Here is a 436,696-nt window from a genome sequence, read left to right as displayed (position 1 = left end):
AGAAAATTCTGGAAAGCTACACAAGAAACTATTAATAGTAGTTAACTCTGATAAATATTATTGGGGGTTAGGAATAAAGAGAAGATTTTTACTTTTTCATTTTATATTCTTTTGCACTTTTTAGAAAAACCCAGGGCAGGCACTAACCTTGTTCTTATATCTGCTTTAGGAGAAAAGAAACAAGAGGAGGCTTTGAAGATCTAAGAAAATCAGTATTTGTAGTGTAACTTATTGTATTGTTTTCTTCATCTGTGATGAGAATGATATTAAAGTATAAGAAAAGACATTTGCCTAACTATAGATAAACTCATAACGTTTTCTTTTACAGGAATAAGTGGGGAGATACTAAGTTGTCTTTGCTCTGCCTTTGGAATGTAACTTTCAATTTTTTGGTTAATGTAGCTCAGACATAAATGAAAGTGGGTGAAATAAAGACTTGTGTGTGCAATGTGATGCAATTACAATCATACTTCACTTAATGACAGGGTTATGTTCTGAGAAATGCATTATTAGACAACTTTGTCATGAAGTATCCTAGAGTGTGTTTACACAAACCTAGATGGTATAGCTTACTACACACCTAGGCTATGTGGTATAGCTTATTGCTTCTAGTCTACAAACCTGCATGGCATGTTACTGTATTTCTTCTGAAAAGGAGTTTAGATAACCTCTAAACAAGGTATCTGATTCAGATATAATCACAATTGTGAGGTGACATTATTACAGAATTTTACCGTTCTCTGGAAAATAGCTGATATGCACGTATACAGGGAACTTGGAAGTATTAGTTGCCAAGATCTAACTAGGGCAAGGCTGGAGTTACTGATGGTCTTCCTCACCACAGATAACTTTCTTTTAGTAATGAGATTTTCCAAGTTTTTACAAGAAAGAGGGAAAATGTGTTTACACTGAGAACTATAATGTATGAAAAGTTTAGCAGTAGGTTATCTAATCCTTTCCACTCATTATACTAGTAAGAAAACAGACTCAGAGAAGACAGATAACTTGCTAGAGATCACACAGCTAGTTACTAGGAAAACCAGGACTTGGTCTAGGTCTCTGGCCCTGAATCCAGTATTTGTTTCCATGTGCTCTGCTGCCATGGCCACTTTATTGAACCATTTAGAACCTGAATTCCTGATCAGGACCAAAACCACACTGGGTAGAGGAACATCCTTACTTCCAAACAAAACAAAACCTAACAAAATATCCAATGTTGTGATGATGATAATTTCTGTTTATGAGTTCTATTATTCTATGTACTGAAATAGTACAAATAGTCCAGAATTTAACTAGAACGCCATCAGTGGAAGCCACCAATTTTTCTCTCTCTCCCTTCCTCTGCATCTCAGCAAGATAATATTCTAACCCCTCCATCCCTCTTCCTTCTATCATCTTTTGTTCTTTCTTTATAAAAACAAAAAACCTGTAAGCACTTTATAATCCTTCTCAGTAAAATATTCTAATGCACTACAGCACTTAAATCAGAAAATTCTTTGTGAAGTCTAACCTAGAGGACTCCAACGGAAACCCCTTTCAGATAAGTATATATGTATCAAAAGAACACAGGAAAACTAGAAAACTTCCAGTGAACAAAAAAGGGATGTCAACCATAGAAGGTAACTTCACTTGGCTTCGTGCAGACTATATAAGGAACCGAAACACAAAGGAAAAGGCACAAAAACTGGAACTTAGGTCAAATCCACCAAGAAGAGAAATGAAGCAGGGCAGAACAGAAGGCTCCGTGTCAGAGAAGCAGAAAACCCAAAATGGGAAATGAAAGTCAAATGACAAAAGACAAAGGGAAATTAAACATTTTTTACATAAGGAACTAGAGGAAGAAAAAGGAAAATATTGCCTTATTAGGTGTTGGAGGAGGACGTACATACTCACCAGCCTGGTCAACACAGATTCAGAGGCAGTCACACTGCTCTACGGGAACAGGTGGGCTGCCTGTCTCCCAAGAGGGCTTCCAGCCTGCCATTTGTTACTCTTGGGGAATTATTTCAAAAAGCCCCAGTTTCCTGAACTTTAAGTTGAAGGTAGTAATGGTGCCTTCCTGCAAGGTTACTCTAAAGGGCCAATCATACGTTGTTTATAAAGCACTTAGCGCGATGCCTGGCACATAATAAATGCAGGGTAAATAAAAACTGTTATTAATAGCATTATAAACTTGTTAATCCACATTTTTAGTTTTCCTTTATGTTATTATTTATTTATTTTTATTTTTACTTTTCTTTTTTTTTTTTTTTTTTGAGACAGGGCCTCTCTGTGTCGAACAGGCTGGAGTGCAGTAGCACGATCATGGCTCGCTGCAACCTCCAATTCCCCAGCTCAAGTGATCCAGCCTTCCAGGTAGCTGGGACTACAGATGCGTGCCACCATACCAGGGTAATTTTTATATTTTTTGTAGAGACAGGGTTTCACTATGTTGCTTATGCTGGTCTCGAACTTATGAGCTCAAGCAGTCCTCCCGCCTCAGCCTCACAGGTGTAAGCCACTGGGCCCAGCCTTCCTTATGTTATTATTTATTATAGACATGATATGGTATAAAGACACAGGTAACTGCCTTCCCAGTATATAAGGCCATCGTTTCTAATAATCTGTTTTAATCAACACCCTGATGATGGACCATTAGTGACAAATTTTACTATCTCAAATTCATAAACAGGGAACAGAGGTGGCTTAAGCCATTTCTCAATGAGATACAGCAAAGCAGTGGCTTAGCTGAATACAAGACCTGCATCTCAGAGTCCTGTACTGTGGCCAGGAAGTCCTGCTAAGACAAAAATAGCCATTTTGTTATTTTACATTCTTATTTACCATCTCTACCATGTAAGCAGTAATTTAGACTGATTTAATTATAGAAAATCTACATTTGCCCTATGGCATTAAATATTTTTTAAAAGGAATGTCTAAAGCACCACTTATGTTTGCAAACTAAGGGCAGCGAAAGTTGAAGGGACAGAAGCATGCAATTTTAAAAATGTTTTCGTATTATCACAAAACAAATCACTCACAAGTGATATACTCATTAGAAAAACTTCCTTTTATATTTATCATTCTAAAAAACTGTATATTTTATTTGGCCTTATTTTCTGCCCCTCTGCAATACCAATATAAATACCACTGATATTAATATAAATAGCCGGCAGGGCGCAGGTGGCTCACACCTGTAATCCCAGCATTTTGGGAGGCCGAGGTGGGCAGATCATCTGAGGTCAGGAGTTTGAGACCAGCCTGGCCAACATGGCGAAACCCCGTTTCTACTAAAAATACAAAAATTAGCCAGGCATGGTAGCACATGCCTGTAATCCCAGCTACTTGGGAGGCTTAGGCAGGAGAATCTCTTGAACCCAGGAAGGGGAGGTTGCAGTGAGCAGAGCTTGCACCACTGCACTCCAGCCTGGCGACAAAGCGAGACTCCATCTCAAAAAAAAAAAAATTAATAAAATAAAATAAATAATAGCCATTATTTATTCCTGCTTCCTTATCATGCCCCTTCTCTCTCTTTCAGGTCTCCAGCTTTCAGTTGTAAGATACTACATCGAAAAAGGGTGTAAATTGGTAAAGAGAGTACAGAGTAAGCATTTAACCATCCCATATACTTCAGTAGGGACCAGAAAGGCCAGAAAACTAGAGACTGAAACCATCCAGATTAGGGGTTTCCAGATTCAGAGTGCTGGGCTCAGTAAAATTTCAAAAAATTGGCTGGGGTGGGATTGGCATAGAGATAATTAGAAAAACTTCCTTCCATGTTTTACTCTTACTTTTGCCACGTAAGGATATTTAAACCAACAATTGCTGCCATATACTGACAACATTCTTTATTAAAAGACAGAGTGTGTCAACTTTAAGAAAAACCTGGTAGGCGAGACAAAAATATCAGAGTCAAGGCAGTTCACAAGAAGTGGCCAGTGATCACTTTAAACCATCTCACATGTATGCATGAGTATTTACTCATTATTTCAAAAAATAGTTTCTTCTCATTTTGCTGGAGACCACTAAAAATGGACTGGCCTAGTTCTGTGGACTGCTGTTTGGGAGCTGCTCTACAGACTGCTAACTAATCCATCTGGGGGCTAGGTAAATGTGAAATCCAAAATCAAGCAGATGACCTTCATTGAGGGGTGACTCTAATTCCAGGCCCTGTGCCCAGTGCTTTGCTTGCCTGAGGAGGGATGAGCTCCCCGTCGTGTGCAAGTAGAGGAGCCTACTCCTGCCTTTGTCTGATGCTGATCACCACGACAACCACCACGACCCAGGAAAGCTCACTGGTGAGTTGCTCTTTTCAAAAACATGACCACTATGTGAAATTTTAAAACTCCAATATAACAAAGCCATAAGCAGCCTTTTGGAGGCTGCCGCAGCAGAATCTAACCACACTGGGATTTGATGTTCTTCTTTCACAAAGGGACAGAAAGTTACCAGGTTTTTGGGCACAAGCTTCTGTGCCGTGTGACAAAGCACTCCTTTGACCATTGTGCTGGGCCTGGTCTGAGACCGCAACAACCAACCAGTTAGGACAAACCAAAAATAGCCCCATCTTCTAAATCAAGACAGGCGGAGAATGACCACCCTGAGTCACCCAAGTTCAATTGTTACACATTTTATTTTTGGATAGCTTTAGTGGGCACCAAAAGTGTTTCATTTGCTGGTTCTCTCCAATAAAAGTACAAAGAAAGGAACTAAGTCATGTGGTTCTGTTTGACTTACCATGAAGGCTGCAACTAATATGGATGATGTGATTCCTCAGCTTTGGAAAGCCCACGCTAATTGCCTGGGATGGTATGTCTCTCTAACATACTAAACTGCCAAAAAGATCTTGGCTCACAATCTGTTGCATAAGCAATTTTGCCCCCAGGAACGCATGCATGTTATCATTTCAAGGTCTTTGTTGCCATTCAAAGTGACAAAACACAAGTATATGAGAGGTGGGTCTGGAATAGAATGGAATAAAGAGCTTATTTGCCTTATTTGGGCACTTTTCCTTTCTATTTAAGATATTCAGTTAATTTTATGTGTTTATAATTTGCACTGCAAATCTTCTAAATGTATTTCATCTTATCAAATGTATTACTATCATCCTTAAAAATGATTTTCATGCATACATGTAATCCAAATTATTCACCATCATCTGGTCTTCCTACCACTCCAACCTTATATTTTATTGTTCTCCTTCCATTCACTGCTCCTCATCATTCTCTTTGCTCTTGTAAAATGCCAAGATCATTTTCACCTTAGTGTCTTTGCATTTGCTATTTCCTCTGCCTGCAATGCCTCTGTGATCTTTACATAGCTGGTTTCTTCTTGTCACTTAGGTCTCTGTTCAAATATCATTCCTTGGAGAAGCCTTCTCTGACCACTTTCACTGAAATATCCCATCTCCATAAGTCACTCTCTAACATATCATTTCATTTTGTTATCTTTATAGCATTTATGAATATCTTTTTTCTTTTTTTTGAGATGGAATTGCGTTCTTGTTGCCCAGGCTGGAGTGCAGTGGCACAATCTTGGCTCCCTGCAACCTCCGCCTCCTGGGTTCAAGCCATTCTCCTGCCTCAGCCTCCCGAGTAGCTGGGATTACAGGGGCCTGCCACCACACCAGACTAATTTTTGAGATGGGGTTTCACCATGTTGGCCAGTCTGGTCTCGAACTCCTGACCTCAGGTGATCCTCCTGCCTTGGCTTCCCAAAGTGCTAGGATTACAGGTGTGAGCCACCACGCCCGGTCGTGAATATCTATTTTTAAAAATCTTGTTCACTTATTTGTCAGCTTGTTATTTGTTTGCCCTCTCTAGACAGAAAGCTCCACAAGAATAGGGACTTTGTCTTGTGTATTCTCTTTTTTTTTTTTTTTTTTTTTTTTTTTGAGATGAAGTCTTGCTCTGTAGCCCAGGCTGGAGTGCAGTGGCACAATCTCGGCTCACTGTAACCTCCGCCTCCCAGGTCACAGTTCAAGTAAGTTTCCTGCCTCAGCCTCCAGAGTAGCTGGGATTACAGGCACATGCCACCATCCCCAGCTAATTTTTGTATTTTTAGTAGAGACGGGGTTTCATCATGTTGGCCAGGCTGGTCCTGAACTCCTGACCTCATGATCCACTCACCTCAGCCTCCCAAAGTGCTGGGATTACAGGCATGAGCCACCATGGCTGGCATCTTATTCTTTTTTTTTTTTTTTTTTTTTTTGAGACAGAGTCTCTGCAACCTCCACCTCCCGAGTTCAAGCGATTCTCCTACCTCAGCTTCCCGAGTAGCTGGGACTACAGGTGCCTGCCACCACACCTGGCTAATTTTTTGTATTTTTAGTAGAGATGGGGTTTCACTGTGTTAGCCAGGGTGGTCTCAATCTCCTGACCTCGTGATCTGCCCACCTCCGCCTCCCAAAGTGCTGGGATTACAGGTGTGAGCCACTGCACCCGGCCGTCTTGTTTATTCTTATAGCTCAATGCTGGAATAGTGTTTGGCACATAGCAATACTAAATAAATATTTGTCAAATGAATGAATAGATGATGAATGAAAGGATAGACGAATTCATGAGCATTTTCATATTTTGTCACCTTTTCCCAGAGATTTTGTGTCTAAATGGCACAAAGACTAATGTAGGTTCACCAATTCTCTTGATAATTTTATCAGTAAAGATAGGCCAAATGACTCATGATTTATGTTATCTGGCTTGGCACTCTATAACTGATCCTATCACCAAATAGTAGCCAAATCTCCCCTTCACTTAAGTTATGTAGCTCAGTTTGACAGAGCAATCTAATAAGTGTACAAACAATGTTTATTATAAAAAGAAATGATTAGATGCAATTTCATGATTTAGAATAGACAAATGTTTTTCAAAAGTATTTATTTCAAACCAACAGCTAACATAATAACTGCTAGTAGGAAAATTAAAAAAAAAAAAACCACTAAGGCAAAAGGCTTATTCTTCCCATTTTTAAAATATTGATCTGGAAGTTCTAACCAATGCAATAAGATAAGAAAAAGAAAGAAATGATATAACTATTTTAAAGTACAGACAAAATTATCTTTATAGATAATGATAATCTATCAGGAAAACTCAAGATAACTTTTTTAATGGACCGAGAATGGAATTTAACAAGGTAGAGTTAAAAAGTGATAGCTTGTAGAACAGCAATGGTTGCTTAGGAAACTACAAAGGCCAAAACACAGCTAAAGAATTTTATGGATCCTGGGCACAGTGGCTCATGCCTGTAATCCCAACACTTTGGGAGGCCGAGGCAGGTGGATCACTTGAGGTCAGGAGTTCGAGACCAGTCTGGTCAATATGGTGAAACCCTGTCTCTACTAAAAATACAAAAATTAGCCGAGTGTGGTGGCATGTGCCTGTAATCCCAGCTACTCGGGAGGCTGAGGCAGGAGAACCTCCTGAACCTGGGAGGCAGAGATTACAGTGAGCCGAGATTGTACCACTGCACTCCAGCCTGGGCAGCACAGCAAGACTCCATTTCAAAAAAAAAAAAAAAGAAATGTATGGATGTTAATATACCAGCTATATACCAGCTATAGGTTTTTCTTTTCCTAAGATCCAAACATGGCAATATCTTAAACTGAGGAATATAGCCATGGATTTTGATTTAATATATATTTTCCTGTGAAAAAGCATATCTTATCACTTGTTCATTTGGCTAATATTTATATTCCTCCTCTATTTACAGTTCTATGCTAAGAACTATGGAGAAAACAAAGTGAAAAGAAGAAAACATTTCCTCTGCTTTTAAAGATTTTATAATCCAGTCCAGGCATGGTGGCTCATGCCTGTAAACCCAACACTCTGGGAGGCCGAGGCGGGCAGCAGATCGCTTGAGCTCATGAGTTTGAGACCAGCTTGGGCAACATGGCTAAATCCCATCTCTACTAAAAATACAAAAATTAGCCTGGCCTGGGGGCAGACACCTGTAATCCCAGTTACTTGCCAGGCTGAGGCAGGAGAATTGCTTAAGCCCAGGAAGTGGAGGTTGCAGTCAGCCAAGATCGCACCACTGCATTCCATCCTGGTGAACAGAGCGAGACTCAACCTCAAAAAAAAAAAAAATTTATAATCGTGTTGGAAAGAGATATTGTAATGTATACATGCAAATGACTAGAAAAACATTTCTGACAACAATTATTTGTCAGCAATAAGCATTTACTTATTACTGACAAAAATAAGAAAATACCTATTAAGCATCTGTAATGAGAAGGTTCCTTTGCAAGTTGTAAGCAGATTGGTGAGTGGACTTACTATAAATATAAATAGAACCCAGTCCTTGCCATTGGTGCAAGATATTAGGGGAAATAAGGCACAAATCTTTAAGTTATAAAGCCATTAAGCTGAACTTTGAAAGAGGAAAGAAGGCTTTCAATGAACAGACCACATGGGATTCCAAGTGGAAAGCATAACTTTGGGTAAAAAAGCATGGGACGTGTTTGTGAACACAGAGTAATTCTGTTTGGCTGGAAGGCAGGTAAACATGAAAGGGGATTAGGAGGTAAGACCAGAAAGAAAGATGGGAGGTCAGGCCTCAGATGGGGTCTTGAATTTTTTTTTTTTTTTTTGAGACGGAGTCTCCCTCTGTTGCCACTTGCCAGGCTAGAATGCAGTGGCGTGATCTTGACTTACTGCAACCACCTCCTGGATTCAAGCAATTCTCCTGCCTCAGCCTCCCGAGTAGCTGGGACTATAGCTGGGACTACAGGTGCAACACCATGCCCAGCTAATTTTTGTATTTTTAGTAGAGACGGGGTTTCACCATGTTGGCCAGGATGGTCTCAATCTCTTGACCTCGTGATCCGCCCATCCCGGCCTCCCAAAGTGCTGGGATTACAGGCATGAGCCACTGAGCCTGGCCTTGAATTCTTTACTGCAACTAATATAAGAAAGCAGCCTTACAGGAATATTCGTCTGATAGCAGCATTTGGGCTGAGTTGAAACGTGGAGAGACCGTTAGGAGGGGCTGTTAGGAAGCTTGAAGAACAGGGAATAGGGACCTGCCCTGTGCTGGAGAAGCCTTGAGAGGCACTGCAGAGGTGGGCTTGACACTTTGGCACCCAGACAGTGCTTGGCCTTTAGTAGATGGTCAATAAATATTCATCAAGTGAATGAATAATTTTCCTGTCGTCCCTTTAAAATAAGTTCTCAGAGCAGCATCTAGCTTTCTTTCAAGCACTATTTACATGTGATCATCAACTTTTTTGTGAGATTGTTTGCTGAATGTCTTTTTCTCCCGTTAGACCATAAGCTCACCAGGGGAAAGACCTTATCTCTCTCTCTCTCTCTCTCTCTCTCTCTCTCTCTCTCTCCTCTCTTTCTCTCACTCTCACTCTTGCTCTTTTTCTCTCTCTGCTTTAATTTTTCCACACTACATCCCCTGAGTCAGGCATATAGTAGGCAATCAGTGAATGCATGTTGACTCTGTAATTAGTCAACTCATTAGATATGGGCTTAAGAGAGATGGAGGAGTGAAAGATGGTTCCGTTTTAAATCTTATTTCAATGTTAGTGGCTTATGTTCTTTTACAAATATTAATAGGGAAGTTAGGAGGAGGAGGTGGTTGGAGGGACAAGATTATTTGTTCTCATTTTAACCCCTGCATTTGAAAGACTAGGAGAATCATCTAGATGAAGCCATCCAGTAGACAATTGAAAATATGAGCCTCAGCAACATGGTAGAACTCCATGTCTACAAAAAACAAAACACAAAACAAAAATTAGCTTGGCATGGTTGTATATACCTATAGTCCCAGATACTTGGGAGGTGAGGTAGGAGGGTCACTTTAGCCTGGGAAGTCGAGCTGCAATGAGCCATATTGTGCCACTGCACTCCAGCCTGGGCAATAGAGCAAGACCCTGTCTCTAAAAGAAAAGAAAATATGGGCTGGGCATGGTGGCTTACGCCTGTAATCCTAGCACTTTGGGAGGCAGAAATGGGTGGATCATCTGAGGTCAGGAGTTCGAGACCAGACTGGCCAACATGGTAAAACCCTGTCTCTACTAAAAATACAAAAATTAGCTGGGTATGGTGGTGCATGCCTATAACCCCAGCTACTCGGGAGGCTGAGGCAGGAGAATGGCTTGAACCCAGGAGGTGGAGGTTGTGGTAAGCTGAGATCATGCCATTGCACTCCAACCTGAGTGACAAGAGTGAGACCCTGTCTCAAAAAAAGAAAAGAAAATATGAAACTAGAACTCTGTAGATAATTTAGTCTAGGGATAAAGATCTGGACTAGGATAACATCTGCATGGAGGTGTTAATTGAAATAGTAGGGGTACTTGAGATCATCAGAAAGGAAATACAGAAAATGAAGAAAAACAGAATTGAGGAGAAATCTTGGGACACACCTGTGTTTTAAGTAAGGCACAGATGAGCCAACAAGGAGAGAGAAGTAAGTTAGTGAGAGGTGAGAGGCAAACTGTTTTCCAGTCACTCCAAAGGTAAGGGAAGAAAATTTTCAAGGCAGTCGTGAACAGAACAGCTGCATCAAACTCATTAGGAAGATTAGCAAGGATAAAATTCAGGAAAAGCTATTACATAGCAGTGAGCAATTTCAGAGTTTGCATAAGTGTGCAGGGAGCATGGGAAGTGAAATCAGATTTAAATGGACAAGGTATGAGATAAAGGCAGTAGATACAGATTACTCTCTCATGAAATTTGGTGGGAAGGGGTGGGAGGAGAGAGAAAAGAGTTGTCTGACTTGTTGTTTTTGTAGACACCCATTATTAGGTAAATAGTTTGCCCAAAGTATTGAAACTACACACCAGTCCAGGTTAGGATCTGTCTGTCACATAACTTCCTATGACATGTTCTGTTCTTGAGGGCCAGTCAACAAACAGTTGCTAATGACCTCCCAAAGCAGCAGCGGAAACTGGGAGCTGTGGAAGGAGATGCAGAGGTGCAGACATAAAAGGTGACGAGACAGTAGGTGGGAAAAGACCACATATGTAACACTCACCTTTCTAGAACAGGAGGAAGGAAAAGAACTGTGCCAAGAGTGGAGCCAGAATTAATCAACTGGGTTCACCAACATCATTGACCATTGTTCTGTGCCAGGTTTGGTATCTGGGTAAAGGAAGAATTGGGGGAGGGATGAATCAGGTCTCTGCCTAAAGGTGGGATCAGTCTACTTGTTACAGGTGGAGGGTGTCCAAGTTCTTGGCATTTTGAACAAAGAATTGGACAAAACACACAAAGCAAGGAAAGAATGAAGCAACAAAAGCAGAGATGTATTGAAAATGAAAGTATCCTCTACTGGCTGGGAATGGGCCCAAGCATAGGGGCTCAGGAGTCCCCTTAGAGAATTTTGGGGGGTTTAAATACCCTCTAGAGGTTTCTATTGGTTACTTGGTGTACACCCTATGTAAATGAAGAGGATGAAGTAAAGTTACAAAGTTACTTACTCCGCCTGCGCCCTATGTAAATGGAGAGGATATTTCCTGGCATAGCTGAAGTGTTTCCATTTGATTTAGTTCTAGGAAGTCCTTATGTTCTCTGTCTCCAAACCCTATTCTCCTGCCTCATACTGACAGGTTCTTAACTGGAATAATGAGGGGCTGGAATAAAAGGCGAGGTATCCATCCCTAAGCTGAATTTGAAGGTTGGCTTGAAGGAGTCAGAATGAGTAAGAGAAGGCAACCTTCAGCCTGGGGACAGACTTGAAGACAGCGCAAGCATGAGGACTGCCTTCTGTGGGCAGTGAAATTGCCTGGCTGTAGGGGCCTAAGGGCAAAGGAGGTTACAAAAGTGATCTTGAAAGGCATTCGCTGACCTGTGGAGGGAGCTACCCCTCCTTAAAGCCTGAAGAAAAAGTTTATTTTCTGCTCCTTCTCTGTTGCTCCCACACTATTTCTCTGAGCTGGAGGTGGAAATAGACTTCTGTGTCATGATCACACTACTAGTTAAGAAAACATTTTCCACCAAAATAAAAAAATAAATACAATCTCATAAGATCCAATCTTCACAGATCTTCACAATGTATGATATTCATTTGAAGGACACTTTCCAGACCATGCAACATCCGGCCACTCACCTTTTTAGAATAGGAGGAAGGAAAAGCTCACCATAGTCATCAGAATCAACCCACTCTCTCACCCACTGATTGCAAGGCAGATGCAAACAGCCTTCCCAGATGCCCTGTCATCTTGTGTCATCTTTGTCATGAGATCTGGGACGGCGTCCCTCAAAGACACATGTGACTTCAGACCTTCTCCTGCCACGTAGCCCTCATCATCACAGTTGTAGTTTTAAAGAAACTGGTTGAACTTTGTCCTTCTTAATACCACTCTACATCAGACCCTTTTCTTAAGAGCCACTTAATTTCTAATACTCAGCTTGTTTACTACATGATGAAAAGCCTAAAGATACAAGGAAAATAGGCCTTCCAAAACTTAATGAGAGCATAGTTATAAAGGGTGACTTTATAATTCTACAAAGGGCTGTTACTTCCTGAGGGCAAAACAAAGGGAAGCAGAAAAAGGAGATCCACTGAGGCTGAGGACTGTAGGTGCACATGGCAATTTAGAGGACCAATGGGAATTCCTTCCCACTATGATATTCCAGAATGATTATCCTTGAGTTTAATGCAGTATTTTGCACATCTTCCCTGATTAAAAATTTACTAATAAGTGCAAATTTGCAGAAAAGTCCTGAGGGCTCAGAAACTGTGTAATCAGTATGAGATATTCACAGAGGAATGGCAAAGGATCCTGTCATCCAAGGAGTCTGTAATAACCATGAAATGGATGGGCTAACAGCTGCTCTCTGGAAAATCATGACCACTCCAACAGAGGGGTCAGTCAGGCTCATGAGTTTTGAAACATCCACAACGTGACATTTCCATCCACTCTGGCTTGGAAACTAGCTTCTGGAAGCTCTCTGTCTAGAAATAGACAAGTTCATGTTCACTTGGGAGTTTTAGTCTATAAAATCAGGGAGCAGATATAGGAAAATGCCTAATATCTAGGAGCAGAAACAATATAGTCTTCTTAGGCATCTCAGTGTATTTATCTCAACTGGCCTCTGTAGAAGGGACTAGGTGGGTGTGTATTTGTTTTTATTCTTCAAACTTACCAAACAATTTATATCAATGGCTCAAGAACAAATGGTGTAGTTGTGCTACAGTGATAAGCACTCTGGAGATAGATGCAAAGAACAGTTTCTTTTGGCATAGTTGTTTTTGGGAACTGTAGCCTCGTGGCTCAGGTATGCAGGTTGCTGTGAATGAGACGAGTGATACACTTTGTTAAAACTAGCCACTGTTCCCAGGTAGAGTTTGGATTTGGATTTCCTTAACAGAGACTGAAACCAGGAAGAATTCTCACTTTCATTTACAACATGGCATTTCCTGATTCCTTTACTTTATTTTTTTCTCCTTTGATTGTACAACAAAATGCAGTCATGTTTTGGTATCTGTGGGGGATTGGTTCCAGGACCTCTGCAGATACCAGAATCCTCAGATATAAAGTCCCTGATATAAAACGCACATCCTTCTGTACACTTTAAGTCATGTCTGGATTATTTGTAATACCTAATACAATGTAAGTTCTAAGTAAATAGTTTTTATACTGTATTGTTTAGGAAATAATGGCAAGAAGAAGGTCTGTACATATTCAGGACAGGCATGCTCTTTTTTCTGAATATTTTTTATCTGCGGTTGCTTGAATCCACTGATGTGGAACCCATGGGTAAGGAGGGCAGACTTATTTGGGATAGTCAACCATAGAGACTCAAGGTTCTTCCTCGCTTTGTGTTATGAGTTTTTCACAGGCGCTTCATGTTTTACAGAGGAAGCAGAACCAGAGAGAAGACCACACATGCGAGAGGAGGTCATATACACATGTTAATCCCTCAGTCATTCAACCTGCCCAATCACCACTAACCTCTCCATTCCACAGACTACCCAGTGACCTTGTGCTATGTATTTTCTCCCCAAAATTGGTGCTTGAAGTTTATTTTAACCCAATTTCACCTAGATACAAAAGTGTAATTGAGAAGAAAGCCCATTTCTAAACATGAGAACTTGAATTTTCTTTAATGACTCAAAATTTTTCATTTATTTGATACACTTGCTTTTTCTATATATGCTTATTCTATATATGTTAAAGCAATGATTAAAGTAAAACATGAACACATTCCCCTTTTTAAAAAGTATTAGAACATCACAGATAAAGCTAAGTGCTCTTTTCCTATAATAACATAATCACTCCTTATCTCCACCTACCTCCTTTCCATTTCTTTCTCTCCCTCTCTCCAAAACTGCCACATATAATCAACTTTGTATGTAGTCTCACAGTCCTTTAAAAAAATGCTTTTACATCTGTGTATGTCCAAAGGAGATATGCATTACTGATTTTTATTTTTCAAGAACTTGAATTTTTCATACTGTCCAAATCTAGAATTTAGGGACCAATGGAGATGTAGAAGGGGAGAGGTTTGCTCTGAGTGAAGCTTTCCCCATTCTCAAAAAAATAAAAAGGGGGGCAACTCTTGGGTTTGCTTCAACCACTGGGTCAAGTCTGGGGTCCTAGGGCTTTACCTTACCACCCACTTCAGTGTAAGCTTGATAAATCCACAATGGGAGTTTCTGAGTGATTACCAAGGTTCTCAGCTACTCAGTTTCCACCAGTGTGAAAGTGGGAGCAATGTTCCTCCTCTCTTGTGGTTATGATGAGAATCATGAGTGAAGGTGTTTGGCAGTGCCTGCCACGGTGCTTCTCGAGAGTCTGCTTTGTCTGAGAGCCTCGGTAATCTCTCAGAGACTCCTATTGAGGATTTATCAAGCTCACACTGAAGCGGGTGGTAAGGTAAAGCCCCAGGACTCCAGACTTGACCCAGTGGCTGAAGCAAACCCAAGAGTTGCCCCCTTTTTCTTTATTTATTTTTATTTTTTATTTTTGAGAATGGGGAAAGCTTCACTCAGAGCAAACTTGTCCTCTTCTACATCTCCATTGGATCTGGACAGTACGAGAAATTCAGCTCTTTGTCAGCTTCTCCTTGAGCTGCCGAAGGCACTCTTTCTCCTGAAAAGTGCTTGTGATGCTGCAAGTGCAGAGTGACACATTGTCTTAGTATCCCGAGAAGTACAGCTAATGGGAAATGACTTCAGTTTACTGCATCTTCTAGTAATCCTGTGATGCCATCGCAAAACAAAAAGCACATGACTACTCGTAAGCCCACTGCACCTGAAAAAGAAATTGGATTCTACTCGGAAAAACAGGCTGTAAAGCTAATCGCTCTGATCCAATAATGTGGCCCTGCAGAGTGGCATCATCTGCCCAGAGACACAGAGAGGAGGAGGGAGAGCAAGGAGGGAGGGAGAGCACTTGGGGAGGCAGCTGCCCAGCTCTTCAGACACTCAAGCCAATAAAAAATTCATAACGAGATGTTTTATAGCCAATGTCTAATACCCCTGCTGGGTCACAAGCATATCTGAGCCAATCAATAGTATTCATCATGCTGAAAGGAGCTAGTGATTGCATGTTGATGAGAACTGGGAGGTTTTCCAAGCCAAGGCCAGTTTCTGGTTACTTGGTATGTGTCACCCTTAAAAATATAGAACTTATTTTGAAAATGGAACCCAAGACCTTTTAAAAAATACAAAGTGGGGAGAAGGAGAGATACTTTTTAAATCTAGGGGGAGGGGATGTTTGAATTCTTTTTAAGTCAACCCAAGGACTACTTTTAAACTGGAACAACTTTTTTGTTTCAATCCAGGTGGCCATTCCTTGTATATGATTTCTTTTTCTTTAGCTTCAGAATTTTTTTAATAACACTTAAATAACAGCATCTGTGATAAACTCCTTCAAATACAAACGGGAATATATGACAATGAAGTCATAAGAACGAAAGTAAATGGAGTCAACTTTGTCATTACATACCACTACATTCCAGGTTGATTTTGTCTCTAAAAGCTTTTAAAATCATAGCAACTTCAACTTCAGTTGCTTGCTTAAGGGTTTGCTTTCTACACAGGCAGTGATGGAAGGGCAGAGTGAGGTAGAGAGACAGCAAGATGAGACTTACAGGCTGTGTGCTCACCATCTGCTGAGGATTTCAGGGGAAACCACACTTTGCCATGGTCAGATGGGAACAGCTGAGGGAAACCTAAAGCTTTCACATGGGTATTCCAGGCATGGGTAAATTATAGGCCTCCCTGAGGTCTTCAAAGCAGATCACATTGGACATCATCTCTTCCACTCCCACCAAAATTGTTTTAACAAATTTGAATGTTGAATCCTCGATGTTGAATTAAACATCAAGAGCTCACAAATGGAAAGTCTTGGAAAATCAACTCATGAGCTGGCAAGACAGGAGAGGAGGAGGGTCCATGGGATGAGGAGAGGTTCATCCTTTCCCTGGCAATGGTATCAGGAAAAAGCTGTGCCTTGCAACTTTGTAAGCAAATAAGATCTCTTTTCATAGCTGTAAAGGTACCGTTCAATGTGTTTGAAATACAGAAAAGTAAAATCAGAAAACTAAAATTATTCATGAGCCTCACATCCTGAACAATCCACTGAACAAGATGGTAGATTTTCTTGTAGACACACACACACACACACACACACACACACACACACACCTCTACCAAATTGGCATCTTGGTATATACAGTTTTATATTCTGAGTTCAATGTATATTTATTTTGTAATCATTTTCACATCTCAAAATAGTCAGATGTGGCATCTTATTGTCCAGTTAGAACCGTACTAAAGGAATGTGTCGTTAGGCGCCATTCCTCTATTGACAGACAGACCATGCATTTTCAAGCCTGGGACTTTGTTGATGCAGGCCTATGGCATGGCCTGCCTGCCCTCCCACCTGTGTCCAGTGAACCCTGCATTTCGTTCCAATGCCAACTATGCTGAAGCCTGCTCCATTTCCCTGGTTGGAAATCGTCATTGAGGAATCGGGTTTTGGGCCTTAGAGGCTGACAGTCTTGGGCTCCATACCTGGAGCAATGCTTACCAGCTGTGTGACCTTGGGACACCTGTTAACTAAGTTTCAGTTTCCTCACCTATACAGTGGGGATAATACTCCCTACCTTCAAGTGTTAATATAATGATTGAGAGGAATGTATGTGTTCGTTTTCTCCCCTCCACCCTTTTTTGGTTTTCTGGTTTGTCTCCAGAGCAGCTATAGAGTAGTGGTTAAGAGCTTAAGTGAGCTTGAGCAAATAACCTAGTCTCTCTGTGTCTCAGTTTCTTCATCTGTATTATGGGGATAATAGTACCCATCTCTGCAGGTTTTTAGAGAAGATTAAATCAGATGCTCAATGTAAGACCTCTTTTTTTTTCTATGAAAATGCTTTAATAGAGGTGTCTTCACGGCATGCAATGTGAAGACACGAAGACCAGCAAGTGCACACACAATGACAGGTGGCTACCAGAGAAGAGTTTGTGGGTGAATAAAGAGTTCTCACCGCTTCCACCCTTTGCTCAGTAACAGAAGGTTGTTCCTCCTCAAACTATCTCTCCTCAGCCAAGGTATCCTGGTACTGTTGGTGCCTGGCACAAGTAGGAGCACAATCCATGTTGGTTCTTCTTCTCTTACAGGCCCTTGCATGGGTGTCCTTTTATTGTCATCAGAATGTGGCTTTGCAGTGGACAGTAAGGTCTTCCCTGTTGGCTGCCTCTTGGGGTCTCTGTCTGGTGAGCTTCTGAGTAACCCAATGCCTGGGACTGGGCCCTTTTTCCCTGCTAGCCATACCCTACAGAAGACTCTGGTCACTCAGACATCCTTGCAATCCCTGCTTGATGGATACCCTGGAATGGAGGAGCCCTTCTGAACTAGTAGCCTGAAATGGGAAGAACCTCCTTAACCACTGCTCAGTAACTAGGTATCAAACCAAAGAGGAAAGTTTGGCTGTGAGAGAACTGCCAGAGAATGGATTCTTTTCCCGGAAGATGGCCCTGAGAAGAAGGCTCTCTCCAAAAGTGCCATGTACAATCAGCTTTGTACATAGTCTCACAGTCCTTTAAAAAAATGCTTTTACATCTGTGTATGTCCAAAAGAAAAATGCATTATTGATTTTTATTTTTCAAGAACTTGAATTTTTCATACTGTCCAGATCTAGAATTTAGGAACCAATGGAGTTGTAGAAGGGGACAGGTTTGCTCTGTGAAGCTTTCCTCATTCTCAAAAAAATAAAAAGGGGGCAACTCTTGGATTTGTTTCAACCACTGGGTCAAGTCTGGAGTCCTAGGGCTTTACCTTACCACCCACCTTGACCCCTGAGTGTCCAGATAAACTCCAGCTGCTCACCTGGACTCCCTGGGCCTCATTTCCTCATGGGCAACATGACAGTAACTCTCCTACCTTGTGTGATTTTTTTTTTTCTGTTTCCGTGAGTTCACGTGAAGCACCTGCAGGATAATTCCAGGTCTGCTCCCATGGCTCTGAGGCTGCTGGGAGGGGGTTAGAGCCACAGCTGTGCTGTGACCTGGCCAGTACCAGTGCAGGGGAGGCAGAGCATGCTGCCGCTCACTTAGGAACCCAAGCAGGTCGCTGGCATCAGGCACCAACCCTGGCTGGCAACTGAGGCTGCTGCCTCTGGCCTGCCTGGCTCAGAGGCTGGCCAGACCTGGGCCTAGCGGTGGATTTAGCAACTGAGCTGGGGAAGTAGAGAGAGATTGAAAAGTGAGGAGGGGGCTAGCATCAGAGGCCAAAAGGATAGGAAACCAGGCCAAGTGAGGCTTGAGCACCCAGCAGGATCCTCAGGCAGGAGACAAAGGTTTGGTCTTCTTTTTCTCAAGGGCAGGTTTGGACTCTTCATTTGTGGGTGGTGACTCATCTCCACAAGGAGTTCTTGCGGCTCTATGCTGGTGTGCCCCACGGTCACTCAGATCTCCATTCTCACACTGTTGTATTCACAATGGCTCCCTAATGCCATGGCAGGCCCCCAGCCTGGTCATTTTCAGGGGCTAGAGGTGCTTACCCCTACACACACATTCCTTCTTTTCACACCCAGCTGGCTGTTCTCTCCGGAGCTTTCTCGTTGCCAAGTCCTGTCCTCATATCTTGGTATTCACCTTTATTGGAAAGTACATCATGTTCAATATTATCCTGTCATTCACACTTGCAGCTCAGGGAGATTTGGCAGCACAGCACCTCCTACCCTCTCACAGCTGCCCTCTGACATAGTCACCTCTGCAGCAGGCTGTGTGCTTAATCAGGCTGGGGGTTGCGTTTATTCGTCTTTCTGTCCATCGCAGATTCTAGCTTAGTGCCTGTCCCATAGCAGGTGCTCAGTACACCATGGCTGGGTGTAAGAAAGAGGAGAAGCTGGGCCAGGCACTGCGGAGGGGCCACCCAAAAGCATCTCCCAGCCTTCTTCCCTAGCCTTCTTCTACTAGCATGGAAACAAAGCCTTAATTTCCCAACTACTCTTGCAGCTAGTGAGACAGCTCTGGCCAATAAGCTGTAAGTGGAAGTCTTTGAGGAACACTTTCTTTCCAGAATAAGAGGTAAACTTCTCTAAGAGAATGCCTTGGATCCTTTTGCCATCCCCCTTCCTCCCACCTGGAATGCAGATGTAATACCCGAAGGTGCAACAGTCACCTTGCAACCATGAGGGAGCAAGCCACAGTCAGACTGGCCAAGGGAAAAAGAAGAAAGCACCTTGGTGAACTGATGACCATTACTCCCAGGCTGACCAATTATGTGGAGGTTTCCCAAGATGCTAAAACAGGAATGATCCTGGGCAAATCTGGACATTGGTCACCCTACCCCAGCCCTGGACTTACTGACTCCAGAAACATGTTATACAGTGAGGAAAATAAGCCCCTATTTATCCCAGCCATCCAGTCAGGTTTCTCCATCATTTGTAGTCAAAAGCATTCCTGCACATGAAAAGTTATTATTTCTAAGATTCAACAAACTGGCACATAGAGAGTTGTAGGTCACAGGTGCTAGCTGGCTTCCCAGAGGTTATCCTGGTTGAGTCCAATAATGTTTCTTTATAAAAGTTTAATTATACTCATTTTACAGATGAAAATAACTGAGGCACCAAGAAGTTTAGCCCAACTGGAATCTAAATCCTGTACATTTCATGCCATGCCCTTTCCCTCTGTAAGCCACTGTGACTCATTTACTTTTAGTTCAATATGTGATCATCTAATGTTATCCTAGGCATGGGCCTCATGCTTTTCTGTTGAATAAAATTACTGTGAGACACAATCGCTGCCTTCCTTTTTAGGATTTCTTGATACCAAAAAATCCTAGTGATCTGACTTGTCTTTATATGGTTGAATAATAATGAATAAGTGCATGTGAGAATGATTTACATAAATTTAGAGAATTTTTTAAAAAATTATTGTTGTGGCCAGGAGCAGTGGCTCACACCTATAATCCCAGCACTTTGGGAGGCGGAAGTGGGCAGATCACCACCTAGCCAACATGGTGAAACCCCAACTCTACTAAAAACACAAAAATTACTAAAAACACGCCTGTAGTCCCAGCTACTCCAGAGGCTGAGGTGGGAGGATGGCTTGAACCCAGGAGGTGGAGATAGATATATATATATATATATATATATATATATATATATATATATAAATATATATATATACACACACACCCACATATATATAGTTGAATGGTTCAAAATGTACAAAGGAGAAGGTGGTAAAAAAAAGTCTCCTTCACGATGCCTGTTGTTTTACAGCTGAATACTAGGAAAACTTCCATCAGTTTTAAATGGATAGTTTTGATTGTGGATAACACTGATAGTTCCGTAAATTTGTATTCCGTTTTTGATATTACAGAATACATTCAAAGACACTGTCATTTTCTCTTGCCAGTCGGTTGGGAAAGTTTTCTTCAGATCCCTTTCATAGTCACAGATCTTCCCCTGAGCCCCTTCTGCCCTTGCTCCTGAGGTTGACTTCCCACTGGGTCCCCTGCCCCTTTTGTAGTGATGCTCCTGGGGCCTCCTGGGTACAGCTGTAGGCTCTTCTCACTCTCTGCCCTAAGAACAGGCCTCTCCCAGAAGATGCTGGGGGTGGGCCGCTGAGGCTGTCCTGCTCCTGTAGGAGTGCAGCAGGGGAACCCCTTCAACTAGTATACCTGACCCTCATTTTCTCTTACAGCGTACATATTTATTTACATTTTGCCCTTTAATGTTCATGAAGATTCTATAATAGCACATAGTTTATAATAGCGTGGAAAGATAGTTATTACATTAATTGAAAAAGCATACTATTTCAACTTCATTAAGTAACCAAATCAATTAATTGAATTATTGCAATTACACTAATTGGAAAACATCTAGGTGTATGTATATCTATATCTATATATCATATAATTAAGACCTTCAACAAAACCTATGTTTAGAAAAATTCCTGGAAATAACTTATTCTTTCCTCCCTCTCATCCCAACTGTACCTCTTCCCACAGATTCTCTCGTCTTAGTTGAAATCCACCCAGCTTCCCAATCCAGACCCCTTAGCATTATCACCCTCGACTCCTTTGCTTAGATTCCCACCACCAGCACCCTCACCACCCGCCAATCCTACTGTCACTAAGGTGTGTCCATTCTACCTCCTTAACCCTTCTCCAACCCCACAGCTGCCACCTTAGTCCAGCCCCCACCATCCCATACCCAAGTTTCTGCAACAGCCTTAAATCCAGCCTCCCAGCAGCCTCCAGTCTTATTCTGCTCCAACCATTCTTTACATTTCAGTCAAGTTTCTCTTTCTTTTTTTAAAAAAAGTCTTGCAACACACCTTGCTTAAATTAAAGGTTCTAATTATATCCTACTGTCCTCAGGAAGCAGTTGAATTCGTCTGGAGTTCTGGCCCCTGCTCGCTTCTCTGGCCTCCTCTCTTGCCTTTCCAGATTCTGCTCATGGCCTTTGAGCTGCTGCTGAACCACTTGCATTGAGCCCATGCTGTCTCTCCTCCAGCCCCTGCACAGGCCATTCAGCATGCTCTGCACCCTACCCTCGATGAACTCCTCCTGATCCTCCAGGTCTCAGCCTCACAGACTTCAAGGAAAAAGGTTAAAACAAAAATGTCAACCAAGTCAGCTGAATAGCGATGATGTGTTTTCACTCTCATCTATATATAGCTCAGTCAATTCATCGATCATTCATTGCAGAATCATTAATTCTGTACAATTTATTAGGCATATTTCATCTAGTGGCCCAGGGCACCACTGGTTCTAGGTGAACCTATAGCGAGAGTATCTTTTTGCAGACTTATTCATTCATTCATTCATTCATTCAATATTTCCTTCTTTTGTTTATATTTATTCAACAAATACCATACAAAAATTAACAGAAAGGAGTCCCTGTTCTCAAGGGGCATGATCTGGTGGAGGACACAGGCTCACTAACAAAACATTCCTCCACGTGGTTAGTGCCACAAAGAGGAAGACAAAGCACCACAGTGGGTCAGAGACAGTCTCATGGTAGAATCGAAGTTGAAGTGGCAGGAGAGAAGAGTTTAACAGGTAAATAAGGCATGAGAGATGTGGGACAAAAACTCAAGGGAGGGAAGCTCTTTCCAAAAGAGGAAATAGCAGGTACAAAGGCTGAGAGTTAAAACCTAGCTTGTACAAGGACCCAGGTAATGTATGCAGAATGACCAGAGTGCCAGGAGTGTGGGCAGGGTGGCCCTGGGAGCCACGCACCCCCAATACCCTTCTGCTGCTTGGTAACTCCTCCACCAGACTGGAAACCCTTTCTCCTTCCTCTCCCTCTAAGTCCTACCCATTGTCAAGACCTACTTCCTTCATGAAGCCTTCTCAGACTAGGTACCAAGCAGATGAGCATTCAATTCCATTCTGTTTTGTACACGACAATTCAAAGATTTCATAATAAACCTTACCTTCCTGACAAATTGTAAACTCCTTGAAGGTGAAGACTGTGATTTACACTTTTTTTTTTTGAGACAGAATCTTGCTCTGTCACCAGGCTGGAGTACAGTGGAGCAATCTTCGGCTCACTGAAACCTCTGACTCCCAGGTTCAAGCAATTCTCCTGCCTCAGCCTCCCGAGTAGCTGGGATTACAGGCGCACCACCACGCCCAGCTAATTTTTGTATTTTTAGTAGAGATGGGGTTTCACCATGTTGGCCAGGATGGTCTCGATCTCTTGACCTCGTGATCCACCTGCCTTGGCTTCCCAAAGTGCTGGGATTACAGGCATGAACCACCGTGCCCGGCTGATTTACACTTATTCTTACATTCCTCTGGGCATCTGGGTAAGAAACCGAGTATTGCTCTGTAACTACTCATAGAGACAACACCAGCCTGGACGCTCTTAAAGTCAAAGTCCTGGACAATGCCCATGGACCCAACATCAAGCAATGACTGGTGAGTCTCTTAATATATACCTCTCATCCGTCTTCATGTACCTGCTATAATATTGGATCATAGGTTTGTGGTGAGCATCAATTAGATGCCTTAGCCTAATTTTCTCATTCTTGGAGAAAAGATAAGTAATAATGTTATGGAATTTAAAGGGATTCTCATTAGAAGTCCCTACGTTTAATCAACCTTTGAATTTTGTCTTTTGTTTTCTCGAGACAGGGTCTCACTCTGTTGCCCAGGCTGGAGTGCAGTGGTGTGAACATGGCTTATTGCAGCCTCGACCTCCTGGGTTCAAGTGATCCTCCCGCCTCAGCCTCCTGAGTAGCTGGGACCACAGGTATGCATCACTACACCCAGCCAATTTTTTAATTTTTTGTAGGGATGGAGTCCCACTATGTTGCTGGTCTTGAACTCCTGGGCTCCAGTGTTCCACCCTCCTCAGCCTTGCAAAGTGCTGGGATTACAGGCTTGAGCCACCACGCCCAGCCTGAATTTATTGTTGATTAACTTTTCACCTACGGAAAGTAACAGCTGTTGCCATCTGTGAAAGCCCTGGACTCCTAGAAGAGCCACGTCTTTGTTCCATCTTTATTGCGTGTCAGCCTTGTGACCTTGGGCAAGTCATCTATGCACTTTTAAACCAAAGTTTCCCCAATTTTTCAAATTGGGCTGATAATACCTCACAGGGCTATTGTAAGGAATAAATGTAGTAATGGATGTGAAATGAATTGGTAGCATATGAAGTGTTATTTTAAACATCAGAGAGTATTTTAATCTTTATTGTAAACTAACCCTCTCTTTCCTTCATTTTATTCCTAGCATTCAGAATCCCAGTGCAAAATTCCCTTTCCACAGGGAAGTGAGTGAACTGTACTTATTTTAAGGAGAGAGAGTGTTCATCATCTCATATCTGGGAGATCTAGGAAATCATCTTCTCAGGCAATCTATACATGTTGGAATAATTATGTCTTCCTGAGGATGGCAGATTCTCTTGGCAGATGGAGCACAGACTAGGTAAGGAGCCCTTCCAGGTGCACCACCCCAAGGGCATGGCACCAGCTGAGGAAGCTGCCCAGGCTAAGCTCTTAGAACAGTAGCCTGTCCCAGAGAGAATTCTGTGTTCCAGGGTGTCCTCATCAGAAAGAGGGTTCTGCTTAGATTTTTCAGGGGAGGGTGGTTAAACAACACAAACAAAAAAAGTGGGCCCCAAACCAAAGACCCTAAAAAAAGGAGGCGAGGACAGAACTATGGAAGGAGAGAACAGTCTTTTTTTTTTTTTTTTTTTTTTTTGAGACGGAGTCTCGCTCTGTCGCCCGTCTTATGTACACAGCAAACACCAAACTAACCTGCAGTCAGAGACCTGAACTCAAAGCCTGTCTCTGATACTAACTGGCTGTGTGACTTTGGGAAATTCACCCATCCTTTCTGAGCTTCTGTAAAACTGTGTGTAACATGAGCATAAAAATTCCTAGCTTTTGGTGCTATTTAAGGATTACATTTGTGGGAAAGAGTTTGACAAATTGAAAATGCTACATGACTGTAAGCTGACTATAAATTATATACTATATAATAAATTACTTTACTATAATAAAGTAATCATTCAGACAGCCCATATGATCTGTGTGTCTCTGGGCCTCCAGGGAGTTGTCCGTTAAGAGGCCTTAAGTAGAATTCCAACAACCCCAGGGACTAAGAAGGCATCTCCTGCAGGTGAGGAGTGTGCATGGAAGCCAATTGGTTTCCACTGGTAACTCAAAGGCCACCCCTCCCGGGAGAGCTTGCCATTGTTTCCGATGCACATCCCCATCCTGGGGGGCACTGCTGCATCCCCCTCATTCCTACCTACACCTCACACTTTAGGGTTCAAGGCCCTTCCTCTTGCTCTACCTTTTTTTCAGCTTATTTTTATTTATGTTTTATTATTTTTTTTTAATTCTGGGGACAAGGTCTCACTCTTCCCAGGCTGGAGTGCAGTGGCATGATCATGGCTCACTATAACCTCGAACTCCTAGGCTCCAGTGATCTTCCCACCTCAATCTCCCATGTAGCTGGGACCACAGGGATATACCACCATGCCTGGTTAATATTTTTATTTATTGTACAGATGGGGTCTTGCTATGTTGCCCAGGCTAGTCTTGAACTCCTGGCCTCAAGCGATCTTCCCACCTTGGCCTTCCAAAGTGCTGGAATTATAGGTGTGAGCCATCACACCCACCCTTCCTTATCTTTTTGATCCTCCCAATAAATCTGTAGTTTAGCAGAGCAGATAACAAGCCCTGCCTTCACCTACACATACTTTTTATAAATGACTTTCCTGGGGCCACAAAGCTCAAAAGGACAGCTGGAGATCTTTAGCCTCTGCAGCCCGGAACTCACAGCTTGGAGGGTCAGCTGAGATTTGAACCCAGATTCCTAACAGCCTTGCTCTGCTCACAGCCCAAGCTGCTGCCTTAGGGGTAAACAGAACCCCCATTAGCACAAAATTCCCTGGCAACCTTGACTAGGCCTGGACACCTACTTCTACCCACAAGTGTTTATTTTCTTGTGTTGTTTCCAAGGGGACCAGCAGGCACTTGCTCTCCCGCTTTGGTCCTCACTCCCCGTGTGTAACTGGGGAGCCCTGTTGGCCCCCATCGTGATGCATGGGCTTCCTCAGGCAAGCAGGCAGTGACTGAAGCCCTGCCAGCCGCGTGGGCCGCTCCTCTGCAGCACCGCACTCAGATGCGATTAGGCCCGTGTGTCACAATGCTTGGCAACAGTTCTGGGAGACAGGAGACCTTTGCTCATGCCATTGCCCTGTCAAGTGACTACAATTTCATTTGGCAGTCGGCTAGCTTGGCCTTTTGCATCATCCTGTCCTGCCCCCTCCTCCCTCAGCTAATGGTTAGTCCATCATTCCAGATTGCTGAGGGGGCACCCTGGGTGGAAGTGTGAAGTTCCCACGTCTTTCCCCCTAAAGCAATTTCAGAATGATCACTCTGGATAATGAAAAACTGCTACATGTTTTAGGAGGGAGACTTCCTGGGAATTTCTTGTTCCTGCCGTGGTAGACTTTAACCCCAGCACCAGGCACTCTGAGCTAGCTGTAGAGCAGGATAGGGATTCAGATGTTCATTCATTCAACAATTTTTATTTTTATTTTTATTTTTATTTTTTGAGACAGAATCTTGCTCTGTCACCCAGGCTGGAGTGCAGTGGTACAATCATAGCTCACTCTAACCTGCCTCCTGGGCTCAAGCGCTCGTCCCACCTTAGCCTCCCAAGTAGCTAGGACCACCGGCATGCACCACCATGCCCAACTAATTTTTAAATTTTTCATAGAGACAGAGTCTCACTATGTTGCCCAGGCTGTCTCAAACTCCTAGCCTCAAGAGATTCTCCCCCCTTGGCCCCCCAAAGCGCTGAGATTACAGGTATGAGACACTGTGCTTGGCCCATTCAACAAATTTTAGTTGAGCACAATCTACATGCCAGTCACTGCTCTAGACACTGGGAATACTGCCATGAACAAAACAGATTAAAAGCCTTGCCCTCATGGGGCTGACATTCGGGGGTGGGGAGTGGAGTGAAGAGAAGAGACAGGTGGCCAGACGCAGTGGCTCACGCCTGTAATTCCAGCACTTTGGGAGGCCAAGGAGGGCAGATCACCTGAGGTCAGGAGTTTGAGACCAGCCTGGCTAACATGGTGAAACCCCATTTCTACTAAAGGTACAAAAAATTAGCCGAGTGTGGTGGCACATGCCTATAATCCCAGCTACTCAGGAGGCTGAGGCAGAAGAATTGCTTGAACCCAGGAGGCGGAGGTTGCAGTGAGCCGAGATTGTGCATTATTGCACTCCAGCTTGGGTAACAAGAGCGAAACTCCGTCTCAAAAAAAAAAAAGAGAGAGAGAAGAGACAGGCAAACCAACTAAAAAACAGATATGTTACAAGATTCTGGGAAGAAAAATTAAACAGGGGAGAACCTGGCCATAGAGGATGGTCTTCCCAGCACCCTCACAGTGCCCAGCAGAGAGCAGGTCCCTGACTCTAACTGACCTGGCCAGCTCCTCAGGGTCAGGTCTAATTTCCCCACGCCCCAGGCACCGCTGGTGAGGGGCTGCTAGAATGGAAACAGCCTCTAGAATCAACCACCAACACTGATGGCAGAAGTATCCCCAAAGAGCCAGATTCCACCCAGTGTAGCCGCCTCCATCCAACCCTGCCAGGATGTCCTCTATTCCACATCTTCCTCTGTCCTCCTCCAAATCCTGGCTACCTGAACCCAGCCATTAGGACCTGCACAGTCCAGCAGGGAGACCAACCAGTGAAAAGACCATGACAGTACAGAGACGAACAATCTGCAGGGCCTGTGCAGGGGCTGTGGGAGTCTGAGGAGGGGGAAGCAGTTTTTGTAGGGTTCTGCCCCGTGCATTGTAGGATGATAAGCAGCATCCCTGGTCTCTTCCCACTGGATGCCAATAGCACCCTACCCCCAAATTGGGACAACCAAAAATATCTCCAGACATTGCCAAATGTCCCCTGGGTGGGTTGGGGGCGGGGGGCAAAATCAGCCCTTAGTGGAGAATCACTGGTTTAACTCAAGGTCAATTCAACTTATTTTACCAAGAAGCACCTTTTATTTATTTTGGAACTTTTATTAACGCTGCATGTAACCTATATTATTCTCAACACTCTGGGAAGTGCTGGTTTCCAGATAAAGCTCATGTTCCCTATCCCAGGGTGCAGGACCTTAGGATCTGGGCCCTGCCTGGCCCTCTGGCCACACCCTGAACCACCCTTTTTGCTTCTCTACTTTTGGCTTCAGTAAAGGCCAGCCGTAGTTGCCTTCAAACACTGCATTTGGCATTCTGGGCTCAGGCTGCTTCTGCTGTCTGGAATGCTCTCCCCACCCGTCCTCACCTGGCTCACTGATTCATTCTTCAAGTCTCCACTTGGGCATCACCTCATCAAACTACCCTGAAGCCCAGACAGGGCTGAGCAGCCCACAGTGCTCCTGAGCTCCCGTAGCACCTGAAGCACTACAGTCCTACAGTATGCATAGTTTGAGGTTATGGACTCATTTCTCTACTTGACCTGCAAGGCAGAAACCCTGTCTTTTCATCATTGGTAGATCCAGAATCTGGTAAAGTGTCTGGCACAGAGTAGATGCTCCATAAAGGTCAAAATGAATTGAAAAGTAAATAGAGCTTTGGAAGGCCAAGGCAGGAGGATCACTTGAGGCCAGGAGTTCAAGACCAGCCTGGGCAACACAGCAAGACCCCATCTCCACAAAAAAATTAAAAATTAGCCAGGTGTGGTGGCGCATGCCTGTGGTCCTAGCTACTCGGGAGGCTAAGGTGGGAGGATCACTTGAGCCCAGGAGTTGGAGGCTGCAGTGATGGTCGTGCCACAGCACTCTAGCCTGGAAGAGTGATATCTGGTTTCGAAAAAGAAAAAAACAAAACAAAACAAACAAAAAGCAGAAAAAGAAAAGAAGGAAAAAAACAAAAGAGAGAAAAGTAAATAGAACACAAATATGCGTGAGATAAAGATACAGGGAGTGAGGGCGGGAGAGCGCAGTCTCGGGGAGGGAAGGAGCCGAGGGGTATCTTCTTCACGCAACATGGGAAAAGATGATTAAGTTGCCTGCTCCTGCTCCTCATTCTTTCCTCCTTCCGGCTAAACACTCCTAGTTGCCTTAACCTTTAATCTGACATCCATCTCATTTTCCAACCCTCTAATCATCTTCGTCATTGGCATCACTCCGTGCCTTCTCCACATTTTCTAGAGCTGCTTTTGTGTGTAAGACGATGCGTTCAGAGCCGCAGGAACACACAGCCCCAGGAGGACGGCTTCCACTTAATTAGCTTAATTCCACAATTCCCTGAGCCTCACGTCGCCCGACCTGGTGGCTGTTTAGAGGAGCCCTGCCTCTGGGCACCGGCAAATTATTTTCACAGGGAAGCTAGTGGAGAGAGTGTAATTGGTGATTATGCTAATTCCTTCCTTTTCTGTGTCAGAGACTGCTCTGCAGGGAGGCCAGGCTCCCGGGAAGGTGTGTATGAAGGTCTAGCAAGTTCTAGGCTCCTTCCTCCACAGCAGCCCTCCATGTCACAGGCCCTGAAGCAGTGCGGAGACAGCCCACAGGTGAAAGGACCTCCCCAGGGTCACCCTCGGAGGAAAGACACGTCCCGTGTGCGGGGCGGGGCGGGGCGGGGCGGGGCGGGGGGGGGTTGTCATTCCACCCTAAGCTTCTGGAACCCCAAACTTAAACCATTACCCCACCCCGCAGCTCCCTCTCGGGTGTCGGTGACGGCAGAGGAGGCCAGTCCCTTAGCAGCTGTGAAATCCTGTGACATAGGCCGGGTCGCCGCAGGGCAGCCTTGGACTGCCCGACTGTGGCCCCCTAGGCGGTCTGTAGGATCTAGGGCCCGCCGCCTCTGGAGCAGGCGCTCTCCTGAGCCCCTCACAGGAGGCCGCCTGGGGAGCCACTGGGTCCCTCAGCTTCCTCAGCCCGAGCCCAGCACAGTCCGGCGGCGCTGGCTCCGGCTGTTTCTGGCTGGGGCCGGCGCCTCCAGTCCGCGAGGACCTGGCGGGGGCGCGCGGCTCAGAGCGTAGAGATGGAGGGGCGCGGGGCACGGCGGCGCGCTCGGGGCCCACGTGGCGGGGGCTGGGAGGCTGCGGGGGGCGGGCAGAGCACTGCGAAGTCCTTGCCGGCTCCAGGACCCGCCGGGTCCTCTAACGAAGTCCCGGCTTCATGGCCGGCACAGAGAGGTAGCGTTGAGGTGTGGAGTCTTGAAGACGCTGCCCAGACTGATGCCACCTCTGTGTCCCCAGGATGCGTGGCGACAGCAGGAGAGGCCCCTCCCTGACCCCCAACCGCCCCCAACGCAGAAGCTCAAGGAGGCTGCGGCCTACTTGGTGAGAGGCCCAGAGGCTGCTGCAGGTAGAGAGGGCTGCGGCGCCCGCGGTGGTGGGGAAGGGTCATTTGGTCTGAATGTGGTTTCCAAACTGCCCCGGTCGGCTTTATCCTCCCTGATGGAAGGCAGTAGGGCAGCAGCACAGGTGGGCGCCAGGGCAGGCGGGGCAAGGGACGGGAGCTCTCTGTGACTCCTTTGCCTCTGGAAAACGGGGACGGCACTGAGCCTCGTCTGCAGCAGTGTCGCATGCATGAGCGAGATGTGCAATGTCAGCTCCGGAAGCGACAGCTCGGCTGCCTCACTGCCTGGCCTGCGCCCTCCACAGGAAGTCCTCCTCCTGCCTTCCCTTCACACCTCCTTGGCAACTGTCCAGAGTCCAGGGAGTGAGCTGCCTGGGAAGAATGCAGCGACAAAAATACTTAGCCGCATCCGGAACTTCCCTGGTGGCAGCTGGTCACCGACCATGGGCTTCCCCTGGCAACTGTTGTGTTGGTGAATGAATTCCGAGTCTGACCCTGGCTCTGGCACGCCCCTGGGGGGTCTTGGAGAAGTCACCCAAACTCTCAGCCTCAGTTCCCACCCCTGTCAACTAGGGCTAATAATACCTCCCCAAATGCCCCCTGGGAGTATTAAATAATATAATGTCGATGGCCACCTTTCTTTACTCAGAAGAACAATGAGAGGATAGAGTGCCACAGGAAGGACACAGGGCGCCCAGTAGCGATGCTGAGGGAACTACCCGGAGGCACGTGGCGGTTACCTGGAGACTGTACACCAGCAAACAGCCACTCAGGGGCGCTTGCTGGGCGCCGGCACTGTGCTGAATCTCTACGCAAGCCCCTTGAGTTAAGCATTATCCTCCTTGTGCACATGAGGGAAGGAGACCCTAGAGAGACTAAGGAACCTGTCTGAGGTCACCCAGCACCAGGATTCAAACCCTAGCTGTCTTCTGCCAAGGCCCCCGCTGCCAGCCACTTCACGGTGCTGCCCGCTGGGGGTGAGGTGCCAGGGTCTGTCCCAGCTGGGCTTGAGGGGCTGAGTCACTAATTCTTCCCATGTGATCTCCCTGGGACTCCACTCCCTCATCTGTAAAGTGGGCATGATCATGCCAGCTCAAAATGGATGTTGTGACATCGACTACCAAGGGGTCCTCACCCCTCTGCATTGCTCAGCAGGAGACACTTTATAAACAGAGGATTACCTCTGCTGCCTTGAGCCAAATGGCTTGCCCTGCCAAATTGTTGGAATGGTTCAGTGACAAGTGTGCTATTAGGAAGAAATTTATGATGCTTCATTCAGAGTGAGTCACTGAATCCCTGTGGTGAGGGGCATCAGCTAACTGGGGAACCCTGGCCCCAGCTGCCTTGGGTCTGGCTACCTCCCCACCAGAGGGTCAGTGGTGGCCAGTGACGCAGGTAGGTGAGGACAGTTGGGGAGGGCAGGCAGCCTCCAGTAGGGGAGGAGGTGGTGCCTGCAGTGGATCTGCTTAGACCTCACACTACGCGCCACGGGCTCCAGAATTCCCTTTCTGCTTGCCACTGAGTGTCCCAGGATGCCCAAGTGAGGCTCCAGGCCACTCTTCTGCTCCTCTTCACCACATTTGCTCAGCCCTCCCCAGCTGGGTCAGCCAACAGATATTTCAAAGTGTTTTGGTGAACCCTCTTCTCTCTGCCTTTGAGTCACAAATGAGGACAATGACAAATAACTAAACTTCAGGGGCAAGAAGATTTAGCTTAGATGTTGCAGTTCTGCTGGGATTTTTTTTTTTCCTTAAAAACTACAAAACACTATGTTTATGAGAAAAATCTCCAGCCTTAGAAGTTAGTCATAAATGTGACTGTATGAGAAGAACCAGCATAAGAAAACACCTTCCAGAATTGCGGGTGATCTCCTTAGACAGATGTCACTGTAACTCGCCAAACAAATCTGATCCTTCCCCATCTGCTCCCAGGGGCAGTATGAGGGTTTTCTTTGATATAACCAAACCCAGAGGTTAGGATGGAGTATTCACACAGGGCTCAGGACACACAGACTGCCTGACACTTAACTATCTGTAGCATGGACAAGGTGAGAACCAGCTCCCTTCACTGGTGGTTGCCTTTCTAGTTATCCACATTTTCCAAATGGCTGATGGCCAGGCAGGTTGCAAAAGCAGGTGGCTAGGCAGTGAAATGGGGTCTGTAATGTCACTCACTGTGAAGCACACTCCCCTCCCTGACGGTATGAGAAGAACCAGTGTAAGAAAACACCTTCCGGAATTGCGGGTGACCAGAAAAAAACAAAAAACAAAACAAACAAACAAACAAAAAACCAGAAAGAGCCAGGAGAGCCCCTCTGGCTCTTTCTCAGATCCTGTTGACTCCTTCTTTAATCTTAGCCCCATGAGGCTCACCAACGGGACACAGGTTAATAACCAGAGCTGTAGATGTAGAGACAGGCACGCCTGGGAGCTGATCACCTGAGAGTGTGAGAAAGAGTAAAAGAACCCCAAAGAAGAGACAAAATGGCTTTTCACACTGCGGCTGGTCCCTGTGGGAGAAAACGCACCCCACACCTGACAGGTGCTATTCATCACAATGGCCCTGTTGGAGCCGAGCTCATGCTTGGTGCCGTGACCTAAGAAATCAGGGATGCACACAAAGCATGTCCTGAGCATTTGTGATGTGCCAGGCATGCTTCTAGGTGCATTTTCTGCTTGAATTCCTTTGATCCTCACAGCAGTCCTGTAAGGTATTATGTGGCGGAGCCTGGATTTAAATTAGACTCTTTCTCAAATTCCATCTCCAGTGGTTATATTATTAGAGATGTGAATTTGTTCCCCAAAAAACACTTAATGATGCTACTGTTATTTGATCCCTTTGCCAGTGCCAGACAGTGTGCTAAGTATGCGTTTTACGTATGTTAATTCATTTATTATATGCAAAACCACTTTTTTTTTTTGAGACGGGGCTTCCGTCTGTCACCCAGGCTAGAGATAGTGGCTTGATGGCAGCTCACTGCAGCCTCAACCTCCTAGGCTCAATAGATCCTCCCATCTGAGCCTCCTGAGTAGCTGGGACTACAGGGGCACACCACCATGCCCAGCTAAATTTTTGTATTTTTAGTAGAGATGGGGTTTTGCCATGTTTCCCAGGCTGGTCTCAAACTCCTGGGCTCAAGTGATCCACCTACCTCAGCCTCCCAAAATGCTGGGATTACAGGTGTGAGCCATTGTGCCCAGCTGCAAAACCACATTTTATAGCTAAAGAAGTTGAGGCTCAGAGAGATTACTTACCCAGGGTAATAGGGCTAATAAGTAGTGACACTGGGACTTGAACCCAAGTTTCTCCAATTCCAAATCCTTTAGTGATAATTAGTGTGTTCTGCTTCTTTCCCCAGCATGAGGATATGGTATATGTATTTGTAACTACCTAAAGCCATGAGGGTTTGGTTAACAAAATTCTATAAAAGGTCTTATATGAGCCTACAGGACAGAGACCATGGTGGTGTGGGGCAATACAAACAGCATGGGAAGACCTCCTGCTAAACGTGGTGGATTAGCATTCTGCATGTATTTTTTCTCACTTTCTTATAGATTTTTCATAAAGATAGCTGCAATAATTTCTCCCATTCCTGAAACAAGCCTCTTTACAGTGTGATTTTGTCAGTCCTCCCATCAAGATAAAAAGTCTTAAATCTGATCTGACTTGCTTTGACAAACAGAATTCAGTGGAAGTGATGTTGCCTTTAACTTTTTGGAACATTGCCCTGAGACCACCCTTTAAATAAGCTAGTCTAGCATATTAGAAGATGAGGGACCAAGCGGGGAGAACTGAGGAACCCCAACCAACAGCTAGCACCAACTTGTATTTTCCAGGCCAGCCAATGATAACTGAATGCAGCAGTATGAGTGAACTCAGGTGAAACCAGCAAAGGGGTCACCCAGTCAGTTCCTAGAATCATGAGAAATCATAAATTATTGTTGCTTTAAGCTATGAAGTTTGGCGTGATATATTATGTAACAGTGGATAACATCCTTCCAAATCCCACCTCATTCACCCCCCTGCAAAAAAAAAAAAAAAAAAAAAAAACCACTAATAATGGAATTACAAAGCCATTGGGTCAAAAGGATGAAGAGATAAGAAGATAACCACTGGGGAGGAAAGACTTCCAAACATTTTTATAGATGGGCAGGTAGGTAGAGGAGCAGTCTCCACACAGAGCTAAGTCACACCCCACATGCATACAAGAGAAGTGTGTGATGAGAAGTGAACCAAGGTGCTCCACAGAATCTCCAAAAAGTTGATGCTTAAAGGCACCAGGTACCACAGAAAGCAGGGGTGAGACTCAGGGCTAAGCAATAGGAGGCCACCCCCTCCTCTCTTTTTGCATGGAAGAGGCCAGAAATGTATTATCTGGAGAAGTTGACCTGGAGATGCTCTGAGTCAGGTCTGGAACTCAAGACACTAGTCACAGCACAGCATGACAGTGAGGCAGGAGTTTGAAAAATGGGAGAGTAATTTTAAAATATATATAAACTATGGACTCTCAGATTCTTTGGCTGTTCCCAGAACACTAGCAGCTGGGTGTCACTGCCTTTCCAGGCAGGTAATTGGAAGATTCTCCTCTAGATAGATTGAGCTTCTTCACCCACATCCTCCACTCTTAGAAAAGATCTCCACAAAACTTTACTTGAAGATTCTCAGTAAAACAGCCTTCTAACCATCTGGTCACCCTACTATGATGCTCACTAACTTACAAGACTTCCTCACTCTTAAATATGAAGGATCACCGGATATTTGAAATGAAAGAGACAGGTCAAAAGAAACAGAAAGGCCGAGCGCGGTGGCTCACACCTGTAATCCTAGCACTTTGGGAGGCCGAGGCAGGCAGATCACCTGAGGTCAGGAGTTCGAGACCAGCCTGGCCAACATGGTGAAACCCCATCTCTACTTAAAATACAAAAATTAGCCAGCCGTGGTGGCAGGCGCCTGTAATCCCAGCTACTCGGGAGGCTGAGGCAGGAGAATCGCTTGAACCCGGGAGGCGGAGGTTGCAGTGAGCCGAGATTGCGCCATTGCACTCCAGCCTGGGGAGCAAGAGTGAGCCTTCGTCTCAAAAAAAAAAAAAAAAACCAGAAAAAAAAAAGGCTCAGAAGAATCAGACACCAAGAATATACAGTAAGTAGAAAAACCTTTAAAAAACAAAAAGGAAGCTATAAATTAGTAATCTTGGAAAAATACAACATAAAAGGAACAGTCAGAGAAGAAAGCTCTTTGAAGCTTAAAATATAACTAAAGCAAAAAAATTTAATAGAAGCTGCCCAGTACAGGGAGTTTAAAAAAAAAAAAGGTTCACACCAGAGCACATCAGTATCAAATTTTAGAACCAAATGATCAAGAGAACATCCAGAAAGTCCTAGAAAGAGAAACACACCTAATAGACAAAGGAATGAAAGCAGGAAGGGATCTAACTTCTCATCAGAAGCACTAAACAGAACACAGTGGAGAAATGCCTTCAAAATTCTGAAGGAAAACGATTTTCAACTCAGATTAAACCCAGATAATAAAATTCAACCCAGAATTTTATATCCAGCCAAATGATCAATCAAATGTGAAGGGAAAATAAAACCATTTCTGGAATCCAGGACTCAAAAACTCAAAATCATGAAAGAGGAAGGCAAGGCATCCAGGAACATGGGTGGCAAAAGATAAGTAAAATCTCAGGGCAAGGAGAGAGTAGCCAGCTCAGCCTGAAACAGTAGGACAGAGAACTGGGGAGGGAAGTCTCGCCAAGTGACGATGGGAAGAACTGGTAAATTATATGGCATGTATAAGTAGTGGGACATTTTATTGCATACCTTTGATAGACCCAATAAAGGAATTGGGGGAAATTGCAATCCTTTATAAAGGGGAATCCTTTCCCCTTTATTAAGAAATGGGAAAGGGAGTGATGGTGTCTTACTTATTCCAGAAAAAAAATTGAGAAATGGCACTTAGCTGAACATTTTGAAATCTAAAGTAGGGCCAGGCACGGTGGCCCACACCTGTAATCCCAGCATTTTGGGAGGCCGAGGCAGATGGATCACCAGAGGTCAGGAGTTCAAGACCAGCCTGGCCAACATGGTGAAACCCCATCTCTACTAAAAATACGAAAATTAGCTGGGCATGGTGGCAGGTGCCTGTAATCCCAGGTACTCGGGAGGCTGAGGCAGGAGAATCGCTTGAACCTGGGAGGCAGAGGTTGCAGCGAGCCAAGATCATGCCACTGCACTCCAATTTGGGCGACAGAGCGAGACTCCATCAAAAAAAAAAAAAAAAAAAAGAAAAGAAAGAAATCTAAAGTAAAGACAGAAAAAGACATCTGCCTAGTGGAAAGTGGCTGCTTCAGAGTAGCAGGGCAGAGGAGGGAAAGAGTCAAGGCTGTCAGCTGCTGTTTTTTTTTCCCTCTGCCTTTTAGCCCTATTTGATTTTTAACTATGGGTATGGGTCACCTTAATAAAATATAACATTAATTTTTATGCAAAAATAAAGGGCATGGGCCTGAGAGTCATTGCCTGGATTCAAGTCCCACTCTGCAACCCTTATTGGTGGCAGAGCCTGGGTCAAGCCACTGGTCTTGCTGAGCCTCAGTTTCCTTATCTGCCTTGTAAAATGGAGGTGAAGATGAAATATAAGTGAAATATAAGGTGTAGATGAAATATAATGAACACGATGACTGTTAAGGGCCTGGCACAGGATATGTGTTTAGTAAATTATAGTCATTGTGATTTTTAACATTTTTGAGAAATTCCAGGGTATAAAATGAAAGCAAAATTTCACTGTCCAGCATTTGGGAGGAGCCGAGAAAGGCTGGTTGAATGTCGCCCTTGCATTTGTCAGTAGGTTCTCTGGCTGTTAAGCAGCACATGTTCTGCAGGCTCCCACCCAGACCCTCCATACCAGTCAACGGTGATGTCATAGTCAGCTTTCAGAGTGGATTATGAGGAGCTGGGATTCGGCAGAGAGTGGCTTTTCACATAAAGGCCCAATTCATGCCCAGGGACATGCTGGAGGGTTTTCCTTCTGACACAATCATCCCATACAATAAGCCACCTCCAGGGGATGGATCAAAAGCAGCTCCAAGATGGGCATTTCGTGCAAAGCTGGAGGAAGGCAGCCCCGGGCTCAGCTGGGGGCTGGGGAGCACAGTGGAGTCAGGCGGAAAGGTCCTGCCCTTGACCTTCCAAGGTCCTGGGCTCAGAGAAGCCAACAGTGGTCTTATGCCCCACCCAAGGGACAGGCCTCTATGGAAGGCCTAAGGCTGAGAGTGCTGACCCCTTGACCTTAATATATGTACATGTATATTTAAACAAATGTATTGAATGGGGAAATGTCTAGAAAGAGATATACTTTAAAATGTTACCCATAGTTCTTTCTGGATGGTGGTATTGGGGCTGATTTTAATTTCTTTTTATTTATCTGTATGTTTCAATTTTTGTACCAGGATTATACATTCCGTTTGAAGTTTTGATTAATAATAGCAATAATAAAGTAGGAGGTGCTGAATCCTGAGAGTGGGGAAGGTAGGAGGGAAAGTTCCAGGGCCCCTAAAAGGAACAAATGACAGTCAGCCTGAGAGATTCCTTAACAGCAGGGAACATGTCACTCCTCTTCCAGACAGAATTCTTAGAATTCAGAGAGGCTGAGGGTTGGGGTGTGCAGCAAGGCAGAATAATAGAAAACAGCTAATGCTTCAATAACAATGCATGCAATGTGCTGTTCTATTCTTTAACTCCTTTAATCCTCCCAATGACCTCATGAGATAGGGTCAATTATTCTCCCTACTTGACAGATGAGAAACTGGGGTCCAGAGAAGATAAGCACTTGACCAAGGTCCCTGCTGGAACTAGAACCCAAGCATCCCACTGTAGGCTCTGGGCTGGTAACTGCTACGCTTTAATGGCAGCAGCACGATTATAATCAGAGAGAGTGAGAGAAATGCTTAAATCACAGGGGTTATCACTCTTTTCTGAAAGAAAAGCTACTTTTTATTTTCTGGAGGTCTTTACTAGTACCCCTCTTTCTGTTTTACTGCCTAGGCCCCCAGAGAGGAGAGCAAGGTCGCAGCCATGGACTTAGAAATCAACCACTGCAATATAAAGGAATGAATTAATGGTATTTGCAGCAACCTAGATGAGATTGCAGACTATTATTCTCAGGGAAGTAACTCAGAAATGGAAAAACCAAACATCTTATGTTCTTAATCTAAGTGGGAGTTAAGCTATGAGGATGCAAAGGTATAAGAATGACACAATGGATTTTGGGGACTCAGGGGAAAGGTTGGGAAGGGGATGAGGGATAAAAGAATACAAACTGGGGGCTGGCCATGGTGGCTCACACCTATAATCCCAGCACTTTGGGAGGCTGAGGCAGGCGGATGACCTGAGGAGTTCAAGACAGCCTGGCCAACATGGTGAATCCCCGTCTCTACTAAAAATACAAAAAATAGCTGGGCATGGTGGCGCGTGCCTGTAATCTCAGATACTTGGGAAGCTGAGGCAGGAGAATCACTTGAACTTGAGAAGTGGAGGTTGCAGTGAGCTGAGATCGTGCCACTGCACTCCAGCCTGGGAGACAGAGTGGGACTCCATCTAAAAAAAAAAAACAAAAAAAACCTACAAAACTGGGTGCGTGTATACTGCTCGGGTGATGGGTGCACCAAAATCTCACAAATCACCACCAAAGAACTGATTCATGTAACCGAACACCACCTGTTGCCCAGTAACCTATGGAAATAATTTTTTTTTAATTTTACATATGAACACTTGAAAAAAAAAGAGAGAGAGAGAGAGATCAATCACTGCAACCTGGAATTTACGTTCCACTGATACCTTCCAAGCACACCCCACTGGACAATTTTTAAATGCATTCACAATCACTGTCTATTTAATCCTTACACATACCCTGTCGGGTCGACCTTGACACTTGGTTGGCCCCTTATCACCCTTCTTGTGCTTGTTTCATGTTTCTCTTCCACATCAGACTGTAAGTTCCCTGAGGGCAGGGACCCGGTGCCCTTTGTTTGCCTTGTATCACAGGTGTCTGGGACTTTGTCCTGTGCTACCCTGATTGTAACACTGGCCCCATTTTGCCAGCAAGGAAACTCAGGCTCAGAGACATTAAGGATCTTGCTCAAGATCCCACCGTGAATAGCAATGGAGCTGGGCTTCCAGGCTGGAGTCTGACCCTATGAACCATGGCTCACACACCCTTCTAGATAGTGCTGTTTCAAAGCACATGTATCACAAGAGAGATACACCTGTGGCCACCTGGGAGCTGCAGTAATGGCCAAACCTTCCCAGTGGGCAGCAACTGGGGTAGGGAAGGGGCAGCCAGTCCATGAAAGGGCTGAGCACAAAGTGAGGCCAAGAAGCATCACTGACAGGAGGTAGCATGGACTCTGGGCTAGACGTCCAAATTCTGGCCCTATTTAGGAAACATGTGACCCTGAGCATCTGCCTCTTCACGGATAGGTCAACTTCACTGATTAAAAGTAAGAGACAGCTAAACCCTCATGTGGCCATTCATACAAGTGAGTTATTCTGAGCTTCAGTTTCTCATTTGTAAAATGGGAAAAATCCCTCTTGGGGTTGTCATGAGGATTAAATGAATTAATACTTACAGAGTACTTGGTACAGTAACTGGCCCACAATAGTAGGAGGTTGGGAGGAGTAACAAACACCACCAAACAGGTAAATATCCACAGGATGGAGTGTGCATGCACACAGACCAGCCACCTCAACATTCCCAGTTATGAAGAGTGAGAACATGTATGGAAATTCCCAGTGATGGACCCATTAGCCAAATGTTCTGTATCAGCCTTTACTGCATAAAAATCCACCCCAAAATTTAACGGCTTAGAACACTCATTCTTTTATTACTCATAATTCTTAGGGTGGCATCAGCTGGGCAGTTTCTGTTTGTCTCACCTGGGTTCACTCACAGGGCTGCAGTCAGCTGGGAGGTCAGCTGTGGGTTGGTTGCTCATGGGCAGGTTTTTCAACCTCAGCACTGCTGACATTTGGGACCGGGTAACTCTTTGTTATGGGGGGACTGTCCCGCACATTATAAGATGTGTAGCAGCATCTCTGACCTCTGCCCACTAGATGCCAGTAGGACAGCCAAAAATATCTCCAGTCATTACCAGATCTTCCCTGGAGGACCAAGTTGTCCTTTGGTTGAGAATAACTGGGAACTAGTGGAACTCAGCAGGCCTGACTTGTCTTTGCTCCCCCTGGTCTCACCTTCCAGTAGACTAGCCCAGACTTCTTCCTGTGATAGCAGAAGGGGTCCCAGCAGCAAGAGGGAGCAAGCCCCGATGCACCAGTGCCTGTCAAACCTCTGCTTGTATCACATGTGCTGATGTTCCATTGGCCAAAACAAATCTCATGGTCAAGCCCAGAGCCAGTGTGGGCAGGGACTACACAATGATGTGGAAACAAGGAGGCGTCTTGATTGGGAGCCATTGCTATAACCGTCTTCCACAGTCATTTTTTCACCATGACAAGGATCCGTGTTGCCAGTCCTCACATGGTACCAGGGAAGGCACCACATAACCTCAGGCTCCCTATCTCTCTGTGAGCTCATCTGCATAATAAAGGAGGGGCTTATTCTGAGTGGTCCCTGGGCTCTGAGACATAGCTGATCTCACACAGCCAGTGGGTGTCACCCCAGGGGAGTGCTGGTCCTAGCACAACCCAAGCTGGTGTCACCTGCCCCACTGCCCCTTCCAAACAGCCTTCCCAGACTGCAAAACCTGGGATTTAAACATGGGAGCAGTCTAAAATACCTTATAGTCCTATACTGTCTTGTAGTTCTCAAAAAGCTTCCCCATACTCTCTGAGGTAACATCCATATTCTCTGAGGTGACACAATGCTTAAACCCCCAAACTACAGTGGCTTACTACAATTAAAAAAAAATTTTTTTTTGATACGGAGTCTTGCTCTGTTGCTCAGTTTGGAGTGCAGTGGCACAGTCTCAGCTCACTGCAACCTCCACCTCCTGGGTTCAAACAATTGTCCTGCCTCAGCCTCCCAAGTCACTGGGACTACAGGCTCCTGCCACCATGCCCAGCTAATTTTTGTATTTTTAGTAGAGGCAGGGTTTCACCATGTTGGCCAGGCTGGTCTTGAACTCCTGACCTCAAATGATCCACCCACTTTGGCCTCCCAAAGTGCTGGGATTACAGGCGTGAGCCACCGCGCCTGGCCCACAGTAAAATCTGATGTAGTTCACTGCATGGCGTAGCTGACCCTGGTTATGGGGAGAAAACACTGTCATTCAGGAGCCCAGCCTGAGAAGACACTCCCCTTTTCCATACTCTGAGCAATGACATCCTATGGCCAGACAGGAGGAAAAGGCCGAGAACCACACGGGAAGCTACTGTGAGTGGGACAGGCCCGGGAGTGGCCACCTCCCTCTCCCCACATTCCATAGGCCAGACCTCAGTGGACATGGGGCAGGAGGCTGGAAGTAAGAAAAAGAAACTCAGGGTTCCTCAGAGAAGTTTCTGCCATGAATACACATTTCCTCAGTGTGTCCCCACAAGATCTCTAGAAGGAGGGCATGTTCCTACATGTGCCCGGCTGTGGTCTCAGTGTGTGAAGAGAGTAGAGACTGAATCTAAAAGCCAAGATAGAGCTTCTTTATGTGTCATTCTACCTGATTAACACACACACACACACACACACACACACACACACACACACACACACAGATGCATATGTATGTATGTATGTATCTAGACCCTGTAGGATTTCTTTAATTTCTGTGACCTGGTTTCTGGCATGCTCACCTCATCAGTTTCTTCTGTGCTCTGGGCTGAGGCCTGGGCTGACTCCATGGAGTGTGGTATGGCTGGGAAAGGGGGCTGGGAGGAGCCATTTCTCTTGGTAGCACTCCTGCTGTCCCCTGCTCAGGCTTAGGATACCAGCGCTATCATTGCCCCTCCTTCTTCTCCTCACCCTTGAAATCTGGGTGATTTCATCTCCTCAATACTCCTGCCTCAGCCATCTCCTCCATTTCCACTGCCACTATTCCAGACCACACCACCATTACCAACTCCAATCCACCTTCCTCCCAGGCTTTGGAGTTAAGTCTCAGCCCTGCTGCTTGTTATTTTCATTGTGAGCCTAGCAATAGAGAAAGGCCTTTAGAATGTCCTAACAAGGAGAGGAAGCAAGTCTGAGTGCTGCAGGGAGGTGGGTTGGGGCAGGCGTGGAGGAGACACTTCCCAGAGGAGGTCAAGGGAGCCAGGCCTTGAAAAGTGCTTGGAATCTCAGCAGGTGTGGTGGTGGGGAGGCAGTTGGGGAAGGCAGGAGATGTGATGCCACATTGTGGTTCGGGGGGGTCAACTGGTATATTGCTGAAGGGCAGGATTTCCACTGGCCCATCTCTGCCTTCCCAGATGAGTTCCTGTCTGTCCTGCACCATGCTGAGTGTCACAGGGCCACCGAGCATCAGGGGCACCATGCCAGTGCTCTGCCCTGTGGTATCCCCACCTCCCCACCATCTCCCTGGGTCATGCCCATGGTGTATACTTCAAGAGTTTCTACTAAATAGCTGCAGGCAGCCCACAAAAGGACTCCTGGGCCTGGTTCAACTCTGTCAGAGGCCTTCTCCTCTCTGGGCCTTGGTTTTCCCAACTGTCAAGTGAGTTGACTTCTAAGGCATAAGGGAGCCCTATGCCAGGAGGGTGAAGCCCACACTACAGAATCAAGATATCTGGGTACAAATCTCCAGCTTTCTGAGTGACTTTGGGCAAGTAAAGTAATATCTCTAAGCCTCAATTTTCTTGTTTGCAAAAGACACTAATACTCTAAAACCCAATCAGAACACCTTAAGTAGGAGCCAAAGAATTCAATTGCACCAAACTTGGAGTCTCCTTATGGTGAAGATAAAGAAGAGATGCAGAGCATGGAGCCAGTTCTGTTGTATCTGAATTCAATCATTATGAGTTTTTTAGTTGGATTCTTGTGGATAAAATGTGTTATATGTCAAATCCTTGACACAGTGTCTTAGTCTGTTTTCTGCTGCTATAACAAAATACCACAGACTAGGTATTTTGTAAAGAAAAGAAATTTATGACTTTTGGTTCTGGAGACTGGGAAGTCCAAGAGAATGGCACTGCCATCTGGCAAGGGTCTTCCTCTTGTGTCATCCCATGGCAAATAGACAGAAGAGCAAGAGAACACGTGTGTAGAAGAGAGAGAAAGAGAGAGAGAAAGGGAGAGAGAGCATGCTTTTATAACAAAGCCACTCCTGAGATAACTAAATCATTCCCATAATAAGGGCATTAACTCATGTATGATGATGGAGCCCCCATGACCTAATCAGTTCTTAAAGGCCCCACCTCTAAATACTATTGCAATGGTAATTAAGTTTCAACATGAGTTTTGGCAGGGACATTCAAACCATAGCATGCAGTAAGTATGCAATGAAAGTGACTAATTAGTGGTAGTAAGACAAGCTGGGAAGCCCTAGCTGAGCTGAAGTGTGGGCACACTGAGAAACAATTCAAGGTTCCATTTGGAATCAGGTCAGGCTCAGACCCTGGCAGGGCCAAGCTGGCACTCTCAGTCCCAGAAGCCTGCAGGCCTGACACTCCAGCTGTTTCCAGTTGCTCTGTCCATTATTAGATCCTAGAGGTCCTAAGGAAAACCCTGACTTGGGCATTATCTCTGGGCAGGCAAAGAAGAAAGGTTTTTCAAATTCTCAAGGTGCTAGGGAGAAGTGAATAGAGATATCAGTTAGAGACCACTCTGCTCCTTTTTGTTAAAAACGCTCAGAACTATATTCATGGTTAATAACCCAAGCAGTTATTCCTCTTTTGGTTTCTGTCACAAGAGAAAACCTAAGCTTCTCTTTGTCCAGGGGGAAAGCAGTGTCAGGACGAAGCCGGCTCCTGCCTCTCCAGGCCTAGTGAAGCACATCCCTCGTCCTGCCAGCCTGGGGCCCTCTCCCCTCCACAGGAGGAGCAGGGCTGCCAGCCTCCTACTCCCCGCACTTCTCATTGTGACCAGCTGTGGATGCCAGCATACCAAGGGACACCTTAAGTTAGGAGCCTGCGTCCCAGGAGCATCCCAGAGAAAAACTAGGAGGGGACCCTAAAGGCCCCCTTTGTTATAGACAAACTGAAGCCCATGCTTCCCTGGCTGATTCTTCTCTCCCTCTTTGCTGGTTTCTTCTCACCTCCTCACCTCCTCTCTGAATGTGGATGTGCCCCAGAGTTAGTGCTTGGACACACCCACACGGCCCATCTCAGCGATCTCACCCAGGACTGTGGCTTTATGTAACATGTATAGGTACATGCAGATGACTTTCAAATGTGTATGTCCAGCACAGACCCTCTCCAGAACTCCAGACTCATTCATCCAACTGCCCACTCATGGCCTCCACGGGGAGGTCTAAGAGGTATCTCCCACCTCACAGGTCCAAAACAGAGTTCCTGGTCTTTCCTCCTCCCACAATCTTCTCTACTTGAATTCATGGCATTTCCATCATTGCTCAGGCCAAAAGCCTTAGAGTGACACCTGGCCTCTGTTACTCTCATCCCCACACCCAATCTATCAGCAAAACCTTCAGGCTGCATACAGATTCTGACCACTTCTCCCCATCTCCCCCACCACCCCTGCCTAGTCTGCAATACTCTCCTTACAGGTCTCTCGGCCTCCACATTTGTGCTTCTGCAGTCGGCTGTGAACTAACTCAGCAGCCAGACCACCCTGGGAAGGCAAAAGTCAGCAGAGGTCCCTCCTTAGCTCAAAGCCCTCCAATGGTGTCCCCTTCCATTTGGAGTAAGAGCCAATGTCATCACAACAGCCCATGTTCCCTCTCGCTTTCAGCATCTAGCACTGTCTCCCTGCTCACTCTGCTCCAGCCACAGTGGCCTCAAATTCACTAGGCAACGCTCCTCCCTTGGGGCCCTTGGCATTGGTGTCTTCTCTGTTTGGGACCCTTCCTCCCGGTGTCTGTGTGGTTATCTCCCTGCACTACTGGGCATTTCACGTCTTTAGTCAAATACCACGTTTTGGCCAGGTGCAGTGGCTCACACCTGTAATCCCAGCACTTTGGGAGGCTAAGGTGGACAAATCACTTGAGATCAGAAGTTCGAGACCAACCTGGCCAACACAGCAAAAACCCCGTCTCTACTAAAAATACAAAATTTAGCCAGGTGTGATGGCGTGTGCCTGTAGTCCCAGCTACTTGGGAGGCTGAGGCAGGGAAATCACTCGGACCCGGGAGGCACAGGTTTCAGTGAGCTGAGATCACACCACTGCACTCCAGCCTGGGAGACAGAGCAACACTCCGTCTCAAAAAAAAAAAAAAAAAAAAAAAAAAAAAAAAAACCACACCTTTTGGTGGGGTCTTCTCTAACCTCCTTAATTAAAACTACACCCTTCTTCTATACCCTCCTTTTGATTTTTCTCCATGACATTTATCACAATCAAACATACTAAATGCTTACTATATTTTGTTTATTATTTGTCTCTTCTGACTTGAATGTAAGTTATAAGTTATCTGAGAGTAGAGATTATTGTCTCACACATAGCAAGTGCTCAGTAAATATTTGTCAAGTGAATGAATGAACAGAAATCAATGGCTCTGGTGTATCTGTATTGACTTTTCCCGTGAGTACAATTGCACTTAGCACATCAAGCTGGGTGCCAATGAATAGAAGGACAAAAGAAACACCTTACACCATCATGTTCAGTTGTTCCTTCGGTTGAGGGATGCTGAGGCCCAGCAAGAGGGAGGATATCCCAAAGCATCACAGCACGTTGCCTTTAGAGCTGGGACTGAGACCTAATCCCCAAGTTTCCCAGACAGGGCCTGTCCTCTGGTCCCCCTCCCGCCCACGACCACAGAAAGGTCACTGCTTTCTGGCAACAATTTTCAGTCTCCTGAGCTATAAATTTAGAATAAGGAACCTACAGAAAATAAGTAAATTAGGTATGAGGAGGCGGTATTTTTAGCTTTGCTGGTTTCCAAGTGCATGCATCTATACAAAGCTCGGTAAGTATGGCTATATATAGGCATACTTATCAGAAAGCCAGTTGAGTGAGTGGTGGGTCAGCTTTTCTGGGGGTGGCTGAGTGAGCCTGTTGCAACACAGATGGTTTTGAGCCAGAGTGGCTAATTCCAAGGAACTGGCGCTGCTTGAGTCATCTGGAAGCTCCACACCTCGCTTCAGGAGTTCAGAAAGAGTGGGAGGAGTTAGATCCTCTTTTTCCTTCTCAATCAGCCAGAAGCACCAATGAAACCCCAAGGTCCACCCAGCTAGTAACTGAAAAAAGCTTTTATGGTCAAAATCTCCCTAGTGCTCAATTGTTCTCTCCTTGGGGGCAGATGGGGATTCTGAAGCGGGGGCCTGAGCAGAAACCTGGAGCTTCTGCATCCCTGATGGACCCGACAAGCCTCTCTGGGCTTTGGTTCTTTTGGCTACCAGGACATTTCTCAGATTTCAGACCAAGCCTGGGTGAGCATGGAGCACTACCTTCAGCCAGGCACTCTGTCCGCATATGTAAACTCGTTTTGTACAACTCGACTACGGAGATACTTTTATTACTTTTATTATTGTCCCCATTTTACAGTTGGAGAAAGCAAAGCAAGGAGTAGATAAGTAACATGCCCACATCTCACAGCACAAGCGCAGACCCAAGCAGTCTAGCTCCACAGCGGCTGCCTGGAACTATCAGCTTATGCTAATAGTTCCCCCTGACTGCAGGGCACGCAACCTGAGTCAAAGTCCAAACTATATGCAGCCTTCATTCCTTCAGCAAGTATTTACTGAGCATTTACTATATGTAGGGCATTTCTGAAGCTCTGAAGTTCATGGCTGGATCCAGGGTTGGATGCTGCAAACCTTTGGCTGGACACTGAGCTAAGTAATGCATGTGGAACAATCCCATTGGCTGCTTGTGGAAACTGAGTGAGGGCAGGGCTAGTTCCTCTCATTTGGGGCAGCCTGAGAGAGGTATCCTGACCCATGCAGTAGAAATAGAGGCTAGATCCCCCTGTGCAGAGCAAAAGCACCAAGCACTGAGGTTGGAGGAGACTTCTGTCCTCATGTAGCTTATGTTGGATATAGTGTGGGGACACAGGAAATGAACACAAACAAGTAAACAATATACTTCAAAATGGTTATAAAGGCTGTAAATTAAATGTAACATGGAAATGAGACTGTTATGGGTTGAACTATGTTTCCACAAAAAAACTAGGGGTTCTGCATGAATCCCTAGTACACTTATTTGGAGATAGGTTTTGTTGTTGTTGTTGTTGTTGTTGTTGTTGTTGAGACAAAGTCTCGCTCTGTCGCCCAGGCTGGAGTGCAGTGGCATGAAAAGATAGGGTTTTTACAGAGGTAATCTAATTAAAATGAAGTCAGTAGGGTGGGCCCTAATCCAATATGACTGGTGTCCTTATAAAACAGAAATTTGGAGACAGACATGTACACAAGAAGAATGCATGTGAAGATAAAGGTGGAGACTGAAGCGATGTTTCTACAAGCCAAGGAACACCAGAGATCGCCAGCAAACCATCAGGAGCCAGGAGAGAGGGCTGGGGCAGATTCTCCCCCACAGCTCCCAGAGGGAACCAACCCTGACCTTGGACTTGTAGTCTCCAGAATTGTGACACAGTTCAGTTCTGTTGCTTTTAAGTAACTCAGTTAGTGGCACTTTGTTACAGCAGCCACTGCAAACTAATATAGGGACAAAGAGTGTTAGGGGAAGAGCAGGATTTTGGCTACCAGATCGGGTAAGGTCTATCTGAGGAGGTGACACTGGGGCTGAGACCTGAATATTGGGAAGGAGATGGTTGTGGGAAAAGCCGGGGAAAATCCACATCCTAGAGATGGAAACAAACCTGCCATATCTGCAGCAAAGCTGAAAGGTGTGTGTCTGGAGCCAGGTGAGGGAGGGTGGACAGGTTCAAGCTGAGGGCAGAAGGAAGGCAGGGCCCCAGAGCAGGTAGGGACTTTCATAGTACATGCTGGGAAACCAATGCGGGGAATGGTTTTAGGCAAAGAGTGATGTGAGACCCTACTTTCCCCTTGAAAAGATCCCTCTGGCTGCCCCAAGTGGACTTGAAGGTGAGGCAGGGGAAAGTCGGCTAGGAAGGTGAGGCTCAGGTTCAGCTGCAAAGTGATGGAGGCTCAGATGAGGGGTCTGGCGGAGGAGCAGGGAAGTGATCTGGTTGGTGATAAACTCTGGAGGCAGAACTCCAACAGGACTTGCTGGTGGACCCACCGTGGGATGAGACAAAAAGAGAGTCAACTGTGACCCTTACGATTTTGTCTGAGCAACAGAGTGGACAGCGCTGCTTTTTACTGTGGGATAATGAAGGGGTAGAGTGGAGAGTTGTTCTGAAGAGGGACAGCCAGCCTCCATCCAAACGTGACTTCTAAAATGAGGCCAAACTGAAGATTGAAGAAACAGAGTCCCTGTCCTGGAACTCAAAGCCTGAGGGACACAGATGTGTAAACAATAGCAATGCAACGTGTGAAGTAGCTGGTGACACAGCTGTGGGAGTGATTCTGGGGAAGTTGGACAGAAGAGGTTTTTGTTTTGTTTTGTCAAAAACCATTTCTAAGTTACATAAGTGCTGCAAAAATAGTACAAAAAATTCCCGATACCCTTCACCCACTTTCCCCAAATGTTAACATCTTACATGTTTACAGTGCATCATCAAAACCAGGAAATTGACATAACTACAAACCTGATTCAAATTTTGTCAATTGCCCCACAAATGTCCTTATCTGACCAGGAGCCGATCCAGGATCACATAGAGCATTTGTTGCCAAGCTTCCTTGTTTCCTCTAGTCTGGGATAGTTCCTCAGCTTACACTTACACTTTCATGACCTTCAAACATTTGAAGAATACTAGACACTTATTTTGTAGGATGTCCTTCAATTTGGGTTTAGCTGGTATTTCCTCAGGTTGTGAATTATTTATTTATTATTTATGTTTTTCTTTACTTATTTATTTACTTATTTATTTTGAGACAGGGTCTCACTCTGTCACCCCGGCTGCAGTGCAGTGGCACGATCTTGGCTCACTGCAACGTCCGCCTCCCAGGTTCAGGTGATCCTCCCACTTCAGCCTCCTGAGCAGCTGGGACTACAGGCACACTCCACAGCACGCTACGGCTAATTTTTAAATTATTTATAGAGACAAGGTCTCCCTATGTTGCCCAGGCTGATCTCAAACTTCTGGACTCAAACGATCCTCCTGCCTCAGCCTCCCAAAGTGCTGATATTACAGGCATGAGCCACCACGCTCAGCCAAATTTTTTAAGAGCACCACATAAGTTTATGTTGTGCCTTTCTTGGTACATTATATCAGATGGTACATGAGGTTGATATGTTCTATTATTTATTATGTTAACTCTGATCACCTGGTTAAGGTGGAGTCTGCCACATTTTTCCTACTATAAAGTGACTACTTTTCTCTTTGCAATTACTAACCATCTTATGGGAAGGCGCTTTGAGATAATGTAAGCATCTTGTTTCTCTACATTTTCGCTCATGAGTGTTTGTTTCCATTGATGATTCTTGCTTAACACAACTATAATGGTAAGTGTTTGCCAAGTGTTTTCTATTTCCATCATGCCTTCTAATTCCTACTAATTATAATGCTGCTTTAAGGAAGAACTCTCCCTTCTTGCCTGTTTATTTGCTTATTCGAATATTTACCTCTATTGGTATAGACTCATTACTTCTTGTTTTATCCTTAAATGCTGTAAGTTATAATCTATTGTGATCATTATTTATTTTGTGGCTCCAACTATCTCATTTTCGGCCATCAGCAGCCCCTTCAAGTTAGCTCGTGGGTTCAAGAGGAAAGTTTTGAGCAGGGTCATGAACAAGGCATGGGGGCTTGATAGAGAAGAGGGAGAGGAAAGGCTTCCAGGCCTGAGGGAGCCTTGAGGACATAGCTAGCACCCTCTGAGGATGTTGGCTGTCCTCTGAGCTGGCTGGTCCTCACTATGAGGGCCAGGAGGATGCAGCCACACACCTTGCTCAGATGGACAGACCTCCACAGAACGCCATGTCCGTGTGGGCTTCGCCGCCAGCAGGACTTCCTCAAGGATCTTCTGGAGCTGCAGCCATGAATTCCCAGCACTCAGGGTGTTAGTGCATCCACCTGGGTTTGCTCATGAGAAGCCCTCCACCATGTCCATGAACCCCTCCCGCCACCTCCTGCCTGCCATTGCTTTGCCAGACTGGATATCATCCAGGGCTGTGGTGTCCCCACTGCTCTGCCTGTGTCTGAAGGGTGTTTCCTGGACTTCTCTGCCTGAAGAACTTGTACCAGGGGAGGCTCTCAGAGCTATGGAGTGGCAGAACCATGTGTCCTACAGATTATTTAGCACACCGGCTATTGTTTTGACTTGTATGTTGTCATTTTCTCAATCCAGGGCCTCTGTGAAGTCTTGAGTGGATGCCCAATAGGCTAAACAGAAGGGAGTGGGTGGAAGGGGTAGAGGAATGGCAGTTGCAGGACCATCATTCTGGTCAAGGCCCCAGTTGGCAGGGATAGAGCTGGGCCCTGAAGGGAAAATGGCCAATCTAAGGTCACAGGGACAGTTGGTGGCTAAGCAGAACTAAAATCCAGTGTCCATGTCCTTCTCACCATTCCACATTCCCAATCCACTCTGCTTCTTGTTTATCAGCTACTGATGAGGCCACAGTCCGGGTGTACGTGTCCATTTCTCTTGTTTCCCCTGCAGGCAGAGAGATGGAGGCCAATCTTCTGGCCCCTTTCTGGGCCAGGGCCTCTAGGCACATGGGCAGCACTGACCACTTGCCCACAGGGAAGGGGAATGTCCTGGGTCACGTAGCAAGCACAAGGCTGAGGGCAAGTCTGGGATCACCTTGCAGCCTCTCCACTGTAGGCCCATGACCTCACCCAGACCAGCACTAAGTTAGCCACCCCTTCTTCCATCTCTTCTTCCTCTTCCTTCAGTCCCAGAGGGGAAATGGGGCCCTTTTTCTTTTTTTCTTTTTAAATTTCAAATTAAGGGCTGGATGCTGTGGCTCACAGCTATAATCCCAGGAATTTGGGAGACTGAGGCAGAAGGATCGCTTGAGGCCAGGAGTTTGAGAGCAGCCTGGGCAACATAGCAAGAACCCATCTCTATTTTTTTAATTAAAAAAATTAAAAATAAATAAATAGATTTCAAAGTAAGCTTACAGTAGGTTAAACATTCACGATTCAAAATTCAAAACATACAAAAGTTATGCTGTAAGAAGTCTCCTTTTTGACCCTATCCTGTGGACACTCACTTTCCAGCTGTGGTTAGTTTCTCCTGCAGCTTTCCAGAGATGTCTGCATAAGGCCTTACAAATGGTTTCTGTAAAGAGCCAGGTAGAAAATACGTTCAGCTTTGAGAGCCATAGGCCTCCTCTCACAACTTTTCAATACTGCATGGTAGTACAAAAGCAGCCACAGATGATACCTAAACTAATGAATGTGGCTGTGTTCCTGTGAAATTTTTTTATGGACACTGAAATTTGAATTTCATGTAATTTTCATATATCACAAAATATTATTCTTGGCCAGGTGCAGTGGCTCACGCCTGTAATGCTAGCACTTTGGGAGGCCAAGGCAGGTGGATCACCTGAGGTCAGGAATTCCAGACCAGCCTGGCCAACATGGTGAAACCCCATCTGTACTAAAAATACAAAAATTAGCTGGGTGTGGTGGCACACACCTGTATTCGCAGCTACTTGGGGAGACTGAGACATGAGAATCCCTTGAACCCGGGAGGCAGAGGTTGCAGGGAGCCGATAGCCACTGCAATGTCCAGTCTGGGTGACAGAGTGACACTCCGTCTCAAAAATATATGTATAAATAAATAAATATTATTCTTAATTTTCCCTTAAACATTTAAAAATGTAAAAACCATGCTTAGCTCAAGAACTGTACAAAAATATAATATTTCAATGTATGGATGAACCATAATGTATTTAAACAATGTCCCATTGATGGACATTTAGGCTGGTTCTAGTTTTTTGCTATTGCATCTAATACTGCAGTGAATAAACTCACCCACACATAATGTTATGTGCAGGTAATGTATCTATAGGATAAACTGTGGGACATTTGATCAAATCTGAACAGCCTTCCAGCCTCCTCCATCTCCTTTCTCATCTTGCTCCCTTGGTACCTGCCAGTTAACATCAAATGTACTGAGAGCCTCACAAGTTCTAGCCACCTTGCCAGGTGCTGAACACCAGCCAATAGCCCAGCAGGACTGGTTTCTTCTTTCCTCATGTCACATAATCCCTGGAGTCTGGTGGACCAGAGCTTGCGTTGCAGCTCCTCGCCACACCTCAGTTTCCCAGGCTCCTTCTACCCTTTTGCTCTGCCATACTTAGGATGTGATGTGACTTCCATCTTCAAGGTTGCCATATGGTCGTGACATGGCCACTGTGGCTCCAGACATCATATTCTCATCCCATAGAATAAAAGAGAAAAGAGGGTAAGAGGCAGCAGAGCACACATCCGTGGAGTCAGCCTCCTTTAAAGGGCTTTCTCGGAAGTCATCCCCAGATGCTTCCATTTTCATCTCATTGGCCTTACCTGTGACCCATGAGCCCCTGAATGCCAGGAAGCCTGGGAAGTTTGTTAGCTGGACACATTGCTCCCCAAAGCAACATTGGGATTCTGTTAGTGAAGAAGTGGAGGAAGTAGATACAGGGTAGTTAGTTAGCTGTCTACCACAGTTGGGATAATCTGGAAGACTTCGTGGAAGACATGGGCATCAGTAGAATTCAGACAAGAATTTAGCGCATACCAAGAACTTTATTGCATGCTGGATAGGTGGGGGAGGGGAGGCTCCTTCTGTTAAACTCACATGTGAGGGAACAGTTTCAGTTCCCATTTCGGATATAAGGAAAACAAAACCTAGAGCTCTCCACTCACTCAGGGTCACACGGCAAGTAAATGGCAGAGTCCAGCTTCCAATTCCAAAACCCAGCAGACTTCCTTTTCTCTGCTGGGCTCACCTCCCCATTCCAATCTGTGTATGTAGAGGGGAAGGATAAGGATTCCAAGACAGGGAAGCTCACCTTGTATTTCCAGGACCACTGATGGGCTTTAGGCCTCAGAAGGGAAAGGAAGAGCAGTCTCCAATTGCTCAAAGCAGGAATTTGTGAACACAGAGAGATCTTATTTACTCATGGGATAATTCCCAAAAGGATTTAGTCTTTTTTACGTTTAAAAAATGAAAGTCAAAAATGAAGTGGAAAATGGAAGGAGACATTTTGGTCGTGGGGCGGGGGGAGTTGAGAGCCTTCTGTTGGAGACCCCGGAAGCAGGGCAAGGCAGGGGGTGGGAGGCATACCCCAGGCTGGGAGGCCAGGACTGGTGAACAGGGGGCATCTCTGCTCAGGACCAGCACCCTCTGCCCTCGGGCAGCAGCCAGCAGTGGCTGACACCAGCCAGGAGCCGGGCAGAGGCCAGACAGGTAAGGAGTGTGGCCAGGCTCTTCTGAATCCTGGGGACATCCTCACCTTGGGTGAGGTGCCACACTCCTGCTCTCGGGGTCATCTTCAGCCTCAGCAAGTGGAAAATCGCCTAACCCCACAGGCATGTCACAAAGCCTAGGGCCTTGAGTTTCACCCCAGACTTGGCAGCTCAGGGGGTTAGAGAATGTAAGGGGGACAGCGGGAGGGGTGGGGATCCCTGGGCAGTAGCTGTGGCCAAGCACTCCCCACCACCACCCCCATGAACAACAGGACCCTGGGACTGCAAGCAGAGCGAGTTGGGGTCAGATGCGAACAGATGGGTGATGTACAAAGTAAGTTAACCTCTCTGACTGTCACCTTCTGAATCTAAAAACCTAAATAACTAATCCTACCCTGTGAGGTGACATACACAGACAGCCAGAATCCTAGCAAGTGCTTAGAACAGGTGACACACTAATTTGACTAATGTAGCTATTATCTTTGTTGTTAACATTTTGCTCTCTGGTAGATGATGCCCCATTAACTAAAATCCGGAATATGGAAAGAGGAACAGGTCAGTGGGGGTGCCAGGGGAGCCTGGAGATATCAGCTATTTCAAAGAGAAGCTGGAGCCCATCCTTGACCTCAATCAGTTAATGCATACAATGGTTGAAAATGGAAAACAGAACAAACCATATTCCAGTGCTGTACGGATTCATTAGTAAACAGGGATTTGTTAAGCCCTCCTGATGTGCTCAGCATGACTCTAAGCTCTCTGTCAAATACAAGAGAAGTAGAGAAGTAGAAAAAAAAACCCAGCTAATGCATCCACTTGGAAATTGTGGCAGAGGAATTTTCTGGACAGTATCCACACACACTTTTAAGAGAATTTTGTACATGTTACATATTTTGGATGAAAATACTTTTAAAATATGCTACACGCATCCCTGGCATCTTAGAGGTTATTGAACATATTTGTTACAAACATCATCTATTCTGCTGTCTTGTAATGTGATGATGGCCTTGGAGGTTGTGGCTGTTTGCTGCCCAACTAGGTAGTCCCCAGGTGTTACTTTGTCTTTGCATCTACTTTTATACTTGTTTCCAGGCATTCCCTCACCACTAGGCTTTCATGTGTGAGTTTTCCTTGCTGCTTTTGAGCTGCCCTTCTAGTACTTTCACTTTATTGCTTCTAATTTGCTCCGAGGTTAGAGATCAGATATAAATGATTCATCTATTGATAGCACATCTTGGCCCTAAAAGGAATTAAGGGGACTATAATGATTTCCTAAGTACTTGCTATGTGCCAGGCATTTGACCAGCTGTTTTGCAGCCATTATTTCATTTTTCACAACAGCCCTGTGAGGTAGGCATTTTTATCTCCATTTCAGAGATGTGTAGACTGAGGCTCAGAGAGTTTGAGCAACTTGCCCAAAGTCGCACAGCTGCTAGTGAGTGGCTGGGCTAGAATTCAGTTGCATTGGGAACATCTGTGCTTTTCCCCCTGTGTGGCATTTCTGCTCCGGTGTTATGGTAGATTGCATGCTGTTCTCTATTGCTTGTTATTGCATTGGGCTGTGGCAGTTTTATTTTCCTGAGTAGAACAAAAGCCCCTTGAGGACAGTGACCTGGTTGTCCACTTATGAACTGCCCACATCATTGGGCCCAGTGCCAGGATTCCAGGTGGTCAACAGCTATTTTGCAAAGAGTGGGAGTCTGGAAGAATGAGGGCAAGAGAATGGTGTAGGCTACAGCCTGCTCCCATCGCGATGCCTCTTTACCTTTCTGCTTCCTAAAATTCTCAACTTGCTACCAGGCATTTTCTGAGCAGAATGCTTTGTCTGCAAAAATCCATACCCTTCCCTTGGCTTAAACCAGTAATCATTAAAGCCTCCATGTGGGCCACTCTGGTCTGGGATGAAGGAGTGGCTGGCTCAGGCTGCCTGCCTCTCCCTGGGGGCAGACGTGGAGGCCAAGCCCACACAAGGAGACAGCAGCTCAGTAGGGAAGACTGGTGTTGAGTTCAGGATTTTTGCTAAAGAAATTCTAGAGCTGGTGCCTCTGATAAAACCCTTTCATAGAGAGCTTCTTTCCTGGAAGGAGAGTGGCTGAAATTGCAGTGGAGCTGACTTTCCAGCCAAAGCAAAAAGCAGGCCAGCATCCCAGCAGAGCCAGATTCTGCTAAGTAATGCTTGCTCTCAATCTTTGCTCTGTGGCTACAGCTTTGTGTTCCATCACATGACTTACAGAGTTTATTGTGACATAGTTTCTGTTGTGTCTTGGTTGTCCATCAGAAACACTGAGCTCAGTGGGGAAAGCCCCCATGTGACCAGAGATGTCTGTGAGCCAAGCATTTCTCCGGATGACATCACACCCTTGCTGATTGCCCAGGTGTTTCACGGCCTCTGAGAGCTGACACGGAACTTGCATCATTTCTGATGCTTGGCTCTTTAATTTGTTTGTTTTTGGTAAATAGTAAACCTGGACTAGGGTGGGGAAGTTTCCAAGATAACCAGATTGTAAACATATTCTACAGAGAATTTGGCAGGACTTGGACCTGGAGCCATCTCATTTCTTGTGGGCTGACACCCTGAGGCAGAGGAAATGATGGTGTCCAGCCCCTCTTGTGTCAGTCCTAGAACATACTTAAGATTCTGAACCTCTTTGGATCAGCCACAAAGGCCCACGGCCAGGTCCTGCTACCTCATATGCTTTTGTGTATCTCTTTTCCCCTTTCCTCTCTTCAGGCTGGCTGGTATCGGAAAACCCTGGATTCCCCTCCTTCCCTCTGCTTCTGTCCATTTATTTTCCTGGAATCAAAGCACAGCCTTGCACCCACATACTCACTTTGGGTCCATGAGCAAATCATTTCACAGGCCTGTGGAGGGCCAGGACGGGGGTGCTCTGCAGAGCTCCCACCTCCTCCATGACCTTACAGGAGAGGAGACAAAGGCTGGCAGGGCAACTTCCCCAAGTACCCAGAATGAACTACTTAACCCTGGGCAGGGCTCTGGAATGCTATGCTTCAGCCTACACATTGAACATGAACTTGGGATGGACCATTGATGGTTTCTGAGCAGGAGTGCTGGGACCAGAGCTGTGTGTTAGAAAGTGGATTCTGCCTGGGCACGGTGGCTCACATCTGTAATCCCAGCACTCTGGGAGGCCGAGGTGGGCAGATCACCTGAGGTTGGGAGTTTGAGACCAGCCAGACCAACATAGAGAAACCCCATCTCTACTAAAAATACAAAATTAGCCGGGTGTGGTGGCACATGCCTGTAATCCCAGCTAGTCGGGAGGCTGAGGCAGGAGAATCGCTTGAACCCAGGAGGTGGAGGTTGCAGTGAGCCAAGATTGCGCCACTGCACTCCAGCCTGGGCAAAAAGAGCGAAACTCCATCTCAAAAAAAAAAAAATAGTGGATTCTGACTCTGCAGGGAGGAGGACGTGAGGGGACAGAGCCAGGAGACAGAGACTAATTAGAGGCTGCCTATGGAAAACATTACTAGGCCACAGTTGACAGGCCTTTGTCGCCCATGGGCTGGGAGCAAGGAGGAGGAGAGAGGCAACACAGTTTCCCCAGGGCATGACCCCAGGGGGTCCTGTGCAAGATGTGACCTCAGCCAAGGGCACTGGCTGTGGGGAAAGGAAGGGAGGCCCCTGTGAGAGGTTTGCTGTCTGAGACTCCTTAGACATTGGCAACAGGCTGGATATAGAGAATGCTTAACCCTGGAATGTTGTCAGTGCTTTAGGGAAGAAGAGACATTTGGTGTAGGGGGTGAGTGTGCATAATCTTAGGGGCGGGTGGGGCATATTGACATCTAGATGATCAGTTGGTCATTCCACAATGTATCGTGTATCAAAACATCACACTGGCCAGCACAGTGGTGTGCACCTGGCGTCCTAGCTACTCGGGAGCCTGAGGCAGGAGGATCACTTGAGCCCAGGAGTTTCAGGCTGTAGTGGGCCACAAAGGTACCACTGCGCTCCAGCCTGGGTGACAGAGCAAGACCCCAACTCAAAAAAAAAAAAAACCACATTGTACTCCATAAATAGATGCAATTATTATTTGTCAATTAAAAATTAAATTAAAATTTAAAAAAAAGATGTCCAAGTCAAGTGCCCTACATAGAAAGTGCCCAACAGCACTGGAAGAGTAAAAGCAAGGACCGTAGAACCAAAAAGCATCAGGCAGAGAAGGCTGAGACGGCCAAGCCAGTAAGAGAATGCAGTGCCCTGGCCCCCAGCAGTCACCCCAGGACCCAGATTGTGCATGTGAGCACGGTGCCACACTTGGTTAGGGCTTGCTGGGGAATGGAGAATTCTGGTCCATTCCACCAAACCCCATCCCCTCCCAGAACCTACCTCCCAACTCCTTCCCTACTGATCCGTGTAATTCCCCATCTGTGCTAGGACTGGGACCTAATAGGACTGTTTCTATATGTGCCCTGCCCCCTAGCAGACCACGTGCTTTCTGAGCCTGGAGCCCTGTCCCCCTTCTTTCCTTCTTCTAATTCCCCACAGTGTCCAGGACAGAGCCCACATGTGCTGGGGACAGGCACACCATAGGATACTCAGAATGTCCAGACAGGGTGCCTGAGGCCCCATTTCCTCCTACCAGGAATTTGTGCCAGGTCCTGCCAGCATAGACAGTGACTTCCCTGACTTCCTAGTTTGGACAAGGTCGGTCAGTTCAGGTGGCTGCATGGTTCCCCCCAGGCTATTTACCTAACCTGCTGCAAATAGACCAGATGCCTGGATTCTGGGTGAAGGGGCAGGAAAGGGTTGTTTTTATTCAGACCTGCTCAGCCCACCTGTCCCAGAGGCTCCATGTTATCAAATGTTTTCCAGTTCCTATGGCGACGAAATCACGGAGCCAGGATGTGTTATTGTTCCGGGGAGAAAAGGGAAGGGCCACACCATAGGACTGACGTCCATTCATCCATCTGTCAGCCAGCCGCTGAGTCACCCAGCCATGGTCTGGTGCATCCACGCAGTCACTCCTCTGTGGTCTGAGGCTCCCACAGGCCTTCTCTCTTTGGCAAGAGGCTGGTCCCCTGTCCGTGACTGTCAGCAAGCATGCAACAGAGCACCCCTGCTGTGCCACATGTTGCCCTGGGCACTTCAGGGAGGCTAGCAAGGTGGGGAGGGAAGCTACTGAGGGGGGAACAGTCCTACCCTTAGGGAGTCAGAGCTTATGGGGAGGCATGGTCCCTGTCCTTTCAGAGCACACATATATATTCACAGACAGTTTCTAGGGCCACCTGTCGACTGGCTTACTCAGTGACCTCGGCCAAGCCACTTGACCTCTCTAAGCCTTTATCTCTTTATGCACAAAACAGGGAAAGTAGTACTATTTCATCAGATGGTTATGGGAAAGAAATGAGAGTGCCAGTGAAGTGCTTAGCACTGTACCCAGCATTCTACAAAGCACTCAATAAAGAGCCGCGTATGGTTATTGCTGATGAGTAGACCCTGGCCACACATCTCTGGACTACCTGAAGGTAAATCAGAGGGAGCTCCTGCTACTCCCCCAACACATGTGCCACCCACCTCACCTGCAGGGCAGCCATGGGAGGCCACCATGCACACAACCAGCCCCATCGCCCACCACCAGAACTTGAAATAGAAAGCTTCAACTGTGCAGACATAGATGAGGACAGAACAAGAGATTTGACAGGTCAGCCAAAGAGGTGGGTCAGCACAGGTGGTGAGGACCAAGGAGGCCGGGAGGCAGGCATTTCGAGAGTATCCCGGAGAGATGCTCAGGCCTCCCAGGTGCGCAGCAGGTATCTCCGGGCTTCTCCTAACTCCCTTGCTCCAGGACTGTGCTGGCCAAGCACCTTCTGATGACAGTTTGGACTTCTGGGTAGAATTCCCTACTGGAGAACAGGTGCTGATGGGTGAACACAGCCCACTGGGTAGCTGGATCCTCACCGTGAGCGACTGAATCAGCACTCTGATATTTACACTTGGGCTGCAGTGTGAGTCACCCCTCAACTCAGCCACCTCCAAGGCTCCTAACCAACTTGGATTTCTAGGCCTACAAAGTGGAAAACTGGCCCCTGGAATGTGATGACTACAGGGAGGAAATACCCTCTAGGGAACCCCCCACAAGAGGAACCTTCCCCAAGGGGAGCCCCAGAATGCACCTAGGGCCATTTTCCATACTGACCTCTGCTACACGCTATAGCCAGCCCAGCTAAGGCCACTCGCCCTGGGCTGGCCCTAATGCAATGCCCTTCAGACTGTGGATCAAGACCCATAAGTGGGTCATGGAGTCACTTTAGTAGGTGGGGTGAGCATTCTTTAAAAAGTCCACAGAATACAATAACAGAGGGCAAGGCATGGTGACTCACGCCTATAATCCCAGAACTTCGGGAAGTTGAGGTGAGTGGATCTCCTTAGGTCAAGAGTTCAAGACCAGCCTGGCCAACATGGTGAAACCCCGTCTCTACTAAAAATACAAAAATTAGCTGGGCATGGTAACGGGCGCCTGTAATCCCAGCTACTCAGGAGGCTGAGGCAGGAGAATCACTTGAACCCTGGGAGGCAGAGGTTGCAGTGACCTGAGATCACGCCATTGCACTCAAACCTGGGCAACAAAAATGAAACTGTCTCAAAAAAGAAAAAAGAATAACATATTAGAGTGTCTCACAGACGAGTAAGGGTGAGTATTACTTCATGAATCATTGGTGTGTATATATATACATATATGTGTATATGTATGTGTGTTGTATGGGTGTATGTACACACACATAATACATGGATAAACTTGAGCCAATGCCCCTGAAATAGAAAAACAGCACATTCTAATTGAATAATTTCTCGGAGCATTTGATAGAGGCTGTTTACAAAGATGGGACAGGGTGTGGGTAAATCATAAGGGACAGTGGGGCTCACTTATCACCTTTAGGCTTGAAGGCTTGAAGGAGGAAAGTGTTTTCAGAACTTGGAGACAGAGAATGATGTGGAAAGAGCGGGGATCATCAGGTGAGGGACCAGCTAGCCTGTGGCAACCCCACTGGGGAGTAAGTACTTCCCCCTTCTCCCTGTCTCTGCAGTCCTGCCAGGCCTGCCCTGCCGCTGAACCCAAGGGAAACTGAGAGCAGGGGAGCCAGGGAGGAGGCCGTTCAGTGGAAACATCCAGTATATAATGTGTGCACGGGATGCAAAGTAAAGTACAAGTGTTTTTCACTATGGGTTTCAGTTAATGACTTTTTTTGTTGTTGTTGTTGAGATGAAGTTTCGCTCTCGTTGCGCAGGCTGGCATGCAGTGGCGCAATCTTGGTGCACTGCTACCTCCACCGCCCAGGTTCAAGCGATTCTCCTGCTTCAGCCTCCCAAGTAGCTGGGATCACAGGCACGTGCCACCACCCCCGGCTAATTTTTGTATTTTTAGTAGAGATGGGGTTTCACCATGTTGGTCAGGCTGGTCTCGAACTCCTGACCTCAATTGATCCATTTGCCTCAGTCTCCCAAAGTGCTGGGATTACAGACATGAGCCACTGTGCCCGGCCAGTTAATGACATTTGAAAAACAATACCCTAGAGGCCCGTGTCTGACACCGAAGTTACTGCCAGGAAGAAGCCAGACACTTCTGAATGCCCCAGGTCAGGGTCAGCCACGCTTGGGAAGGCTTTGGGTGGCAACGCTAATGCCGGCCAGGAAACGGCAGCTGAGAGGGAGCTCACCACCACATTCTCCACATGTGCCAGTGCTAAGCAGCCACCTTCACCCAGACACCACCCAGTGGCCCTGAGCCCTGCCCACAGTCTCCACGGGCCAGGGACCGAGGGTCACAGGAGCGAGGAAGGAGCGGGAGGGTGAGTGGGAGAGAGGAACAAAGGGGCCTGTGGTCACCAACACCCACGCCATGCCAGGCAGTTGCCTCAGCTCCTCAAGGACAAAGGGCAGAGTTCTATTTCTAGCTCCCTGGAGGAGCAGGAGAAAATGATGCTCTTGTGTTCCGCACACTTGCAGTTGGCTCACTAATCCTTGGGCTACTGGTTGTGGTTCTGGGCTCCCACTATGCTGTCTCTAAGCCTCCGTGTCCACAGCCCACATGAATGCTTGAGGCTTGGTCACATGCTGGGGATCTCACGTGTTCCTGACCAAGCGTGGCCAGGCTCAAAGGCTGAGTCACCTGGTGCCAATGGCTGGACCCAAACATGTGTATGGCTGGAGAACCTTAGATCATCAACCACAAGTCCACTTCACACCCTTGCCAGGTGGCCCAGTCCAAAGCTGGGTGTGGAAGGACCGCAGAAGAGTGACTCTTCCGGAAAGGAAATAAATCCCTCTAATGATTTAAAAAAAGGGAGGGGGGACAAGAATAATCCATGTTCAGGATAACAGAGGAATCTCATTTTCCCTTGTTGTTTCCTAGGGCAATAGAATGCAACTCTGCCCTTCATAGAGTTGGGTTCCTCCTGGGTTACTCATCTGTCCCTAAGGACGAGTTGTTTATTCAAGAGTTAATAAAATTGAGAGCTTTTTGCCCTTTGAACATTCCTCCTCCTTCAGAATCTCTTGGTTTCCCTCTGCCATGCTCCTGTCATTGGTCAGGGCTGGAAGGAGCCTCAAGTCCACAGGTAAAGGTGGCTCCTGGACTGTGTCCTCTCCTCCCCTCAAACCCACAGGGCCTTGGGCTGGATCCTTCAGTCAGATCCTGAAGATGCCCTGAGGAAATGGCTCACCCATGCCACATATTTGAAGTCAACCAAACAGAAAATAGTTGCTTTACTATTTAATCAATCTTAACCAAGACAGGATTAAACAATATAGTAAGGGAAGAAGTCCAAGAGGACCAGTCTCTTCCGGTTGCCTGTACATCAGCTTTGACCAATGACCCACTGAAACCAGAGTGTCCGTGTCAACATCTGGCTCCCATCACTTACAGCCTCACTTCATTCTTCCCTGCTCTGCCAAGATCCAAGTGGTGCCAACTTCCTCTCTGCACCTTGCACCTCCAACCACACATGATCTCTTCTCTCCATGTGGTCTGTCTGCCCCAATAAATTGGAGAGACCTGTCAGACAGCAACAGCTTTGCCTTCTTCACTTCATTTTGTCCCCATCATCTGCAACAGTGCCTGGGCTGTGATAGAGGCACTGTAAAATATGTAAAGGGTGGGCCGGGTGAGGTGGCTCATGCCTACAATCCCAGCATTTTGGGAGGCCGAGGAGGGTGGATCACTTAGGTCAGGGGTTCAAGACCACCTGACCAACATGGTCTCTATAAAATACAAAGATACAAAAATTAGCTGGGTGTGATGGCATGTGCCTGTAATCCCAGCTACTCAGGAGGTTGAGGCAGGAGAATTGCTTGAACCCAGGAGGCAGAGGTTGCAGTGAGCTGAGATCTCACCACTGCACTCCAGCCGGTGCAACAGAGCAAGACTCCATCTCAAAAAAAAAAAAAAATGTACAGGGTGAAAGAATTAATTAAATATTCATTACAGCTAAGTTTTTCCATGTAAAGAGGAAAAAAATGAAAAGTCAGCATGACTTTCAAAACTTTTATTTTTTTTGGCAGTACAAACCTTTCCTTCCATGCATAGCTGCATTTTTATAAAACAAACAAAGCAAAACAAAACACCTTTCTTATTCCAAGAAAATCTAACCTAGGACCCGAAAGAAATTTTTTTCTTCTCTTTTTTTTTTTTTTTTTTTAGACAGAGTCTCACTCTGTTGCCCAGGCTGGAGTGTGGTGGTGCAATCTAGCCTCACTGCAACCTCCACCTCCCGGGTTCAAGCAATTCTCACACCTCCGCCTCACAAGTAGCTGGGATTACAGGCGTCCACCACCACGCCCGGCTAATTTTTTTTGTATTTTTAGTAGAAATGGGGTTTTGCCATGTTGGTCAGGCTGGTTTCAAACTCCTGACCTCAAATGATCCACCCACCTTAGCTTCCCAGAGTGCTGGGATTACAGGCATGAGCCACCACACCCAGCCTAAGCCCCAAAATAAATTTTTAAAAAGCAGCATACTCAAGTAAGGTTGCCATGTTTAGCAAATAAAAATACAGGAACAAAGGAAAAATAGAACAGTTTCTCTACTCACATAACACTTCTGACATCAAACGTGTGAGGTTTTCACACCAAGCAATTCTCTAAGTCTCTGAGGACACCGAGTGTCCTACAATTTAATTCAATTCTGACACTACGCAGTCAACACAGACCCCACAGGCTAAGCACTCAGTCCCACAAGACTGCGCCCACTTCCGACACCAATCGCAAGTACTGGGTCCCTAGGTTATCCACACTTGGCTGCAAATCAGGAGTTCCCATGACCCCTTCCTCAGGTTCAATAATTTGCTATCATGGCCCACAGAACTCAGGGAAACACTTTACTTACTATAATGGATTTATTATAAAGGATATTATAAAGGATACAAATGAACAGCCAGATGAAGAGGTACTGTATATATCATCTCAGCTACTCAGGAGGCTGAGGCAGAAGCATACCTGAGGCCAGGAGTTCAAAACCAGCCTGGGAAACATAGCAAGACCCCATCTCAAAAAAAGGAGGGAAGGTACTGTACATACAGGGAGGTCCAGGGTCCCAAGCACAGGAGCTTCTATTCCATGGAATTGGGGTGCACCACCCTCCCAGCGTGCTGATGCATTTGCCAACCGGAAGTTCTCTGAGCTGTGTTCTCTAGGGTTTTTATGGGAGATCCACTATGCAGGCATGATTGGTAAAAATTATTGACCATTGTTAACTAACTCAATCTCCAGCCCCTAACCCCTTCCCAGATTTGGGAGAGAACTGAAAACTCTAGTCATTCTCTGGTCTTTCTGGTGACTGTCTCCCAACCTGAAGCTATCTAGAGGCCCCCAGCCACCAGTTATCTCATTAACATATAAAAAGACACTCATCACTCTGGAGATTTCAAGGGTCTTAGAAGCTTTGTTTTAGGAACTGGAGACTGAGACCAAATAGTACAAGAGATGCTCCTATCTCCCCAGTCACTCAGGAAATTACAAGTGCTTAGGAGCTCTGTCCAGGAACTGGGGATGAAGACCAAATATCTATTTCTTATTATATCACAATGTCACACAGGACATCCAGTTAAGTTTCAATTTTTAAAAAAATAAAAAATGTGTAAAGATCCCAAATATTACATGGGACCTATTTATACTAAAATTTTATCTGATTTTCAAATGTAACTGAGTGTCCTCTGTTTTATCTGACAGACCTCTACCTAGGGCTATGCATGCCTGGGGTCCCAGAGGTGACTGGGGTCTGTGCAGTCCAGTTTCTAAACCACAGTTTTAGGGAAAAGTGTGGCTCTCTCGTTCTGCTTCCCTCTCCTGTCCCTGGAGCCATTCTGCTCTTGAGCAGAGCTAAGGCTCCCTTCCCCAGCAGCAGTGCCTGAGACCCCAGCATCTGTGTGCTTCCAGTGGAGGAAAGTCTATGAAACAATGGACTTAGTTTCCTGAAGCGTTGGAGTGTTTCCTTTTTTCTTTCTTTTTTTTCCTGAGACAGGGGTTCACTCTGTCACCCAGGCTAGAGCTCAGTGATGCGATCTCAGCTCACTGCAGCCTCGACCTCCTGGGCTCAAGCGATCCTCCCACCTCAGCTTCCGGAGTAGCTGGGATTACAGGCGTGAGCCACTACGCCTGGATGGAGTGTTTTCTAAGGGTCAGAATAACTCCATACATAGCCAACATTTATGACAAACAACTATATCAGTTCACACAATCACTTCAAGTGAAACAGATTGCTTCATACTCTGTTTCCACAGAGGTCCTCCTTCTCCCTGATGGATGGCCGCCTGTCCTGGGCAGGCACATTATAAAACTGCAGCTGCCTTGCTTTCCCCTTCCTGCTCCCCAGCCCATTCCTTCTGTGAGGAATGACCACACTCAAACCATTCATCCTGGTTCTGTTGGGTGGATACTGGTGACTTCTGCGGGAACCAGTGCTGGAGATGACGGGGCAACTGACACACCTCTCTGTCTTCACTCCCCTCACCCCAACAAAGCAGCAAAAGGACTTCTTGGATACTCAGATGAACTCCTGAGTGCCTTCCAGAATGAGCTCATTCTAGAGAGGAAACCGGTGAATCCCGCAGAGGACATCTGTTGATTTTTGTCTGCTTACATTTGAGTCCTTCCTATGTGGAGGAGTCCTCCAGGGGGTGGTCTCGACAGGAAGCAGACAGTCTTCTAGGGCCCATGTTTGACCCAGGCTCAGCCCGTGGGATGCTCAGGCTGGGGGCTTTGACTCTTGAGGGAGAGACAGGTAATTAGAGACGGTGCACACCTGTAGTCCCAGCTACTCAGAACACTAAGGTGGAAGGATTGCTTGAGTCTGGGAGGTCAAGCCATGGCAGTGGGGTCGAGAGTCCAGCAGTCCATGGTAACTGGTAGCAGAATTCACACAGGCATCCTGACCCCGAGGCTGAGCGGCTGTGACTAGGTTCTTAGCTACCTGGCCTTCAGGGTGTTCCCTGCCCATTTTCCCGAACCTGGTTTGCCAGACACGAATCAATCCTGTAAACCATCCAATATTCTTTCTCATAAGCTCGTTCTTAGCTTGAGTTAGCCAGAGTGAGTTCCTGCCGTTTGCAGCAAGAGCACTCACAGATACAATCTATAGGTTGTCACACTTCACCCCTCTCACTCACTGCCCCACTCCGTGGTGATGTTAAATAAAATTTATAGGAGCCCATTGTTTTGGACTGAGGTCCTACACTAGGCCCCAACAGACCAAGCCAAAATGGAGTCACTCGTGCTAAGTGCTGCATAATCAAACTGAAACTTTATGAAGCAGGAAAATCCCCTAACAGATCATGTTTTCCTAAAAATAGGAGATTTATGGCAACCAATTGGAAAGGGCCCAGTAAACCTGAGCTGGCACGATAAGATAGTCCTCTTTCCTTTAACCCTTATAAGGAAAGCAACCTGACGTTAACTCATCTGCTTTTTTGTGGTATTCTGTTTCCTTGTTCCTGCTCAAGCTACCTTACAATGGATCTGTCGTGCCGAGTGGAACTCCCTCTATTTTGGAAGATATGCTGTCTGATTCCTGGATCACTAATAAAAGCCAAGTAGGGCTAGGCACAGTGGTGCATGCCCGCAGTCCCAGCTACTCAGGAGGCTGAGGCAAGAGGATCACTTAAGCCCAGGAGTTCAAGACTGTAGTGAGCTATGATTGCCCCATTGCACTGCAGCCTGGACAACAGAGTGAGACTTTGTCTCAATTAAAAAAAAAAAAAAGGTTGGGTGTGGTGGCTCATGCCTGTAATTCCAGCACTTTGAGAAGCCAAGGCTGGCAGATCACTTGAGCACAAGACCAGCCTGGGCAACATGGTGTAACCCCTTCTTTTACAAAAGAAATAGCTCAGCTTTATGGTGCGCATCTGTAGTCCCAGCTACTCTGGAGGCTAAGGTGGGAGGATCGCTTGAGCCTGGGAGGTCAAGGCTGCGGTGAGCCGAGATCGCACCACTGCAACTCCAGCCTGGATGACAGGGCAAGACCCTGTCTCAAAAAAAAAAAAAAAAAAAAGGAAAGCCAATTACTTGTTTCACTATGTTGAAATTTTATTTTTTAACAGTGCCCTTGGTTGGCCAGCTCTGCGCATAAAAGTGAAGATGGCGTGGCAGATGCCAAGAGACCCACAAAGGGGCTGTGCAGATTCCGGGAGTGAGATGTGGCGGTGTCTGGAAGGACAGAGCAAGAAGAGCAGGTCTGGGGTTTCCCAGGCCAGATGCTTGTCTACCCTCTACTGCTCTCTAGTGGCCAGAGTCCAGAAGCCGGGCAAGCCTTTCAGCTTTCCTCCTCAGAATAATGTCAGAGCAAGTGGGAGCACAGAGGAGAAGCTCCCGGCTCTACAGGTCAGAGGACACAGTGCTTCCACTGAGCGTCATAAGTCTTTATAATGGGGCCAGACCAGCTGGCAGGGCTGTGACAGGCAAGGTGCAGGGAATGACATGGGCAAAACCATGGAGACTTGAGATTATATTGCACCGTCAGAGAATGCAAATTATTTGGTAGGACCAGAAGCTAGGGTGTGAAGAGGGTGGTGAAGAATGGGCCTGAGACCAGTGGAACAGAACAGAAGCCTCAGAAATAACACCACACATCTACAACCGTCTGATCTTTAACAAACCTGAAAAATAAAAAAGAAATGGGGAAAGGATTCCCTATTTAATAAATGGTGCTGGGAAAACTGGCTAATCATATGTACAAAGCTGAAACTGGATCCTTTCCTTACACCTTACACAAAAATTAATTCAAGATGGATTAAAGACTTAAATGTAAGGCCTAAAACCATAAAAACCCTAGAAGAAAACCTAGGCAATACCATTCAGGATATAGGCATGGGCAAGGATTTCATGACTAAAACACCAAAAGCAATGGCAACAAAAGCCAAAATAGACAAATGGGATCTAATTAAACTAAAGAGCTTCTGCACAGCAAAAGAAACTACCATCTGAGTGAACAGGCAACCTACAGAATGGGAGAAAATTTTTGCAATCTACCCATCTGACAATGGGCTAATATCCAGAATCTACAAAGAACTTAAACAAATTTATGAGAAAAAAAAAACCCCATCAAAAAGTGGGCAAAGGATATGGAACAGATACGTCTCAAAAGAAGACATTTATGTGGCCAACACGCAGGAAAAAATGCTCATCATCACTGGTCATTAGAGAAATGCAAATCAAAACCACAATGAGATACCATCTCACGCCAGTTAGTATGGCGATCATTAAAAAGTCAGGAAACAACAGATGAGATGCTGGAGAGGATGTGGAGAAATAGGAATGCTTTTACACTGTTGGTGTAAATCAGTTCAACCATTGTGGAAGACAGTGTGGCAATTCCTCAAGGATCTAGAACTTGAAAGACCATTTGACCCAGCAATCTCATTACTGGGTATATACCCAAAGGATTATAAATCATGCTACTATAAAGACACATGCACACGTATGTTTATTGTGGCACTATTCACAATAGCAAAGACTTGGAGCCAACCCAAATGTCCATCAATGATAGACTGGTTAAAGAAAATGTGGCACATATACACCATGGAATACTATGCAGCCATGAAAAAGAATGAGTTCATGTCCTTTGCAGGGACATGGATGAAGCTGGAAACCATCATTCTCAGCAAACTATCACAAGGACAGAAAACCAAACACCGCATGTTCTCACTCATAGGTGGGAACTCAACAATGAGAACACTTGGACACAGGGCGGGGGAACATCACACACCAGGGCCTGTCAGGGGGTTGGGGGCTGGGGGAGGGATAGCATTAGGAGATATACCGAATGTAAATGACAAGTTGATGGGTGCAGCAAACCAATATGGTACATGTATACCTATGTAGCAAACCTGCACGTTGTGCACATGTACCTTAGAACTTAAAGTATAATAAAAAATAAATAAATAAAAAAGAAGAAGAGTGGGTTTGAGAGATGGCCTGAGGCTTTGCCTAGAAGGGAGTTTGGAATGCATCATAGACCATTGAAAGCCTTCCAAGGGTTTAAGCAGGGGCATAATATAGGGATTCCTCCTAGAAAGAAACATTCTCAAATTTGCACTTTAGAAAGATCATTTTAGCAAGAGTGTGGAGTATGGAATAGAGAGTCTAGTAGCTGAGGCCCTGCCCTCAGCTAAGCAATGTCAGTGGGGACAGAGAAAAGAGAACCCATTCATCCTTTATTCATTCATCTAAGACATATGCCAGGCTTGCTGGAATTGCAAAGCTGCGCCCAGAAACCCACATTCTCCCCTTTCTGCACAATGTGGAAGAAAGCCACGGACCTGCCCACATACTTGGAGCCCCAAAATCTTGACCGTCGCTGGCAAGAGTTGGAGCCTGATTTGTGTGGGCAGTTCAGCTGCTTTATTTTTTTAGCATTGATAACTGGCATACTGATTAGGTAACAACTCTTAAGAATTGAATAGTACTACATCGCCATTTTATAGGAATAAGGAAATTGAGGCATAGCAAGGCAGGTTCCACCCAAGGCCAGCTGGCTCCTGAGTCTATCCTCTTAACCATTCGCTATTCCTTCCTCTTTGTGCTGATCACACAGCAATGCTCAGGATGCTCAGAACAGCTTTGGGGAGTGTTTTGCCTCTAATGTCCTCATCTTGTTCTCTAGCCTCATTCAACCTGTTTCCTGTTCCCTGGAAGTCATTTTATGGCTAAATAAATCCCAACGAAATGTTAACTCTGAAGACAGGCACCTCCTGCCTTCTCCCCTGGACCCCCTTTCTGCTTGGAGTCCTGGTGTTTGCCATAGTGTCTGTATTTTCAGAAGGTTAATGGGTGCAGGATCCCACATTAGGACTTACAGGGAGGGCTCAGCCTCTGACCTCAGAAAATTCAGGTCCCAGGGGGAGTCAAGACAGATGAACTATTCAGTCTGTTCGTTATTCTAGCTATCAGCATCTTCAGCTAACCTGGTGTTTTTTAATGTAGTTTGAGAGTCTCTAAATTGATTTCATGACCCACTAACTAGCATCTCAAATCACATTTTATTTAAATGAAATTGAATGAAATACAAAACATGAAGTGTATTGCATATAGTACAATTAATAATTGTTTCAAGAAAATTTCTGTTTTAGTTGTGTGTATCTGAGTGTATATGTGTGTGTGTGTGTGTGTACACACTTGATTACAATATAAAATACATTTCTTACTGTGAGTCCAGTCAAAAAGTTAAAGCACCACATATCTTAATATTTTCTCCCTCTGGCTTCACAATAATTGTTTGCAGCAGTTTTACAACCTATGGTTTGTTCAAGGAAATACGAAAAAAGAGTTTTGATCCGCGGACCTGTGAAGGAGCAGAGGAGCCAGGCTGAGCCAGCACATGAGGGAAGCCCTTGGATCCAGACACTGCAGCAGAGCTAGGGCTGGCCAAAGGGCTGCATGGACAATAACTGGCTCACACTGAGGGCCCCGCTCCTCACCTGCCTATCTTAAGCCACCTGTTCTCTCTCTCTCTCTCTCTCTCTCTCTTTTTCTTTAAATACAGATGGCGTCTCGCTATGTTGCCCAGGTTGGTCTCAAAACTCCTGACCTCAAGCGATCCTCTCACCTCAGCCAACCAAAGTGCTGGGATTACAGGCATGAGTCACTGCACCTGGCCCAGTCACCTGTTCATGAAAACCCCAAGGCTCGCTGCTACCCAACCCGAGGTCAAGACTGGCCAGAAGGTGTGCAGATACCCTCTCGCCTATTCAGCTGTTGCCTACTGAAGCCTGATCTGCAGCTCCCACTGCACCGCTCAGGCAGCCAAATGGGGAGGAAAAACCACAGAGTGGTCGTAAGCTGTTCTTCCGCAGGCTCTTAAGCATTGGTCTCTAACCAACAAGGCCTGGCATATGTATTGAATTTATTTATTTATCATTATTATTGTTATTTTAGAGCTGGAGGTCTTGCTTTGTTGCCTAGGCTGGTCTTGAACCTTCTCACCCATTGCTTGGACCAGCTGGCAGCCCACGGGTATACCCCAAGCAATCCTCCTGCCTCGGCCTGCCAAAGTGCTGGGATTACAAGCATGAGCCACCATGCCTGGCCTTGAATGTACTGAACTTATTCTTCCGTGTATCCCAGGCACAGACCCACTTTCTGTGAATGGGAGAGTGGTCTGGCCATGGCTCACTGGCCTGTGGGTTAGCAGGACTGATTTGGCTGCTTCTCAGAGGCCCCTCCAACCAGAGCTGCGTCTTCATTCAGGGAAGATGACCTTCTCCAAAAGGGCCCCTCTCCAGACCCTACAATCAAAGGTATGCCTCTGTGTGGAAACCACATAAATGCACTTATCTTTCCTCTACAAAACTGAAACTCCTGACACCCCCAACTCCCCACCATCTGGGCAGGGTGGTTTTGTTTTTTTCCAAGAAGCAAATAATTCTAGAAGTCAGAGAGAGTGGGGCCCGGAATCAGGCAGCCTGGACTTTCATCTCAGATCTGCTTATGAGAGAATGCCTGTGGGCAGGTTGTTTAGCCTCCCCAAGGGTCAGCGGCCTCCCCTGTAAAGCAGAAGATAATAATAGCTCCTATTTCAGCAGGTTACCATGAGAATAAAATAAGGTAATACAGGAAGGCAGGTAATCCAATACTCAGCATATAGTAAATGCTCACTAAATACTACCTACCATCATCATAATGACTGTGGTTATTATGACAGTCTCTAGGCAGCCCCAGAGTGGCCATAGGTCTGAGAGCCCCACAGGGCCCCTCCTGGTTGATTCCCCAAATCCACTTCTCCATCACCCTCACTGACCTTCTCCCACTGTGAGGCCTCCTGCCTTCCACAGGACCTGCCTGCTGTCTCACCTCTTCATAGCTCACCTCTCTTCTCTACCCCAAGGCTGGCTTTGAGGGACCCTGGCTCCACAGTCCTTGCCACAGTATGAACAAGGTAATGTGGGGTCTGGCACGAAAGGACCTGGGTTAGAGTCCTTGCTCGGCTGCTGCCTGTAGGGAGGCATGGCTGTGTCCTTCAAGTAAATCAGGATGGACCAGAGACGGGTACCAAGTCTGAGACCCCACCAACAAGGATGGTCTCACCCATCAGGCAGGGCCCAGGGCCTAAGGTTTGTGACCGTGGCTCCTTGCTGCAGGTGGAAGTGGCAGCTAATGTCCAGTAGGCAGAAGGATGCATCCTGGGGCCAGGGTGTGGAAACGGGAGCAGGCAGGCAGCCTCTGTCCATCTCCTGGACAGGGTTCAAGGGACACACAATGGGAGCAGGACCTCAGATTGAGGGAACTGAGGCTGGAGCCCAGACACACAACCTGGGCGGGGAGAGTTTCTGCGATGTCTTGTTTTTGTGGAAAAGTCTTGGACGCACACACTGGTAGCTGAAGGTTCACCATCTGCGGAATCTACATGGGGACAGTCTATGAGCACGGGTGATGATGAGCCCAATGAGGGGATTCGCTGCAGCGACCCACCTGGGCCCTGAGCCCTGGATCAGCCTGGAGGGGCTGAACCCCTCCCTGCTAAGGCCGCTGTGTGGGGAGGGGCTGTGCTGGTCCTGGGGACTTCCTGCCTGAAGACGGGTGTGGGCCAGTGGGAACAGAGCCTGCAGCTGGCTCCGCACTCCCAGAGCCAGGAGGCAGGCATGGGAAATAGGCTCACAGAATACTCATTGTATACTAAGAGACGTTTGTCCCCTGAGCCCCCTTTTACTCTTCTAGAAGGCGGGAATGGCGATGATTTCCAATATATAAATTCATAGGTGTGTTACTGAAATGAATACAAGGAGTGGTTTGCAAACAGCTGAACTAACGTTCTTATAGTGTCATTAATTATCCTTGGGGTAAGTACGCAAACCCTTTGTTTTACAAGAATCACTACAATCTAAAGATAACACAACAAGTTGGGAAAGTTACAAAGGTTTCTGAAATCAGAAAAGGCTTCTGAGCAAGAACGGCTTTGGTTATTACTCCAGCCATGGTGGGGATGAGTGCCTGCATGGGGGAGGAGGGGGCACAGTTATTTTGGCTCCAAACTGGCAACAAAACAGGGTTTTGAGTTCTTCTGAACCAGGTGAGTGCCGGCCCCAGGGCTTGGCCAGTGTTCAGGGATGGGGTCTCAGTGGTCAGTCAGAACCACAGCCTGAGACCTCCCTGCCCTAAGCCAATCCTAGGGTGTCTGGGGAAGGCCTTCGGCCAACATGGACAAGTCAATGGTGGAGCAGAGGAGCTGGGCTCAACACCACCCTTGGGGTTAAATGAGCTGAGGCAGGGAAAAGGGCATCAAGCCAGCACTTCTCATACATTGAAGAGATTTTTGTGATGTTGCAGTTATTTTCATATCTCCCCATGCCTTCCACCTTCTCAACAAGTCTGCCCAATTATTATCTCATTTTTTTATTATTTTATTTTATTTTATTTGCAACAGTTTCACTCTGTCGCCCAGGCTGGAATGCAGTGGCACCATCTTGGCTCACTGCAACCTCCACCTCCCGGGTTCAAGCAATTCTCACACCTCCGCCTCCCAAGTAGCTGGGATTACAGGCGTCCACCACCATGGCTGGCTAATTTTTGTATTTTTAGTAGAGACGGGGTTTTGCCATGTTGGCCAGGCTGGTCTCAAACTCCTGACCTCAGGTGATTCGCCCGCCTTGGCCTCCCAAAGTGCTGGGATTACAGGTGTGAGCCACCGTGCCCAGCCCTATTATCTCATTTTTAACTGAAGAGACAAATAAGACTCAGACAGAGTGATTTGTCTAAGGGCACACAGCAAGCTAATGGCCAAGTTGGGATGAGAACCTCTCCCTGTGGTGTTTGGAAGGACAGAGTCCCAGGACCGGGGCAGGAACAGACCTGGGCTGCAGCTAGGAGCTCAATGGAGTTCAATGGACCGGAGCCTGGCAGGTCCACGCCCAAAGGCAAATGGAAAATGTCTCACTGGATTAATACAGCATCTGGTGGTGGCAGGTGGGAGATATGTCCTTTCTTTTTTATAGTTTTCTGTATCGATCTGGAATTTTGTATAAGCAAGCTTTCCATTTACAATTAGACAAAATAATCAGATTATACTCCAGGGGTCAAGGGGGTAGAGATCCCACCCACACGTGGCCAAGGTAGGGCCCTTCACCCACCAGCAGCTGCCTTTGTGGGCGGGTCTCTGGTCTCACCACACCAGAGCCCCTCGGAACGCTCTTTTCCTGAGATGACTTCCATTCTCCAGTTCTCTCAGCTCAGCCTCCCTCTTGGCAGTCACGGCTGCCCTCCCTCATCCCTCGAGGGTTTTCCAGCAATCCTTTGCACATAGCTCCTTGGCAGAAGATAGGGAGATCACATGGCTGCGTGACGGTGTTTTCTGACTCACGGAATGGAAAGAAACACTACACACAAAAGCAGCACACAGGGCCTCTGTTGCGAGTTGGGCTAACTACTCGGTGTGGGGCGTGATTCATCCGGGACTGCCTGGCGAGTGTACATGCTCGCAGGGCAAGGGCAGCGCAGCACTGAGCTACTCAGGCCCAGGCCCCTCCCAGGCAGAGCAATGAGTCCAGCAGCTCTGCCCGCAAGGGTCTGGGGCTGCCATGGGCTAACCAAGAGGTGTCTGAGGAGATTGCAGACAGTGGCTGGAGACGGAAGGTGAAAAAGTTAGAAGATCCAGGTTGGAAAAATTTGAGGAAGAAAGTAGTCAGACAGGTGTGGGCAGAATAGGGTCAAACTCTCCTGCAGACCAGGACACAGGCTCTGACTTCTCCACACCACACCCCAGGCCCTCCAGGTACAGCAGACACATGCTCACCATCATCAGAAAGGTTCTAATAAAATATTGATGTATTTATTATTATTTTGTTTATTTATTTATTGAGATGGAGTCTCACTCTGTCACCAGGCTGGAATGCAGTGGCGTGATTTTGGCTCACTGCAACCTCTGCCTCCCTGGTTCAAGCGATTCCCCTGCCTCAGCCTCCTGAGTAGCTGGGACTACAGGCGTGCGCCATCACGCCCAGCTAATTTTTTTGTGTGTTTTAGTAGAGACGGGGTTTCATCGTGTTGGCCAGGATGGTCTCGATCTCCTGACCTCATGATCTGCCCGCCTTGGGCTCCCAAAGTGCTGGGATTACAGGCATGAGCCACCACACCAGTCCAGTTGATTTATTTTTAATACAAAGGCCAGTCACTATCTAAGTCCTTGACCTGTGCTATCCCACTTGATCATCCTAACAGCCCTGTGGAAACATCAGTGAACCCATTTTGCAGATAAGAAAATTCTATCCAGAAACACAAAATAACTTGCCCAAGGTCAGACAGCTACTAAAGAAAATTCTAACCCAAATCATCTGGCTCCAGAGTCTGTGCTTTAAACACACTGCCTCTCCACAATGCCACCTAGAGAGCTCCTACTGTGGGCCAGACACTGTCCTTCACATACATTACTGATTTAATCCTCACAGCAACAATGCAATCAAAGTATTATTGCCCCATTTTATTTTTCATTTATTTATTTTATTTTAATTTTTGTTTGTTTATTTGTTTTTGAGATGGAGTCTCACTCTGTCACCCAGGCTAGAGTGCAATGGTGCCATCTCAGTTCACTGCAACTTCTACCTCCCGGGTTCAAGAGATTCTCCTGCCTCAGCCTCCTGAGTAGCTGGGACTACAGGTGCCTGCCACCATGCCCAACTAATTTTTTTGCATTTTTTAGAAGAGACGGGGTTTCACCATGTTGGCCAGGCTGGTCTCAAACTCCTGACCTCAGGTGATCCACCTGTCTCAGCCTCCCAAAGTGTTGGGATTACAGGTGTGAGCCATCATGCCCGGCCATCCCATTTTAAAGATAAGAACACTGAAATCCAGGCCAGGTGCAGTGGCTCACACCTGTAATCCCAGCACTTTGGGAGGCTAAGGCGGTGGGGGTGGGGGGGGGTCACCTGAGGTTAGGAGTTCAAGACCAGCCTGACTAACATGGTGAAACCCCATCTCTACTAAAAATATAAAAATTATCTGGGCCTGGAGGTGCATGCCTCCAGTAATCCTAGCTACTTGGGAGGCTGAGGCAGGAGAATCACCTCCTGCAGTGAGCCGAGATCGTGGCACTGCACTCCAGCCTGGGCAACAGAGTGAGACTCAAGAAAGGGAAGACAAGAGGAGGGGAGGGGAAGGGAAGGGAAAAACTGTAGTTTCAAGGGGTTAAGTATGTTGCCCAAAGCCAAAGCCACTTTGGGCTCACTAGCTACCAGCTAGTAAGTGGTGATGTGGAGACTCACCCAACTCAGGTAAAGTCCATGATCTTCACCACAGCATCTGTGTTCTTGTCACTTTCTGGGACGGTGTTTCTCTCTTCTGAGTCCTCCACCCCCTCACCTGTGGTTTGGATTGGTTGGAGTTTGACTGAGTAGTAATGGCCACTTGGTTGGTTTCCATGGCCTGGCGTGTGCTGTAGCTGTAGGAGAGGGCTGCCTGTGTCCATGAGAACAAGGAAGCCTTCAGGAGAGAAATCAGCCACTGCCACCCCCCAGTCCTTTAGGAGGCAGTCAGGCTGCTGACAAAGGGACCTCACGCTCCTCCCACGCATTGCCTGGACCAGCTGGCAGCCCACAGGGGTGGCTTCAGGTAGCCTCCCCAGCAAGGAGGAGAGGGATGGAGGGCTGGCTGGAGGAGCACATGGGGAGCACTCCTCAAATGCTTCCTAGAGGTCATGGAGTCAGTGCCACAACCAGTTCTTATTAACCCAGAGGAAGAGACTTCCGGCAGGGGAGAGATGCCTCGGGACAGCATGGTCTTTTGTCTTTCAGGTCACTTCCTGCTGCAGAGTCCTCACTCCAGCTTTCTCACCAATCCTCCCCCTACACAAGAAGATCATCTCTGGGTTCAGGTCACCCATCCAACTCCACTGATGGATTTAGGCTCATTTAATCCAAACTCGACTCCATTTCAGCCAGAACCAGGCACCTCTAGAAAGGTAATTTTGCAGCATACAAAAATGTAAGCAACCAAATAATGCAACCCACTTGAAGAGAGCTGGCTTGAGATTACCTGCTGCTCAGGTTATCTCTGTCATTGATGCCCACATTCGTGGAAAATTAAACCCTGGGTGTGTGATTTGGACTGTCACCTGGCAATGCACGTTAACAGGCATGCCTGCAGGTAGAATGACACTTCAACACCAGTCGTTGGCTTTCCCAAGTTAGGAATTCTTTTACTGGGCTTGGTTTCAGAAGGGGCCAGAGGCTGTTGGTGAGCAGGGAAGAGAACTTTCATTTTCTTCGTACATTTGTTGTTTGCATTTTTTTCCCCTGCAAGCACCTATGACTTGTATAATGCAAAGATATTTCAAAGACGCCTGACAGAGACAGCAGTCCTGGGTGCATGTGCGGCTTGCGGCTCACTGATCTCCAGACCCCTGGATCTTGGCAAAGCTGACAGGCCTTCTGTAGGGAGGATGGGAGAAAAAACAGCCTAAGAAGGAAGCTGCACGTCCGCAACTCCCTCCTGGGACCTGCAAACCCGTTCTTTTGCATTCCTTTGCAGGTCACCCTAACTGCCACATCCAGTTCCTGATCTGCCATCTGCTTCTTTTCCATCACTTGTGGGGTATTTCCCAGCCTACCACTAATGTGAGCCCTCCTGAGTCAAAAGTTCCCCTCTTCCAGGCCTCCTGCTCAGCTGACGTCCTGGACCAGGCAGGCCACCCTTGTTCCACTTCCCCTGGGAAGACACCTGGGTCTTGTGCCTGCCCTGGATTAGGGTGGGCAAATTAGTTCATCCAGGACTAGAAGAATGGAAATAAACAGACTTGTGTCTTGGGGCTGACTCTGAAAGGTCCAATGTTATGCCTAACAGAAAAGCTCACCTTCCTCCAAACCCCTGGAGCCATCTCAGGAGGCCCAGGGCCACCTATTCCATTCCTGACAAAACCCTAGATGCCCACATACTGCCCAGGTTGGTGGGTCTGGCCATGCTACCATTTGGATGTGGGTTGTCCCCGCCAAAACCCATGTTGAAATTTGATCCCCAGTGTGGTGGTGTAGTGGGAGGTGTTTGGGTCATGGGGCAGATCCTTCGTGAATAGATTCATTGGTGCATTCTGGCTCTCAAGAGAATAGATTAGTCCCCAAAAGCAGGGTTGCTAAGAAGAGTCTTGCTTCCTCAGTTTCTCTCTCTTGCTTCCTGTCTCTCCATGTGATCTCCATGCACACACTCATTCCCCTTTCTTTTCTCCATGAGTTGAAGCAGCCTGAGTCTTTCACCAGTACAGCTGCCCAATCTGAAGCCTTCCAGCCACCAGAATTCTGAGCCAAATAAGCCTCTTCCAAATAAGCCTCTTTTTTTTTTGAGATAGAGTCTCACTCTGTTGCCCAGGCTGGAATGCAATGGTGCAATCTCGGTTCACTGCAACCTCTGCTTCCCGGGTTCAAGGGATTCTCCTGCCTCAGCCTCCCAAGTAGCTGGGACTACAGGTACGTGCCACCATGCCCAGCTAATTTTTTTGTATTTTAGTAGAGACGGGGTTTCACCGTGTTGCCCAGGCTGGTCGCAAACTCCTGAGCTCAGGCAATCTGCCCATCTTCGCCTCCCAAGGTGCTGGAATTACAGGCATGAGCCACCACACCCGGCCTCTTTTTTTTTTTTTTTTTTTTAATAAATTGCCCAGCCTCAGGAGCTCTGTTATAGCAACACAAAATGGACCAAGACAGGCCAGGACCTCCCAAGCGAACCCTGCCCACGACTAAGTTGGTGACTCTCCCATTCTTCTCAAGCTCAGCCCAGAAGCACCAGGCCAAGGGCTGCCCCAAATGCCCCAGGAGAGCCCTGGCCCTCCTCCTCACCTGGGGACTGTGACCAGAGCCACAGCAGCACCTTGCGTGTCAACAGCACTCAACAGTTTTCAGAGCATACTGGCAGCTTCACAGTATGACCCAGTGAGGAAGGAGGAGTGGGGTGTCACCTCCATCTACACAGTGAGTAAGTAAACTGGGTCCCTTGGCTGGTGAGTGGGAGCCGGACTCGAGCCCGTGCCTTTGGACTCCTAGGTAAATGCTCTTTCCTTCAGAAAGTGGCACTTCCTGGTGTATGTCATGCATCTGGGATCCCTAGCCCCCTGGGTCTGAGGCCAGGGAAGCGCCAGGGTCCCATCTCTCCACACCCTTCCAGTGTGGCCCCCCGTGAGCGCTTGCAGCCTTGAGCTAGCCCTGGGCACTGCCTTCTCCAACTAGCAGCAAGCAGAGGCTCAAGGCTGGATTCCTGCAGAGACATGGCCACTGGGGTCCCAGCTTCTAGAAGGCGAGCATGGGCTCCTCCCTCCAACCCTCCAGCCCCTGGTTGACAGCTGTGAGTATGGCAGGAATAGAAGGCTGTAGGTTTAGAATAGGGTGAAGGTTTTCTAAGCTTTGAGGCCACAGAAGCACATTTTTCAAGTTCAACTAAGCACAATAGCCTAATAAAATTGGAGGAGCTGCTTGACTGATGTAGGTTTGGGGCTGGGCCCTGCCTCCCCCACCCCAACAAGGCAAACCCTCACTCCCCAGGCCCTGCAGTCACCTGCAAGGAATCCCTAGGCCACGTCATTGCATAGTTTGAAAACCATCCCAGAGTCCTCCTGGCTGAGATCTCCCTGTCTTGGGGGAGCTGTGTTTTGTTTAGGTTCAGCAGCTCCTCTCTGCCAATCAGAGTCCTTGAAACCCCATTTGGGGTGGCCTCCTTGGGCAAGCCAGGTAGCAGTGGGAGAATGATAGAAAGTCAGGGAGTGCGGAAAGGGGCAGCTATCTAATTCTTCTCCCCCAGAAATCCTGCCTGGGGCCCAAGGTGTCCCTTCACCCATGAGTTCAGGACAGTCAGTCAGGACGATAGATCAAAGGTCCAGAGGGAGGAAAAGAAATGATCCTTGCTCCTAGGAAGCTCCAATGAGGACTGATGGAAAGTATGCACACGCACAGGCACACGCGCGCGCGCGCGCGCGCACACACACACACACACACACACACACACACACGCCAGTTCAAACAAGAAATCCCACAGAAGCAAGCCCAGACCCCAGAGCCTGCAGGGCAACAGGCCTCCGAGTGGGCTGCTGACGCAAAGGCAGGGGCTGAGCCTGGTGAGGCAATGGGAGAAAAGTCTTCAAGGAAGTGGCATGCAGTGAGAAAAAAAAAAATGCCTGAAGCCGCCCCGGCTACCAGGAAGGCAGGTGCTACACATGGCCAGGGCCAGAGCATGCCAGACAGAGCGTGCCCTATGCCGGAAGTGGGGTGGAGCACTTTCCGGGAGGTGTCCAAGATGATCCCAGTTGGGATGTGTGAGGGGCAGCAGTGGGAGACAGGGCAGCTAGGCAGAAGGGATCCATAAGTCAAGGCATTTATCTGGGGGAGAAACCCACTTGCACCCAGCCCCTGCCATGTAGCAAATGTAAATTAAATGATGTTTGAATGCGGGAAAACAGAGAGGGAGGGAGGGAATGGATCCCTTAGCCGGATAATCCTTGTCCTTGAGGGAGGGAAGGAGGAAATTAAACCATTATCAATGAGGATTTATTTTTTGCTGAATGACTTTACTGGATAAGCTGTTTGGAGCTTGTAAAGATTAAACCCTTTAAAAGAGACAGAAGGGAGAATTCTGGAGAGATGAGTTCAGGGAGCTTCTGTTTTGGTGTCAGTTCCCTGCAGCTTCTGAATAAACACCTCACCCTCCCCAGAGGATAACCATAACCCAGTGACAAGGGCTTCCCAGATGAGCCACCCCTTTCCTCCCACACAGGTAGCTGGGGGCCCAGGAAACTGCAAAGGTAGACAGGAATCCGAGCTTCCTAGGAGGACAGGCCGCAGATGTCCCCGGAGGCACCAGCTGTCAGAGCTGGTATGCATAGAGCGGCTCAGAATCCCCCTTCCCCAGCTCAGCTCTGGGGCCTTTTTACCCTCACACCTCCTTCCTCCCCAGTGCAGGGAAGGCCCTAGTCCTCCTGGGAGCCAGTCCTCAGCACTGCCTGGCCAGGACCCTCGTCCTCCTTTGATCTTCCTGGAGAAAGAATGTTCCCCATGAGCTCTGTTTATCTACTTTCAGAACAGGCTGGGTCAGGTAGAGGATGAGGGGTCAAGTCAAACTTGGGGTGTTCCTAAGGGCAAGAAGGCTGCACTGTGCCTTACAGAGAGCGTCCGTGGGTTAGGTAAGCTTCAATCAGGCATGAATTATAGTCCAACGCTCATGAGCCAACAATAGAGAGTAAACGAGGTGTCTTTACGTGGATACAGACAAAGCAAGGTTAGGTATTAATGAGTAGTCAGTATCTTCTGGGCCCCACCTCACAGGCTGTGCCTCATGCTCCTTCTGAACCACTCCTCATCCTCACTGCAGCTAGACCTGTGGGGACAGGGCAAACAAGAGTGTCTGAGGCAGGGGCAGGGTGTTCAGCCACCTGTCAGCTCCGGCTGGGAGAGGGCATCCCAACGATATAGTGTCCAGCTCCAGTGGCAAGAGCTAGTGAGGCCGTGCAGAGTTTGGCCTCAGCTTCAGGTCTCGCATGGATCCAGCTTTGCAACCTGGGAAACTCCTACGGAGCTGCCCTGAGGCTGGGGCTCCTCTGCCCGTGCCGTGACTTTAGACAATGTGCATGGCCAAGCAGGGCAGCAGGCGGAGAGAAGCTTGTGGCTGCAGAAACCTTCCTTTCTTTGGCCCCTCCTCACGTATTCCTATCCACTCCACACCGCCCTGCCCTAGATGCCTGTAACCCATCCCCACTGAAACCCTGACTTTGGCTGCCACCTCATCTTCCACTGCCTGTCTGGTACTCCTGCCTTCACCTTTCCCTAGAGATTCCTGGAGGAACCCCTCAGTCTCAGGACCCCAGGAGGAGCAGAGGGAGCCCCTCCTTCTCACAGCCTGAGCCCTGAGCCCTGGGGGAGGCTTGCTGGGGTGGCTTCAGGTGTGGTGGGTCCCCCAATGCCTCACTGACCCCTTTTGTCTAACCAGGTGTGACATGGGCCTCTGTGACCCAAGCTGAGGACTAACCCACCGCTCATAACACGGTTTCTACGGGAAAACCAAGTTGTGAATTTTGAATTATCAGCCCACTGAGGGTGGAAGTCCAAGATCTGTGGTGATTTGGGTGCTGATGCAAGCCAGAAGTCACAGCCCAGAGCCTGCAGCGGCTGCACTGCTGGGTCCCCAGTCCTCGATGGGCACCAGCCAACCTGCCCTCTCGACCCTCCACAGCAACTCAGGCCCCCACTCCATGGCTCCCCTGCACCATCCTCATGCCTGGTCAACTCTTGCTGCCAGTTGCTGTGAGACCCAGCTCACCACTGGGCAAACAGAGCTTGCAAAATGCAGCCCATGCTCACCATTCATGGATTCCATATGTACAAATTCACCTACCTGCGAAATTGTATCTGTAACCCCAAAATCAATACTGGCTGCACTTTTGGGGTCATTCTCGGACACACACAGAGTGGGGAAGAATGAGGGCTGCTCAACACGCACATTCCCAGCGGGGGTGGAACAAGGCCCGCTCAGCCTGCTGGCTTCAGCTCCCACAATGCAAACAAGTGTCCTTTTCGCAGGCTATTTGGTGCCACATTTTTCATGCTTTTGTGCTTTGTGTTGGTGATTTCACTGTTTAAAATGTCCCCTAAGCATATTCGAAGCAACCTGGATGAGACTGGAGACTATTATTCTAAGTGAAGTAACTCAGGAATGGAAAACCAAACATTGTCTGTTCTCACTCATAAGTGAGAGCTAAGCTATGAGGATGCAAAGGCATAAGAATGACACAATGGACTTTGGGGACTCAGGGAGAAAGAGTGGGAAGGGGGTGAGGGATAAAAGACTACAAACTGGGTTCAGTGTATGCTTCCCAGGTGATGAGTGCACCAAAATCTCACAAATCACCACTAAAGAACTGACTCATGTAACCAAATGCCACCTGTTCCCCAATAACCTATGAAAATAAAAAAAAAAATTAATGTCCCCCAAGCAGAGTGTTGGTGTTTGTTCCTAAGCACAAGAAGGCCGTGATGTCCCATACAGAGAAAACACGTGTATCAGACAAGCTTCTTTCAGACACAAGTTATGGTGCTGTTGACCATGAGTTCAGTGTCAATGAGTCAACCGTAGAGAGTAAAGAAGGTGTCTTTAATAGAAATACACATAAAACAAGGCTATGTACTGGTTGTAACCAGAGGCAGGCAGAAATCTAACCCTGTGTTTCCCCTAGGCGCAAAGGTTCAGTATCTGCTCATTCAGTGTTCACAGAGACTTTATAAAACATAACTACCATGAAGAATGAGAATTGACTCTACAGACACCTGTGCACCTGAGCCCACCTGGATTAGTGAGTCAGAATTCCCTGGGCTTAGGCCCTGGCACCTGAGTTTTTCAAAGTTTCACAGGCAATTCTGATGCTGGGCCTACATGGGAACCACCAAAGTCCAACCTCAGAACAGCCTGCGGGTCCCTGGACAGAGCCAGGTGACAACCTCAAAGCATAACTTTTAGCCACAACCGTGAGGTGGTGTGTAACACAGCGTTGTGTGGTGAGCATAGGGCTGACTCAGTGTTAGGGATCTGGAGACTCTGAGTGACCTCAGGCAAGTCATCTGACATTCAGAGCCTCAGTTTCCCCACCCACAACATGAGGATAACAACACCTGTGCACAGTGGGGTGTTTGCATAGGGGAGACTCAGACATGTCTTATGGGCTGGGACCCCAGGAGTACACTGGTGTGAGAGACTAAGGATGAGAAATAACTCATCCCAAGAGAAAGACTAGAGGTCTTGGTCTGAGAGTGATGAGCACCCCGCTGGGGAGGTCCAGGAGGAGGGACAGCTTGGAGGACCGCTTGGTGCTGGTCACTCAGGTCAGCCTCTAGCCTAGTCCTTGAAGGCTTGAGCCTAAGGAGACTACAGGGAAGGCTGCTCGCCCAAGAATCTTGGTGAGACCCAGGGAGCACACGGCCATGCAGCGTCAGAACTGACATGTGGCCCAGGGCAGATGCACGTGTCTCCCCTCCAAGGAGGGCGCCATGCACCACGGCAGTCCGGGACACTCTGTGGGGGAGGAAATCTTCACAGGCAGCATCCCTCCCTCTACCTGTGATGTAGCACCTTCTCGAGCTTTGGAGGCACTGAGGGCAGCTCCTGCAGATATCACCCCAGATCGCTGGAGTTGGGCAGGTGAGGAGTGAGCTCAGGTAGGATGCTTGCTGGGTCAAGCCCAAAAGGGAGGCCCAGAGGCCCTGCTCAGAGGCTGGGACAAGTGCAAAGCCTGAGAAAGACTGTAGTTCCTGTTTATGTGACCGGTTTCTACCCTAGACATGTATGGCTGGGGAGTGGGGGTCAGAATCAGCCACCTGTCAGCCCTGAGTGGCTGATTTCCACCTGATACTTTTAATAGCTGTGCTGATCACTATCGAAGAGTTTTAAAATGGTGCAGAGAGAGCCAAACACAGGAGCATTTTTTATCAGTCCTTTCAGACACAGCCCTGGCAGAAAAGGCAGAATTGACAGCAGGCTCTGAACTCCCACTGGTGGGCCTGGGTCCCACTGCCTCCCTCTACAAACCAGAACCAGGTGAGACCTATGGGTCTGCACAGCACTGACAAATTCCCCCAGTGAGCTAGTCCTGGCAGAAGAGGTGTGCCCGGGGCATCACGGTTCTCTCAGAAGCCTGATCTGTGCTGTATGCCAGCCATTGTTTACCCTCCCGGCCTGCCTTTCTGTCAACACTTATATTTTGCACAATGTTTCTTTGTTTGCTTTGGGTTGAGAAACTGTATTTTTTTCTTATTCACAATAGCCAAGATAGGGAAACAACCCAAATGTCCATCAACAGATGAATAGATAAAGAAAATGTGACAAATACATACAATGGAATATTATTCAGCCTTAAAAAAGAAGGAAATCCTGCCAATTGCAACAGCATGAGGAACCAAGAGGGTTTTATACTAAGTGAAAAAAGCCAGACACGGAACGACAAATACTGCATGATTCCACTTAAATGGGTATCTAAAATAGTCAGACTCATAGAAGCAGAGAATAGAAGGGCAGTTTCCAGGGGCTGGGGGAAGGGGAAATGGAGAAATGTTGCTCAATGGGTATAAAGTTTAGTTATGCGAGATGAGTAAGTTCTGGAGATGTGCTGTACAACATGGTGCCTGTAGATAACGATACAGAATTGCACCCTTTAAAATATGTTGAGAGGATAGATCTCATGTTTAGTGTTCCTACTACCAAAAAAACAAACCAAAACACAAAAGAACACAAGGAAATTTTTGGAGGCGATAGAGATGTTTAGTACCTAAATTTTGGTGATGGTATCACAGGTGTATGCATATGTCCAAACTCATCAAGATGTACTCTTTATATGTATGTGATTTTTTTGTGTATCTATTATACCTCAGTAAAGCTTTATAAATGATCAAAACAAAACTGTGTTCCCCCCACACACACCACCCCAATACAAACACAGAAGAGCTAGGCAAAAGGAAACTCTATAATGGCAGGGAACTGCTCTGATCCTGCCTGGTGGGCCACCTGCTTTGTGGAAGTTTTCACATCTAGTGTTCATTATTCTTTCTTCTGAGACTGTCTTCCTAGCCCCTCCCCTCCTCCCCCTCAGCCACACCCCCATCAGCCAGAGCTGCTCAGTCAGTCCTCGAGGAGGGCCATACATGTGTTCAGGGCTCCCAGCACTTCCTGCCACATAGCAGGTCCTCTGTGGATGTTGGGTTCCTTGTCTTTTCTTTTCTTTCTTGGGTTCACCTTGCAAAGGAGAACCAGTCAAAGACTCAGTCAAGTTACTTCAAGGAAAACAGATTTTCTCCATGAGAAAGACACTAATGGGGAAGGAAACAGAAACCCACGGCATCTGAGGCAGCAACCTTCTCTGTACCCTCTCCCAACGGCCCCAAGGTCTCCCACTCGAGTTTCTCTCCTCCCTCGGCCCAGCTTCTCCATCAGTTCTGCTCACACTTGGTGAGGGAGGGTGGGCATGGAGAAGGCCATGGCCTCTCCTCCTGGGAGCATTTTGAGACCAGGCCAGGCCACAGCTAAGGTGCAGATCAGCAGGGAGGCAGAGAGGGAGGCGTGTGCTAAGATGACTGGAACTGAGATGGCACCTGTCCTTTCTTCCTGAGATGTGGAGGCCCGCAGAGAGAAGAGCTGAGAACAGAATTACTGGCCTCTCCAAGGATAAGCCAGCCCTTCTTTCTCAGAGTAGAGCAGTTACTAACCACCGAGGGGTTAGACAACTGCTTTTGATCTCCCCAGGGCTCAGAAGGGCACAAAAGGCCCCCCACAGTCCAGGAAACTCATGTTAGGGGTTGGGACCCCTTAACACTAATGTCAGAGATGCTAAGAAGGTATCATGGAGGAAGCACTACCACCCCAAGGACGAGGCAGCAAAGGGGTGCATTTGGAATGATTAAAACTTAGAGACAGGAGCACCTTGTGGGGCTGGAACCAGACATCTGGTGAGGTGGGGGGTGCCTGCCGGCTGGTGTTGGCCTCTGAATTAGGGGTGAAGTTAGTTCTACAAGTGTTAGAAAGATTGTAAACTGAATTTAGCTGCTGCTATGGTAAGGAACTGCTGCTGCCGGGGTGAAGAAGTACTACCGGAGCCGCTTACAAGAACAGAAGTAAACAAGAAAAAGAGGGCTTCCCTCCAGCTTTCCAGTGTCCTTCTAGCACCCCCTACTGGCTGAATCCGATAGGAAGCAGCTGCCAAAGCCAAAAGTGGTTTGCCAAGTCCCAGCCCTACCATCAAAGAAGAGAGAATAGAAGAAGGACTAGAGTGACCAGGAGCTGAAGCCTGAGCCTGCTCTCATGCACACATGTGTGCACGCACACTTGCCTATGCTCACAGGTATACACCTACACATGGACCACAAGCGCCCTCTCCACAGATTTGATTGTGGGTCCTACGCTTTGGGTGTCACGCAAAGTCAGCAAACCTCAAGGCCTTGACTACAGAGACTTTTCTGATTCTGAAACTCCGGCCTCAAACATCACCCATCATCGTCCCATCCCCAAACAGCCACCAGTTTGAGTCCTTTCTGTAAAAAGGAAGCTCAGAGTTCTCCATCTCTGGAGAGATACCTGGGCTTTCAGGGAGAAAATGTCAACAGCAGCCACCCCATGTCTCCTGGAGGGGACTCCAGTAGAGGCCCAGGGAAAAGCAAGCTCTGCACCAAACTGCCCAGTGTGTAGTGAACACAACAGAGCTCATTTACCAACAGGAGGCACACACTAAACACATTCTTCTGGTCTCTGCTTAATCCCAGCTCATTCTGTCTTATTAGGTCCCTCTGCTCTCCTATTGTTTTCCACCACTGTGCATTGCTGTGTCGTTCAGAGCATGTGTCACAGTGTGCTTTTTTTTTTTCCAAAATGTGCTGTCTGTCTATCTCCTCCTCTAGATTGCCAACTCACAAGAGTGGGGCCATGCCAGCTTCTTCCACCCCTGCAGACTCAGGGCCTGGCACATCATAAGTCTCAAGTGTTTGTCAAATGAATCTATTAAAAAATAGAAAATGGCTCTAGAGGCATTGAGATAAATGGACAGGTGATGGATCTGTAGATTGGGGTGTATGCGACATAACGAACTCTGAGGAATGTTGTGGAAGGCAATTGCTCTCCTGTCCTACAAACCATCTCCAGATAAAGAGGACAGCAGGCAGGATGACTGCTCTGCCATCATGGTGTTTCTGCTGTGCTTGTGACTCTGTTCAGCCCTGTACATCCATGGAGATTAGGGCCTGAACCCAGGCTTCTCCCCTCATCCCAACTTCACCTCTGCTTCTTGGAAGGCATGGGGCTCATTGAGTGTTATAGCTGGTGGGACCCTATAGATTACAAAGGTGGCTCCACATCACCATCACCTGGGGAACATTTAAAAACATCAGTGTCTGGACACTACCACTAGTTTCCGATTCTTTGAGTTCCACAGTTCAGTGTAGCATAGTGGATGCCCAGAAACATGAACTCAAGTCCTAACTCTGCCACATACTGTATGATCTTGGCCAAGTTACTTGACTTCTCTCTGCCTCGATTTCTGGAGATGACAGCAGTATCAATCTCACAGGCTTGTTGTGAGGATCAAAGTCAACAATGTATGTGAAGCTCTTGGTGCAATGTCTGGCTCAGAGTAAATACTGAATAAAATGTAGCTATTATTGAAATTATTATCTCACAGCTACTTAGCGGCTGGCGTGGGATGAGCCTCCTGATCCTGGATCCAGTGTTCTTTCCAACACGTCACTCTGAATGTGCACACAGCCTGAGGTCAGACTCGGCAAGGCAAACATATAGTTGCTCTCCCTGGGACCCTTTAATTAAACCGTATGGAACAGAGAACTGCCCCTGAGAACCAACAGCAGATCTGACCCCTGGGAAGCAGAGAGCTGGAGAACACAGGAGTTCGGCAGTGCAGCTTTCAGGTCCTTTGGGAAGCCATTTGGCTGCTTCTGTTAGCATTTCATTATGGAAATACTGGGAACCAAAAATAGAAGTTCTTGAGGGAGCTTAATCCTCTGGGCTTTACAAAACAGCTGCTGGAGAGTTCCCGGAATTGACCACCAGGGGGCACTGTCGTCCCATGCAGGCAGCTGCTGGTGGGTCGGACCAGGACAGAAGTGTCCAAGAAAAAACCAACACCCTTCAGCAAGCTCCTACCCCAAGCCTGCCTTGCTGGGGACTCTGTGGCTGGGATCCCTGTGGATCTCCACAGCTCCTGGTCCTAGAGAAACCACTTTGCAACTCAGCCCACTGCTCTCCTCTTTGGGGACCCTTAAGAGCAGAGCAGGTTCCTGCATTTATTTTAATCGATCCTTCCTCCCACCTCACCCCAAAACCAGGACCTAGGGCAGTGCTGGACATATAATAAGCAAGAAATATGCATCTCCTTTGTTGATTAATGGATATGTGAAATCAGGTGCAATTGTTAAATTGTGGGACGTATCAAATAACAAAATTTCAATAAATTGAGCTGTAAAGGTCTAGTTTGCCTTTATTAGCAATTCATGAACTGGGCAGTATCCAGTCTACAAAATAAAAAGGAACTCCCATGAGCTGAGCTAAGGGCTGAGCTTATAGGCAGAAAAGGCTGAAGAAAGCCAAAACAAGAAATAAGATGCAGATTGGCCGTTTCAAAGTTACTTTCCTTATTGAGGATCTTGTTAGCCTAATGGGATATGACTATCAACTCTCTCCTGATTTCTCAGAAGCTCAGATCCAAGTAAACAGCTTCGTTTTTGGTTTCGTGGTGCGGAACCTTAGTGTGAGTGACTCCATTTTGGATGGGTCTGTTGGACCCTAATGCAGGAGGTCAGTCCAAATAATGGCCTCCCATACATTTTGTTTAACAGAAGGAAACTGCTTGATCTTTGAAGGAATGGCAGAGAGAGTGCAGTGGTGTGAATCAGACAGAGGTTATGAGTGACAGTTAAGGGGAGGGTCATGGATAAACGGGAAAGGGGAAGAAGTGAGAGGGCTCAGGCAGGAAGGCAACAGATGTATTTCAGGGATCCTGAGTAGTAAGAGATTCCTCAATGTGGAGGCCAAATCCAGAAATATGGGGGAGATTAGACAAGGGAGTCCCAGCCACAGCTCACATGGCCTCCAGGTGGGCATCACCGGCCACCACAGCCACTATGACCTCTCCTATCTTTGGGGTGGCTTGCAGCTGCCACCAGCAGGCTCTGAGCTCCCACAGGTGGGCCTGGGTCCCACGACCTCCCTCTGGGTGATGCCATGGGGCTTAGTACCCTGAGCCTGTATCACACATCCTTAGTCCGAGAGAGCCTCTCTCAAATGACAGCAGGTCTTGTTCACCACAGAATTCTGTGAAGACTAGAGCACAAGAAATACTTGTTAACTAAAGGATTAAACTATGTGTTAAAAAAAAAAAAAAAAAAAAAAAGCAAAACAAGGCCAGGTGTAGTGGCACATGCCTACAATCCCAGCACTTTGGCAGGCCGAGGCAGGAGGATTACTTGAGATCAGGAGTTCAAGACCACCCTGGCCAACATAGTGAAACTCTGTCTTTACTAAAAGTAAAAAAATTAGCCGGGTGTGGTGGCAGGTGCCTGTAATCCCAGCTACTTGGGAGGCTGAGGCAGGAGAATCACTTGAACCCAGGAGGCAGAGGTTGCAGTTTGCACCATTGCACTCCAGCCTGGGAGACAGAGAGACAGACAGACACACACATACACACACACACACACACAGAAGTAGAGTCTCTCTCCACAGGACCTCCAGGTACCTTCCCTGGCTATGATTTTAGAGTCTCTGCCACCAGCTCGGCATGCCACATCCTAATTCCAATGGCCCTGGGGTGGAGCTCCCTGGAAGGCTCGATCTTGAAGCACAACAGGGCAGAATGGAAAGTGGCCAGGCTGGAAGGAAGACTTGCCTTGGAATCTCAGCTCCAGCACCTCTCAGTTGTCAGAGGTGTAGTTTCCCTTGCAAGTTACTTATGCTTCCTAAGACCCAACCAAATGTTAGTACCACCTTGAAGAGAATAAATTAAGCCGCAAACATGGCATGCCAGCACCTGGCTCATGCTAGCCCAGTGCCGCTATTGCAATGACCATCAGCACCGACTTGGACAAGAGGCAGGGGCAGGGGCAGTGAGGCAGGAAGTAGGCTTCAGCTGGGAGAGGCAAGGACAGGGTAGAGGTAACTGCAGCCAAGGGGGCGGGGGGACAGCAGGGGAGCAAAAGCCTGGCTCACACACAGGGAAAAGACAGCAGCAGCCTGGCTGATCAGGCTACTCTGAAATAGCTGCACCCACCAGCCACCCACTGGAGACCTTAGGCTTCCGCTCCCTGACACCTCAGGGTCACACTCGCTCCAGGTTCTGCCTCCAGCCCCGCTTAGTGTCTCAGCTGCTGGATTTTCCCTCTCTCAGGATCTCCTAGAGCCTGGCTTCCTGTGGACGGTTTGCAGCCAGCTTGGCAATGCCTTCCCAGCACCCTCCCAGCCCGTGCTCCCAACTGTCACCCCAAGGGTTTAGCATGCAGAAGCCCCATGCCCTCTAATCATCCCAGAGAGGAGGTAGTGGTGACAAGATCTGAGCCTTGGGCAGCACCTACACTAAACTTTGGTGGAGGGGTAAACTTGCAAGAGCTAGGCCATGAGCCCGGCTGGAGGGCAGGGAAGCTGAAGACCTGGGCAGAGACCAAACTGTCGTGAAGGGGCTTGGTCAGCCCAGCACAAGGGGTCCACACATGCACACACGATATTAGACCCTGGCAGCAAGGCTGAGTCTCCCGCTGGCAGCTTCTGAAGTCCTCTGACTACCCAGATAAGGCACTGGACAGGGCAGGGCAGCCAGAAGAGGCCCTTGGTGACCCTACAGAGAGGGCGCAGGGGCAGCAGCCCAGGGACTGACGGGGCGGATGGTCTGGGCTGATGGGGCAGCTCCTCCAGCCCATTATTTTCCTTTGGGCTTCAGAGCAGGTGGTCTCCAGGAAGCCATGAGACTAGGAGAGGCAGCTCAGAGGGCACGCTGGCCAGCCAAGATTTGGAGAGTGAGCAGTGAGGGCGGCGTTTGTTTTCCTCCCAGCCTCGAGGCTTTCCTGGACCGCCCACCCTAGTTACCATTTGCTGTGGTGGTTGCCAGGGGAACCACTTACTATTTTTATACATTCCCCAGATGATGAAGCTGCAGAAATGCTCAGGCGAAGTTGGTCCAGGAGTAATCCTGGAAGCGATGCCCAGGCAGGCTCTGCTGGAAACTTGGCTGGAGGGTGGGGAGCCGCTCTGATGCTTCAGGAATCAGATGCACACCCCTGAGTAAGGGGTGAAAGAGGGCTGCAAGGAAGGCATGTGCCCTGGGTGAGGGAGCACCAATCCATCGCCTCATTCATTCATTCACCACGTGTCCATTTGCCAATGCATTCATTTTTATCTCACATCAAAGGTGCTGGGCTTGTGCTACGTGATACAGTTGTGAATGGGGCAAGTGCGTCCCCGCCTGGTGGGGAGGAAAACACAAAGTAAATACAATTACAGTTCAGTGAGATCTGATACCGCAGGGGCAAGTCAGGTACTGTGTGCCCACCTTGGCAGGGAGAGGTCTGAGAAAGCTTCCTTGAGGAAGTAATATCTAAGCCAAGATAGGGTTTTACATGCAATGTGGGCAAGTAGGAAGAACATTCCAGGCAGAAGAACAACAGCATGTGCAAAGGCCCAGGGGAGACTGTGAATACCGCACCTTCTGGAACAAAAGTCACTTCACTTCTGGAGTCAGGACTAGGGCCCAACCCAGTGGGAAGTGGAAAGCTGTAGAGACCCAAACCATCAGGGGGTTGGGGGTGAGACAAACTGCACCACAGTGGTACACCCAGAACACCAGCTATTAGGCCTCTGGCAGCAAGACTGCAGTCTGGGCAAGGCCCCTGGGAGAGAGGAGCAGGCTTTCCCACTGCCCTTGGGACTCTGGGAGAATCTATAGGGCACCTGGGAAACCTGAGACTCTGAGGCTGTACGAGGGAGTCTTCCATCGGAGGAGCTGAGTTAATGCTCTCAGTTCTGGGCTGGGCGGGATGTGTCCAGGGATGAGGAAGACAGAGGGCACTGTAGCTGCTTATCCGGACTTCTTCCAAACTCCAGCCTGTTGTCAAGACCCTGGACACGTGTCTAAATGCTTTCTGCTCACCTATGTCCCTGCACCTGCTGGGAAGTCCAAGATGCTCATCAGTGCAAGAGGTGGGAGGTGGGAGGTAGGATGGAGTAGAAGAGGAAGAAAGAGAGAGAAGCCGAACATCCCACAGGTGTCAGGAGCCTGCTGGGCATGTTACACACACAACTGCATCAAATTCTAGCATCAGCAAGGGAAATGAGTATTTTGGCCCTCATTGTAAAGATTGGGAAACTGAGGCTCAGAGAAGCTAAATTACTTCTCCATGATCATACAGGTGCTAAGTGATGAAACCAGGATTCAAAGGCAGATCAGTCTGACTCTAAAACCTGTCTCTGTCCACAAGGCAAATGTGATTTACTGCATGCACACCTGCTATTTGACCTCAGCACTGCAGATTCAAAGATTAGATACAGTCTCTTTTGTGAGAATCAAAGGAGATAATGTGGGAAGTAACCATGGGGGATTGTATTTTCCCAAAATGGCCCCATGCTCCCTGACCTTAGGTGAGACTTTGTGCTTGCCTGCCTTGGTGAACAGAAATGATGCTGCCTGACTTCAGAGGCTGAGGAGGGACAGTCCTGCCACCATGCTGTGAGAAGTTACCCATGGAGAGGAGTAGAGCTTCTGGCAGCCAGCACCACTCGCCAGAAATGTGAGTGAGCCCTCATCATTCCATGTGACACCCGCCACAGACATCAGGGGCAGAAAGGCAATGCCCACTGCACCCTCTCAGTCCCCGGCACACAAAATCTCTGAGCATCATGAGCGGCTCCATCCTGAGTGATGTCGTCATAGTGATGCCACTAAGTTCTAGGGCAACTGGTTACACAGCTGTCGTAGCTAGAATGAGAACTTTGTAAGCTGTAAAGTACTATGCATGTGTAAAATGTTATTAGTAAATCTGAGTTTGGCACAACAGGATGTGTCGGTATCTGAGGAAGTAAACTTGTGTTTCAGGCTGAGTTCTTCCCAAAAGCAGAAACTGCAACAAAGGTTTGCATGCAGGAACACACATCTAGAAAGTGATCCATGGGCTCAGGCATCAGGGACTGGGAAGAATGAAACTGGGAAGGAGGCTTGGCCAGTCTATGGCTGTGTTGTTAAGCTGACACCACTGTGGGCAGCTGAGGCTCAATATCACTGGGGGCCTTCTGAAGAAGCTGTAGAGTGAGCCTCAGGGCTGTGGGGAGAATGTGTCTACTCATCCCCTATCAGCTGCAGGTTGCCCCGAGAGGATGTTAATTCCTTGCACCTGCCGGTTTGCAGCTGTCCCAGAACAGCTTAAGCAGCTCTGCCTGGCAGAGAAGCCCAGGCAAGAAAGCTAAATCAGGCACTGAGAGATTACAGCTGGGCTGACAGGCTGTGAAATGGAGCATAAAAGATGACCGATACAACATGGCATTAAATAATCCTCCAGGCAATGATTGCATTTGATGTCCTGGACAGAGGCCCACAGGGCTAACTTCTGCCTGGTCGGTCACTTTGCCCACTGGCTTGCTCAGGCCTCTCCAGTCAAGCCTGTGGAGTTCCAGGCCTGCTTGAGCAAGGCCCTAGTGTGGCCCTAGTGTGCTGGAAGCCACCATCCATCAGAAGGCCAGCTGCATTCTCTGGGCCCTGCAGGTGATCTCTGGTCATCACAGTGATCCAGGGGAGGGCCTGGAACCAGGGCACTCATTGCCTCTCAGGGGCCAGGTTCCAGCCATGGATTTCCAGCTTCAGCCCCTCACAGCAGCATCTCAGGAGGCTGGCGGTGCCCAGTGGACCATGCTTTTTGGAGATTGGGGCATGAAAAGCAGGCTTCTGAAGGAAGCCAATGTAGAGGATGAGTTTGCTTTGTTCAGGCCCTTGGGTAGTGGTGGTGAGGAAACCCCCTGGAGCAGATGCCTAAGGTATGGGGTGAGCATCTTGGGTCCAGGATAGGGCTGGGGCCTGGGCCAGACTTTAGGCCAGGCGACCTCTGCACAGCCTCCACCTCTAGGGACCTGGTCTGCTGGTCAGACCCCTCTGCCCTGCTCTTCTTTGGGACAATCAACTCCATCACTTACCCTCTGGGGCATTTAATTCTTAGCCGTCTTTTTTGTTTGTTTGTTTGTTTGTTTGTTTGTTTGAGAGAATCTCGTCTGTCACCCAGGCTGGAGTGCAGTGGTACGATCTCAGCTCACTGCAACCTCCGGCTCCCAGGTTCAAGTGATTCTCATGCCTCAGCCTCCCGAGTAGCTAGGATTACAGGCACCTGCCACCATGCCCAGCTAATTTTTCTATTTTTTAGTAGAGACGGGGTTTTGTCATGTTGGCCAGGCTGGTCTCGAACTCCTGACCTCAGGTGATCCGCCTGCCTCAGCCTCCCAAAGTGCTGGGATTACAGGCGTGAGCCACTGTGCCTGGCCCTTAGCAGTCTTATTTCAATAGTTTGAAATACAGAAGCAGGCTCCACACAGCAAAACCTTGTTTCCTTTTCTCCCATTACATGGCATGGGGGCTGACCCCCAGCCATCTGCAAGGGGGGAAGGCTCTGTGCCCCAGGCCCCAGGAGCTCAGAGAGGGAAGTGTACTGATCAGCATTCTGGGGTGCAAGGAAACACGTTTCCTCTGAGAGGGCAGGGAGGGGCTATACCTCAGCAGAAGGAATTTAAATGTGGAGAACTTCACAAATTACACCAATATCAACAACACTCCATGCACTGAGCACCTTCTGCAGACCAGGCATTGAGCTTCCTGTTGGAGATGTTGAATTGGAACTTGTAGGGACTGGCAAAAACCCAGCCCCCTGCGCTCTCCCAACGTCCTCCCTCCTTCTTCATCCCAGGGTGGCATGAAGCCCTAGAGCCCCACAGCTGGGAGGAGGCCTTGACTCCGCTGCTGGTGCCGGTCAGTCCTCAGGTTTGCCCAGGACAGAGGGGTTTTGTTTTCCGGGATGCAGGACTTTCAGTGCTAAAACCGGGAAAGTCCCAGGCAAATCAAAGTTTGGTCACTGTATGTTGGCCAGGCTGGTCTCAAACTCCTGACCTCAGCTGATCCGTCCACCTCAGCCTCCCAAAGTGCTGGGATTACAGGCGTGAGCCACCACACCTGGCCAATTTTTTGTACAGACAGGGTCTCCCTCTGTTGCCCAGACTGGCCTCAAACACCTGGGCCCAAGTGATCCTCCCACCTCGGCCTCCCAAAGTGCTGAGATTACAGGCATGAGCCACGGTGCCCAGCACTTTTTTCTTTTGAACTATGACTCTCACATGATTTTCACTTCCACAGGTGGGGGTCCTCTGAGATAGTTTGTGTGTTATCTCCACAGGGTGATAGGCTGTGTTCTGGAAGGATGTTCAGGACTTGAATTTCAGTTTTCAGTCACTCTCACTGGATTCCCAAACTAGCCTAGTTTGGGACAAGAGATTACGAAACACTCCTTAGAAACACTAACTCATCTCAACTAAAATAGAGAGTGAATGAACCTGGTATGCTAAAGTGTTAATAATGACAAAATGAAAAATATAAAATAACACAAAATAATGAGGCAATCTCGATGGAATGGGCACATGTATCTGTGTGCCTCATTTTATGCAATGTAGGTATTTCAAAGAAGTTGTGTGTGAAATCAATTTCTGTGATCTGAATACTCTAAACCGGCCAAAGAAGCCTTGTTATTTAAAGAAATTCTGTAAGCAAATCTTTTTAACTGAAAAAGTAAGGAAACTCCTGTCTCAGAAATCATTTAGTATATTTTGCTTAAAGTGAAGCACACTTGTATTAAACTAAGGAAAAAAAAAATCAGTGAATCACGTTCTACCGTTTACATTATGTATAATTTCCAATGAGATAAGATAATGAAAAGTGAAAAAAAAAAAAAAAGAAAGAAAGTTTGGTCACTGTAGGAGAGTGTGCTGGGCCCATAAGATGCCCCTGTTTGAAGGAGACAGGCTCACAAACAGGCAATCACAGCAAAGCAGGTGAGTCTAGGCTAAGGGGATCACACAGGAGGGGGAAGGCTTCCTGGTACAGGTGCACCTAGGCTGAGTCTTAAAAGGAGGATATGAGCCTTCAGAGAAAAAGAAAAACATTATAAATAGACATAGGAGCAGGGGGCACATGACGCAGGGACTTCAGGCCTCCCAGGGTCTGTGCGAGACTTTTAGGCCCTGCAGACCTCAATGATGCAGAATCCTCAGGCCGGCCTGTGCCTCCTCCCCTGGGGTTGCACCCACCCTTTCTAGAGCCCACACAGGCTGCCGATTTCTTGCACACTGTCCTGGCTGGCTGGCAGCTTTTGATGTGCACTCAGGGAACTGGGCAGGGTAATCCTGGGAGGGGTGGTGAGCCTGAGACCATGAGGGAAAACTGCCTTCATGGGGGCAAAGGTGAGGAGTGGGGCAAACAGTGGTGTTGGGAAGTTCCCAGAGCCTGAATTTGGAGACCTTGATTCACTGCAGAAATCTGTGTCTAAGGAGTGGAATTCTACCCACCCTCCCACCCCACATTACATAGTGATGTAGGGAGTGGTGGGCACATAAGTAAAAGAAGTCATCTCTCGACTATTCCCAAGGACTTGGACACCATTTGTATTTATTTGTACATCCTGTTTTGGGGCAAAATGTCCGCTACAGACAACCTTGGCTGCATAAGCAACTTCTAGAATTCTAGGCCAAAAAGTCCTATCTGATAAGATCCAAGCGCGTTACTCTTGGATGGCCATCAAGCTCCCATCTTCTTCAGTGCAACCCAGAGGTTTACCATTAGACTCCCCAGCCCTGGAACACATTAAAGGTCAAACCTTGCCCTCAAAAAGGATCTGAGTTGTCCTTGCGATGACTGATAAGGCAATAAGGTGGTGTCTCAAAGTGTGTTTGGGCCTGTTTGTATCACAACTTCCTGAGCAGCTCACTACAAGCACTGTTCCAGGCCATGTTCTAGAAATACTGAATCCTAAGCGCTAGGAGGTGGGGCCCAGGAGTCAACATTTTGAACAATCACCTTAACAGATTATTCTGCTTAATGTGAAAATTCTCTCTTGGGGGCAGTTGCTATTTATTTTAATAAAATACAAGTTTTATGTCAAGGAAATTCATCTCCACTGTAAAATGTCCAGGATCCATCTAACACAGTATTTATCAGCCTCAGTATGGGTGAAATTTCGGACCGGATGATGCTTTGTCAGGTGCATTACAGAATGTTGACCAGCATCCCTGGCCTCGAGATGCCAGTAGCATCCTGCAGTCATGACAGACAAAAATTAAAAAAAAAAAAATGTTGCCAGACATCACCCAATGTCCCCAGAGGGAAAAATCTGCCCACTCTAACAAAAGGGGCTTCCTCTTAAAATCTGACCTCAGTCCAGCATAAGGAATATGCCTCCCGTTCTTGGAATGACCTCCACCAGGCTCTGCCCACACTGACCCCGGCCCTCCTCACCAATCTCCAGCTGCACGTGCACTGAAGCCAGTTCCCACCCTCACTCCAGCCGGGTTTCCTGGCTCCCTTCCCATCGCCCACCCTCCCACCTCACCACTCTCTTTTCCTGCCCATTGCCTAAATGCCCCACCATCCGGCCCCGCAGGACTATGGAAGAACAACACAGCCCACCCGCTTATGTGGGCTCCAAGGAAATGGCCTCTGGGGAAGAATTCTCCTTTTGTAAAAATGGGACCTTTATTTTTGTTTTGATTATAAAGTGAACATGGTCATGGCTGAAAATCTGTCAAGCACAGAAAAGTATAAAGTAAAGGTCGCTCAAAATTCCACTGCCCAGCCAGCTGATACTGACATCTAGGAGGTGTCCCACTTTGGCTCTTATTGATCCCTGGTGTGCAGACAGGGGTCCCCAGGTAGACAGAACCCCTGACCAAGGACAACAGGAGGCATTTGCTCTTCCAGGGTAAGCATCTGTTTTATTCAGATCTGGGTGGCTCAGGGCCTCCAGGCAGCCAGTTTTGCAGGAGATTCAGCACCTAGTGTCTTCCTGCCTCACGCTCCCAAGAACCTGCTCCTGCAGGGGGAACATCAGAACTCATCCTTGATGTCAAAATGGGGCTGGTCTTCAGGCTTGAAGTCCAGGTTAGGGCTGCCATCCTCATTGAGAATTCTCCGGGCAGTGTAGCCGACGATGGGGTATTTGGCTTTGTACACTTTGGTGAAGACCTCATCCAGGGCCTCCAGTTCCTTGGCCGTGAGACCCGTCTTGGGGAGAAAAGCCCAAGAAAGACAGGAGATGGGGTTAAGTGGATAGTGTTTGGCACTGGCCTTTCTCCATCCCTGCCTTGCCTCCCACATCCCTAATGCAAGAGAAAAGATATCTCAACAAACCAAATAATGGACAAATGGCTTAAGAGACACTGCTGTGGGGGGGGCGTGGGGGTGGGAGGGTATAACATACGGGGAGCAATGCTTCATCACACTTTGTGGTTTGACTGATGGAAGGGATGAAAGACTCCAGAGAGCATGCTGGGGTGGGGCAGGGCATGCCCTATTGCATCTGCATCCCCTTCCTCCCCCCGATTAATCCTCCCTCTCTCTACACTGCTCCCATTATCCCTCTCTCTACACTCCTCCCATTATACATTTGGCACCTTCCCCTTTCTTAAGTTCTTCATTCATTTTTGTAATATTGTTACATTCATTTTGTTATGAGTTTGGCTCATCTCAATTTATCTCAATGTCAGTTTGATGTTGAGCACAGTTAGAGGAAATTCCAGCCTTACTGTTGGAATTATTTAGACCTTGAATAGGTTTAAAAAACAAATTTTTTTTTTTTTGAGATGGAGTCTCACTCTGTTGCCCAGGCTGGAGCACAGTGGCATGATCTCAACTCACTGTAACCTCCGCCCCCTGGATTCGAGCGATTCTCCTGCCTCAACCTCCCAAGTAGCTGGGATTACAGGTGTGCACCACCACACTCAGCTAATTTTTGTATTTTTAGTAGAGACGGGGTTTCTCCATGCTGGCCTGGCTAGTCTCAAACTCCTGACCTCAGGTGATCCACCTGCCTTTGCCTTCCAAAGTGCTGGGATTACAGGCATGATCCACCACTCCTGGCCTAAAAAATGTTTTAATGCTATCTTCTCCTTCACAGAAATATAAGCATAGAGGGAGACCTTTCTTCCCAACCCAGTTCATCCACAAAGCTACCAAGCATGGCCTGGGGAATGGGTCTCAGAGACTAATAGCAAGGCTGTAAGGGGCTGAGGGGATGGGGTGGCAGGTACAGACCATAAGGAGCATTAGGTTGCCAAAGCAGGTTGGGGCCAAATTGTGATGATCACTGAGTTGGATCACAAGTTCATAAGAGTTTGGACTTGACTCTAGGCAACAGACAGCCATGGAAGGTTTCTGAGTCGAGATGACATGGTAGGATAATCTATTTCAAGAAAATGCCTGGCCACCATACCAAGTGGACCGAAGGGTAAATAAGCTAATTAGGAAGGCTTGCTCTTGCCCAGATACACACACACACACACACACACACACACACACACACACACACACACACACGAAAAGAAAAAGAAAAAGAGAAAAAGGCATGGACAAGGAGGTAGAGGATTTTACAAAGGCTTATAATCTGGCTCACAGTGTCATGGGTGAGGTCTGCAGGATCCAAGGACATCTTGGCTACCCCTCTAGTGGAGTCCTTCCCCGTCAAGGCATTGTAGGGGGCTCCTCGTCCATAAAACTCTGTAGTGGGAAGGAAGGAAGAGACGTAAGCGTGGGTTTACATGCAGAGTAACCAGGAGCTTGCACGTGGGGGCGCTCCCAAGGCCCGCACCCAATCCTAAAAAAGACTCCACGCTCACGGAGAGGCCAAACAATGGCGATACAAAGTCCAGTAAGCCACCCCAGCCATCAGGTTGGATTCCACTTACTCTAAATGTGAAGTAAGTCACACATGCAGGCTGAGCAGGGATTTTCAGAAAATATAAAATGAGAATAGTACCCCTACAACCTCTTTTGTTGTTGTTTTTTTTTGACAGGGTCTCACTCTTGCCCAGGCTGGAGTGCAGTGGCACAATCTTGGCTCACTGCAATCTCCACCTCCCGGGTTCAAGCAATTCTCCCACCTCAGCCTCCAGAGTAGCTGGGACTACAGGCATGTGCCACCACCATGCCCAGCTAATTTTTGTATTTTTTTTTTTGAAGAGATGGGGTTTCACCATGTTGCCCAGGCTAGTCTTGAACTCCTGAGCTCACATGATCTGCCCACCTTGGCCTCCTAAAGCGCTGGGATTACAAGCATAAGCCACTGTGCCTAGCCCCCTTCTCGTTCTGTTTTTTCACCTAAGTGTTAATACTGAGAAAATAGTCTCTTAAAAATATTAGAGATGCAGGCTGGGTGCGGTGACTCACGCCTGTAATCCCAGCACTCTGAGAAGCCAAGATGGGCAGATCATTTGAGGTCAGGAGTTCAAGATCAGCCTGGTTAACATGGTGAAACCCCATCTCTACTAAAAATACAAAAATCTGGGCATGGTGGCGTGCACCTGTAATTCCAGTTACTCAGGAGGCTGAGGCAGGAGAATCGTTTGAACCTGGCAGCTGGAGAAGGTCGCATCACTGCACTCTAACCTGGGCGACAGAGCGAGACTGTCTCCAAAAAAAAAATTAAAGATGCAAACAAGAAAAATGTTCCCTCTTCTTAAATGTTGGTGGAAGCCAAATCTATTCCCATTCAGCAGTGTTTGTTATCAAATAATAGATAAACCAATACAAAACTATCTCCAAGATATCATTAGTAGTTACATTAAATGGCACTAAAATGTTCTGTAATGTTCTATAATGCCAACTCTTTACTAAAGAACACTTCTCTCATTGCTTCAACTAGGGTAAATCATTAAGTTTGAATTTAATTCTACAGGCAATGGAAAGTCATGAAAGGCTTTTGAGTAGAAGCATGTCATTATCAGGGGAAAAAAGCCCCTGCTGAAGTAAAACACTGACAAAGATTAACTCAATCTGCTCATTTAAAATGGAAGGAAGGCCAGGTGTGGTGGCTCACACCTGTAATACTAGCACTTTGGGAGGCCGAAGCGGGTGGATCACAAGGTCAGAAGTTCAAGACCAGCCTTGCCAAGATGGTGAAACCCCGTCTCTACTAAAAATACAAAAAAATTAGCCAGCGGTGGTGGTGGTGCCTGTAATCCCAGCTACTCGGGAGGCTGAGGCAGAGAATTGCTTGAACCCAGAAGGCAGAGGTTGCAGTGAGCCAAGATCGTGCCACCGCACTCCAGCCTGGGTGACAGAGTGAAACTCCGTCTCAAAAAATAAAATAAAATAAAATGGAATGAAAAGGACTTGCCTAATGTTCCCTCCCTTTCCTCACACCTCCAAGTGCTGCTCACTCTGGCTTCTGTGCTCCCTGGAAATGAAGATTCAAAATGCCACACCACTTACCCTTTCCGGAGGTGACATCAAACACCACTCCCTTCACTGCCAAGTAGATGGGCTGATCTTCCTAGAAAGCAGGGGAGAAGCTGTGAAGAGGAAGGGAAGAGCCAGCTCTTCCAGTGCAACTTAGTAAAATCTTCTCCCATCACAAGCTGAGCAAAGAGCAGTGGGTCAAGTCCCAAAGGCTTTCTGTTAAGCCTGGTCCTTGGCGAGCTTGCCACCTGCCTGGGCAGCGTCATGCCCGCACACAGAAATTTGGAAAAGTCATAAAGTCTCATGACAAGAATGTGGCAATTCTCTCCTTTATAGAGAAAATCAGGGGCCAGGCACAGTGACTCACGCCTGTAATCCCAGCACTGTGGGAGGCCAAGGCGGGCGGATCACCTGAGGTCAGGGGTTCAAGACCAGCCTGGCCAATATGGTGAAACCCTATCTCTACTAAAAATACAAAAATTAGCCGGGCATGGTGGCACATGCCTGTAATCCCAGCTGCTCGCGAGTCTGAGGCTGGAGAATTGCTTGAACCCTGGAGGCAGAGGTCGTAGTGAACCAAGATCATGCCACTGCACCCCAGCCTGGGTGACACAGTGAGACTCCGTCTCAAAAAAAAGAAAATCAGGAACAGAAGCAACTTCATGGAGATGAAAATTCAAAAGAATAGTAAATGATGAATTACTTATCAGTCCAAATTTCCTTTCCTCTTCATCAATAGACATACACGGATGTGACTGATATGAGCAATCTATTTTATATTTTGCTTCTTACAGGTAACATTCCCTCATATAAACATTTCCACCAAAATGACTGTCATTTAAACAGCTCCATGGGGCCCCATCTTTTTTTTTGAGACAGAGTTTCACTCATGCTGCCCAGGCTGGAGTGCAATGGCGCAATGTCAGCTCACTGCAACCTCCACCTTCCGGGTTCATGTGATTCTCCTGACTCAGCCTCCTGAGTAGCTGGGATTACAGGCACCCGCCACCACGCCCCGCTAATTTTTTGTCTTTTTAGTAGAGATGGGGTTTCATCATGTTGGCCAGGCTGGTCTCGAACTCCTGACCTCAGGTGATCCACCCACCTAGGCCTCCCAAAGTGCTGGGATTACCGACGTGAGCCACCATGCCCGGCGTAGGGCCCCATCTTATATTAGTGATATTGTCTACCTATTTGTTTAGCTAGCTTTCTATTTTGGGTATTTGGGTGGTTTCCAATCCTTAGAACTATAAATGGCAGCATTATGAATACATGTTTCTATCAATTACTTTCTAATTTGGTGACTTATTTCATTGAGGCCTTTATTTAAAAATTTCTCTCCACCCAGTGAATGCATAGGAAAGTGCCCTATTTCAATATATGGAATTCCTGGGCCTAAGTATATGAAAACTTAATCACTGTTTATATTTTATTAGTTTGTCCTGTAACAACATTTATAGTGCTAGAGATATGTAAGCAATGCTGTTTCCCCACCGTTCTACTAACAATGGGCTTTACACTTTTTTTTGGCTCTATTAGCAGGCATAAAATGTTACCTCAGAATTTCCCCACCAAGAAAGAATTACACAAAAAAGGATGGCATGACTTTTCTAGCTTCCATCAAGTTGGGCTCAGGCTGGGACGATGGGTACAGTCCCAAGACACCCAAGACAAGATCTCTCCTTTGTCTCAGTGCCATCAGAGGTGCAGGGGCATCAGCCAGGTGGCTCACAGCCCAGGCGAGGGTGGGAGTCGCTGCTGGGTCCATAGGAATCTCAGGCTCTGCAAGCACCTGCTGCTTGGCCTTCTCTTTGGGGTGGGCCTTAGTGTTCTTGCGCTTGTGCAGCTTATGGTGAAGGGTTTTCATGATCCCATTTAACAGACAGAGGAGCTACTGAGGCTCAGAGAAGCTAAGCAACTTGCCCAAGGAAACACACCTCACTGCCTCATAACCACTCAGGCCTGCTTCTCTGCCTGTCATATGAGGGTAACGCCCACTTGCCTCGGGAATGCTGAGGAAAAGAGTGTACGTAATACCTAGCAGGCACGACACAGGAGCTCAGCAGAGGGCTGCCTTTTATTACTCCAAACCGGCTCCTAAAGACAGGCCCTAGAGGACTGCCATTGACTCTGTGGACACTTGCTCCACCTCATCTAACACGGGTCATTTGAAACGGCCTGGATTTCCAAGCCAGCAGACGGCATTTTTCTTTGTGATGATTTACCGCCTTTCCTTTACCAGGTTTCCTTATTCCTCAGCTTTGATTATTTATCAAGTGGGATTATGTATTTATATCAATTTTAAAAATATATTACAGCTATCATTTAACCCCAGTATTTTGTCATATCTTCCATTCTGTGGCTTTCTCCTTGATACTTCTTTTCTTTTTCCTTTTTTTTTTTTTTTGAGACAGAGTCTTACTCTGTCACCCAGACTGGAGTGCAGTGGTACAATATCGGCTCACTGCAACCTCCACCTCCCCAGTTCAAGCGATTCTCCTGCCTCAGTCTCCTGAGTAGCTGGGATTACAGGCACACGCCACCATACCCAGATAATTTTTGTATTTTTAGCAGAGACAGGGTTTCACCATGTTGGCCAGGCTGGTCTCAAACTCCTAACCTCAAGTGATCTGCCCGCCTCGGCCTCCCAAAGGGCTGGGATTACAGGCATAAGCCACCATGCCCAGCCGACACTTATTTTCTATGGGCAAACAGCCATATAAATATAACATTCACATACATAAGATAAACAAAAACATGCATCTTATCACTAACACTCTTTTCTTTTTTTGTGGGGGGGGGACGGAGTCTAGCTCGGTTGCCCAGGCTGGAGTGCAGTGGCACAATCTCGGCTCACTGCAACCTCTGCCTCCCAGGTTCAAGCTATTCTCCTGCCTCAGCCTCCAGGGTAGCTGGGATTACAGACGTGTGTCACCACGCCTGGCCAATTTTTTTTTTTTTTTTTTTTTTGTATATTTAGTAGAGACAGGTTTCACCATGTTGGCCAGGCTGGTCTAGAACTCCTGACCTCAGGTAATCTGCCTGCCTTGACCTCTCAATGTGTTGGGATTATAGGCATGAGGCAACACGCCCGGCAAACAATCTTTTTTTTTTATGAGAAGGAGTTTCACTCTTGTTGCCCAGGCTGGAGTGCAATGTCATGATCTTGGCTCATCGCAACCTCCGCCTCCCGGGTTCAAGCATTTCTCCTGCCTCAGTGTCCCGAGTAGCTGGGATTACAGACGTGTGCCACCATGCTTGGCTAATTTTTTTTTTTTTTGTATTTTTAGTAGAGATGGGGTTTCTCCATGTTGGTCAGGCTGGTCTTGAACTCCCAACGTGAGGTGATCTACCCGCCTCGGCCTCCCAAAGTGCTGGGATTACAGGCGTGAGCCACTGCACCCAGCAATCTCCTTTTTTTAACAGTAAAATTTTTATCTCCTCCTTAAACTACTTACTTGAAGGTGTAAGTGCGAAGAGGAAGTCATATTATAGGGGAAGAAAAGAATGTTTAGCATTTTTGAGGCCTCAGAGTGACATAGATACCTCATATGCCATGCAGAGGAATGGTCTTATCAGTAAACAGAGCGTGCTGTGGTGGTGAGTTCTGACCCAGTGTAGATGAACATCCATGGATAGCACAACCCCCAGGCACAGACTCTCAGGCCTGGGAAATGACAACTGAGAAGGTGGAGGGTGGGTGGAAGGCTTGGGAGTATAAATGCAGACACAGGAATAGAAGTGACACAGAAACAGCCAGGCATGGTGGCTCCCAGCACTTTGGGAGGCTGAGGTGGGCAGATGACTTGAGGTCAGGAGTTTGAGACCAGCCTGGCCAACATGGTGAAAACCTGTCTCTACTAAAAATACAAAAATTAGCCGGGTGTGGTGGCAGGTGCCTGTAATCCCAGCTACTGGGGAGGCTGAGGCAGAATTGCTTGAACCCGGGAGGCGGAGGTTGCAGTGAGCCAAGATCACACTACTGCACTCCAGCTTTGATGACAGAGCAAGACTCTGTCTCCAAAAAAAAAAAAAAAAAAATACAGACACACACACGCAAAACAAAACAAAATCAGCCACTGCACTCCAGCCTGGGTGACAGAGTGAGACTTTGTCTCAAAAACTAAACTAAAATAAAATAATCTTGTAAGGCAGTTATTACTATACCCATTTTGTAGGTGAAGAAACTGAGGCTTAGAGTTTACATAACCTGTCAATGGTTTCTCTGCTGGTAAATAAAAAGTCAGGATTCAGACTCATACCTGTCTGATTCTAAGCCTTTGCCCTTCCTAGGGCAATTCTTCCTTATTGAAAACTTGAATACCAATCTCTGGCCTGCAATCTGTAGACAGTGAAACCCTGCTATCATAACAGGTGTGTGACAAGGCAAAAGCTACCGGTGAACATGTGCAAGCAATATCTCTACCTATCAGGGCAATTTTGACAGGAGTTGAAGAAAACAAGCGCCAAAGAAAGGCACTCTGGAACACACTACCTTTTTTTCCTCTATTTTCAATTTTGTTCAACACACTCACTTTATAACCTGTTATCTACATAAGAGGTCCTCAAAATCACCTCTTCTGTACAACCCTTACTAGAATTACTGGGAGAATGGAGTTCTAAAGAAGCACCAAGGAGATGCTGTCCAGATTTTTTTTCTTTTTTAAAATAGAGACAAGGTCTCACTACGTTGCCCAGGCTGGTCTCAAACTCCTGGGCTTAAGCGATCTTTCCAGCTCGGCCTCCCAAACTGCTGGGACTACAGGTGTGAGCCACCACACCCCGCCCAGATTTTCAGCAAGCATTCGAAGAGGACTAATGTATACCAAAGATTTTTCTATTCCCATATGTGAATGATTTAGGGAGCCTTGGATCACTCTGAGGCCCTACAATGCCTAAAAGGAAAGAACTGGCTCTTGGTGCAGTAGATCCAGAACACAGTGTGGCTCTGTGAAAGACACTGACAGCCAGGACACCCATGCTTCACGGATTTCCCATCTGAAGCTGCCACTGGAGAAACTACGCAAATCCCTGTGTGGGTGTCTGAGCTCTCTCACCTTGAACCACACAGTGGGATGTGTGACTGATAGAGGCGGGTCTGCCTTGGCTCTCATCCAAGAAAGAAGGTTTTTTTATATCTAGTAGAAGCAAGTCACTCATTGCTAGATGTTTCAGAAAGCCTTGTTACACAGGTCCACAATCCCACAGCAGAAACTCTTGGGGGTCAGACATGTTTTCAATATGAAAATATGTCAGATTTTAGAAAGGTGTTATGGGGAACATACCATATATTATGCAATACCTCTAGGGAGGTCCAAGGCAACACCCATAATCAAGTATGTTAGTATTTCTCCAGTGAAACATGAACATTCACAGTAAATGGGATAAAGACTAACGTAGACTCATAGCAGCTCCAACAAGGTTCTGTCATCAAGTGATTTCAGATCAAGCTGGGTTTTTCTGTCAAATGACTTGTGAAAAACAAAAATGTCTAGGTTTCAGAGTTTATTAGATTTCTGTAGTGCATGAAAGGACCGTGGACCTGTTATAATGCCTCTTGCTTGTATCTTTAATAAGGTAATAAAAAATAATAGTAGCTAACATTTATTAAGACTTACGGTGCTAAGCCCTATTCCAGGCCTACGCTAAGCCTGTGCACACCACCATCTCATTTAATGCAGGCATTCACAAAACACCTGCTTAGAGTAGGAACTCTTTTTTTTTTTTTTTTTTTGGTAGAGGTGAGGTCTTGTTATGTTGCCTAGGCTGGTCTCAAACTCCTGGCTTCAAGCAATCCTCCTGCCTCGACCTCCCAAAGTGAGTGCTGGGATTACAGGTGTGAGCCACCACACTCAGCCAAGTAGGAACTCTTATTATAACCATTGTGATGATTTATTTTATGTGTCAATTTGCACAGGTTACTGTACCCAGTTATTCAATCAAATACTCACCTAGATATTGCTGTGCATCTACAATCAATTGGCTTTATATAAGGAAATAATCCCAGATAATCTGGGTGGGCCTAATCTCATAATCGAAAGACCTTAACAAGGCTGGGTACAGTGGCTTACGCCTGTAATCCCAGTACTTTGGAAGGCTGAGACGGGTGGATCACGAGGTCAGGAGTCCAAGACTAGCCTGGCCAAGATGGTGAAACCCTGTCTCTACTAAAAATACCAAAAGTAGCTGGGCATGGTGGTGGGCGCCTGTAATCCCAGCTACTCGGGAGGCTGAGGTAGAGAACTGCTTGAACATGGGAGGCGGAGGTTGCAGTGAGCTGAGATCACACCACTGCACTCCAGCCTGGGAAACAGAGCAAGACTCCGTCTCAAAAAAAAAAAAAAAAAAAAAGACCCATGGGCTACAGCATCTGCTCCTGCCTGAGGGCTTCCAGCCTGCCCCTTCTGATAGCCTGCTCTATGTATTTCCAATTTGCCCAGCCAGCCCCCGCTATCGTGTAAACCAATCCTTATGATAAACCATTTATCTATCTATATATAGTTGACCCTTGAACAACACAGGTTTGAACTGCATGGGTCCACTTATATGTGGGTTTTCTTCCACCTCTGCCACCCCTGAGATAGCAACACCAACCACTCCTCTTCCTTCTCAGGATGCAGACCTTTATAATGATCCACTTTCACTTAATAGTAAATATATTTTCTCTTCTTTATGATTTTCTTAGTAACACTTTCTTTTGTCTAGCTTACATTACTGTAAGAATTCAGTATATAATACATTTACAAAATACGTGGTAATCGACTATGTTCTTGGGTCTTGTGGTCAACAGTAGGCTATTAGTAATTAAGTTTTGAGCCAGGCATGGAGGCTCACACGTGTATTCCCAGCACTTTGGGAAACTGAGGTGGAAGAGTTGCTTGAGCCCAGGAGTTTGACACCAGCCTGGGCAACACAGGAAGACCCCATCTCTACAGAAAATTTAAAAAATAGCCAGGTGTGGTGGTGCACACCTGTAATGCCAGTAACTGGGAAGGCTGAGGTAGGAGGACTGCTTGAGCCCAGGAGGAGGCTGTAGTGAGCTGTGTTCCTGCCACTGCACTCCAGGCTTAGCAATAGAGTGAGACCCTGTCTCAAAAAAAAAAAAAAAAAAGGAAAAAAACTGTAGTTTTGGGGGTAGTCAAAAGTTATACATGGCTGGGTGCACACCTGTAATACTAGCGGCTTGGGAGGCTGCGGCAGGAGGATCGCTTGGGCCCAGGATTGCCAGGCTCTAGTGCACCATGACTGCCTGTGAAAAGCCACTCACTCCATTCTGGGCGACACAGCAAGACCCTGCCTCTAAAAGAAAAAAAAGTTATATGCAGACTTTTGACTGCATGGGGGTCAGTACCCCGAACTCCTGTGTTGCTCAAGGATCAACTGTATAGATATAGATATCCAAATGGTTCTGTTCCCTGGTGAAACCTGGACTAATCCAAGTATCTTACGAACAAAGTGGAGACTCAGAGAGGTTTAGTAATTTGCCCCAAATCACACAGCAGAACAGGGACTCAAAACCAGGTATGATCCAATGTATTATACAAATTGTCACACTTCTGAGTGAAAGGGTGTTATTAATAATTATCCCTGGATAACAGGCATAGACCAGAACAATCTAGGTCAAACAACAGCGCAGCACAGCTTGAACCCACTGCACTCAACTGCCTCTCTCGTCCCTCGCTCCCCTCCTCTCTCTGGCTCCTTCCTTCCACCTACAGAGATCCTCAGGCTCCACTCCCAAAACAATTGTTTCCTACCCCTGTTTCCATCTCAAGGTCCTCTCTCTCTCAGTTAAATTTCAATCTATAACATCAACATCAAAAAACCAAGGGTCTTTTCTCAGTCCTCATCTTGCAGTTCTGGCACTCTTGCTGTAACCTCAGTGGTGAACTCTCTCTTTCCTTAGATTCTTGTGCCAGTGGTCCCAAAGATCATCGGGTCAGTTGGAGAGTCCCTAGAAGGAAGATTCCAAGAACCCAGCATATAGTTCTACTCACAGCTGGGAAGGAAAAACACAGAGGGAGAATCTAGGGGAATCTATGTGCAGGTTTCCTATGCTCTCTCCCTCCCATGAGGAAGAGCACACTCTTCCCCCAGCAACAAAACTTGACAGTATGTGCCATTCTTCTGGCAGAACATTCCTCTGCTAGAGATGCCCATTAGACTCAGCACCCAAGGTTTTCACTGGGGGCTGGTCACATGGGGCACCCTCTGCCTAGCATATACAGTGTTCAATACTAACCACACCATCTGTATATACGGCCTAGGCAAGTGAGTCCACCGTTATTGGGTAGGGAAGGGTGAGAAATCCAGACACTAGACAAGTCCCACCCTTGCAAGTAGGCTTTTCTAAGGAGAGCAGGCCTGCCATGTTAATTCTTTTCTGCACGGATGCCTGGACTCTGAACCATCTGGTTCCCTCTGCTACCGGCAAAAAGGCATCCCTTAACATCCTCACATCCCAGCCATGTCTCCCTCCCTCGGTGTCCTCACTGACTCATGGTTCTAAATGGCCCCTTCACAAATGATGCCCAAACTGGCATCACTGACTAAGGGCCAGGTTTCTGATACCCCCATGCAATCCTAGTCCATATAAGGCCAATTAACTCAGGAATTAGCGAGACCAGGCCAGAGGGTTTTGAAAAACATCAGGCCTCTTCCTGCTCTACCACTAACAGGTGGCAGGCCTCAGTTTCCTTATGTGTAAAAGCAGGAGATGGGTTCCTGCCAGCTCTGAAATACTATGGTACTATGACCTCCCCCCAATGCCGTTCCCCCGCTCCACATCTAATATCAGCCCCCTGTTGGTCCTTGTCGTGCGGCTCCAGTCCCAACCAACCCAGGTGGGCAGGTGGTTGTGAGTTTTCTGGACGCCTCTAGACTATTGACGTGTGTGGGTGTGTGTGGGCGGGGGGGTCTCTATTGACGTGTGGCGGGGGGGTTGTGGGGGTCTCTAACCTCCAGTCCACCCTCTGCGCTCACTTCCAGCTTTGGCTGAGCCCCAGGGGTACATGACCTAAAAGTGGGTTTGAGGAGTCCGATGCAGAGGCCTGGGATACAGGGGCAGGAAAAGGAAGTGCAGGCAAAGACTGGCTTATCCCAGGACCTGTCTCAATTCCCACCTAACCCAGGGAGCAGGCTCTGCTTCCCTCCCTCCGTCCCCCGCCACTCCCCACTATGCGTGGGCACAGTAAACGCCTCGGCTGATGCTAACATGAAAACCAAAAAGTTCTGAGGTCTGTACGCAGATCATCAACGAAAAGGCGGCTAGAGGGGAAATCTCCCGGGGACCGAGGGAGAAGTTCAGGGTGGGGTGTGCGGGCAAAGCGGAGCGCTCCGACTGTTGAGGACTCGTCCTCACCCCTCGGCCATCCTTCGGGGCCTAGAGAGAGGAGGCCCCCCGCCGGCCCAGGGCGCCCGCCGCGGGCCGCGCGTCCCCCAGAGCTTCCTGGGCCGCCGGCGCCTCCTGGGTCCCCGCTCGGCTCGCCGCAGATCGGACGCCACCCCGGGTCCCTCGGCCCGCGACACCCCCGCCTACCTCCTCCCCGCCATAGCGGGCCAGCTCCTCCTCGGTGAAAAGCCGCACTGGGGGCCCCCGCTCGGCAGGGCGCGGTGTCTGCCCGGCCCGGGCTGTGGGCAGCCCCGGGGCCAGCGCCAGGACCAGGGCCAGCGCTGCCAGCGGCCGCAGCCGCCGCCGCGGCGCGGGGCCCACCATGGTGAGCGCGCAGCGCAAGGCAAGGCCGGGCCAGGGCGGCGGGGCCCTAGCACGCCCGCCCAGCGTCCCGGAGTCCCGCCCCGCGCCCAGAGCCTCCCCGAGGGCGGGGACCCGAGAACTCCCGCCCTTCGCGCGCCTCCTGCGCCCCGGGGTGGGGCTGGCCGGGCTACTCGGGCCACGCAGCTGGAACCTGGAAATTAGGATTGGAATCCTGAACTCCTAAATCCAAACTACAGACTGGAAGTTACCAAAAAATGTCACAGTGGTTCCTTGATCAGGTAGAAAGATGACAGAGCCCAACATACCAGAACCTAGAAAGGTATATTTCTAAAATAAGACCCCAACTGTCTTAATTCGCTTTTATTTTTGGCTGATTTTTTTTCTTCCTGGTTGTGTTTAAGTTTCTGGTTCCCAAGGAGATTTTTGCAAAGGGTAGGGTGCTGTTACCGATACGCCCTGAAATAATAATAGCTAACATTTGTGCCAAACTTTGCTCATTACTTTATGCAACAAATATTTTTGAGTACCTCCATGTACCAGGTCACTGGGGACTCACCACTGAACAAGACAGATCCACGCCCACGTGAAGCTTACATTGTGTGGGCAGATAGACAATAAGATGCTAAGTAGTATGTTAGATGGTGGTAAATACTAGGGAGAAAAAGTAGGGCAAAGAGATAGGGAGCACTGGGATGGACATTTTATTTTATTTTATTGTTATGTATTTATTTATTTTTGAGACGGAGTCTGTCGCCTACGCTGGAGTGCAGTGGCGCCATCTCGGCCCACTGCAACCTCCACCTTCCGGGTTCAAGTGATTCTCCTGCCTCAGCCACCAGAGTAGTTGGGATTACAGGCACCCACCACCACGCCTGGCTAATTTTTTTTTTTTTTAATTTTTAGTCGAGATGAGGTTTCACTATATGCTGGCCAGGCTGGTCTCGAACTCCTGGCCTCAAGTGAACCATCCACCTCATCCACCCAAAGTGCTGGGATTACAGGTGTGAGGAACGGTGCCCGGTTATGGGGATGGTCATTTTAAATAGGCAGGTTAGGGAAGGCCTCACTGAGAACAGGGTATTTGCATAAAAATCTACAGGAGGCGAAGGAGGCGGTCTAGAGGGAAGAGCACTTTGGTCAAAGGATCAGGTGCATAAATGCGGAGGAATGAGGATGCCCGGCTTGCTGGAGGATCAAGGGAAGGTAAGAGGGGTAGGTGAAGTCAGGAAGGAAGCGGGTAAGGGAGTGGGGGTGGATCTTGGGGGCTTCACAGGTTATTTTCAAGACTGGCTTTTACTTTCAAGACTGGAATAGAGGAATTAACAGAAAAAGGGTCTCATTCCAGACCCAAGAGCAGGTTCTTAGACGTCCACGGCAAAGAATCAGGGCAAGTCGCAGAGCATAGTAGTTAAAATAGTTCATTAGAAACTACTCCATTTCTAATAATAGTACTACTGTGTTTCTGAGTAGTATCCTTGCTTTGAAGTAGTACTAAGCAAGTATTGTTTATATAGGAGCACCTCTGCCTTCAATGTAATGCTTGCTTTTATAGGGCTAAAACTAGCGTACTTCATTACAAAAGCCTATGATCAGCTTGTTACAGACTATTAGTATTGTTATTCTCTTGTGTAACTATTGACTTCAGGGAGAATTTATGGGTGTACTGTTATCTTTAAAGTGAAACTCATTTTTAAACTAAGAATGCCTTTTTCCATTATCTCATTTCCTCAACCATAAACATCTTGTGAAGAGTGCCTATCTTCCTGGGAAAGTCGCCCAGCAGGTTTGGCTTTATCTGACCTTTATTCAAGATGGAATCACTCTGGTTAGGACACTTCTGACATAATTCCCTCCTCCTTTTTACAAGGAGACCTTTAATCCTAAGGGGTGCAGGGGGACAGAGATCCATCTTCAGTAACTTCAAGCTGAACAGAAGCGATGATATTCCTGCCTAACCATTAGGATCCCTTTGCCCAAAGTAGAGAGCTAGCCAGTCAGAAAGCATCTGTATAGTGAGGACCAATCATACATAATTCTAAGTCCCAGAAAAAGGTGAAATCTAGAAAATTAACGTGTTAAATTTAAAGAAGCATTGAATAAGCTTAACTCTTATTCCTACATAAAAAGTACAATGCAGTATATTCCACAGCACAAAACAGAATGAATAGAATTATCCCAAGCATGCTAAACAAAAAAAGTTTCCCAAGGACTAGGCAGTTGTTAGAACCAAGCTGATATGGGGTCAACTGACAGCGTGTCAATGGCAGAGATGTGGGTGTCTAAGTCTTTTGTGGCCTGAGTAACATTATGTGAATAGTCTGGAATGTATGCATAACATTCTGTTTTGATTATAGCATAAGTTCCCCCTTTGAGCTGCTGTTAACATGTCCAGAGCCATAGTTTCATAAGGCTATCTGTCTAATTTGAGATGTTTCTTCAGTCAAGAGGGTAAGGGCATGGCGTGTATTATTGAAAACTGCAGCTGTGTTTAGCTATGGCTTTGGCTTGAAGCTCAATGTCAATTGTGGCTGCCTGTGGGGAGAAGACAGTGTCAGGCCTCTGAGCTGAAGCTCAGCCATTGTAACCCTTGTGACCTGCACCTATAAGTCCAGATGGCCTGCAGGAGCCAAGAAGTCTGGAGCAGCCAAAAAAACACAAAAGAAGTGCAACAAAAGAAGCTCCTGCCTTGACTGATTGACCAGCCTTACGACGTTCCACCATTATGAATTGTTCCTGTCCTGCCCCAACTGATCAATCGACCTTGTGACATTCTTCTTCTGGACAATGAATCTTATGATCTCCCCACCATGGACCCTGTGACCCCCTCCTCTGCTGACAATAGATAACCACCTCTAACTGTAACATTCCACTGCCTACCTCAGTCCTATAAAGCTGCCCCTCTCCTATCTACCTTCGCTGACTCTCTTTTCGTACTCAGCCCACTTGCACCCAAGTGAATAAACAGCCCTGTTGCTCACACAAAGCCTGTTTAGGTGGTCTTCTATACGGACACATGTGACAGATAGCCAATGGGTAAAACAACCAAGAAGACTGCTTTTGTCACTTATGACGAGCTTTTACAGTTTCCCAGTTAGATGGGAGAGATTATAATTTAGTGAGGATACATCCTGGGAGATGAAGATGACCCTATGTACATCTTCCAGTCCAATTATAAGGCACATATGGCCAGCCATGTGACCCACATGCCCATAATCAACCCCAAGGAGAAGTACAAGCACCTAGCCATAAAGACTCATTTTGCCATCCCATCCACGTTTGGCTAGTTACAAGAAGGGTGCAATTATAGTGTTGGGGTAGTAACCATTCCATGTTACAGGTTTCAGTGTAGTAATCACTGCTATTGTCTTTCAAAGCATAGGGGCACTCTGCCTAATACCTGAACTTAGACAGCTGTCATCCATTCATCGTGTACAGTATAACCTTACGTCAGAGTGGAGTTTAATTTTCTGATCAAACAAAAAAGAGGCTTCTTTGTTTCACGGTGGGAAGGGAAAGGGCTGGGCCCTGTGTTTCTGTAGTAGAAGGGAAAAAGGGTGGTCCATTTACCCCAATCATAATAATTTCCCCATATGCTCATAGTGGCTGGCAGGATGTGCCAGGGCAGCCTGAGGTGGAGGAGGCATTAGTTCCGTGCATACTCAGCAATTAGTGTTGTTGTGTAGGGAGGCTAAAGTCTGTGCCCATTTGGCAAAGAGATTGCTTCTTAGCTGGTTCCAATACATGCGCAGAATTAAGATGTTAATCCAAATCTTTAAGTTATTCATCCTTCTTGTTTCTTCTGAGCAGGCGCCAGAGATCAGTGGTTGGTACACAGGGATAAGTGAGATCAGTCTCAGCCTGTGGGACTTCATAAGAAATGGGTTTAATTCGAGATAAATGAACCCAGCTGCTTATTCCTTGAAGTTTAATTGCAGTTTGGGTACTAAGGAGTACTTGGTAGAGTACTTTGTACAAGTACTTTGGGGAAGGTTGATCTAACGGAGACCCTTCCTTCCAAGTTTTTAATAGAACCCAGTTTCCTGGCTGGATTGTAGCATTTTCTTCCTTAGTGGAGGGAGGAAGTCTCTGATTTCCATATTCAAGAAGAGCTTTTTGCACCCGACCTAAGTTAATAACGTAGTTCTGTAATTTGAAAGTATCTATATCTACTAGGAAATCTGCAGTTAAGAAAGGACTTCCATACATTATTTCGAAAGAGCTGAGCTGCAAGTTTCCCTTAGGGGCAGCCAAAACTAGCAACAAGGCCACAGGCAATAGAGACGAATAGGTTTCTGATGTTTCCTGGCATAACTTGGCAAGAGTCCTCTTTGAAGTTTGGCCCTTTCTACTTTTCCTGCAAACTGTGGCCTCCATGCTGAATAAAGATGATACTGAATTCCTAGAGCCGGTGATATATTTTGGGTTCTTGTTGCTGTGAAAAATGAGCCATTCTGTAAGCTTTTAGGCAGCCCAAACTTAGGGATTATTTCCTTTAATAAAAATTTAGAAATGTCAGTTGCCTTTTCAGACCAGGTAGGAAAAGCTTCAATCCAACAAGTAAAGGTATCGATGAATACTAATAAATATTTGAATCCTTCCCATGGGGGTATTTGAGTGTAGTCTATTTGCCAATCTTCACCTGGGTGTGTTCCCCTGTGCTGAACAGGCTTTACTAAAGGAGGAGGTAAAGGTACTTAGGGATTATTTCCTTTCATAAAAATTTAGAAATGTCAGTTGCCTTTTCAGACCAGGTAGGAAAAGCTTCAATCCAACAAGTAAAGGTATCAATGAATACTAATAAATATTTGAATCCTTTCCATGGGGGTATTTGAGTGTAGTCTATTTGCCAGTCTTCACCTGGGTATGTTCCCCTGTGCTGAACAGGATTTACTAAAGGAGGAGGTAAAGTTTGATTATTTGGGTTATTTTGGACACATAGTTCACAGGCCCAAGTCCCTTGTTTTGCTGTTTTAAGAAGGTTTTTTCCTATAAAAAGACAAGTCATCAGTTGAAATAGGGAATCTCTTCTCAAATGAGTGGAATCATGCACATGTTTAACTACTTTGCATTGATCAGCCTTTGGTACATATAGCTTGCCATTTTCATCAATTAGCCATCTGGAAGGGTTTAAAGTTAATCCATGGGTTTTAGCTCATTCCTGTTCTCCTTTAGTATACTCTGGCTTTGTCATCACCAGGGCAGTGGGTACCAACATGCCCACAAAGTTGACTGGCTCCCTTAATGCAGCTGCCTTAGGTATAGCACCTGCAAAAGAATTTCCTTTTATTATAGTGGAGTCTCCTTTCTGATGCCCCCTGCAGTGACTCACAGCAACTTCCTTTGATAGCAGGACAGCATCTAGTAGATTTAAAATTTCTGAGTGGTATTTTATACAGGAACCCTTAGCAGCAGTTAGGAATCTCTGTTCCTTCCAAATGATAACATGAGCATGAAGACCAGAAAGGCATACTTGGAGTCAGTGTAAATATTCATTCTTAAATCATTTCCCAATTGAAGGGCTATGGTAGGAGCCATTAACTGCTTTTTTTTTTTTTTTTTTTTTTTTTTTTTTTTAGAGAGAGCGAGATGGGGTCTTGCTCTGTCACCCAGGCTGGAGTACAATGGTGCAATCTTGGCTCACTGCAACCTCCGTCTCCTGGGTTCAAGTGATTCCTCAGCCTCCCGAATAGCTGAGATTACAGGTGCCCACCACCATGCCCAGCTAATTTTTGTATTTTTAGTAGAGACGGGGTTTCGTCCTATTGGTCGGGCTGGTCTCAAACTCCTGACCTCAGGTGATTCACTCGCCTCGGCCTCCCAAAGTGCTGGGATTACAGGTGTGAGCCACCACACCCAGCCCATTAACTCCTTTTTGAGCTGAGCTAGAAGCTGTTAGAGCCAGAGCCTGGGCTTCGATTACCTCATGCTGACTGGCAACAGCCTACCTGGCTCTCCAGTTTCCCTGATACATAAAACTGCCCCCATTTGTAAACCATTCTGTTTCAGGATTATCTAGTGGCTCATCTTTTAAGTCTGCCCAGCTGGAATAAATTTGCTCCATAACTTGCATGCAAGAATGATCTAGAGGGTCCATAGCCTCAGGCAGATAAGTAGCCAGGCTTAAGGTTTGGCATCCTTTAAGAGTAATATCAGGAGTGTCTAAACAATAAAGCCTGCTACTTTAATAAGCATATCTTGGTTATCTATAGGTGTCCTTTAGCTTCTAGAACCTCTTGTACTTGGTGTGGGGTCAAAAACTCCAGATGTTGCCACAAAGTTAATTTGTTAGCTTCATCTACCAGAATAGCAGTTGCTGCAACTGCTCTGAGACATCTGGGCCATCCTGAAGCTACATGGTATAATTGCTTAGAAAAGTATGCCACCAGTTAAAGGATATCTCCTAGTTTCTGGACAAGAATGCACAGGGCTGTTTGTTGTTTTTCAGCCACGTAAACGAAGACTGGTTTGTCAAGACTGAGGATTCCTAAGGCTGGAGATGTACTCTTAGAGAGTATTAAAAGCGTGTTTATAATTGTTATCCCATTCAGAAGGATCTGAGTCTGCTCCTCATAGAGCCTCATCTAAAGGCTTGGCCATATCCCAAATCTGGGTACCCATAAATGGCAGAATCCTGCCATCCCTAGGAAAGCCCGCAATTGTTTTCTAGTTTGGTGTTCTGGAACACCCAAAATAGCTTCTTTTTGTACCAGGGCTATTGCCCGGGTGCCAGGAGTTAAGATGTATCCCAAATACTTAACTTTTTGAGTTGAAATCTGGGCCTTGGCTTGGCGTAGGGGCTCACACCTGTAATCTCAACACTCTGGGAGGCCGAGGTGGGAGGATCACTTGATTGAGCTCAGGAGTTCAAGACCAGTCTGGGCAACACAGCAAAACCGTCTCTAAAAAAATTTTTTCTTTTTAATTAGCTGGGTGTAGTGGTGTGCACCTGTGGTCCCAGCTACTTGGGAGGCTGAGGTGGGAGGACTGTTTGACCCCAGGAGATGGAGGTTGCATTGAGCTGAGGTCACACCACTGCACTCTAGCCTGGGCGACAGAGCCAAACCCTGTCTCAAAAAAATAAAAAGAAAAGAAATCTAGGCCTTGTACAGCAAGACTCTATATACCCATTAGTTCTCAGAAAATTTAACAGTGAAATGGTGTTATTGTCTGAGTCCCTTTTGGTTGGCTAGCAATAAGCAGATCATTAAGTACTGAATAATGGTGCCCTTATCCAATCATAACATTTTAAATTCTTTAGCCAACGCATTTCCAAATAAATGAGGGGTATCTCCAAACCCCTAGGGAAGAACTGTCCAAGTTAATTGAGAAACTAAATGACTATGTGGGTCAGTCCATTCAAAAGCAAAGATGGATTGTGAATCAGGGTGCACCAAAATACAGAAAAAGGCTTCCTTAAGATCTAAGATTGTAAGCCAATTAGCACCCCCAGGGACCTGGGCTAACAGCCTGTAAGGATTGCATACTATAGGATGTATGAGAACAACAGCCTCATTGACAACCAGGAGGTCTTGAACAAATCTATAGTCTCCACTTGTCTTTTTAACTGACAAGATTGGAGTATTACAGGGAGACTCAGAGTCTCAGCAAACCAAACTGCAGAAACTTATTTATTAATGGCTGGATTCCTCTTTGTGCCTCTGGTCTCAGAGGGTATTGTCTTTTCCAGGGAATATGAGACACCAGGTTTGGTTTAAGTTAAATACAAACTGGAGGGGTATGTAATGCCCTCCCCAGAACTTAAATGTTCCAAACCATAGGATCTATTTGGGAGGTTACTACAACATGCAAGCTAGCTGAATCTCTATTAATTTTTCTCCATTGTCTTGGAGAGAAGTAAAAGCAATTCCTCATCCACCTTGTAATCTCTGAAAGAGTCTACAGTTTGAAGCTGAATTAATACATTTCTTCCCAAAAGAGAGGCAGGGCATTCAGGCATTAAAAGAAAAACATACAAAGCCATGAGACGAGATCGTGCCACTGCACTTCAGCCTGGTGACAGAATGAGACTCTGTCTCAAAAAAAGAAAAAAAAAAAAAAGAAGAGCAGCTTATAGGATGCTAAAACAGCACCTATGAGCTTGTCCATTTATCCCTGTGATCATACAGTCTCGGGATGATAAAGCCTCTTCATAATGTGCCAAAACAGAGCAAGCAGCCCCTGTATAGAGAAGGAAATTAATATTCTTACCTGCCACTTCAAGGGTTACCCCAGGATCCTCCAGATACATGGTTTTGTTGCCCAATGAGAGCTGTGGCAGAAGGTCTTGAGCCCCATCACTCTTGGCCTTCAGCACCTAAACTAAGGATGTCTGAGCAAACCCGAGAGTGAGTGGTGCGCCTCTTCCTAATGGCCAGTTGTCTTACAGCAAGCACATTAATTTATATTCAAGTTGCGGTGATCTGGAAGCCCAGATTGGGGCTTTCTGCCTTCTAGCTTCCCTTGCCAAGGCTGAGAAGTGTAAGGGCAACCCCCATATGTGTGGCAAGCTTAAGGCCACAGCTAAGAGCTGTTCCTTTTGAGAAGCTGTCTTAAGTTTTTCTGCTTTCTCTGTCTTGTCCTTGTTATTAAAAACCATAAATGCCGTGTCCCAAAACTGGTTCATAGTAGTCTGGGGAACCAAGGCTGCTTTTTTTGCAGTTTCCAATGGATATCAAGGGCAGACTGGATTATACAATGTACCCCTAATCAGGTTTGTCCTTTTGAAGTGGGATCAGTGTATTTCCTAATTGCCTCAATTGTCCCTGAAACAAAGCCAGATTCTCATCTTTACCTTGGGTAACTTCCTTCACGTTATCATAATTAACATGTTTTTTCGTACATGTGTTTATCCCTTCTAATAAACAAGTGATCATGTGATCTCTCTTCTCAGTCTTCACTATTCCTTTGATCATTCCATCCTCGATTTTGATCAGGAACTGCAATACCCCCAACCCTGTAGATAGTATGATTAGAATTGTGGGATAGCATTTCATCTGCATGTGTCCTAGCTATTTCCAAAATCCACTGTTTTTCTTCCACTGTACAGCAGGTGGATAACAAAATATGCAAATCCTGCCAGGTTAAATTATGTCAGAGTTAGTTTCTCAAACTCATCTATAAATTTTCCTAGGTCTTCAGAGAAACAACCAAATTTTTCTTTGCATAATGCCAAATCAGACATAGAAAAAGGGACACATACCCTTATAGTGCCCTGTTCCCCATTTACCACTTCTCTAAGCAAAGATTTTCCTTTGAAAGTTGCTAAGAGGCTCCACTATGGGTAATACAGGTGGGGCTGGGTTCCTCAGGGAGTAACGGGTACAGAATAGGACTAAGCATCTCAGAAGGAGGTAGATGTAAAATAGGGCTAGACGGGTAAGGAGGATGAGATGAAGAGGTCTCAACAGAACTACTAGAAGGGCTAGAAGGGACAGGGGCAGATGCACCTGAAGCATTGGAACTGACCAAGGCTTGCATTGAAAGATCATCTAGAATATCTAATTAGTTTTCCTCTTTTATTTTCATTAAATATGCACATGCTTGTTTTAAAGTTTTATCCTGACTAAGCAATAGAAATGTTTGAACATATGGTATTTCACCCCATTTTCCCTCCTGCTTGCAAAACAAATCAAGTTGAAGTATAACTATTAAAGGCTGTAGTTCCATTAGGTGGCCATTTTTCTTGACTTTCCAAATAACATTATTATTATTTGGAATAATAACATTATTATTTGGCCCTATTAGGGCCAAACAATATTACATAAAAATAAACATTTCTTTTTCTTAAGCCCACCTAATTTAAATTGGTCCCAATGCTCTAATATGTACCCTAGTGGTGAGCTTTTTAGGATTAAGGCTGTGTTACCCATGAAGGGAGCAGGTAAAGGTGAAAATAGAGATCATTGTGAATAAGGTTGTACTGCCACTGGCCAAGCTCCACTAAAAAGGATGAAAGAGCTTTCAGAGCCAAATGAGCAAGGGAAAATGATCCTGTGATCACTTTTTTTTTTTTTAATAAAAATAGAGGCGGGGTCTTGCTATGTTGCCCAGGCTGCTCTTGAACTCCTCAGCTCAAATGATCCTCCTGCTTTGGGCTCCCAAAGTGCTAGGATTACAGGTGTGAGCCACTATACCCAGCCCCCATGGTCACTTTAATTCAGCTATTCATATTACCCAAATAATGAGTTGGGCCATTTGCACTAGAGAGACCACAATAGGGGACTTGACAAAGAAATGTCTCATTAAGCAAGGGAAATGACACAGACCCGGGAAGGAATGTCCAGGCTCAGGACAGTGATGGCAAGCAGGGTGAAACTTACATGGTCTTGCTGTCCGTAACCAAGAAGTAAAAGTCATTTGATTAGTGAGCAGATGAAAAGGAACTGCTAAAAACAAATCTCCAATTCCCTATTCTATAGCTGTTTGTCTACATGGGACTGGCATAATTGCTGCCTGGCTCAATCATACACCCTGGAATTTTTCATTTAAAATTTGTAAGTACTGGCTGGGCGCGGTGGCTCACGCCTGTATCCCAGCACTTTGGGAGGCCGAGGTGGGTGGATCACTTGAGGTCAGGAGTTCAAGACCGGCCTGACCAACATGCTGAAACCCCGTCTCTACTAAAAATACAAAAATTAGCCAGGCATGGTGGCACACACCCGTAGTCCCAGCTACTCGGGAGGCTGAGGCATAAGAATCACTCGAACCTGGGGAACGGAGGTTGCAGAGAGCTGAGATCACGCCACTGCACTCCAGCCTGGGCGACAGAGCAAAACTTCATCTCCAAATAAATAAATAAATAAATAAATAAAAATTGGAAGTACCAAGTTTCAATTTTGAGAGAAGGGGAGGCAATAAATAATTCATGTAAATGGGCTACATATAGGGAAAGTAAATCTTGCAGAACCATTCATCCCCAATGTACCTTAACAGGATGCCGGAGCAGACAGGCGAAGAGCCGATAATCTGAAGGCAAATGAGGAAAGTGAAAAGTTAAAAATATCAGGACTGGTCAAGTGAGGCCTGTGAAAAACAGCAGGAAAACACAGCAGTAAAACATAGACAGCAATCAGGAAACTGGCAAGTAGCAGCCTTTAACGAGCAGCCAAGAGTGCAAGGAGGGCTAATCCAAAGGGAGTAATGGTTAATATCTCGTCACACTGAATCCATATCCAGCTATGAGGATGTGGAGGGCCTCCAACCCTTCCTAGTTGGACCTCTAACCAGTTTTAGACAAGTACCCCGTCCTTTACCACTATAAAAATATATTCCACTACTTACCCAAAGTTGGCCAATTGGTGCTGCACAGTGTATTTCCTCTGGGTTGGAGGGTCTCACCTCATTAAGGTTCCAGTGGAGATGCAATGGGAAAATGTTACCAGAAAAGGGGTCTCATCCAAGAACCCAAGAGCAGGTTCTTGGCTCTTGCAGGGAGATAATTCAGGGCAAGTCACAGAGTATAGTAAAGTTTAAATAGTTTATTAGAAACCACTCTATTACAGAGTAGGGCATGCTCAGAAAGCAAGAGGAGGAATGCCTCTACCTTAATGTAACGCTTGCTTACATAGGATATTAGGGCTAAGAATAGTGTACTTTATTATAAAGTCCTGTGATCAGCTTGTGACAGGATATTAGTATTCATGTTCTCTTGTGTAACTATTGATTTCAGCGAGAATTTATGGGTGTACTATTAATAGCATCATTAGAGTAAAACCCATTTTTAAACTAAGAATGCCTTTTTCCATTAACTTGTTTCCTCAGCCCTAGACATCTTGTGATAAAGAGTGCCTAACTTCCTGAGAAAGTCACCCAGCAGTTTTTTTTTTTTTTTTTGGCTTTATATGGCCTTTATTCAAGATGGAGTCATTCTGGTTAGGACACCTGTGACAGAATAAGTTTAAATGTTAATGGAATAACTCTGGCTGAAGCCGGGAGGCTACTGCAATAATCCAGGTGGGAGATGATGGCTGCTTGGACCAGGGTGGTGCCTGGGGATGTGGTGAGAAGTGGTTGACTATGGATATGTTTTGAAGATGTGGTTGATAGAATTTGCTGACAGATGAGACTTGGGATGTAAGAAACAGAGAGGAGTCAGAGGTGAGTTGGAGGTTGTTGCCCTGAGTAACTAGAAAGATGGAATTGCCATTTATTGATATAGGAGTAGGTTTTGGAGGAGAAGATCAAGATCAATTTGGGGCTTGTTCAGTTTGTGATGTGTGTTAGACATCTAACTGAAGGTATCAAATTGGCAATTAAATATACAAGTCTAGAATGAGGGGAGAGTTCTGGGCTGGAGATAGAAATTTTGGAATTCACTGGCATAGGTGTTGTATGTAAAGCCACAGGAATGGCTGAGATCGCCAAGGGAAGTGCATGTGGACAGAGGGGACTGAGCTCCTAACATTTGGTGGTTGGTAGAACTGGCAAAGGAGACCAGAAAAGGGCTCACTGTATGCCAGGTACTGGTTTCAGCACTTTGATGTTTATAAGCTCTTTTAATCCTCACTTTAACTCTGGGACATAACTATTACTATGTCAGGGGACCTTAAGTACCTCACGTAGCTCTCACAGTAGGTGACAGAGCCAAGTCAAGCACAGGCCATGTGTCCTACAGCCTGCCATAACCACCAGGCTATCCTTCCCCCCAGCGACTATACCAAATGTTTATACTTTTACTTATTTAACAGGATGGGTTTCTAGTGCAGAGTGACTTAAACAGGATCTGTGTGCATTAACTTTACTCTGAATCTCAATTTCCACATTAGTAACATGCCAGCCTGCCTCTTTCATAGGACTGTGTTAAAACTAACAATGGTAGTGGAATTGTAAACCTCGAAGTGCAGTATCTACATTACACTGTGTCACAAGATCTCTGGGGATGGAGGAGGCCCTTGAAAACCCCCGAATTGAATATCATCCCCTTCCTGATGCATGTCACGATAACATCCCTATCATACCTTGTACTGCCTCTCTGCTTGGGCCCTTTCTCTTTCTACAGTTCTGTTTGTAAGGAACATCTTTAAGCCAAAAGACCCTTCTAATTTCTACTGATCCCATATAACTCCCCCCTCCCTGAGATGCTGAGGATAAGTCTATACATGAATAACATGCTTATAGGCCCTTGGATTTCTCCAGGCACCCCTCTGATTGTCATTTTCTACTTGAACCCAGACATATTTTTCCAAAGCACTTGGAATCCGTTAGTCACCGGCAAGAAAAATGGAAAGTATTCTTTTTCTTTAAAATTTTATTTTATTTTAAGTTCTGGGATACATGTACAGAATGTTCAGGTTTGTTACATAGGTAAACGTGTGCCATGGTGGTTTGCTGCATCTATCAACCCATCACCTAGGTATTAAGCCCCACATGCATTAGCTATTTATCCTGATGCTCTCTCTCCCAAAATAGAAACCATTCTGGATAGAACAGAATGGCTGAATACAGGGAGCCAGTTACACAGGTGATGAAAGAAGCTGAGACAATAACCCTGAGGCAACCAAGAGTATCAACAGCAGGAAGTCACCATTCCAGCCAATGGAAGGGTAACAGGGGTGTTTATTTATTTTTATGTATCTTTTCTGAGATGAAGTTTTGCTCTTGTTGCCCAGGCTGGGGTGCAGTGGCACAATCTCAGCTCACTGCAACCTCCACCTCCCAGGTTCAAGTGATTCTCCTGCCTCAGCCTCCCGAGTAGCTGGGATTACAGGTGTGCGCCACCACGCCCGGCTAATTCTTTGTATTTTTAGTAGAGACAGGGTTTCTCCATGTTGGTCAGGCTGGCTTCAAACTCCCGACCTCAGGTGATCCACCCGCTTCAGCCTCCCAAAGTGCTGGGATTACAGGCGTGAGCCACCACGCCAGGCAACAGTGGTGTTTATTAGAGTCTAAGGGCCTGAGTCACCTGGCTGAAGCTAGGACCACAAAAAGCCTTTGTATCAGGGGCTGGAGCCATGGAAGGGAAACTGTGAGAGGCAGAGAACAGGGAAAAAAAAGCCCTGGCTTCTCCCTTGCCCTGACTCCTGAAAATGCCTCCTGCTAAGGTATACATGTAAATGATTGCCAGCCATTATTCTAGAGGTCACAAGACATTGCAACTTCCCCAATTACTCCTGCAGATAACGTCACTATCGTAGAACCTCAGCTTGGCTTTTTGAAATGTCTTTTCGGGTTTTTTGCATGTCCGACACTGATGGCTCCACCTGGACCCACCAATCACTCCTGTGGCCCCCACCCAGCAGTGACTAAGTGCACTGGAGGACCATTTCCCACACCCCTGTGATTGCAACCCCAACCAATCAATAGCAAGCACCCACCCCTATCCTATCCCACAAACTACCTTTGAAAACCCCTGGCCCCCAAATGCTTGGGGAGATTGATTTGTGTAATAACTCTGTCTCCCTGTGGCCTCAGTCAGTTAAACTCTTTCTTTACTGCAATGCCATGGTCTCAGTGAATTGATATTGTCTATACAGCAGGCAGGAAGAACCCATCAGGTGGTTACACTACATGCCCCTAGTGGTCCTCTCCACTGACACTGCCTTCTGCTTGGCTTCAGCCTAGGGCCTGTGTACTGTACCTGTGCCTTCTGCCTGTACCCGCACAGACCATCATGTGCTAGTCCCTTCTTGTCATTTAGGTCTCAACTCAAAAGTAACTGCCATCAGGAGGCCTCTCTTGACATCCCCCAGATATATTAGCATCCTACCACCCTGGCCCATGTCTTCCACCTTTTTATAAGGACGAGTCATATTGGACTGAGAGATCACCTTACTCCAATATGACCTCATCCTAGTTACATCTGCAATGACCCTATTTCCATCTAAGGTCACATTCTGAGGTACTGAGGTCTAGGTCCTCAACATATTTTGGGGGAACACAAGTCAATTATAGCAGGAATCTTTAGGGTATAGATGATAATTCAAGCCATGAGGCTAGAGGTGACCACTTCACTAGCCCCTACGGAGTGAATAGAAAGGAGGTGGAAAATCTAGCTTTGGGGCTGGGCGTGGTGGTTCTCGCCTATAATTCCCCCAGCACTTTGGGAGGCTGAGGTAGACAGATCACTTGAGGTCAGGAGATTGAGACCAGCCTGGCCAACATGACGAAACCCCGTCTCTACTAAAAATATGAAAATTTTAGCCAGGCATGGTGGCAGGCACCTGTAATCCCAGCTATTTGGAAGGCTGAGGCAGGAGAATCACTTGAGCCCGGGAGGCAGAGGTTACAGTGAACCAAGATTGCCGCACTGCACTCCACCCTGGGTGACAGAGCGAGACTCCATCTAAAAAAAACCAAAACAACAACAACAAACCTAGCTTTGGGAAAGTCCGCCCTGTAGAGCTGAGATGAGGAGAAGTCAGCAGAGAGGCTGAGAAAGAGCAGTAACTGTAACTGTAATAGGCCTGTTGCCTGATGTGTGCAGCAAGTCAATATGCCAAGACGGAGTTGCAGTAGAAAAAGAGGCTTACCAATAGGGCCTCCAATCGAGGAGATGGAGGGGAACCTCAAACCCTCTCTCAAGGAGTTTGCGGCTTTTCTAAGGGTTTTTAAGGAGTAGGCTGAAGTGTGGAGACTGCTGATTGGCCAAAGGGAACAGGGTGAAATCATTGGACAGAGAGAGAAGCAGCTGTATTCTCATGCTGATTCCATTCCTCTGTTGGTGTCTTCAAACTTGTTGGTGTCAGCTGTTTCACTGGAATTTGTGATCTGAAAAACATTTTAAGCAATTTTTTTTTTTGAGACAGAATTTTGCTATTGTCGCCCAGGCTGGAGTGCAATGGTGTGATCTTGGCTCACTGCAACCTCTGCCTCCCGGGTTCAAGCGATTCTCCTGCCTCAGCCTCCTGAGTAGGGAGGCTAGGGAGGCTGGGATTATAGGTGCCCGCCACCATGCCTGGTTAATTTTTGTATTTTTAGTAAAGATGAAGTTTTACCATGTTGGCCAGGCTGGTCTCGAACTCCTGACCTCAGGCAATCCGCCCGCCTCGGCCTCCTAAAGAGTTGGGATTACAGGCGTGAGCCACTGGGCCTGGCCTTAAACAATTCTTAAGCAAAAGCCTTATGATTCCAATGTCAGAAATCCTACCTGTAGGAGCAGTGGAGATGCAAATGGTCAGTATCTAGTGCTACATGACTTTTGGCTACAAGGAAGTGGGTCAAATTACAGCCTGATTAATGCTTAATTATAACTCTATTTCTGTGCAGAATTCGTGTTAACCCTGTGAGGATGGCTTCAAAGTGAGGTAGGAGCAAGCCGGGAGTGTGTGGTGTCCTGGAAGCCAGGGAGGAACGCGTATCAAGGAGGAGGGAGGATCAGCCAAGTCCACTGTGGCTGATAAATCAAGAAAGAGGAGGATGGGAAAATGGCCATCTGATGTGACAACACTGAGGTCACTTGTGACCTTGACAAGCACTGTTCCAGTGGAGTGGAGGGGAGTAAAGCCTGACTGGTGTGTGCTCATGAAGGAATGGGAGAGAGGACTTGGGGGCTGCAAGGACAGAACATTATTTACATGTTTATGATCTGTCTCTCCACAGTTGCATGAAAGAGCCACGAAAGCCAGGACCCAAGGGTATCTTATCCATTTCTGTATCCCAGTGCCCAGCACATTGTATTTGTTAAGCCATATTTTATATTTTATTAGCCAGTATCTCCTTCAAATGTGGGAGCCCATAATTTTCCAGTTTGGTCACACCAACAAAGACTAGAGAGGAATGACAGGGTTGGAATAGAATTCTCTGGTTCCTTCCAGCTCTAATATTCTATGATGGTGTGAACTTGTTCTATCAAGTACCATTGTATTAACACAGTAAGGAATTTAATTAGTGGTCTGCTATTGTTAATTTGTTTTGGTAAGCAACTGTTAAATGAAATGGCTGGAATCAGTGTTCCATTCATAAATTTAACAAACATTTGTCGAGTGCCTACAATGTGTTAGGCACTATATATATTGTCCCATATAACAGATTTAAGAGCAGAGGGCCTAGGATAGGGGTGAGTGGTCAGGAGAGGTGATGGGGACCTCCCATTGCTAATGCTCCAGGAGGTCCAGGGTTCTTTGATGTGGCTGGCACTATTCTGCTTATCACTGAGGAGAGAAGAGGCTCCCAGTGGCCTGAGTGGAGGGGTTACCAAGCTGCAGCTGCAAGGGACACAGAGCAGCATTCACCAAGGCACAACAAGCAGCCTCTATCTGCTTCACCACTGAGGAGCCGAGGGCCCTCACACAACAGCTGTTTCAGGCAGTGGGAGGAGAGGAAGATGTGGTCTTCAGGTCCACCCTGCCACAGGGCCAACACCAGATTTGACGCCACATCTAGCGCTTGAGGCTTCTTCTGTGGCTGAACAGCGGCTTTAGGCTTTCTCTGCACGATCCTTCCTTTCTGCTTTCATAGGCCTTGTCAGGCAGGGCAGGGTTTAGCAGTTGCATTCTAAGGCGAGGAGAGGAGGGCTCAGAGCATTGCAAGACCTAAAGGGGAGGGTCAGAGCCAGGACAAGAACCTAGGGGTACTCCTGCCCCTGGAATAATGGAGAGAACATGGGCTCCGCAGTCTACCCCTGGATGAAATAATCTTCATTTGATTACCGCTCCACCCGCATCCTTTCTGAAACAAAGTACCTCAGTTTCCTCATTTGTAAATTAGGGAGAAAAATGTCCTTCTTACAGGGTTCCTTGCAGAATCAACGGCATAATGTGAGTGAGAGCGCTTTGTAACTAACATACAAAGTGCTCTCCAGACATTTATTACCGTTTTAAACCGCCAGGCCAAGCTTCCTCTTGCAATTATAGATTAGGGGCTCCTACTCATCTGACTTTGTTCCACTTTCCACTCCTCTTCTCCGTCCCTCCCCCTCCAACAAAGAGAGGAAGTGAGAGACGCAGAGGCACGCGTCTAAGGACCAGCTTAGCTGGCCCAGGGTCACATGCAGGCCTCCGCCACAGGGGTGAGAGCTGGTGTGAGGGGCGCCCCCGCCCAGAACTACATTTCCCATCAACACTTTCGCGACTCCTGGGCGGCAGCGGCCAGGCGCATGCGCCGAGTATCGCCACGCCTGGTCTCTGGGACGCCCCTCCGGACCGGTTTCGCCTCGCGGAGCCGGTAGGTCCAGGTGCAGCGGCCGCAGTGCTGCGTCCGTGCGCCGCGGGCTGGGGCGGTCTCAGGTGTGCCGAAGCTCTGGTCAGTGCCATGATCCGGCAGGAGCGCTCCACATCCTACCAGGAGGTACGAGGTTGTGAGAGACGGAAGGGAAGTTTGAGGCGGAGGAGCAGGGTCCCGGGGGCCTGGGCGGATGCGGGGCGGGGGGTGTCGGGGCTGCGCGGCAGAGGGCTCTTCCGAGGGACCGACGGGTGCGTCAGGGGAGGGCTCCCGGGGTGCAGAGGAGCGGCCCAGGGGCAGGAAGGAAGCGGGGCAGCGGAGCGGGCGCCCAGCGTTCTCCGTATGCTGCGGGTTGCATGGCCGAGGTCCGGAGTAGGGTCCCCGGCGCCGCGACCCGTAACCAGCAGGTGAATGATTGAAGCTACCTGAGGCCCAGCCTTCCGCGCTCCCCGCCGGAGCGGCAGCCCAATGGCCCAGAGGAACCCGGCGTTCTTTGCAACAAGTGGAGCGCCCGCGCCCTCCTCCCGGCGAGATCTGATGCGCGGTCGGCATCGTCGGCATCCTCCCCCTCCAAGCCCAAGGCCTCGCTGTCCCCGCGGCTGGTGACAGGATTGATTACCTGTTTTTTGGTGACCACCTAACTTTGAAAAAGTGCCTTCATGGACTCTGCTAGTTCTCGCTCCTCTTCGTCTCTCCCTCCAGTCTCACCTCCTCCCACGACTTTATCACTTTCCAGTTCTTTGTCTCTTCTCTGTCCTGCGCTGCAGGCTGTGCGTCCAGCGCTTCCTTCAAGCAAGCCCTGCCTCCTCACTTCTCCAGCTGTATTAGTGAAACTGCTCTCCTCCTCCGCCTCCACTTCTCGGCCCCCAAACCTTGGTCATCTTTGGCAACCGTCCTCTTCTGTGCCCCTCCATCGTGCCGCCTCATTGGCCAAAGTCAGGCAGTTCCAGGTCGGTCCTCCTCCAGTTTGTGTCCCTGTGTTTGCTGTAACCTCTGAGTGCGATACTGTGTTACCATCGCTCCCTTTAGTCTCTTATACTCTCCAGATTTGCCTTGAGGCCCTGCCTTCACCTCGGAGCATTCCTTTTTTCTCAGACCTGACGCTGCCCTTCGTCTGCCCAGAACAGTCCAGACTTCTCAGCAGGCTCCCAAAGCTCTGAACAGCACAGCAGCCATGTCTCCCATTACCTTTGCCACCTCCTAACCCACCTAGGGTCTGGCACAGTGGAAACTCAGTTTTAAAATGTGCTCCTGCCTCTGTGCGTGTGCTCACTCCATTCCTTCATCAACGCTCCGCCAAGCTCCATTGGGTAAAATGCCCCCAGAAGTCAAGGGCTACCTCAAGTTCCATGTGTTCCATAGGGGTCCGCTTTCCAGACCCGTCTGCATTTCTGTCTGTCCTTCTCATAATGAACTTGCTGCCTTCTGTCTTAGTCAATAGTTACTGCTGTACATATCTCCCTTTGTAAAAGACTGATTCACAGAAGGGCTTTGTGGACTATATAAAGCAGGTGGCTTAGCCCTACAGTGGAGGGAGAAGCCAACTTGAAGGCAGATGAGATTTGCCTAAGGCTTGCCATTTTTTAGTGTAGGATCTTGGCTGGAATCTGGCCTTGGACAGATTTCTATATTTCTCCTCCCATCCCCTTTATTCCATCTGTTTCCTTTGTCTGAAAGGAGTCTGAGGGATTTTAACCAGTGCTGTGGATTCCATGACCCCTAGATTCTGTACCCTAAACAGTGGGGGAATCCTGGGGAATGAGATGTGTCTGAAAGTTTTTAGGTTTATAGGGTGTGGAGCACAGTGGATAAAAGTCAGAAAGCCCACGTTCGTGCCTGGCTGTGCCTCTTGCTGTTTGTGTGACTTTTATTGAGTCACATAACTTTCTGAGCCTCAGTTTCTTTGTCTGAAAGATGAAGATAATAAAAGTCCCTACCTCCCAGGGTTGTTTGGGGATTAGATAAGTTGGTGTGGAAAGCGCTTGGCTCAGTGTCTGGCAAATGGTGACCCCACAGTGAATGATAGCTCTTGTTAACGGTGTGGGCAGCTCCTGCGTCCAGGATGCTTTGGGGTCCTGGCTTAGCAGGAACATGTGCCTCACCATCCACACATAGCCAGCCTAGCAGGGCTTATAAAATGTTTATTAAAATATAGGCACTTACCCCGCTTGGAGGGCCAAGGCCCAGGGTAGACTCAGTTTCTCTTTGGAGGCATCTCCAAAGTGGGAGGCACTGGAAGGGTGCCCTCCCCTTGCCTTCTTCAGAGGCCTGTTCTGGAGTCCCTGTCTCTCACTTCCTCAGAGAATGGGGCCACCCAGAAAATGGCCGGCGTCTTTCTTCCTGAACCATTCTGTGAGTGTACCTAGCTCTGAGTAGGTTTATTTGCTGAGGGGGGATTTTTCCTTGGGGAGGGTGGGATATACTGAGAATTTGGCCAGGGGCAGGCAAGGAGGCAGGCTCATTATGGCTGTGGGTAGTCAGGAAGGGAACCTGGTGGGAGGGTGTTAGCACCTGGGTCAGGGTGAACCTGAGTGAGGCTTGAATCAGGGAACTTTGAGATTTCCCAGGACTAACATCCTCCTCTCCCTTTGGCCAGTGAGACCTCTTTATCTGTGCTCCTGCTAGTGGCTTATATCTCTTGGTGCCTTCACCAGCCTCCCTGCCCTTTCCCACTGGTTGCTTTTCTTTTCTTTCTTTTTTTTTTTTGAGACTGAGTTTCACTCTTGTCACTCAGACTGGAGTGCAATGGTGCGATCTCGGCTCACTACAACCTCCGCCTCCCGGGTTCAAGAGATTCTCCTGCTTCAACCTCCCAAGTAGCTGGGACTACAGGTGTGCGCTATTATGCCCGGCTAATTTTTGTATTTTTAGTAGAGATGGGGTTTCACCATGTTGACCAGGCAGGTCTCGAACTCCTGACCTCAGGCGATCCGCCCACCTCGGCCTCCCAAAGTGCTGGAATTACAGGCATGAGCCACCGTGTCAGGCCCCGCACCTGGCCTTTTCTTTTGTGCTTCGAGGGCTTTAAACTGGAGATTTTGCCTGATTCTAAGGGGCAGGAGTGGAGTCGTGGAGAGGGAGATAGAAGAATAGATTCGTAAGAGATGTTTTTCACTTGTCTCTTGGAGGTGAGTTTTTAATGAAAATGTCTAGAAACCTTAAAACCTTAAACACTGATGCTGTGAACCTGACAAAGTGCTTGGGAAAGCTGTCCCCTCTCCCTCCCAATTCAGGGATGGCTTCTCTTCTAAGCTCTGGTCTTGAGCTCTCTTGCCCTCCTCCTTAATCCTACAGAGACTTGTTGATTATCATGGTATCCTTTCCGTCCTTCTTCCCTTCTCAGTGGTATAATTTTCCCCATTTGACAGGTGAGACCACTGGTGAAGTGAGGTTGAGGTTGCTGGCTACCAGGCTGCTGATTATAATCAGCACCTATCCCTGTGGTGGACTGCCTGCCCTTCCTGCTGTGTTCTGCCATTTGCAGCCCAAGTCAGTGGACTTCAGCCAGAGTGCCAGAGAGAGCTCTGACACCACCTTCACTGTTCCCTCTTTTCTCTCAGCAGACTCTAAGCCGTATTTCCTCTTCCTTTGGGAAGTGGTTAAGACTATGGGCTTTGGAACTAGACCAACTTGGATTTTACTCCTGCCATATCTTTCCCTGGCTTTATGGCCATGGAAAATATTGTGGGTTGAATTGTGTTTCCTTAAAAAAGATATGTTGAAGTCCTAACCCCAGGTACCTCAGATTGTGACCTTGTTTGGAAATGGGGTCATTGCAGGTGTAATTAGTGAAGATGAGGTCATACAGGAGTAGGGTGGGCCCCTAATCCAACATGGCTGGTGTCCTTCAAGACGATGACCATGTGAAGACACAGAGAGAGCACACCTTGTAAAGATGGCAGCGGAGAGTGGAGATTGGATGCCTCTACGAGCCAACGAACTCCAAGGATTGCTGGCTGTCACCAGAAGCCAGGAGAGAGGCATGGAACAGATTTCCTCACCACTCGTAGAAGAAGGAGCCAACCCTGCCAACACCTCAATTTCAGACTTCTAGCCTCCAGAACTGTGAGAGAAGACATTTCCGTTGTTTTAAGCTGTTCGGTTTGTGGTACTTGCTACAGTAGTCCTAGGAACACAGAGAGCAGAAAGTTTATTGAGCTTTCTGAGCTTCGGTGTCCTCATCTGTAAAATTGCTGTAACACACTCTATGTCATGTGGTTTTTGGTGACAATTAAGTGACAAGCAGCTTCTGCTTTCTTATTCTAGTGTAGAAAAGCAAGGCTGACATAGCTGACTTGTCTTTGCTCTCTTTGCTTCTCCCTTTAGCTGAGTGAGGAGTTGGTCCAGGTGGTTGAGAACTCAGAGCTGGCAGACGAGCAGGACAAGGAGACGGTCAGAGTCCAAGGTCCGGGTATCTTACCAGGTGAGTGCGTTTGGTGCTTTGCTGTGCTGTTGCTGCAGCTGGACACCCCAGTCTAGGCGCCTTGCCAACTGTGGGAGAGGAGGAGCCCCCTTCCCTGCACCCTGGTGTCAGGTCTCAAGTATTGCCCTAGTTTTAAAGCCATACATATTTAACCAGCCTTGGAACAGAGGATATGTCTAGGCTGGTATCTGCTCTTAACTCCAATTTGAGCCACTTCCTGAGGTCAGGTCATTGCATACAATGGCAAATGCTTTGGATCTCTGCTCTTCTGTTCCTCTTTCCCTGGAAACTGCTAGCAGGTGAGCCTCTAATATCCGGGTCAAAGAAGATCTAATAGGCCCCCTCTTTCAGATACTAGGCCTGTCCAGTAATGCTGCTCAGTTGGGTAAGCAGGGTCCCATCAGTCAGTTGGCATCTTATGGAGCCCTACGGCAATGTTTGACACTGCTGACTACTTCTTCCGCCCGGATACACGCTGCTCCCTTAGCTTCTGTGATGCAGCATTTCTCAGGCCACTCCTTCCAGGCTCCATTGCGGTCACTCTCCAGCTCTTGGGCATGAAATGTTGGTTGCAGGCCCCTTTCTCTCACTCTCATAGACAGTTCTACCCAGGCCTGCTCCCTTGCTTCAGCCACTGCTTGCTCACACGTGACTCCCATGTTTACATCTCTAGCCCAGAGGTTACCTACAAACCGCAAATTTATATATCCTGTATTTCCAACTGCCCATGTCATAGTTCTGCTTGGATCTCCCAAAGCTTCCCTCAACTCCACATGTCCAAAATTGACCTCATGATCATCTCAGTCCCAGCTTGGTCCTCTCCCAGTATTTCCTGTTTGCAGGAATGGTACTACCACTTAACGCAGTTGAACTTCAGAGTAGTTCTCCATTCCTTCCTTCCTCTCATCCCCTTTTTCTCTGGCCCTCAGCCATGCTGATCTTTTTTTATTTTAGGCCTCATTCCCTCTCACCACAGGGCCTTTTTGTTGTTTTATTTCTCTGCCTGGAATTCACTTTCCTTCTTCACATAGTTAATGCCTAATCATTCTTCAGCTTTCAGCTCACTCATTTTTTTCCACAGAGCCTTCTCTAACCTTCTGGCCAGATTACCTCCCACCCTCCAGCACCGTCTCATAGTCCACGCGCCTCTCCTTTCCGGCTATTGCTGTTGGAATGGTGCGTTTGTTTGTCTGACTAATGTCTGTCTGTTCTACTACAGCAGTCCCCAACTTTTTGGCACCAGGGACCGGTTTGTGGAAGACAATTTTTCCACAGATGGAGGTTGGGGGATGGTTTCAAGATGAAACTGTTCCACCTCAGATTATCAGACATAGTTAGATTTTCATAAGGAGCACACAACCTAGATCCCTTGTATGTGCAGCTTACAATAGGATTTGCACTCCTATGAGAATCTAATGCTGCAGCTGATCTGACAGGAGGTGGAGCTCAGGTGGTAATGCTCACTCACTGCTCACCTCCTACTGTATTGGCCCAGTTCCTAACAGGCCATGGACCCGTATTGGTCTGTGGCCTGGGGGTTGGGGACCCCTGTTCTACTAGAATGAAACTCCCTGAGGGCAGAGACCAGTCTGTTTTGCTCACCAGCCTAGCCTTGACCACGCCATAAAGATTTGTTGAGTGAATGAATGAAGCCCCAGCCTGACTTCAACTTCTTGGATGGATCCCATCTGTTTGTGGGAGAGGGGAACAAGACAGGAACTAATGTGGTTCTGCCTGCTCCTTACAGAAGACTGCATGGAAGGGACCGGGCACGGTGGCTCATGCCTGTAATGCCAGCACTTTGGGAGGCTGAGGCAGGTGGATCACCTGAGGTCAGGAGTTCAAGACCAGCCTGGCCAACATGGTGAAACCCTGTCTCTACTAAAAAATACAAAAATTAGCCAGGTGTGGTGGCACATGCCTGTAATCTCAGCTACTTGGGAGGCTGAGGCAGGAGAATCGCTTGAACCCAGGAGGCGGAGGTTACAGTGAGACGAGATCATGCCACTGCACTCTAGCCTGGGTGACAAGAGTGAGACTCTGCCTCAAAAAAAAAAATAAAATAAAGTAAAAAAAGACTGCCTGGAAGGAAGGAGGCTGGAAGGGCAGCTAACATTTCCTGACTGCTTCTCCTGTGCCAGGATCTGTCGTACCCCATTTGCCCCATTTAATTCTCACATCAACCCTGTGAAGTGGTTATCCCCCTTTTACAGATGAGGCCCCCAACCTCAGGGAGGTTGAGTAAAGCATGGGGAGGTCATATAGCTGGTAAACACAGACTGAGTCAAACTCTGCCCAACCCTAAACTCTCTCTACTACACCAGTGGTGTTTTCTTTTTTTTTTTTTTTTTGAGATGGAGTCTCACTCTGTCACCCAGGCTGGAGTGCAGTGGCACAGTCTCGGCTCATTGCAACCTCTGCCTCCCAGGTTCAAGTGATTCTCCTGCCTCAGCCTCCCAAGTAGCTGGGACTATAGGCGTGTGCCACCACACCCAGCTACTTTTTTATTTTTAGTAGAGATGGGGTTTCACCATGTTGGCCAGGCTGGTCTCAAACCCATGACCTCAGGTGATCCGCCCACTTCAGCCTCCCAAAGTGCTGGGATTACAGGCGTGGGCCACCGCACCTGGCCTACATCAGTGGTTTATAAAAACTATTTTAAGTGGTGGTAATCCCAACACTTTGGGAGGCCAAGATGGGAGGATCTCTTGAGGCCAGGAGTTTGAGACCAGCCTTAGCAATAAAATGAGATCCTGCCTCTACCAAACAGACAAAAACCAAAAACACTCACACAAAACAATAAGCATTCTTTTATTAAAGCCCAATATGTAAAAGATAGTAGCACGGCTAATCCTCCCTCTGACATGAGGCATTGCCTCTAAAGCCCTAAGGCTCCCGGGAGAACAACTTGAAAGACCTGTATATTAGTTTTCTATTGTTTCTATAACAAATTACCAAAAACTTAGTGGCCTAAAAAAACACAAATTTATTATCTTATAGTTCTGGAGGTCAGGAGTCCAAAATGGATCTCACTGGGCTAAAATTAAGCTGTCAGCAGGCCTGAATTCCTTTCTAGGGGCTTGAGGAGAGAACTTGGTCTTTGCCTTTTCTAGCTTCTGGAGGCCTCCTGCATTCCTTGGCTTGTGGCCCCTTCCTGCAGCTTCAAAACCAGCAGTGGCTCGTCGAGTCTTTCTCACATGACATCACTCTGATGCTGACTCTCCTGCCTCCCTTTTCTGTGTTTAAAGGGCCTTTGTGATCACATCGGGCCCACCCAGGTAACCCAGGATAATCTCCCTGCTTTAAAGTCAGCTGATTAGCAACCTTAGTCCCATTTGCTGCCCTAATTCCCCTTTTCCATGCAACTTGACATATTCACAGGTTCTAAGGATTAACACTTGGACATCTTTGGGAGCCTTTATTCTGCCTACCACACCTTGCACTACCCTCTTGCCCCCAACCAGAAGTGCATAGATGGAGGCAGGAGAAAGAAGAGGAGGGAGGCCAGACTTGGAAAGATGAGGCTTGTCTTTGTGTTTCCTTTCATAGAGAAGTGCCCAGGTAAATCAGGAGGTGGCCCTAATGTCCTTGGACCTTAGCAGCCTCTCTTTTGCCTCAGATTCCTGGGGCTGCAAAGCCTGGGGTCAATCAGAATAGGAAGCCAGGCCTCAGGCAGAGCAAATTTTGGGTAGTTCCATCAACTGGCAAGAGCATTCCCACTTGCTTTGGGGTAGCCTTCCCAGTTGCTTTGGGGGAACCAGATGAGCTGGGCTCATCTCCTTTCTAAATCACAGAAGATTCAGATCTCAGGAGTCCATTTGGCTGGGTCAGTAGTGAGTTGGCTCAAATTTGATGGACTGATACACAACTCTCAGAGCTCATTTCTTGCCTCTGACTCTTCTTTTTTTTTTGAGACAGTCTCCCTGTGTCAACTAGGCTGCAGTGCAGTGGCACGATCTTGGCTCACTGCAACCACCACCTCCTGAGTTCAAGCAGTCCTCATGCCTCAGCCTCTTGAGTAGCTGGATTATAGGCACTTGCAATCATTCCTGGCTAATTTTTGTATTTTTAGTAGAGACGAGGTTTTGCCATGTTGGCCAGGCTGGTCTTGAACTCCTAACCTCAAGTGATCCACCTGCCTCAGCTTCCCAAAGTGCTGGGATTACAGGCGTGAGCCACCATGCTTGGCCCCTTTGAGTCTTCTAATAATAATAATAAAAATAATGGTAATGGTGATAGTGGTTGCCATTTTGGGGGTGCTTTCATGTACTAGGCCTGTGTAGGGCTTTAGGGCTTTTTTTTTTTTTTTTTTTTTTTTTGTGGGGTGGGACCTTGCTTTGTGGACTGGGCTACAGTACAGTGGTGTGATCATGGCTCATTTCAGCCTCCCGAGTAGTTGAGACTACAGACATGCGCCACCATACCTGGCTAATTTTTAAATTATTTTTAGAGACAAGGTCATGCAGTGTTGCCCAGGCTGGTCTCAAACTCCTGGGCTCCAGTGATCCTCCTGCCTTGACCTCCCAAAGTGCTGGAATCACAGGTGCAAGCCATTGCTCTGAGCCTATAGGGCTTTTTATATACACTTTATCCTGTAATCTTCACAGCCACTCTGTGAGGTGAACGGTTAGTCCTAGTTTATAGATGAGGAACCCAAGGCACAGACGTTAAGGAATATGCTCAGAGCTCATGAGTGGCAGGGCTCAAATCCATACCCAGAGCTGTCTCGCAAGGTGTTCTGACTCTGGCTCAGTTGTTCCTAGATGAGAGCTTTCCTGCTCCAAATTCTCCCCTCCCTGTAGCAGATCAATTAAGGACTGCTTCACTTGTTATGCCAAGTGCTGACACCACAAAGAGGGTGAGTAAGTTCCTCCAGGAACTCAGGCATATAGAGACAGAAGGCCGGTTACCCAAGGAAGAACTTGTCCCTCCTTCTGAGCCTTCCTTGACTTCCCTGATGAGGTCCCTTTCTCCCTGTGATATGCTTTCCTTTGTAACAGTTAACACAGTTGATAGGTCACATTTATTGAGTTTAATTATTCAGTTAATTGTTATCCATCCCTTGGCACTGCCCTACAAGTTCTGTGAGGCACACAGATTTTGTCTTCTCCTCCTTTACTGTAACTCCAGTGCCTAGTGTGGAGTGTAGTATGGAAGTATGACTCCATAGAAGTATGAGTACTGTAGGTACTCAGTACCTATTTGTCCTCTGGGGGAGAGCAGTGGAGATTTAGAGCAAGAGAGCCTCTCATCTAGGAGCAACTGAGCTAACTGGAATGAATGAATGAGGGCCAAAGAAATGGTAGAGTCAGGTGCTTCAAAATTAATGAAGGGGCCTGGCGTGGTGGCTCACACCTGAAGGGGCTCACACTGTGGCTCATCCCAGCACTTTGGGAGGCCAAAGCGAGCAGATCATCTGAGGTCAGGAGTTCGAGACCAGCCTGGCCAGCGTGGTGAAACCCCATCTCTACTAAAAATACCAAAAAAACTAGCCGGGGCATGGTGGCAGATGCCTGTAATCCCAGCTACTCAGGAGGCTGAAGCAGGAGAATCACTTGAAGCCGGGAGGCGGAGGTTGCAATGAGCCGAGATTGTGCCACTGCACTCCAGACTGGGTGATAGAGCAAGATTCCATCTCAAAAAATAAAAATACAAATACAAAAATTAGCCAGGAATGATGCACGCCTGTAATCCCAGCTACTTGGAAAAAAAAAAAAAAAAGGAAGGAAGGCTGGCTGGTTTGAGAAAGTGGGACTACTCTGAAGGAAAGGTAACATGTAGGTGAAAAAGAAGGGGCTGGCTAGGGAAGGGAGATGACATGAGCAACTGTATAGAGATGGGAATAAAATAGGACATGTCAGAGATCATGAATAGCATGGTATGGTTGGGGCAGAGGGCTGGTGAGCAAAGTAGAGGGAGATGAGGTAGGAAAGATAGACTTGGTCAGATTATGGAGGGGTCTGAGTGTCAGGGTCTGTACATTATCTAGTAGGGAGCAGGGAGTATTTAAAAGGATTGGGGCTGGGTGCGGTGGCTCATGCCTGTGATCCCAGCACTTTGGGAGGCTGAGGTGGGTGGATCACGAGGTCAGGAGATCGACACCATCCTGGCTAACACGATGAAACCCCGTCTCTACTAAAAATACAAAAAATTAGCCAGGAGTGGTGGTGGGTACCTGTAGTCCCAGCTACTCGGGAGGCTGAGGCAGGAGAATGGCGTGAACCTGGGAGGCAGAGCTTGCAGTGAGCTGAGATCGCGCCACTGTACTCCAGCCTGGGCGACAGAGCGAGACTCTGTCTCAAAAAAATAAATAAATAAAAAATAAAAGGATTGGAACAGGACAGTAAGAGGAGTAAAGTGAGGATTCAGATGAATGTGGCTGGATTAAGGCAAAGGGAGACAACCATGCTGCGGCAAAGGCTGATGTGAGAGGGTGCTTTGCTGTAGCAGAGGGGGAGAAGGAAGAATCAAAGAGGATTCTTAATTTTGAAGCCAGGCAAACGGGAGAATGATACTACATAGAGATGGAGCCTAGAGAGGCAAATGGCTTAGAAAAGAAGATGGCCAGGTGTGGTGGCACGCCTGTAATCCCAGCACTTTGGGAGGCTGAGGCGGGTGAGTCACTTGAGGCCAGGAGTTCAAGACCAGCCTGGGCAATATGGCAAAACTCTGTCTCTACAAAAAACACAAAAATTAGTTGGGCATGATGGCATGCATCTGTAATCCCAGCTACTTGGGAGGCTGAGGTGGAAGAATCGCTTGAGCCCAGGAGGCGGAGGTTGCAGTGAGCTGAGATTGCACTGCTGCACACCAGCCTGGGCGACAGAGTGAGAGACCCTGTCTCAAAAAAGAAAAAAAACCTATTTGTTGTTGGCATACGGTCAGTTGAAGTCGAGATGGCCCAGAGGCAGTGACAGTTACAGGATGGACAGGAGAGAAGGGAGGGCTGGAGTTGTGCAACCTGGAGAAATCCCATGGGGGCAAGGTCACAGGGACAGATGGAAAATGAGCAGGGGGGCCATGAAGACTGAACCTCACAAACATCCCTGTTTGGGGGCCAAAAGAGGAGCTGGGGCTGGAAAAGGAGTTGAATGGAGGGCCTGGAGGTAGGAGCTGCAAGAAAGGAGGACAGTGTAGCAGAGATTCAAGTTAAGCACCCAAACGTGCAGGGTTGTAAATCAGTTTTATTCTCTGGAATACATAATTCCATACCATAATGCACTAAAAGCTTTAGTCTATTCATTTCCTGTCTATCAAGTGAATCAGAACCAATTAGTATTCTGTTCAAAGGGAGAAATGACATCAGACATGCTAATAGAATAAGCACTTTCTTACATCAGAGATGTAATCAAACTGAGGAAAACCCTTGGTTAATTAGTCATTACAATCAGTTCTCCATAGAAACAACTGTATATAATGGGATAGACAAAGAAAAAATTCATAGATTAGACCTTATCAAGATGAAAACCTTGGCTGGGCACGGTTGATCACGCCTGTAATTCCAGCACTTTGGGAGGTCGAGGTGGGTGGATCACCTAAGGTCAGGATTTTGAGACCAGCCTGACCAACATAGTGAAACTCCACCTCTACTAAAAATGCAAAGTTAGCCAGGCATGGTGGCTCATGCCTGTAATTCCAGCTACTCAGAAGGCTGAGGCAGGAGAATTGCTTGAACCTAGGAGGCGGAGGTTGTAGTGAGCCAAGATCGTGCTGTTGCACTCCAGCCTGGGTGACAGAGTGAGACTCCATTCCCGTCCCCCTCAAAAGAAGACCTTTTGTGTATCAAAGGACACTATCAAGAAAGTGAAAAGACAGCCCACAGAATGGGAAAAAGTATTTGCAAATCATACACCTGATAAGGGACTGGTATTTAGAATATATAAAGAACACCTACAATTCAACAATAAAGACAAATAACTCAGTTTAAAAATGGGCAAAGAATCTGAATAGACATTTTTCCAAAGAAGATATACAAATGACTAGTAAGCACATGAAATAATGCCAACATCATTAGTCATCAAGGAAATGCAACTCTAAATCACGATGAGATAGCACTTCACACCCACTAGGATGGTTATAATTTTTAAAAAGTGGATAATAAGTTTTGGCAAGGATGTAGAGAGATTGGAACCCCCATACGTTGCTGATAGGAATGTAAAATGGTGCAGCTGCTGTGGAAAATAGTCTGACAGTTCCTCAAAAGGTTAACTACAGAGTTACCATATGGGCCAGCAATTCCATTCCTAGGTGTATATTCGTGAGAAATGAAAACTTACGTCCACATGAAAACTTACATCTCCAAAAAATGTGTACATGAATATTCATAGCAGCTTTATTTGTAATAGTCAAAAAGTGGAAATAAGCCAAATGACTATCAACTGATGAATGGATAAGTAAAATGGTACATTCACACAATAGAATATTATTTGACAATAAAAGAATGAGGAACTGGCTGGGTGCGGTGGCTCATGCCTGTAGTCCCAGCACTTTGGGAGGCCAAGGCGGGTGGATCACTTGAGGTCAGGAGTTCAAGACCAGTCTGACCAACATGGTGCAACCCCGTCTCTAACAAAAATATGAAAAATTAGCCAGGTATGGTGGTGCACACCTGTAATCCCAGTTACTTGGGAGGCTGAGGCAGGAGAATCACTTGAACCCGGGAGGTGGAGGTTGCAGTGAGCCAAGATGGTGCCACTGCACTCCAGCCTGGGTGACAGAGGGAGACTCTGTCTCAAAAAAAAAAAAAAAAGGAACTGATGCATGCTGTAACTTGGATAAATTTTTTTTTTTTTTTTTTTTTTTGAGACAAGAGTCTCTGTTGCCCAGGCTGGAGTGCAGTGGCGCCGTCTCGGCTCATTGCAACCTCTGCCTCCTGGGTTCAAGTGATTCTCCTGCCTCAGCCTCTCGAGTGGCTGGGATTACAAGCATGTGCCACCACAACCAGCTACTTTTTGTATTTTTAGTAGAGACGAGGTTTTGCCATGTTGGCCAGGCTGTTCTCGAACTCCTGACCTCAGGTGATCCTCCCACCTCAGAGTCCCAAAGTGTTGGGATTACAGGTGTGAGCCACCGCGCCTAGCTGTATCTCGAAAACATAGTGAGAGAAGTCAGACACAGCCACATATATGATGCCCTTTATGTGAAATGTTCAGAACAGGCAAATCCATAGGGACAGAAATTAGATTAGTGGTTGCCAGGAAAGGGGAAGTAACCACTCTTGGGTATGGAGTTTCTTTTTGGGTAATGAAAATTTTCTGTAGATAGTGGTGGTGGTTATACATCTTGTGAATATACAAAAAACTGCTGAATATATTTACTTTAAAAGGGTAAATTGTATGGTATGTAAATTATATCTAAAAAAGAGAAACAAAATTGACCACACTAAACAGAAAAAAAAGGTAGGCAAAAAATTCAGAATGCCTCTTAGCCTAGTGCTCCCTGCAAGGTGGAGTTTCACAGGATTATGGCAGACAACCAAGCCCCCTTCCTCTAAATAGAGGTTCCATGATATTTTCAGTAACTGAATTGCCCATCACAGATCCCCTTAGTGGATGAACTTGCATTCTGGGGCAAGTTTGGGGTTTTGAAGGAATTCTGTCTTGAATTTTACAAAGCATATAAACTACCTTTCCCAGGAACATCTTGTGCATTATTTTTGTCTTCCTACTACCCTGAGTTTGCATTCATTTAAAGGATGATACTTTTAAAGCACATTCATCCAGTTTGCCACAAAAAGCCAGTGTTAGTTTTCTCACTACATAGTGCGTGGGACATTTTATCAAATAACCAGCACTGTTTTTTTTTTATGATAAAGTATAATGGTGTCTAGTTTTGGAATTGGAGTGTTACTTATAGCAAGTGTGGAGGATAAGTAAATAGTTTTACAGTTTTTATTTAGATCACACTCCTATTTGTGGATCAAGAAGAGGCCTGTAAAGAAGCTAAACTTGGCTTCTGTGAGTAAAACAGAAGAGAAGGCTTTTGGTCAATGTTCCCATGCAAGTAATTTGTTCCAAGTACCTCTCCCAGATGAATTGCAGTGATAGAATTGGCATGTGATCTTCTTGTTTTATGCCTATTTTTAGAATTTTCAGGAACATGTAGGGAGAACTTCATCTCTTTCCTTAACCAAGGCCATCATGAAGGCAAAACATTTCAAATCATGTTTATCTGGCTTAATGCAGAGTGGACACACCTGTCCACAGATGCCAGTCATCGTTCGTCTTTATTATATTGTTCAGCCTGGATGTAGTATAGAGTTTGTCTTAGAAGTTTTCTGGGCCAGGTGCAGTGGCTCATCCCTGTAATCCCAGCACTTTGGGAGGCTGAGGTGGGCAGATCACCTGAGGTCAGGAGTTTGAGACCAGCCTGGCTAACATGGTGAAAGCCCGTTTCTACTAAATATATAAAAAATTAGCCAGGTGTGGTGGCGCACACCTGTAATTCCAGCTACTTGGGAGGCTGAGGCAGGAGAATCACTGGACCCCAGGAGGCGGAGGTTGCGGTGAACCAAGATTGCACCATTGCACTCTAGCTTGGGCAACAAGAGTGAAACTCCGTCTCAAAAAAAAAAGTTTTCCAGGTCAGGTACAGTGGCTCACGCCTGTAATCCCAGCATTTTAGGAGGCCGAGGCGGGTGGATTGCTTGAGTACAGGAGTTCTAGACCAGCCTAGGTGACATGGTGAAACCCCATCTCTACAATAAATAACAAAAATTAGCTGGGCATGGTGGCATGTGCCTGTAGTCCCAGCTACTCAGGAGGCTGAGATGGGAGGATTGATTGAGCCTGGGAGGTGGAGGTTGCAGTGAGCCAAAAATCATGCCACTGCGCTCCAGCCTGAGTGACAGAGTGAGACCCCACTTGAGTCCAGGAGTTCAAGGCTGCAGTGAGCTATGATCACACCAGCGCACTCCAGCCTGAGTGACAGAGTGAGACCGTGTCTCTTAAAAAAAAAAAAAGTGTTTCAGACTTCTCTACTTGTTACGAAGTTATATTCTTTCAATTACATCTTTTATTATTAATGACTGTAATTGTAAAAATGCTCACAGTTGTGTAGGGAAAGAGCATTGGGCTAGGAGTCAGGACTCTTAAGACTCTCTCATTCTGATTGTGCCAGTTACTGGCTGTGGGATCTGGATTGTTGTACAAAGAGTAGAGTTAGGCCAGATGGCCTTTTAGGTCCCTGTCAACTCTTAAAAATTAGATTCAGATGTTATGCAACAAATCAGTCACTTCAGAGTTCCTTCAGTTTTATCTTGTGATCTTTTCAAACCCCGTTAGAATGTAGTAAGCTGGTACTCATTGCCACTGCAGTTATGAGCAGCTCATGACAGTGAATGTATTTTCACCCATCAGGTTTTGAAGGATACCCATGGTCCCATTTGGACCATGGGAGTTGGTTGTACCTTCCAAGCTAAATAGCTGTGGGTAGGTTCCTGTGCATAGATCCTGTGGCCCTGCAGCCCAGCTACAGCTGACTGCTCAGGGGTCAGCACCCAAGAAAGGGAAGCCATCTATAGGCTGGGCTTGAAGGAGGTCAGTGTCTTGTGAGGTATCTGGTGGAACACCCTATACAGGATACTTTCTCGGGGAGAATTTGAGTGCAAGACTCACGGAGAAGGACTTAGTAAAGTGGAGCAGGGTCAAGAGAGAAACATGGAGAGAAGGCAGATAGCAAAGCCATGAAGGAGCAGAAATTGACACAGTGTCTATTAGCAATAGGTAGAGGCAAAAGTGAAATCAAACACAAAAGAGGCTGAGATGAGAAAGAATTGCCTTAATTCCTTTTGGACAACTAGAGCTGCTGTGGACCTTGGTGGCTTAGCTCTCAGCTACCCATTGGGTTTCCCCAGTTCTCACTTATCCTCGTACCTGTAGAGTAAACCTCCACTGCCCACAGTAACCTGTTCCTTAAAACCTAAAGGGGCCTCACTGACAGTTCTGGAAATTTGCATTTCTGTGTAAAGTGAAAACCTTCTAAAGTATTTTGCCAAAAAACAGCAAGGAACATTCACTGGTTTATAGTTTTACATGCTTGATTGCACTAATATTCTCTGATGGATTGAGTTAGCATGGCAAGACTTAGTTCATCTATTATTTAGGTTATTTATTCATTCGACAAACATGGAAACATTACATTCCTACTATGTGAAAGATACTATATTCTGCCCTGCCTCCATTTTATTTTCAATGTATATCTTTTCAGATTTATTTTTCAAAAGAGATTATAGTTCTATGATCTTTATTTTTGCTATTTTCATAAATGAGCACTTCATTTTTTGAAGGGTAGAGGGTACATTCTGTTTCTTTGGTACCAGTAATTGTTACCATTGAGCAGGCACTGTGTAATGCATTTTGCAGCGTTCTGTCATCTGCTTCTCTCAAAAATCCTGTAAAATGGAAATGATTATTTTCTTTTTACATGAAAAATGTAAGGCTTTAGGAGCACTGAGTAACTTGTCTAGGATCATGGAGTAGTTAGTAGCAAAGCTGCAGCTGGAGCTCAAAACTCTGACTCTAAAGCTCATGCTCGTAACCACTGCACAGTATATCTGCTCTTTCAGTCAGAAAATAAATGAATAATGGAAACCAAATTATTTCTTCCTTAAAATTCTCCTTGTGGTTTAGGTGCAGAACTAACATGACCCCCTCCACAGAGTCTTTGCTGATAACTGCCCTTCTCCCTGTGCTTCCCATTCTTCCTGCAGTTGAAGGAAACCTCATGTTTTATATCCTTATATGTTTCTGAATTCTGTAGCACTTTGGATTAGAGACCATCAGTCCTCCATTTGATATCTCCCTGAAGCACCTAGTACAAAATCATGCATGTAGAGTTGGTGCTTGATCTTGTAGAAGTAAAGAATGAATTATTTCCTTGTCTTTACCAACCCAGGAGACTTTGATAGTTCTGTGCTGAGCCTGCTTTTGTGCTTTAAATAAAGTAAAATTAAATAATTATGAGCAGATATTCTTTTGTGTCTTTGTATTTGAAATCTGCTATCAAAGCATATGGTTGGGTTTTATTCTTAATCCAGACTGACAGTCTCTGCTTTTTAATTGGACGGTTTAGTCCATTTACATTTGATGTGATTATTGATATGGCTGGATTTGGCTCTACCATTTTGCTGTTTTCTACTTGTCTTGCTGGGTTTTTTTGTTTGTTTCTCTGTTTTTTCTTTCTTGCAAGTTATAAACCTTACCATATTGTTGAGTAATTTCTGCTGTAGGCAGTCTTAATTTTTTTTAAGTAGCTTTTTGTTTTACTCACTTATTTAACATTTTCAGTGCTCTTTACATCTGAGAGTTACCATCTAGTGTCAATTCCTTTTAGCTTTCAGAATTTTTCTTAGCATGCAGTTTAGTGCAGGTCTGCTAGTGATGAATTCTCTCAGCCATTGTGTTTCAAAATATCTTTATTTCATCTTCATTTTTGAAGTTTTGCTGGATAGAGAATTATACTGGTAGACAAAAAATTTTTTTTCTTTCAGCATTTGAAGATGTTCCATTGTCTTCTGGCCTCCATTGTTTCTGTTCAGAAATTAGTTGTCGTTAATATCAGTGCTCTATATGTAATAGATAGATAGATAGATAGATAGATAGATAGATAGATAGATAGATAGATAGATATTTTTTTCCCTCACTGCCTTCAAGATTTTTCTCTTTTCTTTACATTAGCACTTTGATTATTATTTGCCTCGGGATGGTTTTTTTTTTTTTTTTTTAAGTTATCCTGGTTGGCGTTTATTGAGCTTCTTGGATCTGTAAGTTGTTGTCTTTCTCCAGTTTTGGGCCATTTTTTTTTCAGATTTCTTTTTTTTCAATATGTATATGTATATTTTTATTATACTTTAAGTTCTAGGGTACATGTGCGCAATGCAGGTTTGTTACATATGTATACATGTGCCATGTTGGTGTGCTGCACCAATTAACTCGTCATTTACATTAGGTATATCTCCTAATGCTATCCCTACCCCTTCCCCCACCCCACAACAGGCCCCGGTGTGTGATGTTCCCCTTCCTGTGTCCGAGTGTTCTCATTGTTCAGTTCCCACCTATGAGTGAGAACATGCAGTGTTTGGTTTTTTGTCCTTGTGATAGTTTGCTGAGAATGATGGTTTCCAGCTTCAGCCGTGTCCCTACAAAGGACATGAACTCATCCTTTTTTATGGCTGCATAGTATGCCATGGTGTATATGTGCCACATTTTCTTAATCCAGTCTATCATTGTTGGACATTTGGCTTGGTTCCAAGTCTTTGCTATAGTGAGTAGTGCTGCAATAAACATATGTTTGCGTGTGTCTTTATAGCAGCATGATTTACATTCCTTTGGGTATATACCCAGTAATGGGATGGCTGGGTCAAATGGTATTTCTAGTTCTAGATCCCTCAGGAATTGCCACACTGTCTTCCACAACGGTTGAACTAGTTTACAGTCCCACCAACAGTGTAAAAGTGTTCCTATTTCTCCACATCCTCTCCAGCACCTGTTGTTTCCTGAATTTTTAATGATCGCCATTCTAACTGGTGTGAGATGGTATCTCATTGTGGTTTTGATTTGCATTTCTCTGATGGCCAGTGATGATGAGCATTTTTTCATGTGTCTGTTGGCTGCATAAATGTCTTCTTTTGAGAAGTATCCATTCATATCCTTCACTCACTTGTTGATGGGGTTGTTTTTTTTTTCTTGTAAATGTGTTGGAGTTCTTTGTAGATTCTGGATATTAGCCCTTTGTCAGATGAGTAGATTGCAAAAATTTTCTCCCATTCTGTAGGTTGCCTGTTAACTCTGATGGTAGTTTCTTTTGCTGTGCAGAAGCTCTTTAGTTTAATTAGGCCCCATTTGTCAATTTTGGCTTTTGTTGCTATTGCTTTTGGTGTTTTAGACATGAAGTCCTTGCCCATGCCTATGTCCTGAATGGTATTGCCTAGGTTTTCTTCTAGGGTTTTTATGGTTTTAGGTCTGACATTTAAGTCTTTAATCCATCTTGAATTAATTTTTGTATACAGTGTAAGGAAGGGATCCAGTTTCAGCTTTCTACATATGGCTAGCCAGTTTTCCCAGCATCGTTTGTTAAATAGGGAATCCTTTCCCCATTGCTTGTTTTTGTCAGGTTTGTCAAAGATCAGATAGTTGTAGATGTGCGGTATTATTTCTGAGGGCTCTGTTCTGTTCCATTGGTCTATATCTCTGTTTTGGTACCAGTACCATGCTGTTTTGGTTACTGTTGCTTTGTAGTATAGTTTGAAGTCAGGTAGCGTGATGCCTCCAGCTTTGTTCTTTTGGCTTAGGATTGACTTGGCAATGCGGGCTCTTTTTTGGTTCCATATGAACTTTAAAGTAGTTTTTTCCAATTCTGTGAAGAAAGTCATTGGTAGCTTGATGGGGATGGCATTGAATCTATAAATTACCTTGGGCAGTATGGCCATGTTCATGATATTGATTCTTCCTATCCATGAGCATGGAATGTTCTTCCATTTGTTTGTGTCCTCTTTTATTTCATTGAGCAGTGGTTTGTAGTTCTCCTTGAAGAGGTCCTTCACATCCCTTGTAAGTTGGATTCCTAGGTATTTTATTCTCTTTAAAGCTATTGTGAATGGGAGTTCACTCATGATTTGGCTCTCTGTTTGTCTGTTGTTGGTGTATAAGAATGCTTGTGATTTTTGCACACTGATTTTGTATCCTGAGACTTTGCTGAAGTTGCTTATCAGCTTAAGGAGATTTTGGGCTGAGACGATGGGGTTTTCTAGATATACAGTCATGTCATCTGCAAACAGGGACAATTTGACTTCCTCTTTTCCTCATTGAATACCCTTTATTTCCTTCTCCTGCCTGATTGCCCTGGCCAGAACTTCCAACACTATGTTGAATAGGAGTGGTGAGAGAGGGCATCCCTGTCTTGTGCCAGTTTTCAAAGGGAATGCTTCCAGTTTTTGCCCATTCAGTATGATATTGGCTGTAGGTTTGTCATAAATAGCTCTTGTTATTTTTAGATACGTCCCATCAATACCTAATTTATTGGTGTTTTTAGCATGAAGGGCTGTTGAATTTTGTCAAAGGCCTTTTCTGCATCTATTGAGATAATCATGTGGTTTTTGTCTTTGGTTTTGTTTATATGCAGATTATGTTTATTGATTTGCATATGTTGAACCAGCCTTGCATCCCAGGGATGAAGCCCACTTGATCATGGTGGATAAGCTTTTTGATGTGCTGCTGGATTCGGTTTGCCAGTGTTTTATTGAGGATTTTTGCGTCGATGTTCATCAGGGATATTGGTCTAAAATTCTCTTTTGTTGTTGTGTCTCTGCCAGGCTTTGGTATCAGGATGATGCTGGCCTCATAAAATGAGTTAGGGAGGATTCCCTCTTTTTCTATTGATTGGAATAGTTTCAGAAGGAATGGTACCAGCTCCTCCTTGTACCTCTGGTAGAATTCGGCTGTGAATCCATCTGGTCCTGGACTTTTTTTGGTTGGTAAGCTATTAATTATTGCCTCAATTTCAGAGCCTGTTATTGGTCTATTCAGAGATTCAACTTCTTCCTGGTTTAGTCTTGGGAGGGTGTATGTGTCGAGGAATTTATCCATTTCTTCTAGATTTTCTAGTTTATTTGCGTAGAGGTGTTTATAGTATTCTCTGATGGTAGTTTGTATTTCTGTGAGATCGGTGGTGATATCCCCTTTATCATTTTTTATTGTGTCTATTTGATTCTTCTCTCTTTTCTTCCTTATTAGTCTTGCTAGCTGTCTATCAATTTTGTTGATCTTTTCAAAAAACCAGCTCCTGGATTCATTGATATTTTGAAGCGTTTTTTGTGTCTCAGTCTCCTTCAGTTCTGCTCTGATCTTAGTTATTTCTTGCCTTCTACCAGCTTTTGGATGTGTTTGCTCTTGCTTCTCTAGTTCTTTTAATTGTGATGTCAGTATGTCAATTTTAGGTCTTTCCTGCTTTCTCTTGTGGGCATTTAGTGCTATAAATTTCCCTCTACACACTGCTTTAAATGTGTCCCAGAGATTCTGGTATGTTGTGTCTTTCTTCTCATTGGTTTCAAAGAACATCTTTATTTCTGCCTTCATTTCCTTATGTACCCAGTAGTCATTCAGGAGCAGGTTGTTCAGTTTCCATGTAGTTGAGGGGTTTTGAGTGAGTTTCTTAATCCTGAGTTCTAGTTTGATTGCACTGTGGTCTGAGAGTCAGTTTGTTATAATTTCTGTTCTTTTTCATTTGCTGAGGAGAGCTTTACTTCCAACTATGTGGTCAATTTTGGAATAGGTGTGGTGTGGTGCTGAGAAGAATGTATATTCTGTTGATTTGGGGTGGAGAGTTCTGTAGATGTCTGTTAGATCTGCTTGGTGCAGAGCTGAATTCAATTCCTGGATATCCTTGTTAACTTTCTGTCTTGTTGATCTGTCTAATGTTGACAGTGGGGTGTTAAAGTCTCCCATTATTATTGTGTGGGAGTCTAAGTCTCTTTGTAGGTCACTAAGGACTTGCTTTATGAATCTGGGTGCTCCTGTATTGGGTGCATATATATTTAGGATAGTTAGCTCTTCTTGTTGAATTGATCCCTTTACCATTATGTAATGGCCTTCTTTGTCTCTTTTGATCTTTGTTGGTTTAAAGTCTGTTTTATCAGAGACTAGGATTGCAACCCCTGCCTTTTTTTGTTTTCCATTTGCTTGGTAGATCTTCCTCCATCCCTTTATTTTGAGCCTATGTGTGTCTCTGCACGTGAGATGGGTTTCCTGAATACAGCACACTGATGGGTCTTGACTATCCAATTTGCCAGTCTGTCTTTTAATTGGAGCATTTAGCCCATTTACATTTAAGGTTAATATTGTTATGTGTGAATTTGATCCTGTCATTATGATGTTAGCTGGTTATTTTGCTCATTAGTTGATGTAGTTTCTTCCTAGCATTGATGGTCTTTACAATTTAGCATGTTTTTGCAGTGGCTGGTACCAGTTGTTCGTTTCCATGTTTAGTGCTTCCTTCAGGAGCTCTTTTAGGGCAGGCCTGGTGGTGATAAAATCTCTCAGCATTTGCTTGTCTGTAAAGTATTTTATTTCTCCTTCACTTATGAAGCTTAGTTTGGCTGGATATGAAATTCTGGGTTGAAAATTCTTTTCTTTAAGAATGTTGAATATTGGCCCCCACTCTTCTGGCTTGTAGAGTTTCTGCTGAGAGATCAGCTGTTAGTCTGATGGGCTTCCCTTTGTGGGTAACCCGACCTTTCTCTCTGGTTGCCCTTAACATTTTTTCCTTCATTTCAACTTTGGTGAATCTGACAATTATGTGTCTGAGAGTTGCTCTTCTCGAGGAGTATCTTTGTGGCATTCTCTGTATTTCCTGAATTTGAATGTTGGCCTGCCTTGCTTGGTTGGGGAAGTTCTCCTGGATAATATCCTGCAGAGTGTTTTCCAACTTGGTTCCATTCTCCCCGTCACTTTCAGGTACACCAATCAGACGTAGATTTGGTCTTTTCACATAGTCCCATATTTCTTGGAGGCTTTGTTCGTTTTTTTAAATTCTTTTTTTCTCTAAACTTCTCTTCTCGCTTCATTTCATTCATTTGATCTTCCATCACTGATACCCTTTCTTCCAGTTGGTTGAATCGGCTACTGAAGCTTGTGCATTCATCATGTAGTTCTCATGCCATGGGTTTCAGCTCCATCAGGTCCTTTAAGGACTTCTCTGCATTGGTTATTCTAGTTAGCCATTCGTCTAATCTTTTTTCAAGGTTTTTAACTTCTTTGCGTTGGGTTTGAACTTCCTCCTTTAGCTTGGAGAAGTTTGATCGTCTGAAGACTTCTTCTCTCAACACATCAAAGTCATTCTCTGTCCAGCTTTGTTCCGTTGCTGGTGAGGAGCTGCGTTCCTTTGGAGGAGGAGAGGCACTCTGATTTTTAGAATTTTCAGTTTTTCTGTTCTGTTTTTTTCCCCATCTTTGTGGTTTTATTTACCTTTGGTCTTTGATGATAGTGATGTACAGATGGGGTTTTGGTGTGGATGTCCTTTCTGTTTGTTAGTTTTCCTTCTAACAGTCAGGACTCTCAGCTGCAGGTCTGTTGGAGTTTGCTGGAGGTGCACTCCAGACCCTGTTTGCCTGGGTATCAGCAGCGGAGGCTGCAGAACAGCGAATATTGATGAACAGCCAATGTTGCTGTCTGATCGTTCCTCTGGAGGTTTTGTCTCAGAAGGGTACCTGGCCGTGTGAGATGTCAGTCTGCCCCTACTTGGGGGTGCCTCCCAGATAGGCTACTCAGGGTTCAGGGACCCACTTGAGGAGGCAGTCTGTCTGTTCTCAGATCTCAAACCCTGTGCTAGGAGAACCACTACTCTCTTCAAAGCTGTCAGACAGGGACATTTAAATCTACAGAGGTTTCTGCTGCCTTTTGTTCGGCTATGCCCTGCCCCCAGAGGTGGAGCCTACAGAGGCAGGCAGGCCTCCTTGAGCTGCGGTGGGCTCCACCCAGTTCGAGCTTCCCGGCCGCTTTGTTTACCTACTCAAGCCTCAGCCATGGCAGGTGCCCCTCCCCCAGCCTCACTGCCGCCTTGCAGTTGGATCTCAGACTGCTGTGCTAGCAATGAGCGAGGCTCCGTGGGTGTGGGACCCTCTGAGCCAGGCGCGGGATATAATCTCCTGGTGTGCCATTTGCTAAGACCATTGGAAAAGCACGGTATTAGGGTGGGAGTGGCCCGATTTTCCAGGTGCCATCTGTCACAGCTTTGCTTGGCTATGAAAGGGAATTCCCTGACCCTTTCTGCTTCCCGGGTGAGGCGATGCCTCACCCTGCTTCAGCTCACACTCGGTGCGCTGCACCCACTGTCCTGCACCCACTGTATGACAAGCCCCAGTGATACGAACCCAGTACCTCAGTTGGAAATGCAGAAATCACCCATCTTCTGCATCTCTCTCGCTGGGAGCTGTAGACTGGAGCTGTTCCTATTCAGCCATCTTAGAACCCAATATCAATAGTCTTTTTTTTTTTTTTTTTTCTTTTTGAGATGGAGTTTTGCTCTTGTTTCCTAGGCTGGAGTGCAATGGCGTGATCTCAACTCACTGCAACCTCCGCCTCCCGGGTTCAAGCGATTCTCCTGCCTCAGCCTCCTGAGTAGCTGGGATTATAGGCATGCACCACCACGCCCAGCTCATTTTTGTATTTTTAGTAGAGACGGGGTTTCACCACATTGGCCAGGATGGTTTCGATCTCTTGACCTTGTGATCCGCCTGCCTCAGCCTCCCAAAGTGCTGGGATTACAGGGGTGAACCACCACACCCCCGGCCTCAGATATTTTTTGTGACCCATTTTCTGTCTCCAGTTACATGTCACTACACTGCTAGATACTGTAACAATTTTCCGGGCTCCATTTGGTTTTTTTTTTCCTTCAATATTTTCTTCAAATTGGATAGTTTCTGTTGATTTAACTTTGAGTTCACAAACTCTTTCTCTGCCATCTTTTGCTATTAAGCCTATACAGTGAACTTTTTATTTCATTTATTTCTTGTCAGATCTGGAATTTCCATCTGTTTTTTTAAATTTTATGAAACATTTTTACAGTGGTTAGATACACGTAATGTAAAACTCATCATCTTACTCATTAAAATGTAGAGTTCAGTGATATTAAGCACTTTCATATTGCTGTGCAACCATCACCACCATCCATCTCCACAATGCTTTTTCATCCTGCAAAACTGAAATTCTATATATTTGGCCATTGTTATTAGTTTCTGTTTCTCTATTGATCTTGTCTTTATTCCTTATTCAGATATTTTCCTTTAAGTGCTGTAAATTTTCTCTCTGCTAAATTGCAACACTGGGTCATCTTGGTGTTGGTTTCTATAGATTGCTTTTTTCTTGAGTACAGGTCACATTTTCTTGTTTCTTAGCATGTCTAGTGATTTTTGATTGAACACTGGACATTATGAATGATATAGAGATTCTGGATTCTGTTATGATCTTCAGAAGGGTATTTTTTTTTCTTGGCATATTGTTAATATGGCAAGATTTAAGCTCTAAACTCCTATCTCCCCTGCATTAGCCGTAGTTGAAATCTCCATGCAGTTCTTTCAATTTCCAGTTGTTACTTTTTGCTGGCCCCCCCTGGGTTCTCCAGCCAAGGATCTGAACATATATTTAGTTGCAGATTTGGGAGTTTCACCCCCTGTGTGGCTCCCTCCCTTTCATGGTTTTGTCTTAACTTTCTGGCTGCTCTTCCAGCCCTGAACTTTGTCCCTGTCACTCTGAACCATGCCTTATAGGGATTGGCATGTATTCTTAGGCAAAAAGCTACAGATGTATAAATCTCACCAAGTACAGTTCTTCTCTTTCAAGGGTAGCCTCTCTTTCAATTTCTACCTGCTTTTGATCATTCTCCCAGTGCCTTCAAATAATTTAAAATATGTTGTCCAAAGTTTATAATTGTTTTCTGTGGAAGGGTGATGTGACACTGCTACTCTGTCACTGTTGGAAGCCAGATGCCAAGCAGATACCTTTTGGGGCTTACGTTCAGATGCTTCCCTTGTTCTCAGCCTTGTGCTCAGCTGGGCTGTGGAGGAAATAGGACTTCTTCTCAGGGAGCTCCATTTTCAGCTGAGGAGCAGAGAGGGCACAGGGAGCCCTGTGGGAGTATCTTAGTCAGCTCAGACTGCTGTAACAAAATGCCACAGTTGAGTGGCATAAACAACAGAAATTTATTTCTCACAGTTCTGGAAGCGAGAATCCAATATCAAGGTGCCAGCAGGATTGAATTCTGGTGAGGCCTTTCTCCTTGGCTTGCAGATGGCTGCCTTCTCATTGTGTCCTCACATGGCCTTTTTTCCTGTGTGCATGTGCTCCTAGTGTCTCCTCCTCTTATAAGGATTCTGGTCCTATTGGATCAGGCCTCATCCTTATGGCCACATTTAACCTTAATTATATCCTTGAAGTCCCTGTCTCTAAATATACTCACATTGAGGGTTAGGGCTTCAACCTGAATTTGAGGGTGGGGGATACAGTTTCGTCCATAACAGAGATTAATCTAGCTTCTAGCCTCAGGATTTTGTGAGGGAGGTAGGGGAGACAGAGTTGTGTTGTACCAATAGCATCAGGACGTGTTCAATCAGTCACCATGTAAATGCAGAATGTTCCAGGCATAGCATGAAGGGCTAAGGATTCAGTTAGGGATAAGACTGGCCCCATCCCTGCCCTCATGGAACTCACAGCCTAGGAGGATAAAAGATGTATAGACATGACATTGCAGAGTGATGAAGTAGGGGACGTACAGGGCTCCCTGGGAACACTGAGGAAGAGGTGCCCAAATAAAGGTTAGGGGTCAGGAGAGGCTTCCTCAAGAAAATGTCTTTCTTTCTTTTTTCTTTTTTTTTTTTTTTTGAGATGGAGTTTCGCTCTTGTTGCCCAGGCTGGAGTGCAATGGAGTAATCTCGGCTCACTGCAACCTCCGCCTCCTGGGTTCAAGCAATTCTCCTGCCTCAGCCTCTTGAGTAGCTGGGATTACAGGCATGCGCCACCACGCCCAGCTAATTTTGTATTTTTAGTAGAGACAGGGGTTTCACCATGTTGGTCAGGCTGGTCTCGAACTCCCGACCTCAGGTGATCCTCCTGCCTCGGCCTCCCAAAGTGCTGGGATTACAGGCTTGAGCCACTGCGCCTGGCCAAGAAAATGTCTTTCTAAATTAAAATGCTTCCATGGAAGGATGGCGTGACCAAGCTACTCTGTCACTGTTGGAAGCCAGATGCCAAGCAAAAAGCTTTCGGGGCTTAGGATGAGTGAAGCATCAGCTGTGGAAGAAAAGAAAATCAAGCAGAGGGAATGGTAAGTGTGAGGGAATCCCGGGTTGAGAAGGGCACTCCAGAAGAACAGAAAGTCGATGAGTAGAGGTGGAGCTAGAGCTGGGAGAACTGGGGAAGTGGAGCAGTGAGGGATAAGGCCAGAGAGGTAGGTTGGGGCCAGCTCACTTGTTGGATTGTAACTGCCTATCCCTCTAGAGAGTAAACTCCTTTTTTCTGTTCTTTTTGTTTGTTTTTTGCTTTTTCTTTTAACATTTTTATCGTTTTTTATCTTTTATCTTTTTTCTTTTGAGAGTAAACTCCTTAAAGACAATGAATAAGTCTCCTTCAGCTTGGTGTCCTCTACCTGGCAGAGAAGCTGTGTAGTAAATGTTTACAGGTGCCCTTTGTTATGATTTGTGGGGTGAGGTGGAAAGGTTGGGCGTGCAGGTGACTTCACCTCCTTGGTGAGGCAGGCAAGGGCCTGGAGGTTGCTGGCCATCTCTGTCTGTACCTTGTCCCTGTGCCCTGGGTCACATGGTGTTTTGTTGTTGTCAGGCCTGGACAGCGAGTCCGCCTCCAGCAGCATCCGCTTCAGCAAGGCCTGCCTGAAGAACGTCTTCTCGGTCCTACTCATCTTCATCTACCTGCTGCTCATGGCTGTGGCCGTCTTCCTGGTCTACCGGACCATCACAGACTTTCGTGAGAAACTCAAGCACCCTGTCATGTCTGTGTCTTACAAGGAAGTGGATCGCTATGATGCCCCAGGTAGAGCCTGCCCCTGGGCCAGGCATCAGGGCCCCAGATCTAGGGTGTCAGCTGGCAGATACTCCCTGAGCTGCCGTTGTATTTGTGGTACTACGGGCAGGGCAGAGGAGTCCAACCAAGCATAGTCTAGGTATAGAGTCTATGCCCAAGGAGCTGCTGTTGGGAGTGTGTTACGTGCTGAGGACAGAAATGGACAGAGCCTGGAGCAGCTACTGCAGGCTACTAGAGGGGTCAGGGAAAGCTTGGCAGAGAGGTAGGATTTGAGATGGGCCTCGAAAAGCACATAGATGGGAAGAGAGTGTCTTTGGGATGGGGATCAGCAGAGCGAAGGGGTGTCTAGGGAGGCAGAGGGCTTCTCTGGAGAGGATGAGACTAACTTGGCTGGGGCCAGAGGGCAGGGATGAGGAGAAGCAGGAGTCAAGGCTGGACTGTGGGGTGGGGAGGATGGCAGGGGAGGCGAGGCCATTCAACCCTGCCTGGAGAGGGACTCCCAGGCCACACTGGGTATACCTGTCTCACTGGGGTGTCTGGTCCCTGAGTGGGGAGTCCACTCTGCTATAGAGCAAGCTATCTGCTCTGGGCTGCAGGGCTGGCACTGGATGTTCTAGGGGCTGTAGAGTAAATGAGGAGGCATGAGCTGTGTGACTTGGGCCCTGTCCACCCAGTGTGTGCCACCTGTTCTGCCCACAGATGCCCCTGAGTAACCTGTGGGAGGGCCTGCTCACATGGCAGAGCCAGAGTCCGGGTGCCCTCTCTCTGGGGCTTCCTGCCAGCCTCCAGCAGAGTCAGGTGTGCTGGTCATGGCTCCTCTGCCCATCTCTTCCTGTCTTGTGTTTGTCCCTCTTCTCTGTGTGTCTGCTTGAGTCTTCTTTATCTGTACGTTTTACTTTCTCTGTCTGGTGTCTTAGTGTCTCTGAAGTCTGTCTGTCTCTGATGCCATGTGCTGCTGTCTTAGCATTGCTGCCCTTGAGGCTGGACAGCTACTGTCAGTAGAGGTGCCTGGGCTGGGAAGAGGGAGGGACTCTTGGGATGTGACTTGCACACTTGGGGCTCCCAGTCTAAGAGACAAAATGAGTTCTGAGGAGTTCCACAGTTTAGAGCCTCCCAGTGATTCTGCAGGTGGGTGTTGGCCCAGAGGGGTGGCACAGGGGCTGAGTCAAGAGACACTCCTTCGGAGGGTGTGGAGCGGGGCTCTGAGGTGGAGTGGGTTTTGATGTGGGCATCAGGGCGGCTGGATCCCAGGTTGGCCAGGGGCTTACTGAGGAGGGGCTTGTGCCCTCTGCTACAGCGGGGCTTTCTGAGGCCAGGGGATGTGGCTCCTCACCCTCTGAAACCCTTTTCTTCTCCCTTCCCTGCAGTCCTCCAGGGAGTCCAGAACGTAGGTTGTTGGTAGGTGTGAGATGATTTCAGGGATGTGGTCAGGAGTGTGATTTCTGACACTTGCTTTTCCTGTTTGTGCCCCCAGGTATTGCCTTGTACCCCGGTCAGGCCCAGTTGCTCAGCTGTAAGCACCATTACGAGGTCATTCCTCCTCTGACAAGCCCTGGCCAGCCGGGTGACATGAATTGCACCACCCAGAGGATCAACTACACGGACCCCTTCTCCAATCAGACTGTGGTAATTCCTGTCTGCCTGAGCTGGGTCTGGGCAGCTGCTCTGTTAGCCCCGCAACCCAAGGCCCCAAGTTTCCTTTTTCCTAGGAGTCCTTCTTCCACTCACTCAGTGTGGGGCCTTAGTCCCCAAGGAGACATGCGGCTGTGCCATGTGGACACTTGGCTGTGGTTGGCTCACTTGCATTCAGGGAGGACAGTGAGGCCTCCAGCCTTTGCTGAGTAATGCTCAGGGATTCCTGACAGTGCGGTGAGACCCTGTCCCCAATGGAAGAATGGCAGGGCTAAAGGGTGGGGCTGGTGCGATATAGCGAAGTGGGTCCCATACCTGACCACTTGACAGAATTGCCAGGATACTTTTTGAAAATATGAATTTCTAGGTTCCATGTGAAGCCAACTGAATTATAATTCCTTAGGTGGGGCCTGAGAATCCATAGTTTGAAATTAATACGCCAGCGTAAAGGAGCGTCGGTCTGGGGACAAGGACTCCTGGGCCCTGGGCTGGCCATGCTGTCGTGCACAACACAGCACGGCTGGGAAGGATGACTGAGGGATGGGGTTAGGAGCGCCCTGGAGGAGTGGCACTGCACAGGGTTTCAAAGACAGGGTAGGCGTTTTGTATTGATTTACATCTCATCTTTTTCATTTCATATTCTTGCTTCAGAAAGCATTGAAAGGGGCTACAATAGTTTTCCAGATGAAATTGGGAAGGAAAGGTTTTCTAGGCAGAGGAAATTGCACCATGACCTAAAGGGAAGAGACGACATGTTGTACTTGTGCCTCTGGGCACAATTGCAGTTGGTGGGGAAATGTTTCATAGGGTCAGGAGCCCTGGAAGACTGATGGGTGATGAAGCTGTGGACAGAGTAATGGCCAGATGAGAAAAGAACATGCATCGTGCTGTAGAGCCACACTTGCTCCCTTGGGTAACAGGGAACTGTTAGTGGGTTTTAAGATGAAAGAATAACACTAATTTTTTTTTTGTTAGTATGTGAACGCTAGGCCCCCTCCTAAAATCCTGCTAAAATGATTCTCTAAGGAATGAGATAGAACAGACTAGAACATCAATAATAGCTTTGCACGTGAAGAAAGGATATCACCAGTGGACCAGACATTTTGAGGAACTGGTATAAAGCATAAAAAACAGCTTGGGCCAGATTGGTGGAGCAAACAAATTAGAGCAAATCCCTAACCCAAAACAGATGAAGGAGAGACCTGTTGTAGAGGTACAAGCTTTCCTTCCAAACCCCCAGCTTGGAATCAGCACCGTTAGAGAGCAGGGTAGTCATTACTGGACTGCCTGTTGGCTGGGCCAGACACACCCTATACCCTCCCCAGGTATGCAGAGCCGCTGGGGATGGTTGCCTCTGGGTAAAAGACCCTGGAACCATTCTCTACAGAAGCGAAGGGAAGATGATTCTTTGTGTAGGCATAGGAAACAGAGCAGACTTCTACAATGGAAAAGGAGAGAGAACTAAAGGAAAGGACTCTTCCCAGAGTAAAACACACTGGAAAACTCAGTGTGCTTCCACAGAGCATACTTAGCTTTCCCATGCAAGGGAGAGGCCTATTAGAGAAACAGAAATTTACTACTTTGGAAGAAACCAAAACCCAGACCTATACTAGTCAACCTAATCCTTCATTCATAAATAAGAATGGAGAATTAATGGTCACCAGACATTTGCATGAAACCAATGACAGAAAAGGACCAAGATGAACAAATAGAATGGACTCTAGAATAGGGAAGTAGAAGCTAATTAAAACAAAAAGGAAAGCAACTTTTAAACAATTCCAATGTGGAGTTATATGTATAATAGAAGCTCTTTGTCTGGATTCCCAGCTCCCTTCATCTCTCTGTAAAACACGCTAATGAAAACTCGTGGCTGCTTCCGTCCCACTAGGTGCCTATTCTCTGGATGCCCTCCTCTCCTCCCCCAGTTGAAGTGTATGCTTAGGAGGAGTCAGTGAGGGTCATTTCCAAACCTGTGTAGGCCAGTTGCACTTGTTACAATAGTTACATAATTCGACTAAAGAGTGTAAAAACCCTTGAAATAAGGGCACAAAGAGAGAGTTGTTTTTATGGAAATGAAGTTGAATGCAGCTACTGCCCCCAAGTCTGAGTGTTGGTTCATCTCCTCCATCAATTTCTTGAAGTCCACAAGCTATAAACTAACAGAGAAGTTATCTCCTCCCTATCCACCAAGTTTCCTACCCAAACCAGCATATAGCAGTGGAGGAAGAATATGATGAGAGCAGTAGAGCTCCCATTTGGAAAAGGAAGAAGGGGAAGGGCCCGCAGCTCTGCTCTGCAGCAGTGGTGGAACCCTGCAGGGTGGGACCGGTGAGACGCCTTCTTGGCATGAAGTAAGCTCCTTGGTTTGAACCTGTTGCTGCCCTCAGAAAGAGACTCCTGTGTGCTCTGGCCTCGTCCCCTGGGAGCTTCTGCCTTGGTGGTAATGCTCTGTGGCCATATCTGAAGTGGACATTAGAAAATACGCCCTCCCTGGTGGCTGCACAGCTTGTGCCACTCACTTCCTGCTTGTGTGAGCAGCTTTAGGGCTAAACAATTGCAAACTTGGAGGGCGGCTTCTTACCTGCCTCCTGCCACTGCCTATGTTTGCAGTGAGATTTCAGAAATGTGTAGGCTTCTGGCTGTTCGCATCTAATCAAGTTCATGTGAAAGTGACCCCAGTCGAGGGTCTCATCCTGTTGTATTTGTAAAATCTTCGGAATTTTGCTGATTTTCTGGTGCTTTCTTTCATGCTCTCAATTTAATGGTAGTTATTTTTTACCAAATGCTCTGCTCTGGCACAATAAGGTTTGCCACCTTTCCAGCCTGCGGGATCCTTATCTATTTCCTTACTGCCCGCCATTTTCCCACTGCCCAAATGTTTGGCTGTTCCCTCATTTTGATTTTTTTTGCAACCATAAAACACTCCAGCCGGGCGTGGTGGCTCATGCCTGTAATCCAGCACTTTGGGAGGCCGAGGCAGGTGGATCACGAGGTCAGGAGATCGAGACCATCCTGGCTAACATGGTGAAACCCCGTCTCTACTAAAAATAAAAATAAAAAAATCAGGCGTGTGTAGTGGCACGTGCCTGTAGTCCCAGCTACTTGGGAGGGCAAGACAGGAGAATCGCCTGAACCCGGGAGGCGGAGCTTGCAGTGAGCCGAGATCACGCCAGTGCACTCCAGCTTGGGCAACAGAGCGAGACACCGTCTCAAAAAAAAAAAACAAGAACACTCCAGTGTCAGCTAACAAATTGTGTATTAGTCAGAGTATAGGCTAAGCTACCAAATAAAAACAAAACCTGCAAATACAATGGCTGAGATGAGGGAGAAGCCTCCTTCTCTCTCTGAGAACAGTCCTGGCATGCAGGCCGTGTGGCGTAGTGGGCAGTACTGCCTCATAGGATAGTCCAGCCATGACTTTTGTCTTGTCACTGTGCTGTCCCCTGGGCATTGTTCTGGTCCATGTGGGCAGTGTGTGTGTGTGTGTGTGTGTGTGTCACTGTGCTGTCCCCTGGGCATTGTTCTGGTCCATGTGGGCTGTGTGTGTGTGTGTGTGTGTGTGTGTGTGTGTGCAGTGTGTGTGTGTGTGTCTGTGCACATGCCCAGGCCTGGGAAGGTGGAGGGCAAGCAGTTCCCTTTTCAGGAAATGGGGTGGAGTTGAATGAGTCCCCTTTTCTTTCGCACATTAGGAACTTTATCACGTGGCTACATTTGAGGGCAGAGATGAGGCTCCAGCAGGGGGAGTGGATTCTGCTGAAATCTGGGTTGGGAAAGCCATTCTAGTACTAAAGGAAGAAATGGATAATAGAAACCAGGGACAGTGCTTTCTGTTGCACACTTAAAACAAAATGGTACAGAAAGGTTGAAAAATAAATAGATGGACAAAGCTGTCTTGAGAAGATGCAACGAAAACCAGAAGTGACAATATTAATAGTGTGGAATTCCACGTGCAAAAGTTTGCAAGAAGGATGTTTAATATTGATAAGAGGTTCAACTCCATACTCTCCACTAAGACGACTGAACAGTTCCAAAACTTTATGTACAAAACAGCATGACATTTATATATTTTAAGCAAAACCCGTTAGAAGTAAAAAATACCATCACTTTAGAGCACGATTTAAACACCCCTCTCAGAAATTCACAGATCAAATAGACAAAAACTAGAAAGGATAAGAATTGAATAGTGCAGTTAATAAATTTAGAGTATGTATGTGTGTGTATACATGTGGGGGCACAAAACTTTGTAACTGACAGTGTACTCACTCTTTTTCAAATCTCTGTAGAGCATTTATTTATAAAAGTTGATGTAAAAGACATTTTTTTCTAAAATTAATCTATAAATTCAGTTTCTATCACAGTTAAAAGTCCCAGTGAATTTTTTTGTGGAACTAAGCAAGCTAGTCTTAAAGCATACTTAGAACACGTTCAAAAATAACCAAGACAAGTTTGGGGATGGGGAAGAGTAGTAGGGAGAGCACCTTCCCAGATCTCAGAACAGTGGAAAAACCACAGGAATCAAAGTGGCACAGTACTGGACAGAGACAGACAAATGTGTGGGCTCTGCTAGGGCCAGAAGCAGACATAGATATTGGTTCTGCATGGAATTTAGTATAGGATAAAGGAGGGAGGGGAAGAGGCTTCAAAACCTGTCTCTATGCATTGTTTGGGAAGTAGGAGTTAGAGCCCTATTTCACACTATATACAGAGCTTAAAGCCAGGTATATAAAGTATCTAAATGTAAAAAAGATTAAAAAGTGCTATAAAGAAATAGAGGAGAATATTGATATAATTTTGGCTTTCCTCAGCAAGCAAAACCCAAAGCCGTAAAGAAAAGGATTTAAGGTTTTACTACGTTAAATTTAAAGTTTCCATAGGACAAATGACATTGGAAACAAAGTTAAAAGAAAAATGACAGACTGGAAGAAAAGATTGGCACACATAACAGATGAAAGTGATCATCCTTGCTAAATTAAGAGCTTCCATAACTCAAAGAACCAATGAGAAAAGTGGACAGAGGATGAGCTGCATTCAGCTCTGGTTGGGCATCATATGGGGAAAACTCCCCAGGAATGAGCATGAGTCCCAGCCCAGTCCTGTTGTTGGCTAGTGGTCCCTTTGGAGACCACTGGGCAAGGAGCTATGGGCTTTCCAGTCAGTACTTCTGCCCTCAGACCCAGAGGCCTCTGTGTACTCTCCCAGGACTGAGACTCTGTCCTTTTTCTCTCTGCAGAAATCTGCCCTGATTGTCCAGGGGCCCCGGGAAGTGAAAAAGCGGGAGCTGGTCTTCCTCCAGTTCCGCCTGAACAAGAGTAGTGAGGACTTCAGCGCCATTGATTACCTCCTCTTCTCTTCTTTCCAGGAGTTCCTGCAAAGGTGGGCTTTTAGAGTTCACAGTGGGCTTACTGTCTACTTTTTATCTTATTCCAGCTGTGTATGTCCCAAGGCTAGAGACGGAGGGGTGAGGGCAGGGAAGGGAAGGGGCATTCTCAGATGACCCACTGGCCCAGGAAGGGACCTCATGAGCTTGGCCGGTCCACTCAACATCTTATCACAAAGTTAAGCAAATCTGGTGTGGAGGAGCATGCTGGCTCTCCATGCACATAGTGCTGGCTGGTTCTAGAGAGATCATTTGGTCTCACCATTGCCTGGGGCTGCTGAGGAGTAGGGGAAGTTGCCTTTGATTTGTAAGTCCCTTTGAGAGCAAGTTCTTGTGTGGTTCCTTGGTTTCCCCCACAGTGTGCACAGGAACCACATCTTGCCCTTAGTGCGGGCTTAATGTATGTTTGCCTGAAATACAGTTGGTCCTTGAACAACTTGGGGTTTGGGGTTACCAAACTTAACCACTCCTGCCTATGCAGCCAAAAATTTGTGTATAACTTTTGACCCCCAAAACTACTAACAGCCTACTGTTGACAGAAGCCTTACCAATAACATAAACAACACATATTGCGTGGTTATATATATCATAGACTGTATTCTTACGATAAAGTAAACTAGAGAAAAAAAATGTTATTAAGAAAATCATGGCCAGGTGTGGTGGCTCACACCTGTAATCCTACCACTTTGGGAGGCCAAGGTGGGCGGATCACGAGGTCAGGAGATCGAGACCATCCTGGCTAACATGGTGAAACCCCATCTCTACTAAAAATACAAAAAATTAGCCAGGCGTGGTAGCGGGCACCTGTAGTCCCAGCTACTCAAGAGGTTGAGGCAGGAGAACCGATTGAACCCAGGAGGCAGAGTTTGCAGTGAGCTGAGATTGCGCCACTGCACTCCAGCCTGGGCAACAGAGCGAGACTCCAAAAAAAAAAAAAAGGAAATCATAAGGAAGAGAAAATATACTTACTATTCATTCAGTGGAAGTGATCATTGTAAAGGCCTTCATCCTCATCGCCTTCATGTTGAGTAGGCTGAGGAGGAGGTTTGGTCTTGCTGTCTCAGGAGTGGCAGAGGCAAAAGAAAATCCGCACGTGAGTGGACCCAGCCAGTTCAAACCTGTGTTGTTCAAGGGTCTACTGCATCTCTGGTATGAGGATATAAGCTCTGCCACCTCTCTTAGTCTTCGATTTACAGTGATGAATGTCCCCTGACCATCAGAAAGTTCTTGTCTGCTCCACACACACTGCTTTGGGGTCACACCGTGGAGCCTAGAGGGCAGGAGAATTTTCTTCATGTGCCTGAGTTGAGAGGGACTCAGTTCCTACCAGGTCCTGCTGAGCCCAGAGGCTCCATTCAGAGCAAGCAGGGAGGCAGCTACAGGGGCAGGGAGGCTGCTCCCCAGCTGGACATGCAGCGAGCTGCCTCCATTCCACACCACCACTGCTTTGTTCTTCCACCCCAGAGCTCGGAGCCTCTGCCTTAGCATTTTCCACCCTTTCTGCCACCTAGAATTCCCTCTCCCTTCCCTGCTTCAAGCTGGCCATCTTGCCTTCCTCCTGGAAGACTTTCCCCGGGATCCCACCCCCACTCCACGCTCCTTTCGTGAGCTTCCTCGGTATGCTGCTGCAGTTTTTACTTGTTTTTATGTTCGCTTTGATTTTGCTGCATCTGCACCGTCTTGGGGCTGATGCTGTAGGTGACCCATCTGGCTGAGACCTCCCCAAGGAACCCTCTTCCCCTCTTTGGGCCTTCCATGGGAGCTGACAGGCTGGTGAGGGCTTCCTCAGGCTCTGCTGAAGTCCAGAGTTCTCTGAGGAGCTGTGAGCGCCATGTTCTGGGGAGCTTCTGCCAACTTCATTGCCGACAGCTTTGGTAGCCATCGATAGGAATGATGGGAGGAGGGAGGAAGATTTCTCCCACTGGGAGCTTCAAGGATCATGTTCCTGCCTTGAGGCCAGTGACTACCCCTCCATTTGGAAACCAAATGGAGAGAAAAGAGGGATGGGCCTTGCTTTTGCTGGTGACTGACAGCCCTGTTGAGGCAATCACAATTTGGAGAGGAGGCAGGGAGTGGGCAGCATCCTGGTTGTGCCAGCAAAGAAACCAGCTTGCAGTGGGGGCTTCGACTCCTGCTGCCAGACCTGCATTGACCTGGATCTTCCTTCTCCTTCCTTCCTCCAAGCCCAAACAGGGTAGGCTTCATGCAGGCCTGTGAGAGTGCCTATTCCAGCTGGAAGTTCTCTGGGGGCTTCCGCACCTGGGTCAAGATGTCACTGGTAAAGACCAAGGAGGAGGATGGGCGGGAAGCAGTGGAGTTCCGGCAGGAGGTAGGTGGCTCTGGGTTTGCTTGAAACTGCTGGTGACTTTTCCACATTCGAGTCTGAGGTGGAGGGAAGCTTTGCAGAGAAGGCTCCTTTGAGCAGGGCCTTAAGGGTGAGTAGGCCTTGGTCAGGATGAGAAGGGACTCCCATGGAGGGCTTCATATGCTATGCCAGGGAGTCTGTGTGTGCTTCTGCAGGCAGCGCACATACCGGCCAGTCCTCACGGAATGCATGTGTGGGGCAGAGATCATTGTGGCTTGCAGAGAGGTCAGTAACTCGCCCAGCTGTGTCTGATGTCTTGCATCTAGCAGCACTTTGAGGGGCTGGCAGTGGCCTAGCAGATTGATTATTTGCAGGGAAGAGAGACTAGACACAGTGGTCCCAAGTGTGCATGTTGATCCTTTTCCTAAGGTCCTCTTCAGCTCTCACAGGTGTCACAGCGAGAGATGCCAGGTGTATCTCCTGGCTGCTAGGCCAGTGGGCTGAAAGCTTTTTGATCAGATTTCCCATTAGTAAAAACTTTTTGATCATATACTCCATATACATATAACTCTGCAGGTGATATAACATACTATTATTGTCTTAGTGTTATATACACTTTAAACATTCAAAAATAGAAATGTTAAAAGGATGAGATAAAAATAAATAGTAAAAAAAGCTAGTCTTTTCTTCTTGTATCCCAGTGGCTCGGGATGCTCATCTGGAGCAGAAGGACACACTCCAGTCAACTAGGCCATCACTGGCCAGAAGTTAGGCCGGAGAAGACTGTCTTGGGTTAGTCTTAAACAGGGCCCTGTCATGAGCCCTAGCTCCTCAGACTAGTCCAGGCTGGTTACTTGGAAGAGGCTCAAAGCCAGTTTTCTTCAAGGAAGCAAGGCTATTTTTCCTGCCTTGGGAAGTGACAACCCCTCCTGGTGACTGGACCTTAAAATCTTCCTGTTTTGTAAGATAACTGTCATCTCCCAGATTTTTACCTCCAAATTTGCTCCAAGAAATTCAAGTCCTTTCTTATCTGGCCCCACAGCAGCTCTGAGGAAGGAGACTGTGTTCACTTACCTTACAATTAAGTTCAACCCCATCTACCCTGGATTTTCTGATAGCTCCCACTGTGATCCGAAACCAAAGGGTGAAAACTCTAGTGAACCTGTACATTAAAGAAATTTTAGCATCTTTTATTACTGTCTAAATTGGAAGTCTTTTGTTGGCATTATGAGCTCTTTTGAACAAAACTAAAAAATGTGTTTTAAAATCACATTTTAGAGTTTAGAGTGCTCTCACATAGGTATGCCCCTATACTGTAGTGACGTAGGCATTTTGTTCAGCTTTGTGGGTGGCAAAGCTGAGGCTCAGCTTCGATGATGGATCTGAGCCTCTGGGTGGAGCTGGTTTCTGCCTTTGTTACCTGTCTGCTCTCCGTTACACCACACAGCGTCTTTAGTAATTGACAACCAGATCTCACCAAGCACACCTACTAAGTATTTACAGGGAATGCTCAGCTGTGTGGATCTATGCAGCTGTGCTTTGTCCCTGTAAACTTGAAGGGTTGAAACAAGCGTTGAAAATTCAGAGAAATACTTGATCTGAAAACCAAGTACTTTGAAATTTGGAATTTTTATTGCTTTTAATTGTGAGTCTTACATGGTAGTTTGAATATGGTTTATTTTTAATATTTTATTTTTTTTGGAGACAGAGTCTTGCTCTGTCCCCCAGGCTAGAGTGCAGTGGCACTATTTCGGCTCACTGCAACCTCTGCCTCCCAGATTCAAGCGATTCTCCTGCCTCAGCCTCCTGAGTAGCTGGGATTGCAGGCGCCCACCACTACACCTGGCTAATTTTTGTATTTTCAGTAGAGACAGGGCTTAACCATGTTGACCAGGCTGGTCTCAAACTCCTGACCTCAGGTGATCTGCCTGGCTAGGCCTCACAAAGTGTTGGGATTACAGACGTGAGCCAACATGCCTGGCCTGAATATGGTTTAATTGTGAGTACAGATACCTAGTGACAAATTTCAGTGACAATCCAAAACACCTATTGTAAATCACAGATCCCATTTCCCCAGAGAACTGTGGAAACCAAGGTAAAGCCTTGGCTTTGCTACCAATGTCAGGATCTTGTATATATGAGATTTTTGCCACTCTCTCTCCAAAAAATAGTGTGAGGAGAACCACAGACTATGATCCCCTGCCTACTCTCTCTCCTTTCGCTGGGCACAGGCAAGGGAAGGGCACACAGAGGTGGTAACACTGCTTTCTCTCCTCCACATCTAGACAAGTGTGGTTAACTACATTGACCAGAGGCCAGCTGCCAAAAAAAGTGCTCAATTGTTTTTTGTGGTCTTTGAATGGAAAGATCCTTTCATCCAGAAAGTCCAAGATGTGAGTATTTAAGATTATGATAGTATTATTTAAGATTATGATAGTATTATTTAAGATTATGATAGATGTATTATTTAAGATTATGATGCTGCCCTGAAGTCTTTTGGCTCATTCTTGTAGACTGATAAGTCTACCTACCTGTCCTCATCTTTTTTCATAGCACAAATCAGCTTGTAATTTATATTTATGACATCAATGTTATATATTCTTTGTGTTTGGTCTTGTCTTCATCACTAGACTTTCTCTGTAAAGGAGGGGGACTTTCATTTTGCTCACCATAATTTATCTGGGATATAGTGGAGTGCTTAGTGCAAAGTAGCTGCTTAGTAGTAATGTTCGTTGAATAAATTGAGTAGAAAGCATTAAGTTACCACTATACAGGTTACTGCAGTTGCAAGTTATTCTTTTTCTTAATGGTTCCCTGTAGGATAAATACTACTTGTAGTAAGAACATAATGGTACAAATAAAATATTAACAAAGCATTAATTAATGCCATATTTTAAAAAAATTGATACATAATATACATATTTATGTGGTACATGTAATATTTTGATAAATGCAGACAAAGTCTAATGATCAAAAATCAGGGTAGTTGGGTTATCCATCATCTCAAACATTTATAATTTCCTTGCATTGGGAACATTCTTCTAGCTATTTTGAAATATATAATACATTCTTGTTAACTATAATTGCTCTACTGTATTATCATGTCATCTATCTTACTGTATTTTTGTACCCATTAACCAATTTCTCTTCATCTCCTGCTTCCCCCAACCCTTCCCAGCCTCTGGTAACCACCATTTTACTCGCTACCTCCATGAGACTCATTTTTTTTTAAGCTCCCACATGAGTGAGAACGTGTGGTATTTGTTTTTCTGTGCCTGGCTTATTTCACTTAACATAATGTTCTCCAGTTTCATTCGTTTTGCTGCAAATGACAGGATTTCATTCTTTAATGGCTGAATAATATTCCATTGTGTTTTATATATATATATACACACCACATTTTCCTTATCCATTCATCCTAAGTGTTGATGGATACTTGAGTTGATTCCATATCTTGGCTGTTGTGAATAGTGCTACAGTAAACATGGGAGTGCGGATATCTCTTTGATACACTGATTTCCTTTTTTTTTTTTTTTCTTTTCTTTTTTGATTTCCTTTCTTTTGGATATGCACCCAGCAATGAGATTGCTGGATCATATGGTAGTTCTAGTTTTAGCTTTTTGAGGAACCTCCATACTGTTTTTTCATAGTGAGTTTAATAATGTAAATTATTACATTCCCACCAACAGTATACAAGCATTCCCCTTTTTCCACATCTTCACCAGCATCTGTTACTTACTGTCTTTTTGATAGTGGTCATTTTAACTGAGGGGAGGTGATAACCTTATTTTGGATTTGGTTTGCATTTCCCTGATTGATTAGTGTTGTTGAGCATATTTTCATATGCCTTTTGGCCATTTGAATATCATCTTTTGGGATAAATCTCTATTCAGATCTCTTGCCCATTTTAAAATTGAATTATTTGGCTTTTTTTGCTATTGAGTTGTTTGAGTTCCTTATATATTCTGGTTACTAATCCCTTGTTGGATGCATAGTTTGCAAATAATTTCTCTCATTCTGTAGGTTGTCTCTTAACTTTGTTGATTGTTTCCTTTGCTGTACAGAAGCTTTTTAGCTTAATGTAATCCCATTTTTCTGTTTTCGCCTTTGTTGACTCTGCTTTTTGAGGTCTTACCAAAAAGATCTTTGTCCAGACCAGTGTCCTAAAGCATTATCCCAGTGTTTTCTTCTAGTTTCATAATTTCAAGTCTTAGATTTGAGTCTATTTTGAGTGGATTTTTCTATATAGTAAGAGATAGGGGTCTAGTTTCATTCTTCTGCATATGGATATCCAATTTTCCCAGCACCATTTATTGAAGAGATTATCCTTTCCCAATTGTATTTTCTTGGTGCCTTTGTCAAAAATGAGTTCGTTGCATATACATGGATTTATTTCTAGATTCTCTGTTCTGTTCCATTGGTCTATGTGTCTGTTTTTATGCCAATACCATGCTGCTTTGTTTACTATAACTTTGTAGTATATTTTGAAGTCAGGTAGTGTGATGCCTTCAGCTTTGTTCTTTTTGCCCAGGATTGGTTTGGCTATCTGGGGTTTTTTGTAGTTCCATACAAAATTTAGGATTTTTTTTCTACTTCTGTAAAGAATGTCATTGGTATTTTATAGGAATTGCATTCAATCTGTAGATTGCTTTGGGTAGTGTGGACATTATGCTAGTTCTTCCAATCCATGAACCATAGGATATTTTTCCATTTTTTGTGTCCTGTTCAATTTTTTCATCCCTATTTTTACAGTTTTCATTATAGCGATTTTTTTACTTCTTTGGTTAAATTTATTCCTAGGTATTTTATATTTTTATAGCTATTATAAATGGGATTGCTCTCTTTTTTATTTTATTCTTGCATTGCTATAAGTTTTTTAGATTGCTCGCTGTTAGCATATAGAAATATTCCTGATTTGGGTGTGTTGATTTTGTATCCTGTGACTTTACTGAATTTATCAGGTCTACCAGTTTTTTGGTGGAGTGTTTAGGTTTTTCAAAATATAAGATCATATCATGTGCAAACAAAGACAGTTTGACTTCTTTTCAATTCAGATGCCCTTTATTTCTTTCTCTTGTCTAATTGCTCTGGCTAGGACTTCCAGTATTATGTTGAACAAAAATAATGAAAGTAGGCACCCTTGTCTTGTTCCAGATCTTAGAAGAAAGACTTTGAATTTTTCCCCATATGATGTTAGCTGTGGGTTTGTCATGTATGGCCTTTATTGTGGTATGTTCCTTCTATACTCAGTTTGTTGAGTTTTTTGTTTTTTTTTTGTTTTTTGTTTTTTGTTTTTTTTTTTTGACACAGTTTCATTCTGTCTCCCAGCCTGGAGTGCAGTGGCATGATCTCAGCTCACTACAACCCCTGCCTCCCAGGTTCAAATGATTCTTGTGCTTCAGCCTCCTGAGTAGCTGGGATTACAGGTGCACATCACCATGCCCAGCTAATTTTTGTATTTTTAGTGGAGATGAGGTTTCACCATGTTGGCCAGGCTGGTCTCAAACTCCTGACCTCAAGTGATCTGCCCACCTCGGCCTCCCAAAGTGCTGGGATTACAGGAGTGAGCCACCATATCCGGCACATTGAGAGTTTTTATCATGATAGTATGTTGAATTTTATTAAATGCTTTTTTACCATCTATTGAAATGATTACATGATTTTTGTTCTTGATTCTGTTAATGTGATGTATTACATTTATTGATTTGCATATGTTGAATCATCCTTGCATCTCTGAGATGGATCCCTCTTGATCATGGTGAATGGTCTTTTTAATGTATTATTGAATTTGGTTGGCTGATACTTTGTTGAGGACTTTTGCATCTGTGTTCATCAGAGATATCGGCCTGTAGTTTTCATTTTTTGTTGTGTCTTTGTCTTGTTTTGGTATCAGGGTAATGCTGGCCTTGCAGAACCGAGTTTGGGAATATTCTTCAATTTTTTGGAATAGTTTGAGTAGAATTGCTATTAATTTTTTTTTAATGTTAGATAGAATTTAGCAACGAAGCCATCAGGTGCTGGGCTTTTCTTTTATTACTGCCTCTGTCTTGTTACTCATATTGGTCTATTCAGGTTTTCTGTTTCTTCATGGTTCAATCTTGGTAGACAATGTATCCAGGAATTTTTCCACTTCTTTTAGGTTTTCCTTTATTGGCATATAGTTTTTCATTAAGTCTCTAATGATCCTTTATATTACTGTGGCATCAGTTGTAATGTCTTTTATTTTGGTGTGATTTTATTTATTTGGGTCTTCATTATATTTTTCTTAGATAGATTTTGTTTAACTTAGATTTTGTTTAACTTTTCAAACAACTAACTTTTCTTTCTTTTTTTTTTTTTTTTTTGAAATGGAGTCTTGCTCTATCACAAGGCTGGAGTGCAGTTGCGATCTTGGCTCATTGCAGCCTACGCCTCCTGGGTTCAAACGATTCTCCTGCCTCAGCCTCCCAGGTAGCTGGGATTGCAGGCACCCGCCACCATGCCCAGCCAATTTTTGTATTTTTAGTAGAGATGGGTTTCACCATTTTGGCCAGGATGGTCTTGTTCTCTTGACCTTGTGATCTGCCGGCCTCAGCCTCCCAAAGTGTTGGGATTACAGGTGTGAGCCACTGCGCCCGGCCTCAAACAACTAACTTTTCATTTAAGTTTCAGTTTCATTTATTTCTGCTCTGATAATTATTATTCTGATAAATTTGGGTTTGTTCTTTTCTCGTTCTTTGAGGTGATCGTTAGCTTATTTGAAATCTCTACTTTTTTTGATGTAGGCATTTATTATAAACTTCCCTCTTAGTACTGCTTTTGCTGTATCTCATAGGCTTTGGTATATTGTTTCCATTTTCATTTGTTCAATAAATGTTAAAATTTCCTTCTTAATTTCTTCATTGACCTTTGGTCACTAAGGAGCATCATGTTTAATTTCCATGTATTTGTACAGTTTCCAAAATTCCTCATTATTGATTTCTAGTTTTATTCCACTGTGGTCAGACAAGATACTTAATATGATTTTAATTTTTCTGAATTAGTTGAAACTTGTTTTGTGGCCCAACATATGGTCTCCCCTGGAGAATGTTCCATGTGCTGATGAGAAAAATGTATATTCTGTAGCAGTTGGAGTTTTGAGACGGAGTCTCGTTCTGTCGCCCAGGCTGGAGTGCAGTGGTGTGAACTCGGCTCACTGCAAGCTCTGCCTCCCGGGTTCACGCCATTCTCCTGCCTCAGCCTCCCGAGTAGCTGGGACTACAGGCGCCTGCCACCAGGCCCGGCTAATTTTTTTTGTATTTTTTGGTAGAGACGGGGTTTCACTGTGTTAGCCAGGATGGTCTCAATCACCTGACCTCCTGATCTGCCCACCTTGATCTCCCAAAGTGCTGGGATTACAGGCGTGAGCCTCCGCACCTGGCCAGATGAAATGTTTTGTAAATGTCAGTTAGGTCCATTTGGTCTAGAGTATAGTTTAAATCCCATGTTTGTTGATTTTCTGTCTAGATAAGCTGTCCATTTTTGTGAGTCGGACGTTGATGTCCCCTACTATTACTGTATTGCAGTCTGTCTCTCCCTTTAGATCTATTAATATTTGCTTTATATATGTGGTTTCTTTGATGATACTGGATGCATACATATTTACAGTTGTTGTATCTTCTTGTTGAATTGACTCCCTCATCATTACATAATGATATTTGTCTCTTTTTCCAGTTTTTGACTTGAAGTCTATTTTATCTGTTACAGGTATAGTTAAACCTGTTTTTTTATTTACATTTGTGTGGGATGTCTTTTTCTATCCCTTCACTTTTTTTTTTTTTTTTTCTGAGATGGAGTCTTGCTCTCTTGCCCAGGCTGGAGTGCAGTGGCATGATCTTGGCTCACTGCAACCTCCACCTCCCGGGTTCAAGTGATTCTGCTGCCTCAGGCTCCCAAGTAGCTGAGATTACAGGCATGCGCCACCACACCTGGCTCATTTTTGTATTTTTAGTAGAGACAGGGTTTTGCCATGTTGACCAGGCTGGTCTCAAACTCCTGATCTCAAGCAATCTGCCCACCTTGGCCTCCCAAAGTGCTGGGATTATAGGCATAAGCCATCACGCCTGGCCTGTCTCTTCACTTTCAATCTGTGTATCTTTACAGGTGAACTATACGCTGTATGGCAGCATACCGTTGGGTCTTGTTTTTTAATAAATTCAGCAACTGTGTCTTAAGAATTTGGTCCATTTACATTCAATATTATTACTGATAGAGAAGGACTTACTACGGCTATTTCGTTTTTTGTTTTTTGGTTTTGTAACTTCATTCTTCTTACTGTCTTTGTGGATAAATGATTATCTCTTTAAATTCCTTACTTTTTATTTTTATTATATCCATTATAGGTTTTTGCTTTATGGTTACCATAAGGCTTATAAAAAACATCTTGCAGTTAAAACAAGTTATTTTAAATTGAGGACAACTTAACTTTGATCACAAAGAAACAAAAAACTTTTAAAACTACACTTCAACTCCATACTCCTCACATTTTGACTTTTTATTATATCTATTTATATTTTTGTTTTGCCTCTTTTTTTTTTTTTTTGAGACGGAGTCTCACCCTGTCACCCAGGCTGGAGTGCAGTGGCCCAATCTCAGCTCACTGCAAGCTCCCGGGTTCACACCATTCTCCTACCTCAGCCTCCCGAGTAGCTGGGACTGCAGGCACCCGCCACCACGCCCGGCTAATTTTTTGTATTTTTGGTAGAGACAGGGTTTCACCGTGTTAGCCAGGATGGTCTTGATCTCATGACCTTGTGATCCGCCCGCCTCGGCCTCCCAAAGTGCTGGGATTACAGGCATGAGCCACCGCACCCGGCCAAGGCCATTGACTCTTGATTTACCCTTTTGAGGCTATTTTCTAGACCTTGTGAGTGTTCTTCATTCTTTTTTTTTTATTTGTGTATTTTCATATAATTTGTCTTTAAGCTCACTAATTCTTCTGCTTGATCAATTCTGTGAGGCACTCTGATGCATTTTTCAGTCTGTTAATTGTACTTTTCAGCTCTAGGATTTTTATTTGAATTTTTAAAAATTATTTTAATCTCTGTTGAATTTCTTTGATAAATTTCTGAATTGAGTCTTTGTGTTTCATTGAAGTTCCTGGAGTTTCCTCAGAACATCTATTTTGAATTCCCTGAGTGGTCACACATCTCTCTCTCCCGGATTGGTCACTGGCACCTTAGTCTGTTTGATGAGATTGTATTTCTCTGAACTTTTCTGGTGCTTGTGTACGTCTGTCTATGGGCATTGAAGATTTAGGTGTTTATTTCAGTCTTCACAGTCTGCCCTTGTTTATACCCATCTATCTTCAGGAGATTTTCTACAAATTGAAAGGTGACTGATGATGAGTTCCCTAAGCGTGTAGTCAGTCACTGCAGCTGTTTCAGCACTAGAGGGCAGTCTAAGCCAAGTTACACTGTGACTATCTTGTAGACTTCTAGATATCCAGCCCTGATGTACTTGGGGAGGATCAGAGAGAATGCCCTGGGGGTTCCCAGGCAAAGTCCCTTATCTTTCCCTCAAGGGGAAGGAGTCTCTCTGCTCTGAGTTGCCTGGAGTTGGGGAGGGGTAAGGCAGGTACTCCCATGGCTGTCACAGCTGGCACCACCCTGGGTCCCTCCTAAACCAATGCAATACTGGGGTTTGCTTAAGGCCACTTTAGTCAGCCAGTGGTGAAGCTGGCTGGGGTTTGGGTCCATCCTGCTAGGGTGGCCGATTGCCTTTTGGCCAGGGTGGGTTTAGAAGTGCCATTTGGGAGCAATAGCCTATAATTAGGGGATTCGGGATTCTTCCTGGTGCTGTGGCAGGGCTGGTACTAGGTTCCAAGGCAAAGTCCCTCATACTCTTCCCTCTCCTTTGCCCAAGCAGGAGTGTTCCACCATGCTGCACTGCCTGGAGTTGAGGCAGCTGGTGTCATGCTGGATCACACCCCAAACCCACAGACTCCCAGACCAGTGCAGTATCAGAGCTGTGGTTGCTATGGCCTGGCTGCCACTGAAATTATTTGGGGCCTAAGGCCACTTTAGTCTATTGTAAAGTGGGCCCAGACTTGGTTTCCTCCCACTGGGGTGGTAGATGCCCCTCTGATCTGGGGTGGGCCTAATACTCTTTTCACGGGCTCTAGCCTGGAATCAGGGCCTCAGAATTCTGCCTGGTGCTGTTTTCCCTTGTGAAGTTCCAATGCAAGTTCCAGACTCACTTCCCTCTCCCAAGCTCACAGATTCTCTCTGCTGCACTGCCTAAGGTTGGGGGAGGGGTGTGTAGGCAGCGTGAGACCCTCCTTTCTACTCTTCTTCAGTGTGTCTTTTCCTGTTATTATACTAAACCAGATACTGTGATCTCTCACCTGGTTTTTTGGCTCTTGTGTAGATACTTTCTTACATGGATAGCTGAGTTTGGTGTTGCTGCAGAGGACTATCGCTGGAGGGTTCTCTTTAGCCATCTGGCTCCACCTCCTCTAACGTCAAATTCTGACTCATGATCTTGGAAGGGGAGGAATAATTGGACAGCTTTGCTAAAGGAACATTTAAGACACACCGTCCACCAGAGCCAGGCCTAAATCTAGTATTGATTGGCATTCATGTCATCATAATATATCCTGATGTGATCATGGCTTACAGGAAACTGTTTCATAGCTGAGACCCAAACGTGTAAGCTTCCACCCCCAGGTGGGGATTCTGTGATACGGATGTGCTTGCTCTGCTATCACCCACTACCACTATTAATTATGGACTGGCAAGGCTTTGTATGAAGAGGGATGTGCAGAGGCTTATTGAATCAAGACTGGGGAGAAGGGCTTGCAGCTCGTTGTGTAATGTGTGATAAAACATTTTTTAACCTACTATATTCAGTATGAGGTACCTATTATGGGCCAAGTGGAGCCCAGTACCCGAGGCATGCTTTACTCAGCTTCACAGCAGTCAAGTGGTGGTATCACCATTTTCATATGTGAACAATGAAATGCATACTAAGGTCACCCTGCTAAATTGAGCTTAGAAGTATTTTATTTGGGAGGCTGAGGCAGGCGGATCACGAGGTCATAAGATCGAGACCATCCTGGCCAACATGGTGAAACCCCGTCTCTACTAAAAATACAAAAAATTAGCCGGCCGTGGTGGCATGTGCCTGTAGTCTCAGCTACTCGGGAGGCTGAGGCAGGAGAATAGATTGAACCCGGGAGGCGGAGGTTGCAGTGAACTGAGATCGCGCCACTGCACTCCAGCCTGGCGACAGTGAGACTCCATCTCAAAAAAAAAAAAAAAAAAAAAGTATTCTTACCAGGTTGTGGAAGTCAGAAATCCAAGATAAGAACTCTGCCTTAAAGAGTTACAACTCTGCCTTCAAGAGTTAGTGAGAGAACAATCCTATTGTTTTAAATTATTGATTCCAGACCATAAGGAACTGTGAAGGGCATTCATAGGATAAATAGCTCTGCTGAAGTCCAGAAAGGGTTTTAGCTTAGTGGTCAGGGAAAGCTCTGAGACTTTGAAGGATGAGTAAACCTAGACAGGAGGAAAGCATCGTAGATGGGGAAAAGAGCAGAGGACTGGAGGCAGGAATCCTCCTCTGAGTTTGGGAGGAAAGACAGCCATTGGACTAGAAATGAGGAAACACTTGAAACTATGGTAACTATGAGATGGGAACAAGAGGAGCTCACCTTCTTATGGACTGGGTATAGTTTTAGGGAAATTCATCTCAAAGCAAGGTCACTTATTGTTGGATTAGGCCACAAAATTAAATATTGCCTATCTTATTTGTGCAGAGCTTTTTTGAAAAACAGCTTTCTTTCAGAATCACTTTATTATAGGGAGGAGTCAGTATTTTTCTCCTCAAACTGAGCTATGGACATTAAAAGTATAGTCTGAATGAAGTATATAGAGTTATGACAGTTTCAGAACCCAGGTATTTTTCTTATAGTCCCAATAATTTGGGAAGGGCTCTTGATAATAACACTACTAAACATACAAAAAATTAGCCAGGTGTGGTGGCAGGTTCCTGTAATCCCAGCTACTCGGGAGGCTGAGGCAGGAGAATTGCTTGAACCCAGGAAGCGGAGCTTGCACTGAGCCGAGATTGCGCCACGCACACAAGCCTGGGTGACAAGAGCGAAACTCCATCTCAAAAAAAAAAAAAAAAAAAGAATCAAGACTGAAGCAAACCAGTAATCCTGTTTGTTTCTGTTTGCTTCACAGATAGTCACTGCCAATCCTTGGAACACAATTGCTCTTCTCTGTGGCGCCTTCTTGGCATTATTTAAAGCAGCAGAGTTTGCCAAACTGAGTATAAAATGGATGATCAAAATTAGAAAGAGATACCTTAAAAGAAGAGGTCAGGCAACGAGCCACATAAGCTGAAGTCACCTCGCGTTGTTTAGAGAACTGTCCACATCAATGGGAGCTGTCATCACTTCCACTTTGTAAACGGAGCTATCAACAATCCTGTACTCACTTGAAGAAATGGGGCCTTGCTGGGAGGAACAGCATGTAAAACTGGAACTTCTAACCCCGTCCCAAAAGAGGCGGTGTAGAGCCTAATAGAAGAGACTAATGGATAAACCTACAAGTTATTTAAATATTTAAATTATTAATAAACTTTTTAAAGAGCTGGCCAATGACTTTTGAATAGGGTTTGTAGAAGATGCCTTTCTTCCTGTTTGGTTCATTGTATTGTATTAGGTTAAGCTCTACTAGGGTAATGAAGGCTCTACTTTTCACTTTTTAAAAGTGGACAAAAGAGTGTGATTTTCTTTTTCCAAAAATTCCTGAGTATCAAGACGTGCAGGTCATGCTTTGGAGCCTATGCACTGTACACAAAGGCAAAACCCTATGACTTTGGCATCATCTGCCATTGATGTCCAGCCTCTGACATGCTCTTTGATTTGTTAAATGTTAAATGAGACTTTAAGGCTACTAGAAACTAGTAATTAAGTTTCTTAATGGACTGAGTAGCCACCTACTTGTCCGGCTAGAATGTTTGTTGATGTATGAGTTTAGATTAACACTCAAAAGCACTAGGACAGATGTACATAGAAGGTGCCTACTCATTGTATTTTGATGATTTCATTAACAGGTAAATAAAAGTTAATACAAAAGGAACGAGTGTGACAATATGAATATCTGCTCAATCATCGGGCACAATTACTTTCATTTGGTGACTTCCAAGGACAAAAAGGTAGTATGAGTCTGGACTCCCAAGATGGATCTGACTCCCAAGGTATGTTCTAACTGCTTCCAGGGAAGGGTTTGTTAGGCATGGCAACTGATGGCAGGTGTCCAGAAAGAGTGACCTGGTGTCCCCGAGGAAGCTGGGTTAACTCTTTACTGTGTCCACAAAACTACCCATCATATGAGGAAGGGGCATACGCAGTGTGACCCTCAAAAAGCTTTTAGCCTAGCCTTTGACAGAAATGAGTATGCATTAAAAAAAAGTCTATTTTTCACATTAAGGTTCTAAAAATTGTTTCCAGAGTTTTAAATTATTTATGTGCCTGTTGCTTCAAAGAGGACTTGGTAGCATTTCCTAAATTTTGTAATCTGGCTTCCGATAATCCAAAGGGAATAACTCAAATGTATGAATAGGCATTTTAAATGGGAAGAAACTGTTTTTTGGATGAATGATTAAAAGTGAACTGTATAAAGAAATATTCCCTGCCACTTTTCTGCTCCACAGAAGCATGAGAATTCAAGTTTTAGCCTAGGTCTCTTTATAAAATCTTATTTTATTGCAGGGCAAATGCAAAGCCAGGCATAAAAGCTTACATTAACAGTACTGATAAAAAGGGGAGTGAAAAAGGGGGGTGTGTTTTTTTAAAGCATGTCTGACAATATGTCACTTTCTCTTTTTTTTTTTTTCTTTTTTTTCTTTGGAGACAGAGTCTCACTCACTCTGTTGCCAGGCTGGAGTGCAGTGGCGCTATCTCGGCTCATTGCAACCTCTGCCTCCTGGGTTCAGGTGATTCTCCTGCCTCAGCCTCCCAAGTAGCTGGGATTACAAGCATGTGCCACCATGCCTGGCTAATTTTTGTATTTTTAGTAGAGACAGGGTTTCACCATATTGGCCAAGCTGGTCTGGAACTCCTGAGCTCAAGCAATCCACCCGCCTCAGCCCCCCAAAGTGCTGTGATTACAGGCGTGAGCCACTGTGCCCGGCCAGTCACTTTAATATTACTTAAATATCTAATAAAATTTGTTTCAATGAACATACTATATTCTCTGTATTGTAGAAAGTTGAGACTGGGCATGGTGGCTCACGCCTGTAATCCCACCACTTTGGGAGGCTGAGGCGGGTGGATCACCTGAGGTCAGGAGTTCGAGATCAGCCTGACTAACATGGTGAAACCCCATCTCTACTAAAAATACTAAAATTAGCCGGGTGTGGTGGTGCGCGCCTATGATCCCAGCTACTTGGGAGGCTGAGGCAGGAGAATCACTTGAACCCAGGAGGCAGAGGTTGCAGTGAGCTAAGATCATGCTACTGCACCCCAGCCTGGGCAACACAGTGAGACTCTGTCTCAAAATAAATAAATAAATAAATAAATAAAGTTGAGAGACCTATTAAATCTGCTTTCATGTAAGCACATAATTAGGAAGTGAACGATTTTACCTTTTCAGAGAGAAAAACCTTTATTAGCTGTAACCTGTCAAAATCTACTCTGGTTGCTCTTCAGTAAAAGAAATATACCTAAACCTTCTACAGAATAGACATTTAGACATAACCTTCACTTTCTGGAAAGGCAGGCGCTTGCCTTTTCCTTCTGTTTTGTGTAGGATCATCATTTTTAACTGCGCTGTCCCCCAGCTGTCAGCAATACTAGCTGACCCTGGGTGAGTGTAGAGAATCTAGAAGGAACACCTTAACCTGATGGCCATGACAAGATGACTCTGCAATACCTACTACTTGAGAAAAACAAAGCATGAGCTATTGTTGTAAAAGAATTTTAGTGCTCTTCCTTTTGGTACACTGCTTTCATGATGACCTGGGAGTAGTGTGCATCCCCTGTGCTAGAGTTTTTAATATTAAAGCAGAAGTAAACATCAGTAGCAGATAACACTTTATTACAATAATGTCTGATTTCTTTCTCTTTTTTTGAGACAGAATCTTGTTCTGTCGCCCAGGCTGGAGTGCATCTTGGGTCATTGTGGGCTCAAGCGATTCTCTTGCCTCAGCCTCCCGAGTAGCTGGGATTGTAGACGCCCACCAGCACGCATGGCTAGTTTTTATATTTTTAGTAGAGACAGAGTTTCACCATGTTGGCCAGGCTGGTCTTGAACTCCTGACCTCAGGTGATCGGCCCGCCTCGGCCTCCCAAAATGCTGGGATTACAGGCGCGAGCCACCGCACCCAGCCAATAATACCTGATTTCTAACTGTGCCACAGGCTCCCTGCTCTTCACTAGAAGTGCTATTTATTATGGATTATGAAAAATTAGCTTCAAAGTAAATTAAACCCATCCTCTTAACATACAAGGATATGAAAGATGATGGAAAGATATCCTAGAACTTAGAATTTTATGCAAATATTCTGTAAAACATATTTTGGTAAAGGGCTAGAACACTCAACCTTGGCACACAATCTTCCTATTTTTAAATTAGACTTCGTCCCACAATTTGTCTTAAAAGTTTCTATAAATACACATATGTATGTAAAAAGGGGGGCAGACTTCTCCTGTATGCCTAAGCTTAGAGCTAAAAGAAGCAAAGATGACATAAGGCAAAATACAAACATAGACTTTATTAAATGCTGCTCAATCCCCCAATGAAGATCTTTCATTACAAAACAGTTTTCCACACAACTGCAAGTTAAGAGATTGGAATGGTACTCTGATAACAAAAGATGTGAGAAATACTTGACCAAGTAAAAACATACAAGACCTCTATATAGTCAACCTTTTCAGAGCTCTACAGAGGAAGCCTACTGCAGTTCCTTTAAATAAAGCCAGGCAGTGACAACTAGTGCTCTGTATCACCACACTGTGGGACTCAAAGCCTCCATCCCTGGGTCAGGAGGGACTAGGTGAAGGACAGGTTGTGAGGACTGGAAAGGCCCTGCCTTCAGCCTTTGAGAGGAAGAGGAGGAATGAATTGAGAGGCAAGCTGGGTAATTCACCTGAGCTGCCTCTACCCATCTGTTACCACTCTGGAGAATTGCAGAGGAAGGGGGATATTCATGAGGAACAATCTGAAGAATTTTGGTTTACTTTCCCAGCTTTTATTTATATTTTGTGCTTTAAAAAGCCTGGAGATTTAAGGTTTTGCCTAAATTCCAGAGTACAGTAATGTATTTATTGAGGGAGGGGTTAGGGCAGGTAATTCCCCCCATCATATTTCTGGGTGAGACAAAGAGAAGGGTAAGGATGATACCTTAGTTTTATTTTAGGAAGTATTTTTTCCTAGGATGTAACTAAGGTTTGCAGCAGTGTGAAAAGCACATTATAAAAGGGAAAAATATACAGAGCAGACTACCATATCTATGTGCAACACAATCAAAGAAGAATTCAAGTCATAATTCTTACCACTCCCATAATTATCTCACTCATATCATAGATGATAAAATTCATTCATTTCTGTGAAACTTCAGAAGTGACACAATAAATCCAATGATTAGACAAAGGTTACAATATACTATGGCCATGATACAGCACAGGGCTACGTTTAGTCCATATATTTTTCCATTTACAGTTGCCAGAAAAAATTGGCCTTTTAATTATATTATACTGATGAGGTTTGTTTTGTAATTTTTACATATTTCAAAAAAGCATACAAAACTCTGCCTATCCGGCAGAGGTGGGAGGCTTTTTTTTTATTCGGCACTTGTATTGCTGAGAATACTGTGCATGTTGTAAGCACTATTCTGTTTTTCTAGAGCTTTCTTTAGCTTTAGCTCCTCTAATTTTTTCCATAATTCTTCACGTTCCAATTCCTTCTTTTTCTCTCTGTAGATAAACCAAAATTTTTGTAATCAGAAATTATTTCAGAACCCAAAGAGAGGTGCTGTTTGACAGCTTACTGGAGAACACATTACTTACCCACATTTCACTTAAATCCCTCTGCTAAAGCTTTGGAGTCCACTTACCTGGAGCACCTAATTTCTTCTTGTCACTCTCCTAAATGTACTGAGTCTGTGCATCTCCTGTACCAGCTAGACGTTACTACTTGCTTTCTGTCCCCTACACATTATCACTACCATGACACTGTACTTTATAGTCAACAAAGTACTTACACGTCAATTTTCTCACGTAAACATCTTGCAGTTGTAGTAGTCTAATCAGTATTACAAAGGCTGAAGGGGCTGGCCACTAGGTCAGTAGGAAGCACTTCCTTCACCACACCAGACAGAAGCCACATCATTTTTGCCACTAACAGCCACATCTCTAGCCACTAACCAGTTTGTATCTTACTAGCTCCTCTTTTACATGTCAAATGAAAACTTTAGTTTCAGTAATCTTTCTCTAGAACAAAATGAAGGTCAAAATATTTCATATGTCGTTTCAACTAATTAATTTCAGTTCTAAGGAAAACATTTCTGAGTAACTTGAACCTGTCTATTCTGAAAGGCTCCATGAACATGTAAAACATAGGCTTATAATTCTGCAGTTATGAGTTAAAAGGACAAATCCTTTTAAAGGATTTGCTGATTTATGCAGGTAAGAAATGATGAGTATATTCTTAGTCATGTGAAATACATATTTTTCAAATACAAGTTTCCTATGATCCTAGTCATCTTATTTTCTTCCCATTGCTTCCTGAGGCTCAAAACATGTACTTAATTTCTATTCCTGCCTGAATGCTGCTATTTAAAGGAAATAATGCATTGAGTTAGTTATTAATGGGCTGGATGGCTTTGAAGAAAGGCTATCCATTTTCTACTTTAAGATAACCATAACTAGGAACTTGTCAAAATAGATAGCTTTTCTAAACAGAACAGGTAATATGCTTATTAGAAGTAAATGGTAACTGTTATCCTCAAATAATGGGTGGGCTCAGGTACACTGGTTACTAACCACTTAAGTTTAAGAAAGTGCTTCTTGAGTTTGAAATAAACATATGAGAAGAAAGTAACTCTTGAAAGATTATTTTATAGTAATTTATGAAATTCTCAAAAAGAGGTAATCACTAGGCCATGTTCCTAAAGGCTGATACGTGCTAACATTTATACTCTAAAATACATATTATTGCAAGGACAACATATTAATAGTACCCTAAGCCATATCATTATGTGACTTCCCTCTTCCCAAAGGAGAACTATGCTGACTTTAAAATACCACCTTCTGATAATCCACAGCGTAAGAATTACCTACTGCTAACAAAGAACACTTGAAAAGTAAAGCTCACTCTGGAAGCCCACGTGGACAAAAAGGATTTTCGTAAATGCATGGATAAAAAATCAAATTGTACAAATTGATATTTAAAATTCAGCATAAATTATATTTCATATGCAGATGCTAACAGACTGAGGAAATCTAAGGCTCAGAATGAGATAAACAGGATTTATGATCCACATTAAAATCATAATCTAACCATTTAGAGGAAGTAAATTATGTAACTACCCTCAAAAATAAATGCTACTGCTTTTTCTGCTTTAACAAATTTATAAAAATACTGGGGCTAGTTTATCTGGAAATGACTTATATGTTAAGAGACTTTCACATTGTAATGTTTACTATAAGGTAATTAACTTCTTAAATATGAAAATCTGAACTGAGAGAAGATACCTTCCTGAACTGAATCACATTCAACTAACATAAAATGTATAGATAATTTTGTAATTCAAAATATCAAATACCTCTGTCTTTCAGCTTTGTATGAGCTAGTAAGGTCATCGAAAAGCTTGCCATTCATTTCCATTAGGGTTTTCAGCACATTGTATACCAGTGCTACAATGGTCCTGAAATGAAAATGAGCCAGTCCTGAGTTATGATACTGCTAACAGAGAGGAAATGTAACACTATGGTCTCTAAAATGGGTTAAAGCTTGGCTGATTTCATTTAATCCATTTTAGAGATGATAAAACTGAGGCTCAAGAGGTTTGTAATATGCTCAAGGTCATACAGCAAGTGGTGGTAGAGACAGTCTAAGAAAACTTAAATCTTTTCCATTTTATCATGCTTACATTAAACTCTAGTTAAAAATGTTCACTATAGTTATCTTCATTTCTGCTTTACAGTCTCATGTCTGAAATCCTGAGTAACAACATTAAAAGAAGATGAAAAAGATCCAATTACCAAAACTTATGAAAAGTAGAAAGCCGGATAAGGATGTTAAAGAAGTTAGAATATATTACCCTTAGCACTTCGGCTTTCCCCTGGGACAGTGCCATTTATAGAGGGGAGACTATACACTGAGAGTAGACCAACACAACTCTGCATTAACGGAGTAGTTTGTGTATCCTCTGCAAATGTTCAGTTGGTCTCCCCAAGAGGGTTTGACCACAACCTCCAGGGAGATTTGCAATTTTAAATTGACATGAAGGCTGGGCACAGTGGTACATGCCTATAATCTCAGCACTTTGGGAGGCCAAGGTGAGATGATCACTTGAGCCCAGGAGTTTCAGTCCAGCCTGGGCAATATAGTGAGACTTCAACTGTCCAAAAAAAATAAAAATAAAAATTCGCTGGGTATGGTGGTGCACACCTGTGGTCGTAGCTACTCGGGAGGCTGAGGCAGGAGGATTGCGTGAACCCAGGAGTTTGAGGCTACGGTGAGGTATGATTGCACCATTGCACTCCAGTCTGGGCAACAGAGCAAGACTCTCTTTTTTTTTTTTTTTGGAGACGGAATCTTGCTCTGTCGCCCAGGCTAGAGTGCGGTGGCACAATCTTGGCTCACTGCAAGCTCTGCCTCCCAGGTTCATGCCATTCTCCTGCCTCAGCCTCCCGAGTAGATGGGACCACAGGCGCCCGCCACCACGCCCGGCTAATTTTTTGTAGTTTTAGTAGAGATGGGGTTTCACCGTGTTAGCCAGGATGGTCTCAATCTCCTGACCTTGTGATCCGCCCGCCTCGGCCTCCCAAAGTGCTGGGATTACAGGCGTGAGCCACCGCGCCCGGCTGTCTCTAAAAAAATTTTAAAAATAAATTGACATTAAGACCACATACTGAACAAACACACACATTTATAACTTGATAAAGGTATACGTATATAAAATACAGAATAGAATACAACTGATGTTAACCTTGGAGTAACTTCCAAATCTGTAATAGGTTTCAAGTATGAGTTAGGAAATCAATAACAAAAAGATATAAAAAAAAAAAAAGAAAAAAATACGACCTATATAAAAGATACTTACGGATTCCAGTGTTCTTTGGAAATTTTGTACAAACTGGCAAACATAATTGGCAGAATTTTATCAATGTTCTCCTCAATCAAACTAAGAATATATTCGTTATTCCAGAAGTACAATGCCCTTTCTGCAACCTAAAAAAAGACATTTAGAGAAATGTCAAAACTAAAATAGGAAAGAAATACTAGTGTAAAGTAAAGGCTTCACTGAAAACATCATACCTGAAAATGAGAACTGGATACACACTTGGATATCTGCTTGAAAAGTGGCTCTTCAATTTTTTTGAACTGTGTTGGTTCAATGACATCTAAGATTTCTTCAATTTCTCCTAAAAACATCACCTAGGTTAAAAAAATTTTATTTTAAGAAACATGATAAATTATGTGAAACTAATATAGAAACCATACAAATGAGAAGGTTAATCTGCATAGTATACAATAAGCAAAAAAATGTCTGGATGGCAGAGTTTACTATAGCACAGGTCTTCTACCAAGTCTGTGTACATCTCCCGCTCTTTAGCAACAGCAATACAGCCAGCCCAAAGAAGCATGGTTTATAGCCCTGGGATTGACAAGTTCTAGTAAAATGCACTACATTTAGTGAACAAAACCCACCTCTTTCTGACTGCAGGTTTTTGGCCAAAATTTCAGCAGTCCTCTGATCACCTGCGAAAAAGAAAAAGTTTAGCATGAATTTAATAACAAAGCTAGTTAATCCCAGCGTATTTTCCATAGCTGTGATTATATCAACACTCATTCTGAAGTAAATCAATATTGCTTAATATATGTGTATAAATAGACTTTCTGCTCAGCTTTAGAATTTTATTAATTCAACTAACATTTACTGGGTGCCTATTATGTACCAGATACTGTTCTAGATGCTAGGGACACACTGATGTACAAGACAGATGAGGTCTCTGGTTTTCACAGAGCTTACGTTCTAATGGAGGAAGACCAATGCAAGTGATCAATTAAACACATAAATAAAACAATTTAATAGTATGTGCTACTTCTAAGAAAATAAAGGAAAATATAAGTTGGTGGGGTGAGAGAGGGAGGTTATTTTAGGGAGAAACCTTAAGGAACAGATGATTCCTGTTATTTAAACCATTATGAAACACAAAAAAAAACCCTGGACAGCTTCTCAGTCTATTTCATGGCTAGCACAATCTTTATAACCAGAATACAATGAAACAAAAGAGACTATTTTTATTTATTTATTTATTTTGAGATGGAGTCTCACTTTGTCGCCCAGGTTGGAGTGCAGTGGTGTGATCTTGACTCACTGCAACCTCGGCCTCCCAAGTTCAAGCAATTCTCTGCCTCAGCCTCTCGAGTAGCTGGGATTATAGGCGCCCACCACCACACCCAGCTAATTTTTGTATTTTTAGTAGAGACAGGTTTCACCATCTTGGCCAGGCTGGTCTTAAGCTCCTGACCTTGTGATCCACCAGCCTCGGCCTCCCAAAGTGGAGACTATTTATTTAAATAAACAAAGTTGAAAACACTTGCATTAAACTGAATCACAATAGAAGAATGCTATATGCCTAATTGTAACTTATTCCAGAAATGCCAGGATGGTTCCATTCATAGGTTAAAAGGGGAAATAAAAAAAAAAAACCCAGATCATTTTAAAAGATTTTCAAGTCATTTGACATTTTTAATTGACTATATATTCTGATAAAAAAATTTAGTAAGCTAGAACTAAAAGAATTTATCAGAAACCACCAGCAATCATTCTACATAATGATTTATTAGAGACAGGCTGTAAAACCATCTAGGCCTGGTGGTTTTGTGGAAATAGATCTTTGACAGCTTTTTAGGTTACTTTATAGTCTGTCTGGTCCAGTAATGTGGAACACTAATTCAAATTAAAATTGGGAAGGATACTGTTTTGGAGACAATCCAGTAAGATAACAATGTGATGAATAATGTTGGAAAGGAATACCAGAATTACACTTATTTGTGTAACTGTATATTTATATATCCCTTAAAACTTAAAAAAAAACCCTGCAAGTTACTAGAGTGAGTAGGAAAATTCAGTATGTGGCCACATTAAAAAATACATATATAAAAATCAATACCTTTATAAAACATCAGTAAAAATCAGATGAATAATAAAAAGGTACTTTTCACAACAACAACTATAATGTGCATAAAGAATAAATTTGCAAGAAATACTTAAGACATATGGAGAAAAGCATAAAACTTTACTGAAGATCATAGAAGACTACAAATACAGTTATATGTCATTTAATGATGGGGATACGTTCTAAGAAATGTGTCATTAGGCAACTTCATCATTTAAATGTCACAGGGTGTACTTAAACCTAGATGGTATGGCCTACTACACACCTAGGCTGTATGGTGTAGCCTTTTGCTCCTAGGCTACAAACCTGTACAGGATGTTCTTGTACTGAATACCGTAGGCACTGTAGGCAGTTGTAACAATAGTATTTGTGTATCTAAACACGAAAGGTACAGTAAAAATATAGCATTATAATCTTATGGGATCACCATTTTTCTTTCTCTTGGAATCACATTTCTCTCTCTCTCTCTCTCTCTCAACATTTCTCTCTCTTTTTGATGAGGCCTCACTCTGTTGCCTAGGCTGGAGTGTAGTGACATGATCAGAGGTCATTGTAACCTTGAACTCCTAGGCTTATTGTAACCTTGAACTCCTAGGCTTAAATGATCCTCCTGCCTCAGCCTCCCAAGTAGCTGGGACTACGGGTGTATGCCACCACATCTGGCTAATTTTAATTTTTTACTTTTTGTAGAAACGAGGTCTTGCTCTGTTGCCCAGGCTGGTCTTAAAGTCCTGGCTTCAACCAATCCTCCTACCTTGGCCTCCCAAAGTGCTGGGATTACAGACATGAGCAACCATGCCCAGTTCCATTTTTATTTTTTAAGAGACAGTCCAGACTTGCATTGTCGGCCAGGCTGGGGTGCACTGGTGTGATCACAGTTCACTGCAACCCCCTAGGCTCAAGAGATCCCCCTACCCCAGCCTCCCAAGTAGCTGGGATTACAGTCCTGAGCCACCACGCCTGTCTGGGACTGACATTTTATATGTAGCCTGTTATTTTTATTTATTTATTTATTTTTGAGACAGAGTCTCGCTCTGTCACCCAGGCTGGAGTGCAGTGGCACGATCTCGGCTCACTGCAACCTCTGCCTCCCGGGTTCATGCTATTCTCCTGCCTCAGCCTCCTGAGTAGCTGGGACTACAGGCGCCCGCCACCAGGCTCAGCTAATTTTTTGTATTTTTAGTAGAGACGGGGTTTCACTGTGTTAGCCAGGATGGTCTCGATCTCCTGACCTCGTGATCTACCCGCCTCGGCCTCTCAAAGTGCTAGGATTACAGGCTTGAGCCACAGCGCCCGGCCCGTAGCCTGTTATTAAACGAAATGTCATTATGCAGCACATGACTGTAAATAAGTGAGGTGGTTCAATATTGTGCAGAGATATTTTTCCTGTACTTAATTTATAAGTAAATTTAATATAATTTCAATCAAATGCCAATTGAATTATTTTTTGGAACTAGAAACATTTATTCTAAAATCCATAAATATAAGCAAATAAGAATTGTTTTTTTGGTGGGGGGAGTTAATGGAACAGAACCTGTATTATGGATATCAGCAACTAAAACAAGATTATATTGGCAAAGAAATGGAGAGAAAAGATATATATGAGTATCTAGATATACTCATGTATATATGGATTTTAATATATGACAAAGGTGGCCTTTCAGTTCCATGGGAAACAGTGGTGGTACTGGGACAGGTAGCTCACTATTTAGAAAGGAAAAATGTAGCAGGCTCCTTTGGTTGGCAGACTTCTATGATGATCTCATGAGCTTGTTAACTGTCCTCACACCCTTGTGTAATCCCCTCTCCTTAAGTGTGAGCTGTCCTAGTGACTTGCTTCTAACGAACAGACTGTGGCAAAAGTGAAAGAATGTCACTTCATGAGTAAGATACAAAAGATTGTGACTTCTGTCTTACTAGTAGACTCGCTGTCTTGGCTTTGATGAAGTAAGGTGCCATGCTGGAGAAGCCTGGGTGACAAGGATCTGAGGGTGGGCTCTGGCCAACAGCCAGCCAGGAACTGAGGCTCTCAGTCCAACATAACTTGACAAACTGAATTCTGCCAACATACATGTGAACTTAGAAGCAGATCCTTCCCCATCTGACACTTTATATGAGACTCAACTTCTGGCCAACACTCCAACTGCAGCTTTGTAAGAGACCCTGAGCAGAGGGCCCACCTAAGCCATGACCAGATTCTGGATTCACAGCAACTAAGGCAACAAATGCTTGTCATTTTTCCTCCCAATGGAATGGTATTTTCCCAAAATCTTGCAGATCAGTTACAGCAAACAGAACTATGACCATCAAGGAAAACTGTCACTCTTGGCTTCTTTTTGACCACAGCAGCTACATGGAAGCAGCTGCAGCTTTGATAAAGGCCATAAATGCTTGCTATTTTAAGCCAATAAATTTTGTGATCATTTGATATGCGTAATTGAAAATGAATGCAGGCCAGGCATGGTGGCTCAGGCCTTTAATCCCAGCACTTTGGGAGGCCAAGGCAGGCTTGGGCCCAAGAGATCAATACCAGCCTGGGCATCATGGTGAAACCCCATCTCATCTTTACCAAAAATACAAAAAAATTAGCTGGGCATGGTGGTGCATGCCTGTAGTCCCAGCTACTTGGGAGGCTAAGGCAGGAGGATCACCTGAGCCTGGGAGGTCAGGGCTGCCGTCAGCCACAATCGTACTACTGCACTCCATCCTGGGTGATGTGGTGAGATCCTGTCTGAAAAAAAAAAAAACCCAAAACACAAACAAACAAACCCAAATGTAGTTCCTTACCCTCATCATACACAAATTTCAATGTCGGGCAGTATTGAATAACGAACACTGGGTTGACTAGTGGCCCCCAAAAAGATGTCAATGTGGGCCAGGTGCAGTGGCTTACAACTGTAATCCTAGCACTTTGGAAGGCCAAGGAAGGCACACTGCCTGATCTTAGGAGTTTGAGACCAGCCTGGGCAACATGATGAAACTCCATCTCTACTAAAAATACAAAAAAAAACCTAGCCGGGCGTGGTATCGGGCGCCTGTTATCTCAGCTACTCAGGAGGCTAAGGAACAAGAATTGCGTGAACCCAGGAGGTGGAGGTTGCAGTGAGCCGAGATGGTGCCACTGACTGCACTCCAGCCTGGGCAACAGAGTGAGTCTCTGTCTCAAAAAAATAAATAAAATATAAAATAAAATAAAAATAAAATAATAAAATAAAATATAAAATAAAATAAAAAAGAAAAATAAAAAAATTATTTTGGGGCTCAAGTTAGATTTTCTTGGAATAAGAACGGTGTTTTGTTTTGTTTTGCTTGTTTTATAAAAATGCAGCTTTGAGTGGAAGGAAAGGTTTACACTGCCAAAAAAATAAAAGTTTTGAAAGTCATGCCGACTCTTCATTTTTTTCCTCTTTACATGGAAACTTAGCTGTAATGAATATTTAGTTAATTCTTCCACTCTGCACTTTTTTCTTTTTAGACGGAGTCTCACTCTGTTGCCCAGGCTGGAGTGCAGTGCTGTGATCTCGGCTCACTGCAACCTCTGCCCTCCTGGGTTCAAGCCATTCTCCTGCCTCAAGCAATTCTGCCTCAGTCTCCCAAGTAGCTGGGATTACAGGTGCCCGCCATCACGCCCGGCTAATTTTTGTATTTTTAGTAGGGATGGGGTTTCATCATGTTGGCCAGGCTGGTCTTGAACTCCTGATCTCAGGTGATCTGCCTGCCTCAGCCTCCCAAAGTGCTGGGATTACAGGCTTGAGTAATAAACTAACAAAAGCTCTGAGCTACTTATAATTTGTAGAAAGCTTTGATAGGAATGCCTGCTTTCCAGAAAATTAGTATTAAGGCTTAAACCCAAGTAATATGGCCGTAATTTTGGTGCTGGAATGGCCTATGTTAGAAATTGCAAGATCTCTATATCGAGAGATCTTTATGAGTTGGAAAATATTTTCCTTTCTTAACCTGGGTATTTATCTTACTCTCTCTCCTCATCCTGCTCCTATTTTCATTAACCCAACTCAGCCAAACCAGATAAAAGCTGAATAACTGGCCATCATCCCTCTCCCTAATCGTCAAGGTTTTTTGTTTTTTTGTTTTTTTTTTTGTGTCATCTCGGCTCACTGTAACCTCCGCCTCCAGGGTTCAAGTGATTCTTGTGCCTCGGCCTCCCTAGTAGCTGAGATTACAGGCACACGCCACCATGCCCAGCTAATTTTTTTTTTTTTTTTTTAAGTAGAAATGGGGTTTCACCATGTTGATCAGGCTGATCTTGAACTCCTGACCTGAGGTGATCCGCCTGCCTCGGCCTCCCAAAGTGCTGGGATTACAGGCATGAACCACCATGCCCAGCCTCTATCTTCCATTCTTTAAAAATAAATCACCTGTCTTCCTTATCCACCCCAAATTAATTAAATAAAATTTTATTTGTATACTATTTACCAAGCATGAACCATGACTTTTCAATATGTGTTATTATGGGTTTTCTTTTTCTTAATTCTAATGGGAGTTATCATAGATTTGTATTAAGGTTTTACTTTTTTCTTTTTTTTTTTGAAGACAGAGTCTCACTCTGTTGCCCAGGCTGGAGTGCACTGGTATGAGCTCAGATCACTGCAACCTACGCCTCCTGGATTCAAGCAATTCTTGTGCCCTTGCCATCTGAGTAGCTGGGACCACAGGCCTGTGCCACCATGCCCAGCTAATTTTTGTATTTTAACTAGAGACAGGGTTTCACCATGTTGGCCAGGCTGGTCTCAAACTCCTGGCCTCAAGTTATCTGCCTGCCTCAGCCTCCCAAAGTGCTGGGATTACAGTTGTGAGCCACTGCACACCTGGGAATCAACTTCAGAGGTTTATGTGGTTTCATGTACAAATATATGGTTTCTAATTCTCCTGAATTGTCTTCAAAAACTGTTTACAGCTGTTTCTAGAAAAGACTGTAAATCTAAAAGTCAAAAAACTAATAAAAATTAAGGAGTGGAAAAATGTCTTTTGTTCCATTACACAAAGTTCAAGTGAAAGGGAGAATACTAAGTATATGATTTTTTCAAGCATCCCTACGGATAGCCTGAGAAGGTTCATAATATAGTAAAAATACATATATATTTTAGTTTTTCAAACCCTTTGCTATTTACTAAATATTTATTAGGTTGCTGCTAAAGTGATTGTGGTTTTTGCCATTAAAAGTAATGGCAAAAGCCGCAATCACTTTTGTACCAACCTAATACTAGGTAAATATTTAGACTGAACATGCCTAGAAAGCATTCTCTCAAAATACTTACTTCACCAAGGTTAAAATGTTTTCTATGCTTTTATACTTTTCTGTTTCACCCTACTTCATCTTTTGTTTTTCTTGAATCCTCAGTAAATTTTCATAACTAATTATGTTTTCACTCTCTCCTGAATTTTCATTCTAGAGGCAAATAACAGTAGAATTCAAAGCCTAAGTTGCCTTGCTGGTTCATAAACTACTTTTATTCCAAGATTACATCTTATATCTTAATCACCAAAAGCAAGGAAATGTTTTCTATCCCTATCAAGTGGTTTATTGTTAATGAGTGGCAAAAATTCTATTATTAAAAACAAAACAAAATTCAAGGGAGTAGTAGTTTTGGGACCCTCGAAGTATGCTTTAATTCCAAAAGGTGAATGAAGATTTAAAAGATTATTGGTGAAGACAGTATGCATATAAAATTTCACTGTGGTCATCTGATCCTATCATCGTACATCTTAACTACTACATATTAATAGTAGTCTATATTTCGGTTATTCAAGACATAACTCACGAGAACTCTCCCCTCCTAACCCCTTCTTTTAATGTAGATTAATCTCACATTTCTTCTTCTAAATGATTTTAGCTTAACGTACATTATTCTACTTAATAACTATAAAGGCTATAAAACGAAAGCTACAATGAAATGCTATTAATGCAGACCAAAAACATGAAAATAAATAGAACACTTACTGGCTCTGTTAGTGTTGTATCTTTCTCCAGGAACTGTACAACACAATATGCTAGCTAAAAGGTAAGGGACAGTTTATAAATATTAGTGAGATAACATTTAATAATGTAGGATTTTTATATTTAGCCAATATTTTTTAGACTACCTCATTTTGATAAATTATTCCAATATATAAAAATATACTCACAACTGTGAATGAAATTGTGAAATACCTCAATCGTGAAACTATACTCACAATTGTGTAACTTTTTAGCCTTGAAAGTAACTTCAAGTTTAAAAAACATTTTTAGTAGTAATTTCTGACTATAAAGTTAACTGAAATAAGACTAGAGCTAACAATTTAGTTTTTCAGCATGTTTCTACATGTACACCTATGCTGATATATTATTCTCTAAATATTAATAGAAGAGACCAAAATCTCTCTAACTAGGTCTAGGTTATTGCAGCTGGAAGAAACATTCTGTAGATATGTGGGATTTATTCAAAGTCACATAATTAGGTCAAGACCTGGACTATAATATGAGGAAAGTGTGTATCTTAAACTGTAAGTGTAGATATAGAAATTAAATAATTGGTCTTACTTAACAACTAAATACTTTAAAATAAGAAAAATTTGCTTTGGGTAATTTTGTAAGCAAATTGCTTAATTATACTTAAAACTGTCATCTCAGTATTTCTCAATTTCTCTGCCTTTATATTGGCCTTTGAAATAATATTCATTTCATCTGAAATGTTTCTGAAACTTACCTGAGCATGAAACAAAGCTAATCCTTTTGCAGTATGCATAGGAATAAGAACCTTCATTAGAAATTGTTTATGTTCTGCTTTCAGTGGCAATGCAAAGCCATTGATAATACTGGAGGGAAAAAAAGGCAGGGGAAGGGTTAAGTAGTTACTACTTTGTTTCTAAAAGCTGTCATATCCATGAGTACATAAGGAACAGTGCTATGCTTCAATCCTGGTGTTGTATGACTGCTCATCTTCAAACTACTTTAGGAAGACTATTACTATGAAGTCTGTTCCTCTAAGTCATTTGATGATTCCAAAAGAAAATTAGGACTGTCAATTAATTCCCAAGTAATTTCTATCTTCATTTTCTATCAAACCTGTCACTTTATGCATTGTTGCTTTTATTTTTGCCCCCAAAGCTCCAGGAGAGTCAGTACCACAATATTGTTAGAATGTTCAATATTTTTCTGAAGTAAATGGGTAATTTTTCTTACTTTGTTGGATAACGTGAAAGAAGTAGTTCTCTCCACAATCATTTTCTACTATTAATAAAGGAAACTAAAATCATTGTCTAAATAGTAACAGAAGGGTCTAAAATTCTCTTAATACTAATACGTAGTGAATAAGGAAGGCAAAGTGTTATGGCAAAAGGTAATAAGAATTCAGCTGAGGCTGGGCATGGTGGCTCACGCCTGTAATCCCAGCACTGTGGGAGGCCGAAGGGGGTGGATTGCCTGAGGTCAGGAGTTCAAGACCAGCCTGGCCAACACGGTGAAACCCCATCGCTACTAAAAATAAAAATTAAAAAATTCGTTGGGTGTGGTGGCAGGCACCTGTAATCCCAGCTACTCAGGAGGCTGAGGCTGGGGAATCTCTTGAACCCGGGAGGCAGAGGTTGCAGTGAGCCGAGAACGCGCCATTGCACTCCAGCCTGGGCAACAAGAGCGAAACTCCGTCTCAAAAAAAAAAAAAAGACTTCAGTTGAGAAACTATGTGTTCTACATTTAAACTCTAAAATATGACATAATTTCTCCAACCCCAGCTAAGATTTTAATACATAAAACATTCACTTACTTAATTCTTAAAAAGAACAAAAAAACCTGACCTACCTTCCTAATATTTCAAGAAGTTCAGCAACACCATTGAAATGTTCTGTTTCATATATAAACCTGAATTTAAAATAAAGACAAGATGTAATCAAAATCAAACTTCAGAAAACTAAGAGAAACAGGCAGGAGGGTGAAGAAATCAATCCAAAGGACAGCTATTAGAAACACACAAGCATGTTTTGGGTCTTATAAGCAGTTTTGCCCCAAACAGTTAATTCATATCAATCTTAAAAAAGAAGATGTTTCCTACTGAACTACATATGCCTTTGCCAAAACTCGCCATATGTGAAGATAACAGATTGTCATTTCACCTGGAATATTCAACTTAATAATTAATAAGAAAGATAAGTTTCCTCAAAGAAATACTTTTTAAAATAAGAAACCTCTAATTATAGGGAAATCCAAGAGAAAAAGACCCATATGTAATAAAGCCATTTTTAATCAGAATTTCTTTACACCTCTAACTATATAGGCTGCATAGCTTTCCAAGATTAGGGCTGCCTTTAAAGCAGGGAGACATAAATATAATAGGGCAGATATTTGAAATGGGCTTAGGAAGTGATGACAGAGAACTGGAGAAAGATATTCACTCTAGAGGAGGCAGATATTACTCATCTCTAATTGTTGCAATGTGGGAATAGTAACCAAATTTTGCCAGATCTTCAATTAATTAAACAAACCAAACCTTGAATGTGGGTGTTGTTATGAAATCTCCTGATCTGAAGCAACTACTTAACAGATTAATATTTATAAAGTACACTTGGCCCTGTATCCGCAGGTTTCATTATCTGTGCATTCAACCAACTACAGATCAAAAATATTTTTGAAAAATAAATACAAATTTAAAATATAGAATAACATCTATTTGCACAGCATTCACACTGTATTAAGTATTGTAAGTAATCTAGAAATAAAGTATACAGGAGGATGTGTGGACGTTATATGCAAATACTGTGCCATTTTATATAAGGGACTTTGGATTCTGCTATTAGCAGGGGCCCTGGAATCAATCCTCCCCAGATACTGAGGGATGACTACAAGCAAATGATAGGCCCCATATAAGAGGACTGCTTGAGTTCAGGAGTTCAAGACCAGCCTGGGCAACATACATAGTATGTTACATATATACTACGTTACATATATATGTTACACATATATACTATGTTACATATATATGTTACATATATATACTACGTACATACAGTACATAGACCTTGTCTCTACTAAAAGTCAAAAAAATTACCCAGGCGTGGTGGTGCACACCTGTAGTCTCACTACTTGGCAGGCTGAGAGAGGAAGATTGCTTGAGTCTGGGAGATGGGGGCTACAATGAGCTATGTTCTCACCACTGCACTCCAGCCTGGATGACAGAGTGAGACCCTGTCTCAAAAAAACAAATAAAAATAAAAGAACTTGAATACAAGAAGATATGTAGGAGGAAAAGGTGCAATATACAATAAATGATTAATTTACCTGAGGAAAATGTTGTTAATTTGTTTTCTGATGAATGCTCTTAATCCAAGAAATTTCCCATAAATTCGGTGCAGAACAGTCTTCAGGAAGTCACGTTCTCTGGGATCTTCACTATCAAAAAGCTCCAGGAGCTTTAAAAGAAACCTGAGAAATTACTTTTAAAAAATAATCGAGCTAAAGCTTTATTCTAATTTTGATCTTAAAGATTATCCATGACATCTTTTAAAAATTTTTTAGAGTTCTTCCTTACCACACTGACTTTATTCTTGCTAAGTAATGAAGGTGAGGAAAAGCTTAGGAAATATTTCTTCTCACTTATTTCACTTCAAAATATGACATTTACAATAAATATAAATATTTCAAAAAGTGGATTTTTCTTTACCTTCCCACTGATTTTAAAATTCAATCCTACTCTTGAATACTAAAGAGGCTCACAATTTTGGAGTGTTAAAATTTGGGATTTTTAATGCTTTTTGATCGTCAAAACTACATAGAAAATCGTTTAAGTTTTTAGATTGCAAGTCATCAAATAGTCTTAAAAAGATCCATGTGTAAATGTATATTTCTAGTTTACTAGAAAGATGTACATATACTAAGACTTCTTTTTGTGAATTTACAATAAATTCAAGACAGTTACCATGCAGACATTTGAAAAATTAACATTCAGTTATTAGAATAAAATATTGGCAGATACATACTAATAGAGTAGAAATCATATATAAAATAACACTGGACTAAAAGATGAGGCCAAATTTTTTTTTTTTTTTTTTTAAGACAGTCTTGCTCTGTAGCCTAGACTGGAGGGTAGTGATGCAATCACAACTCACTGCAGCCTCGACCTCCTGGGGTCAGAAGATCCTCCTGCCTCAGCCTCCCAACTAGCTGGGACTACAGGCACATGCCACCACACCCAGCTAATTTATATATTTTTTGGTAGAGACGGGGTTTCACCATGTTGCCCAGGCTGGTCTCAAACTCCTGAGTTCAAGCGATCCACCCTCCTCGGTGTCCCAAAGTGCCAGGATTATAGGCGTGAGCCACTATGCCCAGCCCATAGATTTTTCAGCTTAGCAAATAGCTGAAAAATTTTAAACCAGTTCCACAGTCAGCACTCTCCTATACCTCAATTGGCCCAATCAGTGTACTCCTATATTCTGCACAACTTTTCAGCAAAACCTGAGAGAAGAGACTTTAGAAAAAGTTAAAGTCAAAATCTCAAATTTCCATTTAAAATGGTAAAGAAACTTAATTTCTTCTGTCAAAAAAAACACTGTATTTTAAACATTGGATTTTCTTAGAAAAATATAAAATACTCTCTCTAGAGTACAAGTATCTGTAAAGCTGTCAAGGAATTTTATGTTCTGAACTTTCGTGTTTATAATTACAATAAAGATAGCAAGCTCTGAACCTCATCAGAAGTTCTTATTCCATTTTGTTTTGAATTATATACAATTGCTAACACATGCATCTGAAACCAGAGTGGATGACTTAAATCATATTTATATCTCCCAAAACAACTGCCATACTTATAGTTTCCATTCTTTGTTTGCTAGGCTGTTAAGGCCCTCATGAGACTCCAGCAAAAAATATCTACGGAGTATGAGAATTTTTGTTAATATATCTAATAAGTTCACATCAAATTATTCTAATTAAAAATGGCAGCCGGGCAAAGTGGCTCTCAACTGTAATCCCAGCACTTTGGGAGGCCAAGGCAGGCGGATCACTTGAGGTCAGGGATTTGATACCGGCCTGGCCAACACAGTAAAACCCTGTCTCTACTAAAAGTACAAACAAAAATTAGCCAGGCATGTCGGCACATTTGCAGTCCCAGCTACTTGGGAGGCTGATCCAGGAGAATCGCTTGAACCTGGGAGGCCGAGGTTGCAGTGAGCCAAGATCCAGCCACTGCACTCCAGCCTGGGCAACAAGAGCAAAACAGCCATATAAACTGCTAAAAGCAATTACTGGGCCCTAGCTTCTCAGATAATTCAAGCATTTAAAGTAGAAGGTAGAAAACAGATCCTGCCCCACCAGTTTTCTTTTTGCTCCCCTCACACCACAAAATAATACAGCAGCTTAAATACCTCAAGCTCTAGACTAACAAAGCACTAAGGCAATTGTTCCCCTCAACCTGTTACTGTATTAAATACAATTTCATATGGCATTACTAGAGCTCCCTAATGTATCCCACACAAGAGCTGCACAAGGAAATAAACAGGCATTCATTTGCAATTACCAAAATAACATAACTCCATTTAATGTAATTTTTAGTCATGATTAAAATGTATATGTTACTGTTAATACACACCTAATATTTCTTTATAGTTTATGAAGAGCTACTTCAATGGTTGAAGGAAATATTTTAGGCTGACAATGTTCTTCATTTATCAATCCTTCACAGCAACAGGTCAGAATACTTTATATGAGGTCAAGGGTAGTTATGAATGACCAAAGATCAGCTCTAAATATACCAAACTCACATTAGTAGAATTTTTATCATAGGGCACATACAAAGCGGTCTGAAGGGTAGGAAAGGTCCTTGCAATGATTTTAATCCTGGCCTCAGCATCAAATTCCTAAAGAGGCCTGCATACTCAGGCCTAGAAATGCCTAGAAAGGTTTGGTCTACTTCACAATTTTCTTTGGGGCCAGCCAATTCCATATAGTTAAAAAGGGGCCTTTGGCCAGTGCAGTGGCTCACACCTGTAATCCTAGCTCTTTAGGAGGCTGAGGTGGGAGGATCCCTTGAGGCCAGGAGTTCAAGACCAGCCTGGCCAATGTGGTGAAACCCCGTCTCTACTAGAAATAGAAAAAAAAAATCAGCCGGGCATGGTGGCGTGTGCCTGTAGTCCCAGCTACTTGGGAGGCTGAGGCAGGAGAATCGCTTGAACCCAGGAGGCGGAGGATGAAGTGAGCTGAGGTTGCACCACTGTGCTCCAGTCTGGGCAGCAGAACAAGACTCCCTCTCAAAAAAAAAAGAGGCCTTTAAATTTTTGAAAAGGTTTTGAAAATGAATATATTCTTAGAAATTGTGAATATGTAGGTTCCAAAAATAACAGCTAATAAGCAGTTTATAAAAAAAAAAGAAGGCATCACAATTAATTCTACCTCCTTACGTTCTTAATGATTCCACTTTATCTGTGGTTTAGGAATTGGGTGGTGGGGCTTAGGTGCAAAGAGGAAAGAAAAAGGAAAAGGTAATTGATACTTAGGAAAGGAGCCTAAAGCCCAAATTCCTCACAATGATTCTACTCCTTTTTTCCCCCGTCATTTCAAAGTCCCAATGCTTAAAATATATGTCAAGTTCAAAGACTTACAAATGTAAAACAAAGATTTGCCCATGGATTGAATGGTCATACCACATTTTCTCAGATACTGCAGAAAGGCTTGTTTTTCTGGTATTTATAAAATAACTATGATAATTTAGGATTAAATAGGATAATTTGATTGACTTCATTAGACTCTCACCCTTGATAAAAATACTCTTGTACTCTCAGAGCTAACTTCACTTTTATTCTAATGGTTTGGCAGTAATATTAAGTGCTGTCAAATTAAACCATTAAAGTTTTGAAAGACTACACTATTTTAATAATAAGTTAATAAATCATTGCTAAGATGAATATATGAGAATCTAAGACAAAAGAGTTCCTTACCTGTTGTACGAATTTCTGATCAATGTATCGTTTTGCAATGCTAGGCTGGAAATCAGGGCTCTCCAAAAATCTCAAGAAGAATTCATATACCAACTATGAGAGAAAGTCAAATAAAGGCTAAGATGATGGCTACAGAATATTACCCTAAATAATCACTTCATATTAAAAACACACCTTTTCTTACCAACTTAGTGGGGAGATTTCAGATCTCATTATAAAATGTAATGAGTTGATAAAAAAAATTTTTTTTAAAAATTCACACCTGTACTCCCAACACACTTTAGGAAGCTGAGGTGGGAGAATCCCTTGAGCCCAGGAGTTTGAGGCCACCCTGGACAACATGGTGAGACCGCTGTCTATACAAATAATCAAAAAATTAGCCAGGCATGGTGGCGTATGTCTGTTGTCCCAGCTACTGGGAGGCTGAGGTAGGAAGACTGCTTGAGTCTGGAGGTCAAGGCTGCAGTTAGCCGTGACTGTGCCGTACCACTGCACTCCAGCCTGGGCAACAGAGTGAGACTCTGTCTGAAAAATAAATAAATAAATAAACAAACAAACCTAGAAACTATATATTCACCATTTGGTTTCCTAAGCTGATAAACTTTGAGATTTATTTATTGCTTTACATAACTTGATGCAAAACGTTAAATTACAGGAGCTAGAAAATAAGGACAATGCCTATAAAATTAAATATTTCTTAATTAAATATATTCCTATTTTGTAATCCATACTCACTAGGAAGATGTTCCTTCCCAGTGGACTACTACCTACCTCAATTTAATCACTACAGAGTTTCTTAAATGCAGAGTCAACAACCTCCAGATAAAACAGGCAGTGTATCATTAATTTTTAAAAAGAAAGGAAAAGAAAAACTTCTGGTCTTTCTATAAAACTACAGTGGGAAAACTAATTAAATCAAAACCAGGCATATCCTATCCACACTTGAGAAATAATGAACCAAATTACGTAAGTACAGGGCTAGGGAAGAAATGTCTGTGTACCAACCACAGCAAATAAACTAGAAGTCATAGCAGGCCTTCTATAAAAGTGCCAAGCAACCTACAAGTAATAGCAAATGTTCACTTGCTACCACAAATCAGAATTAAATATTTGGTTCAGCTTGTCACTATCATACCTGCTTTCAAGGAGAAAGGCAAATATGACTAAAGTTTTTTTTTATTGTAACCTAATAGGTATAAAAAGCAGAAACTTAGCCCAAAATGTATCTTATTAGCTATTAAACAATACTATATCAATTTAACACCCTAAAAATAAAAAAGGAGGATTCTATCCCAAAGCAAAAACAGTCATTCAATGAACATTTAGGTAGCCAGTTAGGTTGATGTAGAAGTTAGAAAAGAAAAAGGGAAAAGAAAGATTGCTACATTAAATTAATAGACCTTAGAGCAAACAAAAGCACTACCAGATCTAGGCCTTATCATTCACCAAGTAACAACACATTTTTACTACTGTGAGTTCAGTAACAGTCTACAGCTAACAAAAGTTTGGGGATCTGAGCAAATACAATTTTGCTTGATGTATCTCTGCCCAACTGTGGAAAAGGAGTGATGCTTATCTGGTCTAATGTTACCTAACATTTTGTGTTTATCATAAATTAAGGATATAACAAGAAATAAAACTTGATAGCAATTTAAGTTTTTATTCATAGATAATTTTCTAATCAAACAACAATAGAGATAAAAGATAATTTTGCTTTGGGGTATACACGTGCAAAAAGATATACAAAACTGATCACAGAGCGCTCTGAAAAGTCAGCACAGTCTCATGGACTGCTATGCAGTTTCATTAACGGCACAACTTAATTCATTCAGTGCCTATTTTCATGTCCAGTACTGGGCTATGTATAGTATGAACAGACATTAGGGATGGTATGGCTCAAAAAGCCCATTCACTACACAAAAATTATATTATGTGGCACAGACTATAAGTGCAGGAGCTATTTAGAAAAGGGCTGTATCACTGTGGAATAGGTAGGAAAAGCTTTAAGGAGGATATGCAACTTGAGCCCTGCATTTGTTTTGATTCTAGATCCTTTGTTTTGATTCTGGATCCTCAGGAAGAGGATGGCTTTTATTTTATAGAAATGTAGCAGCATGTCTTGATTTAAAAATATATATATTTATTTATTTTTAGAGACAGAGTTTCACCACGTTGCCCAGGCTGGTCTCGAACTCCCAGGCTCAAGCTATGCACCCGCCTCAGCATCCTAACGTGCTGGTAAGGTGTAAGCCACCATGCCTGGCTTTTTTTTTTTTTTTTTTTTTTTTAAGCAGCATGTCTTGAGATGAAGAGAATGCAGAGTATAGGTTGATGGTATGGAATTATAGACTCCAAATCTTTATGCAAATCCCTGGAGATTCCACCATAAGGTGGGATCAGGTTAAACATTAAACATGAGCCAAATGTGGCATGCATTAGCCTATTTACTCTCCCTTCTTAAGATCTTCATCAGAAATATAGGGTTTAAGGCTTAATAGTTTTCAGAGTAATAGCCTGTCCTATGGGAGACTTTTATGACATCAAGCTACAAATCAGACTGAATTCTCTAATTCTCTCAAACTGAATTCTCTAAACCATATATATAATTGAACCATATATATAATTGAAACCTGTGCCATTCACAAATACCACATATAAATTCTTTCATAGTTTTCATCTACATCATTTACCTGACACAGTAAACATTAGGTGATCAGTCAAAATTAGCAGCAAAATGCTGTTATGCCGCCAACTTAGCACCACTAAAGAGATGATGACAAAAAGTTACTTAAATACATATTGAGGTCCGGGTGCAGTGGCTCACACCTGTAATCCCAGCACTTTGGGAGCCTGAGGCGGGTGGATCACCTGAGGTCGGGAGTTCCAGACCAGCCTGGCCAACATGCAGAAATCCCGTCTCTACTAAAAATACAAAATTAGCCAGACATGGTGGTGCATGCCTGTAATCCCAGCTACTTGGGAGGCTGAGGCAGGAGAATTGCTTGAACCTGAGAGGCAGAGGTTGCAGTGAGCCGAGATTACTCCATTGCATTCCAGCCTGGGCAACAAGAGCAAAACTCCATCTCAGAAAAATAAATAAATAAAAATGATGAATAGTTATCCCAAATAGAGGTAGAAGAAACACTAGTGATCTACAGAGCTGGAAATCTTCAAAATGGAATAATTGAGATTATGCTTCTATAAAATTTATCCTGTCCCAGTGTCACTCTCTATTTACTCCATCCTACATTTTAAAAAATGTATCACACCGTAACATAGAATATATGCCAATTATTTTATTATTATTTTGTTCTTCTCTGCTAGGATGTAAGGGATTTTGCTTAGTTCATTACTTTACCCTCAATGTTTACAAAAATGCTTGACACACAATAGATGCTTACTGAATGAATGAAAATCACATTTGTTAAGAAGGTGTGTTTCTACGTAGTGACTGAAGTTTTTCTATGGTCTTGTTTTCTTTCTTTTTTTTTTTTGAGACAGAGTCTTGCTTTGTCGCCCAGGCTGGAGTGCAATGGCGCAATGTCGGCTCACTGCAACCTCTGCCTCCTGGGTTCAAGCCATTCTCCTGCCTCAGCCTCCTGAGTAGCTGGGATTAGAGGCGTGTGCCACCATGCCTGGCTAATTTTTGTATTCTTAGTAGAGACGGGGTTTCACCATGTTGTTCAGGCTGGTCTCGAACTCCTGACCTCATGATCCTTCTGACCTCATGATCCACCTGCCTCAGCCTCCCAAAGTGCTGGGATTACTGGGATTGCTGGGATTACAAGTGGGCGTGAGCCACTGCGCCCAGCCTTCTATGGTCTTCTATACAAATAACTTGCTCCAAGAATCTAAGAAACAGTGTTGCAAAGAAAAACAGGCACTTCACCAGTGAATTCAGTTCACTAATAAAATGACAAACTTCAACTATGTTCAATGTATGGCTAGTCCTTCTACTTCTGTACACCAAAAATACCCTAAAAAGTGAAAGATAACTAAAAAGTATAGGGAATTGAGGAGTGTAATCTTACTATTCTACTGAGTTCTGACCATGTCTTTCCTAAGGGAGTTAACATAAAACATAGAATTCTGGTCTTCACCATTAAAAAGACTTGGGAGAAGTTCCAACAGAAAACAGCATAGATGATTAAAGTATCTGAAAAATAAGACCTATACAAAAAGCTAAAGGAATAGAAATGTTTGGGTCAGAGAGGCAAAGACTCAGAAGCAAACTTTAAAGACCTACAAGTACCTAAGAGGCTGCTTTCAAGTAATACAGGTGACCAATGTTTTCCAACCTCTATTAAGAGGAAACGTAAATAAGGTTTTTAATTGATTTAATATATAAAAGAATTCATATAAAAATTAATGCATAGTCAACTATATGAGATATTATATATTAAGCACCCAAAAAGAACATTGCCTGGGATGAGGTAAACATTAACAAAATCTTAGTTTTTTAAGAATCTGTTTTTCTCTGTAATCCTTGTGAAAACACAGATTGTGCATAAACCTTGAATAGTTTAAATACAGGGAGCCTAGGTTTTTTCCCTCTGCTCTTTTATCCATAAGAACTAAAAAGATAATAACTATTCACAATGAAAAAGGCCAAAGCAATGAAAGTATTTCTCAACCTTATATAAAAGATATTCCTTTTTATTTTTGTGGCTATAAAGTTAGTGCATTAGGCTATGATTCCTACCATTTTGGATTCTTAGCCCATGAAAATATTTAAAATATAGTATATGGCCAAGAGTTATTTGAATGTAAAGGTGTACACTGTAATATATGTATGTTGCTAGTTTAAATTTCTAATTATATTGCCCAGAGAGAAAAGCCTTCTAATCCCTAAAATACAACTTATTCCTAAAAAGGTCTATGTTCTAGGCACTATCCTACATAATTAAATCTTAATTATCTGTGCCACTAAAGTAATTAATAAAAGAAAGTGAAAATACACAATCTGCCTGTATTCCAGGCTAGTACAGCAGCCAAGTGTCCTAATTATCTAAAAGTGCAGAAAATTAATATATTGTTAGTCTTCAATAAATAGAAAGCAATAATACTTAGGAAAGAAATGAGAAAATAATTTAAAACTGTTGTACATTAAGTTACCATGTAATACTACACTTAATAAATTAGAAGATACAACCTATCCCCTAATACTGAAATGACCTTCCTTGTGGTCCTTTCTTCTATCTCTTTTTATTCCATTATTCCATTGCTCATTAGTATTTCCATTACAGTGTAAGAATAAGTAAAAACAGATAAACTTTTATTAGCACATGTTTAGAAAATTCATGAAAAGGGTGGGGAAACAAAGGCTTGAAAGGTTTTGAGATTACTTGTAATTACTCCCTCATTAACAACTAATGTTTATTTTCCACCCTAATAAATTAGTTTCTAGCATCTAGGATCTCATAAGCTAAATGTAAAACGTAAACTTTTAGTACGAAACAAAAGAATTCCAGGTGGGTTAAGCACACATTATAATAGCAGAAGAAACTTTCATTGAGCAAATTTCTTCAGTGCTACAATTCCCTATAATCTAATTTGTCAGAGTAGTTTTAATATTCCATCTAAAAACACTCAAGATGATTAATAACGTAGCTACAATATATTGACAAATCCTATAAATCAGGTCACTTTAGTATCTACCAGTTTCTGATGTCCTTAGACTATTTAATTGCCAAATTTAAAAACTGTATGCCAAATTTTGGTTTCTAGAAATTTTGGTTTTCAGAAAGATTTTTTAACTATATCTAAGGCAGAGCCTTTTAATCAAGGGACCATAGATGAATGAGAATTTCTTTTATCTCTGGGAATTTGTCTTGAGAGAGAACTACTTCTCAAAAATCGTATTTTGGGCTGGACACAGTGGCTCATGCCTGTAATCCCAGCACTTTGGGAGGCTGAGGTGGATGGATCACTTGAGGTCTGAGTTCGAGACCTGCCTGGCCAACATGCTGAAACCCCATCTCTACTAAAAATACAACAATTAGCTGGGCATGGTGGCAAGCACCTGCAGTCCCAGATACTCAAGAGACTTGAGGCAGGAGAATCATCTGAACTTGGGAGGTGGAGGTTGCAGTGAGCCGAGATCATGCCACTGCACTCCAACCTGGGCAACAGAGTGAGACTCCATCTCAAAAATAAATACATAAATAAAAAAAGAAAAAATCATATTTTGAAAGCAACTTACCACCTCCTAAAATGTTAAGAACCACTGGTTTCAGGGAATTTAAATAAAACCTCAAATCATACCAGTTAAAAATGGAAAGCATATTGTCTACTTGGCTCAATTTCCACTGTTACTTTCCATGAGCATATAAATATATTCTAATGAAAACACTTTCTTTACTTTTAAAAATTCAAAGACCAAGGGGTCTTTTTCAGACTGTTCAACTACATCTGATTAAAAAATCAGCTAATGAGAATTTTTCATTATCAGCTTATCAACTTATCAGCTAATGAGAATATGTAAAACCTTTACATTTCATATACAGCATTATTAATTTTACACCAACTATGGAACAAAATTTCAGATAAACTTGTGTACAGTTCTATTAAAAAATAATTTACCACTTAGGATTTTTCTAGTTCTGTAAGCTCTAATGTGCTGAAAGATCTTAAAACCATTATCAGCTTTCACTAATCCTAGGACACCGCTCCATTTTATTTGGATGTATAGGTGCTACACAGAATGAATAAATTAATAAATAATGAGGCAGACTATTGCATAAAGTATCCCAAACGACATAGAATGTAATTTTCTTTCTCTCATCTTTTTTCTTTTTTTTTTTTTGAGCCGGAGTTTCTCTCTTGTTGCCCAGGCTGGAGTGCAATGGCGCAATCTCGGCTCACCACAACCTCCGCCTCCTGGGTTCCAGCGATTCTCCTGCCTCAGCCTCCTGAGTAGTTGGGATTACAGGCATGTGCCACCATGCCTGGCTAATTTTGTATTTTTAGTAGAGATGGGGTTTCTCCATGTTAGGCTGGTCTGGAACTCCTGACCTCAGGTGATCCACCCAGCTTGGCCTCCCAAAGTGCTGGGATTACAGGTGTGAGCCACCATGCCTGGCCTCTCTCATCTTTTTATAATAACAGAAAATGTAAAGGTCACTACAGAATATAAAAACTTGCAAAATTAAAAAAAAATCAGCAAATTAATTGGCATTAATACCTAGAATCCATATATAAATGAAGAAAATTGAACAGAGCTCCAGAGACCTGTGGGACACCATCAAGTATAGCAACATACACATAAATGAGAGTCCCAGAAGATGAGAGAAAAAGGGCAGGAAAAATATTTGAATGATGACCAAAAATAAATAAAATATTATGAAAAATATTAGTTTACATAATGAATTCTAATTGTAACTCAATAAACAACAGGTAGAATAAAGTCAAGAAGATCCACACCTAGATACATCATAATCAAATTGACAAAACTTAAAGAGATAACATTTATAGCAGCAAAAGAAAAACGACTTTTCACATACATGATGAGATCCTCAATAAGATTAATGGCTAACTTGTCATCAGAAAACCATGGACGTAAGAAGACAAATGGGATGACATGTTCAAAGTGTTGAAAGAAAAAGACTGTTAGCCAAGAATTCTACATCCAGCAAAACTCTCCTTCAAAAATGAAGAGGAAATTAAGACATTCCTAGATAAACACTGAAAGAATTTGTCATTAATTGCACACCTGTAATCCCAGCACTTTGGGAACCAAGTGGGTGGGCTGCTTGAGCTCAGGTGTTCGAAACCAGCCTGGGCAACATGGCAAAACCCCATCTCTACTAAAAATACAAAAATTAGCAGGTGTAGTGTCACACATCTGTAGTTGCAGCTACTTAGGAGGCTGAGGTGGGAGGATGGCTTGAGCCCAGGAGGCAGAAGTTGCAGTGAGCTGAGATCATGCCACTCCACTACACTCCAGCCTGGGTGACAGAACCAGACCCCATCTCAAAAAAAAAGGAAAGAAAAGAAAAACATAATGTATAAAAATTTATGGATTCAAGCAAAAACTTATACATAGAACTGTTCATAACAGCTCTATTCACAATAGCCAAATGATGGAAATAATTTAAATGTCCATCAACTGGTAAGTGGATAAACAAATGTGGTATATCCATACAATGGAATAATTCATCCATAAAAAGGAATGAAGTATTGATACAGACTACATTTATGAACCTTGAAAACATTATGCTAACTGAAAGAACCCAGAAACAAAAGCCCACATATTACATAATTTCACTTATATGAAGTATCCAAAATAGGCAAATCCAGAGACAGAAAGCAGATTGGTAGTTGTCAGGGGCTGTAAAGAGAGCAGAATGGGGCATGAGTGCTAAATGCCAATGGGGTTTCCATTTGGGGTGATAGAAAAGTTATAGAATTAAAGAGTGGTGATGGGTTGTATAACATGGCGAATGTACTTTGTGCCACTGAATTGTACACTTCAAAATGGTTTAAATGGTAAATATATGTTAAGTGTATTTTATTACAATGAAAAAACATTGAAAAACAGTACTTGCATGAAAGAAGATAATGTTAATAAAACCATAAAAGTCAAATATTTTACACAGACACTCAGAATCTAAATGAGAAAACCATGATTTCTGCAGAATAGCATAAATATAAAAACTGCCAATACGTAATTATGTTCCATACCTGTATGTGAGGCCAAGAGGCCTCAAGCGTGGGTTCATCCTCTTCTGGATCAAAATCTGGATTATCACTTGGAGGAAGTGTACGGAAGATGTTAGCACTGATCTGTAAAGAAAAAATAATTTTACGTTCGTTGTTGTATGTGTAATTGAATTGGACAATTCAAAACGAAGTATTTTAAAGATCACTTTCAGAAAAAAGTTATAGCTGTAAGCTTAGTTCAAAATCTGTAAACCTCTTCAAGATACAAAGAAAGCAGGTGTTTGTTTCTCTCTTTTCTCTATCCAATAACTCTGACTTCCTCAGACCTAAGCTCCTGAAGATTACAGATAACCTCTGGATTCATCTTCTTTAAATTATAAATTGTTCTTTCCGAATTTTGCTTAAAAAGAAAGAGGGGGCCAGGCGAAGTGGCTCACACCTGTAATCCCAGCACTTTGGGAGGCCGAGGGGGGCAGACTGTCTGAGGTCAGGAGTTCAAGACCAGCCTGGGCAACATGGTGAAACCCCCAATCTCTACAAAAACACAAAAATTAGCTAGGCATGGTGGCGCACACTTGTGGTCCTAACTACTGGAGAGGCTGAGGCAGGAGAATCGCTTGAGCCCAGGAGACAGAGGTTGCAGTGAGCCGAGATCATACCACTGCATTCCAGCCTGGGTGACAGAGCCAGACCCTGTCTCCAAAAATAAAAATAAAAATAAAAAAATAAAAAAGAAAGAAGGGAAAGGGAGAATATTGAGGAAGGGAGTACAGGGAATTCGAGGGAAAAAGTTACTAATTCTACTTATCTTTAATTTGATTCATTTCACCTTTCTATAATTCCTCCCATATTCCAACATGGCCATATTCTATACTTGCCTTATAACTCAGAGTTTGGTAAAATCTCTCCATTCTTATACATACATACCACACTAAGGAAGAGGTGAGTGAGGGTAGAATGCCTTCACTGTTAATATAAATGTGTTTATAATACCTTTTGATGATTTAATTTACTGTATTTCATCTACTTTGAGACTTTTAAAAAACATATTAACCACCCTGAAATCAGGATGTGCTTCATTTTAGATCCAGTGAAATAAAGGATTTATAATTTCATGCTTTGCATTATCTTAGTACTAAGGTAAATATATATCCTTTTTCTCTAGCAAAGGATAGACTGTGGTCCTAATCTACAATTTTTTTAAGAATAATGAACAGACTGACAGACTAAGTAGTTTAATAAACATTTAAGGCCCAACTACTAAGGGGTTGATCATTTTGAGACAAACTATTCCAGAGGTAGAGGACAAGACAAGGAATTGCAAGCAAATTCCCAACTATTCTTATGAAGTGGCATCTTTGGTACACAAATTAACTGCTAATAGTCAATTACTGTAACCGTTAAGACTTAATAAGTAATAACCTAAAATTTGATCAGCCAGAACTCAAAGTCAGTACTTGAGGGCAAAGCCAATAAACAGTTTGATGGACATCAATTTCACAAAGAGTAGCAGCAAGCCATCGATACAATTTGAAAAGAAATCTATCTCACAAGAGCGTAGAATTTGTCCTTGAGATCATACTTATTATTGTCAGTAGTAAAAGAAAAAGTTAACCTTGTAGCCACTAATAAAATTAACTGTATATAACAAATATTCAGAAGAGCTTCAAGAGTCTAAATTGGTAAGATGACTCAAGTATTACTTAGATATTAAATTAAGTACTCATAAATTTTTAAGAAACCAACAATATATACCTACTATGTGCCCACAGAAATCAAAATAAAATATTTAAGAAAGCAACAACACACACACACCTTTTTACTTGGGCAAAGAAATTAAATCCCATAATTTATTAGTATATAGCAAATTTGACTCAAATATTTGAGACTTTCAGTATCTGTCAACAATTTTAGAGATTAATTCCCAGGACTTTAAAAATTCCTGAATATAAGCCATTTGAAATCAGTAACAGTAGGAAATACTGCTTTTTCTCCCTGAACTTTTTAAATGATAAAAAAAACTTGAAGAAGTCCATCAATATTTAGTATTTATGTTCTCAAACTATCACTTCCTTTTATTGTCTGTAGGAGTTTAAGCCAATTTCATTTTGATTAATGTTCTCTCTATAGCTAATCTTTAAATTTTTTTGAGGCTGGACATGGTGGCCCATGCATGTAAACCTAGCACTTTGGGAGGCCGAGACAGGAGGACTGCTTGAGGTCAGGAGTTTGAGACCAGCCTGGGCAATAAGCAAGGCTCCACCTCTAAAAAAAAAAAAAAAAATGAAAAAATTAATCGGGCATGGTGGTGTATGCTTGTAGTTCTACCTACTCAGGAGGCTTAGGCAGGAGGACAGCTTGTGCCCAGGAGGTCAAGGCTGTGGTGAGCTATGATTACGCCACTGCACTCCAGCCTGGGAAAAGAGACACTCTCTTTTTTTTTTTTTTTTTTGAGACAAGGTCTCATTCTGTCGCCCAGCCTGGAGTGCAGTGGCACAATCTTGGCCCACTGCAACCTCCGCCTCCCAGGTTCGAGCAATTCTCCGGCCTCAGCCTCCCAAATAGTTGGGATTACAGGCGCCCACCACCACACCTGGCTAATTTTTGTATTTTTAGCAGAGATGGGGTTTCACCATGTTGGCCAGGCTGTTCTCAAACTCCTGACCTCAGGTGATCAACCCGCCTTGGCCTCCCAAAGTGCTGGGGTTACAGGCATGAGCCACTGTGCCCAGCCAACTCTGTCTCCAAAAAAAAAAAATTTTTTTTTGAAGGCTTTTATTCTCTCTAAGGAAAAAAAACAAACCCAACAATCAAAAATTTCCTAATTCCTTTTGAGAGGTCTTATACTACAGATTGATAAAAGGAAACCCAACTACTATAGTAGGGCCAAACTTATATTTCCTACTACACATTTGGTTCTTCCCCAAGAACATATATTAGGCAAGGGGAAAGAAATGAAGGCAACTGTAGGTTATATTTATATTTGCTTTTAGCTTCAATACTCTAAGTTTAAATTATGTACTCAGCGACTCTCTAATTAGTCCAACTGGATTTTTTTACTTTTTTTTTTTTGAGACAAGGTGTTCCTCTGTCAACCCAGGCTGGAATGCAGTGGTGATCATGGCTCACTTCAGTCTTGAACTCCTGGGCTCAAGCGATCCTCTCACCTCAGCCTCCTGAGTAGCTGGGCCTTTACTAAAGGCTCATGCCACCATGCCTAGCTAATATTTTTATTTTTATTTTTAGTACTTTTTGTAGAGATGGGTCCTTGCTATGCTGGCCAGGCTGGTCTTGAACTCTTGGCCTCAAGTGATTCTCCCACCTCAGCCTCCCAAAGTGCTGGGGTTTACAAGCATAAGCGAGCCACTGCACTGGCCTGAATTTTTATATTTTGTTAGTATACAATAAAATAAAATTAAAAAATCACAAATACTAAACAAAATCATACTGTTTGATAGAAAATAAGGTTGAATTATTAATAAACAGCAAGCATCCTAAACAACCTTACTTCAATAAAGTTGGCTGCAGTTTTTTTTCCACATCAGATATTATAACTTCTTAAAGATCCTGACTTTCAATTAAAGCGTTATACCTGACTCCCTTACCCACTGCTTAAATGTGGAGATCCCTAGTCTTTCAATGGTCTTCCCTTTCCCCTTTACAAGTTCTTAGTAATGGCCGGGTGCGGTGGCTCACGCCTATAATCCCAGCATTTTCAGAGGCCGCGGCAGGTCGATCAACGTGTCAGGAGTTCAAGACCAGCCTGGCCAAGATGGTGAAACCCCATCTCTACTGAAGATACAAAAATTGGCTGGGCGTGGTCGTGGGCACCTGTAATCCCAGCTACTCGGGAGGCTGAGGCAGAGAACTGCTTGAAACTGGGAGGCAGAGGTTGCAGTGAGCCAAGATCGCACCACTGCACTCCAGCCTGGGCTACACAGCAAGACTCCGTCTCAAAAATAAATAAATAAAAATAAAAGTTCTCAGTAACTATTCACCTCCATGACATTAATTACCTATCAATCTGTATAATCCCAGGCCTAAACCCTTCTCTTAAGCTCTAGATCTGCACTATCCAATATGGAAGCCACCAGCCACTATGACTCTCAATTCCCAAACTTGTATATGCAATGATGGTATCATTGGAATGGATGGGGTATGAACTATTTTCTAAAATTTGGGGGATGTATTAATTATTGTACATTTATTTAAAATCAGTCTCAATTCATTATTATACCTCAGATCTTAAATTTACATAAATCTGAGGAACATAATTCTAGAGGCTTACCATTTTTACTATATCAGAATACGCTGATTCAACAATTACACCACGATTAGTTGAAACATACTCAACCAGTTCATTCAGTGTTGCTCTTTTAATTTCTTTGCTCTTCAAGTCTGAAACAGAGTCCATGAAATCAAACAGTATACAACACTGCTGCAACTTCTGACAGAAAAGCTCTTGTTGTTCATTTGAAGTGGCATCTATAAATAAAAATAAAGAAAAACTTAGAAATAACCTACTCAGAAGTTACTTTTATATATTTATTAATTTTGTAGAAGCTATTCACATATGTAAAACTTCTTCCAAAAATCTAGTGAGAAATGTGCCCATCTATAACCCCATCATTCAGGGATTTATACTGGACTCTTCTCTCTCCCTCATTACTCACAATCAATCATTAAAAAAATTTTTTTAAAGAAATATGGTCTTGCTACATTGCCCAAGATAGACTCAAACTCCTAGGCTCATGTGATCCTCCTGCCTCAGCCTCCAGAGTAGTGGAGATTATGTGCCACCATATCCAGCTAATCATTAAATGTTACTGATTCGGCGTCTTTAACATATTTGAAATCTATTCTTGTCATTCCCGCTGCCATTTCAGACTCTCACCATGCCTCATCTGGACTACAGCAATGATATGCTAATTGCTCCTCTTATCTGGTCCCATAACCATTACCACTCCTGACTTACCCTCCAAACAACCTCAAAATCTTGCCAAAATGAGAATCGGTGTGTTCAAGTTCCATGTTTTTCAATGATACTCCAATAATTAAATAATAAAGTTCAAACTCCTCTCGGCTGTATACAAAGTACAGCTGTCTACTGTCAAGAGTCATCTCTCAACCCTTTCCAACATGCCTCTTCATTTTGGTTAAACCATACTCTCTGTAGTTCCCTGAAGATTACACAATGTTTCCTCTGTCTGGAATGCCCTTCTTCCCACATTCCCACCCTGGGAACACTACCTACTTACAAAGTTTCAGCGTAAGTCCCTTCTTTTTTTTTAATTTTTATTTTTTTGAGACAAACTCTTGCTCTGTCGCCTGGGCTGGAGTACAGTTTTCAGAAGCTTTCCTTATGGTACTGAAGCTAAATTGGTTGGTTTATCCACTTTTACCCAAATGTGTTTTAGGTGCATATCTCTGTTATAGTATTTACTGTGCTTTACAGCAATTATATTTTACATACTCAGCACCCCTCAACTAAAAGCAGGAACCAACGGCTAGGCACAGTGGCTCACATCTGTAATCCCAGCATTTTGGGAGGCCAAGGCGGGCAGATCACTTGAGGTCATGAGTTCGAGACCAGCCTTGCCAACATGGCAAAACCCCGTCTCTACTAAAAATACAAAAATTATCCGGGCATGGTGGCGCATGCCTGTAATCCCAGCTACTCCAGAGGCTGAGGTAAGAGAATTGCTTGAACCCAGGAGGCTGGGGTTGCAGCGAGCCGAAATCGCACCACTGCATTCCAGCCTGGGCAACAGAGACAACATCTCAATCAATCAATGCAGAAACCAAGTTTTACTTATCTAATTATCTCTGTCTTTCTCTCTCTCTACTTCTCTTTCTCTTTCTAGTATCTAATACAATGCCTGGCATATAATAGGCACTCAAAAAATGGGCCGGTGTGGTGGCTCATGCCTGTAATCCCAGCACTTTGGAAGGCTGAGGCAGGCGGATGACTTGAGGTCAGGAGTTCAAGACCAGCCTAGCCAAATGGTGAAACCCCATCTCTACTAAAAATACAAAAATTAGCCAAACGTGGTGGCGGGCGCCTGTAATCCCAGCTACTGGGAAGGCTGAGGAAGGAGAATCACTGGAACGCAGGAGGTGGGGGTTGCAATGAGCCGAGATAGCGCCACTGCACTCCAGCCTGGGCCACAGAGTGAGACTCAAGTCTCGATTTAAAAAGTTTATTGTTTTATATTCTACTTATTACAAAAATATGGACACACTGTATTGATTTGATTCTAACAAATGTTAAATCCTTTTGTTTCTAACCTTCAAAACCATAAAACTTCACTTCCGAACTTTCATTCTATAAACAAGGAATTCAATTAGTTCAATCACTTAAGTTTACTGAACTTCTGAAAGTAAATTTTAAAAATCATATTCAACTCTGATATTTATCTCATAATATACAAAACTATGCCTCTATTCAAAACCAGTACATACTTTATATAAAGATACAGGCAGAAATCTTCATAAAGATGATAACCTAATCAAGAATGCCTATGCTTCGTAATTACTCCAGGGCAGGAAGCTAGTAAAATTACCTTTCAATTATATTCAAGTTGCTGTCCTTAAAAAAGCTGATTTAGATAAGGTACTGCTGAACCGTAGTAGGTCAGGTATTCTAAGCATGCTCACACAAAGTCACAAGACATAAGGCACATTCTTTTCATTGATCAATTATTATTAAATAATTTTACAATAAAACAAATGTGGATATATTACAAAGAACAGCAAAAGTCACATGATTTTTGAAGTAAAAATATGAAGACTTGAATTTGCTGCAGTTCATTTGTGGCTATGCCAGTAAAATAAGATAGCTCCACACTTACAAAGAACTTGTATTAACATTTCCTGTTCCAGAATCAATAATGACTCTCTGCTTTATGAAGGTTAAAGTCTATAAGCCTAAGATTGGCATTCAGAATCCATGTAATATTGACATATATGACATTTTTTACTACCAATTTGGTAAAGTTTTTGATTCAGGGTCACTTTTTTTTTGAGACGGAGTCTCACTCTACTGCCCAGGCTAGAGTGTGGTGGCGCGATCTTGGCTCACTGCAACCCCTGCCTCCCAGGTTCATGCAATTTTCCTGCCTCAGCCTCCCAAGTAGCTGGGATTACAGGCCTGCACCACCACGCCCAGCTAATTTTTGTATTTTTTTTAATAGAGATGAAGTTTCACCATGTTGGCCAGCCTGGCCTCAAACTCCTGACCTCAAATGATCCGCCTGCCTCGGCCTCCCAAAGTGCTGGGATTACAGGTGTGAGCCACCTCACCCTGATTCAGGATCACCTTTTATGGAACTGTTCTTAAGTGGGAATATTTTTATGTATCCTTAAAAAAAAAAAAAACATTGAATTTGCAACTATTTTTAATACTAAGTAATATGCTAAACAGTTATCTTTATCCCAGAATTAAAATTCATTCTATTGGGGGTGAAAATGAACCACTAGCCAACATACATGCTACACATAACCAGCAGTCTTATGTTTACTACCTTTTTTTAATCCCAAAATGGCCATTAGTCATTCTAAGCAGAATCTGCTTCTTCTCTGTAAAATCAGTTGTATCTTGAATGGCCCTTTTCTTAAATCTTCTGGGGCTTTTTACCCTTAAAGTTAAAATGGTTATGTGCATTTAATTTTCATTAATAAATGATGTCTGCTAATAATTTATTTCAACTAACAAAAAGATGTCTGCTTGATATTGGTACTTAGTTTGAAAATTAGAAGATGGACACCTCTGCTTATGTATGTACTACACACTAAACGAGATACATGTTGACTATGTGGGCTATAAGAATCCTTCTCAATCCATAGTGTACAGGAAATCCCCATAGTTCTCTCAGTTATTCAGTAATATCTTTATACAGTTATCTATTTTCAAAGATATCTATATCCCTAATATATGGCTTTATTTTATAATATATATCTTTATAATTAATATAAATTCCATAATGATGACTTGGTGAAACAGTTGCCATATCTTGAGAGGCTGCGTTCTAAAAGAGTTTTAAGATATATTTTAGCCCTTTTTCCCTAACGCTAATAGTAATACAAACTCACACAAGATCCCACTTCAATTATGTGATCACCTTATACCGCCAGTCCTATTCTCTCCTTCCTCCCACTACCACCTCCTCAATGTGAATGAAACCAGCCCTCTTATTCTCTGAAGGCCGTGTCTTTGTTCAAAGTCTTTTCCCTACCTGAAATACTTCACTAGATTTCCTCCCCTATCTTTCCATATCCTACTTGCCCTTTAAGAACAAACTTAATCTCACATTCTCCACAAAATTTCCCTTAGGTAGGTCAGGATACAATGATCTCTCCCATCTCTCATGATCTATAGTGTTCACAACTTCAATTACGTATTTGAGTACCCATTATCTTTAGGCCTATATTCAACAGATGTTTCTTTCATCAACCACCAAAAGATTTCAGGCTCCTCAAGGGGAAGGATTATTCACTGAGCAGGGTTTCCTTTTTATTTCTTTTTTATCTAGGGTAGGGTATATAAGGAGTTAATAAATATTTATTTGATGCTTGAAAAAACTCTGAATTTGAAGAATAAGATACTGCACTGAAATACAGTCTACTGAACAAGGAGAAGTTCAAAATTGGTGCTGGATATCAACAGCGACATAAATAATGAATTATTACAACATGGCTATGTTTAAGAATTAATCATGCCAGGTGCGGTGGCTCATGCTTGTAATCCCAGCACTTTGGGAGGCCGAGGTGGGTGGATCACAAGGTAAGAAGATCAAGACCATCCTAGCTAACATGGTGAAACCCTGTCTCTACTAAAAGTAACAAAAAATTAGCCGGGCATGGTGGCAGGCACCTGTAGTCCCAGCTACTCAGGAGGCTGAGGCAGAAGAATGGCGTGAACCCGGGAGGCAGAGCTTGCAGTGAGCCCAGATTGTGCCACTGCACTCCAGCCTGGGGGACAGAGCAAGAAGACTCTGTCTCAAAAAAAAAAAAAAAATTAATCATAATGACCATTTTTATCAACAATCTACCTTGATGGTAGAATTAAATGGATTGAGATAACAATCATGAAGATGAGTGCATATATTTCAAGGTGAAATACAAATGGAAAGTATGTTTTTCTAACACTACAGGCTAAGTAGCCTGTGGCCAGCAAAAAAGAAGACACAAAATGACTTTCAGGATTGGAAAATACAGTCATGCGCCACATAACAAAGTTTTGTCAACAACAGACTGCTTATGTGATGGTGGTCCCATATAAACCTATTTTTACTGTACCTTTTCTTGTTTAGACACACATACACTTCCTTTTGCAAACTGCCTACAGTATTCAGAACAGTAACATGCTGTACAGGTTTGTACACAGCCTAGATGTGTAGTAAACTATACCATTTAAGTTTGTGGAAGTATACTCTATGATGTTCGCACAATGACAAATTTGTCTAATGATGAATTTCTCATTACATAGCCCCATCGTTAAGCATAATCGTAGTAGGTTTAAGAACATGTTACACATTTTTTTTTTTTTTGAGATGGAGTCTTGTTCTGTCGCCCAGGCTGGAGTGCAGTGGTACAATCTCTGCTCACTGCAAACTCCGCCTCCCAGGTTCAAGAGATTCTCCTGCCTCAGCCTCCCAAGTAGCTGGGATTACAGGCACTCACCACCACACCCGGCTAATTTTTCTATTTTTAGTAGAGACGGGGTTTCACCATGTTGGTCAGGCTGGTCTCGATCTCCTGACCTCGTGATCCACCCACCTCGGCCTCCCAAAGTGCTGGGATTACAGGCGTGAGCCACCGTGCCCAGCCCCATGTTACACATTTTTTAAAAAAGACTTTCTCTGGGCACCTAACTCCTGGGTCTCCTCTAGAAAGAAATTAATGTTTTTCATAGCTTATCCATTCAGTAATCCATTTCTTAGCCTAAAAGATGCATTTAAATTTGTTTTTGTTTTTTCTCCCCCAGAACTATATCCCAGCATTACATAATGCTTGGGTGGGATAGGTCACATCTGAATTTTCCCAAACATTAGAAGTATTTAGAAGCAGTTAATGTTACAACTCCATTGGCTCTGGGTTAAAACAGAAGTTTCCAATTCTTGATTATTTTTAGGTATTATGATATAGAAAGATCTTTTCCTAATAAACCCTACCCATTAAGTATATAATGTCTATTGAGCAGTCTGCTGTGCTACGTATTAAAATACAGTACTACTGCTAACGTTAGTACTTCATTCCAAAGACAATTCTAAGTGTTTTATATGCACTAATTTCACACAATCCTTTGAAGCGAATTCTGAGAGATGATTTCCTGTCTTCAAAAGATTAGAAGCAAGTTGAGAAGGCCAGATACAGAACACAGAAAGTAATGCTATCAGGCAAAATGGAAAAGGTACAACCACAGTATATATTTACCACATATATACTGACTATTCTCCACACAATCTGGAATCAAAGGTAATTCAAGAGTGCTTACAAGATTAAATATAAACAGAAAAATTAAAAATGAAATGAGGGCTGGGCACAGTGGCTCACGCCTGTAATCCCAGCACTTTGGGAGGCTGAGGCGGGCAGATCACGAGGTCAGGAGATCGAGACCATCCTGGCTAACACGGTGAAACACCGTCTCTACTAAAAACACAAAAAAATTAGCCGGGCATGGTGGCAGGCACCTGCAGTCCCAGCTACTCGGGAGGCTGAGGCAGGAGAATGGTGTGAACCTGGGAGGCGGAGCTTGCAGTGAGCCCAGATCCCACTACTGCACTCCAGCCTGGGCGACAGAGCGAGACTCCATCTCAAAAGAATGAAATAAATAAATAAATAAATAAATAAATAAATAAATAAAATGAGAATTAATTAAATGCAAGAAAGCTTTACAAGATATTTCACTGCTATATTTAAGGGCTTTTGTTTTTACTAAGTTTCTTGGCAGCTAAGGTAAAACAGTTGTGAAGAGTAGGCCATACTGTAAACGGTTAAATGAGAGAAGCGAAGCTGCTGTCATGTACTGCTGGCTGGCCTACTTGTAGGTTCAAGACATGCAACATTTTTATATAGGTCAAAAACATTTTTATAGTAGTTATCCTGTAACAAAAGATGGTAATCATGGTTTTCATTATTTAAAAAATTATGAAATATTTTGCATTTGTAGATGTAATTAATATGTCCCAACTCTGGTACATTTGTGAAAGAGTAACACTGAATTTTCTCGTAAGAAAAAAGAGCAGAAAATATAAATAGGTTGAAAAAAGATCAGCCTGTCTTCTTGCTATATTTTATAAACATGAGTAACAATCTGTAAGAAGCTCTCCCTCTCCCTCCTCTCCCTCTCCCTCCTCTCCCTCTCCCTCTCCCTCCTCTCCCTCTCCCTCTCCCTCTCCCCACAGTCTCCCTCTCCCCACGGTCTCCCTCTCCCTCTCTTTCCACGGTCTCCCCCTGATGCTGAGCCAAAGCTGGACTGTACTGCTGCCATCTCGGCTCACTGCAACCTCCCTGCCTGATTCTCCTGCCTCAGCCTGCCGAGTGCCTGCGATTGCAGGCGCGCGCCGCCACGCCTGACTGGTTTTCGTATTTTTTTGGTGGAGACGGGGTTTCGCTGTGTTGGCCGGGCTGGTCTCCAGCTCCTAACCGCGAGTGATCCGCCAGCCTGGGCCTCCCGAGGTGCCGGGATGGCAGACGGAGTCGCGTTCACTCAGTGCTCAATGGTGCCCAGGCTGGAGTGCAGTGGCATGATCTCGGCTCGCTACAACCTCCACCTCCCAGCTGCCTGCCTTGGCCCCGCAAAGTGCCGAGATTGCAGCCTCTGCCCGGCGGCCACCCCGTCTGGGAAGTGAGGAGCGTCTCTGCCTGGCCGCCCATCGTCTGGGATGTGAGGAGCCTCTCTGCCTGGCTGCCCAGTCTGGAAAGTGAGGAGTGTCTCTGCCCGGCCGCCATCCCATCTAGGAAGTGAGGAGCATCTCTGCCAGGCCGCCCATCGTCTGAGATGTGGGGAGCACCTCTGCCCTGCCACCCTGTCTGGGATGTGAGGAGCGTCTCTGCCCGGCCGCCCCGTCTGAGAAGTGAGGAGACCCTCTGCCTGGCAACCGCCCCGTCTGAGAAGTGAGGAGCCCCTCCGCCCGGCAGCCACACCGTCTGAGAAGTGAGGAGCCCCTCCGCCCGGCAGCCACTCCGTCTGGGAAGTGAGGAGCGTCTCCGCCTGGCAGCCACCCCGTCTGGGAGGGAGGTGGGGGTCAGCCCCCCGCCCGGCCAGCCGCCCCGTCCGGAAGGGAGGTGGGGGGGTCAGCCCCTCGCCCGGCCAGCCGCCCCGTCCGGGAGGTGAGGGGCGCCTCTGCCCGGCCGCCCCTACTGGGAAGTGAGGAGCCCCTCTGCCCGGCCAGCCGCCCCGTCTGGGAAGGATGTGGGGGGGTCAGCCCCCCGCCTGGCCAGCCGCCCCATCCAGGAGGTGAGGGGCGCCTCTGCCGGCCGCCCCTACTGGGAAGAGAGGAGCCCCTCTGCCCGGCCAGCCGCCCCGTCCGGGAGGGAGGCGGGGGGGTCAGCCCCCCGCCCGGCCAGCCGCCCCGTCCGGGAGGTGAGGGGCGCCTCTACCTGGCCGCCCCTATTGGGAAGTGAGGAGCCCCTCTGCCCGGCCAGCCGCCCCGTCCGGGAGGGAGGCGGGGGGGTCAGCCCCCCGCCCGGCCAGCCGCCCCGTCCGGGAGGTGAGGGGCGCCTCTACCTGGCCGCCCCTACTGGGAAGTGAGGAGCCCCTCTGCCCGGCCAGCCGCCCCGTCCAGGAGGGAGGTGGGGGGGTCAGCCCCCCGCCCGGCCAGCCGCACCATCCGGGAGGTGAGGGGCGCCTCTGCCCGGCCGCCCCTACTGGGAAGAGAGGAGCCCCTCTGCCCGGCCAGCCGCCCCATCCGGGAGGGAGGTGGGGGGGTCAGCCCCCCGCCCGGCCAGCCGCCCCATCCGGGAGGGAGGCGGGGAGGGAGGCAGGGAGGTCAGCCCCCCGCCCGGCCAGCTGCCCCGTCCGGGAGGGAGGCGGGGGGGTCAGCCCCCCGCCCGGACAGCCGCCCCGTCTGGGAGGTGAGGGGCGCCTCTGCCCGGCCGCCCCTACTGGGAAGTGAGGAGCCCCTCTGTCCAGCCACCACCCCGTCTGGGAGGTGTACTCAACAGCTCATTGAGAACGGGCCATGATGACAATGGCGGTTTTGTGGAATAGAAAGGGGGGAAAGGTGGGGAAAAGATTGAGAAATCGGATGGTTGCCATGTCTGTGTAGAAAGAGGTAGACATGGGAGACTTTTGATTTTGTTCTGTACTAAGAAACATTCTTCTGCCTTGGGATCCCGTTGATCTGTGACCTTACCCCCAACCCTGTGCTCTCTGAAACATGTGCTGTGTCCACTCAGGGTTGAATGGATTAAGGGTGGTGCAAGATGTGATTTGTTAAACAGATGCTTGAAGGCAGCATGCTCGTTAAGAGTCATCACCACTCCCTAATCTCAAGTACCCAGGGACACAAACACTGCGGAAGGCCGCAGGGTCCTCTGCCTAGGAAAACCAGAGACCTTTGTTCACTTATCTGCTGACCTTCCCTCCACTATTGTCCTGTGACCCTGCCAAATCCCCCTCTGCGAGAAACACCCAAGAATGATCAATAAAAAAAAAAAAAAAAAAAAACAATCTGTAAGAAAAAGAACACATAGGCTGGGCACAGTGGCTCATGCCTGTAATCCCAGCACTTTGGAAGGCTGAGACGGGCGGATCACCTGAGGTCAGGAATTTGAGACCAGCCTGGCCAACATGGTGAAACCCCACCTCTACTAAAAATACAAAAAAATTAGCCGGGTGTAGTGGCGCACACCTGTAATCCCAGCTACTCGGGAGACTGAGACAGGAGAATCGCTTGAACCCGGGAGGCAGAGGGTGCAGTGAGCCGAGATCGCGCCATTGCACTCCAGCCTGGGCAACAAGAGCAAAACTCCGTCTCAAAAAAAAAAAAAAAAAAAGAAAAGAAAACAAAAAGAACACATAATAAATCTGTTAAATGTAAAAAGCACAGACAATATCTGCACTGGCCACTTTATTCTTCAGCTTCTCCGTTTTAAGAATTCTTGCAAATGAAGTCTGTCATAATGATGTTTTAGTCTGGCAATTGGGCTGATGTTGATTATCCATTTGCCATTCTCACTACGGATGATAACGTCCATTCTGATTCCTACGGTGACAACTTGCTCACCTGGCATTCTCCCTGCAAGAGATGCTGATATTTTCTATCAGAATTTCACTTAAAGGTTTAAAAATGAAAACATCTTTAGAAACAAACAAGTTCACAGGAAAAATTCACAACACCTTATAGCACTGCATCATCAGCAACTAGAGTTGTGGCTGACAAGGTACCTTTTGGATCATGCCCTGAGTACTACAACACAGTAGTTTGCTCAGTCACTCTGAATTTAATTATTACAAGAGGTCCAAGTTTTTGTTGGGGCAATTTTAACCAGGTTTTCTTGAACTGATGACATATATCTGTTTCAAATGGATGCTGATTTCTTCCAAAATGTATAAATAAATGAGTAAATAAGAGATGAGTATTTAAGGTCCTAGTGACCTCTATTTAAATGAAGAGAATGTCCTACACATAAATTTATAAGTATACAGTTGATCTGCATTATCCATGGGGACAAGTTCCTGGACTCCCCCAGATACAAAAATCTGAGGATGCTCAAGTCCCTTATGTAAAATGGTCTAGTATTTGCATTAACCTATGCATAGCCTCCTGTATACTTTAAATCATGTCTATATTACTTATACCTAATACAATGTAAATGCTATGTAAACAGTTGTTATATTATTTAAGGAATAATGACCTGAAAAAAAAGTCTCTACATAGTCTGTATAGATTCTTCCTCCCTTCCCTGGAGTATTTTTGATCCAAGGTTGGTTGAATCCACAGATGTGGAACCCACAGATATGGAGGGCCAACTGTATTTTGATCTTCCCAAGTATTAACCAAGGAGCAATTCAGACTACTATCTACTATCATGGTATACCATATTTAACAATTTCAAATGCCTTAAGTCTTTTTGTTGCCTCAAGGAAATTTGACTATGCACTTAATATATGTAATAACCTGCAGTATCAACTTGTAGTCATCTCTTCAGCATCAGAGCTAAGGATTTACTAAAAGCATTCTTCCAAAAATAAAAAATAAAAAAATTTAAAAGCAGCATTCTTCTAGAAAATATCACTAAATCCACAATATAAAAAGCTCTGCATGAATATTATGAAAGGTACAACAAACTGCACAATCTAGGAATTACCTTAAAAAAAAAACAGATATGCCTTGCTTTGCTAAATACATAATTAATTTAAATTTGACTAAAAGATGTGTTTTTAAAGCACATTTTAAACTGTACTTCAATTTATTATGACTGCCACTTGATCTCACTAAAGATAATTCTCAACACTGTAAAAATCCCTGCATGGCCTCAAGCCAAGGGCCAAGGGTGACTCAAGATAACTCTAGGGAAAGGCACAATTTCATCTTTGGAGGATTATTAACATACCTTTTAAAACTCACAAAAGCCCCGCTAGGTTTTTCCCAAATTCTTACGTCTTTTTCAATACTCAACTTGAAAATATATTTGGCTCACACTTTTTTTTTTAATTTTTTTTTTGAGATTGAGTCTCAGCTCACTGCAACCTCTGCCTCCCAGGTTCAAGCGATTCTCCTGCCTCAGCCTCCCAAGTAGCTGGGACTACAGGCGCCCACCACCACACTCAGCTAATTTTTGTATTTTTAGTAGAGACGAGGTTTCACCATCTTGGCCAGACTGGTCTCGAACTCCTGACTTTGTGATCCGCCTGCCTCGGCCTCCTAAAATGCTGGGATTACAGGCGTAAGCCACTGAACCTGGCCCTGGCTCACACTTTTAAGAAATACTGCTCTAGTATACTGTTTTTCAAAGTGTAGGTTGCACGCCATTGGTGGGCAGTAAGATCAAGTTAGTGGGTCACAATCAAGAGTTTAAAAAAAAAAAATCAGAGTGTATTGCACGTAAGGATATTATGTCATGGAAGTATGTAAGTTATGAAGTAAAATGTGTTTCTCACTATAGTCTGCAGTGAAAACGAGTTTGAAAACCACTGCTTTACAGTATGTGAAGTACTTCAGGATCCCACACTACACAGCATGCCCAAGATCATAAAGCAAATTTGTACTGAAGCTGGGTATGAGAATACTGTTTTTGAAATATCAAATGTTCCTTTAAAAGCTGTATTCTAAATCGTTACCCATTAGAGATTCACAGTACATATCAGTTAAAAATGGCAATTTTGTTTTTCTCCCCTTCCCTCTAAAATGAGAGTAGACCCCCCACCAAAAAAAAGAGATAAAAACCCACAATAACAGAGAACAGAAAAATAGGCCCATAGGCAAGAGACTTCAACAAATTTCAGCGAAAACTCAAAGTAGGTAGAGAAGTGGTAACTGGCAAAACTAAGAGGAAGTCAAGTCCTAGAATAAAAAGGGGGAATACAGGCAAGGGTCCTACAGAACTTCAGATTAGTTCAAGATTAAGAAATATCTAGTGAAACAGTGGAAAGGATTAAGACATGAACTGAAATGGGGGATTAAATAAAAGTCTGGACTTGCTGAAGAGTCTACCATCCCACTCCAAAAGACAGTCAAGCATTCACGCTTCAGACAAAAGAAAATTAGAAGGTTCTTCCCTAAAGAAACTGAACAGTGCCAGAGGAGGTTCCTACATTCCAGCATGTAACTAGATCCCTAACCAATTACTCTAAACAAAACCAGATAATCAATAAGCCCCAACCAACTCTTACAGTAATTTTTTGTTTATCCATACATATTAATGGAAAATAAAGGATCGCCAGAGACTGCAACATGACATAAAACCAAATACAGAGAAATACATGATCCCAAAGGGATAATTTAGCACATTACTGAAAATTCAGATGCCCAGGAGAGAAGAATAAAAGCTTTCAGATTAAAAAAAAAAAAAAAAAAAAAAAAAAGTCACCCACAAAGGTTAAATATCCATGGAATTTCTTATCAGCAGAAGTCATGCCAGAAGATAATGGGGCTATCCTATTAGAATTCTAATGCCAGTCTAGAACTCTGTAACTAGTCAACTATCAATTAAGTACAGAGGTTCAGGAAGGGCATTTTTAGACATGTTCTGGATTAGGCTTTGGCTTAAGGAAATGTTATGGCTGTTTGATCTTCTATTCAGACCACTCAAACTTTCTCCAAATCAACAATAAGGCTGTTTTGCTTTCCTATCATTCATGCGGTCACTGGAGTAGCACTTTTAATGTCCTTCAAGAGCTCTTCCTTTGCATTCACAACTTGGCTGTTTGGTACAAGAGGCCTAGCTTTTGGCCAATCACAGCTTTCAACATGCCTTCCTCACTAAGCTTAATCATTTCTAGCTTCTGATTTAAAGTGAGGTGTGAGACTCTTCCTTTCACTTCAACACTTAGCAGCCATTGCAGAGGTATTTAATTGGCCTAATCTCAATTTTGTTGTGTCTCAGGGAATAGGGAGGCCCAAGGAGAGGAAGAAAGACCAGGAAATGGCCAGTTGGTGGAGCCATCAGAACACAAACAACACCTACTGATTAAGTGTGACATCTTATATGGCTATGGTTCATGATGCCCCAAAACAATTACAATAGTAACATTAAAGATCACTAATTGGAGGCGATCATAACAGATATATATTGAGAGAATCTCCAAAATGTGACACAGAGACACAAAGCGAGCACATGCTATTGGAAAAATGGGACCAACAGACTTGCTCAATGCAGGTTTGCCAAAAACCTTCCATTTGTTTTAAAAAAATAAAACACACAATATCTGGGAAATGCAATACAGTGAAGCACAATACAATGAGATGTACTTGTATGTATACTTCATATTTACATAAAATTAAAATATCAGAGAAATAATAAAATCTACATAGTTGAGTATATAGCCTGGCTTATTTCAATGACTCATTCAATATTAGCAAACTTTGTGAGAATTTTTCGAAGTAAATTAGAATCTTTAGGAAAATGTTGCAAAGAAGTTTTACATTATGTTCTTTAATGTCGATTTATGAAACCTACTTAGGAAGACTGTACAACTAAATTAAGAGGTCTTTAAGACAAGTTTGGGTGTTATAACTCTGTGTAATATATATCTGACTACAGAAATGTCATGGAAAATGAAACCTCATTCTCAACCACACAGGGATGTTAGTACACTCTCAATAGACAGTAAGTCCAGTTTCCCAAGAAGCATAGTGTTCATGATGAATTTTCAATGTCTGAGTCTATTCCTCTGCCTTACAAACTCAGGTATGTTTTTAAAAATCATACATAATACAAATACAAATTCTCCAAGCTCATAAGACAGTAATAAATACTAATTTATTAATTCAGGATGAGAAACTATTCCCCATATACTATATTAGAATATTCTGATTATGTGTTCCCATAGGAAAAGTTATAAAACAAGCCAAATCATAACATAAGCATAATGATGCCTGGGGTATTCATTTTCTATTCTTAGTAACAAATTATCCCAAAATTCTGTGGCTTAAAACAATTATTAGGCTGGGCGTGGTGGCTTATGCCTGTAATCCCAACACTTTGGGAGGCTGAGGCAGGAGAACTGCTTGAGCCCAGGAGTTGAAGACCAACTTGGGCAACACAGCAAGAACTTGTCTCTACGAAAAATTTAAAATTTAGCTACACTTGGCTGGGCACAGTGGCTCATGCCTGTAATCCCAACACTTCGGGAGGCTGAGGTGGGCGGATCACTTCAAGTCAGGAGTTGAGACCAACCTGGCCAATATGGTGAAACCTCATCTCTACTAAAATACAAAAAAAAAAATTAGCCAGGCATGGTGGCACGTGCCTGTAGTCCCAGCTACTCAGGAGACTGAGGCAGGATAATCGCTTGAACCCGGGAAGTGGAGTTTGCAGTGAGCTGAGACTTGAGCCACTGCACTTCACCCTGGGCATCACAGCGAGACACCATCTCAAAAAAAAAAAAAAAAATAGGCTTGGTGGCACACACCTGTAGTTCCAGCTACTTGGAGGCTGAAGTGGGAGGACTGCTTGAGGCCAGAGGGTTGAGGCTGCAATAAGCTGTGATCATGCACTCCAGCCTGGACAACAGTACTGGAGTTTAAGATGGGTTTTTTAAGAACCCATCTTAAAAAAACAACAACAACAAAAAAAAACTACCTTTCTCAATTTCTTTGTGTCAGGGATTCAGAAAGGATAGAACAGGGATAGCTTATCTCTGCTCCATGATGTCTAAGGCCTCAGCTAAAGGACTAGAAAACTAGAGGATGGAATTCTGAGAAGGCTAAATAACTCTTATGTCTGGTAGTTGCTGGCTTTTGGCTGACAGACTAGCTGGGGCTAGTACCAGAACCTCCAACATATAGCCTCTCCATGCGGTCTGAGCTCCCTCATAATATGGTAACTGTGTTCCAAGGGCAATGAATCTGAGAAGTCTAACGAAAAACAAGCAAAGCTCTTATGAATATAATTATAAAACATTCTTGAAATGTATGAAAGAGATAAATAAATGGAGATATATTATATTCATGGATGAGAAGAATCAATGTTTTCCCCCAATGAATCTATACAAGGAATACAATTCAGATTAAATTCTCAATAGGGTATTTTGGTGGAACCATTAGAGTTGTTCTTAAAAATGCGTCTGGAAAAATAAAGTGCCAAGAATAGCCAAGATGATTTTTAACATGAAGAAGGGAAGAGTCATCTTACCACATTTAGTAATTAAAACCACATGGTGTTGTGCAGGAATTCACAGACCACTGAGGAAAAAAAAATAAGGCACTTAGAAACATGCCAGTGTACACATACAAAAGGTTAGTATATAATACGGTTGGTGTTTTTTTTTTTAAAGTCAGTAGGAAATATTTAAAGTTCAATAAATTATTCCAGCTACTCATATGAAAAAAATTAAAATTAGATCCTTCCTTCACACACAAAAATTAGTTCCGAAAGAACTAAAAAATTAAATGTGGACAAGAAATTGGTATACAGAATGTACAAAAGAACACCTACAAATCATTAAGAAAAAAACCCAAAATCTATAGGAAAAAAAGGTCACATGAAACATAAATGACCGATAAGTATATGAAAAGATATTCAACCACACTGGTAACCAAAAAAATGTAAGTATGTATAAACAGTATACACGAATTTATACATGAAATGTCATACATCACTTTATACCTATTGGGTAAGAATGACAAAAAGTGTGGGCAAGACTTCTTCCAGAAGACTATCCTTTCCACTGTAAACTACTAAAAACTGAACAAAATATATAAAACAATTGTTTTCAGATGCTAGAAAACAGGCAGTACAGGACTGTGATCGCTGTGGGAAGGAAAACAAAGCCCCACAATCGCACCAGCTCCCTATCTGCTAGGGCTCTCCAGAGAGAGAAAGCACAGGAAAAAGAAACCCTAAAAGAACAACAGATTTAATGAGCAAAATAAAGACTAGAGATAGGGCTACTGAGGTGGCTAGGATTTGCATAGGAAAGTACTAAACAGAAGGCAACTATACAGAGAAGGAACTTTCTATTTTCTCTATTTATGTTGAAGTGATAATTTTTATTTTATTCTATTTATGTAACAAATCATTTTTTTAATGTAAAACCAGCCTTGCATTCCTGGCATAAATCCCACATTATCAAAATATCTCATTCTATTTATATATTTCAAATTCAATTTGTTAATATTTTGTATACAACTTTAAAAAAATCTATGTTCATAAGGGATATTGGTCTATAATTTTCTTGTAATTTCCCTGTTGGGGTTTTAAATTAGGAATCAGTCAAAGAGATACATAACTATTCAGATTTTTGTTTCTTCTTGTGTCAGTTTCAGAAAGCTGTTTATTTCAAGGAATTCTCCCATCTCCTCTTAGGTTTTCAGATTTATTGGCATGATTATGTACCTGAAAGCTATGAAATCCTAAATAAGGCTAAGATACTAATTATTACTACAAAAAAAGCTAAAATTCTAGTCCAGAGGGAGATCAACTTCTGACAAGACAAGGTGAGAAGTTCCACAGGCCTACTCACCAGGGAAACTGATAGAAGTTATGTTTAAAACAGCCATTTTTATAGCCTCTGAAATGGTCCTAAGGGCAAACAGCAAAAAAATATCTATTCAGGAATATCTATGAAAATTCAGTTAGAATACCAAGAGCTAGTGGTACAGTCATGCATCACTTAAAATGACAGAAATACATTCTGAGAATGCATCCTCAGGCAGTTTCATCATTGTGTGAATATCAGAATGTTTTACACAAACTTAGATGGCACAGCCTACTACACGCCTAGGCTATATGGTAGAGCCTACTGCTCCTAGGCTACAAAACTGTCAGCATGCTACTATACTAAATACTATAGGCAACTGTAAGTGTATCCAAATATAGAAAGGTGCAATAAAAAATATGGTATAAAAGATTTAAAAATGGCACATCTGTCTAGGACACTTAACATGAATAGAGCTTACAAGACTGGAAGTTGCTCTGGATGAGTAAGTGGTGAGTGAATGTGAAGGCCTAGGACATTACTGTACACTACTATAGACTTTATAAACGGTATATTTAGGCTACCCTAAATTTATTTAAAACATTTTCTTTCTCCAATAATGACCTTAGCTTACTGTAACTTTATATAAACTTTAAAATTTTAACTTTTTTACTCTTTTGCAATAACATAGCTTAAAACACACACTGTACAGCTGTATAAAAATATTTTTTCTATCAGTAGTCTATAAGCTTTTTTCTATTTTTCAGACTTTTTAACTTTTTAAACTTTTTTGTTAAAAACTAAGACACAAACACAGATGGCTTAGGCCTACCCAGGGTCAGGATCATCTACGTCACTGTCTCATCTCCACATCTTCTAGAATACCTCCTGAAGGGCCTGCCTGAGGCTGCTTTACAGCTAACTTTTTTTTTTGTAATAAGTAGAAGGAGCACACTCTAAAATAATGATAAAAATAGTATAATAAATACATAAGCCAGTAACATTTATTATCAAGTATTATGTATTGTACATAATTGTATATGCTATATATACTTTTTTTTTTTTTGAGACGGAGTCTTGCTCTGTCGCCCAGGCTGGAGTGCAGTGGCACGATCATGGCTCACTGCCTCCGCCTCCCGGGTTCATGCCATTCTTCTGCCTCAGCCTCCGGGAGCAGCTGGGACTACAGGCGCCTGCCACCACACCCGACTAATTTTTCGTATTTTTAGTAGAGACGGGGTTTCACCGTGTTAGCCAGGATGGTCTCGATCTCCCGACCTCGTGATCCGCCTGCCTCAGCCTCCCGAAGTGCTGGGATAGGCTTGAGCCACCATGCCTGGCAGCTATATATACTTTTATATGATAGTGCAGCTGGTTTTTTTACACTGGCATCACCATAAACATGTGAGTCATGCCTTGTTCTATGAACTAAAGCTACATCACTAGGGGACAGGAATTTTTCAGCTCCACTGTAATATTTTGGGACCACCATCCTATATACCACGTCATGGACCAAAACATCGTTATGCAGCACATGACTGTATTTTAAGCAAGAGAGCTCCTTCCCCCTTGGCTCAGCTATGTAGAAACCCTACTTCAAAGAGACGCAGAGGAGAACACAGGGCTCTTCCTCTACTTCTAGCTCCCAGACATCTTTAGGTAAGGAGTAGGACCTATCAGCATTTCTCATCCTTTCCACAGCAACTTATTGTTGCTGAGGATAAGTTCTAGACAAGTGCAACTGAAAGGCAGGCCTCCTTTCTTCTGCCCAACCTCCACGCATGGGGCAGAGGCTCTACCTTTTGTGCAACACTGCTAAAAAAATAACTGGGGCCTCAATCACCTTTGTTCTGGCCTATAAAGTTGTGATTCCACACTGGAAGAGGCAAGCCAAAAAGAAGACCTCGGGCTGCTGCTCCCACTTCCCCAAACTGCTCAGCTTCTAAAGCAGGGTTTCAGAAAGAAGCATACAATTGTCCCCACTCCCAGCTCTGAGCCCCGACTCCAGAGATTTTGTGGGGGATGGGGGAGAAGTAGGCCATAAAACAGTTAGCTCTTCATCTTTTCCCAAAACAACTGACTTCTTTACAACAGGGCATTAAAAAAAATGTTCAAGCCTAAGGGTACTCTTAAAAACAGTGGAGGTTTTGGTGAAAGATAATGGGGAGATCTGTAAATTCAATGAGGATACAGACTAAACTGTAGGCTAGTTATTTTTCAGGAGAGACAAAAAAAAAAACCCAGCAGTGTGGAGCCCTCCTGATGTTAGAACAAATATCACATACTGACCTTGGGAACTATTCCTTCAAAGGAGCCTGGATTTGATTGGATTAGTCTGTAGAACAATGTGTGCCCCAAAGCATTATTGAAAACAATTGAGCAATCAGCTGAAAATCAATGGAACTTAACAGCTGGGAGTATGGTCAGGAAAAGACAAAGAGAACCCTGCCAAAACCACTGTCATCCCAAGGTGCCTGGGCATATCCAAAGCTGCACCTCTCTGAGGAACAAGATCAGAGGCTTTACAAAGTATGGGGGAAAACTACACCCAGTCACTAAACAAACAAGTGACAATAACAAGGTTGGTACCAAGAGTTGCTACAATATATTATTTAAAACAGCCGAGTCCAACCCTTAGGATGTGAGGACTTTTTTGCTTATCTGTGGTGGTGGGTATCACAAAAATTATGCATGAACTTTTTTTTTTCTTTTAGCTCGTCAGCTATCGTTAGTGTTAGTGTATTTTATGTGTGGCCCAAGACAATTCTTCCAATGTGGCCCAGGGAAGCCAAAAGGTTGGATACCTGTTATTTTAAATGTCCAGTTAATAACAAAACGCACAAAGAAACAGGAAAAATATAACCCATGTGCCAGAAAAAAAGAAGGTTGTAGAACCTGCCTGTGAGAGTGACCGTATGTTGGATTTAACAGAATATATGACTTTAAAGTAGTCATTATATATGTTCAAAGAACTAAACTATGATTAAAGAAGTAAAGAAGGGCTTTTCACAAGATGGCGCCGAAAGCGAAGAAGGAAGCTCCTGCCCCTTCTAAAGCCGAAGACAAAGCGAAGGCTTTAAAGGCCAAAAAGGCAATGTTGAAAGGTGTCCACAGCCACAAAAAAAAGAAGATCCGCACGTCACCCACCTTCCGGCGGCCCAAGACACTGCGACTCCGGAGGCAGCCCAAATATCCTCGGAAGAGCGCCCCCAGGAGAAACAAACTTGACCACTATGCTATCATCAAGTTTCCGCTGACCACTGAGTCTGCCATGAAGAAGATAGAAGACAACAATACACTTGTGTTCATTGTGGATGTTAAAGCCAACAAGCACCAGATTAAACAGGCTGTGAAGAAGCTCTATGACACCAATGTGGCCAAGGTCAACACCCTGATTCGGCCTGATGGAGAGAAGAAGGCATATGTTTGACTGGCTCCTGATTACAATGCTTTGGATGTTGCCAACAAAATCGAGATCATCTAAACTGAGTCTAGCTGGCTAAATATATATATATATCTTTTCACCATAAAAAAAGAAGAAAGGTATGATGACAATGTTACATCAAACAGAGAATATCATAAAGAGATAGAATTTACAAAAAGAAAAAAGGAATAAAATGAAAATCCTGGAGTTGAAAAACATAATAGCAAAATAAACTAAAGGGACCCATGAGGAGACGAGAACTGGCATTAGAAAGAATTGGGGAACTTGAAAATACATCAACAGAAATTATGCAATCTGAAGAACAGAAAGAAAAAAGAATGAAGAAAAATAAACAGAACTTCAGAGACCTATAGGACACCATTAAGTGTACCAACACACAGCCAGGTGCGGTGGCTCAGGCCTGTAATCCCAGCACTTTGGGAGGCCGAGGCGGGAGGATCACCTGAGGTCAGGAGTTTGAGACCAGCCTAGCCAGCATAGCAAAACTCTGTCTCTACTAAAAATACAAAAATTAGCCGGGCATGGTGGCAGGTGCCTGTAGTCCCAACTACTCAAGAGGGTGAGGCAGGAGAATCACTTGAACCTGAGAGGCACAGGTTGCAGTGAGCCAAGATCATGCCACTATACTCCAGCCTGGGCAACAGAGCAAGACTCCATCTCAAAAAAAAAAAAAAAAGTGTACCAACATAATGTATTGAGTAACATAAACCTAACACAAGAAACTCCAAGAAGGATAAACTCAACAAGATCCACAAATAAACATCACAGTAAAAATGATGAAAGTCAAAGACAAGGAGAAAACCTTGAAAGCACCAAGAGAAAAACAACTAGTTACTTTCAAGGGCTAAGATAACAATTGACTTCTTAGCAAAAACAACTGAGGCCAGAAAACAGTGGAATAACATATTCAAAGTGCTCAAAGAAAAACAAAAACTTGTCACCAAAAATCCTATATCCAATAAAACGATCTTTCAAAAATGAAGGCTTGGGAGCTGAGGCAGGTGGACTCAGGAGTTCAAGATCAGCCTGGGCAACAGTTGAGAACCTGTCTCTACAAAAAAATACAAAAATTAGCCAGGTGTGGTGGCAGATATTCTGAGGCAAGAAGATAACTTCTTGGAGGCTGAGGCAAGAAGATAACTTGAGCTCAGGAGGCAGAGGTTGCAGTGAGCCAAGATCACGCCACTGCACTCCAGCCTGGGCACTAGAGCGAGACCGTATCTCGAGAAGTATTTAAATCTTTAAAATATGAAGGCAAAATGAAGACGTTCCCAAATAAATAAAAACGAAGAATTTTTTGCTAGCTGTTCTACCTTATAGAAACACTAAAGGATTTCCTTCAGGCTCAAGCATATGACCACCAATGATAGCTTGAAATCTGTATTTAAAAACATAGAGCACCAGTAAAGATAATTATGTAACTATAAAGTACATTATAAGTGCCTATTTTTCTTTCTTCTCTTACCTGATTTTAACAGCCATTACACAAAATAATATTATATAATGTACCATTGGACGGTTGATACATAGAAATGTAATGTATTTGCTAATAACAGCACAAAGGAGGAGGTGGGAGGAAAGTTGTGCTGCATTAAAGAAATAACTACTGATGGTAAAGTAATAATTATAACAATATATTCTCGGGGTTGTAACATTAACAGATATTATATAACACTAATATCACAAAAAAGGAGGAAAGGAAACAGAGGCATATAGGAATAATGATTCTACATCTCACTAGAACAAAGCTTGTATAAATTTGAAGCTGATTCTAATAAGTTAAAATGCATATAATAAACCCAAGGGCAGCCACTAAAAAAAAAAAACTCTCAAAAATATGTAGTGAAAAATAATCATTACACAAGTTTAAATGCTGCATTAGAAAATATTCACTTAATACTAAAGAAAACAGAAAAAGAATACAATAGAGAACAAAAAAAGACATGAGGGACAGAGAAAACGGAAAGTAAAATGGCAGGCATAAATCCAACTATATGAACAACTACATTAAGTGTAAATGGATTAACCGGAGGGGCATGGTGACTCACGCCTGTAATCCCAGCACTTGGGAGGCACAGGTGGGTGGATCACAAGGTCAGGAGTTCAAGACCAGCCTGGCCAAGATGGTGAAACCCTGTCTCTACTAAAAACTACAAAAAGAATTAGCCAGGCATGGTGGCAGGTACCTGTAAGCCCAGCTACTCGGGAGGCTGAGGCAGGAGAATTGCTTGAACCCTGGCAGCAGAGGTTGCAGTGAGTGGAGATCGCGCCACTACACTCCATCCTGGGTGACCGAGGAAGATTCTGTTTCAATAAATAAATAAATAAATAAATAAATAAATAAATGTAAATGGATTAACCAAGCCCATCAAAAGGTAGAGATTGTCAAACTGAATTTTTAAAAAATGATCTAAGTCTCCAGAAGATACAATTTAAATTTAAAAATACAAGTAGATTGAAAATAAAAAGATGAAAAATAATATATCATGTAAACAACCATAAGAAAGCTGGAGTGGCTATACCAGTATTAGATAAAACAGACTTTAAAAAAATAGGTAAATGTTTGACATATACAGAAAACTTTTGTCTCATATCTTAAATAGATATATATATCAAACTGTATATATTTTTAAAGTCTGTTTTGTTTGATATTAGTGTGGGATATGATGAGGTTTCTCTTCAAATAATCTGATCAATCTTTTATTTTTTAATTCGTAGTTACCCCCCCTCCATTCTTCTCCTTTTTTCCCCTTTTCCCTTCTTGCCTTTGTTAAATGCCCAGGCACGCCACACTACCAAGTGTTATCAGTACCAGCTCACATTCCTTTCCTTATTTGGAAAGAGGACTAACTTTATGGCTCATTACAGACACCCCTTCCCCTATTCTCTCCACTTTCCTTTACGTGCCCACCCTATCTAAAAAAAATACAATGTTTAGCCAACCAGGATTAGTTTAGATTGTACGACCCGACCCCGGCCAATGGGGAAAGGGTACAGGGGCAGGACTTGCATCAGGAATAAAGGCTCTCGTGCCCCTTTGTTCAGGTGTGCTCTCAGGACAACTGGCCAGGGAGGCACCCTCTGTGCAGAAGTAAAATTGCTTTGCTAAGAATCCTTTGTTCAAGTGTTCAATTTCCTTAGGATTTTGAGTGTTATTCCTAACATTAGTATAGCCACTCCAGTTTTCTTGTGGCTGTTTGGATATATATTATTTTTCATCTTTATATCTTATTTAGATATAAATATCATTATATAAAGATACTCTTTATCTCATATCTAAAGAGAGTCATTTTGTAATGATAGAAGGGTCAGTCTTTCAGGAAGAGGGTAACAATTATAAACATATTTGCACCTATTAACACAGTACCAAAATATATGAAGAAAAACTGACAGAAACAAAGAGAGAAATAGAAAATTCAAAAGCAATGATAGTTGAAGCCTTCAACACCCCACTTTCAATAATGGATAGAACAATTAGGTGGAAGATCAACAAGAAGAAGACTTTGAACACACATAAACCAACCACACCTAAGAGGTGTCTATGGAACACTACAGAATTTATACTCACTATAGAACACTCCACCCAACAACAGGAGAATATATATTCTCAAGCACACATGGTACATCCACCAGGAAAGACCAGACCACATACCAGATAATAAAACAAACCTCAAAAATTTTAAAAGAACAGAAATACAAACTATGTTCTCTGACCACAAAGGAATGAAGTTAGAAATCAGTAACATTAAAAAATTGGGGGCTGGAGCCGGGCGCGGTGGCTCACACCTGTAATCCCAGCACTTTGGGAGGATCACAAGGTCAGGAGATAGAGACCATCCTGGCTAACACGGTGAAACCCCATCTCTACTAAAAATACAAAACATTAGCCAGGCGTGGTAGCGGGCGCCTATAGTCCCAGCTTCTTGGGAGGCTGAGGCAGGAGAATGGCGTGAACCCGGGAGGCGGAGCTTGCAGTGAGCTGAGATGGAGCCACTGCACTCCAGCCTGACAGAGAGCGAGACTCCGTCTCAAAAAAAAAAAAAAAAAAAAATTGGGGGCCGGGTGTGGCAGCTCCCACCTGTAATCCCAGCACTCAGGGACGCAGGGGTGGGTGGCTAATGAGGTCAGGAGATCAAGACCATCCTGGCCAACATGGTGAAACCCCATCTCTACTAACAATACAAAAATTAGCCAGGCATGGTGGTGTGTGCCTGTAGTCCCAGCTACTCAGGAGGCTGGGGCAGGAGAATCGCTTGAACCTGTGAGGTGGGGGTTGCAGTGAGCCGAGATCATGCCACTGCACTCCAGCCTGGGCAACAGAGTGAGACTCTGTTCTCAAAAAAAAAAAAAAAAAACTGGGGCCGGCCTTGGTAGCATGTACCTGTAAGCTCAGTTACTTGAGAGGCTTAGGCAACAAGGATCCCTTTGAGGCCAGGAGTTAAGAGGCCACAGCATACTATTATAGCATCTGTGAACGGCCACTGCACTCAAGCCTGGGCAACATAGCGAGACCCCATCTCTTTTTTTGTTTGTTTTTGAAATGGAGTTTCGCTCTTGTTGCCCAGGCTGGAGTGTAATGGCGTGATCTCGGCTCACCACAACCTCCTCCTCCCAGGTTCAAGCGATTCTCCTGCCTCAGCCTCCCAAGTAGCTGGGATTACAGGCATGCGCCACCACCCCGGCTAATTTTGTATTTTAAGAAGAGACGGGGTTTCTCCACGTTGGTCAGGCTAGTCTTGAACTCCCAACCTCAGGTGATCCACCCACCTCGGCCTCCCAAAGTGCTGGCATTATAGGAGAGCCACCGCACCTGGCTGACCCCATCTCTTAAAAAAGAGAAGTTAAAACATTTTTGGGAAATTCAAAAATCTTTGGAAATTAAGTGATTCTTAAACAACTAATGTGTCAAAGAAGAAACCTAAAAGAAAATAAAAAATACGTTGAGACAAATGAAAATGAAGACATAACATACCAAAATTTAAGGGTGTTTAGAGAGAAAGATATAGCTATAAATGTCTAGAGAAGAAAGAACAAAAGATCTTAAATCAAAAACTTAACTTTGCAATTATAAATAACCCAATAACAGCCGAAACAATCCTGAAAAAGAAAAACAAAGTAGGAAGATTCACACTATCCCATTTCAAAACTTACTATATAAAACAAGTAATCAAGACAGTGTGGTACTGACACAAGAACAGACATACAGATCAATGGGATAGAATTGAGAATCCAGAAATAAAACCATGTGCTAATTTTCAACAAAAGGGCCAAGACCATCTAACGGGGAAAGAAGTATTTTCAACAAGTGGTGTGGAGATAAATGTGATAACTACACACAAAATAATGAATTTGAATCCTTAAGTCATACCCTATATAAAAATTAACTAAAAATGGCCAAAGACCTAAATGTAAAGGTTAAAATTACAAAATTCTTAGAAGAAAACACAGAGTAAATCTTCATAGCCTCATATCTGGGAAAGGATCCTTAGAAATGACTCCAAAAGCACAAGTAACAAGAAAAAAGAGAATTTAGACTTACTCAAAATTTAAAACATTTGCGCTTCAAAGGATACCACCAAGAAAGTGAAAAGACACAAGGGGCTTATATCAAGGACATATAAAGAATTCTTACAACTCGATAAAAAGACAAATAACAATTCAAAAGTGGGCAAAGGATCTAAAGAGTCATTTCTCCAAGGAACATATACAAATGGCCAATAAGCATGTTCAAAGACACTTGACATCATTAGTAATTAGGGAAATGCAAATCATAACCACGAAGAGATACTAGTTCACATCCATTAGGATGGCTATAATCAGAAAGTCAAAATAAGAAGTACTGGTAAGGATGTGGAGCGATGAAAATCCTCACATACCACAAGTGGGAGTGTAAAATAGTGCAGCCACTATGGAAAAAACTGTGGCAATTTATCAAGTGACTAAGCCCAGAATTACCTTATGACCGAGCAGTTCCACTCCTACATATACCCAAGAGAAATGAAAACATATGTCCACACAAAAACTTGTATACAAATGTTCATAGCAGCATTATTCATAACCAAACAGTAGAAAGAACTGAAATGTCCATCGAGTGAGGAATGGATAAATAAAACATGGTATAACCATACAATAGAATATTATTCAGCCATAAAAAGGAATGAAGTACTAACACATGCTACAACATGAATAAATCCTTGAAAACATTATGCAAAGTGAATGAAAGAAGCCTATTACAAAAGACGACATATTATAATATTCCATTCACATGAAATGTCCAGAATAGGGAAATCTAGAGACGGAAAGTAAATTAATGGTTACTCAAGGAATCCCTAAAGGAATAGGGGGTGACAGTTAAAGGGCATGGGATATCTTTTTGAGATGATAAAACTATTCTAAAATTGACTGTGGTAGTTGCACATGTCTGTGAATATACTAAAAGCCATGGAATTGTATACTTTAAATGGGGAATTACATGGTGTATGAATTATATCTCAATAGAGCTGTTTTAAGCTCTGGTCTCTAAAATACTTTCAAATCAAATACCCAAAACATTGCTGAGAGACACTAAAAGTTTAAAGATCAATTGCAGCAATGCCACTGACCAATAATCATATAAACTTCATTCCACCACCAATGTGTATACAACACATACACAGAATCCACTAGTTTTGTCTTTATGTTTCCTATAACTTATAATACTAAATTAGATTAATAAAAATTTTCAAGGAACATGTAAATGAAATACTAAAACCAACACATAAAATGAAAAAGAGGTAGTAACAATAGCTTATTAAGATGGCCACAGAGGGTTGGTTTTAAGAACAGTTCACCGAATTTTTAATACAATACAGTAAGATAATTTGTAGTTTTCCCCTGTAATGTGGTTTTGCTTGTACTGTTTCAAATGCATCTTCCCAGAAAATCTAGTCTCTATTCATTTCTCTCCTCAAGATTTCAAATACCAAGTAGAACACTGAAATCTTAATATACATACTCATTATCATAAAGCCTTCCTCTTCTTGCCCTTCTTCATTAAATCAGTGATAAACTAAACTTCTGAGGTGATAACCAAGTTATTTCAAGTTGTTCATTGTTAATCCTCTACATTTAAGGATAAATAATTTGAAGTAGCAGGAATCATTTCTAACAAATAATAATTTTATAACTATAATTTTCCTTAGAGGAAAACATCCCTAATTACTGCTGCTAACATACTTGAAATCTAAAGTAAGATCTCATATAGGATTCATGCTACAAATTATAGAACAAGCACTGTATCATAGCAACCCAGCAATACCACTACAGTGACACGCTGAGGATGCAATCCAAGATTCTAATTTAAGAAACTGGCACAGAATATAGGACATGTAGCTTTTTTTGGCAATACCCCTAGAACATTAATAACTAAAAATCTAAAATCAGCTTTTATTTGAAACTTTAGAGAGCAGGCTATTATAAAGTAACAATGGAAATGTTTATTAACAAATGATTCACAGCACTGTGACTAAATATGACTTATTAAGGTTCTGTGATTTCATTAAAATTGAAAATGGTGGGAAAAAATTGTAGACATCGTATTTCAGGAAATTAGAACACATACGCACTGCCAGTTTGATAATGTTCTAATATATAAATGTATGTATTATTTTAAGAAAACCCCTACAATACTAACTAAAACTTTCAAGAACTTAAATACATCCATGTTTTAATCAATTACCATTCAAATGTAAGTATATCCGCAACTACTGCTATTTTTTATTTCAAAAAATTAACTGGGCTGGGCATGGTGGATCACACCTGTAATCCCAGCACTTTGGGGGGGCCAAGGTGGGCAGATCACTTGAGGCCAGGAGTTCGAGACCAAGCTGGCCCACATGGCGAAACCCCGTCTCTACTAAAAATACAAAAATTAGCCAGGCGTGGTGGCTCGTACCTGTAATCCCAGCTACTCAGAAGACTGAGGTAGGAGAATTGCTTGAACCAGGAGGCAGAAGTTGCAGTGAGGAGATTGCACCACTGCACTCTAGCCTGGGTGACAGAGCAAGACCCTGTCTCAAACAAACAAAAACAAGGTGTTCAAGTCTCTAGAGCAGGACCTAAGCTCTACAGACATCCCACTTCCTTCTACCATCAGCATAAACGGGCTTTGGGATGGTGGTGGTGGGGAAATCCAAGAACCCTGGAAATTATATAAAATATTATATATATTTTTTAAAACGGCACATTCTTTAAATTGGATTTTCCAAGAGATTCACATATAATTTCCATGAAATTAAATATTAGTACTCTTAGAAATTATTTCCTTTCCATTAAACGTAAGAAACTTATAACCAAGGTTTCAAATGAGTTGATTCAGTATTTCCAGAAATAAAAACTTTATTCACAAACAATTCTAAATTGATTCTAATATTTTTTCATTCAGAAATTTGCTATTTGTAATATTCTATTAACAGAAAATAATAGGCTATTGAACAACATACACAGTATGATCCCACTCATGGGAAAATATGGGAAGATGCTCAAAAATTTAAAAGAGATTTCCTCTGGGTGGGAATTTTTACTTTCTACCATTGTTAAGATTCTCCTTTGAGTTGTTTTAACAGTGAGTCTGTAAGTTTTTACAAAAATAATAAATAAATAATAAAATGGGGTAGTTTAAAATATGACACTTCCCATTACATATTCTTTAAATGAGTTTATTTTAGAAAACCATGAAAACTGAGATTCGCTGATGACTCACAGCAAGTATTGTATTATAACCTAAAATAGTCATTCCTGTTCTATAGAAGTTACTTCTCCAGATCTTAAAAAAATTAGTTCTTAAAAATATATAGAGAGTATCCAGGTGATCCAAATTAAAAACAGATTATCAAAACAGATGAAGTACCAAAACCAGTGACTAGATATACGGCAGCTAGGTGAAGGCTGAGTTATTTTTACCTTTCCTATATGAATAATCAAAATTTTTTATGGGCCAGGTGCGGTGGCTCACACCTGTTAATCCCTGCACTTTAGGAGGCAGAGGCAGGCAGATCACTTGAGGTCAAGGGTTCAAGACCAGCATGGCCAACATGGCAAAACCCCGTTATCTACTAAAAATACAAAAATTAGCTGGCTGTGGTGGCGGGAGCCTATAATCCCAGCTACTCGGGAGGCTGAGGCAGAAGAACTGCTTGAACCCATGATGTGGAGGTTGCAGTGAGCAGAGATCATACCACTGTACTCCAGCCTGGGGGACAGAGCGAGACCCTGTCTCAAAAAAAAAAAAAAAAGTCTTATGAAGGCAATATGACTGGGGAAATAAATGCATCTTAAAAGCACTTCATTGTCATATTTGCTACTTTATGTTCACTCTGGATTCAAAATTAGGTTGGTTCATTCACTGGAAGCACAAAAGTATGTGGAAAACTATTTGAGGAGATGACATCTAACTCTCATTTCAGCTTGTCTGGAAGTTTTAGTGGAAGAATAAAATCAGTCAAGTGGTAGATTAGCCCAATTGACTTTTATATCCCAGTCTCTGTTATCCTGACCTAACTTTTTTCCTCTATCAAATTGAGAAAAAATGATCAGAAAGATAGTACTATGCTAATGTGGAAGAGTATTTTAAAAAGTTTTCAAAAACTTTGTGTAAAAGGGGACCAGAATATACCCAACATTTCCAAAAGAAGCAAAAACAAGTAGATTCTAATCAGTTCTTGATAATCTACAATTTCTTCAAGCTAATTACAGATCATTATAACTTTGAGGGGTGACTCCAAAATCTAACTGTGACACAAATGTGCTGAATGATTAACAATTCACTTCATCTTAGTGAGGAGCCCCTCCGTCTGGCAACCACCCCGTCTGGGAAGTGAGGAGCGTCTCCGCCCGGCAGCCACCCCGTCCGGGAGGGAGGTGGGGGGGGTCAGCCCCCAGCCCGGCCAGCCGCCCCGTCCGGGAGGTGAGGGGCTCCTCTGCCCGGCCGCCCCTACTGGGAAGTGAGGAGCCCCTCTGCCCGGCCAGCCGCCCCGTCCGGGAGGGAGGCGGGGGGGGGGGGTGTCGGCCAGCCGCCCCGGCCGGGAGGTGAGGGGCTCCTCTGCCCGGCCGCCCCTACTGGGAAGTGAGGAGCCCCTCTGCCCGGCCAGTCGCCCCGTCCAGGAGGGAGGTGGGGGGGTCAACCCCCCGCCCGGCCAGCCGCCCAGTCCGGGAGGGAGGTGGGGGGTCAGCCCCCCGCCTGGCCAGCCGCCCCGTCCGGGAGGTGAGGGGCGCCTCTGCCCGGCCGCCCCTACTGGGAAGTGAGGACCCCTCTGCCCGGCCAGCCGCCCCGTCCGGGAGGGAGGTGGGGGGGGGTCAGCACCCCGCCCGGCCAGCCGCCCCGTCCGGGAGGGAGGTGGGGGGATCAGCCCCCTGCCTGGCCAGCCGCCCCGTCCGGGAGGTGAGGGGCGCCTCTGCCCGGCCGCCCCTACTGGGAAGTGAGGACCCCTCTGCCCGGCCAGCCGCCCCGTCCGGGAGGGAGGTGGGGGGAACAGCCCCCCGCCCGGCCAGCCGCCCTATCCAGGAGGTGAGGGGCGCCTCTGCCCGGCCGCCCCTACTGGGAAGTGAGGAGCCCCTCTGCCTGGCCAGCCGCCCCGTCCGGGAGGGCGGTGGGGGGGTCAGCCCCCCGCCCGGCCAGCCGCCCCATCTGGGAGGTGAGGGGCACTTCTGCCGGGCCGCCCCTACTGGGAAGCGAGGAGCCCCTCTGCCCGGCCACGACCCCGTCTGGGAGGTGTGCCCAGCGGCTCATTGGGGATGGGCCATGATGACAATGGCGGTTTTGTGGAATAGAAAGGCGGGAAGGGTGGGGAAAAAATTGAGAAATCGGATGGTTGCTGGGTCTGTGTGGATAGAAGTAGACATGGGAGACTTTTCATTTTGTTCTGTACTAAGAAAAATTCTTCTGCCTTGGGATCCTGTTGATCTGTGGACCTTATCCCCAACCCTGTGCTCTCTGAGACATGTGCTGTGTCCACTCAGGGTTAGATGGATTAAGGGCGGTGCAAGATGTGCTTTGTTGAACAGATGCTTGAGGGCAGCATGCTCGTTGAGAGTCATCACCACTCCCTAATCTTAAGTACCCAGGGACACAAACGCTGCGGAAGGCCGCAGGGTCCTCTGCCTAGGAAAACCAGAGACCTTTGTTCACTTGTTTATCTGCTGACCTTCCCTCCACTATTGTCCTATGACCCTGCCAAATCCCCCTCTGCGAGAAACACCCAAGAATGATCAATAAAAATAAAAAAGAAAAAAAAAAAAAAACAATTCACTTCATCTTGTTTCTCAGTACTCATTCATAAAACAAATGCTCTCATATTTTTTTGAGAAAAACTTTAGGTTACCTAAAAATGAGAGGACAGTGTTTCAAAGAAGATCAATGAAGCATTTTTATATCAGAAGAATTTAAGAAACAAAGATCCCTTGCTTTAACAGGTCTTAGAAAAATCTACGTTCAATACTGGCTTACTTGCCCAGCACCTATAGCCTAAGACTATACTACAGTCTAAAGGTCTAAAGACTACAGGCTCTAGGCTTAGTCTTAGTCTTTAGTTAGATTAAAGACTATAGTCTAAAGACTTACTCATTCAGCTTCTACAATTTCCACTCACTTTTCACCTTATGCAAATCTCATTTCAAGTTATCAAAAAGAAACGTATTGGCTGGGCATGGTGGCTCACGACTGTAATCCCAGCATTTTAGGAGGCCGAAGCGGGTGGATCACGAGGTCAGGAGTTTAAGACCAGTCTGGCCAACACAGTGAAACCCTGTCTCTACTAAAAATAAAAAAAATAAAAAAAATTAGCCAGGTATGGTGGCAGCTACTCGGGAGGCTGAGGCAGGAGAATCACTTGGACCCAGGGGGCAGAGGTTGCAGTGAGCAGAGACTGTGCCATTACACTCCAGCCTGGGCGATAGAGTGAGACTCCGTCTCCAAAAAAAAAAAAAAAAAAAAAAAAAAAAAAAAAAAAAAAAAAGAAGAAGCAAAGAAAAAGAAAAGAAACGTATTTCTCTTGATAAGGTTCTCAATTATAAATATTTCTCTGTTGCACTGTAAGGAAATAAGGTACTCAACTTTGCTTCAGTCCAGGCAACAAACTGGACTTCCATTTAATAGAGGAATCAGCAACCAACTGAGAAGAGCAAGTCATACATGACCGGCATAAGAATGTAACCTACCTAGGTTTTGGTTTCTTCACCTATAAAATGCTAACCAGTTTAGTGTTGCAGGTAAACATTACTCAGTTATAAATCACCCTAAAATTGTAAATTATTGTATGATATAAATGATGTTTTTCTTTCAATCAATTTAATAGCTTTTGCTTCATTCTTTCATTCAATAAATATAAAACAGCATTGACTATCTAAATCCTGTGTAGGAAAATATGGTCTTGGGTCTCAAAGCACTTATAGTCTAAAGACAAAAAGCAGGCACTTTAACCTTATTCAGGCAACTTGTCCCGGCATATTTTGTGCTCTCCTTCATGCACATAACAATGACATCTTATCATGCAGTGTACACAGAAGATGTTCTATAGAGTAGGGAATAGATAATCCCAATTTGGCCAGGAGACTAAGTGGCCAGCAACCCAAACTATCAATGTCTTCTTATAAGCAAATCTGAAAGTCTTGGCAGGCCAGTAAAGGTTAATGTAAAGAATACAGTTAATGTTTAGAAGACATTAGTAAAGAATATAGTTAATGTATAGAAATTAACAAATGGGCACTCTTTGATTCACATATGCAGTGATCTATTTGATATTTATAACTGGGTTTCTAAATGGCATCTCAAATTTAAAATTTCCAAAATACAACTCTGGATTTTCCCTCTATACCTGATTCCCCCTCCAGTGTACTCCTTTCTCGGTGGTGGGACACATTCCTATCCACCCAGGTGTCCAAGCTAAAGCACGTGAGAGTCATCCTTGACTCCTACACCTCTGCCTTTCCATCTCCTCCCAAACAATTCATTAACAAGGTCCTATCTAAGATATATCTCAAATGCATCTTCTTCTCTCCATCTTGGGCTACTACCCAGGCCCAAGTCACATAAAGTCTTACCTGGCTTATTAATCTCCTAACTTGTCCTCCTAAAAATCTTCTTCTGCTACAATGCATTCTCTACCCAGTAGCTATAGTAATTTTTAACTGCCAAACTTTCTGAAAGAGTTGTCCATACTTACTCACTCAGCTTTTACAATTTCTACTCATTATCCACCTTACACAAATCTCATTTCACATTATCAGTCCTCCAAACGCCTCTCAAGTCACCAATGTTGCCTAAAGACTAACCCACGGAAACTTTTCAGTTCTTACTTGACTTGTCCACAGTTATCCACTGTTACTACTTTCCCCACCCATCCCCCAGTTTTTAAAGACTCTCTTCCCCTGACAGCCTTGTCTCCACTCTCTCCTGTCTTCTTTGGCCTCCACTCCAGCTGTCTCTCTTGGCTCTTGGTTGTACCTTTTTCCCTTACCCATTATCTCAATGTTGGTATTCCTTGGAGTCTTCTCATTCTATCCATTTTCAGTGGGCAGTTGCTTCTACTTCCATTGCTCCAAATGCCACATGTAAGCCAAAGACTCTCAAATTATCTCTAGCACATTGCTCCATATCCAAATAATCCGCCTTCCTACTAGGCAGCTTCACTTCAATTTCCCATGGACACTTCGACCTGTCCAACAAAGAACCATTATCTTCTCCTCCCAAATCTAATGTCTTTTTTCCCTTTCAATAAACTGCTATCATACATCCAGTTGCCCAAGTTAGAAATGTATCATCGTTGATTGTTCCCTCTCACCAGATTTTGCCTATGATACCACCCCATCCCCACTTGGACAAGCACCTTTATCTCTTGTCTGGATTACTGTGTCAGTATCCTCACTAGTGTTACTCACTCTGATTTCCCAATACGTTCTTCATGTTACTGGCAGGTATGAATGCAATAAATTGCCTACATCCATTCTTCAACATAGCAACAAGATTACGCACTAGACCCTAAATGCTGTTCCACTTCTCTAGTGATACAGAATATACCACAGAGATATAGAATGTAACCTATATTCTAGATCACAGCTATGTAAACTGCTGGTAATTCCCAAAATATGCTATGCTCAATTACCTTTGGGTCTCCATATATTGTCTTTTGGGTGGACCTCTTAGCCCATCTATCTTGGCCTAACACCTTCTGGCCTTTTAGATGGCAGTTTACCTGTCACTTTCTCCAGGAAACTTTCCCTGATCACTCCCCTCCCCTACTAAAACGGGATTGAGTCCTTCACATACTCCCTTAACATTTTAGAGCTTATTCTTATCATGACACTGAACACATTAATTGCAACTGCCTGCTTACAAGTCTGTATTCACCAACTATAAACTCCTAAAGACATTAAATTTAAAAGAAAAAGCATTCATTGTTTTCACTTTACTAAGTTTTAATCTCTGCAGCGGTTCACCAAAATTTTATGCACTATGGAAAACCAAAGAAAGGAAAAGATTTCTGTACTAGATTTTTGAAAATAAAGTGTGTGTCTAATTTCACAGCAAACAAAATATTTTGCCACTGACCAATTTAAAGAAGAATGGTAGGGCACGTTTTTGTTGTTGTTTTTGTTTGTTTTAATAAAATTAGAAACATTCCTACAGAAGTTATGTCTTATTTTACTTTTAACTTCAATAGATATTTTTCTTCAGAAAAGCCTGTCTGAAAAGTTGTTTTAAAAATCTACCCAGTTTTGCTAATTAAAATTCAGGAGTTATAACAAAAACTGTCTCACCTTTTTCCCTTTTTCACTTTTATCAATTTAGAGGCAGGGGATTAACAATGAGTTCAAATAACCATTGACTTATGGTAATAGCTGTAATTATGGAATATCCTTGATACAATGTGAAACAAAGGCAAAACCAATTAGACAAAATATACAATTTTTTAAAATCTGCGTTCTGCTGAAAAAAAATATACAATTTTAGATTTGATACTACTGAACTGCAAGTTCTAAGCCATTTAAAAATTCTTGTTTCAGGTATTCAACCTCTTTTAGCTATTATCTAAATGGTTTATTCATTAACTAAGCAAAACCTGAGAGAATAAGGGTTTTAAAACCCTGTACTTTCCTCCCTACCTTAAAGAAAACTTCTCTGATGAAATGGCAAGATATTTATTAGAATAACAAGAGTGAAATCAATTCCCAACAGAGGCTAAACCAGAATGACTTCTGAGATCCCATTCAGCACTGGAAAGCTCAACTAGATATAACATCACAGTAAGGTTATATAGTAGCGGCAATTAGCATCACCATTCCAGTAGGAGGAGTGTGTTTCCAAGAAATCCCTTGTCTTCAGTATCCAAGTTAGACTACCCCCACCAAAAAAAAAAAAATTCCAGTATGTTTCTTCAGCAAACCCAATCAAAATTACAGGATTTCTAAAATTCTTCATTACTTACTTAAAAGTCCCACATAAATAAAATCCTTCAGGTAACAGTTCAAAAAGACAGATATAAAAACTAGGCTTGAAACTGCTTATTAGTCAACATCCTGCTCAGAGAAGTAGAGTTTATTTTGCATAATCCCAGTCTGTCATACAAAACTCTTTCAGCAAAGCATTTAGATTCCTTGTTACATAATAATACACTAAAAGTATTATATATTTCAAATCTGTTCCTTTTACCTCCTTCAAGGACATCCTTATAAAGAAAGATTGCATCTTAAACTTAGAAATTACTGCAAACAAATTGTTTCAGTTATTTTATACACACATGTCCATGTCTAGGAGTCAACCCAGTATTACTTTTCCTCACAAATCTTATACAATAACTTTCATAGCAACAAATCAATCAATAATGTTACATGTCACTCATACTGGTCATTGGCAAAATACAAATAATCTTTTGTTTTAAACCTACATTTACTATTTACTACCAAGATATTAAGGACCCAGAATTCATTTACTTTAAATCAAGCTTGTCCAACCCACCTTATTTTGTTGTTGTTGTTCTGTTTCGTTTTGTTTTAGGCTTTTAGCATCCTGAAGCCATGGTTTTTAGTTTCTGTCTCTAGTGATAAGCAGAAAAGAAGGACGAGGAAGGGGCTTTACTGGCACAACCAAAAACAGAAACTAAGAACCCATGATTGTATTCTCTCCCTTGGATTCCCCTGTTTTAAATAATCCTGAACCAGTTTTAGGCATAAATATATTAAAACCAAAAAACTGGGTGAGGCAGTGATTCACATCTGTAATCCCAGCTTTTGGGAAGCCAAAGACGGAGGATCACATGAGGCCAGGAGTTCAAGACCAGCCAGGACAACATAGCGAGAACTTGTCTGTACAAGAATAAAAATAAAAAACTTAGCTGGGTGTGGCAGCACACACCTGTAGTCCTAGCTACTTGGGACAATTGCCTGAGCCCAGAAGTTTGAGGCTGCAGTAAGTTACAATTGTGCCACTACACTCCAGCCTGGGTGATAGAGCAAGACCCTGTCTCAAAAAAATATGGAAAACCAAAAAACAAAACAGAAAAGAATCAACATCTGGTAGATAGCACCAAACATCACTAAAAGCAGCACAATCTAAAGGGGAAGGAGTGACTATAAGACAACCAACATATAATTTCTTCATCAAAACACTGACTCTGTCTCTATGACCACATTATGCACAAAATACTGTATTTGGTACCATAACAGGATTTGAAAAAACAGATAATGACTCTGCTTTCACAGAAAAATTCACCATCTCATTCTGGAGAGAGAGCATCACAACATAACAACTGAAAAGCCACCCAAACAACAAATCAACTAACAGAAGTATTATTCAAACCAGTTACCAGAAAAGACAAAGACAAAATAGGAATATGGAATATAAGCAGCCCTGAGTTCTCACTGCCCTGCCTTCGATAAAAAGTTGTGGTCAAGATTAAGTTAGATGATAGACACGAAAACACTCTGGAGAAAAACATTTCTTAATGTGAAATAAAAATAAGGCATGACCAAAAACGCAGTAAAGTTCAAGAATAGTTCCTTTGTTCAATATCTTGTATTTAACATATACAATGGTAGTATCAGGCCTAGATCTTCAAGAAACAGAACAGTGTTGTGAGCATACAGAGGAAACTAGTTTTACATCCCAAAGTGGTTGAAATCATTACTTATTATCCTGAATGATGGGATTAAAATTAGGCAAACCTCTATCACATGTTCTCGATTTTACCTGCCAGCTCCAAAAATCACAGAGAAAAGAAAACTGACCACCCTACATCAAATAATAGTTGGGCTTTAATTATGGTAATGACAATAAACCAGTAGAATCATCCCATCATACCTAAACTCCAGAATCTAATGGCAGTATCTCCCCTTCAGGAAAGCAGCTAATAAGCTATAGGGGGCAGCAAAGTTAAGAGAGTGAAATGTAAATAGCAGGAGGTGAAGCCAGGGCAGGAAATGTTAATAGGCTGGGTAATGAACCATGAGTATCAGAGAGAAAAGGACGAAGTCTCAATTAATGAATTAAATCAATAGACAGACAATGCTAACCCGGTGATTCTCAATCCTGGCTGCGCGTTAGAATCACCCTGGGAGCTTTTAAAAATACTGTAAGTGGATTTTACCTTAGGCCAATTAATTTACAATCTCTTAGGGATGTGCCCAGGTATTGATTTTTTGTTTTGTTTTGTTTTGTTTTAAACTCTCCAGGTATAGGCCGGGTGCAGTGGCTCACGCCTGTAATCCCATAACTTTGGGAGGCCAAGGCAGGCAGAACACCTGGGGTCAGGAGTTCAAAACCAGCCTGACCAGCCATGGCAAAACCCCTATCTCTCCTAAAAATACAAAAATTAGCTTGGCATGGTGGTGCATGCAAGAGAATCGCTTGAACCTGGGAGGCAGAGGTGGCAGTGAGCCGAGAGATCGTGCCACTGCACTCTAGCCTGGGGACACAGCGAGACTCAGTCTGAAAAAAAATAAAATAAAATAAAATAAATGACCTCTCCAAGTATAGCCAGGATTGGGAACCACAGTGCTAAACACATAAAAACAAACTAGTCTTTATCCCCAGCTTTTTACAAAAATCTAACTTTTAAAAATGAAACACAAAAATCTAAATGTGTTATTTCTGTTAGTAAACCTGTCTTTGAAATCCAAGGCAGCAATAACTCCTTAAAGACTAATTCATCTTTGTTATTTTATCAAGAGAAAAATGTTATTCTTGCAGGTGAAAATGGCTAAACTGAAGTTGAAAGGAATGAGTCATCACTGATGCAGGAAGACAATTTAAATCTACTGTTTACATGACAGTAACATACTACAATGGTTGCATTATTTTACCAAATACATTTTATTGGATTAGCACTTTATTCAGTTAGACACTTCATAAAATAATCCACAATTAACAATCAGATAAGGTAATAAAATGGAGAGGAGGAAGAGATGATCCTAAACAGGAATTCTAAAGATGTTAAAATGGGTTTAAATAGAAAAGTTTTTCCTTTATGTGAGGACTAGCAGTGAACACTTTATTTAGCAATTTCTCTTAAGAATATCCTAAAAATGTTTTAAATTTTTTAAAAATAAATCTTCCAGAAGAGATATCTCAGAAAATAGTCCTAAAATGACTAAAATGTTATTTCCTTTTGTAAACAATTTTCTTAACATCTTCAGATGAATTTGAACTCTCCTCTAGTGCCATCCCAACTGTGTTTAGATGGAATGATAGTAACTTTGAGAAGATCTATAAACCTTAAAAGTTGAGTGAGTAGTACGGTTTTCTCTCCACAAAAAGGTTTAGCTATAGAACTTAAGATAATGTCAGTGTTCTTGTTCCACAATTACCTTAGATCACCTACTTTAGAAAACACACACATTTTTCCCCCTAAAGGTAAGGAAGCACTGCAATCAACACCACTATTACTGGCCTCAATACCTCTAGTGGGACACAGTTGCTAAGAATGGACCAACAAAGAATCTTGAGTGCTACTTGGGAAAGTTTTACCTCTTCTGAAGGGGACTTCAATCTCAAAGCCAGTTTCAGCCTATCTTGCTATTTATTTCCCGGCTGTCTCCTAAGATGACTGCACATCTATATAATTCTACTGGTTAGGTTGATTTCTTCGCTTGGTAAAAAAATCTTATCACAGCTTTTAATGTTTTAAAGAGTCTGACTTAATCCTATTTCCATTTCTACACTCGTGCTGAAAGATGTTGCAGCTGCACTTCAGATCACATAAATCATATCTGAAAACTGATTATAAATAAAATCACTTTAAATACACTAGGAAAGTTTACCATTTAAGTAAGTAATCCTATTAATAATCCTTCATTTAAAAATATTTTTAATCTGGATTTTCAAATATTTAAGAGAATGGGAACTAACATTCTTTGCCTATTTTTAGGCACTTAAATTATTCCCCTTAATCCCCACAGGCCTGGGGAGATTTGTATTATCCCCATTTTACAGATAAGGAAAACGACTTAGAAAGATTAAAAATTTACCTTTGACCCAGGACTAACCCCAGAGACCCAACTCTATCACACTGCTTCAAATTTACATAAAACAGTTAACAGCACAAATACTGAAATCATTTGACCTAGGTCCCAGTGTCAGCTGCAACATCATCCAGATAAGTAATCACAGGCCAGAAACTATTCTTTTTAGGCCTCAACTTTCTCATCAATAAAATGGGAATACTGACCTTGCAAAAAGTTCAGGGATGACCCAATGAATAGGATGTTTGTAAAAATACAATGAGCCATGGATTATCAAACAACAGTATTACCCTTACTTACTAGGTGTGAAAAAGCAGGAGATACACAGGGATTAAGGGTTACATATCTTTGGATTGTTTCACTTGGTATGAACAATACTGTTTTATAATTTAAGAAAATTTTTAAGGTAAAATAATTTTAAAATGCTAAAATGTTATATAAATGTAAGGCATCAACTACTTTACCAAACCAAGCCTTCCAGAATCTTAAACAAAATAGGTTAGACTGAAAAGCCTTTTAACAAGGCTTGTTGTTTATTAAATACTTTCAATTATAAAACAATTTATTCTGAACATTTTTGCCATTAAAATCCCACAACCCACTTACTAAATTATTTTGCACAAATACTTCTTACAGGTGAAAAGGCTGGATTATTTTGTTAATCCTTACTATGGTTTGAGGAAAACTAGTTGGCACCTTTCCAGTTCAGATGCATGTGGTCAAAGTAACATAAGCAGGCTGGTATGAAACTTAAAAGATCTTGGAGTCCATGGATATCTGAATCACTCCACAGTAAGATGGTATTTCAGAGGAGGAAGAAAATTCTTTCTTTCATACACATACTAAAGGGCTTTCCATGTTTTTGTGAAGGCCACAAATGGAAAAAACTACCACTGGCAGAAAAAACACAACACTGTGGTATCAAGTACACTGCCAAAGTTCCAATTGAAGCAATTGAATGTTGGTGTTTTTTTTTTAAATCACTTGCAAGCATTTTGGCATCTGGAGTAAAAGAAGTTGTTCCTATTAGTTTGTAATCCAAGTAAGGGTCTTATTTCCTCAATTAAATTTGCATAAATTTATCCTGAATACATAATTTTCCTTATGATGAATACTGTATTTTCATGCAAATATCTACAATTAATGTAAAGTTCCAATTTACTTTCTTCTTTACTAGTGACCAAATACTATATGGCACCTTCAACTTGTTGAACCCTACATCATATAACTTAGATGATTACTGACTCTATGCATATTTTTCCAAGCTTTTAAAAGCAAAATGTGGCCAGGTGCGGTGGCTCACGCCTGTAATCCCACCACTTTGGGAGGCTGAGGTGGCCTGATCACCTGAGGTCAGGAGTTGGAGACCAGCCTCACCAACATGGTGAAACCCCATCTCTACTAAGAATACGAAATTAGCCGGCCATGGTGACACATGCCTGTAATCCCAGCTAGTTGGGAGGCTGAGGCAGAAGAATTGTTTGAACCCGGGAGGCGGAGGTTGCAGTGAGCTGAGATCGCGCCATTGCACTCCAGCCTGAGCAACGAAAGTGAAAAAATAAAATAAAATAAATAAAATAAAAGCAAAACCTATCAAAGCTGCATCTCCTGGCTTGAAACCAACCAAATGTTTAATATTCAATTACTTTTATTAAAGTATACTATTAAGAAGTACAATACTAAGAAACTAGAATATCTTACTAAAAAGCAAATTAAATAACTATGAAATAACCCTAGCACCAAACCTTCAAACTACAGTTTGACAATTTAATGGGAGAAAAAAAATCAGTAGTATAAAAAAACTATGATATTTTAAATAAGTGTAAATTTTAAAATCTATGAATAGCAAAGACGATATTCTTTTATAGCTATGACATCATTCAAGAATTAAAGTCTTGGCAATGCCTATCATTATAGTCTACCATTTTGCTATGTAAATTTTAACAATTTTTATATGCTAAAGAGCAATCAAATGATAAATTCGATAGCACAGACTAATATCTCAAAATCTCTGTTCAAAAGCCAGTTTGATTCTAACTGTGAGATGTCATGATTTAGAAGCACTCCAAGAGTCAGGGCAAGGTAGGGTCTCAATAGGGTTCTGGAGCTGTTGTAGGTCAACTGTGATTTGATCTGGGGTTTTCTTTAGACTCCTTGCCAAACTAAGGCTGGATTCACAGGCCCAAAGACAAATGAGAACCAGACTGGCCTTGAAGGGGATGCTGCAGCTTTTTCAAATGAATTGAAAAATCTGAACATCAGATGATAGGGATTTCCGTCAGGTTGCAAATTTTATCTAAATATGTAGGAGCATTATCATCTTGTTCCAACATTTCTATCTCATAAAAAGCAAGGACATTAAAATTATAAAATTAAGCATGAGTAATACACAAAGAATAAACTAGAACACCAGGAAATAACATCGAAAATCCTCTAAACCTAGTGGGAAAAGTGAGCCAAAAAGAGTGCCAAGTTCTCCTGCAAGGCATTAGGCACGGATACCAATTTGAATTCCTGTACAAACCTACAAAGTCCCTGGAATCACTGCCTGGCAAACTAAGTTCCCATTCGACTGCAAAGCAACACTACCTACTCCTTCGTATTTCCAAATAGACCATGTGTATCGGCTCAGACAACAGAATATTTTAAATCTATTCCTTGAGCTAAAGGATACCATTTAAAGCTAACGATCCTGTGAATAAGATACTACACTGGTCAAATTTTAGGCTTTTTCTTTATAAATACATCCAAAGGCCAGCTAACTCTTAACCGTTGTTTGCATTCGGATTCCTGGTCTGATGACTCTTAGGGGCAATCAATGGGAAGTGAAGTTGAGAAGAAGGTGGGTGCAGACGGCTTTATAACTGTAAAAGTAAAGGACTAGCTAAAAGTGGCCGAACAGAGGAGCTGACACTCGGGAAAGTGAAGGTCGGGGAAGGTTCGTGCGGTTGTTAAAGCAAGACCGGGAAAGGGCAAACCTGGAAGAGGAGTGAAGGACTCTACTTCACGGGACGCAAGATAGGAAGTGCAGGTTAAGCAAGCGCGCAGGTGGGGAAGGGTGTTGGCCTCCCCTAGGATGGAAAGAGTTCAGGTGGGAATTAGAAGGAAACAGCCAAGACTTCACAGAAAACCTGTTTGAATAAGGAGGAGGGCGTGAGGTGACGCCAAGGCATTGTGGGGAACTCGGCTCACACACTACCAGTCCCAACTGAGCAGGAGAAACCCAGCAGGAAATGGCTCTGCTGGCGCAGAGGCAAGCGTTGCCAGCCCCTGCGCTCGCTGCTGGGGCTGCGCCCTCGGAGGTTACCTTTGAGCTGGGGCAGCGGGTGCAGCTCTGCCTGGCTGCCCTGGCTGCGAAACTGCGACGAGCCCTGGGAGCGCTTCTGCCTCTGCGCCTTGCGGACCGATTTCCGGGTGAAGCCGTCCACTTTCTCCGAGGCCGAGATGGCGGCGCTGGCAGCCCCCGCCGGCGGCGACGACGACGACATCTCCGCGGCCCTGACGCTTGGCAGCTCCGGCTGCTGCTTGCAAGGCACGGGCAGCGGCGGAGACGGCAGGAGGAGGCGGGGGAGAGGCGCGGGGTGCTCGCGCCCCTGCGCCCCGGCCCCACGGCCCTCCGGCCCCGGGACGCCGCCGAGCTTCTCCTCGCCGCCCGCCAACGCCTCACGGCCACATCTCAGCGCTGGAGGTTCCTGGTCCCCGGCGCGCGGCGAGCTCCCGGGGCTGACGGAGGGAAGGGCGGGGGCGGAGGGGGGTGAAGAAGTTGTTGACTCTGGGCGCGCAGAGCGGGTGGAAGAGAGCCCGAAGTTTAGACAACTGAGGCGGGGGCACGGGGGTGCGGGTGCCGAGCGCGCCTCTCGTCGCTTCTGCCCCCGTCGCCAGCCAGCCGGCCGGCCAGCACCTCAGCGGCCGCTGCCAGCGCAGCCCGCCCTGCCTGGAGCCTCCTCTCAGGGCGCTGCCATCGCGGGTCCCCTCGGAGCCACTGCCGCGGTGCCCGCTCTTCCCGGTCAACGCCGGCCCCTCATCGCCCGGGGCGCTGCCCCGTAGCCCCGGCCCTCTGCGTGCACACACTCGCTCCTTGCCGCGCTGGGCGGCCCGAACCCCCTCCCCCACGCGCCCGTCGGCCGCCCACGGAGAACCCCAGGCGAGCGACCGCTACAACTTGAGAAGGTGGTTGGTACAGGCGACTGGGGAGTGTGTGCGCGTGTGCGCGCGCCAGGGCGCGCGGCCCGGGGAGGGGCCTCGCAAGGGGTGGGAAGGAGGAGTTTGACTGACAACTTCCGCGGGGTCCCGCCCGCCTCTTGGTGCGGCGGCGGGGGAGGGGGCGGGAAAGCATGCCAGCCCTCTTAGCCAATCACACGGCTAAGCGGCAGCGACGGCGTGAGGTGCGGCCTCTTGAGGCAGAGGAGTGGGGCGGGCTGTGTGACGGGCTTCGGCCACAGCCAATCGTAAGTGAAGACGGCGAGCGGGGTGCCCCTGCGTCAGAACAAATGCGGCAAATCGCTTGGGAGGGAGGGGAAGCGCTCCTCCACCAGCGGGCATTTTTGCGCTCACGCGCGACTGCTCCAGGCTGTCATTGCTCTCCTGACCGTCTACGAGAAGACTGGGAAACTTGAGAGGGTGCGTTCAGAGAGCAAAATAGAGCGCCCCTTCCCTTCCCTCACCTCTCTGCTGGCCAATGAAGAACTGAAGCGATTGGTGGGGCGCCGGAGGGCTGGGGCGCGAAAGAGCGCCAGGTGTTACACCACTGAAAGGGGGCGCAGCAGAGGTCAGGTGGCGAGCAAGCAGTGTGATTGACGGGCGAGGGGCCCGGGGAAGGCGAGAAGGTGAGCTCGTCCAATCGTTGCGAGGTCTGGACACCTGGGCGGGTCTTGGCGCCTTACTGGCCCCAAACCGCAAAATTGGTAGTTGCGGAATAAATTTGTAGCTCTTGGGAGGTTCGGACTCCGCAACTCCAGAGAGCTACTCTCGCGTGGGGTTTGGGCAGTCTAGCATCTGCTGCTTCAAAGAGTTCTGCAAGTCCACGCCCTCTAAAAAGAGATTTCTCATTCCCAATTTAGTATCCTGCTAATTTTCACCCCTCCTTGAGCCAAAGGCCCTCAACTACTCCAACGAGAAGAGTACAAATTCATTGGTCAGTGGTGTGTGGATATGGAGGCTTGCCATGTACTCTTACCGGAATCTCTTTCTTGGAGATTCCGTCTAGATTTTGAATTTCTTAAGGACGAGGACTGGTCATCTTAGTTTTTCGTGCAGTGCTTTCCATACGGTGGCCGTTAATAATTATTAATCTGAACAGTCAGCCTCCCTTTGCGCCAATGGACCCAAATCTGTAATCCCCTCCCTCGAGCTCCAGACCTTTTCCTTTCAACATAATAAAAGTAATTGTCGTATATTTAAACGAAGCCACCTGATGCATATGTACAGAAGATTCCAAATTTGGCAGGAAGTTGAATTCTAGACCTAGAACCAAACATACTATCCTCAAAACATTTCCTCCTTCAGATTTGCTGGGCGGTGAAATTGTACATAATCCTCCCAGTCAAGGAGGTTCAAACCTCAGCAGCGTTTCTGACACTTTTCGCTTTCTCACATAGTCAAGCTCCAGATCATGTTAAATCTACTTTCACAATTGGCGTTTCTCCCAATGTGTACAAAGACCGCCAAACGTAGTTCACGGCTTTCAAACTCACTGCCACATCAATCTTTTAAGATCACTTTTATCTTACCTGCGTGTTTGAGGAACCACCCAATACCTGCAGAATAGAGTCCAAATTCAAGACTCTCTGCGATCTGACTCCTGTCTTTCCAAGTGTAAATTCCTACATGTGCCCACAAAAACTCTTTTTAGTTCAGGCACATCATTCCACATACTGATCCCCTAAAAGAAGTTATGCATCCTCAACACTTAGTCTTTGCTGTTCCAACATCTTGAAATAATCCACTTTTTTTTTTCTTTTTTGAGACGGAGTCTTGCTCTGTCACCCAGGCTGGAGTGCAATGGTGGCACAATCTCGGCTCACTGCATGCTCCGCCTCCCGGGTTCAAGCGATTCTCCTGCCTCAGCCTCCCGAGTAGCTGGGATTACAGGCACCTGCCACCACGCCCGGCTAATTTTTTGTATTTTTAGTAGCGACGGGGTTTCACCATGTTGCCCAGGCTTGTCTCGAACTCCTGACCTCGTGATTCGGCCACCTCCGCCTCCCAAAGCGCTGGGATTACAGGCGTGAGCCACCGCGCCCGGCCCATTTTTTTTTCATCTTTTTGAAATTTCTTTTCTTCAAACCCCCTATCTTTTATGAAGCTTGACAATCCAGCCAGAAGTGATGCCTCCCTTCTTTGTATTCCTATTGCATTTAGTGTCCACACCACTCACAGCTGAAAGTTTGTCAACACCAAGAGAGCAAGAACTCAGTTATTTTATTTTACACCTCTGTTTCCCCTACTGAGCAGAGGATAACAATCACATTTTTAGTTCTCAACAGCAGAATTTCTGAAAGCGTGGTTACTGGATCACCTGCATCAGCATCCTCTGGGGTGCTTATTGAAAATGCAGATTCCTGGACCTCCCCCGCCTCCCCCCAACAGAACTAGAACCTATGGGAAGAGCACTGAGAAGTCTATTTTTAATAACTTCCCTAGGTTATTCTTATGTACACAAAAGTTTGGAACTACTATTCTCTAGTCATCTAGAAGTTATTAAAAACAGAATGTAAATGTCTGTAAGTCAGGAGTAGTACTATTTATAATAATTTACATAAAATAAGAAAGGGAGACAAATAGCAGAAAGAAAATCAGTACAGGCCGGGCGCAGTGGCTCACGTCTGTAATCCCAGCACTTTGGGAGGCCGAGGTGGGTGATCACGAGGTCAGGAGTTTGAGACCAGCCTGGCCAACATGGTGAAACCCTGTCTCTACTAAAAATAAAAAATTAGCCAGGTGTGGTGGTACGAGCCTGTAGTCCCAGCTACTCAGGAGGCTGAGGCAGAAGAATCGCTTGAACCCGGGAGGCGGAGGTTGCAGTGAGCCAAGATTGCGCCACTGCACTCCAGCCTGGGTGACAGAGTGAGACTCCGTTTCAAAAAAGAAAAAAAAAAAAAGAAAAGAAAAAAATAAATACAATAAAGCAAATTCTGTAAGTCAATACAATAAATCATATTCCATGTTCATACTGGAATGTGATAAATAATAGATACTGGATATAATAGAAAATACTGGAAACAAGTTTTTGGGAGTCTTGGAACCAGCAAAAACCATCTGGGCTTTGGTGAAACAGCCTCTTGGGGAAGAATTTTGAGCATAATTTTAAAGATCAAGTCAAAACCTGAAAAGAGAGGATGGCATTCCAGATCAAGTCACTAAGCATTTTCCAGGGGGAAGAACAAAAGCCCAAGAATCAAAATGCCTGACTCTGTGCTACTTATCAATAGAATGATTCTGTCCAGTCACTTTTTCCACATGTGTACATCAGAAAAAAAAAATGACAACCTTCTTCACAGGGCTGGCATGAGTTTTAAATATGACCCAAGAAAAAACACTCAGGGAAATAAAAATTATGTAGATGAAAATATTATGCATACATGTATATCAAACGTTTATTTTCCGTCCACTATTTTGAGTAAATAAGGTATCTGGGTCCTAGACAGAGATTTGGTCACTAAGAATCATCTAATAGGAAACTGCAATGACAGTACTAATCTATATGTGCCCCTGAAGCAGGAAGAGTGTCTTTGATTCCATGCCATAGAATTTCTGATCCTTCCCATATGTGAAGCTCCTTGGTCAAGAGCAATTTAGAGGCCAGGATTGCATCACTAACAAATTCCTTGGATGGTTTGTGCTTACATTACTTAACTTCCTTAGTTTATAAACGTATATACACTTACTGACCTTATCCTTTTGTTGAGAAAAATGATGCGAGAAAAAGTAATATCCACAACATCAAAATAATGGTTGTGTAATGGTTTTAAAGAGCACATCACAGAGAGTGTTCTTTTCAAATCACTGTGAAATTCTCTAAAGCATATCCAAGCAAAGTTTTGACTGTCAACATTCTCTTTCCTTAAGAGTCATGATTCCCAAACTGCTCCAATAGAACACCAGACCAAGGTGCCGGATCTACAGAATCAAAGAGTGGTAGTATTTTCCAAATTTACACAAAACTTCTCTCATGATCAGGCACAGTGGCTCATGCCTGTAATCCCAGCACTTTGGGAGGCCAAGGCCGGAGGATCACTTGAGCCCAGGAATTCAAGACCAGCCTGGGCAATGTGGCAAAACCCCATCTCTACTAAAAATACAGAAAATTAGGTGGCGGTGGGGGTGTGCACTTGTAGTCCCAGTGACTCAGGAGGCTCAGGTGGGAGAATCACCTGATGCCAGGAAGTCGAGGCTGCAGTGAGCACTGATGGTGCCACTGCACTCTAGCCTGGGAGAAAGAGTGACACTTTATCTCAAAAAATAAAAATAAAAAATATCTCATATCTTTTAAAAATGTTTGCATCTTACTACCACTTTACTAGAATCTAAATCAAGATAGTATCTGACTTATAAAAATACACTAATTTTTAGTGCCTCATTTCTATTTATTTAAATACATTCTCATTATTTAAAATTCAGAAGGAGTAAAAGGGCAACAGGAAACGTCTCACTCCCACCCCTGCTTCCCAACATCTGGTTCCCCGCTTTGGGGACAACCACTGCTATCAGTTTCTTATATATGTTTCCAGAGATATAATGTGTTTAATTGCTTAAGGCTTAGCAAAGTCACACTTCAAGAAGCTGCAGGAGAGAGCACCAAATCCTAACTGCTATTCCAGCAAGGAAATTAATATTGTTAAAATGTTCATCCAAAGCAATATATAGATTTATCCAAAGCAATATATAGATTTAACCCAGTCCCTATCAAAATTCCAGTGGCATTCTTTACAGAAATAGAAAAAACAATAAAATTCATTTGCAACCACAAAAATTCCCAAATAGCCAAAGCAATACTGAAAAACGAAAAGTTAGAGGTATCATACTTCCTGATTTAAAAGTATATTACAAAGCTATAGTAATCAAAACAGAATAGTTCTGGCATAAAAACAGACACATAAACCAGTGGAACAGAATAGAGAGCCCAGAGATAAATTCAACCGTATATGATAGTCTCTTCAATAAAGATGCTAGGAAAACCATACATCCACATGAAAACAATGAAATTGGACCTTTATACCATACACTAAAATCATCTTAAAATCAACATAGGGAAAATGCTCCTTGACATTGGCCTTGGCAATGATTTTTGTTTTTATATTATATCAAAAAGGGTACAAAAGCAAAAAAACTAAATGGGACACATCAAACCAAAAAGCTTCTGCATGGCAAAGGGAACAATCAACAAAATGAAAAGGTAACCTATGGAATGGAAAAAAAATTTGCAAACCACATATCTGGTAAGGGGTTAGTATCCAAAATTTATAAAGGACTCTTACAACTCAATAGCAGAAAAATAAATAACCTAAAAAAAAAATTTTTTTTTAATTGACAAGGCTGGGCACAGTGGCTCACATCTGTAATCCCAGCACTTTGGGAGGCCAAGGCAAGCAGATCACTTGAGGCCAGGAGTTTGAGACCAGCCTAGCCAACGTGGCAAAACCCCATCTCTACTAAATATGCAAAAGTTAGTTGGGCGTGGTGGTGCACACCTGTAGTCTCAGCTACTTGGGAGGCTGAGACACGAGAATCACTTGAACCCAGGAGGCAGAGGTTGCAGTGAGCCGAGATAGTGCCACTGCACTCCAACCTGGATGACAGAGGGAGACTCTGTCTCAAAAACAAATAAATAAATAAAATAAAAATGGACAAAAGACCTGAACAGACATTTCTCTAAAGAAGACATAAAAATGGTCAACAGGTGCTGGGCACGGTGGCTTATGCCTGTAATCCCAGCACTTTGGGAGGCTGAGGTGGGTGGATCACCTGAGTTCAGGAGTTCGAGAGCAGCCTGGCCAACATGGTGAAACCCCGTCTCTACTAAAAAAAAATACAAAAAATTAGCCAGGCATTATGGTGGGTCCCTGTAATCCCAGCTACTTGGGAGGCTGAGGCAGGAGAATCGCTTGAACCCGGGAGGCGGAGGTTGCAGTAAGCCAAGATTGCACCATTGCACTCCAGCCTAAGCAACAAGAGTGAAACTCTGTCTCAAAAAAAAAAAAAAAAGGTCAACAGGTATATGAAAATGTACTTGATATCACTATCATCAGGGAAATGCAAATTAAAACCACTAGGAGATATCAGTTCACATCCATAAGGATAGCTATTACCAAAAAGACAATAGGCAACAAATGTTGGCGAGGGTGTAGAGAAAAGGGAACCCTAGTACACAATTGGTGGGAATGTAGATTGGTACAATTATTATGAAAAACAGCATGGAGTTCCTGAAGAAATTCAAAATAGAACTACCTCATGACCCAGCAATCCTTCTAGTGGATGTATATCCAAAGAATATGAAATACCACTGGTAAAGATATGTGCATTCCCAATGTTAAGTGCAGCATTATGCACAATAGGGAATACATGGAAACAACCTAAATGTCCATCAATAGACGAAAATATAAAGAAAATGGTATGTACGTGTGTGTGTATAATGGGATATTATTTATATATATAATATATATATACACATGCATTATATGCATTATACAGACACATTTTATATATATAATATATATATAATGGAATGTTATTCAGCCCTCTAAGAGGAGATCCTGCTATTTGCCACAACATGGATGGACCTAGAGGACATTATGCTAAATGAAATAAGCCAGATACAGAAAAATATTGCATGATCTCATTTATGTGTAGATTTTAAAAAAAAAAAAAAGGAGTTCAAATACACAGAGAATGAAACAGTGGGATGCAGTGAGGAAGAGGAAACAGGGAGGTGTAGGTCAAAGGATACAAAACAGCATGTATGTAAGATGAATAAGTTTAGAGATCTAATGTAGGAGGAAAGTTAATAAAAATTGTATTATATTAGGCGTTTTTTGTTAAATAAGTAGATCATAGCTGCTCTTGTCACAAAAAGGTAACTAAGTAAGAGGGTAGATCTATTAATCTGCTTTACTAGAGTAACCATTTTACTATCTACTTTTCTAGATCTTTTTAAAGAATTCTAATTCCATATTGTCTATCTGGCCATTTTGCAAGCACAAGAACATACTGATATGATTAGACATCATGATTTTCAATTGCTGCCATTTTTGCTTTTTAACTTTAAACTTCTTTTAGTTAAGCTTATTATGATTCACCTCATTTGTTGTGGGCTATTGTACAGGCTATTGTGTTGGTCAACCAGGAGCTTAGACTAGGCCAGTGGCAGTAGAGATGGCTAGACTGGAGATTTATTTTGGACGAGGAGTATATAGGATTTGCAGATAGACTGAATGTGGGCTGTTGATACAGCAGAGGTATTATTAATCCCCGAAAACCTGCTCCTGTATTTATACTTTCTGATTATCACTGAATCATCTTTCCATAACTATGAAATCTTTTGCCCCATCTAAATGGGCTGTAATCATAAATGTTCAATAGCCCCTTGTCTACCCATTTCTTTACCTGTATAGATGAGGAACCAGGACATAGTTTGAAGGGGCTCAACTCATGCCAATATACCCTTGCCCTTGCAGAGTGGGACGAAAGAACCTGATGTTAGCAAACTCTCCACACTTTAATTCAACCCTGCAAACACTTTCCAAGTGCCTTCTGTTTGTCAGGCAATATGCCAGTCACTAGGAATGAAGAGGTAGATAAGGATGGGCCTTAAAATCAATCTAGTGAGGAGGGACAACATAAACAAATGAACAAACAATTATCAGAAATATTTTTTATGGTGTGGCAAAACAGTGAAATATAGGATCTAATTTGGTTTGGAAAGAAAGAGAAAATTTAACAGAAAAAGTAATGTTTGAAACCAGTCTTGAAACAAAACAAAGGCCAGGCATAGTGGCTCTTACCTGTAATCCCAGCACTTTGGGAGGCCAAGGCATGCAGATCACCTGAGGTCAGGAGTTCGAGACCAGCCTGACCAACATGGTAAAACCCGTCTCTGCTAAAAATATAAAAATTATCCGGGCGTGGTGGCATGTGCCTGTAATCCCAGCTACTTGGGAGGCTGAGACAGGAGAATCGCTTGAACCCGGGAGGCGGAGGTTGCAGTGAGCCGAGATCACGCCATTGCACTTCAGCCTGGGCAACAAGAGCAAAACTCCATCTCAAAAAAAAAAAAAAGAAAAGAAAAGAAACAAAACAAAATTATCATATGGAGAAGACCAAAAAAAGAAGAAAAATGCCTGCCATTCAGAAATTAGCTTACCACATTTCTCCATCACTATGAAGATTTCTGTATCTCAATGAATTTACTTATTCCACACAACTATTACCAAAAAGTAAAATTTCATTGCAAGAGGAGAATATATTATGCCACACCTTGTATCAGAATTTGACCTGGAAGTGGATGAGCAAAGAAAAAGTAGAGATTAACTTCAACACATAACTGTCCTCTGGGTATATCATAAAAAGCAATGATTGCAAAAGTACTATATGGTTCCTTCATGTTCCTCTACTATGCATATTTTATGTAAATATATAAGTGGTCTTCTGCTTTCATCCATCTGAAGACAAAAAAAAAAAGGAAATCATTCCAAGCAGTAGGAATATAACTTATAAGGTGCAGAACCCTGAGAGAAGGGGCTACATCTGGAAACCAAAGGAATTTGGTATAAGCTTTCTTCGGTGGGCAGAAGCTGCATCTATTGAGGAGGGCAGAGTGGGTCATGAAGGGCTTTGTGTGCAGTTATTGGGTTTCATCCTCAAGTCAGTGGGGAGACACTGAAGGATTTTAATAAGCAGGAGAGTGGCATGATCAGATTTGCATTCTAGAAAAATTACATTGTTGGCAGTATGGAGGATGAACTGATTACAGAGGGCAAGGCCAGAGAAAGGGAGACCTGTGGGCCAGAAGACAAATAGTAAGACTCTGTGTCAGCATCAAGTAGGTTTTGAGGCAGTCCCTGTCTTAAAATACCTAGCTGCTGAATGTCAGCAATGTATTCTCTCTCATTGGCTTACTATTTTGGATCAAATTACTTTGAAAATCCTACAAACTCACTGTTATCTTCTATGTAAGGTGTTGTCTACAATTTGATAATACTGGTAGTACTAAGAGTTTTTCAGGAATTATTAAATTGGAAATTAATGTTTTCAGACCCTATGCTTTGACTTCTATGCAAACAATATGGCTTTTTCAAAAATTTGTGTGTCTGTAGGTAAGTGTAAATATAATCTTGGCTAGGTGCAGTGTCTCACATCTGTGATCCCAGCACTTTGGGAGGCCAAGGTGGGTGGATCACCTGAGGTCAGGAGTTTGAGACCAGCCTCGGCAACATAGTGAAACCCCACCTCTACTAAAAATACAAAAATTAGCTGGGCGTGGTGGTGGGCACCTGTAGTCCCAGCTACTTGGGAGGCTGAGGCAGGAGAATCACTTGAACCCAGGAGGCGGAGGTTGCAGTGAGCTGAGATCGCACCACTGTACTCCAGCCTGGGGGACAGAGCGAGACTCTGTCTCAAAATAAAACAAACATATCATCTCTACCATAAATTTAACACCTACTATATGCTAGGCACCATTCATATAAAGAATCTGGCAGAAAGAGATCAAATGAGATCCCCCCTTAAAGTCTCTTTCATCTATGTGACACTCCTGTCTTTTCCCTTGGGAGTTTGGTCTTGGTGACTTCTTCCATTTTCAGGAGCAATTTTTTGTATTCTAGCATCTCTGGAGTTCTCCATTCTTATAAAAATCAGTGGAAATTCAAGGCTCTGTTTATTAACTCTGTATAAAAACATTTACAAAAAAATGAAATTAGAATGGATTAGCATAAGATCATTGTTCTTGCCTAGCACTTTAAAAATTTTGTGTTTATGGAACTTTGGAGCCTACTACCTAGAAGGAAAATGAGATTATCAAGAGATGTAATGGTGCTTAATGTTTTCTTTTCATTCACTCAAAAATCATTAATTAACTTCTTATAATGAGCCTGGCCTGTTCCAGGTGCTTGGAGTATAGTGGTAAATGAGACGAAGTCAGCCTGCATGGAGCTTGTCTCCAATGGTGAAAGCTCACATCAATTAAAGTCCAACGGTGGAAACAAAGCAGGGAATATGCACCAGAGGAAACACCATGTGACTACACACACAGACCTTCAAAGCTGCTTAGGAGAACCTCTAGGGTGACCAACTCATCCTGGTTTGCTAGAGACTTTCCCAGTTCTAGTACTGAAAATCCAGTGTCCCAGGAACCCCCTCACTTTTGGGCAAACCAGGATGGTTAGTCACTCTATGAACTAAACACGCAGCAACACATTTATTCAAGGCCTATTATTAGCAAGGCCCATGGCTAAACATTGTGGCCTCTACCCTAAGAGAGCACAAGCTCTAGGGGAGAGATGAGATGAGGCATGCATTCACAAAAAGATAACTTCTCATTCAGAACACTATTTGATGAGAGCCAAGATGGTACATTTGGAGGGAGGTCATAGGTGGTATTTGTGCTCAGGTGGAGAAGACGGAATTCAAGCTTGACCTGGAGGTTCAGGTATAATTACATAAATAGAGAAAAAGATAAGAGATAAGGGAAAGCACTATCCAACTGCTTACTGCATGCCTCTTAAACTCCAAGTTTCCAACTTATTATGTTGACCTCCTCCTCCCCTCTCTGTCTCACTATATTGCTGTCCACCAGTCAACAAAGAGAGAAATGACATCGAGGTGTGGAAGTGGAAAGAACAAGTATGTAGATGGGAGGTTAAAAGATGTATTGACTGGAGAAGATGCTTTTTGGAGGGAACAGTGGGAGGGAAAGCTGGAAAAGGTACAATTATTTACTTATTCAACAAACGTTCAGTGTTTATTATTGGCCGTTTTCTGGTCTAGGTTCTGGGTATAGAAAGGAAAAAAAATACAATTCCTTCTTTCAGAGAGTCTGGAGAGGGAAAGAAAAAGCCCTCCAAACCCCATACCCACCACAGATAGTCTCATAAATGCTGTAACAGAGGTAAGCACAGAGGAGAAAGTACAGAATCTCTGGCGTGGAGAGCAAGAAAGGCTTTCTAGAGGAAGATGCTCTAGATCTGAGAATTGAAAAACCAGAAGGAATTAGGAAGACAAAAAAAAAAAAAAAGGAAATCATTCCAAGCAGTGGAAATATAACTTATAAGGTGCAGAACCCTGAGAGAAGGGGCTACATCTGGAAACCAAAGGAATTTGGTATAAGCTTTCTTCAGTGGGCAGAAGCTGTGTGTCTATTAAGGAGGGCAGAGTGGGTCATGAAGGGCTTTGTGTGCAGTTATTGGGCATTATCCTCAAGTCAGTGGGGAGACACTGAAGGATTTTAATAAGCAGGAGAGTGGCATGATCAGATTTGCATTCTAGAAAAATTACACTGTTGGCAGTGTGGAGGATGAACTCATTACAGAGGGCAAGGCCAGAGAAAGGGAGACCTGTGGGCCAGAAGACAAATAGTAAGACTCTGTGTCAGGCATCTGAGATGGAATGGCAAGATCAGACTCAGGAGATATTGTAAATAAATAAAATGACTTAGTGACTTATTGGGCATGGATAAGGGTATGGGACACAGAAGAGGAAAGGGTGATTCCCAGGTATCCAGACTGAGTGACTGGTGGGCAGCAATGCCATGTAGTGAGACAGGGAAGGGAGGAAGAGGTGGACGTAATAAGTTGGACACTTTGAGAATAAGCAGTTGGATAGTACAGGCTTGCAGGAAAGAGATCTGTACTGAAGGTAGAGATCTGGTAGTCATCAGTATACAGATAGGAGATGGAACTCTAAGAATACCCTTGTTCTCCTGGGTGGAGTGTATAGAATAAGGAAAGAGGGTGAGAAAACCCCTGGGGTTGCTGGGCGCAGTGGCTCACGCCTGTAACCCCAGCACTTTGGGAGGCCGAGGTGGGTGCATCATGAGGTCAGGAGATCGAGACCATCCTGGCTAACATGGTGAAACCCCGTCTCTACTAAAAAATACAAAAAAATTAGCCAGGCATGGTGGCGGGCACCTGTAGTCCCAGCTACTCAGGAGGCTGAGGCAGGAGAATGGTGTGAACCCGGGAGGCAGAGCTTGCAGTGAGCCGAGATCGCGCCACTGCACTCCAGCCTGGGTGACAGAGTGAGACTCCATCCCCCCCAAAACAAAACAAAACAAAACAAAACAAAAAAAAAACCCTGGGGTACCCTTACTTGAGGACACTGCAGAGAAAGAAGATAGTATCAGATTATGGAGTGTCAGCAAGTTTGGACCTGATTCTGAAGTCAGTGGGGAGATGCTGGAGACTATTTGAATAGAAGATGTCATGTTGAAGTAGTGTTTTAAGATCACCAGGTGAAGGCAATGGAAGCCAAAGAGATTGGCTGGAGATGATTACAGGTGTCCAGGCAGCCAGGGCTTGAATGAGTGGTGCTAAGCAGTGTGTGTCAGTGGCACCCATGGAGCTTTTCCAAGCTATAACTTCCTGGCCCCCCAGTGGACATGAGAATCTTGGGGTAGAAGAGGCAAAACGTGTAGTTTCAAAAAAATCCCAAGTGATACTCCAGTCCCCTCCCCCTATCCTATCCTCCATTTCTTGGTGATGAGTGGCTTGAACTAAAAATGGCCTTAGGAATAGATGTGAGAGATACTACAAAAGAATACTACACTGGAAAGATTTGACTAAAGGTGGAGGAGGGAGGTGGCAAGTCAAAGAGGAAAATTACAAATGATGCCAAGGTTTTGAATTGGGTGACCAAATAAATTGGGGGCCTTTAACAAAAGTCCAGTAGCTGATCCAGTTTTCTTTTGTGGGAGGAGGTAGAGAGGGGTGTCAGAGGAAGGAAGGGAAAGAGAAGCAAACATTGAGTCTGAGGTTAGAAATGTTGAGTTAAAAGAGCTTTTTAAGGTCGTTGAAGCTGAAGAGCTGGATCTTTATTTTTAAAAAGAGGTGATGACATGTTGTATATTAATTTGGAGAAAGAAGACGACTAGAATGGGCTGACAGCCTAGTGTAGGCCAAAGCAAAGAAGGAAATTACACAAACAACACAAGCCTCTTTTTCCTCTTTAAGGAAAAAAAATCATGACAGAAACAAATGGGCAAAAGATGGCCTGTCATGTGCCTCTGCATTCTCCAGTGCCAAACAGTCAGTAGAACTGCACAGGAGAGGACCAGGCCCAGGGCAACCCCTTGTATCTGCTGTGGCTGTGGGCCAAAGATCAGGAACAATGCAGCCGTCACTCTGGGCTCACCATGTGCACACACACAAGACACACACACACACACTCACCCTGCATTCTAAATTCTTAACCACCTTCTAAGCAAAACTATACCTAGATCTTTTTTATGATGCCTTTATAGAGGAAGAAAAAAATCAATTTACCAACTGAACACCTCCTCCTAGTTTCAGGCAAGATCTGTGCAAAGTCTTCCAGCTTTCCCAACTTCTTGATTAGTTAAGGCCTCTTCTTACACTCAGCAGATAAGTCCCACTCCGTCACGCTGAATTACAGTGATTGTTTCTCAGCTTACTTTGGGTCAAGGATATGGGCTAGGACTGGAGAATGACCTTAGCCCTTCAGACTGAAAGATGCAATTTCAGTCCTTATACACATTGGGCATGTTTCAGTGTGAATTATTTGCATAGTGGCCTTAAGAGAGAAAGTACTACATCAATCCAATGATTTAATACAGCACTATATCCTTCTGGGTGCTAGGGAAGCAAAGTTGAGGAGGACACAGATTGTGCTCTCTTGGAGTTTACAGTTTCATGATGAAGAAAAGTCAAGCACACAGAGAATCACTGTATAATTCAAGAAGAGAAAAGATGTATCAACAAAATGCAATTGGGGCTAAAGGAGGAAAAATAATGTTATGATTGGAGAATGAAGAACAAGGGACACAGAGGAGCAGCTGGAAGGTTAAAATTGACTTTGAAAATTGCACAGAATTTCAGTGGGTAGCTAGGTAGGGGAAAGGAGAAGAACATTCAGGTAAGGGAAACAGCATGAGCAAGGTCACAGAGAGAGGAATATGTGTGGCATATTTGGAGAACAGCAAATAGTTTGGTTTGGCTGCGGTATAGGAAAAAAGTAGGAGATAAAGCTAGGAACATAGGTCGGGGACCTACTGCAGAGGACTTTAAATGCCAGGGTGAGGAGTTTGTACTTAATTCTTCAAGTAATGGGAAGCTATTGAAGACTTTGGGGCAGGACAGCAATTGATTAGACTTTGATCTAAGAGGTTTAATCTCACATCTGTTAACTGGGAGGAAAAGAGGGTAGAAGCTACAGGCAGGGCAAAATTTTAGACATGTGTTTAACATGTCTGTGCACTCTCTGAATAAAGATGCTCATTAACACTTGGAATGAGGGTCTGATATTCAGGAAAAAGGTATGGTTAAGGTTCTTTGTAGCCTTAGTTTCTTTACTCTGAGGACTGTTTTGGTAATCAGAAGATAATGCTTTGAAAAACACTTACAACAGTTCCTGACTCATAATGGGCATGTGAGACAGATGTGATGGTACTTGAGGCGGTGGTAGCATCAGTAGTAGTTGCACAGTTAGTTCTTCCTTGTAACCCTTTTGTTCTTCCCAGAATTCTGCCATGAGTTCAGGCAACAAAACCAAATGGCAAACTCTTGCTGTAGCCAGAATTGCCCTTCTCCTAAGAGGATCATGGCTGTATATTGAGTCAAGCAGTTGTACTGGCTCCTTTTTCTCCCCACCCCCGTAAGATAACCACTCTACTGGGAAAACGCTTAGCCCCTGGCAAAGAGTCCTGTTGAGTGTCTCTTTGTTTTGTCTGTTGCATTCAGACACAGAAGCTCAGAAAAGCTATAACCCTGGATGGAAGAATGAGTGGAGCTAAAAACATGTAAAATACTTTTTATTGTTTAGGGATATATAGTGCATGTAAATGTATGCATGCACACACAATTTTATATATATATGTATATATTCCGAAACATTCCTGTATATATAATGGGAATTGAAAACACCAAATTCGAAAACTGGTTACTTCCTAGAAGGAAGGCAGGAAGGAAAATATAAATGAGAGGGATACACTGAGGGTTTCGGCTATATCTGAATGCTTTTTTTTTTTCAGCTAGATGTTGGATTGATATATGTTTATTATATTATTCTCTACAGTTTGTATGTAGGAAATGATGTGTATGTATAATATATATTTTTTTAATTTTGGAATGAGGAAAGTAGGGTCTATATATTTTAGAAATGATGAGCTTGAGCTGATATTTGGGCACTTACAAAAGGGGAAATTGAATATGGAGCAAGTCTTTTTCAGCATGCACTTGATCCAGCCAGCAGATGACTGCAAAGCCTCATGCACCAAAGTAGGAATCCCCAAAAGGAGCTGAATAATGGAGAGCCTCAAGCACTACCCCCAGAGATTACCCATCACAGGAAAAGTGACACTGAAGTAGCACCAGCAGAGGAAAGCTAGAGGAACAGATGGGTTGCTGTAACAAAACAAGGGAAATGTAATTCCTTAGATGCTTGAGGGGAAAAAGCATAGACTAGGAAGTAATCTGTCAGTAGCAGCAGGGAAGAAAGAAAGAGAAGACACTTGGACTTCTCTGGAAAATACCTGTATTGACTTATCAAGAACAATTCCAGCAGTGCAAAAACTGATTGCTATGAAGAAACTTCAACTTCCAGACATGAAAATTAACTGGAATTTGACTTGCCCTCTCACCGGTAACAACTAGAAAATTGGCCATAATGTATGAAACAGTTGTTTTCATTGGACAATACACAGTGAGGAATTGTGATCCCTGAGAAAAGAGAAAGAAATGAAAAGATCCCTACAATATTCCTGGCTTTCTGCCTGGAGGCACTTTCCAGACCACAAAGAAGGGGACCCAAGTAGACATGACAATCTTGCTATGAGGAGGACAAAAAAGATCAGAGTTTGAGGAGACTGAGGAGGCTGGAATTTGTGAGGCAGAATACCAGAGAAGACAGAGGTATGCAGAGAAAGAGCTCCAGAAATCTTGAGCCCCCTTGAGTCCATGCAACTCCATGACACTGGGCAAAAATAAATAACTAAAAAAACTCTTAGGGAGCTGTAAGCTAAACAATTTCCTGAGCTCCCACTGGGCTGGGAAACATTCTAGTTCCAACCAGGGAGAATGGAGAGACCTTGTTGAACCCCTGTGGCATTCAGAAAAGACCCCAGAAGGGCTTCATGTATATGCAGTAGGGCAAAACTAGCCCTAAAGTAAAGGCTACTCTAGACCTTCCCTAACCAATCTTAAAAGCAAGCATCAAAAAAGATCAAACTGATCTGCTAGTTTTGACCAGACACCAAGCCATATAGAAATCCAGTATCCAACATCCAATCAAAAATTACTAGATATCCAAAGAAGAAGGAAAATGTGGTTCATAAACGAGAGAAAAAAAATCAGTTAACAGAAACAGACCCAGAAATAATAGAAGAATATGCAATTGGGTAACAAGAACTATAAAAAAAGCTATTGTCAATATGTTTAAGAATTTAAAGGAAAACATAAAAATGTTGAGCAAAATTGCAACTATAAAACAGAATACAATGGAATTTCTAGAGCTGAAAAGTACAATATCTGAAATAAAACATTTATTGAATGGGCTTAACAGCAGCTTAAGTAATGAAGAAGAAAAGATCAGTGGACTTGAACATATAGCAACAGTAACTATCCATATGGCAGAGAGGATGAAAACTAGAAGAAAAGAGAAAAAGACAGGTTAGGCACATTGGCCCATGCCTGTAATCCCAGCACTTTGGGAGGCCGAGGCAGGAGGATCACTTGAGGCCAGGAGTTTGAGACCAGCCTAGCCAACATGGTGAAACCCTGTCTCTACTAAAAATAACAAAAAAATTAGCTGGGCGTGGCAGCATGCACCTGTAGTCCCAGCTACTTGGGAGGCTGAGGCATGAAAATCACTTGAACCTGAGAGGCGGAGGTTGCAGTGAGCCAAGATTGCCCCACTGCACTCCAGCCTGGGGAACAGAGTGAGATAGCCCATTCAATGAATTTTTAATTTCAGATATTGTACTTTTCAACTCTAGAAATTCCATTGTATTCTTTTTTATAGTTTCCATTTTGTTCCTCAACATTTTTTATGTTTTCCCTTAAATTCTTAAACATATTGACAATAGTTTTTTTATAGTTCTTGTTACCCAATCGCATATTCTCCTATCAAAAAAAAAAAAAAAGACAAATAGAACATCAGTTACCCATGAGAAAAAGTCAAATGGTCTAAAATAGTGTCACTAAAATCCTAAAAGAGGGCTGAGAGAACAGAAATACTATTTGAAGAAATAATGGCAGAACATTTTTCAAATTTGATGAAAACTATAAACTCACACATTCAAGAAATCCAACAAACCCCAAGTAGAATAAAAATCAATTTAGGTAGAAAGTGCATTCTGAGTATTTTTAATAATGGAGTGATTTTCTGAATGGACTGGACCTAAAGGCACTAGTCCAGGGAGGAGAGGGAAAGGTTTGCAAAACGTAGGGAACTGTACAACTTGTGAAAAAATAGAAACCCACCTAGAAGGCACAAACACTAAAAGAAAAGAGAAGAGATGGGCCATCTGGAGGAACCAAATACTGGAAGGTGCAGACAAACTGCAGAGTAAGGAGAGAAACTCATGAGAATAAAAGAATAGAAGGGCATCTCCAGCTTTCAGCCTTTCCTCTTACCTCATTTTTGGACAACGGTCATCTCAGAACTGAACTTGAAGCTCCATTCTTTTCTGCTTTTTCTTGCTTTTATTGAGCCTAGGTCTTTGTGTGTCCTTGGACCACAACTATCAGAAGTGGTTTATGCTTCACTTGTCTCCTTTCACTTCTCAGTAGACCCGTGCCTCTCCTTTCAGCCTCTTACTTGCCTGGAGTCTTGGTTGGATCTCTTGACCCAGTTTATAGACCTTGAACCTGGGAGGCCACAAGGATGTCTCCTAGCAGCCAGAACTCCTTGCTTGAGAGGCAATGAGGGGTAGAGGAAGGGATACTGACTTAGAATCAAGATTTGAATCATAGCTCAGCTTCTGCCACTAAGAGACATTCTAGAGCTGTGTTGTCGAATATATGTTAGCCACTAGACAAATGTGGCTACTGAGCATTTGAAATGTGACTAGTGTGACTGAGGAATTGAATTTTATATTTAATTTTAATCAAAAACCTGAGACACTGAAAATCATTTTTCCATTAAACACAGTGTGGAAAATATTGTTACATTGTAACAATAATATAAATAATTAATATAAACAATAATATAAATAATATATAACAATAATATAAATAATTAAAATGCATATTTTAATTTTAATTATTATATAATAAACTAGGTTTTTAGTTTAAAAAGTGAGTATGGAAAATTTTTAATATTTAAAATGAAGACATTCTACCGATACAGAATTGAATAGGGATTCAGTAGCTAATAAGTACTTTGACTGGGACCGTAAAGAAAAGAGACTGGGCTGTGCACAGTGGCTCACGCCTGTAATCCCAGCACTTTGGGAGGATGAGGCGGGCAGATCCCCTGAGATCAGGAGTTCGAGACCAGCCTGGCCAAGATGGTGAAGCCCTATACCAAAATAGTCTCTACTAAAAATACAAAAATTAGCCAGACATGGGGGCACGCGCCTGTAATCCCAGCTACTCAGGAGGCTGAGACAGGAGAATCCCTTGAACCCAGAAGGTGGAGGTTGCAGTGAGCCTAGATTGTGCCACTGCCACTGCATTCCAGCCTGGGCGACAGAGCAAGACTCTGTCTCAAAAAGAAGGAAAAGAAAAGAGACTGGCAGGGTGCGGTGGCTCATGCCTATAATACCAGCATTTTGGGAGGCTGAGACAGGAGGATCGTTTGAGCCTCGGAGTTTGAGACCAGCCTGGGCAACATAATGAAACCCCATATCTACAAAAAATACAAAAAGTTAGCCAGGCATGGTGATGCACACCTGTAGTCCCAGCTACTTGGGAGGCAGAGGTGGGAGGATCGCTGGATCCTAGGAAGTTGAGGATGCAGTGAACCATGATTGGGGCACTGCAATCCAGCCTGGGCGACACAGCAGACACTGTCTCAACAAAAAAGAGACTGGAAGAAGTCAAGTCACAAATTTACAAAGTGAACAGCAATTGCAATTTGCTGCAGCAGAGCAAAATTTAAAAGCTGTTTATTTTATTTAAAAATATAAAGTAAACAGGCCGGGTGCGGTGGCTCACACCTGTACTCCCAGCACTTTGGGAGGCTGAGGCAGGTGGATCACTTCAGGAAAGGAGTTCGAGACCAGCCTGGCCAACATGGCGAAACCCCGTCTCTACTAAAAATACAAAAATTAGCCAGGCATGGAGCACACGCCTGTACTCCCAGCTACTTGGGAGGCTGAGGCAGGCTTGAACCCAGGAGGCAGAGGTTGCAGTAAGCCAAGATGGCACCAATGCAATCCAGCCTGGGCAACAGAGCAAGACTCCATCCCCCCACCCAAAAAAAGAAGTAAACAATAGTATGAGACATTTTCAGCAAATATATAGTGAACTTGGTAAGACATTTACTCTCAGCAGTTAAAAAAGAATTAATATTGGTTGCCTGAAATTAGAATTATATGCCCAACAAATATTTTAAACAATTTTTCGCGGTATCTGAGCATATAATGTTGGCCTACTATAAGATGACATAGATTCTTACACAAAAAAGAAAGTCATTTTTAGATAGAGAGGTAATAAAAGAAATTATTATTTTAGTCATGGATATATTGGTGGAAAAGTATAAGAAAAAATGTAAAATATATTTTACAAAAAGTTAAAGCATAGTACAGCCATTACGGAAAACAGCACAGAGGTTCCTAAAACAATCAAAAAATAGAACTATCGTATGATCAAGCAACCCCATTTCTGGGTATATATCCAAAGGAAATGAAATCAGTATCTGAAAGAGATATCGGCACTTCATTCACTGCAGCATTATATGACCATTGATAGATGAATTGATAAAGAAAATATGATACACACACACAGGAATATTATTCAGCCTAAAAAATAAAAGAAAATCCTGTCATTTGTGACAACATAGATGAACCTGGAGGACATTATGCTAAGTGAAAAAAGCTAGACACAGAAAGGCAAATAATGTGTGACCTCACTTATGTGAAATCTAAAAAAGTCAAACATAAAAACAGTGGGTTGGCCAGGCATGGTGGCTCATGACTGTAATCCCAGCACTTTGGGAGGCCAAGGCTGCTGGATCACCTGAGGCCAGGAGTTCGAGACCAGCCTGGCCAATATGGTGAAACCCTATCTCTACTAAAAATACAAAAATTAGCTGGGTGTGGTGGCGTGTGCCTGTAGTCCCAGCTATTCAAGAGGCTGAGGCAGGAGAATCGCTGGAACCTGGGAGGCACAGGTTGCAGTGAGCCGAGATTGCGCCACTGCCCTCCAGCCTGGGCAACACAGCGAGACTCAGTCTGAAAAAAAAAAAAAAATAGGCCGGGCACGGTGGCTCACACCTGTAATTCCAGCACTTTGGGAGGCCAAGGCGGGTGGATCACAAGGTCAAGTGTTTGAGACCAGCCTGGCCAATGTGGTGAAACCCTGTCTCTACTAAAAAATACAAAAATTAGCTGGGTGTGGTGGCGCATGCCTGTAGTCCCAGCTACTCGGGAGGCTGAGGCAGGAGAATCGCTGGAACTTGGGAGGCAGAGGTTGCCGTGAGCCAAGATTGTGCCACTGCACTCCAGCCTGGGTGACAGAGCAAGACTCCATCTCAAAAAATAAATAAATAAATAAAATAATAACAATTAAAAATAAATAAAATAAAAACAGTGAGTTGAATGGTTGTTACCAGGGATGGAGGGTGAGGGAAATAGGGAGATACTGGTCAAAGGGTACAAACTTTCCTTTATAAGATCAATAAATTCTGAAGATCTAATGTATAGCATGATGACTATAGTTAATAATAATGTAGTGTATACTTAAAATTTGCTAACAGAGTTTATCTTAAGTGTTCTCACCACACACACAAAAAAGCGTTGTTATGTGAGGTGATAGGTATGTTAGCTTGATTGTGGTAGTCATTTCACAATATATACGTATATCAAATCATCGCATCATACATCTTAAATATATGCGATTTTTGTTAATTATACCTCAGTAAAACTGGGAGGAGGGGAATGAAAGCCCTTCAATTTAACCTGCCAAACAACTGCCTATTGAATACAAAATTTTTCTAACAATACCAAAGTTCAATTGATTTAAGTTTTGGAAAATTACAAGGACTTTCTTCTACTTTGAGAAGTTATATAAGAGGACCTGCTCAATTAATACTTTGAATGTGTTTTGTCTTAAAAGGACTTTCAAACTTATAAAAAACAAGTATTGCTATTTTGCAGCCTATTTAGTGAACTGACTGGTGTAGATGTTTTTGAGTCTTTTATTCCTGTCAAAGAAAACAGTCAGCTAGATATAACACAGATTCTATCACAAAGAAGGGTGCTCTGGCTATGTTAAATCAAAAGTCTAGATTTATTGCAATTTTAAAGCAAGAAACTGATATTTCTTCTATTACTTTGTTGCTCTTATACATATTGAAGATATTTATGTTCAGTTTTCTGAACAGTGTCATGATACAGTTGTTAAATATATGTGCAAATGCTATGAATCATCAGCTCGTAGAACTGTAGAAATACATAAAAGAAAGTAAATGTAATGATCTTGTGCTCTTTTCCAATGCCCATTGGTTGAGTAGTGGAGAGATCTTTACAAAGGTTTAATGTACTGTTAATTCTCATTTAAAATTTTCTTGAAACAAAAGGAATACTTTCCAAATATTTAATAATAAAAGACCAAAAACAGCAGTGTGATTTTGTTTTCTCATTGATATCACACAGCATATGAATGAGCTAAATTTGAAGCTTCGAGGAAAGGAAAAGTCTTATCCATGACCTAGCTAGACAAGTACAAAAATCTATGTTGAAACTAAAATTTTTCGTAATACAAATCAATAACAATCTTATACATTCTTCTAACAAATTAACATGCAAATTTTCATTATAATAAACAGTATTATGCAAATTTGTTGTGAAACTAAGAATATGAATACATTATATAATTGATGAATGTATCATTTATTTTCAACTTATGTAATACCCCTTTGAATTCAACTTTAATAATACTGAGTTGACACAAGAGTTACTGAATTAAACAGACATAATTTGAAACTGATAATAAGTTTGCTTTAAAGTCAAGTTAATTCTTCTAAAAATAAAGAAACCAGATTTGACAATATGGATGTAAATGTTAAAAGAAAATTATTTTTGGTACTCAACTTAGTTATTGGAAAACTTTTAAGTATGTTTGGAATAACTTGGGTATGTGAATCTATTTTTTAAAACTATAAAGTGTGTGAAATATACAGATCAAATATTTCTGATGCAAATTTAGCATTTGAATTGAAATATGCTGTATGTTTAAAAATACTCAATTCAGAGATTTCACATTAAAAAGAATATAATATATATTTAATAATTTTTAATATGGATTATATGTTGAAATAATATTTTGGCTGGGCATGGTAGTCCAAGCTACTCAGGAGGCTGAGGTGGGAGGATCCCTTGAGCCTAGGAGTTTGAGGCTGCAATAAGCTATGATTGCACCATTGCACTTCAGCCTGGGTGACAGAGCAAGACTGTCTCTAAAAACATAAAACATAAAAATGAATTTTAAAATACTTTGGAGATATTTGGTTAAATAAAATGTATTATTAAAATTAATTTTACTTGTTTCTTTTTATTTTTTAATGTGGCTGCTAGAACATTTAAAATTATGTATATGTCTCACATTTGTGGCTAGTTTCTGACATTTCTTAGTTGTATACCTTAGGCAGGTGTTTTAACATCTCCACACTTCAGTTTTTCCCATCTAAAAATGGGGTTAACAAGAGTTCTTACTTTATAGAGTTGTTGTAAGAATACTTAAATAGTGTCTGGCATATAGTGATTACCATGTGTAATTGCTATTATTATTATTATTAACTATGTGATCTTGAGAAGTTCCTTAACCATTAATTTACTCATATGTAAAATGGTGATAACAACATCTACCTCACAAGACTACTTCTTGAATTAAATGAGATACGATATACAAGATTGCTTGGCAGGAGGTAGGTGACCACAACATTGCTGAAACTTCCAGATCTTTGATGATATTCAGAAGGTTCTGTTATCTGGCTTATCTTGCCCCTCTTAAATTCAATTGTGTTTGTGTGTGCGTGTGTATGTGTGTGTGAGAAAAGTTGTAAATTATAAGGTGCTCTTTAGTTGTTAAACATTATTTTTATTATCCCCTACCATAAAACTGTCTCTCCAAGTATATGTTCCCTAAACTTGCCTTACTTAAAGCCTTCCTAGCCCCACTCACTCACCAGCTAGACTGAAATTTTGCTTTTCCATGAGGCCCTCACTGTGGATTCCAGCCCCAGTATAATCTCCTAACCCTCTAAATTCCTGAGACATTTCCCACCCATTGTATATTTTTGTCAGGTAATCCTATACTACTTTGTATTATTGTTTAATATTATCACCTGTATGTCTCCCTGGTCAGGCTACAGTGACTGTTTTATAACTTGTGAATTTCCCAACAGCACATGATAATTGCTCAAAAAAACATTTGGCCACCAAGTGGGAACATTTGGAAAAATTGGAAGGGAAAAAGGAGTTTTGACCCTGGAGATCTGGGTATACTCTGTAAAGGACAAAAAGTATCACGGGATAGAAGGAGTTTTATGCAAAAGTTTGAGATAAGCTTGAAAGGGCTGAGTACAGCTGATATGGAAAAAGAAGGGCGGAGGTGGTGGCTAAGGACAGAGCAGAGATTAGGAGCATAGTGGACACCTGCCCTGCAGGACAGTCCTGGAACTCAAAGCAGAGCTCTGTCTTTCCCATGGTTCCCCCAACAGCTATTTCCAGCCACACCCAATTTTAGAAGGTGCCACAAGGCCTCAGCCAATCAATTATCTTGCAAATCTCAGGCAGCTCATTCTGAGAGTTGCCTTCCTCTTGCCCTGGGAGCTTTCCCCACACCCAGGCATTTAACATGTTTTGAAATTCTTTCTTCTGCTTGAAGTTTTTGCTGACCACCTGACAGTGAATGAAAGCAGGTGCCCTACTCTACTGCCTTCTGAACTCATAAATCCCTCCTGGGTACTCTATCAGAAGAAAATACCCTACCACCTGAGTCATTGCAGAATCTACCATCTCCAAACACAGTGCCTACTCCATAACATGATGAATTGATGTCACCAAGTTGATGCTTGTTTGGGCCACAGTGAAGGAAAAACACAGCTAACATGGAGAAAAAGAAACTGCTGTTCAACCATGACTCATGGGCTTACCTCACAACACAAGGTTCAGGTTTGTTTTGCATTTTTGTGGCTCCAAGGTGATAGTGAATTGGCAAGGAGAAAAGGAGACAGCATGGTGGAAGTCAGGAGAGGTGTGATTCAGTTCTTGTCACCAACCGCAGTATGAGTTGGGCTGGGTATCAACTCATTTGAGTTTGAAAAATACAGACATGTCTTACCGCCTCAAAATTTTTTTATTCAAAGTTAGTCTGTTCCCACTAGGCATGATGCCCCAATGACAATCACACCTGAAAGGGGTCTGACACTATCCCTGGGAAAGGATCGCTAATTTCTGGATCTGGGGAAGTAGGACATGCCAAGTCTAGTTACCTTGGCCACCTGGCTCAAGGACATGGAACTAACAGAGACCAGCATACATGGATAGGGACCCAGCTGGCTTGATCTTTCACTCTTGCTTTTTTTTTTTTTTTTTTTAAATCCAACCAGGTTCAGCCAGACTCTTCCTCTCTCTTTGAAATGTTATTCCCAGCCCCAGGCCAAAATCTGATTACATAATTAGGCACTCAGTAAGTGTTCTCCAATGCTGATTTTTAATGAACTTGGACAATGCTGCTTCCTGTTTTGAAAGAGACAAACCCATTTGAAAAGCTAGCCTGTGCCCCTAATACCCACAGCATCTTGGAAATCAAATGGGCATTTTAATCACTTTAGAGGCAAAACCAATCAGATATAAATAGGTTAAAGTTCTTACAACTTTAAGACGGCAGCTGTTGAAAAGGAAAATTTGGTAGCAGGATATGATTGTGAAGCCAAAACTAGTACTGGCTGATCTATCTATCTATCTATCTATCTATCTATCTATCTATCTATCTATCTATCTATCCATCCATCCATCCTACCTAGTCACAGATTGTTCTGGGCTAACATCAAGATTATGAGACCTGGCGAGGTAGCTCATGCCTGTAATTCCAGCAATTTGGGAGGCTAAGGCAGGAGGATTGCTTGAGCCCAGGAGTTCAAGATCAGCCTGGGCAATATGGTGAGAACCCATCTCTACAAAGAATGAAAATATTAGCTAGGTGTGGTGGTACATGCCTATAGTCCTGGGTACTCAGGAGGCTAGGGTGGGAGGATCACCTGAGCTCAGGAGGTCAAGGCTGCAGTGAGCTGTGATTATGCCACTGCACTCCAGCCTGGGCAACAGAGCAAGACCTTGTCTCAAAAAAAAAAAAAAATTATGACTATGCTGACTCAGGAGTCTACCATTTTCCTGAGATTTTGGACTGGCAGGTAAAAGATATTTGTAAGACTTTGGATGGCATCTTCCTAACAAATCACTTCTCGGTCTCCTGGGTAACTTTAGAGGGCACTTTGGAGTTAATTCGAGGCCGTTTTAAGTGCCACACCAGGCCTGCTGATGTTCCTTAGTGGAAGTAGAATTAGGCTGACTTTCCCAGCATTTTTGATATGTGTTGAGTAGTACAAGGGGCATGAGGAAAAGGAAATGTTGGAGATAGCAGGCTTGCTGGGAGAAAGGGTAGACATTGAGGAGGGGTGTTGTACTTATTTACCATAAAAGCTGTTCTATCTTCTCACCCTATATCCATGACTACAACTCAGGATTAAATGCTAACACTAGTATTTCCTTGCTTAAAACCTTTCATCTGAACAATGCTTCCCACTGCATCCTTGGTCTGACATTTAAATTCAAATTTGGTTCTGCCTGTATCTTCAAAATCATTTCTCAACACTCCCTGTCACTAAACACTGCTTACAGTTCCCAGTGAGGTGGGAACTCTCTTTTATGCCTTTGCCCAGATTGAGCTCTAAGATTGCCTTTTTCCCACCTTCTTTACCATCTATTTTCTATGTGTTCTTCAAGATAACTCAGGTACCACCATCCTTGACACTGTCCTGAGCTCAATCTCCCCCCTCTGTTACCTCTGAGCACCCCAGGCAGATCTCTATCATAGTCACAGGATACTGTAATCATCTCTTTGCTTTTTTGTCCCCAACTAGACTGGATCATAGACTCTTTGAAGGTAAAACTATTTATTAAGCATCATTATATTTCTGTGACTTGTACAATGCCAGTCACTTGTAGACACTCAATAAATGTTGATGAATTAATTAATTTGGTATAGATTGGGGGTAGAACCATCCCAACCAACTGGCATTGCACAATGCCATAGACTAGAGCTGGCCTCATCTCCAGTTCTCTCCTGGGCACAGGCCTGGAGCTCCACTGGCACCCTAGGAGCTCGGTCCTGTGTCTACACACAGACTCACATTATTCTCTCCATCTAGACTTGGAATCTTCAGCTCCAAGCTCCATGCTCTCCCTCTTTCCTCTTTTGGAAATTTGTTTTTCCTTCTTTCTTTTTCTTTCTTTTTTTGAGATGGAGTTTCGCTCTTGTTGCCCAGGCTGCACTGCAATGGCACAATCTCGGCTCACCGCAACCTCCGCCTCCTGAGTTCAAGCGATTTTCCTGCCTCAGCCTCCTGAGTAGCTGGGATTACAGGCATGTGCCACCACGCCTGGCTAATTTTGTATTTTTAGTAGAGGTGGGGTTTCTCCATGTTGGTCAGGCTGGTCTCGAACTCCCGACTTCAGTTGGTCCACCCGCCTCGGCCTCCCAAAGTGCTGGGATTACAGGCGTGAGCCACCGCGCCCAGCCAGATATTTGTTTCTTGTTTAAATCCACTTGGTTCTTTTCGCTTTGTCTCTCTGCCCTCCCACCATTACGTACACAATGTTTTGGTTGCATGTTTCTGTCTGTTTTTGCATGCATGCATGTGTGCTCTGTCTCCTCCAAAGTTCAGGCCAAAGTTCACAGACGGCCATGGCTCTCCACCAAGCCCACTGCAGTGCTGTGTACACAGTGGAGGTTGCCTCCTTCATTGGCCCAGAGCCTGTTTGGGATCATTCACAATCCCTACAGTCTGCAGCCATCTCTACAAGAGGCCAGTTTGTATAGCTTTTCCTCATAGTATTCATTTCCACAGTGTTCTGTGTCCTGTACTGGATCTGTGCTGAGTTACTGAACATTAAGATTTTGCTTTTGTCTCAGAGACACCTGATGAGAACGTTGTGTGTCGTGACCTCAACCAGCTCAAAACAATTAAAATGTGATATCTCAACTGGATTGGAACACTTCTACCATTTCCCAGTAATACCTTTTGGGAGAGAAGGAGTAAATTTGGAGCTTGTCCTTTCAGGGATTGGGATTCACTGAGATACCAGGTCTCTTCTATTGCAAATAGAAAACAGTTTTTATATAAGGGTTGTAACTCTTGCCCATCCATCTGCAGAGTACATGCTTTTATGGGTTATTTATTTAAAAAAATTAAAGAGTTGTGTTAAACCATTTTTTTGTTGTTGTTGTTTTGAGACAGGGTCTTGTTCTGTCACCCAGGCTGGAGTGCAGTGGCACAATCTTGGCTCACTGCAGCCTCGACCTCCTAGGCGCAAGTGATCTTCCTACCTCGGTCTCCTGAGTAGCTGGGACTATAGGTGCACACCACCATCCCCAGCTAATTGTTTTTAAAAGTATTTTTTGCAGAGATGGAGTCTCACTATGTTGCCCAGGCTGGTCTCAAACTCCTGGGCTCATGCATTCCCCCTATCTCAGCCTCCCAAAGGCTGGGATTGCAGGCATGAGCCACCACGCCCGGCCTAAACCATTTTTATTCTCATCCAATGGTCTGAAGTTGAGAACCGTTGGTCAAAGTTAGGAGTGCTGCCTGTGACACTGGAGTGGATGGAAGTTCACTGGCCCACAAAGGAATCAGATTCGTGACCTTGGCCCTATTACCACTAAACCAACTAGGATATTAGCCCAGAGGCCTGGCAAAGATAGAGCTTGGCCACAACTCCCTTGAGAAAGAGCAGGCTACTCTGCAGATGACCATTTCTAGATCCCCATGGTTTCTGGGCAGTCTGACCCCAGATCCCCAGTGACCAGCTTCCCCTCACCCCAGATGGCTTCCTGTTTGAATGGTCTTCCTACTTCATTAGGTGGGAATAAGTCAAGATAAATGCCACTCAAGCCTATGTCAAGATGGTTAAGAGGAGGGGGCTGGGAACTAGGCACATCTGAATCTGCATCCCAGTGCTGCCGCTTGGTGCTACCTGGTCTTGGGCAAGTTGCTTAACCTCTCTAAACCTTATTTCCTCATGTTTAAAAAGGGTATTGTGATAGCTGCTACTTCATGTGTTTGCGGGGTGATTAAAGGAGAAAAGGCATGTAATGTGTGGAGCACTATGCTTGGAAGACAGTAGGTACTCACTTGGTGGTAGCTCTTCTTCATACATTCATAATATTGTAAATAGTGATAATAAGAAGCCATATTGAAAGTGATTACAACAAGACAGGGCCATGTTGGCCGTGCTCTCAGGACACAACCCCAGTCACTCCTGCCTGCCTTCTCCCAAGGTGACCCAGTTAGACAGTGCCAGCTTTGTTGGGGGCTGCTGAGTGAAGTGAGAATCCTGGCCTGCATCAGGCTGCCTGGGCATGACCCCTGAGCTAGCAGCCATGGGAGGGGAGCAGAAGGGGCAGGGGAGAAAGAGTGTGCTAGTGGGAGGGCTGGGACTTTGAGGAGGAAGTGGGTTTGTGGTAGGGACAGGGTGGGGTAAAGAAGAGGGATGGGCAGAGCTTGAGAGATTTTTAGCAGGAAGGAAGGCAGTTGAGCAAAAAAAGAAAAAAAAAATCCCTTTGTGTCTTATTGGCCTCTTGCTGTCATTTGCTGAAAATGAGGACTCAGATAAACCAATGCAAATCTTCTCGGGTATCACAAAACTCAGGCCTCTCTCTTTTTGTGTCTTTTGTGGGGCATGAGAGAGGTACGGTCTCATCATTGTCCTATCTGCAGCTCCAAAAAAGAAAAAACGGGCTGTGTTTTTCAGATGGTCAGACCATCAGACCAAGATTTAACATGCCTTTTTCAGCCTAAAAGTCTTCTTGCACAACCTGGTGTTATTTCCACAGGCAACTGAAGTAACTCTGCTCTTGAAATCCTGCCCCATGTGACTTTTTCTTGTTTGTTAGCCCAGTAACTAAATAGTCATGACAGGAAGAGAATCCCCCTGTTCTGTGAGGCAGGGACCTGGGAGGTCAGCAGCACCCTGTGGACATCTCCAGGGAGGGCACGTTATATCCTGTGTACTTGGGACAGGGGAAATAGAGCTGGTCCCCACTCTCGGGGGCCTAGCTTAATGCTCCGTGTCGTTCTTCAGCCACACAGTTATCCAACCGAGAGGCAGCTCGGTGTAAACAGAATGACTCTAGAGCCATGCCCCATGGAACACTGGGCAGGTTCTCCTATCACAACAGGAAGCAAAGTCACAGGAGAGCAGGATGTCAAAAGCGAGGTTTCTTCAGCACCTGTGGAGACACCAACTTGTCTCCTCACCCTCCCCCATAGTTCCATCTTGGCTAGACCACTCACTTTCCCAGATTCATTTTCAGACCTTCATCCTCAAACTTCAATCAGGTTTTATATGGGAAAGGGGCCGGGGTGAACGATTTCATCCCAGTGGATCTATTTGATTCTGAGTCTCCTCATCTCACCCCTGAAATAGCCTATTGTTTGGAACAATCTGTTGTTTGAAATATCTCAGCTTGGTTGTTCTGTTTCCACCCATTTTGCACGTTCAAAATCAACCCCTAATCCTCATCTCCCAAATCATCTCAGTTTCCTTATTTCCATTAAACAGGACAGCCATTTATCCCATTGTTCAAGTACTACTTTGCCTCACCCATACTAGCTTCATAAATGGTCACCAGCAGATTCTGCTGATTCTTGATTCATCTGAAATGTCTCTTGTCACTGTCACTTCTGTACAATGCAAGCTTTTATCCCTTCCTCATGCCTGGACCTGGGTAACAGCCCCTTACCAGACCTCTCGGACTCACGCCAGCATTATCCACATTAATCTGCCTGGAACACAGGTTGCATCACTCTCTTTGCACAGAAGCCTCATCACTGGCTTCAGTACAAGGTCCAGCCGGGTGCCCAGCCTGGCATTCCCCACATTCCTCTCCATTCTGGCCACCAACTTCCCCAGGCAATCTCCCACCTCCCCAAAAGATACCCACACTCCTGCCATGCTGTTTTAATACCGCACCCTACCTGGTATGGGAGATGGTAACACAGGAAGGGAGAGAGGGAGGGAGGGAGGAAGGGAGGAAGGAAATGCACACTTCCATCTCCCCCGCAAATCTTTCTGTAGTGGTTCTAGTCTTTGCTACTACACCCTCGTCTGAACTCCACCATCAGTGTCTACGCCATTCATTAAAAAACAGACAAGCTACAGATGATGTGCAAGTGTGTTAAAAAAAAAATAAAAAACAAACAAACCACTTTTATTATAAAAATTTTCAGACTTACATAAAAACCCCTATGACCCCATCAACCAGTTTCAATAGCCATCAAGTTTGCCATACGTATTTAATCTATCCTCCCTTTACCTCCCCACCTTTTTGCTTTTTGGCTGAAGTTTTTTTTCTTTCTCTTTTTTTGAGACAGAGTCTCACTGTACCCCAGGCTGGAGTGCAGTGGCACGATCTTGGCTCACTGCAACCTCTGCCTCCTGGGTCCCAGTTCAAGCAATTCTCCTGCCTCAGCCTCCCGAGTAGCTGGGATTACAGGAATGTGCCACCATGCCCAGCTGATTTTTGTATTTTTAGTAGAGATGGGGTTTCACCATGTTGGCCAGGCTGGTCTTGAACTTGCCTGACCTTGTGATCCACCCGCCTCGGCCTCCCAAAATGCTGAGATTACAGGCGTGAGCCACCGCGCCCAGCCTGCTGAAGCATTTTAAAGCAAATTATAGGTGTTATGTCAACTTACTCCCAAATACTTTAGCATGCATCTTAGAAAGGGTATTTTCTTCTATCACCACAATGCCAAAAATTGATAATTCCTTCTTATCTACAGTCTATATTGAAGTTTCCCAAATTGTTCTTTTTAAAAGTTCATTTTCAGAACCAGGTGCGGTGGCTCATGCCTGTAATCCCAGCACTTTGGGAAGCCAAGGCAGGCAGATCACCTGAGGTCAGGAGCTCCAGACCAGCCTGGCCAACATGGCAAAACCCTGTCTCTACTAAAAATACAAAAATTAGCCGGGTATGGTGGCAGGCGCCTGTAATCCCGGGCATGGTGGCTCACACCTGTAATCTCAGCACTTTGGGAGGATTGTACTTGGTTATGTCTGTGAGGTCTCTTTTCAATCTTTTTTTTTTTTTTTTTTGAGATGATTTCGTTCTGTCACCCAGGCTGGAGTGCAGTGGCACAATCACTGCTCACTGCAACCTGAACCTCCCAGGCTCAAGCGATCCTCCCACCTCAGCCTCCTGAGTAGCTGGACTACAGACATGCACCACCATGCCTGGCTAATTTTTGTATTTTTTGTAGATATGGTTTTTTTTGTTTTTTTTTTTTTTGAGATGATTTCGTTCTGTCACCCAGGCTGGAGTGCAGTGGCGTGATCTCGGCTCACTGCAGCCTCCGCCTCCCAGGCTCAAGCAATTCTCCTGCCTCAGCCTCCAGAGTGGCTGGGATTACAGGTGCACACCACCTAGCCCAGCTAATTTTTATATTTTTAGTAGAAACAGGGTTTCTCTATGTTGGCCAGGCTGGTCTTGAACTTCTGACCTGAAGTGATCCACCTGCCTCGGCCTCCCAAAGTGCTGGGATTACAGGCCTGAGCCACCGTGTCTGTCCCAGGATTTTGCTATGTTGCCCAGGCTGGCCTCTAAGTCTTGTCCTCAAGCAGTCCTCCTGCCTCAGTCTCCCAAAGTGCTGGGATTACAGGTGTGAACCACCACACCCAGCCCTTTAACTCCTTTTAAGCTAGAGTAGTCTCTCCTCTACTTTTCCCCTCAAGTTAATAGGCCTGTAGAATGTCCTACATTCTGGATCTGCCCTGTGGTATCATTTATAGCCTACTCATTACAATCCTAATACCTTGTCTTGATCTTTTTTTTTTTTTTTTTTTTGAGACAGAGTCTGATTCTGTTACTGAGGCTGGAGTACAGTGGTGGGATCTCAGCTCACTGCAACCTCCACCTCCCAGGTTCCTGCCTCAGCCTCCTGAGTAGCTAGGATTACAGGTGTGTGCCACCACGCTTGGCTAATTTTTGTATTTTTAGTAGAGGCAGGGTTTCACCACGTTGGCCAGGCTGGTCTTGAACTCCTGACCTCAGGTAATCCTCCCACCTCAGCCTCCCAAAGTGTTGAGATTACAGGCATGAGATACTGTGCCCAGCCTTGATCTATCTTTGATCTAACTCTTGTATATGTAATTATAGAGTCCCAAAGAAAAAGTCTCGTGTGTGAGTATGTGCAAATGAATGTGTGTGTGTGCGTGTGTGTGTGTGTGTGTGTGTTTGGCTTCAACGTTACAGTTTTCCACATACTACATCCTCAATAAACACCTGCTGAACAACATTTATTAAGTCTACTACCTGAAGAATTGTGTACTAGGGAGAGATACAGAGAAAAAAGGAGACAGATTCCTAACCTTGGTGTTTCTAGTCCTGTTTATACAGGACAGTGGTTCTCAAACTTGAGAAGGCTTATTAAAAACACAGACTGCTGGGTCCTACCCCCAGAGCTCCTGATTCAGTAGGCCTGGGATGAGTCCTGAGAATCTGCATTTCTAATAAGTTTCCCAGATGCTGCTGCTGGCCCAGGGGTCAATCTTTGAGAACCATTACTATCAGACATGAGCTTCAAAAAGTCTCCCACAGCCTCTGGTGCCCAGGCCACTTACAGAGTACTGATTCCCTAGGCTGCCACTTCTGAAGTCTCTCTGAACTCAGTGAGTGGCCTGATTGTCCAAACTTTCTGGTAGGAAGGAGCTACTTTGAAGATATGTCCTCCTGGTGGAGAGGAGTAAGATGATGGTGCTGACAGTAGGGTCCAAAAGTGGCTTCCTGATACAGATGAAAAGGGTCATCTAGGTTCTTTGAGTACCAAAAAGCCTGAGAGGCATGATGGGCAGCAAAAGCCTTTCCCAGGCTAGATACTGACAGCTTTGAGCAAGGGTCTCAGGGTATAAAGGGTATGCTTGCTCCTTTGCCTCCTACAGTTATTCATGCCATCCCTGCACAGGACTACCGCAGGGCAAGATGTGACTGAGGCTTTTTGCCACTGCTTCTGCTCCAGTATCTGCCATCTAGATATGGAATGAAAAGATGGCCTTTGGAAGCAGTGGGCAAAATGAAAAAAACTTTAAAGTCTTTTAAGAGCATCCTATTAAATTGAATCAAAGTGACTAAGTAAAAAAATTTTGTTATTTTGCTCAATGCTCCCAACTAGACTTTTTTTCTATCCCAGGCTTATTTCCTTTCCTGTGGATAATAGTTGTTTCTTAGTTTTCCTTATAATTCCTGCTATTCTTTCTATCCCCTACCTTATTCCTGGGGGCAGATTCCTTTTCCTTCCATCCACCCCATATATTTGGACATTTCCCATGTTCTAAACTCAACCTTCATCTATTCTCACTAATAGACTCTCTTTGATAAACATCTACTTTTTTGGTTTCTTTTGAGACAGAGTTTCACTTCTGTTGCCCAGGCTGGAGCGCAATGGTACAATCTTGGCTCACCACAACCTCTGCCTCCCAGGTTCAAGCGATTCTTCTGCCTCAGCCTCCCGAGTAGCTTGGATTACAGGCATGCACCACCATGCTCAGCTAATTTTGTATTTTTAGTGGAGACGGGGTTTCTCCATGTTGGTCAGGCTGGTCTTGAACTCCCAACCTCAGGTGATCCCCTCAGCCTCCCAAAGTGCTGGGATTACAGGCATGAGCCACTACGCCCAGCCCATTATCTACTTTTATAGCTTCAACTTTCCACTCATATGTTCATGGCTCCCCAAAAAAATACCTCCAGCCCAGACCTCTTTCTTGAGCTCAGACCATCATGCCAACTTCCTGCTGGATGTCTCCACCCGATGACCCACAGGTACCTCCAACTCAGTACATCTAATCCAACTTATTTTCTCCATCCCAATACTTACTTCTTATCCCCTTGCTTTATATCCTATCCCTGTTTCTCCAAACTCAGTGATGGCATCAACATCTCTCGAGTTGTTCAAGCTTGAAATCATGGAGTTCTCTTCAATTATTCTCTTTTCCTCACCTACTCTCTTGAAATATCTGGATAATGCATAATCTTCTTGCAATCTCCCCTGCCTCTGACTTAGTTCCAATCCTTATCATCTCTTTCCTGAGTCACTGCAGTGTATTAATGATAGCTGCTATGTATTGAATGCTTACTCTGTGTCAGAAACAGTGCTCAAATCCTTATATACTATACTAACTACATCTGTTTTCTGCTGCTATAAAAGGATACCACAGGCTGGGTAGTTAATAAAGAAAAGAAATTTATTTGGTTCATGGTTCTGGAGGCTGGGAAGAGCAAGAGCATGGCACCAGCATCCAGCGAGGGCCTTGTGTTGCATTATCCCACGGCAGAAGGGCAAGAGAGTCTGTGAGACAAAGAGAAAGATGGGGCCTGAATTTATCCTTTTATCAGGAGCCTATTCCTGTGACAAATAGACCACTCCCATGGTAACAGCATTAATCTATTTATGAAGGTGGAGCCATAACTTAATCACCTTTTAATCACCTCTTAATCACCTATCTCTATGAGACCATCCTGAGCAACGTAGCAAGACCCTGTCTCTGCAAAAAAGAAATGTGAAAATTAGCCAGGTATGGTGATGTGCATCTGTGGTCCCAGTCTCAGTTGGGAGGCTGAGATGGGAGGATTGCTTGAACCTGGGAGGTCAAGGCTGCAATGAGCCATGACTACACCATTGCACTCCAGCCTGGTCAACGGAGTGAGTCCCCCATCTCAAATAAATAAAAAATAAAGGTTTTACCTCTTAAACTGTTTAATTGCAATTAAACAGATATTTTTGCCAACAGCAATCAAATTTGTTTTCAAGGGGTTATTCAAACCATACATATACCTTATATTTTTCCTTTTTGTTTGACTGTTTTATAATAAATATTATATCATAATTACTAATCAATGGGGTAACTATTATCATCCCCATTTTATAGGTGAGAAAACCAAAGGCTTAAAAATACTAAGTAACTGGCTGGGCGCAGTAGCTCGTGCCTGTAATCCCAGCCCTTTGGGAGGCCAAGGTGGGTGGATCACCTGAGGTCAGGAGTTCGAGACCAGCCTGGCCAACATGATGAAACCCCATCTCTACTTAAAAAATATAAAAATTAGCTGGGCGTGGTGGTGCACACCTGTAATCCCAGCTACTCAGGAGGCCGAGGCAGGAGAATCGCTTGAACCCGGGATGCGGAGGTTGCAGTGAGCCGAGATCACGCTATTGCACTCCAGCCTGGACAAGAGCAAGACTTTGTCTGAAAACAACAATGACAACAACAACTAAGCTTGCCCAAGATCTCCTGCTTTCTGGTAAGTTGTGGAGACAAGAGCCTGTGTTCTTAAACACTGCCATGTAGTGATGTGGTCCCAACGTTGGTGGCACTCTAGAATCACCTGGGGAGCTTTTAAAGACTACCATTTTCCCAGCCTCAACCCAGACTAACTGAATCAAAATCTCTGAGGGTTTGGCCTGCACCTGAGTATTTTTTTAAAACTTCTTTAGGTGATTGTCATAGGCAGTCAATACTGAGAACCCTTGCATTACTGTTTGTATGCATAACCGCTTTCTCTACTCCAATCCCACTCCACTCTGAATCTTCCTCCAGACTGCTGTCTAATTGTTCTTTTAAAGCACCACTGTGATGATGCAACTGTCCTGCTCATGCAGCTGCAGTGGTTCCCCTCTGCCTATACAATAGGGGCCAACATCCTCAGTGGAGCAGCCGGACTCTTCTCAGTTTGCATGCCCATCTGTGAGCCACCCTTCCGGTACTGTTTTTTGTGTGTGTGTGTGTGTGTTTTTGAGACGGAGTCTCGCTCTGTCGCCCAGGCTGGAGTGCAGTGGCGCAATTTCAGCTCACTGCAACCTCCGCCTCCCGGGTTCACGCCATTCTCCTGCCTCAGCCTCCCGAGTAGCTGGGATTACAGGCGCCCACCACCACGCCCGGCTAATTTTTGGTATTTTTAGTAGAGTCAGGGTTTCACCGTGTTAGTCAGGATGGTCTCAATCTCCTGACCCTGTGATCCACCCGTCTCGGCCTCCCAAAGTGCTGGGATTACAGGCATGAGCCACTGCGCCCGGCCTTTTTTTTTTTTTTTCTTGAGACAGAGTCTAACTGTTGCCCAGGCTGGAGTGCAATGGTGCAATCTTGGCTCACTGCAACCTCCACCTCCCGAGTTCAAGCGATTCTCCTGCCTCAGCCTCCCAAGTAGCTGGGCTTACAGGTGCCCACCACCACGCCTGGCTAATTTTTTGTATTTTTAGTAGAGACGGGGTTTCACCATGTTGGCCAGGCTGGTCTCAAACTCCTGACCTCAGGTGATCCACCCACCTCGGCCTCCCAAAGTGCTGGAATTACAGGCATGAGCCAAAGACCTTCCCTTACTCTTTACCTGCAGCTACACCACACACTTAAGATTTCCAATACCCTTGCACATGTTATTTGCTCAGCCTAAAGTGGCCTTTTCCCCTTCCTTCCCATCCTACCCAACCTTAACTCCCAACAAACAGCTCCTCCTTTTCCTTTGAGACACAGTTACAATGTTATCTCTACAATTTCCTCAGGTAGTATTAATGGATTCCCTTTTGTTCTCTTTGTAATTTGCCTAATTACTCTGAATTGCCATCATTTACTTACACATTTGTCTCCTTCAAAAGACTTTGAGCCTCAAGAAGATCTGTGTCTTGTATGGATTTTTATGGCCTAGTCCATGTCAGGTACTCAGTAAATGATGAAAGAATAACCCTTGCCCAGCTGTGCTGCCTACTGTCACCTGGTTTTATCAAGCAGTGGTCAAGAACAGAGTCCCCAGAGTCAGATGAGTCCAAATCCCAGTTCCATTCCCTTACTAGCTGTGTGGCCACCCACTTGAGACTAACCTTATCTACCCTCTCTCTGGCTTAGTCTTCTCATCTGTAAAACGGGGATAATGATAGTACCTACCTCATAAAGTGGCCATGAGAATTAAGTGAGGTTAATCTATATCAAGGGACAAGGGACCAGCACAGTACTTAGCACACAGCAAGCACTCACTCTCCATTCTTATTATTATTAGCTTAGAAAACAGCCTTCCAATATATTGATAACACTTATAGAAAATTACGTGTGTGTGTGTGTGTGTGTGTGTGTGTGTGTGTGTAGAAATACATGGGAAAGTGTCCACTAAAGTGATATTTTATGGTTTTTTAACTTACATTTTTCTTTACTGTTTGACTGTTTCACAATAAATATCAATTTTTATATGTACACTTAGCCACTTTAACTCCCAGAATACACCCATACATACACACAAACACTCCAATCCATAATATGCATATACAAACCCCACCAGCACACAGACACAACCACATAAACTCCCTCAGGAGGCAGAAACTCTGAGTTCAGATGTGACTCAAGCTCAGGGACATTGAAAACATGCCTACATAGTGGGAATGTTTAGACTTTAGGCCATCTCTGGCTCACAGCCAGTAGCGGGGAGCAGGCACTCCACCAGCTCTGGAATAAGAAAGTGGCATTCCTATCCATCCAAGCCTTCAAGTAAACACCCAACCTGGGTGTCTGGAGACAGACCCCCTTATGAAATGCAGGCCGTGGAGGAGAGACCCATCTATGCTGATTTCTCTCGCGGGGTGGAAGTGTGGAGGTGAGGAGCGGAGGGCTGGACCCGCCGCACAATACACAGAAGAATGCTGGGAAGTTAACTATCTCTCAGACCGTGCTGTTCAGAGGAAAAGGAACTGTCTAACTACTGTCAGAAAATGATTTATTTTTAGTCCCAAAAGCTTAGGAAATGCTAGAACTGGATGGTTGGAGCTAAATCCTACATTTTAATTGGAACTTCCTTTTTCTTTCACTGAAAAAGAAAACTTGTAATGACTTTTGAACTGGCCTTAGTGCTTAGACTACAATTTCACTATAGTTTTATATCAAATGTATTATCATAATTAGCCTACTCCATGTTAGAGTGTATTGTGACCAAGAAAAATCAGATGCCATAATGACTTCCAGAAATCAAATCTGCTTTTCTGTTGCCTCAGAAATGAGGCAAATCTTTGGACCCAGGTACCAACCCTGACATTTGGAGAAGAATCTGGGAAGATCCGTAGCAAACAGAACAGAACCCTATCCAGGGTTGAAGACTCTCATAGGGTGGGCACCAGTGCCAGGCCCCTGGTGTATACCCAGTTTGGAGTCAGGTAGGGAAATCACAGCATCAGGAAGAACCTATAGCTCCCCGACTCAAGGCAGCAAAGAAAGGGGGGAATCCCTTTGCTTAAAAAGACATGGTCTCAGGTTCTGTGTGGTGGCTCATGCCTATAATCCCAGCACTTTGGAGGCTGAATCGGGTGAATCACTTGAGGCCAGGAGTTCGAGACCAGCCTGGCCAATATGGTGAAACCCTGTCTCTACTAAAAATACAAAAAAATTAGTCAGGCGTGTGCCTGTTGTCCCAACTACTTGAGAGGCTGAGACAGGAGATTTGCTTGAACTCGGGAGCGGAGGTTGCAGTGAGCCGAGATCTCGCCACTGCACTCCATTGAAACAATTAGAAGAAAGAATCTAGCATTCTATCTTTGTATGTGGAGATCCTGTGTTGAAGTTTGCAGAAATATGTAACTGACCAGGGCTACCATGTACAGACACGGAGGTTGTACAGTATGTGATCTATACAACCCACCTTCCACACTTAGAATGTGTGCTGCACAACTTAGCACTGAATTCTATACTGTCTCATGTAACACAGATGATCCCAATCATCACCAGGCAAATGAGAAACAATTCAGGCAATAAATGAAGAGAAAGTAGCATTAACAACAAATATTTTACTAACTTGCAACTTCCTCTTGTGAATCAGGACCTCAGCTTTTCTTCTGCCACCTCAAATTTCCTAGTTCTTTCTTTTCTAAAATTGAGGTTTACGTATGTAATTACATATCATAAAATGTGCCATTTTAAGGTGTACAACTCAGCGGCTTTTAGTATTTCACAACTCTGTACAACCATCACCACTATCTAGTTCCAGAATATTTTCATCACTGAAAAAGATAACCCCCTACCCACAAAACAGTCACTTCCCATTAATTCCCATCTCCTCCCAGCCCCTGGCAACCATTAATTTGCTTTCTGTCTCCATGGCTTTGCCTGTTCTGGACATTTCATATAAATGGAACCAAACAGTATATGGCCTTTTATGACTGGCTTCTTGCCTTAGCATGTTGTCAAGGTGCATCTATGTGGTTGTATGTATCAGTGCTTCATTCATTCTCCCAGTTATTTCTGGGCATCCCAGATGATGGTTCTCATGCACTCAGGCCTAAGTCTGCTCATGCACATCTGCCCCCAAGAAACCACCTGGAAGAAAGGCCTCGAAGCTGCTCCCTCTGCCTACTTTAAGGATGTCATTTTCCCACATGGGTTCCATCTCCTGGTATTTTTCAAACTGGGAACCCTGAGGTGTCAAGTGATATTCAGTTACCATCAGTCCTCTCCCCTCTGCACTAGAGATACATTCTGTGCAGACCTGGGAACACTGTCTCTCCCTGCTTGAGTGCTGCCCATTTGCATTACTATTAAAAAAAAAACCTGGGGCTGGGTAATTTATAAAGAAAAGAAGTTTGATTGGCTCACACTTCTGCAGACAGTACAAGGAGCGTGGTGCTGGCATCTGCTTCTGGTGAGGGTCGCAGGAGGTTTACAATCATGGTCGAAGGTGGAGGGGGTGCAGGTGCCTCACATGGCAAGAGCAGGAGCAAGAGAGCGAGCCAGGGGAGGTTCCACACACTTTTGAACAACCAAATCTCATGAGAACTCTCTATTACTAGGACAACACCAAGCCATGAGGGATTCTCCCCGATGACCCAAAGACCTCCCACCAGGCCGCACCTCCAACACTGGGAATTACATCTCAACATAAGATTTGGAAGGGACATGCAAACTGTATCACCGGTCCTTAGGAAGGCACCATCTTCAGCTTTTAATTACGTCTCCTTCTGGTGTCTGAAGACAGGCCTGCTCTTCCACTCCCCCATCTCTCTCACTCACTCTGATCCTAGAGACTTGGGTTGGGAGGGAGCCCAAGACAAAACAAACTCTCTGTCTTCAGCTAGGTTCCCTCAGAAGCACATCTTAAGACAAGAATTGGTGTGGACGTGATTTTTTTTAGGATGTGTTCCCAGGAAAAAACAGTAGGGGTGTGAGAAGGTGGAATGAGGAATATGTGGAATCCAGAAAAAGATGTGGAATCCAGAAAAGGATATGGAATCAAGTGAAATCCCACAGAGGGTAACTTGAGCTCAGTCCCACAGGGCAGTGACAGTGTAAGTGAGACCTCAGAGTGGAGTGTTTACTCACTGCACCTGCCAGTCACTGGGTAAGGGCTGCTTTCCGGGTGTGTAAAGTCCAGACCCTTCAGCTCTCTGTGCCTTCATGCAAAGGGGGTCCTGGCAGCCTGAGAGCAGCCCTTTGACATAGAGATGCAAGTGCTGGCTGTTAGAAGTGAAAGCACACATTTCTGCTACACTGTTTCTCGAGGATTCTTTTTCCAACAAATATATCAGAACCTCCTACATCACAGTGCTGAGCACTTAGTATCTGTAATAGATAGATGGACAGAGAGAAAGAGAGAGAAGGAAAGAGAGAGCGAGGCTCCACTAGAGGCCTAAAAGTAAATTTTTACAGTCATAATTTTCTTTTGAATCATTTGAAAAAATAAGAGTACATTATATACATCTCTGGCTAACTCTTCCACTTACTGTACATACTTTGGCATGTGCAAAAGAAAATGAAACCAGTAGCTGCTAGATGGTTGATGTAAAGAAAGGAAACACAGGCCGGGCGTGGTGGCTCAGGCCTGCACTTTGGGAGGCCAAGGCGGGCAGATCACCTGAGGTCAGGAGCTCAAGACCAGCCTGGCCAACATGGTGAAACCCCGTCTCTACTAAAAATACAAAAATTAGCCAGGTGTGGTGGCACACGCCTGTAATCCTAGCTATTTGGGAGGCTGAGGCAGGAGAATCACTTGAACCTGGGAGGTGGAGGTTGCAGTGAGCTGAGATTGCACCATTGCACTCCAGCCTGGGCGACAAGAGCAAAACTTCGTTTCAAAAAAAAAAAGAAAGAAAGGAAGGAAACACAGACACTCAGGGAAATCTGTTTCATGAAGTTCCAGGTGACAAAGTTGATTGTCAACAAAGTGTCCAGTGTTTGATAAGCCAGGGATGCCTGATAATGTACTTCTCACCCTGGGTGTTGGAGGATCCCTCTCTGGTGTATGGAATGAATCTTATTTTCTTTCTTCTTTTTTTTTTTTTTTTTAGATGGAGTCTCTCTCTGTCACCCAGGCTGGAGTGCAGTGGCACGATCTCAGTTCACTGCAACCTCCACCTCCTGGGTTCAAGAGATTCTCCTGCTTCAGGAGAACCCAGGGAGCAGAGAACATAGCTCTGTAACTAACTTGGGAATGTTGTTGAGCTTCTTTGTTTTTCTCTTTCCTCAACTGTTTTGCCTCCCTCTCAAGGTTGATGTAAAGATGAAATCAACGGATATAAAAAGACTTTGAGAAACAAGGTATAATGTATTATTTTAAATGGTTTTTGGATTTTTACAAAGAAATATCAGTAATGGAGAGGAAAAGCTTAAAGAATGAGACTGAGAAGGTTCCCCTGAGTCCTCAGTGAAGTCTCAGTCTCAGTGGGAATTCACCATGACCCCAGATCTGGCCTGTGACTGTACATTCATTAACCTCACCATTAGCAGCTACTTTAGACCTTCCAGGCAACAGTTGGACTAATCACTAAAGGTCCATGAAGGGTCCTTGGCAGAACTAAGGTCAGGAGAGAAGGCAAAAGGGGAATACAAGATAGGCTGAGGGGGGGAAACAGATGAGAGAGAGAGAAGGCAGGGGTCTGGGGGAGGTGTGGGGGAGGTAAATGCATTAAGAAGTAAGGAGTAAAGAACAGAGAGGAAACAGAGGTGACCATGCTGGACAAGGGCAGACACCATTAGAAGCTCCTCCTGCGACATTCACAACCTGGGCTTCTACAGTAGAGGCCACATCAGCCACATACTCTTCACAGCCCTGTTCCCAACTCTCAACCTGCCTTTCCAAATCATTTAAGGGGAAAAGAGTGGGGAGGGTCTCCAAGAAAATCTGACCTTGACCCCCACAGCTCTCCAGCAGGTTTGGGCAGAAGGTGGCTAGAGAGCCCGGAAGCAGAGCCCTGATCTGGCCGGTAAACAGAAGGCCCTCAGTGAGCATGCCAGCCTGTAAGTTGTCCTTTTGTTTTGCAGGCTTTACCGAACACGGTTTTATTTCATGTGACTGTGCTATTTCAGGAGGAGTAAATATTGCCGGCGGTCTGTTTAAAAAGGCCAATGACCTGAAATGTTGTGGGGTTTTTTGTCTTTTCTTTTCCATTTGAATTATCTCCAAGAGGCAGGCTTGCCCAAGTATCGTGCAGTTTTAACTCACTGGCTTTTGGTTGTAACTTTCCCTTTTTGTCTCATGATATGCTGGACTGGAAAACAAGACAGCAAAGATATGAAGATAAAGAGGCGAAGAGCTGACCTAGGCTCCAGGAAAGAACGGGGAGATGTCCAGGGTGTAACCCGGAAGAGGGCAGGGAGTCATAGGCTCTCTGCTGCCTTCACTGTTTCCGGAGCTGGTGTTTGACCTATAATTATAGTCTCTTTCCTCTGATTTCCTCTGTGAAAATAGCAACATTCAGACTAAGCGCAGAGTAGAAAAAATGCGCTACATAAAGGATCAGGGATTTATAAATACGGCCAAAATTACAGGATTGTTACCCCCGTGGTTTAGTTCTCTGAAGAGAAGGTTGGGAAGAGACAGCACAGTTCTTCAAACTTGACTCAGGTCCTAAAATACCTAGGTCTGCCTCTTTGGGGGCCAAGTCAGGGAGAGATTCACTGCAATTATTTTTTCACTGGATGTCAAAACATTGTAAAAATGGATGACCCTGGCCAGGCACATCCACACTCTCAGGATTTTTATTTTCACTTCTTAAGAATTCTCACTCATCACCTAATTGTTCTGCCTCCTCATCAAACTTATTATCTCTAAGGAATAGCTAGGGGTGAAGGATATCCTCGTCTTAGCCCACTACCTCCCAATCTTCTAAGACCTGCTTTTCCCCTAGACAATGTGTTCATGTTGGAAACATCATGTTCTTAGATGACCCAGAACCTGGTCACAGCTGGAACACACATTGGCCCTCCCATTGGGATTTCTTAACTTAGAACAAGTGAAAGATCAGCTAAGTTCATCTCTGGTGATAGAAACTGTCCTATGGAAATATGGCCATGGAAATGGAGATAGCCTGTCTGCAGTAAAAGAGAAATGAAGCAACCATGAGTGAGAAACAGATGCACAGTAGAGACAAAGGCCGGCACAGTGAAGTCCCTGGTGCTTGTGGTTCCTGAGGCCCAGCTCCATGTTTTCCTGACCTTTTCTTAGTTTGGATACTCAACCTTTCTATGGATTCCATAAGCTAATATATTCCCTTTTTTGCTAAACTAGTTCAAGGGGAGTTTCTGATGTGTGTAGCCAAAAGTCTTAACTGACGCAATATAGTTAATGCCAAGGATTCTCCAGGAGAGTTGGCAAAGCAATATGATCAGTGCAGTATCTCAAAACTGGTTTCACAAAAGGGTTAAGAGCGATATTTATGGTATGCTGACTTTGAACAACTATCACTACCTACTTTTCAGAAAGATAAATGTTGGGAAGAGGAATGAACATATCCCAAGCAGCATTTATGACCCAACAGCTGAAGAAGAGGAGGGGACATGGAAAAACGCTTGTGGCCTGGCCTCTGCCTTCTTGTGGAATCACATATAAGATTTCTAGGTAGGAGATTTCTATAAGGGACTGCAAGAATTATTTTCCCAGCACCCATCACAATGTCGTAACTCTCAACATTGGATCTGCAATCAGTTAAAACCCATGTTTTCCTCTCAGTAGAATAGTGACTGAAGAAGAGTGACTGGTCAGCATGACAACTTTTCTACGCTTAAGAGTTGTTACCTCCACACGAAAAGATTACAGTCCTCTCTATGTGTCAACGAGGCAAATATAACAGCCTGTCATAGTGGTGTAGAAAATGCCCTGGACTGGGCCGGGTGCAGTGGCTCACGCCTGTAATCCCAGCACTTTGGAAGGCCGAGGTGGATGGATCACCAGAGGTCAGGAGTTCGAGACCATCCTGGCTAACACAGTGAAACCCCGTCTCTACTAAAAATACAAAAGATGAGCCAGGCGTGGTGTCACATGCCTGTAGTCCCAGCGACTCAGGAGGCTGAGGCAGGAGAATCACTTGCACCCAGGAGGCAGAGGTTGCAGTGAGCCAAGATCATGCCACTGCACTCCAGCCTGGGTGACAGAGTGAGACTCCGTCTCGAAACAAAAAAAAAAGAAAAGAAAAGAAAAGAAAATTCTCTGGACTGTGTCCAAGGACCTGGATTCCAACCAAAGTTTTGCTACCGAGCACTTATAGAACTAGCTAAGCCTCTCAGTCCAGTTTCCTCATCTGTTAAATAAGGAATTGGGCTAGATGATCCCTAAAATCTCTTCCAGCTCTCGTATGCCATGGCTCTAAGGTAAATTACTAGCCTAGAATCATTCTCCACAATGAATACTATCTGCTTTCCACCAAAAACAAGGGGGAAAAAGGGAGAAAGAACAAGAAATTCAGATATTTTGTTTTCTCATATTTAAGGTGAGATGATTCTTTTTATAAAATTAAGATTATTTCTAACATCATTAGATCTTCTAAAAATAACAGGTTTATTAAATAAGAAATGTATATTTACTGTAGAAAAATGTAAATACACATAAGCAAAAAGAACTTAAATAACCTAAAATCCTTCCTATCAGAGACAGCCTCCATTAATATGTTGATGTATAAATGAAAATGTTTTTCTATACACACATATACATTTTTTCCTTCTGAAAATAGGATCAGACTATTCATTCTGTTTTTCAAGTGGATCCTGACATTTAGCAACATACTGAAAAAAATCTTTCTATGTTAATAAGTATACTTATATAGCATTGATTTCAACAGTTATATGGTAATCTGTTGTTTAGGTACATCCCCTATGGCTGGATAGTTACATTTATTTTTCACTATTAACAGTCTTATAAATATACTATGTGCAAACATGTATGTTTTTTAAGGCTTCTGAGTGCACAGCCAGCAGCAATACAGCATAAGTAGGGAGGAAGGAGCTGTCACATCCTTCTTTATAGATGCATGCACTAGGCAAGCTCCTCCTAACAATCAGATGGTTACGGGGAACCATTTGATTCCCCTATGCCATGTGACTACCACCATCCTGGTCACAACTGATTGGATTAGCATCCTTTTCTCCCCTAAAAGCAACCATCTGGGAGTGGCCCAAAGCCTATGAGGGGGCAGGAGACCCCTTCCCTGAGAGGGATTCCTACCTTGGGTGGTGGGTGGACAAACTGAGCAGATTCTCCCTCAAGTTACTGAACACAACACACACAAGAGGCCTTTAGTCAGCAAGGGCAGGAGCAGGCAACAGTGGATTCCCCACAACGTCAGAGAGGAAGGAGTCCTATCCAGTGTGGTTCCCAGAGCCGCCCTCCCTGGCTCCGGCTAGTTTAACCTGGAGGGTGAAGGGACAGCCTCCAGAGCCAGAGAACCTGGCTTTGGATCCTGGTTCCATCACTTCTTACCTAGAGGATCTCTGGTTAGTCCCTTTGCCTGTCTGACCCTGAGTTTCCTCATCTGAAAATGAGGAGATTAACACCTACTACAAAAGGTCACTGTGAAAACTAAACAAAATAATATATTAAAAAGCCTTTAGAAGAATGCCTGGTATAGAATAGGTAGTATTATGCCTCTGCTGGGAAGGTTTGTTTTACCTAGAACCACAGGAGTTTAAGGAGTGCTATAGGTCACTGATACCTGCAAGGACAAACTGGTGACTTCGGATACCCTGTTATTATTAGTTTACTCTTTAAGTGTTTTCGTCTCCTCCACCAGCTTGGCGAACTCCTTGAGGACATGGGCTTTGTTTTCTGTTCCATTTTACCCTCCACTGTGCCTTCGCAGGGTAAGCTCCTAATCTGTGATTGATTCTGCTGATTAGTGAGATTGTCTTTTCCTTGTTGAGCCAGCACAGCCAGTTTGAACCAGTGTAGTGGGCAGCTGGCCCGGCAGCCTAGCTCTCCTCCCTCCATGACAGCCTTCCAGAAGTAACTCTCCCTGGAAGGCAGGCAGAGCACAGCAGCCCTCAGCAGCAAGTGGAAGCTTTGTGTTCAACGCAGAGCCAGCCAAACTCTTGGGACTGGAAGTTGTCACCTATTGCAGTTTGCAGGCTTGAAAAAACATCCCCATCGAAGCTAACCCAGAACCTCCTACAGCATGTGCCAGGGCTGACAAAATGTAGAGGTGCAAGTCTGTTTTAGGGACTGCTTCCTTCAGGAAAGCCTGCTTCCTGAGAAGGCCTGAAGGACACGCCGTGGCTTCCCTCTCTGGTGTGTCCTGAGGCTAGAACCCCAAATAAAGGGAATGAAGTCATGAGGTCAGTGAAAGTTGTTGGTCCTTCTCACCGATTCAGTCCCTCCTGAACTTGCCTGCTGGCCTACCTAGGCCACCAAACATGGGCCTTGAATGCCTAATTGCCCAGCAGCTACCAAGACACGGTTTCACATAAGCTGGAGAGAGGCTCAGCTAAACAGGACAACTAGAGAGGAAGGAGATCCTGAGTAGCAGCAGCAAGTTTGGAGCTAAAGGTGTCAGAGCACAGGGATTCAAACTTTTTTTTTTTTTTTTAACATTCCTCTGTGCCAGGTATTAGACTGGGTGTGTTGCATAATAATATGCATAATAATAATATTAAAAGCTAAAACATAGTACACACCATCTGCCAATTACTATGCCAAGCATTTTACACATATTAACTCATTTAATCATTACCAAAAACCATTGAAGTAGGTAGTATTATTATCTCTATTTTACAGATAAAAAAACTGAGGCACAGTAATTTGTTTAAGGTCTCACAGCTACTAAATGGCACACCTGGACATGCACATAATTCTACTGTTATAATTTGAAACTGTCCCCTTTGAAACTCATGTTGAAACTCACTCTCCAGTGAAACAGTATCAGGAGGTGGGGCCTTTCAGAGGTGACTGAGTCATGAGGGCTCTGCCCTCATGATTGGATTGACTAGTCCATTCCTGGGTTAATGGATAATAGGTTATCATTGTGTGAGTGGGTTAGTTATCACAAGAGTGTGTCTGTTATAAAAAGCCAGGTTGGTTCTCTCTCATGAGCCCCCTCACCATGTGATGTCCCAAGCTGCCTTGGGACTCTGCAGAGGGTCCCCATAAGAGGAAGGCCCCGACTAGATGGAATCCTTTGTCCCTGGACTTCTCAGCCTCCAGAACTGTAAGAAATAAATTCCTTTTTTCTGCCTCAGCCTCCCAAGTAGCTGGGACTACAAGCTCCTGCCACCACACCCGGCTAATTTTTTGTATTTTTAGTAGAGATGGGGTTTCACCATGTTAGCCAGGATGGTCTTGATCTCCTGACCTCGTGATCCGCCTACCTCGGCCTCCCAAAGTGCTGGGATTACAGGCGTGAGCCACTGCGCCCAGCCAAATAAATTCCTTTAAAAAAAAAAGTACCTAGTCTCAGGGATTTAGTTATTGCAACAGAAAGCAGACTAAGACACCTACTGGAAAGCTTTTCAATTAAAGTCTAATATGATCATCTACACATGTATACATTTAATTCTCATAGTAAGTCTATAAGCTACGTTAATGTGGTCTCATTTTACAGATGAGAAAACTGATGGTCAGAGAGGTTAAATATGTTCAAGTTCCATAAGTAACAAGTGGTGAATATCATGCCAGTCCTGTGTGGCTCCACCACACCCTGACACAAAAAGAAGACCTTGCAAAAGAACAGGAAAATGCTTAGTGGGCTTAGGAAAGGAGGCCACTGCAAAACCACAAAAATTGGGAATATGCTACCCTGCAGGAGGTAGCACCCAGGCACAGCAAAGGGTGGAGGCTCCGGAACCAATCTGATTACTTGCCCCACTGCAACTTTCCAATCACACCAATTAGCCAGATTGATTTAAATCTGATAGTGGCAGATTTCTAAACGCCTTTTACAAAGGTGAACCTGGCAATGCTTAAAAACTGGCTCTAAATGCAGCCAAATCTCAAATAGAAAAATCTCCAAGCTTTACACTCTCTGCTCACTTTCTAAGCCACCTATTTTTTTTTTCTTTTCTTCTCTCCTTCCCAGTTAGGATAATTAAGATCTTAGAATCATAGACCTGGAAGTTTAGAGATGATTTAGCGCCCCTCTGCTTGCTTTAAGGCTACTTACTGCAACAGTTACCTCCCTCTGTATGTTTAAACCTTTTCTCCCTGACAGAAGAAGGTTTGCCCTTGTAAATGGGATTGAGTGATCAGCTAGTGGCAGAGCTATTTTAAGGCACCTGCCTGGAATCTCACAATGGAGGGTGATGCAGAAGGCACCTCCTTAAAGATGGCTTTGTCTACCGACCCCCTACTACCACCACCACCCACCCAGGTCCTCATTGGGGAAGGCCAGAGGATCTACTCTGCCTTTTCCAAACCTAAAGGAGCTCTTGGAAGGGTCATCAGGAAGACAGAAAGAAATAGGACCTATTAAGGAACTAACATGCAAATAATGACAGTAAGATAAGATTGTGTTAACAGACTTGTAAGGAGTTTTATATGAGCACCCAAACCAAAAACTACCAGTGCCTGCAGGGATCCAGAAACCTCACCAAGGAGGATGCCCAGGGAAGGAACTGAGGCCTAGGGAAGCTGCAGGCCTGGGAGGTTACATGGTTTCTCCACTGAAGGCAGGCAGCGCTGGTTTTGCAACCTGACTTTCCCCTTGCTAGCGTGGGACTACAACCAGTGACACACCCTGGCATTCCCAGCCTTTATTTTCATTGTGCAGCTGTCTGATTGGGTGGGTCCCTACACTAAAATGGAAAAGATAACGACTACAAAATTGAATTACACCGTAGACAGATTCTTTATTACCACCACCAAGCACTCACTGATTACCCAGCTCCTTTTAGATTGAGCGAGTTTGACCAATGGAGTGGAGGCATATACTAAGCTCAGCATCTCTGGGTCCCTCCCCACTGTAGCTAAGTTCCCAGCCATGGTACTGTTGAGGCCCTAAGTTCCCAGGGTGAAGATCTGACTATGACACCAACAGGCAAATCAGGACAACAATCATCTTAGTCCCACACCAGTTTCTCAACAGAAGCTAACAACTTACATTGATTAAATGTCGGCTAAGCATCAGGCACTCTGATGAGTGCTATATATACATTGTATATATACAATGAATCAGGTACATTATTATGTCTATTTCTTTTTTTTCGTTCTTTCTTTCTTTTTTTTTTTTTTTTTTTTTGAGACAGAGTTTTGCTCTTGTTGCCCAAGCTGGAGTACAATGGCTCAATCTCGGCTCACTGCAACCTCTGCCTCCCGGGTTCAAGCAAGTCTCCTGCCTCAGCCTCCCAAGTAGCTGGGATTAACAGGTGCGTGCCACCACATCTGGCTAATTTTTGTATTTTTCGTAGAGACAGGGTTTCACCATGTTGGCCAGGCTAGTCTCGAACTCCTGAGCTCAGGTGATCCACCTGCCTTGGCCTCCCAAAGTGCTGAGATTACAGGCGTGAGCCACCGCTCCTGGCCTATTATGCCTATTTCACAAATGAGGAAATTTTAAGAGATTAGGTCACTTGCCCAAGGTTGGCCCACTGAACCATGAACTCCAGGAGACTAAGGACTGCTTTATTTCTGATGCCTCCCTCACACCCAGAACGGTGCTAGACACAGGGAAGATGTTCAATTAAAAAAAATTCCTAAATGGATGAATGAACAAGTACTAAATGCTGAAGCAAAGAGGAATGTGTTCTCCAGAAAGAGAATGAGAAATATAAATGGACAAGCAGAGAGGAAGATATTCCGTAGGCTAACTAGAAGAGCTGTAATAATCTACAGCTCTTTTAACCTTCCCTTTATCCTTGTAGCTTTCCCATTGAGTGTTTTCAATGGGAAATGTCTAACTGCTCTGTGGGTGTACACCACGGCCAGTTGCTAATTTTGGAACACTTGTGAATCCTGGGCCCAGAGTCATGACCAATACTGGTGAGTCATACTCCCCATACAGAGCTCCCTACACACTGCCTGTCAGAAAAAAAAAAAAAAAAAAAAAAAGCAAAACAGAAGTTGCCATCTCATCCTTTGCTCTAGTTGCCTCATTTTACCTTCTGAAATGATGGAGGAAGTTCTGCTGAGGATGGGGTCAGGGTAACAGCAGACTTCTGAATAACTCTGCACCCCCAGAAACCTGCAAAGGACACAGGCCCTCTTGGTGGTCTCCTCCTGGATGCCTTGCTTTCTCCTGGAAGAGTCCTCCCTTCCACCCCGGATATCACTGTGAACCTGTAAGTGGCAGTACCTTCTTTCTAGTAGGCAATGTCTACTGTGCCATCCTAGGCAGGTATAATACATAAAATAACCTGTCACCTGGGACCATTAGCTTCTTTAACAAAGGACAAATTTCATTCCATACTGGAGAGAAAGGTTTTAAAATACAAGTGTCCTGGAGAGAGGAAACATGTTGACTTAAAGTCACACAAACGTGCAAAGACCTGACAGCAGTCCTTTCTGGGGCAGAAAGAAAGCAGAGAGCTCAGGGGGATAGAACCCTCGAACACGGACTATTGGGTACTTCAGATCCAACCTGTGGACTCTCATTCAGGTTGGGGGTTATTAATTTTTTTTTTTTTTGAGACGGAGTCTGGCTCCGTGATCTCAGCTCACTGCAAGCTCCGCCTCCCGGGTTCATGCCATTCTCCTGCCTCAGCCTCCCGAGTAGCTGGGACTACAGGCACCCGTCAACATGCCTGTCTAATTTTTTTGTATTTTTTAGTACAGATGGGGTTTCACTGTGTTAGCCAGGATGGTCTTGATCTCCTGACCTCGTGATCTGCCCGCCTCGGTCTCCCAAAGTGCTGCGATTACAGGCGTGAGCCACTGTGCCCAGGCCTATTGGGGGTTATGCAGGTTCCTTTGCTTGGCCATGGTAGATGGCTAAGTCTTTGCTTCCAAGTTCTTTTGACCATGAGACATGTAGAGCCAGGGAGGAAAGAGAAAATCCAAACCAGGTCACTGTTACCTGTGAATAACATCTTGATCGAGTTCTGAGAAGAGGAGTGATGATACTAAAGGTTAAGTGGAGGTTTTCACTCCTCTTCAGATTTTGACTTTTATAACTTTGCCATTCCTTTACTGTAGAGAACTGAGAAAGAATAGTATATGGGCATGTGAGGAGATTCCAGCTGCATAAGCAGATCATGAATGTTTCCAGTGCCAAGTCCTCAGCCAAGAGTGCCCCAGGAGTTTCATTCCTACTAACCAACCTGGGTAACACAGGCATAAGAACAGAGAGAGAAGTGGTGCTTTTAAAAATAGATCTGACTTAGTAGTCTTTAAATAACTAAGGATTATGATATGGGAGAGGGCTACTTTGCATCTCCATCTCTGCTGAGAGAAGAACTTGAAAAAATGGGCATGAAACTAAAGGGATTTGTGCTTGCTGAGTAAGAGCTTCTACAAGGTAAGAAAGCTGTTGAAGAAGAGAATTTGCTTCTCTGTATCAGGATGGACATTCACTTGACTGTGATGGTCACTGAAATGTAGCCTACCTTGACATAGAGTAAATTCTTGCTCTTCAAAGTGTGGTCCCCAGATCAGCAGCAGCAGCATCACCTGGGAGCTTGTTAAAGACGCTGAGGCCCCACCCTGACCTCCTGAATAAGAATCTCCTCTCAGCCGGGCGCAGTGGCTCACACCTGTAATCCCAGCACTTTTGGAGGCCGAGGCGGGCAGATCATGAGGTCAGGAGATCAAGACCATCCTGGCTAACATGGTGAAACCCCATCTCTACTAAAAAATACAAAAAAAAAATAGCTGGGCGTGGTGGCAGGCACCTGTAGTCCCAGCTACTCAGGAGGCTGAGGCAGGAGAATGGTGTGAACCCAGGAGGTGGAGCTTGCAGTGAGCCAAGATCATGCCACTGCAGTCCAGCCTGGGTGACAGAGCGAGACTCCATCTCAAAAAAAAAATCTCCTCCCTAACAAAGTTCCCAGGTAAAATGCTTGAACCTTATGGACTAAGAAGCGCTGGGCTAAATGACCTTTGCAGATTCCTCCTGTGATGGTTAATATTGAGTGCCAACTTGATTGGATTGAAGGATGCAAAGTGTTGTTCCTGGGTGTGTCTGTGAGGGTGTTGCCAAAGGAGATTAACATTTGAGTCAGTGGACTGGGAAAGGCAGACCCACCCTCAGTCTGGGTTGGCACAGTCTAATCAGCTGCCAGTGCGGCCAGAATAAAAGCAGGCAGAAGAACGTGAAAAGACTAGACTGGTTTAGCCTCCCAGCCTACATCTTCCTCCCATGCTGGTTGCTTCCTGCCCTCAAATATCAGACTCCAGGTTATTCAGCTTGGGGACTCAGACTTGCTCCTTGCTCCTCAGCTTGCAGCCAGCCTATTATGGGACCTCATCTTGTGATCGTGTGAGTCAATCCTCTTAATAAATTCCCCTTTATATATAAATCCATCCTATTAGTTCTGTCCCTCTAGAGAACCCTGACTAATACACTTCCTACTTGAGGATTTCATGAGCTGCCACTAGTTGAGAAGTGGTGCAGCCCCTCTGGGGAGGGAGGCCCGGCTGCTAAGGAAGTGGGAGGCACACTGGTATTCTCCTCCCAAGCCACAGCTCTCCACATGCCTTCTGTACAGGGGAGAAAGTACACCTTTCTCCTCATCCTCAAGGGTACCGTAGCTTTAGGTCCTCTGAACACACGAGACCTTCTGTAGCAAATACCTGGGAGCCCAGACAGCTTGTAGAGATTATCTGTGCCTCCCTCAGAACCATGGAGGACTCCCAGAGCAAGGAGGGAGGCAGGCAGTCCAGTGGTCTCTGCAGATCCTAGCTCTCCTCTCACTTGTAAAAGCTATCTGCATGCCTCCCTGGGGGCCACAGGTGACAGGGAGTGCCCAATTTCTGATCTGTTGAAGAATCATAAACCAACTAATATATTTTTTTCCGAAGGTTTTTAAAAACTCATTTTTGCATAAATTATTCATAAATACCAATGAGAAAAAGAACACCCAAAACTAATATAGAGAGTGAGGGGTCTCAAGACACAGTCAACAACCCTTTTGACTAAGAGGATCTAGTTCACAGACACACACACAGAGAGTGTGTTCACCCAGCTGCTGATATTAACTACTACTGCCTTAGTCAACTCTGGCTGCTGTAACACAATACCATAGACTGGGTGGCTCAAACAACGGATGTCAATTTTCTCACAGTTCTGGAGGTGTCTTACAGTCCAAGATCAAAGTACCAGCAGATGTGATTCTTGGTGAGGGCTCTCTTCCTGGCTTGCAGATGGCTGCCTTCTTGCTATGTCCTTGCATGGACTTTCCTTGGTGTGTACCCATGGAGAGAGAGCAAGAAAGAAAGCTCTAGTCTGTCTGTCTTCCTGTTCTTATAAGGGCACTAATCCAATCATGGGGCTCTGCCCTCAGGACCTCATCTATTAATAGTACCACCAGGTTGGGGATTAGGACTTGAACTTATGAACTTTGGAGGGACACAAACATTCATTCCATAACAACTACCAAAGTAGTAGACTTCAGAGCGATTGTTTTCTAATCCATATTTTTCCCCTCAAATCATATGTTCTTGGCTAATACTAATATTGAGTGCCCTAAGACTACATGTTAGAGAAATAGAAAATTTTAGATTATCCATCTTCATAATAACTAGTAGTGCTGTAGAAATGCAGTTCATCAGTCTCTAGGGTCTCTCTATTCTACCATTTCAGGTGGGCTGTGGTCCTATGGTCAAGTCAAAGAGAAGCTGCACTGAATATTTATTCACAGTAAGGACAGCAGTTGAGATCAGAGGCTCTAGAGTTAGAATGACCTGGGTTCAAATGTGACTCTATGACTTCCTACCTGTGACCTTTCCAAACTTTGATTTCCCCATCTATAAAATGGAGGGAATGACAGTACCTTCTATCATTATATATTATTATGTAGTTATGAGGGTTAAGTAATACATGAAAAGCCCTGCCACAGGGTAGAGACTAGATACACAGTGGCTATTACTATTGTTGCAGTTGGTATCATCAGATGTGATACTTATGTTTTCCTAGCTCATATGTGCTCTTTCTACTATCATGCCGAGATCTCCAAGGAGCAGGGATTAAGCTTCCCTCAACAGAATTCCTCTTGTCTTCTTGAGGTTACAAAAGGTCTCCTGCTTCAAGTAACTCAGGGAGCTGCCAATGTAAGGCTCTGCCCTTGTGGGGCATAAGAACTGTTGTGGCCACTTGCCTGTCTACTGGCGCAAAAACTCCTCCAGAGTCCTGGGCATCCAGTAAAACTTGCAGCACAAGTTAGGCCTTTTTTTTTTTTTTAGAGAAGCCAAGAGTCCTCCTCCACCTCCCCAAGCCTCACCGCCCCACTCTATTGAGCAGTGATCTTCATTCACACCTTGACTACCCACTGCCCATTTCCCCTTACATGACTCTTCACCCCTGAGTACATATATGTCATGTACTGGCCTTCAAGAGTGATCTTTCATTTCAGCTTTCATTTCTTCCAGGATTCCCCAGGATCAACCATCTGAGCAGATACCTTGGAATGTCCCCAGATTTCAGAGGTAAGTCACTAGTACTGTCCCACAGTAGTAGACATCATTTCTGCCCTGCCCCTGTGGTCCTAACCATATGCAGTGACATCAAAATCTGGTGTCATATCTCATGGAAGACCCATACCCCCAAAGCCCTTCATCCCATTCCCTTTATCCAGTGCTCATAAACCATGTGAATGACCTGGCCTGCCAGGTAAAGGCCTTGAGCCCTGCTCCTTTTTCAGCCACTCCCAATCAATCTGCCATCATCTCTTCCAGGAAGCTTCCTGCCTTCTCTCCCAAGCCAAGCTGGATTAGGGACCCCTACATTGAGCTCACCCTGTACTTATCTCTATCGTTAACCACTGTACTGGAATGATCTGTGCCTCCATCTGCCTCCCACGCTAAACTGAGTTCCAGGAGGGCTGGGGCCATGTGTTATTCATCTCTGCATCTCCAGCATTTAGACTGTGACTAATATATAGTAAGCAGGCAGTACATGTTGAAAGAAATAAATAAAGGTGGGGAGAGGAAGGGAGGAGGGAAAAGAAAGAAAGCAAGGAAGAAAAAAAGAAGAGGGCGGGCGCAGTGGCTCACGCCTGTAATCCCAGCACTTTGGGAGGCCGAGATAGGTGGATCACAAGGTCAGGAGATCGAGACCATCCTGGCTAAGGCAGTGAAACCCTGTCTCTACTAAAAATACAAAAAAATAGCTGGACATGGTGGCGGGCGCCTGTAGTCCCAGCCAGTTGGGAGGCTGAGGCAGGAGAATGCCGTGAACCTGGGAGGCAGAGCTTGCAGTGAGCTGAGATTGCACCACTGCACTCCAGCCTGGGCGGCAGAGAGAGACTCCGTTTCAAAAAAAAAAAAAAGAAGAAGAAGAAAGGGAAAAGGAGGAAGGTAAGGAAAGAATGAAAGTCATAAGAAGAAGGAAATAATGAGAATAGGCTGGATCGAATTCTGTAGAATAATTCCCAATGTCCCTGAACAGTGACGCTAAAGCCCATCCTTCTCTATATTTAATCTTCCAACATCTTCTTCTCTGTTACTAGTATAAAAACAGAATAAGTTTATATGGGCCCATTAAAATCATTGTCTAAATAATCATGATGATTCCTGGAGCCCTAGGTCATCAGAAACCCCTATAAAGTCCTCTCTAATGACAGCAGGACATAAAACCATCACCAAACACAAACACTGAACCCTTTCCTCGTCACAAATACACACTCCACTCAGCGGCCAAGGTCAGTCACTTCTTGTGTACATGAACCCTCCCCGGTCCGCCCCTGCTGACAAACATTTCCACACACATCCAAGGAGAATGAGAGAGGGACCAAAAAGCTCTTAGGAATTCAGTGGCATAATCACCTTACAGGTATCACCACAAATGGAGAGGGGCAGGAACCCAGAAAGGCAAAAGGCAAAACAAAACAGCTAGATAATCAAGAAAGTATCCACATGTTTACACACACACACCTACTCAACAGTTTAACTTCCCTAATAATGTTTTGCTCCGATTAATAATTAAATGGCCTGTGTACTTTGAATAGACGCCAACTACTTCTCAGCAAGGAGAAGTGGTAGAGAACATATCAACGAGGTCAGCCCGGAATGAAAATGAGCCAGTCCACCATGAAGATAATCAAGAGCTTCTTGCATTCATTCCCTGTATCTGCTCAAAATTTTTAATTCAAATTTGCTTAACTCAAAATTTTGTTTAAGTCAAAATTTTAGGGATTAGAGATGAGGTGTGGAGAAAGTTCACTTTAACAACTTTGTTCTATTCCAGCCAATTCAGTCATTGTTCTCTCCACACAGAATAGAAGCAATAGTTTGATCCTGAAGCCTGAGCTAAACTCTGTTGGTTGTGTTTGGAGGACAGCTCCCCTTGGCTTTGTGGGCTAACCCCCATGTGTCCTCTCTCTCCCTTCAGCAGATGCTCCCTTACGGATACCACGCCATCCCTCTGAACACAGTATATATTCCTCATGATTCATTGTGGTCAGGAATTTAATTACTGACCACAAATTTTGTGGGAATTATCTCCCAGGGAATTGGGAAAATGAGTGTGATTGTAGGAAAAGATAATCTATTACAGATTATTTTTAAAATAATGTCAAATGTTAATCTTGTATATGGGAAGAGAGGGAAAGACTAAGTTAAAGATAGCAGAAGGTCTGAGGGATCCCAACTAGTGCTCAGGTAAGGAGGATGGGAAAGAGGGAAAGGAGAATGCGAAGGAAGAAGGCATATTTGGACAAAAGGCACATGCCACATGGAATCGTTTTCCCCCAATCAAAGGAGTGTGGGTGCTTCCCAGGAGGGCACAGTGTCACTCTCCAGGTACCCACCTGGCATGGAGGCAGGGGGGCCTGCCCGTGCCTGCCTCTTTCCCACTCTCCTTTTTCTTCCTTCTTCCTCCCTGCCTCCTTTCCTTCCATCCACTTTTACTGACCACCTGTGTGTTAGGTGCTGTGGAGGTGGTGGGAATATAAAAACAACAGAAGAGTCTCTAATGTCCAGTCATTAAGCAGTAGCTAGTAACCAACAAGTTCAGCAAAGCAAGCTATGCAACCATATCACAGGGCTTGTGCTAATAAATGTGGCGGGGCCCAGTGTGCCTCAGTGGAGGCAGCAGCCATTTCCACCTGGCAGCCAATAGTTGATTTCAGCAACAATATTGTTCTCAAAATTTCCCCACACCTACCGCTCTAGAATAAAAGAAAATAGAGACATGACAACCAAATGCAATGTAAGAGTTTTGATTGGATCTTGTTTGAAAAAAAAACATCCAAAGTCCATTGACTTTGGAGAATCAGAAGAGGGAGGATGAGAGAGGGGTATGGGATAAAAAACTACATATTGGGTACAATGTACACTACTTGGGTGATGGGTGCATGAAAATGTCAGACGTCACCACTCTGCGGTTCATCCACGTAACCAAAAACATTTGTACCCCAAAAGCTACTGAAATTTTTTAAAACACACACACACACAAACATCTGTTAGAAGACATATTGGGAAACATTTTGGAAAATGTTATATGATTTGGGAATTGGGAACCAGGGGATATTAGGTAATTATCATTAATTTTCTTAAGTGTAAAAAAGGTTACTGTGAGTATGTCAGAGGATGTCCTTATTTTAAAGAGATGTGTGCTGAAGTATTTAGGGATGATGTCTGTATCTTACATTGAAATAGTTTAGGAAAAAACATATATTTGGTAAAATGTATACAACTGTAGAATCTAGAAGAGGGATTTCAGTGTCAACTGTACTATTATTTCACCTTTTCTATGCATTTGAAATTTTTTATAATAAAAAATTTGAATAAAAAATTATCTCCACTTGCTAGCTGTAGGCCTTTAGTAGAATAAAGCCTTCTGTGTGTCAATTAGCTAACAAATAATCATAACTAACATTTGTCATGTGACAGGCAATGCTGAGAGCTGGCATGCAATAATTTCAGTATGAGCTTTTCTTTACAGAGAGGAAAACCGAGGCTTGGCAAGGTTAAGTTCTTATCCCAAGGCACGCAGATAGTAACTGTCAGGGCCAGATCCCAGCCTGGCTTTGATCTGGTTCTAAACTACCCACTCTTAACTGCCAACTTCTACTGACAGCCTTCTAGAAAAAACCCTGACATTCAATGTCTGGGTGAAGTAATAGTAACAGGAATCATTGCCATGAAGGGCAGTCTGTCAACTTGGGCGTGCAAACAACCATCCTAAGAGCCTTTCTTGCTCTGATAGGGAGAAAAAAAGGCTTCGGGGGCTACCAGAGGAGAAGAGGCCATCAGTGAGTGAGGAAAGGGCATGGAGAGAGGAAGTGGGGAAGGGAAACGGCCTCACCTTATGGACCTGCAGTTCTGTGGGACGAATTAAAGCTGTAAAGCAGGTATTTTTGACTGGAGCAGCAGACAAATGTTTCTGCTTAGTAGAAAAGTTACTGCAGTCAATGCTGTTCCACATCACTAATGAAGGCTGAAAAAAACCACAGCTGAAAGGTATAATGGTGCTTTCTTCTAGAGGGTTGCTTAAGCAAGGTCTCATTGTGCCTGAAGTCTGTATTATTTACTGGCCATTCAGGATGTGCAATGCGATTTAAGAGAGCGGTGCTGGGCTGCATTGAGCCAGCTATACCCTCTTACTCAGTCCCCTGTACAACAGGGCCAGAGAGAGTGGAGGGCAGGATGTGCCCAGCCAATTGGCCTCTATAGGAATTTCAACCATGACCTCGACCTTATTTGCTCTCTGCTCCAGTCTCCTGACTAACCAACCATTGCATGGCAGAGCCTGAGTTCCACAGCCAGCCTGGCGGAGCCACCATGTAATAGTCCAGGGTCAAGCTGTATTTTGCTTTTGGTGTATAAAATGCAAGAACTGGAGAAATCATGTAAAAAGTCAGGAGGAGGTAAACATTTCAAGCACCAGCCTCCCCGGAATTCGGCATTAGAACAAAAGCCACTTCCTTCAGTGCCCTTTTCTTACAGAGCAGCTTTTCCTGTGAGGAGAGAGTTACGTCATTAACACCTTGGTTAGTGGGGTGTTCTGAGTTGTCGGGATTAACCATCTAGGCAGTGGGGTGAAGGGTCCCGTTATGCAGAATGTGGGGACTGCCCCTGAGATGTTTTTGTTTTTAAAACACAATTGTGCCAGCTGATCTCAGTACACATTTCTAGAAAAATCACAGCCTATGACATCACAGACCTTCCTTTCAGCCTCGGACCAGCAGCAACACACTCTGAAGTAGGTCTCAGAAGACAAAAAGCTGAAATCAACTCATGCTTCCTGCTACACAGAATCCACTGAGAGGAAAAGGAAACTTCACCGAAACTTCAGAAAGCTACAGAAATGACATCCATTTTCACAATCCCAGAAGGAAAGATGCATCTGAAGGGAATAAAAACAGAGCAATGGAAGAGTATTTGTTAAAATAAATGGCTTTGACAGGGCATTTTCTCTAAAGGTCTCCTTTGCCTCAAATAGTACTCCTGCCTTCAGTCCATCTTGCATGCCACCCAGCTGTGGGCATCCTGGCAGTTGCTGCCATGTCCTTGCCTAAAAGCCTCCACCCCCAACCAACCCACCCACCCCACAACTGGTCTCCCTTTCTCTGGCTTCTTGGAGCAATAAGACCCCCTTCTCCCAGTGGGGGATCTTTCTGAAAGGTAAACATGAACCCACTCCTCTCCTGCTCAAAAATAGTGGCCGGCTCTCGATCTCCCCAAAGATAGAAATGCACACTTTGGCCGGATGTGGAGGTTCATGCCTGTAATCCTAGCACTTTGGGAGGCCAAGGCGGGTGGATCACCTGAAGTCAGGAGTTGAAGACCAGCCTGGCCAACATGGTGAAACCCTGTGCCTACTAAAAGTACAAAAATTAGCCAGGCATGGTGGCACACACTTGTAATCCCAGCTACTTGGGAGGCTGAGGCAGGAGAATTGCTTGGACCTGGGTGGCGGAGGTTGCAGTGAGCTGAGATCGTGCCATTGCACTCCAGCCTGGGTGACAGAGAGAGACTCTGTCTCAAAAAAAAAAAAAAAAAAAAGAAAGAAAGAAAAATAAAAAGAAATGCACACTTTATTTGGCACCCGGGCCCTAATGACCTTTCTCCTGCCCGGTTTTCCCAGACTGTCTGCTACCACACGGTGTGTGCAGCCTTTCTCCCAATCACACGGACTCCTCTGAATGCATGCCTGTCTTTCTTGTGTGGCGTCTGCCTGTGCCTTTGCACTCACTGTCCGCTTGTCTAAAATGCTCTTCCTCCAAATCCACAGAGAAAACATAACCCAAATGCCACCTCCTCAGTGAAGCCCCTCCAGAAGTTTCTTTCTTTCTCTCTCTCTGTCTCTCTCTCTCTCTGCGTGTCTCTCTCTCTCCACACACACCCTGCTCACCTCCCCAGCCACACAGGTATCACTCCTCTTTTCAGGGCTCTGCTCTGTTCTCTGTTCACAGATCTGCCACCCACACTAGTCTGTGAGCACTCTCTTGGGGACAGAGCCCATGAAGTGCTCATCTTTGTGTTCCCAGTTCTTAGCCCAGTGCCTGGCACCCAGTAGGTGCTTCATAATCTAAGTCCCCCAACCAGCAAGGCCAAATTCTGCTTTTTCCAAGTCATCCTCAACACTCCATAGGAAAGAGTTCTGCTACCACAGAACAATGTATTCTATATTGCCTATAAATTATTACATTTCTCTCTTCCTGGAGATATATATATAGATACACACACACACACACACACACACACACACACACACACACATATGTATATATGGATATATAGGCACCCGGCCTATACAACCTAAATCTTAACAGAAACTCTTGGCTTCTGTATGAGGGACAAATGGAGTCAGTCTTTAGGCTAACATTTTTTCTATAAACTAAGATTTTAAAACAATTGATGTTGATATCTTAAAGGGTCAGTCAACAAATTAATTAATCAAAATTATCTCCTAAACAACAGCCAAGGGCTAATGGAAGGGTGGGAGAGAATTAAAAAATGTGACTTCCCTAAGGCATATTATAGTTTAATAGGACAAAATTTTAAAAATTCGATAATTTAAAAAATTTTTTAGAGACAGGGTTTTGTTCTGTCACCCAGGCTGGAGTGCAGTGGCATGATCACAGTTCACTACAGCCTCAAGCTCCTGGGCTCACACGATCCTCCCACCTTAGCCTCCCAGTATCTGAGACTACAGGTGCATTGCACTGCACCCAGCTAATTTTTAAGAATTTTTTTGTAGAGGCAGGTGTCGCTATGTTACCCAAGCGGGTCTTCAACTCCTGGGCTTAAGTGATCCTCTTGCCTTGGCCTCCCAAAGTGTTAGGAATATAGGTAAGAGCCACTGTGCCCAGCCTACATCCTAAAATACACTATACACACACACACACACACACACACACACACACACACTGCACTCCAGCCCAGGTGACAGTGTGAGACTCCGTCTCAAGAAAAAAAAAAAAAAGATTTAGGTTGTATATTCAGAAGTTGCAGGAATGCAGTGGCCTAATAGGATAAAACGTCCTGGCACTGTGACCTGGCCTCCTTCCCCATTGTCTGTCCTCTTGCTTGGCCTCTTCTCAGGGTGGGCTCTGCTCTCCCTCCCCAGGGCCAAAGGATTCAGAGGCAACCCAAGATTTACGCATCGAATTCCTCACCAATTTTCTTGCCATCACCCTTGTGGGGTCTGGCTCTCTGCTGTTGCAGTAATATTTTTATTTATTTATTTTATTTATTTATTTATTTATTTTTGAGACGGAGTCTCACTCTGTCACTCAGGCTGGAGTGCAATGGCGTGATCTTGTCTCACTGCAACCTCTGCCACCCATGTTCAAGCGATTCTCCTGCCTCAGCCTCCTAAGTAGCTGGGATTACAGGTGCCCGCCACCACTCCCGGCTAATTTTTGTATTCTTAGCAGAGACAGGGATTCACCATGTTGACCAGCCTGTTGCAGTAATATTAATACTTCATCAACAGGACCTGCCACTCTCTAACCTGCCATCATTCAGTGGCTATAAAGGAGAAAATTAATATACATTGCTTCTTCCAAAGTGACCCTGGAGAAACTTTTTTCCCCCCAATTGTCACTACTTCAGAAATTCTAAAATGAGATTGGGGAAGTTGAAGGATATGTGAAAAGTTCTCCCTTGGCTTCCACCTGCCATTTGTTATCACCAGCTATCTGAAGAGTCCAGTTGCCTGGAGGCCTTCAGCTAGGATGATGGTATTCTTTTTTTTTTCTTTTTTCTTTTTTTTTTTTTTTGAGACAGAATCTCGCTCTTTCGCCCAGGCTGGAGTGCAGTGGTGTGATCTTGGCTCACTGCAACCTCCACTTCCCAGGTTCAAGCGATTCTCCTGCCTCAGCCTCCTGAGTAGCTGGGATCACAGGTGCATGCTACCACACCCGGCTAATTTTTTTGTATTTTTAGTAGAGATAGGGTTTCACCATGTTGGTCAGGCTGGTCTCAAACTCCTGACCTTGTGATCTGCCCGCCTCGGCCTCCCAAAGTGCTGGGATTACAGGCATGAGCCACCATGCCTGGCCTGGGATGGTGATATTCTAGGCAGTGTCTCCAGGCTGCCAAGTAAAGCAGTTTCAGAATGGCCTCAGGGTTGATGTCAGCCAAAGGAAAGCAGCTGGTGTCTTTATCCATGACCCTCCTTCCATCTCCATGACTCTGCATTATCCTCCCATGGCCATCCTGCCACAAACTCCCCCTCAAAGGCCTTAGCAGAGGGCCAAGAATTTGTTAGTTGAGGGAAAAAACTTGTTTCAATGTCAAACTGACATTCCTAAGGGCTCCTGCAGCCTCCCCTACCGGAATCCTTCAGATCCTGGGCTTGAATGTTGGTGAGATGGGAATCTAAGTCTGTGCAGCTGTGCAGTCAAGGAGTGGCCAGGTGTTAAGGACATGAGGACAGGGTCAGAGACTAGTTACTGGAGAGATGGACACACATGGGCCCAGGACAGCCTGAGAAGGCCATAAAAAGTCCTGGCATTGTGCCCCAGCCACCTTCTCCATTGTCTTTCTTAACGACACGATCACTGTTAACCAATGGTGGCCCAAACCAAATTCAAGGTCCTGAGAACCCCTTCAAAGAAGGGGAGGAGCGAAGCAGGTAACAGCATCTCAGGGGTTTCAACAGCAGGGATTAGAAGTCAGACTGGGAGTGTCTGAGTTTTGGGGCAGGAAATAAAATACTGAATCTTAGATGGGAAATGCTGAATTATTAGGCAGGTGTTTGGTCAAAGCAGAATATCATAAAGCAGACTGGGAACAAGGACTCAGGATACTGAAGTCAAATCATGCTTACTAGCTGCAGAACTACCTCGTTGATGGGCTACTGGCTGAGAGTATCTCCTTCCTCCTACCTGGAACAAGGTCTGCTCCTAGACCTAGAGGCACAACTGACTTTGCAGGTGGAGCCCTCCCTATGCTAGAGGTCAGCACCTTAAGGAACAGAACCATGCCTGGCTCACTCTCTACTCAGTGAGTGCCTGATACATGGTAGGCACTTGATGAACACTTACTGAGTGAATGACCATTGTGTATGTTTTTGGGGAGCTGGATCAGGATGTAGGCACAGCCTCTCTCCCCTAGAAAAGCAGAGTCAGTTCATCCTGAAGGTTTCACCATTACCAGATATCTGCCTGGACCTGTACAGCTCTAGCCTCTGGATTTATCTTGTTTTAACAAACACATCGTGCTTGCCATGTGCAGCAAATATAAACCAATTTAATATTCAACAATCCTTTGAGGTAGGTATCTTTATTTTATTTATTATTTATTTATTTATTTATTTATTTATTTTTTCAAGACAGAGTTTCGCTCTGTTGCCCAGGCTAGAGTGCAGTGGTGCGATCTCCACTCACTGCAAGCTCCGCCTTCCAGGTTCATGCCATTCTCCTGCCTCAGCCTCCCGAGTAGCTGGGACTACAGGTGCCTGCCACCGCGCCTGGCTAATTTTTTGTATTTTTAGTAGAGATGGGGTTTCACCGTGTTAGCCAGGATGGTCTCGATCTCCCGACCTCGTGATCCACCCGCCTCGGCCTCCCAAAGTGCTGGGATTACAGGCGTGAGCCACCACGCCCGGCCTGAGGTAGGTATCTTTATTAACCCCATTTAATAGATGAGAAAACAGGCACAGAGAGGTCAAGTAACTGACCAAGGTTACACAGTGATAGAGCCTGGCTATGACCCCAGGCATTCTGGCTCTAGAGCCTATACTCACAGAGACAAGCATAAAGGCCAGAGGGTCCAAACCCACCACTATCCATGGTTTAGAATTCAATTATGCAGCGTGGATCTCTATGACCTCTAAAAGCCATTCACCATCCCTAGACATCCTGACAAGTCTGAGATGCTGGTGGTGACTAGAGATATGGAAACAATTCCCACTGCCTTTGCTTGTCTCTGAAATGCAAACGAGACATGTGTTGGTAGAGTATTATCTTGTAGGACAACTCCCTGGGGCCTCCTAGACTCGGCCACCCATTGCACAGGGCCAGTTTCACAAAGGCAGGCATGTAACCTGTGGAGTCACACAGGTCTCTGTGCTTTGAAGGGCCCTGTGCTTGGTTCGATGCACCGCTATTGCCATCTTGAAATTCCTAATAATTTTTGAACAAGGGCTCTGAGACTTTTATCTTGCACTGGGCCCTGTAAATTAGGTCCTGCCTATGCTTGTATGTTGTCCATTAGATTCATCGTGATTTCCTTTCTGTTGCCCTCCCTCTCTTGCCCACAGGAATCAGCCTCTTATAATCTCTGTAAATTCTTGACATTCTTAGGTGTTAGGAGAGCATGCAGGTCAACTCCAGTTCTTAAGAGTCTCTTATTCTAATCTGTTTCTTCTGAAGCTGATTAGGAATTTTTTTTCATAAGATCTTAGGCATCTGATACTCACACCATCCCTCCCACCCTCTCACTGTGTTGACTTCATTCCTCCTGCTTCTGATCTTTCAGCTCCCTGCCAATCCAGGAGCGAGATAAAGACTGCGAGGGCTGAGGCTGGTTGTTGGTAAAGAAAGCCCCAGCTGAAAGAGAACGTCCAAAGTCTAGATTTAAAGAGATTTAAGAGATATTAAATTAATGTGAGGATCTTGTTTAGATTCTGATTCAAAGAAACCAACTGTAAAAAGACATTTTTTTAGACAATCAAGAAATTTTGAATATGAACTGGGTGTTAAAGAATGTTGACAAATTATGCTTTATTTTGTTGGGTATGAAAAGGTGTTGTGGTTACATAAGAAAATGCCCTTATTTCTTTTAGATATCTGTATTGAAGTATTTCGGAGTGTTATAACATGGTATCTAGGATTTGCTCTAAAATGCTTCAGGAGAAAAAAAAACTTAGGGTTGGGAGGGAGAGACATGGAACAAATGTGACAAAGTATTGATGTTTTTTGAAGTTGGTGATGGAATTTCTTAAACTCTTTTCTTTGTGTAGGTTTGGAAGTTTTCATAATAAATAGTTAAAAGCAAAAGAGCAGAGGAGTGACAGACAGAGCATCCAAACCACAATGTTTCCAGAAGAGTAGAAGCAGATGTTTACCGTTGTTCTGTTTCAGTGGCTCAGAGGAATCTCTCTGGTCTCTAAATGAGCTGTTTTTTGCATGTGTGGATGACACAACTTTGCAGTTTCCTCTGAAACATAACCTCCTGGAGCTGTTTCAATAACAGTAGGACTGGCTCCACTGAACCGTCTCCCCTTACTCTCCTGCCTACTTTCTCTTATGATAAAGAGCTTATGAGGATATGAGTAGAATAGGAACTACAGAGGAGCAAACTCATGACCTTAATATATTAGCCTCCTTACAAACTGCCTCTAAGTCCTGCTCCTCCTCTAAATCCTTGCCTCGAAATCTTGCTCCTCCTCTGGACCTCACTCAAATGCTACCCTCTATGACCTTCTGTGACCACCTGATCTATCCTGATCCCTTCTTCCCAATCTCCATGGCATTTGCAGCCCAGCATCTGGTATTTCACCCTCTATTTGGTTCTGAGTTGTTCTCAATCATTTTGTACAACTCAGTCTTCACTCCCCACCAGGTTGCAGTTTTCCATATCTGCTACTCCAACCTGTTTTTAAACAGGCCTATTCCATGCTGAGCACATTGCAGGCCATTCATTCATAGGTTCATCCATTTATTCCTCCAATTCTGAGCACTTACTCCATGCTAGACATTGTATTAGATGCTGGCAATTCAGCAGTGAACAAGATAGACCCAGTCTCTGCCCTGGAGCTCCTTTGGTTGAGGTTGAAAGAGAGAGAGACTGATATTAAACAAATAATTGTACAACAAAGTAATTCATGACAGTGGTGGTACGTGCTGTAAATACAGCATCTGTGGTGCCCTGAGTGTGTAGAACAGGAGACCTGGCCTGGTCTGAAGAGTCAGGAAAGGCTCCCTAAGGAAGTGACTTTAGGAAGGGACTTAAAGGAAATATAATAATTAGCCTGGCACGGAGAGGGGAGGAGCATTCCAGGCAGAGCAAACAGCACGGGAAAGGCTCCTGGGGGAAGTAGCCTGGCATGCCACAAGAAGTTAAGTTTTACGGCATGCAGAGACCATAGTTGAAAATGAGCATACTTTTTGAATTGAGATGAATTTTGAGATTTCTAAGCACACTAGAAGCTGGATTCTTATTATCAGCTAAGTTAGGTTGTTACAGTAATACCCTCCAATTTATCTTGTCTCTCTGCATGCATGCTCCTTTGCAATGTGATTTTGCCCCGCTTCTCAAAAAGCAGTAGAGTCTGTTTCTCTACCTGCTGAATTTGGGCTTGGCTATATGACCTTCTTTGGCCAACGGGATGATAGCAAATGTCATGCAAGCAGAGGCTCTTGCTTGTGGGAACCCTTCTGGCACCATGTCAACAAGCTGTTCCTGGTAGCACTACACGGAAAGAAGCTCCAGCCCTACCCACAGTCCTGGGATTCCACATGAGGCCAGACATATGAGTGGGGCCCTCCTAGACCATCCAGCCCCAACCAAACAAGTTCAGACCAGAAGAATCACCCAACTAGCCACAGAATCAACTAGAATAAACATGTGTTATTGTTATAAACTGAATGCTCTAGGCTTTCCAAAATTCATATATTGAAATCCTACCCCCTAATGTGACAATAGTAGGAGATGTGATATTTGGGAGGTAATTAGGATTAGATGAGGTCTTGAGGGTGAAGCCCTCATGAATGGGATTAGTGTCTCCATAAAATATGCCCAAGGGAGTTCATTCCTCCCTTCTACAAGGTAAGGACACAACTAGAAGGCACCGTCTATGAACCAGAAACCCCTCACCAGACACCAAATCTGCTGGTGCCTGATCATGCACTTCCTAGCTTCCAGAACTGTGAGAAATACATTGTTGTTTAAGCCACCCAGTTTATGATTTTTCATTATAGCAGCCCAAGCTCACTAAGACAGTTTTTTTTTTTTTATTCAGATGGAGTCTCGCTCTGTTGCCCAGGCTGGAGTGCAATGGCATGATCTCAGCTCACTGCAAGCTCCGCCTCCTGGGTTCACGCCATTCTCCTGCCTCAGCCTCCCGAGTAGCTGGGACTACAGGCATCCACCACCACACCCGGCTAATTTTTTGTATTTTTTAGTAGAGACAGGGTTTCACTGTATTAGTCAGGATGGTCTTGATCTTCTGACCTCGTGATCCACCTGCCTCGGCCTCCCAAAGTGCTGGGATTACAGGCGTGAGCCATGCACCCAGTCCATTTTAGAGACTTACATAAACAAACTGTGGTACAGTCATGACAAAATACCATATTGCAATTAAACTGGATGAATTCAATATTTACATGTCAAATGGATATTCTCAAAAACATCAGGTGACTGTACATAAAACAAAATTATCTTCTCTATTTCTATGTGTCTATCCAACTAGTCCAAGTAAAAAACGTGGAGGCCAGGTGCGGCGGCTCACACCTCTAATCCCAGCACTTTGGGGGGCTGAGGCAGGCGGATCACGAGGTCAGGAGATCAAGACCATCCTAGCTAACACTGTGAAACCCCGTCTCTACTAAAAATACAAAAACAAAATTAGCCGGGCATGGTGGCCGTCACCTGTAGTCCCAGCTACTCGGCAGGCTGAGGCAGAAGAATGGTGTGAACCCGGGAGGTGGAGCTTGCAGTGAGCCGAGATCGTGCTGCTGCACTCCAGCCTGGGTGACAGAGCAAGACTCCATCTCATATAAATAAATAAATAAATAAGTAAGTAAATAAACATTAAAAAAAAACCATGGAGCAGATGGAAACTCACCCAGCTCATTGTATTAGTTTCCTATTGCTGCTGTAACAAATCAGCATAAATTTAATAGCTGGAAACAACACAGAAGTCTACAGTTGGTAAGCAGGGCTGTGTTCCTTCTGGAGGATCTAAAGGAGAATACTTGCCTTTTCCAGCTTCTAGAGGCTGCCTGCATTTCTTAGCTCTTGGATGCATCTTACCAGCCTCTGCTTCATCATCACCGACCTCATGCAACATTGTGTCATCTCTTTCTCTGCCTCTGACCTCCTGCCTCCCTCCAATAAATGCCCTTGTGATTATATTGGGTCCAGCTGGCTAACCCGAATAATCTCCCCCATCTCAAAATCCTTAATTACATCTGCAAAATCTCTTTTGCCATGGCAACATATTTACAGGCTCCAGGGGTTGGTAAGTGAACATCTTTTGGGTGGGGGAGTTGGGGGCAGGCATTAGTCAGTCATGGTAGCGTTTAACTGAAGAGAGAAGGAGGAAAATAGGATTAGAGTGATGAACTAAGAGAACTTCATCTGCCAGGTTTTCTTTACTTTAAAAAAACTTATCGGCTGGGTGCAATGGCTGGGTGCAATGGCTCACGCCTGTAATCCCAACACTTTTGGAGGCCGAGGCAGGCGGATCACCTGATGTCAGGAGTTCAAGACCAGCCTGATCAACATGGAGAAACCCCATCTCTACTAAAAATACAAAATTAGCCGGGCATGGCAGCATATGCCTGTAATCCCAGCCACTCGGGAGGCTGAGGCAGGAGAATCGCTTGAACCCGGGAGGCGGAAGTTGTGGTGAGCCGAGATTGCGCCACTGCACTCCAGCCTGGGCAACAAGAGTGAAACTCCATCTCAAACAAACAAACAAACAAAAACTTATCTTAACCAGGTATGGTGGTGTGGGCCTGTAATCCCTGCTGCTCGGGAGGGTGAGGAAGGAGAATCGCTTGTACCCGGGTGGCAGAGGTTGCAGTGAGCCAAGATCATGCCATGGCACTCAAGCCTGGGCGACAGAGCAAGACCCTGTCTCAAAAAAAATAATAAAAGAATAAAAAAGTTATCTGAGACAAATATGTCAAATTGTCATTTTATGATTATGGGTGGTGTTAGAAACAAACTGCCCCCAAAAGCTTCTTGGTACTGCCGACACTCCCCTTCAAACCTCTCCGTGCTGCCCACCTCTCCCGCTAATGCTCTGCAACTCTTCTCCTTCCCCCAAGTCACTTTACATTTCTAAGCCCTTATCTAGGCACCGCGGTGAAGCCAGCAGATTTCACTTACCAGACCTTGCTGTAATAAGCAAACTCCAATTACAAACCATCCAGACAGCAAAGGGGGAGGTTATGGGAAGCATAAACAAACTTTACCTACACCCTCCTGTAATAAACGTCACAAGGTGATATGTGGCAAAATTAACCAGCAAACAACCTTGGGATGTGGCCACACCAAAGAACTCCCTCAAACTCCCCTCCCCAATATAAACCCCTCATTCTGTAAGCTTGGGGCTGCTTCCTCTCTGACTGTTAAGTGGGCAGCCAGTAGGTTAATAAACTTCCTCACTTAACCTTGGGTCTCTTTCTTGTACTTTCTCTCCGCTAACCTTACAGGTGGTAGGTATGAGTTATATTATTCCCTGTACCATTCACTATCTTTTTTTTGTTGTTGTTTGTTTTTTTTCAGAATTCCAAAGAAGATAGAAATGGAGTTAGGAAGGAGATTTTTGCCCTCCTGGCTCTTGTCTTCCTTCTCCACTTCAAGGTATGTTGTGCTACTGTGTGAATCCACAGGGAGGAATCAGACTTTCTTTTTGATAAAGACAGAGCAAGACCTTTGTGTTTTAGATCTACAATGCCTTAGAGAGTAGCTAGATCAATGGTTATCAAATTGCCCGAGGAAGCCCCACCTGGGGCCACACTTCAAGAGGCTGCTGTGGCCAAAGATAAGGATTTCAAAGACTCCTCCTGCTCTTACTCCACTCCTTCCATGCTCACCTTCCTTCAATTAAAGCACTTGCCTTTACCTGTTTTTATGTTGAAGTGCCACATAAGATGTTGGCATTTGAAATGATGTTCTGTTGTTTAATATGTAATAGCTCCCCATGTAAAAAGGAGGGGAGGCAAGTCCTTTGAGCTAGATGCCTTGAAGGAAGAAGAGTCTGTACTGAGTCAGGTGCCCCAGTGTGGGAAGGAAGGAGATAAGTCATTACCAAGGGGACAAAGGAAAGCAGAGAAGAGAAATGGGTCTCCTTAGGGTCACCATTTCCCTTCAGAGCCCCTGTGAAGGAGGGTCATATACATAAACTATATACGATGTACATAGTTTAATATGCATGTACATACAAACATACGCACATACACTCAAAACCACTAATCCATTCCAACCTTCACCATTATGAGCCTGAGGAGCCTGGATTGAGACAGATAAAGTGACTTGCCTCATGTTGAGACTACATGAAAGGTGTTACTATCACTTAGTAAATCTCTTTTATTGGTGGGTCAGAGGCCAGGCTGTTGTAAACCCACAGAGGAAAGCCTTGCAATTTTCCAGTAACTGGAATTGTTTTATCTGAAAATATTTCCTGGAGTCATGGATTCTTAGGGCAGGGGTGTGGAACTGAGGAAGGAGGGGGTGTTTCTTGAGGAGGAAAGATCCTTTGTTCATCCTCCTGCCTCAATACGAATAAAGTAACTGCTGAAAAGAGGGCTATCAGGAAGGAGAGGATAACTCATAAATCTTTACATTTTAAAAAATAGCTTTAGAGGCCGGGCTCGGTGGCTCAGGCCTATAATCCCAGCACTTTGGGAAGCCGAGGTGGGCGGATCACCTGAGGTCAGGAATTCGAGACCAGCCTGGCCAACACGGTGAAACCCCTCTCTACTAAAAATACAAAAAAAATTAGCCAGGCATGGTGGCGGGCACCTGTAATCCCAGCTACTCGGGAGGCTGAGGCAGGAGAATCGCTTGAACCCTGGAGGCGGAGGTTGCAGTGAGCAGAGATCATGCTATTGCACTCCAGCCTGGAGGACAAGAGTGCGAGACTCTGTCTCAACAAAAAAAAAAAAAAAAAAAAAAAAAAAAAAAGCTTTAGAAATTCTGATTCCTCAGAGCTCCAGTGGACACAGAGATGTCTGCCCTTTGCCCTCTTTTGTTCTCCCTTGCTTTTGTGAGCGTATATGTGTTTTCTCATTCTGTCTTTCTGAGTATGCTTTTTGTCTGCCTGTCTTTTGGTTTCCTTTCATATTTATTATATTTCATTTGAAGTGAAAGGACAGGGCCGGGAGTCATGCCTCCCCAGGCGTGAGGCGTGTGTGGGCTGTATCCCAGAGGAGATTTTCTTTGCCAATTGTGGAATGAAGACTGTATCAAAGTTCAGAGGATCCGCCAACACAGAAGAGAGAAACACCAGATGCTTGGGGCCTCTAAGCAGAAGGAGCAACCCACCAATCCCAAGATACCTGCTTGGCAACGTAATGTGCTGTGCAATGTGCGGCAAGTTGTGAAGAGCCAGCATCTACTTCTGGAAGCTGTCCATCTGAAGTTTCTGAAAAAATTTTCATCGGCACCTGTCAGATGACTTGATTTCTGAGTTAAGAGCTGCATGAAGATGTGCCTTCAAACCAGTCTTTGTACATCACGTTCAGGTGTCACTGAGAAAAGTGATGACTAACATTTCTTGGACATATACCTGCTGGGTATTAATCTTTATACTGGGCATTTGCTGATGATAGTGGAACCTACGGGTGGCCTACTCAACTTCTATTTCTCCATTCTTCCATTTTAGCTAACAGAACCTCAATTTTGTTCATCTATTGTTTCCTTTTGAAACCCAGAGAAAGGTGACCCCATTCCAATTCCGAAAGTAAGTATTGATTAGTCTAAGCCAGTCATGATATTTCCATCTCCCTTGCCAAGGACTTGTTGAGGAAAGGTCAAATAACAAAACACTGGCCAATGAAGCATGAAGGAAAGTTCTGGAAAAGAAAGATTGTGTGAAAGAGACACAGAAAGAGATGACCTTTCTCTCTGGTTTTTATTTCTAGATGAGATTCCTGAAACTCTTACAGTTATCTTGTTATCAACCTAAGGATGAATGTAACACCTACGGGAGGGCGGAACCGAGTATTCTCCCCTGGAGCCTGAGATATTTCTGGACTTCCTAGCATGTGATATAATAATTTATTATTGTGTTATATCATATTAAGTTGGGGGCTCTGTTACCTGCATCAGAAATCTTCCTCATAGCCATAGGTTGGTTCATTTAATCTTCACTGCTGTCCATGTGGTATCTATCTCCTTTTTATAGGTTAAGAAATGCATTTAAGTTACTACAGCTAGTAAGCAGCAAAGCCCCAAATTCAATCCAGTTCTGAGTTTTAAAAATCCCTAACATGTGGCTGGGTGCGGTGGCTCATGCCTGTAATCCCAGCACTTTGGGAGGCTGAGGTGGGCAGATCACAAGGTCAGGAGTTCGAGATCAGCCTGGCCAACATGGTGAAACTCCATCTCTATTAAAAATACAAAAATTAGCTGGGCGTGGTGGCATGCACCTGTAGTCCCAGCTACTCTGGAGGCTGAGGCAGAAGAATCACTTGAACCCAGGAGGCAGAGGTTGCAGTGAGCTGAGATCGCACCACTGCATTCCAGCCTGCGCGACAGAGCAGTACTCAGTCTTTAAAAAAAAAAAAAATCCCTAACATGTGTGCCTTAGTCCATTTTATGCTGCTATAACAGAATACCACAGGCTGAGTAATTTGTAATGAACAGAAATGTATTTGGCTTACAGTTCTAAAAGCTGGAAAGCCCAAGATTCAGGGGCTGCATCTGGTGAGGGCCTCCTTGCTGCATCGTAACACAGCAGAAGACATCACGTGATGAGAATGAGAGCTCAGACTGGCAGCAGCGAGTCTTTTCACAGTCAGCATTAATCCATTCATGATGGTGGAGCCCTCATGACCTAAACACCCACCATCAGGCTCCACTCCACCTCCCAACACTGTTGCACTGGGAATTCAGTTTCCAGCATACGCTTTTTAGGGGACATATTCAAACCATAGTGATGTCTTCATTTTATATCTGTAGGAGAGTCATGATTTTATCTTTTTTTTTTTTTAGTTTTTTTTTTTTTTTTTTTTTTGATAAGAGTCACTCTGTCACCCAGGATAGAGTGCAGTGGCATGAGTTCGGCTCACTGCAACCTTCGCCTCCTGGGTTCAAGTGATTCTTCTGCCTCAGCCTCCTGAGCAGCTGGGAATACAGGCACGCGCCACCATGCCCGGCTAATTTTTGTATTTTTAGTAGAGATGGGGTTTCACCATATTGGCCAGCCTGGTGTCGAACTCCTGACCTCATGATCCGCCTGCCTTGGCCTCCCAAAGTGCTGGGATTACAGGCATGGGCCACCGCGCCAGGCCAAGTTGTTCTTAAATAAGAAGTATAGGCCAGGCATGGTGGCTCATGCCTGTAATCCCAGCACTTTGAGAGGCCAAGGCAGGCGGATCACCTGAGGTCAGGAGTTTAAGACCAGCCTGGCAAACATGGTGAAACCCTGTCTCTACTAAAAATACAAAAAAAAAAAAAAAAAAATTAGCTGGGAGTGATAGCACACACCTGCAGTCCCAGCTACTAGGGAGGTGAGGCAGGTGGATCACTTGAACCCAGGAGGTGGAGGTTGCAGTGAGTTGCAGTGAGCCGAGATCGCCCCACTGCACTCCATCCTGGGAGACAGAGCGAGACCCTGTCTCAAAAAAAAAAAAAAAAAAAAAGAAGAAGAAGAAGAAGAAGTATAATGAAATGGAATAAAGAGTGGAAAACCTCCTTCCTCCTCAACCCTTGCATAATTGCTAATGACCTGGTATTTCTGGAGTTTGTGTTGGGGAAAAGATGGTGATCAGTAAGAGGTCATCCAGAGCTTATTTTGTCATTCGGAGTATGCTTTTTTTCCTTCTGGGCACAGTCCATGGGCTGTCCTAGAGGCTGCTGTCAAGGTTAGCAGCATGCCTCGTTTTCTTTGGTGCAAGACTACCTGGGTTCAAATTATGGCTCCCCAGCTCCAGTCTGAGAGGCTTGGGGCAAGTTACTTAAACATTCTGTGTCCCAGTGCCCCCATCTGTAAAATGAGGATAACACCAGATCCTACCTGGTAGGATTCTTGTAAAGATTAAATGAGTGAATATATATATATAAATCACTTGGAATAGTGCCTGGCCTATTTGTAAAAGCAAATTTTAGCTGACACTATTATTTTTTTTCCTCCTACAACACCTATTATTAATAGAATAGACACTGATAATTGAAATCACACAGTCTCCATGATCCATATGTTGCTTCGGCAGAGATCGTATTTGGTTAATTCTCAACATTCCTAGAGTTGGTGGCCAGTACCATTGGGTGCAAATGAGGACAGCCCGAAGAAGGGAGCCATTCACAGACTGGCCCGGGGGTGTCCTGAAGCCAAATGAGGATGCCTTCCATGTTACTTCAAACTCTAAAGGATGAAAGGCTCTGGGCTGTTTTCGCAACAGAAGCACCTATGACACCCCCCGGGGTGGGTGCTGTCTATGAATGGCTCCCTTCTTTGAGCTGTCTTCACGCCACTCCTTTTACATCTTGATTATGTACTTCTTGAAACACCTCACACTATGCCTAGGACATAGTAGGTGCCTAATACATTTGAGCTACAACACTATGAACCCACCAAAGAAATCACTTTATGAAAAATAATAGCTGTCATTCACACAGTTCTTTACAGAGCATTTTCCAAAACCTTATTTCTTACATCATCACAGCTTCTTTGATTATAAGGCAGGAAGGGAAAAATCTTATTATATTTTCCAGGATACAAACAAACTGAAGTCCAGAGGGCTTGAGTAAATGGCCCAAGGTTCGTCCAGTTAGTGGAAGTTTGGTCTCTTGAATTCAGGTTTCAGGTTCCAAATCCCAGGTGTTTCACATTGCCTGGGGGAAAAACTGGGAAACTGTTGATTCCTCTCCTCCCACTGTCCCATTTGCCCTCTGTTCAGCCAAGCCAGATAAGGACAGAGCCACCTTTTAGGGAAACCATAACAAAGCCACCTTCTTTAAGTGAGTCTCACTGCCAGTGCAATAACAAGCCATTCCACACAGTCAACAGTCATGATGGAGGAGGTGGAGGTGCCAGGAACTGTGCTAAGTGCTGGGGATATAAAGACGAATAAGTCAGGCCAGGAGCTACATTCTAGCACACTGAGAGAGAGAGGTGAGGTGTGTGCTCCTAGAAACAGGGTAGGAGGCAGCAATGGCCAGAATAAAGGCAAAATGTCAACAACAGCTCAGAAACAAGAAAAGTCATAATGTAAATAACAAAGAAACAACTGCAAAGAAAGCTGAACTTGACTTCCAAGCCTCCCTCCTCTGTCTCCATTCCCAGTATCCCCTGTTAGAATGTCTTATGGCTAAAAAGATCTTATAAAATTTGGCCATATCTTGAGCTAGAAGCAGCAGGGGAGATTTCCTCTTTGAGGGCTTCCTCCTCACCTGGACAGATGGGGGACTACTGCAGGGTATTTGGGGGTGGAATATGGGAAATAGGGAGGAAAGAATCACTGTGTCTGTCATCTCTGTAGACTAAGTCTCAGAATCTCTTCTGGCTTGCCTGTGAATTATTGGTTTTTGTATAATGTGTGTGAATCTGTGCATTTAATGCTGAGAATTAAATCATTCCTTTATAAGACTGTAAATCAAAGAGTGAATGGAGGGAGATTCCAAAGTGATTCTTCCCCCTGATGAGGTGGGAGGGAACACCACCACCACCACCACCACCACCACCACCACCACCACCACCAGGCCCACCACTCATAGGACTCATCTACCTCTTCAAAAGGGTGCAGCCTAGGTGGGAGATTTTTGTTCTACTGGCATGGAGGGAATACTCCTTAGGTTAATATGAAGGGTTCTAACTCCCAGAAATAGAAGGAGTTTATTTTGTAGTAAGCAAGAAGCCAATGGACCCCTCCCTACGGCCTATCTCTGTTCCAACCAGCTTCTCCACTAGTGATATCTCTGAGCCGGCATCAATCCTCAGTGACCAGCTTACCAATGACCTGGCAGCTGTTCCTCCTGTAGAAAATTCAGTTCCATTCAGTGCCAGCTGGACAGCCCAGTTGCTCCCAAGGATGCTCCCAGAAGCTCTATTTCCCATGTTGTGAGAGGCCTTGGTGTCAAATGAAGTGAGGGCTCCATCCTAACCACATTAGCTGACCACTGGGCACTGCTGGCCCTAAATTAATCCTCGCTGCAAGCAAAAAGACAGCTATAATGATTTGCACCACACAAATAGGGAAACTGAGGCTCAGAGAGATGAAAAGCCTTCCCCAAGGTCATATAGCCAGCAAGTGACTGGGCCGAGTTTCATCACAGACCTGTCTGACACTGAAGCCCATGCCTTTCCCACGACATCACTTGGCCTCTTGGTATTTTTGGCACCACATGGATAAGGACTTAATATTCTGGTACACCAATGCCAGCCAAGGCAAGGGACAAATGTTGCTTGTTTGTAACCCTTCCCCCTCTTGGGAAAATAAGCCTGGGTCCCTGTATTTTAATGAACTCTCCTGGTGATTCAGTGGTTAAGGACCACTGAATTGGGCATTCATGCTATTGCACCGTAAGATTACTGACTGCTAACTCTTCAGGAACTTCATATTTCTCATCTCTTTTAATCATCCTGAAAGTCCTATCATGTAAAACTAGTTTTTTATCCAGTTTTTATTTTTTATTTTTTTTGAGACGGAGTCTCGCTCTCTTGCCAGGCTGGAGTGCAATGGCGCGATCTTGCTTTACTGCAACCTCTGCCTCCCGGGTTCAAGCGATTCTCCTGCCTCAGCCTCCCGAGTAGCTGGGACTACAGGCGCATGCCGCTATGCCCGGCTAATTTTTTTTTTTTTTTTTTTTTTTTTTTAGTAGAAACAGGGTTTCACCACGTTGGCCAGGATGGTCTCGATCTCTTGACTGCGTGATCTGCCTGTCTCGGCCTCCCCAGGTGTTGGGATTACAGGTGTGAGCCACCACGCCTGGCTATATCCAGTTTTTAAATGAAGACTGAGGCAGAGAAATTTCAGTAAACTGTCCAAAGTGACTCATCTGGAAAGTGGCAGGGCAGGGTGTCAAACACAGGCAATACAGCCCCACAGACTGCAGGCTCAGCTGCTATTCCACCTGGCCTCCCCATTAGGCCTGCTTCATTTCAATGGGATCTTCTGGAGAAAACGCCTTTCCTCTGGTGAAATGAATTACCTGGTGGGAATAACTCACTAATTACAGGACTGAGGTTGATAGGATATTTTGAGACAAACAAAATGTGTGATATTCCCCTCCTCTTCCATCCCAGATCAGATGCCACATTCAGCCAAATCCTATACAGATAGCCAGCCCTGCTGATTCCTGGCATTCACCTCCTACTTCTTTGCTATGTGAGTCTCCCATTTTCCCATACAGTTTTGCTCCCAGGAGTCCACCAGAAATAGTGGATGGGTGAAAATGAATAGCAAAAAGAAAGATTAAGAAGCAACCAACTGTGTTGGGAAGGAGTGATACTGTTTTAGATGGAAATTTGCCTGAAAATAGACCATTCAGTCATGTAGACAGTAATAAGTTGTATGTAAACACCAAACATTCATGCACATTTTATGCAAAAGTTCATGTGCCCTCTGTGATATTTGGAGATGGTGTCAGAACTTCCTAATATAGCCCAGTGGTTAAGAAATAGGTATTGAGGCCGGGTGCGGTGGCTCACGCCTGTAATCCCAGGAGGGTGGATCACCTGAGGTCAGGAGTTCAAGGCCAGCCCGGCCAATATGGTGAAACCCCCATCTCTACTAAAAATACAAAAATTAGCCAGGCGTGGTGGCAGGCGCCTGTAATCTCAGTTACTCAGGAGACTGAGGCAGGAGAATTGCTGGAACCTAGGAGGCGGAGGTTGTGGTGAGCCCAGATCGCACCATCGCACTCGAGCCTGGGTGACAGCAGCGAGACTCCATCTCAAAATTAAAAAAAAAAAAGAAATTGGTATTGAAGTCCATCATACCTGAGTGTTGAGCACTAGCTTTGCTGATTACTAGCTACATGACCTCAGGCAAGTACATGACCTCTCTGCCTGGATTTCCTCCTCTATAAAATGAGAATAGTATAGTACCTGCCTCATGGAGAGCTTAGTTCTCTTAGTGAGAACTAAGCACCATAGACCCTCCTTCACAGGGGCTCTGGAGGGAAATGGTGACCGTAAGGAGAACCATTTCTCTTCTCTGCTTTCCTCTGTCCCCTTGGCAATGACTTATCTCCTTCGCTCCTACATAGGGGCACCTGACTCAGCACAGACTCTTCCTTCAAGGCATCTAGCTCAAAGGACTTGCCTCCCCTCCTTTTACGTGGGGAGCTATGTTCTTGGCTTTGAGATAGATTTCTTAAATTGTCTTCCACAGTCGCAAGTGACTCAGCCGTTGCTTAGGGATTTAATTAACCAACAATAGAAGGCTTGAAAGAGACAAGCCTCTGGGAACTTTCTCCCTTCCCTGGTTGGCTGTGAGTAGGGTGAGAATGAAACAAGGAACCTTCTAGAACCACACTGTCCAATATGGTAGCCACTGGCCATATGTGGCTATCAAGCACCTGAAATGTGGCTGTCTGAATTAAGATGTACTATAAGATACTCAACAGATTTGAAGAGTTCTATGAAAAAAGAATGTAAATATCCCATTAATAATTTTATATATTTATTACAAGTTGAAATGATGATATTTTTGATATATTGATTTTATTTGTTAAAATGTTTCTACTAAGTCCTTTAAAATTAAGTATGGAGCTGTTGAATGGCACTGTTCTAGAGTGTTCATGATTTAATAATGAATTAATAACATATCAACACTTTTTGAAAGTGACTTTAACATAGATTTATGTCTTAGTATGTTTTGTGCTGCTATAATAGAATATCTGACACTGAGTAATTTATAAAGAACAGTAATTTATAAAGAACAGAAATTTATGTTATCACAGTTCTGGAGGTTGGGAAGTCTAAGACCAAGGCACTGGCATCTGGTGAGGGCACTCCTGCTTCATCCTTTCTAGATGGAAGATGGAAGGGAAAAAGTTGGGGGTGGGGGGTGGGGAGAGAGGAAAGAGAAAGAAAGGTGGGAGGAAGAATCTAATCCCATGAGCCCTTTTTATAACAGCATTAGTCCATTCAAAAGGGCTTGAAAGAGACAAGCCTCTGGGGCTAAACACATCCCATTATGCCCCGCCTCCAACACTGTTGCATTGGGGATCAAGTCTCCAGCACATTAATTTCTGTGGCACATATTCTAACCATAGCAATCTACTTTTACCTTTATGAAGTAGCTATTGTTATAAACAATGTTCAGGTAAAGGCAGCAAAGCCACAGTCTATTCAGTGTTTAGACAATCAGCAGGCTTGCTTGCTGGGACAGATCTGAGCTGAGAGAGAACCAGACGGAAGAACACTGACTTAGAGAGCAAAACGTCCGGCTTCTTGGCCTTGCTATACTACTAAATTGCTGTCTGACCTTGGGCAAATTACTGTCCCTCAGATTCTTTACTTAAAAAATGAACAGATAGGCTGATATGGAATTTAAGGGTAGGAAACTAGTAGCCTGTAGGCTAAATAAAGTCAGAGATTTGTCTGTGTGTTTGGGCCACCTTTATTTATTTATTTATTTACTTAGATACTTTTAAGGAGGAGACAAGCACTCTCCTACAGACTGGGGTTCCTACCATTCCCCTCAGGCCCCCACCTACAGTACCAACCTCCAAACCCTGGAGGCATTTGAGTTTGCAACCTTTGGCTGCCAATTTTAAACTCCAGGTGAATATGGAGCAATTGCTGACTTACTTCCACTTATGCTAATGCTGACCATTCAAAGACCTGTCCAGACAGAAAAGGGTCTTAGATGGTAGTTGCCAGTCTACTCCAAGACAAATTTCTGTTTCTCTGTCTAATCCTCTTTTTATATGCTACCATCTTGAATTTCCAACAAAAACAACAGCACCATATCCTCCTGTAGGACCAAGGAATATTAAACTCAAAGGAAACTTAAAAATAATCTATGCAGGGCAAACCTTCCATTTTACAGAGAGGAAACCAACAAAAATTGAGGGCGTATAGTGCTTTTATACTTGCATATGTCAGTGATTTTATCATCTTTTGGAAAGTAAGATAAATAAAATAAAATACAATTATTTTTATGCATATGTGCAATTCTTATACTTATTTGCAATTCCTTCATGTAAAATTTTTTTTACATCCAGGTAGAATTTTTCTTAATAAAAATTCAATGGGATGACTGGTTAGAAAAAAGAAATAGTAGTATAGAACTGCTTCTTTTTCTCTGTGATTAAGCTATATAAAACTCGCAGCAAAAAATAGGTAAATGTAACCCACGCAAGAAAGTAAATAGCAAAAGGATTGTAAAGCTCTGAAAGAAGTCTTTTTGCAGGGATAATAGCAATTTGGATGTAAGCTACTGCTTTTGCATATTAAACACAAGTCTTTGTCTCTGTCACCTCAGTAGTGGGAGAAAGCAAAATCTGATTTGATGGGGGGAAAGGAAAGACCATAAATAAAGCGTGTGTTGTTTCCTGGCGGACAACCTTCCTAATGGCATTTTGCCCAGATGCCCTTTCTTCTTGGCTAAATCCCTTGGCCAGGATAATGGTTGAGACCCTAGAAGCTCAAGAGAGACCAGAAAGTTGATAAATGCCTTCAGGGTCCAGACTTGAGCCAGTTCTGATTCTGTGGCCAGACTGGTCAGTGTTGCTGTTGCATAAACGCAGTCATGGAAGCCCCACATGTGATCTCTTCCTGGAGAAACTCGAGGTCAGTGATGGGAGGCAGCCGCCAGCAGGAGTTAGCTAGTCATGAGTATCCCAGAAGTGTTTGAAGATGGGATCACTGCCGAAAACTATTCCCCAAAATCTCTTGCCATGAGGAAAGTCTAACCCTGGGTGCAAGGAGTAACTCCTTTTATTTTTCCCAGGCATACTGCACATCACAGTCATGACTTCTACACTCAGGAAGCCAGTGCCCCAAAAGGCAAAAAGACAGATCTGTTTCTCGTCCACAGAAATAAAGAAAGGTAAATGCTGGAGATTGCGCTGGAGATTTAAGGAATGATGACAAAATGGCAAAAACCAATCCAATCAACTGAAGTTCAGGAGATGATGAAAATCAATAATAAAATAGCTTGGGAAATATAGGTTTTCCCAACATGCTGCGTTCATTTCCTCCTCTGCTTATATACAATCTCCCTAGCAGTGGGACCTTAATTATCTCCGTTTCTCCAACAATCTACCCATCTTTTAGGATTCATCGAGAATCCTACTTCTCCCACGAAGCTTCCTCTAACCTTCCAACTCACAGGATTTCTGCTTTTACTGTCTGTATTGTTCACTTGCTGATATATTTAAATGTGGCCTCGAACTGCTTTTTAATATAGTTATACTTATGTACCTTACCTTCTCAACTAGACTGTAGGCGCTTCGCAGGCAGAGCTGAGTCACAATGACTAGCTAGCTGAGCACAAGAGCTTTCAAGAGGAGCCTGGAATAGCAAGCTGTCTAGCAGCCAAGGTCCCTAGGCCTCTCCATTTCCCCTTCCCAGCATGCCCTGGGCCTCTCTGCTTCCCTCCCAGCATGCCCTGGGCCCCTCTGCTTTACTTCCTAGCATGCCCTGGGCCTCTCTGCTTCCCTCTCCAGCATGCCCTGGGCCTCTCCATGTTGGCAACTTCTTCTTGGTTCCTTCTTAGCCGGAGAACAGCCTTTCTCTGTGCAACTTCTTTCCTTACCAGAAGGCAAACAGAACCAAAGAGATGTTTATCTTTTTATACAAAAGATAAGGTATGAGAGAAACAATGCATCGTCAACTATGTAGGGAGGTTTAGACAGCAATTATCATTATTCAGATTATTGGAATTTTCTTAGAAAACTAAACCTTTTCCTGAACAGAGCTGAGCCATTAAAAAAAAAAAAAAAAAAAGCAAAACAACAGAACATTCCATAGCTTTCCTTTGGGTGTGGTTACCAGGCATCTGATAATTAAAAAAAAAAAAAAAAAAAAAGGCTGGGCGCAGTGGCTCATGCCTGTAATCCCAGCACTTTGGGAGGCCAAGGCGGGCGGATCACCTGAGGTCATGAGTTCCAGACCAGCCTGACCAACATGGCAAAACCCTGTCTCAACTGAAAATACAAAGATTAGCTGGGTGTGGTGGCACACACCTGTAATCCTGGCTACTCAGAAGGCTGAGGTGGGAGAATTGCTTGAACCCAGGAGGTGGAGGTTGTGGTGAGCTGAGATCGTGCCATTGCATTCCAGCCTGGGTGACAGAGCGAGACTCCATCTCAAAAAAAAAAAAAAAAAAAAGAGAGAGAGAGAGCTATGTATATGTTGTGTTTACACAGTCCACAAATGAAATGCAGGTCGGCCCATAAAACAAGCATTAACAATAAAAATACAGTCTGTACTGAATTGTACACTTAAAAAATGGTTATGATAGTAAATTTATGGTATGTGTATTAGATGAGGAATAAAATGACCATTAAAATTAACCATGGAGTAAAAGTAGGCATTTGTTAAGAAATTAAAATTGTACTTGGAACTCAAATGAAATTGAATGTATAACTAAGTGCTGTATTTACTAGATGTCTGCTTTTATTTACATATTCTCTGCCTCTGAAAAAGAATATGAGGTGGCACTGAGAACAATAATATTATATAGTTGAATGTGTAACTTCAGCTTTTTTCCCTAAGTTAAAATCAGAACGTGCCAAATACATAATATTCTATGCCGACTAATGAGGTAATGAACAAAGGAAGGAAATGGCCAATTCTTGCTGGGTGTCTTTGATGGGTACATCTGCAGAGAAAGTAAAACACTAGAGGTAGACCCTCCCTACTCAAACCCTTTTAAAAAACTTTCCCATTGTTCGTTGCAGCATTTCTCAGGCATATCTGACTTCACAACACTTTTTCTATAAAAAGAAAAATACTAATAGGAGCTCATGAACTACATCATAGCAATGATAATAGATAGCATTCACTGACTGATATTTACATGCCAACACTGTTCTAAGCACTTTATATACATTGCTGCATTTAATCCTTAAGGCAATCTGCAAGGTGGGCATTGTTAATATCCCTCATTTTACAGATGAGGAAATGGAAGGACAGACACAAAGTAAATTGTTCAAAGTCACAAAACTAGTAAGGAGTAAAGTTAGGATTTGAATCAAGGTAGTTTGGCTCCAAAGCCTGGGGGTCTTCACTACTGTTATGGACTTAATGTTTGTTCCCAAATATAGATTTTGTTCCCAAAATTTATATGTTGAAGCCTGAACTCCTATGTGATGTTATTTGGAGATGGGGCCTTTGGAAGGTAATTAGGGTTAGATGAGGTCATTAGGCTGGGGCCCTCATGATGGGATTAGTGCCCTTATAAGAAGAGACCCCTAAGAGCTCTCCCCAAACCCTGCATGTACACTCAAAGAAAAGGTCATGTGAGCACAGTCGGATGGTAGCCAAGAGAAGAGGACTCAATGAAACCTACCTTGTCAGCACCTTCATATCAGTTTTCCCAGGCTCCAGAACTATGAGAAATAAACTTCCATTTAAGCCACCAGCCTACGGTATTTTGCTGTGGCAGCCAAGTGAACTCAAATAACCACTATCCCACACCCTCTTTCTACCAATCACAGAATTTCAGAGAATGGGTGTGTAAATATTTAGTCTACAACAAACCCTGACTAGCATAACCATACATGCTGAAATCACACAACATAATGTGATTGACAAATACTACCCAGTCAGGTGATCAGGGAGAGATGATCAGTGACTGGTAAGTGTTGCCCCCATCCTTAAAGTTCCCACTATGCACAGGCATGGATACTTACTTCACCCACCATGCTTATGTGGACATACCATTTTTTTTTTCTTTTTTTTTTTTTTGAGATAGAGTCTCGCTCTGTCACCCAGGCTGGAGTGCAATGGCATGATCTCAGCTCACTGCAACCTCTGCCTCCCGGGTTCAAGTAATTCTCCTGCCTCAGCCTCCCAAGTAGCTGGGATTACAGGCACCCACCATCAGGACCGGCTAATTTTTGTATTTTTGTAGAGATGGGTTTTCACCATGTTGGCCAGGCTGGTCTTGAACTCCTGACCTCAGATGATCCTCCCTCCTCCGCCTCCCAAAGTGCCAGGATTACAGGCATGAGCCACCACACCCAGCCATAGACACACCATTTCTAAAGGCAAGTGGATACTGTAGGGTAAAAACCATTTAAGTGTATGCAATATCTTTTTAAAAAATAAACATCATTTTTAAGAATAATTTTAGATTTACAGAAAAATTGCAGATAGTATAGAGAGTTCCCACTGGGATACAGTGGTACAGTCACAGCTCACATCTCACTTAGTTTCTGCTATTCTTAATGTGTTACATCAGTATCACACATTGGTTACAATTAATGACTCAACATTGATATATTGTTATTAACTAATGTCCATACTTGCTTTGTATTTCCTTAGGTTTTACCTGATTTTTTTTTTTTCTGTTGCAGGGCTTATCCAGGATGCCACAAGACATTAGTTGTTGTGTCTCCTTAGGCTCTCTCCCACCTTTTTTTTTTTTTTTTTTTTTTTTTTTGAGACGGAGTTTTGCTCTTGTTGCCCAGGCTATGGGGCAATGGCGCAATCTCGGCTCACCACAACCTCTGCCTCCTGGGTTCAAGCGATTCTCCTGACTCAGTCTCCTGAGTAGCTGTGATTACAGGCATGTGAGACCACGCCTGGCTAATTTTGTATTTTTAGTAGTGACGAAGTTTCACCATATTGGTCAGGCTTGTCTTGAACTCCCGACCTTAGGTGATCCGCCTGCCTTGGCCTCCCAAAGTGCTGGTATTACAGGCGTGAGCCACCATGCCCGGCCCCCTCAGGCCCCTTTTAACTATGATGGTTTCTCAGACTTTATTTGTTGCTTTTTGTTTGTTTGCTTTGTTTTGAGTTTTTTTTTTTTTTTTTTGAGACAAAGTCTTGCTCTGTCTCCTAGTCTGGGGTACAGTGGTGCAGTCACAGCTCACTGCAGCCTCATCCTCCCAGGCTCAGGTGATCCTCCCACCTCAGCCTCCCAGCTAATTTTTTTTTTCAAACTTCGTATGGGTTCTCACTATATTTTTGACAACCTTGATTGACAGTTTTGAAGAGTACTGGTCAGGTATTTTGTAGAATGTTTCTCCATTGGGATTTGTCTGATGTTTTCCTTTTTTCTTTTCTTTCTTTTTTTTTTTTTTTTTTTTTGAGATGGAGTTTCGCTCTTGTTGCCCAGGCTGGAGTGCAATGGCGTGATCTTGGCTCACTGCAACTACCTCCCGAGTTCAAGCAGTTCTCCTGCCTTAGCCTCCCAAGTAGCTGAGATTACAGGCTCATGCCACCACCCCCAGCTAATGTTTGTATTTTTAGTAGAGACAGGGTTTCACCATGTTGATCAGGCTGCTCTTGAACTCCTGGCCTCGTGATCTGCCTGCCTCGGCCTCCCAAAGTGCTAGGATTACAGGCATGAGCCACGGCACCCGGCAAAATTAAATTTCCAAGCGAATCCTCCCTAGCACTTCCAATAAATACTGTTGAAGGACAAGCTGGGGTCCCTTGGAGGTAGAGGCCACATGAAACTTTTATTCATCTGCTCACTCATTCATTCAGTAAATGTGAACTGCACCTCTGTGCGAGACCAGCTGTTGCATTAAACACTTTATTTGCATCATAGTGTCATTGGATCTTTTTTTTTTTTTTTTTTTTTGAGACAGAGTCTTGCTCTGTCACCCAGGCTGGAGTGCAGTGGCGCGATCTCGGCTCACTGCAAGCTCCACCTCCTGGGTTCAAGTGATTCTCTTGCCTCAGCCTCTCGAGCAGCTGGGATTACAGGTGCCCGCCACCACACCTGGCTAATTTTTTTGTATTTTTAATGGAGACGGGGTTTCACTATGTTGGCCAGGCTGGTCTCAAACTCCAGACCTCGTGATCCGCCTGCCTCGGCCTTCCAAAATGCTGAAATTACAGGCATGAGCCACTGCACCTGGCCTAATTTTTGTATTTTTAGTAGAGATGGGGTTTCACCATGTTGGCCAGGATGGTCTCCATCTTCTTTTTTTTTTTTTTTTTTTTTTTGAGACGGAGTCTTGCTCTGTCACCCAGGCTGGAGTGCAGTGGTGTGATCTCGGCTCACTGCAAGCTCTGCCTCCTGGGTTCACGCCATTCTCCTGCCTCAGCCTCCCAAGTAGCTGGGACTACAGGTGCCCGCCACCACGCCCGGCTAATTTTTTTTTTTGTATTTTTACTAGAGACGGGGTTTCACCGTGTTAGCCAGGATGGTCTTGATCTCCTGACCTCGTGATCCGCCCGCCTCGGCCTTCCAGTGCTAGGATTACAGGCATGAGCCACTGCGCCCGGCCGATGGTCTCCATCTTCTGACTTTATGATCCAGCTGCCTTGGCCTCCCAAAGTGCTGGGATTACAGGCATGAGCCATGGTGCCCGGCTCTTTTTTTTTTTTTTTTTTTGAGAGACAGAATCTCTCTCTGTTTCCCAGGCTGGAGTGCAGTGGCACGATCTCAGCTCACTGCAACCTCCACCTCTCGGATTCAGGCAATTCCCCTGTCTCAGCCTCCTAAGTAGCTAGGATTACAGGTGCTTGCCACCACACCCAGCTACTTTTTGTATTTTTAGTAGAGACAGGGTTTCACCATATTGGTCAGGCTGGTCTCAAACTCTTAACCTCACATAATCCATCCACTTCTGCCTCCCAAAGTGCTGAGATTACAGGCGTGAGCTACCAAGCCCAGCATAATTTTTGTATTTTTAATAGAGACAGGGTTTCACCATGTTGACCAGGCTGGTCTTGAACTCCTGACCTCAGGGGATCCATCCACCTTGGCCTCCCAAGGTGCTGGGATTACAGGCGTGAGCCACTGTGCTCAGTCTGATGTTTTTCTTGTGTGACTGAGATCATGGGTTTTTTTAACAAGAAGATCACAGAGATAAGGTACTATTTTCATCACATCATTCAAGGGTATATACTGTCAACACAATTTATCACTGTTGATTTTGACCTTAACCACCTCCACTGTAAAGTTACTCCATCTCCTGCTTTTCATACTGTATTCTTTGGAAGGAAGGCGGTACAGTTGACCCTACAACAATGCAGGTTGGGGCGCCGGGTGTGGTGGCTCACGCCTGTAATCCCAGCACTTTGGGAGACCGGGGTGGGTGGATCACCTGAGGTCAGGAGTTTGAGACCAGCCTGACCAACATGGAGAAACCCCGTCTTTACTAAAAATACAAAATTAGCCTGGCATGGTGGCACATGCTTGTAATCCCAGCTACTCCGGAAGGCTGAGGCAGGAGAATCGCTTGAACCTGGGAGGCGGAGCTTGCAGTGAGCCGAGGTCGTGCCATTGTACTCCAGCCTGGGCAACAAGAGAGAAACTCTGTCTCAAAAAAAAAAAAAAAAAAAAAAAAAAAAACAATGCAGGTTGGAACTGCACAGGTCCACTTATACGCAGATTTTTTTTATAAATACAGTCAGCCCTCTGTATCCGCAGGTTCCACATTCACAACCAAATGTGGATGGAAAATACAGTATTGGAGAAATTTGAAACCAGCAGATAGGGAGGGCTGACTTTGTGTATGGCTGAGTTCGTCAGGGCCCACTTTGGGACTTGCGTATGTGTGGATTTTGATATCTGTGGATCTGTGGGTATATTAGGCCATTCTTGTGTTGCTATGAATAAATACCAGAGAGTGGGTAGTTTTTGAAGAAAAGAGGTTTAATTAGCTCACAGTTCTGCAGGTTGTACAGTCATGGCACTGACATTCCTCATCTTCTGGAGAGGCCTTAGGGGCTTTTACTCATGAGAGGCGAAGCAGAAGCAGGGGAATCACATGGTGAAAGGTGGAGCAAGAGAGAGAGTTGGGGTGAGCTGGGGAGGTGCCACACATTTTTAAATGACCAGATCTCATGAGAACTCACTATCACAAAGACAGCACACAAAGACAGCACCAAGCCATGAGGGATCCACCCTCATGATCCAGACACTTCCCACCAGGCCCCACCTCCAGCATTGAGGATTATAATTCAACATGAAATTTGGGCAGAAAAAAAAATCCAAACCATATCATTCTGCCCCAGCCTCTCCCAAGTGTCACCTCCTCACATTGCAAAATATAATCATGCCTTCCCAACAGTCCCCCAAATCTTAACTCATTCCAGCATTAACTCAGAAGACCCAAGTAAGTTCAAAGTGTCGTCTAGAGATGAGTTCCTTCACTTATGAGCCTATAAAATCAAACAATTATTTACTCCCATGATACAATGGGGGTATAGGCATTGGGTAAACATTCTTATTCCAAAAGGGAGAAATCAGCCAAAAGAAAAGGGCTACAGGCCCCTTTCAAAACCCAATAGTTCAAAACCCAGCAGGGTAGTCATTAAAAGTTAAAGCTCCAAAATAATCTCCTTTGAATCCATGTCCCACACCCAGGGCACAGTGGCACAAGGGGTGGGCTCTGAAGGCCTTGAGCAGCTCTGCCTCTGTGGCTTTGTAGGGTTCAGCCCCATGGCTGCTCCCATGGGTTGGAGTTGAATGTCTGTAGCTTTTCCAGGTGCAGGGTGAAAGCTGCCAGTGGATTTACTATTCTGGGGTCTTAAGGATGGTAGCTGCCTTCTCACAGCTCCACTAGGCAGTGCCCAGTGGGAACTCTGCTGGGGGCCTCCAACCCCACATTTCCCCTCTGCACTGCCCTAGTAGAGGTTCTCTGTGAGGGCCCTGCCCCCATAAGCAGGCTTCTGTCTTGACAGCCAGGCTTTTCCATACATTCTCTGAAATTTAGGTGGAGGCTGCCAAGAATCCACCACTCTTGCACTCTGCATCTGCAGGCTTAGCACTACATGGAAGCTGCCAACGTTTAGGGCTTGTATTCTCCAGAGCAGCAGCCCAAGCTATACCTGGGCTCCTTTGAGCCACGGCAGGAGCTGGAGTGGCCAGAATGTGGAGAGTGGTGTCCCAAGGCCATGCAGGGCAGTGGGGCCCTGGGCCCTGTCCATGAAACCATTCTTCCTTCCTAGGCCTCTGGACCTGTAATGGGAGGGGCTGCTACAAAGGTCTCTGAAATTCCTTCAAGGCCTTTCCCCCCATTGTTTTGGACATGATCAATTTGCTCTGTTTTATTTATGCAAATATCTCTAGCAAGTGGTTGCTCCATAGTCTGTTTGAAATCCTCTCCCAAAAAAGTTTTTTCTTTATCTGCCACATAGCCAGGCTGCAAAATTTCCAAACTTTTGTGCTCTGCTTCCCTTTTAAATATAAGTTCCAACTTTAAGTCATTCCTTTGCTCCCACATCTGAGCATAGGTTGTTAGAAGAAGCCAGGCTATATCTCAAACACTTGGCTGCTTAGAAGTTTCTTCCATCAGGTATTCTAGCTCATCACCCTCAACTTCAAACTTCCATGGATCTCTAGGGCATGGACATGATACAGCCAAATTCTTTGCTAAAGCATAACAAGGGTGATCTTTTCTCCAGTTCCCAGTAAGTTCCTCATCTCCAAATGAGACCTCATCAGCATGGCCTTTGTCCATACCACTGTCAGCATTTTGGTCACAACCATTTAACAAGTCTCTAAGAAGTTCCAAACTTTCCCTAATCTTCTTATCTTTTTCTGAGCCCTCCAGTGTCTTCTATTCTCTGCCTGTTACTCAGTTCCAAAGCTGCTTCCACATTTTCAGGTATCTTTAAAGCAATGCCCCACTTCTGGTACCAGTTTTTTGTACTACACCATTCTTGCATTGCTATAAAGAAATACCTGAGACTGGGTAATTTATAAGAAAAGAAGTTTAATTGGCTCATGGTTCTGTAAGCTGTATAGGAAGCATAGCACCAACATCTGCTTCTGGAGAGGCCTCAGAAAGCTTTTACTCATGGCAAAAAGTGAAGTAGGAGCAGGCACATCACATGGCCAGAGCAGGAACAACAGAGAGCGGGTGTGGGGAGAGGTGCCACACACTTTAAAATCACCAGATCTTGTGAGAACTCACTCACTATTGCAAAGATAGCACTAAGCCACGAGGGATCCACCCCATGACCCAAACACCTCCTACTAGGACCCACCTCCAGCACTGGGGATTACAATTCAACATGAGATTTGGGCAGGGATAAATATCCAAACTATATCAGTGAGGGTCCTCAGATAAGTCCCTCTAAGATATCAGAGGATGGAATGACTGTATATACAGCCACACTTAAGAAGCAGGGATTTATGCTCCCCATCCTTTGGGGTGGAGTAACTATATACATTATTTGAAATTCTTCTGCATGGGAGATTTGTCTGTTATCCTCCATTTACTTATTCACTAGATCTTTTGGTCTTACATAGATTTTATTCTTTAGAGCAGTTTTAGATTCACAGTAAAACTGAGCAAAAAGTACAGTTAGCCAAAAAAAAAAAAACCCAACTGAAAGATGGGCAAGGGGCCTGAATAGACATTTCTCAAAAGAAGACATACAAATGGCCAGCAGGTTTATGAAAAGATGCTCAATATCACTATCAGAGAAATGCAAATCAAAACCACAATGAGATATTACCTCATATCTGTTAGAATGGTTATTATAAAGAAGACAAAAGATAACAAGTGTTGGTAAGGATGTGGAGAAAAAGGAACGCTGGACACTGTTGGTGGGAATGAAAATTGGTATAGCCATTATGGAAAACAGTACGGAGGTTTCTCAAAAAATTAAAAATAGTACTACCATATGATCCAGCAATCCAATTTCTGGGTATATATCCAAAGGAAATGAAATCAGTGTCTCAAAAAGATATCTGCACTTTCATGTTCATTGCAGCATTATTCACAATAGCTAAGATATGGAAACAGCCTAAAGTGTTTGTAGATGGATGACTGGAAAAGGAAAATGTGTGTGGGGGGGGGCAGGGGTGTGTATTCCATTGTGTGTGTATACACAATGTATGCAATATAATGGAATATTTTTGAGCCTGCCATTTACCACAACATGGATAAACCTGAAGGACATGATGCTAAGTGAAATAAGTCAGATACAGAAATACAAATATTGCATGACTTCACTTATATATGGAACCTAACAAAGTTGAATGCATAAAGGCAGAGTAGAATGATAGTTGCTAGGGGCTGGGGGGTTGGGGGAAAATGGGGAGATGTTGGCCAAAGGGTAGGAAGTTTCGGTTATGCAAGATGATATGTTTTAGAAATCTATTGCATAGCATGCTGACTGTAGTTAAAAATACTGTATTGTATATTTGAAATTTGCTAAGAAAGTGCATCTTAAGTGGTTCTCAACACACAAAAGGTAGCTATGTGAGATACGCATATGTTGATTAGCTTGATTGTGGTAGTCATTTCACAGTGTATAGGTATCTCAAAACATCACATTGTACACAATAAATACATACAATTTTTGTCAAGTGTACTTCAGTTAAGCTGGGAAAAAAAATACACAGTTTTCATACACTTCTATCCTCTCTTGGGCAGCATACAGCATTCTCCACTGTCAACATCCCACTCCCAAGTAATATACTGACACTATACCACTACACTGACACCATCATTACCACCCAAAGTTCATAGTTTATGTTTATTCTTGGTATTGTACACTCTGTGGGTTTGGACAAATGTGTAATGACATACATTCACCATTATGGGATCATATGGAATAGTTTTACTGCCCTAAAAATCCTCTGTGCTCCCACCTAAACATCGTTTTCTCTCCCTTCCCCCCTGACAATGACTGATGTTTTTAGAGCCTCCATAGTTTTGCCTTTTCCATCATGTCATATAGTTGAGATCATATGGTATATAATATTTTAAGATTTGCTCTTTCACTTAGCAATATGCATTCAGGTTCTTTCATGTCTGTTCATGGCTTGATAGCTCATTTCGTTTCATCACTGAATAATATTTCATTGTCTGGACATGCCACAGTTTATCCATTCACCTACTGAAGATGTCTTGATTACTTTCAAATTTGGGCAATTATGAATAAAACTGCTGTAGACATACTTGTGCAAATTTTTGTGTACACATAAGTTATCAGTTCATTTGGATACATACCCAGGGTTTTAGTTGCTGAATTGTATGGTAAAAGTATGTTTAAAGTTTAAGAAACCTCCAAACTGTCTTCCAAAGTAGCTGTACCATTTTCCATTTCCACCAGTAATGAATGTGATTTCCTATTACTCCACATCCTTGCAAGCATTTGGTGTTGTCATTGTTTTGAATTTTGGCCATTCTAATAGGTACATAGTGGTGTCTCGTTGTTTGAATTTGCAATTCCCTAATGATGTATGATGTTGAATATCTTTTCATATCCTTATTTGCCATCTGTATATCTTTTTTTGATGAGGTGTCTATTCAGGTCTTTTGCTTATTTTTAATAGAGTTGTCTTTTATTGCTGTTTTAAGAGTTATTTAATATTTTGGATAACGGTCCTTTATCAGATGTCTCTTTTCAAATATTTTCTTCTAGTCAATGGCTTATATTCTCATTCTTTTGACAACGTCTTTTGCAGAGCAGAAGTTTTAATTTTATTGAAGTCTAGCTTATCAATTATTTATTTCATGGGTTGTGCCCTTGATGTTATACCTAAAATGTCATCTATATTTTTCTCTTATGTTATCTCCCAGGAGTTTTATAGTTTCAGGTTTTACATTTAGGTCTATGATCCATTTTGAATTAATTTTTGGGAAGAGTATAAAGTCTGTGTCTAGATTTTTTTTTCCACACATGGACATCCAGTAGTTCCACTTAACATTTTTTTTTTACATATATGTTTAAATAGATTTTAGAAGAAAAATTTTGGCAATATTCTAGTAAACTCTTTTGGCACCAAGATGACTGCTGAGCAGTTTGGGAAATGTTGAACTCCTAAATAAAGACCCTCCACGGCTTGGTACTGCCCACCTCTGAAGCCTTGGCCCTCAGCACTCCCTCTACACATTCAGTCCTCCAGCCAGCCTGAGCTACAGGCTGTCCTTCCCAACCTTTTTCCTATTGAAATGGCCACTTTTTTTTTTTTTTGAGACAGAGTTTCGCTCTTGTTGCCCAGGCTGGAGTGCAGTGGCACAATCTTGGCTCACCACAACCTCCGCCTCCCGGGTTCAAGCAATTCTCCTGCCTCAGCCTCCCGAGTAGCTGGGATTACAGGCATGCACCACCATGCCTAGCTAATTTTGTATTTTTAGTAGAGACGGGGTTTCTCCAGGTTGGTCAGGCTGGTCTCAAACTCCCGATTTCAGGGGATCCACCCACCTTGGCCTTCCAAAGGGCTGGGATTACAGGCATGAGCCACTGCACCTGGTCGAAATGGCCACTTTCTAAAAACCCCTTCTCATCCAGCTTTCGCTGTGGAAACTTCCCTGCTGAGGTACTCTCTGACTCCTCTGGGCTAACACGTATTCTACTTACACCTCTGTCGTAGCACTTGTCAAATTGCATAATGATTGGTTCTTGATTTGTTTTTGCTCTCCCTTCTAGAATCCACATTTTCCTTTGTAACACCCCTTTTCAAGTTATGAAGTATATGTTCTTCTTTTTATTACACATTGGATAGGTGGGCTGTAGACAAACCCATCTGTCTTCCAAAGTCCTACTCTGCCTAGGAACCCGTCAATGTGAGGATGATCATTTGGATCTTCTTAGATTTGTGTACTTTGGCTACAACTAAAACATTTGGGAGGTGCAGGAAAGAGCAGAAATGGCGTGACATGTACCATACGTCTAGATATTTCAAAGTTATGAATCAAGAGAATAAACTTTTCTAAAAATATAATTCTGCAATTTAAAACTTCTAATTTAAAAGTAAACTTTAATATTGAAAATGCAAACTTGGGGAGGGCAGAAAGATCACACACAGGGCTGCCACTTCACACTTGGAGGGTTGCACAGCAGCCGGGCAAAGGCTCTCCTCACTTCTCAGATGGTGCTGCGGCTGGCGGGAGGCGCGGGCCAGGGGGAGGGGCTTTTCACTTCCCCGATGGTGGGGCGATCAGGCAGAGGCGCTCCTCACTTCCCAGACAGTGGGGCGGCCAGGCAGAGGCGCTCCTCGCTTCCCAGACAGTGGGGCGGCCAGGCAGAGGCGCTCCTCGCTTCCCAGACAATGGAGCGGCCAGGCAGAGACACTCCTCACTTCCCAGACATTGTGGCGACCAAGGAGAGTCGCTCCTCACTTCCCAGACAGGTTGGCGACCGGGCAGAGGAGCTCCTCACTTTCCAGACAGCTGGGCTCCAGGCAGAGGCGCTCCACACTTCCCAGATGGTGGGGCGGCTGGGCAGAGGTGCTCCTCACTTGAGAATAAACTGTTAAATAAAATGTGTTTTATTATCCTAGCTTGATAAATATACCTTTATTATTTATTTATTATTTTTTTTTGAGATGGAGTGTCACTCTGTCACCCAGGCTGGAGTACAGTGGTGCCATCTCGGCTCTCTGCAACCTCCGCCTCCTGGGTTCAAGCGATTCTCCTGCCTCAGCCTCTCAAGTAGCTGGAACGACAGGCAGACACAACCATGCCCAGCTAATTTTTGTACTTTTAATGGAAACGGGGTTTCACAATGTTGGCCAGGCTGTTCTTGAAGTCCTGACTTCAGGTGGTCTGCCCACCTTGGCTTCCCAGAGTGATAGGATTACAGGTGTGAACCAACGCACCCAGCCAACAAATATACTTTTAGAATGACCTGGAAGAACAATTTCAAATGTAGATTCTTGAATTACTTGGAGTCCTGCCCTGAAATGTGGTGGCACAGGACACGATGACTTCCTTCCTCTGCTTCCTTTCCTGCTTCTGGCTCTGTCCAAGGGACCTCATATGCAAGCCTGTGGATACTCCAGAATGTGGTCCAACCTCTGTCCACATGTCCTGCCAACAGCTGCCCCGAGGCCACCTCTCAGGCCCAGAGATCTCATGGTGGCAATGAGGCCATCCCTGAGGGGATGGGCCACAAAAACTCTGGGGGCAGGGTCAGAGAGGGCCAATGTCCAGAGTATTCTGGTGTCCCAGCTACCTGGAGCATGATCTAGAAGGGAAGGGGTGCTGGATGGCCACGTCTCCTTGGCCCTGAGGACCGTGCCTGCAGTGAGGAGAGACACAGCTGGAGGAAGCACAGTTCTCTGACTTTAATGCACATGTGAATCACCTGGGATCTTATTAAGTAGGTATGGGGTAGGGCCTGATATTCTGCATTTCTCCCAAGCTTCCAGGTGCTGTTGATGCTGCTGGTACAAGGGCCACACTTTGAATAATTAAGGTCTAAAGCAAAGGCCCAAGGCAGGGGTCCTTTTTACCTTGGCAGAGCAATACCATTAGCAAAAAAGGATGTGTTTGATAATTTAATTACTCCCATGGATAAAGTACCAATAGAACTTAGTACGCACTTAAAGTTACACAAAAACAATATATGTGCAACACAAATTTGAATGTAACACCAATGCCTACATGGAGAATTCTTTAGCACAACCAGGTGAGTCTCACAGCCTTTGGCCCTATAAGTTATCATGTTCTTCCCCTTCTTGCACCCTCTGACCCCTTCCTGTATGTGGTTCACCCTGCATGACTCACTGAGCAGGTACTGACATTTCTAGTAGTCTTCTTTTTTCCTTCTGCAGATCCTTACAAACGCATTTCTTACTTTTTTTTTTTTTGAGACGAAGTCTCACTCTGTTGCCTCAGCTGGCGTGCAGTGGCATGATCTCAGCTCACTGGAACCTCCACCTCCCATGTTCAAGCAATTCTCCATCCTCAGCCTCCAGAGTAGCTGGGATTATAGGTGTGCGCCACCATGCCCAGCTAATTTTTGCATTTTTCGTAGAGACAGAGTTCCACCATGTTGGCCAGGCTGGTCTCGAACTCCTGACCTCAGATGATCTGCCCGACTCGGCCTCCCAAAGTGCTGGGCCTATAGGTGTGAGTCACTGCGCCCGGCCGCATTTCTTATACTTATTCATCATTTACTATGCTCTTTTCTCTCATATGCTTCACCGTACTCACAGCACGTTAGTCCCGGCACTTTCCGCAACAGACTTGTTACTTTTCCAGGCCCTTTTGCCCTCAGCCCTGAAGCCCACTGGGCCCGGCTGGTGCTGGTGCTGCTTCTCTGGCAGCTGCTGCCTCCTGTCTCTGAGCTCCCTGATACTGGAAAGAACCCTCCCAAGGCTTCCTTCTGGCATGTGGAGGCATCTTCAGCCAATTCCATGTGGCAAGTGAATCTATTTATACCTTTTGGAAACCTCATCATTTGGGCAGGAAGTGACCAACTTCCTGGCAAAGAACTCCCAAGAACATCTTCCCAAAGGGAAAAGAGAGAAAACATATCTCTGACGTACATGTATGGTTTCCTCACTTTTAACTGGTCCTGCCCCAGCCCAGCGGTGCGCCTCCAGGCTGAAGAGCCTCTGCTAGGGACAGAAGCCCACCCTGGCTCAAGGACTTAGATGCAGCAGGTGTTTAGTCAGCCTTGATTGAATTGAGTTGAATTTCTTGTGGCTGGAAAACTGTTTCCTATTTATTTTCTTCTCCTGCCAATCCTTTCACAGGGCACTGTCAAATATTGGCCAATGCGGCTGGGTGCAGTGGCTCACACCTGTAATTCCAACACTTTGGAAGGCCGAGATGGGCAGATCACAAGGTCAGGAGATCGAGACCATCCTGGCTAACACGGTTAAACCCTGTCTCTACTAAAAATACTAAAGATCACCTTTTGAGGGCCGGGAGCAGTGGCTCACGCCTGTAATCTTAGCACTTTGGGAGGCTGAGGCGGGTAGATCATCTGAGGTCAGGAGTTTGAGACCAGCCTGGCCAACACGGTGAAACCCCGTCTCCCCATCTCTACTAAAAATACAAAAATTAGCTGGGCATGGTGGCAGGCCACCTGTAATCCCAGCTACCTGGGAGGTTGAAGCAGGAGAATCACTTGAACCCGGGAGGCGGAGGTTGCAGTGAGCTGAGATTGTGCCACTGCACTCCAGCCTGGGTGACAAGAGTGGGACTTCATCTCAAAAAAAAAAAATCACTTTTTGCTACAACTGAGGATTCAGTGTATGTCAGAATACTCACTGCTGACTCAAGGGGTTCACATTATGGGTACAGAGAGCGACGTAAACTTTCTTCTAGATAGAGGAGGAAATAATATGACATGGAGCCAGCACCCACCACCCCCACCCTAAACAAATCAACAAAAAAACTCCTGTGTTGACTGGAACACATGAGAACTTTGTCTCTAGAGTATGTAAGAGATGGCTTTAGGGGTCTATAAACAGGCCGTTTCTAGATGGTGATGTATTATAGAAGGACCGAAAACTGGTGCTGCCTCTATGAGTGCTGTAAATGCTGTGAGAACTTAATATTTTGGCAATGACTGCAGGTGAAATTACTGCTTACTTTGGTATCATTTTCAGTTTTACAATACATATTTTTTCAAATCTGCTACACCAAATTCTAATAGTCAAAGATGTGCCTCCAACACGAAAAGAAAAAAAAAAGATTAAGAACCACCACACTACTACCTTACAGGACTCAGCAGGACTAGCCCCAGGGACGAAACTGAAACAGGAGAGTTGGTCTCCAGAGAATACTTCCTTCTTCCTGCTACGACCTTCTTGCCTACTGTTGCTGGCTTCATCTCAACAATGCAGAAAGCTTACTGTTCAACCATTCTTTCTCCCAGGGTTAACGGTTTCAAGGTACAGTCCTGCTAATGTTAATGTGATTGGCCCTCCCTCACATTTAATGTTAATGTGATTGGCCCTCCCTCACATTTAATGTTAATGTGATTGGCCCTCCCTCACATTCACTGTACATTTTCATGATGGTTCTCTGGTGCTTGTTGGGGTAGACACTGACAGGTGAGGAAACCTTTGTGTGGGAAGCACTTCTGCACAGTTAAGGCCTCGGGACCCTCCTATTTTATCCTGGCGGGCTGGCTTTTTTCTCTATGCAAGTGGTGCTCACTACTGCTATTGGTCTGATGGACTGACCCGTTGACTGAATTTCTGGGTGACAAACGAAGGTCCAAGGTTGATTTTTTATTTTATTTTGAGACAGAGTCTCACTCTGTCACCCAGACTAGAGTAGCACAATCTCGGTTCACTGCAACCTCTGCCTCCTGGGCCCAAGCAATCCTCCTACCTCAGCCTTTCCAGTAGCTGGGACCACAGGTGTGTGCCACCATGCCTTCATTTTTTTTTTTTTTTTTAAATAAAGGCAAGGTCTCACTATGTTGCTGAGGCTGGTCTCAAACTCCTGGGCTCAAGCGATCCTCTTGCCTCAGCCTCCTAAAGTGCTGAGATTACAGGTGTGAGACACTGTGCCTGGCCAGTTTTCTTTATATTTACTCTGCTTGGAGATTATTGAGCTTCTTGTATGCGTGAGTTTATGGTTTTCATCAATTTGGGGAAATTTTCAGCCATTATTTTTTCAAAAAAAATTTCTTATTCCCCTCTTCTGGGACTTAAATTCCATGTTAAACTGCTTAATATTGTCTCTCAGGTAACTGAAGCTCACTCTCTTTACCTCTCTCTCTTTATTTTTTGTTTCTTTAGTTGTTTTTCTCTAGACAGTTTCTATTGCTATGTTTTCAATTTATTGATCTTTTCTTTTGCATCGTCCAATTTGTTCTTAATCCCATGCAGTATACTTTCCATTTCAAATGTATTTTTCATCTCTAGGAGTTTCGTTTGGATCTTTTTTGTATCTTCAGTTTATCCTTTCATTGTGTTCATGTTTTCTATCTATTTTTATTTTCTTTTTTGAGACAGAGTCTCTATCGCTCAGGCTGGAGTGCAGTGGTGGTGTCTCAGCTCACTGCAACCTCCGCCTCCGGGGTTCAAGCAATTCTCATGCCTCGGCCTTCCAAGTAGCTGGGATTACAGGTGCATGCCACCACGCCCAGCTAATTTTTGTATTTTTAATAGAGTCGGGACTTCACTGTATTGGCCAGTCTGGTCCCGAACTCCTGGCTTCAAGTGATCCACCCGCCTCTGCCTCCTGACCTCAAGTGATCCACCCGCCTCTGCCTCCTGACCTCAAGTGATCCACCCGCCTCTGCCTCCCGACCTCAAGTGATCCACCCGCCTCTGCCTCCTGACCTCAAGTGATCCACCCGCCTCTGCCTCCCAAAGTGCTGGGATTACAGTCGTGAGCCACCACACCTGGCTCAGGTTTTCTATCTTCCTCAGCATGTGAAGCATGCTTATAGTAGTTGTTTTTAAGGTTCTTATCTGCTAATTTCATCATCTCTGCCACTTCTGGGTCTGTTTTTACTGACTGACTTTTCTCCTAGTTATGGGTACTATTTTCCTATTGTGATGCATGCTTGGCAAGCTTCGACTGGTCGCTGGATATTGTGAATTTTACCTTGTTGGATACTAGATTTTGTTGTAATCCTTTAAATAATGCTCTACTTTGTTCAGTTAAGTTACTTAGATTTAATCTGATCCCTTCAAGGCTTGCTTTTAAGCTTTGTTAGGGTGGGTCCAGAGCAACAGGTAGTCTAGGGCTTATTTAGCCCCACCACCATGACCATACCCTTCTGTGGACTCTACTTAATGCTCTGTGTGTGATGAGGTCTTTCCACTCTGCCTAATGGGAACTGAATTCCGTGACCTTCAGGAATTTGGGGTGTTCTTGCTTTCTTTCTTTCTTTCTTTTTTTTTTCTGAGACGGAGTCACTGTCGCCCAGGCTGGAGTCAGTGGCGCGATCTCGGCGCACTACAACCTCCGCCTCCCAGGTTCAAGCGATTCTCCTGCCTCAGCCTCCTGAGTAGCTGGGACTACAGGCGCATGGCAACACGCCTGGCTAATTTTTGTATTTTTAGTAGAGACGAGGTTTCACCATATCGGCCAGGCTTGTCTCAAACTCCTGATCTCGTGATCTGCCCACTTCGCCTCCCAAAGTGCTGGGATTACAGGTGTGAGCCACCGCGCCCGGCCCGATGTCCTTGCTTTCTATTGCATGTATGTTTGTTTTACGCAGTTTCATGTTGTTTTCTCTCCTACATGCACAGATCAGTACCCAGTCAAATTATCAACCTGCAGATCTCTGGAGCTCTCTTGCAGGGCAGGTTCCTCCTCCCTGATATGTTGCCTCTCAAATTCTCGCCATCTCAGCATTCCTAAACTTCAGTCTCTCAACTCAGTGAGAGCACGAGGCTGTGCTTGGGTTCCTCTTCCCCACACTGCAGCCAGGAAACTGCCTGTAGCCAGTTAAACTGAAGCAATCATAGGACTGACCTTGGTTTTCCCCTCCCTTCTTTCAGGGACACAATCCTGTGCTAACTAACCAAATCCTGAAACTGTTGTGTCGTATAGTTTGTTCAGATTTTTAGTAGTTTCAGGTAAGAAAGTGAATCCCTGGCTGGGTGCTGTGGTTCACGCCTGTAATCCCAATACTTTGGGAGGCCAAGGCGGGTGGATCACCTGAGGTCAGGAGTTTGAGACCAGCCTGGCCAACATGGTGAAACCTCGTCTCTACTAAAAATACAAAAAATTAGCTGGGCGTGGTGGTGAGCACCTGTAATCCCAGTTACTAGGGAGGCTGAGGCGGGAGAATTGCTTGAACCTAGGAGGCAGAGGTTGCAGTGAGCCGAGATGGAGCCATCGTACTCCAGCCTGGGCAACAAGAGAGAAACTTCATCCATCTCAAAAAAAAAAAAAAAAAGTAAATCCCTGGAGTCTATTATTTCATCGTGGCGAGGAACAGAAGTTCTCTCAACACAGATCTAATTATGTAACACATGACATTTTACATCATGATCTTTTCACTTAAGTGTAGATTTTGGTTATTTTTCCATTGTATTACACAGTTGTAGTAGACATTATTTTAAACTATGTACTCATTCATTATCTTATTAAACAACTATCTACTGAGTGTCTTCTATGCTCCAGGCACTGGATAAAGCAGTAAAACAACAACAAGGACAAACCCAAATAAAAACAAAACAAAACAAAACAAAAACCCAGGTAAGCTCACACTGTCATGGAGCTTTTACTCTAGTAGCAGGAAGATGGGAAAAAGGTAAGTAAACAGATAAATGAGCAAACCTTACAGCGATAAGTGCTATAAGATAGGGTGAGTGGGCCGGGCGTGGTGGCCCACGCCTATCATCCCAGCACTTTGGGAGGCTGAGGCAGGTGGATCACGAGGCCAGGAGTTCGAGATCAGCCTGACCAACATGGTGAAACCCTGTCTCTACTAAAAATACAAAAATTAGCCGAGCGTAGTGGTGCACCCCTGTAATCCCAGCTAAGCCCCAGGCTGGGGCAGGAGAATTGCTTGAACCCGGGAGCTGGAGGTTACAGTGAGCCAAGATCGTGCCATTGCACTCCAGCCTGGGCAACAGAGCAAGATTCGGACAAAAAAAAAAAAAGATAGGGCGAGTGTTAGAGGGTGACTAGGACAGTTATTTAAGATGAGTGTTAAAGCCGTAGAAACCTTTCAGGTTTCTTCTAGAGCACTCCTCCTCAAAGTCACCTGCACAATGATCCCTGCATTAGACTCTGCCTCTAGAGAACCTGACCTCAGACAGAATATGCACCTTCTGAAGATTCCTGATTTACTACATCCTTATTGCTTAAGAATTCTATTTTTAGAAATACTATGTCCACTGGAGACAATTTGAAACTTAATCACAATGAAAAGTAGGAAGCAGTTGAAGGTGTGGGAGGTGGCAGATGGGTAATTGAAGGATAATTAAAGATCCTGAGGTAAAGAACTAACTGCAGCTTGATACGGTCTGAATGTTTGTGTCCCCCAGAACATTCATATGGTGAAACCTAATCCCCAGTGTGATAGTATTAGGAGGTGGGGTCTTTGGGAGATTATTAGGTCATGATGGTAGCGACCTCACTGATGGGATTAGTGCCCTTAGAAGAGAGACCCTGAGAGATCCCTTGGCCCTCTGCCATGTAAGCATGGCCATCTATGAACCAGGAAGCAGGCCCTCACCAGACACTGATTCTCCCACATGTCGTGATCTTGGACTTCCCAGAAGGGTGAGAAATAAATTTCTGTTATTTATAAGCCACTCGGACTATGACAGTTCGTTATAACAGCCCAATAGACTAAGACATAGCTGATGGCTACATGTAGAATTAGAGTTCTTTTGGGTTTGAATGGGTTAGGAACAGAAGTCTGTGAAGACTTTTGGAATAACCATACCTAACCTTAAACCAGAGTAGGCCATTTGGAATCATCCAGGTGAACATGTTGCTCCTTTTCCTCAGCAACTATTAGAGCCTGCAGGTTACCTCTCTGGTCCCAGAACAAATATCCCATTTTCCTCTAAAGGAGTCTGCCATTTGATCCAGAGGCCCGGTGGTTTAAGATCTAAGGACAAAAAAAAAAAAAAAAAAAAAAAAAAACAGAAACAGGAAAGCCAAGGGTGTGAGCAATGGTGAAAAGAAAGAAGGGGGCAAACTGAGAGACAAGAAGGAGGCTACAGACTAGAGAAGGAAAACTTAGGGTATCTTGAAACTTCAGTCGCAATTCTTTCTTTCTTCTCTGTGGGAGAAGAAGATAGTCAAGCGGGAAAGTTGAAGTTCAGCAGTGGCAAACGCCCCACCACTACCCTTCCCCACTCCCTGCCTCCCCCATCTCCCCACCTTCTACCCACTTTTTGAAGAGAGGATCTTAGATAAGGGAGCCTGGGCAGAGTGTTTGGAAGTGCTCTCTTATTGAGAGTCTGGGCAGATTCCAACCTGGCATTCAAGGTAGATGGCAATTCCACTGCCAAGCATTTCTGAAGAGGCCAATATCTGAAGAGGCTGTGATCTAGAATCATTAACAAATTCAACCAAATGTTAAGAAAATGAGAAAGGACTCCATGCAGGTAGGCAGTCAGTCTTCCTCTGGGTTCTTGTGCTATCTTTATCTTCGTCAGAATCAGAATAGAAATGATTAAGTACACACCTGAATATACCCCTTAGGTGCTGAGAACATACAGTCCTTCAAACGCTGCCTTCACCTTAGGGAGGGCGTGCCCTTTGAGTTCCATTTTCAGGACTGTGATTGGGTTTTATAGGGCCAGTCACAGGTTATGGTAATAACTAACAATTGAACAGGACATTAGAGCTTCCAAAATACTTTCACAAATATTATTTAGCTGCCACTATCTTAGTCCATTTGTGCTGATATAACAAAATACCAGAGGCTGGTTAGCTTATAAATAGCAGAAATGTATTTCTCACTGTTCTGAAGTCTGAGAAGTCCAAGATCAAGACACTGGCAGACTCAGTGTCTGGTGACTGCTTTCTGGTTCATAAATGGCACTTTCTACTTGTACCCTCACATGGTGGTTGGGATGAACAAGCTCCCTTGGACCTATTGTGTAAGGGCACTGATTGTATTCATAAGGGTGCTGTTCTCATGACCCAATCACCTCCCCAAACGTTCTACCTCCTAATATCATCACCTTAGGGGTTAGAATTTCAACATAGGAATTTTGCGGGGACATAAACATTCAGATCATAGCAACCACTCATCTGTATGGTAGCTACTCTTACTGTTGTTGTTGTTTACGTTTTTTCAGACGGGTGCAGTAAGGGTCAGAGCAATTCAGAAATTTGCCCAAGATCCCATAGCCAACAAGAGGCAATCCTTTTCTTCTGGTCTAAAATCTATATATTTCACACTGTCGCTGTCCCATTCTCTGCTCACTGGAGTCTTCTTGTGTCCTGATACCCAGAGAAAGGAGTTCTAAGATCCTAGCGAGGGCAACAGGGAGCTGGCCATCCATGGGCTCCCAAAAACCTACACTATCTCTCAAGGGGGACTTCCCATACTTGTTGGAAAAGGAACATTAAATTCCACCCTTTTTTTACTTTAAGGACCACTCTCAACTTTCTGGACACAGAAGGCACTTCATTGTCCGCCTGATTTGCCCTCTCTCATTCTCAGGATGGAAGACCTCTCTAGCCAATGGGAAGATGGCAAGATGTGTGAATGTACCCCTGGGAGCAAAATCACAGAGCCTGTGTAATCCTCTATACATGTAGGGACTGAGTGTGGGTATCTCTGGCCAGTGTGGATGTTGACCACGTTGTTTCGTAACCCTGCCTCACTTGCTCCTCTCTCCCCAACCTCCAGAACTGCCTATCTAACTCATCTGTGGTGATGGAATGCTATTTCTTTCACATTACCCTGATTAAGTATCATTAGAAAGGTAACTGCTGTGCTTAAAACAAATAAATCACCTAACACATTCCAGAGATAAATTCAAATTATTTTTAGATAATCCATCCTTTTGGATTATCCAAATGACCACTGCTTCCCCTAGCAGGAATAATTGAGAACTGAGACAAAAAGAAACTTAACCAAAATTTAAGCCAACCTGCAGACCAGCTATAAGGCTTACTGTGGAAGAAAATATATAGTGATGGCATTTGGGAGTATGTGTCATCCCTAGGAACATGGTGGTGGTAATTTCAGCATTTGCAAAGCTCTGACTCATAGCAAAGCATGCTGTGCTATGGGGATAGACCCAGCTCTGGATTGGACAGTTTCTGAGGCACAGTCACCCAACAGGCCCAGGAAGCTTATTAATCCTCATCAGGGTGTGATTACGGTTCCCAACCCAAGCCAGCAGTGAACACAAATGCCGTGCTGAGATTCCCAGGCTGGAACATGTGGGGGCAAGACTTGCCCAGGAAGGGATATAGAAGAGTCTTTACACTACACTATCCTATACTACAGTTCCTCCTCTCATGCTCACAGAATAGAGACAGCTTAGTCTAGGGTAGAGAGGGCACCAGGCTGGGGTGGTGGCATGGGGGACAGGGATCAGAGGCAGGATGGGTGGCTTGACCTCAGCCTTAGAGTAGTCATGCCTGCCATTCCTCAGCACCACCAAAGTGGGGCAAAGCAGCTATGCCTGTACCTGCAGGACTGTTGGCAAAACAAAGAGGACCTTTGAGGGTGCTTGGAGCTAGAAAATTCTGCTCCCCTTGTCAACAACACTGAACCCTGATTTTGGAGATCCTTGCGTCAGTTGTGGAGGCAATGAGGCAGAAGTACAAGGGAAAGCTCCTACCCGCTGGGAACTGCTGCTGTAATGTGAGGGGAGTTCTGGGTCAAATGCCAAAGCCCCTAGAGGTGTTTGGGAACAGGCTGTGGAGCTGCTCCATGAACTAAAGGGCTCTTAAGTTCTTTCCATTCCTAACATTCTGTGATTCTAATTTAATGGGAGACTGGAAAAACATATGTCGAAAATACACAAATGCTAAGCAGCAAGAAATGTAGTGACAGAGTGAAGCCTTGACTTCCTGCCTTGAGCATGATCTGTATAGGTTGTGGTGCTCAGCCAGGGCCCAGACCACCAATAGTAGAGCTGAAGACAGGAAGACAGTGAGGCTGGACATGGGATGAAGGGCGTGAGTATGAGAAAAGACAGTGAGTCTAGTTGAAAGTTCAGAGAGCTGTTGTAAAAGAGATTGGAAAGAGGAAACTCCAAAAAATGACTTCTTTTTTTTTTTTTTAACTCAGAGTCTGGAAATCTCTTTTCTCCTGGAGAAGAGAAACTTGGCTGTTGTTTCATTTGAGATATTAAGTTCTTCTCGTGTAAGATGATTCCACTCTTCCCCCGAAAAGGGTTTTTGGTGAGAGGGAGGTGGGTGCAGAGGATTCGGGGCTTCTTTGGGCCTTGTCTGCAGTGACTGAGGCATCTCAGGACCCTGCCTCCTGTGGATCAAAAACCTGAGATGGGTTCCTCTCCTGCAAACACCTAAGCAATTGTCATGTGGATGGACTGAAGATACTTTTGTGACTGCTCAGTAAATGTCTCAAGGGAAGATCATTTGGAGGGTAAGCTAGGAAAGGGGAGAGGTAACTAGAGTGTTCTAAAGCTAAGCAGATTCCAGCAAGCAGGAAGGTTTTCTAGAAAGGGGGAGTTCAAATCTGCTTGACTGATGAAGGTGAGCTGTCTTCTGTCTGACGCATGACCTGCAAATGCATCTCTGTGTGTACTAACCTGATCTGCTCTGGTGGTACGGCTCTTAAACATCCAAGTTGGTCAAATCTCCTTTGATGGATTAGAGCAAGCCAAGGATGTTTATTGAGCACCTCCTGCCTGAGGAGGCTTTGTAGTACCTTGGAAAGTGCCTGAGTTCTGTGGCCAAAAGGATCCAGTACAAGTCCTGCCCGGGCCACTTACTAGTCACATCTCCTTGAGTAAGTTGCTTGATCTCTCTGATCCTGCAGGGTCCTTAGTTATAAAATGGGGACGGTCACTCACTTCACAGGGTTGGGTTGAGAATGAAATCTGACTAAGGCCCAGAGGTAGTGCCTTGGGCCTGTCTGTTGTGTTTCTTCTTGGCATTCATGATAAGAGCTGAGAAATGAAATTTCAAAAGGAGAAATAGTAGCTAAGAGCACATGAATAAAACTTCCAGTAGATAGACAGATTTTCATTTTTCTTTTCACATTTCAGTATTATTTGTGACTATTCTTGTATGAGAATATTTCTGTCAGGGCTTAAATGTGTCAAACAAGAAAGAATCGGAGGAACCAGAAGTCTGGGTTTCTGCTCCAGCTGCTATTAACTGAGAGAGACCTTGGGCAAAACCTTTGATCTTATTGAGCCTTGATGATCTCATCTGTAAAATGGGAAGACTGGGGCCTCTCTCAAAGGGTTGTGGTTAGGATCAAATAAAATCATAAATGTAAAATCCCTTGATGAACTAGGGGGAATGTGACACAAATGGAAGCTAGTTTTTGCATGTCAGATGTTCATCGATCATCTGCTTGAAGCATACATATTAACTGGGTTGATTTCCTAGGCAGTCTTATCCATATTTTGGCAGACATGTGCACCTGCTTTTTCTTTTCTTTTCTTTTTTTTTTGAGACAGAGTCTCACTCTGTCACCCAGGCTAGAGTGCAGTGGTGTGATTTTGGCTCACTGCAACATCCACCTCCCGGGTTCAAGCAATTCTCCCACCTCAGCCTCCCAAGTAGCTGGGACTACAAGCGTGCACCACCACACTCAGCTAATTTTTGTATTTTTAGTAGAGACAAGGTTTCACCATGTTGGTCAGGCTGGTCTTGAACTCTTGACCTCAGGTGATCCGCCCACCTCGGCCTCCCAAAGTGCTGGGATTATAGGCGGGAACCTCTGTGCCTAGCCCGCCTGCTTTTTCTTTCATCATTCAATCCTTATCTCAGTCTCATCCCTCCACCAGGTTAAAGGGACTGAGACACTGTTAACCTTATTGTGCCTGGGGCAGGCCAGATGTTCCTGAATGGTCACTAAGGACTCAGGACCATGAGGATGATCACCACTTGATGGTGAAAAGGGCTTTTTCTGCTTGCCTGGCAAACCCTCTCAGGGCTCGTGATGCTATAGCCAGCACTCCTTTGCTGTTCCCTGCCTTTTCTTCATCAAGCATTATTTTAGGATAACCAAGGAAAGAAAAGATTCATGGGATATAGGTAATAGGATGTGACCACTGTGTCCTCCAAGTTGCTCCACCCACAAACTTTGCATGAAACACTTGAATACAACAAAAAAGAAATGGTAGTGTCATTCTCCAATTCTCTCTTATGCACCTCCCTGTCAAAAACTGCAGAGATTGTAGAGAAGAAGGCTATAGCCATACAGCATGAAAACAAAAGAGGGGTGCAATTCCCAATCATTCTGCATTAATGTGAGTTTACTGTCACTTCTTTGTCTTGCTTTGAGCAAAGTTTATGCTTTGAGCATAAACTACCTTGTCCTATCAATTTATTTGCATTAAAAATTAAAACCTTTTCTGGCCAGGCACCGTGGCTCATGCCTATAATCACAGCAGTTTAGGAGGCCGAGGCGGGCAGATCACCTGAGGTCAGCAGTTCAAGACCAGCCTGGCCAACATGGTGAAACCCTGTCTCTACTAAAAATACTAAAATTGCCAGGCCATGGGGGTGGGCGCCTGTAATCCCAGCTACTTGGGAGGCTGAAGCAGGAGAATCATTTGAATGCAAGAAGTGGAGGTTGCAGTAAGCTGAGATTGGGCCACTGCTCCCCAGTCTGGGCGATAGAGCAGATTCCATTTCAAAAACAAAACAAAACAAAAACGTTTTCTAAAGATAAAATTATACATACTTGTAGGAAATTTAGAAAATAAAGAAAATGATAAGGAAGAAAAAAAGAACTGCTTATAATTCCACCACTGATAATATCTAGGGGTTTGCAGTCATAAAATGTAGATAATCTGTCCATAGTTTTTTATATTTTTTCACTCAGTTTTATGACATGAAAAATTTCCCATAATGCTAAAATTATCAGAAAAACATAGATTTTAATGGCTGCATAATATCCATTATACTGGTGAATCATAAGTTATTTACCGATTCTCTATTGTTCAACATTTTGACTGTTTTTATTTTGTTCTCCATTAAGAATAATACTGCTGGCCAGGTGCGGTGTCTCATGCCTGTAATCCCAGCACTTTGGGAGGCCGAAGTGGGCAGATCACGAGGTCAGGAGATCGAGACCATCCTGGCTAACACGGAGAAACCCCGTCTCTACTAAAAATGCAAAAAAAAAAAAAAAAAAAAAAAGCCAGGCGTGGTGGCGGGTGCCTGTAGTCCCAGCTACTTGGGAGGCTGAGGCAGGAGAATGGCATGAACCCAGGAGGTGGAGCTTGCAGTGAGCCGAGATTGTGCCACTGCACTCTAGCCAGGGAGACACGGCGAGACTCTGTCTCAAAAAAAAAAAAAAAAAAAAAAGAATAACACTGCTATTAATATTCTTGTACGTAAGTGTCCATGTCTCTGATTATTTCCTTAATATAAATTACTAGAATAGAACTACTGGGTCAGAGTCAGAACATTTCTGAAAGTCTTGATATAAGATATATAATTTGCCTTTAAGGAAATATGCACCAATTTACCCTCCCACTAATAGTGTATAATAGTAATATTTCAGCACCCCCAGCTAAGAAGGCTGCATATTATCTTTATTTTAATATTTTCTATTTTAATGAGTGAAACTGATTTGCTTTGTTTTTATGTGGCCACCCTGCCCTGTCACTCCAGCTGTGGTACTCGTTCTTTGTTACCTGTTTGTTAAGTGTGTATGCCCTGTCTACTTCCAAACAGAATCTGAAGTGGTCCTGACTAAATCATAAGCCCTTAAAGCCAGCAATTTCCCCTCTTTTTAGTTTAAGGTTTCTGTGACTGGCACAGAGGGTTTCACATATTCAATATTTGATATGTTTGGCGGTTATTTTTGAACTCTATAGAAATATCCACTAACAGAATATTCTCTCTTTCGTGGATGCATATGGCTCTATTATGTCCCCATCTCTCAACTCTCATCGTCCTTACAGGTATATTATGTACACTGAATGTTTCATTTTATATCTGTATAATTATGCAGTAGTTTGTTAGGAGGAAACAACAAACAACAACCCAAAAAACCCTGCATCCCTAGCTGGATTATCAGTTACTTGAGGTCAGGGAATATGTTATTTATTTCTCTTAGAAAACACGAGCACAGTGTTGAGCACATGCAAACACTGTGTGTGTGTATTCTTTGATTTTTTTTGAGACAGAGTCTCACTCTGCCGCCCAGGCTGGAGTGCAATGGCACAATCTTGGCTCACTGCAACCTCTGCCCCCCGGGGTTCAAGCAATTCTCCTGCCTCAGCCTCCCGAGTACCTGGGATTACAGGCGTGCACCACCACACCAAGCTAATTTTTTGCATTTTTAGTAGAGATGGGGTTTCACCATGTTGGCCACGCTGGTTTTGAACTCCTGACCTCAAGTGATCCGCCTGCCTCAGCCTCCCAAAGTTCTGGGATTACAGGCGTGAGCCACCGCACCCGCCCTGATGTTTGTTAAGGCATGACTTATCAGTAAAAGCTTTCCCACATTTATTGCACTCATAAGGTTTCTCTCCTATATGGGTTCTCTGGCAAACACTTTTTTTTTTTTATTAAACATGATTGAGGCCAGGCGTGGTGGCTGACGCCTGTAATCCCAGCACTTTGGGAGGCTGAAGTGGGTGGATTACGAGGTTAGGAGATCCAGACCATCCTGGCTAACACAGTGAAACCCCGTCTCTACAAAAAATTAGCCAGGTGTGGCGGCGGGCGCCTGTAGTCCCAGCTACTCAGGAGGCTGAGGCAGGAGAATGGCGTGAACCCGGGAGGCGGAGCTTGCAGTGAGGCGAGATCGCGCCACTGTACTCCAGCCTGGGCGACAGAGCGAGACTCTGTCTCAAACAAAACAAAACAAAAAACAAACAGCAACAATAACAAAAAACATGATTGAGTGTTTGTTACGTGTCAAACACTGCACTCAGTGCTGAGGAAACTAGTGCACAGTCTGATAGAAGGGGTGGCATTTGGGGGCACAAGGAATGTGATGGGAACTTTAGGAGAGACCTGAAGCCCCAACTGGAGGAATCAAGGAGGACTTCCTGAATTAGGCAGTGACTCAAAAGAGTTAGCCAATAAATAATGCAGCTGAGAGATTGAGTGTTTCGGGAAGACAGAATAGCATACGCAAAGTTACAGTAGACAAAAAATGTATTACTGGCTGGAGGAATTTATTACTGGCTCAACATATTCAGAACAGAGAAAATTGCAGGAGATAAGGCTGGAGAGGTGAGCAAGGTCCATTATGTTCACAGTGAGAATGGAAGCTGCTGGTTTTGGCCTTCATCAGTGTGTATAGTGGTGATCCCATTAGCGTCAATACCCAGCTCTCACAAACTCTTGAGTCTCACTGGCTTAACTAAAAGAAGTCAAGATCCATGCAGGAAATCAAAGTTATTTTCAGAGTCTTTTCTACCAAATACTTAGGGGACTCTTTGTGGAGTACTTTTATGTTTTCATGAACCCACCTAGATTACCACTTGCTACCATGTCTAGCCAGGCTGCAATTCTGCAGTTCCAAGTCTTAATGATTTAACAGGGTACCAACACAAGGTTGGAACATTTTTCCTGTTATTGGCATGAATACCTAGACAATTAGGTTCATAATGTTGAAACTGGAGCATCGCTCCTGCATCTGAAGACCAGACTTTATTGCCACTGCTCTAGTCAAGTGTGAAGGAAAATGCTCTGATTGGCTACAGGTCAATTAAGGGTTCCATGGCAAGCCTGCTTGGCTCCAAAGTAACAGCTCTTTAAACCTCCACACAAGCCCCTGCAATGGTTGGAATGTTTGTGTCTCTCCAAAATCCATGTTGAAACTTAATCCTCAATGCAAGAGTATTAAGAGGTGGGGCCTTTCGGGAAGTGATTGAGTTATGAGGGCTCTGCCCTTGCGAATGACACTAATGTCCTTATAAAAGAGGCTTCAGGCTGGGCGAGGCGGCTCACGCCTGTAATCCTAGCACTTTGGGAGGCCAAGGCAGGTGGATCACCTGAGGTCAGGAGTTTGAGACCAGCCTGGCCAACATGGTGAAACCCCGTCACCACTAAAGTTACAAAAATTAGCCGGGCGTGTTGGTGGGCGCCTGTAATCCCAGCTACTTGAGAGGCTGAGGCACAAAAATCGCTTGAACCTGTGAGACAGAGGTTGCAGTGAACCAAGATCGTGCCATTGCACTCCAGCCTGGGTGACAGAGTGAGACAGTGTTAAAAATAAATAAATAAATACATACATACATACACAAAAGAGGCTTCAGAGAGCTACCTGGCCCTGTTTGCCTTTCCATCATGTGAGAACATAGCATTTGTACGTTCTGCTTTGTGAACACACAGCAAGAAGGTGACATCTTGGAAGCAAAGAGCAAGCTCTCTAAATCTGCTGGCATCTTGCCCTTGGACTTCCTAGCCTCTAGACTGGAAGAAATAAATGTCTATTGTTTATAAATTACCCAGTTTTATAAATTACCCAGTCTGTGGTAAATTACCCAGTCTGTAAGAAATAAATGTCTATTGTTTATAAAGTATATTGTTTATAAATTACCCAGTCTGTGGTATTTTTTATAACAGCAGCCCAAACACACTAAGACACCCATTTTCTCTCAGGACCCACACAGGCTGCCAAAGCATCTAGGTGAGACAAGTTCCAGTATTGGCTTCCACAGCGAACCCAGAATGACACTGCTCTTGGACATTCTGGCTCAAATGCTGGGTTGGATCCAAGGGGCCAGATCCCTTCTGCTCTGTGATGGCCTACTTTTCAGCACCCCCCACACCACCACCACTTTAATCATGCCTCCCTCAGGGCCACCCCAGTCCATCAGATGACTGAAGTCCAACCAAAACAAGGTTCAGACCTTTTCCTCATAGACCATACTGTTTAATCTCTGTGTAAATCGATGTATGTAAATGGACACATGGGGAGAAAGGAGTTGCCTAACTGTCCCTATCAAAGGCATCTGAACACCATCTCCTGCCCAGACAACATACTTCATTTTGTTAAAAAACCTGGACTTTATTCTGTAGGCAAAGAACAGCCAATAAAGTTTTTATGTAGTATGCTAGAATGCTAATTATACTGTATTAATTGATGATTAATATTCATAATACACAAAAACTCTCAGAAATTGATTAGAAAAGACAAAACTAGTAGAAATAGATGACTTGAATGAAATGTAATTCATAGAAGAGAAATTCTAAGTGTCCAATATTTATTTATTTATTTGAGACTAGGTCTCCCTCTGTTGCCCAGACTGGAGTGCAGTGGCACGATCATGGCTCACTGCAGCCTCACTTCCCTGGGCTTCAGTGATCCTCCCACCTCAGCCTCCCAAGTAGTTGGGACCACAGGCGTGGGCCACCATGCCCAGCTAATTTTTGTACTTTTGGTAGAGATGGGGTTTCGTCATGTTGCCCAGACTGGTCTTGAACTCCTGAGCTCAAGCGATCCACCCTCCCTGGCCTCCCAAAGTGTGAGGATTACAGGCATAAGCTACCATGCCTGGCCAATAAGTAGATTTAAAAGATGCTCAATATGACTATCAATCAGGGAAATGAAAATTAAGGTAATAACGTAATATCACTTTATACCCTTCAGATTGGTAAAAATTAAGAGGGAAAACATCTACTATTGGTAAGAATGAGAAGGAAATAGGTACTCATATATTGCTGGGTGCAGTATGAGTTGCTACAAACCTTTTGGCAATCAGGCAAAGACTATACAATTTTAATACATTTGCCCTTCAACCTAGCAATCCCACTGCTGGGAATCTACTCTATAGAAATAAAAGCACCAATACAAAAAAAATGCATGTACAGAGGTGCTTATTGCTGCATTGTTTGTAGTTGGCGAAACACTGAAAACCAAGTGAAGCCCATCATTAGAGGAATGAATGAATAAATTACAGTGTGCTTATACATGGGGAATTGTGTAGCCATTTAAATATATGTTAGATCTATATTAATGGACTTGGAGAGATTTCGATGAAATGTGATTAAGTGGGGGAAAGCTGTATGCAAAGGTATAGATGTACTCTGAACCAATTTTCGGAAAATGATGACATCTACCAATAGCAAAACAAAAACCCTAAAACCGTTTGTGTGTGTGTTTAGGTACAGCCTGCTAGCTGCCTACCTAAATCTATTATTTCTTTCTTCCTTACTAAGAGAACCTCCATCATTAGGGGTAGCAATGTGCTCAAACGTGTCTCTTCTTGCAGATAGGAATGGCCAATGAAATTTAAGTGGAAGTTTTGGATGGAGTATTTGGATGAAGTTTAGGTGAAGCTCTTTCTGGCCCCTGGTCTTCCCCATTTCTTACCTGAAAAGGATGTATGGCTGGTGCTTTTATAGTCATTGTATGACTTTGAAGATATAGCTTGTGGAGACTGCACAGTCCTAAGGTGGCACAGGATATCACATCGCAAGGGAGCTTAGCATGCTAAGATGCTAGCTCAGGCCCCTTTTCCTCTTCTTATAAAGCCACCAGTTCCCCTTCCATGATAACACTTTAATCCACTAACCCATTCATCCATTCATCCATGAATAATGGCTCTGCCCTCACGATCCATTCATCCCTTAAGGCCCAAACCTCTCAGTACTGCCACATTGGGGATGAAGTTTCCAACACATGAAATCTGGGGGACACATTCAAACCACAGCAATTAGATTATGACACTTGTTTACGATTATACATACCCTCTTTCTAGGCCTTCTTTGTCCCTAATTAAAATTGTTCCTCCTTCAGCGCCACTCTCTGATATCTGAATCCCAATGAAGATCAAAGTTCAGACCGTTTTCTCATATGACTGATCAACATAAAAAGTGCATGAAAGGATAATCACCAAAAAGTGGAAGAATGAGGGTATCTCAGGGCGGTGGGATTTCAGGTGATCATTTCTTTCTCCCTCTTATTTTTATGATTCTTTTCATTTTTATATTGACCTTATAGTATTTACATAATCAGAAAAAAAAAACAAGAAAGCTGTTTTCAGTGTGAAACAGCAACAACCTAAGGATTGGAGTGAGGCAAGATTGGAGGCAGGGTCAACTACAAGGGCATTTTAGTAATCCAGGTAAGAACTGATGATGGGCTGAATGCAGGTAATGACAATGGAGATAGAGAGATGTAGAAACATTTAAAAATAATAAGGTGGTAGAATCAACAGGACACAGTGATTGATTGGGAGAGAGGAAGAAGGCAAGCTTCCTTGCTTAAGTAAGTGGGTGGAGATGTATGCTATTCTCTGACATAGGGAACACAGGAGGAAAAGCAAAGACTGAGTGGAAGACATGAAGCATCTTCAAAATATTGAAGCCCACTCCCCACTCTGAATACTTTAGGCAGTTATTTCCAGTGATTCCTAGCCACAGTCAGGGCTGAAAAATGCTGGTGAAAACCCCGACATGGGGCTCTCAGGGGAACCCACACTTCAAGTGTGGACTGAGGACCAGGAACTTAAAGGCTAAGAAAACATGGCCAGGGAAAGAAAGGGAAACCAAAGAAAAGCATGTCTTGGAAATGGATAGAGGAGGAAGTTTCTGCTGGTGCTCAATAAATATTGACTAGATGACAGAAAGAAGGAGAGTACAATGGTGTCAAATATTCCTGAGGAGTCAAGAAAGAGAAGGGTTATAACATGTCCAATGGAGTTAGCCTCGAAGAGGTCACCTATGATCCTTCTGGGATCTGTTTCTGTTGAGTGGTGAGAAGTGAGGGCAAAAATCAATGGTTTGACAACTGAATGGAAGAGGACAAGCTATCCTATTGAAAAGTGTGATACTAACTTAGAAATTACATTTACAAAACATAATTTGTGATATTGAGAAATACTTAGAATATAACACTAAGTGAAATGCAGGATATAAAACATTACCTATACTATATGATTCCAATTCTGGTATAAATTAGAGGCATAAGGAGCAGGATTAAGATCTCACCCTCTGAAGCCAGACTCCCTGGGATCAAATCCTGACTAGGCCACTGACAGGATGTGCAGCCATGGTAAAGTCCCTCACTGGGTGGTGGTTAGCCTGGCACACAGAAAGTGCTCAGTAAAATGTTAGCTATTAAATGCTGAATGTAGATATATACACATAGAAACAAAATATCCTCAGGTGAGGCTGGGCGCTGTGGCTTATGCCTGTAATCCCAGCACTTTGGGAGGCTGAGGTGGGTGGATCACGAGGTCAGGAGATCGAGACCATCCTGGCTAATACGGTGAAACCCTGTCTCTACTAAAAATACAAAAAAATTAGCTGGGTGTGGTGGCACGCACCTGTAATCCCAGTTACTCGTGAGACTGAGGCAGGAGAATGGCATGAACCCAGGAGGCGGAGCTTGCAGTGAGCCGAGATCATGCCACTGCACTCCAGCCTGGGGGACAGAGCAAGACTCCATCTGAAAAAAAAAAAAAAAAATATATATATATATATATATGTCTCCTCAGGTGGAGAGATTCCAAAATGAGTGGCAGGGTTACAAAGTTGGTTTTTTTTTTTTCTGTACAGTTTTCTTTGTTTCTAAATATTTCTTTGTTTTCTAAATATTCTGTAATGAACGTATACTACTTTTATAAGTAGAGAAAAATGTGAAACAGTATTTAACAAAAAATAAGCTTTTCTGTTAAAGGAAAGAGAAAGAAAAGGCATTTTTAGTCTGTTTTGTGCTACTATAACAGGATACCACAGACTGGGTAATTTATAAAGAAAGGAAATTTGTTTCTCACCGTGCTAGAGGCTGGGAAGTCCAAAATCAAGATGCTGGCTCCTTTTGGGGGCCTTCTTGCTGCATCCTCACGTGGAAAGCAGAAGCGCAAGAGAGAACCAATTTCCTCTTCGAATCCCTTTATTAGGATACCTAATCCCATTCAAGAGGAGGAGCCCTCATAGCATAATAATCTCTTAAAGGCCATGCCTCTTAATTCTATCACATTGACAACACCTGATTTTTGGAAGGGACCCATTTAAGCCATAGAATTGGGCAATAGCTACAGGGTATAGGATTAATGTTTCATGTGCTCATGATGAGACTTCCTATTCACAGTTTTTGGGAAAGATCCTGAAAGGAGTCGAGGGTGACAACTGATGTAATGATTTTTTTTTTTTTTTTTTTTTTTTTTTTGAGACAGTGTCTTGCTCTGTCGCCCAGGTTGGAGTGCAGTGGCGCGATCTCGTCTTACTGCAAGCTCCACCTCCCGGGTTCACGCCATTCTCCTGCCTCAGCCTCCTGAGTAGCTGGGACTACAGGCGCCCGCCACCACGCCCGACTAATTTTTTGTATTTTTAGTAGAGACGAGGTTTCACCGTGTTAGCCAGGATGGTCTCCATCTCCTGAACTTGTGATCCGCCCGTGTCGCCCTTCCAAAGTGCTGGGATTACAGGCGTGAGCCACTGCACCCGGCAGTAATGATGTTTTTGTGAGGAAAAAGGAAAGCATGAATGTGGTGTGGGGAATTAGTCTTTAATAGGACATCTCTTCCTGTGACTGGGGAAGAAAGAATTTGTGAGTAGGTATAAATACAATAATTTGTAGGTGCAGAAACAGGAGGTTGAGGAAGTTCATGACTGATAGCCTTGATGTTAATCACTGAAGCCAGCAAGGCTGTCCACTGAGAGGCGGGAGTCTGAATATCCACAGAGGGATGAAGGAGGAAACTGACACACAGCTGCATTGCCAAACAGCGCTGACAGCCTGGTGCTGCCTGGAGACGTGACTCTGCTACGGCCCTGACCTAGGTCACCCCCAGTGCAGCAGATGCAGCCATGGTTCTGTCATACCGTTCTCGCGTGCTTGTGGCTTGCTCTAGATCCTTAATTGGGTTGCTTCCCATGGGAATTCCACTCCTTCTCCCTCTCACATACAGAAATCCTACTCAGTCTGCAAGGCTAGCTCAGGTTTGTTTATTCAACTATTCAGATATTAATTCATCCAGTTTCCAGCTGGTCTTTCAGAACCCCATGGCTTCTGGGTTCAGGAACTTGCAAAAGCTCCATCTCTGTCTTTTCTCTTTGATACCTGTGCTATCTGATCATGAAAGAGTCGTTTCAGGACAGAGGGCTTGCCTTGAAGTCTGACTTCCTGATGATTTTTGATTGGGGGCCAGTATTATATTCAGTCTGTGTGTGAGTGTACATGTGCTTCCTTTACTTCTGCTATTAGGGGTTTAATTTACTGGAGGGGAAGCACCTGTAATCCCTGTTTGGAAAAATGTCTGCTTAATGGCAATTCTCCCGGATGTGACCCACTTGATAATAAAAGTTCCAGTGGAATTGGGTCTCTCTGTAGCCCAGTTCATGTGAAGATATAATCAGGGATTTGGCCAGCTATTTGGAAGTGGCTGTGTCCTCCAGATAGCTTCATCCTAACCATACCTATTCTTCGATTTTATCAAGATCTCCAGCACTTCCACTCCTCCATTTTCTACCAACTCGGTGCATCTCCTGGCACATTTTTCTTGTACAACCCGCCTGAAACCCATGGCATATTTTCTGGCATTCTCGGTATCCAAGCTCCCTCATCTTCCTGTCACATCTGGTTTACAGATTATCAGCTGTGATTAATCCTGACATTCCTCCTGCTTCTTCACCAAGGCTACTGGGCCCTTCATCAGGGTCTAGGCTTTGGCTCCAGCATGGCCAGCAGCAATTAGTGAGGGAAGAATTTAGTCCTGATGTCACTGGTGGGAATCAGTGGGGCAGCAGAACCAAGGACTGGCTCCAGAGTGGCCAGAATACTGGTTACATCCAGGAAGATTGGGCAAATATATAAATGTACAGAGGATAATGAAAGCTGATTCTCTCACTGTGAATGAAGAGAGTTACAAATATGGAAAGGGTCCTGCTGAGGAGCACCAAAGGAAATAAAAGTTAAAATTAAAAAGACAAAAATGGAAAGGGGAAGGCTAAAATAAACCCTGTGATGTTGGATTGGAATTGGAGGCATTGGTGAGGGCTCATGGTTTTTAGTAGATAGTTATAGAAACAGATACAGGTGTGCATGTGTACATATATGTGAGTATATACATATGTACATTTCCCAGCTCTGTCCACTGAGAGGACAGGGGCCTAGAAGTAATGAATGATACTGTAGTAGCAATGAGCACTACACTAGTACCTAGATCCTGCTTTGTGAATATCACTTTTCACAAAAAGAATCAAGTCTCCTTGGAGAAATGGCTGATTTCAGGGGAAGGGCAGAGAAGTATAAAATGAGCATGGAACCTGCTACCAGAAGTAACAAAGTCCTCAAAGAATGATGGGGGACATATCAAAAAGACACAAGAAGTAACTTAAAGGGATTCCCAATGGCTCAATCTGGGATGATTTGAAGACTAAAAAAATAATAATAATAACAGTAATAGATCGTATCACTGAATAAAATAGGAATCCGTGAGTCTATACAATTGAATTTTAACCAAAAGTTAACAATAATTTGTGGAGTTTATAATATATGTAGAAATAATAAAAGGCATTATAGCAATAGAAAAAAGACCAGAAGGGGAATAAATATAAGTATGTTGTTTTATGTTTCTTACCTTATACATGAAGTGGTATAATCTTACTTCAAGATATGCCTGTGGTAAGTGATGGATGCATATTATAACTTCCAAAGCAACCACTAAAACAAACAAACAAAAACCACGTGAACTAGCTCAAGAGTCAATAGAGGAGATAAAATGAAACCCTGAACATTTTCTTCTTGCTTTATACAAAAGAAAGCAGGAAAAGAGGCAAGAGGAACAGAGAACAGATAGGCTAAATTGAAAATAAATAGCACGATAGTGGACATCAACTGTGTCAATAATTACATTAAATATAAATGGTCTTAACACTATAATTAAAAGGCAGAGTGGATAAATAGGATGGTCTAGGAAAGCCTCGCTATGAAGGTGACAATTTAAAAAATACTGTAAGAAGAAGGATCAAGGATGCAGATAATAACTAGAACAAGAGTGTTCTAGACAGGTAAACACATACAAGATCCTGAGGTGGGTGTGTTCCTGGTATGACAGAAGAACAATGAGTAGGCCAGTGTGGTAGAGCTAAGTGAGCGAAAAGGAGGTGAGGTCAGACAGCTAATGGGGTAATAGATTAAACAGGACCTTGAAGGCCATTGTAAGAACTCTGGATTATACTCTGAATGAAATGGGAATCCATTTTTTATGGTTTTGATCCAATAAATGACATAATCTAATTTGCATTTTTAATCTTTATTGCAATACAATTTTTTTGAGACAGGGTCTTGCTCTGTTGCCCAGGCTGGAGTGCAGTGGCACAATCATATCTCACTGCAGCCTTGACCTCCTAGGCTCAAGCAATTCTCCCACCTCAGCCCCCTAAGTAGCTGGGACTATAGGCACACACCACCACGTCTGGCTAATTTTTTATTTTTTTATTTTTTGTAGAGACAGGGTCTTACTATATTGCCCAGGCTGGCCTCAGACTCCTGGGCTCAAGCGATCTTTCCACCTTGGCTTTCCAAAGTGCTGGGATTATAGGCATGAGCTACCATGGCTGGCCTTGCAATATAATTTGTATATAATAAAATTTGTCAATTTTAAGAGTACCATTTGATGAGTTTTCACAAATGTATGGAGTCATGTAACCACCACCACAATAGCCATATAGTACATTTCCATCACCCTACTCTGGATCCTGTGCTGAGAAAGACTGAAAGATGGAAGCAGAGAGATGAGTTGAAAACGTTACTGTGGTAATCTCGGTGAGAGAGAACCATGGCCTTAGACCAGGTGGCAGCAGTGCAGGTGATGAGAAGTGGTCATAATCTGAATATATTTTGAAAGTAGGAACAACAGGTTTTTCTGAAAGACTGGCTATAAGGTGTAAAATAAGTCGCAAATGACTCCAAGGTTTTTGTCCCAGCATATTGAAAGGATAGAGTTGCCATTAATTGAAACAGGCAAGACTGTGGGAGGAGCAAGTTTGGTGGGAGGAGCAAGTTTGGTGGCAGAAGACGAGTTTGGGGTATTTTCAGTTTAAAATGTCTAACAGATATTCAAGTGTAGGTAGTTTGAAATACAAATAAAATGTCCAACTGATTGGAACAATCTAAGCAGGGGAGAGGTGTGAGTTAGAGAGAGATTTGAGAGATAAACTATTTCAGAAATAAACTATAATGTATCCATCAGGAAAGGATAGCACTCTCAGGGTGTTTGGTGGTGGATACAGACTATTTCAACAAGGGAGCTAATTAGCAGACACTGTCCAGAAGAGAGGCTTCCTGGACTCTCAGTGACTGAAACATTCAGAAATATTCCTAGACTATATATTGGTAAGTTATTATGTCCTCGGAGATTTGTAGGAATATCCCTCAGAACACAAGAAGTTCTGATTCTTGAATAGGCCTTTTCCAAGTTGATTGTTCCACATTTTACACAAGCCCCTTGTGGAAAAGGTGCCCAGTTTATGGTGATAATGATTACAGAGTCGTAGAGTTAGAGCTTGGAAGATATCTTAAAGGTTCTCTTGGTCCAACCTCACACCTATGGCATGGCTGATAGATAATTAGAGTCACATCCAATGGAAATGATCTCACATCTCCCAGGCAGACTCTTCTCCTGATGGTCAACTCCATTAGAAAGTTCTTTCATGTCGGGCATAGTGGCTCATGCCTGTAATCCCAGCACTTTGGGAGGCTGAGGCGGGTGAATCACCCAAGGCTAGGAGTTCAAGACCAGCCTGGCCAACATGGTGAAACCCTGTAAAAAATACAAAAATTAGCTGGGTGTCGTGGAGCACGCCTGTAATCCCAGCTACTTGGGAGGCTGAGGCAGGAGAATTGCTTGAACCTGGAAGGATGAGGTTGCAGTGAGCTGAGATTGTGCCACTGCACTCCAGCCTGGGTAAAAGAGGGCAACTCTGTCTCAAAAAAAAAAAAAAAAAAAAGTTCTTTCTTGCGTGAAGCACACATATGCCTCACTGTCGTTACATTTTTTTCTGCGTCTCAGAGACCCCGATGAATGCCTTACTACATTTAGCAAATGAGACTCAAAGTGCAAGAGCTTCAATGTGACCATAAGTTTCACCTTCACGGGGCCTGTCAAATGGTTTAGGTTTCAAAACTTAAGCCCTTGGCCTTCACTAAAACTTCCCAGTATCTTCTGTCAAGAGGCTTCCTGGACTTTTGAAGAGAAAGTAAACTAAATGGGTGTTTGTTTCTCATCAGTGAAAGCAACGTGCTTGCAGAGGCCAGCTGGTCTATTTTTGTCTGTGGGTGGTGGATGGTTGCCAGGATTGAGCAGAGGTGTTTTCCTGTGGTAAAGACCAGAGATGGGGGTTGGTGGAGATGGTTCTTGATGCAGGAGAAGGAAGATTCGTGAACAGGATTCAGAACCTGGGAGCCTGTTGAGGAGGTCCTAGGGCTACCTTCAAGCTCAGACCCCTCATTCGCCGCCTCACTTGCATCCTTTTTCAATGTGTGCTCAGGGACTGCTAAGAGACTCATTCCTCCCCTAACAGGCAATAGCTATGAGGCTTTTAGTTGGGCCAGGTCTTGCAGGACACTCATCCTTCTGTATGATGGTCTCATTGCTGGTATCCTGGGTCCAAGTGTCCCCTACTCATCCTCACTAACAGGGCTCTGGCACTGCTTGTTTAGATGCAAATGTCTGGGGTGGGAGGACGTAACCACCTATAGTGGCACAAAATGCCCAGGAGTCAAGTTAATCCTAAGGATTTGGGGACTAACTCAGATGCAAAGCCTGAGAAACACCTGTCCACAGGCCCAAAGAATGTCTAGGGTTTTAGAGCCATGGATTTGAGACCCAGTAGAGCTGGGACTAAATGAAAGCAGTTTGGGAATAAGCCAATGTAGGGTCCTGGGTTATTTTAGCATCTGCACTTTCTTTAAGGGCCCACGTGTATGTGGGATATTCACAAGTGTGAATTCAGGGTGGTTTTTTTTTTAAATTGGGATTTTTAAATATAGATTTTAAAAATATAGATAAAAATATGGATTTCTGGGCCTTGTCCTTAGAAATTCTGATTCAGTGAGTCTGAGGGGGACTCAGAAAGCTGTCTTTTGAAAACTTTCCCAGTTTACTCCGATGTGTGTTTGGGAATCATCAGCTTAACGAATTAGAGGTGGGGCAGACACTTGTCTGTCAACATCCAAATTTCCTGTCCTCAGCCTTGGTGGTGCGCTTGCCTTCATATTTCTTTTGCCTACCTGGATGACTCCTGCGACTTGATTACCTCCCTGCCCAGTCTTAGCAAAAGTGAGCTAATGTGTAAAGAGTGCTTAGCATAGGGCCGGTACTTAGTAATCACTCAATAAAAGGAGGTTGTTATTCTTATTATCTGTGGTTAAAATGATATGACATGCCTGAGCTGTATGACTCATTGGACCAGGCAGTAATATCCCTTGAACACAGTGGAATTAGGTCAACCTCCTACCACCACTAATCCTGGCATCTCTCCTCCCCCAGTGAGCTTCCTATTTGGCCCTGTTGGGTTCTCACTTGGTGCCAGTCTGACTTTCTTGGGTTTGCTTTCTATTCTTTTGGCAGGACCCAGAGCAGGTACAATTCCCTTTGTGTTTGTTTAGAAACTGCTCTTCAGTGGTTGAGAGGAGTTGGGCCTCCCAGTCACAGTGTTTTGGTGGTTTGTTTCCATTTCTCCTTTGTGGTTGTGTTTATGACTGTGGTACAACTACTTGGAACTGAAATGTAGTTTCTTTGGAGACAGGGGTATTCTGTAGACACGGTGAAATTCCTTGGACTTGGAGGGTCTCCAGAATGCAATACAATATCTCTAACTGGCTCTAGAACTACCCAGAGTGAATAGGATTCTATTGTTACAGCTAGAACTAGGGTGAATGAATGCAGGATTCTTCATTTATTCAGCCAATGTGTGTGAGCACTTCTAATGTGCCAGGCACTACTAGTACTGGGAAGAATAAAATAGCCCTGACCATTGCAGCCAAGATTTTCTTTGTTCCCTTTCTAGGCCATCAAGCACAATGCTTCCAGGTTAACCTTCACACACTCACACTCACACTCACAGGTGTTAACACTTACTGTATGTTAGGGTAAAAAGTTGGTAGGGGGCCGGGCGCGGTGGCTCACGCCTGTAATCCCAGCACTTTGGAAGGTCAAGGCGGGTGTATCACCTGAGGTCGGGAGTTCGAGACAAGCCTGGCCAACATGGCGAAACCCTGTCTCTACTAAAAATACAAACAAACAAACGAACAAGAGGGCATGGTGGCCGGCGCCTGTAATCCCAGCTACTCGGGGGGCTGAGGCAGGAGAATCGCTTGAGCCTGGAAGGCAAAGGTTGCAGTGAGCCAAGATCGCGCCATTGCACTCCAGCCTGGGCAACAACAGTGAAACTCGTCTCAAAAAAAAAAAAAAAAAAAAAGTTGGTAGGGTATAGTCCCTGTCACTCAGAAACACAAAATTATCCTACTTTAAGGCCTGTTTGGAATGAATGAAATATATTTATTCTACCAAGTGCTTGGGACTAGAATAGAGTTATAATAGAAATGCATGGAGAGTACAGGAGCATGAGAACTAAATCTACTTCAAAGGAGTCATTTGCTGAATACCTACTACATGCCCAGCGATAGAGAAAAACAGCTTCAGCTTCAGAGCTGAGATGTGTGGACTTTTGAGTAACAGAAACCTGAGTTTGTAAACTGGATCTACACACAGCTGTGTGACCTTGGGCAAGCTATTTATCCTCTCTGAGCCTCACATTTCTTGTCTATGAAGTGGAAGAAATAATATCTACCACAAAGCATTATTGGAAAGGATAAAAGAGACTTTTTTTTAAAATTAATTACTTCATTTTTTTGAGACGGAGTCTGGCTCTGTCGCCCAGGCTGGAGTGCAGTGGCGCAATCTCGGCTCACTACAAGTTCCGCCTCCCGGGTTCACGCCATTCTCCTGCCTCAGCCTCCCGTGTAGCTGGGACTACAGGTGCCCACCGCCCCACCCTGCTAATTTTTTGTATTTTTTAGTAGAGACGGGGTTTCACCGTGTTAGCCAGGATGGTCTCGATCTCCTGACCTCATGATCCACCCGCCTCGGCCTCCCAAAGTGCTGGGATTACAGGCATGAGCCACCGTGCCCGGCCTTTTTTTTTTTTCTTTTCTTTTCTTTTTTTTTTTTTTAAAGCTTTCAGTCTGGTAGCCTTTTGTTCTCATTTACCACCATATATGAGATTGTTTTTTGGTGCCTGACTGTTGCGCTAGACCATGAGCTTCCCAAGGGTGGTGACTGTCCTATTCAGTTTCGTATCTACTGTGACTGTTGCTTGTTGAAGTGACTGTTTTCAGCTCACCTCTGGTTTCAGAGTCTGCCTACCAGAGACCCTCACAGCTGTTGCTCACGCTCACATGCTGTGGCCCATGAGCCTGTGGCTAAGCTGAGCTGATTCTCACTGCAGAGGACAATATCAGTACTGGGTCATGGTGCAGGAAGCTGCCTCTGGTTAAGTTGCTCCTTTTCTCCTGCAGGTTTCTGATGTGCCCCTTCCATTTCAGCTTCTACTCACACCAGGTTCTTGAACCCACTTGGCCCCAACCCCTCTCTTGGTGCCTATGTGGGCACTGCCTTGTCTGCCTGCTGCTGACTTCCTGCCTGGCCTGATTCACCAAATCCAAGGCCACCTGGCTCCCTGGTAGTCTGATTGACAGTATTGTATGCCTCAGAAGTTTGTGGTCACACAGGAGCCACCCCAACTGGGCTCTAGATCTCTGACCCAGTGACCTACTGGTCACCTTGTTATCAGCTTGGCCGCCCCAGTTGGACTCTGGCTCCACCTCTACCCACTCAACATACAAGCATTGAGTTCTGAAAGTGTACCAGGCCCTGTGATAGGCAACACGCAGATGAATGACGTGGTTCTTGCCCTGAAAGACACCTGTAACTGTCCCTGTCTTCAACATTCTCAGGCTAAAAATGATGTTGTTAGAAAAAGAGTCTGCAGCTGGTGAGAGGACTGGTTGCGGGAAAACACCTTTTTCACAGCCACAGTGAGGTTTCTTTGCCTGCTTTGATAAGTAGATAGCAGTGTGCCATCTGGCAGAGAACTAGGGTAGGATTCTTTACCTGACCTGAAAGAAATGCACAGACATGAAGCAGGTATAACAGAAGTGAGATATAGGCCAGGCGCAGTGGCTCACGCCGATAATGCCGGCACTTTGGGAGGCCAAGGCAGGTGGATCACTTGAGGTCAGGAGGTCGAGACTAGTCTGGCCAAAATGGTGAAACCCTGCCTCTACTAAAAATACAAAAGTTAGCCAGGCATGGTGGTGCACACCTGTAATCCCATCTTCTTGGGAGGCTGAGGCAGGAGAATTGCTTGAACCTGGGAGGTGGAGGTTGTAGTGAGCTGAGATCGCTCCACTGCACTTCAGCCTGGGCGACAGAGCAAGACTCCATCTTAAAAAAAAGTGAGATATAATTTCTGTCCTCACAGAGCTTGGAGTCTGTGGTAAGCAGAATAATGGCTCCTGGAGACGTACACATTCTTATCCTCAGATGCTATGACTTTGCTATGCTACATGGCAAGGGGGAATTTAGATTATAAGCAGAACTAAGGTTGCTAATTAACTGACTTTGAAATAGGGAGATTGGCTGAGTGTGGTGGCTCATACTTGTAATCATAGCACTTTGGGAGGCTGAGGTGGGAGGATCCCGCGAGGTCAGGAGTTCCGTGACCAGCTAGGCAACATAGTGAGACCTCGTTTCTGCAAATTTTTTTAAAAAAATTAACCAGGCATGGTGGCACGTGCCTGTAGTCCCACTTACTTGAGAGGCTGAGATGGGAGGATTGCTTGAGCTCAGGAGGTCAAGGCTTCAGTGAGCCGTAATTGTGCCACAAGCACTCCAGCCTGGGCGATAGAGTGAGACCCTGCCTCAAAAAAAAAAAAAAAAAAAAAAAAAATCAGGAGATTATCCTGGATTATCCAGGCGGGCCCAGTGGGATCACAGGATCCTTAAACATGGAAGTTCAGTGTTAAAATGATGTGATATGAGAAAGACTTGATCAGCCACTGATGGCTTTGAAGATGGCCAGGGAACCTAGGAACAAGGGCAGTCTCTAAAGGCCAGAAAAGGCAAGAAAAGTTTCTCCCCTAGAGCCTCCAGAAGGAACACCTGACACCATGATTTTAGCCCAGTGAGAATCATTTCAGACTTCTGACCTCTAGAACTATAGAACATTAAATGTATACTTTCTAATCCACTGACTTTGTGGTAACTTCTCATAGTAGCAATAGGAAATAAATACAGTCCAACTGGAAATATGGGAATTAAAGAAGGGATTACAATTCCAAGTGATGTGTGCAGGGACATGAGAAGTAGGGAATGCTGTGGGGATCCCCAGAAGTTCCCTCCCGCCGTGGGCACGGTGGTGGAAGAGTCAGCCAATGCGTTCTGGAGGAAGAGGGCTTGGTACCCTCAGGAGAAGGAAAGGAGCCAGGCAGGAAATCTACTGGAACTGTGTGAGGAGGGCAATGACCTGATCCGTCCAAAGAGCTGTGGGAGGACCTGGGCTCTGAGTGAGGCAGGTGTGCAGAGCTATCTGGGTTGGTTCACCTGGGTTGGCTCCTCTGCCTGAAGTTCCTCCCACATGAAGAAGAATTTGGCTAGAGTTCAAAATGTCAATGGTGGATGAATAAATTGGCATAGTCATACAATGAAATGCAGTAAGTCTTTACAACTTCCCCGGTAGGTTCTTGGAAACTGAGACTTTAGGTGAAACCAATTTTACCATAGGCTAATGGGTATAAACAAGAGTTAAGTTCCTTCGGCATATTTCTGGTCGCAGAAACAGCTTCTAAATAAAGACAAAAACACTTCTAATATGAAATGTTTAAATAAATGTGAGCTACATATAAGTACATTTAAGGAAGATTAATAAAATCAAGTACGATCACTATTTACCCGCTTATTCCAGTTCAGGATCTCTGGTTGCCAGAGCCCATCCCGGCAGCTTGGGGTACAAGGCAGGAACCCATCCTGGCCAGGACACCATCCTATCGCAGGACACACTCACACACACACCCACTCTCACTCAGACTGGGACCATTGAGGCACACCAATGAGCATCACGGGTACAGCTTTGGGATGTGGGAGGAAACCGGAATACCCGGAGAAAACCACGCAGACATGGGGGAAACATGCAAATTCCACACAGACAGCAGCCCCAGCAGGGAATCCATTTTATTCTCATCAATGTTATAATGAAACAACAACATTGTTTGAAGATCTGCCGTATTACACTTCAATTAAAAAGTAAATAAAAATATTATTTTGGCCTAGGGTGGTGGCTCATGACTGTAATCTCAGCACTTGGGAGGCCAAGGTGGACGGATAATTTGAGGTCGGGAGTTCAAGACCAGCCTGGCCAACATGCGGAAACCCATCTCTACTAAAAATAAAAAAAAAATGAGCACGGCGTGGTGGCGCACGCCTGTGGTCCAAGCTACTCGAGGGGCTGAGGCAGGAGAATCACCTGAACCCAGGAGGCAAAGGTTGTAGTGAGCCAAGATTTTGCCACTGCACTCCAGCCTGGGCAACAGAGTGAGACTCTATCTCAATAAATAAATAAATAAATAAATAAATAAATAAATAAATAATATTATTTTACAGAAAAGTGTAAAAGGCACAAACTCTTGACCCAGAAATTTTCACTGCTAGAATTTGCCTTCCACATGTGCTCTCACAGGGGTTCAAGGGAATGAGGAAGGAGGCTCCCTGCTGAATTCTTTGTAATAGTTAAAAACTAAGGGCCAGGCAAGGTGGCTCACGCCTGTAATCCCAGAACTTTGGGAGGCCGAGGTGGGTGGATCGCTTGAGCCCAAGAGTTTGAGACCAGCCTGGGCAACCTGGCAAAACCCCGTCTCTACTAAAAATACAAAAATTAGCTGGGCCTAGTGGCAGGCCCCTGTAATCCCACCTATTCCGGAGGCTGAGGCACAAGAATCACTTGAAACTGGGAGGCAGAGGTTGCAGAGGTCATGCCACTGCACTTCAGCCTGGGAGAGAGCAAGCCTCCATAAAAAAAAAAAAACAAAAAAAAAACTAGGAATAACTATTCATAAATAGATGATTTAGTTACAGTTGACGTATCTGTGATACGCCATTCCATGAAACTTACTAAAAGCAAAAAGGCAGATTCATTTTGCCTGATAAATAGAGTGACTATGAGATTTATCCAAACCAGGATTCTTTTGAGAGTGGGAAGGGATTCTACTGATAATTACACTGGGACAAAAACTGTAAACCAGGACTGGCCCAGGCAAACTGGGACATATGATCATACTACTGATAAAGAGTGATCGCCAAAGAAGATTTTTAGGTGAAGAAAGCAAGATGTATAACAGTATGTATAGCATGATTCTGTATGTGTTGTGTTGTGTTGTTTTGTTTTGTTTTGTTTTTACAGAAAAGATACATTCTTATATATGCATACATACTTTTTATAAAAATGTACAAGGAGCTGCTTACCATGGTCTTATCTGAGGAAGAGAACAATTCTACACTAGGCATTTATATTTATTTTACACTGGGTACTTAAATTACTTTTATTACATGGGGTAATAAAATGTGTATTAGTCAGCTTGGGCTGCCATAACAAGATACAACAGACTGGGTGGCTTAAACAACAGAACAATTTTCTCAGAGTTCTAGAGTTTGGAAGTCTGAGGTTAGGGTGCCAGTATGGTTTTCTGGTGAGGGCTCTCTTCCTGGCTTACAGACAGCCACCTTCTTGCTGTGTCTTCACATGGCAGAGAGAGAGAGAAAGATTTCTCTCTCTCCCTTCTTCTTATAAGGCCACCAATCCTGTCCAATTAGAACCCCACCCTCTGACTTAATTTAATCTTAATCTCCTCCTAAGAGCCCTATCTCAAAGTGCAGTCACATTGGGAATTAGATCTTCAACATATGAATTTTAGGGGGACACAATTCAGTCCATAACATTCCCTAGGAAAGCTGATGACATAATTGTAGTCCAAAAGCTGGCAGGCTCAAGGCTCAAGACTCAATAAAAGCCAATATTTCAATTCAAGTCCAAAAGCAGGAAAAGATTGATGCTCCAGTTCAAGCAGCCAAACAAGAGGCATTCCCTCTGACTTGCAAGAGGGTCAGCCTTTTTGTTCTATTCAGGCCTTTTATTAATTAAACAAGGACCACCTGCATGATGGAGGGTAGCCTACTCGACTCAGTGTACTGACTCAAATGTTAATCTCATCCAGAAACACCCTCACAAACAAACCCAGAATAATATTCAACCAAATATCTGGGCACCCCATGGCCCATTCAAGTTGACCCATAAAATTAATCATCACAAAATAGAAATTTGAATAGGTGCAAATATTATTTTCAGGTTTTCTTTTCTTTTCTGTCTTTTTTTTTTTTTTTTAAGACTGAGTCTTGCTCTGTTGCCCAGGCTGGAACGCAGTGCCACAATCTCACCTCACTGCAACCTCCACCTCCTGGGTTCAAGCGATTCTCATGCCTCAGCCTCCTAAGTAGCTGGGATTACAGGTGTGCACCAACTCACCCAGCTAATTTTTGTATTTTTAGTAGAGATGAGCTTTCACCATATTGCCCAGGCTGGTCTCGAACTCCTGACCTCAAGTGCTCCACCCACCTTGGCCTCCCAAATTGCTGGGATTACATGTTTGAGGCACCCTTCCTGGCCACATATATTATTTTCATAATAAAAAAATGCAAATTTAAATAAAGTCATGGAAAGTCAAATACACTTTCATTTAGCAGTGTGCCCCAATCTTTCTCTGTTTCATAGGTTGGCTTCCTTGCCAATCTTTCCCCTCTTAATCCCAGCCTCATCTCCTCACACACCACCCAGTATGAATTGCAGCAGTTGCAACAGGAGGTGATGGGAAAAATATAGTAAATAAATAAACAGCTCGACCTCACAGATGATAAAAATCTCCCCAGGTTTCCAACTGGGACAATTAAAAAAGTAGAGGCTAAAACTTCCAGGGAAAGGTATCTTTAAAGCTACAAACTCTTCACTCAGGTTGTCCATTTTTAGAAAATATTTTTCCTCTATATTCTAAATACTACTGCAGGACAGTAAATTCTTTCTCCCACTCCTTCTTTCCTTCTGCACTGAAAAGGGAGCACATTTTAAAGCTTTTCTCCTTTAGATGATAAGTTCCTTCCAAGAAGAGAAGGGTTGAATTTTAGGTCATATGTCCACCTACTTCCTGAAAGGAGGTCACTTCCTTAGCCCTTATTATGTCCCTGCCTGAGAGCAAGGGAGAGGGACTGTTTCTTGGCTTGGTGGTTTGGTCAAACTGCCTTAGAGGGATCAAATTTGTCTGAAGACCTATTGATGTCCATGGATTTTTTTTTTTTTTAAACCTTGAAACCTCTCTCAAGGAAAAGGAGGGGATAGAAACACCCAGATCAAAGGACAGAGAGGGTGGAGGTAGTTTGACTATTTCTATTTCCCTGAATAACTTTTTAATAGGAAGAATCCCTGTCAGACTCATTATGTTTCTGGCGTTTCCCTACTCCTCATGATCACTTAACATTTCTGGCCTCAAAGAGCTTTCCCTCACAATGAGGGGCAGGAGGTGGAGGGTGGAGGTAATAGCACCAGTAAGTGGTTGAGCTAGGGTTTGACCAAGTCTGTCCTCCTCAAAAGCTTGAGAGATCACACATCTGGCCCATACCAGTTCATTCTCTCTTCTCCTTTTTTTTAACCCCCCTTTTTTAGAGACAGGGTCTGTCCGTTGCCCAAGCTGGAGTACAGTGGTGCGATCATGGTTAACTGCAGCCTGGAACTCCTGGGCTCAAGCAATCCTCTCATCTCAGCCTCCTGAGTAGCTAAGACTATAGGAGTGTGCTACCACACCCAGGTAATTTTTATTTTTTAGAGACAAGGCCTTGCTATGTTGGCCAGGCTGGTCTCAAACTCCAGCCTCCAGTGATCCTCCTGCCTCGGCCTCCCAAAGTGTTCAGATTACAGGCATGAGCCATTGCACCTCGCCCCCTCTTCTCCTCATGAGAATTCAGTATTCCTCCCTTCATGCCTTTCCTCAGCTCCTGTGTGTCCCTGCACCTTCTGCCCTCCACACCCTATTCCCATCCTCCCATTCCAACTTCCTTCCAAATACCATTCATTTTTCAGGGTAAACCAGTTCTATCTCTTATTCTTTCATGAAGATTTCCCTGAGCATTGATGTTATCCTAAAAAGATAGTGGGTTTTAAAAACTACTTTAAAAGATGTGCAAAAGATGTTTATTTTTATCATTCATAATAGTAAAGTCATTGACTAGCTGTGGCTCACAAGCAAGCTCCTGGTTGAGCCCAGTGGCAGGGAGCCTCTTGTAGAAGCATTGGATTCTCCAAGCTATTTTTCCAAACTGTGACCTGGAACAGCAGTAGGCAGGGAGCAAACAGCCCGATGGACCCAGTAGCTCTTCACTCAGGGTGAAAGCCAAGCCAGTCATGACTGGCCTGATAGCAGAAGGTACCAGGAGAGAACAGGCTGCAGTTTGCACATCAAATCCCAAGCTGTTTTGCCAGAAATACAAAGGAGTCATTTTCTAAGAGGAAGTCAGCTCTTCCCGCTGCTTATCTGGGGCTACCAAAACAACTGTTGGTTGATTTATCAGGGCACAGGGGATGGTGTGGTTTCAGAACAGAACCTGGACATTCATCCAGCCTGCTTCTCTAATTAGAGCATTCTGGCCTTTACCACCCAAACCCATGGGTTCCCATTTCCAGCTGTGTTAGTGGAAAGAGAATCGGAGCTTGAGTCAGATCGTCATAAAATGTTAAGAGATAGAAGAAAATCAACAGGAATATTTGTCAGTCTTCCAAAAAATGAAAATAAGGACAAAGTAGTCTCTTTTTATTTTTAGAATAAACTGAATAAAACAAACGGAATTTATTTAATTTAAAAGATGAGCTCTTAATTTTGATATCATGGTCTTCCTTGTTCTTAATATTAAAATGGCATTTCTTTTGTGCAGTGATGTTGATCATAGATGGTAGCTGATTTTTAAAGCTCTCTCTCTTTTTTTATTTTTTTTGAGATGGAGCCTCGCTCTTATCTCCCAGGCTGGAGTGCAGTGGCGTGATCTCGGCTCACTGCAACCTCCGCCTCCCGGGTCCAAGCGATTCTCCTGCCTCAGCCTTCCGAGTAGCTGGGATTACAGGCACCCACCACCACGCCCAGATAATTTTTGTATTTTTGGTAGAGACAAGGTTTCACCATGTTGGCCAGGCTGGTGGCAAACTTCTGACCTCAGGTGATCCACCCACCTCGGCCTTCCAAAGTGCTGGGATTACAGGCATGAGCCACTGTGCCTGGCCTAAAGCTCTTTGTAAAGAAAGTAATGACTAAACCCCCTCTCTACTAAAAATACAAAAATTAGCCAGGCGTGGTGGCCTGCACCTGTAGTCCCAGCTACTCAGGAGGCTGAGGCAGGAGAATCACTGGAGCCTGGAAGGCGGAGGTTGCAGTGAGCCCAGATGGTGCCACTGTACTCCAGCCTGGGTGACAGAGTGAGACTCCGTCTCAAAAAAAATAAAAAATAAAATAAAATAATAACTATACTTGAAATCACAAAGTTTGGATACTATAGGTTTAGGTAACTCACTAAAGACCATATACATCTAGTCAGGAACAAAGCTAGATTTGAATTTCTGTTACTAGTTGTATTCTTCTAAGCCACAGAGATACTAAAGGTATGATTGGGGTAAGTGATTTTATATCCTGAGCTTCATATTTTGCTTCCGTAAAATGGGGGATCATGAAATCTGCCCTGTGTCACCAAGTAATCACGAGGCTAAAATGAGATAATGGAGATGAAAGTTTTACAGTAGGTAGCCGAACAGACATGAGCAGGCAGAACTGTCCCCCACCCCCACCAGGAAAGTCAGGTGATCATCAGGTGATGGTCAGGCAGGTGTTAAGCTGTCTCTCTCAGATGATAATTGGTCGCAGCCGCACCAGGTAAGGGCAGTCTCCCAATAGAAATACCTGAAACTGGTGATCAGCAGCTTCCTGATAAGATCTCAGGAGGTGGGTGAGTGGGCTCAAGCATGAGCACTAAGAGTTAAATTGACGGAGTTTTTTTTTTTTGTTTTTTTTGAGAGGGAGTCTCGCTCTGTCACCCAGGCTGGAGTGCAGTGGTGTGATCTGGGCTCACGGCAACCCCCGCCTCCCAGGTTCGAGCAATTCTCTTGCCTCAGCCTCCAGAGTGGCTGGGACTATAGGAAACCGCCACCATGTCTGGCTAATTTTTTTTTTTTTTTTTTTTTTTTTTTTGAGACGGAGTCTCGCTCTATTGCCAGGCTAGGGTGCAATGGCTTGATCTCTGCTCACTGCAACCTCCGACTCCCTGGTTCAAGCTATTCTCCTGCCTCAGCCTCCTGAGTAGCTGGGATTATAGGCACACACCACTGCGCCTGGCTAATTTTTGTATTTTTTAGTAGAGACGGGGTTTCACCATGTTGGCCAGGATGGTCGCGATCTCCTGACCTCGTGATCCACCCACCTCTGCCTCCCAAAGTGCTGGGATTACAGGAGTGAGCCACTGCGCCTGGCCTATTTTTTTATTTATTATGTATTTATTTATTTAAAAAAATTTTTTTTTGAGACAGAGTCTCGCTCTGTCGCCCAGGCTGGAGTGCAGTGGTGTGATCTCAGCTCACTGCAAGCTCCGCCTCCCAGGTTTACGCCATTCTCCTGCCTCAGCCTCCCGAGTAGCTGGGACTACAGGCACCTGCCACCACGCCTGGCTAGTTTTTTGTATTTTTAGTAGAGAAGGGGTTTCACCATGTTAGCCAGGAGGGTCTCGATCTCCTGACCTCGTGATCTGCCCACTTCGGCCTCCCAAAGTGCTGGGATTACAGGCGTGAGCCACCGTGCCTGGCCAATTTTTTTTTTATTTTTAGTAGAGACAGGGTTTCACCATGTTGGGCAGGCTGGTCTTGAACTCCTGATCTCAGGTGATCCACCTGCCTCGGCCTCCCAAAGTGCTGGGATTATAGGCGTGAGCCACTACACCTAGCCAAAATGGCAAAGTTCAACTGGCATATGATCTTTCTCTGGGAACACTTGATTGGTAAGGGAAGAATGCTCAAGTGAACATGTGTTTAGCTCCAGTAAACACACTACACATGCGGCCCTCCCAAGTGCTAGCAGGCCACTACACATGCAGACAGCCACCCCAAAGGAAGAATCAGGGGCAAGGTCCCCAGAAGCATGCCAAGGTATAAAATCCCAAGTCAAAGGTCAAACCATGCACTTGGATCTCTCAAGTCACCCGCTTGGCCCTCTTCCAAGTGTACTTCCTTTTGTTTCTGCTCTGAAACTTTTTTATTTATTTTTTATTTATTTATTTTTTTTGAGATGGAGTCTCGCTCTGTTGCCCAGGCTGGAGTACAGTGGCATGATCTCGGCTCAGGGCAAGCTCCACCTCCTGGGTTCACGCCATTCTCCTGCATCAGCCTCTGGAGTAGCTGGGACTACAGGTGCCCGCCACCATGCCCAGCTAATTTTTTTGTCTTTTTAGTAGAGACGGGGTTTCACTGTGTTAGCCAGGATGGTCTCTATCTCCTGACCTCGTGATCCACCCACCTCGGCCTCCCAAAGTGCTGGGATTACAGGCGTGAGCCTCTGCGCCCGGTCTCTGCTCTGAAACTTAAACTTTCACTCCTATGCTAAAACTTGCCTCAGTTTCTCCCTCTGCCTTACGCCCGTTGGTGGAACTCTTTCTGAGGAGGCAAGAATTGAGGTTGCTGCAGACCTGTACAGATTAGCCGTTGCTAACAAAACGATTTTGAGAAGTAAAGTTTTTACATTGTACAAGAGCTTGGTGTGATTATTATATGTCAGTCCATCCATTTTTGAGGCTCCCGCTGTGTGCAGATTATTTGTTTTGAAGGCTCTGTTAGTTTCCTAGGGATCTCCAAACAAAGTTCCACAAACCAGATGACTTAAAGCATCAGAGATGTATTCTCTCAGAGTTCTGGAGGCTAGAAGGTGTTGGCAGGGCCATACTCCCTTAGAAGAATGTAGCGGATACTTCCTTGCCTTGTCCTAGCTTCTGGTGGCCTCAGGCATGTTATGGCTCTAATCTCTGCCTGTGTCTTCAGGGGTTGCCTTCTCCCTGTGTGTCTACCTGTTCTCTCTTTTTTTTTTTTTTTTTTGAGACGGAGTCTTGCTCTGTCGCCCAGGCTGGAGTGCAGTGGCACAATCTCGGCTCACTGCAAGCTCCACCTCCCGGACTCAAGCAATTCTCCTGTCTCAGCCTCCCGAGTTGCTGGGATTACAGGCACACGCCACCACACCTGGCTAATTTTTTTGTATTTTTAGTAGAGACAGGGTTTCACCATATTGGTCAGGCTGGTCTCGAACTCCTGACCTCAGGTGATCCACCCGCCTCGGCCTCCCAAAGAACAGCCCTGCCTGTTCTTTTTATAAGGACACTGGTTGTACTGGATTATGGGGCCCACCCTACTCCAATATGACCTCATCTTAACTTGAATTCATCTGCAATGCCCCTATTCCCAGATAAGTTCACATTCTGAGGTACTAGAGGTTAGGACTTCAACATATCTTGTTGGGGGAATATATTTTAACCCATAACAAAGATGAGGTAAATTTTAAGTTGCATTTTAATTAACACCACATGCTCTGACTTTAAGGAAAACAAATTTCTCCCTACCCTTCTAAGAAGAAACACTGTAGGCTGGGTTCGGTGGCTCACGCCTGTAATCCCAGCACTTTGGGAGGCTGAGGCGGGCGGATCACAAGGTCAGGAGATCGAGACCATCCTGGCTAACATGGTGAAACCCCGCCTCTACTAAAAATACAAAAAATTAGCCAGGCGTGGCGGCACACGCCTGTAGTCCCAGCTACTTGGGAAGCTGAAGCAGGAGAATCGCTTGAACCCAAGAGGCGGAGGTTGCAGTGAGCTGAGATCACACCACTGTACTTCAGCCTGGCGTCAGAGTGAGAACCCGTCTCAACAAAAAAAAAAAAAGAAAAAGAAACACTGTGAGGCAGAAACAAAGGGAACTGCGGTGGGGCGGGGGTGTGGTGGGGAGTTGAGTTTTAGAGGCAAATTGAAGCAGCTGGTTAATGAACAAACAAACTCCTTGGCTCCTGAGAGATGAAGCTTTTTAGAGCCCAAGTGGCAAATCAGTAGTGACCAAAGCTTGAAAGCAAACTCTAGCAGCACTTACTCCATGGAGAGCTCTCAGCTGGAGGCGGCTCCCCTAGATTAATCTGCACTGCCAGGGAAGGGGAAGGAACCACGGTTTCTTAAGTCAACACACTTGGGCCTGAAGCAATATTTATTCAGGAGGATCTGAGTTAGGTTCTGCTCTGCCCAGAACTGGGCTGTGCAGTCCCACTTCGCCAGGCCCTGGGGCCAGTTGAAATGACACCAGCACTCTTCTTCCCTACCTGCAGGCCTCCACTTCCTTCCCAGAGAGCTGTTTTGTTTTTTATCCTGACTCAAAGGATAAAGGCAGCTGTGTTCACTTCTCCAAAGTATTGGGCCAAGGGAGGACATGGTCAAAGCAGGGATTCTGACACCTTGGGGAAAAAAAAATCCCGTCTCCAGGAAGTTTGTGGACCCTGAAACCTGTTACTTAAGGAAGTCAGGGCTGCACTGTAACTTCTGCTAGCCCTCGGCACTTGTGCCTTTTATGGGTCCTTCCTCCATAAGAAAATATTAAGTTATATTTTACATAACTGGTATAAAGATGAGTATGATCCAAGCTGGATTCATTATTATCTATCCATTCTTATTACATCCTTTGTATTTTCCTGGTTTGAAATCAAAATTAAAACATTTTTATTGGCCCCTAAAATATTCTCCACGCTGTGCCCACTGCCTATCTGGATAGGTCAGCCCTGGAGAGAGGCTATGCTATTTTTAAGCCTGTGGGTGTGGGGTACAGTAGGAGGTGTGTGTGTGTGTGTGTGAGAGAGAGAGAGAGAGATCTGGGAGATGATTTGAAATCAGTCCAGTCTAGGCCAGGTGTAGTGGCTCACACCTACAATCCTAGCACTTTGGGAGGCCAAGGCAGGCGGATCACTTGAGATCAAGAGTTCGCGACCAGCCTAGCCAACATGGTGAAACCCCATCTCTACTAAAAATACAAAAATTAACTGGGTGTGGTGGCAGGAGCCTGTAATCCTGCTACTCAGGAGGCTGAGGCAGGAGAATCGCTTGAACCTGGGAGGCGGAGGTTGCAGTGAGATGAGATTGCACCACTGTACTCCAGCCTGGGTGACAGAGTGAGACTCCATGTTAAAAAAAAAATAGAACTAAGAAAAAAATAAAATCAGTTCAGTCTAGTTAGAGGGGAATGATCAAGATGACCTTTGAGACCCATGTAAGGTGAAGGAATAGGGTTTAAGGTATCAAGCTGTTTGTCTTCATAGTTAGATGCTCCCATTTCCTCCTATGGACCCCGATGTATGTTCGAATGTAAAGTGCATCTACCTTGTCAGTGGTTGCCTGTTATCCAACTGCAATATCTGGATACCTTGCTCCACATCAGGACAAAAATGTGGATGGGGTTGTGCAAACAGGGTAATGAATGGGGAGAAAGTTGAGAGGAATTACCTGGACCACTGATCTAAACAGGGGCCCAGGATCTGACACGTATCAACACAAATTTTTCCTTGCTGGGGTCCCAAAAAACATTTTTTCACTAGGACCAGAACTATTCACAGTTTTGAGCACAAAGTGTTTCATCTTCCATCTAACCTTGTACTCACCTCCCTTCTCCTCCATCAAGGAAAACTGTGTCAGATCTACTGAGTCTAGGAAGCACTGATAGAGTAATTTTAGACTAACCTAGAGGTTGGCAACTTTTTCTGTAAAGGGCCAGATAGTACATATTTTAGACTTTGCAGGCCTTATGGTCTTTGTTGTAACTGCTTAACTCTGCTGTTAGAGTGGACAAGCAGCCATAGACAATATGCAAATAAATGGGCATGGCTGTGCTCCAATAAAACTTTCTTTTAAAAAACAGATGGGGCCTGGTGCGGTGGCTCATGCCTGTAATCCCAGCACTTTGGGAGGCTGAGGCTGGCGGATCACGAGGTCAAGAGATTGAGACCATCCTGGCCAACATGGTGAAACCCCGTCTCTACTAAAAATACAAAAATTAGCTGGGCGTGGTGGTGGGCACCTGTAGTCCCAACTACTCAAGATACTGAGGCAGGAGAATCGCTTGAACCTGGGAGGCGGAGGTTGCAGTGAGCCGAGATTGCACCATTGTACTCCAGCCTGGTGACAGAGAGAGACTCCGTCTCAAAAAAAAAAAAAAACCAGATGGAGGAGCCAGGCGCGGTGGCTCATGCCTCTAATCTCAGCACTTGGGAGGCTAAGGCAGGTGGATCACTTGAGGTCAGGAGTTCGAGACCACTCTGGCCAACATGGTGAAACCCTGTCTCTACTAAAAATACAAAAATTAGCCGGGCGTGGTGGGGGTGTGCACCTGTAATCCCAGCTACTCGGGAGGCTGAGACACAAGAATCACTTGAACCCAGGAGGCAGAGGTTACAGTGAGCTGAGATCATGCCACTGCACTCCAGCCTGGGTGACAGAGTGAGACTCCATCTAAAAAAAAACCAAAAAACCAAAAAACCAAAAAAACAAAAACAAAAACAGATGGAAAGCCAGATTTGGCCTGTGGTTTATTGTTTGCTGAACCCTGAAGTAACCTATCTTTTATTTCCTGACCACATCATTTTCCTTCTTTCCAGAATATTGTTTTAGTGTCTTTTATGTGCCATGCACTATGTTAATTAAGTACATTATGAGGCCTTGTAATATACATTTTTATATATATATATATATATATATTTTTTTTTTTTTTTTTTTTTTGAGACAGAGTCTCACTCTGTAGCTTATGCTGGAGTGCAGTGGCGCGATCTTGGTTCACTGCAATCTCCGTCTCCCAGGTTCAAGTGATTATCCTGCCTCAGCCTCCCGAGTAGCTGGATTACAGGCATGCTCCACCACGCCTGGCTAATTTTTGTATTTTTAGTAGAGACGAGGTTTCACCAGCCAGGCTGGTCTCAAACTCCTGACCTCAGGTGATCTACCCGCTTCAGCCTCCCAAAGTGCTGGGATTACAGGCGTGAGCCACTGCACTGGGCCAAGGCCTTGTAATATTTAAGTTTTCCTGTCCTTTTTCTGGTTTCTTCAATAACCTCGATGGCCTTGTTTTCTTCCATATCCACCCTGAGGCCTAATACAGTGCTGAGCTGAGCATACTCTGGTTTCTTAGGATATTTATTGCTTACATTCTTCTAGTCTCAAAATCAATAGGGAAGGCATTAGTTAAATTCACTAAAACCCACCTATTGGTTTTTGATGTTCAACCACGTTTCCTCTCAGGCCTCTGCTTTCCTCATGGAGCAACCTTCAGCTCTTGCCTGCAAGGCTCATCTTACAGAGCTTTGCTTTCTGTTAACTCTACTTGCCATTTATTTATTTATTTATTTTTATTTTTATTTTTTTTTGAGGCAGAATCTCACTCTGTCGCCCAGGCTGGAGTGCAATGGCATGATCTCAGCTCACTGCAAGCTCCGCCTCCTGGGTTCACGCCATTCTCCTGCCTCAGCCTCCCGAGTAGCTGGGACTACAGGTGCCCGCCACCACGCCCGGCTCATTTTTTGTATTTTTAGTAGAGACGGGGTTTCACCGTGTTAGCCAGGATGGTCTCAATCTCCTGACCTTGTGATCTGCCTGCCTTGGCCTCCCAAAGTGCTGGGATTACAGGCATGAGCCACTGCGCCTGGCCGCCATTCATTTATTTAGTCAACAAATATTGATTGAGTGCCTACCTATATACTCTAGACAATGCTAGTAAATGTGAACATTTCCAAAATAGAAGAGGCAATCTCTACCCTAAGTGTTTATAAACTGTGGTCAACATTGATGGCCCCCAATAAACCACATATTCTGCTAGTCATATCCTTTTGAAGACCTTTCCCATATTGACTTGGGGTTTTGTTTTTGTTTTTGTTTTTGTTTTTTGAGATGGAGTTTTGCTCTTGTTGCCCAGGCTGGAGTGCAATGGCGCGATCTCAGCTCACTGCAACTTCCACCTTCCTGTTTCAAGCGATTCTCCTGCCTCAGCCTCCCAAGTAGCTGGGATTACAGGAGCCTGCCACCACACCCGGCTGGTTTTTGTATTTTTAGTAGAGATAGGGTTTCAACATGTTGGCCAGGCTGGTCTCAAACTCCTGACCTTGTGATCTGTCTGCCTCAGCCTCCCAAAGTGTTGGGATTACAGGCGCGAGCCACCATGCCCGGCCATGACTTGGGGATTTGTTGTGTGACTTCTTTGGCTAGTGAGATACTAACAAACATGAAACAAGTAGAAAAGTTCTTGCATACGGAGGCTCAACTTCTTGAAATACGCTCTTTTGGAATTCAGCCACCATGCTGTAAAAAAGTCCAGGCTACCCTGCTGGAGACAGAGGCTCATGTAGAGAGGCCCTGGAAGATGAGACCCCACATGGAGAGATGGGACAATCAGCCCCTCCCTGTTCTAACCTCCTCAGCTGAGGTGTCAGACAGGTGAATGAAGCCCTCTGGGATCCTCCCACCGCTGCGGAGCCTCCAGATGACTGAAGCTGCATGAGAAACATCAAGCCAACCAGCAGAAGAGCCACCCAACTGATCCCAGCCTAGTCAAGAGTAAATCAATAGTTGCTACTAAGTTTGGGGGTGGTTTTTCATGCAACAGTAGATAATTGATAGACTAATCAGGAAGAGAGGGGACACACACACAGAGAATCCAGCCAAGAAGCCACACAGGCCATGGCTGCTAGATCAAATACATGTACCAGCAATACAGAGCCCAAAGAATAGGGCATCAGAGCAGAGTAGGCTGGAACAAACATTGAGGAAGTGCACCAGGCCCTGACTGACAGCTAGGATTTGAATATATGGAAAAGAGCAACCTAAGCAGGGGACAGCCAGGGCAAAGGCTCATTGCCCCTGGATTATGTGCCTTTCAATGGAGATTCTGGGGGCTAAATGAGTCCCTAAGGACTGACTCTAATAATAGATATTCAGGAACAGTGATGTGAGGAGCCATTTTCATATGTGGCTGAGGCACCTCCCCGTGTCTCTCAGAACACACACGTAGGTAGCAACCTACTCCACTTACTCATAAAGTCAGCTCTGATAAAAATAATCTATTATCATTTTAGAAACCTCCTAGAGCTAAATCCCCAAGGACCCTAATAGAGGCTTAGGGGAAATAGCCAGGAACAGCTAGTTTTCTACCTTCTACTGTATAAAATTGCCAAAGGCCAGGTCTTAGGGTCCCATTTTTCTCTCTCCTGGTCTATCTTCTTATATATACTTTGGTTTCTTGTTGTTAATCTCCTCTGTGAAGGCTAAACGCTTCTCTAACCCCTGACTTTTTGGTTTCCCAATGGCAACACCATCAACTGAGATGCAGAGCTGGACAATTACCACATTATATTGTAGTTGACTATCCACTTCTCTTCATCCTTATCAGAGCACAAGATCCTCAAAGGCAAAGATGTCTTATTTCCAACTTTGTGTCTCTAATGCTTACATAGTGGCCAGCACATAGTAAGTGTTCAATAAATGTGAAATTAATGACTGAATTAATGAGGAACCCAGAATACAACCACCATAAAACCAGGCAAATTAGAGTGGAAACATCACCAGGCACAAATATCACTAACATTGATTGGCACAACTTTGTTCCAGATTCTGTGCTAAGCAATTTATGAACCTTTTGTTTTTTCTCTCTTTTTGTTTGTTTAGCGGGGTTTTAGTTCAATTTAGAGAGGTTAAATTATTTATCTGCAGAGCTGGAATTCAACTAAGCCCTTCTGTTCCCAAGTTCATGCTAGGTTTTCTTGCCCTCTTGGATATTGAATACTGCCCAACTGCTCCTATGTGAGGGTTCACCAAATAGGGGCAGGAGATAGAGGGGAGATTCACGAGGAAATCTGAGAGAATTTTTGCTTAGGCATCAAGAAAGAAGTTAACCCTGAGTGCATGCTGAGGAGGATTAGGATGCAGACAGGAGAGGCCCTGAGAGTCTTTGCATTGGCACAAAGAGAGAGGCCTTGGCACCCAGCTTCAGTGGGAATAATAAGGACGAGTTCTTCCCAGGCTGCTCTTTTCTTTCTCAGGAACGAGTTCATGCTCTCTGCAAGGACCAACAGGCAGGAGAGGGCAGCCAGATCTGCCTATTCATAGGGTGGGGTGTTACCACTTAACCTTATTTCCCCAAAGTTTTATGATTAAGACCTGGAGCTAGGGGCGGGGCAGGGGCTTGGCACTGGGGATGGGGTAGACAAGGCACATCTGGGCTCATGAAGGGCAGGGCGGAGCTGGGCTGACTCAGTGGGGCTGCCTTTGGCAGGCAGAGGCAGATCTGAAGAAAATGTCTAACCACACATTTGTGCCTGTAACTTTGCAGGCACCATTTGGCAGCTGCAGTGCGCTAAGGTCATCTGTGGCTTGGTCTCTGACATCCTAGGCTCGAATTTTAGCATGGCCATTTACTATCTTTGGCTCTGGCAAAATCATTTAACTTTTCCAAGCTCCCATTTCCCCTTTTATAACATGGGACCAAAAAGCTGGGTTGGGGTGACAAATAAATGGCAAAACACACTGAGTATCAGTTTCCCTCCATCTCCCTGTCCTGACCGGCTCTTACTTGATATTAGCCAGAGCCTTAAAAGGTAGCTTAGTCAGGGCCACATTGTCATTTTCATGGGTCCCTTTTGCCTTCCTGGTTGCTCTCTCCAAACAAAACAAACAAACAAAAAAAACCAAAAATAAAAGAAAAACTATATTTTATGACTGCATTAGTATAAAGATGATGATAGTCCCAACTTGGTTTATTACCTCATATTAATTATTATGCTCATTTTTCTTCTGATTCCAAAAGAAATTGAAATATTTTCATGGGCACCTAAAAGTGTCAGGAGCCCTTGGTGCTAAGTTTCCTCTGCCTAATGGACAAATCAGCTTTGGTGTCAGGCCACAAGTTATTCCTGCAGGCTCAGGTCTTTTCTTTCTTCCTACAACTTTGAGTCCCGTTGCAATCCAGGTGGTTCAGGAGAGTGAATTCACAAGTCAGGGAGCCTCTTTCCCCTCAGGTCAGTGACTGTGTTGTTTCCCATGGCTGTCTGGCCGTGCTATGTTTCTTTTTCTATCTATGAGTGTTTCTGTGGTTGTTTTGGTGCATCTGCATTTCAGGAGGTAGCTGTTTTGGAGTGGAGTGGGGTAGTGTGAAGTCCTAGACTATGAAGTCCCTGAAACTTTACCTGTTCATTCAACAAATTCTTTTGCGTATCTACTACATGCCAAGCACTGTTGCAGGAACTGGAGATATTGTGCAATAAACAAAGACAAAGTCCCTGTCCTCACTCATGTTACATTCTAGTGGAGGCAGATAGATAGTAAACAAAAATTGACGGCAGGTGGTAAGTGCTAAAGCAGGGCAAAGGGGAGTAGAGGGTGTGGGTGATAAGATGGGAGTAGAGGGCCAGGCGTGGTGGCTCATGCCTGTAATCCCAGCACTTTGGGAGGCCAAGGCGGGTGGATCACCTGAGGTCAGGAGTTCAAGACCAGCCTGGCCAACATAGTGAAAACCCGTCTCTACTAAAAATACAAAAATTAGCCGGGCCATGCTGGCGCACACCTGTAGTCCCAGCTACTCAGGAGGCTGAGGCACAATAATTGCTTGAATCCGGGAGGTGGAGGTTGCAGTGAGCCGAGATCGTGCCACTCTACTCCAGCCTGGGTGACAGAGCAAGACCCTGTTAAAAAAAAAAAAAAAAGATGGGAGTAGAGTTTGTTATGACTTATGAGATGGTCTGGAAACATCTCTGTGTCAAGGTGATATTTGAGCAAAGTCCCAAAGTAAGTGAGGGATGGAGGCATGTGGCTATCTGGGAGAAAAGCTTTCCAGGCCGAAGGAAAAGCAAGTGCACAGGGTCTGTGGCAGGAGTGTCCTTGGTGTGCCTGAGGAGCAGCATGGAGGCCACAGGCTGGAACTGGGCCAGGGGAAGAGTGGCAGGGGAGGAGGTCAGACAGGTGGCCCAGCGCCAGGACATGGAGGGCTTTGGAGGCTCTTGTAAAGATTTTAGCTTGTAGTCTGAGTGTGATGAGAAGCCACTAAAGGAATTTGTTAGAGAAGTAACATGAACAGACTTAGCTCTTAACAGGATCACTTTGGCTGCTTGCTTGGAATAGATTGGGTGGGGCAAGTGCAGAAGCAGGGAGGCCAGTTGGGAGGCTATAGTGTGTTCCAGGTGAGAGTTCATAGGGATTTGGACCAGAGGGTTAGCAGTGGTGTGCTGAGAGACGGTCAAATTGTGGAGATGAAAGTAGAGCCAACAGGATTTGCTGGCAAATTAGATGTGGGGAACCAGAGAAAGAGAAAAGTCAAGGAAGACTGCAAAGTTTCAGACTGGACAAGAAGAATGGAATTGGCATGTACTGAAATGGGTTTAGGTTTAGAGAGAGAGACTTGGCTGTGAACAAGTTAACTTTGAGATACTTTTTAGACTGAATTGCCTCAATCTAAGGCACTGGGCAAGGCTTTGTAACCCCATATGGACCAGTCTTTGGATGTGGGCTGCCCCCAGTGAGGGGGTGTAGCATTGAGCCAAGGAAGCTCCCTTCAGCTGCCAGCAATTGCCCGGAGAGGGACAAAGCTGTGAGCCATCAATAGTCAACACTCTTGGATGCTGAGGAGATGACTGTCTTAGTTCTGAAGCGGGAATTTGGATGTTCTATCACAGAGTCCACTACAAACCACAAACCACTCCTTTCACCATTCAAATCCATTTGCTTCTTATAATAAATTCACTCCATCTGGGAATAACTTCTCTAGGATTCTGCTTGGTCTATTTCCTCGGGAAACTTAAAGGTTAGCGGGATGAACTAGCCACCCCTCCCTCCGTCCCCTCTGCTGCAGCTAGTCTTAAGGCCACATCAACATTCATCATCTCCCTCCTCTACTACCCATTCTAGAGTCCCCTCACCCTTCGCTAGCACCTCTGCTGTTCCAAGCGGCTTACCTTGTGTGTGGTATGACCCAGACCTTCATCCCTAAGAAGTCTTAGCCACGAGTCACCTTGCCTTTCTCAGATCAAGGCTGCACTTCTCCACTTACCTCTATAATTAGGAAAGGAAGTGTCAGGAGATATCTCAGTGGATTACATGAATTTGAAATTCTTCTCTGCCCTCACAGCATTACACAGCCTTATCGCCTTATGATCAGGGTCAATTACGTCAGCCTGTGTGGTCACTCCCTTCCTTGTGTGCTGGTCTCTTGGCATGAGGAGCCTAGTGACCGGGCATGAGGAGCCTAGTGACCGGGCAGCAGCCATAGCTTTGTTTACTGAAACTACCATACCTCCTCCTGGTGGAAGCATTGTCCCTTTGGAAACTAGGACTTCCAGAGCCACAGAAGCCAAAGTTGCAGAGAAAGGATGCGCATATTCCTCCAGGAGGTCACTGGAGTGATGGTAAGTGGGTCTACACCTTGGTTGCTGGACCTATGTATTCTGCCCACTGGGGACACAGTGTCATATCATGGTTGTTGATTTAGGATGATACCCTAGAGGATGACACCTCAACTTTGTGGGATATCAACTCCAATTTGGCACCTCAGCTGCATCATTTTAAAATTGTTTTTTAATTTTTAATTTTATGGATACATAGTATATATTTATGGGGCACATGAGATATTTTGAAACAAGCATACAATGTGTAATATTCACATCAGGATAAATGGGGTATTTATCTCAGCACCATAGGAAAGGTTTTAAAAAATGGAGTAACTGTCACTTTAAGCATTCATCATTTCTTTGTGTTATGAACATTCCAATTGTACTCAGTTAATCTAAAATGTACAACAAATTATTGCTGACTGTAGTAACCTTGTGCTATCAAATACTAGATCTTATTCATTGTCTCTAACCATATTTTTGTACCCATTAACAATCATTTCCCTCTCCCCCTCCTGCCACGACTTTCCCCACTACCTTTCCCAGCTTCTGGTAATCACCCTTTTATTCTCTATCTCCATGAGTTCAGTTGTTTTAATTTTTAGCTTCCACAAATCAGTGAGAACATGTGAAGTTTGTCTTTCTCTGCCTGGCTTATTTCACTTAACATAATGTCCTCCAGTTCCATCCATGTTGTTGCAAATGACAGGATCTCATTCTTTTTTATGGTCGAATAGTAATCCATTATGTATATGTACCACATTTACTTTAGCCATTCATCTGTTGATGGACACTTAGGTTGATTCCAAATCTTGGCTATTGTGCATAGTGCTGCAATAAACATGGGAGTGCAGATATCTCTTTAATATACTGATTTCCTTTCTATTGGGTGTGTACTTAGCAGTGGGATTCCTGGATCATATGGTAGTTCTATTTTTAACTTTTTGAGGAACCTCCAAACTGTTCTCCATAGTGGTTGTACTAATTTACATTGCCACCAACAGTGTACGAGGGTTCCCTTTTCTCCACATCCTTGCCAAAAATTCCTATTGCATCTTTTGGATAAAAGCCATTTGAACCAGGATGAGATGATATCTCACTGTAGTTTTTATTTGCATTTTTCTGATAATCAATCATGTTGAGCAACTTTTCATATATCTGTTTGCCATTGATATGTTTCTTTTAAGAAAGGTCTATTTAGATCTTTTGCTTATTTTTAATTAGATTATTAGATTTTTCCCTATTGAGTTGTTTGAGCTCCTTATATATTCTTATTAATCCCTTCTCTGATGGATAGTTTGCATATATTTTCTCCATTCTGTGAGCTGTCTCTTCACTTTGTTGATTGTTTCCCTTGCCATGCAGAAGTGGTTTTTTTTTAATTTGTTTTTTGTTTTTTAGAGATGGGGTCTCATTATGTTGACTAGGCTGGTCTTGAACTCCTGACCTCAAGTGATCCTTCCATCTTAGCCTCCCAAAGTGCTGAGATTACAGGCATGAGCCACTACACCAGCCCTGTGCAGAAGTTTTTAATTTGAGGCAATCCCATTTGTCCATTTTTGCTTTGGTTGCCTGTGCTTTTGGAGTATTAAGAAATCTTTGCTCTGACCACTGTCCTGGAGAGTTTCCCCAATGTTTTCTTTTAGTATTTTCATAGTTTGAGGTATTAGATTTAAGTCTCTCTCTTTTTTTTTTTTTTTTTTTTTTAAGACAGTCTTGCTCTGTCGCCTAGGCTGGAGTGCTGTGGCACAATCTCAGCTCACTGCAACCTCTGCCTCCTAGGTTCAAGCGATCCTACTGCCTCAGCCTCCCCAGTAGCTGAGATTACAGGCGCACGCTGCAGCACCCGGCTAATTTTTTTTTGTATTTTAGTAGAGACGGGGTTTCACCGTGTTGCCCAGGCTGGTCTCGAACTCCTGAGCTCAGGAATTCCGCCCACCTCGGCCTCCCAAAGTGCTGGGATTACAGGCGTGACCCACTGCACCTAGCCAGATTTAAGTCTTTAATCAATTTTGATTTGATTTTTGTATATAGTGACAGACAGGGATATAGTGTCATCCTGCATATGGATATCCAATTTCCCCAGCACCATTTATTGAAGATATTGTCCTTTGCCCCATGTATGTTCTTGGCACCTTTGTCAAAACTGAGTTCACTGTAGATGTATGGATTTATTTCTGGGTTCTTTACTCTGTTCCATTGGTCTATGTGTCTGGTTTTATGCAAGTACCATGCTGTTTTAGTTATGATAGTTCTATAGTATAAGAAGTTGGGTAATGTGATTCCTCCCACTTTGTTCTTTTTGCTCAGGATGGCTTTGGCTATTCAGGGTCTTTTGTGGTTCCATATAAATTTTAGGATTGCTTTTCCTTTTTCTATGAAGAATGTCATTGATATTTTGATAGAGATATAGAGAGTTCATTAAATCTGTAGATTGCTTTGGGTAGTATGAACATTTTAACAACATTAATTCTTCCAATCCATGAACATGGAATATCTTTCCTTTTCTTGTGGCCTCTTCAATTTCTTGCATCAATGTCTTATAGTTTGCATTGTAGGGATCTTTCACTTCTTTGGTTAAATTTATTCCTAGGTATTTTATTTTATTCATAGCTATTGCAAATTGGATTACTTTCTTGATTTCTTTTCCAGGTTGTTCACTGTTGGCATATAGAAATGCTACTGATTTTTGCAGGTTCATTTCGTATCTTGCAACTTTACAGAATTTGTTTATCAGTTCTAATAGCTTTTTTTTCAGCTGCATCTTTAAGCAGCCACTCCATCACTCTATCAGGCCAGTAGCTTTGGGGTATGAGATAGAACTAGTGCATACCTTGGTCACGTGCCCACTTCCACACACCTTTTGCTGAAAAGTAAGGCCCTTGGTCCAAGCCAAGGTTATACTCAATCTCATGTCAGTGGAGCAAATGTTCTCTGGATACTGGTGTTGGCTGAGGCTCTACTGGTAAGAAAGGCAAATTCAAATTTGGAAGATCAATGTGGAATATGTTGTTTTAAAATTAAACTTTTATTTTTGAGATAATTGTAAATGCACATGCAGTTGTAAGAAATACTACACGTACCCTTTATCCAGTTTCCCCCAAAGGTAACATCTTGCAAAACTGTAGTACAATATCACAACCAGGATATGGGCATTGATACAACTACCCAAACTTATTCAGATTGCTCCAGTTTTACTTGCACTCATGTGTGTGTGTGCATGTGTTTAGTTCTATCAAATTTTATCACATGGTAGGCTTGTATATCCACCACCGCCATCAAGGTACAGAACAGTTCCCTTCCCACAAGGATCCCTGTGTTTGCCTTTTATAACACACTCATCTCTCCCTCCCTTTCCCTGTCCCTAACCCTTGACAACCACTAATCTGTTCTCCATTTCTACAATTTTGTCATTTCAAAAATATTTTAGAAAAGACTTAAAAAATTTTATTTTAAGTTCAGGGGTACATGTGCAGGCTTGTTATATAGGTAAACTCATGTCACAGAGGTTTGTTGCACAGATTATTTTGTCACCAGATATTAAGCCTAGAACCTGTTAGTTATTTTTCCTGATCCTCTCCTTCCTCTCACCCTCCACCCTCAGGTAGGCCTCAGTGTCTTTTGTTCCCCTCTTTGCGTCCATGAGTTCTTATCATTTAGCTCTCACTTATCAGTGAGAACACGTGGTATTTGGTTTTCTGTTCCTGCATTCATTGCTAAGGATAACGGTTTCCAGCTTCATCCATGTTCCTGCAAATGAAATGATCTTGTTGTTTTTTATGGCTACATAGTATTCCATGGTGTATATGTACCACATTTTCTTTATCCAGTCTAGCAATGATGGACATTTGGGTTGATTCCATGTCTTTGCTATTGTGAACAGTGCTGCAATGAACATACGTGTGCATGTGAGAATGCTTTATGTTCCTTTGGGTATATACCAAGTAATGGGATTCCTGGGTTGGAGGGTAGTTCTGTTTCTAGCTCCTTGCGGAATCACCACATTGCTTTCCACAATGGTTGAACTAATTTACACTACCATGAACAGTGTATAAGCATTTGTTCCTTTTTCTCTGCTCTCTGCAATCTTGCCAGCATCTGTTACTTTTTTACTCTTTTTTTTCTTTTTTTTTTTTTTTTTGAGATGGAGTCTCACTCTGTTGCCCAGTCTAGAGTGCAATGGTGCAATCTTGGCTCACTGTAACGTCCATCTCCTGGGTTCAAGCAATTCTCCTGCCTCAGCCTCCCGAGTAGCTGGGATTACAGTCATGCACCACCATGCCTGGCTAATTTTGTATTTTTAGTAGAGATGGGGTTTCTCCATGTTGGTCAGGCTGGTCTCGAACTCCCGACCTCAGGTGATCTGCCCATCTCAGCCTCCCAAAGTGCTGGGATTACAGGCGTGAGCCACCGTGTGTGGCCTATTTTTCGACTTTTTAATAGCCATTCTGACTGGTGTGAGATGGTATTTCATTGTGGTTTTGATTTACATTTTTCTAATGATAAGTGATGTTGAACTTTTTTTTTTGAGATGAAGTCTTGCTCTGTCGCCCAGGCCTCAGCCTCCTGAGTAGCTGGGATTATAGGTGCGTGCCACCATGACTGGCTAATTTTTGTATTTGTAGTAGAGACAGGGTTTCATCATGTTGGTCAGGCCAGTCTCAAACTCCTGACCTTGTGATCCACTCACCTTGGCCTCCCAAAATGCTGGGATGGCAGGCATGAGCCACTGTGCCTGGCCCAATGTTAAGCTTTTTAAAAGCATTTTTATGAAATGTTGGAACCATACAGTACAGAATTGACTCTTTTTATTCAGCATAATTGCCTGAAGATTCATCCAAGATGTTGCATTCATCAATAGTTCATTCCTTTTTATTGCTGAGTATCCCATGGTATGAATGTACCAGTTTGTTTAACCAGTCGCCCACTGAAGGACATCTGGGCTGTCTCCAGTTTTTTGGCTGTTATGAATAAAGCTTCTATGAACATTTGTATACAGGTTTTTTTGTGAACATAAGTCTTCATGTCTCTGGGATAAATGCCCAGGAGTACACTTGCTGGGTCATATGGTAATTGCACATTTGGTTTTATTAAAAACTGCCAAACTGTTTTCCAGAGTTTCTGTACCATTTCACATTCGCACCAGCAATGTATGACTGATCCAGTTTCTCCAAATCCCTGCCAGCCTTTGATGTTGTCATTATTTTTTAATTTTGTGTGTAGTGATATGTCATTATTGCTTTAATTTGTATTTATTTAATGGCTAATGATACTGAATATCTCTCTTCATGTGCTTATTTACTGTCCACATATTCTCTTCAGTAAAATGTCTGTGGATATCTTTTGCCCATTTTCTAATTCAATTTTTTTTAACTGTTGCGTTTTAAGAGTTCTTTATGTATTTTAGATACCAGTCTTTTGTTAGATACGTGCTTTGCAAATATTTTCTTCCAGTTGTAGCTTGTCTTTTCATCCTTTCCACAGGGTCTTTCACAGAGCAAGTTTTTAATTTTGATCAGGAGAAATTATCAAATTTTCCTTTTATGGATTATGCTTTTAGTATCAAGTCTAAGAACTCTTTCACTAACTCTTGGCAGAGCCCAAAGATATTCTCCTCTGTTTTTTCTTTTCTTTTTTTTTTCAGATAGAGTCTTGCTCTGTTGCCCAGGGTGGAGTGCAGTGGCATGATCTTGGCTCACTACAATCTCCACCTCCCGGGTTCAGGTGATTCTCCTACCCCAGCCTCCTGAGTAGCTGGGATTACAGGCATGAACTACGACACTCAGCTAATTTTTGTATTTTTTTAAATGGAGACGGGGTTTCCCCATGTTGGTCAGGCTGGTCTTGAACTCCCAACCTCAGGTGATCCACCCACCTCGGACTCCCAAAGTGCTGGGATTATAGGCGTGAGCCACCGTGCCTGGCTGTCTCCTCTGTTTTTTCTAAAAGTTATATAACTTTACATTTTACATGTATATCTGTGATTCATTTGAGTTCATGGAATAGGTTTTAATCCCCAGTCAAGGTAAACTGTTATCTCTTCCAGACTGAAGAAGGCCCAATGTAATCAATTTGCCACCAAATGATTGGATTGTCTCCTCAAAGGATGGTGCTGTATTGAGACTGAGTAACAGTTTCTGTTTCTGGCAGGTTGGGCATTTGCAGCAGCAATAGCTAGACCAGTCTTCGAGAGTGGCACTAATGGGGCCCATGACAGAGGCTATCTGACATCAGCTGGCTGAGTCACTCTGCCTGCTTGGCTGATGCTTTCTTGTGGGAATTAACTTGTGGTACAAAGATCTTCACACTTTGTAACTGTGTCTTCACACACACACACACCTCTCAGACCTCCTTGTCCCTAATCCAATCTTTCACCTTCCAGGACCCTGACTAATACAATCAAGCCATTCACCACAACCTATGAATCTTTGTACTTTTTACCTCATGCAACTTCTCTTTCCTCATCAATGAATGACAGATGCATAGGAGCAATGTCTACAGGGAAGATTTCCCCTTACCACTGTCTTTCAGAGCTGCCCTGAAATGGGCTGAGAGGCAGCGCCATTTGTGGCTGGACCCATCTGTGAACCAAGGCTGGTGCTTTTTCCTCCTCTATCAGCTGATCCTAAGGGACCACCCAGGTGGTCACAAGTGCGAGCTGCGGGAGAGGTGGTAGATGACATTGGTGTCTGGAAGCTACACTTCCTTTCCAACCTAGGCTCAAAGTCAACACAGCTTCATTACCATATTCAATTGGTAGAAACAATCATAAATTTTCCCAGATTAAAGGAGGATGGAATTAGACTCCACCTCTTGATGTGGGACTAGCAAGGTTGCAAGATTGGAACTATTGGTCCATCTTTGGGAAATACAATCTGTCACAAGGTCTCTCTACTCTGACTGGTCAGAACTTGAATGATCCCAGCCCTACATGAGCTCTAAGGATGTTTGGCTTCCATCTCCTCAGTCATTGTTCTTTCCCCAGCAGTTGTTCTTTGGCCTGGCCTTGTGGAGTGTCACCCTATGCATGCATTACTGGTATTCAGCTAGAGACTCAATGTTTTATACGGAGCTCTTTCTCTGTGTAGCTCACTCCTCACTGGTATTTTATCTAGCAAATTCTAGCTGATTTGGCTTCCCCATACTCCAGTCTCTGACTCCTCAACTCAGGAAGACCATGAGGCTCTTTCTGAGTTCTCCTTTCCTGTATTGAAATCTGGAAATTGTTTTCACAACTGTGGGTTCACCTCATTTTTTCCCTTCCCTGAGTGGTCAGTCCTGTACTGCCTTTTGTCTATGTCTGGAAATAGCTGTTTTGTGTGTTTGATCCAGCTTCTCAGTTGTTTAGCAGGAGAAAGTAACTCCTGTTTCAGTTATTTCTCCATAAGTGGAAGCAGAGTCTGAATATATTGTGAAAATAAAGCCAGTAGGGCTGGGCGCAGTGGCTCATGCCTGTAATCCTAGCACTTTGGGAGGCCAAGGCCTGTGGATCACTTAGGGTCAGGAGTTTGAGACCAGCCTGGTCAACATGGTGAAACCTCGTCTCTACAAAAAATACAAAAATTAGCCAGGTGTGGTGGTGCACACCTGTAGTCCCAGCAACTTGGGAGTCTGAGGTGGGAGAATTGCTTGAACCCAGGAGGCGGAGGTTGCAGTGAGCCAAGATGGCATCACTGCACTCCAGCCTGGGTGACAGAGCGAGACTCTGTCTGAAAAAATAAATAAATAAATAAATAAATAAATAAAGCCAATAGGATTTGGTTATGAGTTGGATATTGGTTGTAAGAAGAAGAAAGACACTAAGGATGACTTCAAGCTTTTGGCCTGAAACTGGGAGAGAGGCATGGCTATTACCTGAGGTTAGATCACATTTGGGGTTGTAAGGGTGGGTAAAATTAGGAACTCAGTTTTAAACATGTTAAATTTGAGATGCGTGTTAAACATCCCAGTGGAGATGTCAGCTTTGCAGTTGGATATACAGGCCAGGCATTCAGGCTGAAGGCCAGGCTAGAAACATAAAATCGGGAATTGTCTGTGTACGGCTGGTATTTGAGGCTGAGTCTTGATGAGCTCAATAAGAAAGTGAGTGTAGAGAAAAAAGATAGAAAAGATAAAGCCAAGCACTGAGCCCTGGGCACTCTAATATTAAGTTATTTGGAGAGATGAAGAGGAACTCTTGAGCTGTTTGTGCCAACTCTCCCAACCCATTGTCTCTTACACCCATGACTCTACCCACCCTGTCTGCTCGGTCAGCCTTCTCTTGCCACCTTTCTGGCACTGACTTCTGCTGACCTGCTTTGTTCTGTGGCCATCCAGCTCCAGGCCTGACCGATCAGTTCCAGGGCTGGTTCCGGGCCTTGGAAATGGACTCCATCAGGACTGGTTTTCCGCCAAAGTATAGCCTGGGAATAAGGCAAAAGGCCTGTGACTTCCAGAGTGAGCAGAGCCTTGGCCGGAAGCCCTTGCCAGTCCGTGGTGATGCCTCTCACATTGAGAGCTCCAAAGAACAGGAAAAGGCAGATATATCACCCTAGACAGAGCAAGTAGTTTTCTTTTTTGCCTCAGATTCCGTCCTGGACAATGTTCTGGTGTGGTTGCTTAGTAGTTGCACTCCATGTTATTGACCTCAAAAGATTAAGTGTACATTCCAAACATCCCCAGTTTCCCTATAGTAATTTATTACTGACTGGATAGTAGTAATTAATGTTAGCATTATTCATCCTGTCAAATCATATGTAAAAAGAACCAAATGAGGACGTTTATTGCAGTGCTATTTATAAAGGTAAAAATATTAGAAACTACCTAAATAACCAACAATGGAGGACTAAGTAAATAAGTTATGACAAATCCATAGTATGCACTTAGTAAAATAATTTTGCAGATATGGGAGATGTTTGTAATATGTTGCAGATTTAAACTTTTTTTTTAACGAGATGAGGTCTTACTGTCACCCAGGCTAGAGTACAGTGGCACAATCATAGCTCACTGCAGCCTCAAACTGGGGCTCAAGTGATCCTACCACCTCAGCCTTCTGAGAAGCTGGGACTACAGGTGTGTGCCACCATGCCTGGCTAATTAAAAATATTTCTTTTTGTAGAGACAGGAGCGTCTCACTACATTGCCCAGTTTAGTCTCAAACATCCGGCCTCAAGCGATCCTCCCACCTAAGCCTCCCCAAGTGCTGGGGCTGGGATTACAGGCGTGAGCCACCACGCTTGGCAGATTTAAACATTTTAATGGAGCAGTACAGTGTGGTGTTCAAGAGCACTTTAGCATAAACAGACTTGAGAATGCCATGACTTGAACTCTAACAATTAATGACTAGGTAGAGAAAATGAACCTGCAAATGAGACTGAGCAAGAGTGGGCAAAGACATAGGAATTAAGCAGGAAGAGTGTTTCATCATAGAAGACAAGGAAAGTTTTTTTTTTCTTTAAATAAGAAAGACCAAATGGTCAATCATTCAACAGTGTCAAATGATGAAGAGCCAAGATGAGGCCTGAAAGGTGACCACTGTATGAAACAACACGAATGTCACTGATGACTGTTGCAAGAGCTGTTCCAGTAGAATAATGAGAGCAAAAGTCAGATTGGAGCGGGTTGAGGGGTGAACGGGAGGTGAGAAATGGAACTAGAGAGTGTAGAACTATTTTGAGGAATTAGAGTGTGTAGAGGCAGAGGATTTTTTTTTTTTTTTTACAGGGATATCAGCTCCTTTAAATAACCATGAGATGGATCCAACAGAGAGGGAATGATGAAATGCACAAGAGAGGAACTGGGTAATTTAGAGAGAAGGTTGATGAAAAGGTGGGAGAAAATGGGATGTAAAACACAAGTGGTGGAGCTGCTCTTGATTAGACAGTCAGAAGAGAAACTCTTCAATTGCAACAGGAGGCAAGAAGGAGGGGTGCAGGTGTGGGTGGGTTTAAGCATTTGGTAACACAAGGAAGAACTCAAAGATTATGACATCGGTGGAGAGTGGGGGGTGGGGGAGTGTCAGAGGTATCGGGAGAGTGCAGAAGGTTTGAAATAGTTGATTATAGTAGGAATAGTGAGCTATAGTACTAGATTTTCAGAGCACAGTAGTCATATTTTCGAGCATCCTTTGGTCCCATGTGGAATTGGAGATTCTGAATTATAGAGAAACCCATCTGCCTTATGGTGACTTTCTCTGGTAGTATTTCGTTGCCTTAGGCCAGGCATGGTGGCTCATGCCTGTAATCCCAGCACTTTGGGAGGCCGAGGCAGGTGGATCACTTGATGTCAGGAGTTCAAGACCAGCCTGGCCAACATGGTGAAACCTCCGTCTCTACTAAAAATACAAAAATCAGCCAGGTGTGGTGGTGCACGCCTGTAATCACAGCTACTTAGCAGGCTGAGTCAAGAGAATTGCTTGAACCTGGGAGGTGGAGGTTGCAGTGAGTTGAGGTCGCGCCACTGCACTCCAGCCTGGATGACAGAGCGAGACTATCTGAAAAAAAAAAAAAAAAAAAAAAAAAAAAGTATTTGGAAGCTGGGTGCGGTGACTCACGCCTGTAATCCCAGCACTTTGTGAGGCCGAGGCGGGTGGATCATCTGAGGTCGGGAGTTCGAGACCAAGCCTGACCAACACGGGGAAACCCTGTCCCTACTAAAAATACAAAAAATTAGCCAGGCATGATGGTGCATGCTTGTAATCCCAGCTACTCAGGTGGCTGAGGCAGGAGAATCGCTTGAACCGGGAGGCAGAGGTTGTGGTGAGCTGCTGAGATCGCGCCATTGCATTCCAGCCTGGGCAACAAGAGCAAAACTCCGTCTCAAAAAAAAAAAAAAAAAAGTATTTGGTTGCAGGAAAGAAGGAAGAAATTAGTTTCCTTCATCTGGGGGTGGGATTTAGCCAGAGAGGAGAGAGAATTTCCCTGCACTGCTTCAAGGCCTGGGTAGACAGATAGAGAGAGCCAGCCGCTCAGCTCTTCTGTGGAAGCACAGCCAGAGGGAAGTGGGAGAGAGCGGTTCTCCATCCCCATGAAAGGAGGTTCCCTGCAGTTCACCTTCTAACTTCCTGTCCCTGGGAGAGCCCGCCCTTTGTTAAGCCTGACAGATTCCCCATGCAGAGCTCAGTACCCCCATATGCTGTTTGCTGTTTTTGCAGGCCTGTCAGGAACAATCCTTTTCAGCCTTCAGAAAGGTCTTTTTTCTTGATCCATACTGTGCTTGGGAATGCACGGGAGGGCCAGGGGTGACCCCCTGAGGAAGGTCACTATTAATGTCTAGTGAGGACAAAACAGCCTTCTTTAATTCTCCCAGCTCACATGATACTCCAATACAGCCCATAAGAAGCAATGGGACTTCTCTTTCCTATGGCCCTTGGCTTCTGCGGGAAGCAAAATAGAATGGAGACACTTATTTTCCTCAGCTCTGTATTTTTTACCCAAAGAGACACAGGGCAGCCAAGTTTGAATTTGTGAATGTGTGGCCTGGCGCGGTGGCTCATGCCTGTAATCCCAGCACTTTGGGAGGCCGAGGTGGGCGGATCACGAGGTCAGGAGATTGAGACTATCCTGGCTAACACGGTGAAACCCCGTCTCTACGAAAAATACAAAAAAATTAGCCGGGCATGGTGGCGGGCGCCTGTAGACCCAGCTACTCAGGAGGCTGAGGCAGGAGAATGGCGTGAACCCAGGAGGTGGAGGGTGCAGTGAGCTGAGATCGTGCCACTGCACTCCAGCCTGGGCGACAGAGCAAGACTCCGTCTCAAAAAAAAAAAAAAAAAACAAACAAAGAATTTGTGAATATGCGACATTCCAAACCTGGTCTCTGGGCCAGAGCTGGTGCTTGGAAGGGAAAGGCTTGGGGAGAAGGATGGAAGGAGTGGTGGCATCAGGTTCCAGCTCAGCCACAGGTTCCAGCCATGCCTCTACTGCTTGGGAGACAGAGGAGTGAGGGCGAACATGGGAGGGTGGCTCTGCTGGAGGGTGGACACTGTTCTCCAAGCAGTCTGGCCTTGGGGAAGGAGCCAGTCACCCCCACTCCCACTTGGACATACACACCCCAACCAGGGAAAGGCTGCCCTATGCATCCTGCATGCCTCTGTTACCTCTGGCCAGGGGCAACCCCATTTAATAAGAAGTCACTGGCCAACTGACAAGGATGGGAAGGTGACTTGTCATCTCTGGGCCCGTTCCTCATTTACAACCTGAAAGTTGAATGGGGTAATTTCTTTCTTTTTTTTTTTTTTTGAGATGGAGTCTCGCTCTGTCACCCAGGCTGGAGTGCAGTGGCGCGATCTCGGCTCACTGCAAGCTCCACCTCCTGGGGTTCATGCCATTCTCCTGCCTCAGCCTCCCGAGTAGCTGGGACTACAGGCACCTGCCACCACACCTGGCTGATTTTTTGTATTTTTTTCAGTAGAGACGGGGTTTCACCGTGTTGGCCAGGATGGTCTCGATCTCCTGACCTCGTGATCTGCCCGCCTAGGCCTCCCAAAGTGCTGCGATTACAGGCGTGAGCCACCGCGCCCGGCCGAACAGGGTAATTTCTAAGGCTCCTTTACTTCTGGCTATTAGTCTCTGGTTGGTCTGAAATGACACTGGGTTTAAATTATTTTACAGTCTTTGGATATCAAGGTCTTCACATGATTCGGTTGATAAGTACAGAGTTCTGGCAATGGTCCCAGGGCTATGGGGAAGAGAATGATTTGGGAGGGCTCTGCCTTGAAGAAAGGCCCTGATTCTATTTTGCAGGCCTCAGTTTCCTCAACTGTAAAATGAGACTCTGAAGTCTAGAAGATCTTTGAGATCCAGTTGTGGTTCTCTATGCTGAATCTCTGTCTTCATGCAATTTGGATTCCCAATAAATACATATTTCCTGAGCTATTTGCTTGGCATGTGTGCAGTACTATAGTGGAACACGGTCCCTGTCCTTAAGGAGCTCACAATATATTTTTAAAAACAGTAAGCCACATACATAGGAAAAACTAGCGTAATCCACATCCAAACGAATAATAGAGACACCAGAGGATGGCTGTCTCTGGGCATATTGCAGGCTGGAGGAAAGCAGGCAGAGGCTGTGACTAGAGCTTGCTCACCCCATGACTTCCTGCTAACTCGGCTCTCAGAGGGGTGTGGTGGAACCAGACTGCCTAGGTTCAGTCCTGTCTTCACCGCTTGCAAGCTTTAGGGAAGTTACTCAACCTCTCTAAGCCTCAGTTTCCTGATCTTTAGGATGGGGATAATAAAAGTATTGCCTTGCATCTTTGTTGTAAAGATAAAGTGAAATTATCCATGTAAAGTATTTAGCATAGTGCCTAAGACATAGGTGGTGCTCTATAATGATCCCTTCCCACCCTGACCCGCCAGGAAGCCCAGCTGTGGGAATGACTCCAGATTAGGGAGGGTTCAGTACAGCTGGCCAAGTCCAGTATGACCCTGGCTTAGTGCCAGATCACTCAATTCAAAGTCTAAGTCCATGTCTAGGTAGGACTGGGCATCCTACCTAGAGCATACCATTGTCGTCCTGGTCTACAGGTAATCCCTGCTTTTCCAGGAGAAAAATCTAGATGCAGATGGAGTCAGGGCAGGATGAGGACTACGTGCAAATCAAGGAGTGTCAGGGGCTGGGCGCGGTGGCTCAGGCCTGTAATTGAAGCATTTTGGGAGGTGGATGTATTAGTCAGGGTTCTCTAAAGGGACAGAACTAATGGGATACAGAGATATATAAAGGGGAGTTTATTAAGTATTAACTCACACGATCACAAGGTCCCACAATAGGCTGTCTACAAGCTAACGAGCAAGGAGAGCTAGTCTGAGTCCGAAAGCTGAAGAACTTTGAGACCAATGTTCGAGGGCAGGAAGCATGCAGCATGGGAGAAAGATGCACGCTGGGAGGCTAGGCCAAGTCTAGTCTTCTCATGCTTTTCTTCCTGCTTTATATTCCAGCCATGCTGGCAGCTGATTAGATGGTTCCCACCCAAATTAAGGGTGGATCTGCTTTTCCCAGCCCACTGACCCAAATGCTTTTTTTTTTTTTTTTTTTGAGATGGAGTCTCGCTCTGTTGCCCAGGCTGGAGTGCAGTGGTGAGATCTCAGCTCACTGCAAGCTCCGCCTCCCGGGTTCACGCCATTCTCCTGCCTCAGCCTCCCGAGTAGCTGGGACTACAGGCGCCTGCCACTATGCCTGGCTAATTTTTTGTATTTTTAGTAGAGACGGGGTTTCACCGCTTGAGCCAGGATGGCCTCAATCTCCTGACCTTGTGATCTGCCTGCCTCGGCCTCCCAAAGTGCTGGGATTACAGGTGTGAGCCAACTCGCCCAGCCCTGACCCAAATGTTAATCTCCTTTGGCAACACCCTCACAGACACACCCAGGATCAATACTTTGCATCCTTCAATCCAATCAAGTTGACACTCAGTATTAACCATCACAGCGGAAGCAAGAGGATCACTTGAGGCCAGGAGTTTGAGACTAACTTGGGCAACAAAGAGAGCCCCCGAGACCTTGTCTCTGCAAAAAATAAAAAAAATCAGTTGGCCATGGTGCCCTGAGGAACATAGCAAGACCCCACGTCTACCAAAAAAAAAAAAAAAATAGCTGGGTGCATTGGCATGTGTCTATAGTTCTATTCTCTTCTCTCTCTTTTTTTTTTCTTTGAGACAGAGTTTCACTGTTGCCCAGGTTGGAGTGGTGCAGTGGCACGATCTCGACTCACTGCAACCTCCACCTCTCAGGCTCAAGCGATCCTCCTGCCTCAGCATCCCAAGTAGTTAGGATTACAGGTGTGCATCACCACGCCTGGCTAATTTTTTTTTGTTTTTTTTTTGAGACAGAGTCTTACTCTGTCGGCCAGGCTGGAGTGCAGTGGCAGGAACTCGGCTCACTGCAACCTCCACCTCGCAGGTTCAAGCAATTCTCCTGCCTCAGCCTCCTGAGTAGCTGGGATTACAGGCATCTACCACTACGCCTGGCTAATTTTTGTATTTTTAATAGAGACAAGGTTTCAGCATGTTGGCCAGGCTGGCCTCAAACTCCTGGCCTCAAGTGATCCTCCTACCTCAGCTTCCCAAAGTGCTGGGATTATAGGCGTGAGGTGAGCCACTGCACTTGGCCTTTTTTGTATTTTTAGTAGAGACGGGGTTTCACCATTTTGGCCGGGATGGTCTCAAACTCCTGATCTCAAGTGAACTTCCCGCCTTGGCCTCCCAAAATGCTGGGATTACAGGTGTGAGCCACTGCACCTGGCCTGTAGAACTCCTGTGTGCAAAGTTAGCTCAATTATTAGGGAGTCGCTTGAGCCCAGGAGTTTGAGGCTGCAGTGAGCTATGATTGCACCACCACACCACCGTACTACAGCCCGGATGACAGAGTGAGACCCTGTCTCAAAAACAAACAAACAAACAAACAAACAAAAGCAAAGAATGTCAGGGATTGAGGAAAAGAAGCAGCAAGACGATGGGGTACACAGGGTAGAGTCAGAACAGGGCTGGGAGCTTGTGTGGGTGCCTAAAATAGTTTTGTCTGGATTTAGTGTGGAATCCTGGCTCCCTTGTTTAGTTGTTTAGTTCTAGTATTTACTCAAACTTTTAGAGTTGCCCTATTCCAGAGTCACATGCCCATCAAAGATGAATCCGAAATTGAAGTGGCCATAGATGGTAGAGGACCTTAAAATTGTCTCCCTCCAACTTGATTTACGACATGAAGAGATCTTGATGCTGTGGCCAATGGGATCCCTGAGTGTAGACAGCATCTGAATCTATATCCATGCAGAATGAGATAAATATATTGCCATAGAAGAAGATGCTGGCACCAAATTGTGTCTGTATGTGTTTGTTTTTGTTAGTAACTTTTTTTTTTTTTTTGACACAGAGTCTTGCTCTGTTGCCCAGGCTGGAGTGCAGTGGCATGATCTCAGCTCACCACAATCTCTGTCTCCTGGGTTCAAGCGATTCTCCTGCCTCAGCCTCCCGAGTAGCTGGGATTACAGGTGTGAGCCACTGCGCCTGGCTAATTTTTGTATTTTTTTTTTTTAGTAGAGACAAGGTTTCGCCATGTTGGCCAGGCTGATCTTGAACTCCTGACCTCAGGTGATCCATCCGCCTCGGCCTCCCAAAGTGCTGGGATTATAGGCATGAGCCACTGTGCCTGGTCAGCTTTTGTTAGTAATTTCTTAAGGAAGATTTGAGCCTTATGGTAAATAGTACCTAGCATAGTGCTTGCTGCATAGTGGACGTTAAATTTGTTTTTTTGATAAATGAATAAATGAACAAGTGTATGATAGACAGTAAATACTGGCTGCCTATCTTGTTCATATCTTTAAAAATGGAGATATTATAATCATGTGCTTTCTTCCATATATAAAGTTGATATTCCTGATTCACCATTAAAAGAACATTTACTTTGCATATGTGGTGTGACATAGGCTCTAGTCCTGACCCTGCCAGTAATTATCCATGTGACCTCAAGTAAATGACTAATATTCTCTTGCTTCTTTTTTTTTCCTGTTTATTCTGTAAAAGGAGGTGGTTGAACTCAGCACATGCTAAACCTCCATCTAGATTTGAACTTTTGAGATTACTCTGTGGTTCTAAGATAAGAGCTCCTGTGTACAAAGTTAGCTCGACCACATAGGGACCAAACCTACCAACCTTGTTCCATCAGCACTGTGCTCGAGCTTGAATTGGCTTAGAGTAGTTTAAGGCATCTTTAAACAGAGATCTACAAATCCCCCAGACTCCATCAATGGGCTTTATAGGGTTTACAAACTTGCAGCCCCTCCTCACACTCTTATAAGCAACATTTTGTATATAAGCATCTTGTGAATTTTTCTGGGGTATGTGTCCTTAGATTTCAAAGAGTCTCAAAAATGTGGATAACCTCTAAACGTTAAGAAATCCTGCTCTGTCACCCAGGCTGGAGTGCAGTGGTGTGATCCTGGCTCACTGCAACCTCTGCCTCCTGGGTTCAAGTGATTCTCCTGCCTCAACCTCCCAAGCAGCTGAGACTACAGGACGTGCCACCATGCTGACTAATTTTTGTATTTTTAGCAGAGATGGGGTTTTGCCATTGTTGGCTAGGCTGGTCTTGAACTCCTGACCTCAAGTGATCTGCCTGTCTTGGCCTCCCAAAGTGCTGGGATTACAGGCGTGAGCCACTGTACCCAGCCTGTTTCTAACACTATTGCATTTAATCTGATAAATGAGTAAGACCCAGTTGTAGCCACAGAAAAACTAATGGAATTCAGAACACAGATCTCACCATTTTTATGCTTTAGACATTTTGCCTACAGGGAAGCCTGAAACCCTCTTGATTAATCAACGACAGAGAAAAACATAGAATGCTCTGACTGCAGGACAATTATCTCTGGGCACAATAGAATTCCACCCGGTTGGGCTTATCACAGAAAGGAATCTGTCAGAAAGTTCCCCCAGTGTAGTGATGACCATTACCCAACACAGTGATGTCCAGACTATCACATAGAAGAGGTCCACACCTGTGGTCATAAGTGGTTTGGGTCTTAGACTGGCACAAACCAGAGGTCAGCAGGTGGAGGATGGGCCAACTGACAGAGGCAGAGACTGTGGGGCTCTAATCACTGCTGTGCTATAAAGTTCTTATGACCATTCAGTGCAAACCACTCAATCTCATTGGATTCCAATTCCTTTACTTATTTATTTATTTATTTTGAGACGGAGTTTCGCTCTTGTTGCCCAGGCTGGAGTGCAATGGCGCAATCTTGGCTCACCGCAACCTCTTACTCCTGGTTTTAATCAATTCTCCTGCCTCAGCCACCGGAGTAGCTGGGATTACAGGCATGCGCCACCACGCCTGGCTAATTCTGTATTTTTAGTAGAGACGGGGTTTTTCCATGTTGGTCTCGAACTCCCGACTGCAGGTGATCCACCTGCCTTGGCCTCCCAAAGTGTTGGGATTACAGGCGTGAGCCACTGTTTCTGGCCCCAATTCCTTTATTTCATAAGCATATTTAATATGAGAGAAATTGAATTCCTAAGAAAAAATCCCAAGGAATCAATAGGATATACTTTTAAAGAAAAAGGTGGGTCAGCATATAGGAAATTAAGATATTAATGGCTACTCACCTAGAGCCCAGACTTGGGGGATCTGGATGGGTCTAAGGAAGACTGGAGATTTAAGGGAACCAGATCTACTATCCAAGAGCCATGAGTATCCCCAGGGCTGAGTCTGGTTCTATCTGTTTAGCAGAAATTAACCCAAAGGCTGGTCTCAAAGGTTCTCAGGGCCAGTTAGCTCAAGTTTCCAGAGCACTGTGCTCAAAGGATCACAAGTTTGACCTTTGTGATTATGCGACAACTAATGTCACTCTGTTTTCACATTAGACTGAGCCCTAGCTGTAGCCAGGAGCATCACTGGGGACACATGGAGGACTGGCTGGGAGAGTGTGAGTGGCATCCCTGCCTTTGGAAACCAGCTCAAAGTCCACTCTAGCTCAAACTGCTCACTTTAACAAACACCTCAAGTTTGTGTGTGTTCCGCATGTCACCATCATTTTAGGTAATTTTCAAAGAACAAGTGAGCAGCGAAAGAATACAAGGCTCACTCCTAAGGGACTTCAGGCTGAGGCACTAGCCCAGCTGGGATGACCAATGAGATTGACTCCTTCAAGAAGTAAGAACTCCTTTAAGAAGTAAAGACTCCATTCTCCCTGTCTTCGGTGAAGTCACATAACTCGTCTTTCTCACAGGGCCTGCCTCTCTGGGCACCTCAGCCAGTGCCTGCAGGGCTGGTTATCCAAGCTCACACTGAGAGCTGTCGCTGAGTGTCAGGCACACAGAACCAGAGGGCTGGGCCTTTGACAGCAGCTCCAAAAATAAGGTGCCAGGCCCTGCTTCTCACTTTCCCCTTGTGCCCTGTGAGCTGCTGGCATTGCCTTTGGAGCCATTACTCAGCAGGCTGAATGTAGCAGAAATAGGATGCTGCTTTGACTCAGGAGCCCAGATTCTTTCTCGGGCTGAGTCCTGCAAGCCTGTCTCTTGCACTGCAGTGGAGGGCCCTGGCAGGGCTATGTGGGGACATAACCTGGCCTCTCACTCTCACTTCCTGGCAGGGCAGTAATCCAGGACAGCGTTTTGCTGCTAACTATCCCTGGGCTTTTGCAGGTGTCTCTGTGCCCCTGGGCTGTACAGCACCAGCTATCTGGTGAACACCCTTTCCTTACCTCCTCCATTCTTTTCACACACACTCCTTCCCCCTTCTCATCCTAAATGAAAACCTGGCCTGCCACCAGGCCCCATCTCTCTTCCTCAGGGTCAGAACAGGCTGACATTCTCCAACCTCCTGACCCCAGCTTCTCCAGACCCCGGCTTCCCCACCCTTCTTGGGCACATCATCCTGTTTTACTGCTGGCTCAGTCCACTCAACTGTTCGCTGGTGTCCAGCACATTCTCTTGCCCTCCTCAGTGGCTTAACACCTGCCTTGTAGCTTTCATGACAACTTCCTCTTCTGTCACCTGTTTTTTTACTTTTCTGGTATCTTAGCTTCACTATTGTTTTCTAAAACCTACAAATAACATCTGCCCAACCTGTCATTCACTGTAACAAATATACTTTGGACATGGGCATCAGAATGGCCCATATCATACCAAATTCTTACAACCCTACTCTGACCACAAACATCTTAGCTTCTTTCTACCTGTCTGCTTCAGGTAATTCTTCCTCACCTGCTCACCCTTCCCAGAATCTCTTGCACCCTCCACATCCAGCCTGGATCCCTTGGCCTGCCGTTTCCAGGGTGCCCATGGGTCCCGCATACTTTCACTCTTCCCTGGGTCGCCTGTGCTGACTTCCCACCTTGGGTAATCCCTACCTCAGTTTTCTTTGGCTCTGCTCCCAGATTGCTGAGTGCAGCTGAAAACGTACAAGCTCTCTGTGGTGTTGGAGCCTTCAACAACCCATTCCATTAAGACCATGTGTGTCTGACTGTCTTCCCCACCATTTGCACTTCAAGGTAGGGACTTTAGCACCCCCAGGATAATCATAAAAAGTTAAAATGTAGTACACGACTGACACTTGCCTAGGCACCTTACATATATAGTAATTTATTTAATCCTCCGATGACAACAGAGAAAGCACTGTTATCACCTTTCCTGTTTTTCAGTGAGGACACTGGGGCTCAGAGAAATGAAGTAACTTGCATAAGGTCACAGGATCAGTAGATAGCAGAGTCAAGATTATGGTATCTGGGTGACACATTTATACTGTTCTCTTCTTAAGAGCTCTGTGGAAAGTTTGCTGACTTTCATCAGAGCTTCTGCTGCAGCTAGCAATCTTTTAAATCATCCCCAGTTCACTCTTAATTGGACGTATGTATATTTCTTTTTTTTTCTTTTTTGAGATGGAGTCTTGCTCTGTCGCCCAGGCTGGAGTGCAGTGGGGTGATCTTGGCTCACTGCAACCTCTGCCTCCCGGGTTCAAGTGATTCTCCTGCCTCAGCCTCCTGAGTAGCTGGGATTACAGGTGCGCATCACCATGCCCGGCTAATTTTTGTATTTTTAGTAGAGACGGGGGTTTCACCATGTTGGCCAGGCTGGTCTCAAACTCCTGACCTCGTGATCTGCCCGCTTTGGCCTCCCAAAGTGCTGGGATTACAGGCGTGAGCCACTGTACCCAGTGGATGTATGTATATTTCATTTCTGACTCTTTAATACTTCTGGTAAATTTAGACCAGAGATCATTGCTCTCTGGTCCCAGTGGGCATCTAGACTCTCAGGGCAACCTTCCATGCTCTTCTTCCTTGTGTTTGACTGAACTAGCTCCCAGATGAGCTTCCCTCAGGGCCCCATGTGCCACAACCCCAGATACCTCCACTGTTCAGCGGGGCTGTGCTGTCCCAGTTCCCATTCTCTAGGGAAGAGAGAAGACATTACAATTGTCATGATGGTTATTTAAAGTCATTTCCATGTCAACAGGCTTTGGAAGCTGGGACTTAAATCCCCCCTCTGCCACTCACTACCTTCCATGGGCAAATCACTTAAATTCAAAGAGATTTAGTTTCTTTCTCTCTTCTCCTCTCTCTCTTTCTTTTCATTCTTTTTTTAAAGGAAGTCTTGCTCTGTTGCCCAGGCTAGAATACAGTGGCACGATCTTGGCTCACTTCAACCTCCGCCTCCCGGGTTCAAGCGATCCTCCCGCCTTAGCCTCCTGAGTAGCTGGGATTATAGGCACGTGCCACCATGCCTGGCCAATTTTTGTATTTTTAGTAGAGATGGGGTTTCACTATGTAGGCCAGGCTGGTCTCAAACTCCTGACCTCAAGTAATCCACCCCCTGGCCTCCCAAAGTGCTGGGATTACAGGTGTGAGCCACTGTGACTGGCCTAGATTTAGTTGCTTTATCTGCAAAGTGAGAATAATAATGATACTCTTATTAGGGTTATATTTATTAAAGAGCCTTGCACAGAGCCTGGCTCATATTAGGCACTGTAAATATTAGTTCTTTTTCCTTCTCTTACCCCCACACCCCTCTCCTGTCAATTCATTCTCTGCAGATGACCTTTTAGGGTGAATTCTCTCAATTCCCTTGTATTTCTATCAAAAATTTCTCATTTATAGTACAAGTTTCTTAAAAATGAGTTGGCACTTTTAAGGCAATTGCCTTTATCAGACCCTTTGTCACAGTAATTCCACTTCTAGGAATCTATTATGAAGAAGTAGTTGGAAATGTGTGTATTCTATGTATAATATTCTATAACATAGTTATATCACCTTATATAATCTGTTATATTTAAATATTTTCCATTATAAGACTCTATATTCTGTGGTTTGTTTTTTATTCTTTTGAGATAGACTCTCCCTCTGTTGCCTAGGTTGGAGTGCAGTGGTGTGATCTTGGCTCACTGCATCCTCCACCTCCCAGGTTCAAGCAATTCTTGTGGCTCAGCCTCCTGAGGAGCTGGGATTACAGGCATGTGCCACCATGCCTGGCTTATTTTTGTGTGTGTGTATATATATATATATATATATATATATATATATATATATATTTTTTTTTTTTTTTAATAGATACGGGTTTTGTCATGTTGGCCAGGCTGGTCTCGAACTCCTGGCCTTAAGTGATCTGCCCACCTTGGCCTCCCAAAGTGCTGGGATTACAGGCTTGGGCCACCATGCCTGGCCTATATTCTGTGTTTTTTTTTTTGTTTTTTTTTTTTTTTGAGGTGGAGTCTCGCTGTGTCGCCCAGGCTGGAGTGCAGTGGCACGATCTCAGCTCACTGCAACCTCCGCCTCCCAGATTTAAGCAATTCTCTGCCTCAGCCTCCCGAGTAGCTGGGATTACAGGCGCATGCCACCATGCCCGGCTAACTTTTGTATTTTTAGTAGGGATGGGGTTTTACCATGTTGGTCAGGCTGGTCTCAAACTCCTGACCTTGTGATTTGCCCACCTCAGCCTCCCAAAGTGCTGGGATTACAGGTGTGAGCCACTGCGCCCAGCCAAAATAACTTTTTAAAATTACAGTATTAACATATGCTTCTTGTGGAAAATTTGGAAAATACAGACAAGCAAAAGAAAAAAATCACTTGTGGTTTCTACTATGATTACAGTACATTTCAGTGTATGTGTCTATACATAATTTATACCAAGCTTGTCCAACCCATGACCCGTGGGCCACATGCGGCCCAGGATGGCTTTGAATGTAGACCAACACAAATTTGTAAACTTTCTTAAAACGTTATTATTATTATTTTTTTAAGCTCATCAGTTATTGTTAGTGTTAATGTATTTTATGTGTGGCCCAAGACAATCCTTCTTCCAATGTGGCCCAGGGAAGCCAAAAGATTGGACACCCCTGATTTATACCATTTATGTATTTATTTAGAGACAAAGTCTCGCTCTATTGCCCAGGCTGGAGTGCAGTGGTGCAATCTCTGCTCACTGCAACCTCCACCTCCCGGGTTTAAGTGATTCTCTTGCCTCAGCCTCCCAAGTAGCTGGGATTACAGGCGCCTGCCACCACGCCTGGCTAATTTTTGTATTTTTTTTAGTAGAGACGAGGTTTCACCATGTTGGCCAGGCTGGTCTTGAACGCCTGACCTCAAGTGATCTGCCCGCCTTAGCCTCCCAAAGTGCTGAAATTACAGGCATGAGCCACCATGCCCAGCCGATTTATACATTTTATAACAAAATTATATATTATACCTATTTTACAACTTATGTCCTATTTTTTTAAAGTCATTACAGTAATATAATTTCCAATAGCCATATTTTAATTTATTTAAACATTCCCTAAGAATGCTGGAACTGTGTTATCCAGTGCAATACCCAATGTAATACCTACATGAAATAGGGGATTTTCTACCCCATCTTAACTCTGATGCCTAAGATCAAAATTCTTCCTCATGACCAAATTGGCTAAGACTGATGGGATCCAAGATGGTACTCACTTGACCTCTGAAGTACCTCTAACTTCATTATAATCTAATTCCCATACTAAATGACACTCCCACAGCACCATGACAGTTGACAATCACCATGACAATGACCAGAAGAAACCATAAAAGGACATAAAGGAAGGCAGTACTCCTTTTTTGAGGAGTTTTCCGCCTGTTCCCAGAAAAGACATGAATATTCCTCCCCTGGCTTCTAATGCCCAAAACTTTCATTAAATATACCCTGTATCGGCCGGGCGCGGTGGCTCATGCCTGTAATCCCAGCACTTTGGGAGGTCGAGGCAGGTAGATCATGAGGTCAGGAGATCGAGACCACCCTGGCTAATGCAGTGAAACCCTGTCTCTACTAAAAAAAATATATAAAAAAAATTAGCTGGGCTTGCTGGCGGGCACCTGTAGTCCCAGCTACTTGGGAGGTTGAGGCAGGAGAATGGCATGAACCTGGGAGGCGGAGCTTGCGGTGAGCCGAGATTGCACCACTGCACTCCAGCCTGGGAGACAGAGCGAGACTCTGTCTCAAGAAAAAAAAAAAAAAAAAAAATTTATATCTATATATATATATATATAACCTGTATCTGTGACTTTCCAGCTCTCACAAGCTGATAAATTGTTTTATGAGTCAAACTCCCACTTCTTAAATTCCATGGCCATTGAATAAAGCCTGCACTGCTAGATGTTCACTTTTGGTTTTGTGTATTGGCTTTGTAGCATCAAACAGGGAAAGATCCCATTTTTGGGGCACTGGCTTTGTTGGTAACAGAAACATTTAAGCTGTTTCTATTTTTCCAAGATTATACATAACACTGTGATAACTTCAACTGCATTTTTGGGCACTTTCTAAATTATCTCTTTGCCAATCTCTGTTCCTGATGCCATCCCTCCCAAGCCTCCATTTCTGGGACCCTGAACTACTGCTTCACCTCTCCCATAGCATGGGCCCTGCCTCTGGCTGGCTCCTTCCCTTCTGCCTACAAACATTATAAACTTGGTGCAGGGTACCTATTCTTCCAAACCCTCCTAGATTCTTCTGGCCTTTCCTGGCATCCTCAGCGGCCCCTCTGGCCTCACAGGTGGGGCTCCTCCTCCTGCTTAAGGCAAAGTCCCTTTCCTTCCTGCTTCCCTTGTTAACCCCTCATTGTTATCTGGGTCTTTAAAACCTTCCTTTCTCGCCTGCTTTCTCCTAGCCCATGAACTGATCTAATGTTTCCCATACCCAAGTCCTTTCTTGACCATGAACCCCTCCATACCCTCTCAGTGTCTGTTCTTCTCACTTCTCAGCCAAACTCTCTGGAAATGTAAACTGCACTTGCTCTCTCCCATTCCCTGACCCTGCCACTTGGCTCCAGTCTTACCTTCCAGATCATCAAAAGCAATTGACATTATTTGTGCTTCATCCTGCTTGACTTTACTGTTTTACTCCTTGAAACTCTGTCCTGGACTCTCTCCCCCTAAAATAGCTTCTCAGTCACCTGTCAGCTCTTTCTCTAATCACCCTTAAATGCTGGCCTTTCTCCACACTAATGGTTCCGAAGTGTGGTCCCTAGACCAGCAGCATCAGCACCGCTTGGGAACTTGTTAGAAATGCACATTTTCAGGCCCCAGCACAGACCTCCAGATAAAAACAAAAAACAAAAAACTGGTGGGGTGTTTGCTCAAGTTTGAGAACTGCTGTGCTACAATCTCCCTGGACAATCTTCTCTATAAACTCCACTTTAACTATTCTTTTCACACCTAATACTCCTAAATTCTTCCCACCCCAGACCCCTCTCCTGAGTTCTAGTCCTGTACATACAACTACCTAAAGGGCATCTCCACTGGCTGTCCCACAGGTGTCTACAAGGGAAATAATTTCCTCCCATAATCTGGTCATTTCTACTATTAATATATCCCATTCCTCCAAAGGACACCATCTACCCACTAACTGGTGCCAGGATCCTGGGACTCATTTCAGGTTCCTCTCTCATATAACCACCTAAGAAGACTTTAGTTTGCCATTTCAGGAGCATCTCTCAAATCAGTAACATCCTCTCATGTGCACCATTATTCTGTTTCAGGCCCACCTTCCTTACTGCATGGATCACTACAATCACCTCCTGATATGGTTTGGCTGTGACCCCACGCAAATCTCATCTTGAATTGTAGCTCCCATAATTCCCACATGACGTGGGAGAGACCCAGTGGGAGGTAAATGAATCATGGGGGTGGGTCTTTCCTGTGCTGTTCTCGTGATAATTAATAAGTCTCACGAGATCTGATGGTTTTATAAAGGGGAGTTCCCTTGCATATGCTGTCTTGCCTGCCGCCATGTAAGGCGTGACCTTGCTCCTCATTTGCCTTCTGCCATGATTGTGAGGCCTCCTCAGTCATGTGGAACCGTGAGTCAATTGAACCTCTTTCCTTTATAAATTACCCAGTCTCGGGTATGTCTTTATTAGCAGTGTGAGAACAGACTAATACATCTCCTAACTGGGTTGCCTGCCTAATGTCTGGTTCCTTTGCAATCTACCCTTTACATTACTACAGAACCACTTTTCTAAAATAAAAATCTGATTGTGCTTGTCCCCTGCTTGGTCATTCAGTAGTTGTCTAGTGCCTCAAGATAAAGCCCAAACTCAGTATGGTGGCAATGCCAGGCCTTTGTGCCCTACCCCTGCTTGCCTCCACAGTCTCATCTCCTGCTGTTCTTTACATGTTCTCTCTGCTGCAGCCACCAGGGAAACTGGAATAACTTAGAGTTCCCCAGACAGGACATTCTTTCTCATGTCCTCAAACCTCTGTTCATGCTATTGTGCGATTTCCTTTGCTAGGATAATTCTTCACTTAAATATCTGGAAAATTTGTTTTTCTCCAGAGTTAAGCTCAGAGTTGGCTTCTGTATGCAAACTTCCTGGGATCCCCAGGCTCATTTTAACGTGCTCCAACAGCCCCCAGATCATGCCTTCAGAGCACTTATCATTGTGTTCTTGTGTTTGTCTGCCCTGTGAGTCCAGGAGCAAGATGAGGATGGGCCCATGTATTGTCTTTGTTTAATGCAATGCCTGACACATAGTAGATGTTCAGCAAATAGCTGTTTAACAAGACTCCTTCTCTTGTCTTGAAAGGAGTTTATATCTACTGCTCATTTCCTAGCCACCTGTATTTTTTTCATTCCCAGCCATCTTTCATATCTATCATCCTACTGAAGTAGCTCTTGAGAAGGACAAAGATGTGCTTAATTTAGCCTTATTTAAGTTATCTTCATCAACCTCTCTGCAGCAGTGAACACCCACTTCTCAGAAACTTCTCTTCCCTGGGCTCCTGAGCTGACGCTATTTGAATTCTCTTTCCTTTTGATCTGCACTTTCACTGGTTGCCTTTCTTCTTCATGCATCTTACAACCACTATGCCAAGCACTACAGCAAGCACAGGGGCAGGCAGGTGGTGATAGGGTATGTGCAGTGATGTGCTGGTAAGCTAGCTCTCCACAAAAAAATAAAAAAGACCCTGATTTGTACCTTCCATAGTGTAAATACTCTTGCCATGACTGAGTATTTACTACTGAGTATCAGGCTACTAACACTTTAACAGCTCACAAAATCCCTGAATATTTAATAATTGGCTGTCATGAGTATAAGCCAGTTCCAGCACAATACTGGGTATAGAGAGATGAGTAAGACCAGTTGGATATGGAGGAGACTAGTCTAGTGGAGGAAATATAGAAATAATTCTAAGACAAAGTGCTAAGCACTGTCAGAGTGTTGAAACCAGACACTATGGGGCTGAGTGGAAGGAAGCTATATTAGGAAAATCTGTGAAGAATTCCTACAGGAAGTGGTGGAGGGATTGAACTGGATCTTTAAAAATGGGGGCTTAAAGGTAGTCATAAGGTGGGAAAACTATTCCAGGCAGAGGAAACATTTTGAATAGCAAAGTATTCAGGTATTCAAAATATTCAAAATACCAGAATAGCAAAGTATTGAGGATAATGGCTAATAGATCAAGAGGACTGGGTACAAAAACTGTAGGATACCAGCACGGATTCTGCCACTATCTAGCTTTGCGACCCTCTGTATCTTTAAAATAAGAATTTGATTTCTATGCCCCATTTCTGCATTGATTTGATGGTGGACCTTGAGGAGAGAAAGAAAATACAAGACTGGGGAAGAAGGAGAAAGGAGGAAATGCATATGATGTGGAACTTTAACAGGCTGCCAAATGCTGCAGTGCTGGCAACGCTGCAGGACCTCCCTCTGTTGGCCACCCCTTGCTGTCTTCTGGCTCAGTCCCAGCTATGAAAATCCCAAACCCCATGCTTGAGCCACAGCACACTTTGCTGAACGGACAATTCTTTTCTTTTAAACTGAATGAATATACTGAATCCTGACAGTACATGGAGAGGCAACTTAGTTTATCCTTCTGCTTTGAGGGAACAGAGGATTCTCCTGTTTTCCTTAGAAAGTATCAAGAAGACCCACAGTCTCACTCCAGTAGCTTATTCCCTTTGAACTGTTAGCAAGTCTATCTAGGCCTCCCCAATGCCCACCTCTTGTCTATCTTCTCTAGAGAACTATCTGATCTTCATTCCTTTTAAAAAAAACCCTTTAAAAACATCATGAATCATAAAACATACATAGAAAAATGTATAAAACATAAGTGCAAGATATAATTATAGAGCAAACACCCATATAATCACTAACCAGGGCAAGAGACAGAACCTTGCCATAACCTAGGAAGTCCTTCATGTTACTTCCCAAGCACGACCCTCCAGAGGGAACTACTGTTTCATTATAATAATCAAATCATGATTTTGTTTTGCTGTTTACCACCCATGTGTATATCTCAATACTAGTATTTCCTGTCTTCTGTTAACACTTGATCTAAATGCAATCATACTGTATGTATACATTCCTCTTTCTTGCTTCTTTTGCTCAACATTCTAACCATTCATTGGCATTGTTGTGTAGCTAGTTCATTCTTTTCCATCTCATTGTTATATACTGTTGTTATGAGTATCTCATAGTTTATCCATTCTACTGCGGACATTTGGATTATTTCCAGTCTTTCACTAGCATAAACGATGCTGCCACAAACATCTTTATACGTGTCCCAGTGCATGTGAGCTTCTCTCGGGTAGAAGGGTGGAATCGTTGGGTCATAGGGCATGTGTATCTTTATCTTCATTCTCTGCCGTCATATTTGGGGGAAAGCCTTTCTTCACTTTTTCTAATTTTAACTTCTGTGCTTTTGTTCCTGTTTTCCTATCACTGTGTTCATCAGTCTTCTTCCTGTGCTCCTCTAACACTCTCAGTACTGATTCTAGCTTCTAGTCCTGCATATCCCCTTCCTTCTATAGTTAAGAATGGTTTCTTCTAAGGAATAGTATTTTTTTCATATATTACTCTAGTAGGAAATGTATTTTGAGAGTTCTTCTCTTTTAAATATACTGACAATGTAAAGCACATATTTGATTGATGGGGAGGGCCAGGGGACAGACACTCTAGGATGGGAATTAAGACTGTGGGCTTTGAGTCAGACCAAATCCACAAGCTGCCACTTGCTACATATCCTTGGGCAAGTTATTTAACTTGTGTTTTAGTTTCCTTATCTGAAAAAAAAATGGGGATAATAATTATACCCATTTATAGGGTTACAAGTGGGTATAGGAGTGTGCACTAAATGAAACAATCTACAACTTTGATTATAAGAGGTTTATACATTTGGTCTTCAGGCAGGAAGAGGAAAGACAGGCAGCATTGAGAATGCCTTCAGGTTGTGTAGTGAGGATACCTACTATGAGTTTCCATCTAGTGTTTATACTAAGTCTAAACTCTGTCCACTCCTCTTTGTGGAGTGGCTGGCTAGCGCAGGCATGTGAGATGCTGCCTGTGGCCACAGAATACACAGTGAAATGAATTGGCCCATTTAGGAATGAAACCCACAATCCTGGCTTCATGCACTACTCAAATGAGTCCAGTGGCCAAAATGACATAAAAAGGGAGAATATAAATGGGCTTAGAAATGCTGTCAACGTAAACAGGAAGGCAAGAGGACACAACAGGATAACTCAAATTAACAAGCTGCTCTAAACAGCATCCTCTCTTTGTGCAATTTATTGTACAGGAGAGTTGACTGGAACAGAAACTATTCCTAATCATTATAATTTTCCTTATCCTGCAGGCTTTCCGTGTATAACTTCAGACTCTGTCACTTACACTTCTTGGTTTTAGGAGAGTTTTCCAAAGCCAGATACTTAATTACAGGTGCAGCACTCCAAGGCCAATACCTCATTACCTAATTAGGGAGTTGGGAAGTGTTTATCATAATCACGCTCAAGATCTTAATGTTCGTTTTAACTTGTCTTCCTCTTTGTGAAGACATTGATTTTTGGACTCTGAGTCTCTTACTCCCATATAAAACTGTCTAAATCCAAAACGGCTTTTGAGGAAGCAGCATTTCCAACTTGACATTAACGGTTGGGCTGAATGTTGCCTCTTATAGAGGCAACAATGCCCACTGGATTTTAACTTCTCAGTTCCTGAACCACTAATAAGTTATTTCAGTTACATTTAATAAATCCTCCTTATGCTTCTTTTCAAATAATTCTTGGAAAATTGTGTTTGAATATATTGCAGAAGATGGGGGAAAGGTGAAAGAGAAATTAACAGTCATCCTGAATGATTATCAAGTGACGTGGTATAACAATATTTGCTAACTCCATGTCAACATAGCAAGGCCAGATGGCTTAGTTTTGTTTCAGTAACATATATCATGTGGTAATAGATTGATAAAGGGTTGATTTGTATAATTACTTTTAGACCTTGACTTCAGAAGTAAGCAAGGTTGTTATCAAGAAAAAAACAACCCAGCTCTTAACATATTCATTTGAATTGATAACTGGCACAAACCCATGAAGGGGATACAAGGTGGCAGGACTATTTGCAGGAGCAGATACCAGCTTCTAATAAAAGCATACCACATTCCTTAAGTTCCTGTAAATTGGAAACTAGGGTCCCTAATAGCATCAGTGGCAGCATAAATTCA

The 436,696-nt window shown here is 44.1% G+C and overlaps 3 protein-coding genes, 5 long non-coding RNA genes, 1 other non-coding gene and 1 pseudogene across 25 annotated transcripts, besides 35 other annotated features; 7 read left to right on the top strand and 3 right to left on the bottom strand.

The window, feature by feature from the left end:
- Positions 10,811 to 13,358: an enhancer, noted in NCBI's record as "VISTA enhancer hs2089". NCBI's record gives its function as "enhancer in: neural tube[4/10]" and the evidence as "EXISTENCE:transgenic organism evidence [ECO:0001131][PMID:17130149]".
- On the top strand, positions 29,980 to 38,360 carry LOC105372908 (uncharacterized). Its single transcript, XR_922579.1, has 2 exons — positions 29,980 to 30,238; positions 38,272 to 38,360. It is a non-coding gene; the product is annotated as an uncharacterized LOC105372908 (long non-coding RNA).
- Positions 29,994 to 30,721: an enhancer, noted in NCBI's record as "H3K27ac-H3K4me1 hESC enhancer chr1:212687383-212688110 (GRCh37/hg19 assembly coordinates)". NCBI's record gives its function as "activates a minimal SCP1, AML or CMV promoter by ChIP-STARR-seq in naive H9 embryonic stem cells {active_cell/tissue: H9 hESC(naive)}" and the evidence as "EXISTENCE:reporter gene assay evidence [ECO:0000049][PMID:30033119]".
- Positions 56,514 to 57,052: an enhancer, noted in NCBI's record as "H3K4me1 hESC enhancer chr1:212661052-212661590 (GRCh37/hg19 assembly coordinates)". NCBI's record gives its function as "activates a minimal SCP1, AML or CMV promoter by ChIP-STARR-seq in primed H9 embryonic stem cells {active_cell/tissue: H9 hESC(primed)}" and the evidence as "EXISTENCE:reporter gene assay evidence [ECO:0000049][PMID:30033119]".
- Positions 61,392 to 61,892: an enhancer, noted in NCBI's record as "H3K4me1 hESC enhancer chr1:212656212-212656712 (GRCh37/hg19 assembly coordinates)". NCBI's record gives its function as "activates a minimal SCP1, AML or CMV promoter by ChIP-STARR-seq in naive H9 embryonic stem cells {active_cell/tissue: H9 hESC(naive)}" and the evidence as "EXISTENCE:reporter gene assay evidence [ECO:0000049][PMID:30033119]".
- On the top strand, positions 71,884 to 77,946 carry LINC02771 (long intergenic non-protein coding RNA 2771). The gene is made up of 3 exons (NR_183725.1): positions 71,884 to 72,085; positions 76,929 to 77,095; positions 77,665 to 77,946. It is a non-coding gene; the product is annotated as a long intergenic non-protein coding RNA 2771 (long non-coding RNA).
- Positions 72,179 to 72,679: an enhancer, noted in NCBI's record as "H3K4me1 hESC enhancer chr1:212645425-212645925 (GRCh37/hg19 assembly coordinates)". NCBI's record gives its function as "activates a minimal SCP1, AML or CMV promoter by ChIP-STARR-seq in naive H9 embryonic stem cells {active_cell/tissue: H9 hESC(naive)}" and the evidence as "EXISTENCE:reporter gene assay evidence [ECO:0000049][PMID:30033119]".
- Positions 72,680 to 73,180: an enhancer, noted in NCBI's record as "H3K4me1 hESC enhancer chr1:212644924-212645424 (GRCh37/hg19 assembly coordinates)". NCBI's record gives its function as "activates a minimal SCP1, AML or CMV promoter by ChIP-STARR-seq in naive H9 embryonic stem cells {active_cell/tissue: H9 hESC(naive)}" and the evidence as "EXISTENCE:reporter gene assay evidence [ECO:0000049][PMID:30033119]".
- Positions 76,521 to 76,815: a silencer, noted in NCBI's record as "tiled region #5085; HepG2 Repressive non-DNase unmatched - State 10:DNaseD, and K562 Repressive DNase matched - State 8:EnhW". NCBI's record gives its function as "represses a minimal TATA promoter and a strong SV40 promoter by Sharpr-MPRA in HepG2 and K562 cells {active_cell/tissue: HepG2 | K562}" and the evidence as "EXISTENCE:reporter gene assay evidence [ECO:0000049][PMID:27701403]".
- An 868-nt stretch (positions 77,947 to 78,814) lies between the features above and the next one.
- Positions 78,815 to 83,097, top strand: LOC124904506 (uncharacterized). The gene is made up of 2 exons (XR_007066870.1): positions 78,815 to 79,098; positions 82,096 to 83,097. It is a non-coding gene; the product is annotated as an uncharacterized LOC124904506 (long non-coding RNA).
- Positions 82,256 to 82,770: an enhancer, noted in NCBI's record as "H3K4me1 hESC enhancer chr1:212635334-212635848 (GRCh37/hg19 assembly coordinates)". NCBI's record gives its function as "activates a minimal SCP1, AML or CMV promoter by ChIP-STARR-seq in naive H9 embryonic stem cells {active_cell/tissue: H9 hESC(naive)}" and the evidence as "EXISTENCE:reporter gene assay evidence [ECO:0000049][PMID:30033119]".
- Positions 83,566 to 83,735: an enhancer, noted in NCBI's record as "experimental_3606 CRE fragment used in MPRA reporter constructs". NCBI's record gives its function as "activates a minimal promoter by MPRAs in K562 erythroleukemia cells, with activity observed for both the introgressed and non-introgressed 1:212634454 variant alleles {active_cell/tissue: K562}" and the evidence as "EXISTENCE:reporter gene assay evidence [ECO:0000049][PMID:34662402]".
- Positions 90,982 to 91,151: an enhancer, noted in NCBI's record as "experimental_3589 CRE fragment used in MPRA reporter constructs". NCBI's record gives its function as "activates a minimal promoter by MPRAs in K562 erythroleukemia cells, with activity observed for the introgressed 1:212627038 variant allele {active_cell/tissue: K562}" and the evidence as "EXISTENCE:reporter gene assay evidence [ECO:0000049][PMID:34662402]".
- Positions 91,230 to 92,049: an enhancer, noted in NCBI's record as "H3K4me1 hESC enhancer chr1:212626055-212626874 (GRCh37/hg19 assembly coordinates)". NCBI's record gives its function as "activates a minimal SCP1, AML or CMV promoter by ChIP-STARR-seq in primed H9 embryonic stem cells {active_cell/tissue: H9 hESC(primed)}" and the evidence as "EXISTENCE:reporter gene assay evidence [ECO:0000049][PMID:30033119]".
- On the bottom strand, positions 98,383 to 111,842 carry NENF (neudesin neurotrophic factor). Of its 2 annotated transcripts, NM_013349.5 has the most exons (4): positions 111,642 to 111,842; positions 102,137 to 102,197; positions 100,320 to 100,423; positions 98,383 to 98,932 (listed from the first exon to the last, which is right to left on the bottom strand). In NM_013349.5, the coding sequence occupies exons 1-4, from the start codon at positions 111,816 to 111,818 to the stop codon at positions 98,756 to 98,758; spliced, it is 519 nt and encodes a 172-aa protein (NP_037481.1). In that variant the 5' UTR covers positions 111,819 to 111,842; the 3' UTR covers positions 98,383 to 98,755. The 2 variants fall into 2 exon arrangements, 1 of the variants encoding a protein (NP_037481.1); NR_026598.2 differs by lacking the exon at positions 102,137 to 102,197.
- Positions 111,247 to 111,336: an enhancer, noted in NCBI's record as "active region_2504". NCBI's record gives its function as "activates an Ori minimal core promoter by ATAC-STARR-seq in GM12878 lymphoblastoid cells {active_cell/tissue: GM12878}" and the evidence as "EXISTENCE:reporter gene assay evidence [ECO:0000049][PMID:35858748]".
- Positions 111,497 to 112,056: a silencer, noted in NCBI's record as "silent region_1795". NCBI's record gives its function as "represses an Ori minimal core promoter by ATAC-STARR-seq in GM12878 lymphoblastoid cells {active_cell/tissue: GM12878}" and the evidence as "EXISTENCE:reporter gene assay evidence [ECO:0000049][PMID:35858748]".
- LOC105372906 (uncharacterized) lies at positions 111,945 to 114,801 on the top strand. Of its 2 annotated transcripts, none has more exons than XR_922577.4 (3): positions 111,945 to 112,137; positions 112,918 to 113,021; positions 114,431 to 114,801. It is a non-coding gene; the product is annotated as an uncharacterized LOC105372906 (long non-coding RNA). The 2 variants fall into 2 exon arrangements; XR_922576.4 differs by having other exon boundaries at positions 111,957 to 112,137; positions 114,426 to 114,801.
- Positions 113,480 to 113,767: a transcriptional cis regulatory region, noted in NCBI's record as "candidate enhancer chr1.11595 targeted for multiplex CRISPR interference". NCBI's record gives its function as "positively regulates NENF gene expression in K562 cells {active_cell/tissue: K562}" and the evidence as "EXISTENCE:mutant phenotype evidence [ECO:0000015][PMID:30612741]".
- A 15,074-nt stretch (positions 114,802 to 129,875) lies between the features above and the next one.
- PACC1 (proton activated chloride channel 1) lies at positions 129,876 to 180,834 on the top strand. 12 transcript variants are annotated; one of them, NR_165303.1, is made up of 9 exons: positions 129,876 to 130,040; positions 134,241 to 134,337; positions 157,662 to 157,871; positions 159,337 to 159,488; positions 164,725 to 164,867; positions 167,056 to 167,200; positions 167,878 to 167,968; positions 169,462 to 169,569; positions 179,386 to 180,834. NR_165303.1 is itself a non-coding variant. In NM_001198862.2 (9 exons), exons 1-9 carry the CDS (start codon positions 130,005 to 130,007, stop codon positions 179,545 to 179,547), a joined length of 1,236 nt encoding a protein of 411 aa, NP_001185791.1. In that variant the 5' UTR covers positions 129,876 to 130,004; the 3' UTR covers positions 179,548 to 180,834. The 12 variants fall into 12 exon arrangements, 11 of the variants coding, with proteins under 11 accessions (NP_001185791.1, NP_001364408.1, NP_060722.2 ...); NM_001198862.2 differs by lacking the exon at positions 167,878 to 167,968 and adding an exon at positions 130,682 to 130,864; NM_001377479.1 differs by lacking the exon at positions 167,878 to 167,968 and having other exon boundaries at positions 129,876 to 129,917.
- Positions 130,165 to 130,224: a silencer, noted in NCBI's record as "silent region_1794". NCBI's record gives its function as "represses an Ori minimal core promoter by ATAC-STARR-seq in GM12878 lymphoblastoid cells {active_cell/tissue: GM12878}" and the evidence as "EXISTENCE:reporter gene assay evidence [ECO:0000049][PMID:35858748]".
- Positions 159,496 to 159,679: a silencer, noted in NCBI's record as "fragment chr1:212558425-212558608 (GRCh37/hg19 assembly coordinates)". NCBI's record gives its function as "represses an EF-1alpha promoter that drives an FKBP-Casp9 reporter gene in an ReSE screen in HepG2 liver carcinoma cells {active_cell/tissue: HepG2}" and the evidence as "EXISTENCE:reporter gene assay evidence [ECO:0000049][PMID:32094911]".
- Positions 176,488 to 177,071: an enhancer, noted in NCBI's record as "H3K27ac hESC enhancer chr1:212541033-212541616 (GRCh37/hg19 assembly coordinates)". NCBI's record gives its function as "activates a minimal SCP1, AML or CMV promoter by ChIP-STARR-seq in naive H9 embryonic stem cells {active_cell/tissue: H9 hESC(naive)}" and the evidence as "EXISTENCE:reporter gene assay evidence [ECO:0000049][PMID:30033119]".
- Positions 177,072 to 177,657: an enhancer, noted in NCBI's record as "H3K27ac hESC enhancer chr1:212540447-212541032 (GRCh37/hg19 assembly coordinates)". NCBI's record gives its function as "activates a minimal SCP1, AML or CMV promoter by ChIP-STARR-seq in naive H9 embryonic stem cells {active_cell/tissue: H9 hESC(naive)}" and the evidence as "EXISTENCE:reporter gene assay evidence [ECO:0000049][PMID:30033119]".
- Positions 180,309 to 180,509: a silencer, noted in NCBI's record as "peak686 fragment used in MPRA reporter construct". NCBI's record gives its function as "represses an SCP1 promoter by STARR-seq MPRAs in K562 erythroleukemia cells {active_cell/tissue: K562}" and the evidence as "EXISTENCE:reporter gene assay evidence [ECO:0000049][PMID:32103011]".
- A 2,074-nt stretch (positions 180,835 to 182,908) lies between the features above and the next one.
- PPP2R5A (protein phosphatase 2 regulatory subunit B'alpha) lies at positions 182,909 to 259,352 on the bottom strand. 2 transcript variants are annotated; one of them, NM_006243.4, is made up of 13 exons: positions 258,471 to 259,352; positions 215,431 to 215,627; positions 211,164 to 211,265; positions 202,482 to 202,574; positions 198,829 to 198,959; positions 197,356 to 197,415; positions 196,265 to 196,373; positions 195,520 to 195,573; positions 188,086 to 188,136; positions 187,693 to 187,812; positions 187,478 to 187,605; positions 185,975 to 186,076; positions 182,909 to 184,124 (listed from the first exon to the last, which is right to left on the bottom strand). In NM_006243.4, exons 1-13 carry the CDS (start codon positions 258,649 to 258,651, stop codon positions 183,992 to 183,994), a joined length of 1,461 nt encoding a protein of 486 aa, NP_006234.1. In that variant the 5' UTR covers positions 258,652 to 259,352; the 3' UTR covers positions 182,909 to 183,991. The 2 variants fall into 2 exon arrangements, with proteins under 2 accessions (NP_006234.1, NP_001186685.1); NM_001199756.2 differs by lacking the exon at positions 258,471 to 259,352 and adding an exon at positions 242,670 to 242,904.
- On the bottom strand, positions 191,812 to 191,944 carry SNORA16B (small nucleolar RNA, H/ACA box 16B). Its single transcript, NR_004389.1, has one exon. It is a non-coding gene; the product is annotated as a small nucleolar RNA, H/ACA box 16B (small nucleolar RNA).
- Positions 224,256 to 224,852: an enhancer, noted in NCBI's record as "NANOG-H3K27ac-H3K4me1 hESC enhancer chr1:212493252-212493848 (GRCh37/hg19 assembly coordinates)". NCBI's record gives its function as "activates a minimal SCP1, AML or CMV promoter by ChIP-STARR-seq in naive H9 embryonic stem cells {active_cell/tissue: H9 hESC(naive)}" and the evidence as "EXISTENCE:reporter gene assay evidence [ECO:0000049][PMID:30033119]".
- Positions 228,252 to 229,005: an enhancer, noted in NCBI's record as "OCT4-NANOG hESC enhancer chr1:212489099-212489852 (GRCh37/hg19 assembly coordinates)". NCBI's record gives its function as "activates a minimal SCP1, AML or CMV promoter by ChIP-STARR-seq in naive and primed H9 embryonic stem cells {active_cell/tissue: H9 hESC(naive and primed)}" and the evidence as "EXISTENCE:reporter gene assay evidence [ECO:0000049][PMID:30033119]".
- Positions 228,590 to 228,659: an enhancer, noted in NCBI's record as "active region_2503". NCBI's record gives its function as "activates an Ori minimal core promoter by ATAC-STARR-seq in GM12878 lymphoblastoid cells {active_cell/tissue: GM12878}" and the evidence as "EXISTENCE:reporter gene assay evidence [ECO:0000049][PMID:35858748]".
- On the top strand, positions 235,233 to 235,759 carry RPL23AP18 (ribosomal protein L23a pseudogene 18; annotated as a pseudogene).
- Positions 258,620 to 259,589: a silencer, noted in NCBI's record as "silent region_1793". NCBI's record gives its function as "represses an Ori minimal core promoter by ATAC-STARR-seq in GM12878 lymphoblastoid cells {active_cell/tissue: GM12878}" and the evidence as "EXISTENCE:reporter gene assay evidence [ECO:0000049][PMID:35858748]".
- LINC02608 (long intergenic non-protein coding RNA 2608) lies at positions 259,741 to 331,760 on the top strand. 3 transcript variants are annotated; one of them, NR_125984.1, is made up of 4 exons: positions 259,741 to 259,783; positions 305,786 to 305,855; positions 314,503 to 314,559; positions 319,249 to 319,484. It is a non-coding gene; the product is annotated as a long intergenic non-protein coding RNA 2608 (long non-coding RNA). The 3 variants fall into 3 exon arrangements; NR_125982.1 differs by lacking the exons at positions 259,741 to 259,783; positions 305,786 to 305,855; positions 319,249 to 319,484 and adding exons at positions 310,026 to 310,259; positions 329,986 to 330,063; positions 331,567 to 331,760; NR_125983.1 differs by lacking the exons at positions 259,741 to 259,783; positions 305,786 to 305,855 and adding an exon at positions 310,026 to 310,259.
- Positions 259,760 to 259,839: an enhancer, noted in NCBI's record as "active region_2502". NCBI's record gives its function as "activates an Ori minimal core promoter by ATAC-STARR-seq in GM12878 lymphoblastoid cells {active_cell/tissue: GM12878}" and the evidence as "EXISTENCE:reporter gene assay evidence [ECO:0000049][PMID:35858748]".
- Positions 263,106 to 263,275: an enhancer, noted in NCBI's record as "experimental_3455 CRE fragment used in MPRA reporter constructs". NCBI's record gives its function as "activates a minimal promoter by MPRAs in K562 erythroleukemia cells, with activity observed for both the introgressed and non-introgressed 1:212454914 variant alleles {active_cell/tissue: K562}" and the evidence as "EXISTENCE:reporter gene assay evidence [ECO:0000049][PMID:34662402]".
- Positions 285,094 to 285,263: an enhancer, noted in NCBI's record as "experimental_3428 CRE fragment used in MPRA reporter constructs". NCBI's record gives its function as "activates a minimal promoter by MPRAs in K562 erythroleukemia cells, with activity observed for the non-introgressed 1:212432926 variant allele {active_cell/tissue: K562}" and the evidence as "EXISTENCE:reporter gene assay evidence [ECO:0000049][PMID:34662402]".
- Positions 288,084 to 288,585: an enhancer, noted in NCBI's record as "H3K4me1 hESC enhancer chr1:212429519-212430020 (GRCh37/hg19 assembly coordinates)". NCBI's record gives its function as "activates a minimal SCP1, AML or CMV promoter by ChIP-STARR-seq in primed H9 embryonic stem cells {active_cell/tissue: H9 hESC(primed)}" and the evidence as "EXISTENCE:reporter gene assay evidence [ECO:0000049][PMID:30033119]".
- Positions 288,291 to 288,470: an enhancer, noted in NCBI's record as "active region_2501". NCBI's record gives its function as "activates an Ori minimal core promoter by ATAC-STARR-seq in GM12878 lymphoblastoid cells {active_cell/tissue: GM12878}" and the evidence as "EXISTENCE:reporter gene assay evidence [ECO:0000049][PMID:35858748]".
- Positions 291,658 to 291,904: a silencer, noted in NCBI's record as "fragment chr1:212426200-212426446 (GRCh37/hg19 assembly coordinates)". NCBI's record gives its function as "represses an EF-1alpha promoter that drives an FKBP-Casp9 reporter gene in an ReSE screen in HepG2 liver carcinoma cells {active_cell/tissue: HepG2}" and the evidence as "EXISTENCE:reporter gene assay evidence [ECO:0000049][PMID:32094911]".
- Positions 357,751 to 357,810: an enhancer, noted in NCBI's record as "active region_2500". NCBI's record gives its function as "activates an Ori minimal core promoter by ATAC-STARR-seq in GM12878 lymphoblastoid cells {active_cell/tissue: GM12878}" and the evidence as "EXISTENCE:reporter gene assay evidence [ECO:0000049][PMID:35858748]".
- Positions 357,861 to 357,910: an enhancer, noted in NCBI's record as "active region_2499". NCBI's record gives its function as "activates an Ori minimal core promoter by ATAC-STARR-seq in GM12878 lymphoblastoid cells {active_cell/tissue: GM12878}" and the evidence as "EXISTENCE:reporter gene assay evidence [ECO:0000049][PMID:35858748]".
- Positions 357,861 to 358,155: an enhancer, noted in NCBI's record as "tiled region #12199; K562 Activating DNase matched - State 5:Enh". NCBI's record gives its function as "activates a minimal TATA promoter and a strong SV40 promoter by Sharpr-MPRA in K562 cells {active_cell/tissue: K562}" and the evidence as "EXISTENCE:reporter gene assay evidence [ECO:0000049][PMID:27701403]".
- Positions 370,428 to 370,679: a silencer, noted in NCBI's record as "fragment chr1:212347425-212347676 (GRCh37/hg19 assembly coordinates)". NCBI's record gives its function as "represses an EF-1alpha promoter that drives an FKBP-Casp9 reporter gene in an ReSE screen in K562 erythroleukemia cells {active_cell/tissue: K562}" and the evidence as "EXISTENCE:reporter gene assay evidence [ECO:0000049][PMID:32094911]".
- Positions 383,420 to 383,529: an enhancer, noted in NCBI's record as "active region_2498". NCBI's record gives its function as "activates an Ori minimal core promoter by ATAC-STARR-seq in GM12878 lymphoblastoid cells {active_cell/tissue: GM12878}" and the evidence as "EXISTENCE:reporter gene assay evidence [ECO:0000049][PMID:35858748]".
- Positions 417,886 to 418,387: an enhancer, noted in NCBI's record as "H3K4me1 hESC enhancer chr1:212299717-212300218 (GRCh37/hg19 assembly coordinates)". NCBI's record gives its function as "activates a minimal SCP1, AML or CMV promoter by ChIP-STARR-seq in primed H9 embryonic stem cells {active_cell/tissue: H9 hESC(primed)}" and the evidence as "EXISTENCE:reporter gene assay evidence [ECO:0000049][PMID:30033119]".

This window comes from Homo sapiens, chromosome 1, assembly GCF_000001405.40.
Source record: "Homo sapiens chromosome 1, GRCh38.p14 Primary Assembly".
Classification (NCBI taxonomy): Eukaryota; Metazoa; Chordata; class Mammalia; order Primates; family Hominidae; genus Homo; species Homo sapiens.
This window is presented reverse-complemented; position numbering and strand designations above follow the sequence as displayed.

Coding starts and splice junctions, on each gene's coding strand:
- NENF (NM_013349.5), bottom strand. CDS start 111,818: ATGGTGGGCCCCGCGCCGCGGCGGCGGCTGCGGCCGCTGGCAGCGCTG. Junction 102,198..111,641: donor CCCGCTATGGCGGGGAGGAG/GTAGGCGGGGGT, acceptor CCTGCTTTCTAG/GAAGATCAGCCCATCTACTT. Junction 98,933..100,319: donor CAGACCTCACCCATGACACT/GTGAGCCAGATT, acceptor TTTCTCCCCAAG/ACGGGTCTCACGGCCAAGGA.
- PACC1 (NM_001198862.2), top strand. CDS start 130,005: ATGATCCGGCAGGAGCGCTCCACATCCTACCAGGAG. Junction 130,041..130,681: donor GCTCCACATCCTACCAGGAG/GTACGAGGTTGT, acceptor CCTGCGCTGCAG/GCTGTGCGTCCAGCGCTTCC. Junction 134,338..157,661: donor AGGTCCGGGTATCTTACCAG/GTGAGTGCGTTT, acceptor TGTTGTTGTCAG/GCCTGGACAGCGAGTCCGCC.
- PPP2R5A (NM_006243.4), bottom strand. CDS start 258,651: ATGTCGTCGTCGTCGCCGCCGGCGGGGGCTGCCAGCGCCGCCATCTCG. Junction 202,575..211,163: donor CCTCTTGGCCTCACATACAG/GTATGGAACATA, acceptor TTTCTCTCATAG/TTGGTATATGAATTCTTCTT. Junction 195,574..196,264: donor TAGCTTTGTTTCATGCTCAG/GTAAGTTTCAGA, acceptor CTTACCTTTTAG/CTAGCATATTGTGTTGTACA.